Raw genomic sequence first — 452,521 nt, 5'->3', positions numbered from 1 at the left:
TTACCTACAATAGAACTTCTTTCAAAATTGGAGTCAGTCCCCTCAAACCCTGCTGCTGCTTTATCAACTAAGTCTATGTAATAGTCTCAGTCCTTTGTTATTTCAACAATGGTTACATCTTTACCAGGAGTAGATTCCATTTCAAGAAACTACTTTCTTTGCTCATCCATAAGAAGTAAGTCCTCATCCTTTCAAGTTTTATCATGAGATTGCAGCAGTTCAGTCCTATCTTCAGGCTCCACTTCTAGCTTTCTTGCTATTTCTACCACATCTGCAGTTTCTTCCTCCACTGAAGTTTTGAACCCCTCAAAATCGTGAGGGTTGGATTCAACTTCTTCCAAACCCTTGTTAATGTTGATTTTTTTTTTTTTTTTTTTTTTTTTTTTTTGAGACAGAGTCTTACTCTGTGGCCCAGGCTGGAGTGCAATGGCATGATCTCGGCTCACTGCAACCTCTGCCTCCTAGGTTCGAGTGATTCTCCTGCATCAACCTCCCAAGTAGCTGGGATTACAGGCGCATGCCACCACACCTGGCTGATTTTTATATTTTTAGTAGAGATGGGGTTTCACCATCTTGGCCAGGCTGGTCTTGAACTCCTGACCTCAAGTGATCCACCTGCCTCAGCCTCCCAAAGTGCTAGGATTACAGGAGTGAGCCACCACACCCGGCCTAATGTTGATATTTTGACCTCTTCCTATGAATCACAAAATGTTCTTAATGGCATCTAGAATGGTGAGTCTTTTCTAGAAGGGAAAGTTTAGTTTTGTTTTTTGAGACAGGGTCTTGCTCTGTTGCCCAGGCTGGAGTGCAGTGGTGTGATCACAGCTCACTGCAGCCTCGACCTCCCAGGCTCAGGTGGTCCTCCCACCTCAGCCTCCCAAGTAGCTGGGACTACAGGCACATGCCGTTGTCACACTTGGCTGATTTTTGTATTTTTTGTAGGGATAGGGTCTCACCATGTTGCCCAGGTTGGTCTCCTGGGTTCAAGAGATCTGCCCACCTCAGCTCCCAAAGTGCTAGTATTACAGGCGTGAGCCACTGCACCTGGCCTCCAAGAGGTTTTTAATTTACTTATTTACTTTGTCCAGATCCGTTAGAGGAGTCACTATCTATGGCAGCTATTGCTTTATTAAATGTATTTAATAATAAGAGATGAAAGTTGAAATTACTCCAGATCCATATGCTGCAGAATAGGTGTTATAGTAGCAGGCATGAAAACAACATTCATCTTGTAAGTTTTTGGGTGATCAGGTATATTGTCTATGAGCAGAAATATTTTGAAAGTGCCTCTAATTTGTGGACTACACATTGAGTAGCAAAGCTCTAGACCTTTACTGTCCAATATGTAGCTCCTAGCTACATGTAGCTATTAAATACTTGAAATGTGGCTAGTCCAAATTGAGATGTGCTATAAAATACACACTGGATATCAGATATCAAAGACTTAGTATCTAAAAGTTTGAATGAAAAATGTCTCAGCCAGGCATGGTGGCTCACGCCTGTAATCCCAGCACTTTGGGAGGCCAAGGCGGGCGGATCATGAGGTCAGGAGATCGAGACTATCCTGGCTAATATGGTGAAACCCCGTCTCTACTGACAATACAAAAAATTAGCCGGGTGTGGTGGCATGCACCTGTAATTCCAGCTACTTGGGAGGCTGAGGCAGGAGAATCGCTTGAACCCGGAGGGCAGAGGTCGTAGTGAGCTGAGATTGTGCCACTGCGCTCCAGCCTGGTGACACAGCAAGACTCTGTCTCGAAAAAAAAAAGTCTTCATTTTGAAATACTGGTTACATGTTAAAATGGTAATTTAAAATAATTTCACCTGTTTTTATTTTTCTAATACGGCTACTAGAAAGTTTAAAATCACATTCATGGCTTGCATTTGTGATTGCATTATATTTTTACTGGACAGGACTGCTCTAGACCATACTCATCTTTAAAAGGTGAGCTAAAAGCAAGAGTTACTGGCAAGTAAAAGGAAGGGAGAAAATACCTCAAGAAATTGACAACATTAGTTTGACATTTGTAAGTGCTCTGGAGTTTAATGAGGGTTTTATTTATTATTTATTCATTATTGTTTTTTAACTTTTAGGTTCAAGGGTACTTATGGAGATTTGTCATATAGGTAACTTGCGTCTCATGGGGGACTGGTGTATAGATTACCTCGTCACCCAGGTAATAAGCGTAGTTAGTACCCAATAGGTAGTTTTTCGATCCTCTCCCTCCACCCTCAACAGGCCTCAGTGTCTGTGGTTCCTTTCTTTGTATCCATGTGTACTCAGTGTTTAGTTCCCACTTACAAGTGAGAACATGCAGTATGTGGTTTTCTGTTTAATCAGGATTTTAATAAAGGTAGATCTTAGATAAAATATGTGTTAATTGCTACTCTGAGCTAGGCAAGGTACTACCTCTGTAAAGGTGGGCTGTTACCCAGGATCATATCAAAAGCTTGATTTCTGAAATTTATAAAATGAAAAAGCGAATACAGTGCAGATTGGTTTTCTCTGTAACAAACTGGAGTTTTAAAATATCATTTGAGGCCGGGCACGGTGCCTCACGCCTGTAATCCCAGCACTTTCGTAGGCAAAGGCGGGCAGATCAGTTGAGGTCAGGAGTTCAAGACCACCCTGGCCAACATGGTGAAACCCCGTCTCTACTAAAAATACAAAAATTAGCCAGGCATGGTGGTGTGTGCCTATAATCCCAGCTGCTCAGGAGGCTGAGGCAGGAGAATTGCTTGAACCCGGGAGGCAGAGCTTGCAGTGAGCCGAAATTGCGCCACTGCATTCCAGCCTGGGCGACAGAGCGAGACTCCATCTTTAAAAAAAAAAAAAAATTTCATTTGAGTGGACAGTAGCACTCTGCCAAATTCCAAATGCCAATCAACAGCTGGCTCTACTTGTCAAAGTTGGCATATATTGTTAGTCAAACCAGAGTCTAATTTGATCACCCCCTCATGCACACAATCCCACCACCACCACCGGACTCCACTGTTGCCTGTGGGGCAATGCCATGTTAACAGGGAGCATCTGGAATTACTCTTCAAACATCCACCCATTTTGATCACTGTGGAAGGCAAATCTTCCTTCCACATTTACCCCTTCAGAGCAACTTGTGCTCACTTCTCTCATCAACACAGTGTACTTTTAAAGCTAAGATTTCATTTTCTTTAATCCTTTTTTTCAAGAATCACATTTTTCTCTGCTGACGATTCCTTTAAACAAATATTTCTTGTTTTGGTCTGAGGAATTCATTCTTTGAAATGGAGTTATAGAAGTCTAGGCTTTGTTTTCATGACTGAAGTGAAGGCCAAGAATTTATGACCAGCATACAATAGATAGGGTAAGTTGTGTGTGTGTGTAACTTACATGTGAGGATAGGCTGTTTTTTAAAATTAGAATTTGTTTCTGCCTTCTTAGAATTTACTTACTGACTCGTTATGAACTTCGCAAAGTGACTCAATTCTGAAAATCCTCATACCTCTTTAAAACTATGCTGCCTACCTACATAAAGCTTACAAGAATGAATAAATCAGTGCTTCTCAAAAAACACGTTCTGTGAACCCCTGCCCCAGAGTTTTCTGTGGTATTTGTTAAAATGAAAATTCTTAGACCCCACCCATGTTTATTGAATCAGAATATCGTATTTATTATTTATTTATTTGATATGGAGTCTTGCTCTTTTGCCCAGGCTGGAGTGCAGTGGTGCAATCTCAGCTCACTAGTTGAACCCGCCTGCTGGGTTCAAGTGATTCTCCTGCCTCTGCCTCCTGAATAGCTGGGATTACAGGTGCCCACCACCACGCCCAGCTAATTTTTGTATTTTTAACGGGGTTTCACCCTGTTGGGCAGGCTGGTCTCAAACTCCTGACCTCAGGTGATCCTCCCACCTCAGCCTCCCAATGTGCTGGGATTACAGGTGTGAGCCACCGCTCCCGGCCTGAACCAGAATCTTTTAGTTTATGAGAATTACTTAAGAATCTGATATCGGGCCATTTTTTTTCCATGTATTCATTTTAAAAACCTGAGCCATTCATCAGTTTATTTGAACAGGTATCTGTTGAACACTTAACATGTACCAGGTGCTAGGGACTCAGCAATGAACAAGACAAAATACAGTATTTTCCTTTAAAGAGCACAGGGTGAGACAGACACAAAGTTAAGTGAACAGAACAGTCAATCAAGAAGCTAAGTTCACATAGCGATTAGTAAAGAAAATGGAACAGGGTAATGGGATATTGGGAGTTATGGAAAGTTAATTTAGATTTTTAATTAACTTAGGGGGTTACAGAAGGCCTCTCTGAGGAAGTGACGCTTGAGCTGAGAAGTATGATAAGAAGGAGCTGATAATGCACACATCTGGAGGAGGGTCTCAGGGAAGGAAAGAACTGTGCAAAAGTCAAGGTGGGAAATGTTTGGCACATACAAGGGACAGAAAGAAAGACAAGTAGAGGGCCTGAGACTGGGCCTCAGTCCTTCCCACACTTAAGATCAGGCAGAGAGCAGTAGATGTCGAGGTTGAAGATTAATACCCAGGAGGGCATTTAATATAAACTTAGAAATGTAAATGTTTCAACAAGAAGTGGGTAGTGAATGACTATTAGATGAGGTGAGTTGGAGTTGGTGGCTTTGATTGGGTTGGGTGGAGAGATGAAAGTTAAAAGCCTGACTGGATGTAGCTTAAAGAGAATGGGAGACAAGGAAGTGGAGACGAGCTGCAGAAAATGTTTAGGAAGTTTTACTAGTTAAGGGAGTAAAAATTCAAAATTCTGGTGGTAACAGGTCTTGGGGTCAAAAGAAGGTTTTCTTGCATAATTTTTATTCAAACATATTCAAAAGTAGAATAGAACAAACCCCCATGTACCCATTACCCATTGTGTTTGAGTGAATAATGGCCCCACAAAGATGTCCATGTCATAATCCACAGAACCTGTGGATATGTTACACAGCAACAGGGACTTTGTGTGTGTGATTAAATTAAGGATCTTGAAGAGAGATTATCCTGTATTATCCAGATGGGTTCAATATATTCACATGGACCCTTAGGGAGGCAGGAGGATCAAAGTCAATAGTAGGAGATCAGCCAGGCGTGGTGGCTCATGCCTGTAACCCCAGTACTTCGGGGGGTCGAGGCAGGAGGATTGCTTGAAGCCAGGAGTTTGAGACCAGCCTGGGCAACATAGTGAGATCCCATCTCTACAAAGATAAAAATGAAAAATTTAGCCAGGTGTGGAGGCATGTACATGTAGTCCCAGCTACTCTAGAGGCTAAGCAGGGAGGACTGCTTGAGTCCAGTAGTTGGAGGCTGCAGTGAGCTATAATTGTGCCACTGCACTCCAGCCTAGACAACAGAGACCTCATCTCTAAAATAAAAAAGGTAGGAGATGTGCTGATATCTGTAATCCCAATGCTTTGAGGGGCCAAGAAGGGAGTATCGCTTAAGGTTAGGAGTTTGAGACCAGCCTGAGCAACATAGTGAGACCCTGTTTCTACAAAAAAATTTTTTTAATTAATCAAGCATGATGATGTGCACCTGTAGTGCTAGGTACTCAGGAGGCTGAGGCAGGAGGATCACTTGAGCCCAGGAGTTCAAGGCTGCAGTGAGCAATGATCACACCACAGCACTCTAGCCTGGGTAACAAAGTGAGACCCTGTCTCCAAAAAAAAAAAAATAGTAAGAGATACGATGATGGAAGCAAGAGGCTCAAGTAACACACTGAAGAAGCCAAGAGCCAGAAAATGCAGCAGTCTCTAGAACCTGAAAAAGGCAAGGAAATGGATTCTCCCACAAAGCCTCCAGGCAGAAGGAAAATACAGGAGAATGGGAGTGTTAAAGAGCCAGCCATTAGCTTTTCCAGTCATGAAGTGCTTGGGACATTTGGCTTCTTGACGGTTTTTTTTTTTTTTAAGTTAAAAATTCCTTAATTTTTTATTCCTGGTACCACTACCACAATTTACAGGGCAATATATCTGATGTAATGAAAAGAAAAAAAGGTATAACAGGAATGTACATCTAATTGACTCTGCATTGCATTAATCAGTAGCTGCACTTTTTGGAAACTGTGGCTATGTCAGTCCTGAACAAGAAGGGTTTCCTGTTTAAGCTGCAGTAACTTTTCTGACTATGGATCATTGCTCCTTCTGTGGCAGATTTTTACAGTTCCTCTAATGCATTTGGGACGACTGTCTCAAAGTAACCTGCAGCTTTCCTGACAACTCCTTGCTTTCTCTCCTGCTAAGAACTGTAGCCCTTTTCTGCTGTTTTTAGAACCTTCTGCTACCATTATCTACCACTCCTACCACCAGATCCATAACCACCATCATAGGGACTGCCTGAGCTTCTTCCACCAAAACTGCCCCCTTTCATGAGTCCTTAATTTGATTGCTGTTGTCCACTATAATTTCCAAAATCATTATAGTTCCCACCACCACCATAGTTGCCATGGCCAAAATTTCCTCCTTCATTGTAACCATCATATCCTCCACCACCGCCACCATATCCACCACCTTGGTTTCCACATCCTGGTCCACCACGACCATAGCCCCCTCTACTACTATAACCAGGACCGCCGCCATAGTTGCCACCATCACCTCCAAATCCATTATATCCACCATCACCTCCTCCATAACTACCTCTGCTGCCACCACCTCCACCACCATAGCCTCCTCCTCCACCAAAGTTTCCACCACAGCCAAAATTACCTCCACCACCTCCAAAGTTTTCTCCACAATAAAATTGCCAGATCCATCTCCACAACCTCTCTGTGATCCAGCAGACTGCATCGCTTGTTTAGAAAGGGGCTTTTTCACTTCACAATTATGCCCATTAATAGTGTGGTATTTCTGAACAAGAATTTTATCAACTGTATCATGATCATCAAAAGTTACAAAAGCAAATCCTCTCTTTTTTCCACTCTGCCTGTCTTCTATAACTTCTGTGGTCTCAATCTTGCCATACTTTTCAAAGTAGTCTCTCAAATTATATTCTTCTGTATCTTCTTTAATACCACCAACAAAAATTTTCTTCACTGTTAGATGGGCGCCAGGCTTTACAAAATCCTCTCTGGAAACAGCTCTCTTTGGTTCGACTACACACCCATCAACCTTGTGTGGTCGAGCACACATTGCTGCATCCACCTCTTCAATATAAGAATAAGTCACAAAACCAAAGCCCCTGGAGCATTTTGTTTGGGGGTCTCTCATTACCACACAATCTGTGAGTGTGCCCCATTTCTCAAAATGTTCTCTTAAACCATCATCTATAGTTTCAAAGCTCAGACCACCAATAAACGGTTTTCTCAACTGCTCTCGTTCCTTTGGATCATGGCCCTCCTCCCCCTGGCAGCGACGGCAATGGCCGGAGCCGGGCTGGGGGCAACCGGCAGCAGTTTTACCTCCATTTTGAGACCGGACTTGCCTCTTCCAACTCAAGTTCAATATGGGGATGAGAGCTTCTTGACAGGTTTTGCAGAGTGGACTCGTTTGAGATTCTCCCTACTGCCTACTCCATTAACACTGAGTTCTAATGTTAAACTTAGCTTTGTTCCTCTGGGATCCTATAATTAGACAGAGGTAATACCAAGTCAAAATAAATAGAATATCTTACCAGAAGGCCTTGCTCTGTTTCTCATCTGTCTACTGAAAGTCTTTTTGCAGCTTTGGTTTGGGAGTGCCATGAAGGTGTAGCTTTGGAATAGATTTGTAAGAGAATATTCTGGCAACGGTAAGTGCTACATGACTCCTGGTGAGTAAAGAACAATGGCCCAGCTTTTCTGACCACCTTTAAAATGTATCTTTTGCCATATTTTTTATGAGTTATCATAAACCCCAAATTAGGAGTCCTTAATACACTAGGTGCTGAGCCCTGGTCATACTTGTATTCTCTCAATTGGAGAAGAGAAATTACATCGTGGAATTCCTAGGTTGGCCTGACCAGGCCCACTTGGACTTCCTGCTGTTGTGGTTTTCCTCTTGAGTTTCTGTAGTGAGGTCCCCTCTGCCCCTGCTTCAGCTTCCTGCTCCCAGCAACTCCCTCCTGGCCTCAGCTCTCAAAGATGGTTCTTCAGTCCCAGAAGGATCAGCCTGAGACTGAAATTGGAAAATCCAGGCTCTAATCCAGATTCTGCCACTTGCCAACAAATCTCTTCCCCTCTCTGGGCCTTGGTTTCCTCATCTATAAAAAAGAAGACAGTCCAGGCATGGTGGCTCACACCTATAATCCCAGCACTTTGGGAGGCCAAGGCAAGAGGATCATTTGAGGCCAGGAGTTTGAGACCAGCCTGGCCAACCTAGTGAGGCCGTCTCCACACACACACAAAAATTATCCAGGTGTTGTGGCACGCTCCTGTAGTCCCAGTTACTCAGAAGGCTGAGGAGAGAGGATTGCTTGAGCCCAGGAGTTTGAGGCTGCAGTGAGCTAAGAAGGTGCCACTGCACTCCAGCCTGGGCAACAGAGAGACCCTGTCTCTTAAAAAATAAATAGGCCAGGTGTGGTGACTCACGCCTGCAATCCCAGCACCTTGGGAGGACAAGGCGGGCAGATCACTTGAGGTCAGGAGTTCGAGACCAGCCTGGCCAACATGGTGAAACCCTGTCTCTACTAAAAATACAAAAATCAGCTGGGCAGGGTGACACACGCCTGTAATCCCAGCTACTCGAGAGGCTGAGGCAGGAGAATTGGCTAGAACCTGGGAGGCGGAGTTTGCAGTGAGCCGAGATTGTGCCACTGCACTCTGGCCTGGGCGATAGAGCGTGACTCAGTCTCTAAATAAATAAATAAAATTAATTTAAAGGCTGAGCGTGGTGGCTCACACCTGTAATCCCAGCACTTTGGGAGGCTGAGGTGGGTGGATCACCTGAGGTCAGGAGTTTGAGACCAGCCTGGCCAACATGGTGAAACCCCGTCTCTATTAAAAATACAAAAAAATTAGCCAGGCATGGTGGTGAGTGCCTGTAACCCCAGCTACTTGGGAGGCTGAGGCAGGAGAATTGCTTGAACCCGGGAGGCAGAGGTTGCAGTGAGCTGAGATTGCGCCACTGCACTCCAGCCTGAGCAATAAGAGCAAAACTCTGTCTCAAAAAAACAGAAAAAAATTAAAAAGAAGACAATAACAAATTTGCTTGATGGAGTTGTTACAGGAATTAAATGATATGATGTGGTGAAAATGCATTAAATTATAAAGTGTAATCCAGAAGTTATCTAATTATAATTATTCCTTAGTGGAATCTTTGAATATTCTCATAGCTCTTCATTTTAAAATGGGGAAGCTGAGGCTCAGAGAGAAGTTTACTCATTGTGATAGTTCATCTTATGTGTCCAGTTGGCTAGGATACAGTGCCCAGTTGTTTGGTCAAACACCAGTTTGGATGCTGCTGTGAAAGTATTTTTCAGATGAGCTTACCTTTTAAACCAGTGAACTTTGAGTGAAGCAGATTACCCTCCAAAATATGGGAGTCATCCAGTCAATTGAGTATCTTAAGAGAAAAGACAGGTCCCCTGAAGAAGAAGGAATTCTGCCTTCTGACTGCCTGTGAATTCAAGACTTCAGCATCAACTCCTGCTGGAATTTCCATCCTGTTGACCTGCCCTGCAGATTTCAGACTTGCTAGGCCCCCGCAACTGCGTGGGTCAATTCCCTCAAATAAATCTCTCTCTCCTTACCTCTCTCTATGTATATATTGAGATGCAGATTATAGATAGGTTATAGATCTAGGTACACATACACGGTACTCTCTATTGGTTCTGTTTCTCTGAATAATCCTTACTGATATATTCATCCTTTCCCTCATGAAGCAAATAATTATTAGGCACCTACTGTGGGCTCTGTTAGGTAAAGCAAATAAGACAGGGTCTCTGCCCTCAGGCAGGGAACAGACAAGTGACTTCCCACATACAATGTAGTGCGACCAGTGCTCTGAGTGGGGTGTGCTTTGGGAACTGTGGATCCACAGTGGAGGAATGTTAAAATGGTTAACTGAGAGCTGTGAGGCAGGAAATGCTTCCCAAAAGATAGTGATGCCTGAGTGAGTTTTGAAGGATGAATATGGATTAGCAAAGCCAAGAAGAGAGGGGCCAGGCATTTCAGGCCCAGGAGTATGGGAAGCAGGGGCAGCATTTATGCACACGAGACCCTCGGGAGTTCCAGGTGGCTGGAGCCGAGGGGTGTTGGAGAGAGCTGAGCAGTGAAGCAAGAGCAGTCAGCAGGGGACCCCTTTTAGAGATGCCCTTTATCCTGGAAGTCACAGGGAGCCCTCAAGGACTCCAAGCAGGGGAGACAGGGAACTGAGTTTCAGAAGGGTGCCTCTGCTACCAGGTGGAAGCTGACCTGGAAGGGACCAGTGAGGAGCCAGGTTAGGCCCGATGTGAGGCAGAGGATGAAGGAGGGATGGCAGTGACAGGTGACCATTCCCTCAACACGTGGCCGAGCTCCTGTTACCAGTGAGGCCCTCTGCTCAGTGATGAAGCTCCATAATAAACAACACAGACACTGCTTCTAGGGAGCTTGTTGATGGAACAGAGGGGACTTAGCATTGACTATTGATCTGTTCATCTGAGGGTCAAGAGAGCTATGGGTCAGAGAGAGATTGGGAAGAAGCTAGGGTGAGACTAAAATCTGGGAGGAAAAATAGGCTTTGTGTTAAGAACCTGGAATTGTAAAATATTGCGCATTTGGTTTTTTTTTCCCCCCATTCTGTAGAGAGGATCTACGGTCATCATGACATTCTCAAAGGGGAGAAAATATCCCCTCCAAGTTAGGAAACACTGAAGTAGAATGCAGTGAGCAGATAGCGGAGGGTGGAGCCCTGGGGAATGGCAATATTGAAAGGGCGGCAGGCAGGGCACGGTGGCTCACGCCTGCAATCCCAGCACTTTGGGAGGCTGAGGCAGGGGGATCATTTGAGCCAGGAGTTCGAGACCAGCTTGGGCAACATGGTGAAACCTCATCTCTACAAAAAAATACAAAAATTAGCTGGGTGTGATGGTGAGCGCCTGTAGTCCCAGCTACTCGGCAAGCTGAGGTGGGAGGATCACCTGAGCCCTGGAGGTGGAGACTGCAGTGAGCCGTGATTGCGCCGCTGCATTCCAGCTTGGGTGACAGAGTGACACCCTGTCTTAAAAAAAAAAGAGGCAGAGGAAAAGGCAACTGAGAGGAAATGGTCAAAGAAAGAGGAAACAGGACAGTGCAGCCTTATGGAAACCTAGAGAGGGGAGAGTCCCAAGAAGCCAAGGACTGCTCAGCGCCGCCTCCTGGTCCAGAGCAGGTAAAGGAGACAGGCAGACACCAGCCATTTGATTTGGAGTTGAGGAGTTGGGCAGAGAAGAACCTCCCAGAGAAGAAAGCCATTTTATATCAGGAAGCCCGTAGCACAACACACGTTCATATGCTGCAAGGAGCAAGCCAGGAGAATGAGAGCGGTCTCTGGCCACCAAGCTCCAGGCTGCATCAGTCCTTGCCCTTCGGGAAAGCGGTGGCCCCCAAGGAGCAAAAGGAAACCAAGCGATAAGTGAATGATGGCAGCCACGTGCAGCTGTGCACTGAGGCTTTCTCAGAAGCTTGAAAACCTGGATCCCAGGAGGAACAGCCAAAGAGCTTGGGGTTCTGCAACTTGAGAGGCCTCTGGGGAGATGATCAGCTGTTTTCAGAGGAAGGGCTTTCCTAGGGCGGAGGGAACAGGTATGTTTTCTGGATCCAGGACTAATTAAAGCAAGACAGAGTGGATTCAGTAGCAGAGGGAATTTTCTAAAGTCCCAGAAGCCAAGAGGAGTAGCAAGGCCCTTGTCTTCAGAAGTGTGCAGAGGCTAGGTGTTTATTTGGCAGGGCTGGTACACAGACGATCCAAACCTCAGGTCGGGGTTGGATTCCATGACCTTTAAGGTCCCTTCCAGAGTTAGGAATATCTAATACTTATCAGATTTCTCTGTCATCTTGAAGGGTTTTGTGAAATGGTCCAAAAGACTATTGTGATGCATTTTATTTTTTAAAAATCATGCTACATAAGGCTCATGAGGTTAGTGGTAGAAACGGATAGTGCGGCTTAAAAAAATAGCACATCTAGCAAGTATTATACCTCTTAAGAAGGAAATCATTGACTAGGGTTTGGATCAGTGGTTCCCAAAGGTCACTTGAGGGCAGATAACCTCCACCCCTCTATTTTAACTCTAAGAGCCCAGGTTGGACCCAAGGTGGGCCCAGGAATCTATTTTATTTTATTTTATTTTATTATTTTATTTTTTTTTTGAGATGCAGTCTTGCTCTGTCGCCCAGGCTGGAGTGCAGTGGCGTGATCTCGGCTCACTGCAAGCTCTGCCTCCCGAGTTCAAGCCATTCTCCTGCCTCAGCCTCCTGAGTAGCTGGGACTACAGGCGCCCGCCACCACGCCTGGCTAATTTTTTTTTTTTTTTTTTGTATTTTTAGTAGAGACGGGGTTTCACCGTGTTAGCCAGGATGGTCTCAATCTCCTGACCTCATGATCTGCCCACCTCGGCCTCCCAAAGTGCTGGGATTACAGGCTTGAGCCACTGCACCCAGCCCTATGTTTTAAATAAGCAACAGTGCTCCACCCCCAACAAAAATCTGATGTGGCAGATCCCAGGACTCCTCTTTTGAGAAACTGGGTGATGACGGACTGAGGATAGCAACAATCCTCCAAATAAAGTGCTCTATAAATGGCGATGTGCTTTGTGGTTGGGAAAAACAAGGCTCAGCAGTGTGGAATGTGTGCCGGGACAGGCTGGAGGCAAGTGTAAATCCCAGATTGACCTCAGGTCCAGGTATTTCCCCTTGGCATTGAGCAGGCTAAATGGAGAATTTTGCAGGCCTTGATCTCATTCACTTTCATCACTCCCACCTGGGCGGAACAGGCGGCTCAAATCACTGCCTCAGTCTGCTGGTCTATAAAATGAAATAATGGTGATTGGGCCTGTATTCTCCACGAACGAGGGAGAACAAATCTGCAAAGTATGGACCCCCAGGACTGAGTGGGGCTGGAACACTCTGGAGAAAGCTGCTATGGACTAAATGTTTGTGTCCCCCTGAAATTCATGTTGAACTCTAATCCCCAACGTGATGGTATTTGGAGGTAGGGCCTTTGGGAGGTAATTCGGGTGAGATTAGATGATGAGGGTGGAGCTTCCAAGATGGAATTAATGTTATAAAGAGGAAGAGGCTGGGCACGGTGGCTCATGCCTGTAATCCCAGCACTTTGGGAGGCCAAGGCGGGCAGATCACTTGAGGTCAGGACTTCATGACCAGCCTGGCCAACATAGTGAAACCCCATCTCCACTAAAAATACAAAAATTAGCCAGGTGTGGTGGTGCATGCTTGTAATCCTAGCTACTCGGGAGGCTGAGGCAGGAGAATAGCTTGAACCCGAGAGGCGGAGGTTGCAGTGAACTGAGATCGCACCACTGCACTCCAGCCTGGGTGATGAGCGAGATTCCATCTCTAAAAAACTAAATAAAAAGAGGAAGAGACACAGTGCTCTCTTGCTGTCTCCTCCTCCACCCACCTCCTCCTCCTCCTTCCCCCCACTTCTCTCCCTCCCTGAATGCTTGCACCAAGGAAAGGCCATCGGAGGCCATAACCAGGAAGAGAGCCCTCACGAAGAACCTGACCATGTTGGCCCCGATCTCAGAATTCCGGCCTCCAGAATTATGAGAAATAATTATTTGTTATTTAAGCCACCAAGTGTATGGTATTCTGTTATGGCAGCCCGAACTAAGACAAACACATGACTATGTGCTCAAAGGATTCAGAAAGCAGCCAAGAAGGAATAACGGGGGTCACATTTACCCTCCTGCCTGGAAAAAACTGGGCAGAATGTATGAAGCAATAGTTTCAAAGTGCTAGACAGCAGGCAACAAAGGACAGTGATCCCGGAGAAACAGGAAGCAAACGAGGTGAGCCCCGCGACGGCTCCAGCTGCCTGCGGGGGAAGTTTCCAGGCTGCAGCACAGGGAAGGGGAGCAGAGGCGGAGCCCAACAGAATTCCTGAATTGAAGCAGCAGGAGCTCCCAGGACAGCATACTGGAGAGGAGGAGCGGCACAGAGACATCTCCAGAGATAATGCGCAGAGAGAGAACTTCAGCGGAGTGCTGCTCAGCATGTGCGTGTGAGCAACCCACTCCAGGCCAGGGTAGGAACCACCCAGAAGGATGAGAGGAATCTAACTTTGATGGTCACAAAAAACAGAATAGCTTCTTTTCCCACCAGTCAGACAGGAAAGCCTCATTATCCATGGGGTATTGGATAGGGCACTGGGGAGAGTCTTGCCTCAGTCATGGGGAATAATTAATCCTAGGTAATAATTAGCCTAGACAAAACATGGCTCTGCTCCCACCCAATAAATCTTAAAAGCAAGAATTTAAAGGATCAAACTGTTCCAAGTAACTTAACTGCAGTCCCAAAACAGAGCTCGAGAATATTTACAGGAAATCAAAAATACCTAGCACCTGACAAATGAAAAATCTTAATGTCTGGTCCAGTAAAAAATTACTTGGCATGGTCTATATATAAACCCTCACTTTACAAACAATTGACTTTTGACAAGGGTGCCAAGATAATTGAAAGGGAAAAGAATAGTCTTTTCTGTATTTTTTCTTGTTTTAGAGATGGGATCTCGATCTGTCACTTAGGCTGGAGTACAGTGGTGCGATCATAGCTCACTGCAGCCTGGAACTCCTGGGTTCAAGAGATCCTCCTACCTCAGCTTCCTGAGTAGCTGGGACCACAGGCTCATGCCACCATGCCTGGCTAATTTTTTTTTTTTTAAATTTTGTGTAGAGACAGGGTCTCACTATGTTGTCTAGGCTGGTCTCAAACTCCTGGCCTCCCAAAGTATTGGGATTACAGGCATGAGCCACTGTGCCTAGCCAAGAATAGTCTTTCCAACAAATGGTACCAGAAAACAACTGGATATCCACATATAAAAGAATAAAGTTAGACTTTTTTCTTCATACTATATCCAAAATTTAACTCAAAATGGATCATAGACTTAAATATCAGGGTTAAAACTATAAAACTCTTAGAAGAAAATATAGCCATAAATCTTCATGACCTTGGGTTAGACAAAGCCTTCTTAGACATGACACCAAAAACAACTGACAGTTGGCAGGGCTCAGTGGCTCATGCCTGTAATCCCAGCACTTTGGGAGGCTGAGACGGGCAGATCACTTGAGACCAGGAGTTCGAGACCAGCCCTGGCCAAAATAGTGAAACCCCATCTCTACTAAAAATACAAAAAATTAGCTGGGCACAGTGTCGGGCACCTGTAATCCCAGCTACTCGGGAGGCTGAGGCAGGAGAATCACTTGAACTCGGGAGGTGGAGGCTGCAGTGAGCCGAGATCGCACCATTGCACTCCAGCCTGGGTGACAAGAGCAAAACTCTGTCTCTCAAATAAACAAATAAATAAAACACAATAGACAAAAATAAAGATAAGTTGAAATTTATTTTTCTAATTTATCCTTTTTGTCAATTAGAAAAATAAATTTTAATTTATCTTTTTATTTTTGTCAATTTATCAAAACTAAATTCTTTTATCCTTGGATGGACACCATCAGGAAAGGGAAAGACAGGCCCACTGAATTAGAGAAAACATTACATCACATGTCTAATAAAGATCTAGTATCCAGAATGCATAAAGAACTCTTGGCCGGGCGCGGTGGCTCATGCCTGTAAACCCAGCACTTTGGGAGGTCAAGGTGGGCGGATCACCTGAAGTCAGGAGTTCAAGACCAGCCAGGCCAACATGGTGAAACCCCATCTCTACTAAAAATACAAAAATTAGCTGGGCATGGTGGCACATGCCTGTAATCCCAGCTACTCAGGAGGCTGAAGCAGGAGAATCACTTGAACCTGGGAGTAAGAGGTTGCAGTGAGCTGAGATTGCACCATGGCACTTCAGCCTGGGACAGAGCGAGACTCCATCTCAAAAGAAAGAAAGAAAAAAAAAAACTCTTACAACTCAACAACAAAAAGACAAATAACAGACATTTACCTGAGTAGACATTTCTCCAAACAAGATAAACAAATGGCCAATAAGCACATGAAAAGGTACTCAACATCATTAGCCGTCAGGGAGATACAAATTAAAATCACAGTAAGATGCCACTTCACACTCACAAGAATAGCTATCATCAAAAAAACAGATAACAGCCAGTGTTAGGATGTGGAAAAACTGGAACCCTCATACACTGCTGGTAAGAATGTCAGACAATACAGTCACTGTGGAAGAGAGTCTGGCAGTTCCTCATAAGGTTAAACATAGTTACCATATGACCCAGCAGTCTCACTCCTAGAGAAATTAAAATGTAGATCCATGCAAAACAGGTACACAAATGTTCATGGCAACATTATTCATAATAGTCCAAAAGTAAAAACAACCCAGTGTCTATCAACTGATGAATGGATAAACAAAATGTGGTCTACTCAGTACAGTGGAATATTATTAGCAATAAAAAGGAACGAAGTACTGATACATGCTACTATATGGATGAACCTTGAAAACATTATGCAAGGACAAGAAGCCAGTGAGAAAAGACCACATATGGTAGGATTCCATTGATGTGAAATGTTCAGAATCAGAAAATCTACAGAGAAAAAGTAGTTGCCTAGGGATGGGGAGTCGGGGAGTGACTGCTAATGGGTACAGAGTTTCTTTTGGGAGTGGCTAAAATGTTTTAAAAGTGATTATGATGATGGTTGCACAACTCTGTGGACATACTAAAGAACATTGCACTGTATTTTTATTTTATTTTATTTTATTTTATTTTTGAGATGGAGTCTCGCTTTGTCCCAGGCTGGAGTGCAGTGGCACGATCTCCGCTCACTGCAGCCTCCACCTCCAGAGTTCAAGTGATTCTCCTGCCTCGGCCTCTCAAGTAGCTGGGATTACAGGTGCACACCACCATGCCCGGCTAATTTTTGTATTTTTAGTAGAGACAGGGTTTCACCATGTTAGCCAGGCTGGTCTCAGACTCCTGACCTCAGGTGATCCACACGCCTTGGCCTCCCAAAATGCTGGGATTATAGGCATGAGCCACCGTGCCTGGCCGACATTGTATATTTAAAATAGGTAAATTGTATGATATGTAAATTATACCTCAATAAAACTGTTATATTAAAATAAAATTACTAGGCATTAAAAGAAGCAAGAAAATATAATCCATAATAAGGAGAAAACCCTATCTATCTAAATCAACTCAGAACTGACACAGATGTTAAAATCTGCAGAGAGAGACATTAAAAGTTATCATTGTGTTTCATATGTTGAAAGAGTTAAATAGAGACATGGAGGATTTTAAAAGGCCCAAGTCAAACTCCTAGAGATGAAAAAACAGTCTAAGGTGAAAAATGCACTGGTGGAGTTAAGGGCACATTAAACATAGCAGAAGAAAAAAATTAGTGAATTTGCAGGCACAGCAATAGAAACTATCCAAAACAAAATACAGAGAGGAAAAATAATTTTTTAAAGATGAGCAGAGCATCACTGAACTGTGGTACGCTTCAAGCAGCCTAACATGTATGTAACTGAGGATTCAGGAGAGGAGAGAGAAGGGGAGGGACAGAAAAAAATATTTAAAGAAATAATAGGCCGGGTGCAGTGGCTCACGCCTGTAATCCTAGCACTTTGGGAGGCTGAGGCAGGTGGATCACTTGAGATCAGGAGTTCGAGACCAACCTGGCCAATATGGTGAAACTCTGTCTCTACTAAAAATACAAAAATTAACTGGGCATGGTGGCGGGCACCTGCAATCCCAGCTACTCAGGAGGCTGAGGCACAAGAATTGCTTAAACCCAGGAGGTGAAGGCTGCAGTGATCCAAGGTCATGCCACTGCACTCCACCCTGGGTGACGGAGTAAGACCCTGTGTCAAAAAAAAAAAAAAAAAAAGAAAAAAGAAAGAGATAATAGTTTAAAATTTTTCAGGCTTGATCAAAACAAATCCAAGAAGCCCAATGAACCCTAAGTACAAGAAACATGAAGAAAACCACACAAAAGCACACATCATAATCAAATCGCTCAAAAGCGATGATAAAATCTAGAATCAGCCAGAGAAAAAAAGACACCTTACATACAGAGGAACAAAGATACAAATGACAGGTTTCTCATTGGAAACATTGAGAACAGTGGGAAAACCTCTTTAAAATACTGAAAGAATTTATCACCAGCAGGCCTGCCCTATAAGAAATGTTCATCGAAGTCCTCCAGGCAGAAAGAAAAGGATATCAGATGGAATATGGATCTATACATGAAATAATAAGGAGCACTGGAAATAACTACATTGCTAAACATATCTCTTTCTTACTATTTCAATCTCCTTAAAAATAATTGGCTGTTTAAATGAGAATAACAGCAATGTATTATAAAATGTATGACAATTGCACAGCGGTCGGGTCAGGAGAAATGGAAGTATACTATAATTAGGTTCTTATACTATATGTGAAATGGTATTATATCGCATGAAGATAGACTGTGATAAATTCAAGATTTATACTATAAACTCTAAAGCAACCACTAAAATAAAACAGTTTTAGTTTCAAAGCCTACAAAGGTGATAAAATGGAATCATAAAATGTGTTTAACCCAAAAGATGTCAGGAAAAAAAAGGAAAAACGAAACAAACAACAGATGGCGGCAAATAGAAAACAAATAGCAACATATTTAAACCATATTAATATTCACATTAAATGTAATGTAAATGGCCTAAACTTCTCAATTTAAAAGGAGATTGTGAGGTAAATTAAAAAGCAAGACCCAACTATATGTTGACTAAAAGAAACACACTTTAAATATAAAGACACAAAAAAGAGTAAAAGGGTAGAAAAATATACCATGCTAACACTAATTTTAAAAAACCTAGGGTGGTCAAACTATTATTAGATAAATAGATTCCAGAAAAAAAGAATATTACAGTAGGCCGGGCGAGTGGCTCATGCCTTTAATCCCAGCACTTTGGGATGCTGAGACAGGAGGACTGCTTGAGCCCAGGAGTTTGAGATCAGCCAAAGCAACATGGTGAGACTCCATCTCTACAAAATTAAAAAATTAGCCAGATGTAGTGGTGTGCACCTGTGGTCCCAGCTACTTGGGAGGCTGAGATGGGAGGATGGCTTGAGCCCTGGAGGTTGAGGCTGCAGAGAGCCAAGATTGTGCCACTGCACTCCAGCCTGGGTGAAGAGCAAGGCCTTGTTTTTGTTTTGTTTTTTAAAAAAGAATATTACAGTAGTCCCTCCTTATCCATGGTTTCACTTTCTGAGGTTTCAGTTGTCTGTGATCAACCAGGCCCTAAAATATCACATAACTACTCTGCCTCTTTGAGGCCATTAAGTAAAATAAGGTTTAGTTGAACACAGGCAGTTCAACATAAGCACAGTCAACCTGATAACCAAGACAGCTACTAAATGACTAATGGCAATCTGGGCAGATGAAGCCAGACTGTGGGAGATTTCATCACGCTACTCAGGATGGTGTGCAATTTAAATTTATGATCTCTTTGTTTCTGAATTTTCCATTTACTTCACAATGCCTATGTTATTCCCCTTACTTAATCTCATCGTGTCATTATTATCTCACCTTCACAAAAAGAAAGGTGAATACAGTACAACAAGATATTTTGAGAGACACAGAGAGAGAACACATTTACTTAACTTTTAATAGTGTATTTTTAATAATTGTTCTACTTTACTATTAGTTGTTAGTCTCTTACTGTGCCTAATTTATAAAGTAAACTTTACCATAGGTATGTTATGTATAGGAAAAAACAAAATGTATATAAGGTTTGGCACTGTCTGTGGTTTCAGGCATCCACAAGGTGTCTTGGAACAGATCCCTTGCAGATACAGAGGGACTACAGTACCAAGAATAAAGAAGAGCAATTCAAAATGATAAATAGGTCAATTGAGCAGGAAGACATAACAATCCTAAATGCTTAGGCACCTAATAACAGAGATTCAACATGCATTAAGCAAAAACTGATATATCTGCAAGGAAAAATAGACAAATCCACAATTATAGTTGGAGACTTCAATACCCTCTCTTGATAACTGATAGAACAAGGGGGAAGAGATTCAGCAAGGATATAGTAGACCTGAACAACACTAGCAGCTCGCCTGACCTGATGTATATGAGGGGACTTCAAAAAGGTCATGAAAAAATGTGGAGTATGAAAAACTACACGTGGATTTCAATTTTTTTTTGAGACAGGGTCTCACTCTGTCACCCAGGCTGGGGTGCAGTGGTGGAATCATAGTTTACTGCATCCTCCATCTCCTGGGCCCAAGTGATTCTCCCACCTCAGCCTCCCAAGTAGCTGGGATTACAGGCATCAGCCTGCCTCAATTTCTTTTTGCACCAAAATAAATTCGTACTAACTTATTATAACATGTCTGAACACGATCTAGCTTGAGACACTAAGAAGGATAAGACTCCAGTTTGAAAAGAGCCCCAATCAGAGCAACATGAATTCTGCTAACACTGAAGCAAGAACAAATATCAAATTTATGGTGAAACTTAGGTGGAAGAATGGTGAAATCATTGATGCCTTATGAAATGTTGACAGAGATAATGCCCCAAAGACATCAGCAGTTTACAAATGGTTCACTCATTTTAAGAAGGGATGAGATGATGCTGAAGCTGAAGCCCACAGTGGCAGACCATCCACATCAATTTGTAAGGAAAAAATTCATCTTGTTCATGCACTGAAAAGGACCAATAACTAACAGTACAAACAACAGCCAACACCACAGACATCTCAGTTGGCTCAGCTTATACAGTTCTGACTGAAAAATTAAAGTTGAGCAAACGTTCTACTCAATGGGTGCCAAAACTGTTGTGCCCAGTTCCGCTGCAGACAAGAGCCAAGCTTTCAGTGAAAATTTTAAACAGGTGGGCTCCAGATCCTGAAGCATTTCTTTGAAGAACTGTAACAAGAAATGAAACACGGCCTTCTATCAGTGTGATCCTGAAGACAAAGCACTATCATGGCAGCGGGCCAGGCAGAGCAGAAGTGGACCAGTCAAGAGCAAGGGTCAAGGCAACGCTTGTTCAGCATGCTCAAGGCGTCTTGCTTGTTGACTTTCTGGAGGGCCAAGGAACAATATCATCCGCTTATTATGCGGTATTTTGACAAAGTTAGCCAAAGCTTTCGCAGAGAAATGCCCGGGAAAGTTTCACCAGAGTCCTTCTCCACCACGATGACACTCCTGCTCATTCCTCTTATCAATTGTGACCATTAGGGAATCATTAGGCATCCACCTTACAGTCCTCATTTGGCTCCTTCTGACTACTTTTTGATTTCTAATCTCAAGAAATCTTTAAAGGGCATTCATTTTTCTTCTGTTAATAATGTAAAATAGATTGCATTGACATGGTTAAACTCCCAGGACCCTCAGTTCTTTACGGATGGACTAAATAAATGGCTGCTATCATTGCTCACGAAAACATCTTGAACTTGATGGAGCTTATGTTGAGAAATAAAGTTTACATTTATTTATTTATTTATTTACTTATTTATTTATTGAGATGGAGTCTCGCTCTGTTGCCCAGGCTGGAGTGCAGGGGCACAATCTCGGCTCACTGCAAGCTCCGCCTCCCGGGTTCACGCCATTCTCCTGCCTCAGCCTCCCAAGTAGCTGGGACTACAGGCGCCCACCACCACGCCTGGCTAATGTTTTGTATTTTTAGTAGAGTCGGGATTTCACCACGTTAGCCAGGATGGTCTCGATCTCTTGACTTTGTGATCTGCCTGCCTCAGCCTCCCAAAGTGCTGGGATTACAGGCGTGAGCCACCACGCCCAGCCTACATTTTTTAATTTATATCTCCACTTTTTAAATTTTTAAATTTTTTAAATTTTTATTCCACTTTTCCCCTTTTTGAAGTGGAACTTTTTGAAGTCCACTCACAGAATCCCACAACAGCAGAATACACATTCTTCTCAAGTATACACAGAGTAATATAATATTTCTAGTAAGACCAACAAAAAAAAAAAGAGAAGATATCAGTAAAATTGATAAACCTCTAGCCAAACTGATCAGGGAAAAAAATGGAGACACGAATTACTGATATAAGAAATGAGAAAGGTTGGGATTACTACAGATTCTACAGATATAAAACCATAATAACAAAATATTACAAATAACTTTATGCCAGTAAATTCAGCAACTTTGATGAAATGGATAAATTCCTTGAAAAATAATACCAAAGCTCACTCAAGAAGAAATAATCTAAATAGTTGCATATCTATTAAAGAAGTTAAATTTGTAATTAAAAATCATCCCACAAAGAAAACTGCAAGTCAGATGGTTACACTGTTATAAGATCTTTGGGGTGTTGGCCGGGTGTGGTGGCTCATGCCTGTAATCCCAGCACTTTGGGAGCCGAGGCGAGCAGATCACCTGAGGTTGGGAGTTTGAGACCAGCCTGAACAAAATGGAGAAACCCCGTCTCTACTAAAAATACAAAATTATCTGGGCATGGTGGTGCATGCCTGTAATCCTAGCTACTTGGGAGGCTGAGGCAGGAGTTGCTTGAACCCAGGAGGCAGAAGTTGTGGTGAGCCGAGATCGCACCATTGTACTCCAGCCTAGGCAACAGGAATGAAACTCCGTCTTAAAAAAATAAATTAATTAAAAAAAAGAATTCAAGAGCAGTTTGCTGCAGGAAGTGCTCCCACATATTAGTTTTCAAGTGAAACAGCTATAAAGGAAGCAGGATGGATACTGAAGGTTTGTGCGACCTAAGAATGAAGGTTGCCGCTGGTGCCACATTGAAGAGAACAATTCCCAAGGAAGAAAAGAAGTTGGGAGAACCTCACAACAAGGCCGCACTCCTCTTCTGCCATCCCTCTCCAGGAAATGCAGGATTGTTGTTCTGAGAATGTCTGTGCACTAGTTAACAGTGTTTTGCATGTAGCAGGCGCTCAATAAATGTTTGACGAATGAACAACAACAACAGAAAAAGATCTTTGGGGTGTCAATTTTTCTGGCCATAAACTCTGTGGTTGGTGGCATCTTTGCCCGAGTTTTGCTCGGGCCCGCTGGGCTCATTTTGCCCACTCGATCTGGCAGGCTGCACTCAGCTCATGATACCAGCCTGGGTCCCACACCGGTCAAGGGTGAGTCAGGCATGGAACGGCGAGGGGTGTGTGAGCGAGCCTGGGGTCTGGCCACTGTGCAAAGTCAGATATGCTGGCTGCTACAGTGAGGCGGGCAGCTCTCTGTGAGGCTGTGGCCAGACCCGGCAAACCACAAGCAGCTTCCATGGCGGGCACCAGGGAACACAGTGGCACATGGAAGCTTGGAGACGCTAGGAACTGCAGGGCCCCAAAGAGGGAGTCACAGCCTTGGCTTGGGGAACTCCCAGGTCTGGCCTCCCTAAAGGGACACAGCTCTCCTCTCCTCTTCACCCACAACGTGGTGAACAAGGGGGCATGTTTCAGCCCTGTTTGTGTTACAGCTCTTTTAGTCCCACCATTCGATGGGTCCCAAGTTCTTGTCCTGCAACTGGAAAGAATGAGGTACTCAGAAAAGTGGAAGGTGAGCAAGGTGAAGAGGAGCTTTACTGAGTGATAGAACCCCTCAGTCTCCTGCAGGGGGCAGCTCCTTTCCACAGCCTGGCTGTCCCAACGAGTGTTCAGCTCCTAGCAGAGAGGAGACTGTGGAATCGGAAGCTCCTCTCTACAGGCAGGTTGTCCTGTCATCTCTGCAGCTCTCAGCAGAGAAGAGGCCCTGGAATGGGTAGCTCCTCTCTGCAGCTGGTTGTCTCAATGTCTGCTTGAATCTCAGCAGAGAGGGGCCCTGCAGTGGGTAGCTCCTCTCTTCAACTGGTCATCCCAACATCTGCCCAGCTCTGGCAGAGCCTGGGGCTTTTATGTGCCTCAGAAGGGAGGAAGTACATGCTGATTGGTCCATGGGTGGCCATGGGTGGGCCTGGAAAAGGCACCACAAATTCCCACTCCTGTCTGCGGGACTGGCAGCTCACCAGGGACCCACCCCCTTCTGCCCAGGAGCCTCTCTGCCTCCCACTGCCATTCATGGCACCCAGGCTGTTCATGCCAAGGGGTGCCTGAAGGCCAGTGCTGAGCTGCCCTCAGCCCCCACTTGGCTTTCCTCCCATGCTCGTTGGTGCCCAAGGTCCCAAAGGGGGCCAGGGCAGCAGGGGGCTGGCGTGTCCACACTGCCCTGAGCATGTGCACACCTGGCTGGGCTATGAGAGCGCCTAGGTTCGGGCCTAGGTTCAGCCCTGACTTTGCTCTGAGATTGGATCAGGTGCCAAAAGCAGAGAGAAGCCAGGCAGTGGGAGCAGGCATTTCTGAGCCTGTGAGGACAGGGGCTCCTTCTCGGGCCCCCGAAAGTACAGGGATGCCTGGGTCCACAGCCACAGTTTGGGAGGGTAGGGCTCCTGCCAGCAACATGGAGCCGGAGGCCTGAGTCTGCAGCCACAACTTGGGTGGCTGCGGCTGCACCTGGGGAGCTCCCACCCCCACCAACTTGGAAGGGACAGGGCTCCCACTTGTCACCGGCTTCACAGAGTGTGCAGCCCTGGCTGCACCTCCCTGCTGCAGCTGACATGATGGCAGCAGCCGCTCCAGACAGGCCACCACTGCCATCACCACTAGTGAATTTTACCAAACATTCAAGGAAGAAATAATACCAATTCTACATGAAGTATTCTAGAAAACTGAAGAAGAGGGAGCACCTCCTAACTCATTCTATGAGGTCAGCATTATTCTGATACCAAAACCTAACAAGGACACTATAAGAAAAGAAAAATACAGACCAATATTCCTCATGAAATAGATGCAAAAATTCTTAACCAAATTTTAGCAAATTTAATCCAACAATATATATTAAAAGAATAACATGTTGTGAATAAGTGGGGTTTAGTTCAGGAAAGTAAAATTATTTTAACATTCAAAAATCAATTTATAGGCCAGGCATGGTGGCTCACGCCTGTAATCCCAACATTTTGGGAGGCCAAGGTGGGTGGATCACTTGAGGCCAGGAGTTAGAGGCCACCCTGGCCAACATGGTGACACCCTATCTCTACTAAAAATACAAAAATTAGCCAGGCTTGGTGGCGGGTGCCTGTAATCCCAGCAACTTGGGAGGCTGAGGCAGGAGAATCACTCGAACCTGGGAGGCGGAGGTTGCAGTGAGCCAAGATTGCACCACTACACTCCAGCCCGGGTGACAGAGTGAGACTCCATCTCAAAAAAAAAAAAAAACAAAAAACAAAAAACAAAAAATCAATTTATGTAATTCTTCATATTAACAGACAAAATAAATATAGATCATCTCAATGACACAGAAGAAGAATTTGGCAAAATTTGACATCCATTCCTGATATAAGCTTTTAGCAATCTAGGAAAAGAAGGAAACTCCTTCAATAAAGGCCATCGTCCTTCCTGATAAAGTTAATCTACCAAAACCTACAGCTGACATCATTTTTTTTTTTTTTTTGGTCTGAGACAGTTTAACTCTCATCACCCAGGCTGGAGTGCAGTGGCATAATCTCGGCTCACTGCAACCTCCGCCTCCCAGGTTCAAGTGATTCTCCTGCCTCAGCCTCCTGAGTAGCTGGAATTACAGGTGTGCACCACCACACCCAGCTAATTTTTGTATTTTTAGTAGAGACAGAGTTTCACCATGTTGGCCAGGCTGGTCTCAAATTCCTGACCTCAGGTGATCTGCCTCGGCCTCCCAAAGTGCTGGGATTACAGGTGTGAGCAACCGCTCCTGGCCTAGCTGACATCATTCTTAATGGTGAAAGACTGAAAGTTTCTCCTCAAGATCAGGAACAAGACAAGGATATCTCATCTTACCACTTCTATTCAACATTGTATGTGGCCAGTGCAACAAGAGAAGAAGGAAAAAAAGGCATCCAGGGGGTAGTGGCAAGCACCTGTAATCCCAGCTACTCAGGAGGCTGAGTCAGGAGAATTGCTTGAACCTGGGAGGTGGAGGTTGCGGTGAGCTGAGGTCACGCCACTGCACTCCAGCCTGGGTGACTAGAGTGAAACTCCATCTCAAAAATAAATAAATAAATAAATAAATAAATAAAAGAAATGAGAGGCAAGAGGCATCCAGATTGGAAAAAAGGAAATGGAACTGTTTTTACTCACAGACAACAGGATTATCTATGTAGAAAATCTGATTAAATCTATGAAAAAATTAGAATCAGTGAATTTAACAAAATTGTAGGTTGCATGATTGATATGCAAAAAAATTGTATGTCTATACACTAGCAATTACAAGTTAGAAACTAAAAGTTTTTTAAAAAACAGGCCAGGCATAGTGGCTCATACCTGTAATCTCAGGACTTTGGGAGGCCAAGGTAGGCAGATCGCTTGAGGCCAGGAATTCAAGACCAGCCTGGACAACATGGTGAGACCTGGTCTCTACAAAAATAAAAATAAAAAAATTAGCCAGGTGTGGTGGCATGTGCCTGTGGTCCTAGCACTTGAGAAGCTGAGATAGGAGGATTGCTTGAGCCCAGGAGGTCGATGCTACAGTGAGCCGTGTTTGTGCCACTGCACTCCAGCCTGGGTGACAGAGTGAGAAAAGCCTACAAAAAGACAGTGTGGTATTGGCAACAAAATAGACAAATAGGTCAATGGAACAAATAGACCAACATACATATGGATTACTTATTTTTGACAAAGATGCAAAAGCAATTAAATAGAGAGAGGATTGTCTTTTCAACAAATAGTGCTGGGATAATTGGATTTTATGTGCAAAGCAAAAAAAGGAATGTTGATTTATTCCTTATACCATATACAAAAATTAACTCAAAATGGATTATAGACCTAATTATAAAACCTAAATTTGGCTGGGCATGGTGGCTTATGCCTATAATCCCAGCACTTTGAGAGGCTGAGGCAGGAGAATCGCTCGCATCCAAGAGTTCGAGACCAGCCTGGGCAACATAGCGAGATTCTGTCTCCATGAAAAAAATTTTTAACTTAGACTACGGTTGTAGTGGCATGTGCCTGTAGTCCTAGCTACTTGGGAGGCTGAGGCAGGAGGATTGCTTGGGTTCAAGGTTATAGTGAGCTATGATCAAGCCACTGCACTCCAGTCTGGGTGACAAACAAGACCTTGTCTCTGAAGAGAGCAACAACAATGAAAAACCTAAAATTATAAGCCTGCTAGAAGAACACAGAGGATAAAATTCTTGTGATCTTGAGTTACGCAATGACTCCTAAATATACCAAAAGAGCATGAGCCATAAAAGAAAAATATTGATCAACTGGACTTCACCAAAATAAAAAACTCCTGCTCTTTAAAAGGCACTATTAAAAGAATGAAAAGACAAGCCACAGACTAGGAGAAATAGTGTAAATCATATATCTGATAAAGAACATGTATTCAAGGCCAGGAGCAGTGGCTCATGCCTGTAATCCCAGCACTTTGGGAGGCTGAGGCGGGTGGATCACCTGAGGTTGGGAGTTCAAGACCGACCTGACCAACATGGAGAAACCCCGTCTCTACTAAACATACAAAATGAGCCAGGTGTGGTTATGCATGCCTGTAATCTCAGCTACTTAGGAGGCTGAGGCAGGAGAATTGCTTGAATCCGGGAGGCAGAGGTTGTGGTGAGCCAAGCACGCCATTGCACTTCAGCCTGGGCAACAAGAGCAAAACTCTTGTCTCAAAAAAGAAAAATAAATAAAATAAAAAACAAAGAATAGGTATTCAAAATAGATAAAGGACCAGGTGTGGTGGATCATACCTGTAATCCTAGCACTTTGGGAGGCCAAGGTGGGCAGATCACCTGAGGTCAGGAGTTCGAGGCCAGCCTGGCCAACAACAACCGTCTCTACTAAAAAAAAAAAAAAAATACAAAAATTAGCCATGTGTGGTGGTGCCTGCCTGTAATCCCAGCTACTTGGGAGGCTGTGGTAGGAGAATCACTTGAACCCGGGAGGCTGAGGTTATGGTGAGCTGAGATCGCACCATTGCACTCCAGCCTGGGCGACACAGCAAGACTCTGTCTCAAAAAAACAAAAAACAAAACATAAAACAAACAAAAACAAATAGAGAAAGAACTCTCAAAACAGCATGGTACTGGTATCAAAACAGAGATATAGACCAATGGAACAGAACGGAGCCCTCAGAAATAACACCACAGATCTACACCATTTGATCTTTGACAAACCTGACAAAAACAAGAAATGGGGAAAGGATTCCCTATTTAATAAATGGTGCTGGGAAAACTGGCTAGCCATATGTAGAAAGCTGAAACTGGATCCCTTCCTTACACCTTATACAAAAATTAATTCAAGATGGATTAAAGACTTAAATGTTAGACCTAAAACCATAAAAACCCTAGAAGAAAACCTAGGCAATACCATTCAGGACATAGGCATGGGCAAGGACTTCATGACTAAAACACCAAAAGCAATGGCAACAAAAGCCAAAACTGACAAATGGGATCTAATTAAACTAAAGAGCTTCTGCACAGCAGAAGAAACTACCATCAGAGTGAACAGGCAACCTACAGAATGGGAGAAAATTTTTGCAATCTACCCATCTGACAAAGGGCCAATATCCAAAATCTACAAAGAACTTAAACAAATTTACAATAAAAAAAAAAAAAAAACAACCGCAACAAAAAGTGGGCAAAGGATATGAACAGACACTTCTCAAAAGAAGACGTTTATGCAGCCAACAGACACAGGAAAAAATGCTCATCTCCGGTCATCAGAGAAATGCAAATCAAAACCACAGTGAGATACCTTCTCACACCAGTTAGAATGGCGATCATTAAAAAGTCAGGAAACAACAGATGCTGGAGAGGATGTGGAGAAATAGGAACACTTTTACACTGTTGGTGGGAGTGTAAATTAGTTCAACCATTGCGGAAGACAGTGTGGCAATTCCTCAAGGATCTAGAACTAGAAATACCATTTGACCCAGCAATCCCATTACTGGGTATACACCCAAAGGATTATAAATCATGCTACTGTAAAGACACATGTACACACATGTTTATTGTGGTACTATTCACAATAGCAAATACTTGGAACCAACAGAAATGTCCATCAATGGTAGACTGGATTAAGAAAATGTGGCACATATACACCAGGGAATACTATGCAGCCATAAAAAAGGATGAGTTCATGTCCTTTGCAGGAACATGGATGCAGCTGGAAACCATCATTCTGAGCAAACTATTACAAGGACAGAAACCCAAACACCACATGTTCTCACTCATAGGTGGGAATTGAACAATGAGATCATTTGGACACAGGGAGGAGAACATCACACCCTGGGGCCTATCGTGGGGTGCGGGGCAGGGGGAGGGATAGCATTAGGAGAAATACCTAATGCAGATGATGAGTTAATGGGTGCAGCAAACCAACATGACACATGTATACCTGTGTAACAAACCTGCGCATTGTGCACATGTACCCTAGAACTTAAAGTATTAAAAAAAAACTCTCAAAATGCAATAATGAAAAAACAAGCCATCTAATAATAAAATGGGCAAAAGATCTGAACAGACCCTTCACCAAAGAAAACATATGGATGGCAAATAAGCACATGAAAAGACGCCCAAATCATTAGTCATCAGGGAAATGCAAAGCAAAAACACAGTGAGATACAACCACACACCAGTTAGAATAGCTACAATAAAAAGGCTGGCTTCCCACCTACTCAAGAGGCTGAGACAGATCACTACTTGAGCCCAGGAGTTGGAGGCCAGCCTGGGCAACATAGCAAGATCCCATCTCTTTTTTTTTTAAAAAAAAAAAGGTCTGTGCATGATGACTCATGCCTAATGCCTATAATCTCAGCATTTTGGGAGGGTGAGGTGGGAGAATCACTTGAGCCCAGAAGTTCAAGAACAACCTGGGCAACATGGTGATATCCTAGCTCTACAAAAATAAAAATAAAAAAATTAGCCAGGTGTGGTGGTGCACACCTGTGGTCCCAGATACTTGGGAGGCTGAGGTAGGAGGATCACTTGAGCCCAGAAGGTTGAGGCTGCAGTGAGCTGTGTTCATGCCACAGCACTTTAGCCTAGGCAACAGAGTGAGACTCTGTCCCAAAAATGAAATCAATTTTTTCTTTTTTTAAAAAAAGGCTGACTGTAGGTTCACAGAGACGGTTTGATGAGTAAATGAAAGAATGAGGCAATAAATGAACCAGAGCTCAGTCTCTTGATGCCCATTTTCAGTTCAAAACTCACAAAAGACTGATATGTACAACCAATTTTATTAATATTCAATGTGGATATGTCTGGCTCCCTCGACAGAAGCCCTCCAAAATGTTGGTGAGGATGTAGAACAACTGGAACTCTCATACTCTAATGATGGGAATGTAAAATGATGCAACCACTGTGGAAAACGGATAATTTTTAAAAGTTAAAAACACACCTACCTCATCCAGCGATTCCACTCCTAGGTGTTTCCTCAAGACAAATGAAAGTATATATCTACAGAAAGACTTGTACACAGGCCAGGCATGGTGGCTCACGCCTGTAATCCCAACACTTTGGGAGGCTGAGGCAGGAGGATCTCTTGAGGCCAGGAGTTGGAGATTATAGTGAGCTATGATTGTGCCACTGCACTCCAGCCTGGGTGACAGAGTGAGACCCTGTCTCTAAATAAATAAATAAATATATATATATATATATATATATATATATATATATATATATATATAGAAAAGGGCCGGGCGTGGTGGCTCTTGCCTGTAATCCCAACACTTTGGGAGGCCAAAGTGGGCAAATCACCTGAGTCTGGAAGTTCGAGACGAGCCTGACCAACATGGAGAAACCCTGTGTCTAGTAAAAATACAAAATTAGCCAGATGTGGTGGCACATGCCTGTAATCCCAGCTACTCGGGAGGCTGAAGCAGGAGAATCGCTTGAACTCAGGAGGCGGAGGTTGCAGTGAGCCAAGATTGTGCCATTGCACTCCAGCCTGGGCAACAAGAGTGAAACTCCATCTCAAAAAAAAAAAAAAAAAAAAAAGAAAAGAAAAGAAGGCCGAGTGCAGTGGCTCACACCTATAATCCCAGTACTTTGGGAGGCTGAGGTGGGTGGATCACCTGAGGTCAGGTCAGGACTTCGAGACCAGCCTGCCAGCCTGGCCAACATGGTGAAACCTTATCTCTACTAAAAATACAAAAATTAGCTGGGCACAGTGGCGGGTACCTGTAATCCCAGCTGCTTGGGAGGTGGAGACAGGAGAATCGCTTGAATCCAGAAGGCAAAGGTTGCAGTGAGCTGAGATTGCACCACTACACTCCAGCCTGGGCAACAAGAGTGAAACTCCATCTCAAAAAAAAAAAAAAAAAAAAAGGAAAAGAAAGAAAAGAAAATATTAAAAAATGTTTAAAGAGTTGCACATAAATGTTCATAGCAGTCTTATTTGTAATAGCCACAATTGGGAATAACCCAAAGTTAATCAAAAAGTGAGTGAATATGTGAATGCATAAGTGAAGAATGCATCTCTTCAGCCTGGAATGCATAAACACATAGTGGTTTATACAATGGAATATTATTCAACAATAAAAAGAGTATTGGACATGCTACAACATGGATGAGTCTCATAATAGTTATTTTCAGTGAAAGGTGCCAGACAAAAACTGGTATATGCTGTATGATCCCATTTATATAACATTATAGAAAAGTGCAAATGAGTCTATACTGACAGAAAATAGATCAGTGGTTGCCTGAGTATGGGGGTGAGGATCAAGGATGGGTAAGAGGGAGGAGTTACAAAGGGGCACAAGGAAACTTTTGAGGGTGATGGGATTGTTCTCTTGTATTAACTGTGACAGTTCATGGGTGTGTATATATGTCAACATTTATGAAAAATTTTTTGAGACAGGGTCTTGCTCCATTACCCAGGCTGGAGTACAATGGTGTGGTCACAACTCACTACAGCCTCGAATTCCCGGGCTCACACAATCCTCCCACCTCACCCTCCCTGGTAGCTGGGACTATAGGCACGCACCACCACACCTGGCTAATATTTTGTATTTTTTGAGGAGATGGGGTTTCGCCATGTTGCCCAGGCTTGTCTTGAACTCCCGGGCTCAAGCAATCCTCCTGCCTCGAACTCCTGAAGTGCTGGGGTTACAGGCGTGAGCCACCATGCTCGGCGAAAATGTACACTTCAAATAGGTGTAGCGTGCCAGGTGCGGTGGCTCACACCTGTAATCCCAGCACTTTGGGAGGCTGAGGCGGGTGGATCACCTGAGGTCAGGAGTTCAAGACCAGCCTGGGTAACACAGTGAGACCTTGTCTCTAATTCAAAAATAAGGTCGGGCGCAGTGGCTCGTGCCTGTAATCCCAGCACTTTGGGAGGCCAAGGTGGGTGGATCCTTTGAGGTCAGGAGTTCGAGACTAGCCTGGCCAATATGGTGAAACCCTGTCTCTACTAAAAATACAAAAATTAGTTGGGCATGGTGGGGGGTGCCTGTATTCCCAGCTACTAGGGAGGCTGAGGCGGGAGAATTGCTTGAAACCAGGAAGTAGAGGTTGCAGCGAGCCAAAATGGAGCCACTGCACTCTAGCCTGGGTGACAGAATGAGACTCCGTCTAAAAAAATAAAATAAAATAAAAAATAAATACACATAGCTTATTGTATTTCAACTATGCCTCAGTAAAGCTGTTTTTGAAAACCTCATTGAACTAGACACAAGATCTGTGCATTTTATCGTATACAACTACATATATGTATATATACAATATACATATGTACAAATATATATATATACTGTATATAGTATGTATACATACACACACATATATTTACATATATTCTTTTAAGGTCTCAAGAGAAATCACTTCTACTTTGACCTTGAGTGGCCCTCAGAATCCCTGTGATAGCCACCTGGCAGTGCATCTTTGGGCTGGTCCCTTTCTTCTCTGGGAAGCAGTGTCCTCTTTTGTCAAAAGCCTGGCTGTATTCTGAGGTCATCGCCTGCTCTAACATCTGTGGTTCTGTGAACCTAAGGATGAAAAAGAGTCCCCTGCAAACAGTGACGGCAGACAGTTAAACCAAACCAGATTTCCAGTCCAAACCCTGGGGCCCAACCTGAGCCACTTCAAATTCCATTAATCTACCCCTGCATGTTTGCACAGCAAAAAACCTGTTGTTCTTAAAGTACTGATCTTGGAGCTGGAGCCAGGGAGGCTGGGAGCTGGCAAATACAGACGCTGGCTACCTGGGTTCTCACTCCAGGCTGCTCTGCTGATGTGAGCCCAAGGAGGAGCCTGCCTGGCTGCCCTGGGTCCTGTGTCTTTCTGGAACCACCTTATTGAGTGCTGTTTGGGTGGTCGCTAAGGCACCTGCTCCTTTCTGAAAGGAATAACCAATTAACAAGAAAGAAACAAACACTGGTTCTTCTGCCCAAGCCAGCCACCTCCTGTTTACAGGCTGTGGCCCTTTGGCCAGAGCCCCAGCTCTGCCTTCTAGGGAGAACTGGCTGAAAATGAGTGAGAAATGACCAGGGGTATGGTGGACTCTGGATTTGGGTCCTGGGTCTGCGTCTTAAAAGCTGTGATCTTAGGCAAGCAGTTTCATCTCTCCCTGCATCTGGGGAGTGTGAATAACCAAACCAGGTACCTGGAGTGGTTGCAAGGATTACAGAAAATGAGATGCCAGAGATACAACATACAGAACTTCCCAGTGGCGCCTGGCATGGACTGAACACTCCCTAAACCTTGACTATCAATATTCATTAAAGCTGCTGGCATGGTACCTGGCACCCTTTTCTTCTGCATGAAGCTTTACTGCTTCCAAGTGACATTTGCATTCTGGAGTTCACTTTTCCCCTCAGTAAGAATTTAAGAGGGACTGGCGCTGTGTCTTATTCCTGGTGTTCAGAGGACAGCCTTCTTTGCAGCCCCTCCTCAGAAGGCAGAATGAAATATATGTGTTCCTCCTGCTGAAAACCTCTGCTGACAGCCTGCAGCCTTCACAGTCAAGCTCCCTCTCTGCTGCCAGGGTCCAAGACTCTCCTGACATCCAGACACTCCCTCAGCTGCCAGGTGCCCTCCCCACACTACACCCACCTTGCCTTCCTGCCTGGTGGCTGAGCATCTCTTCACCCTGGACTGCCCTTTCCACGCCCCCTGCCTGGCTCATTCCTAATCACCCTTCAAGGTCCTGCTTAGGTATCACCTCTGCTAGGAAGCCTTCCCAGACCTCCCGAAACAGCATGAAACTGAACTACCATGGTGTATTAGCCTGTTCTCACACTGCTAATAAACACATACTGAGACTGGGTAATTTAACACAGAAAAACAGGTTTACTGGACTCACAGTTCCACATGGCTGGGGAGGCCTCACAATCATGGTGGAAGGCAGAGGAGGAGCAAATGCATGTCTTACAGGGCGCCAGGCAAGAGGGCTTGTGTAGGGGAACTGCCCTTGATAAAACCATCAGATCTCATTGGACGTATTCAGTACCAGGTGAACACTATGTGGGAAACGCCCCCATGATTTAATTATCCCCACCTGGCCCTGCCCTTGCCACATGGAGATTATTACACTTCAAGGTGAGATTTAGGTAAGGACACAGCCAAACTGTGTCCAGAATTGGTGGGTTCTTGGTCTCACTGACTTCAACAATGAAGCCGCGGACCCTCACGGTGAGTATTACAGTTCTTAAAGGTGGTGTGTCCGCAGTTTGTTCCTTCTGATGTTCGGATGTGTTCGGAGTTTCTTCCTTCTGGTGGATTCGTCATCTCGCTGGCTTAGGAGTGAAGCTGCAGACCTTCGCAGTGAGCTTACAGCTCTTAAGGCGGCACGTTTTGAGTTGATAGTTCCTCCCAATGGGTTCATGGTCTCGCTGGCTTCAGAAGTGAAGCTGCAAACTTTTGCGGTGAGTGTTACAGCTCATAAAGGCAGTGTGGACCTAAAAAGTGAGCAGCACCAAGGTTTATTGCAAAGAGCGAACAAACTAACCTTCCACCTTCGCAAGGGAACCCCAGCAGGTTGCCACTGCCGGCTAGGGCAGCCTGCTGTTATTGTCTTATCTGGCCCCACCCACATCCTGCTGATTGGTCCATTTTACAGAGAGCCGATTGGTCTGTTTTACAGAGAGCTGATTGGTCCGTTTTGACAGGGTGCTGATTGGTGCGTTTACAATCCCTGAGCTAGACACAAAAGTTCTCCACCTCCCCACTAGATTAGCTAGATACAGAGTGTAGATTGGTGCATTCACAAACCCTGAGCTAGACGCAGGGTGCTGACTGGTGTGTTTACAAACCTTGAGCTAGATACAGAGTGCTGATTGGTGTATTTACAATCCCTTAGCTAGACATAAAGGTTCTCCAAGTCCCCACCAGATTAACTAGATACAGAGTGTAGATTGGTGCATTCACAAACCCTGAGCTAGACGCAGGGTGCTGATTGGTGTGTTTACAAACCTTGAGCTAGATACAGAGTGCTGATTGGTGTATTTACAATCCCTAAGCTAGACATAAAGATTCTCCAAGTCCCCAGCAGACTCAGGAGCCCAGCTGGCTTCACTAAGTGGATCCCGCACAGGGGCCGCAGGTGGAGCTGCGTGACAGTCCCGTGCCCTGGGCGCACTCCTCAGCCCTTGGGCAGGTCGATGGGACTGGGTGCCGTGGAGCAGGGGGTGGCGCTCGTCGGCGAGACTCAGGCCGCGCGCAGGAGCCCACAGCAGGTGGCGGGGGAGACTCAGGCATGGTGGGCTGCAGGTGCGGAGCCCTGCCCCGCGGCGAGGCAGCTAATGCGCGGCGAGAAATCGAGCACAGAGCCGGTGGGCCGGCACTGCTGGGGAATCCAGCGCACCCTCCGCAGCTGCTGGCCCAGGTGCTAAGCCCCTCACTGCCCGGGGCTTGCGGGCTGGACAGCTGCTCCAAGTGCGGCCCGCTGAGCCCACGCCCACCTGGAACTCGTGCTGGCCCACAAGCGCTGCGCGCAGCCCCGGTTCCGCCCGCGCCTCTCCCTCCACACCTCCCCGCAAGCCAAGGGAGCCGGCTCTGGCCTCGGCCAGCCCAGAGAAGGGCTCCCAGGGTGCAGCGGCAGGCTGAAGTGCTCCTCAAGCGCAGCTAGAATGGGCGCAGAGGCCGAGGAGGCACTGAGAGCAAGCAAGGGCTGCGAGGGCTGCCAGCACGCTGTCACCTCTCAAAACCATACCACATGGGAAGGGCCCAGACTTCAGAGTTGGCATTCCTGGCTCTGTCCCCCACCAGTCACACACCATCAACAAGCCGCCTTGCCTCTCTGAGAGGTTTTAGGTCCTCTAAAAATAATACCTACCTCATAGTGTTGTTGTGTGGATGAAAGGCAAAGCCCTTACTTACCGTAGTGCCAGTTCATTGTAAGCGCTTGGCAGATGCTAGCTGTGTGCACCTAAGTACCTGGCTTTTAGTCCTTGTCCAGTTACTGACATGCTGAGTGGACGCGGACAAGTCTGTCTTAGACTTGGTTTCCCTATTCTGTTAATGAAGCATCTTAAGCCCCAGAGGCCTGTGGATGGTTTGGTGGGGGGGGGGGGGGGGGAGGGGGAGAGGGGTAAATTAATACGTAGCCCACAGTGCTGGGGCTTCTGGGCTTTTTTTCAGAAAGCGCTCCAGGCTGCCCACTAAAGAAGCCCAACTGCCACAGCAGCAGACCCTGCGGGGAGCTGGGCGCTCTGCAGCCGCCTGAGCTACCACTGCGGGGAGCTGGGTGCTCTCCAGCCGCCTGAGCCGCCATAGCTGACTTGGTATGAGCAAACATAGGCTAATTCTCTGATCTTGCCTGGCCTCCTGTGGCCAGTGCTCAGGACATGTCATTTGAGTGCTGAAATAAACCTCTGGACCTTTCTTTTTTGTTGTTTTTTTTTTTTGAGATGGCGTCTCACTCTGTAGCCCAGGCTGGAGTGCAGTGGCATGATCTCGGCTCACTGCAAGCTCCACCTCCCGGGTTCAGGCCATTCTCCTGCCTCAGCCTCCTGAGTAGCTGGGACTACAGGCGCCCGCCACCATGCCCGGCTAATACCTCTGGACCTTTCTTATACCTCAAGGACAAATTCAACCCCCTTTTTCCCTTGAGACTGGCATCCTGCTGGAGAAGGCATGGCCCAAGGCAGGAGGCCAAGAGCACACTCCTTCCCAGGCATCCTGGACTCGCCATCTTTCTCATCCCCCACCTTACTGTCCCCTGTTCCCCACCCATAGGAGGGCTGAAGACCCATGAGTTCTACCAGTAAATAGTCCTTGACCATCCCTTTTCTCTGCCCATTTGGTCCAAGCCCTTGGCTTCTTTTTATTGGGCTGTTGTAGTGAAAGGTCATGCTGGGTGAGATACCGTGGCTCACGCCTGTAATTCCAGAGCTTTGGGAAACCAAGGCAGGAGCGTCTCTTGAGGCCAAGAGTTCAAGACCAGCCTGGGCAATATAGTGAGACTCTCATCTCTAGAAAAAGAAAAAAGAAAAAAGAGAAAAAAGAAAAAAAAAAAGGCTGAGCGTGGTGGGGCACGCCTATAATCCCAACTTCTTGGGAGGCTGGGGGAGGAGGATCATTTGAGCCCAGGAGTTTGAGGTTGCAGTGAGCTATGATCATGCCAGTGCACTCAGTCTGGGCGACAGAATAAGACTCTGTCTCTAAAAATATATATACATAAATAAAGATTGTGGTAGATCCAGTTTCCAGGCTAAATTGCCCTTGATGATAGCCCACTGCCATGCTAAGCACTCCACGATCTGTCCCCTGCTCACCCCTCTGACCTCTTCTCCTAGCTCCTCACCCACCCTCTACTGTGGCCTCTCTGGCCTGTTGGACATTGCCTGGCTGAGCTGTACGATCACACTTCTATGACTTTGTTCACATGCCCCCTAGGCCTGGATTGTCCTTTTCGTCCACTCTTACCTCTGGAAATTCTTCTAGCCTCCAGAGCCAGCCCAAAGTCTTCCTCCTCTGGGAAGGAAGGCTCCTCTGGTTCAGGGTCAGAACTAACGATGCCCAAGGGCTCTCTCAGCTCCTGCTTGCACTGCAGTTGGAGAGAAACTCAGTCCCTTGGGCAAGATCCCTGAGGAACCCTGTTCCAGGAACTCCTCAGTTGTTCCGGGTCAGAAAGGTGATTGTCCTGGCTCTGGGAGGCCCTTCTTCGGAGCCCTGAGCCCAGCATTTCCTGCGTTCCCAGCCCTCCCTACATGGTGTGAGGTGCTTCCTCCAGATGACCCTAAGCTCCTTGTGTGCTAGGATCCAGGTCTCTTCTCTGGGAGCTCAGCACCTGGCTCACAGCTTGGTCCAAAGCAGGTTTGCAGAGACTGATGAGTGAACGAACATATGAGGCAATAAATGAACCAGAGCTCACTAGTCCCTCGGATGCCTATTTTCAGTTTTCTTTTTTAAATTTTTTTTAAGTTCCGGGATACATGTGCAGGTTTGTTACATAGGTATACATGTGCCATGGTGGTTTGCTGCACCCATCAACTTGTCATCTGGGATTTAAGCCCCTATTTGTCCTGATGCTCTCCCTCCCCCTACCCCCTACCGCTGACAGGCCCCAGTGTGTGTTGTTCCCCTCCCTGTGTCCATGTGTTCTCATTGTTCAACTCACACTTATGAGTGAGAACATGCAGTGTTTGGTTTTCTGTTCCTGTGTTTGTTTGCTGAGAATGATGGCTTCCAGCTTCATCCATGTCCCTGCAAAGGACATGATCTCATTCCTTCTTATGGCTGCCATTTTCAGTTTTCAAAACTCAGAAAACTGATATGTAAAACCAATTTTATTAATTTTTCAGTGGGGATATGTCTGTCTCCCTCGACAGGAGCCCTCCCATCAGGCAGATCCCAAGTCTCTCTTTCAGAATATGGGTCTCACACTTGCTGACCCTCAATCTCATGTTTTATTTTTATTAAAAAGAAATTTTTTGAGACAGGGTTTGTTGCCCAGGCTGGAGTGCAGTGGCATGATCATGCCTCATTGCAGCCTCAATCTCCCAGGCTCAAACGATCCTCCCATCTTAGCTTTCTGAGTAGCTGGGACTACAAGCATGCACCACCCCACCCAGCTATTTTTTTCCTATTTTTTGTAGAGACAGGTTCTCCCTATGTTGCCCAGGCTGGTCTCGAACGCCTGGGCTCAAGTGGGACACTTCCACCTCAGTGTCCCAAAGTGCTGGGATCATAGGCATGAGCCACTGCACCTGACAAGCTCACTTTTAAAATACCCCGCAGAGACTGCCCTGGCCAAGGTATGATCACACTGGTAGCTGGAAAGGCTTCTGGGCTGGGGTGCCACAGACTGTGTTTGGGTTCCAGTTCCAGCACTGACTTTGCTGTATGATTCTGGACAAGTTGTTACCCTCTCTGGGCCTCAGTTTTCTCATCCATCTAATGGAAATATTCATCCTTGCCTGCCTGGGTGGTGTGAAGCTGAAAAGATAAGCACAGAAGCAGCTCATTCAGGCTCCAGGATCAAAATATAGTCCCTACTTCCAGAAAACTGGGCTGTTTAGGCGGGCAGCTGGGCATAGAGTGGAGGGTGGGGAGTGCTGGGGTGGAGAGCAGGGTGGACAGACAGAAGACTGGTGAGGAGCCCTTCAAGCTGCTCTTTCTCCAGATCTTCTATTCTACAGCTCAGAGCTTCCTGGGGTGGCTTCCCACTGGTAGGATGCCAGATATCCTGTTTCATGTGCTCTGTCACGTGGTTAAATCAGTAGAGCCTGCTGGGTTAACTGAACTGGGGAAGATGCTAAGGTTGCATCCAAGCCCAGTATATCTGCCTTAGGTACCACAGGGGTAGGAAGTGGCATATGTTTCACGTATGTGCCATCCATGAAAGCTAAACTCGACTTGTCATTTAAGCCCCAGACGTATCATCACTCTAAGGGATGACGAGATTAGGATCCACAAGTATGCCTTGGAGCAGTTAGCAGATTTCCTCTGTGTGGCCCCAGAGACAGGTGTGAAATCATGGAAGCAGATTCCCTTTGTCTTTGTGTTTGTGTTTTGTTTCATTTTTTTTGAGACAGGATCTCACTCTGTCGCTCAGGCTGGAGTGCAGTGGTGTGGTCACAGCTCACTGCAGCCTTGACCTCCTGGGTTCCCACAACCCTCCCACCTCAGCCTCCCTAGTAGCTGGGACTATAGGTGTGTGCCACCATGCCTGGCTAACTTTTGTATTTTTGGTAGAGATGGGGTTTCACCACCTCATCTTTGTTAGAAGCCACCTAACATGGTAATGAGCTCCTGGTCATTGGAAGCATTCAAGCAGAGGCTGAACAACTTGAAAGCAGGAGAGAAAATTCCTGTTCAGAAATGATGTGTAGATCCCATTTCAAAGGCTGCTTCCTGCCCTTGTGCGCTAGGATTTGATTTTCATGTGAAGGGTTATCAGTGCCATTCCAGCCAGCCTTCCATGCTGGCCTCAGTGACCCACTCAGGGTCCGGGACAGGCATACTCATCAGACCAGTCGGAGCAGTGCTGTACATGGTCGCGGCAGAGATGTCTTGGGATACAGTCGCAGTACTTGAAGAAGGTTGAAGGACAGCGCCACCACCCAGGGCCGCAGGGTGGGCACACAGTTACTGCGGAGACAAGAGCCAGCAGGAGAGCAGTTGCTGTGTCCTGGAACGCTCTGTGCACCAGGGCACTCCCTAGTTCTGAAACCTGCCGTAGCTCCCCATGGCCCCAACCCATCTGACGTGAGTTGAGTGTGTTCCTAGTTTTCCTGTGGCAGAGAGAATCTAGACTCCACAGCTCACAGGCTATGTGACCTCCCTCACCCTGTCTGAACCTGTTTCCTAGTGTGCTCAAGCTTGTTATCAAGCAAAGGATGTCAGGCAAAGTCCCAGGCACACGGTAAAGACTGCAATATGAATGGGTGCCCTTCCTTACCCTGAGTCCAGCTATGCTCACCTGCCATGACTGCCTGAGGGTGCTCCTAGCCTTCTCTCCTCTGCTCAGGCCTCCGGCATTCCTCCCCACACACCCAGCCTCTGTCTACTGAAACCCGTCTATTCTTGGTCTTCTTGAATGCTACCTCTTCTGAGAAATCTCCCTTGATTCCTCCAGGTCCCCAGCACCTCCTTTCGGCATCAGCATGATGTGAGTCCTGGGGGTAGGACACATGCCTGATTCCTGATGTCCCCCACCTGAATCTGATACCAGGTGCGTTCTGAGCACCCCACCAATGCTCAGAACATGTTTGTTGATTGACCACTGAGGAAGAGGTTGAGAGGAAACTCTAGGGCCGCTACAGGACTCGGGACTTGGATCAGGAGGCCTGGGTTCACACCTGAGCTCCCTTCCTGTCACACATTGTACTAAGTTTCTCCTCTCAAAGCCTCCATTTACTTACATACAAATTGGGGCCAGTGATTCCTGCCCTGCTTTCCTCACAGGGTCACTGGGAGGTGCAGAGATAAGGGAACGCCAGGTTCAAATCCCAGCTGGGCCACGTATGTACTCCTTGCATGACCACCTTCTGGGACCCAGTTTTCTCATCTGTGCCTTTGAAGGTGACTTCCCCACTGCAGAAGAATGAGCCTCCAGAAAAAGTCACTTGGAGTGGTAGTGAGTACCCCATCACAGGATGTATTCAAGCAGGGGTAGAAAACTCCTTCCTAGGATGCAGGGAAGCATGCAAGGGGGAGCCCTAGAGATTCCCTGCTCACCCTTTGCCCTCTGGCTGCTGCCTGGACACCAGCCCCAGCCCAGCCTGTGCCCAGACCCCTACCTGGGCTCAGTTCATCTGAACAGTCTCCGCAGTTGTTAGTGCCATCACATTTTTGGTCTGAGTAGATCCAGGAGGCCGGGTCTCCACAGTGGGCCACAAGGAAGTGGGGGAGGCTCTGGGGCACATCTCCTGTAGAGGTACAGAGGAGGCAGGAAGAAGTCCACATCTGGCCACAGCTGTCTGAGGGTTATCGGGAGGAGGATTGACCACCCTGGCAGTGGCCAAACTCAGGATCAGTGCCCATCCAGCCCAGAAGGGTGCAAGCAGAAGGTTTCCTGGGGAGGTGGTGGAGTCAGAGGGAGAGGAGAGCTCCGTTGCTGGACAGAGGCCCAGAGATCTGCCCCTCCCTTCCTCAGTTCCTCCCCAGCCCTGGTGTGTTCCTGCCCCACACCACTGCTGATACTACGCCCCCCTCCACAAAGAGCCTCCTTGACACCTATCCAAAACCATTCTTCCAAGTTCAGGTTCAAGTTCCATCACCTCCAGGAAGCCTCTTCCAACTGGAACATCACAGGAATAAATGTGGAGTCTTACAGTTGGACCCTGGATCTCAGGGGAGATCTAGGGTTCACACACCTTGTAAGGCAGAGTCAGAGCACCTTTCTTGAAAGTGTGTTCTGTTAGGCAGCAGTGTGATAGGGCTATCAAAAATTCACACAAACTCAGGCCACATCACTAGAGGTAGAAAACCTTGGGCAGGGAGGGAGCAAGATTCTGTTCGTTAGACTGCCCAGACCCAGCCAGAAGGGCTGAGGATGTTTCTGAGGCCTGTCCAGGGACGGGGACATGGGCAGTTGATATTCATTCTGTGGAGCATTGATGGAGTGGGGAGGGCCAGGAACTGGGTCACAAGGGGGCTGACTGTGACCTGGAGAAGGGGATGTGGCGTAGAGAAGAGAAACCTCATGGAGGGCAAGGGAGCAATCTTCAAATCCATGCAGCACCACCATCATGGCAGAAATTAAAGTGTGGTCTATCGGGGCAGGGTTGACAGAAGGACAGAGTTGGAACCAATCAGGGAAGAGCCACTCTGGGAGGCAGCTCTAAGCCTGGGACAGGGAAAACCTTCCCATGGAAAAACCTTCCAATCCTTGCATCCCAGGGGATGCAAGCAGAGGCTGGGTGGCCTCGGTTGGGCTTGCTAGAGAGGGGATTGGGGATGAGCTGGGGCAAGGACTAGATGCTTTTGAGATTGCTTCTTGTCCTGAGGGTCTGTGATGCAATGACTCTCCCTCCATGAGCTCCCCCACCCCACCCACTGCACCTCTCCAGGCTCTCTCTCTCCTGTGGGGTCAGGCTCCTGTCTCCTGAGAACCTTCAGGTGTGTCTAAGGTCTGGGGCCAGGTCTTCCCATTCATTCATTCGCTCATTCATTCAGCAAGCCGTTCTGAATACCCCTCTGTGCTAGGCGCTGGGGCCCCAATATCAAGCGGACTGGGCCTGCCTCAGAGGAGTTCACAGTCTGATGGGGGTGGCAGATGTGCCAATCAAGAGCGACAACCAGTGTGACGAGGGCTGGGACACAGGGAATCACAGGGACTGTGGAAGCCCAAAGGAGACACTTTAACCTAGTGTGGGAGTCAGGGAAGGCTTCCTGGAGGAGGTAACACTTGAACTCTGCCTTGAGGGATGAATACGGGCTCTCTGGGAGTGGAGATGCACAGGGTGAAGGCATTCCTTAGTGGGGGTATGTATGTGTGTCCCTGACTGGGACCAGGTCGGGGCAGGTGTTCCTGGATGAAGGCACTGGAGCATCAGAGCCATGGGGACGTGAAGGTGCCTGATGTGTTCAGGGATGGCTGAGCTTCAGTATGGCTGCCAAGAGCATCGGAGTGTGGGGGAACCCCTGGGAGGGGCAGCACCGAGCGGGTACTCACGGCACAAGCTCTCATCCTCGTCCTCGCCGTGGGTACAGGTGCGAATGCCATCACAGACCCCACTGGCTGGAATGCAGCTCCTCTGGTCATGGCACAAGAAGCCTGTCCTGTTTGTCAGTGTTATACAAGCTTGGGCTCCTGAATGGGCAGGGAAAGGCCCTGGAGGGTCAAGGGTGGTGCTCACAAGGACAAACCTTCCTCACCTGAACTCCGCCTAGAGCTGGCCTGAGGGGCTGGGGCAGTGGGGAGGATGGACCCAGCGCCATCAATGGGGTTCAAGCCTCAGCTGTACCCGCTGCCGGCTGCCTGATCTTGGGCAGGTGACCTGACCACCCTGAGTCTCAGGTTGTTTGCAACGTGGGAATCATAGCACACACCCCGTGGGACTGTTGTGGGGATTAAATGAAAGCATCTCTGTGAAGAAACGTAGAACAGAAAATGTGCAGAACTAGTAATGGTTCTCTCTTGTGTTGAAAACTTATTTACAGTGTCATGGGAAGCTTCTGAGGACAATGTTCAATTCAGTGAAGTGGTTTTAATGGTGGAGCTCCTGGTACCAGGTTAGAGTGTCATAAGCAATATATTTGGGCTGGCTGGAGGGCCATATGTCATAATTCCTTCTATCTGGGCACAACTGCAAAGCACTTTCATATCTTTATTCTATAGTTCCCCAAACACCCCTGTGACACGTCATCATTAGCCCCCCATATGGGAGGAGAAAAGGAATACCCACTCCTAGGGCTGCCCCAAAGAATTAAAAGGCAGAAACCTACGGACAAGGTAGGAGGAACCCCTTGGCCCCACATGTGTATACGTGTGCATAATTGGGGATGGGAGCCAGTTTGTGCATTTGTGTTTGTGCATGCGTGAACCACCTCTCAGTCCCTGGGCTGCCTCAGCTAGTGTGTGTGGGGGAGGCGGCGGGGGGGAGCAACTCTCAGAGACACTCATGTTGACACAGACACACACAGATGCACACACACATGAACACATGCTCACACACACACTGCTGCACCTATGTGCACACTCACAGATACACAGACAACAGATGTGCACACACGCACTGACACACAGACATGAACATGCATACACAGCTGCGTACACTCATAGACACGCTAAACACACAGATGTGCACACAGGCTCATGACTGCAGCTGCTCATGTATTCATCCACCTCAGGGTCTGTGTTCCTGCACGGGCAGGGGGAGCGCTGCGAATCTCAGCCCCCGCCCCCCCCTCAGCCCTCTATACCCACCCTGCCTGGCTGCAGAGCCATCCTTCAGAAACATCCGCCTGCCCCCAACTTGCCCCCAACTTAATCCCCTTTCTGTGGCTCCTGGACTATGACCTCCCTTCTCGGTGCAGCCTGTGAGGCCCTTGGCACTGGGCCCCACTTGTCACTCCAGCCCTTCCTGTGCACTGGCCTCTTGCAGTCTCTTCTTCTCTTCCTGCTTCCTCCCACCCCTCAGGGCTCCACACATGCTGTTCCCTGTGCCTGGGATGCTTTTCCTGGCATCCCCCCACTACCAATACCCATTGTGCCTACCCTGACTCCTCAATGGGGCTAGACTCTCAGGGCTCCCAGGGACCCCGCTGTAATGTGTATTCACGTCTAGACGGCTCTCGGAACAGTTATTAGCTCCATGAAGGCAGGCACTGTGTTGGGGTTGTTCACCCCTGAAGCTGGGGCTGCAGGCATGTATGGGATGTCACCCGGTCCCCTGTGGTGGAGATGGGCACACAGTTGGATAGCACCACCCCGGGGTGGCCAGGCCAGGGGAAGAGGAAGTGTAGGGACTGGGGGGCTGAGAAGAGGCTCGTAACCCATCCTGGGGGTCTAGGAAGGCATCCTGGAGGAGGTGACATCAGAGCTGGGTCCTCTCAATAATCATGTCACAGATGTGCAAATGGAGGCTCAGAGAGAGGTATAGTCAGTGTGTGTGCAGGTGTCTGTGTGTGTCTGTGCATGCACCTTAAGGAATTAGTCCAAAGTCACCTGGTGGAGAAGCCAGGCAGGTCGGGGCTCCCTCGTCTCTCTGTGCCCTCCCATGCCCTCCCCGCCGGGTCTGACCCACCCTCTCTTGGCCGCCCTGACCTGGGGTGCGTGATGGGAGTCCAAGAATGGTGACCAAGGCGATGAGGGCCGCCACAGTTGCCAGGAGGAGCAGCAGAGAGGCAGAGAGGCAGGCCCCGCGACGTGAGCAGCAGAGGTGGCCGCCGCCTGCTGTGTGGGGGGGAAACAAGCCCGGGGGTGGTGGTGATAGGGGGCCAGCGCTAGGAACAGGGAGCTCCCTCTCCGCCCTGCCCGCTGCAAGCAGCCTCTCCCCCACCAGGGTGAGCAGAGCAGGGATGGCTTCACTGGAGGAGCAGCTCCCAAGCCCTCCTTGATGCTCTTTGTTCTGCCTGTGGGCCCACCCCACTAGGTGCCCCCCTGGCCAGGGGCCCACAGCTGGCTGAATGGCAGAGGCGGACAGCCCTCCCCTCCCACCCGCCATCAGGAGACTTCCTCAGGATGCAGGGAGAGATGGACGCCTGCATGTCCAGCCCCTACCTTGGGGCAGAAGCTCCATTAGGCCCTTCATAACCGTGCTTTATTTTTCAAAACAACCTTTTATTTTATCAATGAGGAAACTAGGGCTCAAGAAGAAAAGATTCATGTCACCCTGGGTGGAGCTGGCGTGTGAATCCACACCTGTTTGATGCCAAAACCCGTGCCCTTTCCACGATCCCAATTGACTGTCCATTCTGGAGTCTGCTGGGATGCAGGTTGGAATCCCAGCTCTACCACATCCTACCTGGGCCACACTGAGTAAGCCACTTCACTTCCCTGTGCCTCAGTTTCCTCATGTGGAAAATGGGTACCATAATAGCTACCTTAGACTTTGTTGAGAGGATTAGAATTTGTTGAGTTAATGTGCACAGAGTAAGTGTTGAGTATGAGCTATTATTATTGCTTTTTTTAATTATTATTTTTTATATTTTAGAGATAGGGTCTGGCTCTGTTGCCCAGGCTGCAGTGCAATGGTGCAATCGCAGTTCATTGCACCCTATAAGTCCTAGGCTCAAGCAGTCCTCCTGCCTCAGCCTCCCAAAGTGCTGGGACAACAGGCGTGCACCACTGTGTCTGGCCTGTTATCGCTTATTGAGGGCTTACCATGTGCCGAGCCTTATTCTAAGCGCTGTGGAGATAGCAGTGATAGGGGACGTCCCTGCTCTTGTAGAACTGTACTTTAATTCTCCCCTGCTTACAAAATAATAAAAGAAGGCTTTACTGAGGACCTCCTGGGTGCCCTGCTGTGCAGCTTGCCCTGGTCCTTGCCCTCTGCAGCTTGTTATTGCACTTAGAAGGCAAGGCATGGACATGTCTGAAGGGGTGTGGGAGCTACTGACGTGCCCAGGCCACAGGTACCTCAGAGAAAGGGGCAGGAGCAGGTGTGATTCATCCCTGTGACCCCAGGGCCCAGCCCAGAGCCAGGCACGCGGTGGGGGCTTTTGTTTTTTTTTGTGTTTTTTTTCTTTGAGGCGGAGTCTTGCTCTATTGCCCAGGCTGAAGTGCAGTTGCATGATCTCGACTCACTGCAACCTCTGCCTCCTGGGTTCAAGCGATTCTCCTGCCTCAGTCTCCCGAGTAGCTGGGATGACAGGCGCCCGCCACCATGCCTGGCTAATTTTTGTATTTTTAGTAGAGACGGGGTTTCACCATGTTGGCCAGGCTGGTCTTGAACTCCTGACCTCAGGTGATCCGCCCACCTTGGCCTCCCGAAGTGCTGGGATTACTGGTGTGAGCCACCACACCGGCCTGGGGCTTTGTGAATACTCTGTGAATATGCCGACCTGGGGGTCCAGGAGGCAAGAGAAGGCCCCCAGTATGGGTCAGTCCAGGTTATTTCCAATTCATTCACATTTCTGATGCAGTGTCCTCAGAAGCAGAATGGGATTTCCACAGGCAGGTAAGAGGAGGGTGCAAAGAGAGGGCATTCCAGGCAGAGGGCATGGCAGGAGCAAAGGCCCGGTGGTTGCAGGTGGGGGAGCACAGATGGCCTGAGGTGGTGGGACTCCAAGATGGATGTGTATTGGGAGGGGAGACAATAGCAGGAGAGGCAGCATAAATCTAAAACCTGTCATCCCTACAGCCCTAGTTGGTGGCTCCTTGGCCATCAGCAAACAGGGTAAACTCAGGTAACCAGGGAGGCAGCGTGACTCTGGGCAGGGAGAGGTGTCCTGATCAGCCAAGCAGCTCCTCAAATATTTGTGCAGCACAGACCATGCGCAAGGTGGGGCCATGGGAGAACCCGCAGAACCAAGGTTCCTGCCCAGGTGAAGCTGTTGCACTTCAAAGCCAGAAAGCCCTTAGGTGCCAGTCCTCTCCATGGACCGATGAGGAAAAGGAGGCGATTCTTTCCACAACCACGCCCATCATGAGTCAGGACTTAGAAATAAACAAACACCAGCTCGGAGCAACAAAAGCCCTGGGGCTTTGTAACCAGAGAGACCTCAGTTCACATTTGAACCCAGGCCCTCCAACCTCCCTGCTGTGTGACCTTGGCCTGGTTACCCAACCTCTCTTAGTTTCAGCTGTCTCATCTGTTATTGCCCCATAACAGGGCCCCTGTCTCAGAGCTGTCCTGAGGATTAAAGAGATCATGTAGTGCCAGGCACCTAACTGGAGCTGGATTCTTTATAGCTGGTATTTTAATCTACCTCTCTGAGTGTGTTTCCTCATTGATCAAATGTGGGCCAAGCCAGGGCATATGCAAAGCTCAGTACGTGTGTGTTTATTCCTTCTTCTATTTTCAGAAGGGTAAAGAGGACTGTCCTGGTCACACCATGGGCCAGTGGCACATAGTAGGGCTAAATAAATGTGTCACTTTATCCATCAGAGTTAAAGAGAATTGCCCAGGTCACCCACTGAGTCAAGAATTTGACGCTGGTGCTCTTTTCTCTGTGTTACAGGTGGGCACTGTATGCAGTCTGGTGCCTGTGAGGTAGGCAGCACACAGTAGGTGCTTAATGAATGCATGTGCATGGAGAGAATGAATAACCCTATTAAGCAAGTGACTGTCAGCATGGCTGGCCAGGAAGCTGGGAGCAGACAACGTTAACATGGAGGCAGAGGTCTGAGGGACAGTGGGAGCCTTGAACCCTCCTCATGTCTCTATCGCCAACTGCCAGCTTCAAGGGAGCCCCACAGGGCACTGGCCCCAGGCCCTCCAGTTCTTTACCTTCCCCTCCAGGGTGGGCTTTGGATTCAGCAGGAGTGTAGCCATTCTCTCCCTGCCCAAGAGAACAGAGTGAGGGGTGGGCTTAGGTGAGGTGAGCTCCAGCCTCAGGGAGGCAGACAACAGGGTTTTCAGAGGGGTCACTGAGAGAGTCTTAGGTAGAACCACGGGTCTGTCACACCCCAGCATCTCACGCCCCAGATGCATCATGCCCGCTTCATATGTCCACACCTTTGCCTGCACTGTGCCCTCTGCCTGGAAAGCCTTTTTCTCTGCTGTCCACCTGGTAAATATTCATCCTTCAAACCGGCTTGGGCGGCGACTCCTGGGTGAGGCTTTCCCTGATACCCTCCTCCCCAGTAAAACTGGCCGCTCTTCCCTCCTGTCCACCTGGCTCCTCTGTTTCCATACCAGCACTTGCCACCTGGACTGTATTGCTGGGTCACTGGTAGGGTCCCCTACACCCTGGGAGTGAGCCCCGGGGCAGGACGGGGGCTGATTTTCCTCCGTGTCTCCCACGTATGCCCACTCTCTACTGCCCCCTCCTCATCCCAAGGTTTGCTCTCCCAAGATCAGGAGCCTGGTCAGGGCAGCTCTTACCTGGGGACAGCTCTTACTTGGAGACAACTCTTACCTGGGGACAGCTCTCACCTGGGGACAGCTCTCACTTGGGGACAGCTCTTACTTGGAGACAACTCTCACCTGGGGACAGCTCTCACCTGGGGGAAGACCTTGTTCATGTCTTCGGTTTCCTGCTCCCCACCTGGGGCTGTGTGCAGAGAGCTCAGCATGGGTTCCCTGCATTGTCACCAAGGCCAACTTGGAGGAGGGACAAGCAGGAGGCCTTGCCCGGGCCACACCCTCCCTGTGGGCAGGCCCCTGTCAGCTGCCTTCCAAGCAGAGGCAAAGGCAGGAGGGCCCCTCTCCGGCCAGGCTATTCCCTCATCTGCCATCTGACAGCAACATTGCGAGGCTGGAATCCTCATCCCTATTCCACGGATGAAGAGCCAGAGGTTCAGAGAGGGAGAAACTGCCCCAAGTCTCACAGTACATGGGAGGAGTGAAACCCAGAAACTTTTCAGGAAGTGCATTTTCCTCCACATCAGAGATGGAACCGGAGGAGCTCAGGTTCCAGGGGTATGAAGATGCAGGCAGAAACTCCCAGAATTGTCGTTTCGGTGGCTAGAAAGTAGGGGTCATTTTCTCATTGATGTTCTTCTGTTCAACTACATAGGTGACCTAGATTGAAAGAATATGCATTTTCCACTAAAATTATAAAGCAAATATAATTTTAAATTGTTTCATTTAGAAACGTGGCAATGTGAATTTTTACTGCCCCTGAGGTGGTGCCTGAGGTAGGGAAGAGGCGGGGGGCTGGTTGCTTGCGTGAACAACCCCTTCTATGTCCCCAGTGAGTGGGTTTCCCTAGCAGTCTGTCCCACTGCTGAGTAAACCAAGGCCCTGGAATCTTGAGGGACAAGTCCAAGGACCCGGACCAAGGGAGGAGAGGTGTCTACCTCCAGAAATGAGCTCAGGAGTTCTTGCACCTGCCTCTGATGCCCATAGATTTTCCAACCTGCAATCAGCCTTTTCTTTTGCATTGGGAAATAAAATGATGAATCCACGTGGGTGCAAGTGGGAGGCACAGACACAGGGGCAGCCCTTGGGAGGCAGCAAGTAACATTGTGAAGAGCTGAGCCCTAGGCCAGGAGAACAGGACTCTCATTAGGGCCCTACCACTGGCTCTGATGGGTGACTCACTCCCCTTCCCTGCGCCTCAGTTCCTTCATCCAGAAAATAAAGATATAAGCTAGATGAAGGGGGTGTTTTAGTTTAAGGTTCCCCAGAATCAGACTCTAAGACAAGATTTGAGGGCAAGTAGAGTTAATTGGGAGTGATCCCAGGAAATGCTGGTCGGGGGGTGAGGGAAATGAGACATGGAAGAGAAGGATCTGATAACAGTCGTGTTATGAAGCAGGTTTCCGCTGTGGGCAAGTGGAATTTAGCCCTGCTGGGGCACTCGGGGAAGCTAGAGGAGAAGATGCCCCTCAGAGTTATCCCACTCAAGGTGAGGGGAACTGGGGTATTAATCTGCCAGCTCCTGCCAGTCTTGGTTGAGAATGGCCAGAGGAGGCCAGGCATGGTGGCTCATGCCTGTAATCCCAGCACTATGGGAGGCCGAGGCAGGTGGATCACCTGAGATCAGGAGTTGAAGACCAGCCTGGCCAACATAGTGAAACCCCGTCTTTACTAAAAATACAAAAAATTAGCCGGGCATGGTGGCAGGCGCCTGTCATCCCAGCTACTCAGGAGGCTGAGGCAGGAGAATCGCTTGAACCTGGGAGGCAGAAGTTGCGGTGAGCCAAGATTGCGCCATTGCACTCCAGCCTGGGCAACAAGAGCGAAACTTCGTCTCAAAAAAAAAAAAAAAGACTAGCCAGAGGGTGTTAATTCCTTGTACCACTGGGCTGCCTTAGGCAAGGAGATGTCAGTGATGGCAACTTAGCAGCTGCACGCTAAGCTAATATGTCCTGAAATGGAAAGTGCTGATAGCATGGGCAGGGCACCCATGGTCCCTACTAAAGACACTAACTAGATTTTATCTGGCATGTCAGCTGCAATTGATTGCAAAAGGCTCTCTGGAACATGGGCCTCAGAAGGATTCTGAGGTCAGAACTGTGATTGACTAGTGATACCTGCCATGGGTGTAAGAGTGGAGAGGGGTATCAGACATGATGACTTTCACTCGCATCCGTGTGAAAAGACCACCAAACAGGATTTATGTGAGCAATAAAGCTGTTTATTTCACCTGGGTGCAGGTGGGCTGAGTCCGAAAAGAGTCAGCGAAGGGAGATAAGGGTGGGGCCGTTTTATAGGATTTGGGTAGATAAAGGAAAATTACAGTCAAAGGGGGGTTGTTCTCTGGCGGGCAGAGTGGGGGTCACAAGGTGCTCAGTAGGGGAGCTTTTGAGCCAGGATGAGCCTGGAGAAGGAATTTCACAAGACAGTGTCATCAGTTAAGGCAGGAACCGGTCATCTGGATGTATACGTGCAGGTCACAGGGGATATGATGGCTTAGCTTGGGCTCAGAGGCCTGACAATGACCATTTGCCATTCCTGGACATATTAATGCCCTTCAGCCTCTGGCCTTCCTTGACTCTGTGATTCTTAAGTGTTCCTTTATAAAGACTCCCCGGGGCTTTGAAATGCCCTTTCATCTGCTGAGTCCAGGTACAGCCACATACAACTGTGCTGAAAGCACTGCGTCTCTCCAGGGCTCAGGCTGTCACCAAGAACCCTTGAGGGAAGGGCAGCAGGGGGCCTGGTGAAATGAAGGACAGGCCCTAGTGCCTCAATCCTTGAACTTCCTGGAGTCATATCCCCTGCAATTCACAGTCTCACTCTCAAGGGGAGGGCATGGATGGAAGGGAGGCAGATATTACTTATTGAGCAGCTACTATGCTCCAGGCACTACACCAGCCACCTTACACACGCCCTCTCCCTTGATCCTCACAACAACTCTGAAAGATAGGTAATATTATTACACCCACTAGACAGATGCAGAAACTGGGTTCAGAGAGGTTAAGTAACTTGCCAAAGCCACACAGTGGGTAAACAGCAGAGCAGAGATTTTAACCCAGGTCAGTTTTGCCTCCAAGCAGAGTTGATTCACACTCCCTCCCTTGTGGATGAGAATTTCTGTTGATCACATCTCTGTCAACACTTAGTACCATCAGACTTTTTGACTTCCTCCAGCCTGACAACTGTGAAATACCATCAGTGGCTCACCGCCTTTAGGATTTGCAGTCCTCTTTTGCTTAACCTCAGATGTGTCTCATTCTAAAGCAGGGAGATGCTGGGCACTGTGGCTTGCACCTGTAATCCCAGGACTTTGGGAGGCCAAAGCGGGTGGATCGGTTGATATCAGGAGTTCGAGACCAGCCTGGCCAACATGGTGAAACCCTGTCTCTACTAAAAATATAAAAATTAGCCGGGCACGGTGGCCCACGCCTGTAATCCCAGCTACTTGGGAGGCTGAAACGGGAGAATCGCTTGAACGAACGGAAGGCAGAGGTTGCAGTGAGCCGAGATCGTGCCACTGCACTCCAGCCTGGGTGACAGAGTGAGACTCTGTCTCAAAATAAATAAATAAATAAATAAAGCAGGGAGAATGGTGAGTGGTGGATGGAGAGTTCTAGCAGCAGCTTAAGGCGGTGCCCATATGAGGGTTAGAGGAGGAAATTGGAAAGAGTGGAAAACAGGGCTGCCAGAGTCCCTCAGGGAAACTCAGAACTTTGATCAGCAGAGTCAAAGGGACCTCAGGCTCAGAGAGAACAACGGCCTCACTTTACAGAAGGGGGATCTAAAGTCCGGAAAGAAGAGGGGACTTGTGCAAGGCCATACCGTGGTCAGTGTCCCAGTACAGTGAGCACTCCTTCCACAGCAGCAGATGGCCTCAGGGACATTGGCACGTGCAGCCTCAATTTTTTTTTTTTTTGAGACAGAGTCTTACTCTGTTGCCCAGGCTGGAGTGCAGTGGCGCGATCTCCGCTCACTGCCATCTCTGCCTCCTGGGTTCACGCCATTCTCCTGCCTCAGCTTCCCAAGTAGCTGGGACTACAGGCGCCCGCCACCATGCCCGGCTCATTTTTTGTATTTTTAGTAGAGACAGGGTTTCACTGTGTTAGCCAGGATGGTCTCAATCTCCTGACCTCGTGATTTGCCCACCTCGGCCTCCCAAAGTGCTGGGATTACAGGTGTGAGCCACCGTGCCCAGCCCAGCCTCAATTATTTTTAGCCTCACTGTCTCTCTTGCCTAGGGTACAGGCCCCAGGCTGCCAACCTCACGTGTCCCAGCAGTTGCTCCTGAAGGGCACTGTTCAGGTGCTGGGCCCACGTCGTCCCCTCCTTCTCTACTGTCTGCTGTCTTTCTGGTTAGTTAGAACTGATGGCAGGGGCTTTCACTGCCTGTTCTTGTCCTAGCGGAAGGCAGTTGTTGGGATAGTTATATCATGAACATTAATGGCTTGGGCTGTAGTAAACAACCTCCACCTCCACCCTGCTGGGCCCTTGGCCTTGACTGGGACTCCTGGGCCAGGGCTGGGTAAACTTCTAGCAAGAGCACAAGTTTTGGAGCTGATAGTCCAAATGGTCTCACCACTAGCTGAGTGATCTTGGCTGGGTCACTTAACCTCTCTGAGCTGGGCTCAGATTGAGGCTGGGCTGGGCACGGTGGCTCACGCCTGTAATCCCAGCACTTTGGAAGGCCAAGGCGGGCGGATCACAAGGTCAGGAGATCGAGACCATCCTGGCTAACACAGTGAAACCCCGTCTGTACTAAAAAAATACAAAAAATTAGCCAGGCATGGTGGCGGGCACCTGTAGTCCCAGCTACTCGAGAGGCTGAGGCAGGAGAATGGCATGAACTCGGGAACTGAAATCGTGCCACTGCACTCCAGCCTGGGCGACAGAGCGAGACTCCGTCTCAAAAAAAAAAAAAGAAATACGGAAAGGTAGGAAGAATAATGTAACAAATAATCACGAATCCGAGTTAACAAGTGTTAACATGTAGTCAGTTTTGCTTCACATTTTTTTCTGTTAAGTACAGCACAATTGAGGGCCTCGGTTTTTTTCCCCAGTTGTATTTCTTCTCCTCCCTTTCCAGAGTTGATCAGTTTCCTGAGTATGGCATGTATTCTTTGGTAACTGGTTTGTATATTTTTAACATATGGGTATATATGCATGAAAAATACGTAGTGCTGCCTTTATGGCTTGTTAAAAACATTGATAAAATTTAAAAATAAATATCATTTTAGTGTACATATCTCTATTGTTCTTTACACACACACACACACACATCTAGTGTACATATCTCTCCTGCTCTTTACACACACACACACACACACACACACACCTAGAATCAGTGTAGAAGCATCTTCAATTTCTCCAGATCTTGTGAAACTGCTCTGCAAAGGGAGTGACCTTGCACTCCCATCAGTAGTATGTGAGAGCTCCTGTCTCCCCAGTCTCACCAGCTCTTGAAATTGCCAGACTTCCTGACACCGCCAGTCTGGTAGGTGTGGAATTGTATGTGGTTTAACTTTCACTCCTCTAGTTAGTCCTACTGCTACTACCAATTGCTAACATTTATAGAGTTCTTTACTTTTGTCACATACTATACTACATGCTTTATGTATATTCACTCATTTCGTCCTCCATAGGAGATGGGGACTATTATTTCCATTTTACACATGAAAAAACTGAGGCACAGAGACATGAAGTTACTTGCCCACGGTTCACACCCACAAAGTGGCAGAGCCAGAATTCAGACCTGGCTGGCTGAATTCACTCTTATCCTCACCACTCAAAAGTGTGGCCAGCGGATCAGCAGCATCACCTGGGAGCTGGTTAGAGATGCAGATTCCCAGGGCTCCCCAGACCTACCACACCAGAATCTCCATATTGACAAAATGCCCAGGAGATTCGAAAGCACATTACTTTGGAAAAGCACCGCCCTACCCTATGTCGTTATGCAGCTCCTTTTAAAATATACAAGTGGATTTCCTCCCTCGTGAATTGCCTTTTCATATCTGTTGCCCATTTTTCTATGGGTGGTTTGTCTTTTCTTTATTGATTTATGAATTTCTTTATGATGGATTTGAATCATTTGTTATATGGGTTGTAAATATCTCTCCCAGTCTGTGGCTTGTCACTTCTTAGGATGACTTCTGCTGGCTCCTTCTACCTTTCTAAATCCATCGTTCTTGCCAGAAGTCTTCTTTGCCTTTGCCTATACCTATATTCTTTATGCTCTGGGTCTCCATCTTAGCCTGGCTGTGGCTAAGGGAGAGTCACTGGACACGAGGTCAGCAAACCCCAGCTTGAGTCAGACAGACCTGGGTTTTCATCCTGACTCTGCCAAATTGAGACCTATCTAATTTAAGGTGGCAAGCTGCAGACTCTCTCAGTCTCAGTTTCCTCATTTGAAAAATGGGGATAAGAATATTTAATTCAGAGTGGTGGCTGGAATGAAGTGAGTACACGTATGAGAAAAGTGCTCTGCACCCTTTAAGGGTGGAATATTGTTTCTGGATGCCTTGGTCTGTTTCCAATTATGGAGATTGACCTAGGGACCTGCGAGATCTGCTTCTAGACCTGCCTATTGGTGAGGCCCAGTCTCTGTGTCAGCATAGATCACTCCTTCCCTATCCCTCCCACAACTCTGGGATCCTGGCTGGCTGCCTCCCCTCTCTGTTTACTCAACTGTACAATATACATGTTAAACCCCATCCTGTTTTCCAAGATGGATTTTTTTTTTTTTCTTTTTTTTACTTTTAAGTGCAGGGATACATGTGCAGGATATGCACGTTTGTTACATAGGTAAACATGTGTCATGGGGGTTTGTTGTACCAATTATTTCATCACCCAGGTATTAGTTATTTTTTTTTTATCCTCTCCCTCCTCCCACCCTCCACCTACAATTGGCCCCAGTGTGTGTTGCTCCCCTCTATGTGTCCATGTGTTCATCATTTAGCTCTCACTTATAAGTGAGAACATGTGGTGTTTGGTTTTCTGTTTCTGTTAGTTTGCTAAGGATAATGGCCTCCAGCTCCATCCATGTCCCTGCAAAGGGCATGATCTTGTTCTTTTTATGGCTGCATAGTATTCCATGGTGTATATGTACCACATTTTCTTTTTCCAGTCTATCACTGTGGGCATTTGGATTGATTCCATGTCTTTGCTATTCTCAATAGTGCTGCAGTGAACATATGTGTGCATGTGTCTTTATAATAGAACGATTTATATTCCTTTGGGTATATACCCAGTAATGGGATTGCTGGGTTGAATGGTGTCTGTGACTTTAGCATTTTAGGTCTTCAAGGAAGACACTGTCTTCCACAATGGTTGTCTTCTACATTGTCTTCAACAATAGTTGAACTAATTTACACTCCCACCAATAGTGCATAAGTATTCCTTTTTCTCCACAACCTAACCAGCATCTGTTATTTTTTTGACGTTTTAATAATAGTCATTCTGACTGGTGTGAGATGGTAACTCATTGTGGTTTTTTTTTTTTTTTTTTTTGAGACAGAGTCTCGCTCTCTCACCAGGTTGGAGTGCAGTGGCATGATCTCAGCTCACTGCAACCTCTGCCTCCCTGGTTCAAGCGATTCCCCTGCCTTAGTATCCTGAGTAGCTGGGACTACAGGCACACGTCACCACATCTGGCTAATTTTTCTTTTTTTTGTTTTTTGTATGTTAGTAGAGATGGAGTTTCACCATGTTGGCCATAGTCTTGATCTCCCAACCTCGTGATCCTCCCGCCTCGGCCTCCCAAAGTGCTGGGATTACAGGCATGAGCCACTGTGCCCGGCCTGTGGTTTTGATTTGCACTTCTCTACTGATCAGTGATGTTGAGCTTTTATTCATATGCTTGTTGGTGGCAAGTATATATTCTTTTGAGAAGTGTCTGTTCATGCCCATTGCCTACTTTTTAATGGGGTTGTTTTTTCTTGTAAATTTAGTTCCTTGTAGATGCTAGATATTAGACCTTTGTCAGATGCATAGTTTGCAAATATTTTGATCAGTGATGTTGAGCTTTTATTCATATGCTTGTTGGAAGCATGTATATATTCTTTTGAGAAGTGTCTGTTCATGCCCATTGCCCACTTTTTAATGGGGTTGTTTTTTTCTTGTAAATTTGTTTAAGTTCCTTATAGATGCTAGATATTAGACCTTTGTCAGATGCATAGTTTGCAAATATTTTCTCCCATTCTGAAGGTTGTCTTCCAGGGTTTTTGTAGTTTTGGGTTTTATATTTAAGTCTTTAATCCACTAGATGGATGTTATAAGAATCCATTTAAGGTGATAGGTGAGAGTGCTACAAAGGGCTTTGCAAATGTCATGGGGAATCAACAAACCCACCCCATTGTGAATTACCTAAGTAGACACTTTTACAAGATAGCATTATTTTTTAATGCAGATGATCCAAGTTTTATTAAAGTTTACATACTTAAGCATAAATAAATTAACAGATTTGTAGCACCAATAATGGTGGCATGATGGTACACCTGGAGGTAACATTATCAAGAGCTTTTGTTGAAACCTTTCATTTTCAATCAGGTGCTGATTTTTTCCCACCCAAGTCTTCAATTATTACTGTTCTAACACTGCAAAAACCATTCAAGCATTAAAAAGCATGCAAGAGGCAGTAAAATAAGCCCAAATAATTGAGAATTGAACAAGAAAACAAAATAATTTACTCTTAAAATGACAAAAGTAAAATTAAGACAACCTCTAAACCAGGGGTCTGGTGAACTTGGATGGGAAAAATTTTAAATCTTTCTTTTCACCAACATCTAACTGAAATATAACATTTCCTTCAGTTACGAATATAGGAAACAGTCCACAGTAGGATCAGAGTACCTGTGACTTTGTCACCAATAGAAATGAGACATTTAGATATATTACAGTTGTTAGATATTTCAAGATATGAATTTGAATTATAGTAATTTTAGAACCACCATGCAATCTTATTTTGTGTTAACAGAATATGTATGTTACTGGATCATAAAACTTTGAAAATATCTTAACTTTATTTTAACGTGATCAGTTTCCTTTGCGATCCTTTATATTTAGTTTTATGCTTTGAAAACATTACTATGAGAGGGGGTCCACAGGCTTCACTGGATCACTAAAAAGCTCAATGGCACAAAAAAGTTTGAAACAAATAAGTCATTAATATCACAGGAAGAGAGTACTTAATAGTGAAATAGGGTGGGTGCAGTGGCTCATGCCTGCAATCCAAACACTTTGGGAGGCTGAGGCGGGCAGATTACCTGAGGCCAGGAGTTCGAGACCAGCCTGGGCAACATGGCGAAACCCCATCTTTACTAGAAATACAAAAATTAGCCGAGCATGGTGGCACGCGCCTGTAGTACCAGCTACTTGGGAGGCTGAGGCACGAGAATCGCTTGAACCTGGGAGCTGTGGAGGTTGCAGTGAGTCAAGATTGTACCAGTGCACTCCAGCCTGGGTAACAGTGTGAGACTCTGTCTCAAAAAAAAAAAAAAAGTGAAATATATGAAGCTGACTTCAACAGTAACAGATTTCAGAAAAGGTCTAAAAACTGTGCTCCAGAATTTAATTACCACAAGGAGTTAGAAAATCCACACTACAATCCAGCTTCCTAAACAGAAGACTAAATTTCCCGCTATCCCTGTCTTTACCACTGTACTCACCCCCACCCTAGACTCTAGTGTAGAACAAGTAGTCAAGGAAAGAGAGATTAAAATGGTCACTCATGCAGATGATACCCAAATGCAAACGTGACACGCTTAGCAACTGGAAACCTGGTGGGAGGGGCGCAAGAGCACGCTGGCTTCCTAGAGACTGGTTGGCAAACGTAGAATTAAGAGGACGGTGATAAGAAACCAGGGATCCATGGGGCAGCCTTCCCAGTTTGCTTGGCAACATTCTGTTGCCAGGCTGTGACCAGGACTCAGAGACCAGTCCTAGGTTTACCATCCAGACAACAATGTGGGGGAGCAGAGAGAGCGTTATAGAGAAAAGTTTAAAAATATAAGTAAAATGAAATAGTATTCTTGGGTATTAAAAAAAGAACTCTGAGGCTAAGATTATTGTTGGCCTCTGGACTTGCCCTTTCTGGTCTATCTTCCACATTGCTGTCCGAGTGAATCATTCCAACACTGTATGGCACTCTCTTGCTTAACATCTTTCAGTGGCTCTCTACTGTGCTCAGGATCAAGTGCAGGTTTAAAGTGCAGGTTTATTACCTGGTCTGCCTAGCCCCATCTTTTGTTATGCTTTTGTATGCTCTATCTCGGCCTACTCAACAATCTGCAGTGCCCCACCCTCTGGCCTCTAGGTCTTTGAGCACAGTGTCCCCACTGTCTGGTACACTGCTCTCTACATTGTGTTTGGCGTTCCCTTTTTCTCCAGGTTTAAGCTTGGCTATCACTTTCTCCCAGAAGTCCTCCTGTGTGCTCCCATAATGCATACAGCTCCTCCTATGTGCTCTGTGCTTATCTGGTCATAGCACTTATCACATTAATAATAGTCTCCTTCAGAGTCTGAGCAATTGGGGTCAGGCACTGGGTCTTACTGTGGTCCTAGCATTTAGCATAGGGCCTGCCACTCAGGATCTCAGGTGGTTGTTGAATGGTTAAATTGTGGATCTATAAAGGCAGAGCTGAGCAAAATTACTGCCTTGGTGTGGTGGTGACAGTAACTGGAAATCTCTGTCAATGATTCCCTACATGTGGACTTGATATTCGAGTCCACAAAAATTATAATGGAACTACTTTATATCTTTAAAAAACTTGTAACAAAAATGGCTCATTTATCTAAGACAAATCCAGACAGACTAATAACAAAGGGTAATTGTTTGCCTTTGGCTGGAAGATAAGCTCAGACAGTGCAGGGTTTTTTGCTGATCAGCAACTCAGATTGCCTCATGATGCACCACAGGGATTTCTGAGATAAGATTGACCAGATCATCTAGTAATTTCTGATTTACTACAAAACATATCATAAATGAAAGGTGCCCATGAAGTTTTGTGAAAAAACTTGGAATCTAGGCCCAGATCATTCATGATGGTGATTAGTACTGCTTTTGTAATTGCCTGAATTAGCATGTCTCTTAGATGAGGGACCTGAGCCAAGAAAGACCTTAGAAGTCTGGGAGGTTTGAACCAGAGACCCAACGGTCTTGAGAATTTGCCTAGGACCAAGACCAGATTCTCAAGATGCTTTCTGTGTGGTAGGAAATAAGATTATGACTGTTTTATGGAAACAAGGAGCTAAGTAAAGTTAGGCACATCCAAGAAGGGCAAAACTGTTACTTTAGGAGAAGGGGCTTGGAAGCTCAGTTTTGTTGCTTTGGTTGGGATTTTCAAGATCGGAAACATTTTTATGCTGTATATATTTTGGGGATTTTTTTTCAAAAGTAAAATATTTCTTCTCAAAAGTAGATTCTGTGCTTCAGAATTTAATTACCACAAGGAGTCAGAAAATCAACACTACAATCCAGCTTCCCAAACAGAAGACTATATTTCCCATTATCTCAATCTTTATCACTGTACGCACCCTGACCCTAGTGTAGAACAAGTAGTTAAGGGAAGAGAGATTAAAATGGTTACTCATGCTGATGATACTCAAATGCAAACATCAGTCTGGCTTAATTATGCTAAAAAAGAGGAGACAAATATTTGAGTGCCTGCTAAATATCAAGAATGTCTTGGTATTTTCACATATAAGGAATTCTCTCAACAAGAGGGGAGATATTTGTCTAAACTTGGATCAATACTTTCAAGAGAAATGAAGGTATCCCAGGCACTTCTCATTCAGGAAGCAAAGAGAAATGAAACCAAGGGAAGGTGGAGAATATAGGACAACTGTACAGTTGCTTTAAAAAAAAAAAAAAAAAAAGATGGGATTCTCATTATATTGCCCAGGATGGTGTTGAACTCCTGGCCCCAAGTGATCTAGATAATTCTTTGTTTTGTTTTTATAAGGGAGGGTCTTTTCTAACAGTGGGCTCTTTGATTCCTGTGAGACAGCAGCATTTTGTGTTTCTCTGTTTGCTTCATTGGATGCATTACAATTAAACCTGTGCCTGACTAAGGAAACTAAGTATGCACTAATGATGGGAGACGAAACAACAGGGCTTTTTATTTTATTTTTTTTAATGGTAACTCCTATCCACTACCCATGTTTTATATAGTCCCCATGTTTGTTTGTATTTTTTTGTACAGAGAGGGTCTTGCTATGTTGCCCAGGTTGGTCTCGAACTCCTGACCTCAAGTGATCCTCCTGCTTTGGCCTCCCAAAGTGCTGGGATTACAGGCGTGAGCCACTGTGCCTGGCTGAGTCCCCACGTTTTATCCCATGTTTTCTAACAAAAAGAAGAAAGAAACAATGACTGCTTGACAATGACGGCTAATTCCTCCTTTCTTCCCCATCTGGATGTGTTCACAACTTTCTATCATCCAAATCTAGACAAACTAAAAATAAAAACCTACACTTTGTGACCAAAGTCTTCCTTGATTAGCTGTTAACTGCTTTTCATTTGGACTCAGGAAGGCTAAAGACTAGGCCATAGGAGGAGTGACTAACTTATTCTTTAGTCAAACAGCACTGATGCAGTTGTCAGCAATGCCCCTGTGACTGAGGAAAGTATTGTTTTACAAAGTTTTTAATATTTTATGGCATAATAACAGTGAATCATATTAGAATTCTGGTGTAGGCTGGGCGCAGTCACTCACGCCTGTAATCCCAGCACTTTGGAAGGCCTAAGTGGGTGGATCACCTGAGGTCAGGAGTTTGAGACCAGCCTGGCCAACCTGGTGAAACCCCGTCTCTACTAAAAATACAAAATTATCCAGGTGTGGTGGCGCATGCCTGTAATCCCAGCTACTCGGGAGGCTGAGGCAGGAGAATCACTTGAACCTCAGAGGTGGAGGTTGTAGTGAGCCAAGATCATACCATTGCACTCCAGCCTCAGCAACAAGAGCAAAACTCCATCTCAAAAGATTCTGGTGTATTATTATTATGACCTGATATCATTCTAATATTAAGCTCTGTATTATTGCAGGTAAAAATAAAATGAGTTTTTGCCAAGTAAAATTTATACTTAATTCTGCATCACGAGTCTAATTTTTAGTATTAAAATGAAGTTTTCTCTGAAAATATGTTTACCTTATACTTCATATGCTATCTAACAGAGAAAAATAGTTCTTTGGAAACACTCATCAAACAAAAACCTATAGCCTGTGCAAAATAACATCAAATGTACTGCTGAGAGATCAGTTTTGCATCAAAATGGTCCCTGACCATCACATTATAAAGCAATAGCAATAAACACAGAACATTTCATAATTCTTATCTAGGTTGGGCAGGAATAGGAAGGAAGGTCTAGAAAAATCAGATACTCAAATTTCAGCACATAATTATTCAAATAAAATTTTAATGATTTCAGTTCCTGAAAATGTAGTGTCATTAAAGGTCATTTCCTGCTAAATTTCAAATTACAGATTTGTGGGCCATTCCTGAGCAGAAGCATCATTTCTACTAAATATTCAGCTTGTTAACTAAGGTAACTGACAGTATCATGGCAGGAGGTGAGAAGGAGCAATGATCAGCTCATAGCTAAGAAAAGGGAAAAAAACAATAACCAAAGCAAAAAACAAAATAGCTACAGATATTAGTAAAATAATAATACAATCCCAAACATCCACCTCTTAAATTACTACAAAAACAATACCAATAAAGTTATAGCAAATACAGTCTTCACAGATTTGAGTAACTTTATTTGCATTTTATAGTGATTTCTTAAGGCCTATATCCAATGAAACCATTTTAAAAGCTCTATGAGGAGTGGAATTTTAGATGTCTATTACACTTGTCTTTTAAAAGAAAAATGCTTAAATTTCAGAATGAGCAAGATTCACTTTTGTAGGTAGAGGCCCTGCTTCTTCATGATCTTCAGTTTTAGATCTAACAACCACAAGAGAAGAAGCTGGATATCTGTTTAGCTTTTGTTCATTCATAAACTCCAAGTCACCATAGATACTCAGCTTCTGCAAAAGAAAACCAATGTACATTAGTAGTCTGGATAATTAGGAACCTCTCCAAGTTAGTCTTTAAATAACAATTTAATTTATAAATAGTTGGTAAAAAAAATTCTATAAAAACTTTAAGAAAGAAGAATACTTTTTCTCAAAGTGTTGTAGGTATGTGATTCAGCTCCCAATGGATGGCCAAAGAAAGCTGTTCCACGTCTCAAGTTAAAATCCTCAGGAGTATAACAATTGGGTATCAAGAAAAACAGCTATGGATGCCTTAAGTGATCAAGTCCTTCAACATCTTAGCTCTCCTACCAAGTGGTAAAATAATTTGGTGCAAGTTTTTCTGCTCCTAAATGTTTTAGCTGAACATGTATGGAAAATGATATATAAAGTTCCTTAATTGTTAATACCATATACAAGAAGACACTAAAAGAACGAAAGCATAAAACAGAATCACTGCAAATGTCATAAAACTCATTGGAGAATAATAGTAATATCTAACATCTTTTGAGAGTAGGTAGACTTAGATATATGTATGAATGTCTCTGTCTCTCTTTTTTTTTTTTTTAAAGAGACGGGGTCTTGTTCTGTTACCCAGGCTGGAGTGCAGTGGTGTGATCATAGCTCACTACTAGGCCTTGAACTCCTGGGCTCAAGTGATTCTCCTGCCTCAGCCTCCTGAGTAGCTAGGACTATAGGCATGCACCACCATGCCCAGCTAATTTTTCTTTTTTCTTTCTTTCTTTTTTTTTTTAAATGATGGGGTCTTGCTATGTTGCCTAGGCTGGTCTCAGACTCCTGGCCTCAAGTGATCCTCCTACCTTGACCTCCCAAAGTGTTGGGATACATGTGTGAGCCACTAGGCCTGTCCGTATGTATCTCTTAAAGGCAGAAAAGCAAAGTGAAAAGTCTCCACTAAGAAACGGCGTAGGCTGGGTGCGGTGGCTCATGCCTGTAATCCCAGCACTTTGGGAGGCTGAGGCGGGCGGATCACTTCAGGTCAGGAGCTCGAGACCAGCCTGGCTAACATGGTGAAACCCGGTCTCCACTAAAAATACAAAAAATTAGCCAGGCATGGTGGTACATGCCTGTAATTCCAGCTACTCAGGAGGTTGAGGCACAAGAATCACTTGAGCCCGGGAGGCAGAGATTGCAGTGGGCTGAGATCGCGACACTGCCCTCCAGCCTGGGGGACAGAGTGAGACTCTGTCTCACAAAAAAAAAAAAGAAAAAAAGAAATGGTATAGATTCTGTTGTTAATCTACTCATACGGCAACAAATCCCTGTATCCAAAAGTTAGAAACTGAAGTGCTGATATCACTGGCAGGACAACTGACTAGATTATAAAGCAAGAACTCCACAGAAGTACCCGATACTGGAAAGGTGTTTTTAAAAGATGCTGAATAAAGAGCACCTTCAAGAGTTTATCAAAAGTGACACATGCTATCCTGGCTGGGCGTGGTGGCTCAAGCCTGTAATCCCAGCACTTTGGGAGGCTGAGGAAGGTGGATCACCTGAGGTCAGGCGTTCCAGACCAGTCTGGCCAACATGGTGAAACCCCATCTCTACTAAAAATACAAAAATTAGCTGGGTGTGGTGGTGCATGCCTGTAGTCCCAGCTACTAGGGAGGCCGAGGAAGGAGAATCGCTTGAACCCGAGAGGCAGAGGTTTGCAGTGAGCCGAGATCGCGCCACTGCACTTCGGCCTGGGCGACAGAGCGAGACTCCATCTCAAAAAAATAAATAAATAAATAAAAAGTGATAAAGTGATACATGCTATAACATGATGAACCTTGAAAATATGCTTAGTCAAAGAGGCCAGTCACAAGAGACTACATATTGGCTATCTAGGGCTGGAGGGTGAGATGGAGGTGGGGGTGGTGCAGCTGCTGCTGCTTGGGAGAAAATGGGGAGCAATTACTAAGAGTATAGATTTTCTTTCTGGGCTGATGAAAATGTTCTAAAAGTGATTGTCACGATAGTTGCTTACTCACACATGTTTCAGATGTGTTCTACTGGACTGTTGCCTCAGGGGAACAACTATCCTGCAAGGAGGTGCCCCAGTACCTTAAGCTTTTCCAGTATGAGAGTAGCTTTAAGACAAGTTCAGGCCAGGCGCAGTGGTTCAGGCCAGGCGCAGTGGCTCACGCCTGTAATCCCAGCACTTTGGGAGGCTAAGGCAGGCGAATCACTTGAGGTCAGGAGTTCGAGACCAACCTGGCCAACATGGTGAAACCCCATCTCTACTAAAAATACAAAAATAAGCTGGGTGTGGTGGTGTGCGCTTGTAGTCCCAGCCACTCGGCAGGCTGAGACACAAGAATCGCTTGAACCCGGGAGGTGGAGATTGCAGTGAGCTGAGATCGTGCCATTGCACTCCAGCCTCAGCGACAGTGCGAGACCCTGTCTAAAAAAAAAAAAAAAAAAAGTTCAGTGGTTGATGGGTTGGACATGGATCTGATGGATCTGATATAGCAGGCCTCCATAAAACTCAGAATTCACATGTGACCGTTGGCTCTGGGGCACTGTGAAAGAAAAATGTTCACAACTCTACCTAACAACATTTAAAGATCTTGAAGCAGCAACCAGGAACTGTTTGATTTTATACATCAACATGAAAGAAGCCACTGAAGGGAGGTAGGAGACTGAGGAGATGTTGGTTAAAGGACACAACATTTCAGTTAGATGGGAAGAATATGAAGATACATGAAAATACTTTGTAAATTTTAAAGACTATATAAATGTTAGTTATCAACATTATCCTGTCCCAGTTTCCAGGTACCTACATCAATTATATCACCTTAATAAAAAGATTAAGTGTAATATTATCTTAATCATTTTTCATGTGCAAATCATATATTTAAACATCTTTATAGTCTATTAGGATAAGACAGTTGTTCAAGCACCATGTTAGGCACATGCCAATGGCTTATTATTAGATTCTAATTTCTGTCTTTTCTCTTTTTCTATGGTACTTTGGAGGCATAAGAAAACTAAAGTTTATTTCAGTTGGATTAGATGTTGACAGCCATTATTATTCTATATTTAGTTATATAAATACTTTTCTGTTCTTGAAAGCTAAGTTGAATAATTAAATTATAGCCTTTCCCCCAAACAAAATTCCTTTACCTTAACAGTTATATTTTTTGGGCCAGTTAAATTTTAATTACCAAGGAAGTCACAATGTCTCCCATCTCTTTTGGGGTTAGATACCAGAATATAACAACTCAAAATCAAACACTCCAGCATTTTTTTTTCTTTTCTTTTCTTTTCTTTTGAGACTCAGGGTCTTGTTCTGTCACCAGGCTGGAGTACAGTGGCACAATCCTGGCTCACTGCAGCCTCAACCTCCTAGGCTCAAGTGATCCTCCCACCTCAGCCTCCTAAGTAGCTGGGATCACGGGCACGCACCACCATACCCAGATCATTTTTATAATTTTTCATAGAGACAGGATCTCATCATGTTGCCCAGGCTGGTCTCAAATTCTTGAGCTCAAGTGATCCTCTTGCCTAGGCTTCCCAAAGTGCTGGGATTAGAGAGGCATGAGCACCACACCTGGCCCAGCGCAGCACTGCTCCTTACTATTGTGGTAATTAATTTAAACTATTAAGTGGTTCTACAAGTCTTCTCTCTGGCTGGGTATGGTGGCTCACACCTGTAATCCCAACACTTTGGGAGGCAGAGGTGGGCAGGTCACTTGAGATCAGGAGTTCAGGACCAGACTGGTCAATACGGTGAAACTCCATTTCTACTGAATATACAAAAATTAGCTGGACACGGTGGCGCATGCTTGTAGTCCCAGCTACTCGGGAGGCTGAGGAAGAATCACTTGAACCTAGGAAGCAGAGGTTGCAGTGAGCCAAGATCCTGGCCACTGCACTCTAGCCTGAGTGACAGATGAAACTCTGCCTCAAAAAAAAAAAAAATTCTTCTTTCCCATGTATCCCCTAGAAACTGATGTCAACAGGTCTTTTCAGTCTTAGAGAGTCAGAAAGAGACACCGTTCTCAAGCCAGTCAACATATATGTCACCACAGTAGTTAGCATCACAGAAAGCTGAGAACAATTCTTGTGCTGCAAACCTGTAATTTTTATGTGTGCCAACCTCTACCACATTAAAACCACCACATCTTCTCTCTTTCTATTAGTAGAGAGGCCTTGTTTTTCCAGCTAAACAAATAAGGTGTTTAAAATGATATATCACAGGGCTCAGTCTTCAAATGGTCTAAGGGTTAGAATTAAATTTACCTCAGAGGGAACATACTGCTCCACAGCTGTAGCAACAGTTGCACAACAAATCCAAAGCAATACCATCACCGAGAGGACAAGAGTTGTAGTTAAAATCCACCCAGAGTTACTGGAAAAAAAAATCAACAATTAGTTATATTAAAATTTTATAAGAAACAGGAAATTCTTAATTAGTCAACCTTATGTACTTAGCTCAACAGTACAATTAAAACTTTGTTGGTTATCTTTGAAACTATTAAAAAACATACTTATAGAAGGAAATATTATACTAATAGCTATTACATTAGGTTGGCATAAAGTCTTTTTCCTCCACTTCTAATGTTTCTGTAACATGGCTATATCACTTTTGTATTAATAATAAAATCAGATATACTTGACTTTCTGCTAAATATATAAGGCAAGTGAAAGTGTCCTGTAAATTGTACACTGTTGTACAAATGTCATATATTATTTTGCAAGTTATTACGATACTTGCTTTAAGAAAACCAATATACCAAAAAGTTAAGGTATAGAATAGGTAAATTTAAAATGATCATTTGTTTTATAAAAGAATTCACACCAGGCTTCCAGAAGTCAGTTTCCCTAGAATACTTTACATATTCAATTTGCCATAATTTACTTATACTTCAATTTAAAAAAGCACAGCTATTATAAGGCATTCTGTAACCATTACAGCATATCTCAGTAAAGAGATAGTTATATTTTCCTTATAATTAAAATATCTTAAGACAGAAGGCCAGTTATGAGAATCAGCAATTAGAGATTTTTTATTTATTTTTATTTTTATTTATTTTGAATTTTTATAGAGACAAGCTCTCACTATATTGCCCAGGCTGGCCTTGAACTCATGGGCGCAAGCCATTCTCCCACCTGGAGTTTTTTTCATAATTGACCTATTAAGATTCAAAGAATAGGAAAAAGTCAAGCCATTTTTAAATAATTAAAAGTCTAACTCTGACAAACTGTGTAATACAGATACTCCCTAATTTTCACATCTCTGCTCATCCAACACTGCTAGTAAGAGATCTATACTTACCACCCTAATCACTCGATAGTTTGCCAAGACTTGAACATGCAGTAAGCACAGTCATTGTTTGTCTGCCAGCAAAAGAGGTGGACTTTGGAGAATGTATTGCATCTAAAAGCAGGGAACTCCCATATGATTCTTTAAGTATCCAATTTAGAAAGATAATAGAGTAAAATATGTTTTTAATGAGCAAATACCCACTTTCCTCTCCATGTTCCAGCCCTAAGTAACCTGAGTACTAAGGAATTTACCACAAAATGAGGATATATTTGATATCTAGATTCCAGTAGCAACTACCTAAGCCAGAAAACTGGGGCTCATCCCTTCAATCTCCACAACACAACAATGACTAGATCCTACAGATTTTCAACTATCTCCATTATCTCTTGTTCTTATCTACTGCCCTAATCCAGACCTCATAATTTCTTCCCTGATTTACCAAAGTTCTCCAACCTGGTCCTCTAATCTATCCTTCACATAGAAGCCTCTTCTTGACACTTATGTTCCTGATTCTCTCTATTCCTGTTTTCCCAGTTCAGTCAAATTTCTGACTCTCCTTATCCTCCATATATAGTAATGTACCCTATACACATTGAGCAGGAGGCCAGTATATCTGAAAAAAAAATTTTAAGTAAATCTTCTGCTATAACTAGCAAAAATTTCTACTCATCACTTGAGATATTTCTATCTCACCTGTCAATCCTCCCCTTGAAACCTCCAGTAGACTTAAATACAGTCCTTATATGCTGTGTATGAGACATGTGTAGGACTGTGTGTGTGTATAGCAATCATTATTGTCCATGTCTGTTTAGATCTGAGAACTCCTGACATCTTTACTAGGTCTCAACTCCCTAGCACAGTGCCCGGCTCCTCAAAAAGAAATGCAAGTGAAGAAAGAGTGACCTCAATTTCCATTCTGGAGACAAGGGTGTCTCTTTAACAGCTACGACCAGATTCCAATAACTGGCTGAGTGATTCTGTATGTAATCATGGAAAAATCATGACACTTTAGGAAGTAAATAGTTACAGCAGAATAGGATGAGCAGAAGATGTACAGTTAGAAAAATTAGGTTTGAATTCTAACATAGTGACTGTATAACCTTGCGAGTAGTCAATTCACCTCTCTAAATCACCACCTACTTATCACAGGGTACTGTTCTAAAAGTCAAATGGGATCACTGAAGGGGAAAAAGCATTTAAAAAAAGAACACTTAAAAAAATAATAAAATTTGAGACAGTCTCGCTTTGTCACTCAGGCAGTGCAGTGGCACGATCACAGCTCACTGCAGTCTCAACCTCCTGGGTTCAAGTGATTCTCCCACCTCAGCCTCTTGACAGCTGGGACTACAGGTGTGTGCCACCATGTCCAGCTAATTTTTTTATTTTTTGTAGAGATGGATGGGGTCTCACTATGTTACCCAAGCTGATCTTGAACTTCTGGGCTCAAGTGATCCTCCCACCTTGGCCTTCCAAAGTGCTGGGATTACATGCATGAGCCACCGCACTCGGCCAAAAGAATAATTTTTATTCAAATGTAGGATCCTATTATAATTTATATTTGGGCACAAAAACTTCTAAGAAATACATTTCTATAAATACATTATAAAGTTAGTTGCTTCACAAAATTACTTTTAAAGTGTAAGATTTAAAAAAACAACATAGCATATAATGACAAAATGTTAAAGGTCAATAAATCACCAATAATATGCCAGGTAGTACAGTACTGGGAACTGTAACTTAAGATTAAATAATTATTTAGGTTTCACAGAACTATCAAACTGCAACAAACATCCTAAATACTGGAAAGAAAAACTGCCCTTTTTTGGACAAGCTCAAAACCAGGTTTAGAAATGAACGAAGGATAAAATTTAAAGTTTAATCCTTGTTTTCTCACATAGTCTTTAAACATTTTGCTTAGTAAAAAGTATTAATTTGTAAGGTCCACATAACTGTAATGATATATGATAAAACCTCTCAAGAAACTGTTTCTATAAGAAATTACAGGGAGCATGTGATTTGGACTACTGCAGTTTTATACTTGAGATAGAACAGTCCACTAGAATGAACACACTATAAAGCAGTAACTTGTTTACCACTCACTGAAATGCTTGACCTGGTATCTGACACAGAGTAGGTGATAGTCAATAAGTGGTATGGCCCACTATCTTTCTCTTTTTCCTTTTTTTGTTGGGGGTGGGGAGGAGTAAAATGTGGGGGAGGGACCATATCTGAACTCCTTGGAGAAGAGGAAACATGCACACTTTCATAAAACCTGCCTCTCACCCTCATAAGGCTTCATATTTTTTCCTAGGAGGGCATATGGTACCCCTACTCTCACTTGCCCACTTTACCATTACCCTTAAAAACTCTTGGCACAGAGCTGATATTCCTTAGTATAGAATACAAAGCCCTTCTTAATCTAGAGTCTTTATCCAGCTCTTCTAGCCTCAAATCTGGCCATGCAGATAAAAACAAAAACAAAAATCTGATCCCTAAACCATTCAAACATACTTATTTTATTTTATTTATTTTATTTTTTGAGACAGAGTCTCACTCTGTTACCTAGGCTGGAGTGCTGTGGCGTGATCTCAGCTCACTGCAACCTCTGCCTTCCAGGTTCAAACGATTCTCCTGCCTCATCCTACTAAGTAGCTGGGATTACAGGCATGCACCACCACGCCCGGCTAATTTTTGTATTTTCAGTAGAGATGGGGTGTCGCCATGTTGGCCAGGCTGGTCTCGAACTCCTGACCTCAGGCGATCCACCCGCCTTGGCCTCCTAAAGTGCTGGGATTACAGGCATGAGCCACTGTGCCCGGCCTCAGACATATGTTAAATTAAAGCTTAATTTAAATGTGTGGAGAAGCACATTCAACATAAATCAAGAGATTCTAACAAGAAGAATGCTCTTGTACTGTGAAAAAAACTACCTGCCTGGGTTTTATTCAAGTAGTATGCCTACAACCTTTTAAACAAACTAAAATATCTAATGTACAACTTTGGAAAGGAACAAGTAAAAAGGTTTACTTTTGAGGTGCTAATTTTAAAATAATAAAAAGTAATATATCTCTCTGATACAAGCCAGATTTTATCTGTTATACACATAATAAAGAGGAATACATACAGAGAGAGGCATCTTAAAAAGCCATCACTTTCTCCATCTTCAAGAAAATTCCTGTGCGCTTGTGAATTTCTCATTTGCAGATCTGCTGAAATAGTAAGTATGAGTTTATTATATCCTATATTCCAAAAGCTAGTCTCACATGACTACTTCTAGATATATACACTTTACAGATATCCAATTGTTTTTGTTTGTGTCATCTGATACATTTTATGTGTACCAGTTTCTCTAGCACATCAAAACCAAATGAATATTCTATCACATTATGAGTTTCCTGTTTTATTTTCAAATTCTTATTGACATTGATGCTTTCTGCTTAATTACATGTGAGCTTGGATTTGGTTTATTCTAATCTAATTAAAGTTAAAGATGGTCTTATGTTATGTGCTATCATTATCTATCCACTCCCACCCACCAAAATAAATTAGAAGGCTAATTAAATCAGTATCTAAAATAAGGTATGAGGAAATTTCACAAGGTGAGTTCTGCTTTAGCTTGATGTTTTATGTTCTTATAAGTCAAAATTCACTTCTAACATGGAAATAAAAATAGAATGGGGACTCTCACTTTTGGCATTTTTCATTATTTGATCAATTTATTGGGAAATACCAGAATATTTGATTAGTTCATGCTCAAAACATCCTTTGAAGCAAACTAAATGTTTTTAGAATAGTGATTTTCAAAGTGTGGCCCCCAGGCCAGCAGCATCAGCAAAATCTGGAACTTGTGAGAAATACAAATTCTCAGATCTTCTCCCAGACCTAGTAAATTAGAAACTCTGGAGGTAGGGCCCAGCAATCTGTGTTTGAACAAGCTCTCCAAACTGTAACACACATGAAAGTTTGAGAACCACTGTTTTAGAAATTATCTGTTTATGTTCCATCAGTGTAAAAACAAACATGACCAACTCTACTACAACCAGATTTGACTGCTAATGTTTTTATCTAAGCTACTTAAAATAAAACTTACAGGACATTTTGCTTAGAGATGATTCTCTCAAATTTGTAGGCTCCTGCTCCAAATGTGGTGCATACTGGATTTCTGGCTTAGACTAAAATAATAATGAAAGCAATTAAGTCATTTGTACTTATTTAGCTTTTTTCAGTAACAAGTTCTAAAACACATCATCTCTTTAAACATTTAAATTGAGAAAAAGTAGCAGAAATACTGTATAAAAAATAAAACACATTAGCCACAATATATTTTAATTGCACTTCCTAAACATCAGAGCCAGTGCCTTGCAAAGAAACAGATTTCTGGCAGATTTATGTTAGTTTAACTTCCTGACAACGTTTTTTTTTTGTTTTTTTTTTTAAAGGGAGAGGGGGACAAATCATGACATACTACATTAAATACTATACCTTGCAGAAATGAGTTCTAATTCTAGTTGATCAGGAATAATTTATCAGACTGCCAAAACTTTTGGCTAAATACACATTATCTCTATTTATTCTCATATGAAACATTCTATTCTTCCCTAAGTATGAGGAATCCATAAATTACAGCCAAACACTCCATACTTTTTACATCTTGTGTATAGTTCTGATCCTCTAGAATGGGGGTTTCTGCATCCCAGTTATGCTCAAATTCACACAGACTTTAGAGAGACACAGAGCTAATCTCCTATCTAATGAGGAATGAATGAGGGCTTCACTCTGAGAGTCAACTTATGCCTTGAGGTAAGTAGCTTTACGACATAGAACTTGTTCATGAATTTAAAGAGAAAATTCCTGTGTTTTACTTATTACCAAATTAAGTAGAGGGGACCCAAGGTTCAGGGGAGTGCTAAAAATCACATACTAGCCATACATTAAGCCACTTACTTAGCTACAGTCCTTAAAAGGTTTACTTTATTACCTGAGAGGAAGACAGTGCCACAGCATAAACTCTGTTGACTGGTAAATTTGAGGAATTCAACTACTGAATTAAAAGCATGGTAGGGTAGTATATGGGCCTTGGTGCTAAAGTGCCCTGGGTTTGAAGCTTAATTCTGTTACTTATTGGCCGTGAAACTGCAACAAGTTACTCTCACCTTCCTCATAATAAAACAGGAATAATACAACCTCATAAAGTTGTTTGAAGATGTGAGAGAATATATCTAGCACAATATAACCTCCAGGGAATAACAGTTATTATCATGTGGTAAACGATGAGATAGGAGACATTACTTCTCTAGGCAAAATACTTCTTCAACAAGTTCTCTTATTAGAGTCATGAGTAAAAGCACTGTAAAAAACTAAAAATTATGTCATATTGCTTTTATCTGATATCCATATGTAATCATATATGGCCACTATTTATGTTCGAAGTATATTAATTATTGTCTCTCATATTTAAAAATTTCATTTTATCAATTTAACCACCATAAAATTTAAAAGACTCAAGAGTTCTGGTTACATAAAAACTAATGGGCTTTAGATTAGGCTTCTAACAGGCAAAGGGAAGGGTAATAAAACTGATGTCTAATATTTTAATGTAGGGCCAAATAAGTAATTATTATTTGATGATAAATATTTGTAAGTGACTGAGTATGGTTCTATGCTGAAACACTCATTTAAGACATATACATTTACTGTTGTTAGTATTTAGATGAATCCATGAAGCTCAGTTGTCACCTGGAATATAACTATTTTTCCGTCATCGGCTTGAAGATAAAAAGTCCATGAAGAGGTTATGAAGCTCTGTGCGGAGTCCATCATGTCACTCCAGAATGACCTCACCAGAGTTAGAGGAAAGAGTAGGTGCATTTTTGGCATCAGGGACATAAGCTAAAAATAAAATAAATAATGAGAAATATATTATTTTTATATATGTATATTCAAAAGAACAATATAATCAAGATTACTCCAATCCTTATTGGGACAGGATACAAACAATTAAATACATCTACCATAATCAATAGCATTAGAGTAAACTCTTAGTTATCTATGCAAATGATGGTAAAGCTTAAAAACCAAGGCTACTTTAATTTGCCACCAAACACACTTACTAGCTACCTGTCACCTCTATCAGAATAACAGGCTTTTGAATTAAGTCCAAAAATAAGAAGACTCTTAAGATGTAATTAAATAAGGACCAGCAAGGCCTTAAGGGTAGAACGGGAAGGGACAAATCATATCATTCTCATCTTTAATGCTTTCATCGAGAATAAATCATGCTATAATGAACATCAATGGAAAAGAGGATGGAAAAAATCAATCAGAAGAATATATACATAAAATGGTAGACATCTGACAACACGGCAGGGTGAAGGGAGTATTTATGGGCTGAGTATATGTAGGAAGCTACTGATAAGATTTTAATGGCCCAGCGTGGTGGCTCACACCGGTAATCCCAGCACTTTGGGAGGCTGAGGCGGGTGGATCACGAGGTCAAGAGATGGAGACCATCCTGGGCAACATGGTGAAACCCGATCTCTACTAAAAATACAAAAATTAGCTAGGCGTGGTGGCGCACGCCTGTAGTCCCAGCTACTCAGGAGGCTGAGGCAGGAGAATCCCTTAAGCCAGGGAGGCAGAGGTTGCCGTGAGCCAAGATCACGCCACTGCACTCCAGCCTGGCGACAGAGCGAGACTCCATCTCAAAAAAAAAAAAAAAAAAGGATTTTGACAAATGATATCATCTTTCCTCCAATTCTGATTTCTTGACTTCTTTAGCAGCACTGGGCCTCTCTAAAGCACAAGTGTGGGATGCCATTTACTAAACTCTAGGGATAGCTTTGGTTCTGCTTTGTTTCTTTTTTCATTTGTTTTTTTTTTTTTTTTTGAGACAGTGTCTCGCTCTGTCACCCAGGCTGGAGTGCAGTGGTATCTATGGTAGCACTTGGGCCCAGAAGCTTGAGGCCAGCCTGGGTAATATAGTGAGATCCCCATCTCTAAAAAACATAAAAATAAAAAATGCATATACCTCTTAACTCAGCAATTCTAGCCCTATGATTTTATTCTACAGGTATACTCACAAATGTGCAAAATAGGTATCATTTACAAAAGAAAAAGATTAGGAACAACCTACATGTTCACAAATAAGGGACTGCCTAAAAAAATTATAATGTATCTACACAGAATATTATGTAGTAGAAAAAAATTAGTAGAAGCTCTTTATGTATACTTGTATTTACAAAATATATGTGTACATCCTTGTATACGCATAACATATCTATGCATTGGTAACCTTGGCTACATTCACGAGGGAAAACTGAGTGGCTAAGAGACAGGGGTGGGAGACTTTTCACTATATGTATACTCTTTTTATCTTTTGAGTTTGTACATGTGACTATTTCCTGTGCAAAAATCAATAAAATTAAGAAACTTTTCCCAGTATGTCTGGAGAATAGAGTATGAAATTCCCTTGTCAGGAATTTTAAGAGATGGCATTGGAGAAGTAATCAGGAGTAGGTTGTGATAAACAGTTTGGACTTAAATCTATATGTAATTGGGAGCTACTGATTATATAAGACAGGAGAATGGCATGATGAAATTTAGAAAAAAAAATCTGGACACAGCAAAGGATGGAGTTAGAAAGGGTTAAATTAGAAAAACAGTTTGGAAGTTAATTTAAAAATACAGACAAGAAATGATTATCTGAGTTAAGGCAATGGCAACTGTCCAATGGGAGTTGGGATGGAGAAAAAGAACTCTGAAATAATTCCTCTGAGCCTTGGTTTTTTCATATGTAAAATGAGGGTAATATCTTCACTGGAATGTGAGAAGAAACAAAATAAGATTATGAACGTAAGCATAACTTTTAATAGTAAAGCATTATACAAAAGCAATTATTCAACTGACTTTTCTATTTGCAAACTAATTTTGTTTGCTGAAAGCCAAATATAAAATATAACACTAAAATAGGATCAAGTGGGTGATAAACACTTCAAGCAATACAAGTCAGTGCCATCTAAGCAGGCTAGTTTGAAAGGCAGTATTGTTTCGTACTTGTTCTTGTCTCAGTTCAGCGAATGGCAGCTGATTCTGGCAACCAAGATGGCAAGCATATTGCTCATCAGATTGGGAATATGCTTCTGTACATGCTGTAAGAGAAAAATAGTCAAATTACAAGAAACAAAAGAGAAAGGGAAAGAGGAAAGAAAAGGATTTGGCATTTTATTAAAAAAAATTTTATACTTAAAAAGATTTCATCAATGTGAATTTCCAAATTTGGTAATATAGTAGTAGGAAATGTATCTTTAACAGATTGTCTCCCTACTACAAGTCAAATGTTTTACATACAAATCTATTAATTATACACCCAGGCTCTGGCCACATGATGACATTCATATAAGAGGATCCTTGTGTGGTGGAAAATGCACTGGATTGGCATCCTGAAGATGCCACTCAAAAAGGTTTAGTTCCATCATTTGTTGGTGTGTGTGACCTGAGCTGAGCAGTTTAACCTCTGACTATTGATTTCTATATGTGTAAAATAGAAATACCACAACCTATTGCATAGGGTTGAATGAAATAATATATTTTAATGATTTATACAAATATAAGGTATTATTGTTAAGAACCAGATCACTCAGTTAAGAAGTAAGGGTATGCACATGGCAAAAGAAAAATAAAACAATCAGCCTAACATCTGAAAGTCTAAGAAAATTGAACTAGAAAATGTTCTACAGCAGATAATTCTAATGTTGAAATGGGTCTCTACCAGATATACTCTCATTTAGTTCATTAAATCCATTTCCTTCTTGTGATATAACATTTTATCACTATCCTAATTTTATTTTTTCCCAACTCAGTAATGCATTTGTAATACACTTCTCAGAAGTGCTAGATAATAAACTGGACAGCATTATGCATATATAAAGATGATCAGTTAGGAGACTAAGCCGCAAAAATACGGTTATGATATCAAAGACTGTATGTGAGCCATGGCATAGTGATAGGGGAAAAGGTGCCTCCTTCTACACTAATAAACAGTGTAACGAGTGGAGAATATTCCATTATAGTTATTTAAAAAGTTAAACGTCAATTGTGTCCTGATTATAGGTTTCTTTTATTAAACATATTGCTTTCAGCAAAAAGAAAGAAAAGTGGTTTAACAGATGACAAAGCCCTGGCTACTTATTTTAATGGCCTGACCAATGAATAATATGCTATTAAATACTGAGTCAAAGGCCTGATTCAGTAAAAAACTTGGAGATAAGTCGATGAACTTATGATTGAAAGGTTTAGGAAAATTATACTATCTGTGAAAAGGTAGTAATGAATTGTGAGTAGGGTAATTATACTGCATTTGTCTGACAGAATGCTTGGTTAAACAAAGGTGTCCTATTCATAGCAGAAAATAAACACTGTCTCAACAAACAGATGAAATTTAAAGCCCATGAAATTTCTAGCAGCAGCTACGAAAACTCTTAGATCCATAATAATTACAATATGTTAGATGACTAGTTTCAACAGTGTGTTTTCCATTTCCTAAAGAAAATACTTCAAAAGCTTATCACAAAGAAAACAATGTTACATACAGCTGATGTCGTTAGCATAGCATCTTACCAGATTCACATTCCAATTTAGTTCGATTTAAGTCAATTCCATCATCCACAAACTGACAAATTGAAAACAGCCTGCAACCTCTCTGACATGCGTACAACTCCTCTTCCTAGGGAGTTCAAGAACAGGAAGGGTTACCAAAAAATAGTATTCTTTTTTCCTCAGGGGAAAACAGGTTAGGAAGAAAGCAGTTAGTAAAGTTTATTACAAATCGTCCAATAAGTTTCACAACTGAAAGAAAAAAATGATAGGAGCCAGTTGATACTCAAGACCTTTGCCATATAGAGGTTTTAGTTCCTTATTTTAAAAGTGATATGAAGAAAAAAGCCTAGTAGGTAAAACCACCACCCTTTTTCCATTTTCTTTGGTTACAATCTGTGGGGGGAAAAAATTAAAAATAAAACTAATAGTGACAGGCCAGGTGCAGTGGCTCACACCTGTAATCCCAGGGCTTTGGGAAGCTGAGGTGGGAGGACTGCTTGAGGCCAACAGTTTGAGGCCAGCCTGGACTATATAGCGAGACCCCGTCTGTACCAAAACAAACACACACAAAAAAATAACTGGGTATGGTAGTGCACACTTCTTATCCTAGTACTCAGTAGGCTGAGGTGTGAGGATTGTTTGAGCCCAGGAGTTTGAGGGTACAGTGAGCTATAATCACACCACTGTACTCCAGCTTGGGGTACAAAGTGAGACCCTGTTGCTTAAAAAACAACAACAAAAAAAACACAACGGTGATATAACTAGAACTTTAACAGCGATAGGAGTAAGCAAATACCCTAGGACCAATGGCATACTTCTGCCACATCCCTGTTTATATGAATCACCAGGCTTATCAGGAAAAGTATCAGACTAGCTTCACATGGCAAATGGTGACACAAGGGCCTGATAAAGTAAGGTATACATCTATAAAAATGTTTATATGAAGGGATTTTTTTAAACTGGGCTTACATTAAATGAAAACACGGGAGCAACAGTGTGGTATATGGGAAAGGACACTGCAATCAGCCAGACCTAGATCAAACCTTTTGGGTGAGTGCATAAGTTATTTTACCTGTCTAAGAATCTCAGCTTTCTCATCAAAAAAGGAGAGAACAGCCATTATCTCCAAATTCCTCAATAATTTGGAAGCTATTTCCAGTACAGTGCCTGGGATGTAGAAGGTGCTTAATAAATGGTAACAGTGTTAATAGATTTTTAAAATAGAAAACAATTACAGGCATCAATGTATATTTGTGAAAGCTTAAGATAGGATGGACATCTGGTTCTTCATTACTGTAAAATATTAACTGCTTAATAAGACTAATGTCTTCAGCTGTTTTCTTTGATAAAATAAAAGTATTTAAAAAAAGCTATTGCATATGGGGGAGCCCCCTCGACTTACTGTGTGATCCACTGTGTACAAACTGGCAGACACCTAATAAGGAAACAGCATGTGCATATACCAGTTAGCAACCAATGGAATACAAGCTATATATTTCTTTCCAGCAAAAGGATTAGTAAAATTTATGCAGCAGCAACAATCCATCAAGAAGAGATGGCTGCAGTCTAATATTAAATATACTTTATCATACAACTTTGAAGGTAGCACACTTTTGGACCTCAGTTCCAGCTGCATTTACTGTTAAGATGAAATTGAAAGAATTTTAACAATTGAGATAGATTTCATATCTGAGTAGCTGTTGCAGGCTTTGTAAAACAGTTAAAGAATTATTTTATGTCTCTGGAGCACCACATATTTCCTTATATTGCACAAAGGAAGCATAAGCTCATTAGTATGAGCTATACCACATGCCATTTCATTCTCAGATATGCTTTCCTTTAATAAGTCATCCAGTACCAATTTCGGAAAACCATATGGTATGGTGAAAAGAGCCGAGGTTTCAGGAATCGGCCCTGGTTTGAAGCTCAGACTTGCCACTTACTCTGCACAACCTTTGACAAGTTACTTAATCTAATTCCTCAGTTGTAAAATAAGGACAATACTCTTACATCAATCCTAACTACTATTCATTTATTTTCTACTGCCTGTATAATTGCAGAGTGTCAATCTTCACTATTAGGAGAATTATATATTTATATCCACAATAGCATTACTATTATGTAGTACTATCTAACAGACAGACATATTTAATGAGCATCCACAATGTGCCAGGCACTGTGTTAAGACTTAACAAATTATGAAACATCTGGTATGGAGTAGGCACTCAACTGGTAGCTATCAAGAATCATATCTTTATTCTAAGTATTTCATGTTATATATACAAAAATAATGATTTCAAGTAAATATTTCATGCCCTATGTATCCCAAATGACTGGCAAGTTTATATAACATGTATCTCCTCTGATTTAGGACACAATAAATAGTGCTTCCACCATATGAAATACCAGCTAAATTCATAATTAGAAGGTCCCTCAATGGTACTATTTAGGCCAGGCACCGTGGCTCATGCATGTAATCCCAACACTTTGGGAGGTCAAGACATAAGGACCCATTCAGCCCAGGAGTTTGAGACCAGCCTAGGCAACACAGCAAGACCCTGTTTCAATTATTTTAAATTAAAAAATAAATAAATAGAAGTTAAGTGATCAGCAAGGACAAACAGTAATCAAGGAGCTGGGAATAAAACCAGGTCTGTATGGTTCTAGAGACCACACTCCATTAAAAAATGACCAGGCTGGCTCTAATTAGCTTTTTTATTAACATGATTTATGTCTCTTGTTTTTTCGACCGAGATAAATTACACAATTGCACTTCTGTAGATAAAACATAGAATAATTTAAAAATAACTACTTACAAACAGGTATTCTACTTTCTTGCAACAAATAATTAGTTCTCAAAAAGTGTCTGAGATTTCTTTTTTTTTTTTTTTTGAGATGCAGTCTTGCTCTGTCCCCCAGGCTGGAGTGCAGTGGCACAATCTTGGCTCACTGCAACCTCCACCGCCCGGGTTCCAGCGGTTCTCCTGACTCAGCCTCCTGAGTAGCTGGGATTACAAGCGTGCGCCATGTTCGGCTAATTTTTGTATTTTTAGTAGAGATGGGGTTTCACCATGTTGGTCAGGCTGATCTTGAACTCCTGACCACCCAGGATCCACTCGCCTCGGCCTCCCAAACTGCTGGAATTACAGGCGTGAGCCACCGCGCCCAGCCTAAAACGAGATTTCTATCTCGTTTTTCAAACGCTATGTGAGTTTGAAAATTCATCTAATTTCTTACAATACACAGTGCTTTTTCCTGGAGCACAAAGCACAGAGGAGAGCCAATAGAAATCAGTGACATAATTAAATATGTTTCTTTCTTTTTTTTTTTTTGATGCAGAGTTTCCCTCTTGTCGCCCAGGCTGGAGTGCGGTGGCGCGGGCTCACTGCAACCTCTGTCTCCCGGGTTCAGGCGCTTCTCCTGCCTCAGCCTCCTGAGTAGCTGGGATTACAGGCGCCCGCCACCACGCCTGGCTAAATATTTTTGTATTTTTAGTAGAGACAGGGTTTCACCATGTTGGCCAGGCTGGTCTTGAACTCCTGACCTGAGGTGATCCACCCGCCTCAGCTTCCCAAAGTGCTGGGATTACAGGAGTGAGCCACCGCGCCCGGCATTTTTTTATTTTTATTTTTTTGAGACACGGTCTCATTCTCAGACTGGAGTGCACTGGTGACATTTCGGCTCACTGCGACCTGTGCCTCCCAGGCTCAAGCAAGCCTCCCACCGAGTAGCTGGGACTACAGGTGCTCGTCTCCACGCCTGGCTAGTTTTTTTTGTTTTTCTTTTTTTCCAGAGACGGGGTCTTGCCATGTTGTCCAGGCTGGTCTCAATCTCCTGAGCTGAGGTGATCCACCCACCTCGGCCTCCCAAAGTGCTGGGATTACAGGCGTGAGCCATCGCACCCGGCCGAATATGTTTAATGCAAGTTTATTAATAGGAGGCAGCATAGTGTAGCCAGTTTTAAGCTGAATTCCTGCTCCACTATTTCTTGGGTATGTGACCTTAGGCAAGTCACTTAACCTTTCAGAGCCTCAATTTCCTTAATTTTAAAACCCTACTTTACAGGGTTGTTGTGAGAATTAGGGATAATGGTATGATAAATCTCCCATCACTCTGGCTAACAGTGGAGTCTATATAAATTTCAAGTCCAGGACCTATAGGGAGCCAGATGATTTGGAGTTCTTTGTGAGAAAAGCTTTAATAAATAAGTAAAAATAGTTTATAGATATAACACCAATTGTTAGAAAATAGTGGACATTATTAAAGTACCTACAAGTTCCAGGAAGGTATCCTTTCAAATTATTTGATTATTTTCCCAACATTCTGGTTTATACCACAAAATTGCCAAGAAAATCCCAAAAAAGGAAAGAAACCCTAGAAAAACAGAAAGTAAGTCTCAACCCAATTCCAGGCCAAATCAATATTAATGAGCTTCTTCATACAATCCTCTTAATGATGAGAAGTTTACAAGAGGTGAAGAAAAATAACGTGGTTAGAAGCAGTATTCATTGATTTAAGTCTGAAGTTAAAACTTCTCACTTCTTTCTCGATCGTTACATAAATCTCTGGAAAAATTTAGTAGAGTCCCCTCTCCCACACTTTTTTTTGAAAATTGATAATCTCCATGCAGTTTAAAATCCAGCCGTAACAAAATCTGAAAAGTGCCGGCACTTAGAACTTTTCATTTCAAAGACCTGAAAATACTCGCCAATATGGAACATCCTAAGCTTCACTGGAACTGTCTCCGTAGCCACTCCAGTTTTAGAGAGCAAGGAGGTCCAGCCACAATGGTTAAGCAAATAGCATAGAGGAGATGAAGGAAAAACGAAGAGGAAACCACCAGCAACATCAACAAAAGCTCTCATAAAACAACGTGGGGGAGGGCATATACTCAAATCATACATGGGAAAGGTGTGGTGGGAATCATCAAGCAATTTAGAAAGTTGAGTAAACAGAGTTCTTAGGCTGAAAAACCAACGTGAAGAGGGTTAGGTATGTAATTAAAAGAAAGGGGGGAAGCATAGAGAGGAGGGCCATTCCTCTCTGTAAGCTGCGAACCCCCTCCTGTCCACAGTCTCATTTCTTCACCCACTCCACGAATTCCCCGTTTTCTGCACTGAGTGGTCAGTTTCTGGTAGGCAGACACCTAATTGCCTCTTCTCTAACCCAGTCCCTCTTGGCAGCGTCTTGGACACAGTAACTCAACATAGGCAGACAGCATTCCTGAGCGTCTCGCTACTCCCTGAGCTGCCTTCGTGACGCTTTTTATACCACAGTGGAATCGTCTACTTGTCTGACTCCCCGAAGACTGCGCTCCTGGCCCCGAGAGGCGCTTAGTAAACAAGGGTTATCAATCAATCATTTGTGGACTCGCGTATCTGCGCCTCCCTTTCTACAACCCCCCCTTACGCTCCTTAAGGTGAGGACCCCGCATTAATCATCCATATCCTCCCCTATCCTCCTCCGAGTGCTCGACTCCCCTGCAGCCCGGCAAGCTCCCAGAGGAAAGGGACCGCGTCTTTCTCATCTTTGTGTCCCCCAGCCTATCACAGGGTAGTGCAGGACAAACTTCCGGTAATGACAGCAGAAATGGGGTGCAGGCAGGATTAGGGAGGAAAAGAGGAGCTACACAGATGGGAGACAGCGATTGAAGGGCCGATTTAACAGCCAGGTTGCCAGAGCCGACATACGTGTGGGGAGCCGAGAAATGGGCTGCAAGGGAAGGGTCGCAGCCCGCTCCGGACGGGCCCTACCTTAGGGTAGGTGTGCAAGGGGTAGGTCAACTGACAGGCCCGGTGGCAAGACGCCGTATCACCCAAGACCGAGTCAAATGCTTCAGCCGAAGCGGTCCCCGAACCTCCGGCCAAGGCCATGGTCAGCAGCAGCAGCGGCGGGAGCCCCAGTTGGGTCCTCACCCAGAGGCTCCCCTTCGGCGCCGCCATCTTGTTCCCCTCTGTCACAGCAGCTCAGCTTGTTGCTGTTTTCTTGGAAGGGTTTCCTCCTCCTCCTGGGGCCAGCCCCCTTCTCCGCCCCACCGACCGTTGCTTCCGCCTCCGCCGTCACTTCAGCTCCGCCCTCACCCGCCTGAAACTGCCGCCTCCTACCTCACCTCTGGGACTACGAACTTCTTCTCCTAGGCTGGCGTGAGGAGGGGAATTCAACCATCGCAAGCGTTAGCGCGAAGCGGCGCCTTCTGACTTCTTCCTTTCGCGGGGCAGACTGGGGCATGTAGTTCTCCATAGGCGGGAGGCGCACGGTGCTGTCGGGAAAGTTGGTCTCGGAAAACTACAGCCGCCCTCAGCGCGCCTTCCGCCCGCATTTCTTCGCAGTGCATTCTGGGGAATGTGGTTCGCTGTGGCCCAGAGGCGCGAGGGTCGGCGGAGTTTCTTCAGAGGAACTACCGCCCTGGGAGGAAGCGTCTGTTTAGTTTCAACACAGACGACTGGGCTTGGGAGCCTACGAGGTTGCAGTCTGGAGGGCGCCAACAGCAGCTACCAGGGCTGCTTTTCCTGGTGGGTCTCACGTCAGACCGTTGTTGGGTGCCCCTACCCGGGCTCCTGAGTGCTGAGAACGAGGAGGATGGGGTTTCTCCTTGTTCGGGGATCCAGAGATTACAGCCGTGGGTAGGGTCCTCTGACCACCGAGCAGTTTGTTCCAGGGGATGCTGCGTATTGTGAGACCCTCTGCTGAGTTCTGGAGGTGGTTGTCGGTTGCTGATTACCAGGGCAACCCTTGGGATTATGGCTGTGGTGAGGTGGTTGTTAAGAGGGCGTCACTGAGCCTAATGTAATCCTAACCCTTTCACAGCCCAATCTTATTTGGAAGAGGGCTTAGGTGCACGCTCTAGCGGGGATTCCAATATTGGGCCAATTCCCCCAATATTGGAATCCTCGCTAGAGCGTGCACTTCTGGAAGCTAGGAACCTCCTAACTCAGGACGTAGACTGATGATTGATTACAGTTTCAATTCTTCGGAAGATCTTTCTTTTAAAGAGAAAATCTTACTTCCTGTCAATTCCACTCGAGGCCCCATAATTCATGAATTCTTCCAGAGAACTCAATTGTGTTACTTTGGGGAACAAATATCATGGCAGTCTTTAGTGAGGTTTTAGAATCTGCCCTCTTTCTTGACCAGAACACGCTGCAAGCACGTCAAGGTAGTCGGAGTCCCCTAACAATGGATAAATTCGTCATTCGAACGCCTAGAATCCAGAATAGCCCTCAGAAGAAAGATTCTGGAGGAAAGGTTTACAAGCAGGCCACGATTGAATCTCTGAAGGTGAGAGGGGATCTGGGGCTAGAGGAAATGTGCAAAGGACTGATAGCAAGGTGGTGCTAGAGGTTCTGTTGTGGAAAGACCTATGAATTATTTCTTGTTATGCCTCCTCCTCAAAGTGTACCTGACCACTCCTTTGTTTCGCCCATAGCTGTACAGACTTACATTTATAAATTTCTGCTACACCCCTGCTACACCCTTGTAATCACTCCGGTTTACACCATGTGTGCTAGCTCGTAGGACAAGTCCCCTTCATTGATATTCTTTTGCAAAATGCAGTCTGTTAGGAATGTTAAAGTACCAAATATGATTCTATATACCTACCCTGTACAAACTCATTAAGGGGTGGGCTTTGATGCTGTTCTCTCACATCTGTCACACTGCCCAGAACTGTATCAAATGGCTTTACAGCTTCAGCTGAGACTGGGAAAGAGGCTGTTTTTTTGTTGTCGTTGTTGTTGTTTTTGTTTTTCAGACAGGGTCTCACTCTGTCACCCAGACTGCAGTACAGTGGCACGATCTTGACTCACTGCAACCTCCACCTCCCGGCTTCATATGATCCTCCTGCCTCAGCCTCCCAAGTAGCTGGGATTACAGATGCCTGGCTATTTTTTGTTTTTAGTAGAGATGGGGTTTCACCATGTTGGCCAGGCTGGTCTCGAACTCCTGACCTCAAAATGATCCACCCGCCTCTGTCTCCCAAAGTGCTGAGATTACAGGCATGAGCCACTGTGCCCAGCTGGAAAGAGGCTGTTTTAATGAGCTCTTGCTACATTGAAGTCAGTCTGATGTCTGCAAGCAAGATGCAAAGAGTAGATACAATGTATCAATCAACATAGTTACCCAATAAATGCTAAAGTAATTATTTTACTAAAACAAAACAAAACAACTTGTACTTAGTCCCCTTTGTCATCCTGAACCTTGCCTCTTAAATTTCTGACTTTTTCATTTTCTTTTACCAATTTTTCTTCCTCCACTAGGTTCCTAATGTTTGTTCTCCTCAGAGTTCTGTCACATTTTATGTATTTGGCCAGGATGACATTATCCATTCTTTAGGCTTTCTGTGCTAAAACTGCCAAACCTGCACCTCCAGCCTAGGTTTCAGAAGGTGGGAGGAGGATCTGGGGCTAGAGAAAATGTGCAAAGGATTGTAAGAGCAAGGCAGCATTCTGAGTACTTGACATATACTCAGTTGGACTCCTTTTCTGGATGTCCCACAGGCTTAGGAGACCCATATTGGAAAGCAGTGAAGGAGAGTATAAACAGGCCTTACTGGTAACTGGGTGATCTTTAGTAGCAAGTCAGTCCCTTCTCTAAGACCTCAGTTTCCTCATCTATAAAATGTGGAGATTGAACTATATCAGTGTTTCTTCAAGGGGTGCTATTGTTGTATGGGGCAAGATAATTCTTCATTATTTGGAGCTGCTGGTGGTTTACAGGATACTTAGCATCCCTGGCTCTCAGGCACTTAATGCCAATGGCACCTCCCATTCTGATAACTGAAAATGCCTTCTCATTTTTCCAGACAGCACTTGATTGAGCCCTACCAAACTCTAGATGATCTTTAAAGTCTGTCCTAGTCTTGCAGTTCTGTGACTGCATAGAACACATTCAAGGTTTTCAACTGTCTCTACCTTGTCAGAATATTCATGGATAATTGTACATAGCAATGATTCTCAATGAGGGATCATGTCAGACTCTCTCCAGGAAAAAGGTGGGAAGGAATAGTTGAACTACACATACACTCACCTACACCTACAAACACCCATATTCTTTTCTTTTCTTTCTTTTTTTTTTTTTTGAGACGGAGTTTTGCACTGTCGCCCTGGCTGGAGGGCAATGGTGGGATCTCGGCTCACTGCAACCTCTGCCTCCCTGCAACCTCTGCCTCCCTGGTTCATGCGAGTCTCCTGCCTCAGCCTCCCGAGTGGCGGGGATTACAGGTGCCCGCCACCACACCTGGCTAATTTTTTGTATTTTTAGTAGAGATGGGGTTTCACTATGTTGGCCAGGCTGGTCTCGAACTCCTGACCTCATGATCCACCCACCTCGGCCTCCCAAAGTGCTGGGATTACAGGCGTGAGCCACGGCACCTGGCCCAAACACCCGTATTCTAATATACCTCCTCCTACCGCTCTCCCCTCTGGGTTCCTGCTCGTGCCCTAGTTGAAAATCACTATGTGTGATGATGAAAATAAATGATGTGAAAATTATGGAATAAGAATAAAACAACAGGCTGGACTCAGTGGCTCATGCCTGTAATCCTAGCACATTGGGAGGCCAAGGCAAGTGGATCACCTGAGCCCAGGAGTCCGAGACCAGCCTGGGCAGCTTGGCAAAACCCCATCTCTACAAAAAATACAAAAGTTAGCTGGGTATGGTGGGGAGCGCCTGTAGTCACAGCTACTTGGGAGGCTGAGATGGGAGGATTGCTTGAACCTGGGAGGTGGAGGTTGCAGTGAGCCAGGATGGTACCACTGCACTGCAACCTGGGTGACAAAGTGAGACACCATTTAAAAAAAAAAAAAAGAATAAAACAACAGGCATATTTAATAACATTCCCCTTAAATGCATTAGCTTTTCTTCCAAACCTGTTCCTTGTTCTCCTGTATTAATGTATATCCGTATACCAAGTAACTGGGACTAGAAATCTAGGAACCATCCTTAACTCTTTTTTCTCATATCCAATTTTCTTTTTTCTTTGTTTGGTTTTTTTTTTTTTTTTTTTTTTTTTTTTTTTTTTTAGGGTCTCGCTCTGTCACCCAGGCTGGAATGCAGTGATGTGATCATGGGACTATGATCACATCATAGCTGGGACTATAGGCACATGCCACCACACCTGGCTAATTTTTTTTTTTTTTTTTTTTTTTTTGTAGAGACAGGATTTCATCATGTTGTCCAGTCTGGTCTTGAACTTCTGGGCTCAAGCTATCTGCCCTCCTTGGCCTCCCGAAGTGCTGGGATTACAGGCATGAGCCACTACGCCTGGCCCCAATTTTTAGTTTTACTTCCTAAAAATCCTTCTTGCCCATACTCACTTGATTGTCTTCCACTTTAAGTTCAGAATCATACTTCTCATCTAGAGCAGGGCTATGGTCTGTTGACTTGTCTCCCTGCCTTTGACATCCCCCATTCACCTCCCTTCCACTTTTACACCAGAGAAATATGTCTAAAATAGAAAAGAAAATCTACTCAGGTCACTTTCCTGCCTAATCCTTCAATAATTTCTCATTACCCATCAATAAAGATCACAGTTTTTTACATGACACCCAAGGCCTTCCATGACCTGGCGCCTGCCTGCCTCATCCCCTGCTAGTCTTTTTATTTATGCCTCATCCAATGTCAACCATTCACAATTCCCCAAAGATGTTGTGCTCTTTCCTTCCTCTGTGCCTTTGCATATACTGTCCTGTTTGCCTGGAATTCCCTTACTATCTTGTCTTGGAGGCAATATAATGCAATAATTAAGAACATAGACTCTGGAGCCAGACTGCCTTACTAAAATCCCAGCTCTGCCACTTACTACCTTCGTGACCTTGGTCAAGTTATTTAGCCTCTCTGTGTCCATCTTAATCTGTAAAATGGGGATTAATAATACCTGTTTTATAAGGTATTATGAAATTTGAGTGAGTCAACATATGTAAAGTGTTTGGTACAGAGTCTGGCCAATACTAAGTACTTTGTAAGTCTTTGCTATTATTGTTATTATCATTACTTTATAAAATCCTATTCATCTCCCATGACCTAGTTCAAATCCTCTACTATTGGGCCCTTCCTGACCACCCTTTTGTCCCTGAGACGCAGAGCCAATCTAATCACTCCCTTCTCTGAGCCATCCCTGTATATTAAACATGTCTGTATCATTGCACTTATTTGTGCTGTATCATGGTTGTTTCTTTACATGCCTGTGCCCCGCTATACTCTGAGCTTCTTGAAAGACTATGTCTCATTGATTTTGTGTCACTGGTTCCTGGCACAGGACTTGGCCTATAGTAGGCTGCAGTACATTTTTCTGAATGACCAAATGAAGTAAAGTAAAAGGCTTGGCATGGCACGTGAGACCTGTTCTACCCCAGTGCGCTTATCGTCTCATCCCTTGTAGCCCCTCCTTTATATGTACGCATTCCAGCCACACCTTATTTCTTGCTGTTCTTTGTTTATTTGCTTGTTTGTTTGACATGAAGTCTCACTCTGTTGCCCAAGCTGGAGTGCAGTGGCGAGATTTTGGCTCACTGCAACCTCCACCTCCTGGGTTGAAGCGATTCTCCTGCCTCAGCCTCCCAAGTAGCTAAGACTACAGGCACACGCCACCATGCCCAGCTAATTTTTGTATTTTTAGTAGAGACGGGGGTTTCACTATTTTGGCCAGGCTGGTCTTGAACTCCTGACCTTGTGATCCTCCCGCCTCGGCCTCCCAAAGTGCTAGGATTACAGGCGTGAGCCACTGTGCCCAGCCTCTTGCTGTTCTTTGTATAAGCTCTTCCCTTCCATGCCTTCAGGGCTTCCTTGAACTTGATGCTGGTCCCTTTTCCTTGAAAGCCCTTCTGTTTCTTTTTACAGAGTCAATTTCTACCCATTTGTCAACCCACTCAAGAACTACTTTGCCTATAAATCTTAGATTATAAACTCCATGAGTACAGGACCTTGAGTTTTCTTTTTTTTTTTTTTTTTTTTCAAGTCAGAGTCTTGCTCTATCACCCAGGCTAGAGTGCAGTGGCATGATCTCAGCTTACTGCAGCCTCTGCCTCCTGAGTTCAAGCGATTCTCCTGCCTCAGCCTCCCAAGTAGCTGGGATTACAGGTGCCTGCCACCACACCCAACTAATTTTTGTATTTTTAGTAGAGATGGAGTTTCACCATTTGGCCACCCTGGCCTTGAACTCTTGACCTCAAGTGATCCACCTGCCTTGGCCTCCCAAAGTGCTGGGATTACAGGCGTAAGCCACCACACTCTGTCAGGATCTTGAGTATTTTATTTACTTCTCTGCCCTTGGACGTAGCACAGTGCCTGACACATATTAAGTGGTCAATAAATATTTGTCAAATAAATGAATGTTGAAATGCTTTCTGGGTTCTCTAAGGGAGTTAATCCTTCCCTCATTAGTACTCTCAACGTTTGGTTCAAATATCTGTGGAAGCACTTACTTTACTGTATTGTAATTGTCTGATTACCTGTAGCTTTCTCCAATCCACTATGAATTCCTGAGACCCGGGACTGTAATATCTTATTATGTTCTGATCTGCTCCAAAACCTAACACAGTGCCTGCTACACTGTAGGTAAAATGTATTGAATAAACAGTAATCATCTGTATTCTGGCATGCCGTTGTAGGGTTTTGATAGTAAAGTATTCTACAAATATTGTGAAACAGCTTATGCCCAGCACAATGCTAAGTACTATAGAGAACATGAGAGAAACTTAAGATCAAAATACAAACCCTCATGAAACTTCCTGAAAAGTGATCAAATTATAAGAAGTTAATAAATAATGAAGCCAGGTGTGGTGGCTCATGCCTATAATCCCAGCACTTGGAAGGCCAAGACAGGAAGACCACTTGAGCCCAGGAGTTTGAGACCAAACTACATGGTGAGGCTACATGGTGAGGTCTCATCTTTACCAAAAAAAAATTAGCAGCCAGGCGCAGTGGCTCACACCTGTAATCCCAGCACTTTGGGAGGCTGAGGCGGGTGGATCATGAGGTCAGGAGTTTGAGACCAGCCTGGCCAATATGGTGAAACCCTGTCTCTACTAAAAATAAAAAATTAGCTGGGCATGGTCACGCGCGCCTGTAGTCCCAGCTGCTTGGGAGGCTGAAGCAGAAGAATTGCTTGAACCTGGGAGGTGGAGGTTGCAGTGAGCTGAGATTGCGCCACTGCGCTCCAAGCTGAGCGACAGAGCGAGACTCCGTCTCAAAAAAAAAAAAAAAATTAGCCGGGCATGGTGGCATGCGCCTATGGTCCTAGCCACTAGGGGGGCTGAGGTGGGAGGATTGCTTGAGCTCAGGAGGTTGAGGCTGTAGTGAGCTATGATCATACCACTGTACTCCAGCCTGGGCAACAGAGCAAGACCCTGTCTCAAAAATAAAATAAAATAATGAGAAAAAATTATATGTGATCCATTACAGAATTGTCATATAGACAATAAGGGCTAAGAGGTAAGAGAAGAGGCCTGGCGTGGTGGCTCACACCTGTAATCTCAGCATTTTGGGAGGCTGAGGTGGGCAGATCACCTGAGGTCAGGAGTTTGAGACCAGCCTGGCCAACATGGTGAAACCTCATCTCTACTAAAAATACAAAAATTAGCCGGGTGTGGTGGCGGGCGCCTGTAATCCTAGCTACTCGTGATTACAGGAGGCTGGGGAAGGAGAATCACTTGGACCCGGAAGGCAGAGGTTGCAGTGAGCTGAGATCATGCCACTGCACTCCAGCCTGGGTGACAGAGCGAGACTCTGTCTCAAACAAAAAAAAAAAGAGGTAAGAGAAGAGAGAGCTTAGTCCCTGTTTTAGTGCCCAAAGAAGGCTATGTGGCAGGGCACCATAAAGGGACAGGAGGATTTGACTAGGTCTGATATACTCTAGGGAAGTAGTGACATATAACCATTCAATGAGTGGTATGTGCTCTTCTGTTTCCTCTATGTATGCATGATGCTTGGTGTGTTCACAATGGCAAATTAAAAAGAAATTGAGTTAAATGTGAATGTTAGAGTCAGCTAGGTCCACTTGCTGCCAAGTGACTTCCAAACATGAGCATTATGTTTTAATGCCAAGAACCTACTAAATGTTTAAGCCTCAGTTTCCTCATCAGTAACATCAGAAATAACAGTACCCCATCTGCATGATTATTATGAGAGTGAAATAAATAAATTCATATTGAAAGGGCTAACCATTGTGCCTGGTATGTAGTAAAAACCAATAGTTTCCTCTTTTCATGTATGGAAAAGGAGGGGCTTGTATAGTAAAACCAAAGCTGAGGAGGAGGAGGATGATAGTAGTAATAAGGATTACTACTAACATTTATTGAGTCCATTTTTATGGTCCAGGCATTGTGCTAACTAATGCTTTACATATATTAACTCTTTAAATCTTAATAATAGCTTTGTGATATGTATACTTTTATCATTTATATTTTACAGATGAAAAACTAAGGCACAGAGAGATTAAGTAGCTTGCTTGAAGTCATGTAGCCATTAGTGGCAAAGTTGGGATTTGAACTAGATAATCTGGGTTCATAGTCTGTCCCCTATAGATAAGGTGAGCTGGAAAAAAAAAAAAAAAAAAAGTGGAAGTTTCTGAATGCCAAACTGAAGAGGTATAAAAATCTTGGAATATTAGGACCATTGTACTTCTGTTATCAGTATATATTACAAGTAATTTTGCCATAGGCGTATCACATTCTATAAAAGTGATTCTCAATAGAGCTCATGTAATGTCCATTTAAGTGGTAAAGGTTAATTTGGTTAATCTCTTTTTACTCCCTTAAGAGGAAGTGATTTCTTCTGTTGGTTGCAATAAGAGAATTTTTTAAATTAAAAGGTCCTAGAGTATACTCATTCTTTTAGGTTCATCACTTCAGAAGGTTCTATAAACCTTTCCTGCCTTTGTAGGATCAACTAGCCAATATGTTGCCTCCTGCCCCCACCAGTGGAATGGTGCCCACGTAACTGCTTATGAATGAATCATTTTCCCTAATTGGTTTTGTCAAACCTGACATTTCAGCAATCCACAACTGTAAAACCAGATGGTATATTGGAAAGCACATCTTCTTTCTGGCAATAACTATTCTACTCCTCATTGTAGTGTCCTTATTGATATTTTGTGTCCATTTATCTTGTTCCTCCAAATAATTTGAGCAATCTATTTTCTGGCCCATAGTTAGAGATTGAGACATTTCTTGATATATATGGAATTCTTTTGCTCTTGAATAGACTGATGTTTTTCCTATTCCTGACCTAAAATTTCATATCTGAAAACTGTACTGTACTTAGTCCTTGAAGGTAGAAATAGTTTTGTTCAGTTACACCTACTGTGCACTGGGGATAGTGAGATAAATGAGAAATCGTTCCAGCCCTTAAGGGAAAGACAGCCTTGTCGATGGTAAGTATTTGCAGAAAGCATAGATGCAATAATAGGAGTCTATACAAGTTGCAGAGGGACGCAAAGTGGAGTATGGTAAAATGTGGTAAAGGAGAGGCAAGAAAGGCTTCATAGAAGACATGATGCTTGAAGAGAGTCTTAAAAAATGAATAAGTATTTATCAGGTAAATGAGGTAAAGAAAGAACATCCCAGGCAAAGGTATGAAATTCAAAAGGAAGCTGTAAATAGTTTGGCGTATCTGGAGCAAATGATGAGACTGAAAAGAATGTCAGGAGCCAAGTCATGGAAGGCCTTTTATGCCATGCTAAAGAGTTTGGACTTCTTTAGTTCCATATGTTGATATTATCTGATGTGGAACTCTTAACCTGATTCCAGCCGTGCAGAAATGCTGGATTAAATGTCTCCAATACAGAGCTGAGCTTGAAAGCAAGAAAGGGAAATCCTTAGGTGCCAGGAAGAGAGAGGAAAGCAAAATCAGAGCTGTAAATGGGAGCTGAAGCTAAATAGTTCCAGGGAACATTGAATCCAGATATAATGCTTAGGGGCTGGGATTTTAAGGCCAGTATGGATGGGAGATAAGACCTCGGGCTAATGTGATGTGGGGAGCTAGAATTGATCTCCTATGTGAAGCTGGAAGCCGAAACAGGACTACCATATGTTTGTGAGAAATGAGCTAGAAAAATTCCATCCACTGGTCCAGGGAAGCAGATTGTTACCTTCTCAGGGTCTTAGATGGAAAAAGAGTTGACAATAATAATAAATTAGAACCACACTCTTATTACCATGCATGAATATGTGTACAGTCATCTCTCAGTATCTGTAGGGGATTGGTTCCAGGACCCCCCCTACAGGTGCCAAAATCCACGAATGCTCATGTCTGTTATATAGAATGGTGTGCTATTTGCCTATACTCTATATAGATCTTCTTGTATAGTCTAAATCATTTCTAGATTACTATACAGGTTGAGCATCCTAATCTGAAATCAGAATGTCACAAAATCCAACACTTTTGAGTGCCAACATGGTACCCAAAGGAAATGCTCATGAGAACATTTTGGACTTTGAATTTTTGGATTAGGGATGCTCAACCAGTACGTATAATGCAAATATCGAAAAATCCCAAATCCCAAATCCCAAACATTTCTGGCCCCAACCGTTTTGGATAAGGGATACTCAATCTGTAATACCTAATACAATGTAAATGCTTTGTAAGTAGTTTTTATACTGTATTGTTAATGGAATGGTGACAAGGAAAAAAGTCTCTATGTGTTCAATACAGATGCAGCCATCTATTTTTTTAAAAATACTTTTGACCTATGGTTGGTTGAATCCACAGATGTGAAACCTGCCAATCCAGAAGGCTAGCTGTAGTTAAATTCACTCTATTTTCAAAACTGAAAAAAATTAATATAAAAACTGGCCTAGAACTGAGAAAACTCAAATCTTGGCAAAGGCAAATGTGAGATTTCTCTATTAAGACACTTCATATCCTAGAATGCAGAGGACTTCCATAGAACAGAATCCCTTGTAAGGATAAACTAATGGTCAGAAATTACAAAGTCTATAAGAAAATAAATTAGCAAGGGAGAGAATGAGCAGACAGATGTAAGTAATAGAATTTCTACCCCAAGAAGTAGAGATAAGAAAACAATCTCAAAGAGACCTTAAATATGTTTAAAATGTTTGTTATTGGTGGAGGGTGTCCGGGTTCTTGGCATTTTGAACAAAGAATTGGACAGAATGCATAAAGCAACAAATGGAGCAACGAAAGCATAGATTTACTGAAGTAAGTACACTCCATAGAGTGTGAGCTGGCTCAAGCAGCCTCAAGAGTGCAGGTTACAGAATTTTCTGGGGTTTGAATAGTTTGAATACCCTCTAGAGGCTTCCCGTTGGTTACTTGGCTTACACCCTAAGTAAATGAAGTAGTGGCCTGCAACCAGTATGATTGGTTGTGGAAGGTGACTAATCAGAGGCTGAAGTGAAGTTACAAAGTTACACCCTATGCAAATGTCTGATTGGTTCCAGGAGGCTGAAATGAAGTTACAAAATTACACCCCTATGCAAATAAAGACTAGGCAAGCGACCGGTTTTGTTGTGCATTTTTCCTTTTTTTTTTTTTTTTTTTTTGAGACGGAGTCTCACTGTGTCACCTAGGCTGGAGTGCAGTGGTGCGATCTCGGCTCACTGCACCCTCCATCTCCCAGGTTCAAATGATTCTTGTGCCTCAGCCTCCCAAGTAGCTGGGATGACAGACATGTGCCACCATGCCCAGGTAATTTTTGTATTTTTAGTAGAGATGGGGTTTTGCCATGTCGGCCAGGCTGGTCTCGAACTCCTGACCACAAGTGATCCGCCTGCTTTGGCCTCCCATAGTGCCGGGATTACAGGTGTGAGCCACTGTGCCCAGCTGGGGTTTTCCTTTTGATTTAGTTCTAGGAAGTCAGTGCGAATCAGCCTTAGGTTCCCTGCCTCCAGACCTCATGTTCACAGAGATAAAGGAATGGAAACCATAAGATAAGAACAGAATAGTATGAAAAGAGAACAGGTAAGTTTGGAGAAGAAGAAAAACAGAACTTGTCCAATGAAAAAATATCATTATTGAAGCAGAAACACATCAAACAGGTTAAACACAGGCAAGCCATAGCTAAAAAGAGAAATACTTAGAATTTCTAAAGAAGTAACTTAGGATGTATCATACAGAAATGAAGAGACAGAAATATGAAAGAGAAAAGTACATAAGGGATAGGCAGAGAAGCCATGGAATTGGGGTTGCTGAAGTAGAGGCTTGTGAGGAGAATACTGGTATCAATTTCTGTTAGTATACATCTTAAACATTGTAAGGGTAGGTTGAGCATGGTGGCTCACACCTGTAATCCCAGCACTTGGGGAGGCCAAGGCAGAAAGATCACTTGAGCCCAGGAGTTCAAGACCAGCCTGGGCAACATAGTGAGACCCCACATCTACAAAAAAATTTAAAAATCAGCAGAGTGTGGTGGCCCACCTGTGGTCCCAGCTACTTGGGAGACTGAGGTGGGAGGACCACTTGAGCCCAGGAGATCGAGGCTGCAGTGTGATCTCACCACTGCACTCCAGCCTGGGCAACAGAGCATGACTCTGTCTCAAAAAATATATATATATAAGGGTAAACACTCAAATCATAGAAATATAATAAGTAACTTCCAAACCATAGAGGGAAAAAAAAGGGGCTGGGCACAGTGGCTCACACTTGTAATCCATGTGCTTTCAGAGGCTGAGGTGAGGGGATCAGTTGAGGCCAGGAGTTTGACTGGGCAACAGAGTGAGACCCCATGTCTACAAAAAATACAAAAATTAGCCAGGTGTGGTGATGCATGCCTGCAGTCCCAGCTCCTCGGGAAGCTGAAGCAGAAGAATTGCTTGAACAGATTGGGGGAGAGGGGGGCGGAGGTTGCAGTGAGCCGAGATTGTGCCATTGCACTCCAGCCTGGGCGACAGAACAAGACTTCTTCTCAGAAACAACAACAACAAAAATTAGCCAGGCGCGGTGGCATGCGCCTGTACTCCCAGCTACTCGGGAAGCTGGCAGGAAGATTGCCTGAGCCCTGGAGTTGAAGGCTACAGTGAGCTATGATTGTTACCACTGCACCCAGCCTGTGCAACAGAGTGAGACCCCATCTATAAAAAACAAAAAAAGGAAAAAGGAAAAAAATAGATTAAAGAAAACTGTTAAAAAGAAGATATGAAAGAAGAAAAAAAGAAGAGAAAATATGTTCAAATATATCAGTAATCATAATAAACACAAATGGATTAAACATGCCTATTAAAAGATGGAGATTCTCAGATTGGAATAGGAGGCAGGGAGCAAAATAAAGCAGCCACAGGCTATGTAAAGTGTAATGACCCAGAGAAGTTGAAAGTAAAGAGATGAAGACAATATACAAAAAACTGTCATAGACGGGAGTTCATTGAAACAATGTTTGTAACATGTAAAATATGGGGAAAGAAACTGCCTAATAGGGGAATAGTTTTAAAATTCTAAGACATTTGTGTATAAAAATAATGGAATACTATCCAATACTATTAAAACAGATCAACCAACCGGGATTATATGTTTCAGTTTGGATAAATCAATAAAATACATTGGTAAAAAAGGCATGATATTTGCACTTTCTTCCTATTCAAAATTTCCCCTTGGCTTTATTGATTTATTTTTCATACAGTTTAACACTAATATCATTTTATATTGTAACAGATCATAGAAAAAGACTGTCTCAGTTTTTACTAATACCCCTAAAGACCAAGAACAAAGCAGTAGGTATCAAGTGATATTTCCCAATGAGATTCTGGACCATCTATACAGAAGGCAATACCTGAAGACCAGTTTTGGGATCCTGAACCCATCACCCACCATAAGCCATAAAGTAGGTTGAAGTTAAAGGAAGAGGGGAGAGAGAATTCCTTTGGATGAAGCAAGAGTACCACGATATTTTTTCACTTGGAGAACTTGACTTTAGTTCCTGGGGTTGGTGGACAGAGATCAGTCTCTGCCTAGGAAAGTCTAAAGACAGAGAGTGGCTGACTGATGTCAAAAGGAGAAGTGGGTATATTGGGAGGGCTGTTACCCGCCGAATTCTTTAGGACAAAGATGTGGGCAAGTGTGGGAGAAAATACTGGGTGGCCTGGAGTTGAATGAAAATTGATGGGTCCACAAAGATACTTGGAAGGACACTGGGATCCCTATAGGGAGAGCCTGTGGGAGGTGGGTTGCCAAAAACTGGGGAAGCGGGAGGACTTGTGGATGGCTGGCAGAAGGAGACAGTGCCCACAGTATGGGAACTCAACAGTGGGAGCTTTCCAAGGAACTGCAAAAGTAACCTATACGAGAAAAAGAAAGTCAGCTTTCAACATCTGCCAAGTCCAGGTAGTACTAAAACCTGATTAGCATAGTATCACTATGTTAAAGTAAGGCTTTTCCTTCCCCTTTCCTCTTTTCCTTTTCCTGGCTTTGAACCTGGAAGGGTCAGAAACCAAACCAAACAAGTGGATTGGAGAGGAAGAGAAGCAAAGTTGGAGTGAGAGGGAAATCAAACACCCTTCTCCCACCATAGGCTTCTAGGCTGGAAGCAGACACCAGCCAAGGGAGAGAGATAAGACTTTTTTGTTGTTGCTTTTATCAAACTATCATATAGAAAATGCATGTAGAAAACTGCACAAATTGTAAGTATACATGAGGAATTTTCACAATAAACACACCAGCATCCAGATCAAAAAACAGTATTACCAGAATCCCAGAATCCCCTTCAATTCCCGAACTGTGCCCACCTCCCTCAGATAATAACAATCCAAGATGAGATTTTTTTGTGTGTAGTTGTAAAAGCAAATTAAAAGTCTCCCACTTTACTTTTTAAAAAATTATTAGTGGAATAATTTCAATACTATAGAAAAGTTTGCAACACAGTGTGAAGAACTTTCCCATCTCCTTTACCCAGATTCTTTAACTGTTAATTTTTTATACTTAATGGAAAGATGCATATCAAGTTTAAGATGGTACATAGTTTCTTCTAGGAAGGGAAAGAGGGGAATGAGTTGATGCAGGGTACAAAGGTACTTAAACTTTATAATGTTTTATTATTTTTTGTGAAATGGCAAAGTGTTCATTTTTTCCATTATAAATAGTGGGTTACTCTCTGTATCTTTCTATGTGTTTGAAATTTTAAAAAATTATTTGAACAAGAGAGAGTTTTGAATTTTATCCTCTAGGAAGTGGGGAACTACTGAAGTGTGCTTTTGATTGTTGACATAAACATGTCTATGACTTCCCTGCTCGCTGTTCTTGCCTATGAATTAAGACATTCTTAAGTGAGCTATAGAGTTGATTCACCTCAGCATTGTTTTTCTCTTCTCATCCTTATTGCCTCTCACTGCTTAAGTGCCCAGTGGTGTCTGAGATGGTAAAATTAAAACTTGCACTTTTCCTAATAGATGCACCTCTCTTCCTGATTTGCACTAAGCCGTACCTGCTTTTAAGCAATTACCCATCATTTGGGGCCATCAGATGCACTGTACTTTGGTTCAGGTCATAATCAATAATTCATATGTCAGTAGGAGCCCCATTAGCTCAGGTGAAGGCAGATGTCTTTCTAATGAAAATGTTCCATTTTCCAAATGACTTTTCTTTTTCCCAGAGAGTTGTGGTTGTAGAAGACATAAAAAGATGGAAAACTATGCTGGAGCTTCCTGATCAAACCAAAGAGAATCTTGTTGAAGCCTTACAAGAATTAAAGAAGAAAATACCCTCCAGGGAAGTGTTAAAATCAACAAGGATAGGTATATTCCTTCTTAATTTTATTTTTTAAGAAAGCTTATATTTTGTCTCCCTTCTTCTTTCCTTCCTCTCTCCTTCAAACATGAAGTTATCTGCCTTATCAATGCTTTCAACTCTCTGGTAAAGGACTGTTGTTTAAAAAATTATCTGTTGGTTGCAGGCCAATACCTTGGTAATATATTTAAAAAATTATCAGAAAAATGAAATATACAAAATACAAGCCCCAGTTTTTAAAATTAGATTCAACAGATATAGGATTACTCTTGTCAAATTACTATGAAAGTTTCTAAATGCTTACATTTAATTTATGTACTTACTTCATGGACTGGAAACTGGCAATAACACATGGATAACATTTTGAGTGTGTTAGATGCTGGGTATGCAGAAATGGATAAGACATGATTTGTGACCTCAAGAAACTTAGGATTTGGGCTGGGTGTGGTGGCTCATGCCTGTAATCCCAACACTTGGGGAGGCCTAGGTGAGCAGATCACTTGAGGTCAGGAGTCCAAGACCAGCCAGGACAACATGGCAAAACCCCGTCTCTACTAAAAATACAAAAATTAGCCAGACATGGTGGTCCATGCCTGTAATCTTAGCTACTAAGGAGGCTGAGGCATGAGAATTGCTTGAACCTGGGAGGCAGAGGTTGCAGTGAGCCAAGATCGTGCCACTGCACTCCAGCCTGGGCGACTCAGACTCTGTCTCAAAAAAAAAAAAAAAAGAAACTTAGAGTTTGGTAGAGGAGATGAGCATATAGACAAATGGGAACAGTGAAATATTGTAGGTGTAAATAAAAACGTGTAAATAGTGTTCTGAGTACTATTCTAATCTAAACAAGGTATATACTGGGGACTTCAGAAAAGGCTTCATAGAAGAGGTGACATTTCAGTTACATCTTGATATTATAGCATTGGAGATATTTAAAAGGTAAGTCAGGGACCATGTTGAATTGCCATTTTAGTACAGTACACAACTGTGAATAATACGTAAGGGAGGGCCAACATGTGTTACTCAAGCTGCTCCCAGTTCCCCAGGGAGTCCAGGACAGTCATTCACAGCTGCTGTTCTTGCCCTCACTAGTGCAGCCATTGCCTTGGTCTGCCTCCCCTTGACCTCTTGTTCATGAGAAGCAGGAGAGAGAGCAGCTTCAGAACTGGCACTAACAGCTGGGAAGAGCTGTGCAAAATCCCCAGAGGGCCCCCCAAGAGTCTTAGAGTTGTACCCCTGTAATATAAACCGGAATCTGAGAAAATCAGATGCTTTAAGAATATAAGACCCTATCATTGTAGCCAAGGAGATTCTCCCATCTGCTGCTGGATTTTGTCTTTATAGGTTATAATCACTAGGGGGCAATAAGACCATTCATATGAGCAGATAAAGTATTTCCACCAGTAGAGGGTACTAGTGATTACTAGTTTATGACATGTATATGTGTACATATGTATATGTATATAGTTAAGCACATTCCACAAATACTATATATGATCATAACTTAAATATCAACATAATAGGCTGGATTTGAAGGTTTTAAGATTATAATTAAAAAAAAATTTCTATTTGGTGTTCGAGTGTAATTGTGAGTATGCTTTCAAGAATGGGTATTTCTGATGTTTGGAGATTTCAATTCAAGGATCATAATGAAACCACAACAGGGCTTGACTTAGGAGGAACTGGAAACCATCCAACTTTGAGTTTTGACTCTATCCCAAGCCTCCCCTAAACCTGAGGTTGTATGGAATATAGGAGTTTCTTGGTTTCTTTATAGTTACATCAGTTGCTATGCTGAAGATTTCATTTGGATCATTGCCTGAGAGTGTTTACATTTCTTCAACCTTTAGTCTTCCTGCCTTTTCCTATCCTGTGGGTTATAAGGGACAAATATTTACTGAGTACCTTTCCTGTGTTGGGAACTATATAGGCATAATAATGAAGGAGACAGATATTGTCCTGCCTTTTTGGAGCCTTAAGTCTAATAGAAACACAGTTTAACAAGACTTCATCATACAATGTGATGAGTGCTCTGATGATGGGGAGAAGTCAGCAAAATGACTATATGTGTTAGGAGTAGGGCAGAAGGTATTGAAGAATGTGTCAGGCCGGGGTACATCACGTGAACTGTATAGAAGGTGGAGGTGGGAGAGAACATGGTGCATTCCAGAAACTAAAAGTAGTTTGGCGTGTTAGAAATGTAATGTGCTTGAGAGAGTGTGGCAAGAAATGAGGCTGGAGAGACATTCTGGACCAGATGGAGAAGGTTCTTTGTAAGCCATTCAGAACTGTTTGGTCTTGGCATATGTATTAGTTATCTATCACTGTGTAAAAATTACTCTAAAATTTAGCTGCTGAAGACAATATTTATTTTTTCACACAATTTTTTTAAGTTGAGAATCCAGGAGCAGCTTATCTGGGTGGTTCTAGCACAGGGTCTCTTATAAGGTTGCAGTCAAGCTGCTGGCTGGGGTTGCAGTCATCTGAAGGCTGGACCAGGGCTTAAGGATCTGCTTCCAAAATGGCTCACAGGATTGCTGGCAGGAGGCCTCAGTTTCTCATCATGTGGGCCTCTCCTTGGAGCTGCTCATGACATGGCAGCTGACTTTCCCCAGAACAAGTGATCCAGGAAAGAACAAGAAAACAAGAGAACAACCAAGATGGAAGCCACGGTCTTTTATAACCTAATCTCAGAAGTGATATATCATCAGTTTTGTCATATGCTATTGGTCACACAGACCAACGCTGATACAGTTTGGAAGGCAACATAAGGGTATGAATACCAGGAGGTGATAATCATTGAAGCCTAACTTGTAGACTGGCTACCATAGCCTGTATTTCTTTTTATTTATCTTAGATACATTATACTTCCTGGACCTGCAAATTCATGTTCATTTTGAAAATTTACAGCAATTATCTTTTATTTTTATTTTTATTTTTTTTTGAGACAGGGTCTTTCTGTGTCACCCAGGCTGAAGTGCAGTGGCACAATCACAGCTCACCGCAGCCTTGACCTCCCAGGCTCAAGTGATCCCCCCACCTCAGCCCCCCAAGTAGGTAGGACTGCGGGTATGCACCACCACATCCAGCTAATGTTTGTATTTTTTGTAGAGATAGGGTCTCGCTAAGTTGCCCAGGGTGGTCTCAAACTCCTGGGCTCAAGCAGTCTTCTCATCTCAGCTTCCCAAAGTGCTGGGATTACATGTGTGAGCCACTATGCCTGGCAACAACCATTATTTCTTCAAAAGTTACTCTCTTTCGTTATTTCTGTTCCCTCCTTCTGAGATTCTATAATTAGAAGCATATTAGGTCTTCTGTTCTTCATACCCTTTAGTTTATCTATTTTTTATCTCCTTGTCTGACTCAGCATTGTGTGGTAATGTCTTCAGATACATATCTTCCAAGTCACTCATTCTCTCTTCAGCTGACTCTAATCTGCTATTTAGCCCATTTGTTCTTTATTTCAATAACTGTTTTTCATTTTTACAAATTTGCTTTATCCCCCCCAATTTTTTTTTTTTTTCTTTTTGAGACAGAGTCTTGCTCTGTCGCCCAGGCTGGAGTGCAGTGGCGCGATCTCAGCTCACTATAACCTCTGCCTCCTGGGTTCCAGCAATTCTCCTGCCTCAGCCTCCCAAGTAGCTGGGACTACAGGCACGTGCCACCACACCCAGCTAATTTTTGTATTTTTAGTAGAGACGGGGTTTCACCATGTTGGTCAGGATGGTCTCGATCTCTTGACCTCGTGATCTGCCTGCCTCAGCCTTCCAAAGTGCTGGGATTACAGGTGTGAGCCATCGGCCTTGGCCTCCCAAAGTGCTGGGATTACAGGTGTGAGCTACCGCACCCAGCCCCAAAATGATTTTTATAAATTTTTTTTGGTGCATTCTTGTGATTTTGCCTTTTATTTCTTAAACATTTAATATCTAGTTCTTCTGTATTCATCTGACTATTCTAATATTTATGGTTCTTGGGGATTTAAATCTGTTATTTATTGTTTCTGCTGACTGATGGTACTTGCCTTCCCATGTGCTTGTTGATTTTTAATTGCAAACTCATTATTGTATTTCTATTTTTCTTTTAACTTTATTTTTTTTGAGACAGGGTCTCACTCTGACTCCCAAGCCGGAGTGCAGTGGTGCAGTCACAGCTCACTGCAGCCTTGAACTCCTGGGTTCAAGGGATCCTCCTGCCTCAGCCTTCCGAGTAGCTGGGACTACAGGTAGATGCCACCATGCCTGGATCATTTTTTTAATGTTTTGTAGAGAAAGGGTCTCGCTGTGTTGCCCAGGATGGTCTTGAACTCCTGTACCCAAGTGATCCTCCTGCCTTGGCCTCCCAGAATGCTGGGATGAGAGGCATGACCCACTGTGCCCAGCCTGTATTTCTATCTGTAGGAATTCTGTGGGGCTAAATTGAGAAGCTTCCCTCCAAAGGGGATTAACTTCTTTTGTTTCTGCCAATAATCAGAGGCCATCTCTGACCTGGAATACTTTAGCACACCTCTTAAGGATCTTACCTCAGTATGAGAGTCCCAGCTCCCCTCCTCGCTACTGGCCCACAGCTAAGTATTTCAGCAGCATTGCTATTGATATCAGCCCTTAGGATAACCCCACCCCTCCCTGAGTGCACCCTTCTAGCCTCTGCTAACTTTTTTGTTGGGGTTAGGTGGCTTTTATCCAGGATCTAGTAATACTGCAGTGAAAGAGTAGCTTTAGTCCGCCATAAAGCTTGAGAGTTTGCTCTTTATCTTAAAGATAGTAGGATTATTATTGAAGAGTTTTGAATGGAGGAATGACATATTCAGTTTAGAAAAATCTGTCTGGTTGCCATGTGGGAAAAGTGTTGGACAAAAGCAAACCTAGAGGCTGGAAGCTCAGTTAGGAAGCTACTAAAACATCTGCATAAGAAATGAGAGTGGCCTGGATGGAGTATCAATCATGGGGATGAAGAAATTGTAGTTGGAATCAAGAGACATACATGTAATAAATCCAAAGGACTTGTAGATTGATTGGATGTTGGGAATGAAGATGAAGCAGTGAAGGCTGAGGGCTAGGTTTCTGATATGGGCAAGTAGGTGGATGGCAGTACCACTCATTAAGATAGGGAACAGCAGGTTTGGAGGTGGAGGGAATAATAAGTTCCATTTTAGACTTATTCTGTGGAACATCCCAAAAGAAATGTCCAACAGAATGCTAGAAATACAAGAGTGAAGCTAAGGAAAGATTGTAACTATATACTGGGGAGTCATTATCAGCATAGAGCTGGGAAATGGTGTGATAATAGTAGATAAGCTGCCGGGCGCAGTGGCTCAGGCCTGTAATCTCAGCACTTTGGGAGGCCGAGGCGAGTGGATCACGAGGTCAGGAGATCAAGACCATCTTGGCTAACACAGTGAAACCCCCTCTCTACTAAAAATACAAAAAATTAGCTGGGCATGGTGGCGGACGCCTGTAGTCCCAGCTACTCAGGAGGCTGAGGCAGGAGAATGGCGTGAACCCGGGGGGCGGAGCTTGCAGTGAGCCGAGATCATGCCCCTGCACTCCAGCCTGGGCAACAGACCGAGACTCCCTCTCAAAAAAAAAAAAAAAATCTAGTAGATAAGCTTGCCTAGGATGACTTTATAAGTTAAGAAGACCCAAGAGCTGAGTCTAAAATCCAGAAACACACCAGTATTTAAGGACTTATAGAAGAAACCGAGAAGGTACGACCAGAGAAGCAGAAAGAAAACAAAAGAATGCTGTCATGGAATGCAAAGGAAAGAGTGTTTCTAGGAGGGGATTGGTTAGCTTTGTCCATTCTTGTCAAAGGGCCAAATAAGATACATCTAAAAATTGCACATTGGATTTTGCAAATTGAAGTCATTAATGATCTTACTTAGGACGTTTCAAAAGTAAGGTTAGGGGCAGAAGCTTGAGGAGTGAAGAAGATGTATGAAAATGAAACAAAATAGACAACTCTTTCAAGAAGTTTGGTATTGAAAGAAAAGAGAGGTGACAATATCAGAAAGGGAATGTGGTATTGAAGAAAGTTCTGTTTTTTAAGATGGAAAAGGATCCTAACATGTTGAATGCTAATGGCAAAGATTCTGTAGAGTGAGAGAAGTTAGTGTAGGAGAATAATAGCAGGGTGAGCCCCTTAAATTGTTAAGATTGATTACCAAGATGAGGATTAGCAAGAGCCTTGGATCATCATTTGATCTGTGTTTTATAGAATCTATATTCATTCATTCATTCAACACATACTGAGTACCTTCCTTGTCCTATGCCTTATGCTGGGTGCTACAGAATAATGCATGGTTCATGTTTGTAAGGCGCCCACATTCTCTGGAGAAATAGGCATTCAGGTGTATAATAATGATTGACGTGAAAATGCTAAAATCAAGGGATGTACAAAGGTCTGTGGGAATACAGGGGAGACGGTGAATACTTTTGTTTAGGCAAGTGGAGAAGGGTTTTTATAGAAGAGATGGGACTTTGCTAGGTCAAAATGAGATCTGGCTCCTTGCAGGCAGAGACATGAGTAAAGGAATGGAGGCTTGAAAATCCTGAAAACCACATGCTAGAATGTAATATGCATGGCTAGAATGGGCAAGGGTGGATAGTGATTGGGCCTGATTATAAAGAAACTTAAAAGCTAGCCATTAGGGTATGGACTTTTCCCAGATGCCATTGTTTTCAAGTGTGGATTTCTTAGAACTGTGGTCCAGTGAGATGTTATTTGAAGAAAGTGTCCTGGGTTCAAATAAAGCTCGGAAAATGCCACATTACTATTTCCTCTCCTTTAGAGGTTTTCAGTATACTTTGTCATTTAATAGGCTAGATGAAATCCTACAATAAAGAAGCCTGTTTGGCCAGGCGCGGTGGCTCACGCCTCTAATCCCAGCACTTCGGGAGGCGCAGGCAAGTGAATCACTTGAGGTCAGGAGTCTGGGACCAGCCTGGCCAACATGGTGAAACCTTGTCTTTACTAAAAATATAAAAATTAGCTGGGTGTGGTGGTGCGTGCCTGTAGTCCTAGCTACTCGGGAGGCTGAGGCAGGAGAACCCGGGAAGCTGAGGCAGGAGAACCCAGGAGGCAGAGGTTGCAATGAGCCAAGATCATGCCACCGCACTCCAGCTTGGGCAACAGAGCAAGAACTTGTCTCCAAAAAAAAAAAAAAAAAGAAGAAGAAGAAACGTGTTTTATTTTATTTTATGAGTATTTTTTTGTTTGATTTTTAACTTTTATTTTAGGTTTAGGGGTACATGTGAAGGTTTGTTATATAGGTAAACTCCCTGTGTCATGGGGGCTTGTTGTACATATTATTTCATTACCCAGGTATTAAACCTAGTACCCAATAGTTGTGTTTTCTGCTCATTACCCTTCTTCCACCCTCCACCCTCAAGTAGACCTCAGTGCCTCAGTGTCTGTTCCCTTTTTTGTGTTCATGAGTTCTCATCATTTAGCTCCCACTTATAAGTGAAACATGCAGTATTTGGTTTTCTGTTCCTGCGTTAGTTTGCTAAGGATAATGGCCTTCAGCTCCATCCATGTTCCCACAAAGGACATGATCTTGTGCTTTTTTATGCCTACATAGTATTCCATGGTGTATCTGTGCCACATTTTCTTTATCTAGTCTGTCATTGATGGGCATTTCAATTGATTCCATGTCTTTGCTATTCTGAATAGCACTTCAGTGAAGGTGGGTATCTTCTTAGCAACCTATGAGCTTTAGAAACAGCTGTTACTGGAACCATTTAATGGTAGCTATAGGATGACATGATGAGCGTTTCTGGTGACCAAGAGAAAAATGCATAGGAAAAGGGTGTTATAGAGAAAGAACAGGTAGAAATCAGGAGATCAGATAGGAGGTCATTCAGATATTCATTCATGTGCCAGGCAGTGTTCTGGATACATGTGATTAAAACAAGACAAAAATCCCTATCCTTGTGAAGCTTACATTCTAGTGAGGAGACAGGCAATAAAGAAGAAACATAATAAACAAATTGTGTAGTTATGTTAGAAGATGATAACTACTGTGCAAGAGAAAAAGTCAAGCAAGTTAAGGGGGATGGGGAACGTGGATGGTCTGGGCTGGAGTAGGCCTCATTGAGAGATGACATTTGAGCAGAAACTTGAAGGAGGTGAGGAAGTGAGCCATGAGGATGAGGTATGGCTGTAAACATTGAGGTGAGACACGATGAAGACTTAGAGGACTGAGAGAATGGTGAAATGAAATAGCTCCTTAGAGAAACCTTATCAGGGAGAACGGGCTGGATTTAGCAAGGATTGACCATAGAGGTGAGGGAAAATGGGGATGCCCTGATGATGCCTCTCGCTATGTTGCCACCCTTATCCTCTCCACTGGCTCGCTCTTTCTGCTTTCAGACAAGCACAAATCTTCCCCTTTAATTGTCTTTGCCACCTTTTCCAAACACCTTATTTCTCTCTTTTTATAGCCAGATTCCTTTAAAAATGTTGGCTACTCACAACTCCCATTTCTGGCCTGCCCAATCCTTTGGGAAAAGCATTCCAAGCTGTCTTCTCCCACAACCACTATTCTCTCAGGACACAAGTAATTTCATACTATCCAAATCCAATGGTCTTGTCTCAGTTCTCATCTTCCCAGACTGTGAATTTGAGACCATCGATACTCCCTTTCTGTTGACATAAATGACACTGAACTGGTTGCCAGTTCTGTATCTATTTTTAAACTGTTTGTTACCTTCATAGCCCTTATCTCAGTTTGTAATCACCTATTTAATTATTTACTTCTTCATTTTTTTATTTGCTAGGCAGTAACTCTGTGCCAGCAGAAGTTACATTTTATTTACCACTGTATTTCAAGCATTAGTGGCATACAGCAGGAGCTCAGGAATATAGTCTTCAAATGAGTGAAAATGACAACGTTGAACAAGTTTTCTCTATGGCTCTTCTCGCCTTCTGTGTCCTTGTTTCTTTCCTTTCTGTGTTTCTTCAGTCCTTGTCCTCTCTCCCCTAACAGGGTGCTTTTCCATAAAGCTCAGCCCTTAGTCTTTTGCTGCTGCTTTAGATTAGCCGGAGAGCTTGTCCATGTCTCCAGCTTAACTGAGGCCTTAATTCAGATACCTCTTGGATATGCATCTCCTATCCTGATCCATTTTTGAATCTTAGATTTTTAGAAAGGTTGTTCCAATTTACATTCCTACCATTTTCTTAAATCTTACAAATTTAAGAGGTAAAAATAGCATCTTGTTTTCATGTGCTGCATAGAATGAATTGTTTTCCATGCATTTTTTTGGCACTTTTTCTTTTTTTTGTAAACTGTCTGTTCATGTTCTTTGTACATTTACTGCTGAGATCTTATAATTTTTCTTATATATTTCTATGAGCTCTGTAAATGTCAGTGTCATAACCCTTTTAAATGCATTTACCTACTTCAGTTTATGAACAGGGAAACTGAGACCCAGAGAGATGAAGTGACTTATCCAGGGCCACCTAGTAAGTTAGCACCAGAGATGTAATGAGAACCCAGGTCTCCTGGAGCAGTGTTCCTTCCTGGTTAGCAGGATGCCATTGTGCCCTGGACCCCAGCCATATGTCCCTTTATTTTATTGGACTGTCTCTATGGGTTCTACCATCTGCTTGAATTTAACTCTTTTAAATCAGAATTTAGTGCCTTTTCTTGTATACCTCAAATGGGAATTTTCTCTCAGTATTTGCATTTGAGTTAATGTCCCTAGAGTTTTGTTCTTACATAAACCCATTAAGTGGAAATGTCCAGCAGGAGGTTGGAGATGCGGGATTCAAGCTCAGATGCAAAATTTAGACTGGAAATACTTATTTGGAAGTCATCTGCCGGGAAGTGTTTGCTTGCAATCACCTTAGTAGATGAATTCTCTAAGTAAAAGGAAAGATGAAGGGGCTGAAGAACTGAACCTGGGAGAAAATCTCTGCTGGGGAAGTGGGAGGAAGAAGAGGAGCCAGATAAAGAGACTAAGGAAGTGTGGTTAGACAGGACGAGAGTCAGGGCGGTACATGGACATGCAGGCCAAAGACTGTTCTTAGAGGCAGGGGAAATGAGTGTCCTCAAGTGGTCTGGGAAGTTGAGGGCCAACTAGAAAAAGCCTTTGGAGCTGGCAGTGATAAGGCCTCTGTGAGTGGATACCTTTATTATCAAGGAAACCAAAGAGCATGGGGTATCGAGTAAATAGCTGATCAGGCAGTGGAGTTAGGCCTTGTATTCTTAACCTGGTGAGCAGGCATGCTCCATTTTTGCAACACTATATACATGAATATTCTGGGAAAAGTTTTGTCAATCATATCTGATTTCAGAGATGCTGTATTTTTGTTTATGATTGTTTAACAACAACAACAAAACCCCTCTTCTTACAAAGTACTTTCACATCTATGACCTTGTTTGATCTATATAACAGCTCTGGAAAGTAAGTGTAATTTTTTTCCATTTTACAAATGGAAAAACTGAGACTTGGAGAGTTTAAAGTAACTTGCCCCAGGTTAGACAACCAAATAATAAATGACAAAGCTAAAATGTTCTTATACCATGTTATGCCATCTCCTGAAACCTAAAAATGAATAAAAGGCTAAAATCAAAATGATGGTAGGACTGCATTCCTTTCTGGAGGCTCTAGGGGACAATCTGTTTCCTAGACTAGTTGCCTTTTCTAGTTTCTAGAGGCCACCTGCATTCCTTGGCTTGTGATCTCCTTCCTCCATCTTCAAAACTTGCAATGGTAGGTTGAATTCTTCTCACATCTCATCTCTGACCCATCTTTCTGCCTCTTCTTCACTTTTAAGGACTCATGTGACTAGATTGGGCCCACTTGGAAAAGCCAGGCTAATTTCTCCATCTCAGGGTACTTAACCTTAATCACATCTATAGCCTCTTTTGCCATGTAAGGTAACGTAGTCACAGATTCTGAGGATTAGGGCATAGTCATTATTGGGGACCATTGTTGTGTCTACCATATACCATACTCCTCAAATTATGCTATGTGTTTCAGGCTTCTGTGCTCTTGTTCACTCTACTTCTTGTGTTATTCCTGTCTCCTTGAGTTATCGTTATTATTATTATTTTTGTTTTGCAAAAGCCCTTCAAAAAATCTGACAGAAGTGCCAGCGCATCCAGCCCTTGTTGCCTTTGAACTGGGAGTTTAGTCACCAACTAAATTAGCATTGTCTGAGTGTGATGCTTTTCATTCTCAGGGCTCTGCAAGAAGGCTCCTGAGTGAGGTGATGCAGGGACTATGGAGAGATGCTCATTACCAGGGGTCTCCAATTTTCTTTCTTTTTTTTTTTTTTTGAGACGGTCTCACTCTGTCAGACAGGCTGGAGTCCGGTGGTGCGATCTTGGCGCACTGAAACCTCCGACTCCTGGGTTCAGGCGATTCTCGTGCCTCAGCCTCCCAATTAGCTGGGATTACAGGCGTGCACCACCATGCCCAGCTAATTTTTGTATTTTTAATAGATATGGGGTTTCACCATGTTGACCAGGCTGTTGTCGAACTCCTGGCCTCATGTGATCTCCCCACCTCAGCCTCCTAATAAGTGCTGGGATTACAGGCGTGAGCCACTGCGCCTGGCTGAGTTATTATTAAGACCAGTATAAGCATTGCCTCTTTCATGGTGTTCCCTGACCCCTTTACCAGCTGAATTGACTCCTCTGCCCTTTTGGCCCTCCTTGGGGTTCCCCCTTCAATACTATCTTAGGACCCGTATAACACCTTTTTGTGTGCATTTGTTTGTTTAGGTGTTGTCCCCTGACTTTCCTAGAGCTCCTTGAATACAGATTAGTCTGGATTTTCCGGGTCTTGTCTTGCTCAACATTCTATCCCAATGCCTATGAGTATTTGGTAATGTTTGGTAAATGAGCAAAAGACTGCTTCCTGCAGGGAATTTGTCTTAACAGTGTGCTGGGATGCAGAAATCCCCTAACCTTAAACCCAGGGAACTTGACCTGGGTCATAAGACCAGCCAGTGGCACTGCTTACTTTAAAACATAAACTTCATGGAGCAAATAATGACTTTTTGCAGATCATTAACTTACTTGATGTAGCTACTGGCCAACTTATGACCTTGGGGAAAGGTCATGGAGCCTCATCTTTTTCATCTGAATCAGGAGGATGTAGGACTATCTGATCACCAGAGGGAATAGTAGAGGGTTAAAGCGTGGGCTCTGGAGCCAGACTGCTTATATATGAAACCTGGTCTGGCTTCTTGTTGTTTTTCGCAAGTTACCTCGCCTCTCAGTACCTCAGGTATCTTTACCTGTAAAATGGGGAACTATAGCACCTACTTCATAGGGTTGTTCTGAGGATTAAATGAATTAATATATGTAAAGTGGTTAACACAATAGCTGTTATTATGATTATTTTATAATTTTTTTAGGGACAGGGTCTTACTCTATCATCCAGGCTGAGTGCAATGGCGTGATCATAGCTCACTGCAGCCTCGAACTCCTGGGCACACACGATCCTCTTGCCTCAGCCTCCCAGGTAGCTGGGACTGTAGGCATGTGCCACCATACCCAGTCAATTCTTTTATTTATTTATTTATTTAAATTTTTTGTAGAGATAGGGTCTCACTATGTTGCCCAGGCTGATCTCAAACTCCTGCACTCAAGCGATCCTCCTGCCTTGGCCCCCACAAGGTGCTGGGATTACAGGCATGCCACCATGCGCAGCCTGTCATTATTAATGTTATCATGAAATTCCCTTTGTGATCTGAAATTTATGATTCTGCTCTGTTTTTGTCTAGTAGAGGGTTTCCCAGACTCCTTCTCTTTCTTGCCCCAGACTGAATTGCCTTTTTGCTGTTAGTCCTCTTTGGAAATTCTTCCCTCTTGCTGACAAGTCGCATCCCCCACTGGGCTCCTTTACAGCCCTACCTACGCTTCCTGGGCTGATTTGGCTGGTGTTGGCAGAAGACTCCTGACCAGTCTGGGCATGGCTCTTGTGGGTGTATCTGAGGGATGTACTGCCCCCTGCAGGCCAAAAGCAGTGACTCCACTGTCCGGACCTGAGAGTTGAAGTTTCTGTCCTTCGGCCACCTCTCAGGGCCTGTGCTCTTCTGATTTTGGAATACCAAGAATGTGAATAACAGTATCTCAATAGAGCCTTATTGAAGACTTCCTGTGTGCCAGTCCCTAATAACAGAGAAGTATAATGTATTAGGGGTTAAGTGTGCAGGTTCTGGAGGTGGAGTCAGGCTGCTTGTGTTCTAATCCTAGCTTCCACACTTATTAGCTGTGAGACCTTGGGCAAGGTGCCTTACTGAGTTTAGGTTTCTCATTTGTAAAAAGAGATATAATAATGGTATTTAAGTCATTGTTATAAAAATTAAATGAGATAATTCATACAAAGCCTGGAGTGGTAAGCAGGAAAAATTCTCAGCAGTGGATAAGAATTAGAAACTTTTCATTTTCTCAGCACCTTTGGATTCATTTCTTTACAGTATAGTTTCATTATTTTGTTTGCAGTTGTGTGATTTTCCTAATCACCTCTATCCATATTCAAATGTCAGTACAAAACCAATTTGAAAGTCAAATGTAAATGTTTTTCATTTAACTGATTCAATTCAGCAAACATTTATGGATTGTCTCTTCTGTGCTAGGCACTATGCTGGGGGGCTGGGAATAGAACTTGGAGTAAGGTACAGGTTCTGCCCTCAACACGTTTACAGTTTTGAGGATAAGATGGACATTTAAATATTCTAGGCAGAGGGAATGGTATGAGCTAAGGCACAGAAGTAGGAGCAGGCCAGCCAGCATGACCCCAAACAGGGACATGCAAGCTGCTCTCTATGGCTAGAAGTTAGTGCACAGAGGCAAAAGAGTGGGAGGGGTGAAAGTGAGGGGAGGGAGGAAGGAGGGCGACATGGTGACAGGTGAGGCCAAAGAGATTCTAGGTCATCCAGAGTTTTAATGCTATGTTAGAAGTTAATTTGAGGGCCATGAAGAACCATCGGAGGATTTTTATTAAGGGTATGGTATGATCAAATTGTGTTTGAAAAAGGTCATTTTGCCTTCAGTAGAGAGGATGAATTGGAGAGGGCAGGACTGGAGACAGAGATTGGTTAGTGAAGTAATACAGTTGACCTGTGGAGAAGTGATGAGAACCTGAATCAGGGTAGTAAGAGTGGAGAACAGGCGAGGAGGAAGAGTAAAAGATAGAGGGAGAATTAAGGAAGTAGATCTATATGACTTGGAATGGCTGAATGAACATAAGGTTGAAAGAGACAGTGGATCCTAAAATGGTGGGTGGGTGGTGGTGCCATTCTGTGACCAAAAATGTTGAGTTAGAGGTGTTTGCAGAATAAGCAGGTGGAGATGTCCAGTAGGGGACTGGATATTTGGTCTCGTGCTCAGTGAGAACCTTTGGCTAGGGACACGTAGTTGGGAGTCATCTGCCTGCAGGTAGCTGGACCACAGGAGTGGGCAAGATTACTCAGGGAAGGCAAGTGGAGAAAGAAAAGAGGCCAAGGACAATGCCCTAGCTGGGGTTCACAGATAATTAAAGATTGGGCAAAGGATTAGCAGCCAGCAGAGGAGATAGAGGGAGAAGAGACTCAGTAACAGGTGGTGTCTCCAAAAGCAAAGCAAGAGAATATTTCAGTAAGAAAGCCAGTGTCAGATGCCACAGAGAGGCCAAGTAATGTCAGGATGGAGAAGGACTGCTGGATTTGACCAAGTCAAAGGACTCTCTGTTTGAGGGACTTCTGTATTATTTCTCATACATAAAGCTGGGTCAGCAGTGCCTTTCTTGGAGAGAGAAAAGGTTAAGGTGAGACTCTTATGAAGGGAAGGATCTCTATTCTGAAAGAAACCTGAATATTGCCCTACTATAACACAGCCCAGGCTGTTAGGTTTGTTGACATGTTGAGCCAGCCCACTAGATTGTGAGCTGAACTGCATGGATACACACAGTCCCACTACTCAGAAGAGACCACCATTAATAATTTTACTGTAAATTCTTTAAGGCTTTTTTCTTTGCATATAAACAAAAATGTTGTTTATATGTATACACATATGTAGTTTTAAAAATAAACATTGACTCACACTATGTGTGGTCTGAGACCTGCTTTTTTCACTTAACTAAAAAAAGTGATCATTTTTCCGGTTACTACATGTAGAGCTATTTTAGTTTAGTGTTTTGTCGGGTTTTTTTTTTTTTGAGACAGTCTTGCTCTGTCACCCAGGCTGGAGTGCAGTGGTGTGATCTTGGCTCACTGCAACCTCTGCCTCCAAGGTTCAAGCGATTCTCATGCCTCAGCCTCCTGAGTAGCTGGAATTATAGGCATTCACCACCTTGCCCAGCTAATTTTTGTATTTTTAGTAGAGAGAGGGTTTCGCCATGTTGGCCAGGCTGGTCTCAAACTCCTGGCCTCCAGGATTCCACCCACCTCAGCCTCCCAAAGTGCTGGGGTTACAGACGCTAGCTGCTGCACCCAGCCTATTTTATTTTTTAATGGCTGCAAAGTAGTTATTGTTTAAATGGACTATAATTTATTTAAAAAACAGGACCCTTAATAATGAGCTTGTAGGTTGTTCCTAGCTTTTCACTATCACAAACAATACTGGAATGAATATTTCTGTACATGTGTCTTCTCTGTACACTTTGGCAGGCAAAATGTAGGCTAAATTCCCAGGGCTGTGTTCTCCTCATCTCTGTATCCTCAGCACCAGGCATAAGGTAAATGCCCGGTAAAAGTGTTTAAATGGGCCGGGCTCGGTGGCTCACACCTGTAATCCCAGTACTTTGGGAGGCCAAGGTGGGTGGACCACCTGAGGTCAGGAGTTCGAGACCAGCCTGGCCAACATGGCAAAACCCCGTCTCTACTAAAAATACAAAAATTAGCCAGGCATGGTGGCCACTGCACTCCGGCCTGGGTGACAGAGCAAAACTCCGTCTAAAAAAAAAAAAAAAGTGTTTAAATGCTCTGGATCTAGGTCTGATATCCTGTACGATCTTATTTATCATTTTATTTTTAGCATCTACTACAGTGACCAAGAGCATAAAATCTTGCTTGCTGAATGAATAATCTCAGGGATAAGGAGAACTCCACCTAGAAAAGGAAAGTATCCAGGGGTGCTTTGTGCTTTGTGCATTGGAATGCACTTTCCTAAGCATCGCTAGCTAGGAAGCACCTTTAGACATTTCTAATGAGTGCTCTGCATTCCTCCTCCTCTTCCTCCTTGTGATGAGTGTTGATGTACTCCTTTCCCAGGTCCATAGAAAGGCTAGGTACAAATTCTTGATAAATAATTGGTTAGAGGGAGAAGTTAAAGACTCAATATTATTTTACCCTGTCTTCCCTTCAAAGTTTTATTTTTCAACTCCAGGATTCTCTTCATAGAACCTGTAAAGCAGGGACAATTGCTTGTTTAAGCCCTACATGACTAGTGCCCAGCATAGTATCTAGAGCAAACAGGCCTTCAATAAATGTGTGGAGAATAAAGGAATCAAACAATATTGGGCCATGCAGTTGGCATAATTGGAGAAATTTTCTAAATGTTTTGACCATTTTCTCAAATAAAAATTTTTTTTCTGCTTCCCTTTGTTCAATGATGCCTCTTTCATTATGTATTAAATTCTTATGTACTATGGTCTGTTTCCGACCTTCATTTTTTAAAATTCCCTATGCATTTTCTTTTTTGGTGTTGGTCCATATCATTTTCAATGTTGTTACTTTATAATATGTTCTAATATCTTAGATCTTAGATATGAGGCTAGTTGTGCCTCATAACTCCTCTTTTTCAAAATAGCATTTTATACTCTTGCTCAGTTATATTTGTGTAGAAGTATTTGGTTGTAATCTAATAAAAATAGCCTACTGAGATTTTTGGTTGAGATTACATAAAATCTATAAACTAATTTCTTTTTTGTTTCTTTTCTTAGGCAGGGTCTTGCTCTGTTGCCCAGGCTGGAGTGCAGTGGCATGATCACAGCTCACTATAGCCTTGAACTTTTAGGTTCAAGCCATCCTCCCATCTCAGCCTCCCAAGTAGCTGAGAGTACAGGCATATGTCACCTCACCTGGCTAATTTTTTAATTTTTTGTAGAGATAGAGACTCATTATGTTGCCCAGGCTGGTCTTGAACTCCTGGGCTCCAGTGATCCTCCCACCTTGGCATCGCAAAGTGTTGAGATTATAGGCATGAGCCGCTGCACCCAGGCGACTACTTTCTATATTGCCATTTTTGTGCTCATTTTTCCATCTCATAATAAGGTATATTTTCCCTTTATTCAAATCTTCTGTTATGTATTTTAGTAGGAATGTATGTTATTCTTTATATGAGTCTCTCATTCAACCAACCTGCTCTCCTGATTCCCATCTCCTGCCACTATGCTCACTGCTGGAGATACAAAGATGAGCATCCCCTAAGGTTAGGGGATTTCTTGCATAGCTCTTTCTGCAAGAAGCTCAAGTTGGTGAACAAAAGAGATAACTGATCAAATAATTACAACTAACTCTAGTAATTACCATGATAAACAGAAGCGCAAGGTGCTAAGGAAGCAGAGAGCAGGGGTACTGACCAAGACTAGAGATATTAAGGAAGAATTCCTGGAGGAAGGGACCCTTAAATGAGTCTTAAAGGCCGAATGGAAGTTGGCCAGATAAAAAGAGAAGTAAGAGTATTTCAGGCAGACAGAATGTTCATTGGGGTGTATGCTCAAAAGTAAAGAGATAAAAAATAAAATGTTTTAGGAGCTGCAAGTAGCTGGAGTATTGGATGACAGTGGATAGTAGCTGGAAATGAAGATAGAAAGTAGGTAGGAGGGTGGCAGATTGTGAAGGGACTTTTATGAAAAGGTAAGAGTGGATATAGCACCAAAGGATTTAAGTGGAGGAGTGAAATGGTCAAATTTATGCTTTAGGAAAAAAGTCCCTAAAAAACAAAACACTAAAAATAAATAAAGGCTATCCTAGCTGCAGTGTGGAAGATGGCATTAAGGGGTACCAAACTTAGCTGGAGAGGTCAATCAGGGTGCCTCCATAGTCAACTGGAGGCAACATGCCCTAAGGCAGGGCAGCGGGGCTAGGGATGGAGGAAAAGGAGGAATCCTGGAGCATTAAGGAAGTGGGCACAAACAGACAGCACAAGTGCTCACACACCCATTCTTGTCCATGCTTTCCAAAGTGCTTTATAGTTTTTACTAGTTTAAACAGGATTTGTTCCCCTGTGGTGTTCTGACTGGCTATTGCTGACTTAAGAAAGCTATTGGTTTTTAAAAATATATCTATCTTATATTCAACCCATGGAGCAGGATTAAAAAGTTCATTAAAGGCCGGGCGCGGTGGCTCACGCCTGTAATCCCAGCACTTTGGGAGGCCGAGGCGGGCGGATCACGAGGTCAGGAGATCGAGACCATCCTGGCTAACACGGTGAAACCCCGTCTCTACTAAAAATACAAAAAATTAGCCGGGCGTGGTAGCGGGCGCCTGTAGTCCCAGCTACTCGGGAGGCTGAGGCAGGAGAATGGCGTGAACCCGGGAGGCGGAGCTTGCAGTGAGCCGAGATCGCGCCACTGCACTCCAGCCTGGGCGACAGAGCGAGACTCCGTCTCAAAAAAAAAAAAAAAAAAAAAAAAGTTCATTAAAATAAAAAATTAAAAAATATATATGTATCTTATATTCTTTCATTTTTAAAACTTTTAGTTTTAAGTGTTCAGTTGACTTCTTTAGCCTTTCTAGGTATTTATTTTTATCTAAGTACTTTGCATATTGATATTTTTGACCCTTCACCTTTTTTCCATTTTTATTATGAAATTCTCAAACATACACAAAAATAAAGAGAATATTATAACTAACTCCCATATGCCCTTCATCTAGATTCAATAACTATTAAGATTTTGTCCCACTTCATCTTTCCCTTTTTGCTTTTGTGTTGTTGCTGAGGTATTTTAAAGTAGAATCTCAGACCTTTTGTCATTTCAACTCTACATACTTCAGTATGCATCTCTTAAAAATGTGGATATTTTCTCTTGTAACCACAGTGCCATTCTTATTGTGCTTAACAAAGTTTACAATTATTCCGTGGTATAATTTAGTATCTAGTGCATATTCATATTCCTTGTTTATCTCAAAATATCTTTTAACAGTTGGTTTGTTCCAACTGGGATTTGAATCACACATCGCATTTGGTAGTTTGTACTCAAGAGACTCTTTTAATCTACAGCAGTCCCTAACCCTAGCCCCTTTTCAAAAATAAAAACAAACAAAAAACAACAACAAAGAGAAAAATCACTGACTGTGGAAGAAACCATATCTGTTGTCCTGTAGAATGTCCCACATTCAGAATTTGTCTTGTTTCTTCATACTATAATTTAATTTATTCCTCTGTCTCTCCTATTTCCTATGAATTGGAAGTTAGCTTTGAATGACTAACTGGATTATTGTTCTTTTTCTTTTGGGGAAGAGGATAAGACTACTTCATAGGTTAAGGGTGCAAAGTACTTCTTCTGTTTCTTCTGTCTGACAGTCCCACTCTTAGGGATGCTAACATTGAACAGTGGGTTTAGATGATGACAGCTCATCCCTCCATTATAAATTTCCCCATCAGACTCATTGAATGAGTTCATCCACTGATGATTGTCTCTGAATGAATTATTTCATCAGGGCTACAAAAAAATGTTCTCATTCTGTCAGTCTTTTCACATTTATTAGCTAAATAATATTCCCATAATAACTAGGGCTATTTTGTTGTCTTGAAATACAGTATGTACCCCCTTCCCCAAAAAAACTAGATAAATGCTTAATTCATTTTCTTTTATAGTAATTTTTGGTTAAAGAAGTTACCTTTGTTGTTCTTTTTAAGAATCTATTGATTTTGCTTCTAGTTTATGACTTAATTCATTGGCTAGGCTGCTGGTTCTCCCCCAGTGATTATCTTATTATCTTAGTCCTTGTGAAATGGGTTTCTTTTGCACAAGAGTCTTTACATCCTTGGGTGTGTGAATGACTTTCTCAGTGCCACACATCAGTCCATCTAGTCCTGCGCTTCTCAGGAGATGTAACAACCTTTCCTTTGGTTTTTCTCTTCCTGTTCCAGGTCACACTGTGAACAAGATGCGTAAACACTCAGATTCAGAAGTGGCTTCTCTTGCCAGAGAAGTTTACACTGAGTGGAAAACTTTCACTGAAAAACATTCAAATAGACCTTCTATTGAAGTTAGAAGTGATCCCAAAACCGAGTCGTTTAGGAAAAATGCTCAGAAATTACTCTCAGAAGCCTTGGAATTAAAGGTAATGCCCTGAATATATACAACTGTTATGTACCCATAATAATTAATTTTTAAAAGAAGAAAAATAAAGGTAATGTCCTGGTCGGATGTGATTAGTAGGTGCTCTTGGTTAAACGCCTCATAATTTCATAATTAAGATTTCATAATCTTAATGCTGTAGCTTTATTTTAACCAGTTATTCTTTAAGGATTCTGGATTTATAAGCATTCCGGGAGACAGTGTTGTAGGAGGCAGGCTTTTGAACTAGCAAGATCTGGGTTGAAACCCTGACATTCTAGTTGTGACACCTTAGGCAGATAGCTTAACGTTTTCTGAGACTTGATTTCTCAATCTGTAAAATGTGGATTGTAAGTCCTACCACTTAAGGTATTAAAAAGGTTAAATGAATCATATATGCAAAAGAATAGTAGTGCCTGCTGATTAGAAGTTATTTAATGGATGTTGGTTACTTCCCATTTAAAATTCCTTCCCTTCTTGCTGAAGTAAAAATTCTGTGATGGACTGTGTTATGGAATATCAATGGTAAAATAAATAGCTGTCTATTGAAAAGACTCAGATCCCCCATTTTTTGTCAACAGCCATATCTTTAGCTTTAAGGCATAAAATCAATTGGATAGACATGTTCCCTAACACCTTCATGGCTTACAATTCAGATGATGTTAGTGGTTTGAAGCATACATGCTGGAGGAAGGATTTTTGCTCATTAATAATAATATTCATTGTCATCAAACAACAAATCTTATAAGCCAATTAATACTCTGGAAAATAGGACATATAATATTCATGTTTCTTCCTTATCCCAGGATATCCCAGAGCAACTCTGCTAAAGTATCCTTAAAGAACAATTTAATATTAATAAAATAAGCAATTCAGAAGTCTGATTTAAGTGCTAGCTCTGTTACTACAGTCTCTAAAAAAAATTTTAGCCTTTCTATCTCAATTATTTATCTACAAAAGAAGGACTTGTGATATAGTACTTACTTTTATTAAAATAAAGTTTTGGACCTGAAGTGAATTTGCACCAAAGCAGCAGCTGCATTGTCACAGTTCTGTCTTCACCTTCACCATGTTCCTCTTGGTCAAAAACGCACCAAGTCGTCTCCAAGTTTGAAGCATTCAGCAAACAATGGCAAGGCAGAGCCACCGGAAACGTACACCTGATTTTCATGATAAATATGGTAGTGCTGTATTAGCTAGTGGAACCACTTTCTGTATTGCTATATGGACATAGGTAGCAACACAAATCAGAATAGAATGGAACCTGTCCCCTGTTGGCAGGGTCACCCCAAAGGAATGGAGAGATCAGTAATCATTCCAGCTGGTGTAATAATGAATTGTTTAAAAAACAGCTCGTAGTTGATGCCAAGTTAAAGCACTGTGTACCCATTAAGATATGGCATTATTGAAGAAATAAAGTACATTTGAAACCTTAAAAAACTAAATAAAGTTTTGGGTTTTTAAATACAAACTTCTAATAGAAAATGAGAAAAATGTATAAAAGGGAAAAAAATGTAACCCAGACATAATCTTGTTAACACATTGGCACATTTCCTTTTTTGGTAAATTATTATGGGTTTTTAAATGAATGTTGGGCAAGTTATGATTATCTGAGATTTATATAGAGTGAATTATATGCCAAATGTTCCATAAGATATTTTTATTGATTATTTAAGTAACATTGCAGAATATTGATGTAATTATTTACATTTGTGTTCTCTTGAATCTTGATCAATTTTAGTTAGTGTCATTTTTTATATCCTTTTCTATATATCTTTATTTTTTCATGTTTATAATTTTTAATGACTATTTGATAGTTCAGTGAATTGCTATGCTGGAGGTTCACTTAACTTTTCCTAAAGGAAGCTTTAATATGAGTATTAAACCCTTGGAAGAGAGAACAAAGTATGAAAGTTGTAAGTCTGATTTTCCAGAGTATCGATTAGCCAACAAGATTTATTTTAAATAAAGTTTAGTTTTGAAATAAGTCAAAATTACTGCAGAAACATACAGTGTGGGTATATAATACGTAGTTAATGTGGTGGTAAATACCAATTTCCTGTGGTATCTTTTTAAGTAAATGATAATAACAAAGCTATGCTTGTAAGGATTAATGAGCAGTTTGCCTACTGTATTAAACTCCATGATAATTATCCTTTTAGTTTATCCATTAATTATCCTTTAAATGGCACATCAAGTGGTAAGCACTCAAGTGTTATAAAGGAAAGTTAAAAAAGTGATACGTTTGTTAGTGTTTTCCAACATAATTGGAAAAAATATCAGATTAAGCATAGCTGAATGGTTTTGTTCCCAAAGAGTAAATTTAAAAAATTAAAAGTATACATCTCACTGTCGTCCTTAGCCAAAAAAAAAAAAAAAATCACTGCTTTCCTTGCATAAACAGCATTTGATAGCATGTTTATCAGTTTGTTATGTCAGAGAATATAAATACAAGCACTTTTATATAAGGTTAATTCTTAGCACCTATCATCATCTGAGATATTTCCATATTAGAGTAAATCAATGAACCATCTAATTCAGTATCTGGTCTTTGACAGTAACCAGTGTTGAGTGCGTTCAAATCAGACATCAGATCTTCGTAAATGTACTTAATCAGGCAGCAGTAAAGCATTGGGTTTAAGTTATTGGCCCAGTGACTTAAAAGCCTCTACAATTTGATCCTAGCATGTGTTATTGCAAATACCAAATCTTCTCATTACATTTTTGTAGGAAAAAAATGTTTCCATGTTGTTTCACTCATATCCTTTAATAGTGAAAGCCATAGATGAAGAATAATAACGCACAGCCTAAAGGTGCATCTCTTTATTACCCTACAGATCTTGCTTTCTAGATTCATGGATTATTTCCTTGTTCTTGGAATAGTGAAATAGATGAATAAAAACTCCATCGTTGAAACCCAGGCTCCATTCCCCTTTACTTTCTCCCTTCCAGATCTTCTTTGTTCTTCCCCATCTTTTAGATCTTTCCTCATATGAGCATCCCCTGTGGTGTCATTCTCTTACTTCCCCTTCCTCATTATCCACTCTCCTTTCCTACCTCACGGCCTGTGATCATTTTCCTATTATGTCATTTAAAAAAATGAACCTGATTCTCAAAGTGAGCCTGTATCATTAAGAGTTATGAAACACTGGCTGGTTGGCTCAGTTGGTTGTCAGATGGTGCTAATGAGATCCAGGTCAGGGGTACGTCCCCATATGGGACTATTAGTTTTTTCTTTGTTTAATGGCCTCAGACTGCACCCCTGGCTTTGACCAGCTCTCTCATGAATGTATTCAAGTGGTCAAAAAGAAGTGTGGGTAGATATGTACAAATTCAATCATGCTATTGGAAAACCCACACAAAGTTTGCTTCCAGTGGCTATTCAATTCAACAGATGTTTAGTAAGGATCTACTCGGTGCTGGGGGAGAAGACAATCATGAATGAGTCGCATTCTCTATCCTAAGAAAGCTTTACTATCTCCTGGCTGATAACCTATAAACAATTAATTAAAATATGAGGCAGTCTGAAGTAATGGTACTAGCAAGTATCAACACATAAAGTGCAGAGCAGTTAAATCTGATGGGGGAATCTGGGAATGTTTCGGAGAAGAGATGGCAGTGGAGCCCGCCTTTGTAAGAGGCGTAGGATTTTGCTAATTAGAACATACACATAAAATAGAAACATATTTTATCTGCTATATATATGATGTTATTAGAAGAGCAAGAAAGAAGGGTTACACATGGGAAGGAAGGGCATTCATTTAACAAATATTGGTTGAACATTTACTATGTGCCACTAACCTATGCTAGCTAGGCATGCACAGTTTAGAAATGGATACAACATGGTTTCGACTCTAGCAGTCCTTATAGTCTTCTGAGGAAGATAGACAAATAGATAGTTACAAGACAGTGTGGGAAGTTCTGCACTTAAGGTAAACGCATGAAGAAGACCCTGTTCCCATGCCCTGAGAGAGCTTACACATGTGGCAGACATCACTAATTGGTTATGACACCACTTCCCACTGATGAAGGAGCTCAAGGTGGTCATGTTTTATATCTTCCTCCAGCTATAGCTAGTTCATCCAGAATTAGACAGCTGTATAACACACTTAACTCACAGGCACAAACAAATAAGGATTCTGACTCTCTGTCTCTGGGAAATGTGAACTAGGAGATACCAAGAAAACAACAGTGCAAGTGTTGAACAGAAAGGATATTGGAGGAGTTGCGAGGAAGCAGAGCTGTGAGTAGAGAAAAGATGTGTAGCATAGGAGGAGAGAATAAGGCAGTTAGAATTGTTAGTGAGTAAGGCCCATGGAGAAGAGCAAAAACATGTGAGAAAGAGACCAGGCAGCCCGTGAGAGATACAGAGAAAGGATCGATTTCTAAATAAATCCCTAGGTTTCTCCCAGTGTTCCTATCCTCATTCCCATTCATACAAATTATCTCATAGCAAAAGCCCTTTTCTCAAGGACTCGGTGAAACTCTGGTCCTTCCACCCAGAAGGGCTCACCTAAAGCACCAGATTAGGACCCACTGGAAAGGACTCATCAACTTGGGTGGGTTTGGATTACCCAAAGGCACTTACAAGACAGGTATTCTTCACTTTGCAACAAACTTGTTATACATACGGTACATGATGAATCATTTTCTATTATGATTTTAATGTCACATATTTTTCTCCATTTCTTAATTCTGATTGGTCTTCATTTAACAAGAGGCATGCATGAGAATTGTTAGATGCTTGCCTTCTATTACCACCACACTGCTGGCATAGCACCTGTCATGCTGCCTACCCCCAGGTTCCTACCCACTTCTAGGATGTGAGTTTGTGATGGGCAGGGTTCACATCCTTTCTGTTCTATCTCTCTAAGAGCAGGCTAGACCCAGAGTAGCAATTCAGTTAACTATTTGCTGAATGAAGTATGTGAATTCCAAGATACTCTCAGAGTACTTTTTTTTTTTTTTTAATACAGGTACTATAATTTGCTGGAGTGGCCATGACTTGTTTTACAAACACATATACCCTTCTTCTTTGATAACGACTCCCCTCAAAAAAAAAAGACTTTCATGCTAAGTGTATCTCTAACCATCACTGGAGACTAACCAGCCTCATACCGGGATAAGGAACTTTCTTTCTGGCAAATGCTGCAGGACAAATGCTGGATAGCCAGCTAGCCACCTTTCCAGCTTCCTAAAGTAGTCTGGTGCCAGGCCTGCCTCAGGGGGCTAGTTCAGTGCCCGGAAAGGAAGCCTGGAAAAACTTGGAGTCTGGGTTCTAGAGAACCACAGCGCCAAGTCCACTCACTCCAGCACAAGCCTTGGAAATAATCTGTCTGTCATTAGGACCACAAACTTTTGTGAGCACCTTTTGTCGGCTAGACTAAGGCAGATATCTGGGCCTGGATATTCACTCTCTCTCTCTCTCTTTCTCTCTGTCTCTTTCAGTCCTGTTCTGCTCTTTGCTTGGTCCTTATATCTGACAAGTTTGTTTTTTCTACTTACTTTGGTCCATCTGTCTCTCATGTTAGGACATTTTATTAAATGTCAGGTGACCCCTTTTTATTTGGGGTGTGTTTTTTCTTTTTTTGAACTTTGCTTTTTGCACAGAAGAACAAACATATATGTACAGCTCAGTGAATTTATCACAAAGTAAACACCTATTTCACCTAGCCAGATCCTACTCATGCTCCAGGTCTCAGATTAAACTTCATTTCCTCTTGAAGCCAGGCACTGCCCTCCTGGGTTGGGTTGCTTTGCCATGGCTGTGTTCTCCACAGCGCTGGTTCCTCTCCTTTCTCCTGGTGCACAGGATCCTTACAACCCCTGTTCACAGTCTGTCTGTCCTACTGGACTAGGCTGCCCAAGGGCCCAAGGGCTGAGCCTGCCTTAGTCACTGTTTATTACTCAGCCCAAGCACAGAGCCTGGCACATAGTGCTGAATAAATGTTTGAATGAGTGGCTAAGGTAGGGAGAGAAAGGTTAAAGGTAAAAAAGGAAGTGAGAGAGAGAAATTTGTCTCCTATTTTCAAGGAATTTTCTACTAGGAGAGACAAAATATAGATCATTGGCTGGGTGCAGTGGCTCATGCCTGTAATCTCAGCACTTTGGGAGGCCAAGGTGGGAGGATTGCTTGAGACTAGGAGTTCAAGACCAGTCTGGGCAACATAGCAAGACCCCATCTCTAAATTTTTTTTTAATTTTAATTAGCGGAGCATGGTGGTGCATGCCTGTAATAATCCTAGCTCTTGAGAGGCTGAAGCCAGAAGATCACTTGAGGCCATGAGTTTGAGCCTGCAGTAAGCTTTGATCACACCACTGCACTCCAGCCCAGGTGACAGAGTGAGACAGTATCTGTAAAATAAAAGTATATACTTCATTTATAATATATGATGATAGTGACTAAGGGAAGCTCAGGGCATGGTGGCAGCCTGAAGAGCTTTCAGTCCTTTGCACTGGGGTCTTTTTGTTTGGTTGTTTTTGCCTCGGCTTTGACATACAAAGAGGAGTGTTTTCCGTAGGGAAAGATGTGCCTTGCTAAGGGAACATGTGCTGGTGCAGAGGCACAGAGGTGTGTGAAAGTGGTCAAGAGTGGAGTGCTCAGGGCCAGGTGTGGTCAGGATTGGGGAGGGGAATAGCTGAAGATGGGCCTGGAAAGGAGGGTAGGGGCTGGGGGGTCTCGGATCAGCATCCCAACCTACCCTGGATTCAGACCGTGTAGACAAAGTTCCAGATCTCTCCTGCTTTGATTAGGTCTGGGACCTCAAGATGGCTTGGGCCTGAGCCAGACCACCCCAGAATTGCTACAGGTCACTCCCCTAGACCTGCTCTGCTTAATGGAAACTGTAGGCGTCTCTCCAATCTCAACCATTCTCTCGGAATGTTGAAGGGGCCATTAGTATGGTGAAAGAGAAGAAACATGAACTTTGGAGTCGAGGGGTCCAGGTCACAGTCCCAGCTCTGTCTCTTAGTAATTGTAAGACCTCGAACCTTTGCCTTTGAACCTATTTCCTTATCTGTAAAATGTGATAATAGGAGTTATGAGCATTAAATGTGAAAAGTGATTTTTGAACTGTTCTGTACACATATTAGGATCTAGACCCCATGTCTCTAAAATGCCGTAAGGAGTTAAAAGGCAGTCTAAAAACAAAACAAAAAAAAAATATGAACCGTTATACTGATTTATTATTCTTGGTCTTCGTTTCCTGGTTGGTAAAGTACAGGGCCCAGTACCCGTTGCTTAGTTCAGGCCAGTTTCCTGTTATATTACCACCTGGCAGGGGTTGTGAATGAGGTCCCTGTCACAAAGCACATGGCCGTGTTCCTTAATTGCCAGGGTGGAATTAATTTGCTCTTCCTGTTTCTCTTGTGACAGGAAGTAGATGTCCTTGAATTTCAGTTGATTAATGGAGGCCTCTGAGCAGAGTGCTCCAGCCTCTCTTGCTTTTAATCCTTATGCAATGTAAGGCTCTAATTTGATAATTTTGCTGTTTTTTAGATGGATCACCTACTGGTTGAAAATATTGAGCGGGAAACGTTTCATCTCTGCTCCCGCCTCATTAATGGGCCGTACCGGCGGACGGTGAGAGCCCTGGTCTTCACATTAAAGCACCGAGCTGAAATCCGGGCTCAGGTGAAGAGCGGCTCGCTGCCAGTCGGCACGTTTGTACAGACCTACAAAAAGTGACCTGAGGACGGTTCCAGCCCTGGGCCAGGCAGAGAGGAAAATGGGCCTGTCTCTGCCGTTCAAAGACGCTTTTGAGTTTGGGTGATGGCTGATGCTGGCTGTGCTAGATTTTCCCATGGTGCCGTTCCTTTGCAGACAGAGGATTCGGAGAGCCCTAGGAGACAGGCCTGCAGGAATGTGCTTCATTAGCTGGAGTGCGCTGGTGCTGCCTAACAGAACGCACACTGGCTGTCACTAGGAAGCGCCATACGGTTGCTATCACCCAACATGGTGAAAGGGTGATGGATTTCACTGTGAGTATGCCAAGGACACCTCTAAACTTCCCCCATGTCAGGCAGATGAAGTTACTACTATATTTCACCACCCTGCAGGTAACTGAAACTCAATTACCGCTGCCGCTCACTCGGTTCCATCCCCCTGAGTTTAGATAGCTCTGGTGCCTCTCAGAACTCCCCTGTCTGTTCTCTTTGCTCTACCCCAGGGGTGAGCCTGCCAGAGCCAGCCGACTACCCCTTCTTCCCAGAGCTCACTTATCTGAACGTTTCAGCTCTCCCTGGAAGACCTTCTGCGTTGGTCTCCAGAGCCCCCATGCTGAGGCTACTAATGAGGAACTGGCCCGAAGCCTCCCACACCTCAGGGTTTATTTGAATACGCTGGCGCTCTCAGTTTAGGGCTCTGTAGAAGATACATAATGAAATTTCTCTTGAAATGAATTACTGCAGTAGAAAAAAGTACATACATATATATGTTAAAATGAAATATCTCTACACAGGCCTGTTTTAACAATTATGTAAATAACACTTGTTTTTTTAAAAGTAATAGTAAGCTGGGAACTTTTTTTTTCTAAAACAAAAGGTGGAGTTCGTTCACTGAAAAGTGTTTTGAGTTGAGAAAGGGTACAGTTGGTGAAATTTAAAAATGATGGAACAAGGATTTGAGGAATGTAGAAGACTCAAGGAAGCGGGGATTAGATTAGGGGAGACTGGAGCACGTTTGTAATCTGAAAGGAAGGAGCTGGTAGAAAGGGAGAGATTTAAAATCCAAAAAAAAGGAAGATGAGTTGAAAAGCAAGGGGAGAAGGGACGGGACTAACATTATTGCCTACCTTCTAAATACTAGGCACTTTTCCTGAGACAGTTTATTAACCTTTACCTGGATCTTTATATCGTTTTGTAAAAATATTGCTTACTTCTCTCACCCATTGTATTAAGTAGGTATTGTTGTTTTCATTTTTTAGATTTATTCATTTATTTAGCAACCATTTCCTGAGCATCCATTCTGTGGGGTAGGTGTATACTGAGCAGTAGTTACAAATGGGAGCCTGAGGCTCACTGAACAGAAACATCACCTTCAATTTCCTACTGCTAGTAACTATTGGAGCTAGAATAATAATAATCGAGCGTTTACCCTGGGCCCAGCACTGTGGTAACCATTTTACAAAAAGAAAATACCCAGTTAAACGTGAGAAAAGTGAGGCTCAGAAAGGTATAGTAACTTACTCAAGGTCACGCAGATAGTGAATGACAGATCTAAGATTCAAAATCCAGGTCTATTTGATTGTATATGGTTGCCTTGGATGATTTCATCTACTCTCATGTTTTCAAGCATCATTTACATGCTGATGACATTCCAGTTTGTATTGTCAGCCCAGACCTGTCCCCTGACTTTCAGATGATATTTCCTAGATGCCCCATAGACATCTCAGATATAACATGTCTTCTTTCCATTGGCAGTACCAGCAAGCCAGACACTCCAGCTAGGAACTCAAGGAGTCAGCCTAGACCCCACATCTCCCACCCTCAGCCAACCAAGTCCTGGTGGTTTGATTAGGTTGGTGCAAAAGTAATTGTGGTTTTTGCCATTACTTCTAATATATTACTTCTTTGCATTTGCTGTTCCAGTTGCAATGCTCTTTCCCCAGACATCTGCATGTTCTTGTCCTCACTTGCTTTAGGTCTCTCTTTCCCTTATCAAAAAGGCCTTTGCTGACTACCCTAAATACAATAGCACTCCCTCCCAACTATTCTTTAATGCTGTACCTAGCTTTATTTTTCTTCAGAATATTTATTACTCTTTAACATAGTTATTTCTTTATTGTCTATCTCCCCACTCCCAGAATGTAAGCTTCATGAAAGCAGAGTCTCTGTTCTGTTCCCTGCTATATCTCCAGCATCTGGAACAGAGCCTGGGACAAGCTAGGTCTCCATAACTATTTATTGGATAGTTGAGTGACTGGTTGTGGATGTACAGTATAAGCATCTAATTCAATCAGGGAGTGCTTCCTGGAGGAGCTGATACCTGTGCTCAGTCTTAAAGGGCAGGAGTTTGGATAGGGGAATGTTAGTTAATATAATGAAAATTTCAAAATTAAAGGGCAGGAGTAATTAATTGGGTGGTTGAGATGCATGCCTGGCAGAGCAAGCAGAGTATGGAAAAACCCAGAAGTGGAGATATCTGGAAGGTGATTGGTATGGCTGGAGTAGAGGACACTGGCAGGAGAGTAGCTGGAGATGAGGCAGGAGAGGAAGGCAAGGACCAGGATCAGGTTTGAAGGGTCTTGAGCATCAGGTGAAGGCGTTAGACTGATTTGAAGCAGGAACTGGTCACTTTTGTGTTAATAGGCTATGTGGAAGAGAAGCTGGGGTAGGGAGACTGGAAGTAGCAAGCTTCATGTTTAAAGAACCAAAGAGTTCTGCTAACTTAGGAACCCAGAGTAAGTTGAAAACAAATTGCTCTCTGGCTGAAAGCCTTCAGTGGTGATAGTTGGAAAGTAGAATGATTGCAGAGATGTGCTTTGGAGATTTGGAAAGCAGGCTGTGTTATTTGTGGCTGTTTTCTCCTTGATGCATGTGCAGAATTTCCATGAACGCTAATGGAACTATTCTGAGCATTTGCTGAAGGGAAGGAAGCTTGCAGACATCCCTCCCAATCTTGCCCACACACTGAGAAGTAACTCGGAGCTACAGTCTGTTAAAAATGAAAAGGTTGAGGCCGGGTGCACTGGTTCATGCCTATAATCCCAGCGCTTTGGGAGGTCGAGGCAGGCAGATCACCTGAGGTCAGGAGTTTGAAACCAGCCTGGCCAACATGGCGAAACCCTGTCTGTACTAAAAATACAAAAATTAGCCAGATGTGATGGCAGGCGCCTGTAATCCCAGCTACTTGGAAGGCTGAGGCATGAGAATCGCTTGAACCTGGGAGATGGAGGCTGCAGTAAGCCAAGATTGCACCACTGCACTCCAGCCTGGGCAACAGAGTGAGACTCTGTCTCAAAAAAAAAAAAAAAAGTTGCCCCTGAAATGGGGTGAGAGTAGTTCCTGAGACCTCTGAGTTACCTGTAAGTCAAGGTGTGAATATGTCTTATAAGCAAGTTCAGTTGCTAGGGGAAATATGGGAAAGTAAATACCATTTGTGTCTGCTCTAATAGCTTATTGATGCTTTTCTTGTAGTGGTTAATTTGGAGGTCCTGGTTGGGCATGGTAGCTCACGCCTGTAATCCCAGCACTTTGGGAGGCTGAGGCAGGCGGATCACTTGAGGTCAGGAGTTTGAGACCAACCTGGCCAACATGGTGAAACCTTGCCTGTACTAAAAATACAAAAATTAGCCAGATCTGGTGGCAGGCACCTGTAATCCCAGCACTCGATAAGCTGAGGCAGGAGAATTGCTTGAACCCGGGAGGCGGAGGTTGCAGTGAGCTGAGATGGCGCCATTGCACTCCAGCCTGGGCGACAGAGCAAGACTCACCTCAGTCTCAAAGATAAAATAAAATAAAAATAAATAAATAAAAATTGGAGGTCTTGGTCCTCTGTGTAGGGACTCAGTCTCTGTATTTTCATTCATTCATTCAACAAACAAATATTGCCCATCTTCTGTATGCCAAGGACTAGACTGGCACTGGGGACACAGCAATAAAGGAGAGATAATTTCCTCTGAGTCTGGTGAGGCAGATAGACACATAACTAAATAAATAGAGTATAGCATATTGGGTGATAACTATAGACATGAAAATATTGAGAAGATGGGGAAAGGAATGAATAACACCACTCAGAGGAAGAATCTTCACAGAGGAGTTCATGTTTGAACCAAAGCCAGAAGGATAGGTAGGAGTTCTTAGCAGAGGGCTCAGTCTATGTGAAAGCACAGAAGCGTGAGGTGTATGGCTAGTTTCAGTAAAGGCAAATAATATGAGGTGGCTGAAGCATAAGGTTCTTAGGAATGGTAGTGAGAAATTGGGCAAAAAAAGTAACCAAGGCCTTGGAGGCCTTATCAATGAGTTTGGACTTTGGCCTTCAGATAATGGGATACCATGAGAAGTTTTTGAGGAGGTGAGGGACCTAATCAGATGTGTGTTTTAAAAAGATTTAAAAAATAAAAACAAAAACAGATATTTTAAGAAAATTTTAAACATTCAAAAGAAACCCAACAATTTAAGGCAAAGGAAAGAAACACTTGAGATTCAGTAAATTAGAGGGTTTTTTTTTTTTTTTGACAAATGAAGTTTAAAGTTGCCCAAACAGATATCATTAGAGAATCCCAGGTTTGAAAAATGGCAGGAGACCCAGATAATGCATTTACTGTGTTCTGTGGTGAAGGAACAGGCAGCTGGCCTTTTTCATTTATAGAATATCAGGTTCTTAAACTTGTGCCTGTCAACCTTGGTTTTCTTTTGCTGTAGCCTCAGGCCTCAGAACCTTACTCTGAGATTGGTAATGTGTTTTGAATGTGTTTATCACAGCCAGATGGGGCAAAGGCTCAGTTTGTTACTGCCCATTATTGCAAGGGAAGGGAGTCCATCCAGAAAACAAAGCTTTGGGAGTTTCAGTTAGTTGGGTGACACTACCCTGGTATCAAAGGAAAGATGGTTTGATTGGATGACATTGTATTTTCTTTAAATCAATCAAAATGATACAATTACTGTCAGGGATGGACTTACTCATAACCTGGGGAGGTTGGTTTCAAGATCCAAGAAGATCAAGACATCCAATCAAATGCTGTTTTTTAATGTTGATAAAATCATTCTTTCAATACATATTTGTTGAGTTCTTACGTGTCAGGTATTAGGGTCACAGGGATAGAGAAGACATAATCTTTGGCCTCAAGAAGCTTACAGTCTAGTGAAGACTGTAAACAGACAATAAACAGACAATTTTTACTATTTATTTTTATTTTGGGAGGGGGTCAGGGTCTCACTCTGTCGCCCAGGGGGCAGTACAGTGGTGCAATTACAGCTCACTGCAGCTTTGACCTCCCAGGTTCAAGCAAGCCTCCTACCTCAAGCCTCCCAAGTGTCTGGGACCATAGGTATGTGCCATCATACCTGGCTGATTTTTTATTAGCCAGGTTGTCACCATGTTGATCAGGCTTGTCTTGGACTCCTGGCCTCATGTGAGCCTCCTGCCTTGGCCTTCCAAAGTGTTGGGATTACAGGCATGAGTCACTTTGCCTTGCCCAGACCATTTTTGAAAACACAAATGGGCAGGGTGCAGTGAGATTTTTAGGGGCCAATGGTCTGGGATGTGGCAGGGACATTCTCTTGAAAGTAAAAGACAATTATTGCATCTCACTCCAACCATTAAGAAGGAAGCACAATGCCTGGGAGCCCTCTTTAGGTTTTGGAGACAGCATATCCCACACCTAGGAATATGCTTCATCCATGTACTGGATGACACAGAAAGTTGTGTTTTGATTGGGGCCCAGAGCAGGAAAGGGCTCAGCAGAAGCTCCAGGCTACAACACAAGTGGCCATGCGGTGTGGGACAGATGAGCTGGCAGAGCCCAAAGTACCTGAGGTATCTGTGGTGGGAACAGATGCCTGTGAAGTTTATGACAAGACCCTACAGGAGAATCACAATGTAGACACCTGGGGTTCTGGAGCAGGGCCATGCCATCTGTAGCCAAGAATTTTATACTTCTTAAGAAACAACTCTTGATGCTACAGGGTTCTGGTAGAGACAGATCATCAGACCATGGATCATCAAGTTGACCATGTGACCAAAGCTGTTCATCATGAGCTGGATTCTGCCATATCCACCAAGTCATAAGGTCAGGCAAAGCCAGCAGCAATTCCTAAGATAGAAATAGTACAACTGGGGTTGGGCATAGCAGGGCCAGAGGGCAGAAGATAGTTACGTGAGCAGGTGGCCCAGACATCTATGTCATCCACTACCTTTGCACCAGTACCTGCCTGTCCCTCATTTCACACCTTTGGCTGCCTGGGGAGCTCTTTATAATATCCAGCTGATAGAAGAGAAAAAAAGCCACGCCTTGTCCTTAGATAGGTCAGCTCAGTGTGTGTGAGCAAGACAAAAAAAGACCATGGCTGCACTGCAACCCCACACAGGGGCATCCTTGAAAGACAGCAGAGTGGGGAGTCCTTCCAGTGGGCATAGGTTGTGCATCATGCACCTAGCCATACACTGTATGTGGAAAGAGAAGGAGCCTGAGCTTAGACTATATACATGGATCTCATGGGCAGTGGTGAATGGCTTGGCTGGTTGGTAAGGGGTCTGAAAGGAATAAGATTGGAAAATTGGAAACAAGGAGACCTGTGGTGGAGGCATGTAGTTGGACCTATAGGAGTGGGCACCAAGTGTGAAGATCATTGTATTCCATGTAAACACCCACCAGAGAGCACATACCATGGAGAAGCACTAAACAACAATGTACACACAGTTGACATGAACCAGTCTCTGAGGCCACCCCAGAGCTGACACAATGGGTGTATAAACAGTAACCATGGTGGTGTAGTAGTCCATTTTCACACTGCTATAAAGATACTACCTGAGACTGGGTAATTTAAGAAGGAAAGAGGTTTCATTGACTCAAATTTCTACATGGCTGGGGAGGCCTCAGGAAACTTACAATCATGGCAGAAGGCAAGGGGAAGCAGGCATCTTCTTCACAAGACAGCAGGGGAGAGAGAGAGTGCAAAGGGGGAACTGCCAAACACTTTGAAACATCGGATCTCTTGAGAAATCACTCACTATCATGACAACAGCATGGGGGAAACCGGCTCCGTGATCCAATCACTTCCCACCATGTCCCTCCCTCAACACGTGGGGATTATAATTCGAGTTAAGATTTGTGTGGAGACACAGAGCCAAACCATATCAGATGGTATGGCATGGCTCCCACTCACCAAGACTGATCTAGCTATTGCTGCTGCTGAGTGTTCGGCCTGCCAGTAACAGAGACCAACTCTGAACCTAGATATAGCTCCATCCCTTGAGAACAACCAGCAGCCACTTGGGAAGTTGACTATATTAAACCCCGTCTACCCTGGAAAGAGCTGTGATTCATTTTCGCTGGCATAGATGTATATTCCAGATACGAGTTCGTCTTCACTGCTTGTAGAGCTTCATCCAGCACAACTCTCAAAGGGCTTATAGAATGTTTAATCTACTGGGGTAGATTATGGGATCTATAGATTATGGGATAGTCATACAGGATCCCATATGATTCCACAGCAAAGGAGGTGCAGCAGTGGGCACATGGTGACAGGGTCCACTTGTCCTTTCATCTACTGCGCTATCCTGAAGCTGCCAGCTTGCAACTGTGTCGAAGGCACAGCTGGGGCACCAGCTCAGAAACCCTGAGAGAAGAGCTGCCATCCTCCAGGGTGCAGCACATGTTCGAAATCAAAGACCGTTACGTGATGCTTTGTCTCCAATAGGTAGAATACATGAGTCCAGGAACCAAGAAATGAAAGCAGGAGTGCTCTCACTCTTACCATCACTTCTAGTGACCCACTTGGAGTGCCTCTTGTTCTCATAGTTCTGGGCTCTGCAGGTTTAGAGGTTTTGAGTCACAAAGGAGGAACACTTCCACTAAAAGAAACATCAAGATTACTATGAACTATTAGCTGTGACTGCACCCAGGCACTTGAGCTCCTCATATCAGGAGACTACTAGGCAAGAACAGTCACCATTCTTTGAGGGATAATTAATCCTGATCATCAGGAGGAGGTACAGCTGCTGTTAAGCAATGGAGGGTAGGGAGGTATATCTTTGGTACTCAATTGATTCACGTGGAGACTTCTTGGTATTCCTTTGCCCAATTTTTTTTCTTTTTCTTTTTTAGAGGTGGAGTCTCTGTCACCCAGGCTGGAGTGCAGTGGCATCATCTCGGCTCACTGCAACCTCTGCCTCCTGGGTTCAAGCTATTCTCCTGCCTCAGCCTCCTGAGTAACTGGGATTACAGGCGTGTGCCACCATGCCCAGCTGATTTTTGTATTTTTAGTAGAGATGGAGTTTCGCCATGTTGGCCAGACTAGTTTTGAACTTCTGGCCTCAAGCAGTCCACCTGCCTCAGCTTCCCAAAGTGCTGGGATTACAGGCGTGAGCCACTGCGCCCGGCCCCTTGCCCAATATTTATAAAATAATTATACAAGTGCCCAGACCGTGACCTGAGCAGGATATGCTGACTTCAGGCTCAGCCCCCTCAGGGCTGAGGGTCTAAATCATGCCTCCGTGGAAGTGACGGAGACCGGAACACGTGCTGGCTGAGGGTAAGGAGGATCTAGAATGGATAGTAGAAGAGGGAGATGATGAGTATCAGTTGTGGCCTCAAGACCAGTCAGTGATGGAGGTTGTAGTTTGTCCAACTTACTTTCCTAAGTTTCCCCCAGGAAAGGAGGTCCACCAGAACTTAAACCAAAAAGTAGAGTTGAGCAGCACAAATGTGGGCTGTAGTGGACACCATCCTGTTCTGCCCAGACCCCCCAACCACCATGCTTGCTGGGCCTCTTCCCACAGCTACTGGGAGTGCTCTCAGCCAGCAGCCTTCAGCTGTCAGCCCCCTGGGAATTTTCCTCAATGGAAGAGTTACCTCACTGACATACCCCTTTCCCAGGCAGGTCAGTTCGAGGTTATGAAGGCCTGGCCCCACTGCCTCAACTTGACAACTTGGAAGGGCCATCTCAGCTTCAAGACCCTCCCATGAGACTGGCTGAGGTCTTCATACAGCATCGGAGCCCAATTTATCTCTCTGAGCAATCCTGCTTCCTTTCCTGCCCCCTTCCCAAGAGCAATCCCTGATAAACTTCCTGCATGCTAATCTCCATCTCAGAGTCTACTTTCCAAGGAAGTGGGCCTATAACATAGCTCTTCCAGTTTTTGTTAACAATTCTAGAACAGGGGTCAGCAAACTTTTTTTTTTTTTTCTTTTGAGACGGAGTCTCACTCCGTCACCAGGCTGGAGTGCAGTGGCGCGATCTTGGCTCACTGCAACCTCTGCCTCCCGGGTTCAAGCGATTCTCCTGCCTCAGCCTCCCGAGTAGCTGGGACTACCATGCCACCACACCCAGCTAATTTTTTTATTTTTAGAGAGATTGGGTTTCACCATGTTGGCCAGGATGGTCTTGATCTCTTGACCTCGTGATCCGCGCTCCTCGGCCTCCCAAAGTGCTGGGATTATAGACATGAATCACCACACCCGGCCAGCAAACTTTTTTAAAGGAACAGATAGTAAATATTTTAGGCTTTGTGAGCCACATGGTCTCTGTCACAACTTTTCAGCTCTGCTATTGTAATACAAAAGCAGCTGTGGACAGTATGTAAATGAATGAATGTGGCTGTGTTCCAATAAAACTTTATTTACAAAAACAGGTGGTGGGCTGCTTTTGGTTCATGGGCCTTAGCATGCCAAAACATGCTCTAGAGAAATACTTTTACATATGTGCAAAGGAGGCATGTACAAAGATTTTAATTGCAACATGGTTTGTAACAGCAAAATTTTAGAAATGGTCTAAATGCACATTTAAAAAAGAATGGTTAAATTGTACATCTAAAATGGTTAAATTGTACATCCAGATTTTGGAATACTGTGCAGTGGATAAAAAGAATGAGTTTAGGTTTGTATAACAGCACTGTCTAATAGAAATATAACACAAACCACATATGTGTTTTTTAATTTTCCAGTAGCCACATAAAAAATATAAAAGGAAACAAATTAATTTTAATAATATATTTTGAGTCCAATATGCCCCAAATATTATTACTTTGACGTGTGATCAATGTAAAAATTACTGAGACATTTTACATTTTTTGTACTAAGCCTCTGAAATGTGGTATGTATTTTACTCTTACAGTGCATCTCAGTTTGGGCTAATTACATTTTCAAGTGCTTATAGCCTCATGTGGCTAGTGGCTACTGTGTTGGACCACGCAAATTTATAAGTACTGACATGGGAACATCACTGAGACATATTGTTAAGTGAAAAAAGGAAGCTGCAGTACCATATGTACACTATGAACTATTTATGTAAGGGAAAAAAACTATTTCCATAGAAACATATTGAGAAAAAGAAAAAAAAAAAGATGTGTACAGATATATACCCAATTTAGAGAGAGGTTTTGGATGGGGTGAGGGGTTTTTGGTCAGGAGGGACTCACTCCCCTTGCCTGATTTTTTTAAATAAACTTTTTATTTCGGAGTTATTTTAGATACACAAAAAGTGGCAAAAATACAGAGAGTTCATGTATGCCCCTCACCCAGTTTCCACCATTGTTAACTTCTTACAATAGTGTGGTACATCTGTCAAAATTAAAAGTCCACTGTTGGTATACTACTATTACTAAACTCCAGACTTCACTCAGACTTTGCCAGTCTTCCCACTGATGTCCTCTTTCTGTTTCAGGATTCAGTCCAGGATCCCAGGCTGCACTCAGTCATCCTGTCTATCCTGTCTCCTCTGTTCTGTGACAGTTTCTCAGGCTTCCCTTGTTCCCCATAACCTTGACAGTCTTGAGCAGTACTGGCCAGGTGTTTCATAGACTGTCCCTCAATTTGGGTTTGTCTGAGGATTTCTTCATGACTAAGTTGGAATTCAGGGTTTTGGGGAAGAATACCACTGAGATGAAGTGCCTGTCTCATCACTTCACAGCAGGGGGCACATGGCTTCCACAGGACTATTGACTGGTGATGCTAGCCCTGAGTGCTTGGTTACGTTAGTTTTTGCCAGATTTTCCCACTATGAAGTTGTCATTTTTCCCTTTCCATATTTTTTTTTTGGAGGCAAGTCACCAAATCTAACCCTCACTCAAAGGTTAGGGGGCTGGGGGTGGATTAAACTCCACCTCCTGGAGAGTGGAGTATCTACCTATATAATTTGGAAGTCTTCTTTAAGGAAGATTTGTCCCTTCTCTGCCATTTAATTTTTTTGATAATTTATTTATTAATATATCAATATGGACTCATTTTATGCGTTGGGTTGTAATCAGATGTTTTTTCATAGTGATCATAAATTCATATAATGTATTTTTAAATGCAGAAAACATACAAAAACCACGTTGTGTGAGAAACAAGCTCTTATGATTGGCAAGGATTTTTCCTCCACAGCTTTTCATGTCTGCCTTTGAGTAGGATAATCATTAGCGTATTGCTATTCAACCATAGACATGCTATTTCAACTCTCCAGACCTCAATTTCCCCATCTAAGTAAGAGAATATTTTGTGAAATGGTCTCAGAGGTGAAGAAGGGGATGGTATTTGTATGTTTGTAAGTGTCCACATATTTTGTTGCCTATTAATAGACCCTTAGTCCTTAATGGTTATCTTCTTTTATTTATGTTGGAAAATGAACTCAGAGCTAATAGCCCTTGAGAACATCCTGTAAACATAATCAATATTTATATCCCCCATTACAACCCCAAAGGGTTCACCTTCCTTGCTCTTTCACCCCTTTAAGTGGGATTAAGTTTTCCTTTTATTCCTCAGCTTTTTCTCCAGCGGCTGAAGGCTAACCTGAGGCCTAGCATTCCCAGTCCTGCTGACTTCTTTGGCCTCATTCTTGTGCCTCTCATCTAGCTATGCACAGCCACACGGATGTCCTTATCACCCTGCATCATCCCCAAATTCGTATGTTGAAGTCCTCACCCCCAGTACCCCAGAATGTGACTGTATTTGGAGATAGGGCCTTTACAAAGCTAATTAAGGTAACATGAGATCATATGGGTGAGCCCTAATCCAGTATGACTGGTGTCCTTATAAGAAGAGATTAGGATGCAGACAGCACACAGACCATGTGAGGACCAGCAAGAATGTGGCCACCTACAAGCCAAGGAGAGAGGCCTCAGAAGAAACCAAACCCACTGACACCTTGATCTTGGACATCTAGTCTCCAGAACTGCGACAAAATAAATCTGTTGTTTAAGCCATCCAGTCTGTGGTACTTTGTTATGGCAGCCCTAGTAGAAGCTAATACACACAACCATGAATGAAAATGCTTCTTGAGCCGGGCGTGGTGGCTCACGCCTGTAATCCCAGCACTTTGGGAGGCCGAGGCGGGCGGATCATGAGGTCAGGAGATTGGGACCATCCTGGCTAACACAGTGAAACCTCATCTCTACTAAAAATACAAAAAATTAGCCGGGCGTGGTGGTGGGCGCCTGTAGTCCCAGCTACTCGGGAGGCTGAGGCAGGAGAATGGCGTGAACCCAGGCGGCGGGGCTTGCAGTGAGCCGAGATCGCACCACTGCACTCCAGCCTGGGTGACAAAGCAAGACTCCGTCCCAAAAAAAAAAAGGAAAAAAAAAAAAGAAAATGCTTCCAGAATACCTCCCTCCTCTATGCCAGGCCCGGTGACAGGTCCCAGGCCGCAGAGATGAACCAGACGGGGGCTCACAGTCCAATAAGGAGCCAAGTCATCCATCTATTGCAATCTGACATACTAGGGGCTGAGTGGGAGCACAGTGGAGGGACCACTGAACTGTGCCTGTAGAGGGGCCTGGCCCGGAGGGTATCAGGAAAGGTTTAGCAGAAATGCTGACTTGTGAGCTGGGTTTGAGAGTTTTAGAGGAGTTTCCCAGGTAGGGAGTGGCATTCCAGGTACAAGGAAAGGTATGTGCAAACGTGGAAGCTAGAAGGATGTCAAAGAACAGGAGTAAGTGTGACGTGGATGGAGCCAAAGTGCAGCAGGAGGAGGAATAGCATGAAGTGAGCCTGGAGAAGGAGGGAGAGGCCAGTATGTGGGTGGCCTGAGTGCTGGGCTGGGAATTTTTACTTGGAGAACTTTAAAGGTTTTCAGGTGAGGAAACTCCTAAGTAAAATTATGGTTACATGTATCAGGGGCTTACTACGTAGGTAACTATTTGTTAACCAGCAAATATGGAGCACTTATAGCACATCAGGCGTTTTGTTATCTGTTTCCCTCTCCACCTGAATGTGAACTTCTCCAGGGAAGCGACTGTCTGATTTATTTCTGTGTCCCCAGCAGAGTCTGGTACAGATCAGGGGCTCTATACACATGCACTGACTGAGTAAATAATAGCCCAGGCAGGAGGCCAAGCCCTCCCTCAGCCATGGGTTTTCATGGTTCTGAAGTTGGTGCTGGGTCAGTAAATCTCTATATGTGCAAGAGCCCCGTCCCCTCCTGCCTGATGTAGACAGCAAGGCTCCCAAAGAAGCACTAAGGGTTGGATTACCTCAGAGCCAGAAAATACATAGCCTGTGGCAGGTTTACCTCTGAGATAAGCAGCCCACATGGCATGGAGATGACTTGAGGCCATCTCATAAGGGAGAAGCATCCAGCATTGCCACAGGGGCCTCCAGACCAGGACTTAAGCAGATCAAATAGGGGAGGCTGTGTGTTAGAGGGGAATCAAAATCATCAAAATCATCAAAGCCCCAACCACCAGGTAGTGAACTCCTGTACAGGCTAGAGACTGTGCTGGGTACTCTGCAGTTTGCCTTAGTCTCCCAAATGTGACCCCACCCCTTAATCTTCTCTCCATCACCTTATGCCTGACCCTCTTACCCAGTCTTCTTGGGAGCCCCTTGTCCCTTCTCTAATCAATTCTACACTCAGCAGCCAGAGTGAATGTCTAGAATATACCGCAGGTCATGTCACTCCCCTGCTCAAAACCCTTCAGTGGGTCTGGGTGTGGTGGCTCATGCCTGTTATCCCAGCACTTTAGGAAGCCGAGGTGGGAGAATCGCTTGAGCCCAGGAGTTTGAGACCAGCCTGGGCAGCATAGTGAGATCTCTTTATCTCTTTACAAAAGAAAAAAAAAATAGCCAGATGTGGTGGCATGCACCTGTGGTCCCATCTACTTGGGAGGCTGAAGTGGGAGGATTGCCTGAGTCTGGGAAGTTGAGGCTACAGTGAGCCGTAATTGCGCCACTGCACTCCAGCCTGGGCAACAGAACATAACCTTGTCTCAAACAAAACAAAACAAAACAAAAAAACAACACAACCTTCCAATGTCTCCGATCACCCTAAGAATAAAACAAAAGTCCTTACAGTGGCCTACAAGGTCCTCCATGTCCTGGCCTCTGGCACCATCTCCATCTTTGTCCTACCCCTGGCTCAAGCCTCTCTGGTCTTCTGTCCCTCAAACTCCCTGACTATACCCCTTCCTTGGGGCAGCTGCATGCACTCTTCCCTCTGCCCAGCATGCCCTGATTGCCCCGAGGTGACTTCTTGTCCTTCAGTTCTTACCTCCTCAGAGAGGCCTACCCTGGCCACCCTCTCTAATTAGGCCCACACCCCCAAGTCACTCTCTGACACATCAGTGTTTTTTTTCTTCATAGGACTTAAAGCGATCAGAAGTTACCATATGCACTTCTTTATTCCCTTGCTAATTTTTTTTGCTTCTCCCACCAGAGCTCTTCCTGGGAGCAGCGACCTTGTCCGTCTCTCCTTCACTGGACCTCCAGTCCTTGGCATAGGGCTTGGCCCCATGCAGGGCTCCATGCATATGTGCTCATGAATGGATGGCACCGCCCCCGTGCCTCCAGGCTGGCCTCTGATAGTCCACGCAGCCGAGCAGACAGTCTGGGCTCCATGGGAAAAGCTAATCCCAAGCGTGTGGACCGACAGATGGTGTGGAACCCAGAGCGGAGGCGCAGCTTTTATTAGTTTGAGTTGCTTTTGCTTGGAATAGGATTAGCATAAGTACCATCCCAGGCAAGTGGATAAGGTAAAGCTGTGTTAGTTACATTCAGATTTTGTTTCTCGGCCACAATCCTGGGCCAAACTTCTGCTGGGTCAGTCCAATTCATGCCTAAGGGTACTACTCAGGAAGGTCAACTGGAGTGGCCAGTCCCCTCTCCACATTGACCTCTAGAGTGGCCTGTCCAACTCCTAAGTCCAACCTTCCCACACTGGGCAGAAAGCTTTTTACTGGCCCCGTTGCTCCCGGGTGAGGCCTAAACACTTGATGATGATGAAGATGAAGATGTGATGATGGTAGCCATCACACAGCTCTCCCATGTAACCCTCACGACAACCCTGCAAGGCAGATAGTATCACCATCCTCATTTGGCAAATGAAAAGCTGATGGCTCAGAGAAGTTAAATGACTTGCCCAAGGTGACTGAGCCAGTAGGCCACAGACAGGCTCCAAATCCCAGTCTGGACCAATTGGATGGGCATTCCTGGGTGGGCCGGCCTCCCTCTCTGGCAAGGCTGTCATGCTCCCCCGGTGCCCTGGCTTCAGCTTTGGCTGGATCAGTGAAGAGCCAAGTCAAAGATCAAGTCAGGGAAACTCATGTTTTCTGGCTAAGAAGTATTGCTACCCTTAATCTCTTCACTTTCTCTTCAGCTCCATGAAGGAGCATTTAACTTTTGGAAGGAGTCATTTTCCACAAAGAAACAGTTCTTAAAAATCACTGTGGGTCGGGCTCACTGGCTCACACCTGTATTCCCAGCACTTCAGGAGGCCAAGATGCAGATCACTCGAGCTTAAGAGTTCAAGACCAGCCCGGGTAACGTGGCAAAACCCCAATTCTACAAAACAACAACAACAACAACAACAACAACAACAAATAGCCAGGCATGGTGGCGTGCACCTGTAGTCCCAGCCACTAGGGAGGCTGAGGTGGGAGGATCACTTGAGCCGGGAGGTTGAGGCTGCAGTGAGCTAGGATGGTGCCACTACACTCCAGCCTGGGCGACAGAGACCCTGTCTCAAACAACAACAAAATCACTGTGTAATAATGTGTATAATAACAATAAAAGCTAACATTTATGGAGTATTTATTAACTGCCAAGACTATGCTCAGTGCTTTTCACGCATTATCTCATTGTTTGAAATTTCAATAATTTATGTGAATAAAGGAATTCTGCATATGTGATTTTTTTTAAAATAAGAGATTACAAAAAGGCGAAGAGAGAAAAGTAAGTCTCCCTGCCTCCTCTGCACTCCCATGTCCCTCTTCCCCTTCCCACAGACCACGCTGTGACCAGTTCCTTTTATCCTGCAGAGAGAGTCCATGAATGACCCTTGACAGTGCTTTGAGGTATTATTATTCTGGAGTTACATATTAGGAAACTGAGGTTCTGAGACAGGAAGTCACTTTCCCAAGGTCACACCACTTCAGGGCAAAGCTGGGAGTTCACCCCAGATGTGCTGACTGAAGCCCATGTGTTGAGGGTCACCCTGCCTCCCACAAAGAGGAGAGAACCAGAAAGCTGAGCTGAGAAGTGTGTGCTGGGCAGCCAGCTGGACTTGCTCACAAATAGGCTTTGGCTGCATACACTGGTCTTGAAGAATTCAAATTTGGTCCTCAGCAAACTGACAAATTATAAGCTGTCGCAGACCATCTAGGTTATTGACAAAGAGTCAAAGCTGCAAATACTACAATCCTGAACCCTACCAGTCATCGTTCTTGCTGTTTCCTGCTTCCTTGTGCCTCTACATCCTTGGCTGGTCATTCGCAGGCGTCAGCTCAGACAAGCTGCTCAGTATAAAGAAGGTCATGGGAAGCAGAGGAGGCAGTGCACAGCTCTGCAGCTCTAACACCCGGGCTAGGCCTCAGCTCTGCCCTCTGCATGGCTGGGGCAGTCCTGTCCCTCTCCAAGCCTCAATGTCTTCACTTGGGAAATGGGAATCATTCTATCTAATCAAAAGGTTTAGAGATCCTCAAGTGAGGTAATGAAACCCAAATGATGGTAATTAGCAAAACTCCATGCAAATGTAATGTAATTTTTTTTTTTTTTTTTTTTTTTTGAGACGGAGTCTCGCTGTGTCACCCAGGCTGGAGTGCAGTGGCGTGATCTTGGCTCACTGCAACCTCCGCCTCCTGAGTTCAAGCAATTCTCTGCCTCAGCCTCCCGAGTAGCTGGGATTACAGGCACCTGCCACCACACCCAGCTAATTTTTGTGTTTTTAGAAGAGACAGGGTATCACCATCTTGGCCAGGCTGGTCTTGAACTCCTGACCTCCTGATCCACCCACCTCAATCTCCCAAAGTGCTGGGATTACAGGTGTGAGCCACCGTGCCCAGCTGCAAATGTAAATTTTTAATAACAATAAAGGAAAGTTGGAATAAACCTAGTAGCCTCTATGTGAAATAGGCTGGCTTACCTCACACCTGCTATCTGCTCACTTCCTTCCATTCCACCCACCAACCTGCATTTGTAAAATCGTTTACAGTTTACAAAATCCTTTTCATCCTGTTTCATTAGTCCTTGTCCAAGCCCTATGAGGCAGGAGGTTCCAAAGATGCCTTATCCTGATGTCCCACATTGCCTTCTCTCTGGTCATGACTGCCCAGGGGCAGCAGGGGCTGAGGCTGGGCCCCCAAAGAGGGAACTCAGGTTCTTTGACTCCTAGTCCTCTCCTCTCTGGACCTGAGCAATCTCAACAGAGACGTGCATGTGATAATCACTCCCAGTTGACAGATCAGGAAACCAAGGCTCCAAAAGAAGAAGTGACTTGCCCAAGGTCACAGAGCTGGTGAGAGGTGGTGTGGTCCTCACACCTGGCCGTATCACTGCCCTGCTTAACACCTGCAGTGGCTGCCCTGGCCCACTGGCTAGAAGTCATGCCCCTGAGCTTGGCTCTTGAGGCTTGCAGTGATCTGGCCCTCACCTCCCTCCCCAGATTAATCTCTCAGTGCCCTTTCTACACCTCTACCTTTCCAACTGTGTCATCATTCCCCAAATGTGCAATGACTTCTTAACCCCTTGTGTTTGCACCTGATGTTCCCTCTGCCAGGCTGCCTGTGTTCTCCTGCCCATCCATGATTAATCCCTCCTATGCTCCCTTTGACAGGTACCTGACAGAATGAGCTTTCCTTGTTGCCATCATTACTGTACCGATCATTTCGCAGAGTGGATCAGACCCTAGGCTTTGGAGCTAAAACTGCTTGGGTTGAAGGCCTGGCTCAGCCACTTATTAGCTGAGTGATCCTGGATAAGTTCGTCAACATCTCCGTGCTGTGGGCATGTTTTCTCAGTTGTGTTATGAAGGTCCCTCCTGGGATTGTTGCAAAGAATAAATAATACATATAGAACAGTGAGCACAGGGCCTGGCACAGCATAAGCACTCAATATATGCTACCTCTTATTATTTTCTATTATTTGTATTTGGTGATGCCTACCATCTACCCGTCCCTGTGCTGGGCATGCCTAGCTGACCCAGATGCAGTCTCTGGCTTCAGTCCCCAGGGGAGAAGAGAGGCAGGTAAATATCCCATGATAATGCATTTATTCTGACCAAGCCACTGTTTTGTTTAAATCATCCCCCATCTGTGTCATGAGCTCTAAAGAGCAAACACCATTCTGCAACCACTTCTTCCTCACCAGACACGGACTGGGTCCTCATGTCCCCACCCCACTGCGTGTCTCATCCATGGGGAATAGTTTTGTGAGCTCCCCTTCTCTCCATGTTAACCCCAGAGTCAGGCTGTTCCCAGAGTGCAAGGGAAGACTCAGCTGCAGCACAATTTATCTCCCTGGGCTGCTCTCTCAGCTGAGATTTACGGGCTGTGCCTGTCACAGTGACCCTGCAGGCTCAATTACAGATCTGCTTCTAGGCTAGACTGGGGCAGGAACCTGCTTAGATTTGCCAAGTGGCCCCGAGGGAGAGCCACAGGCCCTGTCAAACATGGGACCTCCGAGGGCATGGGGACCATTTAGCTGCCTCGCTTGTCACACACAAGGAAACTGAGGCTAGACACAGGAAGACACATTCAAAGCTCCCACCAGTGAAAATGGGCCCAGCATGAAGTCTAACCTGGGCCCCTGAGTGCCATTAAGGGAGCTTATTTTACTATACGTGAGTATATGACTTCATTATTACTCAAATCGTTTTCTTTTTATGTAACAAAAATATTTACTATGGAAACATGCTTTGAAACTTAAACCAAAAGCAAAATATTGCACTTCCATAAACAAAGACCCTATTCTGTCCCCACAAGCACATTAGAAATGTATTAGATGAAACTTAAACATTGCCTGGCTTCACTGGCTGGTGGTTACAAAATGGAGTCCCATTTTTGCCAAAAGAGTCGATGACCCTGAGCTCCACTTCTACATAAGCAGAAACTTATCCTTCTCAGAAGCTCCCCTAGTTATTCCTGGGAGTCCCCAAGAATAGCCACAAGCTAGCCTGTCAATTGTGGTCACCGTATTTGCCGGTCCTTCCTCTCCAACTCTGGCTCCTTCCTCATCAATATCCTCAGTTAGTGAGGCCTTTGGAAGGAGTCCCATTGCTGCTGCTGTTAATGGTGCCTGCAATGAGGACAGTGTCAGGGGCAAAGATTCCTTATCCTGGTGCCCCATACTGCCTTCTCTCTGGTCATGACTGCCCAGGGGCAGCAGGGGCTAGGCCTGAGCCCCCAAAGAGGGAACCCAGGTTCCTTAACTCCCAGTCCTACAAAGTGCAGAGTGGAGTCTGACTTACCTGCCTCCCCGCCTTGTGGATTACAACTTATCAGTTGAGAGTCCTTGGTCAGGCCACCTCTCCTCTCTGAACCTGAACAATCTCAACAGTGACATGCAGGTGATAATACCCACTTGGAACAGTCGTCCTGAAGATCGAATGAGGTCATAGATACACAATGCCTGGCACATAGTAGGTGTTCACTGAATGAACCACTGTTACCATTATTATTATTCCGTCTGAGGCTGAGTTTCTCCAGAAATAGACTCTAAAACATTGATTTGAGACAAATGGTTTATTTGAGAGGTGAGTCAGAGGAGGTGTTGGAACACCTATAGAGGTGTTGGAACGTGAAACAGGGAGGAAAAGAAGCCAACAAAGGGTGTGTTATCAAGCTGATTTTCCCTGTAACCAGCCAGGGCTCAATTCCACTGAGGATTCCTGGATAATAGGGTACAACAAGCCTTACAGTTGTCCCTATCAAGGGGCAAGGGAGGTGGGGTATCTATCCACTAAGAATTATCTGGGATTTGCTGCAGGAGAACGGATATTAGCTCGCTGACAACTTTCCTGCATGCATGCAGGCCAGGCCCGGTGGGCTCCGAGGCCAGAGAAAGTCCTCAGGCAGAGTCACAAGGGCTGGCCCTTAGAGGCTGTCAGGTCGACATGCACAGAAATGGTGAGCATCAAGGAACACAGGCAGGACACTTTCAGTATCTGCTACAAATGCCATGTAGGGTCACTTCCTCTGAAAGACAAGACACTGAAATCTCTTTCAGGCTAGGGGAGCACAGGAGGAAGGCTACTTGGGGCCTAGTTCCAGCTGCCATCTTCTAATTGGACTGTGACCTTATTCTGCGCCATCTCTGGTCCTCAGTTTCCTCTCCTGTCAAATGGGGAGTTCAAAGCAGATGGATCTTGAGGTCCCAACCAACTCTCAGGAGTTCCTGAATTCATCTGGCTTTTTGGTTTGAGCCTCACAGCACCCCTTGGGGAGAGGTAGGAGGAGCCAGTGTGATTCTACCTGTTGAGAGGGGAACTTCCCTTCAGACTCAGAAGGAAAGTGACTAGGCCAGTGATTCTCAATGTGGATTCCCTCCACCTGCAGCCTTCCATCACCTGGGCACTTGTTAGAAAATGAAAATTCTTGGGCCCCACTTTAGACCTATTAAATCAGAAACGCTGGGGCTGGGACCAGCAATCGACAACCCCCCTTTAACAAAGTCCTCAGGGAGTTATGACCCTGGGCATGCTCAGGTTTGAGGCCAAGGTCAGACAGTGAGCTAAAGGCAAAGCTGGAACTGGAACCTAAGTCTTCTTTCTCCCAGGCGTCCTTTGAACCATCTGCACACAGGGCCCAACCTGGGCTTCGGTGCTCACTAGGAGCACTCAGTGTCTCTCAGCTCTTCCCAGATGCCTTCCTTTCCCACTCCCATCTGATGTGCCTGGGGCTTATTACAAATCTCAGCTTGGGGAGAGGAAAAGAAAACTAATTTTGAAGTCCTAGAAACTCTGGCAGAGCAGCTGGGAGCTTCTAGTTATCCCTTCTGCATACACCTACTTCCCAGGGCCACTGAAAAACGGGGGCATCTAGCAGTGTTTCCCAAGGTCAAACAAAGCTCTTTCTTCTGCAGAGAGCCTTGGTCACAGCATCAAGTAAGGGCAGGGTTGGGTAGGTTTGGGGTGAGGTCTGGGGGTGGGGTGGGCAGTGGAGGGGTGGAATGCAGCTAGTGAAGAATGCAGTAGAGTCCCTACAGATCCTCCAACAGTGGCAGTTGAAATGCCTGAGAGGGGAGAGGACTTAGCCAAGGTCACTCAGCCAGATCTGGGCCTCCTGACCACGGCCCAGCTGCCCAGAGGAGGCCTTTTGGCTCACTCTCTCCTCTCCAAGCTCTCCTGCAAGGGCTCTTGGGATTACCATGTCTTTGCACCATTCTGCAAATCTGACTCCATGCTCACTGGGCATCATGCTTCCTGGTCTGTGCTAGGTCTAGGCTGGGCCCTGAGGATGCAGAAGTGTGAGTCAGCCACGGTGACTCAAGGAATCACCGAGACACCTGCAGAAATATTCCTTGGGCAGCAGGTTGGTACCATCACACACTCCTAGCCTCCAACCGCACTTACTTCTTCCACTGACTCTGGTTGGCTCACCCATTCCTGGGCCTCTCAGGAGCAGTTAAGGGGCTCTTCCCTTGCCTAAGCCCTCCAACTGCACCCTCACCTCCTATACTCACAGATGGCCTTGCCGCCCATGCCACAAACAATATAAGCATCTCACAGCAGCTCCCTCCCCCTCCCCCTGCAGGAACATGAGCTGCACTGTCGTGTTCTCAGAGGCTGTGCTGTCCTGTCACTGCCCGCCCCTCTCCTTGTGCTCCAGCCCCTGCCTCCCACTCTGTAACAGGCCTTGCTCTACTTCAATGTCCGCCTCTCGCCCCCTTCCTTAGCTTTTCCCGTCAGTATTTAAATGCACTTAAAGCCTTTCCATCCTCAACAAACAAAACCAAACAGACAGAAACCAGGGTCACCATCCACTAAATCAGCCCCCTCCACCCTCGCCGGTGCTCCAGCTCCTCCTCGCCTCTCTCCTGCTTGAGAAAGGCCACACTTCTCCAGGGAGCCACGACTCTCACTCTCTTAGCTCCTCTCCTCAACTCCTCCTCGGCCCTATCTTCACTTGCCCGGGTCACAGTGCTGTCCTCATTCCTAATTATGAATCAAGGCTGTGGGTCCCTTCCCAGACTGGCGGCTGCCACATCACCACTACCCTCCTAGATCTCAGGCTGTTGCGGGCTCCTCTCCATTCATCCAGCTATTATTTAAGTAGCTATTTTTCTGTGTCGGTCACTGGGCTTGAGTCTAGTGACTCAGTGATGAGCAAGAGGATCAGGATCTGCCTTCCAGAGTGCAAGGACAAGGGGATCCTCAGAGGTCCTGCTCTAATGCTCCTCCTCTCCCCGCAACACACACCCTCTCCTGATCATCTCAGCTACACGCTGATGACTGTCAGAGCCTAGCTTCTGCCCCGACTTTCCCCCAAGCTCCACATCCACACCTCTAACTACTTGGGGGACAATTCCACCTGCATGGTCCACAGGCAATTCAGACTTGCAAGGTCCAAACCAAACGAGTTCTGCTCCTTAAATTTCCCCCCTTCCCCTATACCAAGGGCGGAGCCACCATTCACACAACTCACAAGCCATAAACTTGGGAGACATTTTTCACTCCTCCCTCCAGCCCCACATTCCAACCATCTGCTTTCTCTTTTAAATTTCATTTTATTTTTAGAGACACTGTCTTGCTCTGTCACCCAGGCTGGTGTGCAGTGGCATGATCATGGCTCATTGCAGCCTTGAACTCTTGGCCTCAAGCTATCCTCCTGCCTCAGCCTCCTGAGTTGCTAAGAATACAGGCTCAAGATATTGCATCCAGCCCACCTTCCTTCTAAATCAGTGGCATTGTCCTTGCCACGGCCACTGACCTAGGCTCACGTCACTGAGACACTCTCCAGCCCATCTTCCACATCCAGTCTTGTGCCCTCCAAGCCATTGTATGGACATAGCTAGAGAGGTCAAAAGTAAGCCCGAACAGCCCAAATGTCCATCAGTTGGAGGAATGGGTGGACAATTCGTAGTGCTCACCCACACAACGGAATATTATTCATCCAGAAAGAGTAATGAAGTCCTGATACATGCTACAATGCTGATGAACTTCAAAAACACACACCATCACAGCCACCACACACACACAATCACAACCACCACACACACAATCACCACACACACCATCACAGCCATCACACACACAATCACAACCACCACACACACCATCACAGCCATCACACACACAATCACAACCACCACACAATCACCACACACGCCATCACAATCACCACACACACCATCACAACCACCACACGCACAATTACCACACACACCATCACAGCCACCACGCACACACACAATCACAAGCACCACACACACCACCACAGCCACCACACATGCACATCATCACAACCACCACACACCATCACAACCACCACATACACAATCACCACACACACCATCACAGCCACCACTGCCACCACACATACACCATCACAACCACCACACACACAATCATGACCATGACACACACCATCACAACCACCACACACAATCACACACATACCATCACACCCACACAATCACACACATACCACCACACACAATCACCATGCATACCATCACAGCCACCACACACACAATCACAACAACCACACACAATCACACACACCATCACAGCCACCACACACACAATCACAACCACCACACACAATCACACACACCATCACAGCCACCACACACAATCACAACCACCACACAATCACACACACCATCACAACCACCACAGCCACCATACACACACCATCACAACCACCACACACGCAATCACCATCATCACAACCACCACACACAGTCACCACACGCATCATCACAACCATCACACAAACACACAATCACGACACACCACCACACATCATCATCATTCTCCACAGAGCACAGCAGCAGGGCGGGTGCAGGCAGAGCAGTGGCTGGAGGCGTCACTGCAAGAGTGAAGGGGCCAGGCCGCGCAGAGCCTGTGAGCCAGGCTGGAGCGCTTCACCCTGCAGGCAATGGGGGGCCGTGGCTGGCCTGAGCAGAAAGGTCCCTCTGCTGGGGTGTGGGAATGGAGTAGAGAGGCGGGAGTGGCCATGGCCAACTGTTCAGAAAAAGCCCCTGAGGGAGACAGATGGCACCCTCGCAGTCCCTGCAACGCGGGGTAGGTGGAGAGGGTGTGCTCAGGTGCCAGAGCAAGAATTCTTGGACCTAGAACCTGGAACCACGTGCAAGCTGACATCCTCCCTCACCCTTAGTGCACCACACTCCGTGGCTTGGCCGTGGTCTGGACGAAATTGGGGCATGGCTGGAGGCGGGAGCTGGGTGGTCTGGTGGTGGCAGTGGGGCGAGAGAGAAAGGAGTGGACTGGAGAGATGGTGGTACGTGGGCTGACAGAGCTGGATGAGAGACCTGGGAGAGGGAGAAATCCGAGGCCAGCGCAGAAGTCTGGGTGTGGAGAGGCCGCTCATCCAAACGACAGGATTACGGGAGAGGCTCAGGGAGCGCCAATGATTCCGTGTGAGGCACAGGGCGTGGCTGCGGGTGGGTGGGGGGGGGGCGACTGCAGCATGGGAAATTTCGGTGGAGAACCAGATCAGGAGTCACCAAATACCATGGAGATGGTAACAAAGCCTACAGGGAGGCAGGGATTGTGCGGGGAGTCTGCAGCAGCAAAAGCCCTGCTGGGATGAGGGGCCGGGCCCTCTCTGATCCCAGACCAGGCAAGGCTCCCGTCGTCCCCACTTTGCCACACTTGCTCGTCTAGGGGGACTGACCAGCCCCTGTTCGCCCAGGACTTTTCTCATTTAAAACTGAGAGTCCCACGTCCCGGGAATCCCCGAGTCCCAGGAAAACTGGGGTAAACCGGAACAATGGATTACGCCTCGCTTATCTCAGCCTTAAGGTTTGTTTGCTGTCTGTCTCCTCTAGTCAACGGTCACAGGAGGGACTAGGGGCTGCTTTGGGATGGAGGAGGAAAGCCGCAGGAAGCACCTTGGATCTTTTCCCGGCCTGCAAACCGGCGCCACTCGGCTGTGGCGTCTGTGGGTGTGTGGGTGGTTTGGCCTCCCCGGTCTCCCAGGCCCTCTTCCTCATCACTCTTTCTCTCCAGGGTGGCCAGCAGCTCCCGGTGGTGCCACGGAGCCCTCCTTGCGGTCCCACAAGATGGCGCTGTGTCCAACGCTAGCCCCGGCCTCTGCCAGAGAGGCAGGGGGACCCGGAGCGGAGCCGCCTCTGAGCCCTTCCCAGACTCGGGGGTTCAGGGACGCGCAGGCAGCACGCGCAGGCCGCCTCTTTCTCCAGGCATAGTCGTACTCACACGCACTCTCCTGCCCACCCAGACCCCAGATCCCCCGACACTCACAGCACGGCAGGAGCATAGGCAGAGCCAGGAGGGACCCGAGGGAGCGTCAGTTCCAGTCCCCTCTAGAGACAGTGCACGCGCGTCCACACACACGGGCATACACGCACATGAACACACACAGGAACACCCCACACACAACCACACACGCGCACCCCCACCTTGGGCTGTCAGGCGCCCCGCTTTGCTGAGGCTCCACCTTCCCCTTGAACTCTCCCTTCCCACTACCCCTGCCGTGCCCCTCACAGCTCTGCAGTGGGCATCAAATGAGGCACTGGGGGAGACAGTCTCGCGTGAGGTGTGGGGGGTAACATTAGATCCACAGGCACATATGCAAACACACCCAGGCACACCCGCCCCCTCACACCTGTGCCCCAGCCACATAGGAGGGAACGCCCGGGAATGCCAGCAGGGGACACACGGACACGCGGCTCACAAACTTGAGCTCCGGCTGCTCGGAGCTGCAGGTCCGGTCTGGACATCTGACACTAGCGGGGTCCCCCCTCCCAGCATCTCTTTCTGCCTTGAAACTGAACTGGGGAGGGGGGGCCAAAGCCCAGGCAGGATTTCCCCAAGTTCAGTTCTGGCTGGGAATATGCTCTTGCACCCCACTGGCACCCCCGGCCCTGGTTCCAGCTCCCTCTATCCTGGCTGTGGGACCACAGGCAAGGTCCTCTCCTCTCTAATCCCTCCCCTGCTCCCTGGGGCTGAATTTTCTTCTATCAGACCTTAAAGAGGGCTTGGGGGATCCTGGTGAGAGACTTGGGCAGTGAGAGATGCACTGGGCTGGAGGGTCTGGCACACCTAAGTCTGAAATCCCTCTCCTCTGCAGACCCTCTGGGTGACCTTGGGCACCAGGATGAACCTCGCTGAGGGAATTCTGTCTCTAAGGAGCCTGATGAAGGCCCTGGTATGCCAGCAGCAGATGGGAGCTCTTTGCTTCCTCTAGGACACAGGGAATTATTATTTTGTGGCAGGGGAGTGTGTGCAGGGGGAACCTGGGGAAAAGAAAGGATTTCCACAGCCCTGATAGAGCTGAGATTACCAAATGATGAGATCTGCATCTGCAGAGAAGAAAGGGGTGAGCCAGTCTCAGAGCCCACCTGACTCCTTCCAACCCCACCCAGCCTTTGGCCTGGCACCCAGCCCTGTGAGCTCCTTCACTCTGCCAAGGTGTGGCCAAATCAGAGGAGGAGTGGGTGTCCAGGAGCGTGGGCTGTGGCCTGGGCATTCCTGCTTCCGTGTATATCTGGGTCTGTGTGGAAGCATGTGCAGGAGGGTATCTCTCCACGTGGCCGAGAGTGTACACCAGGGGAGCCTGGTGGTTTGGGTTGAAATCCCAGCGACATTTGTGGGCCTTGTGACTTTGTCCAAGCTCTTTACCTCAATGTGCCTCTATTTCCCCATTTATAAAATGGAGATAGATGATGGCCGGGTGCAGTGGCTCACGCCTGTAATCCCAGCACTTTGGGAGGCCAAGGCGGGTGGATCACTTGAGGTCAGGAGTTCGAGACCAGCCTGGCCAACATGGTGAAACCCTATCTCTAATAAAGTACAAAAATTAGCTGGGCCTGGTGGCGTGCACCTATAATCCCAGCTACTTGGGAGGCTGAGGCAGGAGAATCGCTTGAATCTGGGAGGTGGAGGTTGCAGTGAGCTGAGACTGAGCCACTGCACTCCAGCCTGGGCAACAGAGCAAGATTTCATCTCAATTAAAAAAAAAGATGGAGATGATTATGATAATAATAACTGAATAATAGCACAGATCTCACAGGGATGAAAGCGATGATACTAGTAAAAGCAGTTAGCTGAATGCCTGGTGGCACACGGTTGGTGTTCAAAAAAGTGTTAATAGCTATTTTGTGTATGCAGCTGCACTACATATTCCTTCATTCATTTTCATTCATTCGATGAGTCCCTCTCTGTGCCTGGCTGGTCCTGTGCTGGAGACTGAGGACACAGAAATGAATCAGACGGGGTTCTTGACCTCCAGGAGCATCCAGGATGACAGGGGAGACAGATCTGAACGCTGATGGCAAAGCAGAGCAGATGATGAAAGAGGAGCCAGGAGGCAGGAACGGGGAAGAGGCCCCTGGAAAAGGAGGGGCGCCGTCTCTCAGATCCCCACGCTCGCTGTGCACCAGTTCCGCTGGAGCCTTCATTGTTCCTGAACTGACCACCTGCCTTCCTACTTCCAGGCCTTTGCTCGTGCTCTGTCCTCTGCCCAGAATGCCTTCCCCTGCATTCTGCCTGGTCACTGCTGCACATCTTTAAAAGATTCAGCCTCAACAGTACTTCCTCCCTCCCACTCAGACTAAATGGCTCTTGGCTTTGACCACCACACGGATCAGAGACGACCCACACCTACAGTCTCCGGGAGCTACTTGTTTCCAACCCTAGATCCATCATCAACTTACTGTGTCACCTTCAGCATTTGAATTTACCTCTTAGGCCTCAGTTTCCCCTCTACAAAATGGGCAACACCTCTTTCTCAGGACAGATATGAGGATCAAAGGGCGGAATGTCTGGGGAAAGCACTTTGCAAATTGTAAATTGCTGGGCACCTGGACAGGGGAGTTGTTATTCAAACAGCTTCCTTTCCTCTCTTGGATGGGAGCCAAAAATTGTGTATACCCCACCGGTTCCGGCTGCGTTTACCTGGAGCTCAGGTGTGGGGCTGTTTCTGTTTAGGGTTTGTTTGTGTTTGATTTCAAAGGCAGGGAAACTCCCTCGTGCAGGTGATGTGGGCGGAGCCTAGTCAACACAGTTGCCAGGGGAATCCCGAGGGCTGGGGGCCCTGATCACCCCCCACGGTGATCAGGCAGAAACTCACCCCCTGGAAGGAGAAAGGGCAGTGAGATTGCACTGCAGGGACAGGATGTCCTTTGGAGTCAGGTGACCTGGGTGCAAGTCTGGCTTTTCCGGGAAACCTTAGGCCAATCACCTTCTCTCGAGGGCCTCAGCTATAAAGTCAGTCCATAGGATTTATAATTTGGGAAGCCTCTTTTACCCTGGGAGGCTGGGGGAGTCAAGTGGAGACCAGGAGCTGGTATGACCATCCAAGGTCTCCCAGGCCTTGACCCTGCTGCGTGGGAAGTCCCTCCCCAGACAGGCCCTGTCCCCACCTGCCTCTCTGGCTTCGTTGCCTCCGCTCTCTCCTTTCCACTCTGTGCTCCAGCCACCTGGTGAACTCAGAGTCCCCTCAAGCTCCCCAAATCTCTAATCTCCTGCCTCCCCCAGCCCCCGGTCTGAAGCACCCTTCCTGCCCTTTCTCCTGTTCGGTGTTACCTCTCAGGACCCTGCATCACCTCTTCCAGGCCGTATTGGGACTTCTGTTCTGGCCACAATACTCATTTGCTTTGAGTCACTGTTGGTTTATGGGCAGGTCTCCCCAAACCACTTATATTTGCCACTGTCTACCCTACAGCTCCTGGGTTCAGGGCTGGGCACCCAAAGGCATGAATAAATACCCCTGGAGTGCCCTTCGCTTGGTGGGGCCATCTGGGAACTGCATGTGGTTTCATAGGAAGCCTCCAGGAGGAAGTGAGCTCAGGTCTCCACTCCATCACTTACTCCCTCACAAGACAGCAGGCAGTCTTCCCTAAGCCCCTAAGCTTGCTGAGCCCCAGCTTTCTCACCTGTGAAGTGGGGGAATTGTGAGGGTTAGAGTGGGTGCATGCCCGGGGGGCTCAGTGACCAGAACCCACTGCTACTGTATCTCCATTGCTTCCAGCTAGACCAAGGGAGATGGCGTCCTTGGCTCTTTGCAATGCACTCTGCGGAGCGGCAGCCAGGGAGGCTCTGAGTAGCTGTGAGGTCTAGGCCCAGGTGGGGCCAGGGTGCTCAGAAAGCCAGAGCTGACTTCCCAAAGGTGCCCAACTCCCATGGCTGGATGGGCTTGGAAGAAGCCAGCAGAGGGCAGTGAGCCCTGCTGATTTTCCAGGAAGGAGGCCAGCCAGGGCCTTGTTGACTTTGAAGGGGAACATCAGGTGGCCCTGGGAGGAACTGAGGCTCAGTGTCCAGGTCAGCAGGGCCTGGCTTGCTCACTGTGTTTCTGGTGCCTGCGTGGGCACAACAGGCAGGCCAGTCAGTCATGAGTTCCTGGAAGACTTGACTGGGGGCAGCTCTGAGCTCTGACAAGGCACCTGCCATGGGGCAGCAGTTTGTTGGGGCTTCTCTAGGGCCTCAGAAGCCCAGAACCCATTTTACAGCCTCCAAGGCGGCTGTGTCTTAATGGTCAATACTTAGGGAGCCTGTACTCTGCACTGATCGCTGTATCCAGAAAAGGAGTCAGAGTTCACGTGTAGAAGCGGGGACTCTGAAATCAAACCACCAGTTTGAGGCCTGGCTATGGTTACTATGGGTTACTCTCCATGCCTTGCTTCCACCAGCACTGAGGCCTAAGCAATTAATACATATGAAGTGTCTAGAACAGTTCTTGGCTCTTGGTATTAGCCTTCACCTAATGGGAGCTATGAGCTGTGACCTCAAGCAAGTTACCCAAATTCTCTGTGCCTCAGTTTCCTCATCTGTGAAATGGGGCTCCTAACAGTACCCACCTCACACTGTTATTACAAAGGCTACATGAACTAACTTAGGCAAAGCGCATAGATTCTTAGAACAACATCAGGTGCACAGTGCTCTGTGTGAATACTTGACATGTATTTTGTTACAGCTGCAAATGTGAGTTTGGTTATGACCTGTTTTCTCATGACCTCCCTGACATGCTCTACTGTAATGGTTGAGGTTTGAGCTGTATGGGCCAACACACTGCCTGGGTTTCTGGGTTCCTATCTTGCTTCTATCAATTCTTTTCTTCTTCTTTTTTTTTTTTTTTTTTTGAGACAGAGTCTCGTTTTTTTGCTTAAGCTGGAGTGCAACGGCACAGTCTCAGCTCACTGCAACCTCCACCTCCCAGGTTCAAGCAATTATCCTGCCTCAGCTTCCCAAGTAGCTGGGACTACAGTTGTATGCCACCACACCCAGCTAATTTTTGTATTTTTAGTAGAGATGGGGTTTCACCACATTGACCAGGCTGGTTATGAACCTCTACCATTTCTTAGAAGGAATAATAATAGTTACTGTTTAGAGAATTAAATGAGCAAATAAATGCAAACAAATCTAGAAAAATGCCTGGCATTGAGTAAATCTCAATAAATGTTCCTACTATTAGTCTTAATTTACAGATGAGGAAACTGAGGCTTAGAGAGGTTTTGGAATATGACTGAGCTTCCAGACACTGAGTGGCAGGGCCAAGATAGGAACAACTCCAACCCCATCTCCTGAAACCATGTACCTCATTCCTCCCTGGATCCGAACACCCCAGCCTGGGTCCTGGCTCGTGATGGGTGCTGGGGAAGGGTGTCCCAAAGGAGGCATGGGGAATTGCTCGGTCGATAGACCAAAGTTACTCAGGTGGAAGGTGGCAGAGATAGACTGGAATCCAGAGCTCAGCTCACTGTGTCAAACTGACATTTTCCAACAGTGTGTCTGGTTCTAATAGATCAAGAGCCTTTCTACATGGTAGGCTGTGTCCCAGGAGAAGACATCAATGACAGAAAAGAATATTCGCTTGCCCCTCTTGGTCCAGTGGGTGCCCTTGTTCTGAAGCCAAGGACACAGGGGGCCGCTTCCACAGTGGTTCCAAGAGAAGCAGCCAGTGCCATCTTGGTGCCTTAAATAATAACTTCCCAGCCTGTCTTTCTAACATTGCCCCAATACACCTCCCAGCACCCCCTACAGCCCTCTTCCTGGCTCCCAGCCATGACAGGCTCTTTCATGCCTCTTTGCATTTGCACATGCTGTTCCCTATGCCTGGGATGCCATTCCCCCTCCTCCCTGTGCCTGAGGGATGAGTCTCCTGGCGGTGTGAGTCCTCCCTTATACAAATTGAGTCATTCATCTTAACCCTGTCTTGTTCTCAAAAGTCTTTGACACAAAAGCACTTTGTCTATTTCTCTGCAAGTCTCCATGTGCGCCTCTGGATCTACCCGTTCCTCTTTACCCTGCTCTGTGCCCTGGGGAGGCCAACCCACACTGACTGCATGCACTGCCTTGGAGGCAGGAGGAGAAGGAAGCCAGGTCCTGTGGTTGGCTGTGCCCCTCCGTGGAAGCACACATCTCTTCCCCTCACCCTTCAGACCTGAGGATGATAAGGGCTCCTCACTGTCACTCGCCCCAGGTTCTGCACTCTCCCTTGTGGCTTCTCTATCCCCTGCCTTTTTTTTTGAGACAGAGTCTTGCTCTTGTCAACCAGACTGGAGTGCAGTGGCGTGATCTCAGCTCACTGCAACCTCCACCTCCTGGGTTCAAGCAAGTCCCCTGCTTCAACCTCTGGAGCAGCTGAGACTACAGGTACGCACTATTACATCCAGCTAATTTTTGTATTTTTGGTAGAGACGGGGTTTTGCTGTGTTGGCCAGGCTGGTCTCGAACTCCTGGCCTCAAGTGATCTGCCTGCCTTGGCCTCTCAAAGTGCTGGGATTACAGGTGTGAGCCACCATGCCCGGTGGCTTCTCTGCCCCCTGCTCACACCTTTGTCAGTTATCTCTTTATTAAATGCTCTTCAAATTCCCAATTTCAATGTACTGTCTCCTGTTCCCACCACCCTGACTAATAGATGGACAGATTCTTTGAGCACTGTGTGCCTTACAGCTGCTTTCATGCATGTCTCTCCCCATTAGACAGTGAGCTCCTGGGGGCAGGCCATGCCTGAGCCAGTCTGCATCTCTGTGCAGGAGGACACGGAGAAGACACCTGAGAAATGCCCTTGACTTAGATTGCACCACAATACAGGCATCCCACACACAGGACTGAATGACTTGAATGAAGTCGAATCCATCCATTCATTCACTCATTCAACCACAGATACTCATTGGGTGGCAGGGGTGAACAAGATGAAGATAGCCTCACGAAGCTGGCTTTGCAGTGAGAGGAATCAAGCATAGACAAGCAGAAGCAGACAGCTAATGGCATTTCAGATAGTGATGCCTGCTAGGAAGGAAATGAAGAAAAGCAAAGGGGTACCAGGGACGGGCTGGGGATGCTATTTTAGGTAAGTGGTCGGGGGGTCACGTGAGTAGAAAGGGACATGAAGGGGCCGAGTCAGGAGACGCTGTGGTGGAAGGACATTCCATGTGGAGGACTGTGGGTGGAAACAGCCTTGGTCTGTTGGAAAACAGCAGGGAAGCTGGGAGGTGGGATAGGGGATGGGGTGGGGACTTGCTTTCTTTTTAGGCCTCTCCCAACTCTGGGATATGAGGACTCCTCAGGGAAGCCCTTACCTAGGCCAGAGCCCACCAGCCAACCACTCCCTGATCCATCCAGGGGAAGCCCTGCGCGGGGTGCTCTCTCTGTGTTCTCTCACTTAATCCTCATGATGATCTGGTGAGGAGGGTGTTTCTACCCCCATCCTACACATGAGGAAACCAAGACTTAGAGGTTAAGCAACCTACCCAAGGTCACACAGAGTCAGGGAAAGAACTGGAAATGATCCCAAGTCTGCCTGACCTGCAGCCCGGAGAGTGTTTTCCCAAGACCAATGCATCCATTTGCCAGGGACCCTTTCCTCAGTGACATCAGCCTTGCTGGGACAAGCCGGCAGCAAGATCCAAAGCTCCCATTCAAGGGTTGGCATGTCCCGTGGTCACACAGCCTATGGGGAGGGAGCTGGGGTTCAAGCCTTGCTCTTTCCACAGCCCCTCACTCTGAAAAGAGAAAATTGGTAGGTGAGCAAGCAAGCTGTGCCGTGCCTGCCGTGCCCGACACTCTTCCAGGGCCAGGGCATGTTGGCTAATGGGTATCATTTCAGCCCTTTCATTTCTAATAGACACTGTGCTGTCATAAAGACTATCATTTTCCACAGCTCACACAGATAATCAACATGCTGGCTGCCTGGAGGGCTGGGAATGGCAGTATTTGGGCACATCTGTGAAGATAAAACCATCTTCTCATTCTCTACTATTTCAATCCTTTCCCAACCAGACACAGCCCTTGCATTTGAGGGCATTGGCCTGGGATCCCAAGAGGCTCCAGCCTGCTGCACGATGCCCCCAGTTCAGGGAAGAACTAAGTTTCAACATTCCATAGCCATATGACCTTGGGCACAGCACTTACCCTTCCAGAGCCTCACTTTTCCCATCTGTAAAATGGGGGCAATTAGGGCTAACTTGCAAAGTGTCTTAAATGAGATTATTACCATGGACCTGTGAGTCCACTTAAAAGCTCTGACTTAGAAACCCAAGTTCTGGCCCGCCCCCGGCGGAGGCCGAGGGACTGGGCGGGGGGCTCCTGCAGCCGCCTGCCTTGGCCCCCCAAAGTGCCGAGATTGCAGCCTCTGCCCGGCCGCCACCCCGTCTGGGAAGTGAGGAGCGTCTCTGCCTGGCCGCCCATCGTCTGGGATGTGAGGAGCCCCTCTGCCTGGCTGCCCAGTCTGGAAAGTGAGGAGCGTCTCTGCCCAGCCGCCATCCCACCTGGGAAGTGAGGAGCGCCTCTTCCCCGCCGCCATCCCATCTAGGAAGTGAGGAGCGTCTCTGCCCGGCCACCCATCGTCTGAGATGTGGGGAGCGCCTCTGCCCCGCCGCCCCGTCTGGGATGTGAGGAGCGCCTCGGCCAGGCCGCGACCCCGTCTGGGAGGTGAGGAGCGTCTCTGCCCGGCCGCCCCGTCTGAGAAGTGAGGAGACCTTCCGCCTGGCAACCGCCCCGTCTGAGAAGTGAGGAGCCCCACCGCCCGGCTGCCACCCCGTCTGGGAAGTGAGGAGCGTCCCCGCCCGGCAGCCACCACGTCCGGGAGGGAGGTGGGGGTCAGCCCCCCGCCAGGCCAGCGCCCCGTCCGGGAGGGAGGTGGGGGGTCAGCCCCCCGCCCGGCCAGCCGCCCTGTCCGGGAGGGAGGTGGGGGGCTCAGCCCCAAACCCAGCCAGCCGCCCCATCCGGGAGGTGAGGGGCGCCTCTGCCCGGCCGCCCCTACTGGGAAGTGAGGAGCCCCTCTGCCCGGCCAGCCGCCCTGTCCGGGAGGGAGGTGGGGGGGTCAGCCCCCCGCCCGGCCAGCCGCCCCGTCCAGGAGGGAGGTGGGGGGCTCAGCCCCCCGCCCGGCCAGCCGCCCCGGCGGGGAGGGAGGTGGGGGGGGTCAGCCCCCCCGCCTGGCCAGCCGCCCCATCCGGGAGGGAGGTGGGGGGCTCAGCCCCCCACCCGGCCAGCCACCCCGTCCGGGAGGTGAGGGGCGCCTCTGCCCGGCCGCCCCTACTGGGAAGTGAGGAGCCCCTCTGCCCGGCCAGCCGCCCCGTCCGGGAGGGAGGTAGGGGGGTCAGCCCCCCGCCCGGCCAGCCGCCCCGTCTGGGAGGGAGGTGGGGGGCTCAGCCCCCCGCCCGGCCAGCCGCCCTGTCCGGGAGGGAGGTGGGGGGGTCAGCCCCCCACCCGGCCAGCCACCCCGTCCGGGAGGGAGGTGGGGGGGTCAGCCCCCCACCCGGCCAGCCACCCCGTCCGGGAGGTAAGGGTCGCCTCTGCCCGGCCGCCCCTACTGGGAAGTGAGGAGCCCCTCTGCCCGCCGGGAGGGAGGTGGGGGGGTCAGCCCCCCGCCCGGCCAGCCGCCCCATCCGGGAGGGAGGTGGGGGGGTCAGCCCCCCGCCTGGCCAGCCGCCCCGTCCGGGAGGGAGGTGGGGGGGTCAGCCCCCCACCCGGCCAGCCGCCCCGTCCGGGTGGTGAGGGGCGCCTCTGCCTGGCCGCCCCTACTGGGAAGTGAGGAGCCCCTCTGCCCGGCCAGCCGCCCCGTCTGGGAGGGAGGTGGGGGGGTCAGCCCCCCGCCCGGCCAGCCGCCCCGTCCGGGAGGGAGGTGGGGGGCTCAGCCCCCCGCCCAGCCAGCCGCCCCGGCGGGGAGGGAGGTGGGGGGGGTCAGCCCCCCCGCCCGGCCAGCCGCCCCGGTGGGGAGGGAGGTGGGGGGGGGTCAGCCCCCCACCCGGCCAGCCGCCCCGTCCGGGAGGGAGGTGGGGGGCTCAGCCCCCCACCCGGCCAGCCGCCTCGTCCGGGAGGTGGGGGGCGCCTCTGCCCGGCCGCCCCTACTGGGAAGTGAGGAGCCCCTCTGCCCGGCCACCACCCCGTCTGGGAGGTGTACCCAACAGCTCATTGAGAACGGGCCATGATGACAGTGGCGGTTTTGTGGAATAGAAAGAAGGGGGAAAGGTGGCGAAAAGATTGAGAAATCTGATGGTTGCCATGTCTGTGTAGAAAGAGGTAGACATGGGAGACTTTTCATTTTGTTCTGTGCTAAGAAAAATTCTTCTGCCTTGGGATCATGTTGATCTGTGACCTTGCCCCCAACCCTGTGCTCTCTGAAACATGTGCTGTGTCCACTCAGGGTTGAATGGAAAAAAAAAAAAAAAAGAAACCCAAGTTCTAGGCCCAGCCTTGCCATTGATTTGCTGTGTGACCTTGGGGGAGCCATGTTAAACATCTGCCACATAGTCGGTGCTTAGGAGGTGGTAGCTAGGACAGTGATGGTGCTGAAGGTATGATGTTTGTCACATTTTGCCAATAAGAAAACTGAGGCCAAGGACAGGCACGGTGACTCACGCCTGTAATCCCAGCACTTTGGGAGGCCAAGGCAGGCGAATCACTTGAGGCCAGGAGTTCGAGATCAGGCTGGCCAACATGGCGAAACCTCATCTCTACTAAAAATACAAAAATTAGCCGGATGTACACCTGTAATCCCAGCTACTCGGGAGGCTGAAACAGGAGAATCGCTTGAACCCAGGAGGCAGAGGTTGTAGTAGTGAGTCGGGATTGTGCCACTGTACTCCAGTCTGGCAATAAAGTGAGACTCCGTCAAAAGAAGAAAGAAAGAGAAGGAAGGAAGGAGAAAAAGAAAGAAAAGAAAGAAAGAAGAAAGAAAGAAAGAAAGAAAGAAAGAAAGAAAGAAAGAAAGAAAGAAAGAAAGAAAAGAAAAGAAAAGAAAAGAAAGGAAAAGAAAAAAGAAAAGAAAAAAAAAAGAAAACTGAGCCACAGAAGGAAATGGGCTCATGAAGATGAAGGCACCTGGCTGGTGAAGGTAACTGCTTGAAGGTACCTGGCTCAAGACTGACGGTGAGAAGGTGGGTAGGAGAGAAAGAAGAAGGGGGCTCTACTCCCAACACCCTAGGGCAGATTCAAGACTCTCCCGCCGGCACACCTACCCTGACAAAAGTCCCTAATTCACTAGAAGAGCTTAAACCCATTTCTAACTCTTCCAGTTGGACTTGAACCCATTTTAATTCCTAATGTCCAGGCAACTTTTTCCCTTGCTTAATTCATTTCTTACTTTGTTGGCTCTTCGTCATTTTTCTTCCAAGTTACCAAAGCATCTGTCCCTCTCCCTCCGCAGTTCTGCTCTCCCACACCAAACGCCTTGCAGGTAGGAATCTCATCTGGCATGTGTGCTGCTGTGTGCCTGGAGCCTCTGCCACAGCAACAGACACAAAATCTGGAATCCAGTGGATGCTTGTTGGGTTGTTGAGTGAATTGTAATTGGGCCATAGTTTTTTTAACTTGGTGCCAGTGGGCAGCATGGTCAATCTGGAGATTTCTGCTATTGTGAAAGGACTCTCTGGAGTGATCATTATGCAAATACAAAGATGAGCAGGGGGAAAATGGTGTATTATAAATGCATTTTTTGTTTATTTTTCATTAATAAGATTGCTTCACTTCTTGGTGTCAAGGAGAGCTCTGAGAAGGATGGATCAATTTGCATAATAATCCCAGAGGTCTTCTCATGAGGAAACCCAACCCCAGCTCCCTGTGATATGAACTTAGAAAATGTGGGTAGACTGGAGTAGCTCTGAGTAGACTGGAGTAGCTCTGACTGAAGTCCAAAGGCAGGAGAGGGTACAGAGGGCTCCAAAGAGAACTCCTCTGGAGGGCAAAGATGGGCTGGTGATCTGAGGTTGGCATCAGGGGCAAGGACAGAGACGTGTGGGACTTCAATCAGCTTTTGTCAAGGATCACAGACATTTAAGGAAAAACTCCAACATGAAAGAGAGACACCAGCCTTCAGCTCCAATCTCACGACTGAGCACAGTGTGTGGCCTGCCGCGGTTTATATGGGGCTGTGACCCAGCAGGGCATCGCCACCTCCACGGACAAGCGTCTGCCAAGATGTGCAGGTCCAGCCTTCAACACTGACACCATGTGGCAGGGGCTGAAGTGAGGGCACTGGATGGGACTTTGGCTCCCTTTCTCTATTCCTGGAGTTTGGAGGCAGAGACAGCTTGCTTTAGACAAAGTTCCCAGGGTTCCTGGGTCAATTCAGGATGGTGAAGGCCCCTGGATGGATACTTCATTAGCTTCCTGCTAATGAAGGTCTAAGATGAGCAATTAATTGGAAAAATAAGGCTGGGTGCAGTGGCTTACACCTGTAATCCCAGCACTTTTGGAGGCCGAGGCGGGTGGATCACCTGAGGTCAGGAATTCGAGACCAGCCTGGCCAACATGGTGAAACCACATCTCTACTAAAAATACAAAAATTAGCCAGGTGTGGTGGCAGGTGCCTGTAATCCCAGCTGCTCGGGAGGCTGAGGTAGGAGAATTGCTTGAACCCGGGAGGCAGAGATTGCAGTGAGCCAACATTGTGCCATTGCACTCCAGCCTGGGCAATAGAGCAGGACTCTGTCTCGAAGGAAAAGAAAAGAAAAGAAAGAGAGAGAAAGGAAGGAAGGAAGAAAGGAAGAAAAGAAGGAGGGAGGGAGGGAGGGAGGAAAATTAGTGGTGCCTTTGTTTGTACCCTGAGTTGGTAAAGCACCCATATAAGTTATAGAATGAGTCAGTTTTATCTACACTCTGCCACCAGTGACCACAACTATCCAAACTGACAAGTAACACACGTGGGAGAGTTCTTTTCTACAGCAGAATATCTTTAAAATTAATAACAGCAATTGCATATACATACACAGCATGCTACAGATTACAAAGCTCTTATCCATCTCTGCCCGCCTCTGAGCCTCATGCCAGCCCTGTGAGATAGCAGGGCAGAATGACTGTCCCTAGGAAATGGAGGCTCAGAGAGGGATATGACCTGCCAATGGTCACCAAGTCAGCAAGTCCCTGTCCCACCCCTGTTATGGGTCCCTAAGCTGCCTCCCAGGCATGTCAGATGCCAGGTCCCTATGCTGTCTATTCAAAGCAGCATCAAGACCACGATGGCAATAACCATGAGGATTCCAGCCAGGATGCAAAGGCCCAGGAAGACGATGTCACTGGTATCCTGGGCTACCATGCTCACTGGGCCCTCCAGTGCCTCCGCCTCATCCATGGGTGGTGCTTCCTGAAGGTGCTCCGCAGTGGCAGCATAGGGCCCCAGCCAGTGAGAGCCAGAGAGCAGGTGGACAGAAGCCTCCTTGCGCCGTGGCTCACAGCGGACCTCGTACTCATGGATGTCCTCCCGCCCCGCGGCCGAGAAGTCGATGTACAGCACGCTGACAATCACTGAAGTGTTGTTTCTTCTCTGTGGGGTCACAGGGTACTCATCACACCTGAAGGAGCTTGGGCTGACCTTGTTTCCCTATATATGTGGGGTTCTCAGTACCAGGGGGGCAGAGCCCGAGGAGCCTGTGTTCTAGTCCTAACTCTGAGCCTCAGTGATCCCATCTGTAAAAGGGGTACCGTGAAGGTAAGCTGTCTGGAAGGACGATATCAGATTTGGTGCCAGTGTTTCTCTGGCTAATGTTCTGGGGCCATTTACCATGGTCCAGGCTCTATATTTTAAGTATCTTATTTAATTCTCACAACAATGTTCTCTTATTGGTACCACTAAAACCCCCATGTGGCCAGGTGCGGTGGCTCACGCCTGTAATCCCAGCACTGTGGGAGGCCAAGGTGGGCGGATCATGAGGTCAGGAGATCGAGACCATCCTGACTAACACCATGAAACCCCATCTCTACTAAAAATACAACAAATTAGCCAGGCGTGATGATGGGCGCCTGTAGTCCCAGCTACTCGGGAGGCTGAGGCACGAGAATGGCATGAACCCGGGAGGTGGAGCTTGCAGTGAGCTGAGATCGAGCCACTGCACTCCAGCCTGTGGGACAGAGCGAGACTCCATCTCAAAAACAAACAAACAAACAAACAAACAAACAAAAAAACAAAACAAAAAAAAACCCATGTTACAGAGGAGGAAACTAAGGCCCCGAGGTTAAATCCCTTGCCTGAGGTCACATAGCATACAAGTGACAGAGCCCATATTCTCACTCAGATCTGCCCAACTCTTAACTGTGCTCTTGGCCATCACACCTCACTCAAACAAAAGAATATAGAACCAAAGGGGGCTTTTCAAAGCATCGACTCCAATCCCCCATCCTTGGCAAATTTACAGACATGACTACTGAGGCCTGGAAGGGCGATGACTTGCCCAGAGCTAGAGAAGCCAAGTCTCCTGCCTCCACCTTAGGAGCTTTGTCCCCGGTGCTGTATGGCTTCCCCCTGCAGCCTTTTCTCCCGATGATATCTGCAGTAGGTATCCTGCCGTTGAGCCCCTGGCCACCCCAGGGACAGCAGCCTAGTGTTGGGAAGAGCCATCGAGGAACAAGATGTGGGGGCCTGGCACCCTGCTGCCCTCCCCACCTCAGATGAAGGAGTCGAGTGGCCCTGAGACAATGGGCCTGCAGGCCCAGGCTGGAGGGCAGCATTGTGATGGGCAGTCTGGCGTGGTCAGCAGTGATGCAGAACTACTCTCCCAACCACGCCCAATCTGCTGCAGCCACTGCCTTCTTCAGGGTTTCCTAACTGGCCCCATCTAGCAAGTAGCACTCCTGAGAGGACGCTTCTAAAAATCAAAGCTGCCTAGCAGAGTCACAGCAGCCGTGAACAGTAGGAAGTCCCCAGCACCAGAGACTGGGTGACCCTTTTGGGGAAGGGTTGAACAGGTGTCACAAATCAGGAGGGTTCTCGTGTGGTTTTTTTGGTTTGTTTTTTGTTTTGTTTTGTTTTGAGACAGAGTCTTGCTCTGTTGCCCAGGCTGGAGTGTAGTGGCACGATCTTGGCTCACTGCAACCTCTGCCTCCCGGGTTCAAGCGATTCTCATGCCTCAGCCTCCTGAGTAGCTGGGATTACAGGAGTTCACCGCCATGCCCAGCTAATTGTTGTATTTTTAGTAGAGACGAGGTTTCATCATGTTGACCAGGCTGGTCACAAATCAGTTTTATGGACTAGGTGACTTTATGTGTCTATTCCAACTTTGGGCTTCCAAAAGGCTCTGATTCCATGTCCCCAGAGGAGCTCCTGCTCCCATCTGAGAACTTGTGCCCTGGATTTTTGGGATATAGAATCAGGACACTGGAGAAAGAAAGACTCCTGAGAGTGGAAGGGGACCCAGTGAAAGGCTAAAGTAAATCTACATAATAAGGAAGGGAGGGAAAAATCAGAGAATGGGGGTGGGGGGAAGCTTTAGGGGGTTTTGATGAGTGACAGACTTGACAAAGAAAGAAAAGCCACACAACATGGATTGTTGATGGCTGTGTAGGGAGTCAAGTCTCTAATGTTTTTAAAGAGTTGCAAGTAAAGATTGGCATTACTTTTTATTGCTGTCAGCTGTTTGAGCTGCGTATCTTCCAAAGCAACTCTATGCAAAGACTGATCCTTTGAGGGTCTAGGATTTATTTATAAGGGTTACACTAATAATCCATGAATCAAAGGTTTTCTGATTTTATGTTTCCAAGATACTGACCCCAAGATTTCATGGTTCTGTGGATCTGAGTTCTGGTGGTGGTTCTGTGACTATGAGACAGTGAGTGTCTATGAGTCGTTGGTTCTAGGATTTCCTGAGTCCCTGCTTCTCGGATTCTTTGTCTCCATCATTCCATGACTTTATGGAATGTGGTTCTGTCCCAGACAAAAGCTCTGGGAGACTTAGGGCATGGAATAGGGGGAGGGCAGAATACCTCGGCAGCCAGGACTGGCCCCCTACCCTCCTTCTCTTCTCAGGTCAAAAGGATGGTGGTTGCCAGGAGGCTGGGGCAGGCAGAGGGTGGCCTGGAGGGGCCAGAGGCATACATGTGGCTAATGTTGGGAGGCGGGGGAGGGTTTGCTGGAAAGCACATGATTTCTGCTAAGTCAGACTGCAAAGCCCCTGGATTTCAAGGCCAGAGAGTTTTTCCAACAGAGGCCACTGTTCCTTTTCTCCATACCCCACTTCCTGACCTGTCCCTAAGCATACAAATATCCAGGGTGCTTGAGCCACTGCCCAGTGACTCTGTGAGGGCCCTAAGTCTGGGTTCACGGCCTCCAAAATACAAGGATAGTAGGGAAAATGGACTTGTAAGGCTCACAGCCTTTTGAGGGAGGGAATCCTGTGCCTTGAAAGGGCCTTTTGTGCTGTGGAGCCCAGGAATGGATTTGGATCACCAGGTTGGGGATGGGTGGGAGAAGCAGGGCTCCCACACAGCTCTGCATACTAAAGGGGTGAGGTCTTCAGGGTCCTTGGGGAGCACTGAAGGGAAAGGGGAGGAACAGCAAAGAATAACTGCTGGCAGCTCAGCCAGCAGGGACCCTGTAGCAGGAGTGACCGGTAGCGTCTTTAGGTTGCTGTGGGGTTAAGCAGCAGCAGCTGGGGTTAGGAAAGAGAGCTGGGAAGAGAAAAGGAAGAGAGCTGGGAACCAGAGGGACCCCCTCTCCTCTGTCTCTCCTATTGGAGTTCTTTGCTACATTTACCCTAAGCAAATTGGTTGAGGTAAGTAAAGCCAAGAAGGGGTTAGCTCTGCATCCAGGCCTGTGTGGCCCCCAGAGCCAGGAGAAGCTGAATTTTCAGGAATGTGAGGTGCCTTTCAGCAGGGTCAGAGTCCCTCCCTTGTGACTGCCCCTTCCCCCAGCCCCTACCTGAGACTCAGTGCCGCAGGTATCAAAGCGGGCCTGGATCCTGAAGTTGCCGCCGACCTCCTGGGCGGCACAGCTCCGGCTGCCCAGGTAGACCTTGGTCCGCTCCAGCGGGGCCAGCGCCTGCGTGGAGATCAGGATCTGGAAGTCCGTGCGGGAGCAGCTCACGTTCATGGGCACCACTGGGAATCGGAGGGAGGAGCTGGAAGCCTTAGGGTCAGGCGGTCTGACCCTCACCTCCCCAACACCCCCTACCCTCCCACAAAGGGTGGTGGATGGGGAAACTGAGGCCCAGAGTAGGAAAAGCTCTTACGGAATCCTACAGGGCACAGTGTGGGATATCTTATACGGGTTACTCTGTTCACCTCCATCAGACTGTGAGCTCCTCAGGGAAGGCACCAAGTTTGATCCTCTCAGCGTCCTCTGGGCCCAGCACAGAGCTTGGCAGGCCCAGTGAATGCTGAGTGAATGAATGAATGTTCTTAATAATTATAAAAATTCATCTGCTAATCACTTGGCCATGTGCCAGGCAATTCATTCAATTATTTAACAAATATATTGATGGCCTGCTATGTTCAGGTCCTATTCTCAGCACCACGAATACAAAAATGAGGAAAAAACACAGCTGAAATTCTTGCCTTGTGGAGCTTACATTCTAGATGGGGGAGGGGGCAATAAATGTAAAATACACCCACGTGTCAGCGTGCCCCAAAGGAAAATCTAGCAAAGAAGAAACAGCGGGAGAGTAGAGCGAATCGGAATTGGGGAGGAATGAGGAAGGAGAGCTTCAGTTTTAAAAAGGGTGGTGAGGGAAGCCTCACTTTCCCTCCCTACAATGACCCCAGGAGGTGGATGTGACTAAACTCATTTTACAGGTTTGGAAATGGATGCTCTGAGAGATGAAGTTGTTTGCAGTGGCCAACCGGGTTGACAGGATTTCAGAGTTCGTGGTCTGTTCGCCCTATTCAGCAGCCTCCTGCAGCCCTCCTGGCCAGGACAGGGTGCACATGACTCAAAATGTCTGCTTTGGGTGAGCGTGTGTGTGTGTGTGTGTGTGTGTGTGTGTGTGTGTGTGTGTGTGTGTGTATGTGTGTATGTGCATGCATGCGGGGGCAGGGGTGAGGATAGGGGAAATGAAGGCAGCTGCCTGGTGGGAGGAAAAGGAAAGAGAGCTGGCAGGCAGAGGCCTGGAACTCTCAACCCCTCTCCGGGAAATGCCTCAGACATATTTCAGCCTCTGGTGTCTGGGCAGTCGGGGATTTATGGGCCAGCCGTCTCCCACGATGATCTCGGTGGTGCTGAACTGTGTGTCACCCCAGCTGGCACTGTGGCTGCCCTCCCAGTGGGGAGGCCTCCTGCAGCCTGGGCCACATCTGGAGCCTCGCCCAGTGTGAGTGCCCTTGTCTGCCCCTGGGCCCCCACAGGGATCTGAGGGGGAGGGAGGTGAGGTGGAGTGGGGGGTGGGCACTCCTGCCCCGAAGCCCCTGGAACAGGAGCTGGGATAAGAACCCCCCCTAACTTTCTCTCCTTCTCTGCAGAAGGGGCTTGTCCTAAATCACACAGGGCTGGGAGAGGGCCTGGGAGAGTTCTGGAAATAAGACTATCAGAGGCAAAAGGAACTTTAAAGATCTTTCCGTCAATATCCTCATCTTACAGGTGGAGAAACTGAGGCCCACAGAGACATGGGGCCATGCCAGCTAGTGGAGGCATAGCCAACGGAGCTGGGCTCTCCAGGGCTGTGCTAACAGAGCCACAGCTCTCCCACCCCAGCTTGCATGTGGAACCCACCGAGGCCCGAAGGGGCTGGCCTGCCCAAGTTCACGGCTCTGCCGCAAGCTTGCTGCAGATCACCATCTCCTCCATTCCTGGCCCCAACTCCCCTTGCATATGGAGCAAGGAAAGATCTTTTGAATGCTGAACAGGCCTGAGACACCTTCCTGAAGGAAAGCTGTCCTTGGATCCAGGCATTGTGACCTTGTTACTTCATTTGTCCTTCATGACCACCTGTCTAGGGCCTTCATCAACCTATTTTACAGATGAGCCCTCTTGGATGATCAGTAAATGGCAGCATTTGGATGTGACCCTGGTCTCTCTGAGCTTAGCTCTGGACTCCCCTCCCTCGTGCCCCTCTCAAACAAGCAAGAAGAAGGCAGGAGAGTAAGTTCTAATCCTGGCTGTGCCACTGACTGCCCATGTGGTCACAATGAAGTCTTTTCCCTCTCAGCACCTCTGTTGCTATACCTGCACAACGAGGAGCTTTGCTTGGCCAGGAAGAGGGCACAATAGGTACAGAGTGCAGATATTTCTGGGCCCATAGACAAAGAAGGGTAGGAGGAGGGGAGCAATGGTGGACCCTCTTGGTTGACACATCTAAACAATAATATGGAGCCTGAGAAAGCCAAATACCAGCTTCCCAGCTTCCTCTGCAGCCAGGCATGGCCATCTGACTGAGTTCAAACTGATGGGACATTTTGTATAAGTCTTATGAGAGGTTCTAGAGATGCTTTTGCTTTCTTGATAAAGAGCCATTTGCAGCTGGCACTTCCCCTGTCCCCTCCAGTCTTGAACATGGATGTGATGCCTGGAGCTATGGCAGCCATCTTGCAGCTGTGAGGCTCAGAGAGTCCCAGAGATAACACTTGGAACAGTGTTGAGCCCCTGGACCAATACAGCAGCTGCCTAGCTCCAGGCTTCCTGTTGAGTGAGGAAAAACAAGCACCATGTTTTCAATGAGTAGTTCTGAATGATACAAGCAGGGCTGGTAGACATCCCCACAGTTATACCAATTTTTTTGCCATAAACAATATTACCATATTTTGTCTATTTCCCCTGGATACAGGGGACCAATAACAACACAAGAGGGGCCAGGGGCCCAGGGGGAAGGAACCAGATGGGGAGGGGTGAGGACTCATGAAGTTAGGAGCTGGGGAAGGAGGCTCTGCAATAGTGGAAACAAGCGGGAGCCGTACTGTCCAGTCTCAGGGGTCCCGAGAGTGGGCAAGGGTGTAGCCAATGGAGAAGGAGCTGGAGAAGACCATTCATGGGGGGGGGGGGGCAGGACAAACTGGTGGGATGGAGGAAGGAGACTGCAAAGACTGAGGCTGCAAAGACTCCCCTTTGCCCTCAGTGGACCCACTCCCACAGCCCAGCTGACCTCCGATGTAGGCCACGGAGAAGCCCCTGCGGGTGGTGCTGCGGTCTGTGTGCAGCAGAAGCAGAAGCTGGTTGTGGCTTGAGGTGATGGGTGGTGGCAGGTGGTGTCCACACCAATTCCCCAGCAGGGGTGCCTCCTCGCTGGCCCCATCGAAGGCCGCCAGATGGTCAAAGTCACAGGTCTTGGTCAGGCTGTTGGGCTCCTCCAGGTCCAGGTCCAGGAAGAACACCTTGACCTGGTAGCCTGGGGGCAGGCGGATGGTCCAGTGGCAGCGGATGTTGTTGGGGTAGGAGCTGGGGTACTGTGGGCTGGAGAAGTTGCCCCGCAAGGCCATGTATACCTCCTGGCATTCTCCTGGGTGGGGGATGGGGAGGTGGAAGGAGCAACAGTGAGGGGAGAGGAGAAGTCACCCTCTGCAGCTACAGCTTAGGCAGCAGGTGCCACAGTGGTCCAAAAACCACCAGCAGGTTGTGGGCACCATGGCTAGCACACCAGACAATTGATCCCAACTATCTGAAAGTTGGGATGCTTGATCCCAAAGCTTGTTTTAAACTGCAACAAGCTGAAAGCTGGGACTTGCATTCCAGTTGACAGTCCCCTTCACAGGTGTAGGCCCTGTTAGGAATTCAATAATAATACACAATACCTGTCCTCAGAGTTACCTCTGAACTCCCTGGCTTGACAGATGATGTGGTTCATGCCTGGCCTTTCCCCTTTTCTCACTGCCCCATTTGGTATGTACTATGCGCATACCAAACACTCTCTGCCCTCCAGGCCTTTGCACATGCTGTTCCTCCTGCTTGGAACACCCTTCCCTTCTGCTTCCGTCTAACTCCTTCAGGGTACTGCTCAATTCTCTTCTCCACGAAGTCATCCATGATTCTTACTGATGGATAGCACAGATCATAATGGCTTGCACTGTCTCTTTCCTTATAATCTCTCTAACTAGACTGTAAAGTTCCCACAACTTCATCCACTCATTTTACGAATATTGAGTACCTACTATGTGCCAGGTGCAAAGATAAGCCCATAAGGGACTCAGTCAGACAGGAGAGATTGACATGCAAACCACACACAGAAGTGACAAATGTTAGATCATAGTGTAAAAAACTTATATAAGGAGTTGAAAAAGGGATTAATTCTGGTAAAACAGTAAGTCTTCGCAGAGGTGACATGCTTATGTCTTGGCATCAGCCAAGGGTATGCTAGAGCATTCCAGGCAGAGAGAGTGCAGAAAGCCCAAGGCTGCTGGGGGGCAGAAAGGTGTGACCCCTGCAAGTGTAATGGGGAGACAAGAGCCCAGTAGGCACAGGAGGATTCAGGGTGGAGCGCCAGCCCCTCCTACCTGAGAAGTAGTAGGCCTTGAAGCCACGGCCTCCGATGTTGAAGTCAGACTTGAAGACCACCTGCAGTTCGTGGCCCAGAGACACGAGGGTGGGGGGCCTGGTGCTGCCACAGTAGTGGTGCCCACGGGTGGGGCCAGGCCCCCCAAGCACAGCCACGTAGTCATAGGTGCACTCTTCATTGCCCTCCACCTGGAAGTCCACGAACACCAGCTTGACGTGGGCAGGGCCGGCGGCCCGGATCACCCAGTGGCACTCCATGCTGTTCGGGTAGTTGTTGGGGTACTCAGGACTGGTGAGGACCCCCGACAGGCCAGTCAGGACGCCGCCACACACATCTGCAAGGGAGCCCACTTGAACTGAGCTTTCTTTCTCCTTGTGGCTCCCAATTTCCTCCCTTGGGAACAAGACACTCCAACATGCTGCCCCCACAGGTATCTCATTAGGGCCTCATTACCATCCGACAAGCACCTGCTACCCAAGTAGCAAGTGTAGCACGTGCTCAGGCATAGCACTTGGCACCTATGCGGCCTGTTCAAATCCTCAGAGTAGCTGCACAAGGACTGTGCTGCAGTTTCTCTGATTTTATAATTAAGAAAAGGGAGGTAAAGACAAGTTCAGTAGCTTACTTGAGTTTGAGTTCACCCAGGCAGATCTTGAGATAAGGATTTGAGTGCAAGGAGTTTACTTGGGAGATCCAGGGGCCCCCAGGTGGGGAGGGAGGGAGAGGACAGAGAAGGGGAGGTGTGTTCAAGTCAGCTGCTGACCTGGGGAGGAACTCTGGGGACGGGGTAAAGCACATACTTCAGAGTTCTGTCAATCTAGGAGCAAGGGAGCTGCGGCATTTATATGCCAACTCCCCAGAGTGCAGGCAGAGGGCTGCTGTGGGCTGGGAGTGCCCTACTGAGACTTCAGAAAAAAGCCCTCCAGCAAAGAACTGTGGAGGTTGGCAGAAGCACATCGAAGTGGCAGGGCCCAGGGAACGTGGTCAGGGCCCTGAGAGCAGGTCACCCGACCGGTAACTGGGAAAGTGGGATTTGAACCCAGGAAGACTAACTATGGATCCTGTGCACTTGACCCTTGTGACCTTCACTGTCCACTCCTACGAGGCCAGTGGGGCACAGAGGCTGAGGTGCCTGAGCTCAGGAATGTGATCAAACCTCCCTAACGGATGAGGAAACCAAGACTTAGAGAGAGGACCTGATGAAGTAGAGCTTGGTTTGACATCTGAAGACAAGTAGTCTCCCATCTCTGCCTTTTATTAGCTGTGTGACTCTGGGGAAGTAACCCAGCCTCTCTGAGCCTCATTGGAACATTAGAAATCATAAGACTGAACCAGCTTGATCCACTGGGCTCAGACTTGAGCACAGTCTGAAAATATGCTGCTGGAAACTCTCAGGAAGCCAGCTTGGCCAGTACAACTACATGGCAAGTGTGGGTGAATGCCGCGACTTGCTGGAGGTCACCAGCAGGGAGGACATATGTGGGATGTGTTTCCTGAGACTCCAGCATCTCGCCCTATGGCACGGCTGTGTGACCAGGGCTCTGGATGGGGCGTCTAAGGACTTGGCGTCTTTTCCCAGTGCTGGCCCAGCCATGTAACTTTAGGAAGGCCCTCTCAGGGACTCAGATTTTGTGAAATGAGAGGGCAGGTTTAGATAGCCTGTGAGATCCGTTCCAACACTAACAACCTTCGCAGAGACTTCCCAACTGTGCCCTGGGGCTCCCCAGCAGCCCCCTGGAGCACCTGCTGGCACCTGGTGCAAATTTCATTCTTATGCTGTATTTCAAGCTCTCTTTTAATGTAATGAAGAGATAGCACCCACAGACTTTAATATCTTTAACAAGATATTAAAATTTAAATATTCTACATTTAAAAATTTAACTCATTGGAGGCCATCAATATTTACTTGTGTTTTTAATGACTGGCTTATAAGAAGTTAAAATATGAATTTACAGGCTGGGCATGGTGGCTCACGCCTGTAATCCCAGCACTTTGGGAGGCCGAGGCGGGTGGATCACTTGAGGTCAGGAGTTTGAGACCAGCCTGGCCAACATGGCAAAATCCCATCTCTACCAAAAATACAAAAATTAGCCAAGCATGGTGGGTGGCACGTGCCTGTAATCCCAGCTACTTGGGAGGCTGAGGCAGGAGAATGGCTTGAACCCGAGAGGTAGAGGTTGCAGTGAGCCAAGATTGCGCCACTGCACTCCAGCCTGGATGACAGAGAAAACTCCATCTCAAAACAAACAAACAAACAAACAAAAAAGAACTTACAGAATAAATGCATACCACTAAAACATTGCCTTTATTTTTTATTGCCTTTATCATTTTTTTAAAAAAAAAATAGGGGATTAACATAAGGTTCCATTTGACATAAAGGTATTCCTGTTTTTAAAAATGTTAGGAAATGCGGCTGATGGTATTAAGACTTTGATATCCTAACATTCTACAAATCTAAGGGTCTAAAATTCCAAAACTATGATTAGATCAGCCTATGGTTCTTGTGTTGTGGCATTCTACAATTCTATCCTTCCAAATGCAGCAGTGACTGGGGTCCCACCTGAGTCCCCCAGGATTGCTGTTGGCGGACCCTGGGAACCAGTAGCCTCTGTGGGTGTCTACTGTTTGAGTTAACATCAGTGAGGTCTTTGGTTCTGGCATTGGGAGGAAGCAGGAGATTTGAGCCTTTGCACAGAACCTGGAGACAAGGACGAGTGAGTCAAAGAGAAAGGCAAGAAGAACAAGGCCTCCTCTCCCCTCACTAGACTGAGAGGCAGGTGTCAAGCCTGGTTGAAGGAGAGAGGGGTTAGGGACACATGATATAACAGTCACTAGCTCCACCCAGACCCTCGTGTGGGAACTCAGGCAAGGATTCCCAAGCCGTGAAGTGGTGGGATGCTGCAGAAGGCCCCAACAGAAGTGGTGTCCCCTCCTGTGGCCTTATGCCATGACACAGGACAAGAATGACAAGGGTAGTAGAGCGTGACAGCCTCATTCCTGAGCACAGTGCAACCCTCTGAGGACTCCGGGAGAAACGGAGGCGGCATGGGGAGCATTGCCATGAAGGTGGGAACCCCAGCTACAAACATGGTCATGAACGGTGAGGAGGCTGCTTTTGCCTTATAAACTATACATGAGAGCTGGGTCCTGCAGGTTACAGAGCAGTCTACGTGCCAAGATGCTGAGACCCTGTAGGTCTCACCTGAGCCCTGCTGCTATCTTCCCATCTCCACCCCAGGGCCAGCTCCTCCACTGCCAAATCCCCCCTTGAACTCCTGGGATCAAGTAATCCTCCCACTTTGGCTTGCCAAAGCACCAGGATTACAGGTGTGAGCCACTGCAACAGGTCCCTTAGGCCCCCCGTTGACCTTTCTGGTAGCCCGCAGAAAAGCCATGGCTGGCCACATGCTTGTCCGAGTGAAAGATGACAGACATGACATGCCAGGAGGAGGTGAAGGGCGGCGGGGGCACCTTGCCGCAGAACCTCCCCAGCAGGTTGCCCTTGTCTGGTGAGGCCCCATTGTAGATCTCCAGAAAGTCGAAGCTGCAGGTGTCGTGGTACTCTAGGTCAAAGGCATGGAAGGTGAGCAGCACCGAGGATCCCTCGGCCACCACGATCAGCCAGCTGCACTCTGTGTTGTAGGGGTACAGTCTAGGGAAGTTGGGGCTGGAGAAGTTTCCAGAAGGTGCTGAGAGCACACCCCCACATTTGACACCTGGGGCAAGAGAGAAGTATGGCTGAGACTCTGTGCTGGGGTCTTGGGTACATGTGGTAAGGGCAGTGGGCCCAGCTACAAAGCTGGGTTCTTAGGATGGGATGAGGGAACACAAGGCCATGTGTTTATTTGCTCATGCATCTACTTATTCTTCAGATGCTGACCAAGCATGCTGGTATTCATTCCACAAATACTGTTTGAGTGCTAGACATTGTTCTAGGTGCTGGGGTCACAGCAGAAACAAAACAGACAAAACCCCTGCCCTCATGGAACCTACATTCTGGCAGGGAAGACAGACAATAAACATAGCAGGTAAAATATAGAGTTTATGGGGCCAGGTGCAGTGTCTCATGCCTGTAATCCCAGCACTTTGGGAGACAGAAGTGGGCAGATCACAAGGTCAGGAGTTCGAGACCAGCCTGGCCAATATAGTGAAATCCCATCTCTACTAAAAATACAAAAATTAGCCAGGCGTGGTGGTGTGCGCCTGTAGTCCCAGCTACCTGGGAGGCTGAGGCAGGAGAATCGCTTGCACCCGGGAGGCGGAGGTTGCAGATCATGCCGCTGCACTCCAGCCTGGGCAACAGAGCGAGACTCTGTCTCAAAAAAAAAAATAAATAAAAACTAAAAGAAGTATATATATAGTTTATGACACAGTGAGAAGCTATGGAGAAAAAGCAAGCCAGGAAAGGAGACAGGAAGTGTCAGGCAGGGCCCGAGAATTTTAGTTAAAACATTATGCAGTAGGGAATTTAAGTTAATTATTAAAACATTACTTTGAAATTAATAATAATAATAACCTCCCCAAGTGAAAATGTGCACAGTCTACGACGATGTTAAAAGTACATTTTTATATGTGCAGATTTGCTTGTGTTTGACAAAAGAAAACAATGGAAGGAAACTAATAAGAATAATTCTCTGTCAGGGGAAGTAGTAAAAAGAGGGGAGGAAGCAGGCATGATGGCTGGATCTCCTTAAATGTGCCCTGTTTCATAATTTTCACTGTGTAAGCATATAAAATACTTTATATAATTTTAAGAGATCAAAAAAAAGTTAAGTAACCCCTAAATATCCCAAACTGAAACAAATAAACGGAATCTTACCAACTTGGAGACATAGTCACATGAGGAAAAATGATTTCAAATGACTTTGAAAGACAGTATTTTGACCACACAGTCCTAGTGGGATATATCTCAAGGACAAAATGAACCACAACAACATCTTAAAGTATATTCAGTAAACTTACTATTAGTAATAATATTCAATATCATTTTGCAATTATTATATATTAGAATAGAGCAAATAAGTAAGTTAATGTCAATAGAAACCAATATTTTCAGTGTATAAGTATAATTTTTTTTTTTTTTAGGTGGAGTCTGGCTCTGTAGCCCAGGCTGGAGTGCAGTGGCACTATCTCAGCTCACTGCAACCTCTGCCTTCCAGGTTCAAGCGATTCTTATGCCTCAGCCTCCCAAGTAGCTGGAATTACAGGTGCCCGCCACCACACCCAGCTAATTTTTGTATTTTTAGTAGAGACAGGGTTTCACCATTTTGGGCAGGCTGGTCTCGAACTCCTGACCTCAAGTTATCCGCCTGCGTTGGCCTCCCGAAGTGCTGGGATTATAGGCATGAGCCACCGCGCCCAGCCTGATAGATATAAATTTAAAATAGTAAGTAAAACTCTTGTGATCCTTAATTTGAATTGAAAGTATCAGTGTGAACTTGATTATTTTTATGTTTTAAAAATTTATTTCCTAGTTCTGTTTACCAAGAAGGCCTAGAATCCAGTAGCATTTTACACCTCTAGGCTTTCGATTAGGATTCTTATGTTCAACTAAGACGAACAAGGCTCTTTAGAGCAATGTCTGGTACCAGATTTAATACAGGAAATACACAAAATATACTTGGTTATCTTGCTATGCCAAACAGCAAAGAAGCTATCAAAGACTGCTGAGATTGTGTCGAAAGACACAGAAACCTGGCCAGGCGCAGTGGCTCATGCCTGTAATCCCAGTGGGCGGATCGTTTGAGCTCACCAGTTCGAGACCAGCCTGGGCAACATGGCGAAACCCTGTCTCCACTAAAAATACAAAAATTAGCTGGGTGTGGTGGTGCACGCCTGTAATCCCAGCTTCTCAGGGGGCTGAGACATGAGAATCCCTTGAACCTAGCAGGTAGAGTTTGCAGTGAGCTGAGATTGTGCCACTGCACTCCAGCCTGGGTGACAGAGCAAGACTCCATCTCAAAAAAAAAAAAAAAAAAAAAAAAAAAAGACACAGAAACCTACTTGAAATGGCTTCCACTGGCTAAAGAAGGTACAATTCGAGCATCAAAAGAGAGTAATGCTTGCAGTGGATTGAAACATATCACATATATAAAAACAAGAATTCACAATGCAACTCAAAAGAAATTGAAATGAAACTCATTGGTTTATTTTAGAGGTTGCTAGGCACTAACTCATTTATCAATTTTTTAAAGGAAATTGATAATAGAAATGTAACATCTACTTGGCCTTTCCTATATGGACTGTATTTCTGGACAACTAAATAGATGGTGAGGGAAAACTTATTGTCGGCCCAGGCTTGAGTGCAATGGTGCAATCTTAGCTCACTGCAACCTCCACCTCCTGGGTTCCAGCAATTCTCCTGCCTCAGCCTCCCGAGGAGCTAGATTACAGGTGACTGCCACTATGCCCAGCTAATTTTTGTATTTTTAGTACAGACAGGGTTTCACTATTTTGGCCAGGCTGGTCTCGAACTCCTGACCTCAGTTGATCCACCCGCCTGGGCATCTCAAAGTGGTGGGATTACAGGCATGAGCCACCGTGCCCGGCCGGGAAAACTTATTTATAGAAGACTTCAGAAAGAATAACAACACTAGGAAAACATAATTTTGGCTGGCCGTGATGGCTCAGAACTATAATCCCAGCAATTTGGGAGGGCAAGGCAGGAGGATCACTTGAGTCCAGGAGTTTGAGACCAGCCTGGGCAACATAGTAAGACCCCCATCTCTACAAAAAAAATTTAAAAATTAGCTGGGCATGGTGGTGCATGTTGGTGGTCCTAGCTGCTTGGGAGGCTGAGGCAGGAGGATTACTTGAGCCTGGGAGGTCAAGGCTACAGTGAGCCATGGTGGAACCACTGCACTCCAGCCTGGGCAACAGACAAAGACCCTGTCTCAAAATTAAAAAAAAAAAAATTTAAACAAGGAAATCACATTTTCCAAGCCTTAATGAAATAATGGATCCAGACAACATTATCAAACCCTGTTCTAATCACTGAGTAAAAAGTTGATGAGAGGTAAAACAGATGATTTGGTTATACAGGCATTCCCTGTAAAATTCTTTCAACTTTGCTAAATGTTTGAATTTTTTTTTACTGGTCAAATAAGCCAGGCAAATAAAAATTTTTATAATTAAAAGTATATAGCCGGGTGTCCTCAGCACTTTGGGAGGCTGAGGCAGGAGGATCACTTGAACCCAGTATTTCAAGACCAGCCTAGGCATAGCAAGACCCCAACCTCTAAAAAAAGAAAAAAAAGAAAAAAAAAATTCGCTTCAGCTGACTATTTGACAGTGAAAAAAAAAAAAAAAACTGAAAAAGTTAATTTGGAGAACTTTGTAACAAATAGACCAGGCTAACAAACCCTGAACCCACTGATGTAGACAAGTGTCAAGTGAAACACGGGCCAGTAAATCTCTTCTTGAAAAAAAAAAATGAAGAAATATGAATCTCAGGAAGTCTCTGGATCTGTCTACAGTTAGAGTAAATATGGAAGCTAGAGGAACATTTTAAGTAATTCCATGAGGATATATTTGGCAAGTCCAGAATGTGGGAAGTTCTATAAGATAAATGACGCTGGGGCTTCAACAACAAATGATAAAGGGGGGAAGGAGGCACAACTGTTGTATTAAAAGAGTCAAGGCCGGGTGCCATGGCTCACACCTGTAATCCCAGCACTTTGGGAGGCCGAGGCAGAAGGATCACCTGAGGCCAGGAGTTTGAGACCAGCCTGAGCAACATAGTGAGACCCTGTCTCTGCAAATAATAATAATTTTATAAAAAATATAAAAGTCAAATATCAACCAAATGCAATGCATGGACCTTGTTTGGATTCTGATTTGAACAAATGAATTGTAAAAAAATATATATTTATATATATAATATATAATATATTTATTTTATATATATATATATTTGGTCAATAGTTGGGGAAAACTGAACATGAATTGAGTTAGCACATAAATTAAGGAATGAAGCCAGGAGTGATGGAGTGCTCCTGTGGTCCCAGCTTCTCAAGAGGCTGAGGCAGGAGGACCACTTGAGCCTAGGAGTTCGAGGCTGCAGTGAGCTATGACCACAGCACTGTACTCCAGCCTGGGTGACAGAGAGAGACCTTGTCTCTAAAAAAAATGTTTTAAATTAAGGACTTATTATACCATGATAAAGGTATTGAGGTTATATACAGTTTTATGTGTTTCTCTGTTAGAGACATATTCTGACATATTTATGGGTGAAATAATATGGCATCTGAGATAGGCTTTAGATTTCTCCACACCTCCCAGAATGGGGCTGGGGTGGGATAAAAGAAACAAGAAAGGCAGAACGTTGATAATTATTGAAGATGATTGATGGGGACATAGGGATTCATTGTATGATTTTCTGTGCTTTGCGTGTGTTTGAAATTTTTCATAATTAAAAGTCAACAAAATAGCCAGCACATCCCTGGTCACCTTCTCAGTGAGGCCTTCCCTAACCACCTGATTTACACCTGAAAACCTCTCCCCAGCCCATGCTCCTTCTCTCCCTTTAGTGCTATATGCTTCTCCATAGAATTCATCACGATCTAACATGCTATTTATTTTACTTATTGATTTGGTTCAGTATCCTGCTCTCTATGAGAGCAAGGATTTCTGTCCCTCTCCCTACCGTATTGCAAGCACCCAGAGCAGTACCTGGCACAAAGCTGGTGCTTAGTGTATATTTGCTGAATGAATGAGTGAGTGAATGATCTTATATAATCCTCACAACAGCCCCATGAACTAGGCAGGGCAGGTGCTACTGACCCATTTTACAGATCAGAAAACTGAGCCCGGGAAAGGGAAGTCACTTGTTGTAGTGAACATCTATTGCTTTGGGTCTGCCCAATACCACTTCCTTCGCCTCTTGCAACAATAGCCCCCTCTTTTAGACACTGCTCCCCTCCTTGCCTCCATGTGGTAACCCTCCCTCCTCTTCCTTGCCCCAGGGGTGGACGCCTAACTCTAGCTGGGGAGTCTTGGGGCTCCCACCACCACCACAGTGACTGGCCCGCAGGGTGGGCATGTGCTCCAGGCTAGGCCAGAGTTCTGCTCAGAATGCCCAGATAGGGGTTCTTTCCTTTCTGGTCCCTTGACTGGGAGGGGGAGCCCTGGGGGTGGAACAAGGTCCATACATTGCATTTGGTCGGTATCTGACTCTTAAATTTTTTAGAAAATTATTAATGGCCAGGCGTGGTGGTTCAGGCCTGTAATCCCAGCACTTTGGGAGGCCAAGGTGGGTGGATCACCTGAGGTCAGGAGTTCGAGACCAGCCCAGCCAACATGGTGAAGCTCTGTCTCTACTAAAAATACAAAAATTGGCCAGGCATGTTGGCGGGAGTCTGTAATACCAGCTACTCAGGAGGCTGAGACAGGAGAATTGCTTGAACCCGGGAGGCAGAGGCTGCACTGAGCCGAGATTGCGCCACTGCACTCCAGCCTGGGTGAGACAGAGTGAGACTCCATTTCAAAAAAAAAAAAAAATCTTATTATTTATGCTCAGGGCTTAAGGAAAAATCCCCTGTGGGAACTGGAAGAGCCATGTGAGAAGTGGAAGTAGCCCTGGAGCCCAGAGGCTCTGGCTGTGGCATCCCTGAGCCCAGCTCGGCTACCTCCTGCCTCCCTGGTTACAGAGCCAATGTATTCTTCTTTTTGCTTAAACTCATCCAGGTTGAGTTTCTGTCACTTGCAACCAAAAGCATCCTGAAGAATACACTTAACCAAATCCCTATAAGAGAAGACACATTCGCTAAACGTGTGCCCTGTACCAGGCCTGTGCTGATTCAAAATGGGCCCCTCTGTGGGTAGCTCACCATGGAGTGGGGCAGGGGGAGTCAGGCAAATGAGACAAAACACACAGCGTGATTGCACTGTGGCCACAAAGGGGCTCTGGGGTCCGGGGAGAGGAAAGCCGATCTTGCTGGGGCCAGCAGTATCAAGGAGGGGCAAGATTCCCAGAGGGGGTGATATTTGAGTTTGTCTAGGAAGAATGAGAAGGTTTCTTCAGTTGGGGAAGATTTTCAGGGAGGGAATGGCATAGACAAAGGCCCAGACGCACGTGCACTTAGCCTCTGTGAGCCGTGACATGGGGATAGTGGTGCCTCCCTTGCTGGGTGACTGTGAGCACTGATGAGCTAAAGGCTGTGTGAGGGCCGCACAGATGCACATTATCAGCTCTCTGCCTGGCTCTTGGGGCAGGACAGGGCAGGAATGGCATCTAATTCATGCCTTTATGGCAAAAGGACAAATAGATATTCTGTCCAATGCCTGTTATTGTCCTTCTCCCAGCCCTACCCACAGGGCAGGGAAAGGCGCCAGAGCATCAGAGTGGAATTCCTACAGCCCAGGTGGCTCCAGTCATCAGCATAAGCAGAGGCCTTGTCCACTAGGACCCAGCCAGGCACACTGATGTCCAGGGTTACCCCAAGGCCCCTTAAGCCCCAGTGGCCAGAAAATAGGAAAAGCTACCTCCTCCCACCACCCAGGCATGGGTTGAGACGCTTGGGTGCCCATCCCATCTCTGCCAGTGACTGGGTGACTGGCAAGGTACAATTCCTCCCTGAGCCCCACTTGAGCCTTGCCGAAGGGTGAAATGATATCACCCCGGCTTCACAGATAGGTAAACAATGCTTGGAAGGCCAGAGCAGCACAAAGCCACTGGGGACCACAGTGCAGGCAGAGGGTTCCAGGAGCCCCAGTGAAGGCGCCCGTGAGGTTGATGGAGGATGTGGAAGGCCGATGGAGGGAGTGGTATTTGATCTGAGCTTGAAGGGTGAGCCAGATGTTCTCAGGTGGAAAAAGGGAAAAAAGACTTTACAGACAGAGGGGACAGCAGGGCTTAAGATCCCTGAGGGTGAAGCAGAAGGGGTTGTGATTCTCCTGCCAGAGCATGGGATGCCCAAGGGATGCAGGAAACTGAGGCTCAATACGATATGGAAGTTGGAGCCCACACTCAGAGGGCACTGAATACCATAAGAAGGAACTTTGATTTCACTTGCTTGGCAGTGGGATGGACAGCAGGGTCTCGGGAGGAGAATAAAGACTCTTCAGCAATAGGCTGGGTGCGGTGGCTCATGCCTGTAATCCCAGCACTTTGGGAGGCCGAGGCAGGTGGATCATCTGAGGTTAGGAGTTCAAGACCAGCGTGACCAACATGGTGAAACCCCATCTCTACTAAAAATACAAAAATTAGCTGGTCATGGTGGCACATGCCTGTAATCCCAGCTACTCGAGAGGCTGAGACAGGAGAATTGTTTGAACCTGGGAGGTGGAGGTTGCAGTGAGCTGAGATAGGGCCACTGCACTCCAGCCTGGGTGACAGGGCAAGACTGTCTCAAAAAAAAAAAAAAAAAAGACTCTTTAGCAATAAGCCTTTAATAGTTTTTGGAGCCATTCCTTTCAACCTTGGTGACCATGTAACCTTGGACAGGTTACTTAATATCTCTAGTCCTCAGTTTCTTCATCTGGAAAATGGGGGACTAACATCCACCTTGAAGTTTGTTGTGCAGATTAAATGCAACCTACATGTGAAACATGCAACACACGGCAGGCACTCAATATTGTCTCCCCCCATCTCAGGAACAAACACATTCTCAACTCAGCCACATCCCCTAAAAGGACCTCCTGCTTTCTGGCTTCCCATGTAGAAACATCTTGAGCCCCTGGCTGTTGCCTGCCCACCTCCTTCCCCTCTCAGTTCATGTCTGTCCCAAGAGTGCCTACCTTCCATGGCTTGGGCCTGGAGCCCTGGGCCCAGCAGTGCCACTGCCAGCAGCAGGCAAGCCCCCCACTCTGCCAGCATCTCCTCACCAGGGGCCCCCACAGGTCTGCCGAGCTCAGGTAGGCCAGGATCTGAGGGTCCGGAGCAAGGGAAAGAGAGGTGAGGCTGAAAGGGCCTCCAAGTTAATGGTGGCATGAATAATTCACTGGCCCCTAGAATTAGTAAGCCGATCCCCGGGTACTTCCTTCACTCACTGTAAAGTGACGGATCTGGTGTCACCAGGTTTACACGTTCTGAGATCTGCACCGACCACACTATCAGGAAGGGAAGCAACTCAGGCCTGGAAGGAAAGTGAGTGGTGGAGAAAGGGCATAACTTTTGGGGCCGGGTAGATCTGGGATCAATCCCAGTTCAGCCTGTAACTTGCCAGGTCACCTTGGACAAGTCATTTAACTCCCCTGGTCTGGGTCTTCTCATCCATCCAGTGGGGCTGTTCAGCTCCGACCCAGGGGCTGTTGTGAAAATGAAAGGAGATCGCACTTGCTAAAGCACAGAGTAGGTGCTCGCTACAGGTTCTTCCCATCCCCACCCCGAGGGAGCCGAAAGGAGCCTGTATTTAGTGGGACACGCAGGACAACTTCCTTCAGACATGCGGATTTAGCTCAGAGGAGGGAAGGAGGTTGCTGTGGACAGTTGAAGAGGGAAAAGTCTTTTTCACGCAAGAATGCAGCAGGAATAACAGAATTGGAAAATCGTATTGTGCAACTCTTAATGCAATAATAGGTCTGGGACCCAGTGTAACTTCTGGCCGAGAATATGAAATGCTCGCTCCTTTATTGATCCCAAGCCTTGCTTGAACATCGTTATGTACCAGGCCCCGCACAAGGAGCTGGCGCTGCAGAAATGCCCCGGGGACTTTGTGTCCAACAGGAAGCGGGCTCTTTCTTCTCATCTAGAGTCTTTTGATTTGGTTCAGTTCAGCCCAATATGCATTTCTAAGCTCCTTCTCTGTGCAGAGCCTGTGCCAGGCATGGGGACAGCAGGGGAACATGGCGCATTCCTGCTCTCCCAGTGAGGATCCTGGGCTCTTTCTGGCAGACTAAGGTCTGAATCCTGGCTCCACCCCTGCCTGGCTGTGGTAGCCCGGGAAAGTAACCCAACTCTGTAACTCTGAGGCCAGGTTCCTGGATTGCGAAATTGGAGCAAGAATTAGTAGCCTGCAGTTTGCTGAGAGGATTAAACGTGATAGTGTATGAGAAGTCTTAGCCAGTGCCTGGCTCAGTGCATAGACGCACTCAAGATTTCTATTTATCCTAGAGGAACCCAGACAGCCTCATCTGCCAGACAGCATATGCCTCTGGCCCATCCTTTTGTCAGAAGTCCCCAGGGAGCCCTTTGCTACAGGCATAGGAAGACTTGTGGAAGGTGTTCAGCGGAGCCTCAGGACCCGTCAGGCCTGAGGGATTGGCTTACCTGTGGAGGTTGATTGGCAGGAAAGAAGTGTTCAGCTGTTCCAGGCAGTCTGAGAAAGTGGGAGTTTCTTTATTTTATTTTATTTATTTTTGAGACAGAGTCTTGCTCTGTTGCCCAGGCTGGAGTACAATGGCGTGATCTCAGCTCACTGCAACCTCTGCCTCCTGGATTCAAGCGATTCTCCTGCCTCAGCCTCCCAAGTAGCTGGGATTATAGGCACCTGCCACCACACCCAGCAAATTTTTGTATTTTTAGTAGAGACGAGGTTTCACCATGTTGCCCAGGCTGGTCTTGAACTCCTGACCTTGTGATCTGCTCACCTAGGCCTCCCAAAGTGCTGGGATTACAGGCAAGAACCACTGTGCCTGGCCAGATGGGAGTTTCTTAAACACCTATTGTGTGTATGAGAGAGGAAGGCAGGGAAAAGTGCCAACCCAGTACCTGCTGGGTGCAGGGTCTGGTGCTGGGAGCCTCACATGCGGGTGCAGCCTCCCAGCTTTCACAGCATTCGGTATACTCCCAAAGGACAGGGGAGGAAACTGAAGCTCAAAGGGCTGGAGCCACTGTTTTGGGTTGAGATCCTTCACACGAAGACCCTGGGACAAGTAGTGGATTTGGGAGGTGATCCCAGGAAGCACAGGTAAGGAAGTGGGACAAGGAGAGGAAAGAAGCTAGTTCAAAGAATGTCAGTGAGCAAGTTACCACTGTGGGCAACCAGGGCTAAGTCCCAGTGGGAACCTCCATGACACAGTGTAGACTGTGCCTCTCACGGTTTCACCGGAGGAGGAAGAAGTAGAATGTTGATCACCAACTCCCCGTGCCCTTGGTTGGAAGCTGCTCTGAGGATCTTATCTCCCAGATATTTCCAACCTGCTGTGCAAGGCCCCAAAGCCCTGAGGCAGAGAGTACAGGGGGCTACAGGCAGAAGCTGCCTGCATGATGGGAACAGTGAATGCCACAGGATGGGGCAGGGCCATAACAGCACCTACTGAGCCATCCATAATGAAAGACTGTCGGCCGGGTGCGGTGGCTCACGCCTGTAATCCCAGCACTTTGGGAGGCCGAGGCGGGAGGATCACAAGGTCAAGAGATCAAGACCATCCTGGCCAACATGGTGAAACCCTGTCTCTACTAAAAATACAAAAATTAGCTGGGCGTGGTGGTGCGTGCCTCTAGTCCCAGCTAATCAGGACACTGAGGCAGGAGAATGACTTGAACCCGGGAGGCGGAGGTTGCAGTGAGCCGAGATCATGCCACTGCACTCTAGCTTGGCAACAGAGTGAGACTCCATCTCAAAAAAAAAAAAAAAGAAAAAAAAGAAAAAGAAAGACTGTCATCATTCCAGGGACCTCACCCTGCACTTGATAGACTCGTGTATTAGTCTGTTCTCACACTGCTATAAAGAACTATCTGAGACTGGGGTTATGAAGAAAAAAGGTTTCATGGACTCACAGTTCCACAGGCTTAACAGGAAGCATGATTGGGAGGCCTCAGGAAACTTACAATCATGGCGGAAGGGGAAGGGGAAGCAAGCATGTCTTACCATGATGGAGCAGGAGACAGAGAGCAAGCGGGGAGGCACCACACACTTTTAAACCATTCGATCTCATGAGAACTCACTCACTATCATGAGAACAACATGGAGAAATCTGTCCCAATAATCCAATCACCTCCTACCAGGCCCCTCCTTCAACACATGGGGGTTACAGTTCTATAGAAGATTTGGGTGGAAACACAGAGCCAAACCATATCACCTCCAGAATCATCCTACCTCTGAAATATTTGTCCCACTCCCTGAAACAACCACTTCTGTTTTGGGCACCCTCAGCAGACTTTTCAATGACACCCCATCCATGGTAACTGCCATAGTGGCCCCTGGGTCCCTCAAAATCAACAGCTCCCACCCAAACTAAACTAGTCACTGTCCTCAACACCAAATGTGCTTCTCCTCTGATGGTTCATATTTTAGATAATGGTGCAACCAACCCATAAAGCCAGCAATGTAGGAGCCTGCCCCAACTTCCTTTCCCCTCACTCCCACACCCATTGCTCACACTTGAGTTTAGTCACCACTTCTGCCTCTGAAATGGCATCTGAAGCCATAACTACCCCAGTTCGCCATCTCTCCTGCATGATTTCAGCAGCCTCCTCACTGGCCTGGGTGTCTCTGCTCCTGCCTGCTCCCTGCCCACCCTAAAACCACATTCTACTACTTGCTGCCCTGTCCCATCCTATGATCTTTCTAAAATGCTAATCTGAGTCAGGCACGATGGCTCACACCTGTAATCCCAGCACTTTGGGAGGCTGAGGCGGGCAGATCACTTGAGGTCAGGAGTTCAAGACCAGCCTGGCCAACATGGTGAAACCGTCTCTACTAAAAATACAAAAATTAGTTGGGCATGATGGTTGGCACCTGTAATCCCAGCTACTCAGGAGGCTGAGGCAGGAGAATCACTTGAACCTGGGAGTCGGAGGTTGCAGTGAGCTGAGATCACGCCACTGCACTCCAGCCTGAGCAACAGAGTGAGACTCTGTCTCAAAAATAAAAATAAAAAAATAAAATAAAATAAAATAAAATGCTAATATGATCATGCCATTCTACCACTTAGGCTAAAATCCAAAGTCTTCTTTTTGGCATTCATACCCCTTCAGGTCACCTCCCTAACACGTCTCAGACTTTCTCCACCTCTCGAGCTCCATACCCTGACCCCCGACATCTCTCTCACTTCTCTGCATGTGCTGTGCCCTGAGCCTGCATTGCCCTGCTTTCTGCCCCACTGGCCCTTGGTGGACTCTGAACCTTTAAAACAGTTGTCACCTCCTCCAAGGGGTTATCTTGACCCCACCCCAAGCTGGGAGAGTTCCTCTTCGCTGGGTGCACCTCTAGCACAGAGGGGACACCTGCACCCCAGCTGGATGGTTTCTCCGAGGATATCCTCGGCCTTCTGGGCTTTCATTCCAGTGCTCTGCACAGAACTTGGTCCAGAGTGCATCCTCTCCCTTATGTCCGTCTCCACTGCCTCCCTAGCACATCCTAAGTGCTCAGCAGCCATCCGTGGATTGAACTACTCAAGGATGCACCGCTAGGAAATGTCTTTGTCAATGTGAACCCATGTTCATATGTGTTCAAAATCTGCTTTTAATCCTGCTGAGTTCATGTGGGCTGCCATAACAAAATGCTGTAGACCGGGTGGCTTATCTTCAACAGACATTTACTTCTCCCAGTTCTGGAGGCTGGCAAGTCCAAGATCGAGGTGCCAGCAGATTCTGTCTGGTAGGGGTCGATTTCCTGGCTCACAGATGGCTTCTTGCCATGTCCTCACATGGTGGAAGGGGTGAACAAGCTCCTGTGGGCCTATTTTATAACGGTGCTAATCCCATCACCTCCCCAAAGGCCCTGCCACCTAATACCAGAGCCATGGGGGTTGGGATTTCATGAGTTTTGGAGAAGCCATTCAGACTACAGCACCTGCTGGATGGAGTGGCAGGGTGGCCTGGTAGAGCAGTTCAGCACGAGCACCCAGAACCCAGACCATGTCAGTACAAATCACAACTCTGGCAGTTACTAGCTGTGTGGCCTTGGACAAGTAAAGTTACTTGGTCCCTCTAGGCCTCTGATTCGTTGTCGGTGAAATGAGGAGAGTGGTGTCTACCTGCAAGGCGTGATAAGGATTGAAGGTGCGGAATGTGGAGACCTGAGCCAGCACATCGTATAATAAGTTCAGAATGCACTGACCTCATTGAAGACCTCAGGTCTTCTTGTATTTTTTCTTTTGAACCTATCTCTCCTTGAAGTCACCTCTGGGTGGGGCCTCCTGCTGCCTGGCTGCCCCTCCCTCCAATCAGCAGCCTGGCCGTGACTTCTCTCCTGGTCCCCAGGGGAGGTGGTAGAGAGGGAACAAAGGCTGCCTGCCTGCCAGGGGCATTAGGGAGTGCCTGAGCCACCCACAAGATGAGTCAATATGGATGCCTGGGTGCCTGCCAGTGCCCTGCTGTGCTGACTCCCATGGCTGAGCCCTGAGGACCCAGCCTCAAACTTCCAGGGACTCTCTTGGCATATGATGACCGCTTCTCTCTATGGCTGGCTCTGCAGCACCCTGGAGCTAGTAGGCCTAGGGCTCTCCAGGAGGTTGCGAGTATGCTCCTGGGATGGATGCTGTCCAAGGGCAGGGGGCTGATGCTGTGTGTGCCCATTTCTGGCACTGTGCACCTATGTGCACCCATCTCTGGGTGTATGCCAGAAAATTCATGTTTCAGAGACCCCCCAAGGTTCCTTAGGCCACACTTTGAGAACCAGGACTTGACCTCATACCACTTAGAGGGCCAGGAGGGAAGGAGCAAAAAATGAAGAACCGAAAGAGTCCAAGACAAACCAAAGCAAAAACCATGTGCTGAAGGGAAGTTTTATTTTAGTTTACTCTGATGCCTGTATAAATAGTAAACATTTGCGTAGATGATATTATATTTAGATGTTTGGTGTCTCCCTCCTGATGACTTAAAAATTAACTAAAAGGTTTTTTTCTAAAAGAGCAAATAACTGGAACTCCCCAAATGACCTTAACAGTAGAATGAAGAAATAAATGTTCATCATCTGGTCTTGCTGTTTCCTTGGGTACATGATCCCATCTTAATATCTATGCATTGGGCACTAAGTATAGTAGTCTTTCTGTGGGTGACTGCCCTCTGCTTGTGAATATGCCTTGTGTGGCCGGGTGTGGTGGCTCACGCCTGTAATCCCAGCACTTTGGGAGGCCAAGGCGGACAGATCACCTGAGGTCAGGAGTTCGAGACCAGCCTGGCCAACATGGCAAAACCCCGTTTCTACTAAAAATACAAAAATTAGCTGGGCATGGTGGTGAGCACCTGTAATCCCAGCTACTTGGGAGGCTGAGGCAGGAAAATCGCTTGAACCCAGTGGGTGGAGGTTGCAGTGACCCAAGATCATCGTGCCATTGCACTCCAGCCTGGGCGACAGAGTGAGACTCCATCTCAAAAAAAAAAAAAAAAGAATATGCCTTGTGCCACTGCACCCATCATTGCATTCACACGTGCTTCCTTGTACACATATCCATCTCTGTGCACATGCCTGGATCACACAGTACTGTCTCAGTATATATACATGTCTCTCTATACATCTAGGGATATACAACTAGATCTGCATGTACCCAGACATATATGTGTTTATTTCTCCCTCTGGATATATATAAAGATTTTGAGTGAATGTCCATGTCTACATGCAAATGTCACAGCTGTGTGTGTGAGTATCAAGAGAACTATGTGTGTGTCTCTTCATATGGACACGTCTATCTTTATAAGTGCACATCTATTCCATGGGTACACAGCTTCTGCTGGTGTATAGATCTGTGCCCGAGTGTGTGGAGCTTTGAGTATAGATGGTCACACAGCTCTGGGGTACACATCTGCATACCTCTGTGCATGTCTGTGGAGGTCTCCAAGGGTGCACCTCTATAGCTGGGGCTCTCTCTAAGCACGTTTTGTCTTCATATCTGTATCCTGTCACTGGTTCCTGGGTCCAGGGGTGGTGCCCAGGGGATAGCAAGGTGCTGCCTAACACCTCCTTGTCCACAGAGGTCTGGGCTGACCTGGGGGTGTGGCAGAGGGCAGGAGCAGGAAGGCCACTCCACCCCTGGGGATTCCTGGCTGGGCCCCAGCAGCCACATCTCTCCCTTAACAAGGGCCCTGGGGACTTGGGGGGGAGTTTTCGATGAGTAGGGGCCCTATGCAGAGGCCACGAGGCAGGGCCCTGGGGAAACAGTCCTCACTCTCTGCTCCTGAGGTGCCTGTTACCTCCAGACCTCCTCTGTCAGAGCCTGGTAGCCATGGAGTCAGCACAGTACAAGTGGGTGTGTGTATGAGTGGGGTGGGGGTCCCTACATGATGGAGGAGGGGAAGGAGAAACAGGGCAGGAATACAGGAGAGAGAGGGGTGAAGGATCACACAGAAAGGTGGAAAGCTGACAGCAAGGGAGGTGAGTGGCGACCCTGACCGAGCCAAGGCTGCTGGTGGACTGGGATGCAGCCCATGGGGTCTTGCTGGCTCCTCACACCCCGCCCTAGGGATGGGACTGTGCCAAGAGGAGGATGAGGACGCTGTGTCCCCTTCCTTCCCCTCTCTGAGTCTCTCAATTTCTCTCACAGTCTCTCTGCTCAGTTCCCATTCCCAAAGGCTGGAATGTGACAATCACATGCCAGGAATGACATCCTGGAAGTCCAGATGGGCCAAAGACAAGATTTCCCAAGAGCCCTCAGACAAGGGCGTGACCTTCATAGCCTCCAGCTCCTGGGCCAGTGGGAAGAAAGTAAGGAGGGGGCCAGAATTGCTGCCATTTTGACCCCCACCCCTAGCTCTGGGCCCTCCCAAACCTGCAGGAGAGAGTACTGTCCCCACATCACAGATGAGGGACCTGAGGCCCAGCAACGTGAAGGGGCTGCTTCCAAAGCTGGGGCAGGGTGAGTGCTGGGAGTCAGGCCAAGAATGGCCCCTCGTGGGATCCGCCTGCCCCTCATAGCTCTGTGAGATGTGAGTGTTCCTGGCAGCACTAGCCACTGTTCCTGCCCATGGTTTTGTGGAAGGAGCAAGAGTTTGGATTCTAGTTCCACATCTGACTTGCTGCATAACCTGGGGCAACTCACTCACTTACTCTTGTGGGCCTCAGTTTCCCATGTGTAAAGTACCTCGCTGGGCTGCCATGAGGACTGATGCAAGATCCAGAAGGCAAAAGGGCTTTGTAAACTGTAAAGCACTGTGCACCAGTAGGTGTCCATGTGTTCACAAGTGGATGAGTGCCACCACAGCAACCTGAGCAATGACTAGAGGGGCCGCGGACGTGACTGGGGGATTCACTGAGCATTTTGCAGGGGGCATTTAATCCTCATCATGGCCCTCTGAATAGAGACCACCACTGCCCATTGCACAGATGAAGAAACTGGGGTGAAGTAACTGCCCAGGACCTCACATCCTCTAAGTGGCAGAACCAGGATTCAAATCCAGGACTGTCCAGCTGCAATGCTGGTCTTCTGAGCCACCAGGTCGGGCCACCAGGGGAGTCGGATGGAAGAGGGTCCTGAAAGAGGATCGGCAGGGCCAGGAGGCAGCAGGGTGGGGAGATACGCACAGGAAGCCTCCTGTTGGTCCATTCTCTCCCCACACTCCTTTGACCACTAATTAGTCTTGTGTCTTTGGCCAAGTTAGGGCCTTCAGCAAGCCAAGGTACGTGGAGGAAGTTCACGGTTACAGAAGGGAAGCTGCCTTGTGCCCTTCCCTGCTGGAATGGCTGTCCCAGGACCCTGACCTCCAGGGCATTGGCTGGAATGTTTTGCTGCTGGCTTTTCCCCTGTGGGCCTTCCCATCCTCACCCCTTCTCATCCTTCCCACCACACTTCACCCCTCCCTAACTCCCCTCGGCTACTCATTCACAACCAGCTCTAGGGACTAAGAACAGCTCAGCACAGGAGCCTTCCACAGTGCCCTGCCTTGCCCTGGATACCAAGCCTAACACCTCCCTGCTCCACAATAAAGCAAATATTGAACTCCTACTGTTTGCCAGGCACACTCATATCCAGCCATATCCAAACTAGGTGACCTTGGGCAAGTTTCTTAACCTCCCCTCTGTATCTCAGTTTCCTCATCTGTAAAATGGGAACAATGAGGTAAAATGTAAAGGGTATGGATGAAGAGCACATGGCCATGTGGGAAGCTCTATTTAAACATTCATTAATTTAAATTAAGATCTGTATAACACCTTTGCAAGGTAAGAATTACCAGCTCCATTTCACTATTTGGTGACTAGGGCTCAGAGAGAATGGCTTTTATTCATTTTATTTATTCAACCAGCATCTATTGAGTACCTACTATGTGCCAGGCTCAATGCGTGATACTTTTGCACATTATCCCATTTAATCCCCATAGCTGTGTGGGGAGGCGTTAGCATCCCCCACTATTTCCAAACACTCCCCCAGGGGCAGTATCACCCTGCTTGACACCCCTGGTTCGCTGTCTGACTTCCCTACCAGCTTAAACACCGGGAGGGCAGAGAACTGCATTTTGTTCACTGCTGTGTTTCAGCACGTGGCACAGATTAAGTGCTCAACAGATACCTGTTGAGAGAAGGAATGAAAACATCCACAGTTTACAAATGTGGAAACTGCAGTTCTGGCCCCAGGCGCAGTGGCTCACACCTGTAATCCCAGCACTTTGGGAGGCTGAGGCGGGCAGTTTACTTGAGGTCAGGAGTTCAAGACCAGCCTGGCTAACATGGTGAAATCCCGTCTCTACTAAAAATACAAAAATTAGCCGGGCATGGTGGCGGGCGCCTATAATCCCAGCTACTTGGGAGGCTGAGGCAGGGATAATTGCTTGAACCTGGGAGACAGAGGTTGCAGTGAACCAAGATGGCGCCACTGCACTCCAGCGTGGGGAACAGAGAGAGACTCCGTCTCAAGAAAAAAAATAAAAAGAAACTGCAGTTCAGAGAAATTAAGTGATTTGCCCAAAATCACACAGGGGCTCGATGGCACAGCTGAGATTTGAACATATGTCTGACCAGCTCCAAAGCCTGTGTTCTTACCACAGTGCTAATTCCACACATGGGAACCTCATTGGTGGAGAGGAAGAGCTGTGAGCTGGGGTGCAGATGAGGGCCGTGGGCTGTAGATGTCTGGAGAGGCAGGCAGCTGGGGGCAAGACCCCCATAGAGGCTCCTTAAGAGCCCTGGGTTTCTCCCGCCTCCAACCTGTCCACTTGTGTTTCCCCTCAGGCTGCTGGTCATTCCGGTCAGGGGAGCAGTGCTCCCTCAACAGGTCCTCCATCAGGAAAGAGGGCCAGCCAAGCTGGAGCTTGGAAAGCCCAGACACAGAAGCTGCCACACCCAGGCCCCTGGGCCTCCTGCTGTTCACAGGCTCACCAGGGAGCTCAGAGTGAGAGGGAAGGGCTCAGAGAGAAGGGTGTGCCTAAGCTTTGGACTAGCAAAGCTGGAGGGGACTCTAGAGAGCAAGTCCAACCCCCTCTTCCTACCCCCTTTGCTGGCTGTGGAAACTGAGGCCCAGAGAGAGCAGAAAGAAAAGACAGAAGCCCACACTCACTGAGTGTCTACTGGGTAGCAGGCCGAGCACCAGACCTTTCACATTTGTTTTGACAGCATCTGCAGCCCCCCAGAAGATGGTGGACACCTCGAGTCAGGGTCCTCAGGAACTCAGCAGAAAACCTGCATAGAAGCAGGTGTTCGGGAATGTTTGCTGAATACCTGCATGAATGACTTATTTAGTTCCCAGAACAATCAACTAGGTAGGTATTACTATCCTATTGAGGAAACTGCAGCCCAGAAAGGAAGGAATTGACCATTGCCTCAAATGCTGCTGAGAAATGAGCTCTGGACAGCAGGGACCTTATCGGGAGCACATGGGGTGGAGATGGGGAGTGGACAGCAGGCTGCAGTGGGTTGAGGAATGAAGGGAGGGGAGGAAGCAGGCACTGCAAGTTGTAAGCAGCTCTTCAAGGCAAGGTGGGAAATATGAGGGGGCAGGGGCGAGGCATTCTTCCCTGGAGGAACCCAGAGTAACGCAGGCTGGTGCTGGGCTTTGTGGCATTACCATGGGGGAACTTGGACAGGCTTCAGAGTTGGCTGGACAGAGCCAGTAGAGATATTCTGGAGATTCCCTGGAGGAAAAGATCCATTTATCCAGAGGGCCAGGGATCACTGAACTGGGCAAGAAGGTTTGCTCCTTGCCAAAGACCCCAGCTCCCCTGTATTAGTCCGTTTTCATGCTGCTGATAAAGACATACCAAAGACTGGGAAGAAAAAGAGGTGTTATTTATTTATTTATTTATTTATTTATTTATTTATGAGACTGAGTCTTGCTCTGTTGCCCAGGCTGGAGTGCAGTGGCACGATCTTGGCTCACTGCAGCCTCTGCCTCCCGGGTTCCAGTGATTCTCCTGCCTCAGCCTCCTGGGTAGCTGGGATTACACAAAGCCAGCTAATTTTTGTATTTTTTTAGTAGAGATGGGTTTTTGCCACATTGGCCAGGCTGGTCTCAAACTCCTAACCTCAGGTGATCCAGCCACCTCGGCCTCCCAAAGTGCTGGGATTACAGGCGTGAGCCAATGCGTCCGGCCAAAAAAAGAGGTTTAAGGACTTACAGTTCCACATGGCTGGGGAGGCCTCAGAATCATGGCAGGAGGCAAAAGGTACTGGCAAAAGAAATGAGGAAGAAGCAAAAGCGGAAACTCCTAATAAACCCATCAGATCTCGTGAGACTTATTCACTATCACGAGAACAGCAGGGTTTGAAAGAATGGCCCCCATGATTCAATTACCTCCCCCTGAGTCCCTCCCACAACACGTGAGAATTCTGGGAGATATAATTCAAGTTGAAATTTGAATGGAACACAGCCAAACCATATCATTCTGCCCCTGGCCTCCAAATCTCATGTCCTCACACTTCAAAACCAATCATGCCTTCCCAATAGTCCCTCAAAGTCTTAACTCATTTCAGCATTAACCCAAAGTCCACAGTCCAAAGTCTCATCTAAGACAAGGCAAGTCCTTTCTGCCTATGAGCCTGTAAAATCAAAAGCAAGCTAGTTACTTCCTAGATACAACAGGGGTACAGGCATTGGGTAAATACAGGTGTTCCAAATGGGAGAAAATGCCAAAAAAAAAAAAAAAAAAAGGGCATTACAGGGCCCATGGAAGTCTGAAATCCAGCAGGGCAGACACATTTTAAAGCTCCAAAATAATCTCCTTTGACTCTAGGTCTCACATCCAGGTCACACTGATGCAAGAGGTGGGTTACAATGGTCTGGGGCAGCTCCGCCCCTGTGGCTTTGCAGGGTACAGCCTCCTTCCCGGCTGCTTTCAAGAGCTGGCATTGTGTGTTGTCGTATCTGCAGCTTGTCCAGGTACACGGTGCAAGCTGTCGGTGGATCTACCATTCTGGGTCCGGAGGATGGTGGTAGCTCTTCTCTTCTCACAGTTCCACTAGGCGGTACCCCAGTAGGGACTCGGTGGGGGCTCCAACTCCACATTTCCCTTCCACACTGCCCTAGCAGAGGTTCTCCACGAGGGCCCCGCCCCGGCAGCAAACTTTTGCTTGCGCATCCAGGCGTTTCCATATATCCTCTGAAATCTAGGCGGAGGTTCCCAAACCTCAATTCGTGACTTCTGTGCACCCACAGGCTCAACACCACATGGAAGCTGCCAAGGCTTGGGGCTTCCATTCTCTGAAACCACAGCCCAAGCTGTCCGTTGGCCCCTTTCAGCCATGGCTGGAGCAGTTGGGTAGGGCACCACGTCTCTAGATTGCACACAGCACGAGCACCCTGGGCCCGGCCCATGAAACCACTTTTTCCTCCTGGGCTTCCGGTCCTGTGATGGGAGAGGCTGCCGTGAAGTTCTCTGACATGGCCTGGAGACATTTTCCCCAAGGTCTTGGGGATTAACATTAGGCTTCTTGCTACTTATGCAAATTTCCGTGGCTTGAATTTCTCCTAAAAAATGGTTTTTTGGCCGGAAGTGGTGGCTGACGCCTGTAATCCCAGCACTTTGGGAGGCCAAGGAAGGTGGATCACGAGGTCAGGAGATCGAGACCATCCTGGTTAACATGGTGAAACCCCGTCTCTACTAAAAATACAAAAAATTGTGAGGCAGGAGAATCGCTTGAACCCAAGAGGTGGAGGTTGCAGTGAGCCTAGATTGCGCCACTGCACTCCAGCCTGGGCCACAGAGCAAGACTCCATTTCAAAAAAAAAAAATTTTTTTTTTCTACTGCATCATCAGGGTGCAAATTTTCCAAACTTTTCTGCTCTGTTTCCCTTTTAAAATGGGATGCTTTTAACAGTACCCAAGTCACCTGTTGAAAGCTTTTCTGCTTAGAAATTTCTTCCACCAGATACCCTAAATCATCTCACTCAAGTTCAAAGTTCCACAAATCTCTAGGGCAGGGGCAAAATGCCGCCAGTCTCTCTGCTAAAACATAACAAGAGTCACCTTTGCTCCAGTTCCCAACAAGTTCCTCATCTCCATCTGAGACCACCTCAGCCTGGACCTTATTGTTCATATCGCTATCAGCATTTTGGGCAAAGCCATTCAACAAATCTCTAGGAAGTTCCAAACTTTCCCACATTTTCCTGTCTTCTTCTGGGGCCTCCAAACTGTTCCAGCCTCTGCCTGTTACCCAGTTCCAAAGTCACTTCCGCATTTTCGGGTATCTTTTCGGCAACGCCCCCCTCTATTGGTACCATTTTACTGTATTAGTCCATTTTCACGCTGCTGATAAAGACATACCTGAGACTGGGAAGAAAAGGTTTAATTAGATTTACAGTCCCACATGGCTGGGGAGGCCTCAGAATCATGGCGGGAGGCGAAAGGTACTTCTTACATAGCGGTGGCAAGAGAAAATGAGGAAGACGCAAAAGTGGAAATCCCTGATAAAACCAACAGATCTTGTGAGAGTTATTATCTACCATGAGAACAGCATGGGAAAGACTGGCCCCCATGATTCAATTACCTCCCCCTGGGTTCCTCCCACAACACATGGGAATTCTGGGAGATGCAATTCAAGTTAAGATTTGAAAGGGGACACAGCCAAACCATATCATCCCCTTAGAGGGAAGCAGGAGAAGGGAATTAACATTCACTGACACTCCCCTGTGGGCCAGGCACTGAGCTGACCACTTGGTTCACACAATCTCCTCTACTCCGCAAAGCAGCCCCGGGAGGAAAGAACCAGCATCTTCATCTGACAGAAGAGTGGTCACCAACTCACGGTCACACGGCTTCCAGCAGCTCACCCCTTCCTTCAACAGACACTGCCTCCACACAGTGGCCAGCCAGACATCACACTAGATGGGGTCATGGGGTGGGGAGGGGTACAGTATCGAGCCCTGCCCTCATACAAGAACACCACTTTCTCCACTAGCTCCTTTACCTCTTGCTTATCAATTTCTTTGCCTATAAAATAAAGAAGCTGCTGATCCCTAAAGATTGTGAGAATTAAGCAAAGTGACATAGCAGACACTGTTGATGTGCTATCCATATCCCCCGCCCAAGTGGAGGTAACTGCGGGAACTTTTCTGTGTGCACTGACGGCTTCCTGTGTGTCTCTGCCTGGGGGCTTCTCTGGCTGCCAAACACTTGGCCCACCCAGAGGAAGCTGAAGTGCCAGGAGTTCATGTTCTCGGCCAATAAGGAGTCTGGTTGTCGGTGCATAAATGCCCCAGCTTCTCCATCCCTCGGTGGGATCACTGAGGCATGTTCCACAGTCTCTTGGCAAGGCCCCAGCAGAAAGAGCTCCGGGTGCCACCAGGAGTAGCCTGTCCATCCACATGCCCTTCATTGTCTTTCCCCATGACTTCCTCACCATGCTTCCCTGAAGCACCTCCACATAAACTTCTTGCACCCACATCCTTGTTCAGCGTCAGCTTTGGGGCAAACCCAGCCTAAAACAGTAACATTTTACAGCCTGGTACCCAGTAGACACTTAGCAAATGCTGTCTACCTTGATACTCATTTTCATTTTTATAGAAACAGACAGCTTTGAGAACACGGTTGCAGCTCTAGCTGAGTCACCGGTGGCTCATCAGCATCTTCCAGGAGCAAGTATGGGCCTGTGGCCTGGGGATGCAGCAAGAGGGAGGGGACTGAGGGCCATGGGCCTCAGCCTGTAGCCTCATGGGTCTGTAGCCTCAGCCACTTGGAAGCTAGGTTAATCTCTGTCATATACACACACTCTACAGTTTATAAAGTTGTTTTCTTGTGTTCCAGGGCCTACATCCCATTTTCCCTCCCATTGTTCCAAATCATATGTTCCAACTCAGGGTTCTGTGTTCAACACATTAGGCTTCAAGCCTAATGTGCCAAATGCTCTGCTTGTTGCAAATACACCCCTCCTCCTCCACCACCACCACCTCCCTCTCCTTCCAGGTTCCCTTGGGGTCTGCCAGGCTGGAGGTGAAGTTCCCCTGCATCTGGGCAGAGGAGCTGATATGGCTCACCTGCCTTCTAAGCTGGCTGGTGAGGCCCACCAGCCGGCCCAGTGTGCCCACCTGGCCATGATTTTGAGTGCTGGGACCAGGTGAAGGGTGTCACCTTGCCCCACTACAAGTTAGTCTGCTCTGTTAGCATTGGGAGCCAGGGGCAGGACGATGTGGTGGTCTCCAGCCAGAGCCTGTGGGACCTGCATGCAGACAGCTTTCCCACCTCCCACTACGTGAACCCACGCTCTTCTGCGTGGCACTGGTGCATGACATCTGTTTGGAGTGAGCCCTGCAGGATGAGGCCCACGTGGGGCCCCACATTAGGCCCTGGCACCCAAACCTCAGCCTCCAGCCCATCAGTCAGTGATCCCCTGTGAAAGCAGCACCTACCTGGGCAACCCCAGCAGCTTCCATGACTCATGGTCCATTAAAAAAAAGAAACAGAGTAAGATGCACCTACGTTTCCCCTCCTTGGGCCACCCGGGCCACACACACTGCTGAGCTCCTTCGCCTCTGGCTGGAATTATGTCAACCACTGCAGCTCCCAGCTGGATGTACAGATCAGAAGCTCTGAGGGGCAGCTATCTGTGTCTTTGATTAATAAAAAATGGGAGATAAATTAATAATGACTTAAAACATGCAATTTGGGATCAAAATCTCCCAAAGCATGGGAAAAATAATAAAAAGGAGAGTTCTTGATAGTGAAAGTCTGGAAATAAATGCTGTCCTCAGAGGTCAACCATGAGTCAGGGCACTGTTGGGGAGGGAGAAAGAAGGGGGAACGGGGTCTCACACCCACTCCGTGCCAGGTGCTGTGTTTGGGGTTTACACGTTTCCCTCATCCTCACACAACCCCAGGAGACAGTGCTACCATTCCCATTTTATAGATGAGCAAACTGAGGTTCACAGAGCCCAAGTTACTTGCCATAGGTCACAGGATCAGTAAGAGACTCAAACCTAGGTCTGCTTCATTGACAAAGGAAAACAAAACGACAAAAAAAGAAAGAAAAAAATAGGCCAACAGTGTGGTGCTTGGCAAGTCATTCTGGTTTGAGTTTATGAGGAAGAGGGACAAGTAGAGGGAACAGCCCATCAGCTATGAATACCAGGAATGATTTATATGATTTACTGCTGTGTCTCCTGCACCTAGAATGGGGCCTGGAACACAGTTCATGCTCAGAAATGATCTTCAGTGAATGGCTAAAATGTGTGGGGGGATAAAGAGGCATAGTCCATTCTGAGATAGGAGAGAGAAAGTGAATGTTTCTAAGCCCCTAGTTTCTAGAGAGCATTGAACAAGCACATTGGATTTTAAAAAAAATTTTTAATTATGGTACTATTTGAAAAACAGAAAAAGGTAGAAAATAATATAGTAGACGTTGGGGAACTCATTGCCCAGATTTACCAGGTGTTCATATTTTGTCATGTTTATGTCAAGTATTTTTATAGTAAAATACAAATACAGATATGGCTAAAAACCCCATCACCCCATCCCATTCCCTTCCACCTATCACCACAGGCCACCACTATCCTTGAAGCTGGTGTGTCTCTGTCTCTTCCTGAGCATTTAGCATTATTTTGGGTTTTTACAGTTTCCAAGTACAGGTATCTCACTGTAGCTATCGTTTCACAATGTACATTTCACTCAGTTATTATGTTTTTAGGACTTCGTCTATATTGGTACATGTGGATGGAGTTCACTTTAATTGCTGTATCTACAGGCAGTTTTTATTCCTTGCTATTTCAGAGAATGCAGCAATAAAAATCTTTTTTTTTTTTTGACACTGAGTCTCGCTCTGTCACCCAGGGTGGAGTGCAGTGGTGCCATCTGGGCTCACTGCAACCTCCGCCTCCTGGGTTTAAGCAATTCTCCTGCCTCAGCCTCCCAAGTGGCTGGGATTACAGGTGCGCACCACTATGCCCAGCTAATTTTTGTATCTGTAGTAGAGACAGGGTTTCACCATGTTGGCCAGCATGGTCTCAAACTCCTGACCTCAGGTGATCTGCCCACCTCAGCCTCCCAAAGTGTTGGGATTACAGGCATGAGCCACCGCACCTGGTCATCAATAACAATCCCTTTTTTTTTTTTGAGATGGAGTCTCGCTCTGTCTCCCAGGCTGGAGCGCAGTGGCACAATCTTGGCTCCCTGCAAGCTCCACCTCCCGGGTTCACACCATTCTCCTGCCTCAGCCTCCTGAGTAGCTGGGACTATAGGTGCATGCCACGCCCGGCTAATTTTTTGTATTTTTAGTACAGACGGGGTTTCACCATGTTAGCCAGGATGGTCTCAATCTCCTGACCTCGTGATCCACTTGCCTCGGCCTCCCAAAGTGCTGGGATTACAGGTGTGAGCCACCGCGCCCGGCCCAGTAACAATCTTTATACACATCTCTGGTTGCACTCATGTGTCACACACAACCTTTACCACAATCACAACATGCTGGAACTTGTGTATCCCTACATGACCTTGGAAAATCGCTTGAAGTCTCAGAAGCTTAGTTTCCTCATCAGTAAATTGGGGTAATAAAATAGCATGTATATTGGTGAAGATTCTTGCTTCAAAGTAGAGGAAACACCTTTTGCCACCTGGAAAGCACTTCCTGAACATTAGTTGTTTATCGCTCAGGTATTCGACATCCAGGAAGTGCTGAGCATCCTCCCCTGTTAGGGGTACAATGGGCCGGCCCTCATGCTCACATGCAGATGAGACTGATGGGTACAGTGACAGAAAAGCACACAAGCCTCTCTGCTCACTGACCAAGCTGGAGTGGAAGAGACAGGCGAGGCTCCCGGGAGGAAGTGACACTGAGCTGAGACCTCAAAAGATGAGGAGGCAAAAAAGGTGAGTGGGAGATCGGAAGGTGGGAGGCTGGCCAGGCAGAGGAAGCAGCGAGTGTAAGGGATGAGCTGACGCAAGAGAACATGTTTGGAGCCTGAGAGGTGGGTGTGAGTGGGCGGTGGCATAGAAAAAGTCTGGAGAGGTGGCAGAGCAGAGAGGCCCTACCCCAAGGCCACAGGGAGACAGGGAAGGATTTCAAGCAGGGGAGTGACAGGCTTGGATTTGTGTGTGGGGAAAACTGGTCTGGTCTCAGTGTGGAGGTGGCATGGAGACTGGGAGCTGGGAGACCCATGAGGGGAACACAGAAGTGACGCCGGTAAACATGGTGAGGGCTGAACTAAAGCCAATGCCGCTTCTGCGACCAAGAATCTGTCCTCAGGCCCTCTAGTAGCTGTTGCCTTCCTGAAGCTCGGGATGCACATGCACAAAGAGAGCTCTGTGTGGCTCACAGATTGTGGACACCTGGTTGACCTCTTGATGCCTGCGTATCATGTCTAGCTCCTAAGTCTCCCTTCTCCTACTGCAACATCACACGGTGGCCACGCCTCCCACAACACGCAGTGGGCATCATCAGAGGAACAGCAGCTGATGGGAACCATGCCCCCACAGCTCCAAGAGGTCTGAACTCACACACCACACCCCACACTCTTCTTCTTGGGCTTGCTCAGCACCTTGTGGGGCACAGCACCCGGCCCTGCACTCTCAAGTTTCCAGGCGGCAGGAGCCCTTTAGGCTTCTTGGCACCAAGGGCACGGCTGGGTCCCCACCAATGTCCCATGATAAGAGATGCCACCAGCAGCCAGGCTGCACAGAACCTACACGGACTGAGGGGAAGAGGAGGCCAACACATTCTAGGTTGGTTACCACTGGGTGGCCTTGTATAATATCTAAACATCATACATCTAAAATGAGACAAGGACAGAGATACGAGAACTGCCCCGGACTCTCTACTCCTTAAGTGGAGACCCCCTTAACACTCTTTTTGATTTTATTATTATTATTTTGAGACAGGGTCTTGCTCTGTCACACAGATTGGAGTGCAGTGGCTCAATCACAGCTCATTGTAGCCTCGACCTCCTTGGCTCAAGCAATACTCCCACCTCAGCCTCCAAAGTAGCTGGGACTACAGGCGCATACCACCACACCAGGTTAATCATTTTTTTTTTTTTTAGAGACAGGGTTTTGTCATGTTGGCCAGGCTGGCCTCGAACTTCTGGGCTCAGGCAATCTGCCTGCCGCAGCCTCCCAAAGTGCTGGGATTACAGGCATGAGCCACCGTGTCCGGCAACACTCTTAATATGAGTGACTTCAAAGCTTTTGAAGCCTCTACCCCCGCTGGCAGTGGTGTGCCCCTGGGCTCTCCCTAGACTAGGCTAAAGCCCCTGCCAACCACTCTCCCAGCACCCTGCACTTACCTTTTCATGACACCCATCACTTTTAGACTTACAGGTTGAATTGCTGCCTTCCTTGCTAGGCTGTAAGTTCCCCGATGGACATAACTGCATCTGCCTGGTGTGCTGTTGTTTCCCTGGCGTCTGAACAGAGTCAGGCTCCTGACAGGCCCCCGCTATTTGGAGCTGAGTCAATAGGATGTGCAAACTGAGGGAGAGGAAAGGGTGGAGGAAAACTCGCAGACCTCAGAGGCCTGGGGAGAGGAAAAGTGTCTTGCTCAAGTCACATACCAGGCAGGAAGAGATCATGGTTCCTGCTCAGAATCTTTGACTCTCAGTCAGGGCCTTTCCCACTCATTATACTGTGCTAGAAAGAGGCTACGAAACCCACAGAAAAGCGTTCTATAGTTAAATAAGCTTGAAAAACTCTGGATTAAACAAAATGAAAGGAGTTTCTTTGCCACTGGTCTTTTCAGGGCCTTTAACATGCTCCTGTGCCCGTGCTTCTGGAAGAAGGTCACACCCAGTACTCCATGCTCTCTGACCCTGGAACTCTGCCTGTGAGGCGGTCTGAAACCTCCAGCACCACCCCCCAGCTATGTGTCACAATTATTTATTAAATGTGACACAGCAGAGAGATTTGTTGCCATTTTTTTGAGTGGCTAGGAAAATCCTTTTGTACAAATAAAAATAATTCAAAACTCCAATATATGAATGGGATAAAAATGCAACTGCTCTGGTTGAAGGGGGGACTGGGGATCCATCTGGAGCTGTCCTTTCACTGCTGCTATACAAAGAACCCTTGCTTCCTGTGGAGCGCAGTTCGAAAATCACTGGTGCAGAATTGGCACATGAGGTTGAAGCTAGGAGGCTTCTAGTGCTGGCTCTGCCATGGACTGTTTTACCCTGGGCAAGTCATTTAGTCTCACTGGGCTTCAGTTTCCCGTGTATACGATAAGTCTGTCACACTGTATGTTTCTTAGAGTCCTGAACTTTCAGCTTTGATATGGTGAAGAGTACCTTTCTATGACTATAAAAGTCTAACTCTAAGATTCCATGGCTTAATATTCCAATTCTGGGACTGCCTGTAGCTAGCCCAAGCTGGTGCAGCACGCTAGAGCCCAGGCTGTGGAAGGCAGAATTCATTAACTGCAGTGCGCTGCCCAGGGGCACTGGGTTCCCGGGATGGGGGTGCCGGGTTCCTGGGGTGGATGGACCGGGATCGGCAGCCGCTCAGTGGGACAAGCTGGGAGAGGGACCCAGGTCTCCTGACTCCTGCTCTATCTTTAGATCTCCATAGCAACCATCACCAGGGCACCGAGCTGAAGGCACAGGCTGAGTGGCTGCCTGCAGAAGGAGGGAGGGGCGTTTCCTTCCCGTGCCTCTTCTTTTGCTAGGCTCGATTTTTGAGCCAGGAAAGGGGACTGAGAATGAAGCTGTTCACAGCAAGAAAGGCTTGGGGCCAATACAAAGACAGTCGAGGGCCCCACCTTGCTCTCAGGACGTGGTCAAGTCATAGAACCCAAGACCTTCATGTGTCAGGCTCATGGCACTGGAGGAAAGGCAGAATCCTCCTCCAAAGAGCTCTAAGCCTCTCCCGCGTCCTTCCCTACACACTCAGGAGCCCCTAATCTGAGATGGTGCTGAGGCCACAGTTGGAGCCCCCATTAGATCCTCTAATCAGAGGGGCCAGGGAAGCTCCTCCCGACTCTTCCCCTGCCCAACTCCTACTCCTCCTGGGGCTCAGCCTGGACTTGGCTTCCTCTGAAGAGTCCTCCCTGACTCCCAGGCTGGTTGCTCACCTCCTCAGGGCCCCTACAGCCCGTCCTCCTTCTACATAGTAGGAGGCCAGGAGGAGTGATTAACCTCATGGGGCAGATGAGAAGTAGAGGTTCTGAGCAGTAAAGACGCTTGCCCAAGGTCACCTGGCAAATGAGCAGCAGGACCAGGCCTGGACTCCGTGTCTTCTGATTCCAGTCTGTGCTCCTTCCTGGGTCCCAGTAGCAGGCTCATGGCCTAGGCTTTGGAAGAGAGGCCAGGGCTAGAAGAGGAAATAGGAGTCCTCAGTGAGGCCTGCGCACAGTAAGCACCTGGCTATGTCTTTGGTGAACTCAGCCGAGCCACAGACCAGTGCGAATGGCTTTCTCCGACAGCAGCTGACCAGCTCTTTAATTAGGTCCTGGCCCAGGTGGCCAAAGTGGGTTTTCTCTTGGTAACTCCAGGGAAGCTGCTCTGAGGAGCTCTCCTGGGAAGACAAGAAAGGCATGGGTGACTACAAGGGAGCGGGGGGTCCTTAGTGTTCACACAGCCAGCTCTCCTCTGCAAAATGAGGAAACCGAGGCAGAGGGTGTAGAAGCCAACCTATATCCAGGCCCACCATGGGCCAGGCATTTCCTCCTTATCTCCAAAACAAGCCTGTGAGAACTATCACCCTCCCACGACAGCAGAGGCACAGGGAAGAGGGACTTCCCTGTGGCACACAATGAGGCGGGGGCAGCAGCAGGACCAGAACTCAAGTCCCACCATTTCTCACTGCCTTCCAGCAGCCACACCTGTCACTGTGGGACGGATGTTTTCTCCCCTGACTCTGGGTTTCCCAGAATCTTTCCAAGGTTAGCTATCATCATCACCCTCGGAGCATAACTTTTGCTCATTTCTTTTAAGGTTTCAATGAACATATTCATTTAGCAGATATTTACCAAGTGCTTATTCTGTGCCAGGCACCGAGCTAGCCACTGGGGATATGGCAGCTGCTCAGAAGAGACAAGGGTCCTGGCTGCATACAACACAGATCCCAGGTCACAATGCCTTCACTGAGAAAGGCTAAGCTCGCATTCCAAGGCTGGACGGTGACCCCACGGACCCAGGATCCTTCTCTCTGCCCTTCTAGCCTTAGCTGCAGCTTTCCTCCTCAGGGTCACAAAATGAAGGCTCCACTCCCAGGTGACTTGAAGGAATTTCTTCTATTTTTTTAAATGAACATTTTATTGGAGTACGACATATGTGTAGAAAAGTATACAAATCATTAAGTATACAGTTAGCCCTCTGTATCCATGGGTTCCACATTTGTGGATTCAACCAACTGTGGATTGAAAATATTTTTTAAAAAACATTAAAAAATAACAATATAGCAATAGAAACACACAAAAAAATACAGTATAAGAGCTATTTACTCAACATTTACATTGTATTAGGTATTATAATTTAGAGATAATTTAAGTCACATGGGAGGATGTGCATAAATTACATGCAAATACCACACCATTTTATATCAAGGACTCGAGCATCCTCAGATTTTGCTATCTGCAGGGGGTCCTGGAGTCAATCCCCCATGAATACCAAGGGACAACTATATATAGTCTGAAGAATTTAAATGAAAAAACCATCTTACAAGCCCACAAAAAAACAAAATCCAGAACAGAGCCATCACTCTGCAGATCCTACGAAGGCAAGTTGCTAGTTCCTGGGGCTAGGCACAAAGACAGGATTGGTGGGGAGTGGAGCTCCACTGCCACTTTCCTGCTGAGTGACTGTGACCTCTCGGGATCGTGATTGTGAGGAGAGTATCCACTATGGAAAGCCACTGTCCAGAGAGCCGTGGTGCTGGTGTAAGCCCTGGGAGAGGCCCTGTGAGGAGAGGCCTCTATTCTGAGGCACACTCAAAGGGCCCTGGAGGCAGGTGCAGTGGCTCAAGCCTGTAATCCCAGCACTTTGGGAGGCTGAGGTGGCAGGATCGCTTGAGCCCAGGAGTTCAAGACCAGCCTGGGCAATGTGACAAAAGCTGGTCTACAAAAAATACAAAAATTAGCTAGGGGTGATGCTATGTGCCTATAGTCCCAGTTGCTTGGGAGACTGAGGTAGGAGGATCATCTAAGCCCAGGGAGGTTGAGGCTTCAGTGAGTTATGATTGCACCACTGCACTCCAGCATGGGCAACAGAGTGACACCCTGTCTCAAAACAAAACAAACAGGGTCCCCTGGAGCCCCACCTCACAGAGTCTGTGCTGATGAGGGGGATCCTCTCTGATGATCTGGCATTTCCCAAGCTCCCACTATGGTCTGACCCACCAGATGGGGCCTTGGGGCCCACTGGCCTCACCTCCCCTTTTCCACTGCTCATTTCCCTCAGACCACTTAGGTTCAGCTCAGCCTATCCCACCATGCACCCTGAGATGCCCTGGGCCTGGCTGCTGGTGAGACGGATAGGGGACCCCACAAACAGTGACGGTGCAGCAGGTGGGTGCTGTGAAGGAGAGCCAGGGTGGTGGCAGCAGAACCACCAAGGCCAGCCTGGGGGCTCTAGGAAAGCTTCCAGGATGGACTTCTACCTCAACAGGGATGTGAGGGGTACAGAGGTGTGAGGTGAGGAAAGGAGAGCACTCCTGGCAGGCAGAAGGGCGTGAGCAAAGGCCCAGAAGCCAGAAAAGCACAGCACACTTGCAACCATAGGCAGACCCATGACATCAGGCCACAGCTCACGGGGACGGCGGGCTAGGAGATGAGGCCACAGAGGGAGGCAGTTCCCAGGCATGGACCTCATCCTGTGAGCAGTAGGGAGCCAGGCAAGGGCTAGAAACAGGGTGGTGGTAGGGTCAGATCTGCCTTTAGGACTGCAGGAGGCAGGACAAATCAGCAGGGAGTGGCTGGTACGGGGGGACTCTTGAGGATGCTGCAGCTGTGGCCCAGGCAGGGGAGAGAGCACACTGAGTCAAGAGAGTGTGTACAGGCAGGAGCCACCAGTCACCCCCTTCACCTGCCACTGATGGCCAGCCCACTCGCTTGCCCAACCCCAGGCCACTGGCACCACCCTGGCCCAGCTGGGGGCTAAAAATCTTCTATTGCTGGTGAACTTTAACGGAAATGCCACCTGCTTGGTAAAGCCATCCCTGACCCTGCCTGGCCTCTGCCCACCACTGGCATCCTGAACATCCTCACAGCACCTTGTGCTGTGCTGCCTTATTCTGAGGAGCACTAAGACCACAGCCTTTGAGCAGGACCTCCTGGGTTCATACTCCACTCTCCACTAACTTGCTGTGTTACCCTGGGCAAGGTTCTTAACCATTCTGTGCCTCAGTTTCCACATCTGTACAAGGAGCATGATGGGAGTATAAGCCTCATAAGATTGTGGTGGAGATTAAATTAAATAAAGTGCTTAGAATGGTGCTGGCTACAGAGAATGTGCTGTATGAAGGGGAGTCCTTTTCAGCCGTCTCTGTGGCTGTCACCCATAGATAGGTTAGCAGCCGGAGGGCTGGGAGTGGGTCACCTTCACTGTTGTGTGTCTGACACCTGCTACATTCTCAGGCGACAGAGGAGGGAAAGCAAGGCTGGCCAGCAGCTTGGGGACCCTCTGCCAGGTGCTGCCTTCCTGCCCTCCTCCCAGCATCCTTGTCCAGGCTCTCAGGCAGGCTGCCCATGCTGCTGGGCAACAGTGGCCCATCCCTTGCGCCCACCCCTTGGGCTGCACGCTAGCCTTTGGCTCCATTCTCCTTCCTTGGGCACTTTCTGCTGCTATAAATGTTCACCACGCTCTCATGTCATGCCACTGAGCATTCTGCCCCATGGACAGGCCTGCAGAACCCAGCCCCTGAGGAGCCCAGGGACCCTTATATTGGGACGGGAAATCCAATTTCCTCACCCTCCACACCCAGCTACAATGTTGAGGATCAAATAAGTGTTCAGGGACTACATAAAGCTGCCTCATAGTGGGACCAGATGAGAATGGTACTCCACAGCACCGGGCAAGAAGGCTGACCCTGAGCACCAGGGAACACAGGGGGCCCAGCAGGAATCCCAACCCAGAGGGGACAGGAGGGAAAAGTGAAGCTACCAACCAGGGAAAGGCAGGCCACCAAAGGTAGCTGAGGGCCTGGCTTGAGATGAGGGGCAGACAATCCCCCATGCTCTAACCTATGGGGGTGGCCCCAGAAGGGTTACCTGAGTGAGCAGAGGGGATGTGGAGTCAGAGGGAGGAGGGGTCAGCAGGGAGAGTCGCTGCCAGCTACGGCGGGGGCCTCCTATGGAGGGACAGGCTGAGGTGGGAGGATACTAGCAAGCACAGGGAACTCAGATCAGTTTACTCCAGCAGTCACTAATGGAGTCCCTGTTCTGTGCCTGGCATCATGCTAAGCACTGAAGAGAGAGTGCTGAGGCAGACATGTGGTCTCCACCTCAAGGAACATCACTCAGTTGGAGGGAGGTCTGCAGCCTGCCCTGCCTTCTACAGCCAGGCCCCTGTCCATGTAACTGATGATGCCAGAGGGCGATGGGAGGCAGTAACGCATGGGGTGAGAGCCAGAGCTCAGCAACCGGACAGCCCTGGGCTCAAATCCTGGCCTCAGCCCTGTCCAGCAGCGTGAGCCGGTGGGCAGCTTCACCCGCCGAATGTGCATCTCCTCATCTGTATAATGAACATGAGAACACCTGCCTTCCATACAGGTGGGTGCTCCACCAGTGGCAGGGATTATGACCACAGCATCCATTGCCAAAAGAGGCTAGAGCTGGTCCTCAGGACAGGTGCAAAGGGACTGCAGAGTCTCAATCAAAAAAGGAAGTCACCACCCTGGGCTCACCTGGCTGAGTACAAAGAAGGTACGGACATTCCAGAAACGGGCCTGCTCTTGGAGGAAGGTTTTCAGGTAGATGCTCTCAAAGGTCTTGAAGCAACCAACCAGAGTGACAAAAGTCTCGTCATTCTCATTGTCTGTGATGCTCTGCAGGATAGGCACCATGGGGGCCAGGCCCGTGCCCGCAGCCAGCAAGAGGAGCTCACCATACTGGGGAACAGAAGGGGTATGTATGACAGGTGGGTTGGGAGAGTCTCACCTTATCCCCTCTACTATGGGACTTTTCCTTGAGCTTCCTTCAACTGGACGGCAGTGCCCTACCTTGGTGTCCAACCACCTATGTCCCCTCTCTACCTCCTCCAGAAAGCTGTCCTTGTTTGTGAAAGGCATGTGAGGTTTGGGTAATGGAGATGATGGGATATGGGGACTGAAAGGGAACATAGCAGTATAGCCCATCCTGTAAGTGGCCTGGTTGCCTACTAAAGCATCCCCACAAGGACTCTGCTTACATACTTCTACTGACAGGGAGCTCATTACTTCCCAAGGCAGTTTGCTCTACCGTAGGCCAAATCCTTTGCCAGGGAGGTCTTTACAACTTACATTGAGCTGAAACCTGCTCCCATCAAAGCCTTGCCCACTCCCAATGCCATTCCAGCCCTGCTCTCTGGGCTGCTTCCTCTGCCCCAGGGTACCTCTGCAGAGATCTCAAGGGCCCACCTTGGACCTCTGAGCTTGCTCATCTCTAGGCTAAATGAAATAATATGCATAACCATGTAGCACAGCACTGGCACAAAAGAGTCACTTGAAAAAGGTGAGTTCCCGGCCAGGAGTGGTGGCTCACACCTATAAACCTAGTACTTTGGGAGGCCAAGGTGGGCGGATCACTTAAGGTCAGGAGTTTGAGACCAACGTGGCAAAACTCCATCTCTACTAAAAATACAAAAATTAGCCAAGCATGGTGGTGCACGCCTGTAGTCCCAGCTACTTGGGAGGCTGAGGCAGGAGAATTGCTTGAACCTGGGAGGCAGAGGTTGCAGTGAGTCGAGATCATGCCACTGCACTCCAGCCTGGGCAACAGAGCAAGACTCCATCTCAAAAAAAAAAAAAAAAAAGGTGAGTTCCCACCCCAGGAGGTCCCAGTTCCATCAACTCCTCCTCACTGAATCTATTTCCAGGCTCTAGGCCTCTTAAAGAGGGGTGACCCTCTGTAATCCCAGCACCTTGGGAGGCCAAGGCAGGCGGTTCACGAGGTCAGGAGATCGAGCCATCCTGGCTAACACGGTGAAACCCCATCTCTACTAAAAATACAAAAAATTAGCCAGGCATGGTGGGGTGCGCTTGTAGTCCCAGATACTCAGGAGGCTGAGGCAGGAGAATGGCGTGAACCTGGGAGGCGGAGCTTGCAGTGAGCTGAGATTGCTCCACTGCACTCCAGCCTGGGTGACAGTGCGAGACTCCGTCTCAAAAAAAAAAAAAAAAAAAAAAGAGGGGTGACCCTCTTTAAGGTCAGTGCCTTAAAGTTTAGTACCTGAGTGATGCAGGGGTATTTACCACCCTCATTCTAGAGATTAGGCCTCTGGGTATAAATCCCCAACCATGTGATCTGGGCAAGCTCTTTCACCAATATAATCCTCAGTGTCCTCACTGGTAAAAAAAAAAAGAAAAGCACTTCCCCATAACAGCACCTATCTCAGAACTGTTACCAGGATTAAATGAGATGAAGAAAAGTGCTTGGTTGGCTGGGTATGGTGGCTCATGCGTGTAATCTCAGCTACTCAAGACTGAGACAGGAGGATCGCTTGAGCCCAGGAGGTTGGGGCTGTAGTGAACCATGATCATGCCACTGCACTCCAGCTGGGCAAGAGTGAGACCCTGTCTCAAACAAAACAAAACAAAACAAACAAAAAAGAAAACTGCCTGGTGCAGATCCAATTAGATTCCTCCCCCTCTCTAAGCTGCTGAGACTCACGCCTGGCAGCTGTTGCTGTGTCTGTGCTCTCTCCAGCCTCCAGGCCTTCAGCTTGCCATGCTCCTCCGCCTCCTCCCATCCTAGCTCGGGCTATCCTTTGGAGGGCCTTTCCCAAGCCAGGGCAGGGGAGGCTCCTTTCTTTGTGTTTCCACAGCTCCCTGTGAGTCCCTCTGAACCACACTGGCCACACTGTGCTGCTGTCACCTGTCTGTGTGTCTGACTCCCCCAGCAGACTGTGAGCTTCTGGAGAACAGGGGACTCATCTGACCCATCTCTAGGTCCCCAGAGTCCCCTGGCCCTGGGTGAACACTTGTGTCTGTTTGTTGAATGAATGCACAGACAGATGCTAATATGTCAGTCTTCAGGGCTGATGTAATATCCATCTGTAATGAAGACGACTGCAGAGCAGCAAAACAGGGCCCGGAAGAGGGCAGGAGCTTCCCAGACATCCTCGTGTGGTGAAACCAAGGCTTACTGAAATTTCAGTGACTGCATATTAAGGTGTGAGACACCATTTCTTTTTCCTTACCATCAGGCCCTACAGCCTCCCTAGCTAAGAAATCCAGGAGCTGGACACGGTGGCTTATGCCTATAATCCCAGCACTTTGGGAGGCTGAGGTGGGAGGATCACTTGAGCCAAGGAGTTTGAGACCAGCCTGGGCAACATGGTGAAATCCTGTGTCTACAAAAAAATACAAAACTTAGCTGAGCGTGGTGATACACGCCTGTAGTCCCAGCTACTTGGGAGGCTGAGGCAGCAAGATTGCTTGAGCCCAGTAGGTGGAGCCGTAGGGAGCTATGACAGCACTCCAGCTTGGGCAACAGAGGGAGGGAAGGAGGACAGGAAGACAGGAAGGCAGGAAGGTAGGAAATAAATGCAGGGCCTTTCAAGTATTCTGTGCATGTGAAGGAGCAGCCACAAGGCATTGGGAGGCTCCACCAGAAAAGGCGGTCAAGACAACGTTCATCTGTTATCCACTCTAGACAAGGAGGAAACACAAACGATTTCCATTCCCTGCTCTCAAGCATCTAGGGGATGCAGGGTCTAAAATGCAAGGCTAAGCATGGTTAGTACTAGAAGAATACTATGGAAGAGTATTAACATATGCATAGCACATATCTGTAGAATGGGGTTGTAGCACCTAAGAGCTGCTGTGAAGACTACGTGAGTTACCATATAGCAAGTGCTAAGGTCTGAGCCTGGCATGCATGAGGTGCTACACGTGCTTGATATTATTATACATATATACTACACATGTGCATGCAGTGTGCATTTGTACATATACTCATGTGGAAGAGGATTTGGAAGGATATACACCAAGCCATAAGATGGGTGTGTCTGGGTAGATTGCCTGTGAGTGTTTTTTCTTTTCTTTTTTTTTTTTTGTCTCTTTCCATCTGCTGATTTTTGGGTAATGAACATGTACTGCATTTATAAAAGGAAAAAAAAACAATAAAAGCTTTTTTTTTTGAAACAGAGTCTCTCTCTGCCACCCAGGCCGGAGTGCAGCAGCATGATCTCGGCTCATTGCAACCTCTGCCTTCTGGGTTCAAATGATTCTCATGCCTCGGCCTCCCAAGTGGCTGGGATTACAGGTGTGTGCCACCATGCCTGGCTAGTATTTTTTGTATTTTTAGTAGAGACAGGATTTTGCCATGTTGGCCAGGCTGGTCTCGAACTCCTGACCTCAGGTGATCCACCCGCCTTGGCCTCCCAAAGTGCTGGGATTACAGGCGTGAGCCACTGCGCCCGGCCAACAAAAGCTATTTAAAAATTAAACAAAAAGAATGGAGAGGAAGGCATGATTCATTCTTTTCCATTTGTTTTCATTTTGCTTTGTTTTCCTAATTATAAAGTAATAGGTGTTCACTGCAAATGATTTAGAAAGTATAATGAAGAAAATAAAAATCACCCATAATTTCACCACCCAGAGCTGCTAACATTTCATCGCATTTTCTTTTCATATTTTCTCTGTGCATTTTAACTTAATTTCCCAACCTCCTGTATATTCAATTTTGTACCTAGTGTTTGTCACTTGATCTTACAGCATAAGTACATAACATCATTTATAAACAGAATTTTAAAATCCAGGATATTATTCTATCAAGTACCTGTAGCCCGGTTTACCTAACTGTTCCCCTGCTGTTGGATATTCAGTTGTTTCCAATTTTCTGCTATTATAAATAAAGATGCAATGAACATACGCAAAAGAGCCAGCATTTTGATTCATTCTATAGGACAGACTTCCATAAGTGGAATTACTGGGGCCAAGGATTTGAAGACTCTGAAGACTCTTGGTACATACTGTCAAAATGCTTTCCAGATATGCACCAACTGATGAGAAATTATGAATTCTTACTGGGAAAGTCAGGGAAGGGTTTAAAAATGCCAGGATGATGAGGAGAAGAGCCATCTGAGCTAGGAAGCAGGAAGCCATGGGGCATATTTAGTCATGTGACTGTACTGTGAAATTGGAAAGGCGTCTGAGGGTCAGAGGGCATAAGGGCTCCTAAATGTCAAGTACATGGGTCTGATGTTCTAAGCAATGGCCGCCCTGGGTAGCTTTGGAGCTGGGCAGGCAGTTTCATTTATAAGTGTCTATTCTGGCTGGGCGCGGTGGCTCACACCTGTAACCCCAGCACTTTGGGAGGCTGAGGCGGGTGGATCACCTGAGGTTGGGAGTTCATGACCAGCCTGACCAACATGGAGAAACCCTGTATCTACTAAAAATACAAAATTAGCCGGGTGTGGTGGCGCACGCCTGTAATCTCAGCTACTTGGGAGGCTGAGGCAGGAGAATTGCTTGAACCTGGGAGGTGGAGGTTGCGGTTAGCCGAGATCACGTTACTGCACTCCAGCCTGGGCAACAAGAGCGAAACTCCGTCTCTAAATAAATAAATAAATAAGTGTCTATTCCATCTTCTCTCATGTCCAACCCCAAGGATACACCTGGGATTGTGTTTGAGCTCAGGGAGAATGGCACAGTGAGATGCTATGGGCTGAAACATGAAAACCACAGTCAACAGGGATCTCCTGAAGATTTAAGGTGCTGGCACTGACCTGGTTTGGTTTATAGAAGAAATCTCCAAAAGGTCCTCGCCAGAAAGCTGTGTCTCCTACTCTCCAGGACTCAACATACCGGGACATCAGCCCCATCTGGTAGCACTGGAAGCAAACACAGGGAGACGTCAGCGGGACAGGTACGTGCTGCCAACACAAACCAGATTAACCATTAATGTGGAGCCCGTTCTGTATGCTGAGTGCTTCACATGTGTTATCTCATTTAATCGTCCTCCTTATCCTACAAAGTTGGTACAGCCATTCCCAATTTTCAGATGAGGCCCAGAAGCTTACACAGAAGGCAGACAGGAGGCTGGGATGAGAATCCATAGGACCTAAAGCCTTCAGCATACAGGTCCCAAACCCAAATGCCCACAGCGACCATGCAGGTACCATAAATGAGTGAAGAACTGGGTGATGATTAATGGCAATTAACACACAGTCTCAGCGTCAGGGAGACAATAGGGAGTGATGGGGACTATGATAAATTGGTGAGCGAGTGCTCCTTCTAAGGAGGGAAGCCAGTTTGCAGGTTTCAGTCCATAGTTTGTGGGGCCTAATTGGCCAAATCTATCGATTTTCCAAAAGAGGCACGAAATCCATATTTTTATTTAAAATCTCCCATTTTTGAAATGTCTGCAATTAATTCAAAATTTTAAAACTCTAGCTGGCCAATACCAAATACATCTGTGGGCTAGATTCAGGCCACCCATCTGCAGTCTCTGCATTATCCTACACCATCTCCTGGCTGGATGAAAAATGAAGGTTACAGGAGTGATTCCTCCATGGAGAGGGGAGTCTATATTGCCTGGGTGCCTGTCCACTCTGTGCCAGGCACCATGTTGAGGATGCAGGCAAGACAGCTAGATCTTAAGCTCCATGAAGGCAGCCAGTGCCTGAACCATGGAAATAACTTAATAAATACCTGAATGAATGAATGAATCAATCAATCCAGATTCAGGCTCTCCCCTTAAGGAGCTTACAATCTAGAAGGGACCTAAGTCTCAGACATATACAAGGTAGAGACCATCTAACACCCATGAGAAGAATAAACTAGGAATAAACCTGAGAAGGCTGCAGCCACTTCCATGGATGGGATCAAGGATGGCTTCCTGGGGGAGGAAGCATTTGAGCTGGACCTTGAAAGATGGGCAAGATGGAATTCACTGGGGATGGGAGCAGGGGTGCAGAGAGGACTCTGGACATCAGGTGTAGTATGGTCAGGGGTAGGACAATCTGGGTCATGTTTTGGGAATAGCAAGTGAACATGGTAGGGTGAGGGTGAGGGCGAAGCACTGGGAGACAGGACTGGAAGGGTGTTTGGAGTAAGATTATAGCCAGGCTTAACACAGAGACAGGGCTTTGGTCCCCAGACCTGTTTTTAAGCACCCATGGCCATCTCCGATATCATCCCTGACTTCCTTGGGCACCACCTGCACAAGGCAACGGAAGTCCCTGGCTCAACTGGAAGGGGTCTAGAAGGAAGGGTGAGGTTTTTCTCCTGCCTTGCTGGAGGCTGTCTCCATGCACGCTTTGTTTTCTGGCCCCTGTCTAGGGGGAGGCATGACCCCAGCTGTGGCCTTGACAGCACCCAAGAAGAAGGGAAGGATTCTTCCATGTTGTCTTTAGTACCCTGATATGGTTTGGCTGTGTCCCCATCCAAATCTCATCTTGAATTCCCATGTGTTGTGGGAGGGACCCAGTGAGAGGTAAATGAATCATGGGGGCAGGTCTTTCCCATGCTGTTCTTGTGATAGTGAATAAGTCTCATGAGATCTGATGGTTTTACAAAGCAGAGTTTCCCTGCACAAGCTCTCTTCTTGTCTGCCGCCATGTGAGATATGCCTTTCACCTTCTGCCATGATTGTGAGGCCTCCCCAGCCTTGTGGAACTGTGAGTCCATTAAACCCCTTTCTTTCATAAATTGCCCATTCTCAGGTATGTCCTTATCAGCAGCGTGAAAACGGACTAATACATACCCACACAGAGCCTGGCACAGAGTAAATGTTTAATACATACTTGTTAAACAGAACTGACACTGAACTTTTGTCCTTCCATTTGGATCATATTACCCAAGGGGCCTTGAGACAAATGATGTCATCTTTCTGAGCTTCAGTTTCTTCATCTGTAAAATGGGAATAATATGATCTACTCTATAGGGTGGTTATGAGGTTGAAATGAGATAATTAGAATAAAGAGACAGAGGCAGTACCTGGTGCCCAGAAGGTGTCTGAGAAATGGGAGCTTCTCCTTCCCTTCTACTTGGGAGGGTCAAACGATAAGCCCTGCCTGCCTTCCCAATTTGCAAAGACATTTCTGGCTTTTCCTAGCCAGTGGCTTAGAGATAATTAAGCATCTCTCTAAAGAGAGGCTTTCTAGTAAACGAAGGAGAAAATCAGCCTTGCAGCTGGGAGAGATCCAGCTGCCCTGAAGAACTGTCTCCAGGCTTATCCTTTCCACAGAAACACACCCCGACAAGCAGCTTGGGGAAGCAGGCCATTTGGAGAGGATTTGTGGAATCTCCCAGACAAACAGTTGCATGAAGAAGGGATCCCATCCAAGCTTATGTGTGGAGGAATAAACACTCGGGCTCAGACGGCAGGTAGGAAGGCGGGAGCTGGAGGCAGTGCTGAGGTCTCGGTATCAGGGGGCAGGACTCACCTACTAGCAGCACTTCTTACTAGCTGTGGGGCCTTGGGACCTCTGGGGGACTCCGTTTACTTATCAATGCAATATAGATAATAAGTCATGTCTTATAACACAGATTAAGGATGTGAACACTATTCTTAAATATTTGTAATGATTCCATTTGGGAAATGATGATCTAGAGCTGTGTATTAGGTTGACCCACATGAAGTTGATGTTTCTTTAAGTCAAAAAAGTTAGAATATCAGCAATTTCATGTAGCTCAACCTAATTATTCTTTCCACATAATTGGGCCTCCACAACTTCTTATATATTTGTTTCCTATTCCTTGGGTCTCCAGGGTGTTTTGCATCCAACCTACTTTGTTCATCTCATCTCTGCCAATTCCTCCATCCACCCCGCCTTCTCCACCAGCACCCTCTCCTCCTGGCTCTCAGGCTGGGTATAGTTCCTAGAAGACTTGTTCTATTTCACCCCTCCCAACCTTTGGTTAACCATCCCCTCAGCCTAGAATGCCATTTATGGCCACTGCCAATTTGTACTCCTTCTTCAAGGTCCAACTCAAATGCCCCGGTTCTGCCCACCTCCCCTAAGAGGTGATGTTAGGTTAGTCCCGTCTATAAGCTCCTCCACGTCCTACCTCTTGCCTAATCCTCTCAGATTGCATCCTGCTCCCTTGGCATGCCTTCCTTCTGTTCCAGGACAAAGGACTTACTTCCCCAATTGCCTTTGTCCATGTTGTTCCCAGCACTGAGTTTCCTTCCCACATTTTCCCTTTAGCTCTCCACTCTTAGACCCATAGCTTCTCCACGGCATCTTGGAGCATCCTCAAGGGTCAACTCACCTTAATTAACACTTCAAAGTATCCTTCTGCGTTGGCAGGGCTGATGGGCGTATAGGCTCTCTGAATTTCTAAGTCATCTACTATCCCTCTGAGAAACAGAAGCGTGCAGTCAGTCAGCCAGTCATTCAGCAAACCCTTATAAGGCTGGGCACGGTGGCTCATGTCTGTAATCCCCACACTTTGGGAGGCCGAGGTGGGCTGATCACTTGAGGTCAGGAGTTTGAGACCAGCCTGGACAACATAGTGAAACCCGTCACTACTAAAAATACAAAAATTTAGCTGGGTGTGGTGGCTCACGCCTGTAGTCTCAGCTACCTGGGAGGCTGAGTCACATGAATCACTTGAACCCGGGAGGTGGAGGTTTCAGTGAGCTGAGATCATGCTACTGCACTCCAGCCTGGGCAATAGAGCAAGACTCTATCTCAAACAAACAAACAACTGCAAATCCTTATGAGGTAACTCCTCTGCCAGGCTGGTGAAAATAAAGGTCCTCACTGAGAGGCAGGCAAGATGCAACAGAAAAAAAAGAGTACTGGGCTCATCCACTGCCATGTGCTGGCTGTGAGATCCCAGTAGATCATCTCATCCCCTGTGGCCCCTTTTGTAAAATGGGGACATCTATCTGCATTCCAGTTGTGTGGCTCCTCTGGGACTACAGATGGGAGAGTGTTTCAAAAAGTGCACTGAGGATGTGAGTTGTTTTGGAGACATGACTGTCATTTTTCCTGACCTCTTCTCGACCACAGAGTGATAAAGACTAAAACAACTGCTAACATTTATTAAACACTTACTAGCACCTGACAGAAGCATTAGGACTGGAAGGATCCTCAAAGGGCCCTGGTCTAAAGCCCCGTCTCATGCATGAATCCTCTCCATGTTACCAAAAACAGGGTCAGGATAACCACCATGAGTCACAGTAATAGCCATGGTGTATTAAATGCATACATGTATCAAGCATTTCATATGCATTATCTCATTTAACTCAAACAACAATCCAAATGAGGAATCCAGTGCTTAGAGAAGGGAAGTCACTTGCACAGCTCAAATTCAATCACAGCTCTAACTTCAGAGCTGGGTTCCTCACCACTGTTCTTCAGAGCTTCCCAGAAGCTTCCCTAAGCAGTCTTCTCTCAAGTCCTTCTATGTACAAAACTTTCTTCTCTGAGGTATGCAAAGATTAAAAAGGCCCTGTCTCAATGCACCAAAAGCATGAGGGGGCTGGACAGAAATATTTAATAAATGCATATGAGGCTGGGCGTGGTGGCTCACATCTGTAATCCCAGCACTCTGGGAGGCCAAAGTGGGCAGATCACGAGGTCAAGAGATCCAGACCATCCTGGTCAACATGGTGAAACCCCATCTCTACTAAATATACAAAAATTAGCTGGGCATGGTGGTGCATGCCTGTAGTCCCAGTTACTTGGGAGACTGAGGCAGGAGAATCGCTTGAACCTGGGAGGTGGAGGTTGCAGTGAGCTGAGATCATGCCACTGCACTCCAACCTGGGTGACAGAGTGAGACTCTGTCTCAAAAAATATAAATAAATAAATAAATAAATGCATATGAAACAAATGGGGACATAAGGAACAGAGCACAGAGCATGGCTTGGCTGCAGAGCACTATGACGTCTGCTGCAACAGAGGTAAAACTGGTATGTTTTAGAGGGAGTGCGCAGTCTCCTCTGGGAGCCTAGGAAACCTCCTGGAGGTGGGTGCTGCAGGATAGGCCAGCCACTGACAAGGGCAAATCGGGACAGGAAGGGTGGTGGGAATGGGGCGTGGAGCAGGAGGCTGAGACCAGGGCAGGGGTGGGTTGGCAAAGGGAGAAGAACATGGTGGGAAAGCAAGCTGGGGCCTTGGGTTAGGACATCATTACGGAGGCGATGTGGTACCTCAGATACCTTCTGGGGTGCTACATTGCCTCCATGCTGCACCCCACAGTGACATGGTCAGATATGTGTGTTAGGGATGTCACCACAGGGACAGAGAGGGTGAAGGAGGGGAGCCAGCCTGGAAGCAGGGAGTTCTGAGCATTCTGGTTCATGGATGGAAGGATGCCTGGGGCCATGACCTGCCCTGTGGCCCCTCCTGCCCACTGGGATAGTGAACTTCTAGGACTGCTGGCCAGGTCACAGGCCAGAAGGAGCTGGGCACAAACACCAGGGGCCAGTGTGAAGCAAGTGGCCAGAGTCTGAGCAGCAGTAAGTGCTCTTCTGGTTTCCACCTTCTCCTCTGGCCGCACCTTGCTTCCTTTGCTGGCTCCTCCTCCTCTTGCCAATACCGTAGATGCTGGTGTTTCCAGGGTTTGGTCCTGTGAGCCTTTCTCTTTCCATGCACACATTTTCCCAAATGCCACTCAGCTATGTGCCAATGACTCCCAAACCCATGCCTGCAGCTCAGATCTCTCTACTGAGCCTCAGATTCACAGAGCCAACAGCCTGGCAGACAACTCTACCTGGACATCCCAAAGGGTCTTGTCTCTGGGCAGGCAGGGGTGGGGACTGGGGTGGGAGTAGGGTGCCTAAGTAGGCTGGGAGGAAGTAGGAACCTCAGAGGAGTGGTAAAGAGCGTAACTCAGGAGCCAGGCTGTCTGGGTTTAAATCCTGGCTCCGTGACTTATTAGCTATGTAGTGCTGGGCAAGCCCTTTATTCTCAATTCTATCAATTGGTACTAATCATATTAGGCTCATACCACAAGCTCTAAAGCCACACTGCTTGCCTTCAAATCCTGGCTCCAACATTTCCTAACTGTGTGACCTTGGCAAGTTTCTGGACCTCTCTTACTTCAATTTCCTCTGGGGTATAACTGCACCTACCACACAGGATTTTGTGAGGGTTAAATGATTTCACGCCTATAAGCACACAGAACTGTGCCTTGGATAGTAAATGCTATTAAAGTGATTGTGTTATTATTTATTATGAAAATGCATTATCTAGTTCAATCCCAAGAACTCTCTGAGTCATGTGTCACTATGTCTATCTTGAAGATGACAAATGGAGGCTTAAGGGAGAGTACGCTAGTTGGTCAAGGCCAGCAGCTAGCAAATAGCAAAGCAGGGCTGTGAAGCTTTGGTCCTCCCGCTACCTGAGTGTACCGTAGGATGAGGTGCTGGCCGGGCCGCAGGCCAAGCTGGCTGTTCCCGGGTAGAGCAAACCGGACACGGTAGGTGTCCTTAGTGAGCCTGTCCATGGCACTGATGCAGAAGGCCACGAAGGTCTCTGGGTTCAGCTTGGAGGGGCAGCTCTGCAACAGGAAGAGATTCAACAGCTAGAGGCCGGGGCTCCACAGACACACAGGCATCCATAGCATCCTTCCCACTGTCCCCAAGGAGAGGCTGTCTTGGCTCGGGAAGTTTCCTGTAAACTGGACACTAGCCTCACCTTACTTCCCTTTCAAAATTGGATCCAAGAATGCCAGAGCGCTTTCCTTTGAGCCTATCCTGCTCTTAAGCCTTCCATGGCTCCCCTCAGCTCCAGGGTAAAATGCGGGCTCCTTACTTAGCTGGCCACTCAAAGGCGCTGTGGACGACCCTCAAGCCTCATTTTATCTCCCAGGCATCTAATGCCAGACTTTTCTTTGTCCTCCCAAGAACACCCTGCTGCTTCCTACTTCTGAGTCTTTATTTGCTCAAGCAGTGCCCTCTTATCCAGAACATTCATCTCCAATGTGTAAAAGACATACCCATTCTTCAAAGCTGCTAAAATCCAGATTTGCATAATTTATAAGTTGATGGGACCTCAGAATATCTAACCCAATATCTGTGTATTACATATGTGGAAACTGAGGCCTGAGTTGAGTCATGCTGGCTTACTTGTCCACAATCACACTGTAGACAAAAATTCAAATTCATGTCTAAGTCTCAGCCCACTGCCTTTAACATTCCACCCCAACCTGCATCTCCTCCAGGAAGCCTTCTCTGAACGCTGTGACTCACAGATCTTTCTTTCCTGTAAAATACTCCATTTACTCCTGGGACCCCTCAATCCCAGCTTAGGGCCTGCACCATCCTGCAGCACCAACTCTGGAACCCCAGTTACCCATGGTAGTGCTGACAGTATCACTGAACTGACAGAAATTCTTGGGCTTGGCATTCAAGGCCTTGTCTCCACTGTGCCCCTTCCCACACCCACCATCCAGGATGACCTCTTCATCATCAGCCAGAGTACCTGGGTACTCTCTGGCACAGCTGCCTGGTGCTTTGGAAAGAACACTGGACTGGGAGTCGGGAGAACTGGGTTTAGCCCCAGCTCAGCTGCTGCCTCCCTGTGGGGCCTTCAGCATATCAATTGATCCTCTGGGTCTCAGTTTCCTAGTCTATAAAAAGGGCCACTCATCCCTGATAACTTTATAGGGTTATCATGAGGGTCAGATGAGATACAATGTAAAAAGCATTTTATAAAATGTAAGTTACCATGGAAATGTAAAATCTTTTCCTATTATTATTGCTTCATTAAAAGTTAAAAAAATTGGAATATGCTATTTTATAGGACTGACAAAATGTTTGTGTTTGTTTGCGTCCATCTGTTTGCAAATTTTTTTTTTTTTTTTGAGATAGAGTCTCGCTCTGTTGCCCAGGCTGGAGTGCAGTGGTGTGATCTCGGCTCACTACAATCTCTGCCTCCCGGATTCAAGTGATTCTCATGCCTCAGCCTCCCAGGTAACTGGGATCACAGACATGTGCCACCACACCCAGCTAATTTTTGTACTTTTAGTAGTGATGTGGTTTCACCATGTTGGCCAGGCTGGTCTTGAACTCCTGACCTCAGGTGATCCGCCCACTTTGGCCTCTCAAAGTGCTGGGATTACAGGTGTGAGGCACCATGCTGGACCTCTGTTTGCAACTTTAAATGTGGTATCATTTAAATTTCCAGTGTTATAATAGGTGATGACAGCTACTATTTACTGAGCATCTACCATGTGCCAGGTGCTTTACATATTCATCCCATGAAATTCTCATAACAACCTATAAAGTATTAACATCCCAGTTTTTCAGATGAGAAAACTGAGGTTTAGCACACTAAAATGACATGCCCAACATCATACAATTAACTGGCAGAACCGGGCCTCAGTTCCTTAGTGAGTCTTTCTATCACTACCCTGTGTTTCTTTTTTTTTTTTGAGACAGAGTGTTGCTCTGTCGCCCAGGCTGAAGTGCAGTGGTACAATTTGGGCTCAATGCAACCTCCACCTCCTGGTTCAAACAATTCTCATGCCTCAGCCTCCCAAGTAGCTGGGACTACAGGCACGTGCCACCACGCCTGGCTAATTTTTATATTTGTAGTAGAGACAGGGTTTCACCATGTTGGCCAGGCTGGTCTTGAACTCCTGAGCTTAGGTGATCCACCTGCCTTGGCCTCCCAAAGTGCTGGGATTACAGGCATAAGCCACCGTGCCTGGCCAAGTAACCCTGGGATTCTTTATCCCCCTTCTGTAAGCTGAGTTTTTTCAGCACTGGTACCCTGGCATCTTTATTACCAACCTCCTTGTGCCTAGCACACAGGATATGGTACTTAGTAGATCTTGGAGAAACACATTCATTCATCTGCAAATATTTAATGAGTGCCAACTGTAATGCCAGGAACTACTCAAGGTGCTGAGGATAGAACAGTGAGAAAGACAGAGGCCCCTTCTCTTCCAGAACTGATATTTTGGCAAGAAGATGGACGATATACACATAAAAGAGTACATCTAGATGGTGTCTGGTAGTCCTGAGTTAGGAAGAGAAATGAAATTTGGGCAGAGATCAGAAAGAAGTGAAGGGGTGAGCCACGTGGAGATGGAGGGCAGTGAGAAGAAAGAAACAGAGGTTGTCACAAACATTCCCCAGTCACTGGCAGAAGCCAGAGCACTCTAGTCCCCATCACCACCTTCCAGTGGCAGAAATACAAGGAGACACTAAATATAAAGTCATGCATGCCTGTAATCCCAGCAAGCACTTTGGGAGGCCAAGATGGGAGGTTTGCTTAAGCCCAGGAGTTTGAGCCCAGCCTGGGCAATATTGCAAGACCCCATCTCTATCTTTATAAAAAGCAAAAATATGGCCAGGTACAGTGGCTCACACCTATAATCCCACTACTTTGAGAGGCTGAGGCAGGTGGATCAGTTGAGGTCAGGAGTTCGAGACCAATATGGTAAAACCCTGTCTCTGCTAAAAATGCAAAAAAAAATTAGCCGGGCATGGTAGTAGGTGCCTGTAATCCCAGGTACTCAGGAGGCTGAGGCAGGAGAATTGCTTGAACTTGGGAGGCAGAGGTTTCAGTGAGCTGAGATCATGCCACTGTACTCCAGCCTGGGTGATGGAGTGAGACTCTGCCTCAATAATAATAATAATAATGTGAGACTCTGCCTTAATAATAATAATAATAATAATAATAATAATAATGTCATGTTGTTTTGGGGTTCAGAGAAACAACTGCAAGGCCAGGTGTGGTGGCTCATGCCTCTAATCCCAGTACTTTGGAAGGCTGAGGCAGGTGGATCACCTAAGTTCAGGAGTTCAAGACCAGCCTGGCCAACATGGTGAAACCCCATCTGTACTAAAAACGTAAAATTAGTCAGGTGTGGTGGCACATGCCTGTAATCCCAGCTACTTGGAAGGCTGAGGCAGGAGAATCGCTTGAACCTGGGAGGCGGAGGTTGCAGTGAACCAAGATAGCGCCACTGCACCCCAGCCTGGGCAACAAGAGCAAAACTCCATCTCAAAAAAAAAGAAAGGAAAAGAAAAGATAAGAAAAACAACTGCATTTGTTCAGGATGTATGATCTATAGCTTAAGAACAACACGTGTAAAAATGACTAAGCTTTGGTCTAGTTTGAGCCACAAGAATGGGGAATGGTTGGTCAAAAAGTGATGATGGCCAGGCAAGGTGGCTTACGCCTGTAATCCCATCACTTTGGGAGGCTGAGGCGGGAGGATCACTTGAGACCAAGAGTTCGAGACCAGCCCTGGCAACAAAGCGAGATTCCATCTCTACAAAAAAGAAAAAAAAAAGTGATTACGATGCCAGATGGCATTGAGAGAGGTAGAAATGGGAGACACCTCTACTCCACATTAGTCAGGAGGGACACAGAAAATGGGAAGACTGTTCAGATGCGGGAGACCAAGACAGGGCCAGATTCAAAACAAAACCTATGCACAGTGTCAGAAGGAATAGGTCCTCAGTTTCCCTATCTGTGTTATACAGGGGGTGAAGTCCAGTGTTCTGACATCTATAACTGTGAACCCTTCCAAACATTACAATAAAGGGCTACACTGCTTAGTCCAGACTATGAAGTCCCGGAGGAGTTAAGGAGGAAGAAGTCAGTAAGGGCCAGAGAAGAAGAAATATCAGCCCTAACATCCTTTATTTACCTAGAATAAACTATAGCTAGTTTAGTCCATAAGGACAAGGACTGTGGCTGTCATGCTCACTCTCAAATCCTCACTATTTCACAGGGCCTGGTATATAATAGGTCCTCAATAAATATAGTTAAGTGAAATGGATGTCAAGCTCTGTGCTACACATCACAAACATTGAGCCTCATTTTACAGATGGGGAAACTAAGGCTTAAACTCTGCCTCAAATCACACAGCTGCTAATAAGTTTGCTTCAGGGCTGGGCTTTGAGCCTAGATCTGTTTGCTTCTGTTATGCATACTCTTCTTCTGCTGTACAGTCAGGGAAGGCTTCCTAGAGGTGTGCTTTGCAGGGCCAAGGCAAGTAGATTCTGTTGCCCTGGTGCTCATATCGAGAAGCAGCCTCTCTCACCTGTGACTCTGGCCCACGCAGCAGGCTCCTGTCCTTGCTGGCTCGGGCTGCCTCCCACCTTGCCAGATCTCGGTGATAGAGGTCAAACACACAGGGTGAGCAGCCACTGCCGCAGCACTGGGAGGGCAAGGGTTCTGTGGGCCGTAGCTGCATCCAGGCTTCCTCAGTGTCGTCGTCCTCTTCCCTCTCAGCCATCATCAATGGGGCTTGGGCAGCCTAGAAGGAACAACTGGGTGCTCTTCCAGAACAGGCCAGGCTCTATGAGACCACGGGCGCAGGCCCTGCTCCTTGGCCAGCCTGAGAGAGGGAAAACATGGGGGTTATTCTCTGGTCTCCTCTATTCCTCACATTCTCCAAAGCCTGCAGGTGCCAGGCTCTGTGCAAGCACTGGGGATGGAGATGGATCAGCCAAGGAGTGTGCTGTCTGGTGGGGAGCGTTAACCACTTACTATCGTTGGTTTTAGAAGGACAATCCCTCGTGTGAAGTGAATCTTTCTTTACTAGAGGAAAGGGTTTGGCTTCAGGAAACCTGGTTCTACTTCTCATAAGCTCTATGACTTCAGGAAGGTTTAGCAGGGTGGGACCCCCTTGAGCACAGGAGGGTGTCTTATTCCTTTTGTATTCTATCACCAAGCATAGCTTGGCATATGGAAGAAAGGACATAACAATCAGAGCTGGTAACCAAGGTTTCCTGATCTGTTCCTGTGCTCTGAGTGCCAGCTGACACTTTACACAGAAAAGTCTCATTGAATTTTAAAAGATATTTTTTGTTTTGTTTTGTTTTGCTGAGATGAGGTCTCACTCTGTTGCCCAGGCTGGAGAGCAGTGGCACGATCACAGCTCACTGCAGCCTCAACCTCCTGGGCTCAAGCAATCCTCCTGCCTCAGTCTCCCGAGTAGCTGGGACTACAGGTGTGCACCACCATACCTGGCTAATTTTTTTTACTTACATTTTGTAGAGACAGGGTCTCACTATGTTGCCAGTCTGGTCTCGAACTCCTGGCCTCAAGTGATCTTCTCATCTCAGTCTCCCAAAGTGCTGAGATTACAGGCATGAGCCACCATGTCTGGCCCTAAAATGTTTTAAATGATAAAGTAAAATATATACCTACAACTCATTACAAAAAATTAATTAAAAATATAAAAGAACACCTGTGTAACTACTACTCAGTCAAGTAAAAAGAACCTTGCCAGCATTCCAGAAGCCACCTGTGTCCCTTCCTGATAACTGCACTTCCCCTAGGTGATATTTCCTTTTTCCCCTAGTTTTGCCACCTTTGTTTGCAATCCTAACCACTACAGTTCAGCTTTGCCCAGAGTTTCATACAGCTTCTAAAATGGTGGCAACCAGGGTTTTAACTCTGGCATGTCTGGTTTCAAAACATATCATTCTTCAATCACAGGAAACAGAAGAAGGTTGTGATGGTCCAGGTGAGATGATATGAGGACTTAGACCTGCAGCTTCAGGCACAATGAGAAGGCAGGGGTCAATGAGAGAAATACTGAAGAGGAAATTAACAGAACACTGAGACTGACTAGATGTGAGGGAGTGTGGGGGGGACAGAGGGGTAGAAGGGACATCCAACCCCTCGGATCTGGCTTGGGTTTTGGGTAGACAGAAGGCTCAAGAAGAAGTTGAGTTTTAAGGGAAAGAAGAAGAGTTTGGTTTGAGGTATGCTGAGTGCCTGTGGAGCATCCAAGTACAAAATCCAGTTGTGAGTTGGATTAAACAGGTCTAGATATGAGTCTGGAGATGGAGGGACAGTGAAGAGAGAAAAACAGGTGCAGGTGAAGGCCTGCCTGGCTTCACTCCCTCCTGTGAGCACTCCATGCACTTGGTCCATCCCTGCTCATAAAAGCTGCTCATAAACACTTTTCTTTTTCTTTTCTTTCTTTCTTTTTTTTTTTTTTTTTTCTTTTTTGAGACAGAGTCTCACTCTGTTGCCCAGGTTGCCAGGTTGGAGTACAGTAGCATGATCTTGACTCACTGCAACCTCTGCCTCCTGGGCTCAAGCGATTCTCCTGCTTCAGCCACCCAAGTAGCTGGGAAACAGGCGCCCAACACAATGCCCGGCTAGGTTTTGTATTTTGAGTAGAGACAGGTCCTCCTGTGGGGACCTCTGTGAAGGGCATCTATGCATGTTCACAATGGCTGGCTTGCTGATGAGTCAGATGTGAGTTTGTTTTCTTCTTGCTACCTGCGTCTGCATGTAGCATATATGCAAATCCAACTTCAGTGAGGCTGTTTGACTGGCTAGAGTTTTCTCACTCTCAGTTGTTAAGGACAATAGGGCCCCTTTCCTAAATTTAAGAATCTCCGCTGCCTCGGCTGGGTGCGGTGGCTCATTCCTGTAATCCCAGCACTTTGGGAGGCCAAGGTGGGTGGATCACGAGGTTAGGAGATCAAGACCATCCTGGCTAACACGGTGAAACCCCGTCTCTACTAAAAATACAAAAACAAAAAAATGAGCCGGGCATGGTGGTGGGCACCCGTAGTCCCAGCTACTCGGGAGGCTGAGGCAGGAGAATGGCGTGAACCCGGAAGGTGGAGGCTGCAGTGAGCTGAGATTGCGCCACTGCACTCCAGCCTGGGTGACAGAGTGAGACTCTGTCTCAAAAAAAAAAAAAAAAAAAAAAAAAAAAAAAAAGGGTGGTATCTTATTCTTTCTGTATTCTACCACCAAGCATAGCCGGGCATATGGAAGGTTCCCTATGACTGCTCATTCAGTTTACAGATACAATCTGGGAGCTAGGTGTTGGGAGGCAACAGAGGTAAACAGGTCATTGTTCCTACCTTCACAGAGCCTCATAGACTACAAGGTGTTATATCAACCCAATTCATTTTTATTGCATGCTATGGACCAGGTATGCATTATGAGTGAATGAGGTCTGGTCCCCTCTTTATGCTGATTTCTTTTTTTTTTTTTTTTTTTTTGAGACAAGAGTCTCGCTCTGTTGCCCAGGCTGGAGTGCAGTGGTGCGATCTCAGCTCACTGCCAGCTCGGCCTCCCGGGTTCACATCATTCTCTTGCCTCAGCCTTCCGAGTAGCTGGGACTACAGGCGCCCACCACCACGCCCAGCTAATTTTTTGTATTTTTAGTAGAGACGGGGTTTCACTGTGTTAGCCAGGATGGTCTGATCTCCTGACCTCGTGATCCACCTGCCTCGGCCTCCCAAAGTGCTGGGATTATAGGCGTGAGCCACCACGCCCGGCCTTTTTTTTTTTTTTTTTTTTGAGACAGGGTCTTGCTGTGTTGCCCAGGTTGGAGTGCAGTGGTAGGATCACAGCTCACTGCAGACTCGATCTCCGAGGCCCAAGTGATCCTCCCATCTCAGCCTCCTGAGTACCTAGATCTATAGGTGTGTGCCATCACGCCTCGCTAATTTTTTTTTATTATTTTTAGAGAGGAGGTCTCACCATGTTGCCCAGGCTGATCTCAAACTCCTGGCCTCAAGTGGCCCCTCCCACCTAGGTCTCCCAAAGTGTTGGGATTACAGGTGTGAACGATGACTGTAGGACTTCTCCACGTTTTAACAGTCCCACTTTCTCTGCTATTTTGGAAATTAGCAGAAAAGTTGGCCACGTCAGTCATGAATTTTAAAGAGTTGGTTCATGCGTCCTCTGAGCTCTATCTTTTCAGTTCAAGAGGCACCACCTTTAATCCAGGCCTTGACACATGTTGCCTCAGGCTGGATGACTTTTCCCACCCCGCAGGCCTTGGTTTTAAAGGTCACCTCCCTTCTGAGGCCCTCCCTGAACCTTCCCCTCCTCATTCTCTATAAGGCACTCTATTTGTTTCTGTTATACACGCATTCACTAAACATATTTACTATGTGCCAGGCACTGTTCTCAGTGCTGGGGATATAGCAGTGAAGAAACAGAAATCCTTGCACTCACTGAGCTCATATCTTAGGGTGAGAAACAGTTATTAAGCAAGATCAAGATGGAAAACAGATGGTACGGTAGTGTGAAATGCTAAAGAGAAAAATAACTACGGAAAAGGGATAGGAAGTGTGTGTATCGCAGTTGACTTATTTGTTCGCGTTGTTTACCTGCGTTCTGTCTGCATCTCCCACTAAACTGTAAGCTCTACATCTCCCATCTGTCTTATTTACCAACGCCAACAGGGGCTCAGCGCAGCGCCTGACACACAGCAGGCAGCTGATAGACAGGTGTTGAGCAAGGAGCAAAGGCGCATCTTCATTGCTCTGTCCTTGCTTCTAGGAGGCGAACTGGGAAGTCCAGAGGGAAAGGAAAAGCGAGGAAAGTGGCTCGCTTTTGGCGCTGGGGAAGAGGTGTACAGTGAGCAGTCACGCTCAGAGCTGGCTTGGGGGACACTCTCACACTCAGGAGAGGGACAGAGCGACAGAGGCGCTCGCAGCAGCGCGCTGTACAGGTGCGCCAGCTTAGGCATTTCTATCCCTATTTTTACAGCGAGGGACACTGGGCCTCAGAAAGGGAAGTGCCTTCCCAAGCTCCAACTGCTCATAAGCAGTCAACCTTGTCTAAGTCCAGGTCTGAAGTCCTGGAGCGATTCTCGACCCACCACGATCACTCACCTACTCGCCTGCGCTTCACCTCACGTGAGGATTTTCCAGGTTCCTCCCTGTCTCTGGGTAGGCGGGGAGCGCTTAGCAGGTATCACCTATAAGAAATGAGAATGGGTTGAGGGCCGGTGCAAGACAAGAATATCCTGACTGTGATTGGTTGAATTAGCTGCCATTCCCAAAACGAGCTTTGGCGCCCGGTCTCATTCGTTCCCAGCAGGCCCTGCGCGCGGCAACATGGCGGGGTCCAGGTGGAGGTCTTGAGGCTATCAGATCGGTATGGCATTGGCGTCCGGGCCCGCAAGGCGGGCGCTAGCTGGCTCCGGGCAGCTCGGCCTTGGGGGCTTCGGGGCCCCGAAACGCGGGGCGTATGAGTGGGGCGTGCGCTCCACGCGGAAGCCGGAGCCTCCTCCCCTGGATAGGGTGTACGAGATTCCTGGACTGGAGCCCATCACCTTTGCGGGGAAGATGCACTTCGTGCCCTGGCTGGCGCGGCCGATCTTTCCGCCCTGGGACCGCGGCTACAAGGACCCAAGGTTCTACCGCTCGCCCCCTCTTCACGAGCATCCGCTGTACAAAGACCAGGCCTGCTATATCTTTCACCACCGTTGCCGCCTTCTCGAGGGTGAGGCCCCAGGACGGGCGGCAAGGGACCGTGTTCCTCTAACCAGCACCGACCCCGACCCTCTGTGGCTTTGGGCAAGACATTGAAACTCTGTGGGTCTTGGTTTCTTCGTCTGCGAAATGGGGCCGTAGTGATTCCTGTCTTCTGAGGGTTGTTAGAATTGAGTTGTAAGGAGCTGGGCCCCTGTGCAGGAGTAATAGAGAGTTTGCGTGTCAGCGTGAAAAGAGCTGCTTTCTAGGCCTAGCCCTGGCTCTCTCTCTCTTTGACTTTGGGCAAATGGCTGGCCATCCTGGGCCTCTATTTCCTGGGAAGTGAATGGTTTTGACTGGACAGTCCACATTGACCTTTCCAGGTCTGACATTCTGGAGATTAACTGTATATTTTAAAAGTAGTTGGAGAGAGTTTATAGTGGAGACAGCAGGATGTTTAATCTCCAGGCCTGTCACCTCTTAAGCCCATGTCTACTCCTCTGTCACTCTCACTAGGGACAGATCAAAATGACTTTGCCAAAACCAGCCTATCTAGAACAGTACCAGAAATTATTTTCCAGAGTCCATGGAGAAGCTTGTTTATCCCTTTCCCCATTCTTCCATCTTCCTCAAATCAGGATAGGTAGGGATGGGGCAGGTCTCGAAAACAGAATGGTTGAGGTAAGTGGAAACAGTATTTTCCAAGGAGTGATTGGGGGAAAAAAAAAGGCAAATCTGGCAAGATTGGGGGACTAAGCCAGAGAATAAATCCTAGGTTTGAGAAAACTTAAGTCAATTGGCCAGCCTCTTAAGCTTCTCAATTCCATTCCTGAAAGCTGATTTTCAAGCCTTTAAACACGTCTAGTGTCCTTACAAGGTAGTGGGAAGGATCTCACAAGACTTGGCATCCTTGAGTGACCCTGGTAACAATACCAAGTGGATGAATGCTTTAGCAGTATTTTAGACGTTAAGATTACATTCGTTTGCCTAGGCTGAAAATGTATGGTGTATCCTATGTTTTTGCTGCTCACAGAGAGGTTCTGTAGGCTGTAATAAAACTCTGCAGGATACAGGGCTAGAGAAGCCATTTGGGGTAATGGAGAGAGGTGATGTTCTTTAGGGTAGACATACTCAGATTCTCCTCCTAGCCTTGTCACTTACAAGGTGTGTGAGTTGGAGCAAATTCCTTAGTCTCTGAGTTTCATTTTTCATTTTATAAAATCCCATCTAACTTGCAGGTAAAGCTCCTGGCACAGGGTAGATGGTGACTTTCAGTAAATGGCAGCTCTAATTATCACCTATTTTTCATATGCAAATAAAACATAAAGTCTTAATATTTTATCTATTGTCAAGTTTAAGGAACAGTGGCGGTGTCAGAACTAAAACTTAGTTTATCTGACTCCCAGTCCAGGGCTCTTTCTGCTGCACCACAAAATCCAGAAGTTACTTTTTTTTTTTTTTTTTTGAGACAGCATCTTGCTGTGTTGCCCAGGCCAGAGTACAGTGGCATAATCGTGCCTCACTGCAGCCTTGACCACCAAAGTTCAAGTGATCTCCCACCTCAGCTTCCTGAGTAGCTGGGACCACAGGCGCATGCCACCACTCCCAGCTAGTTTTTTAATTATTTGTGAAGAGGAGGTCTCACCATGTTGCGCAGGCTGGTCTCAAAATCCTGGACTCAAGTGATCCTCCTGCCTCGGCCTCCCAAAGTGCTGGGATTATAGGTGTGAGCCACTGCCCCTGCCCAAAAGTTACATTTCTAAACATTTATATTCATATTTCTGGTGTGACGTCTTATGGATCTTAAAGTGAAAAGTCTTATTGTACTTATTGCCTTTCATTTGTTACCACAAGAGAAATTGCCTGAGGGTGTCTCCCCCAAAGTATCTTAAGCTCCCTTCCATCCCAAACATGGTCTCTTTCCTTCCTTCCTTTCTCTCTGTCTCTCTTTTTTTTTTCTTTCGACAGAATCTTGCTCTGACACTCAGGCTGGAGTGCAGTGGCACAATCTCACTGCAACCTCTACCTCCCAGGCCTAATCTATCCTTCCACCTAAGCCTCCTAAGTAGCTGGGATTACAGGCACATGCTATCATGCCTGGCTAATTTTTTGTATTTCTTTTGTAGAGATGGGGTTACACCACGTTGGCCAGGCTGGTCTCAAAGCAATCTACCTACTTCAGCCTCCCAGAGTGCTGAGGTTATAGGTATGAGCCACTGTGTCTGGCCCAGACGCAATTTTCAAATGCAGATATGACCTTGAGTCAGAGAAGTGTTCTTCCAGCTGAGATGGGTGGTCTGCCAACCAAGGCAGCCAGCAGCCTTCTGTTAATTTTTGGGCATGATCATTGAGAAGAATATAGTATTGACTTTTCATTTGAAAATAGAGGACTGGTGTGTTTACTTGATCCAGAACTTAGATACCTAGGTCTATGCATGTTCCTCCCTTAGAGAAGCCAAATTTGGGGAAAGTGAAGCTAGGGAGGTCTTTGCCTGGCACCACAGCCCATCCCACTGAGAGTAGCTAAGTTTCTTTAATGTTTAAAGACTGTCAGGCTAAACTGAATCTATTTTAGTTTGCATATACACCATCTTTTATTTATTTATTTATTTTAGAGACAGGGTCTCACTCTGTCACCCAGGCTGCAGTGCAATGGTGTGATCACAGCTCACTGCAGCCTTGACCTCCTGGGCTCAAGTCATCCTCCCACCTCCTGAGTTACTGGGATTATAGGCATGAGCCACTGGGCCTGGCTACGTATATGCCATCTTTTCATGCAAAGTATTTTGGGCAGCTTTTTTATAACACAACCAGATTAAATTAAGAAACAGGCGAGGGGATCAGTACAAAGGAAAAATAAAACAGATAATACAACAAAAATTCATTATGTGAGGTTCTACTTCATTTTTTTTTTTTGAGGTGGAGTCTTGCTCTGTTGCCCTAACTGGAGTGCAGTGGCGTGATCTTGGCTTACTGTAGCCTCTGCCTCCCAGGTTCAAGTGATTCTCCTGCCTCAGCCTCCCAGGTAGCTGGGACTACGGGCAAGCGCCACCACACCCAGCTAATTTTTTTGTATTTTTAGTAGAGACGGGGTTTTACCATGTTGGCCAGGCTGGTCTCAAACTCCTGACCTCAAGTGATCTGCCCACCTCAGCCTCCCAAAGTGCTGGGATTACAGGCGTGAGCCACCGTGCCCGGCCTAAGGTTCTGCATTCTAAAGGGAAGCCCCAAACCTGGCCCTGAGCTTGCTAGCAATCAACAAATGGTACGTAGCTAGGGTCAGCTAACTAGGTCAGCTGCTTGTTTTTATAAATGAAGTTTTATTGGAACAAAACCATGCACACTTGTTAATTATTGCCTATTGCTGCTTTTGTGCTCTAGCAGAGTTGAGTAGTTGTGAGAGAGACTGTGGCCCAGAAGCTGAAAATATTTACTATTTGGCCCTTTGAGAAAATGTTTGTTGACCTCTGGTATACAGAAAAATATTTTCAGTTACACGATTTACCATGTCTATAAGACAAAACAAGCCAGGCACAGTGGCTAATGCCTATAATCCCAGCACTTTGGGAGGCCTAGGCAGGCAGATTACTTCAGGTCAGGAGTTCAAGACCAGCGTGGACAACATGGTGAAACCCTGTCTCTACTAAAAATACAAAAATTAGTTGGGTGCTGTGGTTTATGCTTGTAATCCAGCTACTTGAGAAGCTGAGGCAGGAGAATCGCTTGAACCTGGGAGGCGGAGGTTGTGGTGAGCCGAGATCATGCTGCTCAGTCATCATGTCGCCCAGTCAGCCTGGGCGACAGAGCGAGACTTTGTCTCAAAAAAAAAAAAAAAAAGACAAAACAGTTCTGTATCCAGGAAAAGCCCAACCTTTCTATACTAAGGCCAGAGAGGTTCAGCTCCTTAAAATATTCATGAAAATCCGAAAGTTATTCCCAGTTATTTCCAAAGGTTCCTTTCCCTTGAGAAGGCAGCATGGGCTTATGCCTAGACCCACACCTAATAAATGAGGTATATTTGGTAGACATAGGCTATATTTGGTAGTTAGGGCTGGGGTGTGGGTTATTAGAAAGGATCTTAAATGAAAGGTTGGCATCCATCAATTTAGTACCATAGCCTAGGGTCTATCCCCTGCTTGCAGCATTCAGCCATATTATCTCAGCAGTCTTAGCCACTGTGTGAATTCCTCTAGTGGCAGGTGCTCACCACCTCAGTCACCTATTAACCATCCTGAAGTAGGTGGTCATTCCTGAAGGTGAGTTGAAATCTGACTTTCTTAGCTTCTGCTCTTCACTTTTGGTTCTATCCCCTCAGGTGTCACAGAACAAATCCAGTTTCTCACTTGAGGCAGCCTTTTTACTAAGATGCTACCTGGCAGGTGTAAGCATCTCTTCCTGAATCTTTTTCTTTCTTTCTTTCTTTTTGTGGCTGATTACCTCAAAGGTGTAAAGCAGGCCCTCTGGCTCACCAAGACCAAGTTAATAGAAGGCCTTCCCGAGAAAGTGCTTAGCCTTGTTGATGATCCAAGGAACCACATAGAGAACCAAGACGAGTGCGTTCTGAATGTGATCTCTCACGCCCGTCTCTGGCAGACCACTGAGGAAATCCCCAAGAGAGAGACCTACTGGTAAGTTCCCCCAAGTAAAGAAGATTTCCTACTAATGGATCTTCGAGTCGACCTGTTGCTTTAAGTCCCCAAATGTCTCTTTTTGTCTTCAAGCCCGGTCATCGTGGACAACCTAATACAGCTGTGTAAATCTCAGATTCTCAAGCATCCTTCTCTGGCCAGGAGGATCTGTGTCCAAAACTCCACGTTTTCTGCTACCTGGAACCGAGGTTGGTCATCTTGTACACCAGAAAGCCTTGGTCTGTTTTTTTTTGCCTTTCTACTCTTAACCCCACCACCAGCTCCCATCCCCCTGCCCCCAAATACCGATCCTTACTCCCATCATTCGTGTTCTCGTTTTGTAGGCTCAGACACACCCTCCGTATCATTAGCCATAGCCCAACGATTTTTGTTTTTAATCACTTTCTAAGACGTTAATTCAACCATTAACAGTCAGCCATATCTATTGAGTGCTTAGGATGTGCTTGGGAAGTGCCTAAATGTTGAAGGTAAGGAAATTTATAATAAAGCACATGTAGCCTCCGCCCTCACAATGCTCATATTCTATTGCAATAGTCTTCTTACCTCACTTACACCTCTCTCATCTTCCAAATCCATTTTCATCATGGCCTGCTAGAGTGATCTTTCTAAAGTGCAAGTCTTTATGTCCCTGCCCTGTTTCAGATCCTTCACTGTCTCCTAGTAGTGTAAACCATTTATTGTGGGTTACCAGCCCTCATAATTTGGTCGCCACTTAGTCTTTCTAGTCTTATCTCCTGCTTTACTGCCCCCCTCCCCATCCCCAAATTAGCCACTTTCAGCTTTTTAGCATGAAGCTTTCACACCATGTGCCTTTGCACATGCTGTGCATTCTGTCTGGAATACTCTTTTTTGTTTGATTTTTATTTTTATTTGTTTATTTATTTATTTATTTATTTATTTTATTTATTTATTTTTTTGAGACGGAGTCTCGCTCTGTCACCCAGGCTGGAGTGCAGTGGGGCAATCTCGGCTCACTGCAAGCTCCGCCTCCCAGGTTCACGCCATTCTTCTGCCTCAGCCTCCCGAGTAGCTGGGACTACAGGCGCCCGCCACCACGCCCAGCTAATTTTTTGTATTTTTAGTAGAGACAAGGTTTCACCATGTTAGCCAGGATGGTCTCGATCTCCTGACCTCCTGATCCGCCTGCCTTGGCCTCCCAAAGTGCTGGGATTACAGGTGTGAGCCACCACGCCCGGCCTGTTTGTTTATTTTTTGAGACAGAGTCTTGCTGTGTCGCCCAGGCTGGAGTACAGTGGTGCAATCTCAGCTCACTGCAACCTCTGCCTCCCGGGTTCAAGCTATTCTTGTGTCTCAGCCTCCTGAGTAACTGGGATTATAGGCATATGCCACCACACCTGGCTAATTTTTGTATTTTTATTGGAGATGGGGTTTCACCATGTTGGCCAGGCTGGTCTTGAACTCCTGGCCTCAAGTGATCTGCCCATCTTGGCCTCCTAAAGTGCTGGGATTACAGACATGAGCCACTGCTCCCGGCCTAGAATACTCTTTTCTGCTTTCTTTTCTTTTCTTTTTTTTTTTTTTCCAGATGGAGTTTTGCTCTTGTTGCCTGGGCTGGAGTGCAATGGCGTCAGCTCACTGCAACCTCCGCATCCTGGGTTCAAGTGATTCTTCTGTCTTAGCCTCTCAAGTAGCTGGGATTACAGGTACCCGCCACCACGCCCAGCTAATTGTGTGTGTGTGTGTATTTTTAGTAGAGATGGGGTTTCACTATTTTGGCCGGGCTGGTCTTGAACTCCTGACCTCAGGCAATCCACCCGCCTTGGCCTTCCAAACTGCGGGAATACAGGCGTGAGCCACCGTGCTTGGCCCACTGCTTTCTTAATTTAACCAAATTCTCCTTATCTGCAAGACTTCACTCAAGCCCCCCTTCTCTGTGAATCCAGGCTGGGGTATCTTTTCCTCCTCTGTGTTCTTTATGCCCATTCTGCCATCATAGCACAGATTACACTGTATTGTCAGTATCTACTGTCGGTTCTGTCTACCCCACTCAACTGAACTCCTAATGGCTGGGACCATATCTTACTCACATTGTCCACAGTGTCTAACAGTTCATGGTACACAGTAGGTGCTGACTGAAGGGATGTGTAAATGCATATACCTACTGTTGGTGTTTCAGGCAGGGATGTTCAGAGAACACAGGTGTTCTAACTGGTGGAATCCTGGAGCAGGAAAACCAGCTACGGAATGATCTGGGATTTCAGGACATCTGCTTGGTCAGGATTTGTGTATAGACTTCCTGGTAATGAGTCAGCTTTGCAGAGGTAATGACACCACTAAGGAAATTAGTGAACCTCATTAATAGAGGAGTACTTGGCCCATCATCAAGTATTACCTCTAATTAAACTACCCCATTTGGAGCTGTCACTGGAGGAGGGATATGGAGGGAATTGAATCAGAAACCACACAAGAGTGGTCTGTGGGGAGAATGGAAAACCCAAGGTTAAGAGAGGTCCATGCACATTTATTTTTCTTGCAGATTATATGTGAGGAGACAGGAAATACTTTAGAAAACTATTCTTGAGGTGTGACAGATCAGAGTTTATCCACCCACAGATGTAGTATCCCTTTCTTACCTATCCAGTAAGGGAGGCCACATGCTAATTAATGACAGTGCTGTTGACCAAACCAATTCTTAGACATACAAGAAAACCAGCCTTGATCCATTACCATCACACTGTGGCTATTTCTGAAAACCCAAGCACCTTCTGAGAAAGATTTGACTCCGTGGATACTCCTCAGGAGGCCATTCTCAAGGTGTTTTTCCAGGCACATTTTGTCTGGTGGTAGCATGTGACCTCCTGTGGGGACCTCTGTGAAGGGCATCTATGCATGTTCACAATGGCTGGCTTGCTGATGAGTCAGATGTGAGTTTGTTTTCCTCTTGCCACCTACGTCTGCATGTAGCATATATGCTAATCCGACTTCAGTGAGGCTGTTTGACTGGCTAGGGTTTTCTCACTCTCAGTTGTTAAGGACAATCTGGCCCCTTTCCTAAGTTTAAGAATCTCCTCTGCCTTGGCTGGGTGCGGTGGCTCATTCCTGTAATCCCAGCACTTTGGGAGGCCAAGGTGGGTGGATCACGAGGTCAGGAGATCAACACCATCCTGGCTAACACGGTGAAATCCCGTCTCTACTAAAAATACAAAAACAAAAAAATTAGCCGGGCATGGTGGTGGGCACCCATAGTCCCAGCTACTTGGGAGGCTGAGGCAGGAGAATGGTGTGAACCCAGGAGGCGGAGCTTGCAGTGAGCCGAGATTGCGCCACTGCACTCCAGCCTGGGTGACAGAGCAAGACTCCGTCTCAAAAAAAAAAAAAAAAAAAAGAATCTAACTCTAGTCTCAGTGCTCCTCTCTCTCTCCATCACTCCTTCCCTGCTGTATCCTACTCTAGTCACCTGGATTTCTCTCCTTAAATTCTGCCACGGAGTTGCCTGCACCTGTGCTTTTGCACATTATTCCTCCTTAACTAGAGTGCTTTTCCCCCTTTCTTTGCCTGGCAAGCTCTTACCCAGTGGTTTTCAACTAGGGACAGTTTTTCCCTCTGGAGGACATTTGGCAGTGTGTGGAGACATCTTTGACATGATGTGGATGGGGTGTGGGGAGATGGGATGGGGAGGGAGTTAAAATGGCATCTAGTAAGTAGAAGCCAGGATGCTGCTAAACATCCCACAGTACACAGGACATTCCCTCCCCCCACTCCGCCAAAGAGTTATCTGATCCAAGTGTGAATAGTGCTGCAGTTGAGAATCTCTGCTCTTATCCATCCTTCCAGATGTCATTTTAAGGCATTGCTTCTTTCAGGGAACTTCCCATTCCCAGAGAAGTTCAGTTTTCCCCACCTGTACAATTTTTGAATATGTTTCATCCTTTTCACTGTAGCACTCACTACCTGGTGGGCTCCTTGAGAGGAGAGAGTAACTCTCACACATCTCTGGTTCCCCTGGTTACAGCAGGTGCTCAGGAAGATCTGGATGGGGCAGGCTTCGCTCCCCAGAGACCATCAGCCCTCAGGGTTTACTAGGAAGGGAACACAGGAAGAAGAGTGCATTGGTTCATCCCCTCTTAAGGATCCCAGGATTAACATCCTAACTCAAAGTTTTGTGTTCTGTGATTAGGCTGATCTAGAAATGCTATAAATGACTTGAGGCACATGGGAGGATGAAGGCTTTAGACTTTGCAGAATTGAGAAAGTCTTTAATTTTTTTTTTTTTTTAAGTTTTTTGAGACAGTTTCACTCTGTTACCCAGGCTGGAGTGGAATAGCGTGATCTTGGCTCACTGCAACCTCTGCCTCCCAGGTTCAAGTGATTTTCGTGCTTCAGCCTCCCTAGTAGCTGGGATTATAGGCACGCACCACTACTCCCGGCTAATGTTTTTTTTTTTTTTTGAGACGGAGTCTCGCTCTGTCACCCAGGCTGGAGTGCAGTGCCGTCATCTCAGCTCACTGCAAGCTCCGCCTCCCAGGTTCATGCCATTCTCCCGCCTCAGCCTCCCGAGTAGCTGGGACTACAGGTGCCAGCCACCATGCCCGGCTAATTTTTTGTATTTTTAGTAGAGACTGGGTTTCACCGCGTTAGCCAGGATGGTCTTGATATCCTGACCTCGTGATCCACCCGCCTCAGCCTCCCAAAGTGCTGGGATTACAGGCGTGAGCCACCATGCCTGACCAATTTTTTGTATTTTTTAGTAGAGATGGGGCTTTGTCATGTTGCCCAGGCTGACCTAGAACTCCTGGCTTCCAATGATCCACCTGCCTTGGCCTCCCAAAGTGCTGGGATTATAGGCATGAGCTACTGCGCCCAGCTGCGAAAGCCTTTAGTACCAGGTTAGAGTAACCATTTTTCTCCCTTTTAGAGTCTCTTCTCCTTCAAGTCCGTGGTTCTGGTGGAGCCCGACTGAGCACTAAGGATCCTCTGCCCACCATCGCCTCCAGAGAGGAGGTTGAAGCTACTAAGAATCATGTTCTAGAGACCTTCTACCCCATATCACCCATCATCGATCTTCATGAATGCAATATTTATGATGTGAAAAATGACACAGGTAAGGATCAATGTCTTGGACTTTTAGGCAGTGTGGAGGAGAAGGACATGCTTTTTCTGGAGGGAAAGGATATACTAAGAACTTGCTAGGTGCTAGGCACCTCGTGTGTATTACCTATCTCCTAGGATCCATGTGGCAGCCCCATGAGACAAGTACTATTATCTCCATTTCATAGGCAAAGAAACTGCAGCTCAGGGAAGTTAAGTGATTTGCTCAAAGACTAACTTTACTTTTTACCTTGGAGAAGTAACTCTATTACATCAGAGTGGCTTGAGGGACTTTTTTTTTTCTTCAGCAAACTGTATCATTGGGCGTTTGAGGGGCTTTTCACCAAGGCTTTTTCTTTATTCATAGGTCCCATGAAAGGCACCCATTTTCTGTTTACCTTGTAAACTCTGGCCAACCCCCTTTAGGAACTGAGGAAGCCCCATAGACATTGAATGGGGCCATTAATCCAAACTCCATCAAGCAAGGGACCACCATGTACTCCGTCAGGCAAGACATCACAAGGGAGTGAGACTAGGCTGGCCCCCACTTCCTGCCATCCACTGTGTCCTCATGAGCTGTAGCATCTTCCTCATAAACCCCTTCATTGTCATAGCCACAACCTAGGTCAGTCTTTACTGTCCTTACCTAGCCTATTGCCACAGCCTCCCAGCTGGTCTGTCTGACCCCACACTATTTTCTCTCTGGTCCATCTAGTTCATAATTCCAGAGTAGCCTTTCCCCAACACCACTTTCATCCCATCTGTCTTCATGCCCACCTCCCCGTGGCCTGTTGGTAAAGTTGGAACTCCTTTGCTCATCATGAAAGGGCCTTCACATCTGGTCTCTGCCCCATCCCCAGCCTCATCTTTGCCTCCTCCCCTGCCTGCCCTGTTTCTTGTGACTGTGCTAAATTCATCATGCCCTCTCTCACCTCCATGCCTTGTCACTTCCTCTCCTTCTGCTGAAGCTCTTGGCCATTCTTCCCTTTTGGTCTTCAGCTTGCTAACTTGTCATCTTTCACAGTTCATCTTAGGAATGACTTTCTCTCAGAAATGCTTTGGGATCTTCCAGTCTCATCAGGGTCCTTCCGGCTGTCCTCCCACAGCCCCTGACTTACCTCACATCTTGACATGTCCCTCCATACAGATATGGTCAGTTTTCCTGTCTGTCTCCCCTCTAAACTGTGAGCTCCTCAAAGGCAGTGGCAGGCTCTGCTTGGCCTCCATTCCTGGTACCTGTCTTACAGCTTGGCACAGAGTGAGTTCTAGATATTTATCTGTGCCGAATACCTGAGCAGGCTGAAGGACCAAACATGCAGGAGAGCCATGCCTCCTCTAGGCTTTTCAGAGCCTACATTATTTTCCCAGCCTCTTTTTTTTTTTTCTTTCCCTGAGACAGGGTCTCAGTCTGTCACTCAGGCTGGAGTGAAGTAGCACAATTGTTGCTCACTGCAGCCTTGACCTCCCAGGCTCAAGCAATCCTCCTACCTCAGCCCCCTGAGTAGCTGGGACCACAGGCATGTGCTACCACACCTGGCTAATTTTTGTATTCTTTTTAGAGATAGGGTCTTATTATGTTTTCTAGGCTGGTCTAAAACTCCTGGGCCCAAGCGATCTGCTTGCCTCAGCCTCCCAAAGTGCTGGGATTACCAGCATGAGCCACCATGCCCAGCCTTCCCAACCTCTTTCTTTCTTCTTTTCACCTATATTCAGTGATCCAGATCACTTATTCTAGAAGTTCCCAGCCTACCAAGAGTTACTCGTAGCCATGCGGGAGAAGAGAATCATGACTTGACAAGGTCATGGCTGAAAGGAACAAGTACTAAACTTTGATTCTCAGCACCAGTGTTGTGTGGGTCAGTTGTGAATGATGAGGCAAATCATTTGTCACTAATATTAAAGTAGTAAATTTTGCAAATGACTTGCTTTCTTTTGAATAATTACCACAGATTTCAAGTTCTCCTTCTCCTAACATCACTGTCATCTGTGTGCCAGAATGAGAGAGAAAGGTGTGGAGTTAGAACTAGCTTGCAAGCAGCACCTATAACAGGTTGGCAGGCATTTTCTGTGAAGAGTCAAACAGTAAATATTTTAGGTGTTACAGGCCACATATGGTCTCTGTCACAGCTACCCAATAGTCATACGTAAATGAGTGAGTGTGGTTGTGCTCCAGAGAAAATGTTATTTACAAAAATAGGTAGCAGGCCAGATTTGGCCAGCAAGCTGAAGTTTGCCAGCCCCCGAGCTATAGTGATAGTATCCACCTTTGTTGAGTCTCTCTGTAGCACCTGTCCCTGGGCTAAGGCGAGGTGACTTTCCTGAGGCTTTGTGGCAGGCTGATGAATCCTTTCCACCCCTCCACATAATTGTGTCTCTTGCAGGATTCCAGGAAGGCTATCCTTACCCCTATCCCCATACCCTATACTTACTGGACAAAGCCAATTTACGACCACACCGCCTTCAACCAGATCAGCTGCGGGCCAAGATGATCCTGTTTGCTTTTGGCAGTGCCCTGGCTCAGGCCCGGCTCCTCTATGGGGTATGTATGTGGAGAAGACCACTGAGTTGCTTTACGTGGTGTTGGTCTCCTCCCTTAAGGTTACTGCTCAGAGGAAGAAAAGGGATATAGGGGAACTGATTTCTTGACTGAGGAGTTTTAGGGAGGAGTACTTCAGCCCACCCTGTGGAGATGAGCCAACATCACTAGGGGGTGACTGCCTGTGCTTCACCTAAGTAGCTCACTTGATCACAGTAGCCCACATGTTTTTACTGAAGTCCCCACTTTCTAAGCTATGCCATAGAATTACAGGGAGGCCATGCAGCTTATCAGCATTACACAGCACTAAGTGGTGGAGATAGGACTGCAGCTAGGTCTGCCCCACTCTGAAGTCTTCAGTTGTTTGTGCTGCAGCATGCTGCCTCTGTTCTTGTAGTGGCAGAAGTGGAGCACAGGCAGGAGGAAGTGGAGCAATAGAGATGGCCAAGCCCTGCCTGCCAACTCAGGATGGGTGCTGGGGACCCAAGATACTCGTTGGTGTTATCCCCTGATCCTAAGAGGAGGTTTCAGGGACCTAGATGGTATAGAATACAAACTAACTTGTCACAGAGAGCTGTCCCAAGATGGGGAAAGCCTGGCTCTGGGAGCAAAGGCCTCCAGGGTGGGGAGGGCTATATGGGAGCCCTCAAGCAGGCCTGGGACACCAGATCCCTGGTTTGGGGTGTGTTGGGGGGTAGTTCATGAGAGCCACTGCTGGACCCCCAGGTCTTGGTTAGAGCCTGAGTCTTTTCTAGAGGAGGAATGAGGAAAAGTACTGTTTCCCATCTTATTTGGCCTAGGGGGAGTTGGAGAGCCATGGTTAGCCAAATGGATAGGGAGTGGAATGGGCCTTGCCCAGATTGAGCACCTGCTGCATACCACACATTTATTTAGGGTTTTTATTAAAAAAAAAAAAAATCAGTGGTTTGTTCGTAAAATATAATCTTGGATTAGCAGCAGAAGCATCATCTGGGAACTTGTTGAAAAGGCATACTCTCAGACCTACCCCAGACCTGCTGAATCAGAAACCCTGGGGTTGGGGCCCAGCGATCAGCATTTTAACAAGCCCCCCAGTTATGCTGCTACAAGCTCGAGTTTAAAAACCACTGAACTGGCCGGGCGCGGTGGCTCACGCCTGTAATCCCAGCACTTTGGGAGGCCGAGGTAGGAGGATCACTTGAGGCCAGGAGTTCGAGACCAGCCTGGCCAACATGGCAAAACCCCATCTCTACTAAAAACACAAAGATTAGCTGGGTGTGATGGTGCATACCTGTAATCCCAGCACTTTGGGAGGCCAAGGTGGGAGGATTACTTGAGGCCAGGAGTTCGAGACCAGCCTGGCCAACATGGTGAAACCCCATCTCTACTAAAAATACAAAGATTAGCTGGGTGTGGTGGCATGCATGTGTAATCCCAGCTACTCGGGAGGCTGAGGCATGAATGTTGCTTTAACCCACGAGGCGGAGCTGAGATTGCACCACTACACTCCAGCCTGGGTGACAGAGTGAGACTGTGCCTCAAAGGAAAAAAAAAAAGAGAAAAAAGAAAAGGCAACCACTGAACTGAAATTTCAGAACACGGCATTATTTAATCCTTGTAGTTTTTTAACCCCATGTGGCAGATGCTATTAGCTTCATTTTACAGATGGTGAAACTGAGGCTCAGGGAGGCTAAGGAACTTGCCCAAGGATACACAGCTAAGAAATTAGTAGCTGTCAGATCTTTATATGACCTTCTTGTGTCTTTCCAATCCTAGGACAATTGTCTTTATTCCCATTCTCTGACTATATACTTCCTGAAGGCTCCGAAAGATTAGGTAACTTGCCCAAGATCCCACAGCTAATGAGTGGGGAAGCAAAGCTTGGAACATGATCTCTCCAGTTTTGAAGGATGTGCTACTCCCAACTCAGGCAGGAGAAGGAGGCAGAGATAGTCACAACCCTGGTGCCAGGCCTGCAGACTCGCTGTAGCCTTTGTGCCAGCTATTGCCATCAGAGTCTGGGTAGCAACGATACAACTAATTACCACCCAGTTGGGTAGGAGTGGAGGCCTCCTTCAGCCCCTCCAGGTACAAATTATTCCTGGGGATGTGAAGTTGAGCAATTATGGGAAGAGCCTCCATGTAAAAGGTAAAATTGCTGAGAAATTTATGTACTACCTGCAGTTTTATTGATCTGTAGAGGGAGATAAGAGTCAATACAGAATTCTCGGCTAACACTTACAGGTACTTTTCTTTTTATTTATTTTTCATGCAGCTAAGAACAGGTATTTCTAAGGCCAACAGCCCCAGTGTGGCCGACACTGAGGTCTGACATTAGGTATTCCTAATGCCAGATTCAGCCCCAGTGGGGTGAACACAGGCAGCATTTTTGAATCAAGGAGGGCCTGCTTCATGGGGCCTGCCTGTTGGATCTTTGTTCAGTGAGTAGCAGTCACCAAACTGGATTGCTGCAAAGTCTCAGCAGGTCACCATATGATTTATCTCCCAAACTGGGACACCATTGAGAATAATGAGGTGCCGCTATTAGATACACTGGGACACCAGGATTAAACCAGAACAACAGGGCTTTCAGTGACTTAATAGCATGAAGTCTGATCCCCATGGGTGACCTGGAGCAAATTATACCACCTCTCTGAACCTCAGTTTCCTTATCTGTTAGTGGGAATATACCTCTAGATTTATGAGAGTAGAGGTGACCTGATGTAAAACTGGCAAGATGCCTGGCACCTGAGAGGGCTTCAGTAAATGATTTTAGGTGTTACTACTATTACCAAGTGGCAGTAACTAGAAGAGATCAGTAGCAGGAGTTGACTGGTGAAATCCTGGCGCTGGCATGGCTGGAGTGGATACTCCAGAAACATGGCCCGTGCTGAGTTGCAGCGTCAGCCTGAAGCCCAGTGAATGTGACTGCCAGGCCCTTAGAAGCAAGGCAGGGGCGTGGGGGAAGGGTGTGGTCTGGCATGAGCCTGTTTGGGTTCTACACCACCCATCTTCGTGACTTCCGGCAAGTCACTTTACCTCACCGAGTCTCAGTTTCCTCATCTGTCAAATGGGGTGAGAACTGAAAGAGATTATATCTATCCGTTGACCCTCCGGATTCACATTTGATAGCTGATGTCACTGTGGTCCTCATCAAGTAACGCCAGGAGTTTGAGGGATTTCTGTCATTAACCCCCCAGCTGGCCTGCCTGAACTCTGGCTTGCCTGGAAATCGCCTCTCAGTGGCAGGAACTATTACTTTGATGTGCTCAAATAGAAGAGCAGGCACCCTGGGGCCATGAGGCACAGCCAGCCTGGGTGAAGGAAGGCCCGGCCCTGGACAGTGCCCTGAACTCCTCATTCTATTTTAATTGTCCCAAAGAGAAGCCATTCAGTGGACGTAGGTGGACGTTGTAAAGGGAAGAACTAGAAGCTGCCTGGGCCGTGCTGTTCCTTACACTCCACAGCTTCTGATTTGTTTTCCTTGTCCCCTTTTCCTCTCAGAATGATGCCAAGGTCTTGGAGCAGCCCGTGGTGGTGCAGAGCGTGGGCACGGATGGACGTGTCTTCCATTTCCTGGTGTTTCAACTGAATACCACAGACCTGGACTCTAACGAGGGTGTCAAGAATTTGGCCTGGGTGGACTCAGACCAGCTCCTCTATCAGCATTTTTGGTGTCTCCCAGTGATCAAAAAGAGAGTGGTTGTGGTAAGTTGAGCCATCTCCTGCCTGACCCAGGAGGGCCATGCCTCCTCCTACCTGGTGTGAGCCTCAGGTGGGATTGCTGGGGTGCTCTGTGAGGAGAGCCCTGGCCCTGGGGACTTCCCACCCGGGATCTCTGCCTAGAGGACTCCTTCAGTCCCGCCCCTACCTAAGGCCCTGCCCAGTGCTCCACTCCAGCTCCTGCTTCCCTTTGCACCCTCCAGCCAATCCAGCTCCTCGCAGCTCCCAGGGTGCTCTGCGGCTTCATTAGCTCTGGCCTTTGTAGGTGCTGCTCCTTTTGTCTGGGAGGCCTCTTGCCTTCTCCCCTCCCCATTACTGTTTGTCAGGCTATCCTCCACTTGTCCTTCCAGGTTTAGCATAAGTGTTTCTTATTTTGAAAAACTTCTGACCACCACCATCCCCATCCCAACCCTCACTTAAGTGCCTCAGGTGGGCTGCCCTGGCCTCCGTATTCCCCCATCAGAGCACGATCACATTGCTGTGCGTAGAACCTCTTCACATGTTTTTTTTCCTCCACCAAACAGAACTCCAAGCTCCTAGATCCTTGAGGGCAGGGTCTGGGGATGCATTCATTTTGTTTCATCCCACAGATACGGAGTTCCTCCTGCGGCACCATTGTGCTGCACCCCACTGCTCAGCTGACAGGGTCCAGGCCTGCTCTCTGTGTAGTGGGCAGTAGCAGTATCTAAATAAATTCCTGATAGAGCATCAGGCAGTAATATGCACCCTGGAGAGACCTACAGCAGGGTCAGGGACTGCGAAAGCGGAGTAGGGGTACTGCCTGCTCTGGGACCAACTAGGTCCCACACAGGCCTGAGTATGGGCTTGCTAAATGGAGTCGCTGAGCCTTTGAACATTCTTAGCAGGTCCGTTCTTGAACTGGTTCTCCAGCAGCTCTCAGTGCTGTTTCCACCTGAAATGCCTGCTGGGTCTGTGCCCTTTGCTTTGGCCCCAGACACCCTCAGTTCACCTGCATAGTCACACCAGCCACCTCCGTGCTCTCTGCTCTTAGTCAGGTTTTCCCTCCTCACTCTGTGTCTTCAGGTTCTCTTCCCTCAGCCTCTCCCTTCCAGGATACTGACTCAGGGCTGGGCCTGTTGTGGTTTGGAGACAGCTTCTCCTCACCTCTGCAGCCTCATCTCCTGCCGCTCCACCCCTCAGCATTCGCCCTGGGCTCCAGCCTGATCTTGCCCTTCCTGCCTTCATTTCTACTTCTTCTATTGCATGTGCTGGGTTTTCTGAAGTCTCCTTCCTTTTCTTTTTCTTTCTGCCCCATTCTGCTCACCCTTCCATGTATAAATGTTGGCAAGTCAGTCATTTCTTCCTGCTTTCTTCTTTTTCCTACTTCTGCAGTGGGGTCTGTCTCCTTTCATTTTCACTATTTGAACAGCTGACTGTAAGCTCCTTGAGGACAGGAACCAGAGTCAAGTTACTGCTGTGTCTGTTTCCAGCACAGGATATAGGCCCAGCAGAAAGCAAGCAGGTGCCCAATAAATGTGTGTGGAATGGGTGAGGGATGATTGTCCCTGGGATTAGAGAGGGCAGCAGCCCATTTCAACCATCATTCCTGGTGGTTGAAGTGAGAGGGCCTCAGGAGCAGAGCAGCGTCAACAGTTGTTTTGGCTGAAGGGGGCTGGGAATGCTTCCTGTCCTCCCAGGCTACAGCCCCTCAATGCCCCTTCTTAGTCCGAGAGAGAGAAGATGTCAGAAAAAGAAAGTTACTGTCCAGGCACTGAAGATTTACTTCAATCCAATCTTTGTTTTAGTTGCTGCCATTAAACCTAGTAGCAGGATCCTAATGAACTGTGTTCTTTCCAGGAACCTGTTGGGCCAGTTGGTTTCAAGCCAGAGACATTCAGAAAGTTTTTAGCTCTGTATTTGCATGGTGCTGTGTGAGCGGAGGACCCCTCTGAATCCTGAAACCCCTCTTGCCTCTCTTCCATGGAAGAGGGCCTGGGCCCCGTGGAGCCTCAGTGCCCGTTTGGCCTGCTGCTCTCGCTGACAATAAAGAGCCCTTGCGTTGCACTGAAGCCTGTGTTTGGTATGAGGGTGCCATCGGGAAGGGCGCCCACACAAGTCCAAGCCCTGGAGCCTGACCTGCCCCAGCTGAAGCCCAGCTCTGCCCTTGACCCATGTTGTGATCTTAGATAAGGATCTTCATCTGTCTCTTTCCATTTCTTCATCTGAAACCTGGGGCTAATGTGACTTACCTGGCGTTGAAGACTCTGGGTTATGTGTGTGTAGTGTCTGCCACATGGCAGATACGCTGATGGTCACTAGGTTCTTATGGCATTATTTAAATTGTGGACACATTCCACAATGACTGCAGAAAATCTCGCTAGCATATTTATTGTAGATTTCTCCCTCGTATCCTGGTTAATGGGGCAAGTACACCCCTGGTTCAGCTGGTCTCTGTCCAAATAATGTCAAGTCCTGATCTGTGCCAGACACTGCTGCCATGCCAAGCACCTGATACATAGCATATTTAATCTGCACACACCCCTTACAAGGTAAATGTCATTTCCATATTCAAGAAAAATATTGCATGCCTAGCATGTGCCATGCACTGTTGTGGGCCCTAAGAAGAAAACACGGATAATTTAAGGAATTTGCCCAAGGTCACCCACCTGGTGCTATAGGTCAGCTTCCCGAGGAAACACTTAGAGACTTTTATTTGGGGAGAACCTTTAGGACAGGAACCTGTGGAGAGCGAAGGCAGCAGCAGGTGGGGGTGGCAGGCCCAAGCTCAGTGTGGCTGCATCTGAGGCCTCACTCAGTTCATGGGCACTCTGGAGCCAGAGGCAAGGGAGTTGAGCCTTCTACAAACACCCCTGGCCTGGCACCAGCCATTGGATATGTGCTGCTTCCTGACAGCGGGTGGGACCTTGGGCGAGGTGGCTTTGTTGGTCTGTAATTCCTGCTGAGGGACTGCTGAGAGCAGTTAGTGTGGGAAGTTCCAGCAGCTGGAGGAGCTCTCAGCTAGGCAGTGGCAAAGTGGCGTCCAGCCTGTGTCTCTGCCTCCCAGGCTTGGGCTCTTTCCACTTGAAAGCTTACTTTTTAGGCTTGAGGGATTAGCAGGAAAAGCAGCAAGGCACAGAGGACCATGGGGACAGGAAGTGACTGAAAGTGGGGAGGCCGGAGGCTTGGCTGGGGCTGGAGTGGCCAGCTTGGGAGGGGCCTGAACACCAAGCACCTCACCTCCTAGGGCAGCTGACCTGGGGCTCCGGGTACTCTGAGCCCTGCTGCCCATTTTACTTTTTATTTTACAGACAGGAACAATTATACATAAATGATAAAAGTTCAGAGTTCAGGGAAAGATAAGTCGACCCACCCAAGGTGGTCCCTAGCTAGTCCTTTTCTCTAAGGTTAACAGAGCTTCAAGTTTCTTCCATGCTGTTGGTGAAAATGTGTATGTATCATAACAACACACATATATACATGACTGAAGAGTCATCCTATTTACAGCCTGTTCTGCACTTCCTTTTTCACCTGATGTCTCTGGATTGTAGGCTCTTGCCACATCACCACATAGGATCTCTTCGTTCTTTTGAGCAGCCACATTAGTATCTGTTGATGGCAGTCCGGGTTGTTTCCAGTTGTTATTAGAAATAATGCTGCAGTGAGCACCCTCGTTCATGTATCTTAGAGTAGTTTTGCCAGCAGAGCCATTGGGTAAGTTCCTAGCAGTGGAATTGCTGAGTCAAACATTTTTTTTTTAAAACAACACTCTGTTGGGAGTACAGAGGAGGAGCTGGTGGGATGGTGGTAGGGAGTCCAGCTGGAGGCCACTGCGGGGATCCTGGGGCAAGTGGTGGTGATGGCTTGGCGTGATCCTGAGCAGGCTGAAGCCCCTGGAGACTGCTTGGAGAGGAGGGAGGGTGAGGTGAACTTGAGCCCTGAGCGAGTGGGACGGAGGCTCTGAGTAAGCGGACCATCAGCAGATGACCTTGTAGCTTGAGGACTGCCTGGAAGGGGGCCAGGGTTGCCGGGCAGGCCTGGGCAGCCTGTCCTCCCAACCCACCCTGAATGAGGACAGCTCGGATGCTGGCCTTAGTGCTAAGTTGTGGAGCCTGGAACCCAACTACACTTTTGTGTCAAGGGAGCTGCAAAGTACAGCTGATCTGCAAAGTGGGGCAGGCAGGACTGGCGGTTTTTTTATTGTCCCCATGGAGATGAGGAAACAGGCTTAGAGACCACATGATGCAGTGTGAAGAGCTGGGAAGCTCGTGTGTCATGACAGCTGCCCCCTCCACAGACAGGTCCTTGCTTCTCCAAATCCCAAATGTCTACCAGCTTCGTCCTCACTCCCTCATTCAACGCAGGAGAGGAAGTGATGCAGCGGAACCTGAGGGCCTCAGCCAGCCTCCCGCCCAGTACAGGCTCCCCAGCCAGTGAGCTGGTGAAGGAGCAGGAGGAGCACGCTGCAGGGAGAGTGCTGCGCCGGGTCATGCTGGATAGCGAAACCCCACGAGAGGAACTTCCAGCAGCAGACTTTTGGAAATGAAATGGTGACATTCCCATTGTGAACATATTTTTCACTGTCTGTCTCATATATTTAAATTCCTGGTTGATCCATTCAAAAGTTCTTCAGTTCATTTCCAGCAAGCTTCAGTGGCAAGGGAATTCTAATTTGGCCTGGGGGAAAGCCACTTCTCCCCTCCTGTATTCCAGCTGCCCTGTCAGATCCTCCACTTCCTCGCTGGCAAAATGGGGATACAGCACCTCCCTTCCAAGTTTCCCCACCTTTGGATCAAATAGGCTCCATTCGCCAAGGTTTCAAGTTGATGGGTTTGGAGTTCTTAGAAGCCAGGTGGAAAGGTGGACTTGCTTGAGGGGACCTCACTTTAGGCTGCTCTCTATTCTCTCCCAAAGCTGGCTCAGGCTGGACCTGGGGCAAGTGTTTGGCAGAGGCTCTGTGACAACCCACAGGAGCAGGACAGGATCCTCTCAGGCTTTAGACAGCATCTCCCTGGTTCCTCTTTTGCTGTGGGTGAAAGTCTCAGAAAGCATGCAGGTGACCCGATTGTCTTGACTCTCTCCTTAACATGGACACTCAGATGTCCATGACCCACAAGGCCTACCTGCTTCACTGCTGGAAGATCCCCGGTCCAGGGACCCTCTCCCCTCAGAATACATCTCCTCATATCCAAAGACTGCATCCAGGGGGGCGTGCTGCCCAGGGCAGGACCTCCATCCCTTAGAGGCCAGCTTGTCAGAGCAACATGGCCCCTGCCATGTTCACTCTCACACACGTGCACAGGCATACATGCGCACACACATGCATACAGGCACATCACACTCCCACACATGCAGTCACACTCCCACACACCACACACTCAGACGTGCACACACACACACGTGTACACGAGACCCATGGATCTCCTCCTCCCCAGCTAGGCCAATGATGGAACCCAAGAATAGGTCCAGACTGGAGACTGAGCCCTGAGGTCCCTCACCGTACACCTCCTTTGGGGGCAGCCCATTTAATAAGCACCTACTGTGTACCAGGTGTTGTGCTGGGAGCGAGTTACAGAATGAGGGAGACATGGTCCCCGCCCTCCGGGAGCTCCCGGGGTACTGGGTGGACACGGCCAGAGTGGTCTCCTTTGGATTGGCAGTAGCAGGTACCCACAAAGGCCACCTCCTTCCCCACACCTGGGCACCTACCCACCCACAGGTGACAGCATGCCATAGGGAGGGGTGCCACTGAGCACATTCTGGGGCTACTCAACAACATCCAGTTATTCCAAGAGCACTCATCGAGCACCTACTGGGCACCAGGACCTGTGCTGGCAATTCTCAGGACGAAGAGGGCTCTTACATGGTCCCTGGCTTAGAGGAGCTCCCAGCCTGATGGGGGAGGCATACACTGAACCAGGCTGTGGGGACCCAGGGAGAGAGCTACCCCAGCCTGGAAGGCTTCCAGGAGGAGGGGCCATCTGAGCTAGGTTCTGAAGGGCAAGTGGGAAGGAGGAGGGGCCAGCAGGAACAAAGGCCCTGGCTGGGCAGACATCCACAGAGTACTGCAAAGTTGGAGGTGAAGTGCTGAGGGGCAAGGAAAAGCAGGAGTGTGCATGGCCCTTCCATGCCCTGCAGCTGTCTGGAAGCTGTGAGGAGCGTGGACTTGGTCCCAGAGTCACGGTGGGCGTGGCCACCTGGGTTCCCCACTAGCAAGAAGCCCTCTCCTCTCTGCACCCCTTTTCTTCTCGTGGTCACCAGGGCATCTCGCTTTCCTGGTCTTCTACTCACTGCTCTGTCGCCTTTGTGGGTCCCTCCTATTCCCCAGATCTCAGGGCCCAGTCCTTCGGCCTCTTCTCCATTCATTCCCTAGATGATTTCAGCCAGTCTGGTGGCTTTAAAGACCCTCTAAATGGCAACAACTCCCATGGTATGTCTGTAGTTCAGACCTGCCTACTTGATGTCTTTACTGGATATCAAATCAGCATCTCAAATTTAACTCGCCAGAACAGAGCTCTTCCTGCAGCCTGCCTCACCTCCACAAACGGCATCTCTGTCCTTCCGTGTCTGTTCACTACCGTACCCCTAGTGCCAGAACAACCCCTGGCATAAAAGGGGTGCTCAGCAAACACATGAGTGGATGGATGGAAAGAAGGAAGTCTATGGAGGCTCAAAGTGAGATGGTCTTTGTGGCACTGGAGGGCTGACATGGGAGGCAGGAAACCAAGGGCATGGCTGAATTCCAGAAACCAGATGCCAGGTTCTGCGGCTCCGCAGGCACCCTGGGAATAGAGAGAACAGAACCTCTGCCTTTCAGCACCCACCCTCATTGGTCTGACCTTTTACATCCAACCCCCAGCCCCAACTCCAAGCCCCCAGTGCTTGTACCCAGTGAGCCCAGGGCTGGGCAGAGCAACGCTCATCTGCCTGTAACCCCACCCTGCCCAGCCACTCTGCTCAAGTCCAGGGGAGCCCCATGGCCTGAACCCCAAGAGGCCCAGCTCCCCTCAGTTCAGGGTCAGAGCCCTCTGAGGGACCCCAGGTATGTTCTGGGCTCAATCTCCTGGAGTCTGTGGAATCTGGGAACACAGCCCACCACTTCATGGGACAGCCGAGACTGGGGCGGGGGATTCCTCAGGTCACCAGGGAGCCAGACTGAGCAGCCTTCTTACCCCCACTAGAGCCCTGCTCTGGCCTAGCGCGTTAGTGGCTATGCTGCTGCTGGTGTCAGCGACTTGCCTTAAGTTTCTTTCCTGGCTCTGGGGCAGGGGGCAGTGGGGATGCCCAGCAGGGAGGCAGGTGTGGGGTCCTGTCTCAGGCCTGGTCCTACCTCTGGCCCCCCAGGCCGGCCGACCCCTAGAATCGAGTGCCTGTGGACAGCGATGACTCCAGCAGGAAAGCTGTGGTCTGGCCCCCGACTCCGGCACCTCTCAGTGATGGGCCGAAGCCCTATTTTGTGGAAGGACTGGCATGACGCTCCCTTTTCTCCTCCTCATTTCAGTATCTTTCCACTGGCTCATGTAGAGCTCTGGCCTGGCCCCAGGCAGTGATGAAAATGCTTAGTGAACAAGAACCAGTTCTTTGCTCAGAGATCTGCCCCTGAGGAAGGCCAAACTAACCTGCACCAGAGCCATCTGTGTTGTGAAGGCAACTGCTGGGCTGCCGAGGGGCCCCAGGCTGAGGGGTAGCACAGCACACAGCAGGCGCTCTTCCCAGGCTGGGCCCCGTGACCTGCCTTCCTCCAGCTAGGCACCCTGATCCCATGGCTCTTGTCTGTGCCTGACTCCTGCTCCAAGGAGCACAGGTATCGGATGGATATCCCATCCACCCAACCTCCTTTCCCCAGCCCTGGGTCAGCACCATTGATACAGGTTAGTCGCAGCCTCAGTCTCTTCATCTCTCCAATGGAGATGCTTTTCCAATAGTTCAAAGGTGTCTGTACTCAGCAAAAGCCTAGGAAACCTTGTTCCAAGGTGAAGAGGGAAGGACCAGATGGAATCTCCTAGATCCTCCCAGCTACTCCCCAACACACCCATTTGGACTCTCCCCACGAGTAACATCACTTGTAGCGAACACATGCTGCTCTTAGTCCGTGCACGGCACTGTTCTAAGCACTTCACGGTGCTAACCTCCTCATAGCCTATGAGGCAGCCAACCCGCCATCCCCCATTTTGCAGATGAGAGAACTGAGAACAGAATTATCAACTAATTTGCCCAAGGCCACACAGCAAGTTGCAGCAAACAAGATTTAAACCTGGGAATTTGCTATCTGGTCCCCTAAGGGCCTTATAAACATGGGCTGAGCCTGCCCTTTGCTTGGACCCTCTGTCTCCCACCCACCCACCACGGCATCCGCTCCTGCTACAAGCCTAGAATGAGGTCCCCAGAGCTCCAGGGAAGTACAAAGTTCTTTCTAGTCGTGCAAGTCAGCATCCATAGCAGCTTACCTCACCCTAGCCCTCAGCATTTCTTGCCTAAATGTCGTCTGGGAATGCCTCTCTCCATATCTTGCCAGCCCCACCTGATTCATCTCCCAGGAGACCACCAGCATACACTTTCCAAAATTTAAGTAGACTGCACTACTCTCAAAACCCTTCAAGGGCTCCCAGTACCTTGGAGGTTTAGGAAAAAAAAAAAATCAACCTGCCTGTGCCCCCAACAGTCGCCAACAGCAGGCACTTGAGGCTGGGGGCCTGGGGTAAAGCCAGTCCCACCCGAGGGGAGAAAGCAGGGAGTGGCTGTGGCCCTCCTGGCCGATAGCGACTCCCCATAGAAAACAGAGGGCACCAGGAGGAACCTTTTTCTACTTCCAGAAAAATAAAAGACATTCCAGCGGACCAAAATGTGTTTGCAAGACAAGAAATGGAAAATGGCTTTTAGACGGCCCCCAAATATTTAAAGTGAGATGGATACCTTCCCTCCCAACCCACCTTCCGCCAAGGCCATCGCGACTCCACAAGAACACAGAAATTGCAGGCCCAGGAAAAGAAGGCAGACGCCTCAAACACAAAACATCTTGTTATGCACCAGGAACAAAAACTGTGCCCAAGAAGTCACCTTGCATTTTGTAATCAGTGTAATAAACTCCAACCCACATTCCCCAAACATGTCAGGAAGGGCTGCGGAAAAAAGATGTCCCTTTAATAAAACGTTATCAACATATATCGTACACAAACTACAATGTATCATAATTACTTTTTTTCCCTCTCTTAATTCAGAACCAGACTACAAGGTAAGAAAAAACACAGAAACAGCTACAATGTTCCCAATAATCCGCACAAAGTCTTTTTTCAGGCAGATGATATCTCACATAATATGATATACATGGATCAGAAAGGGAAGGAGTAAAACAAAGACCAGCTACAGGGGAGGGAGGAAGGAGAAGGGCATGTCAATGTACAAAGAATTCGGGTGTCTTCCAGGGCAAGACACAAAGGTTTCCGTGGGGTGATGAGGTGAGTGGGGCCATGAGCACCCTCCTGGGAGGGGACAGGCTCCACTGTCGGGCTTGTTGGTTTTTGAAAGTAAAAACAGGACTGGAGCCAGCACGTCTGTTTGGTTGTCGGTGTCCCCCCACCCCCCACAGCTGCTCCAAAGTCTTTCCATCCAGTCCCAAGCATATACAGAGCAATTCTGATCAGTATCCCATCTTTGAGAAAGGACGAATAAAGAGAAAAAACAAAGAAAACCGGAACTCCAGCCCCCCAAGCCAGTGCACACGATGACGCTGATGCGAGGATCTCGGGACCAGAACGTGGAGGTCACTGTTTCCATGTCCCAGGTCATAGCCATCCTGTCAGTGGCAGCCTCTCCCACTCTGCACCAGGCCACCACCCAGCTGGCAGGATTCTCACTGGGAAGACTGGGGTGGGGGCAGAGGAGGGGCTGGAGAGGCAGGGAGGCCAGGACGGAAGGGAGGTCCAGGAGAGGAGGAGGAAGGTGTCCTGGGAACAGTGCATGCCACCGGGTCATGGCGACGGTCTGGGCTGTCGTGGAATCCTGAAAGGGGTCAGTGGTCCGGCCCCTCTGGCCACAGGATGAGGGTGCTGGGTTCTGGGGTCCAAGCGTGCCGCTGCTGTTGCCATGGAAATCAAGCTAGAACAAACACGTCCCCACTCCTCCCCTGCCTGTTGCACAAACCAAAACCCCAAGTGGAAAACGGTGACTGCCTTTTCTTCTTTCCAAAAAAGGCCTTTTGAAAGAAACCACCGATTGTAAACTGTCCAGTTTATTATTATTATTTTTGATGGCTACAGACAATGTGGGCTCTCACACCTAGACTAGCTTTTCTGGTGGAAGGGCTTGGGCACAGACAGACAGCAGGGCTTCTGGTTTTCTTTTTTTCCTTTTTCCTTTTTTTTTTTTTTTTTTTAAGAAGAAAGCATAGAGGTTGATTGGGGTGGGGGGCTTGCTAGAAGCTTCCATTTAAAAAAATTTTCCCCCAAAAAACCCCCCTGAAAACAAATAAAAAAATCCCAACAATGGTAAAACCCCAAACAAAAAACAACAAAAAAGTGTCATGTACAGAAAAGGTCCTTTGGGGAAAGGGCAAGGGGTGGGATTTTTCTGGTCACTGACTTGAAATACATTTTTGAGAGTTTTGTCCTTCTTGTTTTATGGAATAAAAAGTTTGGCCTTTTTATTGCATGAAACTAAAATTGGGAAAGGTAGGGGGCGTGGATGGGGTGGGAGGGGGTTGAGGGGAGCAGGGAGATGCCCTCCCCACCAGCTCCTGGATAATGACACCTCACTTCTTGCATAATTTCTGGCATCTTCCCGCCTGCAATGCCCGCTCTCTCAGCGTCTCGGAGAAGGGGGGATCACACACTCATCGTCATGCTTGGAGAATACTGGAAAGGAGAAGCAGAGAAGGGGGGGGTGAGGATTGTGGGGAGGCCGCTGACACACCCAGGTGCCAAGAGCCTGGTGTGACTGCACAGAACTGAGCAGGGCTCATTTGGGGCTGTGGTTGAGCTGAGGGGCACATGGTGGCATGGAGTGGGCAGGGGGCCAGTAGGGCAGGATAAGGGCCAGGAGGCGGGAGCTAAGAGCCACTTCTCAGTGCCAGCCTGCCCTTCTGTTGGGAACTAAGGCAGCTGACGGCACCTCCCCTGCTCCTGCCCCTGTCTGAGTCATCCTCTCCTCTCCAATGGCAGTCACAGCCCCTGCCCCTTGCCCAGTGCAGGCCTCCAGACTGCAGGGAACTGGGCTTTGATGAGCCAGAGCACAGCCAGGGTGCCCTGGGGTGGGGCCAGTCTGGGATTCTTTTCTGTTTTTCTTTTTGAGACAAGGTCTCACTCTGTCACTCAGGCTGGAGTGCAGTGGTGCGATCAAGGCTTACAGCAGCCTCAACTTCCTGGGCTCAAGCAATCCTCCCACCTTAGCCTCCCAAGTAGCTGGGACTACAGGCATGCGACACTACACCCGGCTAATTTTTGTATTTTTATGTAGAGATGAGGTTTCACCATGTTGCCCAGGCTGGCAGTCTGGGGTTCTTGAAAGCTGCTTAATCATAACACTGTTTCTTCAAATGAGAATGCACACAGAAGCCCACTATAGAAAAGCAGACAGCCAACCCGTGTTGAGAGCCCTGAAAATCGTTGGCTGCACGAACCTTTCCCCACTGGACAGATGGAAATGGACCCGTGGGGCAATACTGCCCCAACTCTCTCAGCCCAGGGCTCTCCCTGCCGTATCAGCTTAATTAGTGCCAGAGGCATCCAGCCTGCATGGAGCTGCCTCCAGAAGGCCCCACCAGCAGGCAGTCTCGGGGCAGCGTCAAAGCTGCACACTTCTGCTAAAAAAATAACTGAGGTGGAAAAACCATAACACAGCCACCAGCTTAGCTGGCAGGCTGCAGCCCGGCTCCGTAGCTCGCAACTTGTTAGGTAAGAGTCCCCAGGCCGTGGGGACGAGAGCAACAGGCAGGGGGCGAGGCTTACATTGTCGTTCTGAAAGGAGTGGAGGAAGTTCCCTCCTAGCTCGCCGTCATCTCGAGGGGTGCCTGGAGGATTGCTAATGCCACTTATGTTGTTAGGAGAATTCTGTGGAAAGAGGAGAGGAGGTGAGCACCTGTGTCCCCAACAACCTGCCCACACAGATGGGGCACCACCAGGGAGACCGAGTGCACACTCACTTTTGGAAGTCCGTCTATGTCCCCTGACCCTGGAAAGAAAAAATAATCCAATTCAGTTTCTTGCTTGCTCTTCCACGGAGGGGTCTCCCCTCGTCCTGGGCTCCTCGGGCCTCTAAGCCCTTCCATCCCAGTCCCACACTGTGCGGAGGGCTTTCTGTGCGGCATCCCTCTCAGGATCGTCCTGTGTGCCCAGCCAAGGCCGGCCAGGGCTCTGTACCAAGCCCAGCTGAGCCAGGAGCTGAGGCACAGAGCTGGCTGCCCAGGCAGGGTGGGGCATGGCGAGGGCAGGGGCCACTCACCTAATGATCCATTCATGTGGTGTGGCTCCATGCCACCCATGCCGCCCATCGGACCGTCCGAGCCGGGACCCATCGGGAACTGGGGAAGAAGCACAGGGCATGGCAGCTCAGCGGGCCCTGGCCCTCTGCACCCCTCACAGGCAGGGGGCTGCAGCCACGCTGGAGTCCTGGCCCTGGGGAACCCCTGCTCCGGCAGGCTCTGCTCACACTCAGACATGTCCTGCCTGGCAGCTGGGCCAGGGTCCTCACCTCGGCCCTCTAAGCTGCAGGGCAGAGGTGCTCATTCCAATGACCCAGGTGAGGGAGAGGGACTGGCCCACTGCCACCCAACTCCACACAGAGGCAGCTCTGAAACTGAGCCTCTCGGATCCCACCACAGGGCCCTCTCCATCCCCCGTGTGGAGAGTGTGGTTCCCCAGACAGAGGCACATGTGGACAGCTCTCCGACCATGTCAGGCCAGGGACCAAAACATCTGTGCTTCTCATCCCCACTTCACAGGTGAGGAAACAGAAGCAGTGAGAAGAAACGCTTTGCTTGAGGTCCCAGAGGCTGGAGGTGGAGGAGCTGGGACTGGAACCTGGCAGCAGGCCTGGAGCTGTCATGCTGGCCCTCTCCAAGTTAACAAAAGGAAGAAGTTAGAAATGAAGATGTTTCCTGGGGCTGGGCGGTGAGAAGAGGTGGGGTTTGATGAGTGGTGGGGAAGAGAGAGCTAGGGCACTGGCCCTGGAGGCACTGCATGGCACCCTGGGACTGTGGGGTGGTGGCAGGAGGTCACTGATGAGGCTCCCATGCAGAACTGTTTGTGTGGCAGATGAGGGCTTGGAGATAAGAGTCGATTCTACCCACCCACAAGCCTATCTGGAACTATCAAACCCTTCTCGGAAAGGAAGACCAGAAAGGTCACATCCCACAGCCACGAGTCACAGGGCTGGGGAGGGGCGGCTGAGCCCAGCCTGGAGCGCCAAGGCCCTGTGATGCAGACTGCATCTGCATCGAGTGGGAAGGGAGTGGAGGTGGTGGAATGGAGGGCTGTTTGGCACCTGGCTGGGACTGGGTGCCACAGACGCAGAGCTGAGTCACACCTGAGCCCCAGCCCAGAGGAGCAGCTCACGGATACCCAACTACCCCACAGGAGGACAGAGATGCTGACTTCCAAAGACAGCTGCAAAGTACAGCTGCGGCTTCAGAGCAAGGCAGAGAAATCAGAACCGGCTGCCTGGAGGAGGAAGAGAGCATCAACAAAATTGAGGGGTAAAATCTGGGCAGGCAGAGCCCATCGCGGAAATCACTCTAAGGCAGGGGTCCCACATGAGCAGAAGTCTACCAAGTGGGTGGCAGCATGGCGTGCCAGAGCACAGAAAGGGGTGTAAGGGGTAAGGCTGTGACCAGGCTGCAGGGGCACAGCTAGGGTATGAGCTGCTTCCCCGTGCCCACCCAGACTGGGGGAGGGGTGGCGCATCCTTGCCTCTCCAGTGGGCCCCCCACCAAAGCAGCTCACAGGCTTTTGGGCACATTTTGCCATCTAGCAACAAATTTCATGCTTATTAACCTAAGTGAAACGAGGATGAAAGTAACCAGCTTTCTAGGGAGCCAACCCAGGACACAGCCATGCCAGACCCCCAAAATCCCCAAACATGATAATACAGATTTATGCACATGTATGTCATTACCTTAACATGAATATGTCGCTACTTTAACATCAATGTATTAAGAAACAAGTATTTCTTCAAAATGACATATTATTGTATACTTTCTGTATATTAACAGTTTTATTGAGATATAATTCACAGAGCATATAACTGACCCATTTAAGTACAATTCAGTGGTTTTCAGTATATTTACAGGGTTGTGCAACCATCACCACAACCAATTTTGAACGTTTCCATAACCTCAGAAAGAAATCCTGTACCCGACTGCAGTCATTTCTGTCCTCCTCCAACGCCCCCGGCCCCAGGCAAACACTAATCTACTTTCTGTCCACGGATTTGCCTATCCTGGACATGTCATATACATAGAATCACGTGAGCTTTTGTGGCTGGTTTCTTTCACTTAGCATGTTTTCAAGGTTCATCAGTGTTGTCACATGAATCAGTACTTCATTCCTTCCTATGGTCAAAAAGTAGTCCACCGTATGGATATACCACATTTCATTTATCCATTCATCAGCAGAAGGAACGTTCAGGTTATTTTCACTGTCTGGCTGTTATGACTAATGACACTGATGTAATGACACTCATGTCTGCCGTGTGGACATGCGTTTTCATTTCTCTTGGGCAGATACCTAGGAGGAGAACTGCTGGGTCATAGGGTAACCCAATTACCATATCACAGCAGACATCACTAGGCTGTCTGATCTTTCGAGGAAACGTCAAACTGTTTAACAAAGCAGCTGTGCCATTTTACATTCCCACGAGCAGTGTCTGAGAGTTCCAATGCTTCCACACCCTCGCCAACACCAGTCATTATCTTTTTTACTACAGCCGTCCTAGTGGGTGTGAAGTGCCATCTCACTGTGGTTTTGATTTGCATTTCCTAATGACTAACGATGCTGAGCATCTTCTCATGTGCTTACTGGCTATTTCTAATTTTTGGAGAAATGTCCATTTAGATCCTTGTCCCATTTTTAAATTGGGTTATTACTGAGTTTTTCTAAGAGTTCTTTATGTATTTTGAATTCAAGTCCCTTATCAGACATATGATTTGCGAATATTTTCTCCATTCTGTGGTTTGTCTTTTTACTTCCTTGATGGTGTCCTTTGAAGCACAAATCTTAATCTCCGATGAAGTCCAGTTTGTCTACTTTTTTCTTTTGCTACTTGTGCTTTTGGTCTTGCATCTAAGAAGGCTTTGCTTAACTCAGGTCATGAAGATTTACTCCTGTATTTACTTCAAGTGTTTTGTAGTTTCAGCTCTAACATTTAGATCTATGGTCTACTTTGTTTTATTTTTTATTATTTTTTAATTTATTTTTGAGACGGGTTCTCACTCTGTCGGCCAGGCTGGAGTGCAGTGGCGTGATCTTGGCTCACTGCAACCTCCGCCTCCTGGGTTCAAGCGATTCTCATGCGTCAGCCTCCCAGGTAGCTGGGACTACAGGTGCGCGCCACCACACCTGGCTAATTTTGTATTTTTAGTAGAGACAGGGTTTCACCACATTGGCCAAGCTGGTCTCAAACTCCTGACCTCAAATGATCCACCTGTTTCGGCCTCCCAAAGTGCTAGGATTATAGGTGTGAGCCACCATGCCCGGCTCCCTATGATCTACTTTAACTTTTGTGTACTGCTGTAAGGACACAGTTCAATCTCATTTGTCCACATGTGGATATTCAGTTGTCTCAGCATCATTTATTCTGTATTATTTACTTTTCCATTAGATTAATGCTATTATGTAAACAACAATAGGAACTGTTAACAGCGGCAATTAGTAGCAATTAGGAGGTGGACTAGTTAAATGATTGATATGTATAAGGAAAAATATTAATATTTTTATAACGTTTCTGTCCTCTGATACAGAAATAACTTTTTGCTCGAATACTTAAAGTTGATAGGCTATATTACATTAATTATTTTTTAGAGATGAAGTCTTGCTCTGTCACCCAAGCTAGAGTGCGCTCAAGTGATCCACCTGCCTCAGCCTCCTGAATAGCTGGGACTACAGGCTCCAGCCACTGCACCTGGCTTATTATTTATGTTTTAAAAAAATAAAACATAGGCCAGGCGTGGTGGCTCGCACCTGTAATCCCTTTGGGAGGCTGAGGCAGGAGGATCACCTGAGCCCAGGAGTGCAAGAACATCCTGGGCAACATAGTGAGACCTCATCTCTACATCAACAAATAAATTAGGGGCAACATAGTGAGACCTCATCTCTACAACAACAAATAAAATTAGCCGGGTGTGGTAGCACGTGCCTGTAGTCCCAGCTACTCAGGAAGCTGTGGTGGGAGGAAGCCCTTCAGCCCCAGATGCTGAAGCTGCAGTGAGCCATGACTGTGACACTGCCCTCTAGACTGGGTGACAGACACCCTATCTCTAAACAAACAAACAAACATAATAGGATTAATGAAACAAACATTACTAATATTTAAATAAAAAATAACAATGTTTCTTTCTGCCCTAGGATACATTAGAACATTCTGCTCTGCTTTCTTTCCCACTGGTCTCTGAATTGCCTGAAGCCTTTATAGCCTTTAGGACATCCTTTTTAAAAAAGAAAAAAAAAAAAAGAGATGGAGTCTGGCTCTGTCATCCAGGCTGGAGTGCAGTGGCATGATCATGGCTCACTGCAGCCTTAAATTCCTAAGCTCAAACAATCCTCCCGCTTCAGCCTCCCAAGTAGCTGACTACAGGCATACACCACTGCACCCAGCTTAGAACACCTTTCTTTTAAATGCACTGGTAAAACGGAATATAGTCAAACTTAAAACCCATTTGACTTGTCACTCTGTTTATTCAAAGCCCATGTTACACTGACTCCTGGTGTCAACCTAACACGGTACCACCAAACTAAATATCCTCTCCACACAACCCTTATACACAAAGTACTTCCGGTTTTACTTATAAGCACAGGTTTTGGGACTTGTAGGAATTCACATCCATCTCTCCAAAGATGTCCATCCATTTTTGTCCAGGGGCTGGCTTTGGTGGACCAGCTGCTTGTCAATCAGGCCTTTGCATCTGTAATTCATCAGATGGGCTATCCCTGTCTAAGATGTCCAGCTTTTTTTTTTTTTTTTTTTTTTGAGACAGAGTCTCGCTCTGCTGCCCAGGCTGGAGTGCAATGGCACGATCTCTGCTCACTGCAACCTCCACCTCCCAGGTTCAAGCGATTCTCCTGACTCAGCCTCCTGAGTAGCTGGGACTATAGCGCAGCGTTGCAATCTCAGCTCACTGCAACCTCCGCCTCCCGGGTTCAAACAATTCTCCTGCCTCAGCCTCCTGAGTAGCTGGGATTATAGGCACCAGCCACCATGCCTGGCTAATTTTCGTATTTTTAGTAGAGACGGGGTTTCACCATGTTGGTCAGGCTGGAACTCCTGACCTCAAGTGATCCTCTCACCTCGGCCTCCCAAAGTGCTCGGATTACAGGCCTGAGCCACCGTGCCCAGCCAGATGTCCATCATTTTTTAACACTCCAAAGCACAATGGATGTTATAAATTAAAATTATTATAAAAAATGATTTTAAAGCACAGAGGTAATCTGAAGTTGCAAAATCGAAGTTGGATTCCAAATATGTTACAGTTTTAATGAAGAAATTGATAAAGTCCTGTTTAACTTGACTGCCTTTTCTGGTGACATTTTTTGAGTTCTCAAGCATTAAATGGGTCATTATTCCTGCTGTATGAGGTTTTGTGGCCCCCTCTCCAATCCAAGTGTGGCTGGCTAGCCCCATCTAGGCTCCTCGGGGCTCCTTAAGGAGCATCAGAGAGTACTGGCAAAACAGTATATACATTCCTATTTTATTTTTAATGTATTTATGTATTTTTTTTTTTTTTTTTTTTTGAAACGGAGTCTCATTCTGTCACCCAGGCTGGAGTGCAGTGGTGTGATCTCGGCTCACTGCAACCTCCGCCTCCCAGGCTCAAGCGATTCTCCTGCCTCAGCCTCCCGAGTGGCTGAGACTACAGACATGTACCACCACACCTAGCTAATGTTTGTATTTTTTAGTAGATATGGTGTTTTACTATGTTTGCCAGGCTGGTCTTTAACTCCCGACGGACCCCAAGTGATCTGATCACCTCGGCCTCCTAAAGTGCTGGGATTACAGGTGTGAGTCACCGCGCCCAGCCTATGTATTTTTTATTTTTATTTTTTTGTTGCTGAGATGGTGAGGATGTCTTGCTTTGTTACCCAGGCTGGTCTTGAATTTGTGGCTTTAAGTGATCCTCCCACCTTGGCCTCCCAAAGTGCTCGGGTTACAGGCGTAAGCCAACGTGCCTGGCCTGTGTTTTATTGTAATTCCTTTTTCCATTCTCATCTCAATGCATTTCCAAATTAGAGAAGGACATCCTTCTTGTCTCACACTTTAAAAAATAGCAGTTTTCACGGCAAGCCAACATTTTAACATCTTTTCTATGGCCAGCAATGATAGTCATCTTGTGGAAACGTGTCTGAGGCATTCTCCTGTCTGTAAAGTCAAAGATCTCATTAAGTGCTTTGGCATGTTTTGAGGAAACTGAAAGGTACCCAAAACTTTCATTATGAAAGCTGGTATCACAGGTAAGCAAATTACACCCCTTTGTGACAGTGTCGGGTACGATGTGTGAACATTTAGCAGGTAAGATGTTTTCATTTTCATTGGTAAGAAGCTTATGGACTAAATGAAATTTGCTCAAATTAACTGTGTACTGTCTGCCAAATATGTAGATAAATGAGCAAAGTCTAGGTTGTATTTGGACAAGAGAACAACAATCTCTTACGTCTTCAGTGGCTTCACTAAAATCTTCACAGAAATCGAGAAGACGATCTGAAACTCCAGTTTTCAAATCAACATACCTAAGAGCTAGCGGAAACCTGTTGCCATGACTTGAGGCAGCCCTTGACGCACTCGGAAGCACGAATGCTGGAAGGATCAGACAGGGTCAGCACTACTGTAAAGGGGCAATGCATCTGTTACCGAAAGTCCCTCTTCCTTTGGTTCACACACAGAACTTTTAGTTTGTAACCTCCGAATCAGGAAATGTAACCTTCTTGGTTTGCGGTGCAATCAAGGGAACAAGATGATAATGGCGTCCATTCAAGGAGTACGCCCAAGCTAAATCTGCGACTGCTGTTTTTGACTGAGAACTGCTGTCTCTTTGGAGGTCAAAAAAACCTTGATTTAGAAAGATATGCCTCAGACTTGAGAGACTCAATGTCCAATGTGCCTCCACCTCCCCTTCTCCACATGCCCATTCTCACATTCTTTTCTGCACACCATGCAGTACATTCTGTTTGGGTTCTTTCCTCCCTAATCCAGTTGTGTGTGTCCTTGCATCTGTCATTAAAGTAACATGGTCATTTAACCTTCTTTCCCAGTGATGCCTGGGTCACGCTGATGCTGTCATTGTCACCGTTCTCATTTTCATCATCTGAACTCTTAGGAAATACGGTCACAACATTCATGATGTCAAGACTGAAACCAGCACCGTCTAGACAAAAAGCCCAACACTGAATCTGCAGCAGACTCCTAGGCGAGTGCTGCTAACATGCATGACTGCAGCGTGCGGAGTTGCAGCCTGAGTGATGTGATCCATGGTGAATCACAAGTCCTGATGCCAGCATCCACGTCAGGCAACATGGCGACAGTGACCACTCGAGGCAGATCATCCACGCCATTTCCATCCGATGCTACAAATGGTGCTGTCATCCCTCTGTGTGGGTTTCATACTTTCCACCCAACCTTCTGCATCACTGACAAAACCCAGGACTTTCTGTATCCTGGGATTCCTCAGGATGTGGGGCTTTTTAGTGTTAAAAGCCAGATGGTTGGTCACACCAGTGAGGACCCTGACAAAGGAGGCAGGCCAGAAACCATCCCTCAGAGGGCTGCTGGATGTAGGCAATATCCAGCACAGGGCAGCCCGCGCTCGGGGTTTAACATGTGGGGTGATCCGGGTGTCATCTCAGGAACGGAGCCAACAAAACCAGAGTGCCCCAAAAGGCCCTACCCCCTCAACCAGGCCAAAGCCTCGCACTTTAGGACCCCAGGCCCACTCTCTGGCTCTACAGTCTGTAGACCTCCTTTTCAGACCCTGAGTTCCTGGAGGGGCAAGGCTGAACAGGTTCACCTGAGGCCTGCATGGAGGAGGAAGGGAAGGAACTAGAATGGAAGGGTTGCCTGTGGAGGGGAAGCAGATCAGGCCCTGACCTCGGGCAACGCCCACTGGGTGAGGAGACAGGCTGCAGCTGACTAACCAAGTCCCATCCAGTGGGTGCAGCGGACACACGAGGAAGTGGGGCAAACAGTAATCAGAAATGGGGAAATGTGAGCTGCAACATCACCCAAGGGCTGCACATCACCCAAGGGCTGCAACTCTCAGAGGCAAAGAAGCTACCAGGTATTGGGAGTTCCAGAGCTCCTGGCAGCAGCACAGGCAGGTGGGTCCCCCAGCGAGCCCTGTCCCCTTGCTACTGGCTCCACCCTCAGCTCCATAGCCCCAGAAACAGACCCAGGAGGAGAGGGATTGCCCGGGCCAGCACAGCCAGTTTGCTGGGCAGAGACCAGGCCAGACCCCACCTGCAGCCTGGCGCTTCCCCCACCAGCACGGCAGGAGGTGGCAAGTCCCAGCAGCACAGCAGGCGCCCTGGCTCTAACCAGAGGGTGGGCATCGTCCCACCCCTTCCTCTCCCACCCCCTGCTGCCTATGAAATGGGAACTGAGTTGCCCAAGAGTTAATCACTTTTCTGACGGTTTATTTTATTCATCTTTGGTAACAAATGGCTGAAATCAATTAAACTTGCTTTCCCCTCAGCTGATGAAGTTAATTATGATTTGTTATGGTGTCTGATATGTAAATTATTAGAAAGCAGACTTACGTTGGACCGGCTGCCTCCAGGCGGCACCGGATTAATCATTGTGTAGATGTTGTCACTGGAATTTGTTGAATCTGTAGAACAGTGGAAACCCACAAGTCGGGGTGATTAATTCGTTTCTTAATTAAAACAAACTCATGGCACTTGAACTCATTCTTTTGTATTTTATAACCTAAAATTTCCTCTAAGTACCACCATTTTCTGGCTAATTTGTATTTAATGAAGATTCACAAAGTTTTTAATCACAGAAAATTCAACTGTGAAAACCACTCAACCCCAGCAGTGTGGACACGGCACAGGGGGATTACGGGTTCAAATTCTTGTCTCCCCACCCCACACCGAATCTGGTCCCCAGACACTGCCTGGGACAACATGGGGGCAGCAGAACCACCACCTGTGCTCTCCTCCCACCACCTGTGCTCTTCTCCCACCACCCTACAAAGTGGTTTTAATCAAATCAGGGAAAGAGAAACGTGGCAAATTACCCAGAGGCCACCCTGCCAGGCTGATGGGGCAGGAGGGAGAGGCAGGGATGGGGCTGGAAACGCATTCACATATGGAGTGGGTGCATGTGGCCCAGTCGGAATGTAGGTCATGCAGCTCATCAAAATGCAGCAGCAGAAAGAGAGAGCCGGAGTGGGAGCCCAGGATCCCGGCTGCGGCCAGCTCCACCCCTGCAGCTGAGCAGCTTCCCTGCTATGGGGAGCCGAGGAGGGGGCGGGGGAGAGTCCCCTCCATCTCCCCAATTAGCCAAAAAAGTCTCCAGCTAAAACGTTTCTATCAGGAGCAGGCGCCGTAATTCTTGGGCAGAAATCCAGCTACCTCTCACTTTTTATTTTTGGGGTGGGTAAGGATCGTATGTTGAATTCCTTCTAGCTGGCTGGTATGCTATTCTTAGCTGGGAAAGAAACATAATTGTGATGCTGTGTGTGTGTGTGTGTGTGTGTGCGCGCGCGCGTGCGCACGCGCCCACGTATGTGCACGCATGCCCTCTTTTGTTTAAAGAAACAGGGAGGGCTGGGTGCGGTGGCTCATGCCTGTAATCCCAGCACTTTGGGAGGCTGAGGCGGGTGGATCACCTGAGGTCAGGAGTTCAAGGCCAGCCTGGGTACATGGTGAAACCCCATCTCTACTAAAAATACAAAAATTAGCCGGGCACGGTGGTGCGTGCCTGTAATCCCAGCTACTTGGGAGGCTGAGACAGGAGAATCACTTGAGCCCGGGAGGTGGAGATTGCAGTGAGCTGAGATTATGCCATTGCACGCCAGCCTGGGTGACAGAGCGAGATTCTACCTCAAAAAAGAAAAAAAAAAAGTGGGGGGGGGCGGGGGGAGAAGGGATCTCCTATATAGAGGACCAGAAGCCAGGAGCTACGGAAACTCCAAAGGTAGCATGCCTCAGAATCCTGGTCCCAGGATGGCAGAACCCCAAGGCCCCTTTTTGAGTCATCTGAGGAAATGCCCACCCTGAACAGGGTTCTTCCCAACAAAAGGGATTCAAGGGCAACGAGAATCCCTGTTCCTGGACTGCTCTGCTCAGCCCTGTCCTTTATGGAGCAGCATCAGAGGAGTAGGTTAGTGTCATCAAAGGACCCTCCGCCCTCTAAATGCCCAGTGGAAGATGTGCTGCCCAGGAAGGAGTGGCTGGTAAGCTCTGGCTCTGCAACAGTGCCCCTCCAGGTCTCTCTGGCAACATGCCCCACCCTCCACCACCAGACCCCCCACTTTCCCCTCAAGCGCTCTTACCTGCGGGACTGGGCATAATGGGTGTTCCCGGAGGGCCGCCACCACCAGGGGGTCCCTAAAGATGAGACAAAACTGACATCAGACGCCCACGGTGGTAACGAACATGGGGAGGGGCCGGCATCCTCCCTCCCTGGTCAGCAGCAACTGCTCGCCCTGGGCCCAGCCGCTATTCATCTTGCTACACCCCCAGTGCTCACTCAAAGTCAAAGTACTCAAGCTTGAGAAGGGGACCTGGATGTCCCCTGTCCCTTTCTTCAGACCAAGCGGCCCCTGTGGGTGTGTGTGCCTGCATTATGTGCTCACAGGCATGCCCACTGGAGAGGCCTGCGGTGGACACCAAGCAGCCCACTGGTCAGCTCCCCAGAAGGCAATTCCACCCCCAGGTCTGGTTTGGGGATTTCTGGGCCACCTTGGGTCTGTACAGATGACTGAATATTGACAGCAAGTTCTAGCAGTTTGGAACCTCTGCTCAGAAGAATGTGTGAAAGGGAAAGAAACGGGGACCCCAGAGCAGTTCTCTTGCACACTCAGTCCCACGTGGCTAGACATGCAACGCCCCAAACCCACGCACTTACCACATAGGTACCAGGTGATGAGGAGGAGTATGGAATCTAAAAACAAGATGTCAGGGAGCCCCACGTCAGAGTCACTGAGTGCCCTCAGCTGCCAAACCTCCCTGAGGACATGACCCACTCTTCACAGGAAAGGCATCGCCACCCAGTGAGCTGGCCACCCGCTTGGTTCCCCTGGGAGGGCTGGGATGTGGCTGAAGCCCAGTTCTCTCTGCTACATTGAACTGACCCTGAGACCCTGGTCTCTTACTCCCCAGTCCTGGGAGGGAGCCACAGACACAGGGAGGACATAGAAGGCCCTCCGGTTTGAGAGGGCAGGAAACAGCTTTACCCCACATTCCTCTGGCCTTCACCCCACTGTCTGTGCTGAGCACCTTACCCGCACCTTCCAGCCCTGCTGGGGAGGAGATGGGTAGAGGTCTCCACTCTGAACAGTGCTCTCTGAGCCCAGGTTCTCAGCTTACTCCTTAGAGGAGTGGGCTGGCTGGGCAGGCAGGGCAGGGGTGGAGCCCTTGATGACCCCTGCACAATACTCCCAGGCCTCCACCTCCACACGGCCTTCTCCCTAGAAGCATCAGGAGAGTCCTGCTGCATCTCCCACTTCCCGTGACACCTACACCCAGGGACAGTAGCTCCCCTGCACCCAGAACTGCTCCCCTGACAAACACCACCCCACCCGACCCAGGTACTCACTGAGTTAGCACTGTTAGGATTGGGCCAGGGTCTGCCAGCTCCCGGGCCCCTGAGAGAGGGAGAAAGAGATGTGGACAATGAAAAAGGCGCTGTAAACTCCAAGCGGTGGAGGCAGCAGGGGCAGAAGGAAAGGGCTGAAATCACAACAGGAAGTCCTTCCTACAGCCCTGCGGTTTAGAGCCTTCTGGCTCAGGGCAGTAATGGGTAACTTCATGGGTGGAAATCTATGAATTGCTTTAAATTATAGGTAAACTTTACAAAGTATATAAAATTAGATAAAAAATATGTGAAATTCCCTCTGCATGTGCATTTTCCTAGGAAGGGAGTCCACATTCCCACAACGGGGTTAAAAATCACAAACGCACTAGAGAACAGTGGCTACACTGTCCAGGGGTTCAACTCTTGACCCTGCCACTGAAAGCTGTGTGAGCCTGGGCAAGTTACTTCACCTCTCTGTGCCTTGGTGACCTCATCTGTAAGGGGGTTATAATAATAACCGCGTCAGGCCGGGCGCGGTGGCTCACACCTGTAATCCTAGCACTGTGGGAGGCTGAGGCGGGCAGATCGTTTGAGGTCAGGAGTTCGAGACCACCCTGGCCAACATGGTGAAACCCCGTCTCTACTAAAAATACAAAAATTGGCCAGGCATGTTGGCGGGAGCCTGTTAACACCAGCTACTCAGGAGGCTGAGGCAGGAGAATCGCTTGAACCCGGGAGGCGGAGATTGCAGTGAGCCAAGATTGTGCCACTGTACTCCAGCCTGGACAACAGAATGAGACTCTGTCTCAAAAAAAATAAAAATAAAAATAAAAATCATCACGTCATAGGGTAATCATGAAGATGAGGTGAGCTGATGCACGCAGCATGCCTGAACCGTGCCCAGCACACGGAGGCACTCTATGAGGCTGAGCTCTCATCACCAGGATCATCAATATCCTCATATTACTGATGAGGAGACTGAGGTCCAGAGAGGTACCAGCAATGACCCCTTATCATGAGTCTCCCAGGGTGCTGGCAGAGGGTGGGGGAAGACCTGGACTCTGAGCCACGGGCCGGGTCGTTTTTGCCTTACATGTTAATCCCGGGCATGGCGGGGCCGAGGGAGTTGGGTGGTGGTCTCATGCCGCTGCCGTAATTCTGCAACGATAACCAAGGGTCAGTCTATGAGAAGAAGGGAACCGGAGACAGGAGGAGGGAGGAGAAACAAACAGACAAAACGTAGTGAGAGGGTTAGTCTGTGAAAAGGATTGATAAGAAAAAATAATACATTCTTTTAAAAACGGTGGGGCGGGTGGGAACCAAGTCACAGGGACCACAATGACAAGCCAGCACAGAGGGACAGTCACAACATTCAGTGCATTTTCAGGAGCTTTCAAGATGAAGTTCTCAAAAACATGTGGCTATCCAGCAAGCCGCTGCCCTCTGGGCTCCCATGATGTCATCCTGTACCTTCCCCCTGGGCTCAGGCGGGTAAGAGGGGATGGACTTGGTCTTGGAACCCATTGAGAGGCTCTGAGGTGAGGAGGCAGGGAGGCGAGGGGTGAGTGTCAATGTGGATGGGAGCAGGCACTCCTGAGAAGCCTGCCCGAGGCTGGTGCAGGCCCAGGCCTGGCACATACAGACACGCCAACCTGCCCCAGGTCCAGGTGGTAGTCCTACCCCACCCATGTGTCAGCATCAGAGGCCCTCCACAGACATGATGCTGGGAAGCCGGAGAAAACTCCATTTCTGCACTCAGGGATCATCACTATGTGTGTGTGAGGTTTTTTTTGTTTTGCTTGTTGAGATAGCGTCTTGCTCTGTTGCCTAGGCTAGAGTGCAGCAGTGCAATCGTAACTCACTGCAGCCCTGACCTCCTGGGCTCAAGCAATCCTCCCACCTGAGCCTCTCATGTAGTTGGGACTACAGTCATGCACCACCATGCCCAACTAATTTTCGATGATTTTTTTTTTTTTTTTTTGGAGATGAAGTCTCACTCTTGTTGCCCAGGCAGGAGAGCAGTGGCATGATCTCGGTTCACTGCAACCTCCACCTCCCAGGTTCAAGCGATTCTTATTACTCAGCCTCCCAAGTAGCTGGGATTATAGGCGCCCACGACCATGTTGGGCTGGTATTTGTATTTTTAGTAGAGACAGGGTTTCACCATGTTGGCCAGGCTGGTCTCGAACTCCTTACCTCAGGATCCACCTACCTCAGCCTCCCAAAGTGCTGGGATTACAGGTGTGAGCCACCGCACCCAGCCTGCCCAGCTAATTTTTAAATTTTTTTGTAGAGATGGGGTCTCACTTCATTGCCCAGGCTGGTCTCGAACTCCTGGGCTCAAGTGATCCTCCCACTTCAGCCTCCGAAAGTATCGGGATTACAGGCGTGAGCCACTGTGCCCAGCCAATGTTTGAGAGAAAAGTCTACACAGAACTCACGAAGTCCCAGCAGTCCAGATTCAGCTCAGGACGGCCCACTGAGGCACAGCGGGGTGGGTCACAGGCACCAGGCCTCGTATCATGCGCATCTCTTGCTATATAACCAGGCCAGTGTTGCTCGTGACCCTCTCTCCAAGTGTCATTTTCCCTGCAGTCATACATGCCTTGCTTCCCTGCTCCCTGCTTGGCAGGCTCCTACTTGTCCTCCAATACTCAGCTCCAAGAGCAGCTCCTCTAGGAAGCCCTCCTGACCCCACCCCTTCGGGCTGACTGCTCCACCCCGGTTACTCCCACAATGCCTTCTAACCTCCCTCCCCCGCCACCATGCCACACTGGGTCTGATCATGGCCACGTGTCTGTCCATCTCCCATCTCTCCTAGTGGACTCCAAGTGCCCTTTGAAGGTGGGGCTGTGTCTTGATGATCATATACCCCCCACCCCATGCACCCAGTGGCACAGACTGGCACTCACTATGCCGGCACTGAAGCAATCAATGAAAGACCGAAGAAGGGAATGCATGAAGACCAAAGGGAGCCTGGCTGCAGCTTAAGCTCTGCCCTTGTAGGAGAACTTGAAGTAGGTTGCTGGAATTTTGATGGCAAAGGAACAGCCAGCATTCACTGCCCTTTACTGAGTGCATGACATACTTTATGTACAGTCTCTTGTTTGATCTGTGTGAAAACTCCAGGAGGCTGGGATTGTTCCCACTTTACAGAAAAGGAGACTGAAGGTCTGAGGGAGAAAGTTTTGCCTCAAGTTGCAGTGAGCAAATGGACAGCTAGGATTTAAACCTGGATCTGCCGGCCCCCAGATTCTGTATGCTTAGCCAAGCAACTGGCGGGAGGCGGGTGGGAAGGGGGACAGAATGGGAAGATGGAGACCTGGAGCCTGACACACACACAGCCAATATTGGGCTGATGGTGGGTTCTGCATCCAGGGATCATCTTCCAAATCTCACCACCCTGGGGCCACCTGCTCCGCTTGCTCAGCCACAGGGAGGCTTGGAGTCTGGAAGGATGTCCAGACAGGATGCAGATGATCTCAGGAGCAACACCAGGCTGGCTGACAAAGAGCCAGACCCGGAGCCAGAGAAGGCAGGCCCCGCCTCACCCTGTGGCTGCTCAGGGCATGGGCTTCAAGCAAACAGTGGCAGCCTTGTGGGAATGTGCTGGGGCCAAGCCCACTACTACCACAGGGTGAAGAGCAGAACTCGAGACCTGAGGTCAGAACACAGGAAGGCTGGCCTTGGCTTGGCTGCCTGCTGATGACTTTGGGCAAATTACCAAATGACAATAGTGCTTATTCCATGCCCACATGTACCACAGACTGTGTGTGCACTGCCTACAATAAATCATCACAATGACCCCTTTCCTCCACCCACTTTAGAGACCAGAAAACTGCGGTAGAGAGGAAGAATGACCCCACTGTGCAGTTGTGCGTGGCTGAGCTGGGGTGAAGCCCTGCAGCATGGCTCTGGCTTTAGACCCACAATCCCCTCTGCTGTGCTGCCTTGTCTATAAAATGGGGACAAAGAGCCCCATGTGTTTCCAACCTTGCAGGTCTCCAGTGGATCAAATGAAACAATGGTTCTGAAGTGCCCCGTAAGCCCTAGGAGGTGTGCACTGATTTGGGACGTCAGCAGCAGAACAAACACCAAAGCCCTTAATGCTACCGCAGCATTGCAGAAGCTTGGGTCTCAAAGGGACCTTTCTAATCCCCTCTACAAATCTCAGCCTCATCTCCCCACCTGCTGCTCCAGGACAAGCAGCTTGCCACCTCCCCAGGCCTATTCTCCACTGTGTGTACAGCCCAGCTGACTAGAGAGGTCTTCCAGATGGAGTTCTTTTCCAGGACTGCAGCCGCCTCTCCCATCCAAGAGAAAGGCCTGCACCTCAGAACAAGAGCAGAAGCCTGGTATGTCTCAGCACGGAGTGGGGTGAGAGGAGATGATAAGTAGGTGCTCACTCCATAGAGCCCGCTTGACATGCAGTACGCAGCGCTGAGCTGGGAGGCTCCAAGTGCACTATCCTGCCGCTCCTGACCCTGCCTGGCCTTCAGGAGCCTCTCCAAGAACCGGCATGGCAGCTTCCTAGAGGGAGCTTCTCCACCAGTCCTGCCGCCTATAGAGGCACAGACCCTGGAGAGCCACTTGCACCTCATCATTTCATAGATGACAACTTGAAGGCCCAGAAAGCCAGAGACGTGCCCAAGGCCACATAGATGTCAGGAGCGAGTAGCAGGCTGAAATCTGGTTTGCAGGGAAGTTTTCTCACATAGGGCAGGAATGCCCAGAAGTTCAGACTCAGCAGAAACGGGTTCCCTCTTTGGCCAGCTCCTGCCTGCCTGCCTGCAGCACCACGTGGCTGGAGGTGATGACGGTGAAGCTGTACAAGGGTTGGTTACCAACCAGGTATCCCTCTGCCATTGGCACCGCTCTGCAGGGGCAGGGGCAGCTGGGCAGAGGGCAGGAGCCTCCAGTGCAGCCGTGGGGCTGGCCACATTCACAGGGGCCACTGTCTCAGCTTTGCACTCTGCCAAGTCCACAGTGAGAAGGGACCGAGCAGCTGTCTGGGGCTGGAGCCTGGAGGCGGTGGCTGCTGCTCCCTCCTGCCACATCCTCAGAAGGGCTTTCTAGGTGCCCACTGTTTAAACCTGGATCTGCTGGCCCCCAGAGTCTGCATTCTTAGCCAAGCATCTTGTAGGAGGCAGGTGGGAAGGGAGACCACACAGTGCTGTATTTCCCTTAGGGGATAGCTCTCCTAGTCTTTAGGACTCACCTACCAGAGTGGATTTGAGGCTGTCCAAGCCATTTTCTGGGCAGCAGGGGCCTGGCCATCTCATGCAGGACCACCAGAGAAAGTTGCTCAAGGGGCCCTTTTCCTTCCTCACCAGCTCGGGGTGCTCAGGACCAGGATTAATGACCCACTCATCTCTTTTGGGGGCCTCTGCTCAGTGGCACTGAGCTTGGACTGGCCCTGGATCAGCCCCAGGAGATGGGGGTGGCATAGGATTGTCCCAGGGGCTGTGGATTCTCCTTCATCTGAACTCTCAAATGCAGACAAACCAGGATAATGACCTGATTCTACTCTGTCCTGGCTCCAGCCCCAGCCTGAATACCAGAAACAACAACAAGTCGGTGGCTCTCAGAATTGGCACCCTGGGGTCTGGGAGCCACCGCACTTCTGATGGGGGCTGGCATTCTCTCTACTAAGTCCAACCAGGAGCCCCTCAGTTTTAGCTTCGTCCTATTAGAATTCACTTTTGAAACACTAGGATAAGAGGTTACTACCTGATACTGACATACATAAAACTTTTTAGAAAGAAGAGTTCTAAGTGGAAGTACTATCTCCTTTCTGGCACTGGCACTTTACGAAACCAGAGTAAAATCTGTCTGAAGCACTGATGACAAAGGACAGGGTGATGCCTGCATTGCTGGTTCCTGTGAGACATTTAGGCTGACATGTGACACAGACTCACAAAATGCAATGTCACTCCATTCGGTTTTGAAATAAAGTAGCCCTATGACCGACCACACTGTACCTATTCTTTGTTCAGAAAGTTCTGGAGTGGTCACTGGCTAAAAGCAATCTAATTCCCGGCTGTGAATCACATGCCGATGGTCTCCCACCTTTGAGCCTGGTCTCAGCACAGCACTGTGTGTGTTGTGGTGCTTACTTTATGCTGAAGGGGCTGGCCGCCCTTCCGGACAGCCCGGGCTGTGGCAGTAGGCAGGGCTCCCTCCCACAAGCTCAGGGCCTGCGGGAAGGGGAAGGGATCCACAGGACACCATGTGGGGACTTCAAGTAACATTTCACAGCTGCTATTTCGCCCACCCTCCAGTAGCCCCATGAGGCCATCACTTGCTGCCCGTTTTGCAGATGATAGACTGGAGGCCCAGCCAGGCTGAGCTGCTGTCAGGACTGTGCTTTCCAGAACTAAGTTCTGAGCTTGTCCCTGTCCTGTCCACAGGGCATCATCCTCAGGGGAGAGACAGAAATGGCCTAGGGAACAGGGAGAGTCTGCCCTCTCCCTACCCTCCACCTCAGAGTCCCAAACCACCAGGCTCTGCCGGGCCCAAGATGAGCCGTAGGTGACCACAGACCCTGTAATCCATCCTGCACCATCAACCTTGTCCGGGCCCAGTGCTACATCAATGCCAGGCTTTCCTGACCCCAGTGATGGGCCAGTGCAGACACCCTGGGTTGCTTCAAGGGACGTTTGGCTCTGGGATTTAATACTCACCCTACCCAGAGGAGTATAGGAAACATGGGTGAAGCACTTTAGGGTCTCCACATTGATAAAGTAAAATAAAGAGCAGGAGATAGGCTTCCAGAGTTCCTGAGGTTGGCAAGGGTGTGTAACGTAAATAAAGACGGGTGAGCCTCTCTCCCTCCCGCTGGAGACACTCCTAGGGTCTAAGGGGAGCTCTACCCCTTGTACACTGCTTGGGTGAGGCCAGGAGAGTCTCACTGCAGGGCCTCAGCCGCTGGGACCCTCACTTCTTTAAAGTGTGCCAAAGAGTGTGCTGGACTACGGGTCAGGGGCAGACATGATGAGACATCCACCACACCCAGAGGAAGTCCTGAACTGCCAGCACACCCTGCTGCTCTCAAATAGCCTGACATCTGTTCCCAGCCTTTAGAATCTCAGTGTTAACAATGGTCCTAACAAACTGTTAATGACTTTGCCAGAAAAAGAAAAAGAAGAAGAAATTAAAAGCAATCACCAAACCCAAGCAACTAGAGGTCTTAACATTGGTTTTCAGTCCCTAAAGTTGGAAAACACAAAAATAGCTTCCTTAGGGGGAGCACCCTGTGGCCAGCATCACATTGAGAACTTGACCTGGCCAGGCACGGTGGCTCACGCCTATAATCCCAGCACTTTGGGAGGCTGAGGTCGGGGGATCACTTGAGCCCAGGAGTTCAAGACCAGTCTGGGCAACATGGTAAGACCCTGTCTCTACTAAAAATACAAAAATTAGCCAGGCGTGGTGGTGGGAGCCTGTAGTCCCAGCTACTTGGGAGACTGAGGATGTGGTGAGCAGAGATGATGCCACTGCACTCCAGCCTGGGTGACAGAGTAAACCCTCAAAAAAATAAAATAAAATAAAGAATAAAAAACAATAAAACTTTTTTTATTTTTTAAAAATTAAAAAAAAATTTTAATAAAAAATATTTTAATTTTTAAAAAATAAAAATAAAAAAAATTTGATTCCTGTTAAAAGAAAAAAAAAAAAAAAAGGAACTGGACACTGGACCCTGCCCCTTCCAACAGCCCTCCAGGTCAGGCACAGTTCTTATTCCCATTTTACAGATGCAGCCGCTGAGCCTCTGAGGATCCATGGGCTGGGCGGTGGCATTCGATTTTCCCTCCTCAGATTCCATCCTCCTGAGTCACACAGATCCCATGACATCTGACAATCCAAGGCCACTGCTGATTTCTACACCAATAAAATGTGACTGCTGTGTGGCTTAGGCTGTGGGGAGGGAGAGCTGTATCTGACTCAGGAGAGGGGAAGCTCTGCTCCTACTCTGCCCCTTGCCCCCTTCCCTAGGCAGGCAGCCCTGCAGAGGTCAGCTCCAGGCGGCTGCCAGGCAGGAAGGGGCCACTCTGGCAGCTTAAAAGGAGCTAGCAGAAACGCGAACTTTGGAGGATTTGAGGAAGGAACAAAACCAGAATATTGGAGCTGCAACTGCTGCAGGCTTGCTTCCTTTTAGGATTATGGGGCTGGCAGAAGACAAGGACCTCCCTAAAATCTTTCAACACCACAGATGTTCCAACCACCACAGAGAAGAAAGCGGTGGCTTGGGCTTGCTGTAAATACAATTCTGGGATGGAGCAGAGGGCTGTGGTTCTGTGGGGCGGATTCTGGGATGGAGCAGAGGGCTGTGGTTCTGTGGGGCAGACGCCTCTCCCTGCAAAAGGGAGCACGTGTGGGCGGGAATGGGGGGGGCACTACTCCACCCTCAGGGGACCCAGAAACCAGTGCAGGGGGCCCAGAGCCTGAACACCTGCACGCAACCAAGGGAGTGACCAGTGCAGCAGACTCCAGGCGTAACAGAAAAGAAGGGAAAGAACACCTGAGAACAAGCCCCTTGCCTTATTCAGACTTCCAGCTTCCTTTAGTTAGGGGCTAGAGAATTCCCAAGGTGGATGGAACATCGCGAACGCTCTGCCACGGCTACTATAGGAAACAGAACCACGTGCAAACACCCAGAGGGCGGGGGGTAAGCAGCGAGATGGTTCCACAGCAGAACACCTGTCAGCGCCAACACCTGTTGCTTGGACACCCCTACCTGGGGGAGCAGAGCTGACCACGAGGGGCGACGACTTTGTTGTGACCGTAAGAGGTATGTGAGGGCACCTGAAATGCTTTCTTCCAATGGCTTATAAACTGCCCTTTGTGGCAGCGGAGCCCTCTGGTCAAAGAATCCCGGCTGAAGTGGGTGCTGGGGTCCTGCCAGCGTGGCCCCCTCCCACCAGAGAATCGCGGACACAGTCCTCATTTAACAGGTGGGGAAACTGAGGCCTGCTGGGGCCCACAGAGGTCAAAGTGATTCATCCAAGGACAGACACATGCTAAGTCGCAGGCAGAGCTAGGAAGGCCACTCATCTGCGCCGCCTCTGGGACACAACTGATGGTGGCCCTAAGCCATCTCAAGTCTACCTCACCCAGGGGAGGCAGCTCTGGGGTTCAGGAGCTCCCTGCCCTTCTTCAGACCCCATGATAGGCTACCGCACCCCAAAAGGGTCTGCCAACTAGAAGGCCTCAGCTGTCCCCTTTTTCCTAGCTCCCTGGTGGGGGCCCTCAACTCTGCCTGCCATCTGCAAGGGGCTGCCCTGGGCAGCGCGTGAAGCCAGCCTGCCACAGGAAGCGGACAGGAGCAGGGGATGCGGCCATGCCCTTCCTCTCACCCCTGCGAACTGAGAGATGTGGGAGACTGACAGAGCATGGAAACAGGAGAGAAGGCGGGTGCACACAGATGGCCAGGGAGACGGACAGACAGGCGGTGGTTACCTGTGGGCCGGGACCCATGGGCCCCATGCCTCGGGGAGGGTTCATTCTCTGCATTGATCCTCCCATGTTGGGGTGGCCTGCGTGAGAGAGGAGGTGCGTCATGGGATGGCAGGAGTGGAGGGAGGAGGAGCCCCTCCTGGCATCCCCAGCCACCCTAGGCCCACCCTGCCCTCTCTACCTTGTTGTCGTGTGGGATCCATAGAATTGGGCAGCAATGGCTGTGTCCCAGGAACTCCTCCCGGAGGCTGAAAGAGATGCAAGACACAAGCTGAGGAGCTGCTCCGGAGCTGCTGGCCATGGGGACAGGCATCTACCTATCCCACCCAGTGCCCCGTGTGATCACGTGGAGCCACTCATGGCCTCCCTGAGACTTCTGCTGCCTGCCAGTGGGAGAAGGTTACCCCGGGCCTACCAGTCAGCTGGAAGTGGTGTTAGCTATAACTGTGGCGTTGTTTTGGGGGCTCTGTGGGAGGGAAACCACCGCCTCATCCTGCTGTCTTGGGGTAGGGGGTCTGTGTACCTATCAGAGCTCTGAAGTGAGGCAGGAGACCAAGTTCTCTAGGTCTTGCTCTGGCTGTAGCACCAACCACCTTCCTCTCAGAGGCAGCAGTGCCCACTCCCTCCTTCTGCCCAAACCCCATCTTGCCTTTGTCTCAGAGACACATACCTCATTTTAGCTCTACTTCCAAATTACGGGGACTGAGACACCCACTACCTAAAATCCTATCGCTGTAGGAAGCCCCATTTAAAGGGGAAAAGAGGATGAGGAGGCTTTTAGGATTGAGATGGGGAAACTGAGGTCACAGGCCTGCGGGCTCCCAGTCACAGGTTGCAGAGCCAAGTGAGCACCCAGGTCACATCCCATCAGCTTCTACAATAGGAAATGCCACCCAGCCCCGGGGCGGGACCGGTGGCCACTAGGAGAGGGGCAGGGGTACTAGACGAGAACCCGGCTCCAGAGCTGGGGCCATCGGCGGTGCTGGTGTGGTTACTAATGAGAAGGTAAACACGGGGGCCACGGGTTTCCTGGGTGAACACTTGCCCCACCCGCTGTGAAACCCTATGAAAAGCAATTTACTTGAGACTGAAGTTATTTCAGCTGCAACTGGAAAAAGAGAGTAGGAGTTGCTGGGGGGAAGTTTGCTTCTAGGACCCTATCCCTTAGGGCTTTATAAATATGAGCTTTTGCCTTTGAGAGGAAAAGCCTTTGGTGATGGCTGGTCATCTTTCCTCATCTGCAGGTGTCAGTGCTGATCAAAGGCTGGGCATCTGTGACAGGGGTCTGTCCTCAAGGGCCCCCAGCCCAGGCTGTGCTGCTGTGGGGGAGGCTGAGTGGGGAGCTCTCCTTCCTTGAGCTCAATAGTGAACTTCAAACCGGTTTTGGAACGAGGTGGTGGAAAGCGAAGGGACAGACTGTTCACTGATTTCCCTAGCTTCAGAATGGAACAGGGGAGCGGGTATGTGTGGTTAAGGTACGAGAGGATTGTGTGAGGGCATAGGGAGTATCTGATGTTCACGAAGTAGAATTGGTATTTGTTTTTTTTTTTTTTAAGACAGGGTCGCTTGCTCTGTTGCCCAGGTTGGAATGCAGTAGTGTGATCACAGCTCACTGCAGCCTCGAACTCCCAGGTTCAAGCAATCCTCCTGCCTCAGCCATCCCAAGAGCTGGGACTACAGGCACGCGCTGTCACACCCGGCTAGTTTTTAAATTTTTTGTATTGATGGGGTCTCACTATGTTGCCTGGGCTCGTATCAAACTCCTAGGCTCAAGTGATCCTCCTGCCTCAGCCTCCCAAAATGCTGGGATTACAGGTGTGAGCCTCCGCACCTGGCCCACAAAGTGGCATTTAGCACCTGCTATTTCCGTCTGCCTGGGGGTGCTCAGCGTCTGTCTTTCCAATCCCTGGATTTTTAGTTGTTCCGGCCTCTCACTTTCTCCCAGCCCTGCTTCCTGGCCCCAGGTTCCCTAGCTCTGAATCACTTGGCTGGTTTGCGTCTGCCCACTGGGGGTTTGTGGTTTTTATAGAGTCCTGGTGACTCAGGAAGGCCTGCCTCTAAGGCTGTCTGGACTGGGGGATCCCAGGGCATGGAGGTGGATGGGGGACCTTCAGGGTCATGAGTCACCCAGTGCAGGACCACCCCATCCGACCCTGACAGTGCAGCCATGGGGCTTGGCAGTCACTCTCTCCAGGTAGCCCAATGCTGACCACCAATTCTTGGAGAAAGCTCCTCCTTGGATTCCTCTAACCCTCCTATGTGTCGGAACTCCAGGAGCAAAGCTGGGCTGTCCAGAGGCTCAGAGGGGACCTGGAGGTCGCGTCCCTCACTGAGGTGACCCTGAGACAGGGACAGACAGTCTGGGCCTCTTCTATCAGGGGAAGAAGGTGTGCAATGACCAAGGAAAGGGGTCTCAAACTGAGAGGGCTGAAGCCCTCAAACTTAAGGAGGAAAAACAACGGCTCATATAAGGGACCATAATTACATGCTGTGCACACACCCCTGGGGCCTACAGGGGAGCGAGTTGCTCTGGGGCTCCTGGACGGAGGCCAGCTCTTCTCCTACAGCACTGCGTGTGGGGCAAGGCACAGGAAGCATCTGCCCAGGAAACGGACAAATCCCTGCTGCATCCGCGTGCTCTCTCACCTGCCCCGCCAGCACAGCCAGCCTGCCAGGTGGGAGCTCTGCCGAGATGTGTGTGGGAGAGCTCTCTGACAACCCTGGATTCCAGCCACTCTCTCCTAAACCCAGCTGAACTCCACTGTCACCACCCATCCAACCACCCGCACTTGAAAAAACAACAACTCTCTATGCACAGCCTCTAGCCAGGGAGGCAGATGGGAGGCAGGCCTCGTAAGACCCTGAGGCCACATCACTGACCCTTTGCTTCTTGTTTCCCTAAGGGCCCTTCTCACTCCCCTCACCCAAAAGGCACATTCATAATGGCCTGTGAGCCCCAGCAAGTCCTCTAGTCTCGGCTCCCTTTACCCGTCACAGGAGAGAACTGAGCTAACTCGGGTGGCACAGGGCTTCTGTTAACTGGCAGCCCCAACGAGGGCACTCTTCAAGAAAGCCCCAACGAGGGCACTCTTCAAGAAAGCCCCAGGGACAATACCTGTGGAAGGGGAACATCCCTCTTTGGAGGATAGAAATTTCTTGAGGTCACAGGAAACTGGAAAACCAGTGTGGATTTCTTTTTTTATCTTTTTTCTTCTTTTTTTTGAGACGGAGTCTCGCTCTGTCACCCAAGCTGGAGTGCAATGGCGCAATCTTGGCTCACTGCAGCCTCCGACTCCTAGGTCCCAGCGATTCTCCTGCCTCAGCCTCCTGGGTAGCTGGGATTACAGGCACACGCCAGCATGCCTGGCTAATTTTTGGATTTTTAGTAGAGACAGGGTTTCACCATGTTGGCCAGGCCAGTCTCGAACTCCTGATCAAGCGATCCACCCGCCTGAGCCTCCCAAAGTGCTAGGATTATAAGCGTGAGTCACTGCGCCCAGCCCCAGTGTAGATTTCTATTGCGGGGGGGCGGGGTGGTTGGCAGGGAGGTTGGGAAAACTGGTGTGTAATACAAAGTACAGATGATGGATTTATCCCCCATTTGCTCTTGAGTGGTTGCTCATGCTTAGTTGCTGAGTAGAAATATACACACCCCTCTCCATATCCTTTAATTGCCAGAAGAAGGGCCACCACAATTATGATAAGGAAGTAGCTCCTTTCTTCCTGGCAGAGGCCAGTTCGGACCAAGAAGAGCTCCTGGGTGGGAAGGCTGCTGCTGGCGCCCCTATGTGCCACGGCAAAGCAGGCCCAGCGGTGATGGGTTAAAAACACAGATGGGGGCAGGAATCTTACATCTGTGAAAGCTGAGGAAAGGGGTGGGGTAGAGTACAATTAGCACTGGGCTGGAACCAAGATCAACTCCAGCCCAGCTCACTTTGGGAAGTCACTCCTCCACTCTGACCTTTCGTTTCCTCATCTGTGATGTATCCAGGGATCCCTTCTTTTGCTCAAAAAGCTGGGTCTCTAATTCCTCTTGTCCAAATTTGTCCCCTTCATGTCAGAGAAAATAGAAAATGAAGGACTTTTGGAGAGAAAAATAAAAAAATAAAAAGGTGGGAACCCGATAGGCAATTTAGCATTAAAGCGGGAGAGCTGGCCAGGCACGGTGGCTCACGCCTGTAATCCCAACACTGTGGGAGGCCAAGGCAGGCAGATCTCATGAAGTCAGGAGTTTGAGACCAGCTGGCCAACATGGTGAAAGCCTGTCTCTATTATAAATACAAAAATTAGCCGGGCATGGGTGGCGCACACCTGTAATCCCAGTTACTTGGGTGGCTGAGGCAGGAGAACTGCTTGAACCCAGGAGGCGGACGGAGGTTGCAGTGAGCAGAGATCGCACCACTGCACTCCAGCCTGGGAGACAGAGAGAGACTCCGGTTAAAAAAAAAAAAAGATAATTGGAGACCCCTGGTAATGAGCATCTCTCCATAGTCCCTGCATCACCTCACTCAGGAGCCTTCTTGCAGAGCCCTGAGAATGAAAAGCATCACACTCAGACAATGCTAATTTAGCTGGTGACTAAACTCCCAGTTCAAAGGCAACAAGGGCTGGATGTGCTGGCGCTTCTGTCAGATTTTTTTGAAGGGCTTTTGCAAAGTCACCGAAATAATTCTGTTTTAAAAAATTGGGGCATAAAATTTCCCTGATGTTTCTCGAAAAGTTTCTTGTAAGTCTGTCTATCCTCAAAAGAGGCATCTATTCATATTTACCTCTGCAACTCCTCTCCTGCCCTGAACCAGGGAGGGTGGCATGGGGTCTGATTTCTCCAGACCACCTAGAATTGCCAACCCTAATGGGCCAGCGTAAGGCATATGACCCCAGGCAAAAATCCCTCCCCGTAATCAGACCCCTTTTCTAATTACACGAACAAATCCTTTCTTGTTTTGAGTTGGGTCTGGGAAGCAGGCAGACATTGCTGAAAAACTCACAAATCTCCTGCTCCGCTGCATCCAGGCTCCTGATCTAAGCATTCCTACGGGCCATTTCCCCCCCTAATAGCAGGATTATATTTACCAGCCTTGGCAATTCTCAAAAGCTCCCAGGAAAAAATGCACATTGTCAATTAACTTCATTAAGGAGGAAGACCCTCTTCCAAGAAGGGGGTAGAAGGGAGGGGCAGGGCATTACCATCTTCTCTAGAATAGCCGAAACCCTGCAATCCCAGATGCGCCTTAGCTCCATCTGCTGCCACCTTCTGAACTCCGGAATGGGCTGTCCAAAGGCCATCTGGAGAGGCAGGTGAACTGCCACACCATGGGCACAGCGGGGACATGGGGCCCTCTCTGGGGAACAGCTAGTAAGCTACCAGCCACGTTAAACCTGCCCCTCCACCCCTCAATCCTTTCCCTCAACTTTCATTTTGTGTCAAAGTCCACCTAGGGCCAAGGATGGCTGAGGGAGGGGAGAGAGAACATGAAAAGGTACAGTACCTGGTTTCCCATTCTGATCGGGGGCCTGGGGCCGCCTGCGTATCGCGGTGACATAAAAGGCTGCAATTATAGGTAATTAGTTCAATGACAGCCTGCCCTACTGCACAGTGACAAACACAAATGCTCTCCACTCCACAAAGTCCAGTTTTGTTATAACTAGTGATCTTTTAAGTTCTTTCTCCTGCTAGCCTCTTCCCTTTGAGCAAAACTTCCTTTGGGCAGAGGGAACAATAGATCCACACAACAAATGTGTCTCTTGACTCCACATTTGTTCGTGGAGATCTACTCTGGGTGGGAAGGGCAGCGGCTGGGACTTTGCATAAGAAACGAAAAACAGTTAAATCAACGCAGGGCAGAGGAGGAAACCTCTGCTCTCGGTAAGGGCAAATGAAAGGGTAAGAAGGACTTATACGTAACATTTTAAGGGTCTGCAGACAAAGCTGGACACACGAGCACGCACACAGGCACACGCACACAGAAACCACCAGCGGGGATAGAGAGGGGAGCAAGGACTGGGGGGGAAACGCCATGGAAACGGGAAGGAGACAGCGGGCTCCCTAACTTAATGCAGGGGAATGGCAGGAAAGCTTTCTCAGCAGCACGAGTGCACAAAGAAAAGGCTCGGGATGCAGCTTCGGTTACAAACAAATGGTGAACCAAACTCAAAACCAAACCAAAAGTGAGAGAGGAAAAAACAAAAACGCAAAGGCCGCTGACAAGGTCACAGAAATATATATTTTTTCCTTTTGGTTTCGTATCCAAGCTGGGTGTGATATCCGAGGACTGAAGACTATCTTTAGAAAAAAGAAATTTCTAAAAAAATTTAATTTGTCAATAAAGACTCGCAGGCAGTGGCTAGAGCACATTTTGATTTTTGTTTTTCCTCTGCGGGCTCTCTGCTTCCTCCGCGCCCCGCGTCCCCGGCGGGCGGGAGCGCCACGGTGCGTTTACCTGACTGTGGGGTCCCATCATGCTGCTAGGATTGTGAGGTGGAGGCTGTGCGTGCGGCGAGGGCTGTGACCCCGGAGGACCCTGTGAGGCCAGACAGTAGAGGCAGGTTATAGATCACAGCACATGGAGAAGCGCAGAAGCAGCTTAAAAGAACAAAAATTAAACCAAAACGAAGGGTGGGCGGCGGGCGTGCGGGGGGGTGGGCTCTGGTTGGTGGGAGGTGGTGGAGCTGCTGCTTTGGTCGCCGGCTCAACGGTGTAAAACGGCGAGCGGGAGCGAGAGAAGCTGATAAATACATTCACAGGGGGTTGAAAGAACAAAAAATGAAGCACCTCTGTCAAAGCACACGGGAGTACAGTCCTGGACACAGCCTACCCTTGGAGCGGAGTTTGCCATGTTAAATACGTTGGTTGAGACAGGCTCAGAGGGAATACAATGATGCACAGACACAGGGACCCAGGTGCAAAGCACGTAGGTGCCGCTTGCACGGGAGGTGGGGAAAGATCGGGAAAGGCCCTGCCCTCAAGGAGCTCACAGTCTGGGGGACAGTGACACGGCTATGGGTGACTCGAGGCAGGACTGATCAAGTGTCAGGGAGAGGCCCAGGTGACGGGTTTCCTGGGGGCAGGAGGGCCGGGGGCACCGATGGATAAACAACAGAGGCAAGAGGAGCAAGGGGCACCACAGATGTAACACACAGGGAGTGGGGGGACAGTGAGTGAGGGCCACACGGTGTGGGCAGCACAGACTCGCACACCGTGAATTCACCTGCACTTCAAAGCAGCCCTGTGAGGCGGGGTTTCTCATTCCAATTTTTACTGATGAGGAATCTAAGTCTCGAGGGATGAAGGAACTTGGCCACGGCCACAAAACTGGTCAGTGGCAGAGCTGGGATGAGAAGCCCCACGGGTCCAAGGCCCATCTCCAGCCCTGAAACCCAAGAGTTCCGGTGCAGAGCTGGGGAGAGGGGGAAGTGCATGAAGGGTGGGGACCCCTGACTGCTGGGCGCGTGGGTGGGCTGTCCTTTTCATACCTCAGTTCCAAGCTGACCCCCACCCCCACCGCCTCAACCCTGGGCTATGCTGACCTCGACCCCCCTACCCCGCCCCAGAAGACATGGGCAGATGAATGCACTTCAACCTTGGGGTTACAAACTATGGGTAGAAACTCACTCAGCAATTCAGCAAGCTGCAATAATTATCTCTTAAAAATCCGAGGTAATAAAAAAAAAAGTCAGAGAGCTTTGTGTATTTTAAGGCAGGTGTCTTTCATGAACCCCGGTTTTGTGTGTAAATATTCATGTGTGTGTAGACTGGGTCACACCACCAAAGGACTCTCCTACCATGGGTCACAGTCAGTAAGCGCGGAGGGCTGCCTCGGAAGCACGTTCCAGCCCACCCAGCGTGGGATGCTGATGCCAGGGATGAGGAGACAGGCCTCCATTCGCTCTTCCCCACCCATGACTGTGCTGTTTTTTAGAGGTTGGTTTTTAGAAAAATTCAAAATGTGCACAGGGGGTGAGTGTGGCTAAATTAAAAAGAGAGAGGAGCTGCCTAGGTAGGGTTTCCCCCTTGGCCTTCTCCTGCAGAGCCAGGCTGCCAGCCGCCTGCCCACTGGGGAGGAGGGGCGTGGGCCCACAGAGAAGAGGTGTGCAGAGAACATCGCAGGGGGCTGTACAAGAACCTGAGGGCACCGCCGCTGACAGGCCTGGGAGTTTCTTGGCCAAGCGAGGAGCTGCTCACTTCCGGAAAGCTCCGAGGAGCAGATGTTTCCCTACCTGCCACGCTACTAATTTCAACAAGTGTGTGTCTTTCTAGCGGCTGCCAGCAACGGCATGGTTTGTTACCATGAGCAATTTTCTTAATTAACAGACATTAATTAGCCATTTAGCAATTTTGCAAGCATTTGTTTAGCGGCTTTCCTAAACATGAATACCACTGTGATAATGGCACTGATTAGAGGGTCCCCTAATTAACAGTACAGGGAAGGAAAATTGAAATCACATAAATTAAAAAGGGAGGGGAGTTAATGAAGGCGGGACATATTTGCACCTGCAAGTCTTTTGTACCACGTAACTTGGGTGTAATGTAAACAAAACAAGATAATTTGAAGCCAACCCCCAAAAAAAGAAATATGAAAAGAACAGAGGAGGAAGGTTCAAGGGTGAGGTCCAGTTGCCAAGAGGGGGCAAAAGGCCTTCTGTTGGTTCCTCGGCTCTTGGCAAGAAGGGAGTGCCTCCTCCCTCGCGTCCTTCCCTTCCTGGTAACTGAGTGCTTGCTCAGGGCGAGCAGTGGGGCTCTGGGCAAGCCCCTCACACCTGTGTGCCCAGTGGTCAGGGAGGGCAGGCGGCTGGCTCACTGACAGATTAGAGAAAACAGAAGTGAAGCACCCAAGGGCGTGTGGCGCACACGGTGGGGCCTCAATCTACGGCAGCCTTTACAAAGGACCAGTGCTCCATCCGGGGTCTGCTGAGATCCAGACAGCAAGGCTGGCATGTGTGCCTCCTCTGCGCCTCCCTCAGAAGCACCTCTGGGGGACTCTGGAGACCAGTCCCTGGATAAGCAGAGGTGGCACAAGCTTGCTCTTGGCGCAGCTGCCTCAAGAAAAAAAGCTGACAAGTGGTAAGGATGGAGCCAGGCTGGTCAGGGAGGCCCCAGCCCAGCCCCACAACCTCTCTGGCTCATGGGGAACAGTGGGGAACAAGCTGTTAAATCTGGGGTGGGAAGAGCAGCTAGAAGTCTTCCCTCTGACTTGGAGCTAGTGGTTGGAATGATGAGGACCAGGAATCTTGGCCCAGGCCTGCCAGTCACTCAGGGAGAAAAATGATACCACATTCTTGACAGAGGCCAAGCTAAAAGCTCAGTGCCCACCTCCTCAGGGCACAGAGCTCCTCTCCCACCTGCAGTGAGGCGCTGACAGGCTCTGCCTGCCCACCTCTCGGCACAGAGCCAGACGCCTGCCATTTCCCAACGGGCCACCCACGTCCACATCCACAGAGAACTCCTCTGTGTCTCTGCTACCTCCACTCAGCCCGGAGCTCCATCACTACATTCCCTGTGTCTAGGCTGTGTCCCTAAGACCCTGTGGCATCACAGGAGGAACCCCACATAGCCTAGCAGTCTCACGGGCAGAGATCCGTGTTTGTGGAAGCATTTGCTTCAGCAAAGAACATGACAGATGAGCTGCCCATCTCTATGAGGAGTCAGGGGCTCTGCTGCCCTGTGTTTTATTAGGCCACAAAAAGTGCTCTCGTCTTCCTTCCCAGCCTGCATTCTCAACAAGAGATCCACAGGTAGGTTTGAAGAAGACGGACTTTGTGCTCTTTTGGATTTGTTACCCACTCGGGCAAAAGGCTACACAGGAGGCAGACAACAACGAAAAAGGATCTAGATTGAGCGCTCTGACCTTTGGTGGGACGGGGGCTGCTCTCTTCCCCAAACTCTGAACAGACCCAGCAGGCAGGCAGAGTGGACTGTGGTGGAAAGTGAGAGGAGGAGGGAGTCTCAAAGCTGATGATACTGATGTGCTTTTCCATGCAGGACAACTCTGGTGAGGCTTCCACTTGCTGGAAGCTTTTGAGGAACCCAAAATGGGTACATCTGGAGGGCTGCTTGGCCAGCAGGCCCAGCTCCATTTAGACCATCTCCCTCCATGAGAGCTGGATGCCTTCGGTTCCAGAGGCTGCCTAATTAACCTTCCAGGGATGCGGTGGATCAGGGCAGATGGCACCCTGAAGGTGTGCAAAATATCAGGCTAGACTAGGGTGGCTGGGGGTCCTTACTAGATGCTTAGGGAGAACGGCATCTGCCCAGGGGTCACCTGTTAGGTGGCTTTGACAGATTCTATCATCCCTTCCTCCAACATTTGCAGGGGAGGAGAAAATAGAGGCCCATGACAGAGGTGTGACCTCTCCAAGACCATAGAAAACTAGTTGGCATCTGAACCACATCTCCTAACTCTACCCCAGGGCTCTCCTCAAAACATCACATTCCCATTCGCATCTCTTTTAGATGAAGAAATAGGGTTTGGAAGGAACTGGGTTCGAATCCTGGCTCTGCCCCTGACTGCATTTCCATTTTCTTGACAGTGGAATGGGGCCGTGAGAGTAACAATAACAGGGAGCGTGGCCTCTACCTACATAAGCTCATCTAATCCCGGACTCCTCGCAGTAAGGGATCAATTGCCCCATTTTATTGCCAAGGAACTGAGGCTTGGAAAGATAAAGGCACTCCAGGATTGCATAGCTATTACGTGGTGGAGCCAGGCCTCGATGTCTGATTCTAGAGTCTAACAGGGTCCTGGGTAGCCCATCATTCTACAAGACTGCGAGCAGCACCTCCGTGTCATCTGTCAGGGCAGAGAGCAAAGGGCAAAGTGGAATGAACCCAAGGCTGAAGGACTTGGGAGAGCACCGAGATGCCGGGTGCTGACCTCCTATGTGGCCAGCCAGCCCCATGCTGGGGTCTGGAGGCACATCAGGCTTGTCCTGACCCTGAGGAGCTGCCAGGCTAAGGACAAAAACGATTACACAGAGAGAAATAAGCTTAAGTGTTGGCTTAACCTGCCAGGGGCTCTAAGAGAGGGAGATGCCTACCTCCCTCTCACTCCCAGACAGGTAAACTGAGGCCCAGTGTGGCCACAGCATGTAGGCCTGGTATCCCCATGAGCCAACCGGAACTGGGATGAGAACTGGGGTCCATTGACGGGTCAGAGCTCTTTCCACTGCACTGCACTGCCTCTGCAGGGTGATGGCAGCAGGACCAAGCCCTGGGGTAGACCTCAACATGGGGGAAAATCCCCACTCCTGAATCTGGGAAAAGGAGGCAGGAAACACGCCCACTTCCTGTCCAGCCTTCCAGCTGCCCTGGACCCTGTTAATGGACTCGCTATTCCATCTCAGCTGGCCCCAAGATCTCTGAGTGGAGACAACTAACTCCCGCAGTTTCTTGTTATTCTTTCTCCTGTAATTTCAGCACTGGGTAGTGTTCCATCCAGCAGCTCCTGAAAGCCACTTAGGCAGGGCCCAGGAGGCTCTGTTATGGGTGTGATCGAGGCAAACACTGGGCCACTTCACGAAAACTCCGAAGTGTGGACACTGATGGTTAGTGAAAAAGCCTTTACCCACATTGACACCGTGGGGAGCAGAGCATTCCCACTGTAAAACGGATTCAAGGACTCTGCGGAAAAGCATTTCAGAACCATCAGCAGGACCCCCAGCCCTCCCGCACGCTCCAGCTAAGTCCCTGCACTTCATCTGAAGCCGTCCTGGAGAGGCGGGTTGTGGTGTGACAGGAAGCGCCCACATTATGCGGGCCTGGGATCCAATCCCAGCTCCTCCGGTTCATTCGGAGTCCAGTTTCCCAACGGCTCTGAGCCTCACTGCCCTAATAAAGGAAATGAGGACTATTCCACAAACACTGCAGGGCTGTGGCACAGCTGGCAGTGTGAGGCACATGGGGTCCCCAGTCCTGGTCCCCATCCTCCTGCTCCTGTGGCCACTTGCCTGCCCTTTACAAGGAAAGCAGGAGCTTGACGTCTGGCCTCATCTCACCAGGTCTGCTGAAGGCCACATATACTTTTTCATGAAGGCTTTCCTGCTCCAGCTCTTCAAGTGCTCTCTAAACGCAGAACCTTTCCTTACTCCATGTCTGGGGGTGCCATGTAGACCCCTCCAGGCCAGGCCACTCACCCCCACAGGTACCTCGGGGCAGGGCCCAAACAGAGCAGCAGGGCTGAGGCAGCAGGCGACCACACTGCCATGGGCAAGGGGCAAGACCCAACAAGCCCCGGGGCAGGCACATCTAACACCTTGGGGCTCATAGGAACCAGGAAGAAAAGTTAGTACCAAAAGGGTGACCAAGTTGGTCTTCTGAGCTAAAGATTCTTGGAGCTGGATGGAGGATAGCTCCTTAAAAACAAAATCAAAAAAAACAAAAACAAAAGCAAAACAAACAGGCTGGGCACATGGCTTACACCTGTAATCCAGCATTTTGGGAGGCCGAGGCAGGAGGATTGCTTGAGCCCAGGAGTTTGAGACCAGCCTGGGCAGTATGGCAAAACTCCGTCTCTACAAAAAAATACAAAAGCTAGCCAGGTGTGGTGGTGTGCGCCTGTGGCCCCAGTTACTCAGGAGACAGAGGTGGGAGGATCCCTTGAGCCAGGGAGGTGGAGGCTGCAGTCAGCTGTGATCATGCCACTGCACTCTAGCCTGGGTGATGGTGAGACCTGCCTAAAAAAACGAGACAAAACAAAACAAAACCAAGAACAAAATAAACCTACACCGATTTTTTAAAGGAGAAAATAAGCTATGTGTTAAGTTAAATATTCCCCAAACTCACTGCTTCTTCCCCAAATGCCACCCGTATTCCTCAAATCTGCCTACACCTGTCTAGAAATCATGGGCTTGCTGAGAAATAAAGCTGAGACTCAAGTCCTGGCTCTGTGGGTTCAGAGGCATGCCTGGGAGGCGAAGTGTGAGGACAGGCTGTGACCTGTGCTGAAGGCACTGGTCCCAAAACCCAAAAAGCACTAGGGCTGGAGTCCTGGCCTTGTCGCCCTGGGTCTTGGCAGAGCATCCCTCAAGCGAGGTGGGGAGTATAGGCTATGATTCTCTCACGGGTCACGAAAGCTGTGAGAGTTCTCTGTAAACTGCTGACAGCTACCCAGACAGACGCCATTACCACCCAGCCAAATCTGCCTTTTGTCTTCACAGAAGGCTGCTGAGGAAAGGGGACTTGAGGTTTTAGGTTGTTAAGAGATAAAACACTCCACACATCCTCGTCCCTCCTGACTCCTAGGACACTGGCCACTGCTCTGGAGAGGCTGAAGGAGTGGATTTTCTCGACCAGCAGTGGGACGCAGAGGACCTGCGGTACTGGTGGCCTGTGTAATCTGCCTGTTAGGTGTGTCGCTTTAATTGAATACAAAATTACAATAATTATACACAGCAAAAGGCACTTGATAGACAATCCAATTTGTTCTTTGGTCCCAAATACTGACAGAAAATGGCGTAAGCTCAGTCTGGGGAGAAGGCCAAGGTGTGCTCAGGTGCCATGGACATCCGGAATCTGTCACCATGGTCTGCCTCACCCACAGCCCCCAAGGAAAGGGAAGCTGACCAGATGGGGGGAGGAAGGGAAAGCAAGTCAATTTTACATGCAGTCTTTGGCGGAAACGTTATTTCTTCATTTCAACCCATGGGAATGAACTTGGCATGGCTTGGAGAGGGGTTGTGTGAAGGGTGTGGGTGTGTGTGTGTTATGTAGGGTGTGTATGTGTGTGTGTGTTTACAGGCCAGAGCTGGGGCTGAGACACCAACTTGAGGGCAGAAGGTGACTAAGTTGCCTGCCTGCACACCCAGCATGGGCCTGGCACATGCACGGTAGGTGGGTCCTCAGGGGGCTGAGCTGGGCCACACAGCAGTGGAATAACTGCCCGGGTTTCTGCGTGGTCCCCGAGAGCTCACAGTCAGGTGGGACTCCTGGCTACCCAGCAGAAGAGCCCATGACAATCAATGGCCCTTTGTGGGGAGAGGACAAGGAGAGGGCTGGGTTTAGAGGTCTGGCAATGGTGTGGACCATCTTCCTGGGACGGTGGGGAAGTTACCAGTTAGAGAAAGCAGGAATGTACTGCATCTCCCCTTCATAGTCATCTCTGCATAAATACCAGGGATCCTTACAGCCACCAAGGTCCACTCCTTGCAAAGGTGAGCAAATGGTTCATTGATTTCCGTGTGAGCAAAGGCCCCAGCCGACCTCCCTTCCTCCCAGCAGTCTCTCCAAGGAGCCAGGGCAGCACTGGGCAGACAGCAAAGGTGCAGGGTTTGCACCATTAGGAATCTGGCTTCCCTGGACAGCCCTGCTGAGGCATGAACAGGGGGTGCTCAGTGAAGGCTCTGCTCACCAGGCATGAAACTCACTTGCCTCCTGGCGGAACAGAATCAGCAAGTGATGGTTTCCCAAACAAAGGGAGGAAGCATGGCAAACGAAAAGTATAGGCAGCGTCCAAAACCTAACGCATAGCTCCTCCACACACTGCTTGCCAGCGCCTCTTTCTCCAGCGCCTGGACTGCGACTGCCATGATACAGATGGGAAGACTGAGCCTCAGAGATGTGATCTCATTGGTTCCAGGTCCAACCTGCTTCAAAGTCTAGGCTGGGTCCCTCGCACCAAGCTGCATACCAGGGCAAAGGCTGGTCTTGGCTGCAGCACAAGGACCCCAAGAGCACAGCCACCAGGCTGAGCTACAGTCAAGTCAGGGTCAAACAAGCCTGCCACCTGTTTTTATAAGTTAAGTTTAATTAGAATACAATGTAAATAAAGTTTTATTGGAACACAGTGCAAATAAAGTTTTGTTGGAACAGAGCCACACTCACTCATGTTCTGTCCACGGCTGCTTATAAAGACCTGATGGCCCACAAAGTCTAAGATTATTTCCTAGCTGTCCCTTCACAGAAAAAGTCTGCAGACCCCTGAGTTAGATGATGGTCCTCAAGACTGAAGAGGGAAAAAAGTGGAGTCTTCTGTAATTCTCAAGGAAAAACAAAACAGTGCTACACTTTGATTTTAATCTCACATTTCTCTTGTAAGACAAATGAAGCAAAAGTTAACCCCATTTTACAAAGGGGGAAAACTGAAGTATAGTGACATTAAGGCATTAATTATCAGAGCCAAGATGTTATGCCCCTGAGGACAAACAGAATGAGCACTGGCCAGGCATCAGCACACCTGAATTTGGCTGTCACACCAACACCCTCCATGCTCACTAATCAATGAGCCCTGGTCTCTTGGCCACTGCTCCTGAATACAGTGATAGTGCATCATCGGAACACAAAACCCAGTGCTCATGTCCAGCTGGCTGGTCACAACCCTCCTTGCTGATGGTGTCCCCAGTTTCATTCTTGCCACAATGCTGGGGAAGAAGCCCTTCCCCTTGTTTGCCAGCACAAATATTCTGGGAGCTTGAATCCCAGCCTTGAGTTCTTTTGGCAGGTTCAAACTGTTTGGACCCTTTCCTGTGGTGTGAATTCACAAAGAATTAGATCCTCTGGGGTCATCTCAGCCAGGAAAAGGCTCCACCTCGAATGGCTGTGGTTGGGAAGAGCCAGGATATGAGACATGACTTTGCCTCCAGCCACTAAATGCTTAAGGAGGGCTTTCCTGCTGGAGATTCTCCGTGTATTCCACATGTATCCATACAACGGGGCACTCTTTTCAAGAACACAGCCCAATATCCATAACATATGGGCAGAGTCCACGTCTATCTGGCAGTCACTCTAACTGGGCACTAGGTCCCAGTACCCTGAGCTAAGTGCCGGAGACACGTGAACAAGCAGTATTCTGCCCTTCCCTAAAGAGCTCCAGACTGGCCAGTGAGACCAGGATGCAACACTTTAATAGAGGCAGAGATACCAGTGCACTGGGGAGTGAGGGAGCAGTGACCACAGAACAGTCACATTTAGGCAGGACTTGCAGAATGAACAGGTGTCTCCTGGCAGAGAAGAAAAGGAAGGGGATTCTGGACCGTGAGGATGGCATTTATGCAGCCCAAAGGCAGGCCTGGGTGTGGTTCTAGAGGACTTCATGCACAAGATGGTGGGGATGGGACCACCAGGCCAAGGGGAAGGATACTAACATTTGGGGGCTTGACCAAGGAAATGGCAATAAGATCTGTATCGTGGGAATCACATATTTATTCTGTTCCTTTCCAAAGATGTTTCTATACCCTCTCTCAAGTTGGAGACCTATTAGATTCCCATCTGTGAGTGGCTCCTTCCATCCTACCTGCTGCCCCACTAAGTCATATCCCAGCCCTGCACAGCCAGCTCTCTTTATTAAAAAAAATTAAAGACAGGGTCTTGCTATGTTGTCCAGGCTGGCCTCAAACTCCTGAGCTCAAGCAATCCTCCCACCTCAGCCTCCCAAGTGGGTGGGACTACAGGCATGGGCCACCATGCCCATCTCCCAGCCTTCTTTAATGCTGGCACAGAAGCTAGGAATCCTGTGCCCCAGGGGGAGAGTCCAGACAGCACCCCTCTCTCTCCCTGACCTCTACTGGTGCAGGAGAGACAAGCCTGGAGAGGAAGAGATGGGCCCGGGATCCAGACCCACTCCAGTCCTCTGGAACATGGGGTGAACGTGGCCTTGCCAAACTGATCCTCTCCCCCCAGAAAAGATTTCCTTCAGCTCTGAAAATGGATAGTGCTGCAAAGACACATCCCACTTCTGCCCGCCGGCCTCCGCCACCGCTCGCCAGCGCTCAGGCTCCACTGTTAATCATGACAACACAGCGAAGGTGATGTGCATATTAAAAAGGCACTGCCTCATCCACCCAGAGAATTCCTGCTCCACTTTTAAGCTCTCCAGACACACGGGTGCACACAGCCTTCCTGCCCTGCCCCTTCACCCCAGACAGTTACAAAAAGCAATGATTCGTCATATCCAACTAGGAAGGGGGGCTGCAAAGCCTTGGAAACCACAAATCCAGAATGCCCCTAATTCAACCCCAATTGCCCACTGAGCAGAAGAGGGCTAAGAACGGAACAGCAAAGTCTGCCAAGTTTTTCCCTTTCAGTCTTGCAGCCCCCTGGAAGACTGGGTAGTTTTTCATGCCTCTTCCTCCCTGAGGAGCTTGGGGAATGGCCCAAGACCTCTTCCTCCTTCCTCTGTTAAGATGAAGCAACAGGATGGAGCAGGGAAAGAACCAGGACTCTGGGAGACACAGATGTGGGAGGTCGGGCCCACAGTCACACGGGCAGGTGCAACAATACCTGGCAAACTTGACGGAAAATGAGAAGCAGCTCTGTGGTGCTGCTGGAAAAGCCCCAGATTCATGGGGCTTGGAGCTCGGCCTATAGCTCCCTCTGAAACTGACTTATCTCCCTTGTAAAATGTGGTCACCCTACCTGCCTCACAGAGAACTGTCTAACTATCAGGAGTCAAGTACTTAGTTCAGCCCTTACCAAGGGTAGCTCTTAATACACCAAGCTGTGGCTCAGAATCTGCCCCGCCTCGTGGAATCCTTCAGGAACCTCCTTTCTTTGGCTCAGCCCTCCTTATTACCTCACACAGCCTTCCTCATTAGCCCACGGAGCTACCCCTCTTGCCTACAACACGTAAGCTGTCCTAATCTGAGCTGCTCTTGGGGTTGGAAGCATGCCCCTCAACAAGAGAAACCCCACCCAATGCTGGGTGCTCTTCAGCAAACTCCACCAGAGTCATCTGGCCCTAGAAGTAGTTCCCCATTTCTTTTGCCCCCAAAGCCCTTGACGGCCCAGAAGACAGGGGCCAGGTCTCTTCTGCTCACCACTGGACTCTTATATCCACACTCTCTAACACTGCTGCATTTACAGGTGGGGACACTATGGTCCAGGAAGGTAAAGCTGCTTCCCAAAACAGACCGAAGTTTCTAAGCTCTTGGACCTTTTCTACAGCTCCAGAGTAAGTTCCTTGGGATTGGCTACTACAATTAATCTAGCGAAGAGGAACTTAGCTAGATACGCATGTTGGACATAACTTTTTTGACCTTGGGCCAAGGAAAGGGCAAGACTTTGTCAAAGTATTCTTGAATAAAAGTGACCTGAGAGGGAAGAAGCTTCAAGAAGGGGAGAGGAGAAGGCTGCAGCCTATAGAACAACCCCCGGCAGACTGATGGAGGGGCAGAGGCCAGGTCTGAGAGCCAGCAGCTCTGGTGCTTGCCCTGTGGAACAATAGCTGGTCCAACAGTGGGGTGAGGGTAGCAGGGCTAGACCACAAAGAGCTCTGACTTCATTCTTCTAATGAAGGGGCACCACTGATAGGAAGAGCACCTGACAGAGGAGAATGAGCCACATGCTCACCTTTGGTTAGCCTAGCCTAGGTCTGCCCTGTGGACAATGATTGTGTGGGGGCCAGAGGCTGCCCTACCTCCCAACCCTGGGAGCACAGCGGGGCTGGGCAGAAAGCCGTGGCTTATGAATGTATGCTGAAGGATGGAATGACCAGATGTCAGCCTCTGGGAAGGAGCACTTGTGAGATTTCCCATCTGCCATTCATTCTGACCACACACCTTACACTGGTACAAGTGTTCATCTCCCAGATGAACCAGGGAGAGCTGCTTCTGCTTTACAGGTGGGGAACGCAAACTCAAATGATACTCAGGTGAAATTCACCAGTGACAGAACACAGGCGCACAGGTGAAGACCCAGCTCCCCAGGTCAGAGTTGGTCTCCATCAAACTCATGGTAGCAAGCCTGGGAGGAAAAGAATCAGAGGGTCCCAGACACACAACACCTGCCTCCCAGCCTCGACCTCCCCCGGCAGCTCCTGTGCGGTGGAGCAGGGCACTAGGAGTCAAGGTGGCAGGGGCTAAGGGAGGTAAATCAGGTGGACAAGATGAAGGGAAGTAACGTGTTAAAGGGCCAAACAGGGACTGATGCTTAGGTGTGTCAAATATGTTGGTCGAACTGAAGGGTTAAACACTAAAAAGCTAGCGGATCTCAAAAATACCCAGAACCTCTTCCACGCATCAATGTCACTAAGGCTGTGCCATGCCCCTAAGACTCCCTCCTGGAAAGAGGAGAAACCCTGAGGCAGCTCTTGTTCTTGGGTAAACTGAAAGACCTGGGCCTCTAGAACAGTACAGTCCCAGACACGCCTACAACAACTCTAAAGTCTTGAGAGCCAACCCAGCACAGACACCAGGTGGGGCTTCATACACATCATCTCACGGCATTCTCGCAGCCGACCTAAGATGTCAGGCCTATCATCGCCCCCAATTATCAGATGAAGCAACTGAGGTTCAGAGAGGTGAACTGACTTTCTCGAGGAAACCCATGTGCCCACCCAGGCTGTGTGACACCAGAGGCCGCCAGGAAGCATGGATCACCTTCACAGAAGGTGAAGGAGGGATGGGACCCAGCACCTCCCTGTCCAAGACAGAAGGGACAGATGAGCTGACTGGCATGCTGGGAGCTCCAGGCTTAGCTGCTGGTCAACACGGATCCTGAAGCCCAGTCATCTTTCCACAGCAGTAATAATAAACCATTACTGACATGAATGTAGATTTTTGAGTTTCTTTTGAGACAGGGTCTTGCTCTGTTGCCCAGGCTGGAGTGCAGTGGTGTGATCGAGGCTCACTGCAGTATCAATCTCCAGGGCTCAAGCCATCCTCCCATTTCAGCCTCCAGAGCAGCTGGGACTACAAGCCTATGCAACAAAGTCTCGCTAATTTTTTAATTTTTCTTTTGTAGAGACAGGGTCTATGTTGCCCAGGCTGGTTTCAAACTGGCCGCAAGCGATCCTCCTGCCTCGGCCTCTCAAAGTGCTGGGATTTGCAGGTATGAGCCACCACGTGTGGCCTGAAAATAGGTTTATATGTATAGTCAATCTTCACCACAGCTCCAAAAAGGACACGGTAGGATTTGCTGCGCGACTGTTCCTACAGCACAGCTGAGGAAACAGTGCCTGAAGAGGCTGGGTCACTGCCAGGATCACACTGCCAGCCAAGTGCAGGGCCATCGTGCTCCAAAGACCCTGTTCACAGCCACTCTGCGGCCACCCTGACGCCGAGCTGGGTGCCCTCCCAACCCCATGCCTGTGCTGCATACAGACCTGGCACTTCATGAAGGGTGTGCCCCTCTACCCCACCATGTCCCCAGTCTCTTTCCCACCATTTGGTCTTGAGCAAGAAACAAGAGACGGGGCTTTTCTTTCTTTTCTTTTTCTTTTTTTTTTTTTTTTTTTTGAGATAGAGTCTTGCTCTGTCCTCTAGGCTGGCGTGCAATGGTGTGATTTCAGCTCACTGCAACCTCTGCCTCCTGGGTTCAAGCAATTCTCTTGCCTCAGCCTCCCGAGTAGATGGGATTCCAGTTGCGTGCCACCATGCCTGGCTAATTTTTCTATTTTCAATACAGACGAGGTTTCACCATGTTGGTCAGGCTGGTCTCGAACTCCCGACCTCAGGTGATCTGCCCACCTTGACCTCCAAAGTGCTGGGATTATAGGCGTGAGCCACCATGCCTGGCCTGAGATGGGGCTTTTCTGAGAGAAAAGTTTACAGGATCACAGGTGGGCCTGGCCTAGGAGCTTCACGGATTCTAAGGCCCTCTTTGGGAGAGGAAGTGTTTCAGGGAGAGGTTGCCTGGGAGTTAACTTAGGCAGAAACAGGACATGAACCTGACCCCATACTGTGGTTCCCTGCACTTAGAACAGTGCCTCACACTGAGCTAGATGCTGGAATGGCCTCTGACCCCCAGGGCAGTGCCTGGGCCCAGAGCCTAGCCCAGACTCCCCTGAAGGGGAGGTTCCTCCCACTGTGGCATGAGCTTACTCAGGGGGTCTATCCTGATCCATGTCATGCCGAGGCGTGTTATTACAGGATTCTGCTGGAATTCTCTTCCTCAAACCTCTTCTGCTACAAGGGCTAAGGAATTTGACCTTTTTTTTAAAAAAAAAAAAAAAGGAGAAAAACCTCAGTACAATTTGCTGAGAAGGTAGGTGGGGACAGGAGCAAAAGAGTCCACCCCTCAGTCAGCTATGAAGAGACAAAACAAAAATACTCTCCAGCCCTGCAGGGGTCTCCACTCCCATCCCCCTATGAAGGACAGAAGGACCTCGTGGGGGCAGAGGGAGCAGCCACGGTACCGTGCTGGGAGAACTGCCGACCTGCGGTAGAGCAGCTTCCAGGCACAGGGAAAAATCACTCCATTCTAAGAAAATGCAAAGTAAAAACTCAGGTCCAAAGGAGAAAGGATAAACCAGCCCAAGCTCTTAATAAGCATGAGGTGAAGGCAGCTACTGACACCCATCCTTCCAGTATCAGATCCACAGAAGCCAGAGATTCGGGAGTCAGTTTACACCCCCAGTGAGGGCTTTGCCAGGAGCAGCAGCAAGAACAGAGCCCAGGCCTCCCAAGTCCAAGAGGCCAGAGACTCCTTCCCCCTTCCCTCCCTCAAAAGGTTGAAGAGAGGAGTGAGAGTCCCATCCTGCACTTGGGAGGCCAGGAGGACGTGGTGTGTAGCCCAGCTGGGCTCTGTAGCATGGGGCTGGCTCTGCGTTAGGGGGCAGTCAAGGCCCAAGCAGCTGTTGGGTGCTTTGTTACCGAGCAAATCTCCCAGGCGCTGCCTGCTGATGCATAGCTAACTGGGCGGCAGACATTGATTTATGTTCAACTTTCCATTTCATCAGTGAGAGTTACGGCGCTACATGTGGAGTTCACGTTTTTCAGAGGGGGAGGGAGAGGTGGCTCAAGTGTGCAGACACAAACATCCACATGCGTGCACACAGGCATGCGTGCACACAGGCACGCACACAAGTCAGGGCCACAACTTTTTTTCCTATTTAAGAGGGAGGGCGACTGAGCTGAGCCAGCCGCCGCCGAGGCAGCCTGGCACGTCAGGAGTAACCTTTTGTCCACTGTTGCTAGGAGCCCCAGTGCCGGTCATCTGCCGCTGGGCAGACGTTAGGCACCAGGCTGGCTGCCGGGCAGGGAAGGGAGCACAGCCTGACCTTTGCAGGGGAGGTGTTGGCAAGCAAAAAAAGGCTTTCTTCCCTCTCCTCTGCCCCAGGCCTCTTTTCACTGGCCAGGAGATTGTGGAGGGCAGGACCAGCCCAGACCCATGTGCTTCCAAGTGGCCAGCACCCCCCACTGGACAGAGGAGCAAGCTAAGGCCAAGAGAGGGAAGGCTGGCTCCCCGAGGACACACAGGAATTTGGCAGCAGGGCTGGTATCCCAGAGTGTCCCACTCCCAGGATAGGGGGCTTCATCACAGTAACTAGAGGAGGGGCTGCCGCTCTCAGAGCCAAGTCAGTTTGGAACAGGTGGGGCCTGGGGGTGGGGAAGAGCAGTGGTTCCCCACCTCCAACTGTGGCCTGGAGCCCAGCAGTTGGGGTGCCCCGCCTCCTCTCTAATCCTTCTCAGCAGGGGTGACCCTGCCTTCTGTCAGTCTGGAGGCGGACAGCAGGGTGGAGGAGCTGGAGGGGGTGGTGCTTCTGTCCCCTGGAGGAGCGAACACATCCACCCCTGACACAGCACCTCTGTCCTCTTCCCCAGTAGGAGGCTGCATCTATCAGACAGACTCCCCAACCTGCAGGGAAGCAGACAGGGCCAGGCGAGGCCCAGAATGGGGAGGGGGTTTTATTTCCCCACAGACAGGCAGTTATCAAGAAGCTGCAGATCCCACCGCCCCACCCAGGCCTGTCTTCCTGAGCAACTGGCCAATTTGAGCCTCAGTTTCTCATCTATACAGTGGGAATGCTATTGGTTCTTAGGACTATCTCATAGAATCAAATGAAATCACAGCAGGGAACAGCTTTTCTAACTTGGAGAGTGCTTCCACCAGCAACTATTAACATAAGAGGGCGTCAGACAGTTCTACTCTCAGGCCTGAGAGCACTGGCTGGGGTGGGTGGGGAGGGCTAGGCTGGGCAGCCCCAGGTAAGGGGTCTGCTAAGACAGCAGGCACCAGCCTTGGCTTCTCACCGCCACACCTGCCTCCTGCCCCCAACCTATGTGGGCAGTAAGCTGGGCCTCCTTTAGGCTCCAACATCCACTAGAGGCCACCAGTCACAGGCAGGAAAGCTGCCCTCAGTCTCACCCAGCCGCCACTCCTGCTCCGGCCATGGCCACCTCCAGAGGGGACCGCAACTGGACTCCTCACTGGCCAGCCGGCCAAGGGCCCAGCCCCTCCAGGCCATGGAACCTCTTCCTGGGATCGCGTTGCTCCCCTTATTAGGAACCTTTCATGGCTCTCCCCAACTTGAAGTCCTTCCTGTGTCTATTCCTGGCTCCATCCCCACACCCCAGCCTGCAGTCCAAGACCTACCACCCCAAACTTGCCCCATCACATCCTGGCACAGGCTCCCTCTCGCCTGGCACACTCCCCCACCTCTATTCACTGCCAATTGCCTCCTCCTCCTCAGCCCAAATGTCACCCCCTCGGAGAGGCTTCCCCAGACAAGCCATACTGGCTGTGCCCTGTGCCTGGCCCCAGCGGTATTCTTCCTGTCAACCTCTCCAGCATGGCACTCAGTCACTGCCTGCCCCCTCCACCAGACTATGAGCCCCTTGAGGGCAGGGTCCGTGGCTGCCTCTTGGGTGGCTGACATGTCCCTGCCCTTACACACCACGTCTGACCGAGGGGCTAAGGGACGACCAAGCAAGCCCGTCCGGGTCTCACATGATGGGGACTCAGCTCCTTCCCTTGCCCTGCCTTCACTTCACCATCTGTCAGATGGGTGGGGACCCCAGCGCCCCACCACCAAGCTTCCACTAGTAACAGGCTTCGGAAACCAAAAGCAAACAAGGTGGTTTAATCCTTCCCAAGTCTCCCCTTGTCACAAACTTGTCCTCGTCAGCAAAGAGAGGCCTTTCCTGCTGCAGCAGCTTTCTGGCAGGAGGAATGTCCGCTCCCTCTGCTGGCTCCTGCTTCCCGCTGGAGAGCAGGGCAGGAAATGGACAGCATTTGGCTCAGCTTTTGGGAACTGCCCCAGTTGCTGCCAGGGGTATGTTCTCATTTACTGGGCTTTGACCCTCCTTGTGAACACATCCCCCACCCCACAGCTCACAGTGCCCAAGGCTCTCCACTGGGCATCCTGCCACTGCTTAGTTACCACCACTGTCAAACAGCTCACCACTTCATCATTAATTTGGCAGATGACAGAAATGTCTTCCATACAATGATTCAAATCGGCTTCCCTTTTCTCTCAAGGACTTGGAATGTGGGGCTGAGAGCCCACAGGGGCATGTCTGAGTACATGGCAGGTTCTCCATAACAGAACTTCAGATACTTCAAGACAGCCATCAGAGCCCTCAGGAGGCTGCCCTTCTCCCAGAGAAACCCCAGCTACTTCTGCAGGAGATGAGGAAAGATTTTGGGTCATGCATGTTTCTCTCCCCTCTTATTGTCTGGGTCATATCTCCGGCTCTTGGGCTACACACATTGTTTGCTCTTTCTCGTTCTCTCCCCATAACCAATGGGAAGAGTTCTCTAGGAACCTCAACATCTTTCTAAGGCTGGTGGGCCTGGCTGGCAGGAATGAGGACTCAATGGAAAGGGGATGTGTCAAATACTCCCTACTATCCTTCACCAAGGTGGAAAGTCCCTACTATCCTTCACCAAGGTGGCAAGTATCTAGATGTTCAAAGCAGGATGAGCTAAGCTTTTGGCAACAGGAGCTGGGACCCCTCCTCCAGGACTTTTCCAGAGAAGGCAGTCTTTAACCCTGTGACCTCTGCTGGGTCTCTGTCACGCAGCATCCATCATCAAGATGGTCAGCTACTTCCTGGCCGGGCGTGGTGGCTCAGGCCTGTAATCCCAGCCTGAGGAGGCTGAGGTGGGCGGATCACTTAAGGTCAGGAGTTCGAGACCGGCCTGGCCAGCATGGTGAAACCCCATCTCTACTAAAAATACAAAAATTAGCCGGGCATGGTGGTGAGCGCCTGTAATCCCAGCTACTCAGGAGGCTTTGGCAGGAGATTCACTTGAACCTGGGAGGCGGAGGTTGCAGTGAGCCGAGATCGCCACTGCCCTCCAGCCTGGGTGACAGAGTGAGACTCTGTCTCAAAAAAAAAAAAAAAAAAAAAAAAAAAAAGGGTCAGCTACTTTCTGAGCATTGGCCACAGTGCTCAAGTCCCCGTCTCCATGAAGCCACTGGAACAACTGCAGAGTAACTGTTGTGGAACACAGATCTGGCCAAGACATTATCCAGCCCAGAGTGCTGCCCTGGCTTCCCACTGCCCACCGGATCAAGCCCACACTCAACAAGGTCCTTCAACAATTGCCCGGCAACCTCTCCAGCCACATCTCCCGCTGAGCACCTGTCAACCACCTCATTCTAGACACCATCTCAGCCAAGGCTGCACTGCCTCCAGGAATGCCCTCCTGATTTCTCAGCTTGGCAGGCAGGCCTCTCCTGTGTCCTGCCACAGGGGATGGGTTACCTGTCAGTCTCTCTGCTGGTTGCTCCTGTGGGCAGACTATGGTTGATTCAGTTCGAGCCTGGAACCAAGCCTCATGCCTTGCATATCAGAGACGGTCAATGACAGTCATAACCACAGTCCTTTCTCCTTCTGTGACTTCATTTCCCCAACTATAAATGAGAAGCTTGGACTACATCAGGGATGGCAAAGAGGATATGTACCACCACCGACACATTCACGTTCATGGTAGACATTGCCAGTCACTATCTGTTGAGCCTGGACACACAGCTTCAGAATCATTCTCACGGTGTTCTCAGCAGCCACCACACATCAAGCAGAGCTGGCATTTGAATGGGGACTTATTTGCTACTTCTTTAGATAAGAGTTATGGTTTCTCTATCTCCTTTCGGTCTCTCCCTCCTTTTATCTAATTCTCTACTCTCCCTGCTTCCGCCATCCAATCAGATGTGTATCTACATTTGGACTTTGGAGTTTTTGTGGAAGAGCACCCCATGAGGAACCAGTAAAGCTGGGTTTAGACTCTGATTACAGCCCCTGGTTAACTTGGGGCAAGTCATTCACCTTTCTGAGTCTCACTTTCCCAATCTGCATGCCTTCTCTACAGAAACACTGTGATGAAAATGAAAGTAAGTTGCATGTTTAAAAACACTATGTAACTGAAAACAACTATTGGAATTTAAAAACAAAACAAGAAGAAAAACAGCCTGTACCCAATGCTCAGTTCTCTATGACCCCTGCCCTCTTGTGAGTCCCGTTTTGGACTTAGAAATCCTTACTGGACAGTGCCCTCCTTAGGACCACCTTAGGGCCAAGGAACTTAGAAATTCTTACTGGACAGTGTCCCCCTTAAGGACCAAGGAACTAGGGAACCCACCCAGATCAGTGAGGCTGGCCAAAGCCAAGCTGGGTTTGCCAGATGTGCAGCCCAACCGAGCTAAGCTGCGTGGAAAAAAAAAAAATGCCACTGCTTGATTATGTAAAATCCATCTGGATCCAAAGCAGAAAATCAAAGTTGGAAGGGCCCTCAGAGACCACCTGGTCCAGCCTGCTCCATCTACTGGTGAGAAAACTAGGGTCCAGAGATGGGGAGCAACTTGCCCAAGGTCACTCAGTAAGTATGCGGCCAAGTCCTCTCTGTCCTTCTCTGCTGCAAAACACCAGAACACTACTCCTGAACTCCCAAGCTGGCTTCCTGTTAGGCCCTCCCTGATCAGAATGTTGGATCTAGTGCTTTGGGGCTGCCTGGGCTCCTGTCCTGTAATGTGTGCAATACAAATAAACTCAGTTCAAACATTTACTAGGTCCTTAGTATATGCCAGGTGCTGGGGATGCCAATATTAGGGCATTTTTTTTTTAAAGGTGAGGTGTGGTCAGGTCAGTTTCCAAGCCAACTCCCTGCCAGCCCTTAACTTGCTACCAGAGACATCTCATGCCACGGGACCAGACAGGTACTGCTCGCCTTGGAAACCTGGACGTGGAAGAAGAGAAAGCTGATGGCCAACCCTCAGTGTGGATGGCCAAAACTTCTGACCCCAGGAGCTGAAGCCTGGCAGTCAGAGGCCTGCAGAAGCAAGGCCCTGTGTTGCTTACCGAGGGGCTGGGATGGAGGTGGGCAGCTGCTCTCTCCCACCCAACCCTGTGTTGCTTACCGAGGGGCTGGGATGGAGGTGGGCAGCTGCTCTCTCCCACCCAACCCTGGAGGCCTGGGGCTTCTACATTTAGGACCAGCTAGGGGTGAAGTCCTGACTTGAAAACTGGGCTGGCCACCCTAGGCCAGGGTCTGGCCATAGCTGGCTCAGCCATCCCAAGCCGACTCCCTGGTGCAAAGCCTTTCTGCAGCAGAGCTTCCTACCCAGGCCTCGGCCAAGCAGGGGAAGGAGTGCAATTGTTGGTAACAGATAAAATCCTCGATACCATCTCTATTTCCCTTCTAATATCAGAGTGGCCGGCTGCAATACTAGTGAAGGGCAGGGCCAGCAATCAATAGCTAATATTCCTGTTGTAAGCAGGCCTACTCCGGAAATGGGCAGCCAGTACCTCCTTCCAGAGAGATACCCTTTCCCCTTGGCAGTGTCCCACCCTGAGCGGTTCAGCATCATGGCCAGGAAGGACCAGGCCAGGTACCTGGCCTAGCCCATCCCCCTGCATCTGACTGATGGGGAAATGATGCTGGGAAGTGAGAGAAAGGTATCACCCAACGTCACCCAGGAAGCAGAGAGGCCAAGACATTGCTCTCTGCTGTCTACTGGATGACCACGTCAGCTCTTGATGGCTCGCCGTGCCTGGGAAAACAAAGGTGACCTCAAGTCAAGAAGGTCCAAAAGTTACCTCTGTTTGATGGTGGCTAGTAATGGCTAAATAAGGACAGGAATCAGTCTTGGCTTTCTGACCACACACCCCAAACGTCACAGGGGAGGGCCCAAGAAGTATGTCTGGAATTAGGCCTTAGCCATGGACGATTATACCAAAGCAGGAAGTTGGGAGCTGCCCACAGATCAGGCAGACCTGAGCCTTGTCCTAGACCCAGGCCAAAATAGAAGCCAATGGCCTATTTTTTTTTTTTTTTTTTTTTTTTGAGACGGAGTCTCGCTCTGTCGCCCAGGCTGGAGTGCAGTGGCGCGATCTCGGCTCACTGCAAGCTCCGCCTCCCGGGTTCACGCCATTCTCCTGCCTCAGCCTCCCGAGTAGCTGGGACTACAGGCGCCCGCTACCACGCCTGGCTAATTTTTTGTATTTTTAGTAGAGACGGGGTTTCACCATGTTAGCCAGGATGGTCTCGATCTCCTGACCTCGTGATCCGCCCGCCTCGGCCTCCCAAAGTGCTGGGATTACAGGCGTGAGCCACCGCGCCCGGCCGCCAATGGCCTATTTTTAAAACATACAACTGGGTATTGTCTACCTCTTTCTACCACAGTGGTCTCATCTGCACTGGACACCCAGATGCCGGCAAGCAGCCTCAATCAGGATGCACACACATGAAGCATGGTACCTCGGTGGGTCCACCAGACACGGAAGCCGCACCTGCACTGTCTCAAGAACATCCATGGCATGTGAGCCTAGAAAGAATTCCCAACTGGACAGAACGCCAGTGGGAAAGGCCCGCTGATGGGTGCAGGGCACCATCTGCAGCAGCCAGGAAGATGCCTGCCTTGGTGAGGATGAACCTCTCACACGCTGGCCCCTTGGATTTCCTCCCTGGGAGAAGGACAGCAGCCCCTCTGGCTACTGCCTTTCTTGGGTCCATGAGTTTCCAGTATTTTAAGGTCTAACTCTCAACCCATCTTCAATATGTCTGCAGCCTTGCCCCAAGCTGAGACCCTAGCAATGCCTGGTCCAGTCCAACCTGGAGCTCACACACCTATTTCTGGGGCTACACTCATCTCCACCCCTTGGACAAGGCTCCAGTTTTGGCAGTGTTCTGGGAATGCATACAGATCCACATGTGGCCATCCAATGCCCCGGATGGCCATCCTGCATCCCTCTCTCTCCTCCCACCACCATCATGTGACCTACCACTTCTGTTTTTGGGGAACACCTGAATTTCACTGCCATCCTTCTTAGCTGGTGAGCAGCATGTCCCAGCCCTCTTCTCTCAGGAGTTAACACCAACCGAAATACAAAATCTTGCCAACTAGAATCATCTTCCAGGTCATCTCTCACCTAGAGGGAAACCCCTTTAACATCCCTAGGAGACGTTTGTCAGGTCTTTGCTTTGATGTCTCTAGGGCCAGAGAGCCCCCTGCCTTGATGTGGTGTGAGCACAGGTGCTAAATTCTGGCCTATACCAAGCAAAAGTGTCCTTGGACTTTGCCTCACTGGTCCTAGTTCTGAATTCTAGGGCTGCACAGAGGAAATTTCTGCCTCCTTTTCCACACAACAGCTCTTTCCATGTTCTTATCTGGGAGTGCCAATCTTTCAAAAGGTGTGGAGAACTCGGGCGGATTCTCAAACTCAGCTGCCGACAGGCTTGAAAGAACGAGAGATGTTATGATCGAGAGTGTCATCATAAAAGTTCCTTACAGCCCTGCACGCTGTACCTCTCTAAGATGGCATTCCCCAGTCTCAAGTTGGCTTAAATCACATGAACCGCCGAGGAGAAGGTAGAGACAGAGGAGGCGGCGCAGAGAGGGTGGCAGCCGCGCCCAACCTGGAAAAACAGAAAGCCCAATTTCACACACCCCAGAAAAAGCCGAACAAGGTGTCTCTTGGAGAAGGCCAGACTCTCGACCCACGTGGGATCTGTTCCTGCCTGTGGCGGGCAGAGCACGGGCACAGATGCTTGTGGGATGCTGTCTGTGATCACACTCGGAAAAAATCAAGTGGTTAACCAGAGGGAAAGGATTCTGAGACCTGCCAGGATGGTGGGTTTTTGTGTTTTTTTAAGATTACGCCTAAGGTTTGTCGTTTGGACAAGTAAAGTAAACAATGACAACAGCAGCAGCAACAAAACAGAAACAAAGAACAATTTACTGATTTTTTTTAAAGCCTTTTGTTAAAAGAAAGCTCCACAGTGGCCTGGAAGTAGCCCCCACCACCTCCCTGGCCAGGGGCAGACTGTGTCGCGCCTACGAAGCTGGCATGAAGCAAGCAAACTCCAGCAGAAGTGCAGGCAATGCAGGAGGTTTCTGCTTTCCCATCTTTTTCTCCCTCTCAGCTTTTAGAAGGACTGTTGAAAGGGATGGGAAGGGAAGGATTTGAACCAGCATAAAGCAACTGTATTTAGACCATGGCAAACTGAGCTACTTACTTCTCTCCCGCCCTCCCACCTGCCCAGGGCCTCGGCCTGGAATACAAGGTGGAGCACAAGACCCACGGGCCCCGCACGTACCTGAAAGAAACCTGGCGGGATGGGGCCTCCCGGCATCCCATCGTTGGGGGGAATGTTGCCAAGCACGGGGCTCGGGGCAGCTGCTGCACTCTGTGGAGACAACAAGGCAGAGAGTTAGTGGCCAAACCCACAACCAGAGACACAGAGTTCTGACCCCTGGACTTGGCTCTCCCTGTCCGTCCACATTCCCCGTGGACCTTCCCTCACAGGCCACTTTCTACTTAAAGCCCTCCTAGTGTCCCAGGGAAGTGTCATGTTCCCACTGACAGGACACAAGTAGGGCTTATACACTCAGACCTGGACTCAATTCCCAGGTGCGGCCCCCACTGAGCAAGCAACGAATTCCGAGGCTCTTTTTCCTCATCTCTAAAATGGGAGGGCTGGGTGTGGTGGCTCACAACTAAAATCCCAGCACTTTGGGAGGTTGAGGCTGGAGAATCGCTTGAGCCCAGGAGTTCGAGACCAGCGCGGGCAACATAGGGAGACCCCGTCTCTACAAAAAATAAAAAATTAGCTGGGTGCAGTGGCATACGCCTGTAGTTCCACTTACTCGGGAGGTTGAGGTCGGAGGATCGCTTGAGCCCAAAAGGTTCAGCCCTATCTCAAATAATAATAATAATAATAATAATAATAATAATAATAAAATGGGGGGACAATGTCCACCATTCAGGGAGGTTGCAAGGACAGCCTGAGACAAAGTGCCAAAGGTACTTCCTGCGGTGCAGAGCAGGGGTGCATGGCCAATGTGCTGCTCCTGGCATTATATGGCCCTGGGCCGTGTCTGCCCAGCTACTCTGAGAAGCTCTTGGCAGGCCAGTGATTTATAAATTTCTGTGCCCTCTGCAAGTGGCTGGCATGTCATATACAGCAAAAGATCAATAAATATCCATGACTCAACGAATAAATGAACAGACCAACTGGGAAACACTGCTGGAGAGGGTGACAGAGGGCAGAGCGTGTTCTTGGCCCTGCAGGGTCCTAGGTGTCTCATGAGAGAGAGGGGCCTCGTGAAGTGGGGGGACCGTCATTCCTTTTCTCTTTAAACACTGCTGTTCTGGCATTTGCCTGGTATATCTGCCTCAACAAATGCCTCCCAGGGGTGAGCAGACATTGCTCTCCCCAGCCTGGCCTCCTTCCAAAGGATCTGTGTGCAACCTATTCAGGTGGTCGGCGCGTCTGTGCCTGGCCCCGTGCTCACACAGGCGGGGCGGGGCGAGGCTGAGACATCTGGGCCCCAGCCCTGAGGAAGCCACAGGTCTGACAGTCCTACCTGGAACCGGGCCCTGCTCCTTCCCACTGATTCTAGGCCTTCAGGGGCTCCTTCTACAGGAAGCCCACCTCCAACCTTGGTGGTCCCCAAACCCCACCATGACTGAGAAAGTGAAACTTGGTCATCAATCATCTCCCAGGGTTCTGATTCTCTGAAAGAGGAATGAGCCCCTTGGGGTCAGGAAACAGAATGCCTCTTTTCCTCTTAGAAACACAGCCTCCCATCACCACCTTCAAGAAGTCTCTCTCTTTCCTTTCATTGGCAGTAAAATAGGAACCAGAGGCTGGGCATGGTGGCTCACTCCTGTAACCCCGACACTTTGGGAGGCCAAGGTGGGCGGATCACCTGAGGTCAGGAGTTTGAGACCAGCCTGGCCAAAATGGCAAAACCCCATCTCAACTAAAAATACAAAAATTAGCTGGATGTGGTGGTGGGCGCCTGCAATCCCAGCTACTCGGGAGGCTGAGGCAGGAGAATTCACTTGAACTCAGGAGGCAGAGGTTGCAGTGAGCCAAGATTGCACCACTGCACTCCAGCCTGGATGACAAAAGCAAAACTCCCCATCTCATAAAAAAAAAAAAAAAAAGGAACCAGAATCTCTAACTTCCAACTTTGATGAAAGGAAATGAGGTAATGTGCAAATCTCACTAATATACTGCATGCAACAAAATGAACAAACAGACCTGGGAACAAATGCACCTGGTTTTCAGCACTGTCACCTCTACTACTAAGTGGGATGACTGTGGGCAAGCCACTCGGACTTTCTGAATTTGCTTCCTGTAAAAAATGAGATAGCTGTTGTCCCACATCCTCACCAGGGTTGTGGGGGATAAAGTGACAGAATGGGCTGTGTTTTGTAAGCTGGGACAGCTCTGTGAATCTAGGAACAAAGAAATACAGGGAATACAGTGGGTGTTGAGCAGACCCCAGATGAAGAGAATGGGCAAGCCGCATGTTACTTTTCAAAATGATTCTGCCTACAGAAAAATAGCCCTCTCTGCAAGAGCTATCCTGCTAACCATCCTGTAATGTGTACAAGTTTCAAGCATCTCCAAAAATTAGGACTGTAGATCTCCCCATCCCCCAGGTGTGAGGTCACAGGCCCCTGCCTTGCCCCTGCCCGGCACTATCTGAGATGGGGCCTCGTGAGGGAATCGCCAGCTTATCCATTAGCTGCATTACTGTTGGCTGCATTACTGTTTTTCTGTGGTCAGTGGTTCTGTGAAAATGGCAATTTTGTGATTAACAGCCAACAATTACTCCTCAGCAGCAAGAGCAAACAACTTTTTTTAAAAATGGGGTAAGGTAAACATCCATCTACATTTTCTTCAGGTTCTTTCAGAGACTGGTGTTACATTTAACAATTTCATTTTTCTTATGTACCATTATTTAACCACTTTTTTTTTTTTTTTTTTTTCAGACACAGGGTCTTACTATGTTGCCCAGGCTGGTTTCATGTGATCCTCCCACCTCAGCTTCCCAAAGTGCTGGAATTACAGGCATGAGCCACCCTCCCCCCCACCTATTAACCAATGAAATAACAGGCATTAAATCTCAGTGTCTGCTAATGTGGCAGTTAGTATCCCTTTGGTATTTGGTATTCTGAGTTACCTCTTAGGTCATTACCTTTTGAAATGGTTTGCATTGGCCACTTGTAGATCTAATTTTATGGCAAATCATTCATGTCCTTTGCTATTTGGGTATTTGATTTTTTATATATTGAGGATCTAGACTAAGGGTAAGTTATAATTAAAAAAAAATTAAAATTATTATTATTATAATTAGAGACCTAGTCCCCAGGCTGGAGTGCAGTGGCCCAATCATTGCTTACTATGGCCCCAAACTCCTAGGCTCAAGGGATCCTGCTGCCTCAGCCTCTCAGGTAGCTGGGAATACATGTGCACACCACCATACCCAGCTAATTCTTAAAATTTTTTGTAGAGATTAGGTCTCACTATGTTGCCCAGGCTGGTCTTGAACTCCTGCCCTCAAGCAATCCTGCCACCTCAGCCCCCAAAAGTGCTAGCATTACAAGTGTGAACCATCGTGTCTGGCCTTAAAAAAAAATTAAATGAAAACTTGAACCTACAAGTACTTTGTCGCCTTATTTATGAGGCTCTTCACTCTAAGATGTTTTCCTATGAGATCAGGAGTGAGTCAATGGTTCTAGGAACTGAAGGTAGTGGATGGTCCACAGTTCTTTGAATGCAATGGCCAGGGTCGCCCGGGTTCTAGTAAATGCACGGTGTAATTCTCTGAAATGTGGGGTGGAAGATGGAGTTTTGCTGTTCTCCAATGAAGGAGGACAAAAAACCAAGACCATGTTAGCATTGACTAAGGGGCAGGAAGCTGAGGAGACGCCTTTATCATTTAAAGCTTCTCAAGCAGCAAAACTAAGTCGTCCTGCAGTGCTCAAATTTTGCCTTGAATTTTGATAGTTATTGCTGTTCTTCTTTGATTATGAAGCAAACATGTGCTCATAACAAAAAACTTTAAAAAGGGCAGAAAAGTGTGAAGAAGAAAATGAAAAGCAGCAACCAGTGGTATAGGGCAACAAAAGAGTTAAGAGATTGGGAAAGGCTCAGAAATAACTTGCTCACAAAATCTAAACCAAGGTACCCTCCCCGCAACCACATCTATGAACATTATGCTGAATCCCTGCACCAACCCTCCTGCAGCTCAACGGCAGCAGGAGCTGTTTCTCCTGTCTCTGAGACCCAGCACAACGTGAGGCATACAGCAGGTGTATTAGCAGGATCTAGAATACGGGTAAGTTATACTTTTTAAAAAAAAAACTTTAAAATTATTATTATTATAATTAGAGACCTGGTCCCCAGGCTGGAGTGCAGTGGCCCAATCATGATTACTACGTGTATAATTCAGAGACCTGCTCAAAGCTGACCGTCCAGAGCCAGGCCTTTCCAGACTGCTAGGAATCGGCCTCCCTCTGTGGTTTCCAACTTTGAGCTGGAGCTCCATTAAGGCGCTCAGCAAAGCGTCTCATGAGTTTTCCCTAACAACACAAAACCAAAACCCCTGAAAACCCCCATTATTCACTGAGGCCTACAGCATGCCAGGGCTGCGGTGGGTGCATGGGCTAGAAGTCCCCCATGGAAGAAGAGAGAAAAGAACACTGGATTCAGAAGCTAGAGATCTCCTAGCTGGGAGCCCACGGACAGGCCCCTTTCTCGTTCTGGGACTCAGTTTCCCCATGTATCCAATGATGGTGTTAGAGGAGATGACCACTAAGGCTCTTCTTCCAAGCTGCTCTCCCCAGCTAAGTCTACACACCAAGGGGAGCTAGGTCTGGAAACAGCAGCTCTTCCATGAACAGGACAGCAAGCCTCTTTCCAGGGCACCTGGGTTTTAACTCTTCTCTGTTCATCATAGGCCATTTTGTGATCAAAGATTAAACACTACCCAGAGACCTGTTATCTGAGCCCACAGATAACAGTGGGTGACATTTGGGTTCTAACCGCCCAGGCCTTCCTTCCTCACCAATGCTTATCCACTTTTTGGACTCAAGAAAGCCAACTCAAACCACCCATGCAGTTTGGTAACGTGCACTTTAAAAAACAACAACAAAAACAACAAATAAAGCTAATTTAAAATTCTTTTCTAAACAGCAAACAGGCCTTAAACAGGGTGATGCGGCCCATTCTAGCCAGGTGCCTCCTCTAAACCTACAGTCAACTTGAAAAGCCCGAGGTGCTTTCCCAGAGCACTGCCTGAAGTTTGCCGTTCACAGCCAGGGAGACTTGCGAAGAGGACTGATCCCACAGCTCCCTCTCTAAAGAGTAGGGTTTCTTGATGATCCCAGGATGGGTACATAGCCATGGGGCTCAGGGACTGCCCCTGCCTCTGCCCTATCCATTCTCCAACGGGACATACACATGCCACTGCAACCAGAGATCCCCAGCAATCCCACTCCGTAAGGACACCTGAAAACCTCTCACTAGCCCTGCAATCCCACTCCGTAAGGACACCTGAAAACCTCACCGCCAGTCCCACCCTAGGAGATGGATATTCCCCCTCTAACCTCCAGGGTGGAGAAGCAGGGTTCAAACAGGGGGCCTCAGAGCGGTGCTTCCAAGAGAAAGCGCCTTGGAAGCCAGGCTAAGGAATGGAACTTTCTGCTCTGGGCAATGGCGAAGCGGGGGGACATCTACTGCCCCACCTCACCCTGTGCCGGGCACAGGGACCTTTCATGCTCACTCAACAAATCCCAATACCACCAGAGTACCCCAAATTCCAGGAGCAATTGGACTTGACGAGTCCCCACATTCCCAGAGGCCTCTCATCCCACCCTGAGAGAGAAGCATCTCAGAGTAGGCAACAGTGTTCATGCTTTTCCTTCAAGAAGCAATGGTCCAGGGGCATTCCCTGCAAGATACTATCTTCTGGCCTCATTTCAAGAACCCCAGCTATCCTCACTCACAAACTAGCCTGAGACCCCTGCTCCAACCCTCTCTTTAAAATTAGTTCTAGGCACAGGAAGCTCCTGGAAAACTGAATAAAAACAAATGCTCAGAGGGAAATGTGGGACTCCTGCCAGGTCGGCCAACCCCTCCTGACTGATTTACAAGGCTGCAAAATGGTACTTTGTTCTGCAAATCCCCTCCCCTCCTTGCCCCGCCCTAATACTCAGGCCTTGGCGTGCAGCAGCTTGGGGGCCACATGCAGAACCACATGTGCAGACGACTTCCTTGACTGAAACTCAACACAGGCTGCGTGGCCCAGGGCCCAAAACACCAGGGGGTGGGAGGTGTGTGCTGAGGGTGGAGCCAGCCATGTGCTCAAAGCTGGGAAATGGAGGTCACTCAGGGGAGCTTGGGGCACTCCTGTGATGACTACATACAGAGGGCAAGTGAGACAGGAAGCCTCCAAGTGACGCCTGTCTGGTGGCCTGGGGAAGGAGGGAGGGAGGGATGCTGGCACTGGTTTCAGCAAGACAGGGGCTTCTGTGCAAACTATGGAGTAACCCGGGTCCCTCTGGGGCCAGGTTTCCCAGAGGGAATTTCAGCAGCAACAACAAACTAAAGATATAAATCAGGAATGGAAGCGACCGGGGAAATGTCATCACCCAGATGGAAAGGCCAAGACAGACAGAACTGGGGTTCAAAGAAGGGAAGGGGACAGGAAGAGGATTCCTGGTTTCATATGCAGACCACAAAACAGAATCAGTTTTGGAGAACAGGGGCTCTAATTGTGCAGTTTAGAGAAAACAGAGCTGTTGCTACGTGAAGAGGCAGAACCAGCTGATGTTAAAAATAGGTTTGGATGACACACAGGAGTGACACAAGATCCCTGACTTCAAATAGTCAGGGGGCCATCGTGTGGGAGGAGGGATGGATGTGTCTCCTGGCACCAATGGACGGCCCTGGGTCCAACAGTAGATGCCCCAAGCTACAAAAAGCTTCTTGGCTGCCTCAGAAGGGGGCGGGCCGTGATAATTTGGGGTCGCTCCCAGCGGAGACATGGCACAAACCATATTAAAAAAGGATTGCCATAGGACCCACCACCGCCTGGGCCTGGAGATTATTAAGACAAAAGAGTCCTGCACTGAGGGTCCCAGGATCAGGATTCCAGCTCTGGCGGCAAACCACCTACTGTGTGATCTGATCAGGCCTTCCTGTCCCAGGCCCTGGACTCCACACAAGGCAGCTGATGTCCTGCTGCTCCAGTGACACTGTGGATGTCCAAGGAGCTCCTCAGCAAGCGACCTGAAAAGGGCCATGTATAGACAACAAAAGCCTCAACCTGTCAGGGCCAGGCCATCAGACCCAAATGAGGGTGGTCTTGATACCTGAGCTTATTTTACTAAGTCCCAGCTCATGTCTGCCACCTGGGTATGACCCTGGAATGCAAGAAGGGCTGGAGAAGTGACTGCCTTTTCATTTTGATCCCATACATCAGCAGGGGTGGGGGGGGGGTAGTATTTATTCCCCAACATCGCTGGGAAGATGTCATTTCTGTTTTCCTGGTAAGGAAACTGAGGCACAGAGAGGTGTACTATCTCAAGGTCAGGCAGCTAAGTGGCTCTAACATTAGTCCCTCTGTGCCTCCACCTTTTATCTTGGGTTCAAAAAACAAAACCACAGTCCACTCTGGGAGGCCAAGGTGGGCGGATCACAAGGTCAGGAGATCGACACCATCCTGGCTAACACGTGAAACCAAGTCTCTACTAAAAATACCAAAAAAAATCAGCTGGGTGTGGTGGCGGGTGCCTGTAGTCCCAGCTACTCAGGAGGCTGAGGCAGGAGACTGGCGTGAACCCGGGAGGCGGAGCTTGCAGTGAGATCGTGCCACTGCACTCCAGCCTGGGCGACAGAGCTAGACTCTGTCTCCAAAAACAAACAAACAAACAAACAAACAAAAAAACAGTAATGTCCCACCCACCCCTGTAGTTCCCAGGAAGAGTTCTGTGTGCTTTGACTCTTATGAAAAGAAATAGCCGGCACTTCATTAAACACATGAGAGAAGCACAATCCATTCCCGTGTTTGAGACTGTCTATATGTTTTTGTGCTTCCCCAAGTAGGCTGACCTTCTAGCTCTGCTCTTTCTGACAAATACTTCAATGAGTTGGCATTCACCAAGGGGTGTGTATGTGTGTGTGTATGTGTGTGCACACACATGTGTGTCAAGGAATGCAAGATCCCACTGAAGAGTCTGTTGGATCTAACTGGCAAATTACCCTGGGAGGAGGAGAAACAAGGTGGGGGGTGGGGTGGGGGGCTGTAAAAAGGTTACAAGTGCTTTTTACACATCGGATGCATCAGCAAACACTCGCTTCTGGGGCCACCCAGACTGCGCTGTGCTCACCAGAGCAGATGACAGGTTGCAGGTCTGCCCTGCAGGTCAGGAGGATGCAAGGAGTTGTGGTGACAGAGAACTGAGGGACAGGCAAGGTGCTCTGGGCAGGCGCTGTGAGCGGGGATTAGGGGGATCAGGGAGGCTTTGTGGAAGAGATGGTACTTGAGCCGGGGCCTTAAAGGACGGCAGGACTCGAGGATGCAGGAGGTGATACAGGGGTGAGAGATTATGCTGTCATTTTAACCCTCCCTGGGCACAGGGCCTCCTGACAGCCTCTCCTTAGAGAGCAAATCCCTCTAGGACGCCACCCGCCCCCTGCACCATCTCCAGGGTAGGGGGTGGGTGTGGGGCTTGTTCGCTTTCCCTCCCCCAGGATAGGGGGGCTCCCCCACAGGAGAGGAGCCAGCCACCTAGTCAGAGAAGGCTCACTGTCCCCAGGCGGTCCCTTGTGACCCAGCTCATGGTGTGGCTCATCCAGTCTCTCTCCCTCCATCCTTCCAACAATCCACAGTCACTACCAGAACTCAGAGGCCCTGAGGAGTAAAGGGACTTGTCCAAGGTCACATGGCTGGAAATGGGCAGAACCAGAAGTCAAGCCTAGATCTGCTAAAACCACAGCCCCAGCTCTTGGCCACACCTCAGCTTCTCTGATACAAATTTCAGAATCGACACTTAAAAGTGGTCACCTGGAAACAGGTCAGGGCCCAGTCCTTCCATTCACCAGGGGCCAAGTCCTTAGGCACCTCACTTTACCTTCTGCACCCCTCATCATTTGCTAAGGAAGGGAGCCCCCTACCCTCTGTGGGGGGCATAGGGAACTTAAACATGACCCTTAGGTAAGGTGCCCAGCCAGACTCAGCCAAGGTAAGGGTTCAGCAACCGGCGGCCCAGAGCCAGAGACACAGCTCCAGGTAAAGGACCACGTGCTGACGTCCTAAGATTCCCTGACCACAGCAGGCTGGGGATGGGGAGACAAAAAGGGGCTGAAAGCTGTGGAAAGACTTGGTCTTCTGAGAAGGGGCCTCTCTCTTCTTAGTGGCCACCTTAGGAGGAAGTGAATTCCCTGGGCTGGGAAGTCTGAGGCCACCATACTGCCGGGCCCTGCCCATTCATCCCAGGAAGCACCCAGCTTCTTCTGGGGACTGGATCAAAGGTCACTGTTTGGTAAGAGGTGGAGCCCCATGTATTTAATAATTAGTACCTGGTGAGGCAGTGGATCCCAGCCAGTGCACCCTCCTCCACAGGCAGATACCTCCCAGCTGGGCCCCATGGCACAGGACGCAGGTCCCAGGCATGTGCATGCAAGACAAGGAAGATTAAGGGCTAGAGGTTCCCCCTAGATGAACACTGCAGAGTGGATCAACAGCTCGGTATTTGTACAACGTTGATTTTCTTCTTAAAGAGAAATGAGCTTCAGGCCCTAGTTTACACCATTAGCAAAACACACACACACGCGCACACACACACATTTCCCACTGTCTTAAAGGAGCTACTTACAACCACAAACATGTCATAGTAGGCCAGTGACAGCTCCTTAACAAGAACACTGGCAGTTGCTTCTGTAAAGTGGAAAATTCCCTGGCGTGGACCCGCGCACACGCTCAGTTCCAATGACAACTTAATCCTGCCAGGACCGAGGTGTGCAGAGAACAGAAAACCACCCGCTTCTAGAAACTTTTTTTTTTAAGTTTAAAATAAATCATTAAAGGCAGGGCCCTCAGAACATCTTTCAAGGATGGGAGCCCACACTCTCCTCAGTGAGCATCAAATTTAGTGGGGACCAAGTCACTTTCCCTCACCTTCTCCTCTGCTGTGACAGGACAAAATGTACACAGTCTGACAAGTTCACCCGGGTCCCCCAATGCCAGGGAAGGGGCGCATAATTCAAATCCAACACTGCCTCTTCTGTGTAAATGAACAGTCGGGAGTCCTTGAGCTCCTTGGCCAGGAGGGAAGGCAGTGAGCAGTGGACCACCGTGGTCTGCACAGCCACCCCAGCGCACAGTTGCCACACGGGTTCGGCGCTGAGCAGATGCCGTCTAAGCCTTTAAAGCATGCACTAATTGCGCTAATTTAGCTAACAGTCTCTGTTTCGTCCCCCACTCTGAGTCAACCAGCGTCCTTTGGTACTGCTGGAGAGATGCAAGCTGTTGGCTTTAGTGTTATTTTGTCAGCCATTAAACGATTCATCAGAGTCATTAATTGATTTATTACTGCTGCCTGCTCAGAGGGTTTAGCAAATAAAGAATGATGTAGGTCACAAAGCAAAGGAAATTGGACCCAACAACACTACGAGGCGCTGGGCACTTAGAGTGTCTGCTGCTGTCCATTCAGGCAGCCCTCCACGCCCAGCTGTCAGGCAAGGAATAGCATAGATGGTTCTCCTGCCTGAAATCCAAGTGCCAGCCCACATCCTGCTCAGGCACCAGTGCTGCCAATGGGGAACCTTGTCTGGAGCCCCTGGAAGGCTGCTCTCGGGCACCTGCTAGATACAGCTGAGAAGGAAGGGGGAGAGGCCCACACTGACCCCCTTACCCACTAGGTGGGTGCTGAGTAGCAATGGCTGGGCCTGCAGCTGGGCCCTCCAGTGCTCTAGGAAGCCAAGGACAGACCCTTCAGCCAAGACTCTACTCCCCTGGAGGTGACAAGCTCCAGCTAGGCCCTCCCTCTTTCTCCCCTGCACTGCCTAAGGGAGTGGGAGGAATGCAACAGTTTGTGCACGCCAGGAAATGGCAGTCCTGGGATTCAAACCCAGGTCTACCTGACTTCAACATCCACAATTAATTCCCCTCTACCAAATTCTTCAGACTGACACAAGAGAGGACTATAGCTTGGCCTTAATGAAAACCCTGACAGAAACTAGCTAGGTAACCAAAAGCAAGGCAACCCCTTCCCTTCTCAGAGCCCCAGATGCCTCATGTACAAATGACAGGGTGGGTGAGCCCTGAAGCTACAGGAAGGGATGAGAGTCCAGGCCATGTCCTCTACGGCCCCAGCTGCCCTGGCCACTGTGAAGCCTCATGTCAGTTACCCCAAGAACACTCCTGTGTTGTTAGCGAGGCCCTGCAAAAGCCCTCTGAGGACCCCTGCTGCCCTTCAAACCCCAGACTCCAGGGCGCAGGTCCAGGAAGGTTTGTCGCACTCAGACCAGACAGCAGTGACCCTCATCCCACCCCAATCCCAGCCCTCAGGGCTCTGAACAAACGAGAGGGAGTGGTGCCAAAGCAAGGGAATGCTAATGCCTCCAACAGGAGAATTCACCAGGTCATGGATTCCATGTGTGTGTGCACACGCGTGTGTGTATGTACATGTGTCTGTCTCTGGGGCAGGAAGGGTAATATCTCTGGTACCTGATACCCCTAGGAACCAAAAACAGCCATTCTAGATAACTCAAATTCTGGCATCACAGTTATCAGCCCCTCCACGAGGCATCACATCCCCACCCTGCCAAGTGGCCTTCTAGAACAGAGCCTGGCACGCTTTCAGAGGAGACTCTTGGAGGATGGTGACTGGATGGTTTGCTCCAAAAGTAATACAGAGGGGATGAAAAGATGGTTCAGGTACCCACCAAGAACCAACCTGCTTCTGACCAAGACACAGCCCCAGCCTGCGACCTCAGTCTGTGGCCTGCTAAAGTCTGGTGGGAGCCACAAAGCTAAAGGGCAAGGCGGGGCTGCCACTTCGGAGCTCACTACAGATTATTTGTTGGGCATCTACCGGGTGCACACAGCAGGGCTTTCTTGTTTGCACCCACCAAGAAGAGGGCCAGAGCACCCAAGAACACACACATCGCTTAGGATCCCGGTGAGAGATCTGCTAAGGGGGTGGGGCCTAGGAGGATCGGAGGCACGCGGGCTGGTCAGAGGCTTCTGAAGGGACATGGGAGTTCATCTACTGAGAATTCTGACCCAAACTCAGCTTCTGAAACAAACACGGGACTTCTCATAGAGGTGGTCCATCCCCTACTCATGCCACCCATCGATATGGTATTGAAAACACAAAGGAAGGTCTTTAAAAACATTTATTGGGGTCCCATTCAGAGAAGAATAACCTATTATTACTTACACATATTTAGTACCTAGTACCAGCTTACAAAGGCCTTTCTTTCACACATATTTCCTTGATGAATACAGCAACCACCCTCTGCACAGGCAGGTTCCTCTCTCTGCAACACTCTTCTCCTCTCTACTCAGGCCTGGGTGATACCCTTTCGTCCTTTATGTGTTTCTCAGCACAGTGTTTGTCACACCTGACTGTTAATTCCTTATTAAATTAGCCAGCTATCTTCCAGGGATGGGAGCAGGAATGGTGTGCCCAGCACAGGGAAGATGCTGGCTCAGTAAATATTTTTTGGATAAATAAAATTCTTGCAGAAATCCTGCTTTTCGGCCAGGCATGGTGGCTCTCGCCTGTAATCCCAGCACTCTGGGAGGCTGAGGCGGGTGGATTACCTGAGGTCAGGAGTTTGAGACCACCCTGACCAACATGGTGAAACCCCATCTCTACTAAAAATACAAAAAAAATTAGCCAGGCGTGGTGGTGGGCGCCTGTAATCCCAGCTACTCGGGAGGCTGAAGTGGGAGAATCCCTTGAACCCGGGAGGCGGAGGTTGCAGTGAGCCGAGATCACGCCACTGCACTCCAGCTGGGGTGACAGAGTGAGACTCCATCTAAAAAAAAAAAAGAAAGAAAGAAAGAAAAGAAAAAAGAAATCCTGCTTTTCAAGAGTAGTCACCGAATCTAAAAGGTCAAACTCTAAGACTAGCTATCTCCATCACCTTCCATTAACTTACCATTTGGCTACATCCTAACAACTCGCCCCTCCCCTCCAAATAACAACAAACAAAACACACACCCTGCCACACACTGTTCCTTCTGCCCGTAAAGCCCTCGCAAACGACTTGGGCAGGCCACATCTCCCAGATCCATTCGTCATTAAAATGGAAATCACCCTTGTATCACCCCCTCCCAAGACAATGGGAAAGACAACTTCAGCTAGTGTCTGGGGAAAGCATTTGTAGCTCCAAGGAAGGACAAAAGCAATGAGAGGGAGTGGGGTGGCCTCACAGAGCTGGGGCCCTGTTCTCATTCCCACAGTGGAAGAAGACAAGACCAGCCCAGTGAGCTGGGTGCAGGAAGGGGTTCAAGTGGCCTCTGTGGGTTACTGAGACCTAGTGGCCTCTCCCAGTCCTCTCGGCCAGCCTCCCTTCCATCTCCAAGATGAAGCCTGCTATTTCTTCTCAGACAGGTTGGATTCCCTGGCCTCTCTGAAGACGAGTGTCTGCTCCGCTGGCCCAGGGAGCCACTTTCCCATAGGCTTTGGCTGCCCACCACTTGTGGGGCCCAAGGACAGCAGAGGAAAAAGGGGCTTGGACACAAGCTGAGAACAGCAGGGTGTAGGGTACCACCCTGCGATACCTTCCTCCACTTCCCTGAAAATGCATCCCACAGCAGAGGCTCCTCCACCAAACTAGGGACTGTCCCTTACAGCCAGACCCTCCAAGCCACAGATTTATAGCAGACATGGTTTTTGCAATCAGAGACAAACCACAGAGCAAGCCCTGAGCTCATGCGGGAGGAATGCATCACCCCCAGCCTCCCCTCCCCGTCCCTTCCTTAGTCCCTCACTTGACACGAAATGAAACTTGAGAGGGGCAGAGAGAAGGGGAGAGCAGAGAGACCAGGATCCCTGCAGCCCACTAGGGCCCCCCGGCCGCATCCCTACTCTGCCCCACCCCTGTGCTGATCACATCCTGGGAATGGCTCCAGCCCCTAACAGATCAAGTCTCAGGTCCCTCACCACTCCCTCCATCCCGGTCCATATATCTACCTAGAGAACTCCCAGTTATCCATCAATGCCCAGCTCAAATGCCCCCTGCTTCCTAGTCCAAGTGGGTACTAAAGTCCCAAGTAGGTTCATGAGCTGGAACTCAATACTAGAAGTTACCAGTTTCCACCCGTGTCCCTTTCATGAGGCATCCCATGGAGCATGCAATACCAATGGCCTCCTAACCAAGCCGACACAGCACTAGATTTAGGGCAGGAGCTCCAGCTCTTGGGCTCCCTGACCAATTCAGAGAGGCAGGCAATTCACCTCTGACTTGAGCTGCACCCTGTAATATAGGACAATCTCTGGGTTGACAAGAGATTTTAAAAAAACAAGGAGATAATGAAAGGGCTGTGATCTCATCTCAGCCTTTCTTCTCTGCCTCCCATTCCAACCTCCCCCTTTTCTCGTACTCTAAGCTTCAGCCACAGGGGACACTAGCTGGTCCCCAGCCTTTGCACATGCCCTCCTCCCCTCCATCTGGAATGCCACCTCCCTGCTAGTTTCTGCCATTCTAACATATCCCTTAGGCTACCCTGGACACAAGGCAGGATGATTTATTCACCCTCCAATCCTATATGAGACTCTACCTTGACTCTTCCAGCATTTTCTACCTGGTCTTATTATATAGACAAAGGTTATCTCCCTGCAGGACTGTTGGTTCCAAAAAAGTGGAATCCAAATATTTGTAATGTCTACTATCGATAAACATCAAATGACTGGAGACTGCAAAGGAGCTTTTTGGACAAAGCTAGGCCTGGTTCTTCTGGGACATTTCTCCCTTCTTCCTTATTTGTCTGCTTTATAAAGATGTAACTTTAAGGAACAGACCAGATTTTGGTAAGCCCAAATGTCAAAAGGTGCAAAAAGCAGCCTTAACTCCCAAAGGTTTTCATGTCTCTCTTCTCCTCAAACAACTGTTGGAAGAGACAAACATGAAAACCTCTGGAGAGATCTGAATGTGAATGCTGGTTCCGTTCCTAGCCTGAAACTTGCAAGTCAGAGATAGCAGGACCATTCTTGACAAGGTCCCTACTTTGCTGCAAATCTGGCCTAAGGCAGTCTGTTTTTCTTCTATTTTTGTCTAACTCCATTTAAGGCCATTGCCATGGTCCTCTCTGGCCAAGACAGGAATTATTAATTTAAATTTGGGCCTTCGGTAACTTTGAATCTACAACATAGTACAGGAAGGAGTCCCACAGCCAGGCTGGACAGATGTGGCCTCCGGTCCATACACCAGCGTCAAGGGTGGCAAAGGTCTGGAATCTGGTTTTCCCAAGATGTCTGTGCCTTGGCTGTGTCATCTAGAAAACGAGGATAATAAGCACTGCCTGCCTCACACGATTTGTGAGGGCCAAGTTTCTGCTGCATCCCCTGGAACAGTGCCTGGCACGCATCCATCAGGTGCTCCAGAAATACTTGCCAAATGGGTATTCATTCTAAACCCTCTCTACCTGTTTTCCCCAAGGGTGGCCTGTCCCCTGGGGACCAGCTGGGTATCACTCTCCAGCAGACCAGACTCCCAGAGCCCTGCCATCCCTGCCCCCAAAGCCTCCTGGCTCTCTGTCCCAGGAACAATAATAAGCCCCCACATCCTAAGACTCTATGTAGGCACCAAAGGAGGCTGATCTCACTTAATCCTCCCAACAATCTCCTGAGGTGAGTGAATCCACTCATTTATTTTATATCCGACCTATCTTGCTGGTGACACGAACAGTTAAGTGTCTTGCACAAGGTCACAGTTAATGGATGCTGGGATTTTCTTCCTGGCTGGATCCAGACATCACAAACTCACATACCACCCACCACCACCTCCAGTGGGAACCAGAAGGAAGATTTAAGTCATGGAAGGGAAAGACCTTAACCCTGAATCAGGTCCTTTGGGTCTGGTACCAATTTGGGACAGGAGTCCAACCTGAATTTGCCTATCTGTAAAAAGAGAAGTCACCATTCCCTGCCTGGCCTACCTCACAACAGTGGCATGAAGCACAAATGAAGAAACAGACATAAAAACTGTCTCAAGGCTGGGTGTGGTGGCTCACGCCTGTAATCCCGGCACTTTGGGAGGCCAAGGCGGGCAGATCACTTGAGGTCAGGAATTCGAGACCAGCCTGGCCAACATGGTGAAACCCCCCTCTCTACTAAAAATACAAAAATTAGCTGGGCGTGGTGGTGCCTGCCTGTAATCTCAGCTCCTTGGGAAGCTGAGGCAGGAGAATCGCTTGAACTTGGGAGGCAGAGGTTGCAGTGAGCCGAGATCATGCCACTGCACTCCAGCCTGGGAGACAGAGTGAGACTTTGTCTCAAAAAACAAACAAAAAACTGTCTGAGAACAGAAGAGCAACGCCACCATCCCCATCACCCTGGATAATCAAAGGAGCTGGGAACAAAGATGCCACACAAGAGCACTGGGTGAGGAGTCAGGCTTGGCTGGCTGCCCCCAGAAGGCCCTTCCCTGTACCCATAAAACAAAGGGAATGGATTCACTTCCTGGTTTCCAAGCCTGGTTGCACATCAAAATCATGTAGTGAGCTTTGCAACAACTAAGCTGCCTGTCTTCCTGAGGGGGCAGGGATCCAGCTTCTGGGAGCTCCTGGACCAGATGTTCCATCAGATCCCTCCTCGGTTCTGTCTCTACCCTGACCCCAGCAGGGGAAACAGATCCCAGGTTCTGGGGATGGCTGGGCCAGATGCGCAGGCCTCTTCTGCCCCCTCATGCTCCCCAACCAGTCTCCTAGGAGGCCTGCAGGAAGCCTCCGGGTGCAGGTCAGGGCTTCAACAGCTGCCCAAACAGGTATGGGCCCAGATTTAATTGGCCTCTTGGTTAAGCTTTCTAATCTCATTAAAGCTGCCTCCATCAAGCAGACCGAGGCTCTGAATTGAATCACAGAAGAGCGCTGCCCTGCCCCACTGTAAGCTGATTAGGTCTGGGGAGGCCTAGCTTGGACCCCTCTCTGCACTACCATGCCATACGGTCACACGGAAGGCACGAACCCAGACTCATGAAGAGGGGCACACTGACGAGGGGGCAGCAGGAAGGAAGTTCAGCGAAGCAGTCCCAGCAAGGGTGTGGTACCAGACCTGCCTACTCCCACCACTCTGGGGAGCCAGTGCTGTCCCCAGGATTTTCAGTAAATACAAACCACACAGTAATCTGATTTCCTATCTTATCAGTGTGCAGTGCCAGAGGCCACCCGGCTCCAGGAGAAAGCTGCCCTTCTGGGCAGAGCGTGGGACTCACAATTACCTCTCCAACTTCTTGTCGTAGCTTTAGAGCTCTACTTCATTCAGATGGAAAGGAGGCAGCAGAGGGGTGTGGTGTGGGGCCCAAACACCTGCTTTCCATCTCTAGAAGAGAGGACTTGTCTTGCCACTCACTCTCTCCCTGACCCCTTCCACCTCCACAAGGAGCTACACTGCGGCTCTTCTCCGATCCAGCTCCTGGACGTCAGCTTCAAAAACACCATGGTCAGCGTGTGCAAACAGCCCTGAGCAAATACGCGTCGCCCACTTCTCCATCATCTCGCTTTATCTAAATATATCCCAAGGAAATAACTTGGCAGTGGTGAGAAATTCTGCAGAGGCTCCAAAGTAACAAAAACAAAACACACACACACACACACACACACGAGCTCTGTTCAAGGTGCCACGCTGAGCTGAGGATAGGCATGGAGATACAAACACTCACAAGGAACAGCCACCCAGGGTGTGCTGGGGGTTCAGTCCCACTGAGGGTTCGTGCTTGGTTGTTATTAATATTTAATAGGGAAGACAATATTTTAGAAGAGACAGGACTCTGTGCAGGTTGCAGGCCAGGCTAGCATAGATGCCCTGTCCAAGGGAGATGTTAAGGGGGCACGCCTAGCCAAGTACACACACACACCCATCCCACACCCTCCGGGACTTGCTGCAAGACACTGGTATTTTCCGCTCCACTTGCCAAGAATGGAGCCACCCTGCCCTGCATGCTTGATCCTCAAACTCCTGGAAACAAAGGCAGCAGTCACGGGGGCGTGCTAGCACACCTCAGGCACTGGTCCGATGTTCCCCTACCCACTGCCATTTTCACTAAAGGGGAAACTAAGGCCCAAAGCAGAAGACAGACATGCCCAGAACCTGGCCAGGGTCCCTCTTACTCCACCACGCTGTCGATGATTTGGATAGAGGTGGCTTTTTTTTTTTTTTTTTTAATGCATTACACATAGCTAGGCTATTCACAATCACCCCCAAGCCCACCCTTGTGGGCACAGGGAAACAAATTATTAGGAAAATGAGAGTCAAAGGGGCTATGGGCAATCCCCCAAATCATGCCAGCTCTCAGCAGGCCGGCCCACTTTCTCAGGTTCCACACAACCACCCCAGTGTCTGCCTTCTCCATCTGCCATCTAGACACGGACATGAGGCCTGGACCACTACATCAGGCCCCTCATTAGTTTATTAGCCTTAATCTACTTCTTTCTCCAAACAGATCAAACCCAGATCGCTCACACTGCAGGCTCACAACCTGAGGATTTTCTGCTCCTTGCCACACACCAGCTCAGCCGAGGCCTTCAGGACCTGGCCTGAAACAACCCTCATTCCCAGCTCCACCCACATAATTCCTCCTTCCCTGAACACTGCATGTCTTTTTAAGCTTCTATGCATTTGTACAGACTCTTCCCAGACACTGGAATGCTCCTATCACAGTCTTCCTTCTCAGTCACCAATACCAGAACTCAATAATCAGTGATACCATCCAATCCTAGCTATTTAAAGACAAGAAAATGAAGGCCGAGAGAGGGTAAGGGAGCGCCACAGAAGATAAGGTTAGCAGTGCTGGACTCGTGGCTGGCCAGAGTCTTCATTGACTCCAAAAGCCCTCAAAGACCCTCTCCAACTCAACAGCCCTACAGCAAGATCAAACCCAGGAGAGGGCCACTGAGGACCAAATATCCAAGAAAGAGGGCCCTTAGGGAGTTCTAGAGGCAGCACAGGAAGAGCTGGCCTGGGGTCTCAGGAGGCCAGCAGAAACGAGATGCATGCTTGGGCCTGGAAGCCCAGAGAGTGGAGAGTATCATCATGTCAGTTCATTCAGCTCAGGGGCCCAGAGCAGGTGCTCGGGGAGGATGTGCAGAACGACCAAGAATGGTACCTGGCACATGGAGACACTCGGTCAACATTTGCTGTCGCACACATTAATGACACAAATGGCCAATGACAAACCAGTGCAACACAGAGTACCGCACAGGCCTGTACTCAGCTCCAGGATCCCAAAGAAAGGAAGGATTATTTCTGCCGGAGGGTGGGGCTTCACAGAGCGGTGACATCTGATCAGACACCATCTGTTATTTTTCTCTAATTGTTCCACATGTGTGAAATTTTGATTCTCAAGCTAGAACATAGACTCTGAGAGGGCCAAGACCATAGCTGCTTTCTCTGCCTTCACCTACTCTGTCTCCAAAATGTCCATTCCATGGATGGGCTCTCAGTGGATACTGAAAGAACTCCAAAAAGAGCAATGGACCCCATTTTTTTTTATTTCAGAGAGAAGGGCAAAGCAAAAAGTTGTTTTCCCACAAATCTGCTTTACCTTGAAGAAGTTCCCTGAACCCCATCAGGAAATCCACTGATATCCACGGGCATTTCCAACATCCCAAATGCTCTGTGCCCCTGGTGTGGCATTTAAGAGATGGACACTCTTAGGATCTCCTGAATGCTTCCCACATCTGACAGGTGGCACTGGGTCTCCTAGACAGCTTATCTATTTCCCCCTTCAACAACCCTGCAGGACAGGAATCAACATCCCCACTTGCTTGGGAAAACTGGGGCTCAGAGAGGTCACTTAGCAAGGTTAGGAGAAGACCTGCATCTCATCTTTTACCACATCACAATGGCCATAATATTAATCCTCTGCCAACAGTTTTCCGCAACAGAAGCCTCACCTGGACCATTTGGCAGGAAGGAATTAATGCCCATTCAGAATCTCATCAACAATAAAGCGGTGTTGAAGACCAGCAGCGGCAGCATGCCAACTTTGGTTCAACAGCACAAGCTAACCTAAGGGGCACACTGTACCAGGTGGTGCTCACTCATCCAGACTGTGCTGTACCCTGAGTTTCTGCAGACTGTGCCCCACTTTTGTGAGGTCTCAACACCCCCTACCCATGCCCAGCCACATCCCTGTTTCCATAGAGGCCCAGAAGAATGCAAACTCCAATTACTCCCTTTCTTGTTTGGATAATGGCCACTTCACAACTCTCCCTCCCACGCGGGGACCCTCGCTGCTCCTAAGGCACATAACCCTGAAGAGGCGCTCAGGCCAGGGAGAGAAGAACAAACGGGAAGGGGGATGAAAAACACACACAACAGTAAGCTCCAACCCAAACAGAACTAATCCATTCAGAGCCAAGCGAGGCTGAGCAGATGGGAAGCCAGGCATCCCCCACCCGCCTGCCTGGCCGCCACTGCCGCCACCACCACCCCAGGTTCCGGGGCCTTCACCACAGTGCTATAATTACAAAGGGTGACCCAGCCACATGCTCCCGGGGCCACCCCTGCTCCCAGGCACCCACAGGCTCTGCCTTCATCTGGTTTGGGTTTAGAATCCTACCCAAGCCTCCCCCAAATTATGTGTGCAAAGGCAAGAGGAACACAAACACCCCAGCCCTATGGCACCAATCCCTGGGAAAGAGGAAGATGGAGGCACGAACTATGCACTCCTCTCTGGATTCTCCTACAGCTCCAGAGGGCGGCTGGGTGGGGGTGGGGGGGTACCCCCATTCTTTCCAGCCTGGTGCCTGCCACTCCCACTCATACCATCGTCCCATGTGCGCAAGGACACCTTCATTCTGTGTCTGTTTGTGTGTCTTCCCCTCCAGCCTGTAAGCAGGAGGACAGGAACAGGACAACCTCTCTTCCTCACTGTAGCACCTACCCCCTGCCCCCGGTGCTTAGTTAGTGCAGGCAAGGCTGTGCAAAATGTATTCTAATACCTGCTCAATGAATGTAGCTCACGACTCTTAGCATAATTTTTTTTTTCCTGAGATGGAGTTTTACTCTGTCACCCAGGCTGGAATGCAGTGGCGTGATCACTGCAACTTCCATCTCCCGGTTCAAGTGATTCTCCTGCCTCAGCCTCCCAAGTAGCTAGGATTACAGGCACGCACCACCACACCTGGCTAATTTTGTATTTTTTAGTAGAGATGGGGTTTCATCATGTTGGCCAGGTTGGTCTCATCTTAGCATAATGTTGATGTGTTTATTCCTTTAATATTTGTTTCTTTCTCTAGCTTTTAAGCACCCTAAGGGCAGAAATATCACCCGTCTTATCCATCATTGCCTCCCCAGTAACTGACACTTAGTGGGCGCTCAATAAACACTTGTTGAGCAAAGGAATAACAACTCACCACTTCGAGAACACTGACGTGATATCAACCAGTGGAGGAATCTCCACCACATTAGAGGATGTTAAGGCTGCATGGCGGCTCAGAAACCACCTGCTCATTTATGACAGGAGGGAGTATGACTTGTTTGCAGCTGCAGACCAAGTCAGTGAGGTCAATGCAGGACTTGAACCCAGGCCCTGATGCCAGGCTCCTGACACCCAGCCATGCCCTGGCAGTGCTAGGCCCTACTGGGGGAGACAAAAGACACAAAAGATGGTGCCTGCTGCTTAGGAGAAGCAGGTGATCTAGCAGGGCAGACGAGACAGACACGTGAAACAATTAGTGAACAAGATAACTGCCAGGCTAGCGGTATTATATCCTGATATAATAAAGTACACGCTGTACAACACAATTAGAGACAAGAGCCAGGCACACCGCGCTAATTACACAGCACAAAGGGTGAGCTCACGGGAGCCATGGGGTGCTGGTGCTGCCACAGAAAGCTCTGGAGGCCAAGAGAGCAGAGATGAGCTTGGGGTGGGGGCACCTCTGCCATGCAGCCTCTCCTGACTACCTCTCCCTCCTCCTCGGTGCTCCTGCTACCCAGTCCCTGTGCTAGATGATCCCTTTTGACACTTCTGATGCCTCGCTGCCCTTGTTCGGGCAGTTTGTTATCAACTCCGCCTAGACAGTCAGCCCAGGGGGCAGGGGGCAGGCCCTGGCACCAAGCCAGCCTCTGGCTCATTACTTCAATGTAAACAATCACCCACATTTCCCCTCACTATGCACTGGGTTCCATGCTGAGCCCTTCCTTGCACTCATCCCGTTCAATCCCGACGACAACTCTATGAGGTGCACATAAGCTCGGAGGGGGAAGTCACCCACCCAAGGCCACAATGCCCATAAACAGCAGTCAAGAAACTGCATTAAACAGGTCCACCATGCTACAAATCTCATGCTCTTAAATCTTTACACCCACACGGTCCTGCATGGAAGCCCTAGCCACAAGCAGCTACCAAGTACTTGAAATGTGGGCGGTTCAAACAGAGACGCACCATAAGCATAAAATACGTACCAGACTGCAAAGGCAGTTTGGGGGGAAAAAATATAAAAGATGTCATTAATAATTTTTACACTGATGACATCTTACAGTGCTATTTTGAATATATTCGGTCATAATTAAAGTATATTACTGTAACTAATTTCGCCTATTTCTTTTTACTTTGTTATGTGGCTACAAGGAGCTCTGAAATAACCTGCACGGCCCTCAGTACATTTCTACCAGACAGCGCTGCTCCACACAGCACTGCCTCCACGTGTTTGCAGAACGAATGATGGGTAGCACGGAGACAGAGGACAGGAGACCGGAGAAGGTGGCCCTTGTCAAGTTTCAGACAAGGGGAAACTTGAACCAAGATGTGGCAAAGGGGGTACCCCTGAGCCTGTGCAGGACAAGGGAGCCATGACGAGTTCTGAACACAACTGGGGAGCACTTGGGTCGGGCATGTTGGAACCAAACGACACAAGATGAGGACAGCAGGGCAGCCTTCGACCTAGAGTCTTTGGCAATGTGAACAGGCTGCGAGCCTGTTTACCATGCTGAAAAGGGAGCTGGGAATGATGCCTCCATGAGACAACAGTGGCCTGGAACCAGTCACCTAGTGTCCTTCCAGAACATGACAACAATGCCTCAATTTCCTGAATTAAAGAGCTCTTGGGGGGATGGGGGTGGGGAGGGGGGCTCTCCTCCAAGGACCAGGGCATCTTCTGGGCACAGGGCTAGCTGCACGCAGCAGGAGTGAAGGGGCTCCCCAGGGAAGAGAAGCCAGGTGAGGCTGAGTAGGGAGTTGCAGGTGATGGTGGGAAAAGGACACAGCAGGCTGGAGTGTGGAAGAACAGACAACTCTGGAAGAAGGTCCAGTTCCTGCAAAGGCTGCACGGGGAGCAGGCGGTAAAAGGACAGCCACAGGCAGAGGAGGAACAGAGCACAGTCCAGCGGGGTCACTGGAGCCAGACCCCAGAATGTTCTGCTAGACAAGGAACACTGCTGGTGCAAGGCTGAGGGGTGAGTTTGTGGATGCTGTCAGAGAACAGACAGGTGCCTCACCAGTGGAAACAACCCAGGGCCTTGTAAAAAGCCTCTCAGCTGTCCTCTGCTGAGATGAGTTGGCCTACGCAGGGTAGCTGCTGAGAAGGCAATCACAGATAAACAGAGAAACACATTCTCAGAGCCTGGAAGACCACCGCCCCCACCGACACCATGAGGAAGCGAGGATGCGTGGGACCCGGAGCAGCTCTTAGTGGAGCATGCGCACTCCACCAGCATGGCTGAGGCTGTCCTCCACGCCAGCTGAGATTTACCATAACCAGAGAAAGGCCGAGCAGAGACCATGTATGCCTGGCGGGAGGCGTGGCGTGGGAGGCCAGGCCAGGGGTAACTAACTTCAGCTTTGCCATCGCTAGCTGAGCAACTCTGGGCTCTTTCTTAATTAAGTAAGATGGAAACCACCACCCTTTACTGCCCAGGGCCTATAACGAGGAATAAAGACATTCAGTAGCTGTGAGTTTCTCAGTACAGACCCAGGCCCTGCCCTTCCCAATATCACTCACTGGTCCTCCAAATGCCTCCTTTCCCTTTTCACAGCACCTGCCTAGCACACCGGCCAGCACATGGTAGGGTTTCGATAAATAGCACATTTTCTATTATGAGACATCACAGCTGAGGAAATACCAACTTAGATCCATCTATGGCTGGAGTTGGAGTTTAGGAGAGCAGAAAGTTCACCTAACTGAGCAATCACAGAGCCAGGGAACATTTTCAAAATGGAAGAAAGTTTCAGGCTCCAGGCCACTGGCTTCCTTTGCCAGACTGGGCAATTGGGAGCTATGGAGAAGCCAGGGAACTTGAGTTTGGATGCCATCATTTAGTTATTTTTCTTTAAAAAAAAAAAAGAGAGAGAGAGAGAGAGAGACGAGGTCTCATTATGTTGCCCAGGCTGGTACTTCTGAGCTCATGTGATCCTCCCACCTTGGCCTCCCAAAGTGCTAGGATTACAGGAGTGAGCCACTGCGTCCGGCTGAGTTTGGATTTATTATAAAAGACACGCCATAGGTGGAAAGAAACTCTCGCTTGGATTTGGGGCTCAAAGATGGTCACTATTATCTTGCTGTCTATCTAGCAGACGTCTCTCCCTGCTGTCAGTTTCACCCCAAGCCCAGTCACTCTTATCTGCAAGCTGTTTCCTATGATGTTGTCTTCTACCATGATACCCTTCCCCAGTCCTCATTTGTAAAAGTACTACTAACTTTGAGGGTCCAGGGGAAACACCACATTCCTCGGTAGCCCTTCCAAGACTTCCCCCAGCTGAAGGTTCTCCCTCTCCCATCCTATCCCCAACTCCTTGCACACTTCTAGCCAGACTGGCAGCTCCTGGGTTCATTTCTTATTCCTCCTCCTGGACTGTAAGCACCCCTACTATCCCCTATCCCCCAGGATCCAGTCTTGCCGGCAGCACAGCACAGAACGCACTGGGTCCCTCCCAAGGAGTGAGTGGATATTACACACTTGCTAAGTGAAAGAATGAGAGGAATATGATAACGCACAGCTTGGTGTGATAAGCCCCAGGCTGGTGTCAGCCGTGTGTCAAAGAACACATCCACTGGAGAACAGGGGACAGCTACAAGTCCAAACAGGCGTACAGTTTCAGTCCAGGACACCAGGCTCATTACTGGCAAAGACTGGGTTATCTGAAACCAGACTGTGCAACAGAAGTAAAAAGCCCGGCCACACTGCAGCCTCACCTGAGGCCATCTTCAACTCTTACCTCGGTCATCCCTTGGCTGAGTGGGAAAGCCGCTAGCTGGGTACACCAGGGCCAGGACCCTGCATTTCTTAGGAGCTGCCACTGGTATTATCATTAGAAAGAAGATAATAATACTAAACATTTTTTGGTATTTCTGTGTGCTGAGTGCTTCGTGTGATTGCCTCTCTTAATCTACCTTTATACCAACCCCAAGATATAAATATAAAAACCACCTCACAGGCCAGGCCTAGTGGCACACACGTATAATTCCAGGAGTTCGAAACGAACCTGGGCAACATAGTGAGACCTGATCTCCACAATAAAAAATTTTTTTTAAATAAAAAAGCACTTCACAGAGCAGGAAACTGAGGCTAGACTGCCCAGGATCACCTGAGGTAGTGGACAGAGGTGGCATGCGCCTAACACGAGGCTCTTTCTACTACAACTTTCCACCAGGACCCTCCAACTACTGCTTACCTTGACTTTCAACCTTGAGCTTCTAAAGGCCAAACTATGAAGACTCAAGCAGCATTCCAGCTGTTCCCTGCCCACAGCCTCCAGGAGGAAGGCCAGGCCTCAACACGTCACCAAGGCCCTACTACCTGGGCACCCTAAAATCCCATTACTCAGTCAGACTGTGCTCCCTCTACTTCTTCTGCCTTCCGGCCCTAGAGCCCAGGGCCCAGGGCCTCCTCTGAAGGAACCAGCTGCCCCCAGTTATGGCCACACCCCCACTATGGTCGCGCCCCCACTATGGTCCCATCATCTTACACTATGGTCCTCCAGCAAACACCCGCTCTACTCTCTACTCCCAAAACAGCTCCAGGTCACCCTCTCTATCAACCTTTACATCCACTCCCAGGCACCCCCTGATCCAGGGAGAACCAACCTCTCCCTGTCTCCCCTAGCCTGGGCCAGGACTTAATGCTGGTCTGGGCCCAGCACAGAACCTACACTCCCTTACTATGCTGTGTTTAACACTTCCTCTGGCTCTACTAGACTTGGGCTCCTTGAGGGCAGGGACCTTGTCTTAATTGATCTTCATATCCGTCAGGGGTGTGTGAACCAGAGCAACTCCATCTTGAAAAGGAGCTGGGTAAGATGAGGCTGAAACCTACTGAGCTGCATTCTAAGTCACAGGATGAGACAGGAGGTCAGCACAAAATACAGGTCATAAAGACTTTGCTGATAAAATAGGTTGCAGTAAAGAAGCCGGCCAAAACCTACCAAAACCAAGATGGCGACAAGAGTGACCTCTGGTCGTCCTCACTGCTACACTCCCACCTGCGCCATGACAGTTTACAAATGCAATGGCAACGTCAGCAAGTTACCCTATATGGTCTAAAAAGGGGAGGCATGAATAACCCACCCCTTATTTAGCAGATGATCAAGAAATAACCATAAAAATGAGCAATCAGCAGCCCTCGGGGCTGCTCTGTCTATAGAGTAGCCATTCTTTTATTCCTTTACTTTCTTAATAAACTTGCTTTTACTTTGTACTGTGAACTCGCCCTGAATTCTTTCTTGTGCGAGATCCAAGAACCCTCTCTTGGGGTCTGGATTGGGACCCCTTTCCTGTAACATCCCTAGTGCTTATAGAATCCATTAAGTCATGTTTTAAAGCACAACTTCCCCCGAAACAACCCCCAAACGCCTTACCAGAGATGCTCTTCAATAATTAAAATAACAAAGAAGAGGCCGGGTGCTGACATCTGTAGTTCCAGCACTTTGGGAGGCAGAGGCAGGCAGATCACTTGAGGTCAGCTGGAGTTTGAGACCAGCCTGGCCAACATGGTGAAATCCCGTCTCTACTACAAATACAAAAATTAGCCGGGCGTGGCCGGGCACGGTGGCTCATGTCTGTAATCCCAGCACTTTGGGAGGCCGAGGTGGGTGGATCATGAGGTCAGGAGATCGAGACCATCCTGGCTATCATGGTGAAACCCCGTCTCTACTAAAAATACAAAAAATTAGCCAGGCGCGGTGGCGGGCGCCTGTAATCTCAGCTACAAGGAGGCTGAGGCAGGAGAATGGCGTGAACCCGGGAGGCGGAGCTTGCAGTGAGCCAAGATTGCGCCACTGCACTCCAGCCTGGCCGACAGAGCGAGACTCCATCTCAAAAAAAAAAAAAAAAAAAAAATTAGCCGGGCGTGGTGGCGCACACCTGTAATCCCTGTCACACAGGAGGCTGAGGCAGGAGAATCACTTGAACCCAGAAGGCAGAGGCTGTAGTAAGCCAAGACTGCACCACTGTACTTCAGCCTGGGTGACAGAGCGAGACTCAGTCTCAAAAAAGAAGAAGAAGAAGAAGAATAGGATAAGCCATTGATCACCAAGGAAAGCAGAGATTTTTCCAAGGTTAGCTCTGAAAACTAGGACTCTTTAAGAATACCTGAGCTTCAAGTCAGTGACCCCACCTCCCCTGCAAAAAAAACAATACCTAAGAAAAAGGCAATCTCTGCAGAAAAATCTCACTGATTTAGAATAATCAGGGACAAGAGACAAAAAGATGGTCTACCTTAACACTGCAACAAAATCATAATGCTCATCTGATGAACTGGGGCATATGTGCATACAGCTTTAGAGACTCAATGGGGTCATCTGTCACTGTTGCATCCCATGCGGACAAGCAAACGGAACACACCAATTTCAGGCAGTTTAAGATTATCAAGCAGGTTTTGTAACCTTCCCACATCTTATTAACACCACTCATTTGCTTGACAAACCTGCCCTCTGGTCTTGGACTGAAGGACTGAGGCATGAGCCCTGCCCTGAGGCCAGTTATAAATTTCAAACTGAGCCACCCCCAAAAAACACACAAGTTTTCCAAGTAGCCTAATGAGAGCTGATGATACTGAGTCGGGCCAGCCCAAGTTGACATTGGCAAGTGAAGTTTTTAGTCAAGCTGCAGTAACAGGATAACCAAGACAACATCGGCATCCCTTCTCTGCGCAGCAAAGGGAAATGAAGCTGGTTCTCAAACAGCCAGCCTTGCTTTGGACTGATATCTAGGGAAACATTCCCCTTAGGATTCAAGGCAGACTGCACTGTGAGAAATCATTTGTCCTTTGCACACAGTCAATGAGCTTAGACAACGCCAGGCAGTCAGAAAGTTGGCTTCTGTGCCACTCACTTGTTCCTGACACCACTCGGTAACTCAAAGACCCTGGAGTTTGGTCCTGAAAAATCCCTAACTCCCCAGTTGCCCTGTACTCAGAAATAACCAAAAGCTTTAGCTGCTGCCAAAAAAGGGAAAAGAAAGAAAACCCCAGGAACACACCAAATCCATGTCCAACTCCTTTGCCCCTTGGAACAAAACCCATTGCAGGCACACACAAAGCGGGGGAAGGCAGGACAAAGAAGAGGCCAGGTCACACTCGACAAGGCGCTTTCTTGTCGTTTCCAAAACAGAACTGTCCTCTATTAAAATGCTCTTGTTGCTCGGATGTTGGTGCGGGAAGGGGTGGGGGGAGCACAAATCTCAAAACAAAAGGCGAGACACAGCATGTAGGGAAGCCCGGGCAGGCTCCTTCTCCCTGCACACTTCCAAGCCTTTGAATGCCCGCAGATCTCGGTCCAGAGCTGGCAGCTGTCTGTTATTATCCCAGCAACTCCAAGGGCCCCAGCACCAGGGAGCATGTCCCGAGCAGGTGAACACCATCTGCCCGGCTGACAAGATGCCCGTCTTAGTGCCTGCTGCTGCCAGCAGGCCGTGTGGACCTCGGGGAGGCGCAGCCAACCTCCCCACCCTCTCTGGGATGATTCTTCAACTCTCAGCCAGGCTTTCTTCTCTCTCCCCAGGGGCCGCAGGCTCCGTCACTACCTAGCATTTATCACAGGAGGAGAGCTCTTTTAAAAAACACCTGGTCACCTTCCATAGAGATTTCTAAAGGCATTGAGAGCATGGTTTTTCTACCGGGGGGTGGGCTGGGGGAAAATGCAGAGTTGGGTACACATAAGAAAAGAGAGCCCACGGACACACCTTCCCAGGGGTTAATTTTAAGAAGGGTTTTTAATTGATCTACAAAGAGAAGAAAGTTTTCTACCCGCCTTTTAAAAAGCACTACCTGCATTAGCTAAACCATTCCCAACACACCCCAACCCACTTCCTCCCTCCCCCACCCTCACAGTTTTAATTGGGGTAAGTGGCTCCCTGATGCAATCTGCAAAGCACCAGCCCAGACCAGGGCAAGAGCAAGAGCTAAGTGGAAAAGTGGGGCTGGGTGGGTGGGCCTAGAGAGTTCCAACTCTGTGCTTCCACTCACCACTATTTTACAGATTCAAGTACAGTATTTCCACTTGCTGGTCTTTTCAAACAACTGAAATACCTATACCACGTGTGAGGGTGGGGGGAGAACCACCCCCGCTTTATGCAGTGAGGGAGCTGAGCTGACTCACTGGGAGCACGCGGATTGGCAGTGGCGAGCATGCCTGCCTTTGGGTCTGGGTCTCCGTGTGGGGGCTGACATCACCTGGAAGGACCGCAGGGCCCCACCCACAATCTCTCTAGAACTCTTGGGCAACAAGAAATCTGTGGCTTGATGTCTTCCAAGCCACACATGCTTGGGTCTATTTCGCGGACCCTAATCGATGGCTGACTTCTTCTTTAGCCTGCTGACCAGGGCCGATTCTTTGATGGGAAAACAAGGTGGGGGACACATCATGGGGAGAGAACTGGCCATCCCAGAAGGGGGCAGCAGAGGGAAGGTCTGGCGCTGGGCAGCCTCTGGGCTCAAGACGGAAATCCACCACCAGTGAAGACCAGGGTCCTCCCTGACTTAATGCACCAACTGCTGAGAACACCATAGGAAGGGCTGAGATGGAGTGTTCCCTGCTTCGGAACAGAAGCCAAGAAGGAGAGAGGCAGCAGTGTGGAGGGTCTGTCATGTCAAAGTGGGTCCAAGCCCTACTGGGCCCCCAGGCCCTGGGAAACTTTCCAGGCAAAGTGAAGACAATCACCCTGCCTGCCTGACTTGCAGGACCTGTCGTGAGGCTCATCCAGGGACAATGGAGGTAAAAGAGCTTGAAAAACTATTAAAGGACCTACCCACAAGATGTCAAAATCGAGACAACCCTGCCTACCTCATGGGGCCCATTGAGAGCATGTGAGCCAGCCCCACAGCCCCCAAGGGTAAGACACCCATAGCTGCAGCATCACCACCGTCACTCGGAGGGGCGGCAGACTCAGGAGGGCAGCCTGACCACACTGAGCAGCAGCCCTCCTGTCCTACCCTGCACCCATGCCGAGTCAGAGTCTCCAATTTCTAAGGTTTTTGGCTGGAGAATGAGCCAAACCATCATCACTATAAAAAAGCAAGGAGGTGGCATGTAGAAATAGTCCTTGTATGACTCTACCCAAAGCAAGCTCTGTGTTGTTCCCCGGAGCCACAGTTCTGGGGACTCCTTGACCGTCTACAGCAGCCAAGGCCCCTGCCCAGCGCACTCACAGCTGGGGAGACTCTCAGATCCATCTAAGCCTAAACCCAAGACTGCCTCTCTCCAGCATCCACCGGCTGATTTGCCTCCACATAAAAGGGGCTCCAGCACATAGCAACAGCTCTGAGCTCTGTAGTATTTCAAAAGAAAGTCTTGCTGGGGGCAAGTGGCCAAAGAGGGCTTCCCTTCTCAAGGAGGGTGCAGCTTGGGATGTGTGTTAAAGAATATGCAGTGGCCAGGCACAATGGCTCATGCCTGTAATCCCAGTGCTTTGGGAGGCGGGGGATCAGTGGAGGTCAGGAGTTTGAGGTTACAGTGAGATATGGATCGCACCACTGCACTCCAGCCTAGGTGACAGGGTGAGATACTCTCTCTTTAAAAAAAAAAAAAAAAAAAAAGAGGCAGGACAAGGTGGCTCACACCTGTAATCCCAGCACTTTGGGAGGCTGAGGTGGGTGGATCACCTCAGGTCAGGAGTTCGAGACCAGCCTGGCCAACATGGTAAAACCTCGTCTCTATTAAAAATATAAATTAGCCGGGTGTGGTGGCGGGTGCCTGTAATCCCAGCTACTTGGGAGGCTGAGGCAGAAGAACTGCTTGAACCCGGGAGGCAGAGGTTGCAGTGAGCTGAGATCACGCCACTGCACTTAAAAAAAAAAAAAAATTTGCAGGATTACATAGAGGACCAGAGAACATGTCCTGTACACTCCTTCCTTCACAGCCTCTACTATGGGCCCAAAGGAAAGAGATGACCCCTCTCTGTATCCTTAAGGCTCCCGCCCATTCTGATGTCACAAGTCCTGAGGCCAGTGTTCAGACAAGACCACCACAGCCATGTCAGGGGGCTACCAGGCCTCACAAGCTTGGGTCCCACCTGGGAGCCAGAGCCCACAGCACAGTGCCATACTGCAGCCTTTGGGTGTCTCTCCCCTCTGAGCTCCCCCTCCAGTGGGGGTTGATTGGTCCAGCTTCCTGGAAATGTCTCTTCCACTTTGAATCCACTTCAGAAAGGCAGGCCCAGGAGGGAGGCCAGGAGGGGGTGGGATGGGAAGGAACATCCTGTCTGCATCAGAGCAGGGGAGGTGGCCCTGAGCCTGCCCACGTGTGCCTGGAGCATTTTTTTTTTTTTTTTTCCATTGAGCAGGAAGTGTTCATTCGACCGACAAACAAGCATCTGGGGTCGTGCTAGGGTTAGGGCGGTGGAGCCAGCTCTGATTTGTAGAAGTGAACAATCCAAGACAATGGGTGTACAACGGCAGAGAAATCAGCTCCAGATGCAGGCCAGAGCCAGCTGCCCAGGGACCAATCGGGGTAATCAATCCTGTTGATATGTTTGTTCTCCAAAGAAGAACCTGGGGGAGGGGGCTGCAGCCTCTGCCTCGCCAGACAATGGAAGGCAGCTGGGAGCACAGTCTATAACCCTTCTTTCTGATACAGTCTAGGGGTCCTGCTTTCTCTTCTGTCTCAAGGCTTCCCTGCTCCTCAGCCAGGAACTAGGGGGGCTCACACCGAAGCTGTGTGCCTGTGCTTTTTTTTTTTTTTTTCTTTTTCTTTTTAAAGAGCTGGGGTCTCACTATGTTGCCGAGGCTGGGTTCAAACTCCTGGGCTCAAACAATCTTCCCACCTCAGCCTCCCGAGTAGCTATGCCTATGCTTTTTGACATCAACAGTCAAGTACTCTGGGGTCAATGCCTAAGGTCTTGCACAAAAGCACGGGGGCCTGGAGTGTTCCTGCCCTGCAGCCGCAGGCTGCCCATCACTTCTGTGCAGTGCTCGTAAGCAGATGCTACTCGGAGTCAAGATAGCTAAGCTTTCCCAAATATTAGGGCAGCTGGTAAGGAGGGAGACTAGGATTTTTACTTTTTTTTTTTTTTTTTTGAGACAAGAGTCTCACTCTGTCGCCCAGGCTGGAGTGCAGTGGTGGGATCTCAGCTCACTGCAACCTCCGCCTCCCAGGTTCAAGCGATTCTCCTGCCTCAGTCACCCAAGTAGCTGGGATTACAGGTGCCCACCACCATACCTGGCTAATTTTTGTATTTTTAGTAGAGATGGGGTTTCACCATGTTATCCAGGCTGGTCTCAAAGTCCTGACATCAGGTGATCCACCCGCCTCGGCCTCCCAAAGTGCTGGGATTACAGGCATGAGCCACTGCGCCCAGCCAGATTTTCACTTTTCAGATCTATGAGGTATCAGAGTGGCTGAGACGGAAAATGGGAGCCAGCCAAGGGGGGCTTAGCCAAACAGTTACTAAGGAGCAGAGTTGGGGCCAGCACCCAAGGTAAAACGTAGACCCAGTCTCCAAGGGGAGACAGGATTACCTGATTGTCTGGCAGGGGTAGGGGAGGAAGACCACATACTGACAAGACACACCAAGGAAGTGTATGCGGGCACACATTCAAATAAGCAGTTCTGAGGACCTACCATGTAGCGCAAACTCCAGAGGGAAGCAAAAAGGACGAAGGACTCCCCCACTTCACAGAGCTGTGAGATCCAGAAGAAGGGCACAGCAACCCTTTTATATCACACATGTCACCAAAGGCTGTGGCCTGCAGTTGTGCCTACACCTGGCTAGTGCAGTTTCACCAACATTGGTGGGGACAGCAAAAGCTCCCTACCTGGCACTCACAAATAAAGCCTCAACATTTTCTTTAAAAAGATTTGTGAAATAGACTGTTAAATGGATGAGCAGTTAGTTGGGTCTGATACCTTGAACGTGCTTCCCTAGACAAAGATTCTATGAACTTAAATATTTCCTTAGATCCTGCCTAAAAGGGACCTCAAAGGGCTCTTAAGGAAAAGAGTTGTTCTTTTTGTGGAACTGGTCTCACCAGAATTGGAGAGGGAGCTGCCTAGTTAAGACAGTGAGCACCCGGTCAACTGGCAGTGTCCCAGCAAAGGAGGTGAATGAGGAGGCTTCCAGTGTCCCCTCCCAGTATGAAGTCAAAGCCACCTGGGTACAGACGCTGGACAGGGAGGGGATACTTGTTGATCTGGCCAACCTTCCTTGATAAGCAGGAAAGGGGGAAGGGAGCTGAAAATCCTAAGAACAAAAGAACGGCAGAGCTTGTCACTCGGCCCTGATCATCCATGGCACCCTATCCAGCCATCTGTCACAGCATATAGAAATTCCCTGCGTGTGATTCTGTCTGCCTGGAGAGGCTGCTGGCTCTTATCCATCTCCCTATTCCCACTGAGCTTGGTGCCCAGGAGGCCCCCATAAACATTACTGAACAAAATGTTGAATCAAGGCTACTACCGGAGCCTCCCTGTACAGATCAAGCACTGGCTGTACCCATTCCTCAAGGCCAAGGCTCTCTGGGCCACATAACTCTCTCTCCTTAACTTGTGAGACAGCCTGCAGCTCATAACTGCACACAGTAGCACAAGACCATGCCTGGTCTACCTCTGTTTCCAGCCGCCGCCTGTCCCTCCTCTCTTACATAGCTGCAAGTCCCTGGCAGTCAAGGAAAAGAAAGAACTCACCACACACCACTTGGTACTATGAGAAGCACACAGCAGATGGACTTGGTGTTTGGTACAGAAAGTAGAAAAGTCGGAGTTATAACATTTTTCATCTAGAGCAAGCAAAAAAAGAGATTCTTCAATGTTTAATAACTTCCAGTGCAAGTAAAAATGCAGTTAGAGTACCCATTTATCTATTGCTAGCCTCAGTATAAATTAAGACAACTTTTTTTTAATTAAAAAAAAAAAAAAAAGGTCTTGCTCTATCGCCCAGGCTGGAGTACAGTAGTGTGATCTCTGTCTTTAATTTTTCTAAAGACAGGGTCTCTTGCTCTGTCACCCAGGCTGGGCTGCAGTTCCACAATCACAGCTCACTGCAGCCTCAAACCCCCAAGCTCAAGCAATCCTCCTGCCTCTGCCTCCTGAGTAGCTGAGACTACAGGCTCACGCTACTATGCCCAGCTAATTTTTTTTTCTTTGGTAGAGACAGGGTCTCGCCATATTGCCCAGATTGGTCTCGGACTCCTGGTCTCAAGGAATCCTCCTGCCTCAGCCTCCCAAAGTACTGGGATTACAGGCATGAGCCATTGCACCTGGCCAAGACAACCCTCCCGAAAATAATTTGGCAAAGGATTCAAGGGTTTTAGCGGGAGGGTCCTTATTTTCTGACCCAGTAATTGCACTTCTGGGAATTTATTCTAACTGGGCGCGGTGGCTCACGCCTGTAATCCCAGCACTTTGGGAGGCTGAGGCGGGCAGATCACGAGGTCAGAAGATCAAGACCATCCTGGCTAGCACAGTGAAACCCCAACTCTATTAAAAATACAAAAAATCAGCTGGGTGTGGTGGCAGGCACCTGTGGTCCCAGCTCGGGAGGCTGAGGGAGGAGGATGGTATGAACTTGGGAAGTGGAGCTTGCAGTGAGCCAAGATCGCGCCACCGCACTCCAGCCTGGACGACAGAGCGAGACTCTGTCTCAAAAAAAATAAATAAATAAAATAAAATAAAAATGTCTTAGTCTGTTCCTGCTACTATAAGAAAATACCTTCGCGTGGGTACTTTATAAATAATAGAAATGTATTGCTCACAGTTCCAGAGCTGGGAAGTCTGAGATCAAGGCACTCGCAAAATTTGGTGTCTGGTGAGGGCTTGAGCTCTGCTTCAAAAATGGCACCTTCTTGCTGCATCCTCACACGGCATCCCTTCAGCCTCTTTTAGGAGGGCACTCATTCCATTCATGATGATGGAGCCCTCATGACCTAATCACTTCCCCAAACGACCCACCTTTCACTACTATCACACTGAAAATTATGCTTCAACAATGTGAATTTTGGGGAGACTCAGTATTCAGATCATAGCAAAAATCATCCACAATGGAAGGCAAAGATGTTCACTGCAGTGTTATGTACAATGGCAGGGTGGAGAGATGGAGGACAGGAAGGAATCGCCAATTAAGCGAATGATTCAATAAAGCATATGAGGCCATTAAACTCTAATGATAATACACTATTTATCAAAAGAAAAAGCATCGGCCAACCGTGGTGACTCACACCTGTCATCTCAGCACTTTGGAGGCCAAGGCGGGCAGATCGCTTGAGCACAGGAGTTTGAGACCGGTCTGGGCAACACAGTGAAAACTTGTCTCTACAAAAAATACAAAAATGAGCCGGGTGTGGTGGCAGGCGCCTGTGATCCCAGCTACTGGGGAGGCTGAGGTGGGAGGATCACCTGAGCCCAAGAGGCAGAGGTTGCAGTGAGCAGAGGTTGCACCACTGCACTCCAGCCTGGGTGATAGAGCGAGACTCTCAAAAAAAAAAATATCATAATTTGATAAACATATTTATCAAACAAAAAAGCATCAAACCACAAAAAAATGTGTAGACCTGGGCAGCCTTTTTTCCAAGTCTAGAAGTCACTCAGGATAATAGTAAATGTTTCCCTTTCACTTTCCAAAACGTGTCCAAAGTTGTCTACAAGAGATGGGGTGCTGTACTCAAGGAGGGAAGACAGTGAGGTCATGTCTCCATCCTCTGTGTGTTTGTTTGTTTGTTTTTGTTTTTTTAAGATGAAATCTTGTTCTTGTCACCCAGGCTGGAGTGCAATGGTGCGATTTTGGCTCACTGCAATCTCCGCCTCCTGGGTTCGAGTGATTCTCCTGCCTCAGCCTCCTGAGTAGCTGGGATTACAGGTGCCTGCCACCACGCCTGGCTAATTTTTTTGTATTTTTAGTAGAGACAGGGTTTCACCATGTTGGCCAGACTGGTCTCGAACTCCTGACCTCAGGTGATCCACCTGCTTTGGCCTCCCAAATTGGTGGGATTAAAGGCGTGAGCCACTGCGCCCGGCCTCTCCATCCTCTTTCTATGCCATCTACCTCATCTCCAGGCTTGGGGTGGGAGCAAGGAGAGGTGGGTAAAGACTTTGAACCAAGGCAAATGAACACGGTTCCAGGTAGTGTTCACATGACACCTCCAAGGATGACATTTAACCAACAGGAACCTTCTGGGAGTATTTCAATACCCTCCAAAAAACCAAACCAGGCATGCAGGCTTTATATATGCAATGTGCATGTGCGTACAGAGAGCCATAATTTTCAATATAGAGATACAGCTATACCATTCCATTCCCTAACAGCAGCAGTGGCCAACTTTCTACCCCAACCAGCCATCTGGGGCTCAAAGGGAAGGTGTCAGATTGATCACCAGGGTAGGATTAAGTTTTTTTTTTCTTCTTAAATCCCCTTAACTGAGAAAGCAGCTTGAGCCAATTCTGCTTTCCTCACAGACACCAAAACACCAAGCTATAGTTACACCAGTTCATCTTCACACCCCAGAGTTTGGGGGGCTGGGGGAGGATAAAGCTTTCCAAGCAGCTCTCTGCCGAGTCTCACCTCCTGGTGGAGGAGCTGGAGGCACAGGCTGTAAGGAACAGGACTGCCAGGAGAGGAATGTGTCCATAGCCTGCTCTCCCAGGTCCCCTTCAGATGCAGGAAGTGGCATCACCTCTCAGGAGCCTCTCCACATCCCCCACCCCAAGCCGGGAATCTTTCCCCTCCTCCCACTACAAAGATATTCCAGACTATTATATCACTGTACCAGCCTTACCTATGCCAGTTACAATATCCTTAAAACTTAGTGAGAGAGTAACAGGAGGGAAGGGGTCATCCTTTCCCAGGATGTATCCGGCACCTTTCCCTGCTATGATTTCATCAATCCCCCGCAGCAACCCAGTGAATGGCAATTCCCATTCTATGGATGAGCGAATTGAGGCTTGGAAACACTGCAATTCTTTGGCCGAATCCTTAGTGTTCTAGGCTGTCCACGCCACACCAGCTGCAGCAGACCACGCTCAATGGAGTAGAAGGGCAAAGAACCAACCAGCCCTGAGCACTGGGGACCTGCAGGTGCTTCTACATGTGTTCTTTCTAATCCTTCTAATAACCTAGAGAAGTGAGGAAGTATCCTTATCCACAGCCTACAGATGAGAAAACTGAGGCTCAGCGAAGAGCTAACATCCTTCTCAAACAGCTTCTAAATGATGAGCCAGATAGACTTAAGAGCTAGGGCCCATGTCCCCTTGCACAGTGACAGTCACCTTCTCCCCACCCTCACCATTAAATGGAAAGCTCCTCTGACAATGTAGACGTGAATGGGAGTTGCAGAGTGACCCGCTCTGCAACTCCCATCCAGGTCTGCACCTGGCACTATGTAGGTACATAAGACATCTGCCTGTGCTGGGGGAAGGACGGGAAGCAGAAACCCCTCTATAAGGGAAATTTCCAAACACAGAAGCAGCAAGAGCCTCAGGACTCAGCGTTACCCGCTCAGTGTCACTTTCAGCCCCACAGGTGGGAAGGTCCTCAGCATCCCCTACCTCCACGCAAGCCAACTTTCTGTGCTCCTGCTTGTACCACACAGACCCTCCCTGAATTTGTTAATGATCAACCTTCCAGGCTGGCGTGAGCCTTCCAAGGGGACAATGACCACCTGCAGGAAAAATGGCCAGAGGCAGGTTCTGCATCAATTTATTAGGTTTTAAAACAAAAAAAAAGTCCTGAAGAAAAAACAGCAGCTAAGACATGGTATTTCCAGAAAATTTGTATTATTCTTTTGTTGGCCTCTTCTCTTTGAAGGACGCAGGTGGCCTGGGAAGCATCTGAGGAATGAAGCAACCACAAAGACTAATGCTGGAGAAACTGGCTTCAAACTCACTGTCTAGACAGACTTCACGATTTTTCAAGATTTGACAGAAGGAAGGCTCCCTCAGTGTCCAGACCCCTCTGAAATGCACCAACAGGAGGCAGCTTGCCATCCATTCCTGTCCCAGGTACCTGCTTCATGCCAGGCTGGAGAGGGAGGTGAATCTTCAGAGGTGAATCAGAGGCCTCCCTGCCCTCTAGGGACTTCCAATCTAGCAGAAGAGTCAAATGCCAGTGACTTCCAGGGTGGAAAAGCACTGAACAAAAGTGAAAGGGAAGCCAGTTTCAGAGATGAGAAATGGTGACACTGGCCTTTCTTTTTCAAAAAAAGAAATGGACCACAGAGGGAAGACATCTGGCTTCAAAGAAGCCAAAGACAGGCAAAGGCAGATTATACCAAAAAGGTTTTTTTGTTTTGTTTTGTTTTTGAGACGGAATCTTACTCTGTCTGGAGTGCAATGACGCGATCTTGGCTCTTTGCAACCTCCGCCTCCTGGGTTCAAGCAATTCTCCTCCCTCAGCCTCCCGAGTAGATGGGACTACAGGTGCCCGCCACCATGCTGGCTAATTTTTTTGTATTTTTAGTAGATACATGTTTTCACCGTGTTAGCAAGGATGGTCTCGATCTCCTGACCTCGTGATCCACCCACCTCAGCCTCCCAAAGTGCTGGGATTACAATAGGTGTGAGCCACTGCTCGCCCACCAGAAAGGTTTTAAGTTAATGCCAGAGTCCTGAGAGGTGGGAAGGAGGTCAGGAAGTAGCTACTGAACATCATCCAGGTGCTAGGAACTGGGGGCAGACACAGAGGCACAGGCCTTGACTTCAAGGAAACCAGGAGAAAGAGAAGGAGAGCAGATAAGCAGATAGCTTCAGTCCACACATGGAAGCTTCTGGGGCTTTCTCGGAAACTGCAGCAACTAGAACAGTGCCTGGCATACAGTACGCATTCAACCAATGAATTTGTGGAATGAATGAACAAGAGTACAAAAAAAGGGTGTAGTTTATTCTGCTCTGGGAGGCAGGAAAGCTTTGCTGGGAAAATAACCTGGAGCTCAGTTGCAAGGGGAAGCTTGCCCCCTAGCAAGCAAAAGCAGCAAGGGGCATGTCAGGCAGAAGAAAATGCACAGGCAAAGGCACAGTGGCCTAACGGAACATGGTATAGCCAAGAACTCCCAAGAAGCCCTCTGTTCATGCTGGAGAGACAGAGGATGCTGTGACAAAGGCACTGACCCTGGAGAGACAGGAGATGCTGTGACAAAGGCGCTGACCCACAGGGCCTTGGGGGCCCAGCCAGGGAACTCGGGCTTTACCCTGAAGAACAGGAGAATGCCCTCAAGACTGCAGGCACTGGTGCAGCGTGGCCAGATGTGTTTCAGAGAGAGAACTCTGGCAGCAGGCTGTATTCATCTCAGTGCCCTCAGTTTCTGGATGAAGAAACTGTGGACTTGAGTGGGGCCGTCATTTGCCCGAGGTCAAGTGGCTGGGTGGTATCCATCCCTAGCTTCTGTCCCAGGGCTCCTTTTACCACACCCTGCTACCGTCCCGAAAGCTCTCACTGCATTACCTCAATATTCCACAAACGCAACAAAGGCTCTTCTAGGTGAGTCTGCACAAACAAGTAGGGCAACTCTCAGGCCAGAGGCCTGGGAAGGCCTTAACCTGACTGCACTTCGGTTTTCTCCATGGAAAACTGGGAAATCGATATGAAACCTAGAGTTCCTGTGCAAGTCAAACGAAGAATGCACGCACAGCTTCAGCTCACTGACTTGCAGATGATAAGCCCTCAAAGGACAACCGACTAGCATCACTCACACAAACATACTGGAGTGTCTTCCATGTGCTATTCTGGAAATTAAGAGCAGAATGAGGAAAAGGGAGCTGAAGTCCACCAGGCTCAAAATAGACAGAATGTCACCCATGAGAAGGAGGTGGGGTCTCAGCCCACTGGCCTACAAAGTAAGGAGGTGCATGAGTAGAGGCATGATGTTTTGAGTACTGCTTGATTGCCTGGAGATAAAAACTGAAAGCTGGTTGGAAGAAGGGCTGGAAAATAGGACGCACTCTGCTCAACCCTGCCCTTCCAAAGCTTCAGGACTGGAAAATGAATAGGTCTACCAGACATCAAAGGCTGCAGGTGGGAAGCGGGAGGGGCACAGTGGTGGCCCCGCTTCCAGCCTTTCCATGTCATTTATGACACCACTGTACAAGAAGGATCTGGCTTCTCACAAGTCTCCACAATTTCTCTTGTCCCTTCCTGGCTGCTGGGACAGGCTGACCAGGCAGGAGAAAGGAAGACACAGAATCAGGCAGTAAACAGGGCTGACAAGGACTAAAGACACCTGTGGATTTGAGGCATCAGAGATTCATCGCAGCACTGCTGGTGAAGTTTTGTAGCACGGGGAAGCAGAGGCTTCAGTGGGTTGAGATGCAGGAGAGGTGAACAGCCACGGCCAATAGCCATCAGCACAGACAATGGCTAGCCTTCTCTGATGTGTGCCCACCACACATCAGAACTTTTTGGGAGTTCTTGGGCCAGGAGGCAATCCCCTCCGGGATCTAGGATATAGCTCATTCTTACTGCCACATCTGATAATGCACCTGGCCACATAAATTCAAGATGACACCTATCAAATACCATGTGAAAATGCCCAAAGTCAAGCAGGAACATGGGATCTACATTATGTATGCTAAAGAGATGTAGGAAGCAAGATCCTCCCCTGCAGGAAGGACAAAAGAAAAGGAAAAAAAAAAGGGAATACCCACTCTCTCCTCTCCAAGCAACAACTCACCTGTCTCCCTACCCCCCAACCCCCGCACCTCAACCAAGCAACCTAGGTTCAAGCAAAACCATCCATCCACTTATGCGTCAGGTGTTAAGTCAGCTGGCATTACCAGGTGGCCTTTGAAAGTCCCAACATGAAACAGGAACCCATACAATCACTGGTTGCCCTCAAACTGCCCCAGGCACTTACAGGGGGGCTGGGAATAAAAAGCCGTAATTGTCCCAGGACAATACTGACAAATAATAACTTGTACTCCATGGGTTTGTTCACTGAACTCTGACCTATGACTTTCAAGGGAACTCAGGAGGAGACTCCAAACTTCCAGAACAAAGACAAGGCAGAAAAACCTTTTTGAGTTATTTGGAACTTCCTGGGGTGAGGAGAGGTACAGGGCCCTTCAATCTCCCACTTCCCAGCTCAGAGAACCAACGGACAGCCCTTAAGCAAGTCAATGAAGCTCCCAGAGCATTTGACTACTCTTCAGTGGGGAAAGAAAAAAAATTTAAGCCCCCAAATTCTGCTTCCAGGGCTTAATCAGTGTTGTAAAGGCCAGAAGATGCACAAGATAACAGATACTTTTACCGTAAGTGGGGAGAAAAGTAAACTACTCCAGGAAACAGAGGCAAGATCTCTGCTCTCAGGCCTCTCGAATCCCAAGACCCCTCCAGCAGGTGGGGCTGGGAGTCAGGCCCTGGAAACCAGTTCCTCCAGCAGGGCAGGACGCCAGGCATCCTGCTGGAAGGAGGCTCCCCATCTTCCTGGGAGGAGGTGCTGCTCCAGCCTCCTGTCCTGGCCTGCTCATCAGACCCTGTCCCAACAGGCAGGTAACGACTGCTCTTGGCCTCACCTCACCACGCTATCTGCCTTCAGGCAAGTGAAGGAAGGGCCGAGAGAAGGCCAGCAGATGTGTGGGTGGATGCGGGTGCTTGGGGGCAAAGCTCAGCCTTGGATTGCAAAAGCCTGGATTCCAGTGACAGCTGAATTCCCACCTATCTGGAGGTGGAAAGGACTGACCCAGAAGGAGCAGAGGAAGGCTCTGCCCCAGAGACTGTCTGACTCTAACCCAAAAGTGAGGCTGCAAAGACTGGGTGGTGGTAGAGGGAGATAGGAACTAGCAAAAAAGACGGTCTTCCTTCTTCAAGTTAGCACAGGCCCACCTGAGCAGGATGTACAAGCAGAGTGCAGCAGGTATCCTATGTGTCCCCCCAGAGAAGATTAACTGAGTATCATTTATAGAATGCTAGCATCGCACTAAGTATTATCCTAAGCATTTTACAAGAATTATCTCATTTAATCCTCAAGCATCCTTGAAGAATGTGTTTTATCCCCATTTTATAGGTGCGGAATTAAGGAGCCCAGAGGTTAAGCGTGTTGCCTGCGTTCCTGAGGTTAGTGAGCAAGGAATGCTGGCATTTCAAACCCAGGTTTGTCAGGCTCCAACCAGCTCCTGGACAGGATCTTCTTCCAAAAGGAGAAAGCCTTCCGGCCACAGAAATCAGAAGTGGGTATGGACTCTTTCGACAGTCTTCAGGGCTGCAGACAAAGCCCCTTTACAACAAAATCCCTCTTGGCAATCAGAAAAGTCAGGCAAGGGGTTGGTCCCTTCCAGACAGTCCTTGGCACAGCCCCAGCATGAGGCTCGGCTTCCGTGCCATTGAGAAGCCAGCTGCATTCTCTGCAGCTCTTCCTGAGGACAGTCCCCACCCCCACACCCCTACAGAACACTTCACTCAGTGACCCCATAGGCCAGAGCAGGATAAAGTACAGCAGCCCCTTAAGACTGACATCCATCCTGGGGACACTCCCTTGAAAGCCTGGAAGCCTGCAGATCTACCCTCCCACGCAGCAACCCATCACCAAGGCTGGAGAGGCCGAGGAGAGAAGGCCAGCCTGATTTACAGAATTTACCAAATGGGTCCGTTTTTCACCCCGTTCCAGTCCTTTTGGGAAAACTCCAGGTTTTTAGGAGTAGATTAATGGCAGGGAGTTGATGGGGCAGTGATATATCCTGCTTGAAATTTTTTGAAAAGTTCTGCGTCAAGGCATCCAGTGGCCCCGCTGTGATTTAGTACGCTGGCCCCTGAGAACAGGCAGGTCCAATATGTCAGTAAATCTGCTAAACGAGGTGGTTTCTGGAGGGTGGTTTTCAAGATACACGGCCTGACATGTTGCCAAACTTCCCGGCTAGCTGAGCCCCAAATGTGACGACAATGGGAGGGAGCCAGGCAGAAAGCCGCTCTGCTCTACCAAGAGGAGAAGGCACAGCCTGCAGCAGCCAGCACTGGGGAGCAGAGAGCTGGACCTATGTTCTCTGGCTTTCTGCTTTGGCGGGAGAATGGGGTCTAAGAATAAACAAACTAAGAAAGTAGAGCCAAAAGGGAACTTTGATATCATCTACTGCCGTTCCATTTTATAAACGGAAAAATGGAGCAGCCGAGCGTCTGGGCCCAGGACCTCATCCCAGCACGAGTCACTCCAGCACTGAGCGACCAGTGCCTTTCAGTATTGTAGCTCCATTTCTGCCCACTCCTCTAAATCCCAGCCAGACCCCACAGCCTAGCTGCCCTTTTCTCCGAGAACCATGTTAACCAACAAGATGATTTATGAGCCTCTGATCTCACTAGGAAAAGGCAGGAACAGAATCTTACTTCTCTAGGCCCAAGCATCATGGGATTCACCAGCTCTTCTGGATCTACAGACGTGGCTGAATGAATGAAGACAGGAGTGGAAGGTGGGAAAAAGGTCAGACATGCCATACCAAAGCTTTCCAAGGGCCAAGGCTTTAAGATGCAATACATCCAATCACAATCAGCCCTCCCAAGATGAAATACTCCCTTATTTTCTAACTCCTGCTGATGTAAAATTCTGTATCAGATCAATTACGACACCATCATTCCCCATTACCTTTGCTGGGGGATTCAATTATTGGATTAATTTATAATCTGCCTTCCTGGTTGTTTTTTTGCCTATTGCTCTCTTTATACTAAAATCACATGTAAGTAGAACTTAATCAAACAGTTCAAAAAGGATTTTGAATTTGTCTCGACTGCCGATGTCAATTCATTAGAGGCGCTACTGTTTTTCTCTGGTTTCCTCCACACTCCTCTCCTTATTTTGAAATCCCTAGAACCAAACCTCTTATCTGCGGACTTAACACAGTGGCAAAGATAATCAAAGGGAAAATCCTGCTTGACATCAGGGGATTGTACTCTCGGGTGGATTTCACAGGCAGCTCCCCCCTGCCACCCCCCACCCAGCAGCCTGTCACACCTTCATGTGATGGCTTAGTGAGCACCGGCCAGAGGCAGGCACAGGGGCCGAGGTATAGGAGCAGGTTCCTTTTAGCAGGGATGGCGGTGCTGATGGCAGCAGCAGCCGCAGCTCAAACTCTCAAATCTCCCTCCTGGAGCTCAGGGTAATCTGATGATCGCAGTGGGTAATTAGAGTCTCTTATCAAAACAATTAGCGGATGAATGAACAGCCAGTCCCATCTCTGACACAACTGCACAAGGCGCAGCAACAAGAGGGGGAGGCAGAAGCAGGGGAAATGACGAATTCCAGCCCCCACCGTCATGCCCATTCCAGGGGACACCGCAACTCCAGCCTCACCTCCAGCTTCTCCAGCATCTGCCCGGAATACCCTCCCGCATCCCTTCCTCTTTGCAGCCAGGTCAGCCTCCTTTTCCTTCCAAGCCTGGTTTGGTATCTCCTCCAACTCTGCAGATACCAGCTCCTCTGTGCAGAAAGGTCCTGCCAGTCAAGCTGTTTCTCTGCCCCAAGCTTATTCTATTTAGCCAGGCTGGGACACCCTGGGCAGGACTCAAAGCTCTTCCTTGACGCAGCTCCTGGCACTGGGAAAGGGCTCCATAAATGTTTGTGGCACACACACGTGAGCCAGGCCTGCCTTTCTCCCTCATGGCCGACCCCAGAGCATTCTGACTCTAATAACTGTTTCATGGGAATACCCAGGCCGTTCCACCCATTGCCCTTGTCTGCAATTTCATTAGCTAATGTTTAAAATTCAAAGCTCTTCCATCATTTCCGTGTCTCCCCATCTGTAAACAGGCCTGTGGGTCTGATACCATTTGTTTCCACCACTGAAAATACACAAGGATTAGCCAGAAAGCCCTGTGGAAACATAATCCTAAGTAGCGCAGGCCATAAGGCAGGAACAATTTACAAGAGCCCAGAGTTGGTCCTCCCTGTTTGGTTTGTGAACCTAGAAAATGGGGCCAAGGAGAAGGTGGTGGTGGTGGGTGGGGGGTGCCCAAGATGTTTCTGGGGATTTCAAGGACAGGCAACGCCAGGGCAGAGCCGGGCCTCCTGGTTTCTAAGCAGTAACTCAGGCACTTGGGATTAGGGGTGCCTCATCTTGGGCCCAGCCTCTCTAGGATCTTACCCCAGTGCCACACCCAAAAGTGACACATTCTGGGGTGCTCTGAGGGTACAGAATGCCCTTCTCCCGCTTCCTAATGCTCAACAGGAAAGAGAGGGAAAAGGAAGGAAGGAAGGAAGGAAGGAAGGAAGACAACAACAACAACAACAACAAAACCCCCCAAAAAAACAGGTAAGGGCCAAGGCAGAGTTCTCCATCTGCTTTTGTTTTCCATCACGTTCCTTTCAAGGCCTGGGATCTGCTAAGCCCCCGGAAAGCCATGGCATCATCTGTCCACTTCCCCCTCTGCAATCTGCCGCCCTGCCTGCTCCTGACAGCCATCAATCACTCTGTAATGTGCTGACCTCAAGGCTCAGGGGACAGAATTTTCAAGTCAAATGTAGCCGTTAACATAAATAAAGCATCGCCCTGGATTTCTTTCTTTCTTTCCCTTTCTCTCTCTCTCTCTTTTTAATGATTCTGCAGCTGCTGCTGGGGACTCGGTAGGCAACAAAAGTGAGGGCAGACAGGCATAGTGGAAAGGCAATTCTACTTTTCTGAGTCATAACAATTATGACGTTATAATAAGAAACATTTTCTATGAATTTTTAAGTACGAGTTATCCTGTTCTGCAATTGTCCCCAGGGAAAAGGACAACAGATTCAACAGGACTGTGGGCTACACTCATCTGTCCGGAGCCAGGCAGACCCCTGGGTCCTGTCCCCTCCCCCATCCCAGGCACCCTGTAGCTGGGGCTCACTCTGCATCTTAAATAAAGCAGTTGTCCTTTAAGCACATTTACATGCAAACGACTTCCATATACCAAATATAGTTCCGTAAGCCAGCGTTTATTTTTAAACACGAAGAAGAGTCTCCCATAATAAAGCTCATGATAAATGTTATGATCCTCAAAATGGTTTATAGGGAAGAGGACGGGCGACTCTAGGGAGTGGGAGGGAGAATGGGGGCTTGTACCCTGGAGTCACTCCACAGCCGCCTTAACCTCGTACCCAGGCAGATCACATGCAGGGAGGCGCTCCTCATCTCCCATGCTCTCTCCTTGCAAGCAACAGGGCCCGCAGCGAACAATGAGCCAGAGGCAAGGACCACATCGTCCAGTGTGTTCACAACAAGGAACACACGCACGACCCTGCCTGAGCGACGTGTTCATGTGCTGAAATCAGGACTGCTGAGTCACCAGCACGACCCACCTGAGGCAGGAGGCTGAGGTGACACCAAAAGCTTCTGGTCAGAAGAACTACCTGGCAGGGCTCTGGTCCTGGCTCTACTGCTGATCTGCTGTGTGACCTTGGCCAAGTCACCACCCTCTCTGGGCCTCCAGGTCCTTGTCTACATACTTGCAGAGGCTAGCCCAGGCCTCACCAGGCCTCACCATGTGTGACTGCCTCATCACACCAGCAATCCCAGCAGCTCTCGCTCAGGCTCCATGCTGCCTTGTCCACCAGAGTTTCTGAGTTCCTCAATCAGCCTAACAGTGTTTTGACATCTTCACTCACATCTTGAAAAACCCTGGGGTTCCTCCAGTTCCTTCTGGGAGAAGCATCTACAGCCATGTTGCCAAGGTGCCTTTATAAAAGCCACACACAATGACAACCCCACAGACTGATTCCCTCTCCAGTGGCATCTCCCTTACCTGTAACCCAATACCTACCGGGACCTTAAAGAAGCTGAGAAGGGGCCACTACCCCAACCTTGGAAATGAAGCTCTGGCCACAGGCACTGCATCAGGAACGCACCAGGCCCTACTTCCTCCACATGACGGTGGAACGGGGAGCCAGTGCTTGCCTGTCCAGGAGGGCAGGGGCTGGTGTGTGCATTCTCCTCCTCTTCACCTCTGGCTAGTGGGTTTTTGTGAGAAATGAGAAGGATGCCCCTGAAGGGTACCTAGATCCAGCCTGTTTTGCAAAGTTCCAAATAATATTCTAGAAACTCTGTATGGCTTTCTTGACTAGCCTCAAAACAGAGAAAAGAAATGCATCTCCTGGACTTCTGGAAGGAAGGGGGTTTGAGTCTATCCCCCTGCCCCCACCCAAACTCGGCTCATAGAAGAGGTGGATAGACCATCAAAGGCAGGGAGGGAGGCGGAGAGGGAGGCAAACAGCCTGTGACCCTGAGGATGAATGATATACTTTTTTTAAAGGGCTGTTCAAGGCAGACACATTAAGAAGGCTGCACATTTATCTTTCTGACATTTTAAAATATGCCGCAAAAAGCTGAATCTTAAATCAAGGTGCATTTTTAAAGGCATGTTAGATCAGGGACAAAACCTCTTCCTTTCTTCCTTCAAGGAGCATGCCTGCTGTGAAGCAAGGATTACTGCATGTGATGGTCCCAGCCTCCTGCACAATCAATACTGAGTTATGTACTGGGAGGAGGCAGGATGGCCTGCCAGGCTGGGGCTTGCAACAACAAGAGGGCCCACTGTCAGGCCTCTGCCACCTGCCTGTGCTTGGTCCAGGGCCCCAGGCTACAGGGGAGGTGAGCAAGCCTCAAGGAGACCATAGGCTCTGCAAAGGGTCACCAGAAAAGGGCATTTTTCCTGATCTAATTCAGGGATCTGCCTCCCCATCAACTGTTCCAAGTTACACAATCACAGGCAGGGAGCCCCCAGCTTCTTGGGAATCTGGATGCCATGGCAGCAAATGTTCAATACAAAACAGCGGCCCAGCCGCTCCCTTCCCTGAGAAATGGGGGAGGGGACAAGCCTGGTTGGCTGTCCTTCTCATCCCACAATTCATCTTGGGCTGCTAGGGCTGGAGTATGGAGGGGAGAGGAACACTGGACTGCTTTTGGGTAGATTTTGGTCAATACCCAGTAGCTGGAAGGAGAGCTTCCAACATAACACCAAGGAGACCACGCATCCCAGACTTTGCACGTTCACACCTGGCGCCCCACCATACTGATGAATAGCACTGCCTGGTTATAAAAGTATACTGGTTGGGATATTATATGGACCCCTAATACATACACACAAGAGCCTTGAGCCCAAGAACAAAACAGACCTGCATGGATCCCCCCCACAGGCAGCCCCCAAAGCAGAGAAGGCAGGCCTCAAAATCAACCTGAGCCAGAAGGAAATCTGGGCCAAACAGAAAAAAACGCAAACATCAATCAACGTGATTACCACCAGCAAGGAGGGAGGACCAGCCCAAAGGGCACTGGTTCCAGGCACATGAGGACTGCTGGTCACCAAGAGGGAGGCATGAATGGCTTCCCTTAACAGAGGCTCAAGTAGTGGTTCAGGGAGGAGCAAATACTGTGCCCAAGGAGTCACCTGGCCTGGCCCCCTACACCTCCACGGCCGTCCATTCCCATTTTATTCATCCTTATGGCTACACCAAGTTCTTTCTGGCATTGAGTGTAAAATTCTACTATGAATCCACCGCCTAGCAGTCCCTGGGGGCAAACCAGAGCAAGGGCGACCCCTTTGTTCACAGCAGTCCCTCCCCACCACCAGTACACCCTAGGTTCCTCATGCACATCCCTCTGATGGAGGTACCCAGCACTGTCTGCCTGTCACCTGCAAGGTGAGGACACGGGCTCTACCTGCTGACACAGCCCAAATCTCAACGCTCCAACCTTGTGCAGTAAAAAAAAATCCCTTTCAGAGCCTAACTCTCAAGGACACAACCAGCCCAGAAATCTCCCAGAACAGGATCCCACCCACGTCAAAACCAGGCAGCAAAGAGACACCCTTAACAGATCGCCAACGCAGGCCACCCTGAAGTCCGTGCTACCTCCTGAGCACACCACCGTGGGTGCAGATCACTGCTCCTGGTGCCAGGGAGCAGGGATCCACCAATGAATGATTCGGCAGAGCCTGGAAGTAATGAAGAAATGGCTAATGACAGCCACTGAAGGCACTGTTAAATGGCTTATTACACTTTGTAAAGAAAAATACATCAACATCCATCATTGCAAACACTTTTGTACACAGAAAGCCCTTGAAAATTTCCTTCTTCTAAGTAGAAATAAAGGTTTATACATGTGTAGGCCGCATAAACATATGCCCCGATGTAATAACCTCTGCATGTAACGTCCTCTATATAGAAAGAAGCACAGGTATATGCCTGGCTGGAGAGACAAAGGCACATTGTCTGGACACAGTCACTCAGTATTACAGAAGTGTGTGCATGCACACACACACTCCCTCAGACCAGATGCCCAACCACTTCCAGATGCTACAGTCTCGGATATCCTTGGTTAAGGAAGAGAAAGAAAAAGCTCACCCTTCACGTCCAGATACTTGGGTTCGGGTTACATCAAACAGGATTAGTTCAGAAAATAGTGCCACTTCACAGCCAAGACAAAAACCCAAGAATGAAAACCATGTATACAGCCAACACAATAGCAAGACTGAAGACAGTGACAAAGAGAGGCTTCTGGTTCTGCTCTGATGCCTCTCCCTCCACACCACACCTGTGATCTACTGTGCATAGGATCTCACAGGCCCAATAACAGAGCTGGAGTTCCTCTTACGTGACACAGGATTTGGCATTTGCCTGTGCCGGGCTATCACTCCTGCCCTGCAACACGCTGGTCAGCTGGAGAAGCCTGCTGCTCACACACTCACCAGCAACTTCTCTACCCTGGATGGTCACCAAAAAGGAAGAGCAATGTCTGTGCCCCCAGCATCGGTGCAAAGGAAGTGGCAGAGAAGCGACAAGGAGGGTGGTGCCTTGCCCCAACTGCCCGCCAGCACCCACAGCCAAGGCAACTGTTCTCTGGTGAAGGCAGAGCTGGAAATGCATGCCTGAGCCTCCTAACACAGGGTCTTTCCCACCAGTCCATGTCATCTGCCCTTCCCAACAGCCTCCAATGACAGGTCAGTGTGGCTCTTGCTCCCTTTCATGAAAATCAACAGCCACAGACCTGTGCAGGGCTGCAAGGTCACTGGAGGTTATCAAGTCCGAATCATCTTATCTCCCAGATGAGAAACCAGGGCTCAGAAAGGTTGAAGGACTTGCCCAAGGTCGCACAGCTCCTAAGTGAAGGGCTGAGAGTGGATTCCAGGCTGCCTAGCCAAAGCCTGTGAGCCTTTCCCTCAGTTCCAGCTGTTGCTATTAGCTCCCAGGAGGCAAGGGGGGTGGCAAATAGAATAATCAGATACTGGCAACCAAGGAAGGTGGCAGGAGCAGTAGGTGAAAGGACTCCCACATGGCAGTCACAGACACACGCATCAGCCCTGCAGGAGAGACAGCAACAATAAGTGAGATGCAAGGAAACTAAAAGTGGAGCAGGGAGCTGCTGGGAGGGGTGGGAGTGTGGAGGGGATGATGTGGGATTTGGAGCCAGGAGACCTGAGTCTAGTCCCAGCCACCTTGAATGCCTCAGCCAGGTCAAGCTGCCCATCTGGCTGCATTGCTTCATCTGTAAATGAAAGGGCTGGGCAGAAGAGATCATCTTTCCAAACCCCCCTGGCCCCAGTCACTAGGGCCTGACTATAGCTTTGGCCCACATTTGCTAGCTATGTGGCCTCTAAGAAGTCACTTCACCTTCCTGTGCCTCCACTCCCTAACCAGAGCCAAGGAAGTGACACGCTCCCAGGGGTCCTTGACAAGAGCTCCAAAAAGGCCACATAAGCCTAAGGTGTCCCTCTGTCTGCCCTGGCTTAGGGAGAAAGATAAAAAAAAAACGGACTTGCTCCCTTGTCCCACAGCCAAAGCTGCCACTCAACAAGGGCCCTGAGAGGGTGTCAAGCACATCAGAGAGTCAGATTCAGTGCCCACAGGGGACCAGAGGGGACAAGTAAAGTGTGTCACTGCTGGCACTCAGGTCAGGAGGGGAGTAAGCAAACATGCACGCGCACACACGCGTGAGCACACACACACGCGCGCGCCTCCTCCCACGCAGCATTGTTCCCCTGTGTCACTGTCAGCAGTTCTGCTGTGCTTGACAACCAGGGCTTCCTAATAGGGCCAGGCTGGACCTGGCAAACACCTGGTCACTTCCCCTCCTGTGGTCCACAGGGACCATCACCACTGAACACACCACTGCTTGGGGGTGGGGAATGTCCAGGAAAGCTGACCTTGTGCTCAACAAAGCCCTGGGAGCCAGCCAGCTACGTGGGTGTGCCTGGAGACCTTGCATACCCCACAGAATACGGAAAGGATTTTCATAACCTCATAGACTCTCGGGAGAGAAGATGGTCTCCTGCATCCTCCCGCCTCCTCTGCCTATTCCTGGCCATTTGGTGTGCAGAGTCAGGAGAGCAGACGCCTCTCCCATTTATACAGCCATGCTCAGGCTGTAGCTCTGCCCTGGATCCAAACAGGACAGCCATCATCCTGCCAAAAAACACCGTCAGATTTCTCACCACCCCAACCCACCTGACTCCGTAAGGCTGCATGGCCTGGTAATTAAAAACTTCAACAGGCCAGGCATGGTGGCCCACGCCTGTAAATCCCAGCACTTTGGGAGGCTGAGGGAATATAGTGAGACCCCATTTCTACATAACAAAACCAAAACCAAAGAACTCCAAGACAGGCTATCTGGGTTTAAATCCCAGCTCTGCCACGTATAAGCTGTATCATCTTGGGCAACTGACTTACCCTCTCTGTGTCTCAGTTTTCTCATCTGTAATACAGAGATAATAATGGAGTTGATACATGTAACTTTTTAGAATGGTGCCTGGTACACAGTGAGGGCCATATAAAAGTCAAATGTAGCCAGGCACAGAGCCTTGCACCTGTAATCCCAGCTTCTACGGCAGCTGAGGCAGGAGGATCACCTGAGCCCAGGAGTTTGAGACCAGCCTGGGCAACAAAGCAAGATCCTATCTATAAAAAGTATTTTAAAACTAGGCAGGCATGGTGATGTGTTGTCTGCTACTCAGAGACTGAGATGGAAGGATCACTTGAGCCCAGGAGTTTGAGGCTGCAGTGAGTTCTAATCATACCACTGCACTCCAGCTTGGGAAACAGAGCAAGACCCTCTCTCAAAAATAAATAAAATAGGCCTGGCGTGGTGGCTTATGCCCATAATCCCAGCACTTTGGGAGTCCGAGGCAGGCGGATCACGAGGTCAAGCTATTGAGACCATCCTGGTCAACATGGTGAAATCCTGTCTCTACTAAAAATACAAAAATTAGCTGGGCGTGGTGGTGCGTCTGTAGTTCCAGCTACTCAGGAGGCTGAGGCAGGAGAGTCACTTGAACCCGGGAGGCAGGGGTTGAAGTGAGCTGAGATCGGGCCACTGCACTCCAGCCTGGGCAACAGAGCAAGACTCTGTCTCAATAAATAAATAAACAAATAAATTTCAAAAATAAACAAATAAAATACAAGTCAGATGTTATAAAGACTCTGCCTGCAAGCTAAATGCTGTCATTTCCTTCAGTATTTCTCCATTCCAAATCTCGACCATCTATGGACCCACTCATTAGCTCCAAGTGGCACGGGCTCTGAGTCTGACCTGGATTACAGTTGGTCCCGCCACTTTCTTGCAGTTTAACATTGGTCAAGTAACTTAACCTCTCCAAGCCAGGGTCTCCTCTTCCAAAATAGGAGGATCATATGACCTACCTCAAAGGATGGTTTTAAGAATGGAAGGATAATGCATGTAAAGTACCTAGCTATTAGGATGAATTATTAACAATAACAACATCATCTTTCTCCTTGCGGACATGATACCTGTGCAGCGAGCCTGTATTACTCTCTTTCAGTGATGGCCAACTGCTGCCACACAGAGCTGACTGTCAGCTACATTCAAGGGCCACTTTCTCACTTGCCGTTCAAATGAATCTTCTTCATCCTGTGCCTGTGAAGTTGATTTTTTTGAACCCACATTGTAGGACTTTACATTTATGCCTATTAAATTTCATCCCGTTGTTTTGGACCTGGAAATGGGAATAGGAGGCTGAACTAATAAGCTCTGACTCAAGCAGCACAGAGGCACTGCCCCGGGAAGAGCTGCAACCCCCAGGAAAGGACAAGGGCCTAGAGGAGCCAGGCTCTCAGAACTAAGGTGACAGCCACAGCTGTGAGGGCCTCAGCCAGCTCTGCCCTTTGTTTGCCCAACACCCGGACACAAGAATCAGCTCTTGTTACCAGAATCCCATCAAGAGGGGCAGAGCACTACGCTTTCAAAAATAAAGCCACATGTGCAAACTGTTGTCATGAACATAGCCCTGTTCAAGGCCTCCGCTGCATTCCTCCTTGGAGAGCAATATGTTTCATTTCTTCAACATAAACAGAATCAGATTTATTACATTCCGACAATGTTTCTAGGATGGGGACTGAGAAAGCTGCATTTCTGGGAACAAAAGGCACTTGTGCATAAGTGTGCAAAGAAAAAGGAGACAAGAGACAAAAACCACCTTCCAGACTCTGGGCCCCGGCAACTGTGATCCATGTCAAGAACCCTCATGCAATCTGCCCTGCATGGCTGGCAGCGACAGCAGGAGACAGAGGCTGATTTAAGGCTAGGGCTGAAGATCATGTGTCCGGCCAGACTTACCACAGGCTGCCATGGGCCCCAGAGTTTCACAACATTTAAAGTCTATCTCCCTGGTGCCCAAACACATCGATTCAAGGAAACCTCCCTGAGACCGAGAAGCCCAAAAAGGCGCAAGGCTCATTTCTGCCTGTCCTCAGGAGCCAGGGAGGCACGCATAATCCCGTAAGACAAGCACTCTGATCCCTGGAAGGTGTCAGAGAAACAGCAAGGGGCCGGGTTCTCACTCAAATGGTCAGCTCTTGTCGCTTCTCCCAGGCTGGACCAGGCAGCAACGCAGAGGAATTCCTGGGGAATCCAGGCAGGAAAAGGAAGTAGCTGGGGGAAGGGCAGGAGAAATAAGTCTCGCAAGGGAGGATTAAGAGCAGGAGCCAAGATGATGTCACAGGACAAGCATGGGCACTGGAGCCAGAGAAATGGGCGCCAATTCCAGCTTTACCGCTTCCTGTGTGGCTTCGACCGATTACTTAACCTCTCTGAGCTTCAGCTACTACATATGTAGAAAGAAGGGAATAAACAGAACCATCTCTAAAGTTCTTCTAGCACTGGCACTCTGGATTCTTAGCCAGGGACTTCTGTACCTCTGATGAGCATAACTTCTTAAACTTCTAACTATCCATTCCAGAAAGACTATAATCCAGTGGGCTATCCTGTTTCCTTTTACCCACTGGGTCTCTGCAGTAAGCAGGGCAAATATAAGATGGGATTAAATGGATGCTGAATAACATGGCCCCCCACGTTGAGGGACCCACCGGAAATCTTCCTGAAGCCCTCAGAGGCCCCAGCCCCCGACTGCCTCTCCTCCTTCCCTCCTTTTCTCCTTCCCTCACAACACTAATTGGGAGGGACTGCATTCAATTCCTGCCCATTCTCGGTGAGCATCCCTGGCTCCCATGCACACACAGGTGGGGAGGGGAGAGCCAGCACTGTCCAGAGCCTCCCAAGCCCACGGAGCCAATGGGCTCCAAGCAGATGCCCCCAGGCCCTGTACAGATGGGCCTGGTTCAGCAGCTTTTCAAAGTCAACAGAGTAAGGTTTTCAAATCCTAAAAGGCTTCTCAAGCCTCTTCTAATCTGTCTGCCATTTTGTTTCGTCTGCTCAGCGCAAGTCAAGGGGAACTTGACATTTGGAATACTAACTGCAAATAATCCCACACCAAGGACAGGGCTTTGGCGTGCTGCAGCGTCAGCACGTGGCTCACAAGGATGCTGGGGACACTCGAGCTATATGCAGAGGGTCCCAGAAGGCACACGTTAGGTCAGGCCCCTCAGCCACGTGCGTGGTAACCACCCTGAATAGCCAGCTCCCCAAGGACAGGGCTGAGCCCAGTTCACTGGCTTCCTCAACATCATGCCCAGGGTGTGACAGAGGGGAGGTCCCGCGCAGAATCTACTCTGGACGGAGGAATGCACGCAGAGGTGGAGGGGGAAAGCGTGTGCAACTGGTATCTTGACAGCTCTCAACGTCAGCCTCTGCCCCAAGCCAACCAAGCAAAGTGCGCTGCCGCAGGTGAGACACACTGCTTCTCTGGGCTTCCGCTGTCTTCTCTTCCTTCCACTTTGTGACAGTTACTGGCTCCCCAGTTGACCTTCACAGTGGAATCGGCCAGCAACCTCTTCACTCGGGCCACACACCTCCACCCACCCCAACGGTTCACAGGGCACACAGGCAGGCCTCATGACCATCCCAGCCTCACACACACTCAGGCGGCACAGTGCATGAGCCAGGCCAGGACCTGGTGTTGCAGAAGCTGGTATAACCCTTGCTTTGCAATAACCCACCCTGGCCTGCCCTCTCAAGGAAGAGGCGCAGGGATCTTAGGGCAGGCTTTGTGCTGCTGAGGCTGTTCTCGCTCCAGTCTCTGACTTCGAGCAGCAAAAGGTTGGCTGGACCAAAGCATTTTGTTTTCCTCAAGCTTTTTTTTTTTTTTGAGATGGAGTCTCAGTCTGTTGCCCAGGCTGGAGTGCAGTGGCACCATCTCCGCTCACTGCAACCTCCCTCCATCTCCCGGGTTCCAGCGATTCCCTTGCCTCATAAGTAGCTGGGACTACAGGCATCCACCACCACACCCGACTAATTTTTGTATTTTTAGTAGAGACAGAGTTTCACCATGTTGGCCAGGCTGGTCTTGAACTCCTGACCTCAGGTGATCACCTGCCTTGGCCTCCCAAAGGGCTGGGATGATAGGCGTGGGCCACCATGCCCGGCCTCCTCAAACTTTTTGAAGACAGTGAGTTTTTTGGGCATAAAAAATAAAATCTGGCTGAGCATGGTGGCTCACGTCTGTAACCCCAAAACTTTGGGAGGCCAAGGCAGGGGGATCACTTGAGCCCAGTAGTTCAAGACCAACCTGGACAACATAATGAGACCCCCATCTCTATCTTTTAATTTATTTTTGAAAAATAATGAGAATAAAGTCCCAGGCCTCTGACTGAGAAATAAAATGAGATATAATGATGGTAACCATCCATGACATCATGTGTGTATATTATACTCAACAGCAACTAAACCGAAGTGCTTCTCCAGTTTGTGAAGCCAGCTTCTGCACTCGCTGCCTGCTCCAGGAAGTTGCCTGTGACTGCCCCTGTGGTCCAGGTGTCCCTCTCCTGTGTTCCCACAGCCTCGGTGCCCCTACTGCAATGGGGCTGCATAGCCGGCACCTACGGCAGGGCGGGCTGATATGCTTGCCTTGCATATGCTAAAGCGAATGTTTATTTTTCCATTTCCCCAACTAGACTATAAAATCCTTGAGGGACAATACCTTATTCTACTTTACTTTGCAAATACCTGGGAAAAGATCTAGCATGTATCTCACACTGAAAAACCATCTGTTGAATAAATAACCAAAGTGATGAACACATGGCTGCCCGCCTATGCTTCCCACCCTCTCACTCCCGACCCCCAACCCCACTTTCTCCACCCGCTAGAAGCATTCTGAAGAGAATGGAAAATCTAAGCCAACTATTCAGGGTAACTGTCCGGTCACTCTGCATCCATTTGCCTTTATGGCAATATATATACTAAAGGGTATGAGCTCAAGTTTCCATACATACCCAGGCAGCCAAGGGAGTTCTCTCTTCCCAGCCGAGGCTAAACAGGGACCCAACCACAAGCATCCAGTAATTCTGAATATGACGTGAACAACGTAAAAATAGCTCCTGTATCTCTTTGCCCCCACCCTTCTCCCCAGCAACACAAAGGGCAGAAGAGAGTGACACCCCTAACAAGCCTTAGCTTGTTACGGCACAAACAGCCCCAGCCTCCTACATCTGGACCAGCTGCTGTGACCCAACAGGGTATTCTAAATTATACTTTAATTACCATAATTTTTCACAGGTACCTGAAACCAGATCATGACGACGGTGCAAGAAATCCCCAAATAGGATGCACGAGGTCCAAGTTAAAGCTAGTCTTCTAAACACACACCTTTTCTCACATGCCTTTTATTTCATGCAGCACTTTACAGTCTGCAGAGTGCTTTCATGGGCCTTCTCTCTCCCACAGGCTCTGGATTAAGACAACATGGTTCAATTCCAGTCTCCAAAGTATCCTGCCCTCTCCAGAGACCCTTCACCTATCACCATTTGGTGCAATCTGTAACAGAAAAAAAAAAAAAGAAAAAGAAAAAGAATAGGAAATGGGGGAGGAGGGGGTCTTATCTTATCCCATGGGTTACTAGGAATGTTAAGGATTAAATGGAAAGCATAGTTAAGATTTTTAAAGAGAAAGCACCTATTGAGGATAATTGATGCTGGACAGATAGCAGATTCTTGGCAGACACACATTCTCAGTGTGGATGTGTCTATACAGCTAATGGTTAGAAGCGTGAGCTCTGAAATTAATCTGCTTAGATTTGAATCCTGTCTGCAACATTTTAGCTATGGGGCCTTGGGCCTCAGTTTCATCAACCAGAAAACAGGAATGATAGCAGTAATTACTTCACAGGCTCTTGCGGAGTTCATGAAATAAATGCGAGTAAAATACTAGCCTAGCCCTAGCACATAGTAACCACTAAAAAAAAAACATCATTGCAGGAGAGGGGAATCTCTAGTGCCTTAAGAAAGGGGAAAGATCAGCCGGGCATGGTGGCTCACACCTATAATCCTAGCACTTTGGGAGGCTGAGGCAGGTAGTTCACCTGAGGTCAGGAGTTCGAGACCAGCCTGGCCAAGATGGCGAAACCCCATCTCTACTAAAAATACAAAAATTAGCCAGGCATGTTGGCGGGCGCCTGTAATTCCAGCTACTTGGGAGGCTGAGGGTAGGAGAATTGCTTGAACCAAAGGGGCGGAGGTTGCAGTGAGCTGAGATCGTGCCACTTCACTCCAGCATGGGCAAAAAAGCAAAACTCCATCAAAGAAAGAAAGAAAAGAAAGAACGAAAGGGGAAAGGCGGAAAGGTCAAACATAAACTTCAGCATCATATACTAATGCTGGAAGGGAGGGTGGGGTAGGAGCAGGACCCCATGCTTCTCTGGCTCTACTTCTTTCTTAACACACCTTTCTTCCCCCACCTAGAGGATAAGCGCCTTCAAGGAAGGCATTTGCTTTTTGGTAAGCTCTCAGGTCCCTGACATGTGACTTGGCATAAAACTTTGGTTCAGTCAATATTTACAAAATTAATTGAACAAATTAATTTTATCTCTCTTGCCTCTGTGCATTCCAGATATCAAAAAGAAACACCCTGCACAAAGAAAGTCCTCTAAAGGTAGCTTGTCTCTTTTCGGCTGCAGTAATATTTGCAAAGGGAGTCGGTATCCCCGCATATGCCAAAGTGCCAACCCACCAATGTGGTGTTTGCTGCCACTGAGAGCCAGAGGTGCTTCCTTGTAGAGGCTCAGGGGTTCTGCTCTCCAGAGATGTGAGCAGCATCAAGCCCACCCATCTCCCCAAGTTGTGGGCATATGCCTGTCCAGGGGTGGCAGGGAGGGAGGGACAAAAGGGCAAGTGGCTCCCGTGAAACCCCAAAAGCAAGTCCACGCACAGCAAGGAGAAATGAGTACACACTTTATTTTTAGCCACGCATGATGGAAAGTTACTCTGGGAATGGTGCAAATTTTGCTTCATCACCCTCCGTACCTTTCCAGGATCCTCAGTGGCTTCCCAGGGAAATGACTGATAAGGGGACAAAGGAATTTCTGAGGTTCTTTCAGAGGTGGAGAGGCAGGAGACAGAAACGAGGTAAAACAAGGTTGGGGAGAAAAAATGGACTCCATGAACACCCAGGACACTCCCATACCAGCCCAGAGGGCTGCAGGCTCCTACAAGTAGGTACAGCCCCACTGGCTAAGAGGAGGCAGAAGGTCCCCACCAGAGCCAATCCAAGAAACAAGGCTGTCATTCCACTCCACCCTGCTGGAAAGCAGGGCAGTGGAAAGAACCAGGCTATGGAATCAGGAACATCTGAATTTCAATCCCACCTCTGCTGTGTTTTGAGACCAGCAACTTAAGTTCCTCAAGCCTCCATTCCCTCCTCTGTAAATCGGTGCTGCCAAACTGAGTCGCTCTCCAGGCCAGTGAAACAGTGTCTGCATAGTAAGCCGGCTGGCACCTGGTGCTGGATTAATTCTCTTTCCACAATTAAACTGAGGCTCAAGTAGAGGTCTCCCAAGGCCCTACTGTTGTGTGGTCTTGGCAAAGTGCTTTCTGTTCTCTAGGCTCCATGTCTTTCCACCTACCAAGACAACGTGTTGGCAGAGACCTTTCAAGGTCCCTGCCTGTTCTGGGATGCTGCTAAGCACCCTGGCCTTGTGGACTGCTGGCCAGACGTCTCCCCTTTAATGTGTTGGGGGCTCCACTCTGAAGCCATATCCTGACCTCACAGTGGGCCCATACCTTGAGAAACCTTAAAAAATTACAGTGATTTCTGATTATAATGTTTATTTCCTTGCCTTCACCCAAACTGCATCCATGGGCCAAAGAGAATAGATGCCGACCTGCCATCCATTCATTCCACAAGAATTTACTGAGCTCCCATGGTAGTAAGTGCTGTGCTGGGCAAGGGTGACCAAGGGCAAAAGTGAACAGGACAGTAAAGAGGATAGCCCAGTCCTTACCTTCCCAGAGCTTAATTGCTACCTGCCGTAAAATATGTTAATTCCTTTATTATGGTTGTGGAGGAAACATGTACCCTAAAACTTAAAGTATAATGATTAAAAAAAAAAAAAAAAAGAAGTCCTGGGAGCCAAGGGGGTACATGACAGGAGGCCTGACCCAGCCAGCGGGCCGGACAGGGTCCCCAGGAAGTACCCTCTAGGCTGAGGTCTGAAAAATGAGCAGGTACTAACCTGGAGAGCAGGGAGAGAGGGGGAGAGAAGCACCTTCCAGGCAGAAGGAACAGCATGTGCAAAGGCCAGTACCTGGCACTTCTGAGAAACCAAAAGAAGCCCAATGTGGCTGGAGGGCAAAGAGGGAGGAGGCTGGAGGGCAAAGTTGTCCAAGTCAGGGCTACGAAGGCAGGCTTTCAAAATGCGGACTGACACCACACTGTGTAAGGCCACGCGCAGAGGGACTTCCTGGAATGTCTGGATCTGGGCAAAGTTTCCCTGCGGAGAGCACCAGGAGAGGTACTGATGGTCCAAGGCACAGGAAAGCAGCGCAGCCCAGGTTGCAGAGTCCAGGCATCCAGGTCTGGAACTGGAAGGTACTTCGCAAAGTGCCCTCCTCAAATGCCCTTTCCATTTTCCGAAGGGTTTGCTCCACTCCTGCCCCCACGCCCACTTGTTTCACTTCTTATTTTTATTTGTTTTTAAACCAGGGCCTTCTTACGGTCAGGTTAATGCATTTTTAAAAAGAAAGCCCTGAATGTGTGGCCCTCCCTCCCTGGGAGGAGATGGGTGGATCAATAGCCCTCTTAGCTCTTCCTCTACCACCAGCAGTGACCAGAGCAGTGGGTGGGGCCAGGGCAGGTGTGGGCTCTCTGCAAAGTGGGCCTGAGAGCCAGGCATTTATGCCTTCCCTCCCCACCCCCTCGCATTCCCAGGCAAGGCCTCCCACACCCTGTCCTTCACCACCTACCGTGGTAAAGCCCAGGAACAAGAGGGACAGACTGGGGGAAGGCACAGAACACTGGGCAATCTAAAAACCCAAGTTCAATCTCTGCTGCTCAGCCTCTTAGCAGCCTTGAAACCTTGGACAAGAAAGAAGCTAACCTCCCTGAACCTCAGTATTCTTAAGTAAAACGTGGGGATCTGTGTAAAAATTATGTGAGGTCATGCGGAAAGGCACCTGGCACACCCTGGGCAGGACCCTTCCCCGAGTCTCCCACACCCCAGCCCCCTGGATCCACTCTGCTATCACAGACCCTTCTGCTGCCTCCCCTCCCAGTGAGCTGACATGCTTTGAGCTTCCTCAAGGGAAAACGCTCCCCGATGCCGACAGATGGGGAGTCCTAAAATACAGCGTATGGATCATGTTTCGTGACTAGCAAAACACGCCAGCCGGGACACTTTGAGAACCCGGCCGGTTTTCAGGAACAGGATTTTACACATTTCCCAGGATTGGCGGATCTGCGCTCGCCTCCACCCGCCTGTGAGCTCCATAGCCCGGATCCTGTACCAGGGGGATACTTAGGACAGGTGGGGGGAAGAGGGGAGGCTGTGCCCTAACCCTCTGCCGCTTTTCATATTGCTACTACCATTTATGTATTGAACACGTGATACATTCCTTGCTGCATGTCAGGTGTTTGGCATGTGTTCTGAAGCCACCCTGCCTAGGTCCCCGTCCTGGCTCTAACTGTACGACCCTGGACAAGTCACTTCATCCCTCTGAGCTTCACTTTGCTCATCTGTGAACAGGGATGGTAGTACCTTCCCCTCATGGGGCCAGGGTGGGGACTGGGTGAACATCAGAGTTCAGTAGACATGAACTGCTGCTATAATCAAACCACAGGGTGACTATCACTGTAGCTATCCTACCGAAGGTTACTAAGAGGCCATGCCAGCTGTCCAGGCCATCCAGTGGCAGGGGAGCAAGTCTGCCTCTGAAGGGGATCAGGGATGGGCTTCAGAGGGTTTGCAAACCCCAACCCCTGGCCTTATGGCGCACAATTATTTGAATACATGTGAATGTGCAGTGTTCAGAGAGGAGGGCAATGAATTTCAGTCTCCCAGGTATCTACGGCCCCATAAAGGTTACAAACCATGGCTTCATATAACCATATCTACTTGACACACATAAGGTCACCCTGGCACAGCAGTCCTGAACTCTAGGATCTGGAGCAAGGATTACACCCCACCCCGTCTACCCAAAGCAAAGACATTGGTTCTTGGCAACATCAATCACAAAAAGCTTTGGACCAGGAGAAGGGGCTAGGAGAGCCACTAGCAGGGAAGTGTGTTAACACAGGTTCCGGAATTTTAGAAGAAGACATGCAACTCAAGAAACTGAGGAAGAGTAGTCTGTACTTCCATCGGATCCAAGACGACCCGAAGGAGAAAAAGAAGAGATGGTGGGAAGCTCAGTACCTGGCAACTGAGGTAGCACCTGGGGGTGCGGGGCATGATGGCCAAGAGGTGCCCCTGATTAGATACCTGGGCTCAGTCACGCCAGTGGACTGACATTACCCTACTGGACTTGAGCTTGTAAGGGCAGAGAAACGTTGAGGAAAAAAAAAGTCATACCAAGACATGAATCAGGATATGAACAATATTAATCTCTGAAAAGTGGAATTACCAGAGTTTTGTTTACGTTATCTAATTTCCTTCACAGTGAACATATATCCATACATCCACTGGAAAGAAGACACAAAACCAATCTACTTAAAAAGACAGCTATGCACTGCACACAGTCTTGGCATAATAAATACTTGTGCTTCTGCCCAAAGTAGGCTCTTGAAGCCCCCTTTTGAGAATGAATGATTCAAGCCACTCCCAGAAAAGGTATCATTTTGGGAATAGAGAATGGGGTGATTCGAATATATTCAAGACACTTCTGTGGGTGATTCATTTAGGGGCATAAAGATGGGCTCTGCTTCCCCGTGATGACTGCTGGGGCAGCTAATCCCATCACCTCTTAACACACTCGGTGTCGTCAGTACAGGGAAGGCCTTGTAAAGAGAGGAAAGAATTGGGGGAAACATCCGATCAATTTTTTTTTCTCTTTTTGTGGGTGGGAAGAAAGGAGCAAAGAGATGAGAGATAGCAACAGAAAACAGGTTCTCAGGTCGGGTGGTTCACACTTGTAATCCCAATGCTTTGGGAGGCCAAAGCAGGAGGATCACTTCAGCTCAGGAGTTCGAGACCAGCCTAGGCAATACAGCAAGACATTGTCTCAAATTAAAAAGAAAGAAATTAACAAAACAAGGTCTCCCACTGCTTGAGCGCGTCACTGGCAGACAGTGCCCATTAGTCCACGTGCATACAGCTGTAAATTGCATTTGGTGCGTGTGGTTTTTCCTCACAGCACTGAGGAGACGTATAATCCAGACTTCCTATTTATATTACACTTGTTTCCTCCAATACAATGGCTACAAATGCTTTCTACTCCACTCCTGTCATCTGTGCGGAAATTCTCCTGATACACAGGGAGACTAGAAAGTTACAAGAGTTCTCGTGCGTGGCCAGCAGGCTCAGTCTCAGTTCTCTCTACTCGGATGGGAAACTTCTGCAAGGGAAGAAAAAGGGCTGAACCCAGCCGTTAGAAACTAACTTACACTTGGCTTCTTCATGCTTATCCACTGCAGAAACACAGGAGCCCCCATAAAAAACATCCTTATTGACACTATGCAATATTTGCCCTTCCAATAAAACAGTTCCCAGCTACCAAGGCAGCCTGGAAGAGAGGACACCAAGAGCCGCACTCTAAAAACCACCCGAGTCTCAGCCCTCCCATCCAGGGAAAAGACCAAGGCACTGGAAGAACCTCCAAGCCCATGGTCCCAGCTCCTTTCCCCACACTTTCCTTCAGAGAGAAGGAAGAGTAATCTCACTTGAGCCAGCTGGCCTCAAAATTAATAGGGCAGAAAAGAAAAGCCTTCCGCATTTCAAAGGCCTTCTCTGAAGTGCTTGCATGAACATCTCCTTTTAAGATTTCCTTTAAAATCCTTGGTTTCCATAGAAGTAACTAGCGTATCACCCCAAAAGCCAAGCAAAGTCTCTGTGCCTGACCAAGCCCTGACCATGGCACAGAGCAGATTCCTAACAGAAGATTACTGTACTGAGGCTGGGCGCGGTGGCTTACACCTGTAATCCCGGAGGCTGAGGCGGGCAGATTGCCTGAGCTCAGGAGTTTGAGACCAGCCTGGGCAACACGGTGAAACCCTGTCTCTACCAAAATACAAAAAATTAGGCTGGGCACGGTGGCTCATGCCTGTAATTCCAGCACTTTGGGAGGCTGACGCGGGTGGACCACTTGAGGTCAGGAGTTCGAGACCAGCCTGGCCAACATGGTGAAACCCCGTCTCCACAAAAATACAAAACAAAAACAAAAACAAAAACAATTAGCCAAGTGTGGCAGCACACGCCTGTACTCCCATCTACTCGGGAGGCTGAGACAGGAGAATCGCTTGAACCCAAGAGGCAGAGGTTGCAGTGAGCCGAGATCGTGCCATTGCACTCCAGCCGTGTGACAGAGTAAGACTTCATCTCAAAAAAAAAAAAAAAAATTAGCCAGGCGTGGCACCATGTGCTTGTAGTCCCATCTACTCAGGAGGCTAAGGCAGGAGAATTGCTTGAACCTGGGAGGCAGAAGTTGCAGTGAGCCAAGATCGGGCCACTGCACTCCAGCCTGGGTGACACAGCTAGACTCCATCTCCAAAAAAAAAAAAAAAAAAAAAATTACTGTACTGACTAAAGTTACAGAGTAGATTAAGATCTTTAGGTCCCCTTGTAACAGGAATTTGAATTTTGATTTGGGGCCTGGCACTGTCACCCTATGCTGGGGGTTGAACTGTGTACCTCCAAAAGATATGCTCAACTCCTACCCCCAGTACCTGTGAATGGGCTCTTATTTAGAAATACAGTCTCCTGGCTGGGCGCGGTGGCTCACACCTGTAATCCCAACACTTTGGGAGGCCGAGGCGGGTGGATCACGAGGTCAGGAGATCGAGATCATCCTGACTGACACGGTGAAACCCCGTCTCTACTAAAAATACAAAAAAATTAGCCGGGCATGGTCGTGGGCGCCTGTAGTCCCAGCTACTTGGGAGGCTAAGGCAGGAGAATGGCGTGAACCTGGGAGGCGGAGCTTGCAGTGAGCCAAGACTGCACCACTGCACTCTAGCCTGGGCAATAGAGTGAGACTCCATCTCAAGAAAAAAAAAAAAAAATAGAAATACAGTCTCCTATGGCAGCCTTGGGGGATTGGGTCCAGGCCCTTACTCCCCAACCCCACCTCACAGATACCAAAATCCTCAGATGCTTGAGTCCTTTACATAAAATGGCAGAGTGCACACACATCCTCCCATATGCATTTTAAAATTTTTTTCAGACACTGCACCAGGCTGGAGTGCAGTGGAGTGATCACAGCTCACTGCATCCTTGGACTCCTGGGATCAAGCAATCCTCCTGCCTCAGCCTCCCAAGTAACTGGGACTGCAGGCATACACCACCACACCCAGCTAATTTATTTATTTAATTTTTACATAGAGATGGGGTCTCACTATGTTAACCAAGCTGGTCTTGAATTCCTGACTTCAAGCAACCCTCCCACCTTGGCCTCCCAAAGTACTGGGGTTAGAGGTATAAGCCACCATGCCCAGCCCTCCCATATACTTTAAATCATCTCTGGGTTACTTATAATATCTAATACAATATAAATACTAGGTAAATAGTTGTTAGGCTGTTTTTTAATTTGTCCCCTTTAAAAAAAAAAAAAAAAAGATGGGGTCTTGCTATATTGCCCAGGCTGGTCTTGAACTACTAGCCTCAAACAATCCTCCCACCTTAGCCTCCCACAGTGCTGGGATTACAGGCATTAGTCACCACACCAGGCCTGTATTCTTTTTGTTGGTTTGTTTCCCCTGAATATTTTTGATCACTGAATCCGCAAATGCTGGCTGAACTTGCAGATGTGGAAGGCCGACTCTACATCCTTTTGCAAGTATCACTGAGCAAACATGAGGTGATATTGGATTAGGGTGGGTCCTGATGCAATGACTGGTATCCATATAAAATGAGGGGAATATAAAATGAGATGCACAGGGAGGTGCCATGTGATGGCAGAGGCAGAGATTGGAGTCCTAGGGGCCAAGGAATGCCAAGGATTGCAGCAACGCTGGAAGATAAGAGAAAGGCATGGGGCAGATGTTCCTCTAGAACCTTCAGAGGGCACGGCCCTGCGGGCACCTTCCTCGTGAACTTTCAGCCTCCAGAACATTGAGACTAAGTTTCTGTTGTTTAAAGCCACCTAGTTTGTGGTACTTTGTTACTGCGTCTAGAAAACTAACAGGTCTGGAAATCATTCACTCCAAGGCTCTCAACACTCTCAGCCACCCAATCACCCACCCCTTTCCTCACTGTGTGCACTGTTGCCACTTCAGGATTATATGACTCCGTGCAACCAACCACGACCTTCCGCAAACACCATCCGGAGAGGTCAGAGTCCCCATATCCATCTGGGGACAGCGACACAAAGTCATCTTTATCGGGTGGCGGACTCTGCCCCTCAGTCCGCCAACTGAGAACCACCAAGGAAAGTCTGAGGTAACCCACAAGGTTTGGGAAATAGAAGGCATGGGGGACGGGGAGGGGCGGGTGAGGACAGGTGGAAATTAGCAGAGAGTGGGCAGAAAGAAAGAGAAAAAGGAAAAGGTTCAAAAAGGAGCCTGCGGGTCAAGAGGACACACAAGCAACAACAGGAAGTAGACATCCTCCTGCCTTGTCCCCCCAGCCAGTCACATGCTTCTAACTTTCTCCCTCACACACCTGAGGTCTGCCTGGGACAGCCTCCAACAGCTTGCCAAACAGGTGACACCCAGAGCACTGGCTACCCACACAGCTGCCGCACTTCAAGCTCCCACAGTGAGAATACCAGCCCACTTCCGTCCAGGGGTTGGGCTTTATTTGTTTTGGATTTCCAATACCGGGGACTTGCTGGGGCCAAGTCAATACTGGAAGGCCAAGGAGATGGCTGGGCAGATAGATGTGGTGCAAGGTTCTACACGCTGCCTCACCTGTGCCAGCTTAGGGTCTGTGGTCAGGGGCAGCGGGGCAGATGCATCCCACTCACTTCCCCACCATAGATACAGCTCAGATGGAGGCACCAATGTGCCTGGAAGAGCAAGGCCAAGGCCTTGGAAGTGAGTTCACAGGGCTGCGGAAGTGAGTGGCCTCTAAATCTCACCTCCTCTCCTTGCTCTGGCACTCACCTACACTCAAGGCAAGTCACAAAATTAGGCCGGTAAAGCCTGGGAGAGGTAGCCTAGTGTCTTGTTGAGAGCCAGAACCAGGCTAGAAACCCAGCCCGATGACCAGCAAGCTGCTGCTCTTCACCCATTCGACAAGAAACAGGTAAGCACCTACCCATCATGTGTTCTCAGCAGCCTCGTCTGCAAAGATAAGATGACAATTACCTGTCTGAACAAAGCTCTTCTGAGGATGGAACATGATTAACAAATATAAAACACCCAGCATAATGTTGGGCACATCAAAAAGAGCCACTATGGAGGAGAGATTAGAATTATGAGGGTCATATCTTCCAACCCAGAGCTTGAGACCCAACCAGGTCTCTGTACCATCCACCAGCATGTCAGCTCCACAAGGCAGGCAGGGATATTCCTCTGCTGTTCCCTGCGGCATTCCCAGCACCTACAACGGTGCCTGGCACACAGTAGGCACCCAAATGTTTGTTTGTTATGTGAGCAAAACAACTGCCGGGCATCCAATGCCCTTAAGGTTAGATGCAGAAATATCAAAACTGCATGATACACTGACCATCTTGGGGACAGAAGAGCATACTATGAAGTTATGAAACAAGCAGCCTTGGCCCATATCCTGGGAACAAAAGGCTACTGGTTCCCTCCAAATGAAGCCAAAATCAAAGAGGAGACCAGCACAGAGCTCCCTCAGGCTTCAGCCTTGAAGAGGCATGTTGGCTTTTACAGGAAGCAGGTAAGGGTTTAGCCATGCCACCTTAGTTTCGCTCATGAAATGACGGCTGGGGGTCACAAGAGGTGGGTATCCAGTGAGGAAACAGTGTGGATGGGCCAAAAAAAAAAAAAAAATCAAAATCATTATTTTACAGATATCTTTTTGAAGAAATGCCTCCCACTTCAGCTGGGATTCATAGCCATTTCATCTTTTAACTTTCCTCTCCTCTCCTCATTTCCATTTTAGGTTCAACCTTACCTGGCGAGTGTCCTGGAATACATAACACAAATTGCTGGCAATCTGGAGCCCCTGGTACATCTCCCACCTGGGGTCCCTTTAGCCTCTGCTGTTGGCTGTCATTTGAACCCTTCTGCCCCAAGTTAAACCGCACTAAACCCCAACCCTGGGTACTTAACCAGAAATGCCTCTACCATTTCCACCTCTATTGGCTGTGCCTCACCTGCCACGCCAACCTGGGACTATGAAAACCCACCAAGATATATTAAGTAGGAGCATCCACGTGAAAAGGCATCTCAGCAGAGTGACAGTGTGAAGATCTGGGAAGCTGAAGCCTTCACCACTGCTTCCTTTTAGGTGGTGACCTGAGAACAGGTTGCTTACACTTTCTGAGCCCCAACTGTGCCATCCATAAAAATGGGCAAAATAATAATAGTGCCTCCCAACAGGGTTGCTGTAGAGACAAAACACAAGAGCAGCCCCTGAATGCTTCTTTTTGAAAGTGCAGAACAAGCGCTGTTACTAGGAACTCTAGTCTCCTTTCTCATCCGTGGAAGAGGTACAAGCTAGAAAACTGTGCCAAGCACAAGGCAGCCCTGCAAAGCAGTAGTCCTGTTTTTCTCAAGTGATTAACAGGTCTAAGAAAGGCTGTGGTGAGATTTATGAGGGCCACAGCCAAGAGAGATTTATACGCGTATGGCCTTCGGATGGTTTTCTAAGACGTGTGCACAACCCGGGTTTGGCTGAGGAGCTCAGCAGCAAGTAATTTTCTAATTGATTCATTAGCACTCCAATCAACTACTACTTTAGACACAAAGGCCTTGCTTGGGTCTGAATGTCTCAGCCTGGGAAGCTGAGCTGAATAAACCATTCTTGCCCTGGGGGCAGCAGCAGCCCCGGGACAGGCAGGAGAACCCACACCAAGATCATCCAAAAATCATATCAACGTATAAATAAACTCAAGAGTCTGGACGCAGAAATAGAACCCGCACAGCTTCTCAGATGCTTTTTTTTTTTTTTTTTTTTTTTTTTGAGACAGGGTCTCATTCTGTCACCAATGCTGGAGTGCAGTGGTGCAATCATAGCCTCAATCTCCTGGACTCAGCAATCCTCCAACCTCAGCCTCCTGAGTAGGTGAGACTACAGGCACGTGCCGCCACGCCCAGCTAATCTTTTTGTATTTTTTGTAGAGATGGGGGTCTCGCTATGTTGCCCAGGCTGGTCTCGAACTCCTAGCTCAAGCAACCTGCCCACCTCGGCCTCCCAAAGTGCTGGCATAACAAGTGTGAGCCACCGTGCCCAGCCTTAAATGCTACTTTTTATAATGAGAATTTTCTGACCAGAAGAAGATGATGGGAAAAAAGTTAAGTAAAAGTAGGAAAACAGCCTGAAAAGAAATACTCGAAAAGTTAGCACAAAGTTAGTCCTGGTGGTGGGTGACTTTCTTTTCTTCCTTCCTCCTACTTTTCAAAATGAACGAGTACAGAACACATAACTTCTTCTGTTCTCTCAGGTATAAAATGGCAGCAATTATACCCCATTCCCAAGGTTACCAGAAGGATGAAATTAGATTATGTATGAAACAGGCAGAGCCTGAAAAGCCGGGGGTGCCAGAAAGGCTGACCCACCATATCAGTGACTCACGGGCCCACCTACCTCCTGGGCCAAAATTCAAGTTATGCTCAGGAAGGTTATAAATGACTCCAGTCACTTATGAATTGTTGAGGCCACAAATGCTAAAAGTCACAGATCTCAAGAGTAATGTTATGATAATCTAAATATAAATGAAACTTTAACAACAATCTTCCTTCATCTTTTCATATTCCTCTGGCGTGTGGGATATTCACCTAAGACAGGGTTCCTCAACAGGCCAAGCTAGCAGGGATGAACCTCTAGCAGATACTCCCACGGAGTGACCTCGCTGGGCCTTTATGGGAGCCCCTGTTTTGGGACCGGCTTACTGCCTGTACACCAGCTGTAGAAACATCCCCAATGCCATCTGGGAAGGACTCCTGACTCGATCTGGCCCAGCTCAGCACGCTGCCTATCTATCCATCCACCCACCCATCCAAACATCTGTATGTTTATTCTCCAGAAGGAGCTCCTGGTGAGCTAAAGAGCAGTGTGAACTCCAGCAAACCAACAGGCTTCCACAGCATGGAAGGCAAAACACATGAAGACCCCCGATCTTGGCCAGGCCTGGTGGCGCACGCCTGTAGTCCCAGCTACTTGGGAGGTTGAGGCAGGAGGATCCCTTGAAGCCAGGAGTTTAAGACCTAACTGGGCAATATAGTGAGACCCTATCTCTACAAAACAAACAACAACAACCAAACACCCCCCCCCCCAAAAAAAAACAGTCCCCTCAGTCTGAAGAGCCTTGGGCTAGACACGGCTCAGGGTACATAAAAGGACCAAAAGCCTAAAACTTCGGAAGCAGCACAAGGTGCCTTAGGAAGCTTGATAGAACTGATTCAAGTCCTACTTCACCTAGCAGGGAATTACCTTGTTATCCTACTAAGTGGCAATCTCCAGAGAGGCCAAATGGATCCGAACTTCTTGGCTGACTGGTAAGGTGGCTTCTTCAAGTGACTTCTCCACAGAACACCCCTGAGGAACCTTCTGTCAGAAACGGTCCCCACTGGGTCATCCCACTTCCTATGAGGCTTCATCTCAGCTTCAAACCCCTTCCTCCCCTGCCTTCACCTCCCAGCCTCCAGAAGAGAAAGTCATCCATCTGGGGTCTTACTATAGTAATGTTAATGGAACAAGGCAAGCGGAGGGCGGGATGGCCGTCATCTCATGAGCCTCACCTTGCAGGATGTGCAGCAGGAGGAAGCTGCGTCTTGCCGTTTGACCATGCGAGCATCTAGCGTGATCAGCACTGTGCTCACTGCCATCACCAATGCTAACAGAAACGTGCAGACAACACAAAACCTCAGAACTCCCATCTCAATCAACTGCTCGGAAACTTCATTCTGAGAGTAAACTGTCATGTTTTTCCCACTCTAAAACAGGATGACTAATGACAGAGGAACCTCAACACAATCCATGGGGCTCAAGCCAGATCCCTCTCAACAGAGTAGAAAAGCCACCCAGTCCCAAAAAACGTGAGCCGACGCCGGGCCCCTCAACGGATTCTGAATGGCAAAACCGAGAACTGCAGGAGAGACAGGAGGCAGTAGGTGACGCAGGGAGGCGGCCCGACCGGACAGCGCCGTGTCCTCAGACCGTCATCCCATCCCCTTGGTTTCCTTGCCTGCACGGGGGCTCCAGCTGCAGGCGCTCCCTGGACAGGTCCCCACACACCCCTGCCACAGGGAGGACAACTCTCAGAGGGCCCCAGCCAGTTTTAGAGCTGGATACACAGTTTGTTTTATTCATTTTGCATCTAACAAGGCCCTGACACTCTAACTGGAATAGGGCAGACCCATTCTTTCCGTCGAAATCAGGCCCATTGTGAGGGGAAAAACTGCAGGCCAAAATCCAAGCTGAAAGGGTAAACTGGAAGATCACCTCTACTTTCAGATCCTACAGGTTCCAGAAAATCTTCAGCTCAACACCCCCGCTCCTGCCCTGTGACTTACACACATGTGGCCAGGCCATCCTCAGAAGCTTCAGCCTTAAAGATTTTTCCCTTTGCTCCTCTGAGATGTATCCACTCTGAAAAACCCTGTGCACCCTCTATGCTGGCCCCACCAAGTCAAGATTTCTCCCAGAAGGGGAATGGGAATGTCTTCAAGTATCCGGGTGACCCAGGTGCATTGTCAGATCCCAATTCTGGCCACCCTCTCACATGCTCCATGGAAGTCAGAGAAAAGCAGGCAGGGTCAGAGGCTGCTCTCGAGGGCTGGCCTGCCCCATCCTACTCATGCTGCAGCCCAGGGCAAGGGGAGTGGCATTCAGCAAACCCTGTGGAACTACACTGAATGGGGCAAAATTCACACAAGCCAGATAAACCCTAAAGCCACCTTCTATACCAAGAAACCAGTCTGAGGTCCAGCAATGCATAGACTCTGCTGAGATCTCTCTTTCCATCCAGACATGGGCTGAGGGACTGAGAGGGACTGTAGATGATCAGGTCAGCACCTTCATTCTACAGATGAGGAGGAGACTGCAGCACGGAGGGGACTGACTCCCCCAAATCATACAGGGACTAGAAACCGAACTGGACCCAGATCCAGGGCTGTCAGTGACTGACCACTCCCCCGGCTCAGCAAGAGCACTCCTACATCCCAATGCTGCACCAGGATGCCCAACAAAAGATGGGACTCCCATTTCACTATCTGCAACCTGATCTTATCTAGAAAGCCTGGAGCCAGCGCATACCACTGTCTGCAGACTCTACAGCCTTACAAGGCTGCCTGTCTGCTCTGCTTTCTGCAGCATCAGTGCACCTCCCAGCCCCTCAAACTCCTACCCATCAAAACCACAGGCCAGGCCAGCCTTTCCCAGGCACCTGCCACATGCAGGGCAGGTGGACAGCCCAGCAATGACACGGTACAGTGAGGCAAGTCTTTCCACCCAATCCCACAAAACATAAGCCAATGCTGGGACCCTCAATGGACTCTGAGGGTCACCCCACTGAACGGCAAACCCGAGAACTACAGGAGAGACATGAGGCAGTGGGTGAAGTGGGGAGGTGGCCCTGCTGGATCCTAGAGCCCCAGGAGGGTACACACTACCACTCTTGTCATGTGGTTCTCGGCGTTCACATCTAACGTGGGAGCAAGGAACTTCCACAAAGACCTGCTGGGCCTCTAACACACAGACCTCTCCCCCAGGAGCTTACAACCGAGATGGGGAGGGGGAGTGAGCCACATCAAGTCCCAGTAAGTACTCTAAGCTCCTCTCCAGCCCACTCCCCCCTCCCTCACAAATCCCAGGAACACTAACCTCTCCAGGGGAAAGAAATTCAAAAAACAAGAAACCCAGGAAGCCAACCAATCGGAGATCCCTGTGAACCTGGGCCTAATGTAACACACAACTCTGTGTTAAGACACCGTGCCTTAGGGAGGAGTGGACTTCAGAACACATCATCTGTACATGCCATCTACCCAGCCTGTGGATTTCCCAGTAATTACAGCCAAGAGCAAAGGGGTAGAAAAGAGAAAGGTGAATGAAAAATCATGAATGCCTCATGCCTTTCCAAGGCCAGAAGACTGCTTACTGCCCTCCACACAAGGTCCCTCTAAAAGGAAGGGGAGGGTGAGGCTGGGTTGTTTCCTCCTCCTCTCCTGCTCTTGCTTTGAAGGTCCCTCACACAATGGGAGGCTCTCAGGCCAGGACAACGGTGTGACCTGCCCCTTCTCTGCAATGCCTGCCACATGCGGCGTCCAACAAACGTCTGATGAGAGAATGAATGAGACCAGGCACTCTCTGTCCTGTTCCTCTCTGTGCTGGGCACACAGCAGACATGACGCTACTGTGCTCAACTAAGCCAAATTTCCGGACAATATCTATCTGGAGATAAATACAAGAGGAGGGCACCAACCACAGACATTACAGTGGAGATCTCCCCCAAATTTATTTTACTTATTTATTTTCTGAGACAGGGTCTCACTCTGTCGCCCAGGCTGGACTACAGTGGCACAATCTTGGCTCACTGTAACCTCTGCCTTCTGGTTCAAGCGATTCTCCCGCCTCAACTTCCCAAGTAGCTGGGAGTACAGGCACGCGCCACCATGCGTGACTAATTTTTGTATTTTTAGTAGAAACAGGGTTTCACCATGTTGGCCAGGCTGGTCTGGAACTCCTGGCCTCAAGTGATCCACCCGGCTCAGCCTCCCGAAGTGCTGGGATTACAGGTGTGAGCCACCGTGTCCAGCCTCTCCCCCAAATTCAAAGAGCTCCCCTGCCTCCCAAATTTAAGGAGGCTTCTTGGAAAACTAAAGGAGTTATCTTAAAGTCCTCCTAAAAAGCCAGTCCCTCTTTATGTGAGGTGGTGTTTCAAGAAGGCGGCTATTGTATGCAGGAGGGCAAACCCCTGCGTACATCCCTCTATCCACACCTCCTGTTTTGTGCGAGGGGACACGAACCCACGTGAGGGCTCCTGGAACCCAGCTCCCTCTCCTCCGCCCACCCTGCCTGGCCAGACCCCATTAACGCAGTGCTCGTGCCATCAACACTGTTGTTTTGGAATGTGCCAGTAATTCTAGTGGCAGGAACAGCAAGCTTTAAGCTCAGCAGAGAAACCAGCTGGAGAGGCAGCCTCATGAAATAATGAAATGCCAAACCAACCCCTACATCTTCTCCAGTCTCTCAGGTCACCTACCAGATTAGAAGGCCTGTTGCTACGGCAACCATATCTTGCAAGTGCCGGCTGAACTTCCCCATAATTTTTAACCCTTTAACTAGCTCGGAGAGGGTAGCGTGCAGATGAGCCCAAATCCCGGGGAGCTGGCCTGCTCTAGGTGCGTTTTTACAAATTAAAGCAAGAAAAAAGAAAACCAGCAGCCAGGGGGAGGGGTGAAAGTCCACAGTTGAACAAACAGACACGGTGCAAAGGAAACGCCGCACACTTCCACCTTTCCTTCCCGCCAGCGCCCCACCAAACAACCTGATCGGCCACGGCGCAGCAAACTTTTCACGCACCTGGCAACTCCCAAGCGCAGGAGCTGCAAAGGAGATGGGAATAAACAATGGCAAAATGGAACTGTGCCTGCCCCTCCCGGCCAGGCCCCGTGCCCTTGTGCTACAGAACAGTGCGGGCCCTTCTGTGGGAAGCAGAAGGCGGCCGGGAGCTAGGCGGCGGGGACAGATGGCCACGCAGGCACTGGCACTTTCCAGTTGTCTGATGGGCGCCGTCTGCCAAACAAGCCCCCCACCGCCTCGCAGCCGCTCCCACCCCAAACACAGAGCTTGGGAGCTGCAAAGGGAGGTGCAAAGGGAGCTGACATCCAAAGGGGGCCAAGCACGGGTGCCCCGGGAGCCGCTTCTCCCTCCAGCATTCTACCCACATCTACAAGTCATCGGGTGTCCACTCGCCTTCTCTCCATTTCAGGAAGTCTTCCTCCACCCGCCCCACCTGCTTTGTGCTCAGCAACCAGCGTTCAAGAGGTCTTCAAAGAATAAATGTAGGGACTTTCCTCAGCCTCTTGGTTTTGACAAGACAGACTTCATAAAATCACACAGACGCAGAGAAAGGCCTGACACAGTCTCACCACTGGGGGTAGAGCCCCTCACCTCACTCCACATCTTCTGGGTGGAGGGAACAGGGCTCACAGGGGTAACAGAGGCCTATCTGGTTTCCCCAGAGAATCAAGGAAAGGCCCCTAGGAAGGGAGGGAGGGAAGACAGGAAGAGAGGTCTGAGTCCCCAGTGAGAGGAGACAGAAGGCCAAAGGGGCTAGGAGGGGAAGGGAGAAAAGGAAAAAGGCAGTGCGAGTGAGGAAGGCAGCCAGGCAACCTGGGACGCTAATTAAAGGCTTTGCAGCAATCGTGACTGCCTAACACAGTGGCCCAGGGTGGGCACTCGACAAATGAGGCCACCCTGCTACACACAGATCCACACCCCCACTCCTGACAAAAAGCTAGGGGCTCACTTACAAAGTCAGGCAGGCGGGAGAAGGAAGGAAGGTCAATGTGGGGGTGGGCAGTGCTTCAGTAAGTTTTTTGGGGGCTGGGGGTAGGGTGTACCATAAGGGTGCTAGCACTATTTGTGAAGAAAAGAGAGAAAATTCAACCCTGCACATCCTTGCCACCTCATCCTCCTGCTCCCCAGCCAGCCCCACCACCTCCACCTCTCCCCCATCCAGAGGGGACCCATGGGGTGAAATCCAGTCCAGTGAATTAAAGTCCTAATGTCCTAAGCTGGGCATAGCAGTGCACACCTGTAGTCCCAGCTATTCAGGAGGCTGAGGCCAGAGGATCACTTGAGCCCAGGAGTTCCGGGCCAGCCTGGTTAACATAGCAAGACCTTTTCTCACACAAAATAAATGAAGTCCTAATGTCTTCTTTGCCAAGTAATAAGACACACCACAAATGGCCTGGCACCCAGGGAGCAGGGATGATTTTTGCTAGCATGTTCACCTGCCTCTCAGTCTTTCCACATGCACAGCAGTCATCCGGTTCCAGAGGACCCCTCAAAGGTGGACTCTCCAAAGTAAAGGAAGATGGACAAACAGCACTTCCACACCTACACTATACCATCCAGGCATGAGGGTGCAGCGTTCTTACAGAAGGGTCTCCTTCCTTAATCCACTCGTGGGCAGGGCTGAGACAGCACCTCAATAGCCCTCTGCAGCATCTGGGACAGGACAGGAGCTCTAAGAACATTTTCGAGCTAAAAAGGAACGAGCTTTTTCCATTTTAACCCACCAGATGGGCAGGCTGCCACCAAGCTTATCTTCATTGGGCACTTAACTATGTGCCAGGCGCTGCACATACAAAATGAAGACTAACACGCCTGCCTGACCTCAAGGAGTACCTCTTAACTGGCAACTCAATGCCATACTCTGACAGGGCTCCATTTCTACCTTGTGTGCAACAGACCCTCAGTATTTAGATACAGTGGACTCTTGGGGGCTTATCAGGTGTTCCCCTGAAGCTGAGCCAGCCCACCCAGCTCAGGAGGCCAGGAGGGCAAGGGCAGAGTCTCAGGGCTTCTGTGCAAATCCCAGTGCTGGCTGACTGGATGACCAACTGGAAGCTTCGTGAGCAACTCCACAACGGCTAAACTACAGACCATTTCTCCGGGGCTGCAGCTCACACCTTGCTCCAGGGCTTCCAGCTGCTTGACAGGAGAAGGGGAGATGGCATAACCTCCATCCCCTGGGCCTCAGTATCCCCTGCTGGTAAAGTGAGGAGGATGCCCAGTCTGACCTCTGAAGACATCCGAACAAACAACACTGGGAGACCAGTACCATCCTAGCTGGACAGCGCTGTGGGGACGATGGATGCAAGAGAGGATTGCAAGTGGGGAGGGCATCCCAGCAGTGTGTCCCCACCTACGCTCTCAACGACACAGGGAAATTCCGCCCACAGCTCTGAATAATCAAAGAAATAACATTTAGGTAAGGTTGGGGATTAAGCTAAACCTCACTTAAGAGGCAGGGATGTTGGCATTTGGGAGCGGGAAACAGGCCTGGGAACGCAGTTAATACCTACCAGAGAGCAAAGCGGATCACCGCCAGCTCCTGACTCAAGAGCGTCTTCCACCCGCCACACTTCTCCCTCTGCCAACTCCAGGCGCTTCAAAGGGGCCAGGCCAAAAAGTGGGGGTTGGAGGTCAGTTGTGGAAGTCACATTATCAGAAGAATATTGGCAAACCAGAAGCCAGGGAGATGCCTTCCAAAACAGAACAGAGGCTATTTTAAACGTAAACCCACTGGTGGAGGTGGGGAGAGTTTTATGGGAAGAACAGAGACATATATGAGTTGCTATAATTACCCTCCCCTCAAAAAAAAAAAAAAAAAGCTGTCATAGGAAGAAGTCTTTCCAGTTGGTGATGGTAATACCTAGGACACAGATTATAGCTGTTCTGTCTAAAACAGAAATGGGCTACCCTGTCTGGTAGTGAGTTCCCCATCACTGAAGGTAAAGCAGAAGCTGCAGAAGAAACCAGGGCCAGGGAGACTCTCATAGTCAGAAGGGATTTTAGAGGTTATCGACTGATAAAATGCTAATGGGAAAATAACTCAAAGCCCTTCACGCTTTAAAACAGTCTTTCCTTAAAAAAAGCACCTAGGATTCCTACAGAGGACATGGAAAGGTTTTGCACGCCCTCACTGACCTACAGAGAGCTTTTTATAAACATAAGGTTTCCCTGGCATCCTTGGCCAGACTCCACCCACTCTTCTTCCCGGCTGTAGAGGTCACTGTGTTTTTGTGGCAAAAGCTGCAGGTGGTGACAGAAATGCTGGATAAGTAAGAAAAGCTGTTATGTAAAAACTCCAATGTTTAGGGCACTTCCGTGGAGCAAAGAATCAGAAAATACGTTTCAGAGAGCAGAAATGGAGCAGGTGAGCATTCATCATTTCAGGAGGGTGCGATGCCATCTTGGTACCCCACAGCAACACCACTGGCCTGACAGGCTGAGGATAAATGGGGACCACCGTGACCAGTTAACACTCACCTACCTTGAAGAAATGTTCAGATCACGGGTTGATGATCACCAAGGAGTCAAACCATGACCTCCCACCACTATTGGGTGTGTGACTCAACCGCCAACACCTTCAGAGTCTTGTTCACTTGCAAAATTCTTAGGACCTAGAACAGTACCTGACATATACCATGTGCTCAAAGAAATAAAAAGAATACATATTAAAAACAAATAAGCCAACCAAGTATCTTTTCTCTCGGTTTTGGAATCAATTACATAACTTCTTTTCCTCTGCTGATTCACCTATCTCCTTGAGTTCAACCCAAAAAACATTATACTAAAATTACTTTGCATTCCCTGAGTCCACAGAGGGACAAAAGAGCTGTCTAGAAGCTTAGGGAGGAAGAGGAAAGTTAGAGCACAGAAATATGGAAACCTCCACTTGAGCTCCCCGAAGATCAGAATGTTTGTCTTTTGTTCATTGCTTTATCATGTGTTCTAATACTGGCACACGATAGGCACTCAACAAATACCTAAAAGAATTAGCAAACAAATTCACTGTCCAATCTTGGCAATCACTTCACTCTCTAGAACATCTTTTCTCAACTACAGAGTAACAGCGCTGGAAGGGGCTCAGGGGTCCCCAGCCAGTTCTAATGTATCTGAAAGCCTGTGACCCAGGTAAACTGGCCTGGGAATGGCTTTGATCACAGAAAGCCTGCATGGGTCCCCCCAAGTGTTTCCACCAAAGAAGAAACTAGGAGGCAGTGTGGTGCCATAAAAAAAAGAACCCAAATGTAAAGCCCAAAATGTTTAGGTAACAGCTTTGCTTAGGACACATGAACTTGGGGAAGTTACTGAACCTCCTCGAGTCTCAATCTCCTCACCTGCAAAATGGGGGACCATGCCCCAGGTCATAGCCTGGATTGTAAGATAATACATGTGGCCAGGCACAGTGGCTCATTCCTGTAATCCCAACATTTTGGGAGGCTGAGGCAGGAGGACCACTTGAGGCCAGGAGTTTGAGACCAGCCTGGACAACATAGCAAGACCTTGTCTCTACCTAAAAAAAAAAAAAAATATCTGCCAGATGTGGCAAGGGGTGCATGCCTGTAGTCCCAGCTACGTGGGAGGCTGAGGTGGGAGGACTGCTTGAGCCCAGGAGGTTGAGGCTGCAGTGAGCTATGACTGTACCACTGCATTCCAGCCTGGGAAACAAAATGAGACCCTGTCTCAAAAAAAAGAACTAACTAAGATAATGCATGTAAAAGCAGTTTGCATAGAGAGTGAGCCTCCACAATCCCTCACTCACAGAGGGACCTACTTCATTTCCAGCTCTAAACCTTACAATTACTTCTACCCTAGAAGGGAGATGCTAATTCAGGACAAAGGATAATCAAGACCAGTTCACAAGATAACATTTTATGAAAATTCACATCCTGTAACCTGGCCTGTGCTAACTATAAAGAAGTAAATTTTCATAAAACCTAATTCATCTAGAGTTTTTTGCTCCCTTCTCAGGAAATTAAACAGATAGAGGTTTAAAGCAGAAATGGGGAAACATGTGGAAAACCGAACAACCCTAAAAAGAAAAGAGCCCTTCCGAAGCTGCAGATGAACCCCACACGCACTCCCGCTGAGTGTGGGATAAGCAGAGAAACACTGCCCCCAATAGAGCAAGGCCCTCCCAGGCTGAACGGAATTCACAGAGCCTCTTGGATAACTCTGGTCCTGAGCAGGGGGCCTCAGAGAGGAGGCGCGGAACCTGTTCTCGCAGAGTGTGGGATATCCCCTTGCGCTCCCCAAAGCCCGGCAGCGAGCTGAACAAGCAAGGCCACCATCAGTGGTATCTATCAACAGAGCATCTACAAGCAGCAGACAGATGTGACAACCAAAATCAAGACAAGTGGCCTTTCCAGACATGCCAGATACACTCAACCTCCCCACCACCACGATGATACTACTGGTCAATGTGGATTCTCATTTAATGGCAAAAGCCCTAATTTTTAACTGTCCCTGACTGGGAGGCGTTGTCATCGTCCTTCCGCCATGGGTTCAGTTCTCCCTTCCTCACTGAAAGAGGGTGCAACCACAGAAAGCTCTCCCAGAAAGAGACTGGAGGCGTAATTTTAAAAGTTCAGGAAGGAGAGGTATTAAAGACCTGGCAAAGATTTCTTGGGTAGTTTAAGGCAAAATTCAGAATTTATATCTTTTCATTCCCAGCCTGCCATCTTAATTATCTTCATGCCCATCTTTACCATCATGGTAAGGACAAGCGTAGGAGACCACAAATAAACACACCCACACAAACATCTCAGCAAGAAAGATCTCTCCCTTTTCTCAGTATTCATTCATCTCCTCATGCTAGACCCAGAGCTCCCAAGAGCGAGCTCAGTGACCCTGCCAGCAGTGGACCATCCTGGCAGCAAGCAGCTGCTCAATAAGAGCAAATCTCCACATGCCCAATATGTGGCATCAGCCAGCATCCTTTGAGACAGAGCAGTCCCCAGGGTCTCTCTCTCCACAAACCATCCTCTCTTCCCCAAGAAAGGGCCTGGCAAAGAGTGAAGGGCCCCCAGGGGTTGCTTTGTGGAAAGACTGACTTAGTGAGCAAATGGGATCGGAGGTACACGGGTCAAATCCTCTTTATGGCCACAGATAGTCTACTTGGTGAGTAAGGACCCAGAAGGCGGAAGCCTCTACCCGACCTGGGCTCCTCCGGGCAGCCCCTACATATGCGCAAGATATTAGACCAGGAAGGAACACTCAGTGGTATATCCCCCACCCTATAAGCTGCCGGCCTTGAAAGCATCTGAAAATAGCAGGCCCCCAAATCTAACCTTTTTCTTAGACCAGGCAGATGGTTTTATTCATGTAAGTTCTAGTTTACCTTCTTAAGCTGTCTAAACATTTGTCTGAGCATCTGAGCCACATGCTAGACTGCCCTGGGGATTAGTCCTGCTTTCAGTGGTGGGCTGTTGTTGTTGTTTTACCCCTCGTTTTCTCTCCCAGATAACAGCGAGGACAGGCATTTATAAGAGCTGGGTGCTGCCCAGGAGTAGCAATCTGACTGGATGGAGGCCTGGGAGATGAACTGTCTCACGGGGGGCGGGGCAGAGGGATACTTAGACACTGTTGTCTTACTAAGACTCCATATTTACACAGGGAGTCTTGGAAAGAGGATGCAGTCCTCCCAGCCTCCATCAGTGTGGATAGAATGCTGTCTAGAGGTCATTCCTGGGATGAAAGGCACCAGGCATTAAGAAGCCCACTCTAGCACAGCCCCTAAACAGCTGGATACTGTTTGCTGAGTCACATCTCAGTTTCCAAGGGAAAATGACAGACACTGCTCATCACAGCCACATGAACTTTCAATCCAGAACTGCAAACCTCCTAACCACACAGTGCCTTGTTTCACCAATCTGGGAAATGGGGACAAGGGTGCCCTCTCCCTACCAGCCATCTCAAAAGGGAAGACCCACACAGCTCTCAGCAATGGTGTGAATCATGAGTATTTCTTCACCTGGAGAAAAAGTACTTAGCACAATTCAAAAGTATTTAGCACAATTCAAAATTATGACAGATGACTATGCTACCAAATTAGCAATCTGATGCCACATCGGACAGTTATAAATTAGACAAGTCAACAAATTTACCCTTCATTTATACTCTACGCCCCTTACTCTCACACCAACCACAATCTTCTCTGGCCCTCAAAGAAACAGACTGAAAAATAAGTTATATGGGAGGGAGAAAAACACTATTACCCCTGAAACCACCCCCTGCACCATCATTTTTTTAATGTAAAAATAAAAGTCCCCCAAAAACAAAACAAAACAAAAAACAAATTTTAAAAAGCAACCATTGTTTATTTTCTTTCCACCATAAAGGTATACTGCAGAAGAAATGTATAGGGAAAGGTATATTGTTTTGTGGTAGAGACTTTCCTTAATCGGACTTAAAATAGGATTTACCAAATCTTACAACTCTTCAGGAACAGGGTGATTTGCATAGAGCTAGGCACACCTGGCTCCCTAGAGAGGCCTGGACAGGCCACCTCCCCAGCAACCAGAGGGGAAACAAAGGCGGCAGACCAGATTCATGGCAAGGCCAGGCCTCAGGAGGGTTCAGGTGTTGGTCCCTAATTCAAAGAAGAACTTCTTCCTTTACAGACTGGCCTAGTGTATGAGAAGACATCACGGCAGCCAAAGAGAACACTCTAGAGCTTAGGTTGGCAAACCAGTAAGGCCCAAGGGCCTTACTTACACCACCTGTATTTGTAAATAAAGTTTTATTGGGACACAACCACACCCATTCATTTCTGTCCTGTCTATGGCTGATTTCTATGCTACAATGGCAGAGCTGAGTAGTTGCAAGAGAGACTGCACAACCCACAAAGCCTAAAATATTTACTCTCTGGTCCTTTATAGAAAAAGTTGGCCGAACCCTACTCTAGTGTCAAGTACATTCCATCACAAAGGCTGCCGTAATAGACAGGTTCCAAAGAATAAGGACAGCTAGTTCAGCACCTCTACTTTGTAAATGTTTACTGAGACCCAGAGAAGGGGAGATGACCTGCCAGAGCCAGTCTGCTAGAAGGACTGAGGTCCCACCTGCCTCCCAACCTAGCACTCTGTTTAACAAAGAGGAAGGGGTGAGGCTTCTCAAAACAAAACACCAGCAGCAGGGGAAAATATAAATAGAATATCAAGTCCCACAAATAAACATTAATGCTTGGCTCAAGCTTAACATGAGAAATGTGAAAAATGGGGAGGGGAAGAAGAGCACATGGGATGGTCTAAGCAAACTAATATCCCAAGGGCAGCCTATCTTCAGCCCTTTCTAAATACCCATTCCACACACCCAAAAGCACGTGTGCTAATGATCAATCCTGCCTCTCTCCCTGCCCAGACTATGGCCACTCCTCCTCTCAGCAATGATGGTGAACTTGGCAATATCGAACCCAAACAGCCTTTCTCTCCCCATTGCCTGCAACGTCAGCTTTTCTGCTTCTCACACAACTCTGCCCGTGAATAGTCCAAATTAGCGGGGTTTGTGCTACACTTTAACATTTCAATAATTAAGACCTCTCCCAAAAGGAATGCCCAGCACTTCCCCCAAAACAGCTGTGGAAAATCAGGCTGAGAGGGAAATGCAGATGGAGAGGCCCCAGGCCTGCACAGAGGGGCAGGAGGGAGGGAAGAGGGGCTGAGAAGGAGGGTCAGCAACAAGACAAAGGCGCCGAAGAGCTTTTTTTGCACCCGCACCAGGAAAACACCAGACAGCATGAATGGTGCATGGAGATGAAGCAACATCCCAAAGTTAAAATTAATTAGCTGCCGTATTGACAGAGGCTCCATTGTGCCGTGCGGTGAAGCAATCTAAGAGCGAGGGCATCACACACAATGTCGAAAGGCCCTTGGCAGCCACAGGTACGACAGGGTGAGGACGTGCTCTATCGTGTCACCAACTTGGTTCCCTGAAGAAAGGTGTGCGTGTGTGTGTGTGTTGGAAGGCTAGTGGTTAAGAAGTGTCAATGTTAAGACTTTCTTAAATTAATTTCAAAAATGCAGTAACCAAAACACTGACAGTAATACTCTACTATTTGAGAGCCTAAGTGAAAGGCAACAACTGGGGCGCAGAAAAGCACGAAGCTGCCTATGAGCTACTAAGTGGCCTGAGCAGGTTAGGAGCTGGCACGATGTGAGGGAAGGCACATGCCCTCCCACTCAAGTCACAGAACTGGGTGGGCGTGGCCCAACCATCAGATATTGGTGATCCTAGGTACTCCCTTGTCTGCCGCAGTCACCCTACCCAGCTCCATCATGAACGGCCACACCCCCTCACCTGGAAAGCCTGCCTTCTCCCTGGATCTGCCAACAGCTTCTGCACACCCTGCACCTTGCTCACACTGGTTCCTGTGCTTCTCTGGCCCACTTCTTTCCTTGAAATCTGGTGGGCTGCACAACCTAACTGTTAAGAGCACTGACTCTAGAAGAACTAGTTTGCCTATGCTCAAATCCTGTCTCAGCCACTTACTAGCTGTATAAACTTGGGCAGGTTCCTTAACCTCTCTCTGCCTAAGTTTACTCATCTGGGAAACTAATCGCAGTTCTGACCTCACGGAGTTACTGATATGGGCTAAATTAGTTTACACAGACCACTCAGAATACTGCCTGGCACAAAGGCAGGGCTGAATTAGTATCATTAAGGTCCCCACCCCTCCTTGGAGGGTACTTTTTCCAGAAAGTCTTCCTTAATTCCCTCTGTGGGTTAACTGCTCCCCAGTGGAGCCTGGAGCTCCAGCTGCTGCTAACACCCCTCTGATGGCATTTATAGCTTATCTTTACTCATGCCTATTTTCATCATTGTTGCCCACACGACTCTGAAGGCAGAGTACTAACTATACCCATTCCTGCAGCATGGAGGCGGAGTCCCCAGTCCCTTTCCTGAGTACCTGGTACAGTATATTTGCACCATATACTGGGCCATTACATAGTTACCTCTCAACAGTCCTAAGATACTCTAGGACTATCACCCCAAGTATACAGATGAGGAATGTGATGCTTGATCTCTCTAGGATAAGCAAGTTACCCAAAGTTACAGACTAGTATGCTGCTATTAAATTCTGGTTTGCTGAAATTAAAGTAAACTAGGGGCCTTCATTCAGAACTGAAATGGCTTTCAGGGCTGAATCAAGACAGGTATCAATTCATGTGAACACACAGAAAAGGGTCTAGAAGGACATCCTCCAACTAGTTATACCTGGTACCAGGATGCACAGGAGGACAGTGAAGGGCAGGGAGTTTTGCTTCACTTCTTATTTTATATACCTCTGTATTTTAGCAATTTTTAACAAAAGAAGTACTTAGGTATTACTTGAATAATTAAAAATAAATAGCTTAGTATAAAGAATCATGTTAAACTTACCTCCTACAAAAGACTTTGAAACCATTCTGATTGAATTCTAATGAAACTTTAGAAGCGTTCAATCTTCCTGGACCGAAAGCTTGGTAAGAAGTGGCTTTGGATTCAGACAAACCTGGCTTCCAGTCTCAGTAGTTCCCCCTCCCATTTACAACTGAGTGACACTGTTCATGGCACTAAGCCTCTCAGAGCCTCCGAATCCCTCGTGCTGGAAAGGGAACTGTGCTATTATTTACCCTGCGGGTTCTCATGGGGATCACCTGAAGTAGCATGCAAAGATCTGATACAGTGCCACGCATACCAGAGGCCAGAAGTAGGGCTGCCTCTTTCCTTTGCTGCTAGAGTCTGAGCTGGTTTTTAAGGGTTAATCCTAGTCTACCTCCATAAGCCAGTTCTTTTCCAAAATGATCTACTTGGGCAAAAGATAGGTGCGGGGGAGAATGCCACCAATCGCTCTTGCCCATAAACCCCCGCCCTGATACTCACCTTCTGAGAATACCAGCCGTCGTTTTGGAGTCAGGCATGATCCAGGCAATAAAAGCAGAGACAGAAACCTTCTTGCGAACAAGGTCCCTGATGCCCCATTGTCTCTGTAGTCCAATCTGTGCCTCTCACGCAAGGTTTCAGGGACGTAAAAAGCATTCAGACAAATGGGTCTCCACTACTGAGCTCTTACACAGGGAAAAGCATCTGAATCTGTCAATTAATATGTATTAAGTCCCTACAGGGCCCACTGCTCAAGCAGTGTTGGAAGAATGAGTGGAGAAAGGACGAGGGGCAGAGTCCCAGCACTCTGGTGCCAGACTAGCCAGATAAGGCAGCACGGCAAGCTACATGAGGTCCTTCTCTGATGTCCCAGAGACTGGTTACCTGGGCCAAAGGCTGCCTCTGCAGCGGGTCCCCACCTTTGCTAGGAGCAACACTAGGAAGTAAAACTCAAATCACTCTTAAGCAATGTGCTGGCAATTCTGATGGATTTTTGTTTCTAAAGTGTGCTCTGTGTACCACTGGACCAACAACTTTACACATAAGAATACCATTGTGTTTATGTGCACAAATATTTAGCCATAAGGATGTTCATCACATTACCATTTACATTATGAGAAAGCTGAAAAGAATCTTAATGCAAAAGAATTCTTAACTGGAAAACTGGAAACAAGCAATAGTAAGGAACTGGTGAATTATGCCACATCCAAGAAGCATAACGTATACTCATTAAAAAAGATAGAAAACCTAGGCCGGGCACAGTGGCTCACACCTGTAATCCCAACACTTTGGGAGACCGAGGAGGGTGGAACACTTGAGGTCAGGAGTTCGAGACCAGCCTGGCCAACATGGTGAAACCCTGTCTCTACTAAAAATACAAAAGTTAGCCATGGTGGTGCGCACCTGTAGTCCCAGCTACTCAGGAGGCTGAGGCAGGAAAATGGCATGAACCCGGGAGGCGGAGCTTGCAGTGAGCCGAGATCACGCCACTGCACTCCAGCGGAACGAGACTCCATCTCAAAAAAAAAAAAAAAAAAAAAGAAAACCTTAATGACATGGAGGGACCCATGGGAGCCCTTCACCTAACATCAAAATAGGTGCTTAATGAAGAAAAACAGGGGCTCTCAAGGACAGAGATGCTATGCTGCAGCCAGGGAGAAGGGACTTGTTCGTGGATTGCCAACTGGACCCATAGTTCCCCACATTTAGGGAAAAAAAAAAAAAAATCAGAAACCAACTCACAACCCATTACCTGCCTGAAGCATTTCTGAAACCATTTTAGGATTATTTAACCAGATAAGGTCTTGCAATAAACAGGTGTGAGAATTACTGTCTTTTTTAAAATCCATCTACTCCACTTCTGAGATCTGCAATGCACCCTAGTACACTAGAAACTCTGAGAAGCCCTACACTAAAGAAGCTGCTTCACTCTTTCCACTCCCCACAAAGAGCTGGCTATAGACCCTTTATTGAAATGTGCCTGAACATCTCACTGAAGAGCTGGGAAAGCTGATAGACTAAAAAGCACCCTGGATATGGCAGGGAGGCCTGGGGGCCCCCGTGACTCTCACTTACTAGGGAATCTTCAGCCAAGTCGTCTCTCTATTCTAGACACAACTTCTCCAACTGGGAGCTGACTAAATCAGAGGTACCTAGATCTGTGCTCTCTTCAAAGGTAAAACCCTTGGGGGCATGAGGGGAGGTGTAAAGGTGGGAAACCCAGTGAGCAGAATTCACAGCACCACACTCCCCTAAAACAAGTAGATGGCTCCATTTTTGTTTTATTATTTGCACTTCCATGTAAGACTTCATTTAAAGAAAAGCTCTTTCTGCTAAAACGAAAAAAAGTAAGTCAGAAACCACTGAAACCTATGTCCCGTGTGGTCCTTCCAAACTGCGACCGTTGATTTTCTTTAAATCTGCATTTCACATGGGAAAAAGTCCTCTTGAGTTGGGGGGAGGGGCGGCCCAAGCCAGGCTCCCTGGGAAAGGCGAGGGTTTGAGGTGAACTTATTCCCGCAGAGGCTCCACGGGATTGCGGGGACAGGGGCGGGGGGGGGGTGCAAACTGGGAGGCCTGCCTATGCAGGAAGGCAGGGAGCTAGGGTGACCATTGCTGGGGGAGATGAGAGGGACTGTGCAGCTAGGTGGATGGATAAAAAGGCATCTTGAAAACCAAGGTCAAGAATATCCACGTGGAGGCTGACTGCAAGAAATCGGCTAATGTTTGAAGAGTTATGTGATCAAAAAAAAAAGAGAACCACTAGTTAGGTGACTGTGGCAGACGGTTTCTGTGTCTCCACATGAAGGAAAGACTGGAGGTGAAGAAGTCCTGCAGTCGTCTGTTCTTGTGGTCTGGCTATACAAGGGCAGATGCAAAATTCAAGGTTCAACTTGAACGAGAACTTCAAACCCAACCTCCACCTCAAACCTGGTATACGAAGACGCTCAGAACAGAATCAGATACTCAGACTCACCAACCAGTCTGAGAACGTGACCCTGTCCCTTTGGTTGAGATGGGATTCCCAAGATTAGTACCCTCGACGGTATCCTGGGCACAACACTGCTCCATTTTTTTTTACCCTGCTGCCTCTCTCGGGATCCCCATGTCCCATGAAGCTTTGTGTGATATGAAAAACCATCCTTGCAACATCCCAAGAGAAATCAAAATGTGGAGTAGAACTCAAGATGCCTGGAAGAGACGTTTTCCTCCTCTAAGCTTCCTTCAACTGGGAGGGTTCCATCATGTCTCCACAATTAGCTTGTCCCACCCTCCGTCCTCTTCAGGGTCACCATCTGGCACTCCAATGCAAGCAAACCTTCTTCAGTCAATCACCATGCACCTCCCTAAGATCCTCCAGGGCCTTCCTGGAAGCTGGTGGCTGGCTGTCAAGCAGGTACAGGGCTTCCAAATGGAATTCATTTACCATCTGCATCCAACTTTCACTTATCTGGAAATCCAAACGACCAGGAAACAACATCACTGGCCAACTTCCAGCCTGGTCTGTGACTCCGATGACAACAAACTCACCTTGCATGGCGATGCTATTCGATTCATAATGGCTGACTAGAAGGCTGTGTTCTGAAAATAATTCTGAACCCGGGTTGGCAGAAAAAGAGTTACCGTGATCAACTTGCAATGTCTGACACGAGCAAGGGAGGAATGCCGGAGTATGTGCCAAGCATTTACCATCTGTCCTGTGCACCATCACTAGCCTTCAGATTGGATTTTTACTCTTTGCTTCATCATATACTGGACACGTGACTTTAGAAAGTCACTAAAGCCACCTGCGTTTTTATCAACAAAACGGGGTAATAAGCCTTGTCTGTCACTGCCCCAGGACTGCTAGAGGGTGCCAATGAGCTCACATACAGGAGATTGTTCTACAAAGTGTCCAGTGCAGGGGATTATTATATGTAAGGGATTACAGTTCTTCTCCACAAGAGTGGCCCTCAGGCACTACATGTTCCTGAAGAGGCTTCCAAATCAACAAAGAATGAGCATGCGTGTGGTGGCTGTGAGTGGTGGCAGCCCTCAGCATGGCTCAGCTCAATTTTAGACTTGGGAACGGTTCCCCCGTCATACAAGATCAAGGGATCCCAGTGTCTTTGGTGTTCTTCCTGATGTTCTTAGCACTGTGCCGTAAGCACACATGGTCCTGAGACCCAACTGCTGTAATACCCTAGGGCTCAGTGATTGAAAAGACAGGGCCAACCCCCTCTCCAGTGGCGGCTGGATGGGAGAGGAGCAACAAGACTGCTGCCAGAAGACCACCCAAGGGGGGGTATGCTGAAGGGCCACGAGAAAGGTCTCCAAACACCCCAAAGCTACAGACACTTGCTCCACTGCATTATTTTCATAGCCATATCAGGTCGCCCTGCAGGCAAACACTATTCTCAGATAGGAGCTGCATGTTCTCACAAGACTGAGTTGCTCAGAGTTAAGATTAGGTTTAGAGCGCATTAACTCCAGCACCGAGGAACACTCCATTGTGGACTGAGTAGACACTACCATGAGCTCAAGCGCCCAAGTGGAAGAAAGCGTGTGTGGATGCCATGTGTGCGTGAACATGTCACACCTTACATGATGACATGCTTCAGAAGGCTGGCTCTGGGGAAGGCTTGGGCGATTTTAAGCCTTGTTTGCCAACACATAGGGAGAGCCTGCTGGGGCCTTCCTCTACTGTGACACGGGCACAGGAATGGGAGAGAGACACACCCAGTTTGGTGTTTCAGTGTGTCTGCAATGATGGTGCCTCTGGATGCACTCTCCACCCCCAAGCTACCGCCTCTTCTAAAGTGAGGCTAAAATCACCCATAGGACTGATGAGAGGACCATCAGTTAACAATCATCAATATCGAGAGAGAAGACACAATAATAAAAATGACAACTGCGTACAGGGACTGTGCATGTGCCGGTGCTGCACTGGGCACCGTGCCCACGTTTTATCTAATCCTGCCAAAGCTGACAGGCTCCTGGCCTCAAAAACGAAGACAGTCGGGCAGGGGTGGGGGAGTGGCTGCCTTAAGATTAAACACCTTTCTACCCTGCAACCACCACCTGCGTTGCAGGAACGGAGGGAACGGCCTCCCACAACATGAGGCACTCTCTGAGCACATCTCATACAGCCAACTCCACCCGAGAACCTCATCCTTTCACGGACATGGGTTATACTCACTTTACAGATAAGGAAACTGAGTTGGAAGGGACTCACCAACTCTCCCAAACCACTAGTTAATGAGTATCTCCAACAACCAGACCTGGGTTCCTGTCAGGCAAGGCAGGCTAGGCATGTGCCTGGTCTCCCGAGCCTGACTCCAAAGGTTTCCAGACTGAGTCCCACATGCCGTGTAAGCCCTGACAAATTACTTCCCTTCTCTGTGGCTCAGTTCTCCAACTGCAAAATGGGGTAATACCTGCCTTGCAGGGTTGGTCTGGAGGATTAAACTACCTCATGTTGCAAAGCACTGAGAACAGGGGCTGGCACAGACTGAGAGCCCAATAAATGTCAGGCACTATCAGTGTTCACTGGCCATAATCCTCCAAGACAAAGATCTGCACCTGCCTGGAATGCCCCTTTCCCTCCACTTTCTTTCTCACTCCTTCTTTGAGGCCCAGCAGCAACACCCCCTCCAGGAAGCCTTCCCAGCCCCTAAAGCAGCCAGCGACTCCCCTCTCTGGGCTCCCTTCAAACTCTGCCTGTGTTCCCCATGAGCACTGACCACCACCTACCTTGTCAATTAGTCTGTCTGCCGTTCCAGACAACAATCAACACAATCCTGGCTCAAGTCTGCATCCCCCTAGTGCCATACCTGTGGCAGGATCTAGGCTACACTCAATAAATGGTGACCACGTGACTGGAAACCCACCCACTGCAGGTTTCTGACGCTCTTCCACCCACAATCCTTTCCTGAGGGCTCAGGAGCATCAGGCATGGGGCTGAGCACTGCACACCTGTATTGCTAGTGTATACCTGTACCCTGTCCCCTCTTTTATGAATGGATAAACTGAGGCCCCAGGGGCCAGGCAATTAACCCAGGGCCACACAGCTGGAGAACGGCAGGGCCAGGACAAGGGCAAAGCCTCCCTGACTCCAGCAGACCCTATGCCTAGTCCTCCTCTTTTTCTACATTCTTCTTCCTTTTCTATTCTTTTGTTGGGAGGCAGGGGGAGATGTTTTTGTAAAAAATGCAATGTCTTTATATAATTTCCCCATGGCTGGGAATGATGAAGAGCAAACCAACGGGCTGTGCACGCGTGACTCTGTGTGCCTGGGCCCTCTTCCTGGTGTCACCCGCATAACCTCCTGGCACAGACACTCAGCTGCCACCTGACAGCATTGCTTCACCTTCTTCCCTCTTCCCCTCCAGGGCCCCCAGAACCAACAGGGGAAGTTGGTTGCTAATGGCAACAGCCTTGGGAGCAAGGTGAGACCTACCAGCCCACCACTGAGGGCTGAAGGGAAATTTTCAACAGCCTCTGGGGCCCCTTTCTGTCAATCAAGCGGCCTCTTCCCTGTCTGGGACTCGGTTTCCTCTTCTATAAAAAGCGAGTGCCACCCTTCATGATTCTAGTTACAGAGTTGAGAAGGGTTACAGGAATCCAGCCAATCTGGGCCTCTGGGGCTGCCCTGGATGGATTTAGAAGGGTCAGCAAAGAGTTGTTTTGAAAAAAACAGCAACAGGCTGGGCGCAGTGGCTCACATCTGTAACCCCAACACTTTGGGAAGCTGAGGCGGGTGGATTGCTTGAGACCAGGAGTTCAAGACCAGACTAGACAACATGGTGAAACCCCATCTCTATAAAAAAAAAATACAAAAATTAGCCATATGTGGCGGCGCATGCCTGCAGTCCCAGCTACTTGGGAGGCTGATGGGGGAGGATTGCTTGAGCCCGGGAGGTGGAAGCTGCAGGGAGCCGAGATTGCACCACTGCACTCCAGCCTGGGTGACAGAGTAAGACCCTGTTTCAAGAAAAAAAAAAAAAAACAGGAATGCCTCTCGGCACACCAGCTCAGCAGAATTGCCCCCAACTCCCTACTCACACCCAGGGGCTGCTTGAGGAGAGTGTCTGAGCTGAGTGCCCTGGGCTGACCGTGGGAGACATGAGTTGTTTCCCATGGTGTGCACGTCTGGACCACCGGAGCTGCGGTCAGTGTGAAGTTCATCCCATTATCCCCACTAGACTCTTTCCTACTGGACAGGAAAGGCAGGTTATTACAGAGGCTTCTCCAGAGCCGTGCACAAGGACATCATGGGAAGAGGTGACTAAAGGGCTCAAGGAGCCCAATGGGCACTGGCTGGAAGCCTGTCTTTGAGAATGGCAAAGTAGCCCAGGGCAGCTTTCTTAGGAGAAGTTAGGGCTTACACTGAGCCTTGGAAGGCAGGCTGGGCAGGTAAGACGCAGGTGCGCGGGAATGTGTGCGGAGGCAGGTGGCCGGCAGCCCACGGCGTGTTGGGGATCCAGAGACTGGGTAGGAGGCCTGCAGCCCTGGTTCCTGCTGCTACTCACAAGGAGCACAGGCTCCGGGAAGACGACTCTGAGCAAACATCCCAGGTCATCCCACACCACCTTTGTCATTAATCTCTTCAGTAAGCCCCAAAAGGGCATCACACTTTCTTGAAGCCCTGCTGGCCCTGCTCCTTCCCATCTAAAAGTTCTTGACCTGTCCAAGCCTTTCCAGGAGAACTGACACCAAACACCTCACATTCTCCAGGATGAAATTTGTTCACAAACCACCCTCAACTATCCTATAATGGATGCTTACATTATCCCCATTTCACAGAAGCCGAGGTGAAGAAGCAAGGCAATCAGTGAAGCCTGTTCAGGTGGAACAAGCTTTCCCCATCCCTTTCTCCCTCCATCCCCCACCCCACCTGGCAGGGGACAGAATGCAAAGCAAATCCATGCTAACCACACACAACCCTGACCCTAAGAACCCAGACAGAGTGTAAAATGCAGACCCCACCTAATCCAACGTGAGATATCAGGGCTATCAACGTGAGCTAACTGACTTGCAGAGCATGAACTTGCTTAAAAACATTCTTTAGTTTTCATTTCATGAAAAGGTCATACAGCCGAAGCACAAGCACCACTCAGGTGGGTAGGAGGCCAGGGGCCAGAGAGGGGGAGGGGACGAGAGCATCCCGTGGGAAGATGCACAACACCCCACCCCATCACTGTGGGAGTCTTGGCTCCCAATCTGTAACCTTATCCTGGGGCAAGCCAAAAAAGGCAGCAGAGGAGGCTGGGCTAGGATATGCCCCTGGCCCTGCACATGCTACCCATCTTCTCCACTAGCTGTCCACAGGGCCTGCTTCTGTCTCTGTGTCCCCAGGTGTTGGGCAGGACCCCGTGGTCAGAGCCTGGAGGGCTCCGCAGCACAACAGCAATCATCAGACAGCCTGACAGTGCTGAAAAGTCACCACCATGGGACTGACAGGGAAACTAAGGATCAGATAGAAAAGCCCACACGTGGATGACAAACCACCTAGGGGAATTTATTCATTCCTACTTGGGGGAGGGGGGTCACACTGCATGCATGCATGCATTCAATTTATTTATTTAGCAAAGATGTGTGGTGGACCAGCCAGACTGGGGTCTGCCAGGGGACTCCGCTCTGAGCTCTTTCCCACAGGCCAGTCCACAGGCACCTCCACCTCATCCACATTCTGAGGCCTGCTTGAAGCTGCTACAGTATACTCCTGCTGCCAGCCACTTTCACACCAGCAGCTGACTGTGACTCCAGTGCTTCTTCAAGAGTGTCAAGTTGTGGGCCCAGGAGACAGGATCCAGAAAAACCATTCATGAGAGGCGCCCCCAGCCAGTCCCCCTCCAGAAGCCTCCAGTCGCCTGGTGGAAAGGATGGTGAGGGGCGAGCACCTCAGAGTTCACATAGAAGCCATCAATGTAAAGTAACAGCCTTTAAAGGGTGACCCACAGCCAGAGCCTTCCTCTGCACTGGACTTTATCTTGACGCTACAGGCGGCTGCGGTGGCCCTGCCTGCCACAGGGCCCTGGCGGTGGCAAACCCTGCCTGCAGGGAAGCAAAGGCAAGGCCAGCCCAGCGCCATCCGCTGCCCAGGGGGGCCACAAGGTGGTGCTGACCAGGCTCTGGGAGAAAAGGGAGGGGAAGGAGGAGAGCAGCGAAGAGGAAGGAGAGGGATAAGTAGGAGAGGTAGAGGGATACAGGGCAGGGAGGGAGGGGGAGGAAAGAGCCTTTGTGCTGGCTTCCCCCGCTCCACAGTACCCAGGAGCAACGATCAGTTATGCAAACAGGGACCCCTCCCCCAAGCCCAGCCATCCACTCCTGGACCCCCTCCTCCTCCCTTAGTCTCTGGTCTCCCCTCCACCCCGTTCACTCGCGTGCGTGCATGTGTGGGTGTGTGTGTGTGTTTGTCTCACACACCTCTAAGAGATATAGTGGCCCTGAGGCCTTGCCCATTCAGGAAAAAACCTGCCCCCACCCTACCCCTTTCCTCAAGTTATTTAGTCCACACAATTCCACTTTTAGGCATGTTACCACTGCCAACACTGCCAGCCTCTAAACCCACTACCCATTTCTTGCTTTGGCCACCAGCAATGGTGAGTCAAGGAATGGTGCTCCCAACCTGAAGACGCAGCCCTTACAGCTCCACCAAGTAACAAGACACGCTGCCTGCTCTGACTTCATTTTGCTAATTCTCTCAATGAAATGCAATAATGTGAAGGAAAAACTCGTCTTTGGGGCAGGGCCTTCAACATATGGTCAGCCTGGACTCCTTCAAACCACACAGATTAAAATCTCAGCCAGGTGACAACTTCTAGGAGGGGGGCTTTCACCCTCCTTTTCTTCTTCATGAGATAGACTTTTGATTGTTTCAGTTTCAAATTACATCAAACATCTAAATTGGGAATCCCAGCTCCTCCACCACCAGCGCATCAAAGGTAGATATTCAAAGCAGTACTTATTTACAAACGGCGATGCAAATCTGTCCCGACAACCTGGGCACCCTTGACAGACACTTCTGCCACTGCCCATCCCAGGAGTTTCTGTCCCAACTGAGGCCTAGGGGTGTGGCTACCATCTGTCACCCTGTGACCAAGTCATGACCATGACAATGATGACTCACACACAAAGAGCCTGGCCCCTCTGTTACAAGTCCAGGTAAGTTTTTGCCAGCTTTGAACTAAAAAGCATTAAATGACAAAGCTTTTCTACAGAATGAGAGAGAGGTAAGGCCCTCTCTCACCTCCAGGACACACAGTCCTCAGTCAAGGGCATTTAAAACATTCCACTCCGGAAATGCCAGAGGGCTGGCAAAGACACTACGGTTAAAGGCACGCAATCAATAAATGGGGTGAGGGTGCCACAGGCCTCATCGCCATTACTGAAAGCACACCCCCTTTCCCCTGGAATGGTTTCCCCACTCCAAAACCCAAAACTGAAACCCACGGTGCTCCTCCCTTTCCCCACAAGGTCTGCCTCCAGGCCCTGCCTGATAAGCCCTCAAGGTTACTCTGTAAACCCGAAGGGCAGGAGTGCTCCAACAGCCCAACCTCAGTGTGCTGAGTGCTTACTGTATACAGGCCACTGGGCACACACACTGAATCCTGAGAAGTGAGCTCTAGGCACTGTTGTCTGCTTCTTCTAGATGAGGATACTGAGGTTGCAGAAAAGAGCAGGGTCACACAGGTGGCTTGAGGTAGGACGCCAGCAGCCAGGCTCTTAACACTCAGGAAGGGTGGTGCCTCCCTACCCATCCCCCCAGCATCACAGCAGGGATCTCAGATCTGCTGGAGCATTTCCAGCGACAGACACCTATGAGACACATTTTTACAAAGCCACTGTTTAAATGTTCTAATGGATTCCTGTGGCTTGGGACAAAATTCCCAGAGGAAGCATCATACACAAAGCTGAAAAATAATATATGTCAAACAACTTGGAGTGTTGGTGATACGTCCTAGAAAGGTGGGTTAGAAGATAAAAACTGGCTTTGATGACAGCATTTAAGACACTGATAACAAAAACGCATATGAAGACCTAGAATAAAATATATCATGTAAATTTAGGGTGGAACATAGTAACTCTAAATTTACATGTTATCTGCTATATTATTTTAAACATGTATGGGTAAATAAATTAGATATTTTAAGTAAGGAAAAATACTTCCAGCAATAATGAAGCCGCGCCGATTCACCACAATTCTGCTCGGCCTCAACACAGCACAAATCCACACCAAGTCTACGGAACCTCTACAGGCCCCGGTCCCCTGCACTCTCCTGACGTGCAGGCCACACAACCCCAAAAAGCAGATGCCCTCGGACCTCTGGCCATCAGCTTAGAAACAAGGTGCCAGAGTTCCCATTTTTATAACAAATGAACTGAATCCAGCCCAACTTTCCCATATTCTCATCAACTTTCTTTCATGGATAGATTTTCCCCAACTTACAGTTTTTCCTTCTGATTTTTGTTTAACCCCCTAGTTATCGCTAATCCTTGCTTAAAGAGGATTAAGACAATCATGTAACAAATATGGGTGCTTCGCTACCCAGAGGTGTGGGTGGGGCTCTGTTACAGTTTGTGCGTCCATATTTCTGGGCCACTGCACGAAGAACTCCAAACCACTCAGAGCAGGACAAAGAGGGGCTGTGGTGGAGAACCCAGGGCCCTTTACCAGGGAAAGGGGTGTAAGGCCAGGTCTCCTGGCCTCAGCTACAGCCCCCAATCCCTCTGGCTGGGGCAGCAACACCCCCTCCAAAGCTGCTCCCTCGGAAGGGACTGCCAACAGTCAACGCCAAACTTCAAAATTAACTGCCACCATTGGGGGCTGGGATGGCGGTTTGGTTCCTTTTAGTCCAAGGCGCTGACAGCCAGGCCTGCCCCTACTAGCTCCTTCTGTTGTTTCGAGGGGAGTGAGGCCCGGGGCTGAGTTAAGTTTCACTGGTGAGTGGCCGGCGGGCACAAAGGAAGGAACCGCTGGGGGAGGGGAGGCCGCAGAGCTGGAGGGCTGGGACAAAGGGGACAAGAGACAAAGGGACAGGAAAAGAGAGCCCGCTTTATCCTCCTCCGAGGAAGGAACTCCCCATTTAGTCAAATATTTCACTCACACATCTCTGGGCAAGAAATGCCCCACTGAACATTTTCCGAGGTGGCTTCAGGTGTCTCCCACACCCTCCCCACCCAGGCCAGACACAAGACGCTGGCTCTCCTGGCCCCGCCGCCGCCTGGCCAGGTCCCCGCCCCAACCCACTTGTTCATAGTCAGCCAGCCTGCTTTTGATGGCTGCCTCCCTCCAGCCCCGATCTGCCACCCTGAAGAGAGACAAAGAATTATTTATTTGGAGAAAAGAAAAACCCTCAAAGTGTCAGCCAGTAACAGACATGACACTTGCTACGCAGGAGCGACATGCGGGTTTTCTAGTCTGCAGGAGGGCCTTCGCCAGCAACACACCTCGGCCACCCTGGGTGCCCTCAGATGCTGTGAAGCCCTACCTGTGTGGCCTTTTTCTGTTTTCTCTTTCCTTAAAACCACTGCATACCACACCTGGAGGTTGTGAGAATTAACCTGTAATGAAGGTGAGTGTCCAGCACCAGGACGGGGACGTCTGCAATAAACATGGCAAAATCTGAAAAGCAGGTGAGGTCGACCAGGCTCCCAGGCTCCCAGGCTGAGACAACAGAACCCTCAGGGCTGTCTTCACTGAGACGCTTGTTTTGTTTTGTTTTGATTTTGGTTGGAATTTGATTTGAGGGAGACATGATCCCACCACATTTTACATGAACAAAGCAAATCTGACATCCACGCCCAGGACCAAGCCAAGAAAGAAGCGGTACAATGGTGCGGCCAGGAGGCTGGCTCGCTGTCACCATCGGCAGGGACAGTAGGAGAAAGCCAAGAGCCACAGTGACCCTTCCACAGACCACAGTCCTCCCTACTGCCACCCACTCCTTGCCCGAGCCAAAGTCCTGCTTTCTCTGGACATCACTCCATTCGCCCAAATACCTAAGCCCCTACCATGTGCCAGGCAAAGCACAAGGCGGTATCGTCCCTGCCCTTCCTGCAAGAACACGGCGCATCAAGTCCTTCCCACCCGCCGTTCTAAAACACGAGGCTTTCACTCTGTGCCTCACACTGGGAGCGCACTCATTTTGGGGGGCTGGGAAAGGGGCACTCCTGGTCTCACAGTGGGGACAATGGGGCTGGAGGAGGGCCTCTGTTAGCAGAAAGAGCCTGTACACCCAGGGGTGAGAGGGCTCTCTGGTCAGAGAGGAAAATGGAATGTGGCCAATCTCGCCAGGGAAAGGCTGCTCCAGGCTCCTCCCTCTCCTAGGGTCTGGGCTGGGCGCCCAAGTTGGTGGCGGCCTCGGCTCCCACACCAGGTCATGGGCAGACCCTCCCCGCAGAGCAGCGGACGCCACTGTTCCAGGGGGACTGACTCGCTCTGTGGTCTGGACAGGCTAAGTCACACACCCCCTTCCTTTTTCCTTCCCCTCCCCGTGGTTCCTCCTCACCCCCATGCCCAAATGCTTGAGTCTTGATTACACCCTGGACAGTACCCCAGCACCTGACCTGCCAAATAATTAGACCCAGAAGCAGGCCACAATCGGCTTTGGATCAGAACCAGTGTCTCTGCTGCGTGCAGTGACAGCTTCTGTCCTCGTGGAAAGAACGCCGTGCCGACACATGCTCCGAGTTAAAAACATTTTCAAAAAGAAAACGGGAGGGGGAAAGAAGCCATCTGTATCTCAAGTCTGCAAGACAGCTCTGGCCAGGGCCAGCTTCGGCTTCCTGAGAAGCTACGGCCCATCGTGGTCCCAGCCCAGGACCCCGGCTCTCACCTACGGAGGGGTATTCCAGACAAACTCGCTGACTCACCGGAAAAGGTGGCATTGTGGCTGACACCTGTGCCTCAAAGGTGACCACAGCCTGGTTGTAATGCCCCACCCCCAACCATGGGGTTGGGGGTGTTGGTAAAGCCTAGAAAAATTAAGTCAAGTCTGACAGAGTGTGGGCACCTGAAAGCTTCCTTAAAGCCAGTATATTAGGCAGGGCATGATGGCTCACACCTGTAATCCTAGCACTTTGGGAGGCTGAAGCGGGACAACTGCTTAAGGCCGGGAGTTTGAGACCAGCCGGGAAAAACACAGCAAGACCCCCTCTACAAAAAAAAAAAATCTGACAATTAGCTGGGCATGGTGGTACAAGCCTGTAATTCCAGCTACTCAGAGGCTGAAGCAGGAGGAGTTTGAGGCTGCACTCCAGCCTGGGTGACAAGGTAAGACTCCAATACTTTTAAAAAAGAGAGAGAGGCTGGAAGTGGTGACTCACGCCTGTAATCCCAGCACTCTGGGAGGCCGAGGCTGGTGGATCATGAGGTCAGGTGAGCAAGACCATCCTGGCCAACATGGTGAAATTCCGTCTCTACTAAAAATACAAAAATTAGCCGGGCGTGGTGGCGTGCGCCTGCAGTCCCAGCTACTCGGGAGGCTGAGGCAAGAGAATCACTTAAACTCGGGAGGCAGAGGTTGCAGTGAGCTGATATCGCGACACTGTACTCCAGCCTGGGCGACAGAGTGATACACCATCTCAAAAAAAAAAAAAAAAAGAGAGAGAGAAAATGTCAGTAGAGTCTTCATTCTTTCAGTTTATGTCCTTGTAGATTTGTGTTTCCAATAACCAATTTTTAACACATTTTTGCTAGAATAATAGCCTTATAAGGACATTTTTGTTTCAGCTACATCTCCAGTTTGTGCTCTCACCAAGATGATCACCACTTTCTCCAAACTCTCACCCCCACCTCGGTGGGGCACCTTGCCGAGGCCCTCAAATGACTTGGCTCAACCAAGTCCACACCTACCCACGCTGGGACCACAAAGGTATCATTTACCACCACTTTACAGAGGAGGAAGCAAAACTCAGGTGAGTCCAAGCAACAAGTCCAAAAATGACAGAGCTGGCCAGCGCAGTGAGACAGGGTGCTGGGGCAAGCCCAGGGAAAGGTGACCCCACAATCTCATGAGGGGATGCTGGGAAGCATTCCTGTGCCTTCCTAGGGGACAAGTCAGCTGGAACCAACAGGATATATCTTATATTTTAAGATGTGCAGTTAGGCTGGGCATGGTGGCTCATGCCTGCAATCCAAGCACTTTGGGAGGCCGAGGTGGGTGGATCATCTGAAGTCAGGAGTTCGAGATCAGCCTGGCCAACATGGTGAAACCCCATCGCTACTAAAAATACAAAAATTAGCTGAGCATGGTGGCAGGCACCTGTAATCCCAGCTTCTCTGGAGGCTTAGGAAGGAAAATTGCTTGAACCCAGGAGGCAGAGGCTGCAGTGAGCCGAGACTGTGCCACTGCACTCCAGCCTGGGCAATAGAGCGAGACTCTGTCTCAAAAAATAAATAAGTAAAAAATACAGATGTGCAGTAAGCATTTTATTTTTATTTCTTATTTTTTACAGACAGGGTCTCACTATGTTGTTCAGGCTGGTCTTGAACTCCTAGGCTCAAGCGATCCTCCCACCTTGGCCTCCCAAAGTGCTAGGATTACAGATGTTACCCACTGCACCCAGCCAGTTAGCATTTTGAAAACACATAACCCCAGATAAAGGGGAGGAAAATAGTCTATGAGCTCTGTGAGGGCAAAAGATTTGCTGGTGTCTTTGCTTCCGTAGCCAAACGGCAGAGGCATCAAACATTTGATGAATGGAAGACTAGACAGATTAGATGAATATCTGATAAAGACAAATATCTTTGATGACCTATGGGTGGATTTTTGGATAAAATATCTTCCTAAACTGATACTATTAGGACAATTTTAGCAGAAAGTAGTTGTTTAAAGGCAGTAAGCATTTCAGGTCCTTGGAAAAGCCTGGATGGCAGGCTTAGAAATAAAGAAGTCCCTGCCGGGCACAGTGGCTCATGCCTATAATCCCAGCACTTTAGGAGACTGAAGCAGGTGGATCACCTGAGGTCGGGAGTTCGAGACCAGCCTGACCAACTTGGAGAAACCCTTTATCTACTAAAAATACAAAATTAGCTGGGCATGGTGGCGCCTGCCTGCAATCCCAGCTACCCAGGAGGCTAAGGCAGGAGAATCACTTGAACCCAGGAGGCGGAGGCTGCGGTGAGCCGAGATCGTGCCATTGCACTCCAGCCTGGGCAACAAGAGCGAAACTCCATGACAAAAAAAAAAAAAGAAGAAGAAGAGAGAGAGAGAGAGAGAGAGAGAGAGAAAGAAAGAAAGAAAAGAAAAGAAAAGAAAAGAAAAGAAAAGAAAAGAAAAGAAAAGGAAGGAAGGAAAGAAAGAAAAGAAAGAAAAGAAAGAAGCCCCAGCTGGGCACAGTGGCTCCTGCCTGTAATCCTAGCACTTTGGGAGGCCGAGGTGGGCGGATTGTCTGAGCTCAGGAGTTTGAGACCGGCCTGGGCAACACAGTAAAACCCCATCTCTATTAGAATACAAAAAAAAAAATTAGCCAGGCGTGGTGGCGTGAGCCTGTAGTCCCAGCTACTCGGGAGGCTGAGGCAGGAGAATTTCTTGAACCCGGCAGGCGGAGGTTGTAGTGAGCCAAGATCGCACCACTGCACTCCAGCCTGGGCGACAGAGCGAGACTCCGTCTCTAAAAGGAAAAAAAAAAGAAAGAAAAAAGAAATAAAGAAGTCCCTGTACTACAGTGTGGCTAGACCCTCCCTGAAGAACAGATAAGAGCCATTCACAATTAGAAGCAACCCTGCACACAGAGACCACAGCTCCAAGCCCTAAGCCACCCACACTGGAATCTTGTTTATCCTTGGCTAAGCAAACACAAGTCTTCTTAGATAATGCAAAGGTCAACTGTAGACTTGTATGGCCTGATAAAATCGCCACCAACCCTGAATTACAGGGTGTTCAATAATAAAATATTTCTACAGAGCTATGAGGGAGAGAGAGAAATCAGAAGCGGGCTATTTTCCATCATCCTCCGTTAACACCCCACACTAAGACACAGGCTGAGTGATGGAGTTCTGGATTCCAGGATCACATCCCTGTCCACCCACTCCCCAGCCCCCTTTATAAAAAGCAAGAACCGGCCGGGCACGGTGGCTCACGCCTGTAATCCCAGCACTTTGGGAGGCCGAGGCGGGCAGATCACGAGGTCAGGAGATCGAGACCATCCCAGCTAACACGGCAAAACCCCATCTCTACTAAAAGTACAAAAAATTAGCCGGGCATGGTGGCAGGCGCCTGTAGTCCCAGCTACTTGGGAGGCTGAGGCAGGAGAATGGCATGAACCCAGGAGGCGGAGCTTGCAGTGAGCAGAGATCGTGCCACTGCACTCCAGCCTGGGCAACAGTGCAAGACTCCATCTCAAAAAAAAAAAAAAAAAAAAAAGCAAGAACTGGGCAGGAGAACAGTCACGGGGCTTCTAGCCCGAGAGGCCTCAGAAGTTGTCAAAAGGCTGGGTTAACTGAACAGAGAGCATTTTCCCACACACCTCTGAGGACACTTCACATCTGAAGCTCCATCGATGTGTCAAAGACCTACTTCAGAAAAGAAAGGCAAACACCAAGGCCAGGGCTCGAACTGAGCAGACAAACTTGGACTTGTTCTAAGGGCTTTAAGACTTCAGGGAACCATTCAAATGCACAGACTGCACAGAGGGGCCCTGGGAGGTGGGCAGCCTCCTGATCCTCCCTGATCACTCTTTCAGCCAACAAATGTTGAGTGGGGATCCACCAAGTGTCAGGGCCTCAGTTTACAAGACCCACCATGGGCTCTGCCCCCAGAGGCTCAAAGATTATTAGAAGCATCTTAGAATTATGTGATGTCTAAACTGAGACATGAAAAATAAACAGGGTTCCCTGAGAGGAGAAAGAATGGCAGCAAGTGCTCCAAGCTGGGAGAACAGCCTGTGCAAAGGCCCCAAGGCAGAGAGCTGGCCCTTCCCTAACTACAGCCCAGGAATCTCAGGCTTCACATTCCACCCTAACAGAAAAATACACAGATGTCTTTTTAATGTTAGGTCCCCAAATAATTTTTATTTCAAAACACAGAAATATTCCGTTAAGTCCCTCTAAATTTTTTTTTTCCAACATACAAGGCCCATCACCTTCTCACCTCTCCCCGTTGACCACCTTTCCATTTCTGCAGCAGTTTTCCAAGAGCAGTAGCTTCTAATTCCTGAACAGCTCACATGGGCCTCCAGTTGTGGACACACCCTGTCTCCTCTCTGGCTAATGGTGGCCCCAGCTGCCTGTCCACATCTCCAGAGTAGGCCTGGGCAGGGACAGGGAAGGACATACTTCCTAACCAAAAGAAAAGAGCAAACCGCAGGCCAGGAAGGAAGTAGGAAGTCATCCTGAGCGCAGATCCCTAGATGAGGCCTGAGCACAGCCTCTGATGGCAGGCAGTGGGCAGTCCCTCCCCAGATGGACTAGGGAAGCTGGCGCTTAGGAAGAGAAAGATCGTTTGGGGACAGGGAGCAGGATGAAACACATCCCTGGCCCTTCTCAAGGACATGGCTTGTGCTGGGGACATATAAACACTTCTAACCTAAAAGCATTTGGCTCCCTTAGCTGTCTTTGTCCTCACCCCTGCTCCCCACCAAAAACAGACTTCAGGAAGAAAATGAATCAAGTTTTACAAGCTTCCCTATTTACCCAGGGCTACAAATCTATCAGTGGGGAAGCTTTTAAAATGTTCTCTCTCCTAGCACTGTCCCTTCCCTTCTATCTACCGCTGCCCCCAACCCCAAACACACACACACACAACCTCTTATGGGTTTCTTTAACCTTGGCTATGGATCCTGAGTCTGAAGGAGGAATTCCAAATTCAGAACATACCCCAGTCCACCATTCATAAATACTTCCCGCTTTTCATTCCACTCCTCTTACTTATTCGTGCTTCTAAACGCGCCCCAGAATCACTCCCTAAGCACAGATACCTTCCTTTCAGCCTCTCATTCTTTCATTCCTGAAATATCTTCTAACATGCTCTGCTTCATTATCTCAAAGCAGTACTGCAGGCTGAGTACAATCCCCATTTTACAGATAAGGACACTGAGGCTCAGAGGTTAATCAACTGGCACAGGTTACACTGTGGATGGGGGCTCTTGTGGGGATTAGAACCCAGGCTGCTTAACCTTCAAAAGCTCTCGTTCTCTGCACCTTGGTTCCCCAGTACCCCATATTCATCAGACACAAAAAGTAAAGTCGCTTCCTTTTTCAAAGAAAAATGACCCATTCTGGATCACCCACAGCTTTAAATATTGCATGTTGAAAGCTAAAGGCCATTTTAACTGATGCTTCAAAAAGTATCATGGAAGACTCAGCCCACAAGAAAACCATCCAGAAAGTAGAGACTGTGTTAACATGCGGTGTGGGGTTCAGTGCAGTTCTAGAGGCACAGATGTTTAGGGTGGCTCTCCCTCAAGACAGGGATGCTGCTGTCCAGTGGGCAGTCAGGGGCCTAGGGTTACAGCTTCAACCCCTCGCTCCCCACAGAAGGAGGGGTTTCCTTTGTGCAAGGAAAAGCAAGGGCTGGGTGGCCTTCCTGCAGTGGCCCATGAGCCTATTCTTAGGATTGACATCCTTCAGATACATTTTATCCTTCAGATAAAATGCCCCACGGGCACAGCACCTTATGGAGCGGTCCACATCATCAACTCCCAGGAGCTGGGGAGGATGGGGAGATGGGATGGTCCCTCTGGCCAATGAGGGGATCCACACTGTACTGGGGCCCTTGGCTGGAAGCAGCTCAGGTGTTCTCACCCCCAGTTCCAAGGTTGCTCATATCCCGTATTCCAGTGTCAGCAGGGGAAGCAACGACACAGCATCCACCAGAAAAACAAAGTGGGAAGAAGGATTTGCCCCATCTTCAAACCCATCTACCCTAATTGTGCTAAATTCTCTGGCTGGCTTCAATCCACAATGTATAAACTGATCCTACTTTTTTTTTTTTTTTTAAGAGATGGAGTTTCACTATGTTGTCACAGGCATGATCCTAGCTCACTGCAGCCTCCAACTCCTGGGCTCAAGCAATCCTCCTGCCTTTACCTCCTGAGTAGCTGGACTATAGGCGCACACCACCTCACCCAGTTGAACTGGCCCTACTTTCCGATCCCATCTTCCTTCCAAGCAAGAGGCCTCTCTCCTGTCATCCCCAGCTACTTACTACTCAACAGGAGTCCCCTCCTTCTTGCCTGTCAGCACCCACCCCGAGTACATTCTCCCCCTGACCCTGCACACCGGGGCACCTCATTCCCTGCTCTCAGCTTTCCTCAGGCAGTCAGCAAAACTTTTATTCCATGAAGTAAGAACATCCGTTCCATCCGTCTGTCTTCCTGGGATGCCAGCGTATGAGAAGACACTTCATACAACACTGGGTATGATTACTCACACGTGCTAGTGTCCCAAAGCGCCCACTGGGCTTCCTTCACAGGGGATTCCTCCCTGGATCGTTTACTATTGCTTATAGTTTCCAGGGCACTGGCCAGAAAAAAGCCTGAAGTTGAGAGAATCGGGGAGACCCTTAAAAAGAACTCAATGATTCGACTGCTTAAAGCTGAAATCCAACCTCTCATTGACAGCAAAAACGAAGCTGCCAAAAACCAAGCCATGCCTCTTCAAGAAAGGAAGGATTTCCAACTAACCCTTTCAACTAAATCCAACGTGGGCTCTTTGCTGAAATCCCTCCTACTCTACAGAAGGGCCTTCTCAGATTATTTTTCTTCAAAAAAACATCATTTACACATTGAGTGTCTTTACTTTCCAAACCATTCAGAATTAGGGAAAGAGGGGAAAAACACGTCTGTTTCTATTTGAAACTGTCAAAATTAGCATTCAGTAATTAAAAATCACACCCTTTCTCTTAATAACCTAACCAGCATGATACAATCAGGTTGTGCCAACTCTTTAATCTAATTGACTAATTACAGATTTTAATTTAGTCAGTTACCGAACAACTGTTGACAATTTGTTTTCATTAGGGACAGAACAGAATAAATATTTAGGCTTCCAGTCACAAAGACTCCTGCGATCGGCTCTCCACCATGACCCCAACTTCAGAGCGAGCTTCAGCTCTATCAATATCCTCAGACACAGGTACCCTTGCTGCACTCGAGTCGCTTCTCAGCAAGGCCCCGAGCCAGAACAAGCCTTCCCAAAAGTCCCTCTTAAGGCAAAAGCCTTACATACAAGCAACGGCCTCCATTCCCAAAGTACAGGCAATTCCCAAATTCACACACGTCACTCAAGAAGTGGCAAACACTTAAATGTTGTGAAGAAAAATAAATTCAACGCTACATGTCACTGGCTTTTAAGCAACAAAATAAGTTAACAGTCAAAATAGGTTTATCTGCATTCATCTCACCGAGAAGCAAACTGTCACTGACATTTTTTTTTAAGACACACGTTTACAGGTTTCTACTGAAATGATCCAATTCTTTCAAAGTGCATTTTTCCCCAAGGTCCCCATCTCCCAAAGTCATCCGAAAGTTTGTCAAAGTAGCAGCATGGCTCAAAGGTAGAGTGGGGCTCTGGGTTCAAATCCCAGCTCTACTATCTAATGACTTCATAACAACGGGCTCATGCCTTCACTTCTCTGAGCCCTGGCTTCCCCATCCAAGAAATGGGGTCATAACAGCCCCTATCTTATAGAGTGTTACAGGGATTAAATGCCATGCCCACACACAGTGCCTGGCCTGGGGTAAATGCAGTAAATGGTGGTCACTGCTGTTTCAGAAACTGCTGTTGTATCCCTCACTGTCCCCATGCTACAAATTAGGAAAGAAAGAAGACAATCATCTGTCAAAGGCTACCAAGCTATTAAGTGGGAAAGCTTGGTGGAGAAGGATGATTTCCGGACTCGCTGTCCAGTGATCCATCTGCTGCAGGTAATGCCAGCTCAGAACCGCAGGGAATATGGGACCCCTGCCTTGGGATATATCTGTAGGGAGAGGAGGCTCTGCAGATGGGAGCTGTTCACACAGGCTCTTACCCCCTCAGTGTGTCTACCCTCCAAGCTGCACTGCCCTAACAGAGAAGCCTTGCATGCACAGCCAGGAGAGCAGGGGTGGATGGGCCTAAAGAGAGCTCAGCCATCTCCGGAGAGAACTCTGCACTCTAACCTTCCTCAGTCCTGGGGGAAACATGAGGGATGTCCCTCTACAGAGGTCAACCCTGGCCATGCCAGGACAAAGTGAGAAGGCACCACTGCTAGGTGGGTCCTGCCTAAGGATTCTAACCAGGTTTCTGGAAAACTTCACTGGGGGCTCTTGAGGCATTGCTAATATTGTTTAAGTTCTAGAAGAATCGGGTCTGCCTCAATTGAAATGGAACTGAAATTTCCAATGTTTTTCTGTTGACTAGAATTCTGTTCTACCAACCTGGTGTGCTCACGTTGGTTCCCCTGAGCTGATGAGAAAGTCTCATCAGCAGCTATATAGTTCTCATTTTCCACATTTCTTCATTAAAATTAATGGTGACTCAATGCATGCAATCTCTTTGTAAATAAAATATTTTCAAGCCTGGAGTCCACAGGGGGTGGTAGGAGATTTAATAAAAGGGAGCCTTTTAAGTGAAGAGATAGCAAACCTTTTCTTTAAGTCACATAGGTCCCAAAGCCAAGATGTTTTCTTCCTGGACGAGGTCATTAAAAACCAGCCCAATCCCTCTACCCACAGAGAAGCACCGCAGCAGTCAGGAACCCTATGAGCCCAGGCCAGGCTTCAGCTGGCTCATCTCCGTCAGGACCCACCTGGTCCTGCCAGCCTCAGCATCAAACCACTCCAGGCTGGGCAGGGGGTCATCAATTAATGAGACAGAAAAGATGCCAAATCTGGGCCAGGCACAGTGGCTTACACCTGTAATCCCAGCACTTTGGGAGGCTGAGGCAGGAGACTGCTTGAGGCCAGGAGTTTGAGACCAGCCTGGGCAACATGGCAAACCCTGTCTCTACCAAAAAAAATAAAAAATAAAAAAACAGAAAAGTTAGCTGGGCATGGTGGCACATGCCTGTAGTCCCAGTTACTTGGGAAGGCTGAGCCGGGAGAATCACCTGAGCCTGGGGAAGCTGAGGCTGCAGTGAGCCGAGATCATGCTACTGCACTCCAGCCTGGGCACCACAGCAAGACCCTGTCTCAAAAAAAAAAAATTTTTTTTTTTTTAATTAAGAAGACAAACCTATTAAGTCTACCTTGCCCATGACTGAATCCCTCTAAGTGCCTCATTTCCTTCTCTACAAAATAGGAATAACAGAACTTAACCCACAGGGCTGTTTTGAGTATGACAATAGACAAAACCTAAAGCACTTACAACAGTGCCTGGCATACGGTTAGCACTCAATAATTGTTTGCTATTGTTATCAGTTCTTCCGTCATGAAATGGGAGGAATGCCTGTCCCCTACATTGTCCAACAGGGAGATAACTAAGAATGCCTTTTAAGGGTCTGAACACATAGTAAGTGCTCAATAAGCACTGGTTTGCTTTGTTAAATAGAAAACTCATTATTACTAAGCCATAATGCTGTCATTTAGAAATTTATCCCTCACCAAGAACTCACCACCCCAACTCCCAATGGTCAACCTCCCATGAAGACTGTCGCTCTCTAAAATCCCAGGGACCCGAGGCAAACATCCTGATTTCCTCCTAGTCTCTTCTCTTCCAGCTCTCTCTGAAGAAGACGCTGCCAGCAAAATAACACCAAAGAAAGTATGTGGCGACAGTCAACTAGATTTAAGTTCATTTTCTGTAGCTTGGGGTCAGAATCGACTGAAGCACTCTGATGATCAAGTTTTCTGCAATTCCCTATTCCACGCATTAGCTCGCTGACAGAAATTCACTGCGGTATTTAAAGTGGCAGCCATCACAACTAACTCAAATTGTATTGGCTTCCCCGATGCTGAAATGCTCTGCTGAAACCATCAATTGGCCAATTCGGAGATAACGTGGTGGCTGAAATTCCCTGTCATGCTGTAAAATCCCCTTTTGAAGCGGCTCACCAGCGCGGAGATCGTGGAGAGCCCTGCCCGGAGCTGCGGGCCAGGGCCGCCGCCCGTAACACAAGCGGGCTCCGAGTGGGATCTGGCCGGCAGGCGGGCGGCGCTGCCAAGAGGAAGAGCCTCCAGAGAGAGGAGAACATTTTCTACTGGAAGCCTTCTAAAAGCCGGCGAGCAGAGACCGGCAGTGCGCACACGCCCGGCACCAGGCCTGCCCACTGGGCCATCTGCCCCCTCAGCACCGGCTGGATGGCCAAAGCCACAGGAAGCTCTCAGCCTCTCCCAAAGAAAGCTGCAAAATTCCTAAAGGATGGCACAGACACAGACACGGGCGCCAGCCTCTTAGGTGGAGGTTTCTCAAGTCAGTGGTGGCCCCAGGCTTGCTGTGTCACCAGCCTCAGTGTCCCCATCTGGAAACTGAGTGTCTCCTTCTTCTTGCACATCTGAAACAGCCTTCTCAAAGGGGACCACAACTCACAAAGCATTTTCACGTGCTCTCACCCAACTTCCAAAAAGCTGGAGGGGCAGAAAAAAGCCGGCCACTGTTTCCTATCATTTTGCAGACATCAGACAACTTACCCAAGGCCATCTGAAAGAATCAGATCTTGTACCTTGGTCATCCAAGTCCAAATCCCATGTACAGCCCACAACACTGCATCTAATGGCAAAGCCCGGCAGGCAGAGGGCAATAACTGCCCACCAACCATCTGCCATTTCCATCCGGTCTATAAAGCTACGCTCTGCCCCTCTCAGAGCTCAAAGCGCTGCAGCAGTATCCCGGAATGTGGGAGAGGCCTGCTCCCCCCCCTCCACTGCCTCCTCTCTCAAACAGCCTTTTGTGACTGGGAAAGAAGGATCAGAGGAAAACCTCAGGCAGCGGCCCCAGGGAGCAGTTGTGCTTCTTAAGGTCAGAGGACTGTGAAACAGAAGTGAAATGTCAGGCGCTTCACCCAAACACACAAAGAGCAGGGGACACAAAACCTGCCCTGGAAGCTGTGCAAACAGCTGTCACCAGGAGGGGACAGGGAATTTGGGAGGCTGGGTCAACCTCGGTCAGACAGGATGCCTTACGACCTATTCTCACTACTGCCACTGCCTAAGCCCTGTTCAGACACAAGCTCCACGGGGGGCAAGGAACCCCCTCCACCCACCCACCTCAATCACAGACAGGCAGAAGGAGCTGCCCCACAGCCAGCCAGCAGGGACAGGCTGCAAACTCCTCCAGCTTTGCCTAGAGAGCCACATGGACTCCGCTATTAAGAAGAGTGTCCCTGCGCTCTCAGGCCCTCTTCTCCCGCGCCCACTCCAGAGTGGTCCAGGCCACAGTCCCACCCCCTCCAATGGGAGCTGTTACTTACTCTGCCTTCAACAAGCATCTGTTGGGATTTTCTGTGTGTTCAATGCACTAAGACTATGGCAGCAAACCACAGAGACAAAGGTACCAAGTGCCCGCCAGGCACCACTCTGAAAGCACAAGATGTGGTGGGGAAACAATTCCCCGAGAACTCTCTTAAGGTATGGATCATTTCCTTCTAGTACAGATCTGGAAACTGAGGCTCAGCAATTGCTTGTCTCTTGACCCAAGTCACTTAACTTGTAGGAACTAAGATTCAGTCTCAGCTGTCTCTGGGCTAGTGGCCTTCTGACTTTGCGTTGAGCCCCAAAAAAAGGCAAATACTACAACACAAACCCAGGGCACACATACTTTTATATGCACACATAAATCACTGAAAACAGACATTTCCGGAAACAATATTTGTGTTTACTCTGTGTAATACGGTTGTTTCTTTTTTGGTAATTACCAGTCATGACCCACTAAGTTGGTTTCATGATGTATTAATGGGTCACAGCTCACAGTTTACAAACAGTGCTTCACCACGTGCCCCTTGTCCATCTTCATTAAAACGAGTACTTAACACACTTGATGCCTGGGCAGGAATCAAATCCTTCTCACTTCTCAAGGCTCAGAGCCTTGCTCACAGACCCCAGAATGCATTCAAGACCTGCAATAGGCCCCAGGAATGGGGTGGCAGAAAGGGCAAGTAAAGTTCCTCCCCTCAAGGAGCTTTCATTCCAGAAAGGGGAAGGAAGAGACACAACCTTAACTGAAATAACTCTCCTTCCAGGCAGCTGGTAACAAACGACTAAGAGAGTTACAGAGTTAGTTCCTGGGGAAAAAACAGAAGAGGGACGTCTTCCCATAGGAGTCGTCCTGGCAGGCCTGGTGGAGGCAGCCACATTCCAGGCTAGCATTGGCTCTACAGAAGAATAGTTGGCAGGGGAGGAAAAAACCTTCTCAGGTGGTATGGTACCAAGCGGGAATCATGGTGAAGAGGCCAAAGTGGCTGGGGAAAGCGCCTGTTCCAGATTCCTAGAAAATGAGAAGTCACTAGGAGAGAAGAAAATGGACAGTGATGGGGCAACTTCAGGCCAGGCACAGGCCAGGAGCATGTGTGCGTCCACTCTTTTCTCATCCTCACAAGCACCAGGGCTGGTTTGGAAGCTGCATATGTGACTTGCTCCTCCAATCACTGGGGCAGGGAGAACATAATGTGACTTGCCCCCACAATCCCCCAGGGGTACCTGAAACCCAGGGATCCAGAGAGCTGATCAACAGGGAAGCCAGCCCATGATGGTTCACGCTTCACAGGCACACACCTCTCACCCCAACGTCATTCTGCTGGCCCCTTGTTATCAATCACTGAGAACACTGCCCATCAGGAAGCCAGAACTCAGACCAGGCCGGAGGTGAGGTAAGAAAAATGACAGCACAGGCCGGGTGTAGTGGCTCACACCTATAATCCCAGCACTTTGAGAGGCCCTGACAGTAGGATCCTTTGAAGCCAGAAATTCAAGACCAGCCTAGGCAACAAAGCAAGACCACGTCTCTACAAAACATTAAAAATAAATTTAAAAAAGAAAAATGACAGCACACATTTATGCAGAACTTGCACTGTGCTAGGCACTATTATATATTGTGTGTATGTGTGTAAACTTAATCTTTATGACCTTATAAAGGCATACTTTATTTTTTTATTTTTTTGAGACTGAGTCTCGCTCTATCGCCTAGGCTGGAGTGCAGTGATGCAACCTTGGCTCACTGCAACCTCCACCTCCCGGGTTCAAACTATTCTCCTGCCTCAGCCTCCAGAGTAGCTGGGACTACAGGCGCCCACCACCACGTCTGGCTAATTTTTCTATTCTTAGTAAAGACAGAGTTTCATCATGTTGGCCAGGCTGGTTTCTAATTCCTGACCTCAAGTGATTCGCCTGCCTCGGCCTCCCAAAGTGTTGGGATTACAGGAGTTAGCCACTGCGCCCGGCCTGGTATACTTTATTAACCCCATTTTCCACCCGAGGAAGTTGAGGCTCAGAGGTTACTTAAGGTGTCCATGTTTGCACAGCTCGTAACTGCAACAAGGCAAAGGAGAGAAAGCATCCTGGACTACTGATTAGGCTTGCAGGCAGGTTTGAGTTCTACTGGAAACTTCACGCAGGGCACCTTTCCCTCTGAGCATGTTTCTTTAGCTACTTGAAAGAACACTAGGTGACCTCCAGTTCCATCACCTGCAATCCTGCTATTTATATCTATGATAAATATATATTTCGTTACAACACAGGGGTGGGACTGTTTACCTCCCCCCACCGCCCCCCCAACTCCATACTGACTGTATCTTGGTCTCTTAGAAAAACAAGATCATTCCACACAATTCTTTTTAAGCCCACATCTCATCCTGGACTGCATCTGTCTCTTCAACTAGACAGTAAGCATAGTAGGAGCTTGGTAACCTCAAAATACGGTAGTGTCTTATTCTCCTGGTCTGGGGGCCGACTGATCAAGGCCTCAGGGTCACCCCAGGAAGTCAAAAGAAAAAGAAGCCAATGTGGCCAGAACCAGCTTCCCATGGACCTGCCATGGCTGACACTTCCCTTCTCAAGCTCACTGTCTCCTTAAGACTCCTTTTTTTTTTTTTTTTTTTTTTTTGAGACGGAGTCTGGCTCTGTCCCCCATGCTGGAGTGCAGTGGCGCCATCTCGGCTCACTGCAACCTCCGCCTCCTGGGTTCACACCATTCTCCTGCCTCAGCCTCCCAAGTAGCTGGGACTACAGGTGCCCGCCACTATGCCCAGCTAATTTTTTTTGTATTTTTAATAGAGATGGGGTTTCACCATGTTAGCCAGGATGGTCTCGATCTCCTGAACTCGTGATCCGCCAGCCTCGGCCTCCCAAAGTGCTGGGATTACAGGCGTGAGCTACCGCGCCCGGCTAAGACTCTTTTTTTTTTTATTGTATGTGGGAATCGCCTTTGTGGGATTTCCACATACAATAAAAGGGGATTCCCTTATACAATAAAAAAAAATCAGGCACAGTCTGAGCACCTGCCAGGGCAGGATACATACCAAAGAGAACAGTGCAAGACTCCTCATTTCATCCCTGTTAACAATGACACAGGATTTCACAGCACAACCAACTTTCCCTGGACAGCTTTCCATGCCTCTCTCAAGGCCGTCCCCATGGTGGGCTGTGCCAGGACAACCCTTGAGCCTATTTTACAGTAAAGAGATGGACCTTGAGAAACGAAGGCCCCCCACAGCTAACAAGGACATGAAGCTGAAATGCAAATCTAGATTCCTACTGATGCCAAGCTGCATGCCCTCTGGGCCTTACCATTTAGCCATGCAGTGGCCATACGCAGGAGTGGGACAGGACCATTCTGCCCAATACAGATAAGGTGCACAGACATCTCAGAGACGCCATTTATCAGTACCAGTCTGTGACAGGACTGCCAGCTCTGCCCCTTGAGGGGGTGCAGGTGTGAGACATGACAGCAGGGACGGGCGGTGGGGGGGTTTAGAATCAATCCTCCCTGGATACTGACGGATGACTGTACTATATTACTTAACCCTCACAACCACTATGCAAAGGAATCAGCATTCCCCCATTCTACAGATGGGAAAACTGAGGCTCCCCGCCAGGAAATGAGGATCCCTGACGATTTCCAGACAAGAAATGACAAAGTGGAGACTAGAATTCACATGGGAGTCCAAGCCACCAGTCACAACCCAAATCCTTTAAAATCCAGAGGATTCAAAACCCAGGGAAAGAAATACACAACACAGACACAAACATTGCTAAAACTCACCTTGCCAAGGCTACAAAAAACCCCGTTACCGGCCAGGCGCGGTGGCTCACGCCTGCAATCCCAGCACTTTGGGAGGCTGAGGCAGTCAGATCACAACGTCAGGAGTTCGAAACCAGCCTGGCCAAGATGGCGAAACCCTGTCTCTACTAAAAATACAAAAAATTAGCTGGGTGTGGTGGCACGCGCCTGTAATCCCAGCTACTCAGGAGGCTGAGGCAGGAGAATCACTTGAACCCGGGAGGCGGAGGTTGCAGTGAGCCGAGATCGCGCCATTGCACTCCAGCCTGGGTGACAGAGTGAGATGTCACTCTGAGATGGATCTCAGAAAAAAAAAAAAAAAAAAACAACCCCATTACCCCAGCGAATCAAAAACAAACAGTCATGATTGTCTATTTGCTCTAAGAGCTCCCAGCAACATGTATTAAAGAAGTTTATGTGAATCGTCTAATGCACTTGTGCCGTGGTCAGAATTATTACCAAGCTAAAAAAGATTAATTTTTCTAAATACTCTAAACCCTCAGACACTATTATAAAGGCTACAGCTAGTGCCACATTTCTGTTATCTTGGCTGACAGACCCCCAAGTACACACACCTCCCTGCCACTTCTCCCTGTTAAGGCTTAAACACACACACACTCACATACAGAGGCAGGGAAGTCATGGGAAGGGGGCCAGGCACCCTTGACTAGGGTTCCCCACTTGAGACCCTGCCTCCCTCACAAAATAGAGACGACCTAAGGAACTGTGGGGAGAGCTGGGTGTCTCCCAGCTCCCTCTGAGTGCTGGCTGGCACAGAGCTAACTCTTGGTCCAAGTTTGCAAATGCTTAGCTAACAAAGATGGCATTATGCGAAAGACTGGTGCACACTGCTGGTCTGGGAGTTCAAATGAAGTGACCACTGCCAAAAATTTTGTTTGGGTCCCCACCACTCCCCCCGCCCCACCTCCCGCCTTGAAATAAAGGGCAAGGATTTGCAATTTGGGGTCTTGCTGCCACTTGAAACCCATTAAGGTGGCTGCACTGCTCGGGTTCTGGCAAAATGCAACTCCAGTTTCTCATTTAATGTTTAATTAGCTACCGATGGAGGAGTCTGGCAGCCTCTGGGGTTAAGAGGAATTGCAGAAAACAGGGCGGGAGCTTAAAGAGGGGCTGCAACCCAAAGCCTATGCTCCAAGGGGAATGGGGGAGAGGGGGAAAAAAAGTGTGTATGTTTTGTGTTTTTAATCTGCCACACAAGGGTGCCAAGGGTCAGAGCCAAAGGCAACGCCGTGAACTTGCCAGGACCTCTGGGCAGATAGCTAGCCTGGCTTATCACAGGGCAGCACACTCCTCCAGCTCTTTGCAGCCCAGCTGCAGGCCTTCTCCACCTATTCCAGCCTGCACTGCCACCCTCTTGTCCCCCTCCCCCGAAAGGGTTCTGGCAGGCATGGACACTCCCTGCCTGGCAGGAACCTCAGCTCAGCACATCCAAGGAGAGCCCTCTCAAATATCACTTTGCTATTTCAAACCCACCAAGGACGCTGGACCCCTGCCACACAGCCACAAATACCTCAGTGCCTGCCCACGCCCATGACTCTGGGGCACTTTCCTACTTTAACCAATCCTCCTCAAGGCAAAGTCTCCCCTCTGCTGAGGGAGGAGTCAGCAGTCTTGCTGGGGTGGGAGAGCAGAGTCTTGCTGGAGTGGGAGGACAGGGCCAGGGAGCCAGCCTCACTGAGGTGGAGCACACAACAGCCAAGATGAAAGGGAACTCAGGTCTTCAGAGGAAGGAAACTGAGGCAAGCAAGGAAAATTCATCAAGGTCATGGAACTCCATGTCCATTTCACTCCCAAAGTTCTTCACTGGGAATCAGAGAGGCCTGGGGTTGGAGCAGCTGTCCATGAGCCTCCTGAAACCATGCACAAAGTCCCCTTTATGAGGGCTTTCTGGAAATACTGTCCATAGCTTTTATCACATTTTCCCTGCCAAAAGTTAAGAGCCGTTGCACCACAACAAACCCCCTTCCCAGAGTTCAGGTCTCGCCTCTGCCAGTGACTCCACAATTCACCTTGCGGGGGCTTCCGTTCAATTCTGTTAAGTTCATTTCTTCAGTGAACATGTCGGGGGGCACCAACCAGCATACCCGGTGCCAGGTATGCTTCAGGTCAACTGCAAATACCTCCCCTCTGTTTTGCAGGGATTCTCTATCAAGTAAGTGTCAATAAAAGCTGAGAGGCAGAACTAGAAAGATAGAGGATTTCTAGTCTCAGCTCTGCCAACACCTGGCTGCCTGCCCTTGGACAAGCCACCTAAACTCTAGGGTTCAGTTTCCTCATCTGTAAAATGGGAGTGAGATTTTGTAACAAAACCCAACCGACGAGGCAGCTGCAAAGCCCAGCCACAATCACACCCATGAAAACATGTTATAAAAAAGTACAGCAGGTATGTGTAGTGTAAGAATCCATCGCTATTCTCTAGTCTCTTTGGCTCAAAGGCCACTCATTTCTTGGCCTTCCAAATTCCACTCATTTCTTGACATCAAAAGGAAAACACAAAATTAGCTACCACATGGAGAAAAAGGATTGCTTGTTGTTTGAGAAGGCACCAAAGACACTTCCCTACAGGTCCACCCTGGAGAAAGTCAAAGCGGAGAAGGTGGCCAGGACACCACTGGGCACACAGTTAGAGACACTCATGCAGCTGAAAGTGTCCACTCTACAAAAGGTCAGGACCCAGACAACAGTGTCTAAGAGAACCCAAAGAGATGCCCCAATGGGATCCCATGGGCTTTTGGCAACACTCTGAGATGCACAGCTCTGGCCTGAGGGTAACAGCAAGGAAATTACAATGGGACCGTGACCCTCCTCCCATGACCCGGGGGACCTCTTCTGATTTAATGCAAACCAATTTATCAGAAAAGTCCACTCCAGATGTGAGTTCCCCCAATGCTCCCGTTGCCCCTGTAAGCACTTCCTACCCACCGAAGATGGGTCTGGTATCCAGGCTGCACAAACTCCCCACACCCTGAGAATCTTTGGGTCTCCTTGATAGAAAACAGAAGGTCAGTCAACAGACACTTATTTACACTCTACTTGATTTTCTAAAAAGTAGTTAAGGCAACTAGTTAATTGATTTCAAAATCACCTTGTTCGAGAGCACCCGCAACAATTATGTCTCTAAAAGAACACCATTCAAGGCTCACTCACCCCCAAGTGACTTACTCATTCTTACCCAACTCCTTCATACAATCAGCACGTGTGCCTGCTACATGGAAGGTACTGTGGGAGCTACAGAGATGAATAGTTCACGGTCTCGACCATGGAAAAAATTAATAGGCTGTCGCCCGAAAGACAACCCTAAGTGAGAAGTTAGGTGGAATAGTGCCAACAAATGGTACTTGCCATGGGCCTGCAGGGCCAAGCCAGGTGGTGTTAGAAACACCCATTCCAGAGTCAGTCATGACTCCATGTGTGTGCATTCTAACTACCACTTCCCAGCTGGGAATTAACCGCTGTGTGCCTCAGCTGCTTCATCTGCAAAATGGAGCGAACAACAAGCCTTCTCTCATCGGGTCTCTGGCAGGATATGAGGGACTGAACCTACAGCAGTTAGCAGAGTGGCCTGGCACAGGGAAAGCTGCCAACAGAGGCTTTGTATAGGTGGTTTTTATAGATATGGAGATGAAGGCGTGATCACAGAATGCAGAAAACTATCTCATAAGTCCTCCAAGAAGGAGGTCTTAAAAGATGAATAGGATTTGAATGGGTAAGAGAGGAATGCATTCCAGGCAACAGGAAGGAGTCAGCAAGAAGCTACTGCAATCATTCTAGCAAGAAGGAATGAAGGTTAACTAGACTGTAGCCACAAGAAGGGAGAGACTAGATGAAGACTGGAGAAAGACAAAAAGAAAAGTGGGTTCCTTTTCCTAATTTTCTCAAGTTCTTCTTAGTTTTCCACTTGCTTCTCTGCTGTCACCCCTCCAACTCAATGCTACCCCTTAACTCCTTCATAATCCCCATTCATCACTCCATCCCTCCTCCCACAGGCTCTGACTCTCAGGCCACATGATACCAGGTGGAGTCCAATTCAGAAAAAAAGGTTTTTACACCCCACACATATGAAGTGTAGGCCTCAATGAGGGTGACCTCATCTCTTAGTAGCATCTTCTAAATGTCAACGCCAACCTCAGTGATCTCTATACATTTCTACTGCCATTCCTCAGCAAATTACTGAAAGCAAACCCATGTGCAAACTTTCACGGCCGCCATATTGTTTCAGGATGGAAGACGACACCACAAGTTGCCAAAGACTCTCAAATTTGTTGAGCACCGAACTTGGTTAAAATCATTAACTTCTCTGAAAGGTACAGGCAAAAAATAGCATAGATATGCTACATCAAGAGAGTGAAAGACCCACCCACCCATCCCCAGATTCTAAAATGAAACTATTTACATAGCAGTCAAAAACTAGCAACAGTGTTGCCTGTTCACAGGTTTAGGAAAAAAACCATGCAAGATTTTTACTAGGTAGAAAGGTCAAATTCATCAACTATTTTTAAATGGCTGTGTACCTCTTAGCCTCCCTGAACATCCAGGTCAGGAAACCTTATCATCACCATGGGATTTTCCCAGAAGAACCACATCATAAGTGAACCGGTGACCTCTCCCTTTCACTACCATGTAAGTTTACCAGACCAGAAGTACCATTCATCAGCTTCTCTTTTTCAGCCCTGAAGAGGGCACAAGAACTGCTCAATTTCCTCAGCGTTACATTCCAAGAGCATTAACTTTTCATTCACAACAAAACTGCATCACATTGAATATTCTCAAAACCAGTAGGCCACCACCTGAGTCTCTAACTCCTCACATTACAGGAGAAATTTTCACCATGAAGACATTGGTGATCATGGGATTTGACCACTTGTGAAATAACCAGATGGGTCTGGTCTCCTAGCCAATTTCCACCTCCACATGCAGGGAACTCAGATGGCTGGGCCAAGCAGGTGGGACCCAATGACGTTCAAGAAACCAACTCCCAAGGACCCATGGTTTCCCAGGACCATTCCTACCCACTGCACACAGAAGAGCAAGATCATTAGATCACCTGCTATATGGACATGCTTAACTGTCTACAGGGCTAGCAAGAAGAACTGAACAGAGGCTATGGAAGACCTTCAGACACATCCTCTTCCATCTCCCCAAGACAGATCCTAACCCATTTCATCAGATCATCAAGTGTGACTGCAACCCAGGTTTGAAACCCATGTTTGTTTTTCCTGAAGGGGACTGCTATGGGAGATGAATAGATGGCAGACAACCCTCTCGTAATAATTTCATAAATCTTAAGAAACTCATCCAGGTAGAAAGTGAGTAACAGGGTAGAAAGAACTACAATCTGATGATGTTAACTAGCTTCACAAGAATATTTTGGCCACAAGATTATGAACTAGCTGAGGATCTCAGAGTACAAATCGTCTTAGCAGATACAGTATGAGCCCACCCACACCAAACACACACACACACACACACACACACACACACACACACACCCATAATTTGAAAGATCGCTCTCTGGAAAGTAGAGCAAGAGAGTCCATTCCACCAAATTCTCACTCAGCTCCAAAACGCAAGTTTCCTATTGGCTTTTGTTTGTTACAATTTCTTCTTAAACCAACACTAAAGAGGCTTAGTCCCCTCTCAGCTAACTGTCCACTCTTAACATAAGTCTCACAGTTCTGAGTCCTGTACAACACCATTTAATTCTCTGGATAGATATCTACACAATTTTGCACAATTACAACATTATGAAACACCGTTCACCAAGTTAGAACACTGCTGGAGAAGGGTACCATTGGGAGGGCTGCAGAGAGGTGGGCAGGGGAACAGAAAGAAACGCAAGAAGCAAATAAAGACCACTGCCAACTGGCTGTGTTTGCTTTTCGTACTAGAGAAGTTAGAGCTATCCAACCCTATAATTATTGCTAGGATTAAAAATGTGTTACTCACATAATCATGAAAGGCTTTTGCTTCACTTGAATGTTCACAAGTGTCTCTCCTTTCAGGAGCTGCACAGTAAAGGTCCCAAAATACACTGCGAGGAGGAAAATAAAATAAGGTCAGGTTACTAATTATTACTTGTGTACACAAGGGCAAGTGCACGATGCATGGCGCTAACAGTACTAGGTCTCCCAAAGGCTCAATCCCACCTTATCAGCTCTCATTGGGCAAACAGCCTAGAAAACAAAACACGTCCAACTTCTTCTGGCAAGCCAGCCATTAGTAATGGCAGTAATAGTTCTTATATATCAAATACCTACTACATGCCGGATGCTTCACACCCGTATTACTTGTGTCTACCATATACTGTACGGTAGGCAATTTTCTCTCCACTTTACACAGGGGGCAACTGAAGCTCCAAGAGGTTAGTAGAACCTACTCATGGATGCCCTAAGAGGATGAACGCAAATGTGGACGAGAATCCATACTGTTCTGTTTCCTTTTTACCACCCAAACCAAAATGGCTGCATATCCTAAAAAAGGTTCAAGCGCCAAAGTCAGAACACAACTATGATTCATATATGCAGCGATTTGGAAGACTCTGGCAATAGGAACTTTACAGGCTCTTAATCCCAGAGCCCGCACCTCCACCCTTCCCACCTCACCCCCACTCCCACCCAAGCCCTCCCTCAAGGAATTCTTATGCAAGAACCACTCCTCCCTCCATGCACCAAAAAACACAAATCAGTTAGGCAAAGGACAGGTCACGGACAACCAAGTATCCAGTCCTTTCACATTGCAGTAGAGGGCCCTCTTCACAGAAGCACCTGTCAGCAAAGGGAAAGAAGGAAGCAGGCCTAGAAATGCCTGCCTCACCCCCCACTAAAGATTTTGTATGGTCACTCCGACATTCTGTATTAAAATGAGAACAGACATACAAGTCCTATGTCAACCAATAAAGCCCTATTCAAACACGGAGTTGTCAGTGATATTAACAAGGGACCTAAGAAACTCTCCAAATCAGGAGCCCGAGGCCCAGGGACAGAACAAGCTTAAAGGGTAAAGTGGGCACCAAAACCAAAGTCCTACTCCTGGTCCACTGCTCTTTTCCTCGTCACAGCCAGCCAGCTCTGCAAGTCATCAGACAAGCATCTCACTCAAGGTGTGAATAATGCAGCCTGCCCCTCACCAGAAAAGCTCCACTGCTTCCTCCCGCTGGAGAAAGCCTGGGTCATTTGCTCAGTGTCAAATCGCACAAACCAACTTCTACCAAACAGGGCCACAGCCACTCAAAGCCACCACCGCCCGGGCCTAACACAACAGACTCTACGTTCCTGCGGCTGAGATAAGGATGGAGAAGTTTCAGGAGATTCTGGATATAACAGGAAAATCAGGACTTCTACTAGCTGCAGAGGGGGGCTGGAGAACATTCCTTTCTGTCTTCTGGAACTGTACACATCTGCTTACCTCCTCCACACGTTAAAGGTTTCTAACACTACAAATTCCCCGGCCCCTTCACTCATAAGCCTAAGTAACCTTCAATCATAAACCTAAGTTTCTACAAGATCCAAGCCGATCAGAGCCGCCAACCCCATCCACACACTCCCTCCAAAAACAGCCACAGAAAGCCTATCACCCACTCCTACAGGTGGAATCCTTCCGCCACACAAATGCCTCCAAGACCAGCAGTTCCGAGGTTGGCAGAAGTAATTAAAAACTCATTTTCTCTGCACAAGTTAGAACAGACACTTCATCCTCCTGCTGTTCTAAGAGACTTAAAACAGTAACCTGAGCTGGCAGATAAACCCGCTAAGATCCCAACGACAGGAGACAGGACACACCGTTTTGCTGAACTCCATCAAAATATCAAAAGCCACTCTGCTTTCTTTTCTTTTTCAAAAGGATGTCAAAGACTCCACCAGTCAGTCCCACAAAACACCCGGGTCATATACCTAGGGCAACTGGCTCCGGCTGACCCTGAGCTCCCTCCTGGCTGTCATATACCCAACACAGAGACCAGACCTGCGGTGGCCCCACACCCAAAGGACACAGAGGCCTGGTTAGAGAGTCACAGAGAGTGGGAGCCCCTAACTGCAGACACTGCGAGGTCGACTCTGACCAGTTAAGGTTCTGCGTAAAACAACACTTTGTGGTTTTAGTGGGGGAGGGGGGCGGGGAGCTCCCAGAGGAAAGGAAGGACCAGTCAGTCTGAATCAGTATCTTTAAAGGAAGTGGCAGCCCTTTCTTGCTCTTTCTCAGGGTGCCTGGAAAAAGCCCCGGTAGATGTCCTCTCTTACGGTTGTGAGCTCCCGAGGAGAAAAAGGAAGGGACAGGCTAGTTGTTAAACAGACCTGGTATCCCCTCCACGCCGCCCCACCCCCACTCCTCTAATTAAAGCAACGTGCAGAATTGACAAAAATCCTCCAATGTTTTTTCAAACCCCCTGCCTAGAGCCCCAGAGTGAGATGTAAAAGTAAGGAGTTTCTACCCCAACACCACAGATGGTTTTGTCGTTTTTCCCCCCAAAACTTTAGGTAACATCCTCTTCGGCCCTTCTCCTCCTTGGCCAGCTGGGCCGGAGTGCCTCGAGGTGCCCCGCTCTGTGCAACGCAGAGGGCCACAGGGCGGAGGGCCTGCTCCAGGCCTCCCTTCTTTGTTCACTTGGACCCAGGGCTCACAACAAAACAAAAACACATGCGAAACTATCACACAAACTTACCACCACCACGAGTGCAAAAACCCAGGCGGTTCTCCCAACGTGATGTTTTTTTCCCATCGAATCTGGAAAGGTAAGAGCAGAAGCAGCTTAGAGGAGCAGAGACGGGGTGGGCTGGGGGCTTCCCAGAGCCAAAAGGCTAGGAAGACCAACTAACAATAAATGCCAAAAGGTGATAAAAATTCAAAATGGTGGCCACAGTGGCTGCTCCTGAAAACAAAGGCTCTAAGAATAGTGGGGAGGGGGGGGGTGTCAAGAAATTGGATGCTGGGGGGAGTCCCACTCACCTCCGATAAGAAGGTCTGTGCAGATTTCTGTGCTCCTACGTGCAGTAAATATTCGTAGACGTATAAAGCTAACCTGGAAAGTGGACAGGGGGCAAAGAGAGAGAGGGAAAGGCGTCAGATCCCACCGGCGCTCCCCAGGACCTTGCCAGCAGGCTTTGAGCCCTGTCTGCGCCGTCCCATTGTGGCCCCGACCAGAGGTAAGCAGCTAGCTCACCCCAAACAGGGCCGCCAGGTGCGAACAGTTAGGGGGTGGGGACCAGGGAACGCGTTACCTCAAGCAGTGAGGGATGGAGAGCAGCCCCCAAACTTGAACTTCCAAGTGGCGTCGCGGGCAAACCCACCTAGGTTCCTCAAACTCGCAAGCCACTCGACCCCACAGCCACCTTGCCTTTCCCGACCCACTGCTCGCTACGCTCTCGCCAGCTTTGGAGGTCCGAGGAGACTCGGCCCTGGACTCCGGGTGCTTGGCGCGCTCTGGAGAGGGCAGCAAAGCGCCACCCTCGTCACCTCCCCCCAAACAACTGTGCCCCAAGCCTGGGGCCAACCCGGCGCCACCGTCGCTGCCCAGCCCGGCGTCCGAGGACGCGGAGCCGGTGACGAAGCCGAGGGCAGGGAAGGGAGAGCGCTCCCGACCGAACAAAGCCCCCGGCACGCACTCCTCACGCCGCGGGCGGACAAAAGGAGGCTTCGGGGCTGCAGAAGCCACGCGCCCCCTGCCCGCACCCGGTGGGCAAAGTGCGGCCACCGCGGCGAGCGCCCGGCTGGGGAGAACGTCGAGGCTCGCTGGCCGGACCTCGCCCACCACTCACCGCGGGCCCCCGCGCTCGACCCGCGCCACGGCCACCAAGTACCCCCTCCGGCGGCTCCCCCCGCCGCCCCTTCCCCGATCCCCCAACCTCCGCCGGCTCCCAACAATGGGCTCTCCCACGCCGCCCGCCGCGGCCTCGGGGAAGGGGCCAGGCAGGCGGCGCCTGGACCCGGGGACCCGAGGGCGCAGCAGCCTCCGGCCCCCGCCCGCCCGCCCACCTGCCTCCCACTGCCCGCCCGCAGCCCGGCGGCGGCGCGGCCGCCACTTGCAAAATAGGGCTTACTTTTCCCGAGCCTGCCCATCCGAGGGCACCGCCGAGCCTTTGCCTTTGGCAAACATGGTTTGCAGGGAAGAGGGCGCCGAGCCTCGCCGCCGCCGCCGCCGCCGCCGCCGCTACCGCTCCGGCTCTCCCGAGCTGCCCCTCGCTCCCGGCCCCCTCCCCGGCGCTCGCTCGCTCTCTCGCTCGCTGGCGCTCTCCTCGCCGCGCTCCCCTCCCTCCCCCCCAGGCGCTGGCTCCGCGCTCTTTCCAGCTGTCAAAGCGTCAGCCCCGGCCGCGGCCCCATCGCCCTGGAACTCCTTCCGCGCCGGCTCGGCCTGGGGGTGCCGCCGCCGCCGCCCGCACGGCCGCCCGCTCTCCGCTCGCTCGCGCGCCCGCCCGGCTCCGCCTGCGCCGCCCTCTGCGCCTCCAGCACCGCTGCCGCTGCCGCCGCTGCCGCCGCCGCCGCTGGTCTACTTGGAGCTCAACCGAACGTGGCTACCCGGGCGAGGGAGCGAGGCGGGCGGCAACGTCCCGCGATGGATGGCCGCCTCGGCCAATCGGCGCACGCGGGGGCGGGCCCGGGCCGGCTGGGAGGGACGCCCTGACAGCGCCGGCCGCGGCAGTCCCCGCTGCGGCCGCCTCCGCGGAGCCGCTGCCTGTTCCTGCGGGCGAACTGGGGGCGTCCGGGGGCGAGAGCCTCTCTTTCTGTCGCCGGGGCGGTGGGCGACGTGGATCGGGCTGGGGGCACCCTGGTCTCCTCGCCCCAGCGAGGAGGGGGATCTGACCCGCGCTCCCCGCGGCGTGGACCACTGGGGGCTAGGGGGGCGCTGCGGCAGCGTCCGATGGGAGGGGGCGCAGACCCCCAAGCGGTCGCCGCTCGCTCCCTCCCGCCCCGTCCCTCTCCCTTATCTGCCCCTCAGCTCCCCCCCGCCGCGGCCCGCACCAGCCCAGCCCTTATCTCGCCCTCCGCTCTTGGTTGTCCTCCCCCTAGGCTCCGACCCCGACCCCCTCCCCAGACTCCAGCCCGGCCCCCAGCCCGCCCCGCCCCCGGGCCTCCCTCTCGCCCAGTCTGGCTTCCGAGCGCCGGGCCCGGGGCTCCACGCTGAGAGCTGGGCGGCTGGAGCCGGCGCCGAGGCGCGCGGCTGCTCCTTTACTAGATCATTAAAATACTTTGGAAAACCCCAAAGTGGAGCCGCGCGAAAATGGCCCTTGGCATGCTTTGGGGAGCCGGGGGGAGGGGGGCTGGGGACAGGGGACTTGAATTAAGAGGAGGGAGAGTGATTTCTCCCAAATTTCCAAGGTTTGCCAGTCTTGGCAAGTTAGCCCCTCGGCTTCTCCACGGGAAAGGGTGCCACTCGGGTATGGGGGGCGTCACCTGGGCGGCCCGCGACGCGGAATGCGCGCCACAGAAATCTGCAAACTTCAAATAAATGAAGCTAAATTGGGGAGTGAGGGGACGAGAGTCAGGCGTAGGGGGAGGGGAAGCTTCCATTGTCAGTGACCCAGGTGTACAATGGGAAATTGAGGGGGGGGCTGGCAGAGTGACCCAGCTATTTGCTGCTGACTCCTTTCTGCCCACGCCGAGAACCCAGAAGACACACTGCGTGCCCCTCATTAGGGACTCTTAAGACCAGATACCGGCGAAATAGGGGAAGGCTCCCCCATTTTCAGACTGTTTTTAGAGAGCGGATCTCTTTAAATGTGATAAAACACTGTCGGCACTGTCTCTTTAAAAGAGTCAAGCAGAAAAAGCTGTGTAAGCGCTGATTGGCTGCCTGTTTGGATACATCTTTAGGGGAGCCTTGAAACTGTTAGCCTAGGTTGATTTTTTTTTTTTTTTAACTGCGCTGTTCCAATAAACAAGTAACGCCCCTCCCCCTAACATGCCTCGCACCAAACAATTAAAGGATAGGTCAGTGTCCTGGGGAAAACACGTTTCAAGTAGGAAAACTCAGAACTAGATTTTAACAAAATAAACAATAATTCCCTACCGTTAAAGTTTGCTTATTTTGATCTGTAGAAGAGAGAAAAGGGGCTTTTAAAAGAAATGCCCCGCAGCAAAAGGATCTGCATTGGTTCAGGAAGGAGACTCTGGGTGCATTTTTGGAATAATGTTCTACTCAATGTAACAACCTCCCTAAATTAGAGTACAGCCAGGCCCTGCGGACACCTCTGGACTCAGTCTGCTCCCTTCCAGGACCCAGCGCTCACAGGGGAAAGGGGCAGAAAAAAGGAACGCTGAGACCTAGTTTATGGGCGTCTGTGCGCTAGTCCCTATTTTAAAGGTTGTTTCGTGAATGAGGGAAGCATGGAGGTTGGGAGTTGGACTACAAGGATAGGAGAGAGAAGGAAATAATTACAGTTATTTTTTCCCCTAGGCGGTTTAATTTAATAGGGCTAACTTAAGGTACCTTAGAGCCCACACTAATTAAATTGGCCTGCTCATACCCTTCCCCTGGACTTCCTTCTATTTTGAATGGGCTAGGAATGGCCAGGGATGGCTTGTCAACAGACTGACTCACAAGAAGCCTGACTCATCTTGTGTCTGCAAGGCCCACAAATTAGGAGTATCGGTTTGGTCCTGGCTAAAAAAAGGAAGACACTGCCCTTCTCCAGCCCTGCTATGACCCAGGACTCAACCAGATTGGCCATGCCCCTATCAACTTCATGGCTGCAACACAAGCATATCTATTTGAGCATCAGTTTCTTCACCTGTCAAATGGCAAAGGGAGGTTAGAAGATCTACAGTATCTCTTGATAATCTGATGTGCTACAATGTTAAGATTTCCCTTCTATATTTTTCTCTCCCTACCACCACCCTGGAAAAAGCACTAGCACCACCTTTCCAAACATGTGGCAAGAAGAGAGGGGTAGGGTTCAGAGATCCTGTGCCAGGCACTCTGTGGTCAGCCCTTTGCTGGAACTTGACACAACAAAGCTGCACGATGGTTGGTAGATCCCTTGTTGGAGCTAAAAGAGATGGTGAGAGGGCCTGGGCAGAGAGAGCAGGGAGAGTGTCTTAGCCACCCCTCACCCCTGCTGGCTAGAAGATTGCTGAGGGGTTCCCTGGAAGCAGGAACACTCAGCAGCCCTAAGTAGGTGTGTGGCTGCTGGCACAATTATCCAAAATGTGGTCAGATCAGAAGCAAGTCCAAACACCCATGAACAGCATTCAAGGCCCCAGTCTACCTTTCCCCTCTGGATCCCCCCAGGCCACATCTTTGGGCCTGAAGTCTGTCTTCCTGGAATGCTTTCTGCCTCAGTTCCCTTCTTCTACCATCCTTTAAGGCTAACATCCCCTCCCTCCAGTGCCATCTCCTCCACAAAAACCTCCCTGCTTCTCACTCCTGGAGTGAAACCTGTCCTTCTGTCCCTCCAATCTTATCTCGTTTTGCTGGCACCATTCATTCTCCCCATTGTTGTAGCCACTTGTTTACTGTCTGTCTCCCCCACCAGACTGGGAGGGTAGGATCTCAGTTTGAGTTATCTGTGTATCTCCAGCACACAGCGCAGGCTCAATACCTGTGTATGTTAACACTCAGTGCAGGCACCAGGAGCCCCCAGGGACCGAGAGAGAGGGAAAACTCACCCCAGCCCCAAAATACTGGGCCCAGTAGGGAGATAAGGAATGGATACCACCAACAATAGGGTTAGATAAGGCCACTCCCTCGGCTCAGCCACACCCTCCTAAACTACAGCCACCTGGAACTCTGTACTTTCAGTTTCCAGAATGGCTATGCCATTTCACACATCCACCCTGACTCATATTCTCTCTGTCTCTCTGTCCCCCATCTTTCTCTTGCCTCCCTCCCTTCCTTTTTTTCTTTTCCTTCTTTCTTTTAGGACCTGCTTATTGAACGCCTACTATATACCATACGCTGTTCTAGGCCTTGGGAGATAAACCAGACAAAAATCCTTACCCCGTGGAACTTACACTGTAGTGAAGTCCCCTGCCCAAAGCCCCCTCCGGTGACAGACTCCCACTAACACTTCTCAGATCCAGCCTGGGCAGGCAGCATCTCCTTCAGAGAGCCTTCCCAGATCCCCCCTCTGAACTCCCAGTTCGGGGCAGGTGTGCCCTCTGTGTCCCCACTGCATGGGTGTGGTTCAGGGGTGCGTTTTCCCCATGGGAATATGACTCCTTAGGGTCAGGGAATGATCATCATTTTCTGGGGCACCCTCAGTGCCCAGTAACATGGTGAAAGGAACAGAAGGACAGATGAACTGGGTGACCAGATGTTGCAGGACATGCAAGTGAGGTGGGAGTGAAGACGGAGAGGTGAATTCCAAGCTTAGGCTAGAAGGGCCGCTCCTTCCTCTCTTGGCTGCCAGCAACTGGGGCAGCAGGAATCCTGGGTTCTGGCACCAGATGGTTGGGGTCCAGGCCTCCAGAAGGAGGTGGTTAAAGGAAAAGGGACTTTAGGCCCATGAACTCAACCCAGGAGACTGTGCTTGCCAAGGATGCCAGAAGACCTTGTTCCCTTTCCCTGGTTCAAAGCTCTCTTTCAGTGCTCCTCACAGCTGCTAGGAGGATGGATGCAAGCTCCCGCTGGGGGCTGTTTCAATGGAAGCTGAGTATGCAGCCCGCTTCTGCACCTGGCACGCTCAGTCCTAGAATTGCACGGGGATACCTCTGATCAAAACCTTCGGGCCGGTCAGCTCTGGTTTTAGCAGAAGTTTCCCTGAGGGATCAGGGGCCTCCACAGGGGGAATACAAAATCCAACACGCAAAGACCTGGCTTCACTGCCTTGCTGGCAGACTTTGGGCAAGTGACCTTCCCCTCTGAGCCTCACCGTCCTCTCTGTGCAATGCGTATGTTAATGCCTATGCCAAAGGCAGGCTGGGAGGACAAAGAGAGGTAAGTGATGGGGAATCGCCTACTAGGCTATTAGTCAGTGTTGGCTGAGCCCAAGGTTCTGATGATGGAGAGTAGCCGCTTGGGATGGGTGTTTGGGGGCTCAGGGGAGACAGTAATTGGGGAAATGTTTCGAAAATTGAAAAAGATGATTACTCATGGCCAGCAAACAGAGAGGTGCTAAGAAAGAAGTGGATTTAAATTTAAAATCAAATGTGTTTTGAAATGTCTTCCAACGGACACATACTTCTCCTGAGCCAATTTGTCATAGCAAAACAGGCTTCAAGTATGGAATGGGTTAGTATAGAATCGGTTAGTTCAATTTGAAAGCACCCATGTGCTCAGCCTTGTTTTGTTTTGTTTTTTTCCTACCTATTTCCTTCATAAGAATTTAAGCATTTGAGCTGGGCATGGTGGCTCACACCTGTAATCTCAGCACTTTGGGCTGCCAAGGCAGGCAGATCATGAGGTCAAGAGTTCGAGACCAGCCCGGCCAACATGGTGAAACCCCGTCTCTACTAAGAATAGAAAAATTAGCCAGGCATGGTGGCATATGCCTGTAATCTCAGCTACTCGGGTGGCTGGGGCAGGAGAATCGCTTGAACCCAGGAGGCGGGGGTTGCAGTGAGCCGAGTTCGCACCACTGCACTCCATCATGAGCGACAGAACAATACTCTGTATTGAAAAAAAAAAAAAAAAGAATTTAAGTACTCTGACAGGCCATGGTGGCTCATGCCTGTAATCCCAGCACTTTGGGAGTCCGCGGCGGGAGGATCACTTGAGCCAGGGACGCTGGGAAGTACAAGAAAGCAGAAGGCTGCCGGGCGCGGTGGTTCACGCCTGTAATCCCGGCACTTGTGGAGGCCGAGGCAGGCAGATCGCGAGGTCAGGAAATCGAGACCATCCTGGCTAACACGGTGAAACCCCGTCTCTACTAAAAATACAAAAAATTAGCTGGGCATGGGGGCGGGCGCCTGCAGTCCCAGCTACTCAGGAGGCTGAGGCAGGAGAAAGGCATGAACACAGGAGGCGGAGCTTGCAGTGAGCCGAGATGGCGCCACTGCACTCCAGCCTGGGGGACAGAGCGAGACTCCGTCTCAAAAAAAAAAAAAAAAAAGCAGAAGGCAAGGCCCTATCCTGGTAGCTGGGGAGAGGAACCTGACACCCACCACTCTCCCAACTCCACCTCACCAGAGTGCCCTAGCCTCTGAGTTCTCTCAGCCTGGGACCAGCATGGCTCTATTTTCATTCACTTGCCAAAACTTTGCTCTTGCTGGTCACTCTTCTCCAAGGTAAAGGCTTCACTCCCGCCTCATTTCCTCTAGGTCAAATCACCAGAGCCCCTCCCAAAGGAACCTCTTTAGAATGACAGCTGCCCTCGGCCAGGCGTGGTGGCCTGTGCCTGTAGTCCCAGCTACTCAGGAGGCTGAGGCAGAAGAATCGCTTGAACCCAGGAGGTGGAGATTGCAGTGAGCCGAGATCATGCCACTGCACTCCAGCCAGGGCGACAGAACGAAACTCTGTCTCAAAAAAATTTAAAAATAAATAAATTAAATAAATAATAAAGGAATGCAGTTCTGATACAGTCTATAGCATGGATGAACGTTGAAGACATTATGCTAAATGAAATCAGCCAGACCCAAAAGGACAAATACTCTACGATTCCGGTCATATGAAGTACCTAGAATAGTCAAATTCAGAGAGACAGAGTAGAAAGGTGGTTGCCAGAGCCTGGGGAAGGAGGGAGTGGGGAGTTAGCGTTTAATGATAATAGAGCTTCAGTTTGGGAAGATGAAAAAGATCTGGAAATGGATGATGATTCCATTGGTTACACAATAATGTGAATACACTCAGTGCCACTGAAGTGTACGCTATAAAAGAGTTACAATGGTAAATTTTGTTATATATATTTTACTGCAATATTTTTTTTTTGAGACAGAGTCTTGCTGTGTCGCTCCGTTTGGAGTGCAGTGGCACGATCTCAGCTCACTGCAGCCTCTGTCTCACGAGTTCTAGTGATTCTCTTGCCTCAGCCTCCTGGGTAGCTGGGATTACAGGTACACACCACCACGCCCAGCTAATTTTTGTATTTTTAGTAGAGACAGAGTTTCAACATGTTAGCCAGGCTGGTCTCAAAACTCCTGACCTCGTGATCCACCCACCTCAGCCTCCCAAAGTGCTGGGATTACAGGTGTGAGCCACCGCGCCTGGCCTGCAATTTTTTAAAAAACTAAAAAGAGATGGGTGATGACCCAAGCATCACATGTGGGAAAGACTTACGGACATGGTGCAGAATGGCGCAGCACACCCGTCTGAGCATCAGAGGTTCCCATGCTCCTGAAACCCTCTCCTCACACAGCTTCAGGGCTCCACTCTCTCCTGGTTTTCCCTCTTCCTCTCGGGCTATTCTTCCTGTTATCCTTTAACGGATTCTTTTTTCTCCAGCCTCCTCTAAAAATTTTATTAGTCAAACTATTGCTAATACAGTGTTACCTAACACACAGCCCCCAAATCTCAGTGGCTTATAATAAAAGCCATTTATTTCTCACTCACAGGTCTGCAGTCAACTGGGCAGCTCTGCTTCAGGGTACAGCTTGAGTCTGTCCCATGGGTCTCTCATTCTGGGGCACAGGCTGAAGGGCAGAGGATGTCTGTCATGTTCTTTCCAGAGTAAAAGGAGCTCCAGAGGCCAGGCCAACTCACGCAAGCCTCACATCCGCTCCCAAGTCACATGGCCAAGCCCAGCATCAATGGGGCAGGAAGGGGGAGTGAATGTTTGCTGAACAGTAGTAAAATCTACGACAGATGGGCTTCTCTCAGGCTCTGTCCTGGACCTTCTCTCTCTCTTTGGGCAAGTTCACATGGCACTAATTGCATCTGAACTTCAATGACAATGACTCCTGAATCCATCCCACTGGCGCAGACCCTTTTTCTTAGCCCCAAAGCCATGTGTGTTCAGTTACAGAGCATTTCCATCTGCCTGTCTCTCTGGTGCCTCAAAGTCCATGTGTCCAGAGCTGGCCTCATTATTTCTCCCCATCCAATTCCTGTAGTCAATCTCCATTTCTGTACCTGGCACCAACACCCTTCTACCAGGTGAGGAGAGCACACAGAAGGTGCCGTGTTTACCAGATCCAGCTGGCCAAGCTTGGCACTGGCTGGGAGTGAGAAAGAGGAGAAGCAGAGACCGGCCCCATGGTGTGTGGTAGAGATGGTTGGGTCCAGCCCTGAATTGTTGCACAGCCCCTAACTGGTCTCCCTGCCTTCAGAACACTCCCCTTCACCCTCCCTTCCCCAGCCAGAGGGATGTGTTTAAGGCACAGGTCTGACCATGTCACGCTCCTGCTTAAAACCCTTTGGGGAATCGCCATTTTATCGAAAATGAAGCCCAAATTCTGCAGCAAAAAGATAAAAGGTCCTTCATGATCTGACCCTATCTCCCTCCACAGCCCGTTGCTTGTTGGGGATTGTCCTGGATGTGGGGGATGGATGTGTGAACAAGAGAGCTGTGGTCCCTGCTTCCTGGAGGTTTGTCATCTGTGGGGAAGCAGATGACTCCATTAGTACCTACAAGATCCAACGTGACAAGGGTGGTGATGGAACACATAGGCCCCCGTGGGCACAGTGCAGGGGCGCTAGGCTGCCCCAGGGTGTCAAGGAAGGCAGCTGGAGGAGGTGACCTTCCTTCCTCTGGCTGTAATGGGAATGGATGAGTGCTCTCAGGGGGAAGCTAGGGACAGGCTCCTAGGTTTACCAGCAGGGCTGATGCAGGAGGAGCCAGTGAAGGAGACCAAGGAGGACTGCTCAGAGCCGCAGAGGAGGAGGCAGCCCTGGGAAGACAGCGCTTCCAGGAGAGAGTGGCCGAGCAACGGAGAGCATGAACACGGCTTTTGGAAAGAGCTCTGTGAAGGGCACAGTTGGCCTGTGTAGAGCAGTATTACTATTTTTTTTAAGACGGAGTCTCCCTCTGTTTCCCAAGCTGTAGTGCAGTGGCGCGATTTCGGCTCACTGTAACCTCTGCCTTCCGGGTTCAAGCAGTTCTCCTGTCTCAGCCCCCTGCGTAGCTGGGACTACAGGCACCTGCCACCACGCCCAGCTGATTTTTGTTATTTTTAGTAGAGATGGGGTTTCATGATGTTAATCAGGCTGGTCTCAAACTCCTGACCTCAGGTGATCCACCCACCTCAGCCTCCCAAAGTGCTGGGATTACAGGCGTGAGCCACCACGCCTGGCCACATAGAGCAGTTTTAGGGGAGTGATGAGGCTGGAGCCAGACCCCGGCAGTGGAGGAGTGGAAGGGAGACAGAGGAGAGAGAATGCAGTGGAGGAGTGGGAGGGAGAGAGGAGACAGCAAGTGTGGATAACTCTTGGGGTAAGAGACAGCCAGCACCCACAGGTAAGAGTGTTGCTGTGTTTTGCTGGAAAGTGGGAGACACTAGAACCTGCACAAATGCTGATTGCAAGGAGTCCATGCAGAGGGCAAGGCTGGAGGAACTAGATGGAGGTTGAGGGTGAAGCTAGCATGGAGTCCCTAAGAAGAGGGAGGAGAGTGGCCTCAGTAGGGTTGGAAAAGTGCCTTCACCTCTCTGGGCACACAGACATGGAGGGACTCAGCCTGCACCATCGAGGCGCTCACAGTCTAGGAGATGAGGCTGTCCAGGGGAAACAAGCTTGGAGCTGTGGCTTTAAAGGATGAGTAGGAGTTTGCTATGCAGGCCAGCAGAGGTAAAGGGATCCCAGACCATGGGAACAGCATGGACAAAGGCACAGAGGCATGAGACAGCCAACATATTAGAGCAATGGTTGGTTCAGGGGGTGCACATGGGGCTCAGGAGGAAGTGGTGATAGATGAGGCTGGAAAGGTGACCAGAAAGCTCTTGCAGCTTCATGTAGGAATTCATGAGCATCTGTGAACTCAGGACCCAGCCTGGACACCTGTGGATGCTGAGGGATGCCAAGAACAGGTTCCTGTTAACCTCTGTGTTGCCCGGTACTTGGCTTACATGTGTGCCGAATAAATGAAGGATCCATGTTTTGTGGCAAAGCATAACAGAGTAATTTCATCCTGAGGATGAGTGTGCTGGAAATGGCAAGGTTTCTTCATCTGAGCCACTCATTCCATTCCATCCGCGTACCCGACACCGCATGGGTGGGGATACAGAGATCAGCACTAGATGCCCAAAGAGTGCTCAGTAAAGGTTGGTTATTCCCCCTGTGGAGCCCTGTGTTCAAAACCTCCCATCTAGCCACCCCTCCTACAGGGGCTCCAGCCCTGCTTCCTTCCCCCGTCAGCCTGTGCTGGGGGTTGAGAGGACTCCAGAGACATGCGGATGACACATGGAGTGTGCCAGTCAGCGGCCCTCTCACCCTAGCAATCTGGGGCACCCGGAGCAGAGCTCGCAGGCTTGTTCTCTGATTCTGATTCCTGTTTCCACGGAAACAGACATCGGCAAACGTCAAAGTCCCAGCTTTCAAATACAGGTCTCTTCCAAAACTTACTCTCACATGATTCATAGGCTCCACAGTTGTGGAGGTGGCAGAAACCTCTGAGAGCACCCACCCTCCACCTCACCATAAGGGTCCTAGCTCCCAGTTGAATGCTCTGTCCTTTATCTGGCACTGCTTCCAACCCAGGAGGCCCAGGAAGCCATCCTGAACTGTTAGCCTGGGCCTCAGTTTACCCATCCATATGATGAGGCCGTAGTTCCTGAAATCAACAAATGCTTGTTGAGCACCTCAGGATCCTTCCAGCCCAGTGCAAGAGAGTCCAGGGCAGTGAGTACAGGGAGTGGCAGTGGTTAGATTGGGAGCTTGAAGAGGACGCTGGGAGGAGGGAATGAGAGAGCACCGGTCACCCAGGAGCACTAGTGCTGTGGCGCTGAGCAGGCTGGCAGGAAAAGAGCTTCTCCAGCAGCGCCCTTGGGCTGTGGCTCTCACCCCCTCTAGAATGCTGGCCCTCTGCTCCTGCTCCTGGGGCTCCCACGTTCTCGTCTCTCTGCTGTGCCTCTGTCTCTCTGCGTCTTTACATGTCTCAGCCTCTTCTGTCTCTGTGTCTTAGCTTATTTCTGTCTCTGGGTCTTTCTGAACACTTGTCCCTCAGTCTCTTTCTGTGGGCTTCTTTGAATTTTTACCATCTCTCTGAGGTTCTCCATTCTCCCACTGGAAAGACCCACAAGGACAGAGATTTTGTCTGTTTTGTCCTTTGTTTTATCCTCAATGTCTGGAATGGCACCTGGCACTTAGTAGGTGTTCAGCAAGCATTTGTCAAATGAATTCTCTCTTTTCTGTTTTTCTCTCTTCCCCGCCTTCTTGCGTATCTCTGTCCTCCTCTCTTGTCCTCTCTCCTGGCCTCATCTACTGTTTGTGTATCTTTTGACTTCTGTGTCTCTTTCTCCTTTCCTTTCTTTGTCTCTCTCCTCTTTGCTCAGTCCCTCTCATTCTCGCTGTCCCTCTCTCACTGTTCTGCCTCTCTGTTGCTGCTGGCCTCTCTTGAACTCATGCACACACACACACAGAAAACCATCTGCAGCATTCCTTCCCACAAACGTTTCCTAGGTTGATGTGGGTTTAGGAAACCTAACTTCAAGCCTTCAGCTCCAACCCTCAGAGAGTCGCCCACACACACTCCCCCACTTCCCCAAATTACCGTTATAAACAGGACAAGGCATTGGGCAGCCCACAGCAAAACTGGGCAGTCAGCAACTTGTTTCTTTTTTTTTTTTTTTAGACGGAGTCTTGCTGTGTCGCCCAGGCTGGAGTGCAGTGGCCCCATCTCGGCTCACTGCAAGCTCTGCCTTCCGGGTTCACGCCATTCTCCTGCCTCAGCCTCCCGAGTAGCTGGGACTACAGGCACCCGCCACCATGCCCGGCTAATTTTTTGTGTATTTTTTTTTTAGTAGAGACGGGGTTTCACCGTGTTAGCCAGGATGGTCTCGATCTCCTGACCTCGTGATCCACCTGCCTTGGCCTCCCAAAGTGCTGGGATTACAGGCGTGAGCCACCGCGCCTGGCCAGCAACTTGTTTTTGATGCCTTCGGCTGGCTCCTGAGTCACTGTTACCCTCTGCTCAGTGCCCCTCCCTGAACAGAAGGACCCCAAGGCCAAAGGACTGCCTCTTTCAATTATCTGTGCTAGGAAATGTTTCTGACACCAGCCACTCATTGCCTTGGTGTGACCCTAGTCACCATCACACTTCTTCAGGGGCCTGTCTAAAAGTTTCTTCTCTGGGGGCTGGGCATGGTGTCTCATGCCTGTAATCCCAGCACTTTGGGAGGCTGAGATGGGAGGATCACAAACCAGCCTGCAAGACCTCATCTCTCTCTCTTTTTAAAAAATAATTTTAAAAAATAAATGCTGGGTGTGGTGGCTCACACCTGTAATCCCTGCACTTTGGGAGGCCAAAGTGGGTGGATCACTTGAGGTCAGGAGTTCGAAAGCAGCCTGACTAACATGGTGAAACCCCACCTCTACTAAATACAAAAAAATTAGCCAGGCGTGGTGTCACATGCCTGTAATCCCAGCTACTTGGGAGGCTGAGGCAGGAGAATCCTTTGAACCCGGGAGGTGGAGGTTGCAGTGAGCCGAAATCGTGCCACTGCACTCAGCCTGGGCAACAGAGCAAGACTCCATCTCAAAATAAATAAATAAATAAATAATAAAAAATAAATAAGGCCAGGCATGGTAGCTCACGCCTGTAAACCCGGCACTTTAGGAGGCTGAGGCGGGTGGATCACTTCAGGTTAGGAGCTTGAGACCAGCGTGGCCAACATGGTGAAACCCCGTCTCTAGTAAAAAAAAATACAAAAATTAGCCAGGCATGGTGGCGTGCACCTGTAGTCCCAGCTAGTCGGATGGCTGAGACAGGAAGATCACTTGAACCCAGGAGGGAGTGGTTGTCGTGAGCTGAGATTGTACCACTGCACTTCAGCCAGGGCAACAAAGCAAGACTCTGTCTCAAATAAATAAATAAATAAAGTAATAAAAGCAACAATAGCTATAAAATGCTTGGCCAAGTACCTAGCCTGGTGTTTGATCAGGAAATGGTAAAAGGTACTAGTTTTATTTTTTTTTTTTTTTTGAGACAGAGTCTTGCTATGTCACCAGGCTGGAGTTCAGTGGCGTGATCTCAGCTCACTGCAACCTCTGCCTCCCAGGTTCAAGCGATTTTCCTGCCTCAGCCTCCCGAGTAGCTGAGATTACAGGCACACACCAGCATGCCCAGCCAATTTTTGTATTTTTAGTAGAGACAGGGTTTCACCATGTTGGCCAGGATGGTCTCGATCTCCTGACCTTGTGATCCGCCCACCTCGGCCTCCCAAAGTGTTGGGATTACAGGCGTGAGCCACCACACCCACCCAAAAGGTGTTAGTTTTCTTAATGTTATTTTTTTTTTCAATTCTCTTTTTACTTCTTTCTTAAAAAAAAAAAAAAAATAGAGGCTGGCCACGGTGGCTCATGCCTATAATCCCAGGACTTTGGGAGGCCAATGTGGGCAGATCATTTGAGGTCAGGAGTTCAAGACCAGCCTGGCCAACATAGTGAAACCCTGTCTCTTCTAAAAAAAAAAATTAATAATATATATATATATACACACACACACACACACACACATATACACACATATATGTGTGTATATATATATATATATATATATATATATATATATATGGCCAAGCATGGCGGCATGCACCTGTAGTCCCAGCTACTCAGGAGGCTGAGACAGGCAAATGGCTTGAACATGGGGGGCAGAGATGGCAGTGAGCCGAGATCAGACCACTGCACTTCAGCCTGGGCAACAGAGTGAGACTCTAGCTCTAAAAAAAAGAAAAAGAGGCCAGGCGCAGTGGTTCACGCCTGTAATCCCGGCACTTGTGGAGGCCGAGGCAGGCAGATTGCGAGGTCAGGAAATCGAGACCATCCTGGCTAACACGGTGAAACCCCGTGTCTACTAAAAATACAAAAAATTAGCCGGGCATCGTGGCGGGCGCCTGTAGTCCCAGCTACTTGGGAGGCTGAGGCAGGAGAATGGCATGAGCCCAGGAGGTGGAGCTTGCAGGGAGCCGAGATCATGCCACTGCACTCCAGCCTGGGCCACAGAGCGAGACTCTGTCTCAAAAAAAAAAAAAAGAAAAAAAAAAGGAAAAGAAAAACAGAAGAGATGAAGAGTCTCACTATGTTGCCCAGACTGGTCTCAAACTCCTGGCCTCAAGCCATCCCCCAGCCTCAGCCTCCCAAAGTGTTGGGATTATACACATGAGCCACTGCACCCAGCCTCTAAATATTATTATTATTATCATTATTATTATTTTTGAAATGGAGTCTTGCTCTGTCGCCCAGGCCCAGGTTCAAGCAATTTTCCTACCTGAGCCTCCCAAGTAGCTGGGACTACAGGCATGTGCCACCACACCCGGCTAATCTTTGCATTTTTAGTAGAGACGGGGTTACACCATGTTGGCCAGGCTGGTTTCGAACTCCTGACCTCAAGTGATCCACCGGCCTCGGCCTCCCAAATTGCTGGAATTACAGACGTGAGCCACTGTACCAATAAAATGCTGTTTTATTGGCAGTCACAACAACCCTAAAGGTGGGTATTATGTCACCCATTTTCCAGGGGAGAAGCTGAGGCTTGGAGAGGAAGAAGAGCAATTTACCAGGTTACCCAGCTAGTAGGCAGCAAGGCTAGGACTGGAATCTACACATCCCAACTCCAGCCTCTTACCCAGCATCATCACTGTTTTGATATTCTCTCTCCCTTCCAGAGCCCCCAGAACCTGAAATCCAAGTCCCACCCCATAAGGGTTCCGTGAACACGCTCATGTGCTTGTTCTTACTAGACAAAGATGTGATTGCAAGAACAAGACCCCTGCCCTGGGAAACTCAACACTGGACATCTCA

At 48.4% G+C, this 452,521-nt stretch overlaps 7 protein-coding genes, 1 long non-coding RNA gene and 3 pseudogenes across 28 annotated transcripts; 3 read left to right on the top strand and 8 right to left on the bottom strand.

Moving 5' to 3' along the window:
* Positions 1-6,364: 6,364 nt before the first annotated feature.
* LOC100995391 (heterogeneous nuclear ribonucleoprotein A3-like) lies at positions 6,365-10,407 on the bottom strand (annotated as a pseudogene).
* Positions 10,408-36,197: 25,790 nt separating this feature from the next.
* Positions 36,198-49,569, bottom strand: LDLRAD1 (low density lipoprotein receptor class A domain containing 1). 4 transcript variants are annotated; one of them, XM_003815000.6, is made up of 6 exons: positions 49,485-49,505; positions 48,769-48,820; positions 45,642-45,770; positions 43,548-43,685; positions 41,671-41,799; positions 36,198-40,519 (listed from the first exon to the last, which is right to left on the bottom strand). In XM_003815000.6, the coding sequence occupies exons 1-6, from the start codon at positions 49,503-49,505 to the stop codon at positions 40,371-40,373; spliced, it is 618 nt and encodes a 205-aa protein (XP_003815048.2). In that variant the 3' UTR covers positions 36,198-40,370. The 4 variants fall into 4 exon arrangements, with proteins under 4 accessions (XP_003815048.2, XP_063452127.1, XP_008966116.1 ...); XM_063596057.1 differs by lacking the exon at positions 45,642-45,770; XM_008967868.5 differs by lacking the exons at positions 45,642-45,770; positions 48,769-48,820 and having other exon boundaries at positions 49,485-49,569.
* A 13,163-nt stretch (positions 49,570-62,732) lies between these two features.
* TMEM59 (transmembrane protein 59) lies at positions 62,733-84,417 on the bottom strand. Of its 4 annotated transcripts, none has more exons than XM_024927228.3 (9): positions 83,976-84,335; positions 79,625-79,657; positions 78,244-78,349; positions 76,681-76,775; positions 74,365-74,517; positions 72,719-72,800; positions 71,753-71,834; positions 67,602-67,710; positions 62,733-63,365 (listed from the first exon to the last, which is right to left on the bottom strand). In XM_024927228.3, exons 1-9 carry the CDS (start codon positions 84,162-84,164, stop codon positions 63,210-63,212), a joined length of 1,005 nt encoding a protein of 334 aa, XP_024782996.1. In that variant the 5' UTR covers positions 84,165-84,335; the 3' UTR covers positions 62,733-63,209. The 4 variants fall into 4 exon arrangements, with proteins under 4 accessions (XP_024782996.1, XP_024782990.1, XP_008966113.1 ...); XM_024927222.2 differs by having other exon boundaries at positions 71,753-71,837; positions 83,976-84,325; XM_008967865.5 differs by lacking the exon at positions 79,625-79,657 and having other exon boundaries at positions 83,976-84,417.
* LOC129393179 (putative uncharacterized protein encoded by LINC00269) lies at positions 63,372-67,595 on the bottom strand (annotated as a pseudogene).
* Positions 84,418-84,574: 157 nt separating the features above from the next.
* Positions 84,575-139,953, top strand: TCEANC2 (transcription elongation factor A N-terminal and central domain containing 2). 2 transcript variants are annotated; one of them, XR_008619872.2, is made up of 6 exons: positions 84,601-84,734; positions 85,357-85,500; positions 99,758-99,899; positions 119,921-120,114; positions 127,609-128,090; positions 136,649-139,953. XR_008619872.2 is itself a non-coding variant. In XM_003814999.6 (5 exons), exons 2-5 carry the CDS (start codon positions 85,399-85,401, stop codon positions 127,795-127,797), a joined length of 627 nt encoding a protein of 208 aa, XP_003815047.1. In that variant the 5' UTR covers positions 84,575-84,734; positions 85,357-85,398; the 3' UTR covers positions 127,798-131,627. The 2 variants fall into 2 exon arrangements, 1 of the variants encoding a protein (XP_003815047.1); XM_003814999.6 differs by lacking the exon at positions 136,649-139,953 and having other exon boundaries at positions 84,575-84,734; positions 127,609-131,627.
* Positions 120,127-121,537, top strand: LOC134731096 (cytochrome c oxidase subunit 7B, mitochondrial-like; annotated as a pseudogene).
* Positions 139,954-165,486: 25,533 nt separating the features above from the next.
* On the bottom strand, positions 165,487-187,038 carry CDCP2 (CUB domain containing protein 2). Its single transcript, XM_055092376.3, has 6 exons — positions 186,467-187,038; positions 178,099-178,446; positions 174,729-175,064; positions 173,384-173,737; positions 170,233-170,411; positions 165,487-166,866 (listed from the first exon to the last, which is right to left on the bottom strand). The coding sequence occupies exons 1-6, from the start codon at positions 186,657-186,659 to the stop codon at positions 166,540-166,542; spliced, it is 1,737 nt and encodes a 578-aa protein (XP_054948351.2). The 5' UTR covers positions 186,660-187,038; the 3' UTR covers positions 165,487-166,539.
* A 10,023-nt stretch (positions 187,039-197,061) lies between these two features.
* On the bottom strand, positions 197,062-233,653 carry LOC100977118 (NADH-cytochrome b5 reductase-like). 3 transcript variants are annotated; one of them, XM_063601116.1, is made up of 9 exons: positions 233,554-233,653; positions 229,943-230,065; positions 228,993-229,289; positions 224,341-224,489; positions 221,247-221,334; positions 217,757-217,861; positions 212,733-212,936; positions 208,087-208,202; positions 197,062-200,246 (listed from the first exon to the last, which is right to left on the bottom strand). In XM_063601116.1, exons 3-9 carry the CDS (start codon positions 229,188-229,190, stop codon positions 200,207-200,209), a joined length of 900 nt encoding a protein of 299 aa, XP_063457186.1. In that variant the 5' UTR covers positions 229,191-229,289; positions 229,943-230,065; positions 233,554-233,653; the 3' UTR covers positions 197,062-200,206. The 3 variants fall into 3 exon arrangements, with proteins under 3 accessions (XP_063457186.1, XP_003815045.1, XP_063457190.1); XM_003814997.6 differs by lacking the exon at positions 197,062-200,246 and having other exon boundaries at positions 202,961-208,406; XM_063601120.1 differs by lacking the exons at positions 197,062-200,246; positions 221,247-221,334 and having other exon boundaries at positions 202,961-208,406; positions 224,331-224,489.
* Positions 233,654-233,717: 64 nt separating this feature from the next.
* Positions 233,718-260,400, top strand: MRPL37 (mitochondrial ribosomal protein L37). Of its 4 annotated transcripts, none has more exons than XM_003814996.5 (7): positions 233,718-234,166; positions 238,580-238,763; positions 238,857-238,972; positions 243,661-243,846; positions 246,215-246,372; positions 249,853-250,056; positions 251,890-252,096. In XM_003814996.5, the coding sequence occupies exons 1-7, from the start codon at positions 233,821-233,823 to the stop codon at positions 251,965-251,967; spliced, it is 1,272 nt and encodes a 423-aa protein (XP_003815044.1). In that variant the 5' UTR covers positions 233,718-233,820; the 3' UTR covers positions 251,968-252,096. The 4 variants fall into 4 exon arrangements, with proteins under 4 accessions (XP_003815044.1, XP_024783959.1, XP_034821568.1 ...); XM_024928191.5 differs by lacking the exon at positions 251,890-252,096 and adding an exon at positions 258,843-260,400 and having other exon boundaries at positions 233,743-234,166; XM_034965677.3 differs by lacking the exon at positions 251,890-252,096 and adding an exon at positions 254,327-254,627 and having other exon boundaries at positions 233,745-234,166.
* On the bottom strand, positions 259,150-438,657 carry SSBP3 (single stranded DNA binding protein 3). 9 transcript variants are annotated; one of them, XM_034965692.3, is made up of 18 exons: positions 437,796-438,657; positions 436,705-436,777; positions 436,421-436,482; positions 433,711-433,795; positions 313,610-313,699; positions 289,863-289,943; positions 288,912-288,971; positions 283,604-283,670; positions 283,426-283,502; positions 275,060-275,148; positions 273,988-274,036; positions 273,298-273,333; positions 272,723-272,777; positions 270,981-271,051; positions 262,465-262,543; positions 262,166-262,194; positions 261,972-262,073; positions 259,150-260,879 (listed from the first exon to the last, which is right to left on the bottom strand). In XM_034965692.3, exons 1-18 carry the CDS (start codon positions 437,849-437,851, stop codon positions 260,850-260,852), a joined length of 1,191 nt encoding a protein of 396 aa, XP_034821583.1. In that variant the 5' UTR covers positions 437,852-438,657; the 3' UTR covers positions 259,150-260,849. The 9 variants fall into 9 exon arrangements, with proteins under 9 accessions (XP_034821583.1, XP_034821590.1, XP_034821596.1 ...); XM_034965699.4 differs by having other exon boundaries at positions 275,060-275,124; positions 437,796-438,650; XM_034965705.4 differs by lacking the exon at positions 289,863-289,943 and having other exon boundaries at positions 437,796-438,646.
* Positions 264,216-270,973, bottom strand: LOC134729696 (uncharacterized). The gene is made up of 2 exons (XR_010111011.1): positions 266,236-270,973; positions 264,216-266,090 (listed from the first exon to the last, which is right to left on the bottom strand). It is a non-coding gene; the product is annotated as an uncharacterized LOC134729696 (long non-coding RNA).
* Positions 438,658-452,521: the final 13,864 nt, after the last annotated feature.

The sequence above is a fragment of the Pan paniscus genome, chromosome 1 (assembly GCF_029289425.2).
Source record: "Pan paniscus chromosome 1, NHGRI_mPanPan1-v2.0_pri, whole genome shotgun sequence".
Lineage (NCBI taxonomy): Eukaryota > Metazoa > Chordata > Mammalia > Primates > Hominidae > Pan > Pan paniscus.
Note: the sequence above shows the minus strand (reverse complement) of the source record. Positions and strands in the feature narration are given on the sequence as shown.

Excerpts from the sequence above, each read along its gene's own strand:
- CDCP2 (XM_055092376.3), bottom strand. The coding sequence starts at position 186,659 with ATGCCACCATTAACTTGGAGGCCCTTTCAGCCTCACCTCTCTTTCCCT. Across the intron at positions 175,065-178,098 it reads TTCTGCGGGCTACCAGAAAG|ATGTGTGTGGCGGCGTCCTG; the intron begins GTCAACGGGGGG and ends GCTCCCTTGCAG. Across the intron at positions 173,738-174,728 it reads CAAGGCCTACTACTTCTCAG|GAGAATGCCAGGAGGTATAC; the intron begins GTAGGAGGGGCT and ends TCCCCCACCCAG.
- TMEM59 (XM_024927222.2), bottom strand. The coding sequence starts at position 84,164 with ATGGCGGCGCCGAAGGGGAGCCTCTGGGTGAGGACCCAACTGGGGCTC. Across the intron at positions 79,658-83,975 it reads CCTTGCACACCTACCCTAAG|GTGTCTGCCAGTTTGTACAC; the intron begins GTAGGGCCCGTC and ends TTTCCTTATTAG. Across the intron at positions 63,366-67,601 it reads AGCAGTATGTTCCCTCTGAG|AAGCTGAGTATCTATGGTGA; the intron begins GTAAATTTAATT and ends TTTCTTTTGCAG.
- MRPL37 (XM_024928191.5), top strand. The coding sequence starts at position 233,821 with ATGGCATTGGCGTCCGGGCCCGCAAGGCGGGCGCTAGCTGGCTCCGGG. Across the intron at positions 234,167-238,579 it reads CCGTTGCCGCCTTCTCGAGG|GTGTAAAGCAGGCCCTCTGG; the intron begins GTGAGGCCCCAG and ends ATTACCTCAAAG. Across the intron at positions 238,764-238,856 it reads CCCAAGAGAGAGACCTACTG|CCCGGTCATCGTGGACAACC; the intron begins GTAAGTTCCCCC and ends TTTGTCTTCAAG.
- SSBP3 (XM_034965692.3), bottom strand. The coding sequence starts at position 437,851 with ATGTTTGCCAAAGGCAAAGGCTCGGCGGTGCCCTCGGATGGGCAGGCT. Across the intron at positions 274,037-275,059 it reads GCCATGCCCGGGATTAACAT|GGGCCCGGGAGCTGGCAGAC; the intron begins GTAAGGCAAAAA and ends TCCCTCTCTCAG. Across the intron at positions 272,778-273,297 it reads CATCACCTGGTACCTATGTG|GGACCCCCTGGTGGTGGCGG; the intron begins GTAAGTGCGTGG and ends TCTCATCTTTAG.
- TCEANC2 (XM_003814999.6), top strand. The coding sequence starts at position 85,399 with ATGGATAAATTCGTCATTCGAACGCCTAGAATCCAGAATAGCCCTCAG. Across the intron at positions 85,501-99,757 it reads CCACGATTGAATCTCTGAAG|AGAGTTGTGGTTGTAGAAGA; the intron begins GTGAGAGGGGAT and ends TCTTTTTCCCAG. Across the intron at positions 120,115-127,608 it reads CAGAAGCCTTGGAATTAAAG|ATGGATCACCTACTGGTTGA; the intron begins GTAATGCCCTGA and ends GCTGTTTTTTAG.
- LDLRAD1 (XM_003815000.6), bottom strand. The coding sequence starts at position 49,505 with ATGAACAAGGTCTTCCCCCAG. Across the intron at positions 45,771-48,768 it reads AGCCCACCCTGGAGGGGAAG|CAGGCGGCGGCCACCTCTGC; the intron begins GTAAAGAACTGG and ends CCCCCCACACAG. Across the intron at positions 43,686-45,641 it reads ACTCCCATCACGCACCCCAG|GAGCCCAAGCTTGTATAACA; the intron begins GTCAGGGCGGCC and ends CTGCCCATTCAG.
- LOC100977118 (XM_003814997.6), bottom strand. The coding sequence starts at position 229,190 with ATGATGGCTGAGAGGGAAGAGGACGACGACACTGAGGAAGCCTGGATG. Across the intron at positions 217,862-221,246 it reads ACTTTGAAGTGTTAATTAAG|TGCTACCAGATGGGGCTGAT; the intron begins GTGAGTTGACCC and ends GTTTGCTTCCAG. Across the intron at positions 208,407-212,732 it reads CCTTCTTTGTACTCAGCCAG|GAGAGCTCCTCAGAGCAGCT; the intron begins GTGAGCCCAGGG and ends TTGTCTTCCCAG.